This window comes from Jaculus jaculus, chromosome 4, assembly GCF_020740685.1.
Source record: "Jaculus jaculus isolate mJacJac1 chromosome 4, mJacJac1.mat.Y.cur, whole genome shotgun sequence".
NCBI classification, from domain to species: Eukaryota; Metazoa; Chordata; class Mammalia; order Rodentia; family Dipodidae; genus Jaculus; species Jaculus jaculus.
This window is the reverse complement of record NC_059105.1, coordinates 124,787,557-125,364,272: the sequence shown is the minus strand read 5'-3', so window position 1 is coordinate 125,364,272 and position 576,716 is coordinate 124,787,557. Positions and strand designations below refer to the sequence as shown.

At 39.6% G+C, this 576,716-nt stretch overlaps 8 protein-coding genes, 1 non-coding gene and 7 pseudogenes across 23 annotated transcripts; 10 read left to right on the top strand and 6 right to left on the bottom strand.

Annotated features, from left to right (window-relative positions):
- The first annotated feature begins 78,321 nt into the window (after positions 1 to 78,321).
- On the top strand, positions 78,322 to 79,125 carry LOC101610769 (annotated as a pseudogene).
- Positions 79,126 to 100,285: 21,160 nt separating this feature from the next.
- Positions 100,286 to 100,789, top strand: LOC101610486 (gametocyte-specific factor 1-like). Its single transcript, XM_045146822.1, has one exon. The coding sequence runs from the start codon at positions 100,286 to 100,288 to the stop codon at positions 100,787 to 100,789; it is 504 nt and encodes a 167-aa protein (XP_045002757.1).
- Positions 100,790 to 156,534: 55,745 nt separating this feature from the next.
- Positions 156,535 to 156,635, bottom strand: LOC123460458 (annotated as a pseudogene).
- Positions 156,636 to 175,069: 18,434 nt separating this feature from the next.
- LOC101610193 lies at positions 175,070 to 178,385 on the bottom strand (annotated as a pseudogene).
- Positions 178,386 to 185,984: 7,599 nt separating this feature from the next.
- Ccdc88a (coiled-coil domain containing 88A) lies at positions 185,985 to 392,814 on the top strand. 5 transcript variants are annotated; one of them, XM_045147468.1, is made up of 33 exons: positions 185,985 to 186,494; positions 186,589 to 186,689; positions 249,561 to 249,669; positions 270,705 to 270,774; positions 272,923 to 272,981; positions 291,892 to 291,975; positions 294,699 to 294,839; positions 302,680 to 302,852; positions 305,596 to 305,677; positions 309,221 to 309,379; positions 318,659 to 318,805; positions 319,473 to 319,617; positions 324,787 to 324,971; positions 327,307 to 327,444; positions 330,472 to 331,542; positions 333,435 to 333,562; positions 337,871 to 338,009; positions 354,548 to 354,712; positions 356,521 to 356,682; positions 358,775 to 359,052; positions 359,274 to 359,417; positions 363,705 to 363,891; positions 367,059 to 367,204; positions 371,396 to 371,488; positions 371,591 to 371,805; positions 375,361 to 375,444; positions 376,395 to 376,598; positions 377,207 to 377,281; positions 377,958 to 378,038; positions 380,398 to 380,663; positions 381,067 to 381,526; positions 388,387 to 388,486; positions 389,284 to 392,814. In XM_045147468.1, exons 1-32 carry the CDS (start codon positions 186,432 to 186,434, stop codon positions 388,449 to 388,451), a joined length of 5,619 nt encoding a protein of 1,872 aa, XP_045003403.1. In that variant the 5' UTR covers positions 185,985 to 186,431; the 3' UTR covers positions 388,452 to 388,486; positions 389,284 to 392,814. The 5 variants fall into 5 exon arrangements, with proteins under 5 accessions (XP_045003403.1, XP_045003402.1, XP_045003405.1 ...); XM_045147467.1 differs by having other exon boundaries at positions 337,868 to 338,009; XM_045147470.1 differs by lacking the exon at positions 375,361 to 375,444 and having other exon boundaries at positions 337,868 to 338,009.
- On the top strand, positions 207,857 to 208,047 carry LOC123460573. Its single transcript, XR_006637107.1, has one exon. It is a non-coding gene; the product is annotated as a U2 spliceosomal RNA (small nuclear RNA).
- Positions 245,341 to 245,906, bottom strand: LOC105944812 (annotated as a pseudogene).
- Positions 247,433 to 247,648, top strand: LOC101617659 (protein kish-A-like). The gene has a single exon (XM_045147473.1). The coding sequence runs from the start codon at positions 247,433 to 247,435 to the stop codon at positions 247,646 to 247,648; it is 216 nt and encodes a 71-aa protein (XP_045003408.1).
- A 3,644-nt stretch (positions 392,815 to 396,458) lies between the features above and the next one.
- On the bottom strand, positions 396,459 to 399,630 carry LOC101617366 (prolyl-tRNA synthetase associated domain-containing protein 1). Its single transcript, XM_004668956.2, has 2 exons — positions 399,518 to 399,630; positions 396,459 to 396,976 (listed from the first exon to the last, which is right to left on the bottom strand). The coding sequence occupies exons 1-2, from the start codon at positions 399,599 to 399,601 to the stop codon at positions 396,545 to 396,547; spliced, it is 516 nt and encodes a 171-aa protein (XP_004669013.1). The 5' UTR covers positions 399,602 to 399,630; the 3' UTR covers positions 396,459 to 396,544.
- Positions 399,631 to 401,919: 2,289 nt separating this feature from the next.
- LOC123460256 lies at positions 401,920 to 403,673 on the top strand (annotated as a pseudogene).
- A 518-nt stretch (positions 403,674 to 404,191) lies between these two features.
- On the top strand, positions 404,192 to 405,276 carry LOC101612741 (cAMP-regulated phosphoprotein 19). The gene has a single exon (XM_045147823.1). It carries the CDS (start codon positions 404,202 to 404,204, stop codon positions 404,538 to 404,540), a length of 339 nt encoding a protein of 112 aa, XP_045003758.1. The 5' UTR covers positions 404,192 to 404,201; the 3' UTR covers positions 404,541 to 405,276.
- A 4,428-nt stretch (positions 405,277 to 409,704) lies between these two features.
- Positions 409,705 to 410,510, top strand: LOC101609912 (annotated as a pseudogene).
- Positions 410,511 to 421,316: 10,806 nt separating this feature from the next.
- On the bottom strand, positions 421,317 to 422,265 carry LOC123460255 (annotated as a pseudogene).
- Positions 422,266 to 436,133: 13,868 nt separating this feature from the next.
- On the top strand, positions 436,134 to 491,360 carry Mtif2 (mitochondrial translational initiation factor 2). 4 transcript variants are annotated; one of them, XM_045147486.1, is made up of 15 exons: positions 436,196 to 436,252; positions 440,148 to 440,256; positions 442,609 to 442,831; positions 443,663 to 443,774; positions 447,734 to 447,905; positions 449,555 to 449,715; positions 450,587 to 450,763; positions 476,988 to 477,127; positions 480,907 to 481,031; positions 482,566 to 482,770; positions 483,443 to 483,695; positions 484,849 to 484,989; positions 487,890 to 488,054; positions 490,385 to 490,525; positions 490,951 to 491,360. In XM_045147486.1, exons 3-15 carry the CDS (start codon positions 442,613 to 442,615, stop codon positions 491,121 to 491,123), a joined length of 2,184 nt encoding a protein of 727 aa, XP_045003421.1. In that variant the 5' UTR covers positions 436,196 to 436,252; positions 440,148 to 440,256; positions 442,609 to 442,612; the 3' UTR covers positions 491,124 to 491,360. The 4 variants fall into 4 exon arrangements, with proteins under 4 accessions (XP_045003422.1, XP_045003421.1, XP_045003423.1 ...); XM_045147487.1 differs by lacking the exon at positions 440,148 to 440,256 and having other exon boundaries at positions 436,134 to 436,252; XM_045147488.1 differs by lacking the exons at positions 436,196 to 436,252; positions 440,148 to 440,256 and adding an exon at positions 441,363 to 441,381.
- A 503-nt stretch (positions 491,361 to 491,863) lies between these two features.
- On the bottom strand, positions 491,864 to 493,887 carry Rps27a (ribosomal protein S27a). Its single transcript, XM_004668955.2, has 6 exons — positions 493,860 to 493,887; positions 493,699 to 493,761; positions 493,332 to 493,386; positions 492,766 to 492,851; positions 492,507 to 492,638; positions 491,864 to 492,046 (listed from the first exon to the last, which is right to left on the bottom strand). The coding sequence occupies exons 2-6, from the start codon at positions 493,744 to 493,746 to the stop codon at positions 491,897 to 491,899; spliced, it is 471 nt and encodes a 156-aa protein (XP_004669012.1). The 5' UTR covers positions 493,747 to 493,761; positions 493,860 to 493,887; the 3' UTR covers positions 491,864 to 491,896.
- Positions 493,888 to 494,218: 331 nt separating this feature from the next.
- Positions 494,219 to 575,925, top strand: Clhc1 (clathrin heavy chain linker domain containing 1). 8 transcript variants are annotated; one of them, XM_045148451.1, is made up of 14 exons: positions 494,229 to 494,298; positions 494,430 to 494,514; positions 494,938 to 495,198; positions 497,038 to 497,225; positions 515,073 to 515,206; positions 522,906 to 523,107; positions 523,208 to 523,320; positions 524,248 to 524,332; positions 527,987 to 528,093; positions 550,201 to 550,375; positions 551,973 to 552,175; positions 569,393 to 569,572; positions 574,700 to 574,893; positions 575,577 to 575,704. In XM_045148451.1, exons 2-14 carry the CDS (start codon positions 494,485 to 494,487, stop codon positions 575,583 to 575,585), a joined length of 1,881 nt encoding a protein of 626 aa, XP_045004386.1. In that variant the 5' UTR covers positions 494,229 to 494,298; positions 494,430 to 494,484; the 3' UTR covers positions 575,586 to 575,704. The 8 variants fall into 8 exon arrangements, 7 of the variants coding, with proteins under 7 accessions (XP_045004383.1, XP_045004387.1, XP_004669011.2 ...); XM_045148450.1 differs by having other exon boundaries at positions 494,242 to 494,336; XM_045148448.1 differs by lacking the exon at positions 494,430 to 494,514 and having other exon boundaries at positions 494,219 to 494,298.
- The last annotated feature ends 791 nt before the right edge of the window (positions 575,926 to 576,716 follow it).

Below are 576,716 nucleotides of genomic sequence, written 5' to 3'. Positions count from 1 at the left end.
GTTAATTTCTAGCAATTGTGATCTGATATCATGCAGGGAATTATGTCAGTCTTCCTAACTATATAGAGACAGGCTTTGTGACCCAGGATATGATATATTTTAGAGAATGTTCCATGGGCTGCTGAGAAGAATGTGTAGTCTGTGGATTTGGGATGGAATATTCTGTAGATGTCTGTTAGGTCTAAATGCTTTATGGGTTTGTTGAGCTCTCTAACTTCCCTGTTGAGTTTCTGTTTGGATGGTCTATCTATTACTGATATTGAAGTCCCCAACTATGATGGTGTTGGTGGTTATTTCTGTTTTATTGTCAAGTCAGTTATGTTTTATGAACTGTGGTGCCCCTGTGTTTGGTGCATACAGATTTATGATTGTGATATCCTCTTGATGGATCATTCCTTTGATAAGTAGGAAGTGGCCTTCTTTGTCTTTTTTGATTATTTTTGGTTTGAAGTCTTTTTTATCTGACATTAGTATAGCTATGCCTGCTTGTTTCTTATTCCCACTTGCTTGGAATGTTGTTTTCCACTCTTTCACATTGAGGAGGTGTTTGTCTTTAGTGGTGAGGTGGGTTTCTTGAAGATAACAGATTGAGGGGTCTAATTTTCTGATCTACCTTGTTAGCTTATGTCTCTTTTTTTTTTTTGTTTATTATTTATTTATTTGAGAGTGACAGACAGAGAAAGAGGGAGAGAGAGAGAATGGGCGCGCCAGGGCTTCCAGCCACTGCAAACGAACTCCAGATGCATGCGCCCCCTTGTGCATCTGGCTAATGTGGGTCCTGGGGAATCGAGCCTTGAACCGGGATCCTTAGGCTTCACAGGCAAGTGCTTAACTGCTAAGCCATCTCTCCAGCCCAGCTTGTGTCTCTTGATGGGTGAATTAAGGCCATTAATATTTAGAGTAATGACTGTGAGGTTTGATTTGATCCCTGTCATATTGTGTTGGTGTATGTGGTTTGATGTTTGCATGGACTTTTAATTATTTTGTGCCTTTTTTGGGTTTGGTTATTGTGATATGCTTCTTGTAGGTATTTGAGGTTGATTATTTGCTTCTTCTGTGTGGGGAATTTCCTGAAATAATCTCTGTAGGTTTGGTTTTGTGTTCATATAAAGTTGATTTTTGTCATGGAAAGTTTTTCTTTCACCATCTATTATGATGGATACTTGGGCTGGGTAAAGTAGTTTGGGTTGGAAGCCATAGGTTCACAGACTTTTCAATATTTCATTCCAGGCCCTTCTGGATTTCAGGGTTTCCATTGAGAAATCTGAAGTAATTCTGATGGGGTTACTTTAAAAGTGATGTGCTGCTGTGATCTTATCTTGTAATGCTGAGTGGTGGCAGTGAGCTCAGCTTCCAGACACACAGTTGTAAACAACTGGCTGTCTGCAGTGCACTGAGCTGGTGATGTACTATGTTTGGTAGGTTAACTGGGTTAAATGCACTTTGACCTAAGATATTTTCACCTCACAGAGTTTATCAGGATGTGACCCCATGCAATTTGAGGAGCAGCTGTGCTCACCTCTGTTGTAGCTTAAAACCTGGTACTGACAACAGGTAAATAATTGGCTATAATTATGTTCTAGCAAAATTTTACTTAAAAACACCACCAGTAAGCAAGTGCCCCTTGAAGACACCCCTTATAATCTCTCTCTCCCTTTCTCCTCCTCTCTTCCCAATCCTTCCTTTTCCCCAATCCAGGAAAGCCGGGTCTTTGAGTTAGATCTCATGGCTTGGTGGGTCAAGGTTTCCAGACTCCCCATGTCTTGCTTTCAGCTTCTGCTAAAGAGAATCTTTTGTGTGATTGGCTAAGTCTCATCAACAACCTGTTCAATAAAAGTACTTTGTCACTTACTGACAAAAAAAAAAAAAAAAAAAAAAAAAAAAAGTGATGTGCTGTTTTTTCCTAGCTACTTTTAGGGCTTTCTCATTGGTGTCAATGTTCAGAGTCTTAATGAAAATATGTCTTGGAGAGTTCCTCCTTTGGTCCAATCTGTTTGGAGTTCTTTTAGCTTCTTGTATCTTGATGGGCCTTTCTTTTGAGTGAGTGGGAAACTTTTCTTTGATTATTTTGTTAAATAAGTTCTCCATGCCTTCTGTCTTAATTTTTTCCCCTTCTGGTATTCCCATGATCTGGATGTTAGGACATTTAAGGGTATCCCACAATTCCCTCATTTTCTGTTCACAGAAATTTTTGAACTTATTGAAACTTTTGAACTTTCAAAATGTTTCTTCTGTCTTGTCTTCCAGATCTGAGTTTCTATTCTCCACATGGTTCTCTATTCTTGAGAGCTTCTAAAGAGTTTTGGGCTTGTTCAATTAGGCTTGCATTTTCTACTACTTTTCTGTGGATGGTTTCCATCCCTCTGTCAAGTTCCCCTTTCACATCATTTTCTGATTTTCTTGATGCTTCTTGGAATTCATCCTTGCATTTCTTTATGTCTTCATTTAGCATCGCCAGCTGATTTTTAAGGTCCTCTTTTTTCTTTTCACTCTCCTTCATATCTCTTAACTGTCTTTGAACACCTTCCATTTTCTCATCTATTAGGTCTAGTCTAGTGATTATTGGTCCCTTGTTGCTTTTCTGGAAGTTCTACCAGTAGCTTGGTCAGGGTTACATTGCTCATAGCTTCATTTTGGTGTTCTGATCCTAATGTTTCTTCTATGTCATGATTAGAGACATCCAGGTAATCTTACTGGATTTACTTTCATTTGATTTTTCATATTATTTCTTTTGCACTGTGGTCTGCCCATCACAGTGTATGGGCAGGGAGACTAGGACTGTGGTCTCAATGGGTGGGGGAAGTGGTGCCTATTGGGGGAGCTGGCCTGAGCTTGCAAATGGGCAAGCAGATAGGCAGAGTGGTCCTTTCCTTCCCGAGGAGCTGCAGCAAGGTTAGGTGGACTCCCTCTTGACCAGAAGTCATACCACATCTGTATTATCCATTCATCAGTTGAGGGACATCTAGTCTGTTGAGGGACATCTAGGCTGGTTCCATTTCCTAGATACTGTGAATAGAGCAGCAATAAACATGGTTGTGCAAGTATCTCTAAGATAGAGAGAAGAGTCATTAGGATATATGCCTAGGAGTACTATAGCTGGGTCATATGGTTAATCTATTTTTAGCTATCTCAAGAACCTCCACACTAATTTCCACAATGGCTGTACATGGCTACATTCCCACCAATAGTGTAGGAAGGGTCCCATTTTTCTTCATCTTCACCAACATTTGTTTTCTTGATGATAGCCATTCTGGTAGAAGTGGGATGAAATCTCAAAGTAGTTTTAAGTTGCATTTCCCTGATGGCTAAGGATGTAGAACACTTTTTTAGATGTTTACATGCCAACTGTATTTCTTCTTTTGAGAATTCTATTTAGTTCCATAGCCCATTTTTAAGTTGGGTTGTTTGATTTCTTATTGTTTAGTTTATTGATCTCTTTGTATATTCTGATATTAATCTTCTGTCAGATGAATAGTTGGCAAAGTTTTTTTCCCATTCTATACCTTGTCTCTTTGCTCTATTATAGTGTCCTTTGCTGTACAAAAGCTTTGTAATTTCATGAGACCCCAGTGGTTGATTAGTAGTTTTATTTCCTGAGCAACTGGTGTTATATTCAGAAAGTCATTGCCTATGCCAATATGTTGAAGGTTTTCCCTACTTTTTTTCTCTAGTAGTTTCAGAGCTTCAGGTCTGATATTAAGGTCCCTGGTAGATTTGGATTTGATTCTTTTTTTGTTGTTGTTGTTTTCTCGGTAGGGTCTCACACTAGTCCAGGCTAACCTGGAATTTGCTATGTAGTCTCAGGGTGGCCTTGAACTCATGGAAATCCTCCTATCTCTGCCTCCTGAGTGCTGGGATTAAAGGCATGCACCTGGCTTGGATTTTATTCTCATACGTGGAAAGTCAAGGATCTACTTTCATCCTTCTACATATAGATATCCAGTTTTCCCAACACTACTTGTTGAAAAGGCTGTCTTTTCTCCAATAAATTTTTTGGCATTTTTTTTTTTTGTCAAAAATCAGATGGCTGTAGCTGCCTGGATTTATATCTGGGTCCTCAATTCTGTTCCATTGATCTATGTGTCTGTCTTTGTACCAGTGCCATGTATTTTTGTTACTATGGCTTTGTAATATAGCTTAAAATCAGGTATGGTGATGCCAGCAGCCTTATTTTGTTGCTCAACACTGTTTTGGCTATTTGAGGCTTTTAAGGGCTTCTAAGTGAATTTTGAGATTGTTTTCTTTCTATTTCTATGAAGAATGCCATTGTAATTTTTAAAAATAATTTTTTTTGTTAATCAGTTTTGTACAGTCAAGTTGGTACCATTGTTAGGTTCATCCATGTCCTAACCCCTCCCCCTGGCCCCTCCTTGTTGAGGGGTATATGGGTCATTCATTGTGGAGTTAGCCCACAGTTATAGGTAGGAGAAATGTCTCTGCACATCATGACCCAATGTGTGGCTCTGACATTCTTTCCACCCCCTCTTCTGCAAAATTTCCCTGAGCCATGTTGGGTTCATTTTTGGTCTGTCTCAGTGATGAGGTGTTGGGGGCCTCTGGGTCTCTGGACATCTGATTTGATAGGAGTTGATTGTTCTCTGCGTTGATCTTGTTCACCCTTGTGCTGGTACCTGGTTCACCAAGAAAACAGCACCCTTGCTTGTTTCACCAGTTGTTCTTAGTTGGAATTTAATGGGGATTGCATTAAATGTATATATTGCTTTTGGTAAGATTTTCACAATATTTATTCTTCAAATCCAAGAACATGGGATGTCTTTCCATTTCCTAGTGTCTTCTGCAATTTCTTGCTTGAGTGTTTCAAAGTTCTCATTGTAGAAATCCTTCACTTCTGTATTAGTCAGGGTTCTGTAGAGGAACAGAACTACTAGAATGAATTATATTAAAAACAGAACTTGGGCTGGAGAGATGGCTTAGCGGTTAAGCACTTGCCTGTGAAGCCTAAGGACCCTGGTTCGAGGCTCGGTTCCCCAGGTCCCACATTAGCCAGATGCACAAGGGGGTGTACACGTGGCTGGAAGCCCTGGCACGCCCATTCTCTCTCTCCCTCTATCTGGCTTTCTCTCTGTGTCTGTCACTCTCAAATAAATAAATAAATTAAATAAATAAATAAATAAATAAATAAATAAATAAATAAATTAAAAAAAAAAACTTATTGGATTAGCTTATAGTAGTCCAATAGCAGTTGCAGGCCCAAGAATCAAGGAACCTAGTAGCTGCTCAGTCCATATGGCCAGATGCCTCTGTAGTCCCAATCTGGCACTGAAAACTTGGGGGCTGCTTCAGGAACTGCTGGATTTCAATCCACATTGGTCTTCAGTTGACAATGGTGTTTAGTCCAAGCTGGTCTTCAATCCATGCTGGAAGTCAGAAAGCAGCTCCAGCAGCCAAGTGGAAGGACGTAAGAAAGGGGCTCTTTTCACCGAGAGCTTCCTTGTATAAAGTCCCCCTCTGAGAGGGGCCCACATGCTCTGGGGGAAGAACTTCTTCCTTCAGTTAGTCCTTACTGGAAGCAACCTCAGAGACCCACCCAAAAAGAGATTTCTGTGGATTACTAAACAGATCAAGTTGACAACACCTGAACTATCACAAGCCCACCCCTTGTCAACTTGAGACCAAACCATATCTCCTTATACTTAATTTCCAAATGAAAATAGTAACAAGCTCATAATTCTGCCTAATATAATATAACTATCCCATGTACAACCAGAAATGCAAAATCCTCTCCCAACACAAAACAAGGTTCCTTGAGGAAAGCTTAGTCTCAAATATAATAGGTCTAATATAAATTCAGCAGTTAGCTAGTGATTTAATCTTTTTTTAAATTTTTTTTGTTGTTTATTTTTATTTATTTATTTGAGAGTGACAGAGAGAAAGAGGCAGAGAGAGAGAGAATGGGCACACCAGGGCCACCAGCCACTGCAAACGAACTCCAGACGCATGTGCCACCTTGTGCATCTGGCTAACGTGGGTCCTGGGGAATCAGGCCTTGAACCAGGGTCCTTAGGCTTCACAGGCAAGCGCTTAACAGCTAAGCCACCTCTCCAGCCCCGTGATTTAATCTTAATATTGGTGTAGATATGTTCATACACTCTGTATCAGGGTCACATGGCCTTAGTAACACTAAGAGATGCTCTAAAAGATCTCCTGCACTGCAGACATACTCTTCCTTACCCCATTGTGGAGGAGCAGTCCAATTTCCCCTGGTAGTCTGGATCAATCACCCCTGATAACACTGAAATTCTTTTCTTAGCCTGTTGACTGGAGGGCATCAGGAGCCCAAAGTGGCCAGGGGGAAGTCTTAGCTTCCAGTTCAATGGAATGTTATTTGTGCCTCCTGGCAAAAGCACTCCCCTTTCTCTATGCCAGTAGAATGTAAGGTTGTGGGAACAGGAAGCAAAAATTTAGCTAATGGTCACTTGGGGTGAAGGTAAGTGGGACCCATTCCCATTTCCACCCCTTGATTCCTGGACCCATGGATCCAGTCTATAGGAAAAACAGTACCATGGAGGACACTCCCCCAGCCCTCCAAGCTATTGCAACTTATTTGGTGTGGTATCTGTTTCTTTAAAAGGCCATTCCTTTGTTCTATCAAGCCAACTGCTTCAGGGTGGTGGGGCACATGATAAGACCAGTGAATACCATGATCATGAACCCACTTCCATACTTCCTTGGCTATGAAGTGAGTTCCTTGTTCAGAAGCAATGCTGACTAGAATACTACGACAGTGAATAAGGTGTTCTGTAAGCTCACTGAGGTAGTTTTGGCAGAAGCATTACATGCAGGAAAGGCAAATGCATACCCAGAATAAGTGTCTATTGCAGTAAGGACAAAACACTACCCTTTCCATGATAGAAGTGGTTCAATGTTGTCAACCTGCCACCAAGTTGCTGGCTGGTCACCCCGAGGAATACTACCATATCAGGGACTCAGAGATGGTCTCTGCTGCTGACAAATTTGGCACTCAGCAGTAGCCATATCCAGGTCAGCCTTAGCTAGTGAAAGTCCATGTTGTTGGGCCCATGCATAGCCCGCATCCCTGCCACCATGGCCACATTGTTCATGGGCACACTGGGCAATGCCAGAGATGGCTGAAGAAAGAGGTTGACCACTATCCACAGAACAGGTCAGCTTATCTACGTGATTATTAAAGTCATCCTCTGATGACGTCATCTTCTGAAGAGCATTAGCATGGGACACAAGTATCTTTATATCCTTTGCCTATTCAGAGAGTTCTATCCACATACACCTTCCCAAATATCCTTCTCACCAATTTTCCAGTTGTGCTCCTTCCAAGTCCCAGACCTGTTGAAGAGCCTTCTCTGTGCCCCACTGAAAACTAGTAGCTTTCTGAATCAGTTGGTATGTGGCATGGAGTAAGACACCCAAGTGAATAATGTGCTGTCTCCAAAATCCAATCAATGCCTTCACTTTAACTTCTGATAGCTGGTGAGGTTGGGATTTGAGTTTTCATTGCATGTTAGGCAATCTTATAATGAGAGCTTGGGTTTGGTTTTCTGCAATTTGAGCCCTTTTCTGGATAGAGAGGAGACTTTTCTCCAAGGCACCCTTAGAAACCTGAAGATCATGTATGTGGGTCTTAAGCTTAGAATTTTCCTCTCTGAGCTTCTGTTTTTCCTTCACTAGTTTGTCCAGAGATGCTAGAAGCAACCAACCAGCCTCATTATTTGTCTTACTTTTCCACAAATATTCAAGTGTTTTAAATACAGAATCACCAAATTCCTTGCTCTTCACCAGACATGACTTAGGATCACCAAATGTATTTATCCCACAGAGTTCTTTAAATAGTTCACACCATGGATAATTCGTGCTCTCTTTATTTCCAATAAAAGCACTCTCCTTATTACCAGTAGGGCCTTTAGTAGCACTGAAGTTGGAAAGCCAACCTCAGATAACACCAAGCCCACTAGAGAAATCCATCCTTACAATTCTGTTTCTCTGGAACCACTTCTGGTGCCATTGTTTCCCCCTGCCATTCTGGAGCTTCCCCCTCAAGCCTTTTTTTCTCAGAAGCTACTCTTAGTTGGGTGATTTCTACCAGCAATGCAAACCTGACTGCAACAGTAAAGTAGTACCAAGAGTGGGGTTGCTGCTAGACACGTGACTGTGTGGCTTTGGTCTTTTGGAGCTGATTTTCAAGAGGAATGTGGAAGGATTTGAAATCTTGGCCTAGGAGATGCCTTGCAATGCTGCTATGCTGTAAGTACAGTTTGTTGGCCTATTCTGGTCAGAGTTGAAAGACCTGAATGCAATAAGAACTATAGACTGTGAGGTTTGGCTTATAAGGGTGAGAAAGAGATTTGCTTGTACTGGGCTAGTTTTTCACACAAACTGCTAGCCCAGGGATGTTGGATTTTGTAGAATACATTTTAAAAAAAAAATTTTTTTTTGTCTATTTTTTATTTATTTATTTGAGAGCGACAGACACAGAGAGAAAGACAGATAGAGGGAGAGAGAGAGAATGGGTGCGCCAGGGCTTCCAGCCTCTGCAAACGAACTCCAGATGCGTGCGCCCCCTTGTGCATCTGGCTAACGTGGGACCTGGGGAACCGAGCCTCGAACCGGGGTCCTTAGGCTTCACAGGCAAGCGCTTAACTGCTAAGCCATCTCTCCAGCCCTAGAATACATTTTTTTGCATCTATTCAGATGATCATGATTTTTCAGTCCATTTATATAGTGTATTACATTTATCAATTTGCATTTGTTGAACCATCCCTGCATCCCTAGGATAAAGCCTACTTGGTTGGGGTGAATAATCTTTCTGATATATTCTTGTATTCTGTTTGCCAGTATTTTATTGAGAACTTTTGCATATATGTTCATGAGAGTCCATAATTTTCTTTTTTTGTACTGTCTTTGCCTGGTTTTGGTATCAGGGTGGTGCTGGCTTTCTAGAAGGAGTTTGGTAGAATTCCTTCCTTTTCCATTTTATGGAAAAGTTTGAGAAGCATTGGTGTTAGGTCTTCTATGGAGGTCTGGTAAAATTCACCAGTGAATCCATCTGGGCATGGACTTTTCTTAGTTCAGAGACTATTTATAACTGCTCGGATTTCCATACTTGTTATAGGTTTATGTAATTGGTTTTTCTCATCTTGATTTTATTTGGTAGGTCATATGAATCGAGGAAACCATTCATTTCTTTCATATTTTCAAACTCAGAGGCATATTATTCTTAAAAGTATGTCCTTATGATTTTCTGAATTTCTTTGATATCTTTGTACTGGTGCCTTTTTCATGTCTAATGTTATTAATTTTTGTCTCTTCTCTCTTCTGGTCAGATTTGCTAAAGGTTTGTCAAGCTTGTTTGCCCTTTCAAAGAACCAACTCTTTGTTTCATTGATTCTTTGGACTGTTTTTTTTTTGGGGGGGGGGGTTCTATTTCCTTAATTTCTGTTTTAATCTTTATCTTTTCCCCATATACTGATTTTTGGTTTGCCTTGTTCATCTTTTTCCAAGGCCTTAAAGTGAAGCATTATGTTGTTTACTTGTGACCTTTCTAATTTCTTAATATAGACACTTTAAGCTATTGATGTTCCTCTTAGGACTGCCTTCATTGTGTCCCAAAAGTTTTGGTACATTGTGTTCTCATTATCACTTGAGTCTATGAATTTTTTGATTTCCTGTTTGATTTCTTTTTAAATTAAAATTTTTTGTTTATTATTTTTATTTATTTATTTGAGAGTGACAGACATAGAAAGAGGCAGAGAGGAAAGGAGAGAGAATGGGCGTGCCAGCGCCTCCAGCCATTGCAAATGAACTCCAGATACATGTGCCCCCTTGTGCATCTGGCTAACATGGGTCCTGGGGAATGAAGCCTTGAACTGGGGTCCTTAGGCTTCACAGGCAAGTGCTTAACTGCTAAGCCATCTCTCCAGCCCATGTTTGATTTCTTTAATGACACATTCACCAAACAGTAGTGTACTGTTTAATCTCTGTGATTTTTTATATGCTTTGTAGTTTTTCTTGTTTCTGATTTGTAGTTTAATCCCACTGTGATCATATAGAGTATAAGGAATGATTTCAAATTTCCTGTATTTGTTAAGATTTGCTTTGGGTCCTGATATATGTTCTATTTTAGAGAATGTTCAATGTGCTGCTGAGAAAAATGTGTATTCTGTAATATTTGGATGGAATGTTCTGTGGATATCTGGTAAGTCCATTTGTTCTATGACATCATTTATTCCAGATGTCTCTCTGTTTATTTTTTGCCAGGATGACCTGTCAATTGATGAGAGTGAGGTATTGCAGTCACCTATTACAATTGTGCTTGGTGTTGTCTGTGACCTTAAGTCTAATAGTGTTTGTTTGATGAAATTGGGACCACCCATGTTAGGTGCATATATGTTTAGAATTGTAATGTCTTTCTGTTGACTTTTCCCTTCAATCAATATAAAGTGAATTTTTTCATCTTTCCTCACTAGTGTTAGTTTGAAGTCTATCCTGTCAGATATTAAGATAGCAACATCTGCTTGTTTCCTAGGCTCTTAAAGTGCTCTCAGAGTAACCACAAAAGTGACCCTAGGTGTTGGGTTTACCTACTATGTGCATATTCCAGTAAGCTGGATGGAACAAAATATAGGCAAATTCTAAAATTTAACTGAACAATATACACATTCAATGAAAACTAGCACACAGCATTTATTCAAGAGAAGGTATTAAAACAAACAGATGCTCTAATATAGTCAAAGTCCCTAAGGTGTGTTGCCCCACACCCTTAATCCTGCCAACTGGGAGGCTGAGATTTCTGTTCTGTAGAGGGTTATAAGCTCAGATTGTGACCAAATGAGACCCTTCCCCAACGAACAACAGAAGAGGAGACAAAGACACTATAAATCAGGAAGCAACAAATGACAACCCAAAATATAGCTTATTTAAGAATGGCAAATCTAGATTAAAACTACATTGAGATTCCATCTCACTCCTGTCAGATTGGCCACCATCATGAAAACAAATGATCATAAATGTTGGCGGGGATGTGGAAAAAAAGGAACCCTTCTGCACTGCTGGTGGGAATGCAATCTGGTCCAGCCATTGTGGAAAACAGTGTGGAGGTTCCTAAAGCAGCTAGAGATTGATCTACCATATGACCCAGCTATAGCACTCCTAGGCATATATCCAAAGGACTCATCTCATTTCCTTAGAAGTACATGCTCAACCATGTTTATTGCTGCTCAATTTATAATAGCTGGGAAATGGAACCAGCCTAGATGTCCCTCAACAGATGAGTGGATAATGAAGATGTGGTACATTTATACAATGGAGTTCTACTCAGCAGTAAAGAAAAATGAAGTTATGAAATTTGCAGAAAAATGGATGGACCTGGAAAGTATTATACTAAGTCAGGTAACCCAGGCCCAGAAAGCCAAGCGCCACATGTTCTCCCTCATATGGGGATCCTAGCTACAGATGACTGGGCTTCTGTGTGAGAATGAAAATACTTAGTAGCAGAGGCCAGTAAGTTGAAAAGGAGACATAAAGGGTAGAGAAAGGAAGGGAGGAGGATACTTAATAGGTTGATATTGTATATATGTAATTACAATGATTGTAATGGGGAGGTAATATGATTGAGAATGGAATTTCAAACGGGAAAGTGTGGGGGTGGGGAGGGAGGGAATTACCATGGGATATATTTTATAATCATGGAAAATGTTAATAAAAATTTAAAAAAAAAAAAAAAGAATGGCAAATCTGAGGGGAAAGTGTGTGTGGGGGGGGAGGGAGGGAATTACCATGGGATTTTTTTTATAATCATGGAAAATGCTAATAAAAATTTTTTAAAAAAGAATGGCAAATCTGACCATCATCAGATTTAAAACATAACTTACCTTGACACATAAGGTGAAAATAGCACTTTTGATGCAAGCCTATATACCAGGCTTTTTTGGTGTGTACTGACCTGGTGTAAGCCCAGTTACCTTTGGGGATGGCTTTGATTTTGCCTATGCTGCGTGTCCACTTGGGTCTGTCTTTGCTGTGCTGTGGGCTTAAGTAGGCTGGCTGGGTCAGTGGGTTCCTGCTCTATCCCTGGTGCTGTGAGCTGTGTAGGGGAGTTCCCTTCCCCTGGTCTCGGTACTGTTGTTTTGGCTGGTAGTGGGGAGAGTGGAGGCTATGGATGTTGGCTGAAGTTGTACCATTGGTCCCTGCAATCCACTTCCTCATTAGCCTCTCCACTGGTCCCTGCTGTCCTCCCCTTCAGGTTTCTTGAGTTTATAAGGAGGCTGGTGTGAGTGGAATATCCCCTCACCTGGTTTTTCTTGTGGCTCAGGCAGAGCCAGGTAACCATGGCCACATGGACCTGGTGCCACTGCTACTGGAACTGCTTCTGCCGCTTCTGTGGCCTCTAGATGGATTTCTCCTACTTCTCTGCTGTTGATTATTTCTTATATGCCTTCACTTTTTAGTAGAAGAATGCATTTTGCTGGTTTATTTATTTATTTGCTTTTTCTCCCCTAACCTAGGCTGCTTTGGTGATTCCTACCCTGCCATCCTTTTTTTTTTTAAAGCTTCCTTTCTTCCTTCCTTCCTTCCTTCCTTCCTTCCTTCCTTCCTTCCTTCCTTCCTTTCTTTCTTTCTTTTGTTTATTTTTATTTATTTATTTGAGAGTGACATAAAGAGAAAGAGGCAGAGAGAGAGAGAGAGAGAGAGAGAGAGAGAGAGAGAGAGATAATGGGTGCATTTTTTGTTTTTTCGAGGTAGAGTCTCACTCTAGTCCAGGCTGACCTGAAACTTCTTATGTAGTCTCAGGGTGTCCTTGACTCATGGCAATCTACCTACATCTGCCTCCCAAGTTCTGAAATTAAAGGCATGCACCACCATGTCTGGCAGAAGTATATTTTTTGAGGGAGAAGGAATAGCTTTTAACTGTTCCCTATACAAAGTTAATGAGTGAGTGTGTGAGGGAGATAATGTATCTGGATAAGTAGGGAGAGAGGCTGGATAAAGTTGTACAGGTGGGTTTGCTGAAGGTGGAGAAGCTGGAAGTTGAGTGGGGCTTGTGTGTACTTGAGGCGGAGGACAGCAGGGACCAGTGGAGCAGCTAGTGAGAAAGAGAATCACGTGGTACAACTTCAGCCAACATCCACAGCCTCCCTTCTCCCTACCTCCAGCCCAAGCTCCAGCAACCACCAGAGACCAGGGGAATGGAACTCACCTACACAGCTTGCAGCACCAGGGAACAGAGAAGCAACCTACCAACCCAGCCAGCCTACCTGAGCCCACAGCACAGCAAAGAGGGACTCAAAGGAAGGGTCATCAATGATGCCTTCTGAGAGTCCTGTGATGAGGTCATGAAGGCTTAGATATAAGGAATCTGAGTCCTTTCACAAATTGTGACAAAATAGTTCTAATAGTAGGATATAGTTATAGCATGAAGCAGCCAGCTGGGATTTTGTTGTAAATAAAAATAGTTTTTTGTTTGTTTGTTTGTTTTGGTTGTTTTAGAGTCAGGATAAAACTTTTTTTTTCTTTGTTTTTCAAGGTATGGTCTTGCTCTAGCCCAGGCAGACCTGTAATTCACTCTGTAATTTCAAGGTGCCCTCAAACTCATTACAGCCCTCCTACCTCTGCCTCCCCAGTACTGGGATTAAAGGTGTGTGTCACCACACCCAGAAGGCTAAAACAATTTTTGAGAATCCATCTCAGAGGTAAGTCAGAGAGGACAGAGGGCACAAGGTCCATTGTATAGGCCCTACTGAATATGCAATGTTCACCCTGAAGACATCCTTTGGGCAACAGACCTCCCCTAAAGTGACATGTGAGATCCAATCTCACTACCCTGACTTCTAAGATGTGCCTTAGTTTGTTGGTTGCAGCAGCAGGAGGCTCTAGCACACACATATTTCCTCTCTCTTCCTCTTCCCATTATACCCTCTCTTAGATAAATGAATAGAAATTACCTTATTTTTTAAATATTTTATTTATTTGCAAGCAAAAGGAGGGATAGAAGGAGAGAGAGAGAGAATGGGTGTATCAGGGCTTCATGCCACTGCAAATGAACTCTAGATGCATGGGCCATTTTGTGCACCTGGCTTTACATGAGTATGAGGGAATTAAACCCAGGTCATCAGACTTGGTAAGCAAGTACCTTTACAGGCTAGGCCATCTCTCCAGCCCAGAAATTACTTTTTAAAGAGTTAAGCTCTATGGGTTGGGGAGGTTGCTCAGTGAACAAAGCACTCCCACACTAGACCTGGAGTATCTGAATTTAATCCCCAGGTCCTCACATGAAAAGCCAGAAGCCATGGTGGGCTTCTGTATTTCCAGTACATTGACACTGATGCTGAATGGTAGGTAGACAGGAGACTTTCCTGGAAGCTCATGGTGAGCATGGCAAAGAATAGCAGAGTGAGAGCCGGGCATGGTGGCGCACGCCTTTAATCCTAGCACTCGGGAGGCAGAGGTAGGAGGATCGCCGAGAGTTTGAGGCCACCCTGAGACTACATAGTGAATTCCAGGTCAGCCGGAGCCAGAGTGAGACCCTACCTCGAAAAACCAAAAAAAAAAAAAAAAAAAAAAGAATAGCAGAGTGAGAATTCTTTTTTTTTTTTTTTTTTTTGAGATAGGGTCTCACTCCAGGCTGACCTGGAATTCACTCTGCAGTCTCAGGGTGGCCTCAAACTCATGGCGATCCTTCTACCTGTCTCAAGTGCTGGGATTAAAGGCGTGCACCACCACACCCGGCTTAATGTTCTTTTTTGAAATACCCTTACTAAAAAGAATATTGTCTCTGTGTAAGCAGTTTTCACAGTGATTTGTTGTGAGTTGTGCTGAAATACTTTACCACAGGACCCTGGTTGCCATGTGTTTTGGCTGCCAGTGTGAGGGACTTGTAGAAATGTGAGAGAATGAGCTGGGCATGGTAGCACACGCCTTTAATTCCAGCACTCGGGAGGCAGAGGTAGGAGGATTGCCGAGAGTTCGAGGCCACCCTGAGACTACATAGTGAATTCCAGGTCAGCCTGCGCCAGAGTGAGACCCTACCTCGAAAAAACAAAACAAAACAAAAAAAAAAAAAAAAAAAGAAGAAAGAAAGAAAGGTGAGCGAATGTGGCTGGGATGGGAATCTGGCCTGGAAGGTTTTGTTTCCGTGGTTTCAGCAGTTAATCTTGTGGCTTTAATCCCTCCAGATCCTTCTGTCTTCAGCATGGCTCACCCATACTCTGGTGTTGACACAAAACACAGCTCTCACCTCAAAAGGAATAACAGATAATTTATTCAGAGACAATGATTAGAGTCTTGGCCCAGGAATTGGATTCAGGTTGCCCAAATTATATATTCCAATGGGGAAGCAGTAACCTGAAGTTTTTTTTTTTTAAATTTTATTTATTTATTTATTTGAGAGCGACAGACATAGAGAGAAAGACAGAGAGAGGGAGAGAGAGAGAATGGGCGCGCCAGGGCCTCCAGCCTCTGCAAACGAACTCCAGACGCGTGCGCCCCCTTGTGCATCTGGCTAACGTGGGACCTGGGGAACCGAGCCTCGAACCGGGGTCCTTAGCTTCACAGGCAAGCGCTTAACCGCTAAGCCATCTCTCCAGCCCTAACCTGAAGTTTTTATAGTCATAGAACAAATGAAAGTCACAAGTCAAGGTATTTATCAAATACATTGGTGGAGATAGCAGATATGAGACAGTAAGAATGTGGAGAGAAAAGCATCAAGATTAACATTTGGGGGCTATGGAGATTGCTCAGTGGTTCAATGCACTTGTTTGCAAAGACTGCTGGCCTAGGTTTGGTTCCCTAGTACCCACATCAATAAAGCTAGACTCACAAAGTGGCACACACATTTGGATCCTGATGCTTTCCCTCTATCTCTCATAATAAATATGTAAACACATTTTTATTTTTTTAAATATATATATTTTATTGACAACTTCTATACTTACAATCAACAAGCCATGATATTTACCTCCCCTCCCCCACTTTCCCCTTCATAACTCTGCTGTCCATAATATCCTCTCCCTCTCTCCAATAGTCTCTCTTTTAATTTGATGTAATCATCTTTTTCTTCTATTATGAGAAAGTAAGGTATTGTGAAGGTATTGCTAGGCACTGCAAGGTTATTTATATCAAGGCCACTTTCTGTTTGGACAGTTGTATGCATGGAGTGGTACCCGTCCTTTGGGTCGGTGGGCCACAAATGCCTTAGTGGGATTCTAGCCATTTTCCTCCTTTCTGGTTTCTCCTGCTTCTCCACTGTGTATAAGAATAACCTATACTCCTTCACTTTTCAGAAGAAGAATACATTTTGCTGAGGTTTTGCTTAAATCTGTCCTTAGGCTGCTTTGGCATGGCTCTTATGCTGCCATCTTACCCAGAAGTCCCATAAAAATATTTTTAAAAGGGCTGGAGTGATGGCTTAGCAGTTAAGGTACTTGCCTGCGAAGCCAAAGGACCCCAGTTCAAATCTCCAGGCCCCACATAAAGCAGATGCACAAGGTGGCACATGCATCTGGAGTATGTACATGCATTTGCAGCAGCTGGAAGCCCTAGTGTGTCTGTTCTCTTTCTCTCTCTCTCTCTTTCTGAAATAAATAAATAAGAATGTTTTAAGAAAAAAAATTAAAAAGATTAACATATGAAAGAAGCCAGTGGACAGATAAAGACTTGAAACCCATTGGTTAGTTAAGGCAAGATGGGGAAAGTTCTATGAGAGGTTTTAAATGCTACCTGCTTGCAATAGGTGCAGGTCTGAGTCTCAGAGGGCACCCACTGGCATTTCTCCTTATGTCGTGGAACAAAGGATTGCACCAGGGACACTTGGTAAGTAATAGATATAGAAACAGTTTATTAAGAAAGAGAAAGACACTTCAGGGAATGGAAGTGAGCTAGTAAACTAGGGAAAGTCATATGTTCAAAAAGTGCTAGACCATGACTCATTGTAGGCCATGTACTTACCACCTGCTTTCTCCAGTGTTTGTATGTCCTGAGACAGCCCCCTCCCCACACCATATGTACCCCCCCCCCATGCTTTCAGCCCCACTGAGCTGTTTATAGCCTGGGTGGGGATGTGTTTCTAATCTTTCTCTGCTTATTGGCTTCTTTCATATGATAATATTGATGCCTTTCTCCCCACATTCCTGCAACATGATGACATTTTTAGCTTTTGGGTTAGTGGAAGCTAGTTTCTGCTAAAAATGTATTCCAATTTCTGGTTAAGATGGTGGCATAGGAACCATGCCATAGCAGCCTGGGGGAGGAAAAGAAAAAACCAAACAGCAAAATACACTCTTCTACTAAAAAGTGAGGTTTATAAAAAATTATCAACTGCAGCAGAGAAGTAGGAGAGATTCAGAGCATTTAGAACCACAGAAGCAGGCTGAAGCAGCTCCAGCTGTGGTAGCACCGGGTCCATATGGTCACACCCATAAGGTTTGGTCTGAGCAGTAGGAAGAAACAGGTAAGAAGATTCTCCACTCACACGGGCCTCCTCCTCTCAAACTCAAGAAACGTGAAGGGAGGATGGCAGGGACCAATGGAGTAGATAGTTCAGAAGAGAATCACAAGGACCAGTTTGAGAACTTCAGGCACCATCCACAGCCTCCCACCCCCGCCCCCCATCACCAGTGCAAATGCCAGCAAACACCAGAGACCTGGGGAAGGGAGCTCACCTACACAGCGTATGGCACAGGTGATCAGAGCAGTGACCCAGTGACCCAGCCTGCCTACCTGAACCCACAGCACAGCAAAGAAGGAACCAAGCAGGAGCTCAGCATAATTGAGACCAAAACAATCCCAAAAGGTAAATGGGATTACACCAGGTAAGTAACCACCAAATAAGCCTGTCATATAGGCTTGCATCAGAAATGCTAATTGTACCTTCCATGTCAAAGTAAATTATATATTAAATCTGATGGATGGCCAAATTTGCCATTCTTAAATAAGCTATATTTTAGGCTTGTCATTTCCTGCTTTCTGATTTATAGTGCCTTTGTTTCCTCTTCTGTCCTTCATTAGGGAAGGGTCTCAGTTGGTCACAAGCTGACCTGAAAACCTCTACAGACCAGAAATCTTAGTCTCCCAGTTGATAGGATTAAGGGTGTAGGGCAACACACATCCTTAGGGCTGTGACTTTGTTAGAGGATCTGTTTGTTGAATAACTACTCTGCTGTTTTTCACTGAATGTGTACATTGTTTAGTTAAATTTTAAAATCTGCCTGTATTTTATTCAACTCAGCCTACTTGAATACTCTCATAGCAGGCAAACACAACACCTAGGGTCACTTTTGTACATACTCTGAGAGTCTTCAGAGCCACACCTAGCACTTTAAACTCATACCTGATGATATATAACATCAGATAGATTGATATATCTAATAATACTGCTGATAATTAGAAAATCCAAACATTAAATTCATCCAAGATACAAAAATCTCTACATTATAATATAAGAAACAAGAAAATATAAATCCACCAAAAAGTATTAATGCATCAGAAATGACCTCCAGTGAGAATGAGTTAGAAGAAATGCCTGAGAATGATTTCAAAAGAATGATTATAAATATGTTCAAAGAAATCAAAGAAAAAAAAAACAAAAAATAAAAAAAAAACAAAGGAATCAAAGAAGACACAGGAAACCAATTTAATGAATTGAGGATGTCAATAAAAGGCATAAATAAGGAAAGAGAAATAATAAAGAATAGCTGGGTGTGGTGGCATACATCTTTAATCCTAGTACTCAGGAGTCAGAGGTAGGAGAATTGCCATGAGTTCGAGGCCACCCCGAAACTCCATAGTGAATTGGGCTAGAGTGAGACCCTATCTTGAAAAACAAAACAAAAACAAACAAAACAGAAATAATAAAGAAGAACCCGCCAGAATCACCAGCAAGGAAGAACACAGTCAATGAAATAAAAAACTATAGAAAATCTCACCAGTAGAATGGATGAAGGAGAGGACAGAATATCTAAACTAGAAGACCAGGTGGCAAATCTAATATAGTCCAGCAAAGAGAAAGACAAATGAATAGGAAAGAATGAATGGGAATTTCAAGATATTCAGGACACTATGAAAACATCAAACATAAGAGTTCAGGGTATAGTAGAAGAAGACTTTCATTCTAAAGGCATAGTGGGTGTTTTAAACAAAATCATAGAAGAAAACTTCCCCCAAATTGGGAATGAGATGCCAGTGCAGATAAAGGAAGCCTTTAAAACACCAAACAGACAAAACCTGGAAAGAACCTCTCATCACCATGTTATAATTAAACTACCAAACATATAAACCAAAGAAAATATATTGAAAGCAGTTAGAGAGAAAAATAAAGTCAAATACAAAGGTAAGCCCATCAGGATCACAGCAGGTTACTCAACACAAACTTTAAAAGCCCAAAGAGCCTGGAATGATGTATTCCAAGTTCTAAAAGATAATAACTGTCAACCAAGGTTACTTTATCCTGCAAAGCTACCCATTAAATAGACATTCTACAACAAAAGCAGGCTATATGATTATTTGAAGACAAAACTAGCTCTACAGAAAATACATGACAGGATCCTCCATGCTGAAGAGAAAGAAAAGCACATATGTAAGGAACCTGGAAAAAACAAACCATACTCAAATAGTAGTTACCACAAGAGAGCAAAGGTAAAACAGGCAGAACTACCAAGCAGGAAAAATGGCAACAATATATACACATCTTTCAATAATAACTCTTGGGCTGGAGAGATGGCTTAGCGGTTAAGCGCTTGCCTGTGAAGCCTAAGGACCCCGGTTCGAGGCTCGGTTCCCCAGGTCCCACGTTAGCCAGATGCACAAGGGGGCGCATGCGTCTGGAGTTCGTTTGCAGAGGCTGGAAGCCCTGGCGCGCCCATTCTCTCTCTCTCCCTCTATCTGTCCTTCTCTCTGTGTCTGTCACTCTCAAATAAATAAATAAAAATTTAAAAAATAATAATAATAATAATAATAACTCTTAATATCAATGGCCTCAATGCCCCAATCAAAAGACATAGGTTTACAAATGGTTTAAAAAGCAGGATCCTTTAATTTGTTGCCTCCAAGAAACTAACCTTCCTACAAAGGATGGACACTATCTTAGGATGAAAGGTTGGAAAATGGTGCTTCAAGCAAATGGGTCTAGAACACAAGGAGGAGTTGCTGTTGCAATATCTGATAAGGAAGACTTCAGTCCAACATTAGTTAGGAAAGATAAGGAAGGTCACTTTATATTGATTAAAGGCACACTCCAACAGGAGGACATTACAATCCTAAACATATATGCACCTAACATGGGGGCTCCCAAATTCATCAAACAAACACTATTAGAACTAAGATCACAGATAACACCAAACACAGTGGTGGTGGGTGACTTCAACATGCCACTCTCATCAATTGACAGGTCATCCCAACAAAAAATAAGGAGAGATGCGTCTGGATTAAATGAAGTCATAGAAGAAATGGACCTAACAGATATATATAGGACATGTCATCCAAACGCTGCTGAATACACATTCTTTTCAGCAGCACATGGAACATTCTCTAAAATAGACCATGTATTAGGACACAAAGCAAATCTTAACAAATAGAGGAAAACTGTCATAATTCCTTGCACTCTATGTGATCACAATGGGGTCAAACTACAAATCAATAGCAAGAAAAGTTATACAGCATACACAAAATCATGGAAACTAAACAATACAGTATTAAATGATGAATGTGTCAATGAAGGAATCAATAAGGAAATCAAAAAGTTCATATAGTCAAATGATAATGAGAACACAACATACCGAAACTTTTGGGACACAATGATGGCAGTTCTAAGAGGGAAATTTATAGTTGTAGTGTAGATATTATGAAATTAGAGAGGTTGCAAGGAAACAACTTAATGCTTCATCTTAAAGCCTTGGAAAAAGAAGAACAAGGCAAACTGAAAATCAGTATATGGGAAGAAATAATAAAGATTAGGTCAGAAGTTAAAAAGATAGAAACAAACAAACAAACAAAAATCCAAAGAATCAATGAAACAAAGAATTGGTTCTTTGAAAGGATAAACATAATTGATAAACCTTTAGCAAATTGGACCAAAAGAAAGAGAGAAGAGACACAAATTAATAAAATTACAGATTAAAAAAAGACACCATCACAACAGATACCAGAGAAATTTTTAAAAAATCATAGACATACTGTAAAAACATATACTCCACAAAGTATAAAAATCTGAAATAAATGGATGATTTACTTGTTTTATGTGACCTACCTAAATTAAATCAAGATAAGATTAATCACTTATTTAAGTGGTTATAGGTCTATTTTGGACCTATAACAACTACGAGATCCAAGAAGTTATCAAAAATCTCACAGCTAAAAAAAGTCTAGGCCCAGATGGATTCACTGGTGAATTTTATCAGCCCTTTATGGGAGAACTAACACCATTGATTCTTAAGCTTTTCCATAAAATTGAAAAGAAGGAATCCTACCAAACTCCTTCCATACAACCAGCATCACCCTGATACCAAAACCAGACAAAGATAGAACAAAAAAAGAAAATTACAGGACAATCTCCCTCATGAACAGATATAAAAATTCTCAACAAAATATTAGCAAACAGAATACAAGAATATATCAGAAAGATCATTCACCCTGACCAAGTAGGCTTTATCTCAGAGATGCAGGGATGGTTCAACATATGCAAATCAATAAATATAATACATTATATAAATGGACTGAAGGGCAAAAATCACATGATCATCTCATTACATGCAGAAAAAGCATTTGACAAAATCCATCATCCCTTCATGATAAAAGTCCTACAGACTGGGAGTAGAAGGAACATATCTCAATATAATAAAGGCTATTTATGACAAGCCTACAGCCAATATATTACTAAATGGGGAAAAACTATAAGCTTTTCCACTAACATCAGAAACAAGACAAGGGTGTTCACTGTCCCCACTTTTATTTAATATAGTACTGGAAGTCTTAGCCATAGCAACAAGGTAAGAGACACACATAAAAGGGATATAAATTGGAAAGGAAGAGATCAAGTTATCATTATTTGCAGATGACATGATTCCATACATAGACCCTAAAGACTCTACAAAAAATGGTTAGAGCTGATAAACACCTATAGTCATGGAGCAGGATATGAAATAAACACACAGGAATCAATAGCCTTCCTGTATGCTATCAACAAGCACACAGAGGATGAAATCAGAGAATCACTCCTATTCACTATTGCATGAAAAATAAATAAATAAATAAATAAATAAATAAATAAATAAAGTACCCTGGAATAAACCTAGCCAAGGAAGTGAAGGCTCTCTACAGTGAAAGCTTTAAAACACTCAAATGAGAAATTGCAGAACACCTTAGGAATTGGAAAGACATCCCTTGTTCTTGGATCAGAAGAAATCTATATTCTGAAAATGGAAATCTTGCTGAAAGCATTCTTCACATTTAATTCAATCCCCATCAAAATTCCAATGGCATTCTTCATGGAAATAGAAAAAAAATATCCAAAAATTCATTTGGAAGCACAACAACCCTCGAATATCTAAAACAATTTTGAGCAACAAAAATAAGGCTGGTGGTATCACCATACCTGATTTTAACCTATACTACAGAGCCATAGTAACAAAAACAGCATGATACTGGCACAAAAACAGACATGTAGACCAATGGAACAGAATAGAGGACCCAGATGTAATTCTGGGTATAGCTACCTGATCTTCGACAAAAATACTCATTGGAGAAAAGACAGCATCTTCAGCAAATGGTGCTGGAAAAACTGGATATGTATCCGCAGAAGGATGAAAATAGATCCTTATCTCTACCATTCACAAGAACTAAGTCCAAATGGCTCATAGACCTTAATATCAGACCTGAAACTCTGAAACAGCTAGAGGAAAAAGTAGGGAAATCTTCAACATACTGGTCTTGGCAAAGACTTTCTGAATATAACCCCAATTGCTCAGGCAATAAAACCACAGATTAACCGCTGGGACCTCATGAAATTACAAAGGTTTTGTAGGGCAAAGGACACTGTGAATAAAGCAAAGAGGCAACCTACAGAATGGGAGAACATCTTTGCCATCTATACATCTGATAGAGGATTAATATCTAGGATATACAAAGAACTCAAAAGAATTTAAAAATTGAAAAATCAAACAACTCGTTTAAAAAATGGATTATGGAACTAAATGAGAGTTCTCAAAAGAAGAAACACAGATGGCATATAAGCATCTAAAAAAATGTTCTACATCCCTAGTCATCAGGGAAATGCAGATTAAAACTATGTTGAGATTCAATCTCACTCCTGTCAGATTGGCTACCATCATGAAGACAAATGATCATACATGCTGGCGAGGATGTGGAACAAAAAAGGAACCCTTTTATACTGTTGGTGGGAATGCAATCTGGTCCAGCCATTGTGGAAATCAGTATGGAGGTTCCTAAGACAGCTAAAAATAGATCTACCATATGACTGAGCTATAGCACTCCTGAAAATATATCCTAAGGACTCTTCTCACTATCTTAGAGATACTTGCTCAACCATGTTTATTACCTCTCTATTCACAATAGTTGGGAAATGGAACCAGCCTAGATGTCCCTCAACTGATGAGTAGATAATGAAGATATGGCACATTTATATAAAGGAGTTCTACTCAGCAGTAAAGAAAAATGAAGTTATGAAATTTGTAGGAAAATGGAGTTCACAGGCCTGGGAATTCCTACATAAATCCCTTCCTGAACCCAATAATCTTGCATCTATACCTCCATAGTGCCCAGCAAATTTAATATTAGTTTGGTCTACATAGTGGTTTGCTGACTTGCCAGTATTATATATGACACGTCATGTTTTGGGGGCATCAGGGAACTCCCTGGTCAAAAAGTCACTGGAAGGTATCCCATCCCTGGCACTGAAAATTTTTTAGTAACTACCTATGGTTTCAGGGTGGCACAAACCATTAATCACAGCACCCGGGAGGCAGAAGTATATGGATCACCCTGAGTTCAAAGCCACCTTGAACCTACAAAGTGAATTCCAGGTCATCCTGGAGTAAGACCCTACCTTGAAAAGATAAACAAATAAAAAGGAAAGAGTTTGTGCATCCAAGTTACTTGCCTCCAGTAAAATTGAAAAGCCCTTAGTAGAGACTAAAGATAAGAGTCTCATGCCAAGCCATACACGGTACAGTTGGAGAGCATGTTGTGGCCTATAGGCTCATTAGAAACCGCACCAGCAGCTCTTTATGAGAGGAGGAAACTGGCAGAACAAAGTGGGTTTTCTATTTAAAGTCAGTTTTGGAGACAAAAACAGACCAATAAATGACAGTAATCCACCTCAGATTTCACAGTATCTTAGTCTAAGAATAATAATGTCTTTTCCTTTTATATCTTCTTGGTAACTAAAAAATCACAACAGTTTATCACATTCATTTTGTGCAAATGGTATTTGGAGCAAAGGTGTCCACATGGAAAGTAACTATTGATTTCCATCTTAAAGTCTACGTGGAAAATCCAAAATATCTAAAAGCAAGAGATATAATAAATAAGCTGGGAGTGGTGGCACACACCTTTAATCCCATCACTTGGGAGGCAGAGGTAGGAGGATCACCATGAGTTTGAGGCCACCCTGAGACTACATAGTGAAATCCAGGTCAGCCTGAGCTAGAGTGAGACCTTACCTTGAAAAAACAAAACAAAGAGAGAGATAATAAATAAAATTCAAAGGCAATCTCACAAAAGGAAAGTAGTATATGTGTTAATTAGTTCAATGTAGTCATTTTGCACTACATACCTATTTTAAAGTATATTGCATATATTGTACATGATATGTATATGCAATTTAAAAAATATTTTTATTTTTGTTTATTATTTGAAAGAGAGAATGGGCACACCAGGGGACTTTTCTTAATGTTCATATTAATGCTACTCTCATTTTTGGTTAGAGAAGCTTCTCTTTTCAGATGGTGGTGACCTCTGGGATAACTCACAAGGCACCATCGTGCTGAGAAATAGTGACTGAGGCGTGCTTAGCACTAAACATCTCTATTATACCTTCCAAGGCTTAGGGTCCACTTCAGAAGAGGTGGCAGAAAAATGTTAAGAGCCAAAGGAAGGGTAGGGCTCCTTACAATACTCTCTTCCAGACACAAGATGGCCTGAATATCCATAGCCTTGCAGTGCCTGGCAGTGCCTACGTAAGACCATTATAATAGGAGGGAAAGATGATGACATCAAATTAAAAGAGAGACTGATGGAGAGGGTGAGGGGTACGATGGAAAGTGGAGTTGTGAAGGGGAAAGTGTGTGGGGGGGAGGGAATTATTGTGGTTTATTTCTATAATTATGAAAATTGTCAATAATAAAAAATAAAATAAAATAATTTTTTTAAAGGTGAGTGCCACTATGCTTGCCTTCCTTCCTTCCTTTCTTTTTTTTTTTTTTTTTTAAAGCTTCGTTCCTGAATGTGAGCAATGTGGATTCCTTCAGGTCTACAAATGTTCTCATTATTTAAAAATATTCTATTTCAAGGCTAGAGAGATGACACAGTGTTTAAGGAGCTTGCTTGCAAAACCAAATGACCCAGGTTTGAGTCTTCAGAATCCACATAAGTCAGATGCACAAGGTGGCGCATGGGTCTGCAGCTTGTTTGTTTGCAGTGGCTGGAGGCCTTGGCATGCCCTTTCTTTCTTTCTTTCTTTCTTTCTTTCTTTCTTTCTTTCTTTCTTTCTTTCTTTCTTTCTTTCTTCCTTTCTCTCTCTCTCTCTCTGTCTCTCTCTCTCTCCCCCTCACCTCTCTGCCTTTCTCTCTCTCTTATAAATAAATAAAATAAAATAAAAATTATTCTATTTCAGTTTTTTTCCTTAAATTTTTTTTTAATTTCAGTTTTCCTTAAAACAAACATGAGACTTTTCTTTTTCCTTGTTCCTTGAGGTTCTTATAACAAAGAAGCCTATACAGGTTTGAGATTAGTGTGTTTTATGTCTTCTTGTGAAGTAAAAGCAAACAGTACACATACTCTTACAGTGTGGATGGATAGATACAAGGGTAAAAGTAAGAAGATGGCGTGGTATGTGTTGAGATAGCAGTGTTTCCAGTGTTTCACTGTGATACCAAACAGTCATCTTTTTAAAAAAATTTTTTTAATTTATTTATTTGACAGAGAAAGAGGGAGGGGGAGAGAGAGAGAGAATGAGTGCACCAGGGCCTCCCGCTAATGTGGGTGCTTGCTTGCAAAGCCTGATAGCCCAGGTTAGATTCTCTAGTACCCATGTAAAGCCAGATACCCAAAGTGGCTCATGCATCTGGAGTTTATTTGTAGTGGCATAAGATTTGGTGCATTCTCTCTCTCTCTCTCTCTCTCTCTCTCTCTCTCTCTCCCTCTCTCTCTCTCTCCCCAATAAATAAAATATATTTTAAAAAGCAAGGGCTGGGATGGTTTAGCAATTAAGGTAGAGATCAGAGGACAACCTTTGGGTTTCTTCTCACCTGTCCACCTCATTTGATGCAGTTTCTCACTCTGGTTTTTGCTCTGATGTTCTTTGCTGCACTTCTATCTCCCCCTCCCATCTGGAAGTCAGATTCAGCATAATAAGGTTACAGAAGCCATTTTCCAGCTATTTATGTGTGTCTGGGAACCAAACTTGGGTACTCACTCTATCTTGAGCAACACTGGACCATCTCCCCAACCCTAGGTTTGGATTTTTTGTTAGGGTCTCAGGCTGGCCTCAAACTCTATGTAGCTAAGGTTATCTCTGAACTCCTGATCCTCCTACTTTTACCTTCCAAGGGCTTGGATTGCATATGTATGCCACCATGTGCTAGTGTTTTAAGAAAGCTCATTTTGGAGTTTTAAGATATGTGTAACTATAGTTTTTGGATTTTTGTGTTTATTTATTTATTTGAGAGGAGAAAAAGAGAGAATGGGTGTATTAGGGCCTCCAGCCACTGTGAATGAACTCGAGATGTATGCTCCACCTTTTGCATCTGGCTTATGTGGGTCCTGGGAAGTCGAACCTAGGTCTTTTGGCTTTGCAGGCAAGCACCTTTACCACTAAGCCATTTCTCCAGCCCAAGGTTTTGGATTTTTTAAACGAATATTACACATCCTAAAGTAATGCTAAGTAATTTTTATTTTGTTGGTTTGTTTATTTATTTATTGGGTTTTGTTTTGGAGACGCAAACTTACCATGTAGTCCTGGCTGATCTAGAACTTTTAAAAAATATATTTTATTTATTTATTTGAGAGACAGAAAGAGGGAGCGTGAGAGGGAGATGGAGAGAGAGACACACACACAGAGAGACAATGGGCTTGACAGGGCCCCCAGCCGCTGCAAATGAACTCCAGATGCATGCGCCCCCTTGTGCTCTGGTTTATGTGGGTTCTGGAGAATCAAACCTGTATCCTTTGGCTTGCAGGCAAATGCCTTCAATGCTAAGCCAGCTCTCCAGTCCCACTTTAAAAAAAAAAAATTATTTTTTGAGGCAGGTTCTCGCTCTAGGCCAGGATGACCTGGAATTCACTATTTAGTCTCAGGGTGGCCTCAAACTCATGGTGATGCTCCTACCTCTGCCTCCCAAATGCTGGGATTAAAAGTGTGTGCCACTATGCCTAGCTTGATCTAGAAATTTTTATGTAGACTAGTCTGTCCTTAAGCTTGCAGCGTCCTTCTGGGTCTGTCTCCCAAGAGCTAGAAGTAGGCATGCACCACCATGGTCAGTTTTTCTTATCTTTTCTACCATAAATTTGGCATCCTTGAATATAAAAATCCATATAAATGTACTAATATATCTCAGATGCTTTGGAGATTGCTAAATTAGTAGAAGACTAGAGAAATTGCTGTGAATTCTATAGAAGTCAAACTCTTTCATTTGACAAATGACTCTCCAAGCTCAGCACAATGCTTGACATGAAAAGACTTAGAATTTGTCCCATTATGAGCGGGGAAATATTTTGTTTAGCTCATAGTTTCATAGGTTTCAGTCCATAGTCCTTGGCTCTGTGGATCTGGAGTGCATGATCAGGCAGAACAACATGGCAGCAGGAGCATTTGACCGAGGCTACTTGTCTCAAGACAGTCAGAAAGCCGAGGAAATGGAATATAAGAAGATAAGGTAAAAAGGAGACATAAAGGGAAGAGAAAAGAAGGGAGGAGGGTACTTAATAGGTTGATATTGTATATATGTAAGTACAATGATTGAGATGGGGAGGTAATATGATGGAGAATGGAATTTCAAAGGGGAAAGCATCGGGGGGGGAGGAAATGACCATGGAATATTTTTTTTTATAATCATGGAAAATGCTAATAAAAATTTAAAAATTAAAAAAAAGAAATATAAGAAGAGTCTAGGGCCATCATCTGGCCCTTTATCCCCCATGGACATGCCTCCCCTCAACTATGACTTACTCTCTCTAACTAAGCATGTTTCCTATCTCTTGCCAACACTGCCATTCTATTATGGCCATTAAGGGGTTAATGTATTGATACATCAGCACCCCAGAATCAAATCTCCTTCCCAAATCCCATGAGTTACCTTCTTGTTGTTGGGACAAAACACCCAACCAGAAGTATCTTACAGAAGGAAAAAGTTTATTTCAGCTTACAGTTTCGTTTTAATGTTTTATTGACAACTTCCATAAATATGGAAAATAAACCATGATCATAATCCTTTTCCAACACTTATCTTTTCTCCTCCCAAGGAGAAAACTCTTCTCTCCCAAACTCTTCTTCTAAGTTTTTTTTTTTTTGAGAGAGGGAGGAGACAGGGGGAGAATCAGAGAGAGACAGAGTACATGCCAGGGCCTCCAGCCATTGCATACAAACTCCAAACGTATGTACTGCCTGTGCATCTGGCTTATGTGGCTACTAGGGAATCAAACTTGGGTCCTGGCTGGGCGTGGTGGCGTACACCTTTAATACCAACACTTTAGAGGCAGAGGTAGGAGAATCATGGTGAGTTCAAGGCCACCCTGAGACTACATGGTGAATTCCAAGTCAGCATGGGCTAAAGTGAAACCCTCCCTCAAAAAAAAAAACCCAAACCAAACAAACAAACAAAAACCTGGGTCTATAGGCTTTGCAAGCAAATGCCTTAACCACTAAGTCATCTCTCCAACCCTTTATCCCTTCTTATTTCCAAATAGTCTCTATTTTGCTTTGATGCTATCCTTTCCCCCCTCCTATTATATAGATCTTGTGTAGCTAGTGTCAGGAACTATGAGGTCATGAATATCAAGACCTTTTTTTTTTTTTTTTTCCGAGGTAGGGTCTCACTCAAGCCCAGGCTGACCTGGAATTAACTATGTAGTCTCAGGGTGGCCTTGAACTCACTGCGATCCTCCTACCTCTGCCTCCCGAGTGCTGGGATTAAAGGCGTGCACCACCACACCCGGCTAAGGCCATTTCTTATCTGGATGACAGTCTCTCCTTCCTTTGGCCCTAACATTCTTATGACCACCTCTTCCACAGTAGTCCCTGGGCCTTGGAAGGTGTGCTAGAGATGTCTCAGTGCTGAACACTCCACTGTCACTTCTTCTCAGCACTTTGGCCATTTTTTAAACACTCTAGTGGTCACCACCATCAAAAAAGAGAAGCTTCACTAACCCAAAGTGAGAGTAGCATTAATATGTAGATATAAACATGAGTACTTAGAGGGCAGTTTGGTGGACATAATATATCCATTTAGCCAGACAACAGTAGTAGTTTCCCCTCTAGGGATGACCTCCTCAGAAATATCTGCTTACATTTTAAATATTTTATTTATTTATTGGAGAGAGAGAGGGAGATTTGGTGCATCAGGGCTTCCAGCCACTGAAAACGAACTCCAGATACTTACACCACCTTGTGCATCTGGCTTATGTGGGTACAGGGTATAAAATGTGGGCCCTTAGGCTTCATAGGCAAGTGCCTTAATGACTTAACCATCTCTTCAGCTCTCAGCTTTCAATTTTGAGAGGAGCTGACAGAACAGACATCCAAGCATCACATATTGTCACATCACCTGGGTGGAAGCAGCAAAAGTGAGCTAGCCAGCACTGGCAACTGGGCTGGACTATAAAATCCCAATGCCAAACCAGATATGGTGGCACACACCTTTAATCCCAGCACTCGGGAGGCAGAGGTAGGAGGATCTTTGTGAGTTTGAGGCCACCCTGAGACTACATGGTGAATTCCCAGTCAACCTGGGCTAGAGTGAGACTCTACCTCATAAAAACAAACAAAAAAAACAAAACCCAAGGCCTATCCTCAGTGACACACCTCTACCAGCAAAACTCTACCTCTAGCTGGGGATCAAGAATAAGGCTTAATCAGGCTGGAGAGATGGCTTAGCGATTAAGCACTTGCCTGTGAAGCCTAAGGACCCTGGTTCGAGGCTTGCTTCCCCAGGACCCACGTTAGCCAGATGCACAAGGGGGTGCACGTGTCTGGAGTTCATTTGCAGTAGTTAGAAGCCCTGGTGCGCCCACTCTCCTCTTTCTCTCTCTGCCTCTTCCTCTCTCTGTCTGTCACTCTCAAATAAATAAAAATAAAAAAAGAATGAGGCTTAATCATAAACATAAGGTTATGGGGACATTCCATATTTAAACTACCCACTAAACCTGTTTTAAATATTTCATATTAAAATCATAAGAGACCTTCAGTGAATATTTGAAGAATAAATCTATGATGCCTTGATTATATAACACTTCATATTTACATAAAAATAATGTTTCTTTTTTCTGGCCCTGAAGAAATGGTAAAGATAAGAGTATTGTCAGAAGAGGGTGTGTTTTTAAAGCTAACTCCCCCCCAAAATAAACAAAAAAAAGTTTGCAATCTAGGCCAAATGGCTTAAATTATTATTAGCAATAGACAAAAATACCAATGAACCAGGTGTTATTTTCAGAGATAATTTATTGTCCACATAGAATATCACTTAATTGCTCCTTCAAGTAGTGTGAATTCAGCCTTCAAATAAAGACAGGGGGAAAGATCATGGCTTTAATACTATAAATGACCTTTATTCCAGCTTACAGAAAGACTTTTTAGAAATTTGAAATTATAGGTTCCTCGCAAAATAGTCTTATTTGGCTTATATAACCACAAAGAATTGGAGGAGGTTTCCATGGGTTGGCAAATAAATAACTACTTGCTAGATCTTCAAATTTCCCAATACGTGCTTAGATTTTTTTTTCCTTTCTAATATGTACATTTTTTAAATTTTTATTAACATTTTCCATGATTATAAAATATATCCCATGGTAATTCCCTCCCTCCCCACCCCCACACTTTCCCATTTGAAATTCCATTCTCCATCATATTACCTCCCCATTACAATCATTGTAATTACATATATACAATATCAACCTATTAAGTATCCTCCTCCCTTCTTTCTCTACCCTTTATGTCTCCTTTTTAACTTACTGGCCTCTGCTACTAAGTATTTTCATTCTCAAGCAGAAGTCCAGTCATCTGTAGCTAGGATCCACATAAGAGAGAGAACATGTGGCGCTTGGCTTTCTGGGTCTGGGTTACCACACTTAGTATAATACTTTCCAGGTCCATCCATTTTTCTGCAAATTTCATAACTTCATTTTTCTTTACCGCTGAGTAGAACTCCATTGTATAAATGTGCCACATCTTCATTATCCACTCATCTGTTGAGGGACATCTAGGCTGGTTCCATTTCCCAGCTATTATAAATTGAGCAGCAATAAACATGGTTGAGCATGTACTTCTAAGGAAATGAGATGAGTCCTTTGGATATATGCCTAGGAGCGCTATAGCTGGGTCATATGGTAGATCAATCTCTAGCTGCTTTAGGAACCTCCACACTGTTTTCCACAATGGCTGGACCAGATTGCATTCCCACCAGCAGTGCAGAAGGGTTCCTTTTTTTCCACATCCCCGCCAACATTTATGATCATTTGTTTTCATGATGGTGGCCAATCTGACAGGAGTGAGATGGAATCTCAACATAGTTTTAATCTGCGTTTCCCTGATGACTAGTGATGTAGAACATTTTTTTAGATGCTTATATGCCATTCGTATTTCTTCCTTTGAGAACTCTCTATTTAGCTCCATAGCCCATTTTTTGATTGGCTTGTTTGATTCCTTATTATTTAATTTTTGAGTTCTTTGTATATCCTAGATATTAATCCTCTATCAGATATATAGCTGGCGAAGATTTTTTCCCATTCTGTAGGTTGCCTCTTTGCTTTTTTCACTGTGTCCTTTGCGGTGCAAAATCTTTGTAATTTCATGAGGTCCCAGTGGTTAATCTGTGGTTTTATTGCCTGAGCAATTGGGGTTGTATTCAGAAAGTCTTTGCCAAGACCAATATGTTGAAGGGTTTCCCCTACTTTTTCCTCTAGCAGTTTCAGAGTTTCAGGTCTGATGTTAAGGTCTTGAATCCATTTGGACTTAATTCTTGTGCATAGCGAGAGAGAAGAATCTATTTTCATCCTTCTGCAGATATATATCCAGTTTTCAAGACACCATTTGCTGAAGAGGCTGTCTCTTCTCCAATGAGTATTTTTGGCATTTTTATCGAATATCAGGTGGCTATAGCTACTTGGGCTTACATCTGGGTCCTCTATTCTGTTCCACTGATCTACATGTCTGTTTTTGTGCCAGTACCATGCTGTTTTTGTTACTATGGCTCTGTAGTATAGGTTCAAATCAGGTATGGTGATACCACCAGCCTCTTTTTTGTTGCTCAGTATTATTTTAGATATTCAAGGTTTTTTGTGATTCTAAATGAATTTTTGGATTGTTTTTTCTATTTCCATGAAGAAAGCCTTTGGAATTTTGATAGGGATTGCATTAAATGTGTAGATTGCTTTAGGTAAGATTGCCATTTTCACAATATTGATTCTTCCAATCCAGGAGCAAGGGATGTTTCTCCACCTTCTAGTGTCTTCTGCAATTCCTCGCTTGAGTGTTTTAAAGTTCTCATTGTAGAGATTCTTTACTTCCTTGGTTAGGTTTATTCCAAGGTACTTTATTTTTTTTGATGCAATTGTGAATGGGAGTGATTCTCTGATTTCATCTTCTGTGTGTTTGTTGTTAGCATATATGAAGGCTACTGATTTCTGTGTATTTATTTTGTATCCTGCTACATTGCTGTAGGTTTTGATCAGCTCTAACAGCTTGCTAGTAGAGTCTTTAGGGTCCTTTATGTATAGAATCATGTCATCTGCAAATAACGATAACTTGATCTCTTCCTTTCCAAACTGTATCCCTTTTATGTGTGTCTCTTGCCTTTATGCTATGGCTAAGACTTCCAAAACTATATTAAATAAAAGTGGGGACAGTGGACACCCTTGTCTTGTTCCTGATTTTAGTGGAAAAGCTTCCAGTTTTTCCCATTTAGTAATATGTTGGCTGTAGGCTTGTCATAAGTAGCCTTTATTATATTGAGATATGTTCCTTCTATTCCCAGTCTCTGTAGGACTTTTATCATGAAGGGATGTTGGATTTTGTCAAGTGCTTTCTCTGCATCTAATGAGATGATCATATGATTTTTGTCCTTCAACCCGTTTATGTAATGTATTACATTTATAGATTTGCGTATGTTGACCCATCCCTGCATCTCTGGGATAAAGCCTACTTGGTCAGGGTGAATGATCTTTTTGATATACTCTTTTATTCTGTTTGCCAATATTTTGTTGAGAATTTTTGCATCTATGTTCATGAAGGAGATTGGTCTGTAATTTTCTTTTTTTGTTCTATCTTTGCCTGGTTTTGGTATCAGGGTGATGCTGGCCTCATAGAAGGAGTTTGGTAGAATTCCTTCTTTTTCTATTTCCTGGGAAAGCTTAAGAAGCAAGCTCTTCCTTAAAAGTCTGGTAAAATTCAGCAGTGAATCCATCTGGGCCTGGGCTTTTTTTAGTTGGGAGATTATTGATAACTGTTCGGATCTCCATGTTTGTTATAGGTCTATTTAAGTGATTAATCTCATTTTGATTTAATTTAGGTAGGTCATATAGATCAAGGAAATCATCCATTTCTTTCAGATTTTCATACTTTGTGGAGTATATGCTTTTATAGTATGTCCCTATGATTTTTTGAATTTCTCTGGAATCTGTTGTGATGTTACCTTGTTCATCTCTGATTTTATTAATTTGTGTCTCTTCTCTCTTTCTTTTTGTCAGATTTGCTAAGGGTTTATCAATCTTGTTTATCCTTTCAAAGAACCAACTCTTTGTTTCATTAATTCTTTGGATTGTTCTTTTTGTTTCTATTTCATTAATTTCTGCCCTAATCTTTATTATTTCTTCCCGTCTACTGATTTTTGGTTTGCCTTGTTCTTCTTTTTCCAAGGCTTTAAGGCGAAGCATTAGGTCATTTACTTGCGACCTTTCTAATTTCTTAATATAGGCACTTAAGGCTATAAATTTACCTCTTAGAACTGCCTTCATTGTGTCCCAGAGATTTTGGTATGTTGTGTTCTCATTATCATTTGACTCTATAAATTTTTTGATTTCCTTTTTGATTTCTTCATTGACCCACTCATCATTTAGTAGTGTATTGTTTAGTTTCCATGATTTTGTGTATGCTCTATAGCCTTTCTTGCTACTGATTTGTAGTTTAATTCCATTGTGGTCAGATAGAATGCAAGGAATTCTTTCAGTTTTCCTGAATTTGTTAAGATTTGCTTTGTGTCCTAATATATGGTCTATTTTAGAGAATGTTCCATGTGCTGCTGAAAAGAATGTATATTCTGCAGCCTTTGGATGAAATGTCCTGTATATATCTGTTAGGTCCATTCCTTCTATGACCTCATTTAGTCCAGATGCCTCTCTGTTTATTCTTTCCCTGGATGACCTGTCAATTGATGAGAGTGGGGTGTTAAAGTCACCCACCACCACTGTGTTTGGTGTTATCTGTGACCTTAGTTCCAATAGTGTTTGTTTGCGAATTTGGGACCCCCATGTTAGGTGCATATATGTTTAGAATTGTAATGTCCTCCTGTTGGAGTGTGCCCTTAATCAATATAAAGTGACCTTCCTTATCTTTCTTGACTAACGTCGGACTAAAGTCTACCCTGTCTGATATTAGGATAGCAACCCCTGCTTGTTTTCTAGGCCCATTTGCTTGAAACACCGTCTTCCAACCTTTCACCCTAAGGTAATGTCTATCCTTTGTAGAAAGGTGAGTTTCTTGGAGACAACAAATTGTAGGATCCTGCTTTTTAACCCAGTCTGCAAATCTATGTCTTTTCTTTGGGGCATTGAGGCCATTGATATTAAGAGATATTATTGAAATGTGTGCATTTATGTTTCCCTTTTTTTTTTTTTTTTTGTGGTTCTGGTTCTACCTGTGCTCTCTTGTGTTAACTAGTATTTGAGTATTGCTTGTTTTTTCTAGGTTCCTTATATGTGTGCTTTTCCTTTTCTTCAGCATGGAGGATTCTATCAAGTATTTTCTGTAGAGCTGGTTTTGTCTTCAAGTACTCCTTTAACCTGCTTTTGTCATGGGATGTCTTTATTTCTCCATCTATTTGAATGGATAACTTTGCAGGATAAAGTAACCTTGGTTGACAGTTGTTATCTTTCAGAACCTGGAATATATCACTCCAAGCCCTTCTGTCTTTAAAAGTTTGTGTTGAATAATCTGCTGTAATCCTGATGGGCTTACTTTTGTAGGTAACTTGATTTTTCTCTCTAACTGCTTTCAATATTTTTTCTTTGGTGTGTGTGTTTGGAAGTTTGATTATAATATGGTGAGGAGAGGTTCTTTCTGGGTTTTGTCTGGCTGGGGTTCTAAAGGCTTCCTGTATCTGCATTGGCACCTCTTTCCCAATTTGGGGGAAATTTTCTTCTGTGATTTTGTTCAAGACGCCTACTATGCCTCTGGAGTGGAGTTCTTCTCCTTCTACTATGCCCTGAATTCTTATATTTTATCTTTTCATAGTGTCCTGAATATCTTGAAATTCCCACTCATACTTTTCTATAAGTTTGTCTTTCTCTTTGTTGGACTGCATTAGGTCTGCCACCTGGTCTTCTAGCTTAGATATTCTGTCCTTTCCCTCATCCATCCTACTGGTGAGATTTTCTACAGAGTTTTTTATTTCATTAACTGTGTTCTTCATTGCTAGTAATTCTGACTGGTTTTTCTTTATTATTTCTATTTCCTTATTTATGTCTTGTATTGCCTTCTTTATTTCATTAAATTGGTGTCCTGCATCTTCTTTTATTCCTTTGATTTCCTCTTTGATTTCTTCTTTGATTGTTTTGATGTGTTCTTTGACCTCTTTGAAGATATTTATAATCATTCTTTTGAACTCTTTCTCAGGCATTTCCTCTAACTCTTTCTCACTGGAGGACATTTCTGATGCATTAATACTTTTAGGTGGATTTATATCGTCTTGCTTTTTAGTGTTTCTTGTGTTATAATGTATATATTATATTTTTGCATCTTGGATTAAGTTAATGCTTGGATTTTCTAGCTAGGTGGGTATTCTTAGCTGTATCAATTGATTTGATGTAATATATTTTCAGGGTAGGACCTTAAGGTGTTAGGTGTGGCTCTTAAGACTCTCAGAGTATCTACAAAGATGTTCTTAGGGGTTGAGTTTCCCTGCTATAGGAGTATTCAAGCAGGCTGAGTGGAATAAAATACAGGTAGATTCTAAAATTTAACTAAACACTGTACACATTCAATCAAAAACAGCCCCGAGTTTGTATGCAAGAGTAGTTATTATAACGACCAGATCCTCTATCAACAAAGAGGTTAAGATTTCTGGTCTGTTGAGGAATCCAAGTCAGCTTGCGACCAAGTGAGACCCTTCCCTGGTGCAATCCCATTTACCTTGGATGATTTTGATCTCAGTCAAGTTGCTGCCTGGGTCGTCGGGCTGCTGTTCTCATTTCTGGAGCTGGGCACTTGCTTTCCTGCGGGGCAAACCGAGCCTGGCAAGTGTGGCCCTGCAGATCAGCACCCCTGCTGCTGGAACTGCTGCTGCTCAAGCTGCCCCTGCTGGATCTGTAGCCACTGCTGCTGAAGGTGTTGCTGCTGGACCCACCACCTTTGCTGCCTCTGCTGCTGCTGTAGCTGCCTCTGCTGGAGCCACCACTGCTGCTGAAGCTGCTGCTGCTGTGTCCACTGCCGCTGCTTCCCCTGAAGCTGCTGCTGCCAAGTCTGCCGCTGCTGCCACTCCTGGGTCTGCTGCTGCTGGGGCCGCTGTTACCGGTGCTGGAGCCACTGATGTTGCTGCTGAACTCTGCTCCTGCTTGGGTCCTGCTGTCAGCCCAAGTTGGTGTGGCCGGGTCCCAGGCCGCTGCTCTGTTTGCCAGAGCTGGCCTCAGGCGGTGGGGGAGGGGAGGGAGCCGCAGCTGCTCTGGTTCTCTCACTGCTCCAAGCCTTCTTCTACCTCGCGGTCTGCTCCTCCGTTGCTTGCTGCCGCTCTCCCTTCACGTTTCCCGAGTTGCAGAGAGCACGGTGTGAGGGGAAGCTCCCGCACCTGGCTTTTCCTGTGGCTGGAGCCGAGCCTGGCGGCTTTCTGGTGCACCAAGGCCGTGGCGGTTGGCCGAGCTGCCGGAGCTGCTTTTCCCGCCTGTGCAGGCTCTGGATGCTCTGGAACTCTTCTACTTCTCCGCTGCCGCTTCAGTTTCCTATACACCTCACTTTTTAGTAAAAGTGTGTATTTTACTGAGTTTTTTTGGTCTTTTTCCCCCATAGGCTGCTTTGGCGTGGTACCTACACCGCCATCTTAACCGGAAGTCATCGTGCTTAGATTTTTATTGCATTTCAAATATAGTATCTCAAAATTTCCCTTTTAAATTTTCCTCTTTTTCAAGTTCATACATTTGTGTAATGTATTTTGATAATGTTTGCCCACGCCATTACCCTCTTGCCCCACTCCCATTCCTTCTAGACCTCTTTTCCTTCCCAACTAGCTGGTCTTCTACTTTCATGTCTTTTGTGTGTGTGTGTGTGTGTGTGTGTGTGTGTGTGTGTGTGACCTAATTAGCTTAACTAGGGTTTCTTAAATGAGCAAGGGTGATAGATTACTTACTCTAGCATGAACAACCTACCAGTGGCTGTAACACTGAAGAAAATATCTCCCTCTCCCCCAGATACCATTAACTGTTTATAGTTCCTAGGGGAAGGAGCTATTGAAGTCTCTAGAGCCCCTTCCCCTGGTTACCATTAACTACCTATCAATCCACAGGGAACGGTGGAGCCTTGTAAGTCCCTCCCCTTTATATGACTGAATTTGACCTGTTCAGACCTGTGTAGGACTTGTACAGGTAGCCACAGGTATATGAGCTCATGAGTGCAATGGCCATGTCATGCTCAGTACACAGTGTTCTACAACACTCCTCCCCTTCTTCCACCTTTTACATTGATGATATTGATGTCCTATTGGCCTGGGCACTTAACAGTCACTTATTCTGAGCCGAGCACCCTGACCAGTTGCAAGTCTACAGTAACTACCACCCACTGCAAAAAAGCTTCTCTGACCAAAGCCGGAAGCAGCACTAACCTGTGCGCGTAAACAAATATTTAGACAGTTTGATGGGCACAGCCTGTCCATTTAACAACACTAGTAGCTTTGCCACTAGGACCTATGACCTCCCCAGTCATGAGCTTTTGACCAGGTTCACAGTACCAGGCATGAATTATTTCCTGTGGGATGGGCCTCAAATCCAATCAGAAAGCAGTTGTTTACTTCCTTACCAGTCATGCTGCTATTGTACCAGAGCGTTGCCTGTAGGCTACTAGAGTGGGACAAGGGGCTCACAGCTGGGCAAAACTGTTGATGTCTTTTCTTCCCCAGCAGTCTGCATAGTACCTTCTGGCACTATGAAAGCTAGTCAGCAGGGAGGTGCTTCCAGCTTGGTTTCAGCTCGATTTCTCTCTGTCCTGTATTATTTTGAGGGTTTCAGATGCCTATCTGGCCACAACTCATAAGTATCCCTCTCTGGCCCTGGGATTTTTTTTTAATTTATTTTTTATTTATTTATTTTTTTACTTTCAATTGAAATTTATTCTTTTTTCTCAATTTTTATTAACCTTTTCCATTATTATAAAAAATATCCCATGGTAATACCCTCCCTTCCCCCACTTTCCCCTTTGAAATTCCATTCTCCATCATATCCCCTCCCCATCTCAATCAGTCTCTTTTATTTTTCTGCCATGCTCTTTTCGTCCTCTTATGATGGTCTTGTGTAGTTAGTGTCAGGCACTATGAGGTCATGGATATCCAGTCCATTTTATGTCTAGAGGGAGCACATTGTAAGGAGTCCTACCCTTCCTTTGGCTCTTACATTCTTTCTGCCACCTCTTCAGCATTAGACCCTGAGCCTTGGAAGGTGTGATCAAGATGTTACTCAGTGCTCCAGTCACTTCTTTCCAGCACTATGATACCTTCTGAGTCATCCCAAGGTCACTGCCATCTGAAAAGAGAAGATTCTCTACCCAAAGTGAGAGTATAACTAATATAAGGGTATGAATATTAAGAAAAGTGCTTACTGGGCAGTTTGATAAGCATAGTATATACATTTATCCAGACGTCAGCAGATGTTATACCCCGAGGGCTCATGACGACCCTGTTTTAAGTTTTCCGTATCAGGGATGTATTACCATGGAGCAGGCCTCCAGTCCAATTAGAGGGAAGTTGGTTTCTACCATGATAGACATGCCACCATTGCACCAGTTGGCTCATTTAGCCTGGCTGGCCAATTACAGGGCTTGCAGTGTCCACTGTTGAGTATCTTCACTGGTGATTTCTCTTTCTCCCATTAAACTGCATGTAGAATGGTTTCTTCCAGCTTTCTGTCAGCTGGGCTACATGGAAGAGGTTATCAGCTCAGTTCCAGCAGGATTTCTCAGTGTGGCCCTGGGATTTTCATTTAATAATCTATGACTTATTTGATTATTTGGCTTGTAAAACAATGAAGACCTGAAAGAGGTTTCCATGTGTTGTCAAATAAATAATTACTTGCCATATCTTCAGATTTCCCCATGAGTCATTAGGCTGATCTCTATTTAAAAATATAATAAAAACGTCATCTTCTTTCCAATTTCTGTTGTTTCTATTTCTCAAAAGCCTATAGAATATTCAGCTAATTTAAAATAGAGGAAAAGAAATAACCAAAGTATATCATATTCATTTGGTATCAAATGCTATAGCTAAAATTCTTTTTTACTTGTTGAGCATATACTATGCAAAATACTGTCTTAGACATTGTGAACATACAGCTCCAGACGTGGTTCTAAATTCCAACTGTGAGACAATTTGCTTATGTATTCACAATAGGATGTCATTTTTTGTTTTGTTTTTGTTTGGGGGATTTTGAATCAGAGTTGCATGTAGAGAAGGATGATCTTGACCACTAATTTTTTTGTCTCATCTCCCAAATGCTGGGATGTATGTGCCATTATGCCCAGTGTAGATGTGGCTCTCTTTCTTTAAATGTTCAGGGTCTTTTTGCTGATTTTTCTTTTTGTTTTACCTGTCTTTTTACTCACTGGGGTTTCCCTATAATTTTATTGTTTATTTGTTATATATGTTCTTCTTGCTTTCTTTCCTTTCCTCCTTCCTTTTACTACTTATTGAAATGGACTCTTAGTTGGTCTTCCTTTGTGTATATTCTTAGAAGTTTTTCCTGTATAATTACTGTATACTCATATGTATACAGTAGATGTTGGGGAGGATAACTAATTTATAGAATGTGTTTATGTGTAACTTACTTCTGATTTTTATACTCCTTTAAGAAGCTATAGCCTGACTCCACCCCGGCCCCAGCTGAAAAACAGAGGAATTGGGGGAATGAATGAGAGCGCTGCTTTCTTAGTGAATCTGATACAGGACAAAGGTGATGGAGAAAGATACTGAGGACACTCAACACCTACCAAAACAGAGATCCAGTGGCTCCTAAGTGCCCATCACTGAAATAGACTTAAAATACTCCCAGTATGGCTCAGGGAATTTTGCGGAAGAGGAGACAGAAAGATTATTAGAGCCACACGTTGGGACATTTTGCACAGAGCTTTGCCTCCTCCCCCATAATGCATAACACACAATCCTCATGGGGTTGACTTGCATCCCCAATGAGGAAGCCCTATTCAGAAAAGGGGCAGGGAAGAGGGAAAGGATGGTGGTACCAACGTGTTGTTTGCATACAAAATGTGTCCATATCTAATAAAAAATGTTGCTTAAGTAAAAAAATAAAAAGAAGCTATGGTCTGGATTCTAAGTATTTTTCTCCTATTACTTTTTGGCCCTCGATTTTTAAAAAATTTATTTTATTGGCAAACAGAGAGAGAGAGAGAGAGAGAGAGAGAGAGAGAGAGAGAGAGAGAGAGAGAATGAATGAGCATGCCAGGGCCTCTAGCCACTGTAAACAAACTCCAAATGCATGTGCCACTTTGTGCTTCTGGCTTTATGTGGGTACTGGGCAATCAAATTCAGGTTGTTAGGATTTGTAGGCAAGCACCTTAACCCTGATCCACCTCTCCAGCCCTGCTAGCATCAGGTTGGACTTAATTAAAACTTTCAGAGGCAGTAAAAAAGTAAATTTTAATTTATTCTTTATTTTAACTTTTCTTCATGAACAGCTGGATTTATTTCAGCAGTAAGTGTGAAACCTTTGCTTATAACAAAAGTATTACATTTATTATCACAGGAACAGACAAATCCCCCTGTCATCAAACATAAAAGTTATTTTGTACTTTCTTTAACACTATCAACAAATAGGCAGTATCTATCTGCTGTGATCTGTCTACGGAGTGAATCCAAGCTGCTTATTTAGATTCCAACACTTTTGTTGGAAAAGGAGGAGAGGACACCAGAAAAGTAATGTGTAATGAAAAAAAAAAAAAAAACCCAATCATTGTGACTATACAATGAAGAAGTAAAAAAAGAAACTTCTCATTTTTCCTACTATCTAGAGAAAGCCTCTAGCTTTTCTTCATACACATATCTCATTATTTTCCATAACCAAAATAAAGCCATTTCCATTTATACTAGTTGCTTACTTGTGAAGAATTTCTTTTTATGCCAGTACACAGATTATGTTTTTACTACTACTACTACTACTACTACTAGTAGTAGTACTATTATTGTTTGGTTTTTCATGGTATGTTCTTGCTCTAACCCAGGCTGACCTGGAAATGTTTGAGGGTGGCGTTGAATTCATGGTGATTCTCCTACCTCTGCTTCCTGAGTGCTGGGATTAAAGGCCTGCACCACCACACCCAGCTAGAGATTATATTTTTAAACAATTTATAATATTCTATTATATAATGTTTCTTAGCTTACTTAATGACAACTTTTGTACTAGTTACCTTTCTCAGTGCTGTGACAAGGTATTTGACAAAAACAACTTAAAGAAAATGAGTTTATTTCAGTTTATAGTTCAAGGATACTCTCCACCATGGGAGGGCAAGTATGGTGGCAAGAGTGTGAGGCAGCTGGTCATATCCATATTCAGGTGCCAGAGCTGAATACTGGTGTTCAGCTAATATTTTCCCCTTTATCCAGTCCAGGACCCCAGCCCATGGGATGGTGATACCCACCTTAATTAATCTAATCTAGAAAATCTCTCACAGACTTGCCCAGAGATTTATTTCCATGGTGATTCTAAATCCTTTCAAGTAGACAACCTAGATTAGCCATCAGTCTTATTCATATGCATTTCTAAACTTTAGATATTCTGCTCAATGCTACATAAACATCCATGTATTTTATTTTTACATTCTAATCTGAATAATTTAATAATGTATAATTCTGGGTATAAGAATACGAAATATTTTGAACAATAAAATTTTCCATCACTATTACTAAATTACCCTCAGAAAGATACCAAGTCTCACCAAAAGAAGAGTGCTTAGTTTTTCATATTCCTACAGCACTAAAAACTTAATTCTCATTTTAATCTGAAAGGTTAAAGATACTTACCTGTTTTCAATTATTAATGAGACTGAAGACTCTTTCATATAGTAATTTGACATTTATAGTTTATGGAAATTAAAATTGTGTTTCATTTCTAGTTTTAACTTTTTAATATGGGGCTTTGTAAATATAACTAAGAAATATCATGTTTCAGTAATTTCTTTTCCAATCCCAGACATCATGTGAATTTGGGCTGGAGAGATGGCTTAGCAGTTAAACGCTTGCCTGTGAAGCCTAAGGACCCCGGTTCGAGGCTCAGTTCCCCAGGTCCCACGTTAGCCAGATGCACAAGGGGGCACATGCGTCTGGAGTTTGCTTGCAGTGGTTGGAGGCCCTGCCCTGCCCATTCTCTCTGTGTCTCTCTCTCTCTGCCTCTTTCTCACTCTGTCTGTTGCTCTCAAATAAATAAATAAACAAACAAAAATTAAAAAAAAAAAGAAAACAGACATCATGTGAATTTGTATAGGAAAAAAGCTAATGAAAATATCATTTAATGAAAATTAAAAGCATACTCATTTCTCATTTATTGACTATCTGGAAAGAATTTAAATGAAAGAAGCCACAACAGCCAACTCTAGGCATCTTGAGATAGACTAAATGTTCCCACTTCTGGCCACCAGTTGTCAGACAACAGCAGCATGCTTCTGGGGTCTTTAGGGGGCTGCCATAGAGAGGAGAGGAAGGAGGACATTGCTTCAAGTTTAAACCATAGTAGTCTACTGAATTATCTGACAGTATTTTATTTGCAAATAAAATATCTCATGTTTTTTCTTACTTTTTTTTTTAAAAAAACATTGTATTTATTTATTTGAAGGGGGAAAGAATGGGCACACCAGTACCTTTAGCCACTGCAAACAAACTCCAGACACATATGCCCCCTTGTGCATCTGGCTTTATTTGGGTACTGGGGAACCAAACCTGGATCTTTTGGCCTTTCAGGCAAGCACTTTAACTGCTAAGTCATCTCTCCAGCCCCTCTTTCTCACTTTTTTGTTTTGTTTTGTTTTTTGAGATAGGGTCTCATTCTAGCCCAGGGTGACCTGAATTCACTATGGAGTCTCAGGGTGGCCTCCAGCTCCTACCTCTGCCTCCAAGTGCTGGATTAAAGTACATGCCACCACTCCCAGCTTCTCTTTCTTACTTTCTATGCTAAGCTTTATTATTCTTTAAATTTTTTTTAATTTAATTTACTTATGAGAGAGAGAGAGAGAGAGAAAGATTAAAGTACATGCCACCACTCCCAGCTTCTCTTTCTTACTTTCTATGCTAAGCTTTATTATTCTTTAAATTTTTTTAATTTAATTTACTTATGAGAGAGAGAGAGAGAGAGAGAGAGAGAGAGAGAGAGAGAGAGAGAGAGAGAAAGAAAGGCATATAGAAGGTGAGAAAGAGAGAATGGGCTTGCCATGGCCTCCAGCTACTACAAACGAATTCCAGACACATGTGTCACCTTGTGCATCTGGTTTATGTGGGTACTGGGGACTTGAACCTGGATCTTTAGGCTTCTAAGGCAAGTGCCTTGCCTGCTAAACCATCCCTCCATCCCTATTCTTTTGTTTTGAAGGTCAAACAGAACAAAAATTTACTCAAAGATAAAGAGAAGGGAGACAACACTCCTGTAAAGCAGGAGGTGTCTCCAGCAGGCCATCCCTTAACTTTATTATTCTTAAGGCCTCCAAAACAATATTTTGAGTAGCTTGTATCAATCTTACAAGATAATTTGGAAAAACTTAAGATCTTTATGATAACATTTTCCACTTGAAAAGCATGATGTTGGAGCTAGGATGTACCTCAGTTGATAGAGTACTTGTCTAATATGAACGAAGCCCTAGACCTGATTAATCCTCAGCACTGCACAAACCAGGTGTGGTGGTGCACATCTGTAATCCCAACAATTGACACATGGAGCAAAGAGGATTGGAGTTCAAGGATATCTTCATCTATATAATGTGTTTGATGCCAGTTTGGACTACATGACACCCTGTTCCCCCCAAGAAATAAAATTTAAAATATTTTATTTTTATTTATCTATGAAAGAGAGACAACAATAAAGAGAGAGAGAGAGAGAGAGAGAGAGAGAGAGAGAATGGTCACACCAGGGCCTCCAGTCACTGCAAACTCCAGACACATGTGCCACCTTGTTCATCTGGCTTATGTGAGTCCATTGAACCTGAGTCCATTGGCTTTACAGACAAGCACCTTATCTGCTAGGCCATATCTCCAGCCTTCAAAAAAGAAAAAAGATTTTACATTTATTTAAGTCTTAGTTTGTAGCTGTCAGTTCATAATATAATTTTCTTTAGGTAGGTGGACATCATTTATTAGGAATTTTAAGCCAGGAGTGGTGGTGCTTGCCTTTAATCCCAGCACTTGGGAGGCACAGGTAGGTGTATCATCATGAATTCAAGCCACCCTGAGACTACACAGTGAATTCCAGGTTAGCCTGGACTAAAGTGAGACTCTACCTTGAAAAACCAAACAAAGAAAAATTACATAAAATATATTTTTAAAAAAATATTTTGTTTATTTTTATTTATTTATTTGAGAGCAAATAGAGAGATAAAGAGGGGGAGAGAGAGAGAATGGGTGCGCCAGCACCTCCAGCCACTGCAAACGAACTCCAGATGCATGCACCACCTTGTGCATCTGGCTAACGTGGGTCCTGGGGAGTGTTGAGCCTTGAACCGGGGTCCTTAGGCTTCACAGGCAAGCGCTTACCTGCTAAGGCATCTCTCCAGCCCATAAAATATCTTTTTTTTTAAATTTAATTTATTAGTTTTCTTTTCAGTAAATACAGGCAGTTTGGTACCATTATTTAGGCTCATCTGTGATCTACCCCCTCCCATTAGACCCTCCTTGTTAATGAAAATGGGTCATGCATTGTGGAGTTAGCCCCCAGTTATTGGTATGATAAATGTCTCTGCAAATCATGACCCAACATGTGACTCTGACATTCTTTCCAACCCCTCTTCCGCAAAATTTCCCTGAGCCATGTTGGGTTCATTTTTGGTCTGCTTCAGTGCTGAGGTGTTGGGGGCCTCTGAGGCTCTGGCTCTCTGATTTGGTAGGAGTTGATTTTTCTCTGCGTTGATCTCCTTCCCCTTTGTGCTGGTATCCGGTTCACAGGAAAACATCACCCTTGCTTATTTTGCCAGTTGTCCTTAGTTTCAGTTGGGCCCCTTTTGAGGTATGTTGGGGCAGCTCTCTCTCTTCTTAGGATCTGGAAAAGAGAAGCAGATTCTCCAACGGAGAGTAAGTTAGCACCTGGAAAAATGAAATAACACTTACTTTTTTGATAGACAGTATGGTAGGTTTAGGCCCTCTTATACCCCATGATTGATGGTAGCTTGATATTGTAGAGTGGGCTTGTGTTTGGGTATGGTTCTGACTTGTTTCCCAGCTCCAGCTATGGGTCTAGTACCACTGAGTGGATCAGTTAGCCAAATCAAGAGCAATTGATTCCTCACCATGGCTGTGTACCACTATTGCACTTTTGTGGGCATCACATCCGGTTATTTGTTGCTAATTAGGTTAAACAATGTGTTGCTTGGACAGATCTTGGTCATTTCCCCCAGTCGCCTATGTAGCGCCTTCTGGCACTAGACACACTGACTGCCTGGGGACTGACTCTCTCCTGGCTTCCAGCCATGTCATTCCATTTTACGCGTCAGCTGCGTATGGAGTCTTCAGCAATAGGGTCTTACCACTGGCCTTTGGTGGGTCATCAAGTACTCTGACAGAAGTCTGTCATTGTTTTGGGAAACCTTGTAGGTTTCTGTGATCAAAAGCTCATTGTGGGGCTGGAGAGATGGCTTAGCGGTTAAGCGCTTGCCTGTGAAGCCTAAGGACCCCAGTTCGAGGCTCGGTTCTCCAGGTCCCACGTTAGCCAGATGCACAAGGGGGCGCACGCGTCTGGAGTTCGTTTGCAGAGGCTGGAAGCCCTGGCGCGCCCATTCTCTCTCTCCCTCTATCTGTCTTTCTCTCTGTGTCTGTCACTCTCAAATAAATAAATAAAATTTAAAAAAAAAAAAAGCTCATTGTGGATGGTAGGCCCAAACTGGAAGTGGGGGTTACAGGTCAGTGTCCACTAAGAAATTGAGGTAAAAGACAACTAATGTACAAGAGTTAGAGAGGAGAGAGATAGAGGGGAGAGGGGGAGAGGGAGGGAGGGAAGATGTAGGAGGTTTAGGTTAGTCTTGATCCTACCCTCTCCAGTGTCTTGTGGGTCAGGTGTTTCCTGTAAGGGTCTAGTGAAGGTTCAGCCATTTGATCTGTCTTAGGAAGTAGAATTTTATGGTACCATTGCCGTTTGGGTCCGGATTACTGTTTTCCACCCTTTGATTCCCTCCCCGCCCTCCCATCCATCTTATTGTCTAGTCCATGAGGTGCTTGCTGGGTATGTAAGGCATCTTGGGCAGATTCAGGTTAGGTGTTGCAGATGAGTGAGACTATGTGTCGATTTTTTTTCTGTGATTGGGTAAGTTCGCTGAGAATGATCTGTTCCAGGTTCAACCATTTTTCCTCAAATTTCTTTATGTCGTTTTTTCTTACTGCTGTATAGAATTCCATTGTGTAGATATACCACATCTTTGTTATCCATTCTTCTAATGATGGTCATCTGGGTTGATTCCAGCTTTTAGCTATTACGAATTGAGCTGCTACAAACATGGTTGAGCAAATCTCTCTGGCTTTTGGTTTGAAGGTTTTAGGGTAGATGCCCTTTTTATATATGTATTCTAAGTAAATTTTGATGCTTCTAAAGAAATGCATTGATTTTGGCTGAATGAACATTTATTCTCTATCTGAATTCTAGTTGAAATTTTAATTTTATTATTATTGTAATTAGCTCTTTAAAAAATTATTTTATTTATTTGAGAAAGGGCAAGACAGAGAGGGAGAAAGCAAGAGAATGGGCACACCAAGGCCTCTAGCCACTGCAAAAGAAATCCAGATGCATGTGTTACCTTGTGCATCTGGCTTTACATGGGTACTGGGGAACCAAATCCTGGTCCTGAGGCTTTGCAGGCAAATACCTTAACTGCTGAGCCATCTCTCCAGCCCAAGACTAAAATTTTTTTGGGGGGAGGGTTTTTTTTTAGCATTTTTTATTGACAACTTCCATACTTACAGACAATAAACCATGATAATTCCCTCCCCTCCCCAACTTTCCCCTTCACAAATACTCTCCACCACATCCCTGAAGAACCAGTCTGACTCCATCTTAGAGTTAAGAGCCATTTTACTGTTAAATCAAGATAACTTTCCTTTCTGCTCACTATGAAACCTAGGTTTCTGTTAGATCTAATTGTACCTTGACTACCTGCCTGGAACTTCCCACCTCTGAACCTTCCTGGAAACTGAGTTACTCCCCACTCTGACAATTGCCTTATACTCTCCCAAAATGTCATGTCAAGTAATTATAAACTGCTATTTCCTCCTGTATTTTGCTTGCCAAATTCCCTGTTGGAAATCTCTCAACCTTACAGTTCGTGAATTATAAAAAATTGCTCAGGGCTGCTCTCTTAAGCCCTACCTTTAGGTGAGACTGGCCAGCTTCTGGGTAAAAAAATACAGCTTTCTTCAATTTGACCAAATATTTGAGTCACTGGTCTCTGCTTTACCTTGTGGGTTAAACAATACCCCTCCGTTACTTCTTCACAGTGCTATGGTACCTTCTGGGTCACCTCAGTGGTCACCGCCATCTGAAAAGAGAAGCCTCTCTAACCAAAAACCCAAAGTGAGAGTAATGTTACTATATGGGTATGAACATTAGGTAAAGTGCTTAAATGGCAACTGGTGAGCATAGACTTTTTTTTTTTTTTAATTTTTAGTAGCATTTTCCATGATTATAAAAAAAAACCCATGGTAATTCCTCCCCCCCCCCACACTTTCCCCTTTGAAATTCCATTCTCCCTCATATTACTTCCCCATCTCAATCATTGTACTTACATATATACAATATCAACCTATTAAGTACCCTCCTCCCTTCCTTTCTCTACCCTTTATGTCTCCTTTTTAACTTACTGGCCTCTGCTACTAAGTATTTTCATTCTCACGCAGAAGCCCAATCATCTGTAGCTAGGGTCCACATATGAGAGAGAACATGTGGCGCTTGGCTTTCTGGACCTGGGTTACCTCACTTAGCATAATCCTTTCCAGGTCCATCCATTTTTCTGCAAATTTCATAACTTCATTTTTCTTTACCGCTGAGTAGAACTCCATTGTATAAATGTGCCACATCTTCATTATCCACTCATCAGTTGAGGGACATCTAGGCTGGTTTCATTTCCCAGCTATTATAAATTGAGCAGCAATAAACATGGTTGAGCACGTACTTCAAAGGAAATGAGATGATTCCTTCGGATATATGCCTAGGAGTGCTATAGCTGGGTCATATGGTAGATCAATCTTTAGCTGTTTTAGGAACCTCCACACTGATTTCCACAATGGCTGGACCAGACTGCATTCCCACCAGCAGTGTAGAAGGGTTCCTCTTTTCCACATCACTGCCAACATTTATGATCATTTGTTTTCATGATGGTGGCCAATCTGACAGGAGTGAGATGGAATCTCAATTTAGTTTTAATCTGCATTTCCCTGATGACTAGTGACATAGAACATTTTTTTAGATGCTTATATGCCATTCGTAGGGTAGGGTCTCACTCTAGCCCAGGCTGACGTGGAGTTCACTATGTAATCCCAGCCTGGTCTTGAACTCACACCGATCCTCCTACCTCTACCTCCCAAGCATTGTGATTAAAGGCATGCTCCACCACATCTGGCTTATGTAGTTAGCTTTTTTTTTTAAGTACTCTTTTGCATGTGTGTGTGTATGGGAGTGGGGCAAACCAGTACCTCTTGCCATTGCAAATGAACACTAGATATTAGCACCACTTTTTGCATCCAGTTTATAAGGGTGCCTAGAGAATTGAGCCTGGCCTAGCATTTTTTTTTTTTCAATCAAGTGCCTTTACCTGCTGAGCCACCTTCCCAACCCATAATGATTATTTTTATCCATGTCTTTCTCTATGTAGTTGGCTTTCCATTCTGAAGTAAATTTTCTTTGGCTTCAATATTTGAAGTGTTAATGTATTATTGAACTTTATTTGTCAGTGTTTTACTTGAGGGGGGCTAGTACTGTAAGATTGGTCTTGGAAAGTTTATCCTACTATTTTTTTTTCTTTTGAAGTACCACATATTTGATTATACCACCAGTGTTATGTTTAGCTCATAAAAGATCTAGAAAACTTTTAGTAATTTTCTGTGTTTTATTTTTTAGCATAAAATATTTTAGTGTATTTCTGTTATTAAATTCCTTGGGTACTTCCAAAACTTGCTATATTTGAATTTTTAAAAAATATTTTTACTTATCTGAGGTTGGGGTAGGGAGAGCATGGGCACACCAGGTCCTCTTGCCATTGCATAGATTCAGGTGCCCACCAATTTGTGCACCTGGCTTTATGTGGGTACTTGGGAATCAAACCCGGCCAGAAGGCTTTACAAGGAAGCACCTTTAACCACTAAGCTATCTCCTTAGGGCCTATATTTTAATTTTTAAGTGAATGAATGTTTATATTATAGTAAAGGTATTTTAACCTTCAGCACAATAAAGGACTATTAATAAGGGTTATTTTTCACTCCATTATGGTATAGTAATGTCTGCTGAACTCATGATAAGAGATGATTTCTTCCCAGGTATGCTATGGGTTATACTATTACATTAAGCTGAAAACGATTTTTTTCTCATCTGCTCTGCTCGATCAGGAAAGAATAAAATAATGCCTAGTGATCCCACACCTAAAATGTTTTAACAAGTCAAACAAAAGTTGCTGCATGTTTATTTTGCACAATAAGCTTAGGTGCTGGTAGATAATATTCCCAGTAAGCCATTACCCTTTTTACTATTTGGGAGAAATTAATACTTTTAAATTTTATTTATTTGCATGTGTGATGTATGTGCATGTGTATATCAGGGCCTCTTGCTGCAGCAAATGAATACTAGACACTTGTGCCGCTTTTTCTTTTCTTTCTTTCTTTTTTTTTTTTTTTGAGGTAGGATCTCACTCTAGCTCAGCTGACTTGGATTCACTCTGTAGTCTCAGGGTGGACTTGAACTCATGGTGATCCTCTTACCTCTGTCTCCCGAGTGCTGGGATTAAAGGTGTGTGCCACCATGCCCAGTTTATTGTGCCATTTTTTTTCTAACTGATTTATATGGGTGTCTTGGAAATTGAACCTAGGCCAGCAGACTTGGCAAGCTAGCACCTTAACCAAATGAGCCATCTCCCCAACCACAGGGATTCATATTTTGAGTAAGGCTTTCTTGAAGAAAAGTAATAATGAATTTGACCTCTGTTTTATCAAGTTCTACATCTTGCTTCTAGAAGTAAATAACTTGGATAATAATAAAAAACACACCTGTGCTAAAATTCACGATGAATGTTGATCTGGGAATGGTAGCACACAACTTTATTACCAGTACTTAGAGTCAAAAATAGGAGAATTACTGTGATTTTGAGGCTAGCCTGGAACTATAGAGTGAGTTCCAAGTAAACCTGGTCTAGAGTGAAATACTACCTTGAAGAAGAAAAAAAAAAAAAAAAAAGATGACTGTTGAGAAAGCTTAACCATGACCCTCCCACATGCTAAGAGTTCTGTCGAAGTAGCCTTGTCCAGCAGGAATTTCTGCCATGATGGGCATGCTCTGTTCCTGTGTGCAGCAGCTCTCTGAGGACTTGGAATGTGCCTAGAACAACTGAGAAACTAAGTTTCTTTTTATTTAATTTTAATTCATTGATATTTAGGTAGTCACATGCAGCTAGTCACTCTTAATAGACTAAGATCTTAAAGTATGAAGCTCCAAACTACTGGTACATGAAAATCATGCACTTTTCATCACTAAATGCTTCCTTATACATAAGTAAGCTTAACTTGTCAGTATTTTGACAATTGAGAGCCATCATCACTCTTTGCTCACCCAAATTATTCTTGCTTGGGTTTAAAAATGTTTTCATTATGCATTTGGGGAGAAGGAGAGAGGTGAGGGAGGTGGGGTATGGGCACACCAGGGCCTCTTTGCCACTACAAATGAACTCCAGATGTATGTGGCACTTTGTGCATCTGATTTTACGTGGGTAGTGGGGACTTGAACCTGGGCTGGCAGGCTTTACAAGCAAGTGCTGAGCCATCTCCTTAGCTCCATGCTTGGATTTTTAAGACTTCACTGAGGGCTAGCGGGATTGCTCAGTGGTTAAGGTGCTTACCTAAAACTTCACTTCATACCTCTTGTCTATGCCACTTTCTGTTGCCATTCTGAAAAGTTGGTGTTTCTCAATCACTGACACTTTATTACTCCTGTTCCCTTTGTTTAAAGCTTTCAATTCTTTCTGTATTTGCAAATTTGCATTCATCTCTACTGAATTTTTGCTATGATTCCTTTTTTTTTTTTTTTTTTTTTTTTTTTTAGGTAGAGTCTTACTCTGGCCCAGGCTGACCTGGGATTCACTATGTAGTCTCAGGGTGGCCTTGAACTCATGGCGATCCTCCTACCTCTGCCTCCCAAGTGCTGGGATTAAAGGCGTGTACCACCATGCCTGGCTGTATTTTTTTCTTGAGAAAAACACTAGGCTAATAAAATAATAGTCTGAACACAGAAAATATAAGACATGAGATAATATTCACTATTTTGAATGATTATCTTATCTGTGTACTAATGTACTACTAGATTCTTTAAATATCTACTCTTACCTATATTCTTTCAGATAAATTTCAAAATTACTTTATCAAGTTCTCCCAAATTATTATTATTGAGATTTCTGCCTCATTGCTTTAAGAATATTAATTAATTGATAGGAAAATGAAATTATGAAGATATTAGTATTCTAAATATTGTGTGTTTTACATATATCTTTGAGAGAAACTTTCAATCCTTCTTGTTAGTGGTGATGCATATATCATTATTTCACTCATCTACATATTTTAATTAAAAAATTAAGCATATTTATTTATTTGAGAGAGAGAGAGAGAAAGAGAATGGGCATGCCAGAGCCTCCAGCTGCTGCAAACAAACCCCAGAAGCATGCATTACCTTGAACATCTGGCATACTTGGGTCCTGGGTAATTGAACCAGGGTCTCAGGGTGGCCTTGAACTCTCAGCAATCCTCCTACTGCTGCCTCCTGAGTGCTGGGATTAAATATATGTGCCACCACTCTGGTCAGAAAATCACTTCTTAATGATTTGGATAAGTGGATAATTTTGCTGTTGAGGATGGCAGTAGCCTCAAACCAAACAGAATAAAGGATAAATGAGAAAAGGACCCATGCAGGACAGGGATAAGATGTGTAGGTAATTAGCTTGATGAAAGTACAGCATACATTTTTAAAAATATTTCACCTTTCCAATTAGAAAACATATTATCTTTAAAACTGGAAGTAGAGGAGGAGCACCACAAGTTAAAAAAAAAACAAACAAACATTGTTTAGCTAGGTGTGGTGGCACATGCCTTTAATCCCAGCACTTGACAGACAAAAATATTTTTTTTTAAAATTTGGCAAGACTAAAGCACAGGCAACAAAAACAAGCATAGACCAATGGGATTGCAGCAAATTGAAAGGCTTCTGCATATCAAAAGAACCCCATGGAGCCAGGCGTGGTAGCACACATCTTTAGTGCCAGCACTCTGGAGGCATAGGTATGTGGATTGCCATGTGTTTGAGGCCATCCTGAGAGTACAGAGTGAATTTTATGTCACCCTGGGCTAGAGTGAGACCCTACCTCGAAAAATTGAAAACTCAAAAGACCAAAAACAAACAAACAAACAAAGGAACCCTATGGGATGGGAGGCAAGATAAGAAAACTATATACCCAACAAGGAGCTAATATATAAGAAACTGCAACATAATAGCAAGAAAGAAACCCAGTTAAAGAATGAGAAATAAATCTTAATATATTTATTAAAAGAAAATATTTAAGTTGCTAAATATTAAAAAATGTTCAACATTGCCAGTGATGAGAAAAACACAGATCAAAGCTACAGCCAGGAGTGGTGGTCCATGCCTTTAATCCCAGCCTTGGGAGAGGAGGCAGAGGTGGGAGAATCCCTGTGAGTTTGAGGCCAGCCTGGAACTAGAGTGAGTTCCAGGTCAGCCTGGGCTAGAGTGAGACCCTACCTAGAAAAAAACAAACCAAACCAAAACAAAACAAAAACTATAGTGAGTTGTCCTCTCACTCCAGTAAGACAAAAGATAATTGCTGCCCTATGCCAACACTCTTGGTATATTCTCAAGTACTCTAAGTCAGCATGCCCCAGGGACTTATGCATCTATGCTTATTGCTGCACTGTTCATATCAGCCAGGAAATTCAAACAGCCCACACGTCTGTCCATAGATGAGTGGATAAAAAAATGTGGTACAGCCGGGCGTGGTGGCGCACGCCTTTAATTCCAGCACTCGGGAGGCAGAGGTAGGAGGATCACTGTAAGTTCGAGGCCATCCTGAGACTCCATAGTGAATTCCAGGTCAGCCTGGGCTACAGTAAGACCCTACCTCGATAAACAAAAAAAAAAAAAAAAAAGAAAAAGAAATGTGGTACATGTATACAATGGGATTTTATGCATCTATAGAGGAAAATGAAAACACGACATTTTCAGAAAAATGAATGGAACTGGAAACAATTATATTAAGAAAAATAAGCCAGAATAAAAGAGATAAATACCACATTTTTCTTCACATATAGAACCTACATTTAAAATTATCCATATGTGTGAATTTATATATGCATAGTTGCTGTTCATAAAACTAGAAATGGAATCACAAGAAAGGAAGAAATCTTAAGAGAGGTGAGAAATAGAGTGTGAAATGGAAAAACACAGGGGTTACTACCTAGAGGAAGAAAGAGATCCAGTTGAGAGAGGATGAAGAGAGAGGGAAATGAAACAGAACAAATAGAATGACACATGTGTATGAAGATGGCATGATGAAACCCATTTACTTTGCGTGCTAAGTTAAAAATGTAAGTGCTGGGCTGGAGAGATGGCACAGCTGTTAAGGCCCTTGCCTACAAAGCCTGATGACCCATGTTTGATTCCCCAGCACCCATGTAAAGCCAGATGCACAAAGTGGCACATGCATTTGGAATTTGTTTGCAGTGGCTGAAGGTCCTGGCATGCCCATTCTCTTTCTTTCTGTCTCTTTGTGCTTGTAAATAAATTTAAAAATGTTTTTTAAAATGTAAGTGCTGGTGAGGATATGGAGGTAAGGGAGCCTGCGTACACTGTTGGTAGGAGTGGATGTTGGTACAGCTATTATGGAAGTGTCTCAAATTAAAAGAACTGCCATTCTGCCTCACTCCCAGGAATATGCAAAGGAAATGAAAATAGTACATAAGAGGGAGACATCTACAATTCAATGTTTTTGAGCACTACTCACATTATTAAAGGAATGGATCCGCCTCAAATTGGCCTTTAATAGAGCTCCACTGTGTCTCCTTAGCCCATTAATGCTGATATTCCTAAAAATCTGTTTCATTTCTTTCCCTCTCTAGTTCTTCAATATCTTCTACTCTGTTTCCTACTTCACCGACAACTTCCTTATCTACCACTATAGTCACTGGCTCAACACAGTCAGCACCCATATTTTCTGCTTTCTCTCTGGTTACTATGAGTAAACTGTCCACAATCCTATAGAAAGTCACCCCATCAGTGCACATGTATATTGGGTTCCATCCTCCTTACTCAAGAACCTCACCCCAACAACTCTTCTCTCTTCTGCATGTTGTTATAGCGTCCCTCAAAGATTCATGTGCTCCCAATATAACTATATGGAGAGGTTCAGAACTTTTAAGAGTTGGAATCTATAGCAGTTAGGGAGTTTGCCTGCAAAGCTTAACCACCTGAGTTCAAATCTCCAGTACCCACATAAAAACAGATGCACAAAGTGGTACATGAGTCTGCAATTTGTTTGCAGTGGCTGGAGGCTCGGGCACACCCACATTCTCTCTCTCTCTGATGGGTGTAATGGTACACACTTTAATCTCGGCACTTGGGAGGCAGAGGTAGGAGGATTACTGTGAGTTCAAGGCTAGCCTGAGACTACATAGTGAATTCAGGTAAGCTTGGGCTACAGCGAGACCCTACCTCAAAAAAAAAAAAAAAAAGTGGATCCTTGAGTAAGGTGATTAGGGACTAGAGGCACCACGCTTGGAAGGGATTAATGCTTCTCTTGCAAGAGTGGGCTAGATCTTGCAGAAATAGATTGGTTACCCAAGAGTGTGCTGCTGTACAGAGAGTTTGCCTTTCTTAACTATCTCTGTTGCTTTCTCTCTCCCAAGTGTGCACTTCTACATGTGCTTTTGCCACACCATGTTGTGATGCCGGCAAAAGGCCCTCACTAGAAGCTTGCCAGATGAAGCTACCAAAACTGTGAGTGACATATTTTGTTTTAATAGCACAGGAGAGACAAAGATGGGGCTGGAAAAATGGCTTAGTGGTTAATGCTCTTGTCTGTGAAACCTAAGGACCCAGGTTCAGTTCCCTAGGACCCACATAAGCCAGGTGCACAAGGCAGTACATGCTTCTAGAGTTCATTTGCAGTGTCTGGAGGCCCTGGTACACCCATTCTCAATCTCTCTCTCCCTCTTTATCTCTCTCTCAAATAAATTTTAAAATGTAAAACTAAAAAGTAAGAGACAAAGAAACTCAACAGTGTTTTTTATTCTTTTAAAAATATTTTTATTTAATTTATGAGGAGGACAGAGAGAAAAAGAGGGGGGGGGCGGAGAATGGGTGCATCAGGGCCTCTTGCTTCTGCAAAGGAACTCCAGACATATGCTCCACTTTGTTCATCTGGCTTTACTTGGGGACTAGGGAATTGAACCCAGGCCAGTAGGCTTTGCAGGCAAGTGCCTTTAACCACTGAGCTATCTCTTCAGCCCACCAGCATTTTCTTTCTACTAACTTATTATCAATAATATCAAATATGTCATAGTTATTTTCTTCTTTCTTTCAATATAGGGTCTCACTCTAGCCCAGGCTGACTTCAAATTCAACATGCAGTCTCAGGGTGATCTCAGACTCAGGTCAATCCTCCTTCCTCTGCCTTCTGAGTGCTGGGATTAAAGGTGTGTGCCACCACACCTAGCAGTTATTTCCTATTTGAACAAACAAAAAGTCATACATTAGCTCCATACCCCATCTAGCCAGTGCTCCTCCAGTCAGTTCAGCTATAGATCAAATTACTCTACAAAGTCATCTATCTTTTTTTCTGTTGTTTTATTTTTCAAGGTAAGGTCTCATTCTAGCCCAGATTGACTTGGAATTTACTATGTAGTCTCAGGCTGGCCTTGAACTCACAGCAATCCTCTTACCTCTGCCTCTAAAGTGCTGGGATTAATGGCATGCACCACCATGCCTGGTGACAAAGTCATCTATCTATTTTTTTTTTTTTTTTACTTTTTGACCTATCTTTTATTTTTCCTTCTTCTGTTCTGAACCCATTCCAATCAATCTACCCACAAAAATCAGCTGTGGTCAAGATATTCAATATCTTCCATGTGACCATATCCAAAGATTAGTTCTCATCCTCACTTCATATGTAACTCATTTGCAACATTTGACAGTTGGTCATGGTCTTCCTAAAATGATTTATGTCAATATCAGCTCATGTCACTGTAGCAAAGAGGGATTTCCCGACCTTTCTGGGTTAAGAAGCCAACTGACTGGCCCTTTCCACTCTGCACTGTCTACCCACCTCTCATCTGCAACATTCTTTCATTTTTTTCATTTTTTGAGGTAGGGTCTCACTCTAGCCCAAGTTGACCTGTAATTCACTATGTAGTCTCAGGCTGGCCTCGAACTCACAGAGATCCTCCTATCTCTGCCTCCCAAGTACTGGGATTAAAGGCGTATGCCACCATATCTGGCTTCATCTGCAGTATTCTTACCAACTGACATTATTTTATTTTAATAATTGATTTCATTATCCCAATTTCTTTTTTTCTTTCTAATGTTTTATTTTTTCTTTCTTTCTTTCTTTCTTTCTTTCTTTCTTTCTTTCTTTCTTTCTTTTTTTTCCCCTGGTTCTTCAAGGTACGGTCTCACTCTATCCCAGGCTGACCTGGAATTATCTATGTAGTCCCAGGGTAGCCTCAAACTCACAGCAATCCTCCTACCTCTGCTTCCCAAGTGCTGGGATTAAAGGCGTGAGCCACCACGCCCGGCTCTGGGAGTCTCCTTTTAACTACAGGCAGTGTTGTCCCCTCAGGCCTGAAGTCCTGTGGGTAGTTACAGTGACAAATTCTTTTAAAAAATATTTTATTTTTATATATTTATTTGAGAGAGAGAGAGAATGAATGGATTTGCCAGGGCCTCCAGCCACTGCAAATGGACCCCAGATGCATGCTCCCCTTTGTACATCTGGCTAAGTGAGTCCTGGGAAATCAAACCTGGGTCCTTTGGCTTTCCAGGCAAGTACCTTAAAAACTAAGCCATCTTTCCAGCCCCATTATCACATTTTCATATATATATGTATATATTTATATACATATATTATATATATGCATATATTTATATTCATATGTATATATGTATATATATGTATATATACAAATATTCTTTAATCCTATTCACTCTCCTTCATCTCTTGTCCTTATCCCCTGATATATTTTATATTTATTTATTGACTTTCTTATTTCAATCTGGTTTATATTTAAATTTATTTATTTGAGAGAAAGAGAGAGAAGAGAGAAGAAAATGGGCATATCAGGGCCTCCTGCCACAAATGAATTCCAGATACATGTGCCACATTATGCATCTGGCCTTATGTGGGTGCTAGGGAATGTAACTCAGATTTTTAGACTTTACAAGAAAGTGTGTTTAACCACTGAGACATCTCCCCAGCTCTGTTTTAATCTTTTTTTTTTTTTTTTTTCGAGGTAGGGTCTCACTGTAGCTCAGGCTGACCTGGAATTCACTATGTAGTCTCAGGGTGGCCTTGAACTTACAGCCATCCTCCTACCTCTGCTTCCCATGGGAAATGGATGAGAGTAGGAGAAAATAATGGGTTTGGTTTTCACATATTGAGTTTGAGATATACACAGATACTCAAGTAAAGATGTTGACTGATTATTAAAAAAAAAAAAAAAAAAAAAGATGTTGACTGAGTGTTTGGATAGAACATCCCGGAGTTCAGGGAAGAGATAAACATCTGTGAGTCATCCAGATACACATGGTATTTAAAGCTGTGAGACTGGATGAGAACATTTAGAAGATGAAAGTCTTTTTTTTTTTTTTTAATGAAAGGAAGAAGAAAAGGTCTGAGGACTAAACCTACTAGAACACTCCAAAATGCAGAGACTGGATATGGGGAAAGTCATCAGAGATGAGGAAAAAGTGGCCACTGAGGTAACAGAATAAGTACAGCACTCCAAGAACCAAGGGAGAAAGTCCCTCCCCACTAATTGTTCAAAACATGCTTGTATAATTTAAATGTAAAGAAATGAATTTCACACAATAATTTATTCACCTATACCAGATATAGAGCTAAAGATCATTGATATAAAATTCCAGGACTTTTGTGGCAATACTTTGAACCTATTTTCTGTTTATTTGTTTTTGGTCTTTTGAGGTAGTCTCACTCTAGTCCAAGCTAACCTGGAATTCACTATATGGTCTCAGGGTGGTGTCAAACTCATGATAATCCTTTTACCTCTGCCTCCTGAGTGCTGGGATTAAAGGTTTGTGCCACCATGCCCAACTCGAATCTTTACTATAAAATACTCATTATCTTACTAATGATAGTTTTGAATAATAACAGCTTGAATAGCTAAGTGTCACTAATGATCTCAGGATTTCATTCTTTTTTAAGATTTATTTTTATTTGTTTATTAGAGACAGAGAGAGAGAGGGAAAAAGAGTGAGAATGGGTGCTCTAGCCACTGCAAATGAACTCCAGACACATGCTCCACCATGTGCATCTGGCTTAAGTGGGACCTGGAGAATCAAACCTGGGTCATTAGGCTGTGCAGACATGCACCTTAACTGCTAAACCATTTCTCCAGCCCAATTCTGTTCTTTTCTTTTTGTTGTTGCTGTTGTTTGTTTTTCAAGGTAGAGTCTCACTCTAGTCCAGGCTGACCTGAAATTCACTATGTAGTCTCAGGGTGGCCTTAAACTCATAGCAAGCCTCCTACCTCTGCCTCCTGAGTGCTGCAATTAAAGGTGTGCGCCGCAATGCCTGTTTTGTATTATTATAGTGGGTAGTATTAGTCTTCATTTTCTAGTTGCTATTGTCTTACAGTTGTGTCCTTTACTGAGACCATCCCTTGACTACTAAGGTCCATACTGTCTACCAGGAGGCAGCCTCTGTCTGTAACAAATGATTGGTTAAAGGCAGAAATATATAACCTCACCACTTGGTCTCAATTTACAACTCTAAAGGGTCATCTCCATTCCATAACCCCCAGAGGATGACTGAGGCCATAGATAAAACCTTACTGGGATCAGCTTCTCCAGGGAATATTCTACCTTTCTCCCTCCTCATTGAGGCATGGTTTCAGTCATTTTTTTTTTAAAGGTTAAGAGAGACTTTATTAGATTAAGAGAAGGCAAGAAAAAAAAGTACACAGAGAAAAAAAAAAAAAATACAGAGAGCCCCTGTCATGTGGAGGGCATGAAAGGGTACAGAGTCCATGTGGGAGTAAGAAGGGAAGGGTGTCTTTCATCTCAGCCTGAGATGAGGGAAGTTCACCAGAACCTGGAAATTCAGGAGCCAAGTGACCAATCAATTTTTTGAAAAATACAGTTTTCATTTACTTGAAAGAGAGAGCAAGCAAGAAAATGAGAATATATGGGTACACCAGGGTCTCCCACCATTGCACATGAGCTCCAGACACATGTGCCACTTTGTGCATCTCACTTTACATGGACACTGGGGAATTGAACCCAGGCCTACAGGCCTAGAAAGCAAGTGCCTTTAACCACTGAGCCATCCTTGCAGCTTCCAGTCAATTTTTGCATTCAAATCTCTACTTTGAGGACTGGAGAGATGGCTTAGTGGTTAAGGTACTTGCCTGCAAAGCCAAAGGATCCCTGTTCACTCTCCAGGACCCACGTAAGCCAGTTGCACATGGTGGCACATGTGTTTGGAATTCGTTTTCAATGGGTAGTGGCCCTGACGTGCCCCTTCTCACTCTCTCTTTCTCTCTCCCCCCACACCCATCTCACTGTAGCTAATAAATAAATAAAAATAAATCTTAAAAGAGAGAGAGAGAAAGAGACTGAGCCTGACAAGGGTAAAGCCACAACTTAAAAAAAGTTAAAAAAAAAAATCTCAGCCGGGTGTGGTGGGGCACACCTTTAATCCCAGCACTGGGGAGGCAGAGGTAGGAGGATCACCATGAGTTCAAGGCACATAGTGAATTCCAGGTCAGCCTGGACAAGAGTGAAACTCTACCTCAGGAAAAAAAAAAAAAAAAAAAATCTCTACTTTGGAATGTGTGTCTAATATTCTACCAGAGGGGGCACTTTCCTCCAGTTTAATTGTGAGATTTACAAAATTCTAGAGGGTATTATTCATTGAAAAGACCAGAGCAGGACAACTTTTGTACACTTTTCCATGTTATGGATTTGGCAGACCCATTCCTGTATGCATTCCTTATCTACTAAATTCTTTATTCTATTTTATTTTCATTTAGTTTAGTTTTATGACGTAGGGTCTCACTGTAGCTCAGGCTGACCTGAAATTCACTATGTAGCCTCAGGGTGACCTCTAACTCTCTGCGATCCTCCTACTTCTGCCTCCCCAGTGGTGGGATTAAAGGCGTGCACCATCACACCCAGTTTAAGATTTATTTTTATTTACTTATTTATTTATTTAAGACAGAGAGGTGGTGTGGGAAGGAGAGACAGAGCGAGAATGGGGGGCCAAGGCCTCTAGCCACTGCAAATGAACTCCAGACGCATTCACCACCATGTGTATCTGGTTTACGTGAGACCTGGAGAATCGAAGCTGGGTGTTGCTTAGGCTTTGCTGGCAAGCGCCTTAACCGCTAAGCCATCTCTCCAGCCCCTTATCTAATAATTTCTACCAGTTGATAGTACAGAGGCTCGATCAGGGGCATCTCCACCCTCATGAGCCTGGTGCTCTAAAAATCTTTTACTTCTGTCTTCAAACTTGTAAAATTTAAATATTGATTTCTGATGTTGAGGAAAATAAAAACCAAGATTCCCATGATCTCCATAAGAATTTCTTGTGAATGTATGGGCAATTCCCTCCCTCCCCCCCACAGTAGATATTTGCAACCAAAAAGCTTTCCACATGCACACTCAGAACTGGGAACAAAGGACTAGAGACTTACCTTTGCTTATGTCTTAAAAATACCTTCCTCTCAAAGCAGTTTGATTCTCTTATTCTCATCAAAGAAGGAAACCAGGGAGAGCAACACCATGTCTGGATCATTTGCACATAGAATTCCACTCTGTTACTAATTATAAAACCCATCCTGGCTTTCTTCTGTCAAACAGTTTGATTGTAGATTACATTCTTTCACCAGCTGGTGTGTTCTAAATCAATTAATCAACATGCATTTATCAAACACCTGCTGTGTGATCAACGTCATTCTTCGAGAATTTGTGCTGATTAAATTCTCTGTAAAACAATTAGGAAGCTCTATCTTGTCTTTGCTTCTCCCTCATCCCCACCCCCAACTTATACAAATGCGTTCCAAATATCAAATAAATGCTCTTTTTTGGTGTTAATGTGTTGTTTTGAATTAGCCACACTGTGCTCTACTCTGTCTAACACTCTGGGCAATTAGGATTTTTCTAAGGAGGTCAAAGCAGTTTTGCATACAATTCTGAACAATTGTGATCTCTTATTATTTACAGTTAAAGACACATACTTGTTAGAATTTTCATTCAATCATCTCTTTACTTATCTATTTATTCCATGTTGTTATAAACAGTAGAAACCACCTTAAACTGCTTCAAGGGGAAAACACGTATTGGAAATCTACTGGTGTCTCTTCTGGAATCCAAACACAACCATGAGAGGCAAAAGCCCAGGGGGCTCTGGAGACTCAGGAGACAGTGGCACGCATGCCTTCCCCATGGAACTGTGCCGCTGACACGGCCTAACCAGACTTCCAACTCGGAGTCATAGAGGAGAGGAAAATCAGGTTGCTGTGGCTGTGGGGAGAGGGCTGCTGCTGCTAGAAACGGCCTGTGCTCTTGAGGCAGATTCCCCATGCTCCACTGCACCTCCGTACTGCGCAGCACAGAAGCGTCCAGCCAGGGAGCTCTGGTGACTTACAAACAGATTTAAAAAAAATTTTAACAACACTTTTTTACTTAATAAAGGTGAACAAGCTCATTTCATACCAGTTCCACACTCCTACCTATATATAGGGTCCAAAGGCTAGGTTTGGAGTACTGTAAGCCCCCAAATTCTCGATGCCTCCCCCACGCGGAGAATTTTTAAAATTTTTATAAAGTATTTCATTTATTTATTAGAGTGTGAGAGAGAATGGACACGCCAGGGCCACTGCAAATGAACTCTAGATGCATGTGCTACCTTGTGCATCTGGCTTATGTTGGTGTTGGTGTATTGAACCTGGGTCTTTAGGCTTCACAGGCAAGAGCTTTAACTGCTAAGCCATCTTTCTAGCCCTGATTTTTTATTTTGGGGGCTGGAGAGATGGCTCAGTGATTATGCATTTGCCTGTGAAGCCTAAGGGCCCCAGTCTGTGACTTGATTGCCCAGGACCCACGGGAGCCAGATATGTACAAGGGGGAGCATGCATCTTGAGTTCGTTTGCAGTGGCTGGAGGTCTTGGCATGCCCATTCTCTCTCCCCCCCGCCTCCTTCTCTGTCTGTCCCTCTCAAATAAAGAAATAAAAATTTAAAAAGAATTTAATTTTATTTTTATTTGCAAGCAGAGAGAGATAGAGAGGATAGGGGTGTGCTAGGGCTTCCAGCCACTGCCAATGAATTTCAGATGCATGTGCCAATTTGTGCATCTGGCTTTATGTGAGTACTGGGAAAATAAATCTGGGTTGTGTGACTTTGCAAGAAAGTGCCTTAACCACTAAGCCATCCCTCCAGCTTTTATTTACTTTTTATTAATTTTAAATTTAAAACTAAGGGCTGGAGGGATGGCTTAGCTGTTAAGGCATTTGCCTGCAAAGCCAAAGGACCCCCTGTTCGATTCCCTAGGAACCACATAAGCCAGATGCACAAAGTGGCACATGCCTCTGGAGTTTGTTTGCAGTGGCTGGAGGCCCTGGCCTGTCATTCTCTCCCTCCCTCTCTCTCTCTCTCTCTCTCTCTCTCTTTTTAATTTTTTTATTTATTTGAGAGCGACAGACACAGAGAGAAAGACAGATAGAGGGAGAGAGAGAGAATGGGCGCGCCAGGGCTTCCAGCCTCTGCAAACGAACTCCAGAGGCATGCGCTCCCTTGTGCATCTGGCTAACGTGGGTCCTGGGGAACCGAGCCTCGAACAGGGTCCTTAGGCTTCATAGGCAAGCGCTTAACCGCTAAGCCATCTCTCCAGCCCTCTCTCTCTCTCTTAATCTCTCTCTCTCTAAAATAAATAAAAGCTTTTTAAACACTTAATAAAAATATTTAAGATAATCTAAAATATTTTCCATTTTATATCACATTATTTACATTTCAGAACTTTTTACCAGATTTTAAAAACTATTTGTGTTTGTGTGTGCACGTGTGTACGTGCAAACACGTGCCATTGTGGGACCATGTGTGCCATAGCACATGTGGAGGTCAGAAGACAATTTCAGGTATCAGTCCTCACCTTCTACCTTGAGGAATAATAGTCTCTTAGTTGCCGCTGCGTAGGCCGGGTTAGCTGGCCCACAAACTTCCAGGGATCCTCCTTCCTGTCTCTACTTCCCATCTCCTGTAGGGATGTATGCTGCCTATGTCTAGCTTTCTGTGGGTTCTGGGGATCTGAACTCAGGTTGTCATGCTTACACTACACTTTTGCCCATTGAACCATTTCCTCATCCTCTGACTGTTTTGTTTGTTTGTTTTGTTTTTCAGGATAGGGTTTCACTTTAGCTCAGGCTGACCTGGAATTCACTTTGTAGTCTCAGGGTGGCCTTGAATTCAAGGCGATCCTCCTACCTCTGCCTCCCAAGTGCTGGGATTAAAAGCGTGCACCACCATACCTGGCTCCTGACTGGATTTTTGAAGTCAAAATGACAAAAAGGAAAGTAAAATCTTTGTTACTAATTATTTTTATTTTATTGATATATTTTTGGCTTATTATGTATATTATATAGTATATATAATATCTATATTTTAAATTATTTATTTATTTGACAGTGAGAGAGGCAGATAGAATGAGCATGCCAGGGTCTCTAGCGACTGCAAACAAACTCCAGATACTTGTGCCACCATGTGCATCTGGCTTATATGGGTCCTGGGGAATAGAACCTGGGTCCTTTGGCTTTGCAGGCAAGCACCTTAACTGCTAAACCACCTCTCCAGCCCTCTCCAGTTTGGGTTTCTTATTATGCAAAGAAACTTTATCTTTGTCCATAACAATGAGTAGTAGGGGAATGGAAAGGAAAGTAGTCTTCAAGCAAGCACACTGATGAAGATTCTGAAATTACTGACTTTCAGGCCCAGCATAATGGGACACTTGGAAGTGACCCATGGTGCCCTTTCCTCTGAACAACTTCAGACATGGGATAGCACAACCCTGGATGCAGGAGGAAACCCGCTGAACTAGGAGGAAGAGGCAGGTTTGACCTAAGCTTGTTCTGAGAGCAGCAAAGCAAAGCACACAGGGAAGCCCATTCTGCCTCTAGCTAACAGTCCAGATCCACTGAGAGCCAAATACTAATTCTTCTTACTGAACTCCAAAAATCCAACTTTTGTGATCCAGCCTTTGAATTAATTTTATTCAAAGAAGGGACACAGGAAATACACTGAGAACATGGCAAGAACCTACAAATTAGGGAAACCTGTTGCCTTTGCTTTTTCTCTCAATTATGTTATTCCTTTCTAAACATAATAAAAATTAAAACCTGGGGAAAAACACTACCCACTGGGATACAATGAGGGCTAAATTATCTATAGTGAGAGCCTATAGGATGGCAAAGCTAAGATATGTCACTGAGATACAGAAATAGCAAGGGCAAGGGAAGAGCTCTACTCTTTGAAATCCCCAAGTGTAAAACTGGCATAAACTCAGCTGAAGCATTGCCAGAAAACCTGAACTTGGAAATTCTTGTGATTCTGGCTGAAGACACTACTCAGGCTCCCTCATCAGACCAAGAAAGAGTTGGTGACTAAAGTGGTATGCTTTTGGCAATTAATGGGCAGAGATTTGCTCTTCACATGTGCATAACCATGGCAGCAGAACAGATTCACCGAAGCAGGTATTTCACTGCTAGGAAAACAAATTTAGTTGACTTTTGAGTTGCTAGACTATGAAGAACATACCTGCCTCTGACCAAGAGGTTAGCATACAGCCTAGAATTTGCAGGTGTTAAGACAATGTAGTCACAAGGTAAGCCTGCACCTCACAGAGAGGACAACTGAATGTAGAGATGCTGCTTTATAGCCAGCAAAGCACATTTTTGGAAATGCATTGGTGGAAAAGCAAGGGATGTGGATGAGGACAGTGGACTGTGGAAGACCAGGTACTACAGCTCCCACCTGTAATCCCAACACTCGGCAAGCTAAGACTGGAGGATGATCATGAAGGCCAGACCAGCCTGAGGTACCCAGTGAACACTGTTTCCAAAAAAAAAAAAAAAGAAACAAAGCAAATAAACAAAAAAAAGAACTGTGGTAACATTCCATGTTGCCTAATATCTTTCTTAATTTGACTGACATGAGCATCTCCTTTGGAGCAGATGTCGACATATGTCACAAGCTCTTCTGATCTTACTTACTTTTCAAGAAACACTGATTCATCTAGGGGTAAAAAGCAGCCCAAGCAAGGCCTTAAGAAGCATTCTTGGAAGGACTACTGGGTAAGATGGCTGCATAGGAGGCACATCAATCCAGCCTAGGGAGGAATTTGAGCAAAACCACAGCAAAATACACTCTTTGTCCAAAAAGTAAAGGTGTTTTTACTGGCCACAGCAGAGAAGTAGGAGAGACTAAGATCTATCAGAAAGGAGGAAACAGGTCAGAATCCCAATGTGCTTGCAGACTAGACCCGATCCATGCAGATCTGCACACCTCCCTGGCACCCAGAATGCAGGAGCAGAGACCAAACAAAGGGATTTTCCAACCTCACCAGCCTCCTTGCAAAGCGAAGAAACCTGACAGCAGAGGAGCTGCTGAAGGGGACACAGGCAGGACCAGCTGAGCAGTTCCAGTACAACTCCAGGCTTCCTACACTCTCCTATTCCCCAACCCCCAAACTACAGCACCACAACTCTCCATAGATTGCATTCAGCTCCTGGCAGCAGGGCATCCAGCACCAGATTCACAATACAACATGGAGGGATCAGGTGGGCACTCAGTATTGGTGAGATTGGAAGCCACCCCAAAAGGTAACAAGGCTGACTGACAAAAAAATAGGTACATAGGCCTGTACTGGAAGTGCTAATCTCTCTTTCCATGTCAGGGCAGGTTATGGGTTACATATTCTTGGTTGACTTTACAATTCTCAATTATGCATTTGGGGATTGACTATTGTTGCCTTTGGTGCTTTCAGATTCATAGGGCCTTTGCCTTTTTCTTCTGTCATTATTGGGAGCAGGGTCTGATTCAGACCCAGGCTGACCTGGAACCCATTTCAGAACAGAAATCTCAACTTTCCAGCTGACAGGATTAAGGGTGCAGTGCAACACATAGGGATTTTGGTTTTATAAGGTTATCTGTTTGTTTCAATCCCCAGACTTGCATGCTCTGTGCTGGTTTTTATTGAATGTGGATATTGTTTAGCTGAATTTTAGAATTTGTCAGTAAATTGCTCCACCTAGCCCACTAGAATACTTGAATAGCAGGCAAACTCAACAATTAGGATTACTTTTGCAGTTGGATTGGAGTACAAGAGGAGCACTTGGCACCTTAAACTCCTATACTGGAAGTACACAAAGTTGGATTTCCAAACTTAAAAGCACCACAGACTATTAGAAAACTCAAATATCAAATCAACTCAAAAGATGCAAATATCATAACATTATAATATAAGAAACACAAAGAATCAAGACAATACAATCTCACCAAAAATTACAGATCCATCAGAAATTGCCCCAAATGAAACTGTTTTACATAAAATGCTTGACAAAGATTAAAAAAAATAATTTTATCAATACTCACAGAAATAAAAGGATCAAAGGAATCAAATAAGAAAACAAAGAAATTAAAGAGAAAATAAAACTTCTGAAGGAATTCCAAGAGAGCCGAGGAAACCAGCATAATGAAACAAGGAGGTCATTACAAGACATGAATAAGAAAATAGAAATACCGAAGAAATACCAAGCAGAAGTGCTAGCACTGAAAAACATAGTCAGTCAAATAAAAAAAAAAAAACACAGAACTACTCTGTGGAAAATCTCATGAGTAGAATGAATGAAGGAGAGAACAGAATATCTAAACTAGAAGACCAGGTGGTAGATCTAATACAGTACAACAAAGAGAAAGACGAGTTAATAGGAAGGTATGAGTGAGAATTTCAAGACATCCAGGAAACATGAAGATATCAAACAAGAATTCAGGGTATAGCAAAAGGAGAAGAATTTCAATCCAGAGGCTTAATAGACTTTTTCAACAATATCACAGAAGAAAGCTTCCCCTAAATTGGGAATGAGGTGCCAGTGTAGATACAGGAAGCCTTTAAAACACCAAACAGACAAAACCTGAAAAGAACCTCTCCTTGCCATGTTATAATTAAACAACTAAACACACAAACCAAAGAAAAAAATATTGAAAGCAGTTAGAGAGGAAAAGCAAGTCACCAATAAAGGTAAGCCCATCAAGATCACAGCAGATTACTCAACACAAACTTTAAAAGTCAGAAGGGCTTAGAATGATGTATTCCAAGTTCTGAAAGATAACAACTATCAGCCAAGAATGCTTTATCCTGCAAAGCTATCTATCCAAACTGAAGGAGAAATAAAGACATTCCACAACAAAAATAGGCTAAATGAATTTATGACAACTAAGCCAGCTTTACAGAAAATACTTGAAGGAATCCTTCACACTGAAGAGAAAGCAAAGCACACTCATGAGGAAACAGAAAAAAATGAACCACACTTAAATAATAGTTAATACAAGAGAGTAAAGGAAAAACTAGGAGAAATACAAAACAAGAAGAATGGCAGAATAAATAAACACCTTTCAATAATAACTCTTAATATCAATGGCTTCTATGTCCCAACCAAAAGACACAGGCTTGTAGACTGGATTAAAAGGCAGGATCCTTCTGTTTGTTGCCTCCAGAAACTCACCTCTCCATTAAAGTTAAACACTATCTTAGGGTGAAAGAATAGTAAATTGTACTTCAAGCAAACAGGCCTAGAAAAGAAGCAGGTATTGCTATGCAAATCTCTGCCATAATAGACTTTAAACCAACACTATTTAGGAAAGAAAATCACTTTATATTGATTAAAGGAACACTCCAACAGGAGGACATTACAATCCTAAACGTATATGCACCTAACATGGCGGCTCCCAATTTCATCAAACACAATTGACTTAAGTTCACAGATAACACAGAGCACAATTGTAATGGGTGACTTCAGTATACTACTCTCGTCAATTGACAGGTCATCCTGGCAAAAAATAAACATAGAGACATCTGGATTAAATGATGTCATGAAAGAAATGGACCTAATAGATATATACAGAACTTTTCATCCAAATGCTGGTGAATATAGATTTTTTTCTTAGCAGCATGTGGAACATTTTTCCAAAATAGACTATATATTAGAACACAAAGCAAATCTTAACAAATATAGGAAAATTGAAATAATTCCTTGTACTCTATTTGACTACAATGGGATTAAAGTACAAATCAGCAATAACAAAAACTGCAGAGCATACAAAAATTCATGGAGACTAAACAGTACACTGTTGAATGATGAATAGGTCATTGGATAAATCAAAAAGGGAACCAATAAATTCATAGAATCAAATGATGATGAGACTACATCATACCAAAACCTTTGGGACAGAATGAAGGTAGTCCTAGGAGGAATTTTTTTTAGCTCTAAGTGGCCATATTAAGAAATTAGAGAGTTCACAAGTAAACAATTTAATGCTTCACCTTAAGGCCTTGGAAAAAGAAGAATAAGGTAAACAAAAAATCAGTAAACAGGGAGAAATAATAAAAACTAGAGCAGAAATTAATGAAATAGAAACTAAAAAACAATCCAATGAATCAATGAAACCCAGAGTAGGTTCTTTGAAAGGATAAACAAGATTGATAAACCCTTAGCAAATCTGACCAGAAGAAAGACAGTATCCAGCATGCCTTTATGGTTAAAGTCCTACAGAAACTGGGAATAGAAGGAACATATCTCAACATAATGAAAGCTATTTATGACAAATCTACAGCCAACGTAATACAAATGGGGAAAAAATTGAAGCTTTTCCACTAAATTCAGGAACAAGACAAGGATGTCCACATAATATAGTTCTGGAAGTCCTAGCTATAGCAATAAGGCAAAAGATACTCATAAAAGGGATACAAATTGGAAAGGAAGTGATAAAATTATAATATTTGCAGATGATATAATTCTATACATAATGGACTCTAAAGACTCTACCAGCAAACTGTCAGAGCTGATAAACACCTATAGCCATGTAGCAGTGTACAAAATAAACAGAGAAATCAGTACCTTTCCTATATACTAAAAACAAACACACAAAGGATGAAATCAAGGAATCTCTCCCATTCACAATTGCCTCAAAAAAATTAAAGTACCTTGGAGTAAACCTAATAAAGGAAGTGAAGGATCTCTACAATGAGAACTTTAAAACACTCAAGTGAGAAATTGCAGAAGATACTAGGAAATGAAAGGACATCCCATGTTCTTGGGTTGGAAGAATCAATATTGTGAAAATATCAATCTTACCAATTGCAATCAACACATTTAATGCAATCCCCACTAAAATCCCAATGGCATTTGTCACAGAAATAGAAAAAAAAAAATCCTAAAGTTCATTGGAAGCACAAAAAACCTTGAATAACTAAAACAATTTTGAGCAACAAAAATAAGGCTCGCAGTATCACCATATCTGAATTTAAGCTATATTACTGAGCAATAATAACAAAAACAGCATGGTACTGGCACAAAGACAGAAACATCAATCAATGGAACAGAATAGAGGACTCAGATGTTAATCCAGGCAGCTATAGCCATCTGATTTTTGATAAAAATGTGAAAAATATTCATTGGAGAAAAGACAGCCTCTTCAACAAGTGGTGCTGGGAAAACTGGATATCTATATGTAGAAGGATGAAAATAGTTACTGTCATTTTTCCATGCACAAGAATCAAGTCTAAATGGATCAGGAACCTTAATATCGGACATGAAACTCTGAAACTGCTAGAGGAAAAGGTAGGGCAAACCCTTCAACAGTTGGCTTAGAAATGGCTTTCTGACCCCCAGTTGCTCAGGAAATAAAACCACTAATCAAATACTGAAATCTCATGAAATTACAAAGCTTTTGTACAGCAAAGGACACTGTGAATGGAGCAAAGAGGCATCCTACAGAATGGGAAAAATATTTTCCAGCTATACAGCTGACAGAGGATTAATATCCACAATATACAAAGAACTCAAAAAACAAAACATTTCAAAAAATGGCTGTGGAAATAGAGAGTTCTCAAAGGAAGAAATACAGATGGCATATGTTCTAAATCCTTAGCCATCAGGGAAATGCAAATTAAAACTACTTTGAGATTCCAACTCACTCCTGTCAAAATGGCTATCATCAAGAAAATAAATGAGATTTCCAGTTAAGATGGTGGTATAGGAAACATGCCAAACAGCCTAGGGAAGAAAAGGGCAAAAAAGGCACAGCAAAATACACTCTTCCACTAAAAAATGAGCTGTAAAAGAAGGAGAGATCCAGAGCATCCAGAGCCCATATAGTCATGCAGAAGTGGCTCTAGCAGTGGTGGCACCAGGTCCGTGGGGCCACAGCTGCAACGCTCGGCTTGAGCCACAGGAGAAGCCAGGTGAGGGGATTTTCCACTCACACTGGAGCTATTCGCAAACTCAAGAAATGTGAATGGGGACTTCCGGTTAAGATGGCGGTGTAGGTACCACGCCAAAGCAGCCTGGGGGAAGAAAGATCAAAAAACCTCAGCAAAATACACACTTTTACTAAAAAGTGAGGTGTATAGGAAACTGAAGCGGCAGCGGAGAAGTAGGAGAAATCCAGAGCATCCAGAGCCTGCTCAGGCTGGCAAAGTGGGCCCAGCAGCTGTGCCAACCACGGCGGCGGCGGCGGGGCACACCAGAAAGCTGCCAGGCTCGGTTCCAGGCACAGGACAAGCCAGGTGCGGGAGGTTCCCCTCACACCGGCGCTCTCCGTGACTCAGGAAACGTGAAGGGAGAGCGGCAGTGAGCATCGGAGGAGCAGAACGCGAGGCAGAAGAACACGTGGAGCAGCGAGAACCAGAGCAGCTGTGGCTCCCTCCCCTCCCCCACCACCTGAGCCCAGCAACAGCAAACAGAGCAGCGTCCTGGGACCCGGCCACGCCAACTTGAGCCAACAGCGGGACCCAAGCAAGAGCAGAGTTCGGCAGCAACATCAGCAGCTCTGGAACCGGTACCAGCGGCCCCAGCAGCAGCAGACCCAGGAGCGGCAGCAGTGGCAGACCCAGGAGTGCCAAAAACAGCAGACCCAGAAGCAGCAGCAGTTCCGGCAGCAGGGGTGCTGATCTGCAGGGCCACAGTTGCCAGGCTGGGTTTGCCCTGCAGGAAAAGCCAGTGCCCAGCTCCAGAAATCAGAACAGCAGCCCGACAACCCAGGCAGCAACTTGACTGAGACCAAAATCATCCAAGGTAACTGGGTTTGCACCAGGGAAGGGTCTCACTTGGTCACAAGCTGACTTGGATCCCTCAACAGACCACAAATCTTAACCTCTGTGTTGATAGAGGATCTGGTAATTATAATAACTACTCTGGCATACATACTTGGGGCTGTTTTTGACTGAATGGGTACAGTGTTTAGTTAACTTTTAGAATCTACTGGTGTTTTATTCCACTCAGCCTACTTGAATACTCCCATAGCAGGGAAACTCAACCCCTAGGAGCACCTTTGTAGATACCCTCAGAGTCTTAAGAGCCACATCTAAAACCTTAAGCTCCTACCCTGAAAATATATAACATCAAATCAATTGATACACCTAAGAATACCCAGCTGGCTAGAAAATCCAAGCATTAACTTAATCCAAGATGCAAAAATATATACGTTAAAACACAAGAAACACTAAAAAGCAAGACGATATAAATCCACCTAAAAGTATTAATGCATCAGAAATGACCTCCAGTGAGAACTAGTTAGAGAATATGCCTGAAAAAGATTTCAAAAGAATGATTGTAAATATGTTCAAAGAAGTCAGAGAACAAATCAAAGGAGTCAAAGAGGAACTTAAAGAGGAAATCAAAGGAATCAAAGAAGATGCAGGACACCAATTTCAAGACATAAAGAAGGCAATACAAGACATAAATAAGGAAATAGAAATAATAAAGAAAAACCAATCAGAATTACTAGCAATGAAGAACACAGTTAATGAAATAAAAAACTCTATAGAAAATCTCACCAGTAGAATGGATGAAGGAGAGGACAGAATATCTAAGCTAGAAGACCAGGTGGCAGATCTAATACAGTCTAACAAAGAGAAAGACAAACTATTAGAAAAGTATGAGTGGGAATTTCAAGATATTCAGAACACTATGAAAAGATAACATAGGAATCCAGGGCATAGTACAAGAAGAAGAATTTCACTCAAAAGGCATAGTCGGTGTCTTCAACAAAATCATAGAAGAAAATTTCCCCCAAAGAAAGAGGTGCCAATACAGATACAGGAAGCCTTTAGAACCCCAGCCAGACAAAACCTGGAAAGAACCTCTCCTCGCCATATTATAATCAAACTTCCAAACACACACACCAAAGAAAAAATATTGAAAGCAGTTAGAGAGAAAAATCAAGTTACCTACAAAAGTAAGCCCATCAGGATTACAGCAGATTATTCAACACAAACTTTTAAAGCCAGAAGGGCTTGGGGTGATATATTCCAGGTTCTGAAAGATAACAACTGTCAAGCAAGGTTACTTTATCCTGCAAAGTTATCCGTTCAAATAGACGGAGAAATAAGGACATTCCATGACAAAAGCAGGCTAAAGGAGTACTTGAAGACAAAAAGAGCACTACAGAAAATACTTGATAGAATCCTCCATGCTGAAGAAAAGGAAAAGCACACATATAAGGAACCTAGAAAAAACAAGCAATACTCAAATACTAGTTAACACAAGAGAGCACAGGTAGAACCAGAACCACAAAAAAAAAAAAAAAAAAAAAAAAAGGGAAACATAAATGCACACGTTTCAATAATATCTCTTAATATCAATGGCCTCAATGCCCCAACGAAAAGACATAGATTCGCAGACTGGTTTAAAAAGCAGGATCCTACATTTTGTTGTCTCCAAGAAACTCACATTTCTACAAAGGATAGACATTACCTTAGGGTGAAAGGTTGGAAGATGGTGTTTCAAGCAAATGGGCCTAGAAAACAAGCAGGGGTTGCTATCCTAATATTGGACAGGGTAGACTTTAGTCCAACGTTAGTCAAGAAAGATAAGGAAGGTCACTTTATATTGATTAAGGGCACACTCCAACAGGAGGACATTACAATCCTAAACATATATGCACCTAACATGGGGGCTCCCAAATTCGTCAAACAAACACTATGAGAACTAAGGTCACAGATAACACCAAACACAGTGGTGGTGGGTGACTTTGACACCCCACTCTCATCAATTGACAGGTCATCCCGGGAAAAAAAAAAAAGAGAGGCATCTGGACTAAATGATGTCATAGAAGGAATGGACTTAACAGATATATACAGGACATTTCATCCAAAGGCTGCAGAATATACATTCTTTTCAGCAGCACATGGAACATTCTCTAAAATAGACCATATATTAGGACACAAAGCAAATCTTAACAAATTCAGGAAAATTGAAATAATTCCTTGCATTCTATCTGACCACAATGGAATTAAATTACAAATCAGTAGCAAGAAAGGCTATAGAGCATACACAAAATCATGGAAACTAAACAATACACTACTAAATGATGAATGGGTCAATGAAGAAATCAAAAAGGAAATCAAAAAATTTATAGAGTCAAATGATAATGAGAATACAATATACCACAATCTCTGGGACCCAATGAAGGCAGTTCTAAGAGGTAAATTTATAGCCTTAAGTGCCTATATTAAGAAATTAGAAAGGTCGCAAGTAAACGACCTAATGCTTCGCCTTAAGGCCTTGGAAAAAGAAGAACAAGGCAAACCAAAAATCAGTAGACAGGAAGAAATAATAAAGATTAGGGCAGAAATTAATGAAATAGAAACAAAAAAAAATCCAAAGAATTAATGAAACAAAGAATTGGTTCTTTGAAAGGATAAACAAGATAGATAAACCCTTAACAAAGAGGCAACCTACAGAATGGGAAAAAATCTTCGCCAGCTATATATCTGATAGAGGATTAATATCTAGGATATACAAAGAACTCAAAAAATTAAATAATAAGGAATCAAACAAGCCAATCAAAAAATGGGCTATGGAGCTAAATAGAGAGTTCTCAAAGGAAGAAATACGAATGGCATATAAGCATCTAAAAAAATGTTCTACGTCACTAGTCATCAGGGAAATGCAGATTAAAACTACATTGAGATTCCATCTCACTCCTGTCAGATTGGCCACCATCATGAAAACAAATGATCATAAATGTTGGCGGGGATGTGGAAAAAAAGGAACCCTTCTGCACTGCTGGTGGGAATGCAATCTGGTCCAGCCATTGTGGAAAACAGTGTGGAGGTTCCTAAAACAGCTAGAGATTGATCTACCATATGACCCAGCTATAGCACTCCTAGGCATATATCCAAAAGACTCAACACATTTCCTTAGAAGTACATGCTCAACCATGTTTATTGCTGCTCAATTTATAATAGCTGGGAAATGGAGCCAGCCTAGATGTCCATCAACAGATGAGTGGATAATGAAGATGTGGCACATTTATACAATGGAGTTCTACTCAGCGGTAAAGAAAAATGAAGTTATGAAATTTGCAGAAAAATGGATGGAACCTGGAAAGTATTATGCTAAGTGAGGTAACCCAGACCCAGAAAGCCAAGCGCCACATGTTCTCTCTCATATGTGGATCCTAGCTACAGATGACTGGGCTTCTGCGTGAGAATGAAAATACTTAGTAGCAGACGCCAGTAAGTTAAAAATGATACATAAAGGGTAGAGAAAGGAAGGGGGGAGGATACTTAATAGGTTGATATTGTATATATGTAATTGCAATGATTGTAATGGGGAGGTAATATGATGGAGAATGGAATTTCAAATGGGAAAGTGTGGGGGTGCGGAGGGAGGGAATTACCATGGGATATATTTTATAATCATGGAAAATGTTAATAAAAATAAAAAAAAAATAGAAATGTGAATGGAGAACTACAATGAACAATGGAGGAGCAGATTATGAGATAGAGGATCACGTGGACCAGCAGGAGAACTAGAGCCACCATCCACAGTCCCCTTCCCCCACAACCAGTGCAAGCACCAGCAAGCACCAGAGACCAGGGAAAGGGAGCTCAACTACACAGCACTCAGCACCGGCGACCAGAGCAGTGATCCAATGACCCAGTCAGCCTATTTGAATTCACAATCCACCAAAGAGGGCCCCAAGCAGGAGTGCAGCATAACAGACCAAAATCATCCCAAAAGGTAACTGGGAATACACCAGGTCAGTACCCACCAAATAAGCCTGGTATATAGGCCTGAACCAGAAGTGCTAATTGTATCTTCCATATTAGGATAATTACAGTTTAAATTTGGATGGATGGTTGGATTTGTCATTCTTTTTTTTTGTTTTTTTGGTTTTTCAAAGTAGGGTCTCACACTAGTCCAGGCTGACCTGGAATTCACTCTGTCATCTCAGGGTGGCTTTGAACTCATAGTGACCCTCCTACCTCTGCCTCCCGAGTGCTGGGATTAAAGGCATGTGCCACCATGCCCGGCAAATTTGCCATTCTTAAATAAGCTATATTTTGGGCTTGTTATTTGTTGCTTCTTGATTTCTAGTGGCTTTGTTTCCTCTTCTGTTGTACATTAGGGAAGGGTCTCACTTGGTCACAAGCTGACTTGGAACCCTCAGCAGACCAGAAATCTTAACCTCCTTATTGACAGGATTAAAAGTGTGGGGCATCACACACCCTAAGGGACAGTGACCTTGTTAGAGGATCTGCTTGTCAAAATACCTACTCTTGCATAAATACTCTGTGCTGTTTTTCATTGAATGTGTACATTATTTAGTTGAAGTTTAGAATCTGCCTGTATTTTGTTCCACTCAGCCTTCTTGAATACTCTTATAGCAGACAAACCCAACACCTAAGGTCACTTTTGTAGATATTCTCAGAGATTTGAGAGCCACACCTAGTACCTTAAGCTCCTACCCTGAAGATATATGACATCAGATTGACTGATACATCTAATAATACTGCGGCTAACTCGAAAATACAAGCATTAAATTAATCCAAGATGCTAAAATATATACATTATAACATGAGAAATGTGTGAAAAACCAAGACAATATAAATCCACCAAAAAGTATTAATGCATCAGAAATGACCTCCAGTGAAAATGAGTTAGAGGAAATGCCTAAGATTTCAAAAGAATGATTATAAGTATGCTCAAAGAAGTCAAAGAGGAAATCAAAGGAAAGAAAGATGAAATCAAAGAAGACATAGGACACCAATTTAATGAAATAAAGAGGTCAATAAAAGACACAAATAAGGAAATAGAAATAATAAGGAAAAACCAGTCAGAATTCCTAGCAATGAAGAACATAGTTAATGAAATAAAAAACTCTGCAGAAAATCTCACCTATAGAATGGATGAAGGAGAGGACAGAATATCTAAGCTAGAAGACCAGGTGGCAGATCTAATACAGTCCAACAAAGAGAAAGACAAACTAATAGAAAAGTATGAATGGGAATTTCAAAGGTATTCCAGACACTATGAAAAGATCAAACATAAGAATTCAGGGTATAGGTCCTTCCACGCTCCTATGGTGTCTGGATCTTGCAGGCATCCTGGGGCTGTGCACTCCCTGCGAGGCTGGGCAGGGGTGTGTGGGATGGGGCCTGAAGCTGCGCCCAGGAAGAGTCAGACCTTCGGTGCATCTGCTGCCGCAGCCTGCGCCCTGCTAGGTAAGGCTATTACCAAAAGATGGTGGATCGTTTGGCAAATAGTGAAGCAAATACCAGGCGCATAAGTATAGTTGAAAATTGCTTTGGAGCAGCTGGTCAACCCCTAACTATACCAGGGCGGGTGCTAATTGGAGAAGGAGTATTGACTAATTTGTGCAGAAAGAAGCCTAAGGCAAGGCAGTTTTTCCTATTTAATGATATTCTTGTATATAGCAACATTGTCATTCAGAAGAAAAAGTACAACAAACAACATATAATCCCCTTAGAGAATGTCACCATTGATTCCATCAAAGATGAAGGAGAATTAAGGAATGGGTGGTTTGTCAACACACCAACTAAATCGTTCGCAGTGTATGCTGCCACCGCCACCTAGAAGTCAGAATGGATGAATCACATAAATAAATGTGTTACTGATTTACTCTCCAAAAGTGGGAAGACACCCAGTAATGAGCATGCTGCTGTCTGGGTTCCTGACTGAAGTCACTGTGTATATGTGCTGTCAGAAAGCAAAATTTACACCAGTTAATCATCGTCACCATTGCCGAAAATGTGGTTTTGTTGTTTGTGGGCCCTGCTCTGAAAAGAGATTTCTTCTTCCAATCCAGTCTTCTAAGCCCGTGCGGATTTGTGACTTCTGCTATGACCTGCTTTCCACCGGGTACATGGCCACGTGCCAGCCCACTAGATCAGACTCTTACAGTCACTGAAGTCTCCTTTAAATGAGGTATCTGATGATGATGATGATGATGATGATGATGACGACGACGACGACAGCAGCGACTATGAACACGTTTTGAAATATTTAATTGGGCTGACTATTTGAGAAATCAGCGTCGGGGGAAACGTCAAATTCTTTGCTCTCAGTTACTCTAACCGTGAATTTGCCTGAGAAACTTTGAACCTATGTGCCTCTATCTCTGATAGAAAGTAGGCCCCAGCCTTCTGTTCCTTCCTGGGATCCGACAGGGATACGCTTTTGGTGGGATAAACTTTTTGGTTTCTTGTTTATTTCTAAATTATTTTCTTGTAAATTGGGGAGAGATGTTTATTTAACAGATCTTATACATTTTTTTCCCTGTTACATGGAAAAAAATATAAGCACAGAATGGGAACAAGAGTATAATGTGACTAGTTAATAGTAGCATATTTCTGCCATTCTGTGTAATGGTTAAGACACCAGTGACTATGGTTTGGAAATACCAAGTGGTGCTTTATTGTATTGACATTGTTATATGAAACAAGTCCAGACCCTCTCAGTTTTTGGTTGATTTAAAGACATCGGTCCTCTTGGTGATAAAATGAATCTTTATTAATGAGTGTAATTCAAAGAACTAAATTTAGAGGTGTCTTCATTCTGTGTGAATAAAATATTTTCCTAAAATATTTCTGGTTATATTTTTATATCTTACAGGCACTAGATCATAATGGTCACATACATGTTTAAATTAATAGGTTGCCATTTTGAAGAGTTTGGTTTGACATTTATCACTAGTTTAGAAATGGCATATTGCATTAGCTTTGACTTTCAGTAAGACATTTTTTTTTTTTAGATGCAGATTCATCTGCTTTCATATTACTTTAGAATGAAAAGGCCTTCTTATAAAAATCTTTGGAAATAAGAGTCTTTATTAAAAAAAAATCCGGGCTGGAGAGATGGCATAGTGGTTAAGCGCTTGCCTGTGAAGCCTAAGGACCCTGGTTCGAGGCTCGGTTCCCCAGGTCCCACGTTAGCCAGATGCACAAGGGGGCGCACGCATCTGGAGTTCGTTTGCAGAGGCTGGAAGCCCTGGCACGCCCATTCTCTCTCTCCCTCTATCTGTCTTTCTCTCTGTGTCTGTTGCTCTCAAATAAAAAAAAAAAAAAAAAAAAAAATTAAAAAAAAATCCCACAGTGGAGCATATATCTCCCAAGGCTTGGAGATTTGGAAAAAGAAATTTGTGTAAGGCAGGCCACTCCTAAGTTTTACTAGATGGCATATCTGTGGAAGTATTGTCTATTGCATTGCAAAATGACCTTGAATTTACAAATGGTATTATATTTTATAAAGTTTTGTAAAGCCCCAAACTGTTTCTATTTTTTAAGCCAATTGTATGCTTAATCTGTTTCTGAAATCATTTAACAATGTATGGAAATAGAGTAGCCGTTGGTATTTCTAAATTGTGAAGTTTAAGTGGGCCTAGTCTAGATTGTTTTTGAGAAGTGGTTGTTTCTCCTCTGCTGTTGGGGGCAGGCATGAGGTTGACGGTATGTTTACTGCATACACCCGGATGTGTTTGCACTGTCTCACCACTTACTTGTATGCTGCAGTAACTAAGTCACCAGTCTACAAGTTTTAAGTTCTAAAGTTAAAAATACTCTTTAAGTCTGGATAACATTCTAAATGTCCTAAGAGGTTTATTCATAATGTGTGGACTGAGAATTTTTCTTATCAGATATTGGTTGAATTACTGTTCAATTGTGAAAGTGTCTGAAATATTTATGACTCCCTGAAGGGAATGTGAGTGAAAAGCACAACAAAACTAGGGCTTGGAGTTTTGTTTCATTCTGTTGTTTGTTTTGTTTGGTTTTATATCAGGTGGACTTTTTTTTTTTTTTTTTGGCTTATAGGCAATCTATACATATAGTCAACATAGCTGAAAGGACCCTTAAGTGAGAGAAATGCTAATGGAAACTCCCTGGTACACAGGCGCCTAGTAAATTCAGGATCCAAGGAAAATGTTCTCACAGAACACTGCTTTGTCAACCTCTCTTGACTGTTTTTACAATAAAAACTATGCTATAACTTTAAAAAAAAAAAAGAATTCAGGGTATAGTAAAAGGAGAAGAATTTCACTCCAAAAGCATAGAAGGCATTATCAACAAAATCATAGAAGAAAACTTCCCCCAAATTGGGAAAGAGGTGCCATTGCAGATGCAGGAATCCTTTAGAACACCAACCAGACAAAACCTGGAAAGAACCTCTCCTAGCCACATTATAATTAAACTACCAAACATACAAACCAAAGAGAATATATTGAAAGAAGTTAAGACAGAAAAATCAAGTTACCTACAAAGGCAAGCCTATCAGGATTACAGCATATTACTCAACACAAACTTTAAAAGCCAAAAGGGTGTAGAGGGATGTATTCCAAATTGTGAAAGATAACAACTGTTAACCAAGGTTACTTTATCCTGCAAAGCTATCTATTCAAATAGACAGAGAAATAAGGACATTCCATGACAAACACAAGCTAAAGGAATGTTTGAAGATAAAACCAGCTCTACAGAAAATATTTGATAGAATTCTCCATGCTGAAGAGAAAGAAAAGCACACATATAAGGAACTTGGAATAAATAGCCAATACTCAAATACTAGTTAACACAAGAGAGCAAAGGTAAAATGGAAGAACTACAAAAAAAAGGGCAAAAATAAATACACACCTTTCAATAATATGTCTTAATATCAACAGCCTCAATACCCAACCAAAAGACATAGGTTTGCAGACTGGGTTAAACAGCAGGATCCTTCAATTTGTTGCATCTAAGAATTCACCTTTCCACAATGGATGGGCACTATCTTAGGGTGAAAGGTTGGAAAATGGTGTTTCAGGCAAATGGGCCTAGAAAAAAGCAGGGGTTGCTATTCTAATATCTGACGATGTAGACTTCAGTCCAAAATTAGTTTGGAAAGATAAGGAAGGTCACTTTATATTGATTAAAGGAACACTCCAACAGGAGGACATTACAATCCTAAACATATATACACCTAACGTGGGGGCTCCCAACTTCATCAAGCAAATGCTATTAGAACTAAGGTCACAGATCACACCAAACACAGTTTTAGTGTGAGATAACACCTCACTCTCATCAATGGACAAGTCCTTTGGGCAAAAAATAAGTAGAGAGGCATTTGAATTACAAGAGGATATAGAAGAAATGTACCTAACAGATATATACAGGACATTTCATCAAAATGCTGCAGAATACACATTCTTTTCATTAGCACAATAAAATTCTCTAAAATAGACCATATATTAGGACACAAAGCAAATCTTAACAAATATAGGAAAATTGAAATAATTCTTTGCATTCTATCTGACCACAATGGAATCAAACTACAAATCAATAGTAAAAAAAGTTATAGAGCATATACAAAATCATGGAAACTAAACAATACAGTACTAAATGATGAATGGGTCAATGAAGAAATCAAGAAGGAAATTTTTTTTTTAATTTTATTTATTTATTTATTTGAGAGCGACAGACACAGAGAGAAAGACAGATAGAGGGAGAGAGAGAGAATGGGCGCGCCAGGGCTTCCAGCCTCTGCAAACGAACTCCAGATGCGTGCGCCTCCTTGTGCATCTGGCTAACGTGGGACCTGGGGAACCGAGCCTCGAACCGGGGTCCTTAGGCTTCACAGGCAAGTGCTTAACCGCTAAGCCATCTCTCCAGCCCAAGAAGGAAATTTTTAAAAAAATTTGTAGAGTCAAATGATACTGAGAACACAACATACCAAAACCTTAGGGACACAATGAAGGCAGTCCTAAGAGGGAAATTTATACCTGTAAGAACCTGTATTAAGAAGGGGCTGGAGAGATGGCTTAGGGGTTAAGCGCTTGCCTGAGAAGCCTAAGGACCCCGGTTGGAGGCTCAATTCCCCAGGACCCATGTTAGCCAGATGTACAAGGGGGCGCACACGTCTGGAGTTCGTTTATAGAGGCTGGAAGCTCAGGCATGCCCATTCTCTCTCTCTCTCTGCCTCCTTCTCTCTGTTGCTCTCAAATAAATAAACAAAAAAAATTTTTTTAAAAAAAGAAATTAGAAAGGTCTCAAGTAAATGACATAATGCTTCAACTTAAAGCCTTGGAAAAAAGAAGAACAAGGCAAACTGAAAATCAGTAGACAGGAGGAAATAATAAAGATTAGGGCAGAAATTAATGAAATAGAAACCAAAACAATCCAAAGAATCAATGAAACAAAGAATTGGTTCTTTGACAGGATGAACAAGATTGATAAACCCTTAGCAAATCTGTCCAAAAGAAAGAGAGAAGAGACACAAATTAATAAAATTAGAAATGAAAAAGTCACCATCAGAACAGATATCAGAGAAGTTAAAAAAATCATAGGGACATACTATAAAAACATATACTCCACAAAGTATGAAAATCTGAAAGAAATGGATGATTTCCTTGATTTATATGACCTACCTAAATTAAATCAAGACGAGATTAGTTACTTAAAAGTCCAGGCCCAGATGGATTCACTTCTGAATTTTACCAGTCCTTCAGAGAAGAACTAACAACATTGCTTCTTAAGCTTTTCCAGGAAATAGAAAAAGAAGGAATCCTACCAAACTCCTTCTATGAAGCCAGCATCACCCTGATCCCAAAACCAGACAAAGATAGAACAAAAAAAGAAAATTACAGACCAATCTCTCTCATGAACATAGGTGCAAAAATTCTCAACAAAATATTGGCAAACAGAATACAAGAATATATCAGAAAGATCATTCATGCCAACTAAATAGGCTTTATCCCAGAGATGCAGGAATGGTTCAACATATGCAAATCAATAAATGTAATATGTTATATAAATGGAATGAAGGACAAAAATCACATGATCGTCTTATTAGATGCAGAAAAGGCATTTGACAAAATCCATCATCCCTTCATGAAAAAAGTCCTACAGAGACTGGGAATAGAAGGATCATATCATATTATATATACATATACATATATATATATACATATATGTATATATATATACACACATATATGTATATGTATATATATGTATGTATATATAATGTATGTGTACAATAATGTATTAACAGGCTATTTATGACAAGCTTACAGCCAACATATTACTAAATGGGGAAAAACTTGAAGCTTTTCCTCTAAAATCAGGAAAAAGACAAGGATGTTCACTCTTCCCACTTTTATCTAATATAGTACTGGAAGTCTTAGCCATAGCAATAAGGCAAGAGATGCACATAAAAGGGATACAAATTGGAAAGGAAGAGATCAAGTTATCATTATTTGCAGATGACATGATTCTATACATAAAAGACCCTAAAGACTCTACCAGCAAACTGTTAGAGCTGATAAACACCTATAGCCATGTAGCAGGATACAAAATAAATTCACAGAAATCAGTAGCCTTCCTATATGCTAACAACAAACACACAGAGGATGAAATCAGAGAATCACTCCCATTCACAATAGCATCAAAATAAAGTACCTTGGAATAAACCTAACCAAGGAAGTGAAGGACCTGTACCATGAAAACTTCTTTAAAACACTGAAGTGAGAAATTGCAGAAGACACTAGGAAATGGAAAAGCATCCCTTATTCCTGGATCAGAGGAATCAGTATTGTGAAAATGGCAACTTACCAAAAGTAATCTACACATTTAATGCAATCCCTATCAAAATCCCAATGGCATTCTTCACAGAAATAGAAAAAACAATCCAAAAATTCATTTGGAATTTTTAAAAATCTCAAATATCTAAAACAATACTGAGCAACAAAAAGAAGGCTGGTGGTATCACCATACCTGATTTAAACCTATACTACAGAACCATAGTAACAAAAACAGCATGACATAAAAGGAGACATGTAGATCAATGGAACAGAATAGAGGACATAGATGTAAGTCCGGGTAGCTGATATTCAATAAAAAGGCCAAAAATACTCACTGGAGAAAAGACAGCCTTTTCAGCAAATGGTGCTGGGAAAAGTGGATATGTATCTGTAAAAGGATGAAAATAGGTTCTTCTCTCTCTCCATGCACAAGAATTAAGTACAAATGGATTCAAGACCTTAACATCAGACCTGAAATTCTGACACTGATAGAGGAAAAAGTAAGGGAAACCCTTCCACATATTGTCCTGGCAAAGACTTTCTGAATATAACCCCAGTTGCTCAGGCAATAAAACCACAGACTAATTGCTGGGACCTCAGGAAATTACAAAGATTTTGTACAGCAAAGGACACTGTGAACAAAGCAAAGTGGCAGCCTACAGAATGGGAAAAATCTTTGCCAGCTATACATCTTATAGAGGATTAATATCTAGGATATACAAGGAACTAACAAATTAGTAAGAAATCAAACAAGCCAATTAAAGATGGGCTATGGAACTAACTAGAGAGTTCTCAAAAGAAGAAATACAATTGGCATATAAGCATCTAAAAATGTTCTATATCCCTAGTCATCAGGGAAATGCAGATTAAAACTACATTGAGATCCCATCTCACTCCTGTCAGATTGGCTACCATCATGAAAACAAATGGCCATAAATGCTGATGAGGATGTGGAAAAAGAGAAACCCTTCTTCATTGTTGGTGGGAATGCAATCTGGTCCAGCCATTGTGGAAATCAGTGTGGAGGTTCCTAAGACAGCTAAAAGTTGATCTACCATATGACCCAGCTATAGCACTCCTAAGCATATATCCTAAGGACTCATCTCATTACCTTAGAGATACTTGCTCAAATATGTTTATTGCCACTCAATTCCCAATAGCTGGGAAATGGATCTAGTTTAGATGTCCCTCAACTGGTGAGTGGATAATGAAGATGTGGCACATTTATACAATGGATTTCTACTGAGCAGTAAAGAAAAATGAAGTTATGAAATTTGCAGGAAAATGGATGGATCTGGAAAGGATTATACTAAATGAGGTAATCCAGGCCCAGAAAGCCAAGCATCACATGTTCTCTCATATGTGGATCCTAGCTACAGATGATTGGGCTTGGGCTTCTGTGTGAGTAGGAAGAAAACTCAGAAGCAAAGGACAGTAAGCTAGAAAAAAGATATAAAGGGAAGAGAAAGGAAGGGAGGGAGTACTTAATAGGATGGTATTGTATATATGTAAGTAGAAGAATAGATAAATGGGGGTGAAAAGTCCAAAAGTGAGGTCAGGGGAAGAGATTGAATCAAGGAAATGTGGAAAAAGGGCTAATCAAAATCTAAAAGGATATAAATAAATCATATGGAAACCTACCTTTTTGGAGAGTGGAACACTCAAGAGCTATAGATTGTTGCTAGAAAATTTTCAGTGGCAGGGATAGGATACCTCCCAGTGAATTGCTGGCCAGGGAGGCCCCTGATGCCCCCAAAACATTACAGGCCATGGCCAGGTCCCTTGGTTTCCCACTAGGAATAGATGGTAAGACCCTATTGTTGAAGATTCCACCTACTTGGGCTGTAAGGCTGATGAGAAATCCTGCTGGAACTGAGCTGATAACTTCCTCCATGTAGACCAGCTGATAGAAAGCTGGAAGAAGCTATTGTGCATGCAGTTCAATGGGAGAAAGAGAAATCACCACTGAAGATACTCAACAGTGGACACTGCAAGCCTTATTTTTGGCCAGCCAGGCCACATGTGTGTCATGGTGGAAACCAACTGCCCTCTAATTGGACTGGAGGCCCACTCCATGGGAAGGAATACATCTCTAATACTGAAAACTTAAAACAGGGGTAGTCATGAGTCCTAGGGGTGTAACGTCTGCTGCTGTCTGGCTAAATGTATATACTATGCTTATCAAACTACCCTGTAAGTATTTCTCTTAATGTTCATACCCTTATTTTAATGCTACTCTCACTTTTGGTAGAGAATCTTTTCTTTTCAGATGGCAGTGACCTTGGGATGACTAAGTAGTCATCATGGTGCTGGAAAGAAGTGACAGGAGTGCTCAATACTGCAATATCTCAATCACACCTTCTAAGGCTCAGGGTCTATTGCAGAAGAGATGGTGGAAAGAATGTAAGAGCCAAAGGAAGGGTAGGACTTCTTACAATGTGCTCTCTCCAGACACAAAATGGCCTGGATATCCATGACCTCATAGTGCCTGACACGACCTACCTAAGACCATCATAGTATGAGGACAAGATTATGACATCAAAATAGAGAGAGTGATTGAGATGGGGAGAATGGAGTTTCAAGGGGAATGTGGGATGTGGAGGGAGGGCATTACCATGGGATTCTTTTATAATCATGGAAGTTGTTAATAAAAAAAAATTTGAAAAAAAAAGAAAATTAATGACAATAAATGTTGGTGAGGATGTGGAGAAAAAAGGGGAACCCTTCTACACTGGTCCAGCCATTGTGTAAATCAGTGTGGAGGTTCTTGAGACAGCTAAAAATAGATTTACCATATGATACAGCTATAGCACTCCTAGGCATATATCCTAAAGACTTTTCTCATTACCTTAGAGATACTTGCACAACAATGTTTATTGCTGCTCCCTTCACATTACATAGGAAATGGAACCAGCCTAGGTGTCCCTGAACAGGTGAATGGATAATAAAGGTATGATGCATTTACACAATGGAGTTCTATTCAGTGGTAAAGACAATGAAATTATGAAATTTGCAGGAAAATGGATGGATTTGAAAAGGATTATACTAAGTGAGGTAACCCAGACCCAGAAAGCCAAGCATCACATGATCTCTCTCATATGTGGATTGTAGCTGTAAATGTTTAGACTTATGTATGTGCTGGAACCAAAAATTGGTAACAGAGGTCAGTAAGCTAGAAAAAGGCTATAAGGGAGGGATGAGAGAGAAGGACTTTAGGGGATGGTATTGTATATATGTAAGTAGAAGAATATTCTACAGGGTGTTGAATGGCCTAAGTGAGGCCAGGGGAAGAGATTGAGTAAAAGAAGGGTGGGATGAGGGTCAATCAAAATTCAAGATATTCCAAATAATATATAAGAAAACCTACTTTTTTGGATAATGGCACATCCAGAAGCCATAGATTGCTGCTAGAAAACTTTTAGTGCCAGGGATTGAGTACCTTCCAGTGAGTTGTTGGCCCAGGGAGTTCCCTGTTGCCTCCAAAACATTACAGGTTATTGTCAAGGCCCTTGGTTTCCTATGAGTAACAAATGGTAAGACCCTATTGGTGAAGACTTCACATGCGTGGACCTAAAGGTCACTGAGAAATCAAGCTGGTCCTGAGCTGAAAGCCTTCTCCTTGTAGACCAGCCAACTCAAAGCTGGGGGATGTTGCACTGCATGCAGCCCTATCAGAGACAGAAGTCATCAGTGATGAAATCAGTGGACATTGGAAGCCTCAAGTTTGGCTAGATATGCCACATGACTGGATGGGTGCAATAGTGGCATGTCTGCTCTGGGAGAAACCAATTGCTCTCTAATTGGACTGGAGACTCACTCTATGGGAGGGAATTCATGCCTAGTATTGAAAACCTAATCAAAAGCCTATGGCTGCGGAGGTCATGAGCCTTAGGGGTATAAGGCCTGTTCTTGTCTGGCTAAATGCATATTATTATTATTATATAACACCAAACTGCCCTGAAAGCACTACACTTAATGTTCATATCCATATATTAATGCTACTCTCACTTTTGCTTAGAGAAGCTTCTCTTTTCAGATGGTGATGACCACTGGGATGACCCAAAAGGCAACATAGTGTTGAAAAGAAGTGATAGATGAATGTCTGGCAGTGAACCATCTCACCCTCCAAGGCTCAGGGTCCATTGCGGAAGAGGTGGTGAAAAGAATGTAAGAGGGCTGGAGAGATGGCTTAGCGGTTACATGCTTGCCTGTGAAGCCTAAGGAACCCGGTTCGAGGCTCGGTTCCCCAGGGCCCACGTTAGCCAGATGCACAAGGGGCGCACACGTCTGGAGTTCGTTTGCAGAGGCTGGAAGCCCTGGCGCACCCATTCTCTCTCTCTCCCTCTATCTGTCTTTCTCTCTGTGTCTGTCGCTCTCAAATAAATAAATAAATAAATAATTTTAAAAAAAAAAAAGAACGTAAGAGCCAAAGGAAGGATACGACTCCTTACAATGCAACTGTCCAGACAGAAATTGGTCTTGATATCCATGACCTTCCAGTGCCTGTAATACCTTCACAAGACCCTCATAATAGGAGAAAAAGATGATGACATTAAAATAAAAGACAGACTCATGGAGGGAGGGAGGGGATATGATGGAGAGTGGAGTTATGAAGGTGAAAGTGGGGGAGGGGAGGGAATTGTCATGGTTTAGTTTCTGTAAGTACAGAAGTTGTTAATAATTTTTTTTTAAAAGATGTATTCTTGGGAACTGATAAAGAGATACTTGGGGAAGAGAGGCCTCTTTCCATTGGGATTACCAAAGCAGATGATGTAAGCTTAGAGCTGTGAGCAACGTACTTCTCTGGCAGCCTGGAAGATGGAAGAAATGAGGTCACTACACAGAGGAGTCTGAACTGAGACACTGGAGGAGGGAAAAGCAAGCAACCAAGTATCTTCTGGGCCCGAGGCCAAATCCATCTAGGAAATTCATATTCTTTCTCTATCTTTTTTATTCATATCCATTCTCTCTTTAGGGCATAAATTTGAATTGCATTTTTGTTTATTTCAACTGAAATCAGTCTATATATTTGTGATTTTCTACATGTAAAAGCAATACATACTGACTGTAAAAGAAATTTGGGATATATAGAGAAATATGATGATAACAGAAATTCACCAATCTCTCATGCTTCAGGTAGGACCTGGTTAGCATTTTCAGAGTTTTTAACAATACTTAAAATGCTCATTTTTATAATTATTATCATAAAAGATTTATTTTACCTATCTATGACCATAACATTTTCTTACATGATTCTAATTATAATAAATAAGGTTTTCTTTAACATTAACATAATTTTATATTCTTAAATCCTTAAATCAATTATGAAGACAATTTTCTCTACTATTTGTATTATACATATACATATATATATATATATATATATATATATATATATATAATTTTTTTTTTTCAATGTAGTGTCTCACTCTAACTCAGGCTAACCTAAAATTCATTCAGGCTTGCCTCAAACTCATGATGATCCTCCTACCTCTGCTTCCCATGTGCTGTGATTAAAGGCATGTGCCACAATGCCCAGCTATTTATATAACTTTTTAAAAATTTTGTTTATTTATTTTTACTTATTTATTTGAGAGTGACAGACATGGAGAGAAAGAGAGAGAAAGAACGGGTGTGCCAGGGCCTTCAACCACTGCAAACGAACTTCAGAGGCATGCGTGCCACCTCGTGCATCTGGCTTATGTGGGTCCTGGGGAAATCAAGCCTCGAACCAGGGTCCTTAGGCTTCACAGGCAAGCACTTAACTGCTAAGCCATCTCTCCAGCCCCTATTTATATAACTTTTTTCCTCAATTTTTATTTACATTTATAAAAAGTATCCCATGGTAATACCCTCCCTCTCCTCCCCTGCCACTTTCCCCTTTGAAATTCCATTCTCCATCATATCCCCTCCCCATCTCAATCAGTCTCTCTTTTATTTTGATATTATATAACTTTTAAAATACTAAAAACTATTTGAGTTTTAGTCTTAGTAATGGGAAGACCATTACATATTTTCATAAATATAATTACTGAACCTAAATGTTAGAACATTTTAAAGATTTTTCAGTATGTTTTAGGCATGATTACTTATCCAAATGCAATATGCACACATGAAAAATTAGTCCTTCATGAACAATTGAAATTAAATTGATCAAATAAATAGGGTTAAGTAAGAGAAAAACAAATGGAATATCATCAGGCCTTCAGTGAAGCATTCATTTCAAGGGAAAAAGCTATCCAGAATTAAACCAACTCTATATGACTATATAGCTTTACTCATTTGCAGAAACTAAAAGAAATAAAAGAATAGTTATCTGATATACAGTCCTCCTTAGTTGACATTTTTCCACTATAAAAGTAATATTAAAAAGAATGCTAAGACTACCTAGGTGGGGGTGGGGGGATATATGGTCAATGGGGAAGGGAAAGCAGAGGGGTGTGGGAGGAGTGTTAGTCAAAATTTAGGATTTATGAATAATCCATATGGAAATTACTTATTTTATATGTATATACATATACTTTTTTGGAACTTATAGACACACACATATATATACACATACATACATATATATATGTATATATGTATAGATATATATGGATATATATGTATACATATATATATATATATGGAGAGAGAGAGAGAGAGAGAGGTGCCGGGCTCCTCCCTGGGCAGGTAGTGCTGTGGAAGGACCAGGCTTGCTCATTCCTCCCTAGGGGTTGAGGAGGAAGATGAGCATACAACGACTCAGAAACCTCTCCTGGCCACTGGAGAAAAACCACACTGACTCAGGAGTCTTTTCGAAGCAGGAACTCACAGAAAAAACTCACTTTATTGCTATAAGCAGTTGCCTATATTATGTTGGGGATGAAGGTGGAGATTTTAGGACGGGGGTGGGTGGGTGGGAGAAGAGGTAAGGGCCAATAGTAAACTGTAAGTATTGAAATGGTAATTTCAACTCCTGCGTGGAAGTGGCAGGCCAGAAGCCATTAGGCATCTTGCTGAGCCCTAGCTGGCCAGAGACAGGTTGCCAAACTTTAGCTAGGCTCAGGAAGTTCCACTAGGCCTCATGCCTAGGCCTTTCAGGGCCCAACAGAGAAAGAGAGAGAGAGAGAGAGAGAGAGAGAGAGAAAGTAAGTTGTGAAGGTAGATAATGTTGTTCCCAGAAGTCATAGATTAGTATTAGAAACACTTCAGTGTCAAGTTTGGGATACCTTCTAGTGAGTTGTTGGCCAGGGAAGCCTTTTTCACCCTCAAAGCATTACATGCTATTGCCAAGGCTCCTGGTCACCCATCAGAGCTAGATGGTAAGACCCTATTGCTGAGGACTCCACATATTTCAGCTGCAGTCACTGAGAAATCAAGCTGGGGCTGAGCTGGAGCCTCCTCTGTGTTGACTAGCTATAAGGATGCTGGGAAGAGCTATGCAGCCTTCTGGGGGAGAAAAGTTATCAATGATCTTAACCAGCAATGGACCATGTAAGCCAAGGTCAAATGTACCAATTGGAACAATGGTGGCATGACTGTTATAGGAGGAACCAACTGCTCTCTGACTGTACTTGAGCCACACTCCATGGAAGGGAATGCCTGACTAGTACTGACAACCTAATCAAAAGCCAATGGCTTAGGAAGTCATCAGTCCTCAGGACAAAACTACTACTGTTCTCTAGCTAAATGAAGAAATTAGACCTATTGAACTACCTTCCAAATACTTATGTTAATACTACTGTCACTTTTGGTTATGGAAGCTTCTTTTAAAAAATATTTTATTTACTTGTTTTGTTGGAGAGAGAGGCAGAAGGAGAGAGTAAGAATGGGCACACCAAGGTCTCTAACCATTACAAATGAACGCCAGATGCATGCACCACTTTGTGCATGTGGGTGCTAGGGAATCAAACCTGGGTCCTCAGGCTTCATAGGCAAGCGCCTTAACTACTAAGCCATCTCTCCAGCTCCTAGAGAAGTTTCTCTTTTCAGATGGTAGTGACCACTGGAGTAAGTCAAAACTCTTGAGAAGTAACAGTGGAGTGTTTATCACACAGTGAAGCATCTCTATTATACCTTGTAAGGCTCAGGGTCCATTGTAGAATAGGTGGTAGAAAGAATATAAGGGCCAAAGGAAGGTGAAGACTGCTTACAATGCTGGCTTCCAGACCCAGAGTGGCCTTGATATTTGTGACCTCTTAGTAGCTGACACTACATACACAAAACTTGCATTAATAGGAGAAAAAAATGATATCAAAATAGACAGACTAGTTGAAAAGAAGGGATTCAGTGGAGGAGGGATTTATGAGGGGAAGGAGAGTGGTAGAAGGGGATTAGGATCGCGGCATACTGTTTATATTTATGAAGTTGTCAACAAAAGTTAATAAAGAGAAAAGAATGCATGATGCCATTAACAATGGTTTTTTACTGTGAGAAATAAATTCTTGTTTAAGCCATCCAACCTCTAGTGTTTTCTTATGACAGCCCTAGTTTACTGGACAGAGGTTAAGGGAAACATAAAAAATAGGAATTAAGCTTGCCTGAGCTAAAATAATAACAATGGAAATCTGGAAGGGAAGACTGAATAAGAGAAGGAAATGGGTTTAGTGATGATTTCGATGCAGGAACTAAGGTTTCTGACTTGAACCTCTGGGAACAATTGCTAGGTGAGAATGAGGTCAGTGGTCCGCCCTCTTGTTTCTCTCTATAAGCCTTATATATCTGCACCCAGACTTCCAAAGCAAAATCTTTTGAGGCTGTAGATATAGTTCAGCAGCAAAGTATTTGTCCAGCATGCTGAATACTCTGGGTTCACTGCCCAGAACCAAAACCAAACAAGAAACAAAAAACCTACAGAGAGCTGGAGAGATGACTTAGCAGTGAAGGCACTCTCCTACAAAGCCAAAGGACCCAGGTTTGATTCCCCAGAACCCATGTAAGCCAGATGAACAAGGTGGCATATGCATCTGGAATTCGTTTGCAATGGCTAGAGGCCCTAGAGTACCAATTCTTCCTCTCTCTCTCAAGTAAAATATTTTTTTAAAAAACTAAAAAAAAAAAACAAAACCCTACAGATGTGTTAGAACTTTGTAGTTGGTAAAATTAAGGTAGATTGTGTGGGTAAATGAGAGGAAGAATGTGGGATTAAATATAGGAGGGCCTAAGGGGTCTACCTAAAAAGCCAACAGAGGATTGGAAATGGCTTAGCAGTTAAGGCACTTGCCTGTGAAGCCTAAGGATCCAGGTTCAATTCCCCAGTGCCCACATAAGTCAGATGCACAAAGTGGCACATGCATCTGGAGCTTGTTTGAAGTAGCTGGAGGCCTTCGCATGCCTATTCTCTCTCTATCTGCCTCTTTCTCTCTCTCTCAAAAAAAAAAAAAAAAAAAAAAGGAAAGAAAAAAGAGACAACAGAACAAGGTGAGGCAGTGCACCACTTACTCCCAGCTCTTGGGAGGCAGAGGTATGAAGATAGCAATAAATTTGAACTTTTGGCTACATAGTGAGTTCCAGGTCAAACTAGGGTAGAGTGAGACTCTACATTAAAAAAAAAAAAAAAAAAAAGCCGGGCGTGGTGACACACACCTTTAATCCCAGCACTCGGGAGGCAGAGGTAGGAGGATCACCATGAGTTTGAGGCCACCCCCTGAGACTACAGAGTGAATTCCAGGTCATCTAGAGCCAGAGTGAGACCCTACCTCAAAAAAAAAAAAAATGTGGGCCGGAGAGATGGTTTAGCGGTTAAGCGCTTGCCTGTGAAGCCTAAGGACCCTGGTTCGAGGCTCGGTTCCCCAGGTCCCACGTTAGCCAGATGCACAAGGGGGCGCACGCATCTGGAGTTCGTTTGCAGAGGCTGGAAGCCCTGGCGCGCCCATTCTCTCTCTCTCCCTCTATCTGTCTTTCTCTCTGTGTCTGTCACTCTCAAATAAATAATAAATAAATAAATAAATAAATAAATAAATAAATAAATAAATAAATTTTAAAAAATGTAAAAAGACAACAGAGAGATTAATACCTGACACCCAGAGAATCCAAGCTCCACCATTATATTAGAGACTCCTCAATGGTAGATGTCTGTGGCACCTTGATTTTATTATATAGTGGCTGATACACCCTACATGCTTAATGAAAAAATAACAAGTAATATGCCCATCATTTAGGTTAGCCTAAAGTGGGGAACAGGACTGAATCATACCTTCTTATTTTGAAGATAAGAATGAAGAAGCATAAGGCAATACCATTTTAAATAGATCACAGTTCATGTTCTTCAAATTGTTTCCAATCCAACCATTATATGCCATATGTAATTTCTTATTTTTCATTATTTTTTAAGTTTTACAAATAATAGATTTCATTTTAGCATTTTCATACTTGTTTGTCATTATCCTTTTTCTTATTCATTTCCCCTTCTTTCCCACTCCCACCTCCTAAGATAGTTCCCTTAGTTCCTCAAATAGTCTGCACTTCTGCTTTTGTGTCACATGTTGTCCATCATCCTCTCTCTTCCCCTCCTCCTTCCATAAGATCTCTTCCTCCTTCTCATAGCTCCCTTTCTACTTTCATGACCTATAAGAACACACATACACACACACACACTTAAATTTAGAGTCAATATATTAGAGAAAACATGCAGTATTTGTCTGGCTTATTTTGCTTAATGTAATGAGTCATTTTCTTTAAAAATGCCAGATTTCACTTTGTTTTCAGCTTAACAATATTCCACTCCATACACTTTCTCTACCTATTCATCTTTTCAAATTTATGTATTTATTTGCAAGCATGTGTATAGGTGTGCCTGTGTCTTTATGGGCATGTGTATGCCAAAGCATATGTATGGAGGTCAGGCAACAATGAGGTGCTTGTGCTCTTCTACCTTCTTTGATATTGGATCTCTTGCTGCTGCAAAGCAACATCATTCTAGTTGGCCCAAGAGCCTCCGCTTCTGATTCTCCTGGCTCCAACTTCCATGGTTGTAGGTGCATTGGGATCACAGATCCATGTGCTGGGGAATTAAATTTATGATGGCAGGCTTTGAAAGCAAGTGCTGACCCACCTTTCCAGCCCCTGCCCTTCATCTTTTTGTAGGCATGTGTGTGTGTGTTTAGAGTGTGTGTGATATGTGATGCCCATTTTTCTCCAAATATTTTATTTTATTTATTTATCTAGAGAGAGAAGAGAATGGGCATGCCAGAGCCTCTAAGCACTGCAAACATACTTCAGACACATGCGCCACCTTATGTATCTTACATGGGTACTGGGGAATTGTACTTGGGTCCCTAAACTTCACAGACAAACACCTTAACCATTGAGTCATCTCTTCAGCCCCTTTGATGTGTTTTTTTTTTTCTAATTTATTTTTTTCTGGTTAATTCTTCATGCAACATAGTGTGACTTTAAAAAAAAATTGTTGGGCTGGAGAGATGGATTAGTGGTTAAGGCATTTGCCTGCAAAGCCAAAGGATCTCTGTTCAATTCTCCAAGACCCACGTAAGCCAGATGCACAAGGAGGCATATGCATCTGGAATTCCTTTACAGTGGCTGGAGGTCCTGGTGTGCCCATTCTCTCTCTCTCTCCCCCTGCCTCTTTCTCTCAAATAAATAAAATATATTTTAAAAAATTTGTTATTGACAACTTCCATAATTATAGACAATAAGCCATGACAATTCCCTCCCCTTCCCCACTTTCCTTTTCACAAATCCACACTCCATCATATCCCCTCCCCCTCTCCATTCATCTCTTTTTTATTTTGATGTCATCATCTTTTCCTCATACTATGAGGGTCTTGTGAAGGTAGTACTATGCACTGTGAGGTCATGGATATTGAGGCCAAATTCTATCTGAACAATTGCATTGTAAGCAGTCCTACCCTTCCTTTGGCTCTTACATTCTTCCTGCCATCTCTTCCACAATGGAAGGTATGATAGAGATGTTTCAGTGCTGAGCACTCCTCTGTCACTTCTTCTCAGCACCATGGTACATTTTTTGGGTTATTGCAGTGGGGTCACCACCACCAGAAAAAAGAAGCCTCTTTAACCAAAAGTGAGAGTAGCATTAATATATGGGTATGAACAGTAAGAAAAGTGCTTAAAGGAGCAGTTTGGTGAATATAATATATGCATTTAGCTAGAAAACAGCAGGCATTACTCCTCTAGAGCTCATGGCCTACCACTCCATAGGCTTTTCACTAGGTTTCCAGTATCAGGCATGTATTCCTGCCAATGGGGCAGGCCTTTAACGCAATTTGAGGGTGGATGGATTCTCCCATAACAGACATGCGACTACTGGACCCTTTTGGTCATTTGGCCTGGTTGGCCAAACTTAAGGCTAGCAGTGTCCACTGTTTTCACTGCTGATGACTTCTGTCTCCCATAGGGCTATACGCAATGTAGCTTTTTCCAGCTTTCTGTCAGCTGGTCTACAGGGAGGAGGTTTTCAGCATAGCTGCAGCTTGATTTCTCAGTGACCTGCAGCCAAAGCATGTGGAGTCTTACCATCTATTTTTGGTGGGAAACCAAGAGCCTTGGCAATGCCTGGTAGTGTTTTGGGGGCATCGGGGACCTCTCTGGGCAACATCTCACTGACAGAGTTATCTCATCCCCAGCACTGAAAATTTTTTACTAGTGGTCTATGGATTCCATAAAAGTAGGTTTCCATATGGCTTATTCATAACATCTTGAATTCTGATTAACTCTTCCCCCACCCTTCTTTACTCAATCTCTTCCTGTGATCTCACTTATGTCATTGCATCCCCAGTATTCTGTTAATGTACTTACATAGATGGAATACCATCTCCTTAAGTCCTTGCCTCTCCTCCCTACCTTATAGCTCCTTTCTAGCTTATTGGCCTCTGCTACTGATTTTTACTCCAACTCACATACAAGTCTAAACATTTCTAGCTAGGATCCACATATGAGAAAAACATGTGACAGACATTTGGCTTTCTGGGCCTGGGTTACCTCACTTAGAATCCTTTACAAACCCATCCCTTTCCTTGCAAATTTCATAATTTAATTTTTCTTTACTGCTGAATAGAACTCCATTGTATAAAGATACCACATCTTTATTATCCATTCATTAGTTCAGGGACATCTAGGCTGGTTCTACTTTCTATCTATTGTGAATAGAGAGGTAATAAACATGGTTGAGCAAGTATCACTAAGGTAGTAAGTAGAGTCTTTAGGATATATGCCTAGGAGTGGATAGCTGGGTCATATGGTAAATCTATTTTTAGCTGTCTTAGGAACCTCCACACTGATTTCCATAATGGCTGGACCAGTTTACATTCCCATCAACAGTGTAGAAGCGTTCTTATTTTTCTGCATCCTCACCAGCATTTATTGTCGTTTGTTTTCTTGATGGTAGCCATTCTGACAGGAGTGAGATGGAATCTCAAAGTAGTTTTAATTTGCATTTCTCTGATGCCTAAAGATGCAGAACATTTTGTAGGTGTTTATATGCTATCTGTATTACTTCTTTTGAGAACTCTCTATTAAATACCATAGTTCCATTTTTATTTTTTATTTTTTAAATTTATCATTAGATATGGACATATTTAGTGTGTAAACAATACATGTTTGTACCATCCTTTCCCTCCTCCCTGTTCCTTTTCTGAAGAGGCTTCCTTATTGGGGATGCAGGTCCATAGTTCCATTTTTAGTTGGGTTGTTTGATTTCTTATTATTTAGTTTTTTAAGTTCTTTGTATATCCTGGGTATTAATCCTCTGTCAGATGTATAGCTGGCAAAGATTTTTCCCGTTCTTTAGGTTGCCACTTTGCTCTATTCACAGTATCCTTTGCTGTACAAAAGCTTTGTAATTTCATGAGGTCTCATCGGTTAATTGGGGGGTTTATTTTCTGAGCAACTGGGGTTATATTCAGAAACTTGTTACCTATGCCAATATGTTAAAGTGTTTCCCACTTTTTTTTTTTTTTTTTTTTTTTTCCTCTAGCAGTTTCAGAGTTTCAGGTCTGATATTAATGTCTCTGATCCATTTAAACTTGATGCTTTTGCATGGAGAGAAATAAGGATCTATTTCCATCCTTCTACATATATAGATATCTAGTTTTCCCAGCACCATTTGTTAAATAGGCTGCCTTTTCTCCAATGAGTATTTTTGGCATTTTTGTTGTTGTTGTTGACAATCAGATGGCCATAGCTGCCTGAATTTGCATCTGTGTCCTCTGTTCTGTTCCACGGATCTACATGTCTGTCTTTGTGCCAAGACCATGCCAGTTTGTTACTATGGCTCTGTAATATAGCTTAAAATCGGGTATGGTGATACTTCCAGTCTTAACTTTTGTTGCTCAAAATTGTTTTGGCTATTTGCAGTTTTATTGTGCTTACAAATGAATTTTGTGTCTTTTTTCTATTTTTCATGAAGAATGCATGGGAATTTTGATGGGGATTACATTAGATGTGTAGATTGTTTTTGGTAAGATTGACATTTTCACAATATTGATTCTTCCAATCCAAGAACATGGGATATCTTTCCATTTCCTAATGTCTTCTGCAGTTTCTGTCTTGAGCGTTTTAAAGTTTTCACTGTAGAGGTCCTTCACTTCCTTGGTTAGATTTAGTCTAGGGCACTTTATTATTTTTTTGTGTTTTTTTTGTTTGTTTGTTTTGTTTTTTGTTTTTTGTTTTTTGAGGTAGGGTCTCACTCAGGCTTACCTAGAATTCACTATGGAGTCTCAGGGAGGCCTCGAATTCATGGCAATCCTTCTACCTCTACTTCCCGAGTGCTGGGATTAAAGGCGTATGCCACCACGCCCAGTTCTTTATTATTTTTTTCATTAATTACACACATACTTAGTATGGATACATCAGGTGTTGGTACCATCATTTCCCTCTTCCCTGCCCCCATTCCACTGGGGCTGCTTTTCAGTCGGGTTGCAGGTTTTCCCAATGGGGTTGTGGGTTATGTATTGTGGGAGGGAGAGGTAGTTCCTCTGGGCATCATATCCCAACTTGTGCCTATAACAATCTTTCCACCCCCTCTTCGACAAAATTCCCTGAGCCATGGTGGGTGTATTTTAAGTCTACTTTAGTGATGGACTCTTAAGAGCTTCTGGATCTCTGCTTTGGTATGTGTTGAGTACCCTCAGCATCTGTCTCCTTCACCCTGGTGCTGATTGTCAGGCTCACCATGGAAGCTGAATTCTTGCTTATCTCCCCAATTTCTCTATGGTTTCAGCTGGGACTTGGCTGAAATGTGAGGAGTAATTTTTCTAGGGTCTCACTACCATCTAAAAAAATTCAGATTCTCCAATGGAGCGTGAGGTCAGCATAGGTTAAAAGGAACAAGCATTATTAATTTAGAGAGAATTTGATAGATATAGTCCCTCTTTTAGCCCAATATTAGCCAGAGCTTGACATTTGAGAGGATAATTTTTGTCTCCATAGGATTCTGACCTCCTTCCTAGTGCCAGATATGGGTTCCTTTCCACTGAGCAGATCTCTTAGCCAATCAGAAAGCTATTGGTTACCCACCAAGGCTATGTGCCACTATTGCACTGGTGTGTACATATCATTAGGGTGTTTCCTTCTTTTTAAAAAATTTTTTTGGGATGTTGCGGGCGCAGCGTGCGGTACGGAGCTATGAGGCGAGGTGGGCCGCGGCCAGAGCGCCTGGACTCAGCACTTGTCATCAGCATGGAAGACACTTATGTTGACTCCCTGGACCCTGAAAAGCTGTTACAATGCCCCTATGATAAAAATCACCAGATCAGGGCCTGCAGGTTTCCTTATCATCTTACCAAGTGCAGAAAGAATCATCCTGATATCGCAAATAAATTGGCTACTTGTCCCTTCAATGCTCGCCACCAGGTTCCAAGGGCTGAAATCAGTCATCATATCTCACGTTGTGATGACAAGAGTGGTATAGAGCAGGATGTGGTCAACCAAACCAGGAACCTTGGACAAGAGACTCTGGCTGAGAGCACATGGCAGTGCCCTCCTTGTGATGAAGTCTGGGATAAAAATTTGTGGGAACAGACTAGCACCCCATTTGTCTGGGGCAGAGCTAATTTCTCTGGCAACAACAGTTCTGCGAGCAACATAGTTACAGAACATAAGAGTAATCTGGCTTCAGGCATGCAAGTTCCCAAATCTCTGCCATATGTTCTGCCATGGAAAAATAGTGGAAATACACAGTAACTGAACATTGTTCTCAAATGCCAGACTCTAGAAGACTTGCTTATTACTACTACCCAAGAGGAGTTGTTCTTTTTTTCCTTAAATAATTGTAGAACAGTAAACTGTGTGACTTTAAAAAAATTATTTTGTATATATATATTTATTTATTTAAGAGGGACAGAGAGAGAGAGAAAGAGGCAGAGAGAGAGAGAGAGAGAGAGAGAGAGAGAGAGAGAGAGAGAGGAGAGAGAATGGGCACACCAGCCACTGCAAACAAACTCCAGATGTATGTGCCCCTTGTGCATCTGGCTAACATGGGTCCTGGGGAATCAAGCCTTGAACTGGGGTCCTTAGGCTTCACAGGCAAGTGCTTAACTGCTAAGCTACCTCTCCAGCCCAAGGGTGTTTGCTTCTTAGTAGCTTAGACTCCTGGTTGCTCAGACAATTGTTGGCCATTTTCCCCCAGTAGTTCTTGTAGTATTTTCCAGCACTAGATGGTTAAATGTTTGGGGACTGGCTCTCTTCCAGATTCCAGCCAGGTCTCTCCATGTTCTGTGCTGGCAGCATATGGTGTCTTCAGCAGTAGGGTCTTACCCTTTACCTTAGGTGGGTAAGGAGGTGCTTTGACAGAAGCCTGTCTTCTTTTGGGGACCTTGTAGGTCTCTCTGATCAATAGCTCATTGTGTGTGGTAGCTGCATTCTGGTACTGGGAATTAAAGGCCAGAGTGAATATTAAAAGAAGAAGAAGAAGGAGAAGGAGAAGGAGAGAAAAACAATTTAAGGTTAGGCTTAATTTCATCCTCTCCAGGGCTCTTCTCATCAGGTGCTCTCCCCATGCTCCTCTTGGGAGTTCAACCTTTTACTCTGCCTTCAAGGATAAAGGTTTCTATGGTACCAGTTTATTTTGGGTTCAGTTTTGTGTTCCCCTCCCATATTTCCCCTTCCCCTAAGCCCTTCCCTCCCTATCCAGGCATTGAGTTGCCCATCAGGTCTGTCAGCAACTCACACTGATGCAGGTTAAGAACCACAAATGAGTGAAACAATGTGGTGATTGTCTTTCTGTGACTGTGTGAGTTCTCTGAGTATGATCTCTTTTAAGACCATGCATTTTTTTCACAGATTTTATTGTGTCATTTTTTTTTTTTCTTACTGTGAGTAGAATTCCATTGTGTAAATGTACCACAACATCATTAACCGTTCTTCCAATGATGGACACCTGTGTTGATTCCAGTTCTTAGCTATTATAAATTGAACAGCTATAAACATGATTAAGCAAATGTCTCTATAATGAAGCATGGAGCATTTAGGGTAAATGCCCAATAATGTCTATTGGCAGCTCTATATTCATTCTTTTCAGGAATCTCCATGTTGATTACCATAGTGGTTGTACAAGCTTATAATACCACCAACAGTGAATGAGGGATGCTATTTCTTTACATCCTCACCAAATTTGTTGTTATTTGATTTTTTTAATGATTGGCATCCTTACTGGAGTAAGGTGAAATCTCAGTTGTTTTAATTTGCATTTTCCTGTTGGTTAGGTGTTGGACATAGGCAGAGCCCTAGGTTAAAGCAAACCTAACCTGTTTGATACAAAGGTCCCAGGCTATGGAGAGGTTGCAGCAGCCTGAACCACTGGTCATATCTCAGACCAGCAGGGGAGCTCCTCCCCCTATTCTTGGGGATTGCAGTGAGCCAGGATCCTCCCCCATTCTTGGGGGGATGGCAGTAAGCTTGGACCCCCAGACAAAATATCAGACTCTGAGATCAACAGGAAGTAAGGCCACTCCCTCTCCAAGCACAGGATACCAGGACATTCAGAGAAGACATAGGCTTCGCCTGGAACCATGTGACCTTTGGCCAATTGCCTAGGAAACTCCTTATATTGTAACAACCAGCACATTTGCAAAGCCTATCCCCTGTACCATATACCTTCCCTTTACTATTGCCTGTGTGCTGGAATGTATGTCCCCATTTGCTAATTAGGCATCAGAAAGCAACCTTGTATATCCAACCCCCTTAGGACCCTCAACTGCTTATAAACCCATTTTCCTACTGATTAAACTGAGCTGTTCACAGAGACTGTCTCCCGAAAGTTTTTTCTTTTGTTGCACTCACAACCTTGATCTCCACAGTTGCCTGGACTCCTTGGGGGACCACCACCAATCTGAGGACCCAGGAACCCACAGTTAGAGATGTTGAACATTTTCTTATATGTGTGTTTCTGTGTGTTCTTAGAGAGAACTCAAGGATTTGTCATATGGGTGAGCATCCCTTAGGTGATAAGTCTACAAACAGCATCTTCAATTTAAACTTTCAATGAGAGTTCTTAATATTTATGAAGTGGAGCATGGATGGTTATGAAAATCCACTGGAAAACCACAGGATGAAAACAATTAGACCTGGTCATGAAGAAGGCTTCAGAAATCCCTGCTGGCCCAGCAACAGATACCTATAGTGTCCAACATGGCAGTGAAAGTGACCTGCTTTAAAAAGACAGAGGGTTTCTGGGGAGAGTGAGAGGGACTAGTGGAAACAAAGCCTTCCTTCTCCTTCCGCATTGGGTGCCCTTCTCTATTGCTTTTCTGTGTATTTCCTTAAGACAGGGGTCTCTTTCACTCTCTCTCTCAACCTGGACCTGCAGTTTTTTTCTGTTAGTAAGCAAGTCTGTGGTCTTTACCTCCTGTGGACTGGAGCTATAAGTGAGTGCCCAGCTGATTACATGTTCTGGGGGAGTTGAATTTGAGCAGTCTCAGGCCCTCCAAAGCCCTCATGCTTAAGCAGAAAGTGCTCTTAACCATGGTGCCATTGTAAAAACAAAATGTTCTATTTCTATATAGTTCTTTATACCTAGCCTAGAGAAATATAAAAGCCAGGAGGCTCTGTTGATGGAAGACAAACAGGAGGTTTGCTAATATAAGGTAAACAAAAGGCTCTGCTGGGATGAACAGCATTTCCTGGGGTCTGCATTGTTGAGCAAACTCCTTAAGATAAGCAGTCACAGGCCTACCTTGTCCCACCCAGGTGGAGCTTCCTGTACCTAACCAACAGATCTATAGTTCTTTTTTTCTTTTTTTCACTCTTATGACTGTAACTATCACATGTAAATTGTGATTTATGGCTTAATTCCCATCCTGTTTCTTTTTTATAAAAACTGGCACTCTAAACAGTTCAGGCCTTTTCACTCAGAATCTGGAGTGGAGTCTTGGTATACCTTTTTTCCCCTTTTCTATCTTTTTTTTAACCCAATAAAACTTTGCTTCACATTCATGAGTTAATGGTCTCACTTGTTCGACACTGGAACCCATAACACCATCTCCCCAGCCCCCAAAATATTTTTCATTCATCTTTGGATGAACATCTAGGCTGATTTCATTTCCTGACTATTCTGTGTACTGCAGCAATAAACATGGAGATGCAAATATTTCTGTTTATTTATTTATTTATTATTAACATTTTCCATGATTATAAAAAAATATCCTATGGTAATACCCTCCCTCCCCCACCACACTTTTCCCTTTGGAATTCCATTCTCCATCATATTACCTCCCCATCTCAATTCTGTTTTTTTTCTTTTTTTAATTCTGTAAGTATTTTATTTTTATCACTGAAGAAGAAGAAGAAGAAAAAAAAACAGCAGCAAGTTCTGTGTTGGCTTCAATAAGCCTAAATAGTTAATTTTGAACATAGCCACTACACTCCAGAATTGAAGGCAGCACAGTTATTACTACTTGAAAGAATCTATTCTGAAGAGAAAGAAAATTAGGAAAAAGAATTTAAACAATTCCTTCTAACTATGTTTATAAATATTGTCATTTAAAATGCTGGAAAGATGATGGAGAATGGAATTTCAAAGGAGAAAGTGTGTGGGGGGGGGGAATTAACATGGGATTTTTTTTTATAATCATGGAAAATGCTAATAAAAATTAAAAAATAAAAAAAAATAAAATGCTGGAAAGGCATGAATTCTCCATTCATGGAAAAGCAATTTTCTATTGGCAACAGAAAAAAAAAAAACAACTCAGTAATAATTTTACCAAAGGCTTTATAATTTCGAAGCTGGACACTTGGATCTGTACTCATGCAATCTTGTCACCACAATAATGACTGCAAATTGCTTCATACTCTTCTGTGAGTTTTTTGAGTTGGTTTAACTGGGTCATATGGCAGTTCTATTTTCAGTTTTTTGAGGAACATTCACACTAATTCATATAGTAGTTGTACAAGTTTATATTCCCATTAGCAGGGCATACAGGTTCCTCTTTCCCCACTTCCTCACTAACATTTGTTGTGACTTTTTTCCTGATGAATAGCCATTCTGACTAGGGTGAGATGGAATCTCAAAGCAATTTTAACTTCCATCTACCTGCTTACTAAGGATGTTAAACACCTTTTTAAGTATGTATTGGCCATTTGTATTCTTTTGAGGACTGTGTATTCAGTTCATTAACCTGTTTTTTTTTTTTTGTTTGTTTGTTTGTTTGTTTCACTTTCTTTTTATTGAGAATGTTCAGACATAAACATACTATAATTTGACCATAATCCCTTCACATTATCTTCTTTTATCCCCTTCCTCCACTCACATTCCACTTACCTCCTTCTTTTTTCCAACTAGCTCCTCTTCTATTTTCATGTCCTCATTCATGTCAAAATGTTAATGGGCTCAATATTGTATAGGTCTTGAGAAGGTAATGACAGCTGGTGACTGCTATGAAGTCATGAATGGCAGTTGCTTCATGTCTAAAGGATAGTGTCCCAAAGCACTCATTCCCACCCTACCTCTCACTCTTATAGTCTGCCTTTCACTGCTTCTGCAATGTTCCTTGAGCCTTGGAGGGATACTAGAGATATCTTATTTAGCACTCAACATACAATAGCCACTTATTCTAAGCCCTTTGGCAAGTTTTGACTCTTCCCAGTATGACTGCCCTTTGCACAAAGAAGCTTCTCTGGCCAATGGTGAAGGTATAGTACTAATATATGGGCAGAAACATCAATTTTTAGCATGCAATTTGTAAGTACATAATCTCCACTTAGTCAAACAACAGCAATAGCTTCTCATAATATCTATGATCTTCTCAAAGACTTTTGACTCAGTTTTCAGTACTAAGTATGGATTTCCTCCCATAGAGCAGGGCTCAGACCCAATCAAAAAAGCAACTGGTTATCCCCTGTGGTGTTTTGAACGTTTCCCATATACTCATGTGTTTGAATAATTGATCCCCAGTTGGTAGCACTGTTGGGAAGTTTGTGGAGCCTTCTGGAGGTATAGCCTCTAGCCCAGGCTGATTTAGAATTCACAACTTAAGGTGATTCTCCTACCTCTGCCTCCCGAGTGCTGGGTCCTGCAGTTCTTTACATAGTGTGCATATTAATTCTTTTTCCGATGTACAGTTGTCAAAGATTTTCTCTTGTTCTCTGGGCCTCCTCTTCACTGTACTGATTATTTCCTTTGCCGTGCAGGAGCTTCTTAACTTCACATAGTACTGTTTGTCAATTCTTGGGATTGTTTCCTGAGCTATTAGAATACTTTTCAGAAAGTCTTTGCCTATGTCGATCTTTTTAGGAGATCTTATTTATTTATTTATTTGCAAGAAGAAAGAGAGAATGGGCATGCTAGGGCATCTAGGCACTGAAAACTAACTCCAGATGCAAGTACCACTTTGTGCTCCTGTCTTTACATGGGTACTGGGGAATCAAACTCTGGGTTTTAGTCTTTGCAGGCAAGTGTCTTAACTACTAAGTTATCTCTCCAGCTCTCTATCTATATATTTTGTTGTTGCTGTTGTTTGTTTGTTTTGAGGTAGGGTCTCACTCTAGCCCAGGTTGACCTGGAATTCACTATGGAGTCTCAGGGTGGCCTCGAACTCACGGCAATCCTCTTACCTCTGTCTCCCAAGTGCTGGGATTAAAGGAGTGCACCACCACGCCCAGCCTATATCTATATCTTGAAGTATTTTACTTATGTTTTCCTACAGCAGTGTCAAAATTTCAGTTATTCTATTAAAGCCTTCAGTCAATTTTGAATTACTAATCATACAGGTGAGAAACATGGTTTCATTTTTCTGTGAGTGTACTAAACACTTTCCCCCAGGAATCATTTGTTAAACAATCTGTCTTTTTAAAAAATATTTTAGGGGTATGGAAGGACTTCCGGTTAAGATGGTGGCGTAGGTACCACGCCAAAACAGCCTGGGGGGGGAAAGACCAAAAAAAACTCAGCAAAATACACACTTTTACTAAAAAGTGAGGTGTATAGGAAGTTGAGGCGGCAGCGGAGAAGTGGAAGAGTTATAGAGCATCCAGAGCCTGCACAGGCGGGAACAGCGGCTCCGGGGCGGCTCAGCTACCCGCCACAACCGCGGAGCGGCAGAAAACCGCCGGACTCTCGGCTCGAGCCGCAGGACAAGCCAGGTGCGGGATTTTCCCCTCACACCGCGCTCTCCGCAATTCGGGAAACGTGAGGGGAGAGTGGCAGCGAGCAACGGAGGGAGGAGCAGACCGCGAGGTAAAAGCACATGATACAACCAGAACAGCCGCGGCTCCCTCCCCTCCCCTGCCGCCTGAACCCAGCTCCAGCGAACACAGCAGCAGCCTGGGACCCGGCCACGCCAACTTGGGCTGATGGCGGGACCCAAGCAGGAGCAGAATTTGGCAGCAACTTCAGCGGCTCCAGCACCGGTACCAGTGGCCCCAGCAGCAGCGGACCCAGGAGAGCAGCGGCTTCGGGGTGAGCAGCAGCGGTGGACACGACAACGGCAGCTTCAGCAGTGGTGGGGGCTCCGGCGGTGGCACCTACAACAGCTGCAGAGGCGGCGGCAGCGGCTCAGTTTGCCCCGTAGGAAAAGCAAGTGCCCAGCTCCAGAAATCAGAACAGCAGCCCGACGACCCAGGCAGCAACTTGACTGAGACCAAAATCACCCAAGGTAACTGGGATTGCACCAGGGAAGGGTCTCACCTGTTCACAAGCTGACTTGGATACCTCAACAGACCAGAAATCTAAACCTCTTTGTTGATAGAGGATCTGGTCATTATAATAACTACTCTTGCATACATACTCGGGGCTGTTTTTGATGGAATGGGTACAGTGTTTAGCTAAATTTTATAATCTACCAGTATATTATTCCACTCAGCCTGCTTGAATACTCCTATAGCAGGGAAACTCAACCCCTAAGAACATCTTTGTAGATACTCTGAGAGTCTTAAGAGCCACACCTAATACCTTAAGGTCCTACCCTGAAAATATTTTACACCAAATCAATTGATACAGCTAAGAATACACAGCTAGCTAGAAAATCCAAGCATTAACTTAATCCAAGATGCAAAAATATATACATTATAACACAAGAAACACTAAAAAGCAAGACGATATAAATCCACCTAAAAGTATTAATGCATCAGAAATGTCCTCCAGTGAGAAAGAGATAGAGGAAATGCCTGAGAAAGAGTTCAAAAGAATAATTATAAATATGTTCAAAGAGGTCAAAGAACACATGAAAACAATCAAAGAAGAAATCAAAGAGGAAATCAAAGGAATCAAAGAAGAGGCAGGACACCAATTTAATGAAATAAAGAAGGCAATACAAGACATAAATAGAGAATTAGAAATAATAAAGAAAAACCAGTCAGAATTACTAGCAATGAAGAACACAGTTAATGAAATAAAAAACTCTGTAGAAAATCTCACCAGTAGGATGGATGAGGGAGAGGACAGAATATCTAAGCTAGAAGATCAGGTGGCAGACCTAATGCAGTCCAACAAAGAGAAAGACAAACTTATAGAAAAGTATGAGTGGGAATTTCAAGATATTCGGGACACTATGAAAAGATCCAATATAAGAATTCAGGGCATAGTAGAAGGAGAAGAATTCCACTCCAGAGGCATAGTAGGCATCTTCAACAAAATCATAGAGGAAAATTTTCCCCAAATTGGGAAAGAGGTGCCAATACAGATACAGGAAGCCTTTAGAACCCCAGCCAGACAAAACCCAGAAAGAACCTCTCCTCGCCACATTATACTCAAACTTCCAAACACACAAACCAAAGAAAAAATATTGAAAGCAGTTAGAGAGAAAAATCAAGTTACCTACAAAAGCAAGCCCATCAGGATTACAGCAGATTATTCAACACAAACTTTTAAAGCCAGAAGGGCCTGGAGTGATATATTCCAAGTTCTGAAAGATAACAACTGTCAACCAAGGTTACTTTATCCTGCAAAGTTATCCATCCAAATAGATGGAGAAATAAAGACATTCCATGACAAAAGCAGGTTAAAGGAATATCTGAAGACAAAACCAGCTCTACAGAAAATACTTGATAGAATCCTCCATGCTGAACAAAAGGAAAAGCACACATATAAGGAACCTAGAAAAAACCAGCCATACTCAAATACCAGTTAACAGAAGAGAGCACAGGTAGAACAAGTAACACACACACACAAATGGCAAACATAAATACACACCTTTCAATAATATCTCTTAATATCAACGGTCTCAATGCCCCAACGAAAAGACATAGATTTGCAGACTGGGTTAAAAAGCAGGATCCTACAATTTGTTGTCTTCAAGAAACTCACCTTTCTACAAAGGATAGACATTATCTTAGGGTGAAAGGTTGGAAGACGGTGTTTAAAGCAAATGGGCCTAGAAAACAAGCAGGGGTTGCTATCCTAATATCAGACAGGGTGGACTTTAGTCCGAAGTTAGTCAAAAAAGATAAGGAAGGTCACTTTATATTGATTAAGGGCACACTCCAACAGGAGGACATTACAATCCTAAACATATATGCACCTAACATGGGGGCTCCCAAATTCGTCAAACAAACACTATTAGAACTAAGGTCACAGATAACACCAAAAACGGTGGTGGTGGGTGACTTTAACACCCCACTCTCATCAATTGACAGGTCATCCAGGGAAAGAATAAACAGAGAGGCATCTGGACTAATTGAGGTCATAGAAGATATGGACCTAACAGATATATACAGGACATTTCATCCAAAGGCTGCAGAATATATATTCTTTTCAGCAGCACATGGAACATTCTCTAAAATAGACCATATATTAGGACACAAAGCAAATCTTAACAAATTCAGGAAAATTGAAATAATTCCTTGCATTCTATCTGACCACAATGGAATTAAACTACAAATCAGTAGCAAGAAAGGCTATAGAGCATACACAAAATCATGGAAGCTAAACAATACACTACTAAATGATGAGTGGGTCAATGAAGAAATCAAAAAGGAAATCAAAAAATTTATAGAGTCAAATGATAATGAGAACACAACATACCAAAATCTCTGGGACACAATGAAGGCAGTTCTAAGAGGTAAATTTATAGCCTTAAGTGCCTATATTAAGAAATTAGAAAGGTCGCAAGTAAACGACCTAATGCTTCGCCTTAAAGCCTTGGAAAAAGAAGAACAAGGCAAACCAAAAAGTAGTAGACGGGAAGAAATAATAAAGATTAGGGCAGAAATTAATGAAATAGAAACAAAAAGAACAATCCAAAGAATTAATGAAACAAAGAGTTGGTTCTTTGAAAGGATAAACAAGATTGATAAACCCTTAGCAAATCTGACCAAAAGAAAGAGAGAAGAGACACAAATTAATAAAATCAGAGATGAACAAGGTAACATCACAACAGACTCCAGAGAAATTCAAAAAATTTTAGGGACATACTATAAAAGCATATACTCCACAAAGTATGAAAATCTGAAAGAAATGGATGATTTCCTTGATCTATATGACCTACCTAAATTAAATCAAAATGAGATTAATCACTTAAATAGACCTATAACAAACATGGAGATCCGAGCAGTTATCAATAATCTCCCAACTAAAAAAAGCCCAGGCCCGGATGGATTCACTGCTGAATTTTACCAGACTTTTAAGGAAGAGCTAACACCATTGCTTCTTAAGCTTTTCCAGGAAATAGAAAAAGAAGGAATCCTACCAAACTCCTTCTATGAGGCCAGCATCACCCTGATACCAAAACCAGGCAAAGATAGAACAAAAAAAGAAAATTACAGACCAATCTCCCTCATGAACATAGATGCAAAAATTCTCAACAAAATATTGGCAAACAGAATACAAGAGTATATCAAAAAGATCATTCACCCTGACCAAGTAGGCTTTATCCCAGAGATGCAGGGATGGTTCAACATACGCAAATCTATAAATGTAATACATTACATAAATGGGTTGAAGGACAAAAATCACATGATCATCTCATTAGATGCAGAGAAAGCATTTGACAAAATCCAACATCCCTTCATGATAAAAGTCCTACAGAGACTGGGAATAGAAGGAACATATCTCAATATAATAAAGGCTATTTATGACAAGCCTACAGCCAACATATTACTAAATGGGGAAAAACTGGAAGCTTTTCCACTAAAATCAGGAACAAGACAAGGGTGTCCACTGTCTCCACTTCTATTTAATATAGTTTTGGAAGTCTTAGCCATAGCAATAAGGCAAGAGACACACATAAAAGGGATACAAATTGGAAAGGAAGAAATCAAGTTATCACTATTTGCAGATGACATGATTCTATACATAAAGGACCCTAAAGACTCTACTAGCAAGCTGTTAGAGCTAATCAAAACCTACAGCAATGTAGCAGGATACAAAATAAATACACAGAAATCAGTAGCCTTCATATATGCTAACAACAAACACACAGAGGATGAAATCAGAGAATCACTCCCATTCACAATTGCATCAAAAAAAATAAAATACCTTGGAATAAACCTAACTAAGGAAGTAAAGAATCTATACAATGAGAACTTTAAGACACTCAAGCGAGAAATTGCAGAAGACACTAGAAAGTGGAGAAACATCCCTTGTTCCTGGCTTGGAAGAATCAATATCGTGAAAATGGCAATCTTACCTAAAGCAATCTACACATTTAATGCAATCTCTATCAAAATTCCAAAGGCTTTCTTCATGGAAATAGAAAAAACAATCCAAAAATTCATTTGGAATCATAAAAAACCTCGAATATCTAAAATAATACTGAGCAACAAAAAAGAGGCTGGTGGTATCACCATACCTGATTTTAACCTATACTACAGAGCCATAGTAACAAAAACAGCATGGTACTGGCACAAAAACAGACATGTAGATCAGTGGAACAGAATAGAGGACCCAGATGTAAGCCCAAGTAGCTATAGCCACCTGATATTCGATAAAAATGCCAAAAATACTCATTGGAGAAGAGACAGCCTCTTCAGCAAATGGTGTTTTGAAAACTGGATAAATATCTGCAGAAGGATGAAAATAGATTCTTCTCTCTCGCCATGCACAAGAATTAAGTCCAAATGGATTAAAGACCTTAACATCAGACCGGAAACTTTGAAACTGCTAGAGGAAAAAGTAGGGGAAACCCTCCAACATATTGGTCTTGGCAAAGACTTTCTAAATACAACCCCAATTGCTCAGGCAATAAAACCACAGATTAACCACTGGGACCTCATGAAATTACAAAGATTTTGCACCGCAAAGGACACAGTGAAAAAAGCAAAGAGGCAACCTACAGAATGGGAAAAAATCTTCGCCAGCTATATATCTGATAAAGGATTAATATCTAGGATATACAAAGAACTCAAAAAGTTAACTAATAAGGAATCAAACAGGCCAATCAAAAAATGGGCTAAGGAGCTAAATAGAGAGTTCTCAAAGGAAGAAATACGAATGGCATATAAGCACCTAAAAAAATGTTCTACGTCACTAGTCATCAGGGAAATGCAGATTAAAACTACATTGAGATTCCATCTCACTCCTGTCAGATTGGCCACCATCATGAAAACAAATGATCATAAATGTTGGCGGGGATGTGGAAAAAAAGGAACCCTTCTGCACTGCTGGTGGGAATGCAATCTGGTCCAGCCATTGTGGAAAACAGTGTGGAGGTTCCTAAAGCAGCTAGAGATTGATCTACCATATGACCCAGCTATAGCACTCCTAGGCATATATCCAAAGGATTCATCTCATTTCCTTAGAAGTACATGCTCAACCATGTTTATAGCTGCTCAATTTATAATAGCTGGGAAATGGAACCAGCCTAGATGTCCCTCAACAGATGAGTGGATAATGAAGATGTGGTACATTTATACAATGGAGTTCTACTCAGCGGTAAAGAAAAATGAAGTTATGAAATTTGCAGAAAAATGGATGGACCTGGAAAGTATTATACGAAGTCAGGTAACCCAGGCCCAGAAAGCCAAGCGCCACATGTTCTCCCTCATATGGGGATCCTAGCTACAGATGACTGGGCTTCTGTGTGAGAATGAAAATACTTAGTAGCAGAGGCCAGTAAGTTGAAAAGGAGACATAAAGTGTGGAGAAAGGAAGGGAGGAGGATACTTAATAGGTTGATATTGTATATATGTAATTACAATGATTGTAATGGGGAGGTAATATGATTGAGAATGGAATTTCAAACGGGAAAGTGTGGGGGTGGGGAGGGAGGGAATTACTATGGGATATATTTTATAATCATGGAAAATGTTAATAAAAATTAAAAAAAAATATTTTATTTTTACTTGTTTGACAGAGAAAGAGGGAGAGAGAGAGAGATTGAGAGGGAAATTGGGTGTGCCAGGGCCTCCAGCCACTGCAAATAAACTCCAGATGCATGCGCCTACTTGTGCATCTGGCTAACACGGGTCCTGGGGAATCAAACCTGGGTCCTTTGGCTTTGCAGGCAAATGTCTTAACTGCTAAGCAGTTAATCCCTCCAGCCCAAGAATCTGTATTTTTAAAATCAGTATATCTTGACACTTTTGCCAACAATTTGGCCGTAATAGCTGGGTAAAGTTTTTAGGGATGCTCTATAATACTCAATTGTATATAATGCACATATCTATTTTTGTGCCATTATCATATGGTTTTTGTTACTATGGCTCAGCAGTATAATTTGAAACTGGGCATTGTGATACCTCTAGCTTTATTCTTTCTGTTTATCATTGCTTTGGCTATTTGGCATCTTTTGTGCTTCCATATGAATTTTAGGATTTTTTTCTAGTTCCTGAAAAGAATTTCATTGGAATTAAATCTCACTTTTGTTTATTTATTCATTTTTATTTTTATTTATTTATTTATTTATTTGAGAGAGAGAGAATGGCCATTCCACTGCAAATGAACTCCAGAAATGCATGTACCATTTTGTGCATCTGGCTTATGTGGATTCTGGGGAGTTGAACGTGGGTCCTTAGGCTTCACAGGCAAGCACCTTAACTTCTCAGCCATCTCTCCAGGCCAAACCTCACTTTTGATCATAGTTGTTTCAATAATTTTTCAATATACATGGCACAACTTTTCATTTTCTAGTTTTTTCTTAATCTCTTTCTTCAGTGTTTTCAAGTTTTCTGTTGTTGAACTCTTTCACCTCCTTGGTTAGGTAAGTACTACAGCCTTATATCTTATAATTTTACTGAACTTGTTTATTAGCTCTAAAAGTTGCTTCTGGTGGCTTTCATATATGTGTGTCTTGTCTTGTTCTTGGTGTAAGAGAAGAAATCTTTGTCTTTCACCAATGAGTGTGATGTTAGCTGTGGATTTTTCACATATACTGGGTAGCATGTTAAGAAACTTCTATTTGTGCATTATTTAGTATTTTATCATGAAAGGGTGTAAGATGATTTATTTACTTATTTTTGAAACAGGTCTCACTCTGCAGTCTACATTGTCCTGGAACTCATATGTAGCCTACTTCAAACCCATGTCAAGCTCTCAGTGGTCCTTTTGCCTCAGCCTCCTAAGTGCTAGGACCACCACCTCATGAATCACCACACCCAGCTTACATTGACAGGTTTATAAAAATATTTTTTATTTGAGATAGATAGAGAGAGGAAGAAGCAGAGAGAGAGAGAGGGAAAGAGAGAGAAAAAAAGAGAATGGGCACACCAAGGCCTCCAACCACTGCAAGCAAATTCCAGATGCATGTAGCACCTTGTGCATCTGGCTTATGTGGATATTGGGGAATTGAACCTGGGTATTCAGGTTTTGCAGGCAAGTGCCTTAACCACTAAGCAATCTTTTCAGCCCTCTTTTTATTTTTATAAGTTTGTAATAATGCCCTCCATTCTGAAAAGAATTAGTTACTATTTTTTACTATGTAAAATGTCAAATACATACAAAAGTAAATAAGAAAAAGTATACTAAACTCCCAACTACACATCATTGAGATAAACAATTATCAAAGGTTTGTCACACTTCTATCATAAATTTTCTCTCATTTTCTAATGCATCCTAATGGCAAAAGAGGCCAGTCCAGTTGTGCGTTAGAGGTAAAGAAGTAAGTAGTTTTTAAAAGGGTGCAGGATAGATGTGTGCATGTGAAATTAATTCTCTGCTGGCACTGAGCTACTCCTGTGCCTCCCAGCAGTTCTTCCTCTTATTCAAGCTCACTTGACCCAGTCAAGATGCCCCTGCTAGAGTATGATTCTCAGCCAACTGGAGGCACCTGGGAGCTTTAAAAATATATTGGTGTCTGGGTCCTACCTCAGAGATTTTCATTTTATTGGTTTGAAATATAGTCTGAGCATCAGGACTTTTTAAAGGTGATTATAATACATAGCCAAGATTGAAAACTGCTGCTCTAAAATATAGACCCCCTGATTCTCTCCATTTTTCCATATGTAATATATGTGTTTCTTAGACACAGGTGTGCCAGAGAACAAATGCTATGAGACCTAGCCATCTGCATTTAGCCAAGGTCTGAATTAAGTTCAGGAGTCAAGTCTAAAATCTATTGAATTATTGATCATTTTATCTGGGAAAGGACCTGAGTCAGGAAGTGGGGAGCATGTCCAGGTAGGAGTTCTATTGATTCCCTTGGAGCTTTTGTCCAAGCAATGATCTCAAAGATGGCTGGACATTAGATTACAGTGCCCTGAAGCAATGCATTTACTCAAGCTTCACCTCACATATTCTCACTTAATTCATCTAAGTCAAACATTCTTGAGGGTTAAGAAAAACCCAAACTACCTGGACAGTTGCTAAAATACAATAGCTGGACACCATCATCAGAAATTCTGAATTAGTAAATCTGAGGCGGGCTCAATATTTTGCATTTCTTGCAAGTTCTTGGGTAATGCTGATGCAGTTTGTCCAGAGACCACATTTGAGAATTACTGGCTTAGGGAAAATTCAAGCAGCAAACTGTTGTGGAAAAAAATGTTCAGGCAATTTCAATGTGCAGCTAGGGTGGAAAATTATTGCCCTAGCATTGCATGCTGTCTAATTAAAGGGAAATAGAAAGCCTGATAGTCTTGAGTCAGGACATTACAGATGAGTAAACAAATTTCAGAGTCCTCGACAGAGTCTGTGGAGGCCAAACTCTATGATAGGCTTGACCTCCATGTGGGGAAAGACTTTTGTTAGTAGAAGAGATGAAGCTGCAGAACATTTTTACCTTGCACTAAATATCACAGATCACTGGACCACTACTGCTGATGCAAACATGCACATGAGATGGTGTTATTCAGGTGATACATTGAGACAAGAGGAAGAAAGTGCATACAGCTGAAGGTGACTGACCAACAGTGGTCCCAGGATGGAGGACAGTAGATACTTCAGTTATAGCTAGAATCAAGCATGTTGCCTATGAACACTGGTGCAAAGTACTTATTTGCTTCATGCAGATGCAGCATCTAGAATATAGGCTATTCAAAGACAATGTTTTCAAGAAGGCATTGTTAGTTTACATATATTGTGTGTGGCTTGATCTAGAATTTTTATTTTTTTATTATTTATTTGTGTGTGTTCATGTATGAGTATAGGCATGTATGTGTAGGTCAGAGGACAACTTTTGGGCTGGTCCTCACCTATCTACTTCACTTGAGGCAGAGTCTCTCACTCTGGGTTCTTGTTGCTCATCTTTGCTATGCTCCATGAACTTCTGGGGAAATCTGTCTCTGCCTCCCATCTCCCTGTCAGCATCAGTGCGTTGAGACTACAGAAGGCCACCACTACTCCAGCCTTTTACATGAGGTCTGGGGATCAAACTCCAGATCACCAGTTTGAGCCATAAGAATTTTATCCACTGACCCATCTCTCTGGACCCTTAATCTAGACTTTTTTTTTTTTTTTTTTTTTTTTTGCTATCAGGTCCAGGAATCCTTTTATTTTGAATATATATTTGCTTTTTTGAGGTAGGGTCTTGCTAGCCCTCACTGACCTGGAATTCACTTTGTAGTCTCAGGGGGGCCTTGAACTCTCGCAATCCTCCTACCTCTGCCTCCCAAGTGCTGGGAATAAAGGCGTGTGCCACCACGCCTGGTTTATTTTGAATAGTTTATATGCCAGGAAAGGGAGGAGAGGAGAGGAGAGACAATGGGTATATTGCCTCAACTCCAGATGCATGCACCACTTTGTGCATATTGCTTTATGTGGGTACTGGGAAACTGAGCTCAGGCTGGCAGGGTTTGCAAGCACATGCTGAGTCCTTTCCTCAACCCCAGGAAGCTCTTCCTGATTAATAGGTGAGCGCTAGGGGGCACAGTGTAGCACATCAGCCAAGTCACAGGCTCTGGGACAATGGATTGGCCATAGCCCTGGCTTCCTGGCGTGCTCTGCAGGACCACTGTGCCTCTGCATGATAAGAGGAGCTGAAGCTGCACAGCATTGCTGGGTACCTGACCCCAGCTCAGCCACCAGGTGTCATCACTCACGGTTATTTAAGGGTTCAGATCCCAGCGTTGCCACTTCCCAAGAGTGTTTGTTTTGGGCTGGAGAGATGGTGCAGTGGCTAAGATGCCTGCCTTCAAAGCCTAACGACCCTGGGTCAATTCTCCAGGACTCACATTAAGTCAGATGCATGACTGTTTATTTGTATTTAGTTTTTTCGAGGTAGGGTCTTACTGTAGAACAGACTGGCCTGGAATTCACTATGCAATCTCAGGGTGCCTGGAATTCCCAGTGATCCTCCTACCTCTGCCTTCTGAGTGCTGGGATTAAAGGCGTGTGCCACCACCACACCTAGCTCAAGAGTGTTTTTGCATGTTTCTTAACATATCCATGCTCTGGTTCCTAATTTCTAGCAAATTTAAAAAATTATGCTATTATTAATTTTTTCTGTTTTCTGTTTTTTCACTCTAGCCCAGGCTGACCTAGAATTCACTCTGTATTCTCAGGGTGGCCTTGAACTCAGTGATCCTCCTACATCTGCTTCCCGAGTACTGGGATTAAAGGTGTGCGCCACCATGCCCGGCATATTTATTTAAGAAATTTGTTTATTTATTTGCAAGGAGAGAGATAGAAATATGGGGCATGCCAGAGCCTATTGTCACTGCAAATGAACTCCAGATGCACGAGCCACTTTAAACATCTGGTTTTACATGGGCACTGGGGAATTGAACCCAGGATTTGCAAGCAAGTACCTTTAACTGCTGAGCCATTTCTTCAGCCCCACTCTAGTTTGGGTGTATGTGTGAGTGTGGGTGTGCAAGTGCGCACTATGGCACACGTGGAAGTCAGAGGAAAACTTTTAAGTGAGTCTTCTGACTTTCCACCTCAGTTGGAACGTGCAGCTTCTCACTCTGCTTTGCTGAGCTTCAGAGAAATTTCTCCCATCTCTGCCTCCCATCTTGCCCTCAACCTGCTGAGATCACAGACTTCTGGCTTCTTACCTGTAATCTGCGTGAAGAGCATCTTATCCACTGAACCGGCTCCCTAAGCTGACAGTGCCTAGGGTTTGTATGTTTTCCGAGGTTGGATCTCAACCCTAGCCCAGGCTGGCCTTGAACTCATAGGGATTAAAGGTGCACTACCATGCCTGGACTAATGTTTCGTGTTTTAAAGGCTTATGCTTCAGTGCTTAGCAAAGTGTCTGATATGAAGCAAACACCAAAAAAATTAGTTATGATTAGACTTTTTTTAATGTGTGTGTATATGTGTTGTATGTATGTGTGCATGTGTGTGGAAGCTGAGGGCAACACTGGATACTGTTCTTCAGGACCCTGTCCATGTTTTTTTTAAGTATTTATTTTTATTTTTATTTATTTGAGAGTGACAGAGAGAGGGAGAGAGAGGGAGAGAATGGGCACACCAGGGCTTCCCGCCACTGCAAAGGAACTCCAGACACGTGCGCCCCTTGTGCATCTGGGTAACGTGGGTCCTGGGGAATCAATCCTTGAACCAGGGTCCTTAGGCTTCACAGGCGACCGCTTAACTTCTAAGCCATCTCTCCAGCCCCACTTTTTTTTTTTTTTTTTTTTTTGAGACAGGGTCACTCAATGGCTTGGAGCTCACCAACTAAACTAAAATAGCTGACCAGTGAGCCCCAGAGCTTCTCCTGTTTCCATTTCTCCAGCTTTGGGGTCACAATCAAAAGCCAGATTTTTTTTTCAATTTTTTTTATTAACAACTTATATGATTATAAAAAAAAAATCCCGTGGCAATACCCTCCCTCCCCCAACTTTTCCCTTTGAAACTCCATTCTCCCCATCTCAATCAGTCTCTCTTTTATTTTGATGTCATCATCTTTTCCTCCTATTATGATGGTCTTATGTAGGTAATGTCAGGCACAGTGAGGTAATGGGTATCCAGGCCATTTTGTGTCTGGGGGGAGCATGTTGTAAGGAGTCCTACCCTTCCTTTGGCTCTTACATTCTTTCTGCCACTTCTTCTGCAATAGACCCTGAGCCTTGGAAGGTGTGATAGAGATATTGCACTACTGAGCACTCCTGTCACTTCTTTCTAGCACCATGATGCCTTCTAAGTCATCCCAAGGTCACTGCCATCTGAAAAGAAAAGATTCTCTACCAAAAGTGAGAGTAGCATTAATATAAGGGTATGAACATTAACAGAAGTGCTTACTGGGCAGTTTGATAAGCACAGTATATACATTTAGCCAGACAGCAGCAGATGTTACACCCTTAGGGCTCATGACTACCCCTGTTTTAAGTTTTCAGTATTAAGGATGTATTCCCTCCCATGGAGTGGGCCTCCAGTCCAATTAGAGGGCAGTTGGTTTCCACCATGACAGATGTGCCACTATTGCACCCATTGGCTAATTTGGCCTGGCTAAATATAAGGCTTGCAGTGTCCACTGTTGAGTATCTTCACTGGTGTTTTCTCTTTCTCCCATTGAACTATATGCAGAATGACAAGCCAATTTTTTTTAATTGTATATTTATTCCTGATGTGAATTGACTTTATAACACAGGTTTACAATAAATATTAGCACAGTCTTCGGGCAATTTTGGCAGTAGAGGAGTACACAGTCCACAGCATTATGACAGCTCTGGTCTTTAAGTCATTTCTGTTGACATGACACTCCATAACCACCCACACTTCTTTACATGGGTACTGGAGAATTGAATAGAGGCAGTCTCAGGCCCTCTCAAAGCCTACCTGTTTAAGCAGCAAGTACTCTTTTATAAAAAAAAAATATTTTATTTACTTACTTGAGAGAAAGAGGCACATAGAGAGAGAAAAAAAAAAAAAAAAGAATGTGCACACAAGGTCCTCTAGCCACTCAGGCATGCTTCTTTGAAAGCAACCACTCCACTCCTTCCATGTCCAGCTTGGGTTTAAGTTATTTTCTAATGCTCCCAAGCCACAACACCTGGCATCCATCTGTCCTGAGACCCCATGCCTGATTCCCCTCATCCAGTCACTAGATACAAATGGGGAACTGGTCTTTGCATAAGTAAAACTCTTTGCTGTACTCCCTTAAGGGCAACTCAACTTAATCCTATACTAGGTCTTCATATAATTTTCTGTAGGCCAATACAAAAAAGCTAGAAACATAACCTGGTAGATAAAAAAATAAGCCTAAGTATCACTTTCCTGATGAGGGTTAAATTACTTTTCCACTCTTTTCAATCTCATAAAGCAAATGGCTAAAAATTAGTTGCAGTCTACTGTATCAATAAATTAGTCTGCCTCCAGTGAAAAAGAAATCTTTACTCCAAAAATACATACTTATGGCTGAAGCTTAAGAAATGACATGCAGGCTGGAGAGGAGCTGTAGCTGCTCTTTGACCGTGGGAACTGCAGCTGGTCTTAGATCTCCAGGAACAGAGACCTTATGGTATGGCCTTGGTGAAACAGACTTCAGACATGAAGGCATTGTTTTGAGAAAGTTTTATTTTCTGTATATAAGCTTGTGTTTGCCTGAATAAACTTGAGCCTTGAGCAGAACTTGTCTTTGCTCCATTCCTTGTGTTCTTGTCTCAGGTTCATTCTCATTCCCTCCTTTGGGGTCTGTTTCGACTCTCATGGCACAGGCCAGCACAGTGAGCTCTTAGGAGCCTCTGGATTTCTGTTTTGGTATGTGTTGAGTATTCTCAGCATCTGTCTCCTTCACCCTGGCATTAATTGTCAGGCTTACCATTAAAGCAGCACTCTTGATCATCTCCCCACTTCCAAATAGAGCTTTTAAAAGCCTTCCTAGGGCTGGAGAGATGGTGTCGTGGTTAAGGTACTTGCCTACAAAGCCAAAGGATCTTGGTTCAACTCTCCATAACCCACATAAGTCAGATGCACAAGGGGGCACATGCATCTGGAGTTTGTTTACAGTGGCTGGAGGCCCTCTCTCTTTCCTTCTTTCTCCCTTTCAAATAAATAAATTTTTAAAAATATTTTTTGAAAAAAGAAGCCTTCCTAGAAGCCCTCACTAATAGAGTCAACCATATGATCTGTAAGACAAGACAGAAGAAATTGATCAGGAGTCTAAAACCTTTGATAAGTTCAAAAATTTATGTGAGCCAGGTGTGGTGATGTACACCTTAATCCTAGCACTTGGGAAGCTGAGGCAAGAGGATTTCAAGTCCATCCTGATACTAATCCCAGGTCAGCCTGGCATACAGCAAGATCCTACCATAAAAAACAAACAAACAACCAAAAAGAAATCATGTGAATATAATATGAAGGAACTGTGAGATACCCTAAAATGACCCAACATCCAGATCATGAGTGTTCCATAAGAGAAGAAATACAGATCAGAATCATAGAGAAAATATTCAACAAAATTATTGAAGAAAGTTTTCCCAGTCTCACAACAGAAAGGCTCATCTAGGTACAAAAAGCTCACAGAACACCAAACAGACCAGATCAAAGAAGAAATTCTCCAAGGCACATTATAGTTAAAACTCTAAACAATGAAAACAAAGAGACAGTGGGAGAGGAAACAGCTTATAACATACAAAGGTGGTCTCATCAGAGTTCCCTTGATTTTTCAGTGGAAATCTTGAAAGCCAGAAGGGCTTGGAATAGAGTTCTTCAAAACCTAAAAATCTATGGCTTCCAAGCCAAACTCTGTACCCAGCAAAAGTATCCCTCATAATATATTGAGAAAGGAAAAGGAACTTTATGACAAAAGACAGCTCTATGATTATGTGAACCCAAAACCTAACCTATAGAGAATATGTCTGGAAATATTCCACATAGAAGAGTCAGACAACCAACCTCAAGAGTCTTCAAGAGGATGAGCATGATAACCAAAACTAGAGCAGGTGTGAAAAAGTTCAAAAGCACAAAACACCATAAACTCTCCAGCATGGCAGGGATTAAATCAAGCCTCACAATTATAACTTTAAATATTAATAAACTTAGCCAGGTATGGTGGTGCACACCTTTAATTCCTTAGGAGGCAGAAGTAGGAGGATCACTGTGAGGTCAAGGCCACCCTGAGAATATATAATGAATTCCAGGTCACCCTGAGCTAGAGTAAGACCCTGCCTCAAAAAACCAAAACACACACACACACACACATATATATATATATGGACTTAACTCACCCATAAAATATACAAGTTAACTGGGTGGATCAGAAAAAATGGACTCTTCAATACGCTGTCTTCAAGAAACCCACCTCACCATTAAAGATAGACTATAATGCTTTAAAGCTGGAAATTACCAAGAGAAACCACAGAAATTGCATGAGCTCCTGTAGACTACACAACATGCTATCAAACAATGAATGGATTGTAGAAGAAATCAAAAAGGAAATTGTAAAGTTTCTTGAGCTGAATGATAACAAAAATACAACCAACATACTAAAACTTGTGGGACACAATGAAGGCAGTCTTAAGGGGATTACAGCACTAAATGTCTCTTCATAACAAACACAGAGAGATCTCAAATAATAACCTAACCATACACCTAAAGAAAATGGAAAAACAGGAACAATCCAACTCTAAGAATTCCAGATGGAATGAAATAATTAAGAACAGAGCAAAAATTAATGAATTGGAAACTAAGAAAATTGATGAAATGAAGAGCTGGGTTATCAAAAAAAAAATAATTAACAAGATTGACAAACACCTGGCCAATTTGATCAAATGAAAAAAGAAAAGTCTCACATTAACAAAATTAGAAAAGGGGAGATCACAACAAACATCAGCGAAATTGAAAGAATCATCAGGACATACTTTCAAAACCTCTACTCCACAAAATTGGATAACCTAGATGAAATAGATGAATTCCTAGACCTATATACCATCTACCAAAATTAAGTCCATAGCAGATAAATCTCTTAAACAAGCCTATTACTCCATCAAGATTAAAAATGTAATCAAACACCTCCCCCAAAGAAAAGTTCAGGACCTTGTGAATTGTCAGCTAAATTCTACCAAACTTTCATCGAAGAGCAGAAACCACTTTTTCTCAAGCTATTTCACATAATCAGAGAACAGGAAATGTTCCCCAACGCCTTCTATGAAGCTAGCATTATCTTAATACCAAAATGAGACAGAGATACAAGAAAACTATAGACAACCTATATTCCTGATGAACTTGGATGCAAAAATCCTGAATAAAACCCTTGCAAACCGAATTCAACAACATATCAAAAGCATTATCCACCTCAATCAACTAGACTTATCCCAGGGATGCAGGGATGGTTCAACATATGAAAATGGAAATTGGTTAATGTAATATACGCCATAAATAAACTTAAGCACAGGAACCATAAAACTTCTAAAGGTGATAAATTCCTTTAGAAAAGTGGCAGGATACAAAATCAACACAGACAAATTAGTAGCCTTCCTATATGCAAAAAATAAATATATTGAGAAGGAAATCAGTGAGGCTATCCCATTTTCAATAGCCACAAGAAATTAAATACCTTGGAATAACACTAACCAAGGAGGTGAAAGACCTATATACTGAAAACATAAAAACACTTAAGAAAGAAATTGAAGAGGACATGAGAAGATGAAAAGACCTTTTTTTTTTTTTTGTCTTTTGTTTTGTTTTTTGTTTTTCGAGGTATTGTCTCACTCTAGCCCAGGCTGACCTGGAATTCACTATGAAGTCTCAGGGTGGCCTCAAACTCACAGTGATTCTCCTTCCTGCGCCTCCCAAGTGCTGGGATTAAAGGCATGTGCCACCACGCCTGGCTCCTTCCATGTTCTTGGATAGATAGCATTAATAGCAATCCTACCAAGAGCAATATACAGATTCAATGCAATACCAATAAAAATCCCAGCATCATTCTTCACAGAGACAGAAAAAGTAATCTCAAAATTTATATGGAATGGCAGAAAACCTCAGATATCCAAAAATATCCGCAACAAAAGAAACACCTCTGGAAGTATTGCCATACTTGATATAAAGTTATACTACAAAGACATAGTAAAAAAACCAGTATGGCATTAGCATAAAAACAGACACATAGACCAATGGAACAGAATTGAAGACCAAGCCCTTAGTTCAGGCAACTATAGCTGCTTGATCTTTGACAAAGGAGCCAACAACTTATGCTGGAGAAAAGGCAGCATCTTCGACAACAGATGATGGAGGTATTGGATAACCACATGTAGAAAAATGAAACTAGACCCACTCCTCTCATTATGCACAAAAATCAACTCCAAATGGATTAAAAACCTCAACATAATACTTGAAACTATTAAGTTTCTGGACAAAAGGGGGAACTCTTCCTGATATAGGAGTGAGGAAAGACTTCGTGAACAATACCTCAATAGTACAGGAAATTAAACAGTCACTCAACCAGTGGGATCTCATGAGGCTAACAAGCTTTTGTATAGACATAACATAAACAGAGTCAACAGACTACCGACAGGATGGGAGAAAAATCTTTGTCAGCTGTACCAATGACAGAGGCTTAATATCTAGAATCTACAAAGAAATAAAAAATCAAGCAATCCAGGCTGGAGGGAGGGCTTAGTAGTTAGAGTGCTTTCCTGCAAAACCAAAGGATCCAGGTTTGATTCCCCAGCACCCATCTAAGCCAGATGCACAAGGTGGCACATGCATCTGGCATTCATTTGCAGCAGCTGGAGGCCCTGGTGCATCCATTCTCTCTCTGTTTCTCTCTCTTTTTCAAATACATAACTAAAAATTAATTGTAAAATATTAAACAATCTACTCAAAAAATGTGGTAGAGAACTGAATAGAAAATTCTCAAAGGAATAAATACAAATGGTTAATACTTACCTAAGAAAATGTTCAACATCCTTAACCATAGGGAAATTCAAATTAAAACAGCTATGAGATTCTACCTTACTCCAGAAAAGATGGTAATAATTTAAAAATTCACACTAGGAACTGGAGAGATGGTTTAGCATCTTGAGAAGCCTAAGTATCCATGTTTGATTCCCCAGTACTGATGTAAGCCAGATGCACAAGGGGGTACATGTATCTGGAGTATGTTTGTAGTGGATAGAGGCTGTGGCATGCCCATTCTCTCTCAAAATAAACATATAAATAAAATTGTTTAAAAATCAAATGATATGGGCGTGGTGGCACACATCTTGCATCCTACCACTTGGGAGGCAGAGGTTGGTGGATCACCATGAGTTTAAGGTCACTCTGAAACTATATAGTGAATTCCAGGTCAGCCTGGACTAGAGTGAAACTCTACCTTGAAATACAAAGCAAAGCAAAACAAAAAAGAAAAATCAAATGACCCTAGCATCATGGCACATGCCTTTAATCCTAGCACTTGAGAGGCTGAGGTAGGAGAATAGTTGTGAGTTCAATGCCAGACTGACGCTAATTCCCGGTCAGTCTGGGCTACAGCAAGACTCTACCTTGAAAAACCAAAAAGAAAAGAAAAGAAAAGAAACAATAATAAATGTTGGTAGGGGAAAAGGAGACCTTATTCACTGCTGTTGGCAGTGCAAACTTGCACCATACTATGGCAGTTAATATGGAGACTCCTAAAAAAGATGAAAATAGAGGTACCAACTGATACAACCATTCCTCTACTGGGCATCTATGCTAAAGTCTCCACTCTTCACTGCAGGGATATTTGGTCAACCATGTTTATAGCTGCTCAATTCACAATAGCTAGACAGTGGAATCAACCCACATGCCATTGTTTGATGAATGGATAATGAAGATGTGGTACATATACACAATGGAATTTTATTCAGCAGTAAGGAAAAATGGTACAATGAGATTTGTAGGAAAATGGATGGACTTGGAATAGGTCATACTAAGCAAACTCACATAAGCACAGAAAGACAAGCACCACATGTTCTCCTAAAGCTGTGGTTCCTAAATTGGAACATCTTGAATTGCAAGCATACCTGACAGCTAACTTGAGGGACAGATAAGAGGGATGGAAGGTTTTGAAGGGAGGGGAAAAGGAGGGAAGGGAGAGATATAAACAAAATGATATACGAAATGAACTGGTACCATAAAAACCTTTCTTCTGGATAGCAGAGTAAAAGATATAACCCTCCATTGAGCATGGAGGGATTGTCTCGTAAGAGGGGCCCCTGGAGAGGGTGAGCTGAATCCTAATCCTAACATATTTGGCCCTGGCTTTTAACTCCTGATATTAAAACTTGGTTATAAGATCCAGTTAAGATGGTGGCATAGGTACCATGCCAAAGCAGTCTAGGGAGGAACAAAGACCAAAAAAACTCAGCAAAATACACACTTTTACTAAAAAGTGAGGTGTATAGGAAATTGAAGCCACAGCAGAGAAGTAGAAGAGATCCAGAGCATCCAGAGCCCACACAGGCCGGCAAAAGCGGCCCCAGCAGCTCCGCCAACTTCAGCGGCGGCAGCGGTGCACCAGAAAGCCACAAGACTCAGCTCCAGCCACAGGAAAAGCCAGGTGTGGGGAGCTTCCACTCACACCGGAGCTCTCCGCAACTCAAGAAACGTGAAGGGAGAGTGGCAGTGAGCAATGGAGGAGCAGACCAAGAGGTAGAAGAACACATGGAACAGCCAGAGAACTAGAGCAACTGTGGCTCCCTCCCCTCCCCCACCGCCTGTGCCCAGCTTAAGCAAACAGAGCAGCGGTCCTGGGACCCGGCCAAGCCAACTTGAGCTGACAGAAGGACCAAAGCAGGAGCAGAGTCTGGCAGCAACATCAGCAGCTTCGTCACTGGTAACAGCGGCCCCAGCAGCAGCAGCTTCAGAGGCAACAGCAGCAGATCCAGCAGCAGCAGCCTCAGTGGCAGCAGCAGTGGTGGGTCCAGCAGCAACACCTTCAGCAGCAGTGGCTACAGACACAGCAGAGGCAACTTTGGCAGCAGCAGTTCCAGGGCCACAGTTGCCAGGCTCAGGTTGGCCCACAGGAGAAGCCAGTGCCCAGCTCCAGAAAGGAGAACAGCAGACCAACGACCAGGCAGCAACTTGATTGAGACCAAAATCATCCAAGGTAACTGGGATTGCACCAGGGAAGGGTCTCACTAGGTCACAAGCTGACTTGGATTCCTCAACAGACCAGAAATCTTAACCTCTATGTTGATAGAGGATCTGGTTGTTATAATAACTACTCTGGCATACATACTTGGGGCTGTTTTTGATTGAATGGGCATAGTGTTTAGTTAAATTTTAGAATCTCCCTGTATTTTATTCCACTCAGCCTACTTGAATACTCCCATAACAGGGAAACTCAACCACTAGGAACACCTTTGTAGATACTCTGTGAGCCTTAAGAGCCACACCTAACACCTTAAGCTCCTACCCTAAAAATATATAACATCAAATCAATTGATACAGCTAAGAATACCCAGCTAGCTAGAAAATCCAAGCATTAACTTAATCCAAGATATAAAAATATATACATTATAACACAAGAAATACTAAAAAGCAAGACGATATAAATCCAACTAAAAGTATTAATGCATCAGAAATGACCTCCGGTGAGAACAAGTTAGAGGAAATGCCTGAGAAAGATTCCAAAAGAATGATTGTAAATATGTTCAAAGAAGTAAGAGAACAAATCAAAGGAGTTAAAGAGGAAATCAAAGGAATCAAAGAAGACACAGGACACCAATTTCATGAAATAAAGAAGGCAATACAAGACATAAATAAGGAAGTAGAAATAATAAAGAAAAACCAATCAGAATTACTAGCAATGAAGAACACAGTTAATGAAATAAAACACTCTGTGGAAATCTCACCAGTAAAATGGATGAAGGAGAGGACAGAATATCTAAGCTAGACAACCAGGTGGCAGATCTAATACAGTCCAACAAAGAGAAAGACAAACTTATAGAAAAGTATGAGTGGGAATTTCAAGATATTTGGGACACTATCAAAAGATCAAATATAAGAATTCAGGGCATAGTAGAAGGAGAAAAATTCCACTCCAAAGGCATAGTAGGCATCTTCAAAAAAATCATAGAAGAAAACTTCCCTCAAATTGGGAAAGAGATGCCAATGCAGATACAGGAAGCCTTTAGAACCCCAGCCAGACAAAACCTGGAAAGAACCTCTCCTAGCCATATTATAATCAAACTTCCAAACACAGAAGTCAAAGAAAAAATATTGAAAGCAGTCAGAGAGAAAAATCAAGTTACCTACAAAAGCAAGCCAATAAGGATTACAGCAGATTATTCAACACAAACTTTAAAAGTCAGAAGAGCTTGGAGTGATATGTTTCAAGTTCTGAAAGATACCAACTGTCAAGCAAGGTTACTTTATCCTGCAAAGCTATCCAGTCAAATAGATGGAGAAATAAGGACATTCCATGACAAAAGCAAGTTACAGGAGTATTTGAAGACAAAACCAGCTCTACAGAAAATACTTGATAGAATCCTCCATGCTGAAGAAAAGGAAAAGCACACATATAAGGAACCTAGATAAAACAAGCAATACTCAAATACTAGTTAACACAAGAGAGCACAGGTAGAACAGGAACCACACACACACACACACAAAAACGGCAAACATAAACACACCTTTCAATAATATCTCTTAATATCAATGGCCTCCATGCCCCAACCAAAAGACATAGGTTTGCAGACTGGGTTAAAAAGCAGGATTCTACAATTTGTTGTCTCCAAGAAACTCACCTTTCTACAAAGGATAGACATTATCTTAGGGTGAAAGGTTGGAAGACAGTGTTTCAAGCAAATGGGCCTAGAAAACAAGCAGGGGTTGCTATCCTAATATCTGACAAGGTAGACTTTAGTACAATGTTAGTCAAGAAAGATAAGGAAGGTCACTTTATATTGATTAAGGGCACACTCCAACAGGAGGACATTACAATCCTAAACATATATGCACCTAACATGGGGGCTCCCAAATTCGTCAAACAAACACTATTAGAACTAAGGTCACAGATAACTCCAAACACAGTGGTGGTGGGTGACTTTAACACCCCACTCTCATCAATTGACAGGTTATCCCGGGAAAGAATTAATAGAGAGGCATCTGGACTAAATGAGGTCATAGAAGGAATGGACTTATCAGATATATACAGGACATTTCATCCAAAGGCTGCAGAATATACATTCTTTTCAGCAGCACATGGAACATTCTCTAAAATAGACCATATACTAGGACACAAAGCAAATCTTAATAAATTCAGGAAAATTGAAAGAATTCCTTGCATTCTATCTGACCACAATGGAATTAAACTACAAACCAGTAGCAAGAAAGGCTATAGAGGATACACAAAATCATTGAAACTAAACAATACACTACTAAATGATGAATGGGTCAATGAAGAAATCAAGAAGGAAATCAAAAAATTTATAGAGTCAAACGATAATGAGAACACAACATATCAAAATCTCTGGGACACAATGAAGGCAGTTCTAAGAGGTAAATTTATAGCCTTAAGTGCCTATATTAAGAAATTAGAAAGGTCACAAGTAAACAACCTTATGCTTCACCTTAAAGCCTTGGAAAAAGAAGAACAAGGCAAACCAAAAATCAGTAGATGGGAAGAAATAGTAAAGATTAGGGCAGAAATTAATGTAATAGAAACAACAACAAAAAAAAAAATCCAAAGAATTAATGAAACAATGAGTTGGTTCTTTGAAAGGATAAACAAGATTGATAAACCCTTAGCAAATATAACCAAAGGAAGAGAGAAGAGACACTAATTAATCAAATCAGAGATGAACAAGGAACATCACAACAGATTCCAGAGAAATTCAAAAAATCATAGGGACATACTATAAAAGCATATACTCCACCAAGTATGAAAATCTGAAAGAAATGTATGATTTCCTTGATTTATATGGCCTACCTAAATTAAATAAAAATGAGATTAATCACTTAAATAGACCTATAACAAACATGGAGATCTGAACAGTTATCACTAATCTCCCTACTAAAAAAAGCCCAGGCCCAGATGGATTCACTGCTGAATTTTACCAGACTTTTAAGGAAGAGCTAACACCATTTCTTCTTAAGCTTTTCCAGGAAATAGATAAAGAAGGAATTCTATCAAACTCCTTCTATGAGGCTAGCATCACCCTGATACCAAAACAAGGCAAAATTAGAACAAAAAAAGAAAATTACAGACCAATCTCCCTCATGAACATAGATGCAAAAATTCTCAACAAAATATTGGCCAACAGAATACAAGAGTATATCAGAAAGATCATTCACCCTGACCAAGTATGCTTTATCCCAGAGATCCAGGGATGGTTCAATATATGCAAAACTATAAATGTAATACATTATATAAATGGATTGAAGGACAAAAATCACATGATCATTTAATAAGCTGAACTCAAGAGTAACAGATTATTTACATATTGAATTACCACCTACAAGTGAGAAATTCAGAGATTTTTTTCCAGGTAAATGATTCCCTTCATGAATAATGCCATATGTAGTATTTGGCTTTAATGGCAAATTATGGCCTAGTTGGAACATATCCTGTTTGTTGTGTCTACTGGAGAGTAGAATGAACAGATTGCTGGTAATAGCTCACTCCAGGTAGAATCTGTCAGACATAAATTGCAGGTCAAGTACTGACCGTATGCAATGTGGATACTATTTTTTCTACTTCTTTCAATTACTAGAAACTACAAAGAGAAAAATATCAAACTGGAAGAACACTTACAAGCAATTAATTGTGACATATCTTCTGATATTATGATGACTAATTTCACAGAGGTGTTGATTTAAAAATGGACAAATGAGCCGGGCATGGTGGTGCACGCCTTTAATCCCAGCACTTGGGAGGCAGAGGTAGAAGGATCATTGTGAGTTCGAGGCCACCTTGAGACTACAGAGTGAATTCCAGGTCAGCCTGGCTAAAGCAAGACCTACCTGGAATCCCCCCCACACACACAAAATAAGGACAAATGATTTTACTTTCAAGTTTATTTGTCATAACAGATATATTTTAATTCATTACTGATAGCTTTCTGACATGAAACTCTATAACTAGATGTAATCTGAAGAGAAATAAAATATTATTCTTATAAAAAGATAATGACCACATGGAATGTATAAGGCCAAAGTAAAAGTGGAATGATGGGTGGTAACATCCAGTTCTAAGAATGACTCACGTGGTTGTTGAGAATTTGACTTAGGGTACTTAGAATATATTGGGTGTGTACAAATGCCTCCGAACTTGCAGAGTCAGCATCACCTGGGAGCTTGTTTAATATGCAAATTATTTTCACAGCCCTGAGACCTGCTAAATCAGAAATTCTGGGAGTTGGGGCATAAATCTGTGTTTACAAGTCCTCCAAGTACTTCCAGTGCATGTGCAGGTTTGTGTCATTGTAACTAGGTATGAAGGATGTCTGATTATTCATGGAGCTGCCCAAGCTACAGACGGCTTTCTCCTGCGGCAGTGAACCGATTTGGTATGCCTCTACTGTCTCAATATGACTTTCAATGATGCTGAACTGCTGTCCGTGGTGGCACACGCCTTTAATCCCAGCACTCAGGAGGCAGAGGTGGGAGGATCGCCATGAGTTCAAGGCCACCCTAAGACTACATAGTGAGTTCCAGGTCAGCCTGGACTAGAGTGAGACCCTACCTTGAAAAACCAAAAAAATAAAAGTAAAAATAAAATGATGCTGAACCTGCACATTAACTGAATTAAAGAAATCTCATTTTTTCTTATCAGTTTTTTTTTTTTTAATTCATCAACAGGAAGCTCTCAGGTTACTTTTACTTCTGTTTTTCCATTGTTGCAGTCAGGTTCGCATTGCTGTCAGAAAATACTCAAGCAAGAGCAGCTTGTGGTGGAAAAGGCTTATTTTGGCTTACAGGCTCGAGGGGAAGCTCCATGATGGCAGTGGAAAACAATGGCATGAGCAGAGGGTGGACATCACCCCTTGGCCAACATAAGGTGGACAATAGCAACAGGAGAGTATGCCAAACAGTGGCAAGGGGAAGTTGGCTATAAAACCCATAAGCCCGCCCCCAACAATATAGGGCCTCCAGGTAGTGTCAATTCCCAAATTGCCATCAGCTGGGAACCTAGCATTCAGAACTCCTAAGTTTATGGGGGACACCTGAATCAAACCACCACATTCATACTCTGTTAGATGTAAGTAATGACATTTCACATGCACAATGCTATTCTAGAGTTAATCTGCTCTCCAACACCCAGTCTTTTAAAATTTACTGTTCTCCTTTAATCCCAGCACTCAGGAGGCAAAGGTGGAGGATTGCCATGAGTTCGAGGCCACCTGAGATTACATAGTGAATTCCAGGTCTGGGCTAGAGTGAAACCCTACCTTGGGGAAAAAAATTACTTTTTTATCCTTTTCTTCCCCACAAAACTTGAAGGCTAGAATTTACTGATGTATCTTAGTAGTAGGGAAAATGCTGTTCACATATGGTGGCCAAAGCTACATAACTCACTCTTTACATATTAATTATATATATGGGTTCATCAAGGTAGAATCTCTAGTCCAAGCTGACCTGGAAATCACTATGTAGTTTCAGGGTGGCGTCAAACTCAAAGCAATTCTCCTAACTCTGCCTCCTGAGTGCTGGGATTAAAGGTGTGCACCACCGGCTCTAATTTTATGTATTTATTTATTTATTTATTTATTTATTTATTTATTTATTTATTTATTTATTTTGGTTTTTCAAAGTAGGGTTTTGCTCTAACCCAGGCTGACCTGGAATTCACAATGCAGTCTCAGAGTGGCCTCGAACTCACAGGGATCTTCCTACCTCTGTCTCCCAAGTGCTGGGATTAAAGGCATGTGCCACCACACCTGGCTTTTTTTTTTTTTTTGAGAGCGACAGACACAGAGAGAAAGACAGAGGGAGAGAGAGAGAATGGGCGCGCCAGGGCTTCCAGCCTCTGCAAATGAACTCCAGACGTGTGCGGCCCCTTGTGCATCTGGCTAACTGGGGAACTGAGCCTCGAACCGGGGTCCTTAGGCTTCACAGGCAAGCGCTTAACCGCTAAGCCATCTCTCCAGCCCACCACACCTGGCTATTTTTAAAACGTTGAAAAAACTATTTTATTTATTTATTTGAGAGAGAGAGAAAGGGACAGAGAGAGAGAGATAGAGAGAAAAGTCATGCCAGGGCCTCCATCCACTGCAAATTAACTCCAGACCCATATTCCACCTTGTGCAGCTGGCTTACATGAGTACAGGGGAATCGAATCTGGGTCCTCAGGCTTTGCAAGCAAACATCTTAACCACTAATCAATCTCTCCAGCCCTATCTTTAACTTTTTTATTGGTGGGATGGAGAGATGGCTTAGTGGTTAAGCGCTTGCCTGTGAAGCCTAAGGACCCCTGTTCGAGGCTCGATTCTCCAGGACCCACATTATCCAGATATACAAGGGGGCGCACGCATCTGGAGTTTGTTTGCAGCAGCTGGAAGCCCTGGCGCACCCATTCTCTTTCTTTTTCTCTCTGCCTCTTTCTCTCTGTCTCTGTCTCTCTTTCTCTCTCTCTCTCTCTCTCTCTCTCTCTATTGCTCTCAAATAAATAAATAAAAATAAACAAAAATTTATTGGTAATTTTAAACATGTATACAATGTATTCTGATCATAATTCCCTCTCATTCTTTCTTTTGTCTCCCCACCCCATTCCTCCACCACTGAATCCTTCTTTCTGATAACTCCCTCTTCTATTTTTAAAATATCTTTTTTATTCTTTTGGTTATTCTTATTTATTTATTTGAAAGCAACAGACAGAGAGAGGAAGAGGCAGAGAGAGAGAGAGAACTGGTGCCCCAGGGCCTGCCACTGTAAACCAACTCCAGAAGCGTTTGCCCCCTCCTGCATCTGGCTAAGGTGGGTTTTGGGGAATCGAGTCTGGAACCGAGGTCCTTAGCCTGAGAGAGAGAGAGAGAATGGATGCGCCAGGGACTCCAGCTGCTGCAAAGGAACTCCAGATGCATGTGCCACCCTGTGCATCTGGCGAAGGTGGGTCCTGGGAAATTGAGCTAGGTTCTTTGGCTTTGCAGAAAAGCACCTTAACCACTAAGCCATCTCTCCAGCCCCCCTCTTCCATTTTGATGTCTTTATTATCTATCCTTTATCATCCATGTCAAAATGTTGATGGGTCCAATATTGTGCAGTCCTTGTGCAGATAGTGTAGCTGCTGAGGGGTCATAAATGCAATCACCACTTCATGTCCAGAAAATAGTATTCCAAAGCAGCCTCCCCATTCCCGGGCTCTTACATTTTTCCTGTCCTCTCTTCCACAATCTTCCTTGAGCCTTGGATAGGTTAGCAGAGATGTCTCATTTAGCACTGAGCACTCAACAGCCACTTATTCTCATAACTTTGATTAGTTTTGAGTCTCCCCAGTAGTTACCTCCATCCTCAAACAAAAGGTTCTCCATACTAAGATGACAATAAACATATTTAGGGGGAAATTTGATGGTCACAACATATCAATTTAGTAGACCATTAATAGTAGATTAGTCATAGGCTTTTGACTAGGTTTTCAGTACCAGGCATGAGTTTCTTCCTAAGGAGCAAGCCTCAAATCCAATCTGAGAGTTACCCTACAATAGTCATGCTACTAGTGTACCAGGGGCACATCTTACCTGCCTGGTTAGTTGTATAGCATGCACAATGGATCCACTGCTACTTAAGACTATTGACGGCTTTTCTTCCCCAGTAGCATGTATAGTGCTTCCTAGCACAATGATAGCTAGCCAGCAGGGAGGCTTCCAACTTAGTACTAGCTTGATTTCTCAGTGTTTTGCATTTGTAGCTTCAGCGGTACAGTCTTACCATCTAGTTCTTGTGGGCAAGAAAATTGGCAATTGGCAATAGAATGTATTGTTTTAAGGTTCCAGGGGCTTCCTTCACCAACAGCTCAATATAAGGTATCCCAATAATTTTCAATTGGATTTTCTTATAACAACCTATGGTTTCTGAGAGTGACATTATCCACCTGTGCACAGCATTTCTGTCCAGGCGTTCTCTCTCTTTTTAAATTATATTTTTAATTAGCTAACCAAGAAGTATGTTGTCCTATGGCATTTCCAGAACATCTTAATATTAGTTAACACTATCTGACTCCCTCCTCTCCTCTATCCTCCTCCCCTGACCACACATGAATCAATTTTAAATTAATTTATAGGAAGAGAGTTTTTAAACATTTTATTGACAAGCTACACACATAGAGACAATATGTCATGATCATAATCTCTTCCCACCACCCTCCTTTTCCCCTCCCAAGTCCTCTCTCCACTAAATCCTTTCTTTCCATCTAGTCTCTCTTTTATTTTGGTATCTTTTTTTTTTTTCCCTTCTACTCTGCAGGTCTTGTGTAAGTAACATCAGCTGCTGTGAAGTCATGAATGTAACAGCCACTTTGTGTCTGGAAGACAGTATTATGGAGTACTCCTCTCCTTCCTCTGGCTCTTACATTTTTTCTGCCAAAACTTCCACAGTGGTTTCTGAGCCTTGGAGGGCATGATAGAGGTGTTTCAGTTAGGGCTGAACATTCCACTGTCCCCTCTTAGCACTTTGATAAGTTTTGAGTCTCCCTAGTGGTCACCACCATCTGAAACAAGAAGCTTCTCTAACCAAAAGTGAGAATAGTATTAATATAATATATCCATTTAGCCAAACAACAATAGTAGTTCTCATGCGAGGGTTGATGATCTCCCCAACTACAGGCTTTTGGTTAGGTTTTCAGTACGAGGCATGAATTCCCTCCCATGGAACTGGCTTCAAGTCCAGTTGGTTTAGCAGACATGCCACCATTGTACCAGTTTGGTATACTTGGCCTGGCTATCCAGCCATAAAACTTGCAGGGCCCGCTGCTAGTTAAAACTATTGATGATTTTTCTCCTCCAGCAAGCTTCATAGATATTTCCAGCATAATGACAGCTAGTCAACAATGAGGAGGAGACTATAGGTTTTGAACTAGTGATTGACACCAGAAAATATTCATTAAATATAAATTATAATCAGTGCTGTGTTTTATGAGCAATAGAATATACACAAGTCATACATCCACATAATGACTTAAGAAATGATTTCCTGTTCTTTTTTTGACTTTTTAAATTTTTTTCTCAATTTTTATTAACATTTTCTGTGATTATAAAAAATATCCCATGGTAATGCCCTTCCTCCCCTACCCACTTTCCCCTTTGAAACTCCAGTCTCCATCATACCCCCTCCCCATCTCAATCAGTCTTTCTTTTATTTTGATGTCATGATCTTTTCCTCCTCTTATGATGGTATTGTGTAGGTAGTGTCAGGCACTATGAAGTCATGGATATCCAGGCCATTTTATGTCTGGAAGGAGCACGTTGTAAGGAGTCCTACCCTCTCTTTGGCTCTTTCTTTCTTTCCGCCACCTCTTCCGCATTAGACCCTGAGCCTTGGAAGATGTGATTGAGATGTTACTCAGTACTCCAGTCACTTCTTTCCAGCACTATGATACCTTCTGAGTCATCCCAAGGTCACTGCCACCTGCAAAGAGAAGATTCTCTACCCAAAGTGAGAGTAGCATTAATATAAGGGTATAAATATTAAGAGAGGTGCTTACTGGGCAGTTTGATAAGCATCGTATATACATTTTTCCAGACATCAGCAGATGTTACACCCCTAGGGCTCATGACTACCCTGTTTTAAGTTTTCAGTATCAGGGATGTGTTCCCCCTCCTGTTCTTTTTAAAAAGTATTTATTTGTGTATGTGAGAGAGAATGGGCATGCCAGGTCTTTCTGCCACTACAAACAAATTCTACATGCATGTGTCATTGGCTTTATGTGGGTACTGGAGAATCAGTCTTGGGTCATCAAGCTTTGCAAGCAAGCACCTTTATCTGCTAAGCCAGCCCTCCAGCCCTGTTCTTAGTTTTGTTTGTTCACTGGGTGTGTGTATACCATGTGTGGTGTGTGTATATGATACATGTGCCCCCATGTGTGAAGGCCACTGGAGGACATCACATATTCTCTTTCACTAGGAAATGATCTTCACATCTGGTTAAGGAGAAAATATAAGATTTAAAAATTGAATAACAATATCAAACAACACAAAAAGAAGTTAGAGGTGCTGGAAAGAAGGTGAAACTTGAATTAGACTTCTGGAAAAGGTAATTCAAATGACAGAAGCAGAAAAAGAAAAGGGTGGGTATGAAGTTTCCACAGCAAGTCTTATTTCTCTTTGCTTATCTCCAAGAAACTCTGGACTCATGGTTGACTATTAGTTAATTTCTGAGTATGTGGCTGCTGGAATGGTCTTTATGCTTTGTTGATTCTGTCATATATACTAGGAGCAATGGACCACATCTTCCCTGCTTGTCAGACTTGCTTTCCTTTGCCCAAAATCAAGATTGATGGATTGATGGTGTGCACCTGGTTTCATTGTTAGGGTCCTGCATTTCAGGTGCCATGGACAGTCATACCTCTCTGACCAGACCTCTATAAAGTCTTGGACATTGATACTAGAACTGGTGGAGACATTTTTCACATCTTCTATTAGAAAGTATGTCATGTGATTATGAATGGAGAAGAATTTGAAAGCCTGTATCTGATCCCTATGGATTAAATCAAAGCTTATCTTTTCTTGTCGATTTTTCTGTTCTGTGTCCTTTGTTGTAGTAAACTTTAGTCAGGACATACTCTAATATTGAGACTTATGAGTCTTTCCGGTAAATTGTCAAACTTGGAGGGTCATTGGACCCCTGAAACATGTGAAAAGATGCAAAACACACATGATTATTTTTTAATGACACAATGAATATTAAATTTGGTGAGAAAAGTATTTTTTGATTGTGATATCTAGGTAAAGGTATTCTCTTTAAAGTTTTCTGTGAAAAAAAAAGACATGAAATGGCACTCAGGAAATATTAGCAAATAAAGACCCATACATACATTACATGCATGGACACCTTGTGCTTGTTTACGTTTTCCATTATATTTTGTCCACAAACTCTTTGTTTAAAATTTATTTGAAAGAGAAAGAAAGAGGCATAGAAAGAGAGAGAGAATGGGTGCACCACGGCCTTTGGCTGCTGTAAAGGAACTCCAGACACATGCACCACCTTGTACATATGGCTTACGTGGGTCCTGGGGAATTGAACCAGGGTTCTTTGACTTTGCAGGCAAGTGCCTTAACTGCTAAACCATCTCTCTAGCCTTTGACCACAAACTCTTGACTCAGCTTGGTACATGAGTCTCTGAGCTGGAAGTAGACATGAAGTATGGTGAATGGAACCAGGAGAATAATTATCTGGTCAGTTTTTAATGAAATTGTTGGGTTAGTAGTACCAAGTCTGAGGTCAGATGCAAAAGCCAGGCAGGTCAGTAAGAGGAAGCTTTAATACAAAGCTGATAGATGTGACACAGAAGCTAATGCAAAGAGAGTTCAACAAGGATGAAGGCAAAGAAAACAAAAATTATTCCTAAGGGAAAGAAAGACATACAGTAGCAATTTCACATGTGTCTGAAAATGAGTGGGGAGTGGACACTTGTAAAGCTCAGAGTTCCCTCTCATCTTGAGATCAACTAAATATTCCCTCATATTTTCTTCCTTTTATTATTTGAGAGTACTTATTTAATCAGTCTCTCTGGTGAGAAAAATACATCTATGCATATGTGGGTGAGAGTGGTTTATAGTGTCTTAGCTTCATCAGACTATATTAGTTGAATATGCACAGTGGTCAAGACTTCTAAAGCCAGACAGCTTAGGTCAAAATCTTAGCTCTAGCATCTAATAAATAAACACATGCTTTAACTTATTGACATCTCACTTTTGTCATCTATAGAATGTAGCTAAAAATGTCACCAGCCTCCAGCTACTGGAGTAGCAATAATAGTAAACATACATGGTGTCCACGTCTTAATTTCTAAATATAATTTTCCAAAAGACAAAACATCAGGTCCTTGAAGAAATTGTTGATTGCAAAGCTAGAATAGTGAAAAAACAAGATGAGACAGAAACATCTTGCAACCTCCCAAAGACACACTCAAATCATAATGGGAACATGTTTTTTTTTTAAAAAAAAAAAAAAGAAACAAGAGGGCTGGAGAGATGGCTTAGCAGTAAAGGCATTTCCCTACAAAGCCAAACAATCCTGGTTTGACTCTCCATAACTCACGTAAACCAGAGGTACAAGGGGATGCATGCATCTGGATTTTGTTTGCAGTGGCTGGAGGCCCTGGCATGCCCATTCTCTCCCTCTCTCTTTCTCTACTTGCCTCTTTCCTCTCTCAAATAAATAAATAAATAAATAAAATATATTTTTAGAAAAAAATTTTAAAAACCAAGAATCAACTTGAAGGAGGCACCAAACCAGTGACAATTTATGCAACAAAATAAGTGATGATGATTTTATATATATATATATATATATATATATATATATATATATATATATATATACTTTATATATATATATACTTTATTTATATATAAGTATATATATATATATATATATATATATACTTATATATATATATATATATATATATATATATACTTATTTATTGGGTTGGAGAGAAGGCTTAGCAGTTAAAGGTGCTCACTTGCAAAGTCTGATGGCCCAGGTTTGATTCCTTGGTACCCACATAAATCCAGATGCACAAAGTGGCGCATGCATCTGGAGTTCTTTTATAGTGCCAAGAGGCCCTGACTTGTCTATTCTTTTCCTCTTTTTCTCCCCTTGCAAACAAATAAATAAACTATTTTTTAAATATTTACCGAGTTAGGAGGGAGGGAGGAAGACAGAGAATGGGCATGCCAAGGCTTCCTGCCACTACAAACTAACTCCCAACATATGTACTACTTTGTGTGTCTGGCTTTATGCATGTACTAGGGAAGCAAACCCGGTCAGTCAGGCTTTGCAAGCAAGTGTCTTTAACTACTGAGCAATCTCTGTAGCCTGATAATAACACATTTTAAACTATGGAATAAAACTAATATCCATAAATCCACAATGATAAATTAAATAAAATGAACACATGAGTAGAGGAAGCGATTCTTTACCATAGAATTTCAAGTAATAAATAATGGTGGGGTGGTAGAAACAAATCACCTTCTCCTGATACTACAGTGGAAATTATTTCAGGTAAGAATCATTGATGGATGCTAAAATTGGTAGACTAAAGTATGGAGTAAAAGGATTTTTAATTTTAGTGTAAAAGTATCTCCCTAGAAGCTATTAGTGGCAAAGAGAAAAATAATGTCAAAATATAGAATCCCGGATGATTCACCTTAACTAAGTGATTGTAGTTTCTAACACAGTCATGAGTATCAATAGCAAAATCAAGGTCATCTTGTTCTGATGCACTAAGGGCATACAGCATCATTACCATGACATTGTTGCCAAAATATATGACCAGGTTTTGCACATAAAGAAACATCAAGCAAAACAAAACAAAACAAAAATGAAAGATGTTCTATAGAATTAGTGGTATCTGCTATTCCCACATACCAAGGTCATGAAAGACAATGAACGATTAAGAAACTACCATAGGGCTGAGGATTACATGCCTACCATGTATAAAGCCCCGAGGTTGATCCCCAGCACCTCATAAAACTGAGAGTGGTAGCATACAATGCAACTCTAGCACTTGGGAAGTCGAGACAGGAGGATCAGGAGTTCAAGGTCACTCTCAGCTATTTAGGGAGTTTGAGGCCAGCCTGGAGCTATATAAGACGCTATTTCAAAATTCATTAAAAAAGTAAACCACCACAGATTAAGCAAATATACTCTGTGATCTTAAATAGCATCCTGGTCCAGAAATGACAATAGAGTGAGATTGTTGAGAAAATTAACAAATATCCTGTAGCTTAGTATTATCTGATGGTATTATTTATTTTATTTTATTTATTTGATTTTTTTTTTTTTTTGGTTTTTTGAGGTAAGGTCTAACTTTGGCCCAGGCTGACCTGGAATTCACTATGTAGTCTCAGGGTAGCCTTGAACTCATGGCGATCCTCCTACCTCTGTCTCCCAAGTGCTGGGATTAAAGTTATGTGCCACCACGCCTGGCTGATAGTATTATTTTTAAATAACAGTTTCTTTAAATTTTGCTGTGGCATGTAAGATTTAAAATTTGGAGAAGTTGAGTGACAAGTATAGGAAATTCTTTATATTATATTTTTGGTTTTTGGTTTTGGTTTTTTGAGGTAGGGTTTCACTCTAGTCCAGGCTGACCTGGAATTCACTATGTAGTCTCAGGGTGGCCTCAAACTCACAGTGATCCTCCTACCATTGCCTCCTGAGTGCTGGGACTAAAGGCATGCACCACCACGCACAGCTCTTTATACTATTTTTGCAAGTCTAAAATTATCTTATAATGAAAAGCTAAAAAAATAAAATATATATTGTTCATAAAGTCTTTCAATACATGTCACAAAAGTATCCTAATAGTTGTATTACCAATATCATGTTTTTATACAGATAGAGCCTTGTTTTTTCTTATTTTGCAAAAACGCAGTTGTATTCTTGGTGTCTCCACTCAGCAAGTGCACTTGGTTACTTTTTGTTGTTGGGTCATCTCACAATGAACTTCTGGTTTCCTCCTCCTTAGAGCTGGACCTCAGACAGTCATATTTCTACTATATCACCTCATGTCTTGGTCAAGTAAAATCAGACCACATGTGTGTAGCCATCTGACCAAACTGGATCTATCAGATTCTTCCAGCCAGAAATTTGAAACTAAAAGCACAATATGTTGATTCAGATTGACCTATTCTCCTGAGTGAAGGAAAAATAAGACCTTCAAAACAGGGGTACAGTTGTAACCTGATAGGTGAACTGAATGGCAAAGATAGTTCCTAGGTAAAAGATGAGAGTTAAATAGAGAGGCAGAAACAAGACCATAACAAGGCATACTCCAGGTTTTCATTTGCTAATTATTTTCTTAACTTGTTCCCATTCTGAGGTACTTTTTTGTTTGTTTGTTTGTTGTTTTTATTGACAATGTCTATACTTACAGACAATAAACCATGACAATTCCCACCCCTCCCCCACTTTCCCATTCACAACTCCACTCTCCATCATATCCCCTCCCTCTCTCCATTAGTCTTTCTTTTATTTTGATGACATCATGTTTTTCTCCTATTATGATGGTCTTGTAAAGGTATTGTTAGGCACTGCAAGGTTGTGGATATCGAGGCCAATTTCTGTCTGGACAGTTGCATTGTAAGGAGTTATACCCTTCCTTTGGCTTTTACATTCTTTCTGCCACCTGTTCTGCAATAGACGCTGAGCCTTGGAGGGTAATAGAGATGTTTCAGTACTGAGCGCTGCTCCATCACTTCTCAGCACTATGTTGTTTTGGGGTCATTCTAGTGGTTACAATCATCTGAAAAGAGAAGCTTCTCTAACCAGAAATGTGAGTAGCATTAATATATGAATGTGAATATTAAGTACAGTGCTAACAGGGCAGTATGGAGAGCATAATATATGCACTTAGCCAGACAAGAGTAGGCTTTATACCCCTAAGGCTCATGACCTCCAGTGCCATAGAGTTTTGATTAGGTTTTAGTACCAGGCATGTATTCCCTCCCATAGAGTGGGCTTTCAGTCCAATTAGAGAGCAGTTGGTTTCTCCCAGAGCAGGCATGCCACTGTTGCACCTGTCAGTCATTTGACCTATGTGGCCAAACTTGAAGCTTCCAGTGTCCACTGATTTCACTGTTGATGACTTTGTCTCCCATAGGGCAATATGCAGTGCAGCTTGGTCTACAGTGAGGAGGTTTACAGCTCAGCCCTGGCTTGATTTCTCAGTGACTTTGCCTCCCAGGCATGTGACGTCTTCACCAGTAGGATCTTACCATCTGTTTCTGATGGAAAATCAAGGGCCTTGGCAATAGCCTATAATGTTTTATGTTTTAGAGGCAACAGGGACCTCTCTAGCCAACAACTCACTGGAAGATATCCCATCCCTGGCACCAAAAATTTTCTAGTAACCATCAATGGCTTCTGGATGTGCCATTATTCAAGAAAGTAGATTTTCATATGTCTTATTCAGAATATCTTGAATTTCAATTGGCCCTCCCCCTACCCTTCTTTTACTCAATCTCTTTCCCTAGCCTCACTTAGGCCATTCTACTCCCTGTAATCTGTTCTTCTACTTACATACATACAATAGTCCTTCTCTCTCCTCCCTCCCTTGTAGCCTTTTTGTAGCTTACTGGCCTCTGCTACCAATTTTTGGTTTCAGCTCACATATAAGTCTAAACATTTGTAGCTAGAATCAACCTCTGAGAGAACATGTGACGTTTGGCCTTCTGGGCCTGGGTTACCTCACTTAGTATAATCCCTTCCAGATCTATCCATTTCCCTGCAAATTTCATAGTTTCATTTTTCTTTACTGCTGACTAGAACTCCATTGTGTAAATGCACCACATCTTTATTATCCATTCACCTGTTGAGGAACATCTAGGCTGGTTCCACTTCCTAGCTATTATGAATAGATCTGCAATAAACATATATCTCTAAGGTAGTGAGAAGAGTCCTTAGGATATATGCCTAGGAGTGCTATAGCTGGATCATATGGTAAATCTATTTTTAGCTGTCTGAAGAACCTCCACACTGATTTCCACAACGGCTATACCAGACTACATTTCCACCAACAGTATAGAAGGGTTTCCTTTTTTCCACATTCTCGCCAACATTTATTGTCATTTGTTTTCTTGATGATAGCCATTCTTGTATAGGGATCCCAAAAAGCCACTAGATGGCCCCCCTTTTTTCATGTTGGAAGAGAGGAATTGAACCATAGGGCCTTGTGTGTGCTCTGCAAGATGTCTGTGAGCTACACCCCTTGCCCATATAAGACACACTTTAATATTTATAATACATCCTTCTCTAAAGCTCAGAGTTCCCCAGAGGCAGAATTTGCATGTTTTTTAGAGATTAACCTGACATAAAGATTTTCCAAATAATGATGTGAAAAGGCAAAAAAAAAAAACACAAAAAAAAAAACCCAAGACTCCACAAAGGCAACAAATGTAAGAAACAGCTACCTTCCTTATCCTTAGAGCCAGGAGGGACAAAGGGATGTGTTTAGTACTAGCAACACTTAAAAGCTTGGAAGAAGACCTAATGTATATGACGAAAGCACTTTTACCCACTGCATCTCCCCAGTGCTCACCCAGGCATTCTTTTTTTTCCCCTGGAAGCCCCCAACTCTTACCCAGGTATTCCTTTTTTTTAAAAAAAAAAAAATCTTATCTTTATTTATTTGAGAGAGATAAAGACTCAGAGAGAGAGAGAGTATACCAGGGCTTCCAGCACTTCAAATGAATTCCAGAAGCTTGTGCCACCTTGTACATATGGCTTTATGTGGGTACTGGAAAATTGTACCTGGGTCCTTTGGCTTTGCAGGCAAGTGCCTTAACCACTAAGCCATTTTGCCAGCCCTTACCCAGGTATTCTTTTTTTTATATGAGAACATTTTCCTTTAATGTTAACTTAAGAAATTTTTTTATTATTATTATTGGATATGGACATATTTTGTATGTAAATATCACATGTTCATACCATTATTTTCCTCCTCCCTGCCCCTTTTCTGAAGAGGCCTTCCTCATTGGGGATGCAGGTCAAACCCATGGGGATTGTGAGTCATGCATTATGGCAGCAGCAGTCAGTTATGGGGGAGAGGCAATGTCTGTGCAAAATGTCCCAACTTGTGGCTCTAATAATCTTTGTGCCCCCTCTTCTGTAAAATTCTCTGAGCCATGCTGGGAGCATTTTAAGTCTACTTCAGTGATGGCCACTTACTAGCCTCTGGATCTCTGATTTGGTAGGTGTTGAGTGTCCTCAGTATTTTTCTCCATCACCTTTGTGCTGATATCAGATTCAGTAAGAGAGCAACACTCTTGCTCATTTCCCCAGTTCCTCTGTGGTTTCTGCTGGGGCCAGGATGGAGTGCATGGGTTCGTTTATCTCCTCAAGTGCAGTTCCCATCTGAAAAACAGAATCAGATTCCCTAACAGAGAGTAAAGTCAGTGCCAGTTAAATGGGCTAGCCACTATTAATTTAGAGAAAATTAAAAGGGTTTAAACACTTTTATAGTCTAAGATTAGAGGGAGCTTGGCAATGGAAAGCAAAAACATTATCTGGATATTATTCTGACTTGTTTCCCAGTTCCAGATATGGTTTCCTTTCCACTGAGAGGATCTGTTAGCCAGTCCAAGAGCAGTTGGTTACCCACCATGGCTGTGTGCCATTATTGCACTTGTGTGAGCATCATGTCAAGTTGTTTGCTTCTGAGTCACTTAGACTTTGAGTTGCTTGGACAGATGTTGGCCACTTTTCCCTGGTAGCTCTTGTAACGCCCTCCAGCACTAGATGGGGACTGGCTCTCCTCGAGATTCCAACCAGGTCTCTCCATGATCCATGCCAGCAGCATTTGGTGTCTTTAACAGTAGGGTCACTAAACTCTGGTATTACCCAGGTATTCTTCAAGGATGCTTTTGTACTCCTATCGTAGTTACCTTCTCGTTGCTGGTGGAAAAAATGATCAGAAGGAGATTATGAGAGAAGAAGGCTTATTTTAGCTTATGGTTTCAAAGGGAAGTTTTATCATGGCAGGAAAGCATCGCAGAATATATATCATGTCACACCAGCTGGAAGGGAGCAGCAAGAGTAAGTTGGTTGCAGCAAAGGGGAGCTGAGCTGTATACAAACTTCAAGACTCACCCTGCCCTTCCAGTGACATATCTCCTCTAGCAAGGCTCCATCTCCCAAAAATTCGCCAGATGCAGACTTAAGTATTAGGCTGACTCACGAACACAGGAGGCTATGGGGTACGTTTTACATTCAGACCACCACAATTCCTATGGCAGAGTTAAGTAGTTGCAACAGAGACCATAAGTTTATAGACTTCTATCCTAAAGCTGAAGAGAAAATAAACTGTTCATAAATGTACTCTGGCCACTAAATTTGCCCTTCACAAGGGAATAATTTAGCAATTTTGAAACTATTTTATGAATATTCTGGAAGTAAGAAAACACATAAATATAAAAGCCATATTTATGTAATAGTTATATTAAGTGATCCCAATTTAATCTACTCTTATGACAAAATGTTTAAGAGAACTTTTTCTTTTCCATTTAGTATGGGCATTTTGTGGATTCTGTTTTATTTTTTAAATTTTCAGGGGCTTTTAAATTTTTTTTGCTTATTTTTATTTATTTATTTGAGAGTGACAGACAGAGAGAGAAAGAGGCAGATAGAGACACAGAGAGAGAATGGGCTCACCAGGGCCTCTAACCACAGCAAACGAACTCCAGACACATATGCCCCCTTGTGCATCTGGCTAATGTGGGTCCTGGGGAAATCAAGCCTCGAACCAGGGTCCTTGGGCTTCACATGTAAGCACTTAACTGCTAAGCCATCTCTCCGGCCCTGTTTTATTTTATTTATCCACTCTCTCTTCTACAATGTTCCCTAAGCCTTGGAGATGTTTCATTTGGTGCTGAATTCTTAAATGCCTCTTATTTTTAGCAGTTTGATGAGTTTTTAGTCTCCTTAGTATACACAGCTGTCTGCACTGAGAAGCTTCACTGGCCAGCAGTGAGATTAGGACTTTTAGATTTGTCCTCACCCATTTCTTCTAAGGAAATGGTAGACCAAATATTTGCATACTTTCAAAATTGCTGTGCAGACCACATCATTAGACATAGGCCCCTAAGCCTAGTGAGCTCATTATTAGAGCCCTTCTCTGCTCAACCACATGCATTAAGCTACCCAGGATCCAGGGGACCAGACCTGCTCATAACAGGTCCTTGCTTTCAATTGGAGTAGACAACCAGGAGCAGTCCCAGACCAGGCCTGGTTAGGTTGTCGTCCAGAGACATGTCTGTTACTGGAACAGTTCTGACCTCAGCTAAAGGCAAAGGGATTATCTCTAGATGGGTAAATTTCAATATGAAACAACACAAGAAACTGGAAAAGTAAGAAGAAATGGGTGAATTTCTTGACATATATGATGTACCAAAGTTAAACCCAAGAGAAATAATTTAAATAGAGCTAGAACTAGTAACAAGATTAAAGCAGTAATCAAACATGTCCCAATCAAAAACAAACAAACAAAGTCCAGGCCCAGACATATTCACCACTGAATTCTGCCAAACCTTTATAGAATATCTGAAACCTCTGCTTCTCAAGTTATTTCATAAAACTGAAAAGGAAGGAATGCTTCTCTACTTCTTCTAGTAAACTAACACTACATTAATATCAAAACCAGGGAAAGAAAGAAAAATAAAAGAGGATTGTGAACCAATATCCCTCATGAAATTAGATGCAAAAAGTTTCAATAAACTTTTTGCATACCAAATTCAAGAGCACATTACAATATCATCAAGTAGATTTCATTCCAGAGATGCAGGAATTGCTCAATATAAGTAAATCAATACATATTATATAAATGGACTTAAAGGCAGAAATTACATGATCATCTCAATAGATGCAGAAAAAGCCTTCAACAAAATACAATATCTCTTATTGGTAAAAAACACTGCAGAGGGATTATATCCCAACATAATAAAGGATATATACACAAACACAAAGCCAATATCAGAGTAAACGGGGAAAAACTTAAAGTTTTCCCACTAAACTCAAAAAGTGTTACCAGCACATAGGTCCAGAAATAGAGCATCATTAGCTTCTCCCAAATTACTCTTGTAGCTTTCCTCCTACCCCACCAACAACCAAGTACTACCCAATTTATATGGATAAAGATTGGTTTGACTTATTTTTGTTCTAACTATCCTTAGCATCATAACTCATTTGTGTCTGGCTTGTTCCACTCAGTATTATACTGTAAGAATCATCTATACTGTTTTGAGGTCATCATTCTTTCTTGATTTTGCCTTGTTGCTATTTACCTATTTTACTTTCTTTTAAAACAACATTTTTTATTGACAACTTCTATAACTATACACAACAAACCTCGATAATTTCCTCCCTTCCTCCACTTTCTCCTTCACAAATGCACCCTGTATCATATCTCCTCCCCCGTCAATTAGTCTCTGTTTTGTTTTGATGTCATCATCTTTTCCTCCTATTATGAGGGTCTTGTATAGGTAGTAACAGGCACTGTGAGGTCATGGATGTCCAGGCCACTTGGTGTCTGTAAGATTGCATTTTAAGCAGACCTGCGCTTTGTTTGACTCTTACAGTCTTTCCACCACCTCTTCCACAATGGACCCTGAGCCTTGGAAGGTGTCATAGAGATATTGCAATGCTGAGCACTCCTCTGCCATTTCTTCTCAGCACTGTGGTATCTTTTGCGCCATCCCAGTGGTCACTGTCATATGAAAATAGAAGCTTTTCTAATCAAAAGTGACTGTAGCATTAATATATAGGTATGAACTTTAAGAAAAGTGCTTATAGGACAGTTTTATTAGCATAATATATGCATTTAGCCAGAAAACAACAGGTTCTGCAGTTTTCGATTTGACTTACTCTGTTTTGTATTTCTAGTATTTCTGATTGGAATTTACTCATTATTTCTATTTCCTTACTGATGTCTTGTATTGACTTTTTTATTTCATTATGTTCCTTTCCTGTGTTCTCCTGGGATTCCTTCAGGAATTTGTTTTCTTGTTTGATTCCTTTGAACATAGATATGTTTATTCTTTTGAATTCTTTGTCAGGTATTTCATCTAAATCAGTCCCCCCAGAGGTCATTCCTGATGGATTTATAATTTCTTGTAGAATTTTGTCTTTTTTTTTTTTGTATTTCTTGTATTACAATATAGAGATTTTTGCATCTTGAGTTAATTTGATGCTTCAGTTTTCAAGTTATTTGTAGTACTCTTAGACATGTACGTCTCACATTATATATCTTTAGGATAGGTGCTTAAGGTGCCAGATGTGGCTCTTATATTACTCTCAGAGTAACAGCAGAAGTGACCCTAGGTGTTGAGTTTTCCTGCTATGCAAGTATTCTAGTAGGCTTGGTGGAGCAAAATACAGGCATATTGTAAAATTCAACTGAGCAACATACAAACTTAACCAAAACCAGCACAGAGTATATATGAACTAGTGGGGATTAAAAGAAACAGGTAATCTAACAAAGTCTCTAAGGGTGTGTGTTGCCCCACACCCTTAATCTTGTCAAGTGGGAGGCTGAGATTTCTGGTCTGTAATGGATTCTAGGTTAGTCTGGGGCTGAATGAAACCCTGATCCCAAGAATGACAATAGAAAAGGACAAAGGCACTATAAATCAGGAAGCATTAAAAGCAAAAGTCAACCACAAATACAGCTTATTTAAGAATGGTAAAACTGACCAAAAATGTATCAATCAAATCTAACACATAACTTATTCTGACATGGAGGGTGCCACAGCATGCTTTGGGGATGGCTTCTGGTCTCACCTATGGTGAGTGCTCACCTGGATCTCTCATTGTTGCACTGTGGGCTCATTTAAGATGGTTGGGTCATTGGATCTGCTATTCAGGTCAACTGTGTTGGATGCTACGTGGCTGAATGGTGGACAAGATCCCTTGGAGTCCTGAGTTCTCCTGTATTTCTCAGCACTGGTGGTTGGGGCTGAGGAGGCTATGGAGTGTAGCTAGAATTGTTCTGGAGCTGTTCAGCTGGTCCAATTTGTCTTCTCCTTCAAGAGCTGCTCAAATAGTACCTGTTGTCTTCATCAGTTTTTTAAAAAAATTTTCTTATGTTCTTTTTTTCGGGGGGGGCTGGTTTTTGGTGGGGAGGTTTGAAAGGTTTTATCTATTTATTTGAAAGAGAGAGAGGGAAAGAGACACAGAGAGAGAATGGGCATGCCTGGGCCTCTAACCATTGCAAATGAATTCTAGACACCTGTGCTCCCTTGTGCATCTGGCTTTATGTGGTTACTGGGGAATTGAATCTGTGTTCTTTGGCTTTGCAGAAAAGCACCTTAACCAGTAAGTCATCTCTCCAGCCCCCCTTCAGGTTCTCTGATTTTGCATGGAGGCTGGTGTGAGTGGAGAGTTCCTTCACCATGGTTCTGCTCCTGCAGCTAAGGGAAGGCAAGGTGTGGAAATAACTCTTCTCAGCATGCCAGGACCACTTGAATGACAGCTGGAGCTGATTCTGGCTGATTGTGTGGTTGCTAGAAGCTCTGGGTTTCTCCTGCTTCTCTGCTGTGGTTGATAATTCCTTGTACACTTTCACTTTTTGGTAGAAGAGTGTATCATGGTATTTTTATGTTTATTCCCCAGGCTGCTTTGACATGGCTATTACAGTGCCATTTCAACCAGAAGTCCACCCCCACCCCCCATTTTACTTTCAATGGCATTTAATTAACTCCATGTCTGGGGCTATTATTTATAGTTCTGTATGGACCTTCTAACCCACATGTCTTGGGTATACACAGGGAGATATTTCGGTTGGGTATTTACCTAATGGTGGAATTAATAACCTATTGTAGGGTATGTACATTTAGTTTTAGTATCAACTCTCTCTCTCTCTCCCACTAACAATGTGACAGCTCTATTTATTTATTTATTTATTTTATTTTTTAAATTTTTATTAACATTTTCCATGATTATAAAAAAAATCCCATGGTAATTCCCTCCCCCCCGTCGACACTTTCCCCTTTGAAATTCCATTCTCCATCATATTAAGCTCTATTTATTAATATCCACATCATTTGTTTTTTTCATTTTAGGCTTTCACATGGGTGTATAGTGTGATTCCTGTATTTCCCTGATGATTAGTGAAATTGAGTGTCTGTTCATATGTTCAATGATCATTTTGATATCTCCTGTGGTGGTTTGAATGAAAAATGTCCTAAAGACACTGATGTGTTTGAATAAGTTATCTCCAGTTGGTAGAGCTGTTTGTGGAACGTTTAGGAGGTGGAACCTTGCTGGAAGAGATGTTGCTGAACTTGGCATACTATTATCTAGACCTGCTTGGTTCTTTTGAGCTTTTCTACTTCCTTCTTGGTGGTGTGATGCTGGCTATCTGTTCTTTCCATCCTTTACCCACATGATAGAAACTTCCCCTTGAAACACTGAGGTAAAATATATCCTTTCCAGCCAGGTACGGTGGTGCACATCTTTAATCCCAGCACTCAGAAGGCAGAGATAGAAGGATCACCATGAGTTCATGGCTAGTCTGAGATTACATGGTGAGTTCCAGGTCAGCTTGGGCTAGAGTAAAACCCTACCTCAAAAAACCTGTATATATCCTTACCTTTCATAAGTTGCTCTGGTTGGGTATTTTGTCCCAGTAATAAGAAAATAACTGCTATATTCCTTTTAGGAAGTATCTATTAAAGTGTTTCCCTTTAAAAGTTAGTTCATGGGGGCTGCAGAGATGGCTTAGTGGTTAAGCGCTTGCCTGTGAAACCTAAGGACCCTGGTTCAAGGCTTGATTCCCCAGGACCCACATTAGCCAGATGCACAAGGGGGCACACTCATCTGGAATTCGTCTGCAGTGGCTGAAAGCCCTGGCGTGTCCATTCTCTCTCCCTCCCTCTCTCTCTCTCTCTCTCTCTCTCCCTCTTTCTCTGTCACTCTCAAATAAATAAATAAAAATAAACCAAAAAACAAACAAACAAACAATAAGTTACTTTACCTGTTGTCATTCCAGTACTCATGGTCCAGTAGTATAGCATCTTTAATTTTTTCTCATCTTTGATGGACACAGCTACCTCCCCATTTAAGGGCATTTTGGAAGGTAACATTTTCATAGGTTCCAAGGATTGGAAGGTATGTTCTTTGAAGGACCACTATTCCTTCTACAATATATATGTAAGTATGCTGTTATTTCTTCCTTAAATGTTTGGAAGCATTTACTTGCCTTTATAATAATAAAGGTTTCTTTTTTCATTTTAGTTTTTCAAGGTAGGGTTTCATTTTAGCCCAGGCTGACCTGGAATTCACTATATAGCTTTAGGTTGGCTTCAAACTCATAGCAAGCCTCCTACCTTGGCCTCCTGAGTGCTGGAATTAAACACCTACACTGCTGTACCTGGCAGAGAGAGAAAATGGGTATGGGCCTCTAGCCACTGCAAATGAACTCTATAAGCATGAGCCACGTTGTGTATCTGCCTTTACATGGATACTGGGGAATAAAACTCTTGTCATTAGGCTTTGTAGGCAAGCGCCTTGACCACTGAGCCATCTCTCCAACCCAAGGATTTTATTTGTTGTGACCAGAATTCAGCGTGTATAGCCCAGGCTGTCCTCAAACTCACTGTCCTCCTGCTTCATACCCCTGCCAAGTACAAATATTGAGATTACACATGCTTAGTACCATACTGGGCTAATAAGGATTTTTGTTTGTTTCTTTGTTTTTGTTTTTGAGGTAGGGTCTCACTCTAGTCCAGACTGACCAGGACTTCACTATGGAGTCTCAGGGTGGCCTTGAACTCCTGGCAATCCTCCTACCTCTGCCTCCTGAGTGCTGGGATTAAAGGCATGTGCCACCATACCCAGCTGCTAATAAGTTTCTTAATACAAACCAGACTATTCAGATTTTCTATTTCTTCTGTTACTTTTAGTAAGTTGCATTGGAATTTGATCATTTTATCTAAAATAATAATTGATTCTTGGAAATATTTATAAGGTCAACTATGTTTTCCTTCTAAATCTCACTATAAATTTCAGTTTTGTGAATTGCCTCGGCCAGTGGGGAGTTAAACAAGGACCCGAGGGGAAGTTAACCTGAATGGGAGAAGGCAAACAGACACAAGAAGGAGACCAAGCCGAGTTTCTGGTCAAGGCCTCGAGAGTTTATTCTTACATGTAGGTTTATATAAGGTTGTAAGGGGAAGGGGCCATAATCAGGCCAAAGATCACAGAGTTACTGGTTAAGCTGCAATGCCTTTGTTTCTTCATCAGTTACTGGCAGCATGGGGGAATATTCACCTAAGCATATGATTCCTTTGTTTCTGGTAGTTGAATATTAGATGAGGAAGTAGAAACTTAACATGCTATATGGCAGTTTCTATTAACATGGCCGAGGTTTGGTTCATAGTTCCCAACAGTGAATTTTCTGTATTATACTCTTAGATCTCACTCATGTCTCTTCTTTATTACTTATTTACTTCTACATTCCTCAGGTTGAACTTAGGGTTTTTTATCTTGCTTCTTGAAATATAAACTAAAATCATTGCTGTTTTATAACTTTTCATCTTTTCTAATTATTCATTTAAAGGTGTAATTATCTATGTATTCATACAATTAACATCTATAAACTTTGCTATGCTGAGATATGGTAGAAAATATTGAAAATGTTTCCTCTTATTTGTTTCTTAAATATGTATTCCTTACTATGATGGAAACCAATACCTAAAATCTACTTTTGTTTTCTCTTTTGATAATTAGCAGTATTGCTGAGGGCATAGTAGGGCATGCTATTGTATATTCTTACTGTTGCAATCAGGTTTGCATTGCTGGCAGAAATCAATGAACCAAGAGTAGCTTGGTGGGGGGAAGGTTTATATTGGCTTACAGACTCAAGGGGAAGCTCTATGATGATAGGGGAAAACGATGGCAGAGAGTGGACGTCATTCCCTGGTCAATGTAAGGCGGACAACAGGAACAGGCGCCAAACACTGGCAAGGGAAAACTGGCTATAACACCAGTAAGCCCACCCCAACAATACCCCACCTCCAGGAGGCTTTAATTTCCAATTGCCATCAGCTGGGAAGACTAGCATTCAGAACACTTAAGCTTATGGGGGACATATGAATCAAACCACCACATTCCACCCCTGACCCCCAAAAACTGATGTAAAATGAAATAATGCATGATATAAAATGCAATGCATTCTGTAAGACTTTGAGTCCCCATAGTTTTTATCAATCCTAATGATGTTCAAACATACCCATAATCCAAGGTCTTTTAACTGAGCCATAATACCAAAATAATCCCCTCAAAGCCTATAATGGCACAGAATAAACACTCACACTGCAAAATATGGCACTGAGCATAGCAAAGAAATATTCAACCAATACAACCAGGGCAAACATTAAACTATATAGCGCCAAGTCCAACAACTCTACCCAGTGACAAGTCTCCAAGTTAAATAATTCTAACCAGCAACAAGTCTCTGAAGTTCCAATTCCGCCCCTCTAGGTAAACTACTCACAGTCCTGGAAAACATCATCTGGGGCTGGCAGTTTTCCTTGGCAGCCATCTCGTGGTCCCGGCATCTCCACTGGGTCTCCTCTGCAACCTACAGTTCATCCTCATGGCTCCATCAGTTCTCCATGCAGGCTTCTAGCAGCAAACCTGCTTCACACTGCCCATGGCTATTTCTAAAACATAAGACTGTGTTACAAATTCAATGACTCTCTCTCTCTCTTTGTGAAAAAAAAATTTTTTTTCAAGGTAGAGTTTCGCTTTAGTTCAGGCTGACTTGGAATTCACTCTGTAGTCTCAGGCTGGTTTCAAACTCAAAGTTGTCCTCCTACCTCTGCCTTCCAAGTGCTGGGATTAAAGGCATGTGCCACTATGCCTGGCACCCCCCTCTTTATGCTCCATAATACCAGGTAGGGTGCCAATTTGTTAATGGGGGGTTAATAAAGCAGACATTGATGAAAGGACACTCCTTGAGCACTCAGGCCCCTTCAAAAGAGTCTATATTCTTCCTATTGCCCCAGTGCAGGTCAGCTGGCCCAGTCTCAAAGGTTGTATGGTGGAGGCAAAGTCATTCTGGCTGTTTGACATGGTCCTGGCTAGAAGGAGGTTTCTGTATGGCTGGAACTTCATGATGGAGTTGAAACCATTCGGTTCCCTATGTTTGGCTTCCTTATTAGCGATAGCACTCCTGTCTTTTTTAGGCTTTCAAAAAAAGGAAATTCTCTTGCCAAGGCTGAAAACAGCATTGTGATGTCCTTCATAAACTCTGAATGCTTGATCCATGATGGCAATTTAGGAATTAGAACCTTGTTGGAAGTGTGTTATGGGGAGCAAGACTATGGGCACTATAGCCAGCTTCCCCTTGCCAGTGTTTGGCACAATCTCCTATTGCTGTTGTCCATCAAATGCTGGTCAGGAGATAATATCAAGTCTCTGCTCATGCCACATTTTCCCCTGACATCATGAAGTTTCTCCTGGAGTTTGTAAACCAAAATAAACTTTCTCTTCCCACAAGCTGCTTTTGGCTGGGTGCTTTCTGCCAGCAATGAGAAGATTACTGCAATAAGCACTAATAAACATAACTGTTTAGTAGGTTGTTTGACAACATAACCTTTTAGCAAACCACCAGGGTGGTTCCTCCAGGGCCTATAGTCTTCCCTGCCATGTTTTTTTTTAATTTTTTTGTTTATTTTTTATTTATTTGAGAGTGACAGAGAGAGGAGGAGGAGGAAGAGAGAAAGAGAGAGAGAGAGAGAGAGAATGGGCACACCAGGGCTTCCAGCCACTGCAAACGAACTCCAGACGTGTGTGCCCCTTGTGCATCTGGCTGACGTGGGTCCTGGGGAATCAAGCCTCAAACCGGGGTCCTTAGGCTTCACAGGCAAGTGCTTAACTGCTAAGCCATCTCTTCAGCCCAGCCATGGGTTTTTTACTTGGTTTATAGTACCAGGCATAAGTTCAATCTTGTAGAGTAGGCCTCAAATACAATCAGAAAGTGTTTTGCCCCATAACAGACATGCCAGTACTACGCCAGTGGGCATATCTTGCCTGGCAGGTCAGTGTTGTGGCATATGGAACCCACCACTGGGTAAGACCATTGATAACTTTTCTCCCCCAGCCTCCCATGTAGCACCTTCTATCACTTTGAAAGCTAGCCAGAGGAGAGGAAACTTTGAGCTCAGACCCAGCATTTCTCTACATTCTGCATCCAAGGGTGTGTTGTCTTTAGCACAAGTTTCACTACTCAATTCTGGTGAGCAACCAAGAGCAATGGCAATAGCCTGTTTTGTTTTGACGGAATTTGTGACCACCCTGACCAACAACTCATAGGGGAGGTATCCCACACCTGGCATTGTTATTTTAATAAATAATCCATGGCTTCAGGGAGTAGTATTATTCATCTATGCAGTGTACCTCCTCTTATTCTCTTATTCTTATTTTTTAAATAATATTCTAAATAGTTTATAAAGCAGTAGATTTCCATCTGGCTTTGTCATATTTCCTTAATTTGATTCCCCTCCCCAACTTACTCCTCTCTCCATACCCCCACTCTCATTCCTGCTTAACCCTTTCTATACCCAATATTCCACTTAACCCTGTTACTTTTAAACCACTTGTGTTCTACCATCACCCCAAAAATATGGAAAGCCTCATGAATTTGCATGTCATATTTGAACAGGGGATGTGCTAATCTCTGTAAAGTTCCAATTTTAATATATTGCTAATGAAGTAAGAACTATTTCTGTGCTTGCTTATTTGTTTATTTATTGAGATAGGGTTTCATTTAGCACAGATTGGTCTGAAACTCACAATGTAGCTAAGGTTGACTTGAACACCTTGATCCTTTTCTCTCTACCTTCCAAGTATGCACTATCACTACCCGCTCATTCCCAATAAAAGAAAAGAAAAAGCTTCCATTGTGCTCTATTCCCTATAGGATTGCAGTATGAACCTTTTCTGAGGAGACATGAACAAATAGCTACTCATCCCTGATAGGGGACGAACTACTGGAACAAAGGTAGGATTCCATGCAAAGTATAGCTTGGTGAACCAATACAGTTACTTCCAAAAGCATGACAACTTATAGGCCTGCATTACTAAAGAAAGTGTCCCTCTCCTAGCAATTGTTAACTGCCTCTATACCCTGAGGAAAGGGCAGGGACTCATGAGCCCTCCCTTCCTATAACTGAATATTAACGGACCCAATTTTGTGCAAGTCTAATGCTGGTGATCACAGTTGCTGAGTATTCAAGAAGGCAACAGCTATCTCATGTTCAGCGGTTTTTTGCTATGATTTTCTTCTTTATATGAGAGTTTAACTTTCATTTCTTACCAATATCCACCTTTGTTATCTACATTCTTAAGCCATATAAAGCTACTTGTGGCTATCCGCCCTGTGGTAGTTTGATTGTATGTCCCCCATAGACTCAGGTGTTTTGTTAGGCTTATGACTTGGGTCTCCAGCTGCCTGGCTGGAGGAGATGTCACTGAGGGCGGATCCTGGGGTCCAGCCCTAAGGTATGTTTGGGGGTAGATCTGAATTCTATTCCAAAGTTGTCCAGAGAAATTTGAGCTCTGGAGGTCTTGCTTACTGCCAGTTTGTGCTTGTTGCTTTTTGGTGTTGGTGGCTGGTGGTGTTTTCTCTCTGTTTGGATTTATGAATGGGAGCTTCTTCTAGCAGATTCTGTAAGCTTGAAATAAATTCCTTCCTCCCATAAAACTGTGTTCCGTTGGATGTTTGTTCCAGCATCACAGAAACTATCTACAACACCTCCAAATACACTGCATTTTCTATACTTTGTTCTATTTTTCTTCCACTTTAAATTCCCCATGTTAGCCCTCCCAATCATGCATTCATTATTTGTTCAACATCTATCTTAAAAGTCACTTTTCTGTAAAGTCTTTCTGGCTACCATTAAAAATGAACCTTTTTGGCTCTTCAAATACCACATAGCATTGCACATTTTAGGTTAATCTGATTGTATTCTCTGGTATGTTCTAAGGTCCCCAAGGGCTTATGTATCCAAAAGAAACATCTTACCCATTTTCATATCTTTAGGGCCTGTCATAGTCAGTTCCACAATGTGATGAACTTCCAAACAGTTTATGGGAGGAAGGAATTTATTTCAAGCTTACAGATCAAGGGGAAGTTCCATCAATGATGGAAGAAACTGGCTCCCTTTAACAGATCCAAACACAGAGAGAAAAATGTCAAAACAGCCAACAAACTGAAAATAGCAAGCAGGAAAACCTGCCAGATCTCACACTGCTGTCTTACACCTTTGAGCTGGAATCAGATCTGCTCCAAACACACATTTGGGCTGGATCCCAGAATCTGTTCACAGTGATACCTCCTCCAGTCAGGTGCCTTGAGAGCCAAATTTCAAGCTTAATAAAACAATGGAGTCTATGGTGGACATATATTCAAACTACCACAGGGCCTGACTCATGGTAAATACTCAAATTATGTGTTCAGTGAATGAACGAAAAGAAAGGAACTGATCATTAAGTTCTCATACTGAACAAAATTCCTATGTTAAAATTTTAGCCCAAGGGTTGGAGAGATGGCTCAGCAGTTAAGGCACTTGCCTGCAAAGCCTAACCACCCATGTTTGACTCTCCAGGTCCCACATAAGCTAAACACACAAGGTGATGCAAGCATGCAAGGTCGCACATGTGGGCAAGGTGGCACATGCATCTGGAGTTTGATTACAGTGGCTGGAGGCCTTGATGCCCCAATTCTCTCTCTCTCTCTCTCTCTCTCTCTCTCTCTCTCTCCTATACACATACGTGTGTATGCACACACACACACACAGGCCAGACTGTTGGGCTTGCCTCAAAAAAAATTTTTTTAGCTTGACATTTCATCCAATGCATTGGATGGTGCCTCTCATAAGTTCAGGAAGGATCAAATGCTACTCACAGATTATTTCTTAAATATGTGGAATTTCTTGGTAAGCTTCAATTTCCTTACCACCAACCAGAGGCCAGGATTTTTGTGCTTTGTTTAAAATGAAGGTTCCTTAGTGCAGAAATACAAGATACTGTGGTATGTAGAGCTTATAGGCATGCTGGTAGTACTTCATAACTTGACTTGTAGAGCAGGTAGAATTTTACTTTCCTGACGCTCTGGAGATGGGGATGGTCAGCAATGTGTGTATACTCAGTACCAACTTCAGTCTTGTTCATGCCAGTCTGCTGAAGTTAGCTCTGGAGAGTACAGTGAAGGGAGAGGGAAGCATTCTTGCATGATTCTAAGACTGGAGCACCACGGAATGTTTAAAAATGCATGATGTATGTAATGACAAGTAGACACAGATGATATTTTGCAGAGGTGATCATTACTATATCATCTGCCAGATTTTGCAGTTGGTTAAAAAAAGAAAGAAATTAGTTTGGCAGGATTGGCTCTTACAAAAATTGTGTTTTTTGCCAATTCTATGAAATTTGATATTCCCCTTGCAATTGAGCAAGAAAAAATTCTTTCACATTACATGCCAAGAAAAATATGTCCATTGTCTTTTAACCTTTACTTAAGGGGAAAAAAAGTGTGTGTCTGTGTATGTATGTGTATATGTATTATATTCAATTGTAAGTTAGGTAGGGCCAGCATAAAGGAGACTGACACAGCTGGTTAATTATTTCAGAATTACCAAACTCACAAACTGTAGCTTCCATTATATAATTAGTAAACTATGCCATATATTAAAATGAAAAGTGGATGCTGAGATTTAATATTAAGATTAGGATGAGATAAATCAGGTTCTAAAAGTCAAATGCCACATGTTCTCTCTAATATGTGAATCCTAGTTACAAATGTTTAGATGTGTATGCGAGTGTTGCAGTCAAGGTTCGCATTCCTGGTAGAAATCACCCATCCAAGACCAGCTTGCGGGAAAAAAAAAAAAAGGTTTATTTTGGCTTACAGGCTCAAGGGGCAAGCTCCATGATGGCAGGGAAAAGTGATGACATGAGCAGAGGATTGACATCACCCCCCTGGCCAACATCAGATGGACAATAGCAACAGGAGAGTGTGTCAAACACTGGCAAGGGGACACTGGCTATAATACCCATAAGCCCACCCCCAACAATACACTGCCTCCAGGAGGTGTTAATCCCTAAATCCTCATCAGTTGGGGACCTAGCATTCAGAACACCTAAGTTTATGGGGGAGACCTGAACCAAACCATCACCGTGAGTCACAGTAAAGTCAGTAGTAGAGGTCAGGCAGTTAGAAAGGGCTATGAGGAAGAAAAGAAAGTGGAGATCTTGAGGGGAAGGTATAATAGAGATGTAAGTAGAGGAGCAGAATACTGGGGGTGCAATGGACTAAGCAGGGTTAGGGGAGGGGATGAAGGGGAGGAGTGAATATAGGGTTAATAAAAATTTAACATGTGCCAGACGTGGTGGTGCACACCTTTAATCCCAGCACTCGGGAGGCAGAGGTAGGAGGATCGCTGTGAGTTCGAGGCCACCCTGAGACTCCATAGTGAATTCCAGTTCAGCTTGAGCTAGAGTTAAACCCTACCTCGAAAAACCAAAGAAAAAAAAACTTAACATGTTATGAATAAACCATATGGAAACCAGTTCTTAGCTAGCTAAGGATATATATGTTTAAAAGGAGAGTTTGGGGCTGGACAAATGGCTTTAGTGGTTACAGTGTTTGCCTAAGGACCCATGTTTGATTCCCCAGAACCCATGTAAGCCAGATGTACATGGTGGCATATGTATGTGGAATTCCTTTGCAGTGGCTAGAGACCCTGGTGCGCTTGCGCTTGCTCACTGTCTCTCTCTATCTCTCATCTTTCTCCCCTCTGTCAAATAAGTAAATAAATAAAATTTTGAAAAACAGAGTTTGAGCAACAGTATCCTGCAAAGACAGATAATATCCTGCCTAGAAACCATAGATTATTTTTTTTTTATTTAGTTTTTTTAAATTAGTTTTGTATTCAGCAAATACAGGCAGTTTGGTACCATTATTAGACTCATCCATGGCCAATCCCCTCCCCACTGGCCCCTCCTTGTTGAGGTATATGGGTCATGCATTGTGGGGTTAGCCCACAGTTATTGGTATGATAAATGTCTCTGCATATCATGACCCAACATGTGGCTCTGACATTCTTTCTTCCCCCTCTTCCGCAAAATTTCCCTGAGCCATGTTGGGTTCATTTTTGGTCTGCTTCAGTGATGAGGTGTTGGGAGCCTCTGGGGCTCTGGCTCTCTGATTTGGTAGGAGTTGATTTTTCTCTGTATTGGTCTCCTTCCCCCTTGTGCTGGTATCTGGTTCATCAGGAAAACAGCACCGTTGCTTGTTTTTCCAGTTTTCCTTAGTTTCAGCCGGGGTCCTTTTGAGGTATTATGGGGTGGCTGTCTTCTTAGGATCTGCATCTATCTGAAAAAGAGAAGCAGATTATCCAAGGGAGAGTAAGTTAGCACCAGGACAAATGAGATAACCCTTCCTTTTTTTATAGAGAGTTTAATAGGTGTAGGCCTTCTTGTAGCCCATGATTGATGGTAGTTTGATATTGGAGAGTGGGCTTATGTTTGGATATGGTTCTGACTTGTTTCCCAGCTCCAGTTATGGGTTCCATACCACTGAGAGGATCAGTTAGCCAAATCAAGAGCAGTTGGTTTCCCCCCATGGCTGTGTGCCACTATTGCACTTGTGTGGGCATCACAACAGGTTATTTGCTGCTAAGTAGGTTCGACCATGAGTTGCTTGGACAGATATTGATCATTTCCCACCGTTGCCCATGAAGCACCTTCTAGCACTAGACATGCTGACTGTCTGGGGACTGACTCTCTCCTGGCTTCCAGCCATGCCATTCCATGTTACGTGTCAGCTGCATATGGTGTCTTCAGCAATAGGGTCTTACCACTAACCTTTGGTGGGTCATCAAGTACTCTGACAGAAACCATAGATTATTTATTTAAAAAAATCAATGCCATGACTGAGATATCTTCCAGCAAGTTGTTGGCCATAGAGGCCTCTGATGCCCCCAAACATGACAGGCTATTGCCAAGGCTTTTACTTGCCCACAGGAACTAGGTGATAAGACCCTATTTCTAAAGACTACAATGCTTAGGCTGCAGGTCACTGAAAAACTGGAGCTGAGATGGAAGCCTCCTCCCTGTTGACTAGCTGTTAGAATACTGGAAAAAGATATGTAGTGTGCAGCCTTTTGGAGGAGAAAAGTCACCAATGGTCTTAACCAGTACTACATCCCACAAAGCTTTATGGATGGATGGCCTGATCAAATGTACCAACTGGTACAATGGTGGCATGTCTGTTATGGGAGAAAAACACTGCTCTCTGGACTTCAGGCCCTCTCACTCCATTGAAGGGAATTCATGCCTGGCATTAAAAAACTAGTCAAAAGCCTATGACTTGGAAGGTCATAAGCCCTAAAAGTTAAACTACTACTGCTGTCTGACTAAATGCTTATATTATGCCCACCAAACTGCCCTTTAACTACTTATGTCTATGCCCATACACAATATTCTCATTTTTGTTTAGAGAAGCTTCTCTTTTCAGATGGTGGTAACCAGTGGGCTGACTCAAAAGTCTCCATAGTGCTGAAAAGAAGTGAAGGTGGAATTTTGTCATGGGAAACTTTTCCCTTGGGGAGATAGACACATGTCTTCACCCCAAACAGGGCTCAAATAGCAGATCAAAATATAATTACACTAATAACAGTTCAGTGAACCAATGAATTTATTGGGGGACCACTTATGGAGCATATAGAAACATGGGACCCTAAAGCAGCCACTTGTATGGAGATTCCTGTGTCAAAATTACTCCTTGGATGCTCCTCTCTCAGCCTCAGGATGAGGGCTCATTTACAGAGCATAGGGACCCCAGAGCAGCTACATTCCATCCTGAATGACTACTTCCCTGTGGCTGCTCTTAGAATCTCCTTGTCCCTGTCTTGTCTTATCCATGGATGCTCCTCCCTCAGCCTGGGGTTGAGGGCTTACTTACAGAGCATGGAGACTCCACAGACACCACCTCAATGGAGTTTATTGTTCTAGATTTTTTCTTTTCTGTATACTCTATCTCCCCCCTGAGGTCATGAGATCTTGTGCATTATTGTATGCAACTGGTGCAGGGGGGGGTGCCTAAGTCTCAGGTGGTCAGATGACCCTCCCCACACTTCTCTAGTGAGTTGACCCAGCTGCCTTTGTTAAAGCTGCAATAATTGCTTATACCTTTCAATGTGAAGGAAATGTACCATACAACAAATGTTGAGCACTGAGACATCTCTATCACAGCTTCCAAGGCTCAGAGACCATTGTAGAAAAAGGCTGTAGAAAGAATATATGGGCCAAAGAAAGGGGAGGACTACTACAATGCTGCCTTCTAAACACCAAGTGGAAATGATGTTTAGAACCTCTCACTGGCTGACACTACCTACACAAGACTTGCATAATTGGAGGGGAAGAATGATGACATCAAAATAGTAGACTACTTGGAAAGAAAATGGGATTCAGTGGAGGGGGACTTGGTAGGAAAGGGGATTATGATCAATGTTGGTTGTCTTTATTTATATAAGTTGTTAATAAGTTAAGAAAAAAGTTAGGCTGCCTTCTAGTATTTAAATAGACTCAATTCAGAACTTAGAAGCTTATTTACTCTTAAATTTCCACAAAAGGTATATAATGTATGAACTTGTGAAAGGTAAAAATTGGAGGGCCCTGTAGAGGGGGGAGGACGGGGTGGAGGCTAACGATGGTACCAACCTGATTGTATACACTGAGTACAAAAATGATTTTAAAAAATGTACATTGGGGGCTGGAAAGACAGCTTAGCAGTTAAGCACTTGCCTGTGAAGCCTAAGGACGCTGATTTGAGGCTCGATTCCCCAGGACCCACGTTAGCCAGATGTACAAGGGGGTGCACACATCTGAAGTTCGTTTGCAGTGGCTATTGCACCCATTCTCTCTCCCTCCCTCTATCTGCCTCTTTCTCTTTCTGTCACTCTCAAACAAATAAATAAAAATAACAAAAAATTTTTAAATGTACATAATTCTTTCCTTCCTAATAAAGAAACAAAACATTCATATTATTTATTTTATTTATTTGCAAGAAGGAAGGGTGGGACAGAGAGAAAAAAATGAATTATTAATGAACGGGCCTCTGCCCACTGCAAACGAACTCCAGGACCATGCATGTGCCACTTTTTGTATCTGGCTTTACATGGGTAATGGGGAATCGAACCCAGGCCAACCCAGGCCGTAGGCTTTGCATGCAAGTGCCTTTAACCACAGAGCTATTTCCCCAACCCCAAACCATCATATTATTAATCTTCATATTATTAATATGTTGTTTAGTATGGGAAATCTAGCTGGTAGTTAGAAAAAAAAATAAATGTGTTGATGAATATTGTTCAATCAATATCATAATTATATACTATGCTGCTTTCATAATGATTTTAAAAAGACCTATTAACTTTTTTAAGATGTTTAATTATTTATTTATGAAAGGGAAAGAAAGATACAGAGAGATAGAGAGAATGGGCATGCCAGGACCTCTAGCCACTGCATATGAACTCCATGTCCTTGTACCCTGTTGTGCACCTGGCTTACTTGGGTCCTGGGGAATTGAACCGGGGTCCTTAGGCTTCACAGGCAAATACTGTAACCATTAAGCCATTTCCCCAGGCTCAAGACCTATTAATTTTATGAAATATAAGTGATAAGTTTAAAATCTGTCGAGATTGGGCACATTCAGGGTGCTTTGGCCTTAGACAGATGTTTAAAATCTAATTTTTTATCTGTTTTGAATTAAAAATGACAGTACAGGGGCTGGAGAGATGGCTTAGCAGTTAAGGTGCTTGTCTATGAAGCCTAAGAACCCAGGGTTGATTCCCCAGGACCCATGTAAGCCAGAAGCATATGGTGATGCATGCATCCGGTGTTCATTTAAAGTGGCTAGAGAGGCTGGAGAGTTGGCTTAGCAGTTAAGCACTTGGCTGTGAAGCCTAAGGACACCGGTTCAAGGCTTGATTTACCAGGACCCATGTTAGCCAGATGCACAAGGGGGCGCATGCATCTAGAGTTCGTTTACAGAGGCTGGAGGCCCTGGTGCGCCCATTCTCCCTCTCTCTATCTGCCTCTTTCTCTCGGTCTGTCACTTTCAAATAAAGAAGTAAAAATAAACAACAACAAAAAAAATAAATAAAGTGACTAGAGGTCCTAGCGTGCCATTCTCTCTCTCTCTCTCTCTCTCTCTCTCTCTCTGTCAAAAAAAAAAAAAAAAGATAGGGCACTGATTTCAAGTTGCTATGTATTCTAAATGAACATTTTATGAATGGGACTTAGAGGAAGTTAGTTTGTGTGCTGCACTTTCAGTTTTTGCTATGTGTGGGACATAGACAAAAGAATCACAAGTATCATGCTACTTTAACATTACTATTTTTATTTCGAGGTAGGTCTCACACTAGCTCAGGCTGACCTGGAATTCACTACGTAGTCTCAGGGTGGCCTCGGACTCATGGCAATCCTCCTACCTCTGCCTCCTGAGTGCTGGGATTAAAGGTGTGCACCACTACACCCAGCTCAACATTATTTTTTAATGTCTTTTTAATACAGAACATTTTGTGCTCCTTAAAAATCAGGTTATCTACCACTGGGACCTAATGAAATTACAAAGATTTTGTACCTCAAAGGACACAGTGAAAAAAGCAAAGAGGCAACCTACAGAATGGGAAAAAATCTTCGCCAGCTATATATCTGATAGAGGATTAATATCTAGGATATACAAAGAACTCAAAAAGTTAAATAATAAGGAATCAAACAAGCCAATCAAAAAATGGGCTATGGAGCTAAATAGAGAGTTCTCAAAGGAAGAAATACGAATGGCATATAAGCATCTAAAAAAATGTTCTACATCACTAGTCATCAGGGAAATGCAGATTAAAACTACATTGAGATTCCATCTCACTCCTGTCAGATTGGCCACCATCATGAAAACAAATGATCATAAATGTTGGCGGGGATGTGGGAAAAAAGGAACCCTTCTGCACTGCTGGTGGGAATGCAATCTGGTCCAGCCATTGTGGAAAACAGTGTGGAGGTTCCTAAAACAGCTAGAGATTGATCTACCATATGACCCAGCTATAGCACTCCTAGGCATATGTTCAAAGGACTCATCTCATTTCCTTAGAAGTACGTGCTCAACCATGTTTATTGCTGCTCAATTTATAATAGCTGGGAAATGGAACCAGCCTAGATGTCCCTCAACAGATGAATGGATAATGGAGATGTGGCACATTTATACAATGGAGTTCTACTCAGCGGTAAAGAAAAATGAAGTTATGAAATTTGCAGAAAAATGGATGGAACCTGGAAAGGATTATACTAAGTGAGGTAACCCAGGCCCAGAAAGCCAAGCGCCACATGTTCTCTCTCATATGTGGATCCTAGCTACAGATGACTGGGCTTCTGCGTGAGAATGAAAATACTTAGTAGCAGAGGCCAGTAAGTTAAAAAGGAGACATAAAGGGTAGAGAAAGGAAGGGAGGAGGATACTTAATAGGTTGATATTGTATATATGTAATTACAATGATTGTAATGGGGAGGTAATATGATGGAGAATGGAATTTCAAATGGGAAAGTGTGGGGGTGGGGAGGGAGGGAATTACCATGGGATATATTTTATAATCATGGGAAATGTTAATAAAAATTTTAAAAAATAAATTTAAAAAATCAGGTTATCTAAATAAAAACTGTGAAAAATTAATTAAATTAATATAGAATATATACTATGCGTAAGACTCTGCAGAATATTCACGCTAAATATTTGTCAGTAAAATTCATAGTTACTACTGTGCTTTAATGATTATAGCTATGAAAGTACACACCACAAACAGACTAAAAATGACTGCTCTTTTTTCAAGGTAGGGTCTCACCTAGCCCAGGCTGACCTGGAACTCACTCTGTAGCCTCAGGATGGCCTCAAACCCACAGTGATCTTCCTACTTCTGACTCCCAAATTCTGGGATTAAAGGTGTGCACCACCACATCCAGCAAGACCACCTTCTCAGTAAGTAGTGCTGGCAGAGCTGGACACTCAGCTACACAAGAATAAAAGTAGACTGATATCTCTTACCCTGCACACACACACATCAGTTCAAACACTGAATTTAAAAGAAAAATGGGACTACCTAAAGTTAGAAAGCTTCTGTAGGGGAAGAGAAGTACCAACAAAGTGAACAGCCCATAGAATGGGAAAAAATCTTGCCAGGTCTACTTCACACAAGTGTTTAACATCTAGGATATATAAAGAACTATGAGCCAGGCATGGTGGCACATGCCTTTAGCCCAGCCCTCAGGAGACAGAGGTAAGAGGATCGTCATGAGTTCGAGGCCACCCTGAGACTACATAGTGAATTCCAGGTCAGCCTGGGCCAGAGTGAGACCTTACCTCAAAAACGAAAGGAGTCCTTAGGCTTCACAGGCAAGCACTTAACCACTAAGCCATTTCTCCAGCTCTGTTTTTACTTTTTTGAGGTAGAGTCTCACTCTAGCCCAGACTGACCTGGAACTCACTCTGTAGTTCCAGACTAGCCTTGAACTCACAGTGGTCCTCCTACCTCTGTCTCCCAAGTGCTGAGATTAAAGGCATGAGCCACCATACCCAGCCTATCATTTTGTAAGCTAATTTAAAATAAGAAGGTACCAAAATAAGTTGTATGGCAAATTCCTCCACATTGAAAGCAGTAAACAACTATTTCCAGCTTCATCAAAAGCAGTTGGGACAACTGGAGAGGTGTGGGGAGAATCATCAGCCCCCTACCTGATGTGCCTTAACCTCAGGGGAGATGGAGCATACAGAGAGTAACAGATCAAGAGACATGAGCCCCACTGAAGCACTGCTTTGGAGTCTCCAAGCTCTCTAAGAAAGCCCTCACTCCAGACTGAGGAAAGAGCATCGCCTGGGGTAATCCTGACATGGTGAGCTCCATTGAAACAACCATGAGGAGTTCATCATCCAGGATGGGATGCGGGCTGGATAGATGGCCCAACAGTTAAGATGCTTGCCTGCAAAGCCAAATAAACCAGGTTCAATTTCCCAGTGCCCATGTAAAGCCAGATGTGCAAAGTGACACATGCATCTGGAGTTTGTTTGCAATAGCTAGAGGCCCTGGAGAGCCCTTTTTTTTCTGTCTCTCTCTGCTTGCAAATAAGCAAATTAAAAAAAAAAATGATAGGATGGGATGAGACTTCTCAGTGGTGGGGCTCCATATTCCAGTAAATAACCCCTTACTCTGCTCTATAAGTAACCCCAATGAACTCATTGGTTCATCAAAGGTATTGATGCATTTCTACTTGGTCTACCATCTGAGTCCTCTGAGCCCTGTATGGGGTGAAGACATGTGTCTAGGGGAAAAGTTTCTCATGACAAAATACTAACATGGGCTAGAGAGATAGCTTAGCGGTTAAGCGCTTGCCTATGAAGCCTAAGGACCCCAGTTGGAGGCTCCATTCCCCAGGACCCACATTAGCCAGATGCACAAGGGGGCGCACGTGTCTGGAGTTCATTTGTGCCCATTCTCTCTCTCTGCCTCTTTCTCTGTCTCTGTTGCTCTCAAATAAATAAATAAAAATAAACAAAAAAATTAAAAAATACTAATATTACCAGGTGACTCATGTGGGCCAGGTAGGCCCCTGCTCCCCAGCTCTCCAGTTCCCTGGCAACACTATGGGACAGATGGTGATGAATACTGGGGAGAACTAGGATACATCAATACATCAAGAATAGAACTCCGGGGCTAGAGTGATGGTGGGTAAGTCATTTCCCTGCAAAGCCTAACCATGAGATTACTCAAACCTCATTAAAACAGAGATCCAGAGCTACAGAGATGGCAACACTAAGTCAGATCTCTATCTTGCCTTCCCAAGGCTCAAGGAACATTGCTGAAGAGGAGGCAGGCAGATTGAAAGAACCTCAGGGTGGGTGGGAATAGCCTGAGTACCCTGGCCCCAGGCACTGACTGAGGCCTCTTGATCCCCACAATGAATACTAATAACCCCACTGAAGAAGAACCACAGCAGAATTGGGGCTGGGGGGAAGGGGGCCTATGAGTACAACTTTCAAATTTAAAAATCAATAAATATTAAAAAATTTTAAAGTACTAAATGCCAAAAAATTAACCAATCCAGTTAATAAATGGGTGGTTGCATACAGATTCACATTGCTGGTAGAAATCACCCAACTAAGAGCAGCTTGTGGGAAAAAAAAAAAAGAGGTTTACTTTGGCTTATAGGCTTGAGCAGGAAGCTCCATGATGGCAGGGAAAATGATGGAATGAGCAGACAGTGGACATCACCTCCTGGCCAATGTAAGATGACCAATAGTAACAGGAGAGTGTGCCAAATACTGGCAAGGTGAAACTGGTTATAACACCCATAAGCTTGCCCCCAACAGTACACTCCCTCCAGAAGGGATTAGTGCCCAAATCTTCATCAGCTGGGAAGTTAGCATTCAGGACACCTAAGTTTATGAGGGACACCTGAATCAAACCACCACATGGGCTAGTTAAATGAATGGACAGTTCTCAAAAGATGAAGTATAAATAGCCAATAAACTTGAAAAATGTTTAACATCTTTGTCGTAAAGTGTACAGGAAATATTGGGGGGAGAAGGAACAGCAGGAAAAAGGAGAGGGCAGGTGATGGGAGTTTGGGGCATAATCAACCAGAACAATAAATGTATGAAAATACCATAAAGAAACCTGTTACTTTGTAAGCTGATTAAAAATATAGCAATAATACAGAGCCAGGCATGGTGGTATATGCCTTTAATCTCAGCCCTTGGGAGACAGAGATAGGAGGATAACTGATTTCAAAGCCACCCTGACACTATCTAGTATATTCCAGGTCAGCCTGGGCTAGAGTGAGACTCTACCTTGAAAAATCCAAAAATAGTAAGAATAATAATACAAATAAATAACTTTTTTTCTCAATTTCTATTAACATTTTCCATGATTATAAAAAATATCCCCCCCAAAAAAATAAATAAACTTTTTTTTTCTAGGTCTCACTCTAGCTCAGGCTGCCCTGGAATTCACTATGCAGTCTCAGGGTGGCCTCAAACTCATGGTGATCCTCCTATCTCTGCCTCCCGAGTGCTGAGATTAAAGGCCTGCACCACCATAACTGGCTCTGCATTACTGTTACTTTTTAATTAGATTACAGAGTAACAGGTTTCTTTACGGTATTTTCATACATGTATTGTTTTGCTTGATTATGCCCTAGCTCCCATCCCCTGCCCTCTCCTTTTCCTGCTGCTCCCTGTCACTCATTAAAGGTGTGCGCCACCACACCCACGTAAATAAACATTTTTAATAATTTTTTTTGAGACAAGCCCCCAAAACTGGCCTTTCTTTACACAGAGAGTGAGTGAGAGAGAGAGAGAATTGGCCTGCCAGGGCCTCAGCTACTGAAGTCAAACTTCAGATGCTTGCATGCCCTTGAGTGCATATGCAACCTTGCACACTTGTGTCATTTTGTGCATCTGGCTTACGTGGGACTTGGAGAGTCATCCTTAGCTTTCACTGGCAAGCACCTTAACCACTAAGCAGTCTCTAGCCTAAATACATTTTATTTAATTATTTATTTGACAGAGAAAGGGGGAGAGAGAGTGAGTGAATGGACATGCCAGGGCCTCCAGCCACTGCAAACGAACTCCAGACACTTGTTCCCCCTTGTGCATCTGGGTAATGTAAGTCCTGAAGAATCCTACTTAGATCCTTTGATTTTGTGGGCAAATGCCTTAACCACTAAGCCATCCCTCCAACCATACTTTTTTTTAAAATTTATTTACTTGACAGAGAAAGAGGGAGAGAGAGAATTAAATAAAGATTTTTAACTTTAAAAAATTGTCATCAGTGCCCTTTGCTTCTTTTTGACAACCTACCAGTTTGAAAAGAATTGCCACCTTATACGGCTGTCAGAAGAGCTATAGAATTGGTTTGCAGTGCTACCCACACTTCTCACAGGTAGCTGTATGCTATGTAGTCTTCTTTTTGAGCTTTTAAATGCTATCGCCTATCTGTGTTCTAGAAGGTAACCTCTAAAGACTGCATTATCTGCAGGTTTTCCTCTGCTTCCCCTGGGGTTTGGCCAGTAGGGAGTTACGGTCAGAAGTACAAGTCACAGAATAACTGGAATATTTACTCCTTGTCTTCTGTGCCAGGCTTATGGTAGTGGGTCCATGCAAAATGAGCACAGCTCCTGTCTTAGGAGTTTCATTTTTAAGATATCAAGTATTTCAGGTTGTTTTAACAGTTTTTATTTCCGTAGCCTTCTCAGGCTTAAAGTGAGAGCAGTTATCTTCTATTGCTCATTTTTGGGTGCTTTATGACTCCTTGCTGGGCCCATTAGACTTCTTACATTTCTCTACATCTACATCCCTTCAATAAATTTAAACACCTCAAATGTTCCCTCCATTTCAGCTAGAGCTCAAGAATTTTTTAAAAATCATTTCCAATACCTTTATTGTTGATGTGACAGGATTTGGATTCATCCTCAGAGGCTTCACTAAAGACAGGTGACTCACCTTGAATGTGGGTGCACCATTCCCAGGAACCAGGTCCCAGGTAAATAAAAAGAAAAATGAAGAAAGCATATTGCACTAGCTTCATCTCTCTCTCTGCTTTCTTTTTTATTTTCATTTTTTAAGTTTTTCTGCTTTAATCTTCTTTAAACTTTTTTTATTGACAACCTTCATATATTTGGACATAAACATAATCCCCTCCCACCACCATCTCTTTTCCCTCTCTGGCAGCCCCCCTCCATTGAATCTCTTTTCTAGCTAGTCACTCTTCTATATATATATTTTTTTTAACTTCAAGCCATGTGTGGTTGCACACACCTTTTTTAAAATTTTATTTATTTATTTTTTATTTATTTGAGAGTGACAGATACAGAGAGAAAGACAGATAGAGGGAGAGAGAGAGAATGGGCACGCCAAGGCTTCCAGCCTCTGCAAACGCACTCCAGACACGTGCGCCCCTTGTGCATCTGGCTAACGTGGGACTTGGGGAACCAGGGTCCTTAGGCTTCACAGGCAAGCGCTTAACCGCTAAGCCATCTCTCCAGCCCATGTTTTTTGTTTTTGTTGTTTTTTGAGGTAGGATCTTGCTCTAGCCCAGGATGGCCTGGAATTAGTTTCAGGCTTAAAAATCACAGCAATCCTTCTACCTGTTTCCTGAGTGCTGGGATTAAAGACATGCACTACCATGCTAACCCAGCAGACAGAGATATAGAGAAGAGATAGAGAGAGAATGAGTGTATCAGGGCTTCCAGCCACTGCAAACAAACTCCAGATGCATGCATCACTGTGTATCTGGCTTTATGTGGGTACTGAGGAACAGAACTTAGGTGGTTCTTTCTCGGGTGGTTAAGCTTTATGGGTGAGTGCCTTCACTGCTGAGCCATCTCTCCAGCCTTCTCTCTTGATGTCATAATTTTCACTGTCCTATTATGCAGGTCATGAATACCACAGTGACTTTGTGTCTGGAAAACAGTATTACAAAGCACTCCTCCCCTTCCTTTAGTTCTTACATTTTTCCACCACTTCTTATGCAATGGTCCTTGATCCTTGGAGGGTATGATAAAGATATCTCACTTAGTGCTGAACACACCACTGTCATTTCTTCTCAGTATTTTGGTGTGTTTTGAGCTGCTCCAGTGGTCATTGTCATCTGAAAGGAGAAGCTTCTCTAACCAAAAGTGAGAGTAGGGCTGGAGAGATGGCTTAGCGGTTAAGCGCTTGTCTGTGAAGCCTAAGGACCCAGGTTTGAGGCTCGATTCCCCAGGACCCACGTTAGCCAGATGCACAAGGGGGCGCACACCTCTGGAGTTCATTTGCAGTGGCCAGAGGCCCTGTCGTGCCCATTCTCTCTCTCTCTCTATCTATCTGCCTCTTTCTCTCTCTCTCTCTCTCTCTCTGTCACTTTCAAATAAATAAAAATAAACAAAAAAACATTTAAGTGAGAGTAGAATTAATATATGGTCATAAACATAAGTATTTAGAGGGCACTTTGATGGGCATAATACAAGCATTTAGCCAGACAACAGTAGTTAGTTTCCACTCTAGGGCTTATGACCTCCCCAGCCATAGGCTTTTGATTAGGTTTTTCAGTACCAGCCAGAAACTCCCTCTGGTGGAGCAGACCTCAAGTCCAATCAGAAAGCAGTTGGTTTCCCTATAATACACATGGTATCTTTGCATCAGTTGGTATATTTGGAAAGGATGGCTAGCTGTAGAACACCCAGGGTTCACACTGGTTAAGACTGTTGATAACTTTTCTCCCCTTAGAGCATCCTGATAGCTAGTTAACAAGGAGGAGGCTTCCAGCTCAGCTCCAGCTTGATTTCTCAGGGGCATTTAGCATAAGCATGTGGTATCTTCAGCAATGGCATCTTACCATCTATTTCTGGTGGGTAACAAAGAACCTTGACAATAGCCTGTAATGTTTTAGGGGCATTAGGAACCTCCCTGGCCAACAACATGCTGGCACTGAAAATTTCCCATTCCTGGCACTGAAATTTTCTTGTAATAATCTACAGCTTCTAGGCAAAGCATTATCCACTCCTACATTGTACTTATGCCAAACTCTCTCTTTTTTAACTTAAACTATTTAGCAAATAGGTTTCCATATGGCTTATTCATGACATCTTAAATTTTGATTAGAGGGACAGGTCAGCCAAGTGGAAAGAACAGGAGATGAATATGATTTAAAAATGTGGATAGGGAGGGAATTACCATGGGATTTTTTTTATAATCATAGAAAATGTTAATAAAAATTTTTAAAAATTATATAAAAAAATTAAAATGTGGATAATCAACATGGTGCCCTCACTTGGTATTCAGATGTGAGCCATGCCAGATATACTACAGGCAGAAAAGGTGTGGTCATCACTTCACCATTTGGTCCCACATTCTAGCAGGCTATAAATTAGCCAATTCTATCAACCTCAGCCTTTTTTTTTTTAAATTTTTTTTATTTATTTGAGAGCGACAGACACAGAGAGAAAGACAGATAGAGGGAGAGAGAGAGAGAATGGCGCGCCAGGGCTTCCAGCCTCTGCAAACGAACTCCAGACGCGTGCGCCCCCTTGTGCATCTGGCTAACGTGGGACCTGGGGAACCGAGCCTCGAACCGGGGTCCTTAGGCTTCACAGGCAAGCGCTTAACCGCTAAGCCATCTCTCCAGCCCAACCTCAGCCTTTTTGTTGTTGTTGTTATTTTTTTGAGGGAGGGTCTCACTTTAGCTCAGGCTGACCTGGAATTCACTCTGTAGTCTCAGGGTGGTCTCGAATTCACTGTGATCCTCCTATCTCTGCCTCCCCAGTGCTCGGATTAAAGGTGTGCACCACCATGCCTGGCTCAACCTCATCCTTTGACGACTCATACTCAACTAGCTTCTAATCAATATTCCTCCCCCAGCCCTGCCTGCTGTGCTGGAGAAGCTACCTACTCCACTGGTCCTTCCAGGTTCTATATAAACCTTCTTCCCTTAGAGTCAGTTCACAGATAAGCTTGGTAGTAATATCAGTTGATGTTGATGTTTCCATGCCTGACCCTTCCAAATCCCACACATATGACCAACACAAGAAGCATCTGCCATTTATAAATACAGCAACGGGGGGCTGGAGGAATGGCTTAGCAGTTAAGGCATTTTCCTGCAAAACCATAGGACCCAGGTTCAATTCCCCAGGACCCACGTTAGCCAGATGCACAAGGGGGCTCATGCATCTGGAGTTTGTTGGCAGCGGCTGGAGGCCCTGGCACATACATTCTCTCTCTCTTTCTCTGTCAAATAAATAAATAAAAACTAAAATATAAATATAGCAATACCAAATGACAGAGATGAAGTCCATAGTGGCCAACATTATATTTCTGCATAAAAATGCACAGTTGGTATGCTGGCTTCTGGCTTCATACCCCATGCCAAACAAAGCAAGCAAATTTTCTTTGGTCATTTTGGCAGTCTCACAATGTCTCCCAGGCTGGCGTGGAGTTTACAATCTCCCTGCCTCCTCAGCTCAAGTGCTGAGACTACAGTATTACAGTTACCCTCCCTCTTTTAAACAATGAAAATGAAAATGAACAGAAGTGGCTGAGATGTGGCCAAAATGCCCCCCTCTGGAATGCACATCTACATGATCTTCTTGAGCTTTGATTAGCAGTTGGAGGCCTGGTCTGGAGGGAGTGGAACGGACAAAGTGCCCAATTTATGATCCTCTTCCCTGCTGTCTTCCAGAGACACCTTCCTTTTAGAAATCTTCAGTCTCATAGCTTTTGTGATCTCGAGCATCCTTTTCTCACTGAGTTTCAGGTCCCTCTGTAACACTCTCAGGTCAGTCTGGAAGTTGTTTATAGGCAAGGCAAATATTATCACATATGTAGTAATCTGCACTTCCATAGAATTTGAAATTAGGTTCCATAAACTACCATTGTTGTAGGCCAAGCAGGTAAAGTGCTTCAGCAGTTTGGTGTTGATGATGTGGGGGATTCTGAGTCCCAGGGCACTTTTCCACTTTATTACTTTCTGAGCTTGGAATTTGATGAGGGTGTCTAGAAACCATATGCATCTTGTCTGGTGGTCTTGGCTCTCTTCCTTTGATGGCAAAGACTTCAGCACTTCTATGACAGGAACAGTGGCTGTTCTCTTCAATCATCTTCAGTGTTTCTTCAGATGTGACTTTCCTGAAAGCTTCAGATGGGCTCTCAAGGGCCTAGTACTCCTCCAAGACAGAATATCTTCAAATCTATACACATCTTCAGGCTTGGCTGCATAAGCATGGCAGGGAGGAAGGTAGAGAGGGTCCGTGAGTCATGTGGCAAGTGGTCCTGCATGGCGTTACTGAACAGAGGTTCACGCCCTTTATATCAATGACACTCTGCATCTTTAGCTGCTGCAAGATTCAGAGATTCGCTGCAAACTTTGCTCCTTCTCCTGGAGTTTAGAGATTGCTTTTGTTTGATGGTTCCAAAGGCTTTAATGCAAGAATCCATCTTTTTCTGAAAGTTTTGCTCCGATTCTCCACAGCATGTTCACATTCAGTTGATTCATCAGCTAATACAGGCTGCATGTTAAACAATTCAGGATCATATACTCCCATTTGGACTGTAGTCTTGTTCAAAATTCCCCCAAAGTGCCAGGCTCCACTGGGTCCTCTTTCTGGGGTTCACCAAGTTGCTGCTGCCAGCACAGCTCTCTGCTTGTCCTCTGGTTGCCCACAGTTAGCCAACTTGCACTTGGCAACACCTCTGCCACCATGTCACAGGCCAGGCCACCAGACTTGGGAGAAGCTAGCTCAGCTATGGGCACCCTTAACACCAACATCTGAAGTATTTGATTAAATGATATATTTTCAATTTTCAATTGTCCTCATCTAGAGATAATCTCTAAATCACTTATGGTCAATATACTTATCCTACACACATATACTTATTAAGAAGTGATAATAGTGCAGATCAGAATCACTGACAAATATAGAGCTCCAAATTTCAATGTTACTCAAAACTCAGAGAATATATTTTGTTTTGATCTTTTACTAAAAATCTTGTTCTTTTATTCATAAGATTCAGTACTCAAATTTCTCATGATTATGGGAGTTGGGGCCTGATGTTTTAAAAGTTGTTTGCCAGGCAGTTCTACACATTCATAGAGCTGTATTTGAATTTTATTTATTGATTAATTAAATTGAGAAGCATGCTCAAACTTTAGTCATTGGCATGTTTTCTATTGATCTTTTTAGAGCAGTACAACTCTTAAATATTATGAAAAATTGCAGCACTATCTTAACCTATGAGTAACAGTATACATTGTTATAAGTTTCTTCATGTTACTGATTTTTCCTGTTTTAAGAATAAAACATAACAACATAAAATAATTTTTAAAATATCAATCATAGCTCAATACTGAGTGTTTTTAAATATTTTATTTTTATTAGTTATCAGAGAGAGAGAGAGAATGGGCATACCAGGGTCTCCAGCCACTGCAAATGAATTCCAGCCACATGTGCCACCTTGTACATCTGGCTAATGTGGGTCCTTTGGCTTTGCAGGCAAACACCTTAACTGCTAAGCCATCACTCCAGCCCCTGAATATTTTTTATTGTTTTTTTTTCTGGGTTTTTTTGGGGGGGGTGGTTCTGAGGTAGGGTCTCATGCTAGCTCAGGCTGATCTAGAATTCACTATGTAATCTCAGGGTGGCCTCAAACTCTCGGTGATCCTCCTACCTCTGCCTCCCAAGTGCTAGGATTAAAGATGTGTGCCACCATGTCTGGCTTTTTCTATTATTTTGAGGTAGGGTCTGGCTCTATCCCAGGCTGACCTGGAATTAGTCTCAGGCTGGCCTAGAACTTACAGTGATCCTCCTACTTCAGCCCCCCAAGTGCTGGGATTAATGGCATGTGCCAGCACACCTGACAGAGAAAGAGAGAGAGAGAGAGAGAGAGAGAGGGAGGGAGAGAACAGGTACATCACGGCCTCTAGCCACTCCAAACAAACTCCAGATGCATGTGCCACTGTGTATCTGGCATGTAGGTACTGGGGAATCGGACTCCCAGTTGTCAGGCTTCACAGGCCTATAGTGGTATCTTTAACTTTAGAAACCAACAACACATCTTTAGTTTACAAAAGTTAGGGAGTTGGCCAGATATGGTGGTGCACACTTTTAATCCAAATACTCGGGAGGCAGAGGTAAGAGGATCACTGTGAGTTCAAGGCCAGACTGAGACGACATAGTAAATTCCAGGTCAGCCTGGGTGAGAACCTTGAAAAACAAAACAAACAAAAAAAAAGATTGTAGTTTTTAAAAAATAAAGTCATGGCTACTGCCATTCAACAGAAGGAAACAAAATGTCTTCAGACATCCTCACTTTTAACGCTCATTATCATTTGTAATTCACATTTTTAATATGGAAGTAGAGCTACATTTTTCTATGATTCTAATGTTTAATTGCTTTAATCTATGCTTATTCTTAGTAGCTTGGAAGTACTAATGATTTGTCATATGGCAATCTTGCTGATTTACTTCCCTTTCTTCCCTCCTCTCTCCCTCCTTCTCTATTTCTGTTTCTTGGTATATATATATATACATGGCTTGTTTGTTTTATTTTTTGAGGTGGGGTCTTACTCTAGCCCAGGCTCACTTGGAATTCACTATGTAGTCTCAGGGTGGCCTTGAACTCACGGAGATCCTCCTACCTCCGCCTCCCGAGTGCTGGGATTAAAGGCGTAAACCACCACACCTGGCTTTTGGTAATTATTTTTGAGATGAGGTCTTCCTATGCAATCTAGCCTAATCTTAAATTTACACTTCTGCCTCAGCCTTTCCAGGGCCACCACCTGGCTCTGAGTTTATTTTAAAAGATTGTATTGTTATACCCAAGAATACTCAGTTTGTGTTTCCTAGATGATCTCAAGCTTCTTGTTATGCTATGTACTTATACTTACTAGTCATATTTACTTATACTTATTAATTATATTTCTGTGATCTTCACCATGAAACTAATGGGTAACACTGGGAATGTTTTTAAGTATTTAATTTATGACCTATTATCTTTTTTGTTTGTTTGTTTTTCAAGGTAGGGTCTCACTCTAGCCCAGGTTGACCTGGAATTAACTATTTAGTCTCAGGGTGGCCTTGAACTCATGGTGATCCTTCTACTTCTGCCTCCCTAGTGCTGGGATTAAAGGCCTGTGCCACCATGCCCAGCTATCATCTGTTTTGATTTAGGTTAGATTCTGTCTCAATTAGGTATTGCTACTGTCTGTCTCTAGGATGTAAATATGTTATGCAAACAGTAGAGGTTGGAAGCTATTTTCTCACCTTATAAAAAGCCTATTTTACAGTGTTCTTTCTTGGGCTGGAGAGATGGCTTAGTGATTAAGGCACTTGCTTGTAAGCCTAATGGCTCAAGTTCAAATCCCCAGTACCCATGTAAAGCCAGATGCACAAAGTGGCATATGCATCTGGAGTTTTTTTTGCAGTGGCAGGAGGCCCTGATGTACTTATTCTCTTTCTCTCTCCCACTACTTACAAATAATAATAAATAAATTTTTTAAAAGTCCTTTCTTAAAAATATTTACATTTTCTCCCCCTATTTATAAAGTTTCCAATAGTTTAGTATCTTTCTATCATTCGTAACTCAGTATGAATGAGTCACTTCTTTTGAGGAAGTACAGAATAATGCACTCACAAAGACCGATTACACAGTAGGGCAGTCACACCTTGGAAAATCTGTATCCATAGTGATGGTTAATCTACAAGACTATCTTGTGTCATACTGTAGCAAACTAGTTTAAAAAATCACACTTTAATAAAGATCAGGAAATTAAAAACCAACAAGCAAGCAAAAAATACACCAAGAGCTAATATAGGCTTGAATGTATTCATAGTGTTTACCCAATCAGGTCTTCACTTTAAGTTACTAGTTCTTTTAAACTATTTTCACTGTGTGTGCATTCCTAGTATACAGAAAATTAGAAGTAACAAGTTTAAATGGCCGCTCTAGAGATATTGTCAGTTACAAACGAAAGTAAGAAAACTACTTAAAGTCAACTGAAACTTAAAAAAATATTTTTGTGCTTTGCCTTAGAGGCATAGGGAGACCTTCAAGTTGGATACAGACAGAAAGTTTAGTCGTGATATAGGCAGATGTTCTTATGTTGGAATCGGGGCTAGCACTTGTTCTGTGTGCCTGTGGCTTAATGCTGCTTGTTGTCTCTGTTTTGAGTCTGGGAAGAATTAATCATACCTGCTAAGCAGTGCCAATTTAGTTAATGATGTTTTCTGTGCAGATATTTAATTTTAGAAGAATGATGGAAATGATCCCTGAAATTATAGTCTTTAAATATTAAATTTTACTTTGAGCCTTTACCTAAAAAAAAAAAAAAAAAAAAAAAAAAAAAAAGATGAAGGGCTCGATTCCCCCTGGGGTATTACAGAGATGTGTCCTGTGAATCTTCAGGGGTGAGTGGGAGTTGGCCTACTAGCAAACAGTTCTGGTAGCATGTGTGCAGGCACAGGTGCATGGAATGTTATGGGGAATTTGAGATGTGTCAGTTTGGATCATAGAAATAAGGCATTTGAAAAAAGCAACTGATAATTCCTTCTTTCTTCTCTGTCATGTCTTATCAGAGCAAAAAGTCCATGGGCCTAAGAAGATGTGCCATAGAGAATGAACAAGTATGCCCATTTTCTGATAGAAGAAACTGATTCTTAAAGATAAACAACTTGCCTATTTTTTTTTTTTTTTTTGAGGTAGGGTCTCACTCTAGCTCAGGTTGACCTGGAATTCACTCTGTAGTCTCAGGGTGGCCTTGAACTTATGGCGATCCTCCTACCTCTACATCCTGAGTGCTGGGATTAAAGGCATGCGCCACCACGCCTGGCTTCAACTTGTCTAATTTTACTCTCTTTTTCTCTCTCCTTACTGTATTGGATAATTAAAAACCTATGCATTCTATGTTATTAGGTGAGTTTTAAAACTTATTCTACATCAAAAGGGCCCTTTTGAACCATATATATAATTTATGATAGAGAATGAATGGGCATGCCAGGGCCTCATGCCACCGTAAACAAACTCTAGGCACATGTGCCGCCTTCTGCATCTGACTTTATGTGGGTTCTCAGGACCTGAACCCAGGTTGTCAGGTTTTGAGATCAAGTGCTTTTAATCACTGAGCCATCCCTCTAGTCCCAAGAGGGTTCTTTTGAAAAGTTTGTGAGAGAATAGATTTCTTCTTTTCTTTTTTCCTTTCCTTCTTTCCTTTCTCCTCCTTTTCTTACTTTTTATTCTTTCTTTCTTCTTTTCCTTTTCTTTCATTCTGAGACAGATCTTATTATGTTGCCCATGTTGGCCTTGTATTCACTCCTACGCTCAAATAACCCTGCTGTCTTAAATCCTAAGTAGTTGAGACTACAGGCATATACCATCATGCCTAGAGCAGATGGTTGATGGCCTGAAAACCCTTCATGAGATGATGATGCCAATTCAATTTTTAAAACTTTATTTAGCTATTATTTATATCACACACAATTCTGCCATTAAGGGACAGAATTCAGTGGTTCTCTCTCTCTCTGTGTCTCTGTCTCTGTCTCTCTCTCTCTCTGTGTATTATGATGTAGTGTATGCATGCATGTGGAGGCCCAAGGAGAATGTCAGGTGTCCTTCTATTATCACTCATCCATGTATTTCCTTGAGACAGGGTCTCCCCCTCAACTCAGAGCTGTTGTTCATCAGCAAGCCCCAGTGATTCTTTGGTCCCATTCCACCTCTGTAGATTAGGGAGGGTTACAAATGTATATGGCCATGCCTAGAGGGTTTTTTTTTTTTTATGCCTAGAGTTTTATGCTAGTTCTACTGAGCTGAAATTGGCTGTGTACAGCCTGAGAGGCCCTTGTACTTAAGTGGCAAGTACTCTTAACCACTGAGCCATCTCTCTAGGCCTTCATTTTCTCAAAGAGTTTTGTGCCTTTAGGCTATCATCACTATTTTCCCCTAAAATCTCATTTCAGCCACTAATCTACTTTCTCTCTCTACAGACCCATCTCTTCTGAACATTTGCACAAGTGGAATCATATAATATTGTTTTTATGATGATTTTCAGTTAATATAATACTTTACAGGTTCATCAAGAGTGTATTACCTCCAAGTATTTTGTCCTGTTTTAATGCCAAATAATATTGCTGTGTGGTTTGATTCAGGTGTCCCCCATAAACTTAGGTGTTCTGAATGCTAGATTCCCCAACTGATGGATATTTGGAAATTAATGCCTCCTGGAGGGAATGTATTGTTGGGGGTGGGCTTATGGGTGTTATAACCAGTTTCCCCACACCAGTGTTTGGCACACCCTCCTGTTGCTATTGTCCACCTTATGTTGGCCGGGGGGTGATGTCCACCCTCTGCTCATGTCATCGTTTTCCCCTGCCATTGTGGAGCTTCCCCTCAAGCCTGTAAGCCAAAATAAACCTCTTTTTCCCAGAAGCTGCTCTTGGTTGGGTGATTTCTACCAGCAATGTGAACTGGACTGCAACAATTGCATTGTATTTACACCCTACATTTCACTCATTCTTTCACTGTTAAATAGACACTTCAGATGTTTTTCCTTTTTGGCTCCTATGTCAATAGTGGTGACAACATACTGATGTATTTGGGTTACTTATGTTACCTTATGGATGTGATTATTTCTGCAAATCTGTACTTAACAGTATTTGTTGGGCTGGAGAGATGGCTTAGGGGTTAAGATGCTTGCCTGCAAAGCCAAAGGACGTTGGTTCAATTCCCCAGGACCCACGTAAGCTGGATACATAAGGTGGTGCATGCATCTGGAGTTCATTTGCCATGGCTGGAGGCCCTGGCATGCCCATTCTTACTCTTTCTCTTTCTCTGCCTTGTTCTCGCTCTCAAATGAATAAAGAATTTTTTTTTTTTTTTTTTTTTTTGATTTTTGAGGTAGGGTCTCACTCTACCCAGGCTGACCTACAATTCACCATGTAGTCTCAGGCTGTCAAAAAACTTTTTCTTTTCTTTTCTTTTTTTTTTTTTTTTGGTTTTGGTTTTTTGAGGTAGGGTCTCACTCTAGCTCAGGCTGACCTGGAATTTACTTTGTAGTCTCAGGGTGCCCTCAAACTCACAGTGATACTCATACTTCGGCTTCCAGAGTGTTGTGATTAAAAACGTGCAGCACAATGCCCGGATCAAAAATAAATTATTTTTTAAAATGCCTTAGTTAACAGTATTTGTCAAGCTAGGGAGACTGTCTAGCAGGTTAGTGTGCTCGCTCCAAGCATGAGGAACTATGACCATCTGAGTTTGATGCCCTAGGACCCACACAGACATCTGGGTGTGGCCAAAGAACACCTGGAACCCCAGTCCTGCGGAGAATAGAGAGCAGGTAATTACTGGGTGCTCATGTAACTGCAGCTCCACAGTCAAACAGACTCCATTTCATGGAAATACTGGGGTGACTGACAGAGGAAGAACACCCAATGTTCTCCTCTGACCCCTGCTTGTTTGTGAGTTCATCTGTATATACATATGCATGCATTCCCCTCTCCCTTCCCCCCACCACCAACACACAGACTTCAAATGCAAAAGAAAGAAAAAGTATTTGTCCTCAAGGAACCTAGTTCAGAATAGATCTACCATTTTCTTTACTATACATTAAGGTAGATATTTACAGTGGTAGATATGAAGACTTCTGGTATATGGGTAGTTTTATATATGTGTAATCTGTGGTGAGGACAAAACATATGGAAGAGACTCTTTCTGTAATGGACCACAGAACACTCCAACTACTTAGTTTTTTATTTGAAAAGGGCCAGTCAAGTAATTTAGACCCTAAGGAGACAATAGCTTTTCCAAAGTCCTTTCCTGTTGGCGTTAAAATTCTGAAAAAGGACGGATGGAAAGATGACTAAAAAAGTACAAATCAAAAGTATTTTGAACTCTTGAGAAATCTCTTCGTAAGTGAAAGGATAGGAAGCTTTTAGATTCAATCTTACAGGATGTTGCAAATCAATGACCATTAAATAGTGCATAATGCACAATCTTTTGCCAGATGGAAGTTTCCTGAATGCTCTCTTGAGATATTATAAAACATATCTAAGGCTTCTGTGAAACTAGAAAATTGTGGATTGGTAGGTTTTCAAATAAGTTCCTCCAGACTCGAGTCTGGTCTAAAGTTTCCTGTTTTAACAATCAAGTCCTCATGTTTCTTTGTTGAAAGTGTGTGTAACCTAAAGATGGACCAAGAAGCATCTGGGGCCATCTGGTTCCAGAGGGGAATCCAAATTTCTGTGAGGGATGGGTTAAGGACTAAATGGAAATTGAATAAACAATGCTAACTTAATGTACTAACCCTTCAGTAACACTGTCCAAAATGTCCTTAACCTGCTGGTATTAACTTGGTATTAATTCTTCACGGGTTTTCATTTACTATGTGAAGTAGGTTGGTCTGTCCAGATACATCCCAGTTATGGACATGAATACTCTGATGCTGTCAAGCATCTGAGGGATTGCCAAGAAAAGTGGATGTGTGGGGCATAAGGTTGCCCCTGAAATCAGTGTTTCTATATTGGTGCTGGATTTTTTTTTTCTGCATTTCATTCACCAAGTCAAGAATTATGATTAAGAAAGAGTCAGCAAGAACAGAAGGAAGACTGCTGACCACCAGGATGACTCAAGTTTTGCATATAGGCCAGAGTAATGCCAGGCTGAACTCTGTCCTGCCAGTGTCACCTGAATGCATCCCCACTTAAATTAAGATGAGTTTGAAGAGCTGTTTCCTTATGTGCCCTAATAAGATCGCTACTGTAATTAAACTGAGCAGGAGAGGTTTTAAACATTTTAAACACTTGGGGGTAATAATAATAAAAACAACCCTGATCACAGCAACAGAACAATTACTACAAGTTGCCATTTCATTGAGTTCTGTTTGCCTCAGCTTACACAGTTGAGAAGTATTGCCATTGGGAGATTAGAGTCAGGTTCGCAACTACCAAGTTAAGAAATTCAGTGTATGAGAAGTCATTTACTTTTTACTGTTAATTTAAAATACAAAAGTACTTAGGGCTGGAGTGATGGCTTAGTAATTAAGGTGCTTGCCTATGAAGCCAAAGGACCCAGGTTCCATTCCCTAGTACCCACATAAGCCAGATATACATGGCACATGTGTCTGGAAATTGTTTGCAGTGGCTAGAGGCTCTGGGTCCCCATTCTCTCCCTCCCTCTCCCTCTCTCGTAAAAGAATGAAAATAAAATATTAAAAAAATACAAAAGCACTCAAATATAAGAATGTAAACTTAAGCACAGCACACATAGTAAACTTATAATGGCATATTTTCTGGAAACAAAAGTGTTTTATAGGTTCATTTACCCCAAGAAAGAGATCTTTATTTTCTTTGGAAATGAGGAGGAATAATCTTTGATTTTGCTAGGGAACTGTTTAAATTATTTTGGTAGTTCCAGTTGTGCATAGCACAGAAATTTTTGACAAATATATAATGTTTTGTCACTCCACTTGGATGACTTCCAAATATTTTCTCTTTGTAGCTCTAAATTTTGTTTGGGTATTTTTCAGTGACCAAACAGTCAAAAAAAAAAAAAAAAGTATGAATCATGGTTGCTTCGGTCACCTTGAAAGGCAACTTTGGTTATTTAAAAATCCTACTGTATTTCACTTACAACATTGGAGAATATTGATGCAGACATTTTTTTAAAGAGTGAAAGCAGAACACCCTCCCCCCACCACCCCGGCCCCATGTGCCTTAAGTCTTTGCCATTTGTTGCAGTCGGGTTTTGCTATTCCATTTTGCTGGCTAGAAAGCATGCTTAAAAGATCAAATCAAAGTGTCCGAAAAAGGATGTCTGCACCCCGCATGTTTAAAAAGAGACGGTTTCGTTCGCTTTCCTTCACACATCAAAGGCACTTGGGCAGGAAATAAACCATAATTAGGCATGAGCAAGGGAGCCAGCCGGCAGACCCCTTCTTCTGCCAGGCCCATCCCCGCCCCCTTGGCCAGGCAAGCCGCCTGGGCGAGACGGTGACGCGGGCCGCAGCCGCAGCCGCAGCCGCAGCCGCAGCCGCAGCCGCCGCCGCCGGCGCGCGCTCGCGTCAGAATCTGGGCGGCGGCGGCGGGTCGCCGGGGGCGCGCTCGGGAGCGCGCTCATGCAGCGGTTTTTCTTCTCCCACAATCCAGAGGCAGCGGCGCGGGAGGGTCGGGTCGGCGGAAGGATACGGGCGCGGAGGGAGCCGCGCGCTCCCTTTTGACGGCGGGCGGGCGCGCTGGTTGGACGGCGGGGTGTGCTGCGGCACTGCGGCTCTCAGGCCGTTACTGCTGCTCCTCCGGAGGGCGGGCGGGGAGGCGGGGGCCGCGGAGAGGCTTCGGACGCGCCTAGACCCCCGGCCCGCGGGCGGAGGGATGGGGTCGGCCGGGAGGGAAGGGGCGAGCGCTGCCGGGCGGCGCTGAGGGCGCGCGGGGCGGGCGGGCGCGGCGGCTCGGGTGGCCCCGTGCTCGCTGGTGGGTGGACGTGCGAGCCGACCGCCAGGCCGAGCCCCGTGCGGCTTTCGCTAAGCCACGTTGGGCTTGCCTGGTCCGCGGCGGTCCTGTGGGTCGGCTTCCTCGCGGGGCCGGGCTACCCGCACGGGCTTTTTGTCTCGCTGCTCCGGCCCCTCGCCCGCCGCCGCCTCCAGATGCCGGTTTTCTGCCCCTCCTCGCCCGCCACAGACCTTGCCAGCGCCGGCGAGCGCGCGGGGCCCCTCGGAGCGCAGCCCGGGGAGGCGGCTGGCCACCCCCGGGGCCCTCTCGGCCGGGAGGGCTCGCCCCCGCCCCTCCTTGCGATTGTCCTCCCCTGCCGACATGGGCTTTCGCTGACTGCTTCTCGCTTCTACATTTAGTGACTTAGTTTATACTCTAGGATATATATATATATACACACCCTATATATTTTTGTGGTAGTTCCTCTTTATTCCCTCCCCTTCCAAATACACAGTCTGTAAAATGGAGAACGAGATTTTCACTCCCCTTCTGGAGCAGTTTATGACTAGCCCCTTGGTCACTTGGGTAAGTAGCATGCCCTTTATTGTAGATGTTACTGTTACTTGTGGTTGCAGAGATGGAGGTGGGCGTTCACTTCGTGGCGTGCCTTGTGTTCTAGGTTAAAACGTTTGGTCCTCTGGCTGCAGGAAATGGGACCAACCTGGATGAATATGTGGCTTTGGTGGATGGGGTATTCTTGAACCAGGTCATGCACCAAATGTAAGTGTTTGCTTATTTTCTAGGTAACTTATGTTCTTTGAAAAATAGCGTACTCCGCACTTAGATTTCATGTCTTTAAGCCTTTAATTTGGGTCTTTGATCACCAAAAAGGATCAGGTGGTGTAAGAATTGGATCATGAAAAACTGATAATCTTGCATGCTCACCCCATTTAATCTCAACCTAGTAATTATACCTGTTACAGTTGTTAAAAACTTTAATTTTTTTGTTCTGCCAACCCTGTATTGTTACTTATTGCCTCAAGTGCTGAAATTCAAACCACATTGTGTCTCTTTGATAATTTGGTAAAATGACAGAGATTTCCCTCAGAGGATGAGGAAGACTACTATAAAGTTATGTGCAGAAATGTTTCTTATTAACCTTCATGTCCAAGAATAAGTGGCTCAAATTTTGAAACTTGTGAACTAGTAACATTTCAGGAGAGAGATGCAAACATTTTTTTTTTTTTTTTTGAGATAGGGTCTCACTCACTCCAGTCCAGGCTGACTTGGAATTCACTATGTAGTTCAGAGTGACCTCGAACTCCTGGCAATCCTCCTACCTCTGCCTCCTGAATGCTGGGATTAAAAGCTTGTGCTATCACACCCGGCTCTTTGTTTTTTTTTTTTTTTTTTTTTTTTTTTTGCAATTCTGATTGTTGTGGAAAACTTGCTTTAGCAAACAATGTAAATAACTGGTTAGATGACATTGTATTATTGATGAATTATTATATTGCTTAATATTTGGGTAATCATTTAAAGGTATTTTTGGAAGCTTATGCAAATAATTGAAGTTTTGATAACTCGATTAATTAGGCAAGTCCTTATGATATGGGGTTTATATTAAGAATGTTTTGAGATGAGGATTGAATTTTGAAATAATATCTTTAGCTGCACCGGTGAAATAAAAATGAGTCCATTTTTATCATGATAAGTATTGTAGCAAACATGCATTCTGAATACTTCAATGGAGGTAACCAGTGACTGAATATTTACAGTTGTGTCCAAAAATGTGCATTTAGCTTTATTCTCTCTTGAGTAGAGTCTGTGTGCAAGAGTAATCTTGTAACTTTTGATTTGAAGCCATTCCTATTTTTTTTAATAATATGTGGGAAATTGGTGCATTTGTAAATAGGTAATAAACATGCTATTCTGCTCTGATAATTGTATATGTGTCCATTGTATTTTCCTGGGACTTATTTTTCTGTTTAGGATTTTCTGTTTTAAGATGTTAGAAGTTTAAACCCTTAAAGAATTGTTCCGGTGTCAATGTCTCTGTGTGCACAAAGGTTTGTAGTCCGTATGTTCAGAGATCTGTGTGCTGTTTTTCATGTCCATGTTGATCCTACATTATGCCTTTTCCAAAAAATGTTTTTATGTAGGCACCTAGTGAAATGTGTGTTACTAATACTTAAATATATGCTTTTTCTTTAGAAAGGAAAAAAGAATGTAGACAGATTTCCAAGAACAGTAGGTATATTTTTAGCAGCTATTCATGGAATAACTTTTTTGTGTGAAATATCCCACTACTTCCTAAGCAAAATGGCAGAATAACTAAGCTGTTTTAGGAAGAGTAGCAAATGATAAATATTCAAGTGTTTTCCTTATGTCTCTTTACATGCTTATTTTTAGGTAGGAAGTTGGGAATTTGTGTTTTGAATTCTAATACATAGATGTGTTTGCAAAAATAGCAAAGAATATTAACTTTCCATTTTAATGTTTTTATTTAATTTTCCAAAGAATATTTACTTTTTTTTTTATCCTAGCAGTTGGCCGCAAAGCCAAAAACAAATACATCATTAGCTTATTTTTACTTGGAGTTCATTATATTTATGTATATAACATATATATTAGTTTTAGTATTTTTTTTTTTTGAGGCAGGGCCTCATTTTAGACCAGGATAACCTAGAATTCACTCTGTAGCCCAAGCTGGCCTTGAACTCCCAGATGTCTTCCTACCTTAGTCTTCTGAGTTCTGGGATTAAATAGTACTGTTACAAAGTAATGGTTGCCAGGATTTTTTTTTTTAAACAGTGGAGGGTAGATTTGTCCTTGGTGCTCTCTAAACCTGAAATCTACTTCCTTGTTTTCAGTTCTACCTCTCAGTTACTTTGAAAGATTTTAGTGGGCTAATTCTGTTCTGAATGACCTATATAAGTAAAGGGGAAAAAATTAAGGAATATGCTTTGCTTTCTTAAGAAAATAATTTGTGGGTTGGGGAGATGGCTCATTGGTTAAAGGAGCTGGTTTAAAAAGCCTCGTGATTCAGGTTCGGTTCCCTGGTACCCATGTAAACTCATACCCCACCAAGTGGCACATGTATTCTAAGTTCCTTTGCCTCAGCAAGAGGCATGTTCATTCTCTCACAAATAAATAAAAATATTTAAAAGAATAATTTTCTAAAATGTAGTCCATGCACACTTATTTTAACAAACTTCTTAGGTGGTAGAGCAGCAAAATACTTTATTTTTAAAATCTCTTATTTTGCTAATTTTGAAACCACTGGAGTTCCTGTTCCATAGTATGATCAGATGACTCTTGACTATGTGGTTTAAATGCATTCTGTTTTAGAGTACCAGTTGAAACTCTACCATAAAAAGCTAGTTAACCTAGAGATGAGCTTTAGTTTAAGTAATTTCTAGATTACATTTAGTTGTAGAATTTGTGAGCAAGATCTTTGGTAAAGGAAATTGTTTGTATATTTTTCTTAATGTTCTTTGTGTTTGCTGTTTATTAACTTTCTTGGGTTTATGGGTTTGTATTTAGTCAAATTTGGAAAAAGTTCAGCCATTATTTCTTATTTATACATACATCTTCCTAATTCCTCTTTCCTCTTTTTGAAAGTTCAGTTACATGTATATTAGGCTCATTGCTGCTGTTTTAGTGTTTATTGGTGTTCAGCTTTTGTTTTATTTTGGATGTCTATTGTGATGTCTCCAAGTTAATTTTTTCTTCTCTTATGTTTAATCCCACTCAGAATATATTTTATTTCAGACACTGTATTTGACTCTTGAAAGCTGGCCTTCTGTCTCTCCCATATTTATATTTGTCATGTGTTCTCAACTTGAATATATGGAATACAGTTATCATTGGCTTACTGCCCATGTTTAATGATTCTCTTTGTGTCATTTCATTGTGTTGGATTTGATTGATTTCTGTCTTCATTATGGATAGTGCTTTCTTAATTTTGTATGTCTGGAAATTTTTTTATTTGGTGCCATGCATTTCCAATCCTGCCTTTTCAGATATTCAATATTTTCTTATTTTATAACACACAAAAATCTTAAGCTTTATTCTAGAATGCACTTAAGTTACTCATAAGCAGTTTGATCTTTTTAGGATTTGCATTAAAATTTTTTTTTTAATTTTTATTTACTAGAGAGAGAATGAGACAGTGGGTGTGCCAGGGCTTTCAGCCGCTGCAAATGAATGAACTCCAGATGCATGTGCTACGTTGTGCATCTGGCCTATGTGGGTCCTGGGGGATTGAACCTGAGTCCTTTGGCTTTGTAGGCAAGCGCCCTAACTGCTAAACCATCCCTCCAGTCCTGCATTTAAATTTTTTCTTAGTTTTTGATTTGTTTTTTGAGGTAGGGTCTCACTTCTAGAACTGGAACTGGAATTCACTATGAAGTTCTAGGCTGGCCTTGAACTCAGCCAACCTCTGCCTACGAAGTGCTGGGATTAAAGGCTTGAGTCACCATGCCCTGCCTTTTTAAGTTTAGCTAGGCAATACCACTTTTTAAAAAAAAATTTTATTTATTTATTTATTTGAGAGCGACAGACACAGAGAGAAAGACAGATAGAGGGAGAGAGAGAATGGGCGCGCCAGGGCTTCCAGCCTCTGCAAACGAACTCCATACACGTGCGCCCCCTTGTGCATCTGGCTAATGTGGGACCTGGGGAAGCGAGCCTCGAACTGGGGTCCTTAGGCTTCACAGGCAAGCGCTTAACTGCTAAGCCATCTCTCCAGCCTGGCAATATCACTTTTTTGCACATTGAAGCAAAACTCTTCCAAGTACTGTGGTTGGTAAGAACAGTACTTTTTAGTGTTGTTACTTAAATACTTTCTGGTGGTTCTTTCCATAAGGCACTCACACTACATGACAAGTACTCAGCTGAAGACCTAAGGATACCCTAAACACATCTTTTTCTCTGTTCACCTTTCTCCTCTCAGATACTCTGTTTTGTATAGTCTAATTACATTGTCTCCAGTCTTAAGTTCTACCTACTCAACTCAGGGAGACCACTTCTAGGTTCTGTCTTCCTCTGTTCGTGGACTGGAAATGTTCAAAGACGTAAGCTCAGGCAGTTCTTAGGCTCAGGTTTTAATATTTTTATTTGCAAGCAGAGAGAGAAAGAGAGAAAATGAATGAATGAATGAATGGGTATGCCAGGACCTCCAGACACTGAAAATGAACTCCAGATGCATATGCTACTTTGTACATCTGTCTTTACATGGGACTGGGGAATTGAACCCGTTATTGGGCTTTCCAGGCAAGTACCTTAACCACTGAGCCATCTCTCCAGCCCTTGTTTTGTTTTGTCTTTTTTTTTATTTTGCAAGCAGAGGGTGAGGGATGGTCATGCCAGGACCTTCTGCTACTGAAAAAAAAAAAAAAATCTTCATTTATTTATTTATTTATTTTTGGTTTTTCGAGGTAGGGTCTCACCCTTGCCCAGGCTGACCTGGAATTTACTATGGAGTCTCAGGATGGCCTTGAACTCACAGCATTCCTCCTCCCTCTGCCTCCCAGTGCTGGGATTAAAGGTGTGTGCTACCATGTCCAGTGGGGGGGGGGGGAGGGGAGGGGAAACTTTAGATGTATCTGACACTTTGTGCATCTCCCTTTTGGTGGGCAATGGAGAATCTAACCCTAGGCTATCAAGCTTTGCAAGCAAGCACCTTTAACTGCTGCTGAGCTCTTTCTCTAGCCCCTGGGCTCAGGTTTGGTTCACATCTGTCAGTAATCATGTTTTTTATTGTTTGATGTCTAGTCTCCTGAAAAGTGCTTAATGTATTTTGTCTCTTTTGGCACATGTTACTCCATCTTGACAAGAAGTCGGAATCATTTTACATATTTTGTTTTGGTTTGTTTTTCTGAGGTAGGGCCTCACTCTAGTCTAGGCTGATCTGGAACTCACTATGTAATCCCATGCCCAGCCATTTCTTTTATTTATTTGAGAGAGAATGAGAATTAGGGGGAGAGAGAGAAAATGGGCACACCAGAGCCTCCAGCCACTGCAGACAAACTCCAGATGCGTGTGCCACCTTGTGTATCTGGCTTACATGGGTCCTGGGAATCGAACCGGGGTCCTTTGGCTTTGCAGGTAAGCACCTTAACCACTGAGCTATCTCTCCAGCCACATTTTATATAGTTTTAATTACATTTTTGCCCTGCTAGTCTTATCTTACTGCTTTCAAACTTGACAGGTGTGTGGTAGCACATGCCTTGAATCTTAGCACTCTGGAGGCAGAGGTAGGAGGATTGCTGTGTGTTCAAGGCCAGCCTGGAACTACAGAGTGAGTTCAGGTCAATCAGGGCTAAAGTGAGACCTCACCCCTAAAACAACAACAAAAAACACCAAAAAAACCCCACAACAGCAAAAAAGAAAAACAAGTGGCAAAGATTTTTATTATATGAAACTTAGTATGGAAATTTTGTATCTGAAGTGGTTGTTAAGGATAAGAATACTGATTGATTTAGTGACTCTGGCATTGCCATTTTGGACCAGACTGAAAATGAGAAGCTTATTTCTTCATGACATTTTGTATGAACCCTGTTTTACAATTTTTGGAATTTTTTTTTCCCCTGGATGTGGTTATTACTATATCCAGAGATGGATCTTGGAATTTTTTTTTTTTTTTTTCGGTTTTTCGTGGTAGGGTCTCGCTCTAGCCCAGGCTGACCTGGAATTCCCTGTGTAGTGTCAGGGTGGCCTTGAACTCATGGTGTTCCTTCTATCTTTGCTTCCCGAGTGGTGGGATTAAAGGCATGTGCCACCAGCCACCACACCCACCCTGCTGGGTCTTGGATTTTGTTGAGTAGTTCCTTGGATCAAAGGATGTAAGTGGCATCAGTCATCTTGAATACATGAGAAATGGGGAAGCCATTTAAAGTTCTGGAATTATAGGCCAGCTCTTCTGTATGCTGCAGGGCATCTTTTCTTCCTACCACTACTTATCAGACACAGGGGTTGATGTCAGTGAAGCAGAAGTAATTCTTTTCCTATTGGAGGAAACCATTGTTGACTATTACTTGATATAATTATTTAATAGTTTTAAATTAAAAAATATGCTATTCATATTACCTTAGCAATGAAAATAGGCTACTAAGGGTATATACATAGTGAGAAAATTGTTAATAATGTAGAACACTTGGTTGTGTGATTTTTGTCTTCTTTTAGACTCTTGACTTTCAAAATATTCAGAAGTCATCTCCATCACAGTTTCTTTTAATTTATTTTTAAAGACAGTTTTGTTTATTTATTTAAGAGAGAGAGGAAGATAGAGAGATAGGCACACCAGGGCCTCTAGTCACTGCAAACAGACTCCAGTAGCATGTGCCACCTTGTACCTCTGGCTTTATGTGGGTACTGGGGAATCGAACTTGGTTTCCTTGGGCTTTGCAGGCACATACCTTTACCATTGAGCCATCTCTTCAGCCCCTTCTAATTTTTTTTTTTTTTTTTTTTGAGGTAGGGTCTTGCTCTAGCCCAGGCTGACTTGGAATTCACTGTGTAGTCTCAGGGTGGTCTCGAACTCACAGCAATCCTTGTACCTCTGCTTCCCAAATGCTGGGATTAAAGGCATGCGCCACCACGCCCAGCTTGACTCTTCTAATTTTCTTTTTAAAATTTTTTTGCTTATTTTATTTTATTATTTGAGAGCAACAGACAGAGAGAGAAAGAGGCAGAGAGAGAGAATGGGCGTGCCAGGGCTTCCAGCCACTGCAAACAAACTCCAGACACTTGCGCCCCCTTGTGCATCTGGCTAATGTGGGTCCTGGGGAATTGAGCCTCGAACTGGGGTCCTTAGGCTTCACAGGCAAGCGCTTAACCGCTAAGCCATCTCTCCAGCCCGACCCTTCTAATTTTTTAAAACATATTTTGTTTGTTTATTTGAGAGAGAGAGAGAGAAGCAGAGAATGTTGTTTTTTCTTTTTGAAGGGAGTTTTAAAAGTAATTACATGATGACAAAAAGTTATCCTCATTATGACACTCCCCCTTTATTTATTTATTTTTGTTTTCCAGGTAGGTCTCACTCTAGTCCAGGCTGACCTGGAACTCACTATGTAGTCTCAGGGTGACCTTGAACTCATGGCGATCTTCCTCCCTCTGCCTCCAGAGGAGTGCTGGGATTAAAGGCTAAAGGCTGGGCCACTACACCCTGGCTTTCCTTTTTATTTTAATTTTTATTGTTTACATGTGCATAATAGGTGTGGTGTGGTATGTGTGTAGTATGTACACATGTATATGCTGATGCCCTATGCCTGTGGTGCCCCATGGGTTTTTCAGATCTCCTTCCAGTGAAGTTTCTTAGTGATTCTGGGGTTTGCTTTTGGTTACCCACTCTTTCCTTTTTCTTCCTCCCACAGGAGTAGGATTATGGACATGCATGGCCACACTTAGGTGTTTATGTGACCTCTCCTGAGAATTGAGTTTGGCTCCCCCTCAGGCCCTCCTGCTTGCACAGGAAGCACACTTCATTACTGAGCCACCTCTCTAGCCTTGTTTTTATTTATTTATTTACTTGTTTATTGTGTTGGGGATTGAACCAAGTGCCTTACACATGCTGAGCAAGCACTCTACCACTGAGCTGTATCTCCAAGATAAAAATAATACGTTTTTAATTAAAACCTTCCACTTGATCATGAAACTTCTGCTTAAGTATTTCCTGAGAGTCAGCTTCAAAAACCATACCCAAAGGAGCCATTTACTGTGGCAATTACATTCTTGTTGCTGGGACAAATCACTGGACCAAAAGCAGTTTATGGGAGAAGCAGCTTATTTCAAGTATACAGTTTTTTTGTTTTATTGTTGTAGGCTCTCACTCTAGCCCAGACTGACCTGGGATTCACTATGTAGTCTTGCAAGGGTTCAAAAAGCACTGAAGAAAGACCCCAGACTCAAATAGTATATAAAAGCAAAGAGTGTTTATTCTACAGAATCAGCCAGCATGCAGGGGTCAACTATTCATACAAAATGGCAACCCTGAGAGGCACATGCAAGCCCCTTTTAAGCACAACTAGGGGAATTTCAGGTGGGGTTATCTTTTAAAATGATTAGCTAGGCAAGTAGCAGTTACAGTTGTACATCTTTGGTTGGGGCAAAAGGCACAAAAAAGCTGTGAAAAGCGTGAAAGGGACATGACTGGGTAAGTTTGGGCATGTCTCCAGGAACTAATTGACTTAGCCTCTGGTTGGCTTTCTTCTGTGGCCACATGTCAGGGTCACTGTTGATTAATAGCCCACCCTTTCCCAGAAGTCTTGCCTGCCTCTCTGGGAAACTGTAACTTAGGCCTATTTAAGGTGGCACCTTACTGAATCCTGTCATAGTGTCATGTCAGTTTGGTCCCTTCAGTCTCAGGCTAGTCTTGAACTCACAGTGATACTCCTACCTCAAACTCCTGAGTGCTGGGATCAAAGGTGTGCACCACCATGTCTGGTTGCTCTTCAGATTTCTACCCACCTTTTAGCACTGTCTTGGTGGAGTTAATTGCTTTTTCTCCTAGGATTCCATAGTGCCTCTACCAAAGATGTTGTCCATTTCAACTGTTAGCATTTAGAGGTTAGAGAATTTTTTCCCTATATGTTACCAACTCCTACCTAGCATTTTATAAGTTTTCAGTAAACACTGAAGCAATTAATTAAAGTAGTCTATAATTTTAAGAATTTAAAATTATTTTAGCTTTAAAAATATTATCTTTTTTTTCTCATTTTTTATTAACATTTTCCATGATTATAAAATATATCCCATGGTAATTCCCTCCCTCAATTAAAAATTTTTTGAGAACACTTAGTTTTGGTATCATAGAATTTAGTTTTAATTTTTAGTTTGCCATTTTTTCTTCCTTTTCTATCCCCTTATGTGTTTTAATTGCCTGTTTGTTTGTTTGAGACCAGATCTTAGTCTGTAGCCTAGGCTAGCCTAGAACTCACTGTGTAGATTCAATGTGGCCTTGAACTCTTGGCAGTCCTCTTTTCATCAGCACCCAAATGCTAGGATTATAGATAAGAGTCACCTGGTCTGGCTTGTTTTCATTACCTTTACTGAATATTTCCTTCCTTTGTTATTTGTCCCTCAGAATGACAGGTCATTGTATATGATTTTGTATGGATTATCATTCATTTTGGTTTCTAGCAAATTTGATGATGATGTCTATCATGTTGAGATTTTTGTTCATTGCCTCAATCTGGACTGATATTTTCAGGATCAGTGCATACTGATTCTCAGTACATTTCATGTCTAAAGCCTTAGAAATTATGAGAACCTAGAGAAGAGCAAGACAACTTGTTGCTACATATTTAATTTTTTAACTGAGAATTCTCTTCTAACATGTTAAGTATCAGAAGCTAATTATCACAGGATAAATAGAAAGTAAGACAAATTCTTAACTGGTCTGTTTTAGAAAGAGACGAGGTTGACTGTCTTTCTGATCCATGAAACGGTTTGATAGCTGCTGAGGAGTTAAGTTTCAAATTGTAAAATAGTATTTGAGATTTTTCTTAACATTGAAGTATTTGTCTAATCATTAGTAAATAGTTATTTTCAGAATCAGTGTAGTATGAAGTACAAAAATAGACTTGATATATAAACTCTGGGCTAGTCATTTAAAATAATATTTAACTATTAAAATCAGAAAATAAACTTAACTATTTTGTTTCTGATTATACTTACATACTTTCTTTTTTTAAAAACTTTGTTTATTTAAAAAAATTTTTACTTTTTATTGACAACTTTCATAATTGTAAACAATATCCCATGGTAATTCCCTCCCTCCCCCCACTTTCCCTTTTGAAACTCCACTCTCCATTATATTTCCTCCCTCTTTCAATCAATCTCTTATTTTGATGTCATGATCTTTTCCTCCTACTATGATGGTCTTGTGAAGGTAGTGTCAGGCACTGTGAGGTCATGGATATCCAGGCCATTTTTTATCTGGAGGAACATGTTATAAGGATTCCTACCCTTCCTTTGGCTCTTACATTCTTTCCACCACCTGCAATGGACCCTGAGCCTTGGAAGGTGTGAAAGAGATATTTCAGTGCTAAGCTCTCCTCTGTCACTTCTTCTCAGCACCATGGTGGCTTCTGAGTCATCCCATGGTCTCTGCCATCTGAAAAGAGAAACTTCTCAAACAACAAGTGACAGTAGCATTAATATATGTGTATGAACATTAAGAGAAGTGCCTACTGGGCAGTTTTGGTGAGCATACATTTAGCCAGACAGCAGCAGACATTACGCCCCTAGGGTTCATAACTACCCTGTGCTAGATTTCAGTATCAGGGATGTATTCCCTCCCATGAAGTGGGCCTCTAGTCAAATTAGAGGGCGGTTGGTTTCCCCCAATAACAGACATGCCACTATTGCACCTGTTGGCTCATTTGGCCTGGTTGGCCAAATATAAGGCTTGCAGTGTCCAATGTTAGGTATCTTCACTGGTGATTTCTCTCTCTTCCATTGGACTGCATGCAATGTAGCTTTTTCCAGCATTATGTCAGCTGGTCTACATGGAGGAGGTTTTCAGCTCAGCTCCAGCAGGATTTCTCAATTACCTTGCAGCCCAAGTATGTGGAGTCTTCAGCAGTAAGGTCTTACCATCTATTCCTGGTGGGAAACTAAGAGCCTCCACAATGGCTTGCAGTGTTTTGGAGGCATCAGGGACCTCCCTGGCCAACAACTCACTGGAAGGAATCCCATCCCTGGCACTGAAAATTTTCTCTTTGTTGGACTGCATTAGGTCTGCCACCTGATCTTCTAGCTTAGATATTCTGTCCTCTCCCTCATCCATCCTACTGGTGAGATTTTCTACAGAGTTTTTTATTTCATTAACTGTGTTCTTCATTGCTAGTAATTCTGACTGGTTTTTCTTTATTATTTCTATTTCTCTATTTATGTCTTGTATTGCCTTCTTTATTTCATTAAATTGGTGTCCTGCCTCTTCTTTGATTCCTTTGATTTCCTCTTTGATTTCCTCTTTGATTTCTTCTTTGATTGTTTTCATGTGTTCTTTGACCTCTTTGAACATATTTATAATTATTCTTTTGAACTCTTTCTCAGGCATTTCCTCTAACTCTTTCTCACTGGAGGACATTTCTGATGCATTAATACTTTTAGGTAGATTTATATCGTCTTGCTTTTTAGTGTTTCTTGTGTTATAATGTATATATTTTTGCATCTTGGATTAAGTTAATGCTTGGATTTTCTAGCTAGCTGTGTATTCTTAGCTGTATCAATTGATTTGGTGTAAAATATTTTCAGGGTAGGACCTTAAGGTATTAGGTGTGGCTCTTAAGACTCTCAGAGTATCTACAAAGATGTTCTTAGGGGTTGAGTTTCCCTGCTATAGGAGTATTCAAGCAGGCTGAGTGGAATAATATACTGGTAGATTCTAAAATTTAGCTAAACACTGTACCCATTCCATCAAAAACAGCCCCGAGTATGTATGCAAGAGTAGTTATTATAATGACCAGATCCTCTATCAACAAAGAGGTTTAGATTTCTGGTCTGTTGAGGTATCCAAGTCAGCTTGTGACCAGGTGAGACCCTTCCCTGGTGCAATCCCAGTTACCTTGGGTGATTGTGGTCTCAGTCAAGTTGCTGCCTGGGTCGTCGGGTTGCTGTTCTGATTTCTGGAGCTGGGCACTTGCTTTTCCTACGGGGCAAACTGAGTCGCTGCCGCCGCCTCTGCAGCTGTTGTAGATGTCACCGCCGGAGCCCCCACCACTGCTGAAGCTGCCGTTGTCGTGTCCACCGCTGCTGCTCACCCCGAAGCCGCTGCTCTCCTGGGTCCGCTGCTGCTGGGGCCACTGGTACCGGTGCTGGAGCCGCTGAAGTTGCTGCCAAATTCTGCTCCTGCTTGGGTCCCGCCGTCAGCCCAAGTTGGCGTGGCCGGGTCCCGGGCCGCTGCTGTGTTCGCTGGAGCTGGGTTCAGGCGGCAGGGGAGGGGAGGGAGCCGCGGCTGTTCTGGTTGTATCGTGTGCTTTTACCTCGCGGTCTGCTCCTCCCTCCGTTGCTCACTGCCACTCTCCCCTCACGTTTCCCGAGTTGCGGAGAGCGCGGTGTGAGGGGAAATTCCCGCACCTGGCTTGTCCTGCGGCTCGAGCCGAGAGTCCGGCGGTTTTCTGCCGCTCCGCGGTTGCGGCGGGTAGCTGAGCCGCCCCGGGCCGCTGTTCCCGCCTGTGCAGGCTCCGGATGCTCTATAACTCTTCCACTTCTCCGCTGCCGCCTCAACTTCCTATACACCTCACTTTTTAGTAAAAGTGTGTATTTTGCTGAGTTTTTTTTGGTCTTCCCCCCCCAGGCTATTTTGGCGTGGTACCTACGCCGCCATCTTAACCGGAAGTCTCCTGAAAATTTTCTATCTAGCAACAATCTATGGCTTCCGAGTATTCCATTGTTCAAAAATGTAGGTTTCCATGTGACTTATTTATATTCTCTTAGATTTTGATTAGGCCCTCCATCCACCTTTCCTTTACTCATTCTCTTCCCTTGACCTCATTTAGGACTTTCCACCCCATTAATCTGTTCTTCTACTTATGTATATACAATACCACCCTATTAAGTCTCCCCTTCTCTCCCTTTCTATTCCCTTTATGTCTCCTTTCTAGCTTACTGGTCTCTGCTACTGAGTTTTCTTCCTAATCATATAGAAGTCCAATCATTTGTAGCTAGGATCCACATATGAGAGAGAACATGTGACTTGGCTTTCTGGGCCTGGGTTACTTCACTAAGTATAATACTTTCCAGATCCATCCATTTTCCTGCAAACTTCATTATATACTTTCTTAGTCCTATATTGTTGGTTTAATAATCCACAAAACTAGGGGCTGGAGAGATGGCTTAGCGGTTAAGCGCTTGCCTGTGAAGCCTAAGGACCCCGGTTCGAGGCTCGGTTCCCCAGGTCCCACGTTAGCCAGATGCACAAGGGGGCGCATGCGTCTGGAGTTCGTTTGCAGTGGCTGGAAGCCCTGGCTCGCCCATTCTCTCTCTTTCCCTCTATGTGTCTTTTTCTCTATGTCTGTCGCTCTCAAATAAATTAAAAAAAAAAAAATGAACCAAATAATTCACAAAACTAGGTTCATAAAACTCATAAATTTTAGGGGAAAATGCGGGGGGGGGGAGGGTATTACCATGGAATTTGTTTTTTAAATTTTTATTAACATTTTCCATGATTATAAAATATATCCCATGGTAATTCCCTCCCTCCCCACCCCCACACTTTCCCATTTGAAATTCCATTCTCCATCATATTACCTCCCCATTACAATCATTGTAATTACATATATACAATATCAACCTATTAAGTATCCTCCTCCCTTCTTTCTCTACCCTTTATGTCTCCTTTTTAACTTACTGGCCTCTGCTACTAAGTATTTTCATTCTCACGCAGAAGCCCAGTCATCTGTAGCTAGGATCCACATATAAGAGAGAACATGTGGTGCTTGGCTTTCTGGGCCTGGGTTACCTCACTTAGTATAATACTTTCCAGGTCCATCCATTTTTCTGCAAATTTTATAACTTCATTTTTCTTTACCGCTGAGTAGAACTCCATTGTATAAATGTGCCACATCTTCATTATCCACTCATCTGTTGAGGGACATCTAGGCTGGTTCCATTTCCCAGCTATTATAAATTGAGCAGCGCTAAACATGGTTGAGCACGTACTTCTAAGGAAATGAGATGAGTCCTTTGGATATATGCCTAGGAGTGCTATAGCTGGGTCATATGGTAGATCAATCTCTAGCTGTTTTAGGAACCTCCACACTGTTTTCCACAATGGCTGGACCAGATTGCATTCCCACCAGCAGTGCAGAAGGGTTCCTTTTTTTCCACATCCCCGCCAACATTTATGATCATTTGTTTTCATGATGGTGGCCAATCTGACAGGAGTGAGATGGAATCTCAATGTAGTTTTAATCTGCATTTCCCTGATGACTAGTGATGTAGAACATTTTTTTAGATGCTTATATGCCATTCGTATTTCTTCCTTTGAGAACTCTCTATTTAGCTCCACAGCCCATTTTTTGATTGGCTTGTTTGATTCCTTATTATTTAACTTTTTGAGTTCTTTGTATATCCTAGATATTAATCTTCTATCGGATATATAGCTGGTGAAGATTTTTTCCCATTCTGTAGGTTGCCTCTTTGCTTTTTTCACTGTGTCCTTTGCGGTGCAAAATCTTTGTAATTTCATGAGGTCCCAGTGGTTAATCTGTGGTTTTATTGCCTGAGCAATTGGGGTTGTATTCAGAAAGTCTTTGCCAAGACCAATATGTTGAAGGGTTTCCCCTACTTTTTCCTGTAGCAGTTTCAGAGTTTCAGGTCTGATGTTAAGGTCTTGAATCCATTTGGACTTAATTCTTGTGCATTTATAATCATGGAAAATGTTAATAAAAATTGTGAAAAGAAAAAAAAATTTTTAAAATTTAAAAATATTTTTAAAAAAACTCAAAAATTTTACTAAGTCCAAGGTGTGACCCATGTGTGACCCAGGGCAAGCATCCATTTATAAAAGCTATAAACCAAGTTAAGGAAATTGATTCTATCTTGACACATATATCTTCATAGTGTCTTACAAAGAAGTATTCAAATCTAAATGTGTGGAATTTAGAATCCATAGTAGACCATGGTGGAGTCCAGCATGCCCTGGCATACTAACACCTTGCATGCAACTTTCTTTTCCAAACTGCTGTCCTTTGGCCCGAGGATGGTGGTACACAGCCTTTTGTGCACATGAACTCCTTGCTTAGTGAAGTATGTGGCCCAAGGAGGGCAAGAGCAGAAGTCAGAACAGAGCTGTCTTTTGCCATCATCTAAATATAGTACCCAGGGGAAGGGATGAAGGATTACTTCGTTAATAGATCATCCTACTTATTGTATAGGTCATTCAGTGGATAGGATACTTTTGGAATACTTATTATAACAAACTGCCAGGTACTGGGCATGATACTGTGTCTACCAGTCAGAATTGCGCATGATAGAATTAAGATCAGGATTTGGTTAAACAGTAATCCTTGGCTGCTCAGAAATTAACACAAATCTGTAGAATTTATTTATTTTTCAAAATGTTGATTATATTTTTTGAAAATATATTTTACTTATTTGAGAGTGAGTGAGAAAGAGGTTGAGAGAGAGAATGGGCGCAGCAGGGCTTCCATTTGCTGCAAAGAAACTCCAGATGCTTGTACCACCTTGTTCATCTGGCTTATGTGGGTCCTGGGGAATTGAACCAGGGTCCTTTAGCTTTGCAGAAAAATGCCTTAACCGCTAAGCCATCTTCTCCAGCCCTGTAGAATTTTATTTTATTTTATTTTTCGAGGTAGGGTCTCACTCTGGTTCAGGCTGACCTGGAATTCACTATATAGTCTCAGGGTGACTTCAGACTCACTGCAATCCTCCTACCTCTGCCTCCTGAGTGTTGGGATTAAAGGTGTGCACCACTACACCTGGCTTGTAGAATTTATTCTGAAGTAGAATTTTGTGGTTCACTTGGGATGGTAAGGAAGCAAACAAAGTAAATATTCTTAAGTATTTTAACTCTTTTTTGCACACACACACACACACACATGCACATATATACATATATATATGCATATATATGTAAAACATATTTTAGGTAACATACAAAATAATTGATTTAGGACTGGGGAGATGGCTTAGTGTTTAATGGCACTTACAAAGCTTGTAGCCCAGGTTCAGTTCCCTAATACCTACCATGTCAAGCCAGATGCACAAAGTAGTATGTGCATCTGGTGTTCTTTTGCAGCTGCAAGAGGCCTGACATGTCCCATACTCTATTTTCTTCTCCCTCTTTCTCACTCACAATTTGAGGATTCAGTCCTCAAATTTATAGATAGAAGGCAGGGCAGCAGGGTCTTCAGGCAGCTGGTCACGTTCAGTCCGCAGTCAGGAAGCAAAGAGAGATGAATGCTTGGGGGCAGTGCTGAGTTTGTTTTCTATTTTTTTATTTAGTCTGGTACCTCAGCACATGAAATGATGCTATCTATAGTTAGGGTTGGTCTTCTCATGTCAGGTTAGTCTAGACAATCCTTTACAAACATTTCCAGAGATTTGTTTCCATGATAATTCAAAATTCTGTCAAGTTGACAATCTGGAATAAACATCACACCGTTTCTAGATAGTTATCCAAATGAGGAGTAAACTTATGTCCACACAAAAAGTCTGCCCATAGGCCTGGGGAAATGGCTTGGTGGGTATGAGGTCTTGTCATATAATCATGAGGGCCTGATTTGCCCTGAGTTCAATTTCCCAGCACTTGGTTGTGGCCCAGCATGTCTTTAACTCTATCTCTGTGGCAAACAGAGATCAGAGAACTGCTGAGACTCTCTGGTTAGCCAGTCTTAATTGAAACTGGCAACAGTGGGATCAGCGAGAGACTCCATTTCAAGGAAACACATGGATGAGAGATAGAAGAGGACACTCAACATTCTCCTCTCTGTTTTTTACATGTATGCACACTAAGTGCGTCTAATACACACACATGGATAGGCCACATATGCCATATATAGCCTACCATATTTACTACACAACCACACCTGCAAAAAAGAAAAAAAAACAAAAGCCTGTACACATATTTTTATCAGCTTTATTTATAATTGTCCCAAACTGGAAATAATCAAAATGTCCTTCAAACAATAAATAGATAAGCAAATTTTGGCATATCCACACAAGATACTATTGTCAGGTTTTTTTGCTATCCCCACATTCAGATATTTGACCCCACTTTAAGAAGTTAAGCTGGGAACTAGAAATTGCCATAAGAATGAAGGAAGACTTAAGTTTAGAAGAAAAAAAAAAATGAAACAAGGTAGGAAGAATAGAAGTCAGAGGGGACTTGGAGAATTTGGGATTTCAAATTTGGAATTGCCAAGTGGAAACTGTTATTAATGGACTGGAATACTGGACTAAAGATATTAAAGTTGAGAAGAACTTCTGTGGTGGTTTGAATACTTACTTAATCTCTAGCTGGTGGTACTGTTAGGGAGAGTTGTGGAAACTAGGAGGTTGAGATGTTATAGTCCAGCCCTGCTTGCTATGCTCTCTCTACTTCTTTTCTGGTAATGTGACAATGTGACTCTTGTCTGCTCCTGCCATCCTGGATACTTCTCCTGAAAGCTGTAAGTTTCCCCCACCAAAAAAATAACTCATTTCCTTCCTTAAGATGCCTCAGCAATGAGGATGCAATTGCTGCAGAAAATTGTGCCAGGAGTGGGGTTATTGATGCAGTAAACCTGACCACATGGTTTTGAATATTTGGGAAATAGTTTGAGGGAGGAATTTAGAAGGATTTGGAACTTTGGAATAGAGAATTCTTACAATGCTGTAAGCAGAGTGTAATGGGCCATTCTTCTAGGAGTTTAGAAGACCAAAAGGCTGAGATATAGAGACTGTGAAGGCATGGTTCATGATGAAGCTTCAAAGGGTAAAAAGGACTCTATTGGGAACTGGACAAGTGGCATTTCATGTGATATTCCAGCAAAGAATCTGGCATCATTCTGCTGGTATTCTGATAACTTGAGCAAAGTTGAATTAAAAAATGATGGAATAAAGGACTAATTGTTGGAGGGCTTCAAGACAGCAAAGCATTCAGTGTGTGGTTTGGTTTCTCTTTCTTGCTTTAATTCAGATCTACAATGAAAGAAAAATACAGAGCTAAAGGATGCAAAAAAAAAAAAAAATGGGTTAGAAGGATGAATGACTTAGTGGTTAAGTGGCCCACAAAGCCAAAGGACCCAAGTTTGAGTCCCCAGGACACATGTAAGCCAGATGCACAAGGTGGCACATGTTTTTGCAGTTTATGTGCAGTGGCTGGAGGCCCTGGTACGCCCATTCTGTTTCTCTGACTCACTCACTCTCACTCTGATGTAAGTTAAAAGGAAAAAAGATACAAAAAACAATAATAATAAAGTATGCCACAGAAGGAAATGTAAGCAAATTTGAAGTCCCAGACGCAGAGACTGTAGCTTCTTTAGCTCAAATTGTTAAAGAGATTTCCACCATTAAAAATAAGCCAATTTTTCTGCACTGGGACAAAAGAAGTATGCCCCAAAGATAACCAACTCATCAAAGTCTCAAGCCTTTTGAAAGGCTTTCCTTTTGTAAGGAAAATGCCTTAAGGAAGAGTGTCTCTTGCTTCTCAAGGTCAGAATACAAAGACTTCTACAACTCATACAAGGCCAGGTTTCATTCATCCTGACCACACAGTAAAATGTGGCAGCATTGTTCACATGACACTGGTTTTGGAAGAATGAAAGATGGAAGAGGGAGGTCATGGATTGTACCATGGTTCTAGGTGGCCACTGAGGCTAAGCGATATGAGGCCAGTACCAGAGTTTCTATCAGGAAACTCTTGGAGGCCACTGTGTGAAGCTGCAAAGGTAAAACATAAGTTGCAATGGAGACTCCAGGATTTTGGGGATGCCAGAACCATGGCACACGTACCCGTAAAAGCTGTGGGCTCATGGAGGATTCCGCTCAAGAGAGGCTACAGGCAGCACAGCTGGAGGGGAAGAGCTGCCCAAGCCTTTTAGAGCTCAAAGGATTTTATTTTGAGTGCCATATGGTAGGCATGTATCTACTGGATTTAATACTTGCCCTGCTGGGTTTTGGCATTGCTTTATTCAATATTTCTTTGTTATGTCCCCATTCCTTCTTTTTGCAATGGAAATGTTTATCTTGTGCCATTATATGTTGGAGATTTGGACTTTGGACTTTTAAATAGTTTTGGGACTGGCAAAGACTTGAAAGTTGGATTGGTTGCATTTTTGTATCATGGGATGGTCATGAGTCTAAGGAGGCCAGGGTGGAATGTAGTTTGAATGTAAAATGTCCCCCATAGGTTGATCTGTTTGAGCAGTTGATGTCCAGTTGGTGGGACTGTTAGGGAACCCTTGGGAGGTGAAGTTTTATTGGAGGAAGCATATCACTTTGGGTAGATCTTGATGTTTTAGAACCCAGCCCCACTTGCCATGCTGTGTGTTTTTCCTGTTGATGTGATGATGTGACTTCAGTTGTCTTCTTCTGCTATGCTTTCTTTGCCCCAATGGAAACTTCCCTGGAAACTGTAAGCACAAAATAAACCTTTTCCTTTCTTAGCCTAAGGTATTTTGTTTCTACAATGAGAAAGTAACCAATACTAACTTCCTTCATTATACTTTGTAGAGCTATATCTTTAAAAAAATATATTTAATTAATTAATTTATTTATTTGAGAGAGAGAGAGAGATGGGCATGTCACCTTGCACAAAGGACCTGAGTCCTTTGGTTTCAGGCAAGCACTTAACTGCTAAGCTATCTCTCCAGCCCCTATAATGCTATCTCTTGATTTCTACTCTCTCTTCCACCTCTCTCCTCTTCTCTCTTTCTTCCTCTTCATATCTCCTTCCTTCCCACTCTCCCTCCCATTCTGTTTTCAGGTATGTAGATGTAATGAAGCCTAGCTGTCCTTACATTTGGAGTGCTAGGATTAAAAGCATCTGCCACCTCCCCAGCATGGTTTTTTAATTTATTTTTTATTTTTGGTTTTTCGAGGTAGGGTCTCACTCTAGCTCAGGCTGACCTGGAATTCACTATGTAGTCTCAGGGTGGCTTCAAACTCCTGGTGGTCCTCCTACCTCTGTCTCCCAAGTGCTGGGATTAAAGGCATGTGCCACCATGCCCGGCAGTGTTGTTTTTTTTTTTAAATTGTAAATTTACTATATGAATATATTGCACATTGATTATTTTTTTTTATCTTTAAGCAATGCTGTATAACTATCAGGTGCATATCCTAAGATGAATAGATCTATAATGAATCCTAGATTTGAAAACATTATGAATTTGATGTGTAGTTATTTTTACTAATGAGCTTTATATTTTAAGAAAATAAATGTTTAATGAGTAAAAAAAAAAAAAAAGAAAAAGAAAACAAATCTCTCTTTATAAGCATTGTTTTTTGTCTCCTTTTTTTCTTTAATTTGTGGGGGTTTTACATATTTCCTATGTGTGTGTGAGAGAGAGGGAGAGGAAGAAAGATTGTAAAAGTATGGATATTTATGGAAAACTGTCTATGGAGGAATTTAGTTTGGATTCAATCTTTGAAGAATGATTGTATCTGGCTTTTCATGGGTATTAGGGAATCAAACCTGGGTGCTTTGACTTTGTACTCAAGCACCTTAACCACTAAGGCATCTGATCTCCAGCCCTTACTATTAAGACTTTTTGAAAGCCAAATATGATGACACATGCCTACTTTCTCAGCACTTAGGAGGGTGAGGCAGGAAGATCTGTAGCCATCCCCCTCCCGGCTCAAAGATCTTTAGTTGGAAGCTAGCCTCTGCTTATGCCATTGTTTTCCCCTGCTATCATGGAGCTTCAAGTCTGTAAGCCAAAATAAACCCTTTCCTCCCACAAGCTGCTTTTGATTGGGTATTTTCTGCCAACAATGCTAAATTGACTGCAACAGAGAGTGTGTGCCTGCATGCAACAGAGAATGCATTGCCACAGTGCACATATGGAGGTCACTGAACAACTTTTAGATTAGTCCTCTGCCTGTCCATGTCATTTGAGGTGAATTTCTAGTTCTGCTGTTATTCTTTGTTATGTTCACCATAAGCTTCTGGTAAATTCTCCTGTGTTCATCTCCCATTTGAAGTTAGTGTGAGTGTGCTGAGATTATAAAAGCTCACCATAGTTTCTGGCTTTTAACCTTTTTACATGGGGTCTGAGGTTCAAATTTGGGTACTCCAGCTTGAGCAATGAACACTTGATCCACTGAGCCTGCCACATTTTTGTCTTTTACTTATCTCATTTTTATTGTGTCTTTGATTTTTGTCTGTCTTTAGCCATACTTGTGCAATAGATTATTATCTAAAGTTGGTGGTTTTATATTGTAGTTAGCATGGATCCTTTTGGAGTACTTTACTGGTGCATTAAAAAATATTGTGGATTGCTTCTCGGCCTTTTGGCTAAGATCAAGTGTAATATCTGTTTTTATCAGTTTAATATCTGATACATCCTCTATCCGAGGACAATATATTAAATGGATTTTTGGAGCTTGGAGTTGGAATAGGAGCTTGCTCCGTCCACTCCATGCATCGACCTGGTATTGCAGTACCTCCAGGAATGGTGCACCAAAAAAAAAATATATATATTGTGGTAATGTCACTATACTTTTACTTAATAGGACTTTATAATGTTAGAGTAGTCCCAAATAATTTATTACTATTAGATAATTGATGATGAAAAAGGATTTTCTTGAGCTGGGGAGATAGCTCAGTGAGTCAAGTGTTTGCCATTATCTACAAGTGTTTCTATCTCTCTGCAAGTGTTTGCCATACAAGCATGAAGACCTAAATTGGCTCCTCAGTAATCACATAAAAATGCTGGATGTGATTATGAGTGCCTATAATCCCGGTGCTAGGAAAGTGGGATCCCTGGAACTCATTGGCCAGCCAGTCTGTATATGAGCTCCAGGCCAGTGAGGGACCTTGACTCAAGGGAAGTAGAAGATGAGGATGACACCCAAGGCTGTTTTCTGATAAGCACCATGCATACACACATGCACATACACCATACATAAACAAAAAAAAAAAAAATTAAAACTTAGCCCAGTGTGGTGGCACATGCCTTTCTTTAATTCAGGTACTCAGGAGGCAGAGGTAGGTGAGGTGAGTTTGAGGCCAGCCTGGGACAAAGTGAGACCATACCTCAAAAAATAATTAAAATAAAAAAGGTTTTCTTAATTAAAATTAAAAACCTGTTTTGGGTTAAGTGTCTATGACTACATTTTAGTTCATTAATTAGAAGTTGTTACTCTGGGGCTAGAAAGATGGCTAAGCAGTTAAGGTGCTTGCCTACAAAGCCTAACTACCTAAGCTCAATTTCCTAGTACCCATGTAAAGCTAGATACCCAAAGTGGCACATATATCTGGAGTTTGTTTGCTGTGGCTAAAGGCCCAGGCCTGCCCATTCTCTCTGTCTATCTCTCTCTATTACTTGTAAAACATTTTTAAGGCATTTCTTAATTTTAGAAGGCTTTGTTAATTTTCACAAACAGTGAGTAGTACTCCTGAGGCTTAGGGAAGATCATGAGTTCTAGTCTAGTCTGGGTTACATAGCAAGATCCTGTCTCAAAATAATATGTACGTAAATGGTACTGCTTTTTTGTAGCAAGTGTAAGGTCTTGGATCTCCAGCACCACCAAAAAAAAAAAAAAAAAAAAAAAAGTGACACACTGTTTTCAGTAATCAAGAAAACAATTTAAATTGCTTTAGGAGGAGAATTCAGGTTAAAGATCTTTAGTTTATCACAATAGGAATGTGGGAGTCAAAGTCATGGTAGTAAGGGAATTTTCTGTCTACACATCAGCCCACTTTGGGATTTCTTGTCTCTAGATCTGAAGTAAATATGCCTTAGAACACTGATTAAGGCATATAAGAACAAACCTGATATTGTCTTAAGGTAAAGGACAACAGGTAAAGAAAGGTTCCATCAGAGGTCAATGACCATTGGTCCTGTAAACAGTCTTCTTCCATTTCATTCACTGATCATGTGATTGGCCACTATGTAAATAAGTGTTTCATTACCTTATTAAGCATAATGCTGTTAGTTCTCAATACCTACAGCAGTGATTGATACAGTGGTTCTTAAAGTGAGAACATTAAACCCTTGCTACTCCAAAGGGACTGAAAGTTGTCTTGTGAGATCAGAATTGTTTCTGAAATACCATTAGCATTCCATTTCCCTTTATCTTGTGCTACAGAAGCACTGATGGTGTGAGACTAAAGGTGGGGCCAGGTTTGGTTGCACATGCCTGTAATCCCAGCACTTGGGACATGGATGCAAGAGGATTGTGAGTTGAAGGCCAACCTGGATTACAGAATGAGACCTTATCTCAAATAAAAGGGTGGGGTAGGAAGGAAGAGAAAGAAGGAAAAAGAGAGAGAGAGAGAGACAGAAAGAGAAGTGAATAAAACTGCTGCTACCTTGGCACAATGAAGGAATTTTACCAATTTGAGCTGGTAGATAATATATTCTTCATGTTATTTGCTTGTAGTTAATACTTTTTTTTTTTTTAAAGTCCTTGATGAAGCAGTAAAGTTACTGCCTTGGATACAGGCCTGTGTTCTGTCTCCTTCCTGCTTCTTTCTTCCTTCTTTTTAATTGAGGTAGGGTCTCACTCTGTCTATTCCGGTTCAATATGTAGTCTTAGGGTGGCCTCGAACTCACAGCGATCCTCCTATCCTACCTCTACCTTCCCACTGCTGGGATGAAAGACATGCAGCACCACACCTATTTTATTTATTTATTTTTTTTTGGAGAAAGGGTCTTGCTTTGTAGCCCTGGCTGGCCTGGAAGTCAGTTATCCTAGGCTGGCCTCAAAATTATGGCAGTTCTGTCATCCTCCAGATTGCTGGAAATATAGGTCTGAGTCATCACACCCAGCCAAACTTGTCTGTGTGCCTATGGGACAAAAAGGGAAGTATTCACAAAACAATTGTTTTGCATGATAAAGTTTGACTATCTCTAGGAAATACTTGTAGGAGTTTTTCAACTACAAGTTGAACAAGTTGCTACTTTGAGAGACACTATTTTTACTTGAAAGAAATGATTCATAAACTGTGGTTATTTATGACAGATCTTTACTCAAAAATGATTAAATTAAGCCTGTCACTTCAAGGAAAAAAGTTAATTATGTCTGTTGTCACTGATGAAATCTGAATTATAGAAAATATGAGTTTGGCAGCTTACCAATATTTAAAGACTTTTAGTGAGATCAGATGTGATATTAGTGTTTTTTTTTTTTATCTTCAATAACAAGATGAACTAACATTTGGGAAATCTGTATAATTCAAAGAATTGACTTTTTCCCTTTTCTGTTCTTTCTCTTTCTCTTTCTTGTTTTTGAGCTTGTTTATATAGCTATAACTTTACTCCAATTTGCTATGCAAGCCCAAGTTGGTCTCAGATTCATGATCCTCCTACCTCAGCTTCCTAGTGCTGAAATTACGGACTTCATACCCTGCTAAAAATTGGTATATTTAAAGTTACAGTATATTATATTAATAAATTCACATTCATGTTAGACCAGTGGATTTTTTTCCTATCCTTTTCCTCTCTCTTCCTCCCTTCTTTCCCTCTAAGTGTTATTGATTGAGCCAGTAGGGTTTTTTTGTTTTGTTTTGTTTTGTTTTTTGATTTTTTGAGGTAGGTTCTCACTCTAGTCCAGGCTGAACTGCAACTCATTATGTAATCTCAGGGTGGCCTCGAACTCATGGCGATCCACCAACCACTGCCTCCCAAGTGCCTGCGCCACCACGCCCTGGCCTGAGCCAGTAGGTTTTAATGTCAGGTAAAGTAAGAAAAGTTTATTGATATGGCTTCATAAACCACATTGCACTAGCTGTGCTTCTTTCTTAAATTTTGGTAGTATCAAAGAATAACCAATAATGTTTTGCTGCAAAATATTTTGTAGCATTGTGTGTCCTTTAAGCTAAAGATACCTGCCAGATATATGTGGTGTGATAAGTTTTCTTGTGGAGGGGAAGTAAATGCCATAGCATAAGATGGTAAGACTAGTCCATTTGTGGGAAGATTTCAGATCAAAGAAAGAAAATGGTAACTTTAGGATTTCTTATAGCTGTTCATACTATATACATAACTTTCTAGATGAGAAAAAGAAGTAGAATGTAAATGTATTTTTTATTCTGTATGCATCTGTATATAATTGAAATAAATTCTATTTTTATAGTTGAAAAAAAAAGAATAACCAATAATGATCTGAAAGCAAAACAATGTACATATAGAATATAAAAGCAGGTGTAAGAATTCAGCTGTCTTCCATTAAGCCAAACACTGAAGAGATTCACAAAGATGTAACACACTGTCACTTCCCACTGAAATCTTTTTTCTGCTTTGGAAAAGATATTTATACAAAAATAAATAAACTGTTTTAGCTGGGTGTGGTGGTACATGCCTTTAATCCAGCACTTGGGAGGCAGAGGTAGGTGGATCGCTGTGAGTTAAAGGCCACCCTGAGACTACGTAGTGAGTTCCTGGGCAGCCTGGATTACAGTGAGACCCTACCTTGAAAAAAACAACAACAACAAATAAAAACAATAACAACAACAAAACTTTTAGCATGAAGTTTGTTATTTTTAGGTGAATTAATTTTTAAAAATTTTAATCTCTAGCATAATATGTGAAGATATAATCAACATATACAAATGCTTTGTAGGGGGTCCCAGTTTTTTTTTTGTGTGTGAGTATAAGCTTTTATTTATAGGATATAAATGAGTGCCAACAGTGGGGTTCACCTTTTAAAAATACTTCATATCCACCCCTCCTTCTCTTCTCCTTTGTTCCTGACTTTTCTTGTTCTTCTCTGTGATTTCTTTTAGTATTGATTTGTTATCAGTTTTCTTTTAAACCTGCATTCTCTTTGAGCTTTGTTTACTTATTTATTTGCAAACAGAGAGAGATAGGAGACAGACAGAATGGGCACTCCAGCCACTGCAAATGGATTCCAGATGCATGTGCCACTTTGTGCATCTGACTTTATGTGGGTACTAGGGGCTCAAACTCTGGTCATTAGACTCTGCAGGCAAATGCCTTAACCATTGAGCAATCTCCCCAGCCCTTGTTACCAGTTTTTTTTTTTATTTGTATTAGATATGGACATATTTAATATGTAGACAACACATGTTGGTACCATTCTTTCCCTCACTCTTGCCCCTTTTCTGAAGAGGCCTTCTTTGTTAGGGATGCAGGTCAACCCCATAGGGATTATGGGTCATGCATTATGGGGGCAGAAATCAATTATGGGGGAGAGGCAATATCTCTGTGCAAAATGTCCCAACTTGTGGCTCTAACAATCTTTCCACCCCCTCTTCTGCCAAATTCCCTGAACCATGCTGGGAGTAGTTTAGGTCTACTTCAGTGGGCTGTTAGGAGCTTCTGAATTTCTCGTTTTGTAGGTGTTGAGTGTCCTCAGTGTCTATCTTATTCACTCTTGCTCTGGTATCAGATTCACTAAGAAAGCAGCCCTCTTACTCATTTCCCCAGTTCCTCTGGTTTCAGTGGGGTGGATTGTGCTGGGGGTCCCAATTTTTAAGAGTAGAAAGGGATTATGAGACCATACAGTTTAAAAACTGCTGTCTTGGGCTAGAGAGATGGTTCAGCTGTTAAGGTGCTTGCCTGTAAAGCCTAATGACATTGGTTGGATTCCCCAGTACCCATGTAAAGCCAGATGCACAAGGTGATTCATGTGTCTTGAGTTCATTTGCAGTGGCTAGAGACCTGACGAACCTGTTCTTCCTGTTCATCTCTCTTTTATCTCTCTAAAAAAAAAAAAAAAAAAAAAAAAAAAAACAAGGGCTGGAGAGTTGGCTTAGCGGTTAAGTGCTTAACTGTGAAGCCTAAGGACCCTGAGGCTTGATTCCCCAGGACCCACATTAGCCAGATGCACAAGGGAGCACATGCATCTGGAGTTCATTTGCAGTGGTTGGAAGCCCTGGCGCGCCTATTCTCCCTTTCTCTCTCTCTCTGTCTGTCACTCTCAAATAAATAAATTTGAAAAAAGAACCATTTAAACAAAAACATTTTTTAAAATAAACTGCTGTCTTAATACTTAAAGGCCTCATACTGATTCATTCTATAAGAAATATAGGGTAGCTCAGTGGTTGAGTGCTTACCTAGCCATGTATAAAGGACCTGAGTTCAATCACCAGCATAGCCAGGAAAAGCACAGTGTGTGTGTGTGTGTGTGTGTGTGTGTGTGTCTTCAGCTATTTTATCCAATTGAGATAGAAACTAAAGTGTATGTATAGCATTTGACTTTTATAATTTTTGTGTCCGTTTGCAATTTTTAAACCAATGCATTGCTTTTGTTAAATCAGTGAACATCATGTTTCATCTCTGGCTAACTAGAAAAACTCTAGAGACTTGAAGTAACTCAATATTTTTTGTTTGTTTTTCTTTTTTTTTAAGTATTTATTTTTATATATTTATTTGAGAGCAACAGACACAGAGAAAGAGGAAGAGAGAGAGAGAGAGAGAGAGAGAGAGAGAGAGAGAGAGAGAGAGAGAATGGGCGTGCCAGGGCCTCCAGCCACTACAAACGAACTCCAGACGCATGCGCCCCCTTGTGCATCTGGCTAATGTGGGTCCTGGGGAATCGAGCCTTGAACCAGGGTCCTTAGGCTTCATAGGCAAGCACTTAACTGCTAAGCCATCTCTCCAGCCCATTTGTTTGTTTTTCAAGGTAGGGTCTCACTCTAGCCTAGGGTAACCTGTAATTGACTATGTAGTCTCATACTGGCCTCAAACTCAATGATCCTCCTACCTTTGCCTTCCTAGTGTCTAGAAACTTTTGAAGGAACTCAGCATGTCCAAAATTATAGAACTAAATACAGGAGAGGAGTTATAATTATAACCTTTATGTGGTAATTATATGGTACATACTTTTTCTAGGAATTACTTGTTATTGTGAAGATCATTAAGAAAATACTGTATAGATATATAAAACATATTACTATTTGGTTACATTGATAACTATCATGCACAGTAATTGAGTTTATGAGGAGGTAAGAAGAGGAGGAAATTAATTGAAGAGATGCTTTTTAAAACAGCCACGTATTTCCCTGATTATAATCTGGAATGAGATATTTGGTGTTTGGATAGCCCTTAGTGATGATAATCTTTACATAGTTAATTATTTTCATGAAGCAAGAGCTCTGGTTTATGCATATTTTAAGTTAGATATGTAAATCATTTAATATTGTGAATGTTTCATAGGGACATGCAAATGGTTATATAGTTATAAAATGTGAAATCTCAGAAATTAAGGATAAAAGCTTATCCAGCTAGTTTTAAATTACAGGGGCATGATCAAAAGCATGAGCACATACAGTAAAAGCACTGGTGGCTCATAAGCATCATCACTTAAGCACTGTGGTGGTTTGATTCAGGTGTCCCCCATAAACTTAGGTGTTCTGAATGCTAGGTTCCCAGCTGATGGAGATTTAGGAATTAATGCCTCCTGGAGGGAGTGTATTGTTGGGGGTGGGCTTATGGGCTTTATAGCCAGTTTCCCCATGCCAGTGTTTGGCACACCCTCCTGTTGCTGTGGTCCATCTTCTGTTGGCCAGGGGGTGATGTCCACCCTCTGCTCATGCCATCGTTTTCCCCTACCATCGTGGAGCTTCCCCTCGAGCCTGTAAGCCAAATAAACCTCTTTTTCCCAGAAGCTGCTCTTGGTTGGGTGATTTCTACCAGCAATGCGAACCGGACTGCAACAGTAAAGTGGTACCGAGGAGTGGGGTTGCTGCTAGACACGTGACTGTGTGGCTTCGGCCTTTTGGAGCTGATTTTCAAGAGGAATGTCGGAGGATTTAAAACCTTGGCCTAAGAGATGCTTTGCAGTGCTGTAAGTACAGCTTGATGGTCTATCCTGGTCAGAGCTGAAAGACCTGAAGGCAGTAAGAACTATGGACTGTGAGGTTTGGCTTATGAGGGTGAGAAAGAGCTTTGCTTGGACTGGGCTAGCAGTTTGTGTGAGAAGCTTGCTCTTGTGCCCATGTCCTGAGAAGTTGTGCAGGGTTGCTTAGCGTAGAAATGAACTGGTGTGTGCAGAGGGATATGGCACAGAAAGGAAAATCTTTGGGTGAACTGCTGCCCGTTCAGCTGCAACTGAGAGATTACAACCTTTGAGACTGGGCTAGCTGACCTGCGCTAGGGCAACAAGAAGAATGTCAACTCTTTTGAAGGGGTCTGAGTGCTCAAGGAGTGTCCTGTTCTTCAAAGTCTGCTTTAATCCCCCCTGGATTAACAAATTGGCACCCTACCTGGTATTGTGGAGTATAAGAAATGCTGGAAAGAGGGTCATTGAGTTTGCAACACGGTTTTGTGTTTTGGAAATGGCCATGGGCAGTGTGAAGCAGGTTTGCTGGTTGCCTGCATAGAGACCCCATGGGGCCTTGAGGATGAACCGTGGCTTGCAGTGGAGACCCAGTGGAGATGCCGGGACCATGAGATGGCTGCTGGCCCCGATGAAGTTTCCCAGGATTGTGAGTAGCCTAGCTGGAGGGGCAGAATTGGAATGCCAGAGACTTGTTGCTGGTTAGAATTATCGGACTTGAAGATTTGTCACTGGCTAGATTTGCTGGACTTGAAGCTACAGAGTTTGATGTTTGCCCTGGTTGTTTTAAATCTTGCATTGGTTGAATGTTTCTTTACTATGCCCAATGCCATCTTTTGCAGTGTGAATATTTATTCTGTGTCATTATGGGTTTTTTGAGGTTATATTTTGGTATTATGGCTCAGTTAAAAGATCTTGAACTATGGGGATGTATGAACATCATTGGGATTGATAAAAAACTATGGGGACTTTTAAAGTCAGACTGAATGCATTGTATTTTACATCATGCACAGATATTCAGTTTATGGGGGCCAGGGGTGGAATGTGGTGGTTTGATTCAGGTGTCCCCCATAAACTTAGGTGTTCTGATTGCTAGGTTCCCAGCTGATGGAGATTTGGGAATTAATGCCTCCTGGAGGGAGTGTATTGTTGGGGGTGGGCTTATGGGCTTTATAGCCAGTTTCCCCATGCCAGTGTTTGGCACACCCTCCTGTTGCTGTGGTCCATCTTCTGTTGGCCAGGGGGTGATGTCCACCCTCTGCTCATGCCATCGTTTTCCCCTGCCATCGTGGAGCTTCCCCTCGAGCCTGTAAGCCAAATAAACCTCTTTTTCCCAGAAGCTGCTCTTGGTTGGGTGATTTCTACCAGCAATGCGAACCGGACTGCAACAAGCACTGACACAGGCAGATGCTCAAGAGGCCACACAACAGATTTGGAGTGTAGATAGAAGAGCATAATGCCATTAAAACTATCAGATTTCTGTTTTCATAGACATTAGGCAATGAGTAAAAACTTACTCCTTTGTACAGGAATAAATATTTAAAGTATTATTGCAAAATTGCTAGTTTTTCCTTTACTTTTTTTCCTAATTAAACATTTATGTATAGTAGTAGATAACACTTTTATCTCTTTATCTTTTAATTGGAATTAATGCATCCTGTAATAAGTAGGTCATTTATAAATGTGGAAATGCTCAAGGCTCTCTTTTACTGCCAGGTTGCATTTAATTTATTACTGGACACATTTGAGCTGTAGTATTAGGTTATTTGTTACTAAAGCATATTTCATTTTTATTTTATAAATCAACTAGTTGTTTTGAGATTGTATTACCTTGAAAATAACTGATTAGAAAGATGGTGGTTCAATTAGCACATTATATGTGTGTCATTAAGTAACTCATCTTTTTCCCCAGGTAGGGTTTTACTCTAGCCCAGGCTGATCTGGAATTCACTATAGTAGACTCAGGGTAGCCTTCACAGCAGTCCTCCTACCTGGGCCTCCCGAATGCTTGGGATTAAAGACATGTGCCACTATACCCAACTGTAACTCATGTTTTTAAAGAAGACTTTCTAAAAGATAGATTCTTATAAAAACTAGTGTTTTGGCCTGGCATGTAATCAGTGTCTTATGTTATTACTATGTATATTACTAATGTTACTAATTGCCTTGATTTACTTGATTCTGTGCAAACTCATCCTTAAATACTCAAATATTTCTCATAGGGATGAAACTTGGAACTTTTTAGGGAGGTTTATGTAAGGACAACTTTTCTTAGATAAGTAGAGCAGCATCCGTAGGGGAAAAGAGCATGTTTCCTCTGGCCCTAACACATGTCATTATGACTCTTGCTCAAATTAGGAGTGCCTCAGATGGGAAACTTGAGCCTTGTAATGGAAAGTTTATTGCTGCCTGTCAGTGGCTAGCTTATCTTACAAGTTCAGAAAATTTACGAATATGATGTAATATATAATGATTCTAAGGAATTAGAAACTTCTCAGTTCTATTTTAATACTAAAATAGCATTCAAGTAGATTCAGGATAAATTGCAAATTATTACCAATTGAAACTGGCAAGCCTGTTGTGTGCCTGGGTATTAATTAACCTTTCGAAACAGCTTTACTATTCTGTTGGACTTCTTAACGGGGTCTTCCAGAACACTGAAATATCCTCAGATCTCATGTATGCATCTCAAAGATTTGCAGGTAGAAAGCAGCCGTTTTATAAAAAAGATGTAATTTTTTTATCTCATCTCTTTAAGATTCCTGTTAAAGGTTAATTTTAGCTGTTTATATTCCTGTCGTTAAAAAATATACTTTCTCTAGCTTAAGTTACAGTTTCATTTTGCCTCATTTCTAAAGTAATCTGAACTCATACTACTAGTATATAAAATTTCCAGGCATGGCAGTACATTTCTGTAATCCCTGCTCTCAGGTAGATGAGGAAAGAGGATCACAAATCCAAAGCCAGCCTAGGTGACATAGTGAAATCCTGTCTCAAAAAACAGAAAACCCTGGGCTGGAGGGATGGGTTAGCAGTTAAGGCATTTGCCTGTAAAGCCAAAGGACCCAGGTTCGATTTCCCAGAACCCACATTAGCCAGATGCACAAAGGGGTGCAGGCATCTGAAGTTCATTTTCAGTGGCTGGAGACCCTGGCATGCCCATTCTCTCTCTCCCTCTTTCTCTGTCAAATAAATAAACAAATAAATAATAAAATATTTTAAAAAGATAAAACCCCATGAAAACTCCTTTTTGTATACACAGACCTATCTTGATTGTTCAAAGCAGTTTTTATTAAAAGCTAAAGCTGGGCTGGAGAGATGGCTTAGCGGTTAAGCGCTTGCCTGTGAAGCCTAAGGACCCTGGTTCAAGGCTCGGTTCCCCAGGTCCCACGTTAGCCAGATGCACAAGGGGGCGCACGCATCTCTGGAGTTCATTTGCAGTGGCTGGAGGCCCTGGCGCGCCCATTCTCTCCCTCTCTCTCTCTCTCTCTCTCTCTGTATCTGCCTCTTTCTCTCTCTGTCTGCCGCTCTCAAATAAATAAATAAAAATGAACAAAAAAAAAATTAAAAAAAAAAAGCTAAAGCTATAAAAATTTTGTAAAACTTAAAATTTTTTAGCAAAAAGTCTTGAAAGATTTTAATATAACCAAAAATTACATTCTGAAGCCATGCTAATTCTTAGAATAGCCTTATACAAGGATAGCTTTCAGATTTCGTAATTGAATAAATTTCAAGGTTTATTTAAGAGTACTAGACATAAATTTAACAGGAAAATTTAATATTCTGAAGGTAAGGATATAAATGGTAGAATACTTAGCTAGCATGTGCAAGGCTCCAGATTTGACTCTAGCACCATAAAAGCAAACAAAACTAACTTTAAAAAAAGGTATAATCAGGGCTGGAGAAATTGCTTAGAGGTTAAAGCGCTTGCCTACAAAGCCAAAGGACCACAGTTTGATTGCCCAGGACCCACGTAAACCGGCTGCACAAGGAGGCACATGGCATCTGGAGTTTGTTTGCAGTGGCTGGAGGCCCTGGTGCGCCCATTCTCTCTCTCTCTGCCTCTTTCTCTCTCTGTTGTTCTCAAATAAATAAATAAAAATATATATTTCTTTTTATTATTTTTTACTATTTGAGAGAAAGCAAAAGATGCAGATAGATAGATAGATAGATAGATAGATAGATAGATAGATAGATAGATAGATAGGGAGAATGAGAAAGGGCATACCAGGGCCTTCAGCTGCTGCAAATGAACTCCAGAAGTGTGTAGCACCTTATGTATCAGGCTTACGTTGATCCTGGGGAATTAAACCTGGGTTCTTTGGCTCTGCAGTCTAGCACCTTTATTGCTAAGCCATCCCTCCGGCCCCTCTTTTTAATTTTGAAACCATTGTCTCACTGAGTTGCTCAAGATGATTTTGAATTCATTCTGTAGTCCAAACATGTCTTATATTTGTAATTCTCCTGCCACAATATCACAAGTAGTTGGGATTACAAGCATACACCATCAAGAACTGCTTTAGAAATTCATTTTAAAGAAAAGTAGGGCTGGGGAGATGGCTTAGTGGTTAAGCGCTTGCCTGTGAAGCCTAAGGACCCCGGTTCAAGGCTCGATTCCCCAGGACCCACGTTAGCCAGATGTACAAGGGGGCACACATGTCTGGAGTTCGTTTGCAGTGGCTGGAGGCCCTGACATGCCCATTCTCCCTCTCTCTATCTGCCTCTTTCCCTCTGTTTGTTACTCTCAAATAAATAAATAAATAATAATAAAAAAAGAAAAGTAAAGTTGCTAACTTTGTGTCACAAAGATTGTATTAAGAATAGTGAATAGGCCGGGCGTGGTGGCGCACGCCTTTAATCCCAGCACTTGGGAGGCAGAGGTAGGAGGATCGCCATGAGTTCAAGGCCACCCTGAGACTACATAGTGAATTCCAGGTCAGCCTGGGCTAGAGTGAGACCCTACCTCAAAAAAAAAAAAAAAAAGAATAGTGAATAGAAGGCTGGAAAGATGGCTCTTCCTGAGAATGTTCAAATCTCCAGATCCATGTAGAATAGCTGAGCATGACGATTTGTACCTTTACAACCCCAGTCTTGCAGTAGAGCATAGACACAAGAATTGATGGAAGCTCCATGAGCTCTTTCCAGCTTTTTGGCCTCTATTGCTGACTCTTACTGCAACTCACATACAAACCTAAAAATTTTAAGCTGGTATCTGCATATGAGAGAGAACCCTAAACAATTTTGTAAGAGAAAAATCTAAAAGTGAATAAAGGAAAAGAATTTTATGGTCATAAGTAGACTAAAAGTTGGATTTCAACTTTCTGATTTATAATATTTCTATATATTGCTGCAATATTTTGTAGGTCTACTGTAAATGTTATCTGTGTGTGAATAGGAGCAGTCATAAATGAGCAGTATATGAGGGACTTCAATTATATAAAGAAAAAGATAAAGATAGAAGAAGGCTAGAAAGCTAATGTATTTAATGAATGCCTGTGATTGAAGTAAAATGTTTACATATATCTGTACAAATACTTAATATACATTTTTAAAATCTGTATTCTGTGTTTTTCTAGTTGTACTCCACAATGGTAGCTTGGATAAACGATGCTTTTATACATTAAGCAGTATAGCCAGTATAGTAGGTTGTCAATGGATAATTTTTATTTATTTATTATTTATTTATTTTTCAAGATGGAGTCTCAGTCTGTAGCTTAGGCTGACTTGGAACTTACACTGTAGTTCCAGGCTGGCCTCAAACTTACAGCAATGAGTTAGAGGCATGTACTACCATGCCTGGATCAATGTATAATTTTTTAGTTAACTGGTCAAAAATGTACTAGAGTTTATTGCCTTAAGTAAGATTTTCCCTTTAGTGTTCTGAGTCTTACCATGACTTGCCCTAGCTGCTGTTTGTTTGTCTTTGTTTACCATGATACATGGTCTCACTTTTGCGAAATCATCTCATTGTTTGTACAAATAACTAGTTTTGGTTGGCGGCCTTACTTCAGAGACCTGCTTTTCCATTTAAGTTCTCATTTGCTTTGGGCTGTTCTGATCTGATTCTTTGTTTCCCTTGCAGTAAGCATGAATCATTTATATAGGTCAGGTTTAGCCTATCATACCGTATTCTTCCTCATTCCACAAATCCCATACTGTGCTTTAGGAATCTTGTTACTTAACTGAATAACTGTTTGGTTTGAGACAGAAGTGTTAATGGGAAGTGTCTGAGATTGCCAAGGATGTCATCTCCTAATTGTCACTTGAAGGCAAATTTTAAAAATCCTCTTCTTAATCTTTAATCACTTTGTTTGTTTGTTTTCAGGTAGGGTCTCACTCTAGCTCAGGCTGACCTGGAATTCACTATGTAGTCTCAGGGTGGCTTTGAACTCATGGCGATCATCCTACCTCTGCCCCCCCCCCAGTTGCTGGGATTAAAGGTGTGTGCCACCATGCCCAGATAATCACTTATTTTTTAAATATTTTTTTGGTATTTTATTTTTGTTTATATATTTGAGACAGAAGAGAGGCAGAGAGAAGGAGGGAAGGAGGGAGGGAGGGAGGGAGGGAGGGAGGGAGGGAGGGAGGGAGGGAGGGAGGGAGGGAGGAAGGATATGGGTGTGCCCAGGCTTCCAGCTGCAAACGCACTCCAGATGCATTCTCTACTTTGTGCATCTAGCTTACATAGATTCTGGGGAATTGAGTTTGGGTCCTTTGGCTTTGCAGGCAAATGCCTTAACTGCTGAGCCATCTCCCTAGCCCTATTTTTTTTTTTTTTAAGGTCACATAGGCTTTATTTATTTATTTATTTATTTATTTATTTATTTATTTGAGAGTGACAGAAGGAGGTAGAGAGAGACAGAATGGGTGCGCCAGGGCTTCCAGCCACTGCATACGAACTCCAGATGCGTGCGCCCCCTTGTGGGTCCTGGGAATCGAGCCTCGAACCGGGGTCCTTAGGCTTCACAGGCAAGCACTTAACTGCTAAGCCATCTCTCCAGCTACCCCCCCCCCCCGCCAGCCCTATTTTAATGAGAGAGAAAGAAAGAAAGAGGAAAAGAGAGAATTGGCATGCTAGGGTCTCTAGCCACCATAATTGAACTCCAGGTGTTTGTGCCACCTCATGAGCATGTGTGACCTTTCTCATGCATCACCTTGTGTATCTAGCTTTTGTGGGTTCTTTGGAGTTGAACATGGGTCCTTAAGCTTTGCAGCTAAGTGTTCTTAACCCCTGAGCTATCTCTACAACCCTCTTTTTTTTTTTTTTTTTTAAAGGTAGGGTCTCACTTTATCCCAAATCATCTGGAACTCACTCTGTAGTCCCAGGCTGGTCTTGATTTCATGATGATCCTCCTACTTCTGCCTCCTGAGTGCTGGGATTAAAGGTGTACACACCACACCTGGCAAATATTTTATTTTTATTTATTTATTTTAGAGGCACACAGAGAAAGAATGGACATGGCAGGACCTCCAGCCATTGCAGATGAACTCCAGACACATGCACCACCTTGTGCATCTGTCTTTACATGGGTACCGGCAGGGTAATTGAACCTGGGTCCTTAGGCTTCACTGGCAAGTGCCTCAACTGGTAAGCCATTTCTCCAGCCCTCTAATCACTTATTTTTATTTATTCAGATAATTCTTGAAACTGGGCATGATGGCTCATGCCTTTAATCCCAGAATTTAGGACTCTGAGGAGTTAGGAGTTCAAGGCAAGCCTACTTCCAGGTCAGCTTGGGCTAGTGTGAGACCATGCCTCAGAAAAACAAACAAAAAGTTGCTAGTGAGATGGCTCAGTGGTTGAGTGCATGTTGTGCAGGCATGATGGCCTGAGACTGCCTGAGTTTGATTCCCTAGCACCCACATAAACCACTGAGCATGGCCACACATGCCTATAACCCCAGCCCTGTGGGGGCGGGGAAATATAGAGACTGGAGAATCCCTAGGGCTCACTGATCAGTCAGTCTGACCTAAAATGCAGCTCCATATTTCAGTGAGAGACTGTGTCACACGTGTGTGCAGGGTATATACATCTGTACACACATGTATATATTTTACATCATATACATACCACAAATAGGCGCGCACGTGCGCGCGCACACACACACACGCATACACATGCACCAAAAAATAATGCTCGTGTTAGGAAATGTGCTCTTAAAAATAAAAGCATTAGGGCCTGGGGAACTGGCTTAGTGGTTAAGGCTTTTGCCTGCAAAGCCTAAGGACCCCAGTTCCCCAGGACCCACTCTTTCTCTCTCCCTCTTCCTCCTCCTTTCTTTCTCAAATAAATAAAGAAATAAAATGTTAAAAAATAAAAAATACATTAATAAGATATGGTCTGTCAAGGAGCTTTCAGGTCTGATGAGCAAGTGAGAGTCCAAATGGCATTGGTTAGAATTTAATATAAAATAAGGGAATAGTTTTACCATGTCTTAGTCCTGAGAAAGAAAAGCATTTAAAATATTTATGATGATTATCAGAAAATGTAACAGTCTAATCCATATATTAAAGGAGAAGGATCAGATGAAAGTTAACTGTAGGACAAACTGGATAAAATTCAGTACCCATTCAGATGTAGAATAAGAATAAAAGGCAATTTTATCTGCTAGTAGATGTACGAGTTAGCTTTCTATTACTGTGACAAAATCAAAATTTAAAAAGAGGAGAGGGGGCTGGGAAAATGCACAAGGGGGCATATGCATCTGGAGTTTATTTGCAGTGGCTTAGAGGCCCTGGTGTACCCATTCTCTTTATCTGCCTCTTTCTCTCTCTCAAATAAATAAATAAAATATATTAAAAAGAGAAGAGGCATATTTTGACAAGTGGCTTCCTAGGTTTGTCTGTGATCTGTAGGACTTAGGGTGTATGGTGAGGCAGAATGTCACAGCAAGGTGTATGTGGTAAAATAAGCTGCTCACTTCATGCTGAGGAAGAATATAGGTGAAAGTTCTATTGTCTCCTTCAAGGGCACAACTCCAGTGTTCTAAAACAAAACTAGGCACTAATAAGGACAAACTTGGGACTAAGTCTTTGACATATGGGCCTTTGTAAGACATTTAAGATCCAAACCATGACAGAGTATATTAATCAGAAAATTAAAGCAAACATCATGGGTTTCTGATAAAATAGTAAAAGTAGTGTCATTAAATTTGGGAACAAGATAAGAATATGTTACCATGATTACTGCTTGCCAATGCAATAAAGAAATATAGATGACCCATATACTTCAACAAAGAGGGGCCAAGGGGAGGGGCTAGGTAATAGATGAGCCTAATAATGGTACCAAATTGACTGTATTCACTGAGTACAAAACTAATTTAGAAAAGAAAAACTTAATTTTGGAAGGTGGTTGATTAGAAATTCTCTCTTCAAAAGGCCACAGTTTTTCTATTCTTATAGTAGCAGTGTTCAAATAGACAAACAAATACAGAAATGGAAAAATATTTTCATGAAAGTATCAAAAGTTCAAGTAAGAAATATTATGTAAGACTTTTATGAGGAAATTCTTATAATTTTACTAATGGAACACACTGAACTAAAGGTATAAAATAGAGGACCTAGAAATAAATGAAGCAGCTCCAGTCACATGATTTATTTATTTTTTGACAGAGATTCAAAAAAAAAAAAAGCCTCTTTAATAAATGGTGCTGGGAAAATCTTTCTCACACACACACACCCACACACACAGGAGGGGGAGAGAGACAACATGCGCGTGAACAGTGAAACTAGATGCAGTCTTCTCACTTGTGCAATTATCAGTTCAAAATGGATGCATCAAGGCTATAATAGAATACCTGAAACTTTGAAATTTTCGAGGAAACGATAAACACAGTATTTTAAGATGTATATGTAGATAAGGACTTTCAAAAAAAAGCAAGGAAGGCTTAAATTGGTAAAATTTAAATGCTAATTAAGCTATATAATAATATATTTTTGTGAAGAAAGCCCAACAGGCTGCCATTTTTTTTAAAAAAATTATTTATCTATTCATTTGACAGAGAAAGAGGGGGAGAGAGAGAGAATGGGCACACCAGGGCCTTCAGCCACTGCAAACGAACTCCAGACGTGTGCACCCCCTTGTGCATCTGGCTAACGTGGGTCCTGGGGAATCAAACCTGGATCCTTTGGCTTTGCAGGCAAACACCTTAACTGCTAAGCTGTCCCTCCAGTCCATGCCTTTTTTTTAAAAAAATGAGAGTGAGAGAATTGGCATGCTAGGGCCTCCAATCACCATAATCAAACTCCAGATGTGGGCATCCCCTTGTATGCATGTGCTACCTTGCATACTTGCATCACCATGTGTCTGGCTTACATGAGACCTGGAGAGTCAAAAGTGAGTCCTTAGGCTTCACAGGCAAGTGTCTTAACTGCTAAGTCTTCTCTTCAGCCCTTTTGTTTTGAGTACGATTTCGCTATGGCCTGGGCTGACTGGAACTTACTCTGTAGTCCCAAGCTAGTCTTGAATTCACAGTAATTCTTTTACCTCTGCCTCCTGATTGCTGGGATTAAAGATATGTGCCACTAAGCCTGATGAAAAAGCATTTTGTGTATGTCTGTATACATGTGCATATGGTTTTGCTAGGATCCCTTGCTGCGGAAAGTGAACATAAGACACTTGGGCCATTTTTTGCATCCAGCATATGTGGATGGCTTGGGAATTGAACCTGAGTGGGTGGGCTTTGAAACAAGTGTTTTAGACCATGGAACCATTTTCCCAGACACTTCCTATTTTTTTGCAAAATGATTTAGGGCACAGGAATAGATAAATGGGTTAGTGGAACAGAGTGCAGAAGTAGGTCCACACGTCTATGGAACTCTGATGTATCCTAGAGAGTAGTGGGAAGTGATACTCTTCAATAAATGGTTTTGGACTAATCGGTTATCAATATCAAAAGACTACAAAATTTCAAATTTTATTCAAGACTTTTATTATTATTATTTTTGTTATTTTTCAAGGTAAGGTCTCGCTTTAGCCCAGGCTGACCTGGAATTCACTGTGTAGTGTCAGGGTGGCCTTGTACTCCTGGTAATCCTCCTATCTCTGCCTCCCAAGTGCTGGGATGCCACCTACAAAAAATTGCACAAGGCAGCGGCTCCGGCTTCGGTATTGGCAGCGCTGGCTACTTCATTAGCAGTGCTGGTTCAAGCAGCAGCAGCAGCACCTCTGGCAGATCCAGCAGTGGCGGTGCCAGGTCTGCGGGGCCACAGCTGCTAGGCTCTGCTTGCCGCACAGTAAAAGCTGGTGCCCAGCTCCAGAAAACAGAACAGCGGTCCACCAATCCAGCTAGCCTACTTGAACTGACAGGACACCAAAGAGGGATGCAAGCAGAACACAGCATAACTGAGACCAAAATCATCCAAAAAGGTAACTGGGATTGCACCAGGGAAGGGTCTCACTTGGGCACAAGCTGACGTTTGGAACCTCAACAGACCAGAAATCTTAACCTCTTTGTTGATAGAGGATCTGGTTGTTATAATACCTACTGTTTTATAAATACTTGGTACTGTTTTTCATTGAATGTGTACGTTGTTTAGTTAAATTTTAGAATGTATCTGTATTTTGTTCCACTTAGCCTACTTGAATACTCAAAAAGCAGCAAACCCAACGCCTAGGAACACCTTTGTAGATACCCTGACAGTCTTAAGAGCCATACCTAACACCTTAAGCTCCTACCCTGAAGATATATAACATTAAATTGATTGATACAGCTAAGAATACCCAGCTAACTAGAAAATCCAAGCATTAATTTAATCCAAGATGCAAAAATATATACATTATAACACAAGAAACACTAAAAATCAAGACAATATAAATCCACCAAAAAGTATTAATGCATCAGAAATGACCTCCAGTGAGAACGAGTTAGAGGAAATGCCTCAGAAAGATTTCAAAAGAATGATTGTAAATATGTTCAAAGAAGTCAAAGAAGAAATCAAAGGAATGAGAGAGGAAATCAAAGGAATCATAGCAAACACCGGATAGCAATTTAATGAAACAAAGAGATCAATACAAGACATAAACAAGGAACTAGACATAATAAAGAAAAACCAGTCAGAATTACTAGCAATGAAGAACACAGTTAATGAAATAAAAAACTCTGTAAATCTCACCAGTAGAATGGATGAAGGAGAGGATAGAATATCTAAGTTAGAAGACCAGGTGGCAGATCTAATACAGTCCAACAAAGAGAAAGACAAACTAATAGAAAAGTATGAATGGGAAGTTCAAGATATTTGGGACAATGAAAAGATCAAACATGAGAATTCAGGACACAGTAGAAGGAGAAGAATTTCAATTCAAAGGCATAGTAGGCGTCTTCAACAAAATCATAGAAGAAAACTTCCCCAAATTGGGAAAGAGGTGCCAATGCAGATACAGGAAGCCTTTAAAACCCCAACCAGACAAAACCTGGAAACTACTTCTCCTTGTCATATTATAATCAAACCCACAATGCAAAGGAAAAATATTGAAAGAAGTTAGAAAACTCAAGTTTCCTACAAAGGCAAGCCCATCAGGATTACAGCAGATTACTCAACACAAACTTTAAAAGCCAGAAGGGCTTGGAGTGATGTATTCCAAGTTCTGAAAGATAACAACTGTCAACCAAGATGACTTTATCCTGCAAAGTTACCCATTCAAATAGATGGAGAAATAAGAACTATTTGAACACAAAACAGCTGTACAGAAAATACTTGAAAGAATCCTCCATGCCGAAGAGAAGGAAAGACATATAAGGAACCTGGAAAAAACAAACAATCCTCAAATACTAGCTAACACATGAAAGCAAAGGTAGAACCGGAACTACAAAAAAAAAAAAAAAAAAGGCAAACATAAATACATACCTTTCAATAATATCTCTTAATATCAACGGTCTCAATGCCTCAACCAAAAGACATAGGTTTGCAGACTGGGTTAAAAAGCAGGATCCTACAATTTGTTGTCTCCAAGAAGCTCACCTTTCTACAAAGGATGGACATTATCGTAGTGTGAATGGTTGGAAAATGCTGTTTTAAGCAAATGGGCCTAAAAAACAAGCAGGGGTTGCTATCCTAATATCTGACAAGATAGACTTCATTCACTCCAACATTAGTCAAGAAAGATAAGGAAGATAACTTTATATTGATTAAAAGCACACTACAGGGCTGGAGAGATGGCTTAACGGTTAAGTGCTTGCCTGTGAAGCCTAAGGACCCCGGTTCAAGGCTTGGTTCCCCAGATCCCACGTTTAGCCAGATGCACAAGGGGGCGCACGCGTCTGGAGTTCGTTTGCAGGGGCTGGAAGCCCTGGCACGCCCATTCTCTCCCTCTCCCTCTGTTTTTCTCTCTGTGTCTGTCCCTCTCAAATAAATAAATAAAAAATGAACAAAAAAAATATTAAAAAAAAAAAAGCACACTACAACAGGAGGACATTACAATCCTAAACATATATGCACCTAACATGGGGGCTCCCAAATTCATCAAACAAATGCTTTTAGAACTAAGGTCACAAATAACAGCAAACACAGTGGTAGTGGGTGACTTTTAACACCCCACTGTCATCAATTGACAGGTCATCCCGGGGCGGGGGGAACAGCAGAGAGGCATCTGGGTTAAATGAGGTCATAGAACAAATGGACCTGACAGATATATACAGGACATTTCATCCAAATACTGCAGAATATAAATTCTTTTCAGCAGCACATGGGACATTCTTTAAAATAGACCATGTATTAGGACACAAAGCAAATCTTAACAAATTCAGGAAAATTGAAAGAATTCCTTGCATTCTATCTGACCACAATGGAATTAAACTACAAATCACTAGCAAGAAAGGCTATAGAGCATACACAAAATCATGGAAACTAAACTACTAAATGATGAATGGGTCAATGAAGAAATCAAGAAAGAAATCAAAGAATTCATAGAGTCAAATGATAATGAGAACACAACATACCAAAATCTCTGGGACACGATGAAGGCAGTCCTAAGAGGTAAATTTATAGCCTTACGTACCTATATTAAGAAACTAGAAAGTTCGCAAGTAAACGACCTTATGCTTCACCTTAAAGCCTTGGAAAAAGAAGAACAAGGCAAACCAAAAATCAATAGATGGGAAGAAATAATAAAAATTAGGGCAGAAATTAATGAAATAAAAAAAAAAATCCAGATCTTAATGAAACAGAGTTGGTTCTTTGAAAGGATAAGCAAGATTGATAAACCCTTAGCAATTCTAACCAAAAGAAAGGGAGAAGAGACACAAATTATTCAGAGATGAAAAATGTAACATCACAACAGATGCCAGAGAAATTTAAAAAATCATAGGGAAATATTATGAAAGCATATATTCTACAAAGTATGAAAATCAAAGAAATGGATGATTTCCTTGATTTATATGACCTACCTAAATTAAGTCAAGATGAGATTAATAATTTAAGTAGACCTATAACAAGTATGGAGATCTGAACAGTTATCAAAAATCTCCCAAGTAAAAAAAGCCAAGGCCCAGATGGATTCACTGGTGAATTTTACCAGACCTTCAGGGAAGAGCTAACACCATTGCTTCTTAAGCTTTTCCATAAAGTGGAAAAAGAAGGAATTCTACCCAACTCCTTCTATGAAGCCAGCATTACCAAAACCAGGCAAAAATAGAATAAAAAAAGAAAATTACAGACCAATCTCTCTCATGAACATACATGTAAAAATTCTCAACAAAATATTGGCAAACAGCATGCAAGAATATATCAGAAAGATCCCTCACTTTGACCAAGTAGGCTTTATCCCAGTGGTGCAGGGATGGTTCAACATATGTAAATCTATAAATGTAATACCTTATATAAATGGATTGAAGGACACAAATCACATGATCATCTCATTAGACATAGGGAAAGTGTTTGGCAAAATCCAACATCCCATCATGATAAAAGTCTGACAGAGATGGAATAGAAGGAACATATCTCAATATAATAAAGGCTATTTATGACAAGCCTACAGCCAGCATTTTTTAAAAAAATTTATTTATTTGAGAGCGACAGACACAGAGAGAAGGACAGATAGAGGGAGGGAGAGAGAATGGGCGTGCCAGGGCTTCCAGCCTCTGCAAACGAACTCCAGACGCGTGCGCCCCCTTGTGCATCTGGCTAACGTGGGACGTGGGGAACTGAGCCTCGAACCGGGATCCTTAGGCTTCACAGGCAAGCGCTTAACTGCTAAGCCATCTCTCCAGCCCTACAGCCAGCATATTACTAAACGAGGAAAAACTGTAAGCTTTCCCACTAAAATCAGGAAGAAGACAAGGGTGTCCACTGTCCACACTTTTATTTAATATAGTGCTGGAAGTTTTAGCCATAGCAGTAAGGCAAGAGACACACATAAAAGGAATACAAATTGGAAAGGAAGAGATCAAGTTATCATTATTTGCAGATGACATGACTCTATACGTAGGACCCTAAAGAGACTACTAGCAAACTGTTAGAGCTGATAAAAACCTACAGCCATGTAGCAAGATACAAAATAATTACACAGAAATCAGTAGCCTTTATATATGCTAACAACAAACACACAGAGGATGGAATCTGAGAATCAGTCCCATTCCAATTGCATCAAAAAAAATAAAGTACCTTGGAATAAACCTAACCAAGGGAGTAAAGGATTTCTACAGTGAAAACTTTAATATAATCAAGCAAGAAATTGCAGAAGACAGTAGGAAGTGGAGAAACATCCCTTGTTCCTGGATTGTACGAATCAGTATTGTGAAAATGGCAATCTTACCAAAAGCAATCTACACATTTAATGCAATTCCCTTAAAATTCCAAAGGCATTCTTCAAGGAAACAGAAAAAACAATCCAAAAGTTCATTTGGAATCACAAAAAACCTCGAATATCTAAAATAATACTGAGCAACAAAAATGAGGCTGGTGGCATCACTATATCTGATTTTAACCTGTACTACAAAGCCATAGTAATAAAAACCGCATGGTACTGGCACAAAAACAGACATGTAGGTCAGTGGAACAGAATAGAGGACCCAGATGCAAGTCCAGGTAGCTGTAGCCACCTGATATTCGATAAAAATGCCAAAAATACTCATTGGAGAAAAAACAGCCTGTTCAGCAAATGGTGCTGGGAAAACTGGATATTTATTTGCAGAAAGATGAAAATAGACTCTCTCTCTCTCCATGCACAAGAATTAAGTCCAAATGGATTAAAGACCTTAATGAGAGGCCTGAAACTTTGAAAGTGCTAGAAGAAAATAATAGGGGAAACAATTCAACATATTGGTCTTGGCAAAGATGTTCTTAATACAACCCCAATTGCTCAGAAAGTAAAACCACAGATTAATCACTGGGATCTCACAAAAGATTTTGTATGGCTAATTGAGCAAAGAGGCATCCTACAGAATGGGAAAAATGTTTGCCAGCTATACATCTGATAGAGGATTAATATCTAGAATATACAAAGAACTCCAAAAATTAAATAATAAAACAATCCAATTAAAAAATGGGCTATGGCCGGCCGTGGTGGCGCACACCTTTAATCCCAGCACTCGGGAGGCAGAGGTAGGAGGATCTCCGAGAATTCGAGGCCACCCTGAGACTACAGAGTGAATTCCAGTCAGCCTGAGCCAGAGTGAGACCCTACCTCGAATAACCAAAAAAAAAAAAAAAAAAAAGAAAGAAAGAAAGAGGGAAAAAAAAGAGGGCTATGGAACTAAATAGAGAGTTCTCAAAAGAAGAAATGCAAATGACGAGAATGTGAATCCAAAAAACGATGTTCTACATCCCAGTCATCAGGGAAATGCAGATTAAAACTACATTGAGATTCCATCTCACCCTTAATCAGATTGGCTACCATCATGAAAACAAATGACCATAAATGTGGGTGGGAATGTGGAACAAGAGGAACCCTTCTACACTGCTGGTGGGAATGCAATCTGGTCCAGCCATTGTGGAAATCAGTGTGGAGGTTCCTAAAACAGCTAAAGATTGAATCATCTCATTTCCTTACAAGTATGTGCTCAACCATGTTTATTGCTGCTCAATTTATAATAGCTGGAAAATGGATCCAGCCTAGATGTCCCTCAACTGGTGAGTGGATAATGAAGATATGGCACATTTACACAATGGAGTTCTACTCAGCGGTAAAGAAAAATGAAGTCATGATATTTGTAGGAAAATGGATGGATCTGGAAAGGAGTATACTAAGTGAGGTATCTCAGGCCCAGAAAGCCAAGCGTCTCATGTTCTCTCTCATATGTGGATTCTAGGTACAGATTCCTTCTGTGTGAGAAGGAATAAACTCAGTGGCAGAGGCCAGTAAGCTAGAAATCCTTTCCAGGTCCATCCATTTTTCTGCAAATTTCATGACTTCATTTTTCTTTACCGCTGAGTAGAACATTGTATAAATGTGCCACATTTTCATTATCCACTCATCAGTTGAGGGGCATCTATGTTGGTTCCATTTCCCAGCTATTATAAATTGAGTAGCAATAAACATGGTTGAGCACGTACTTCTAAGGAAATGAGATGAGTCCTTTGGATATATGCCTAGGAGTGCTATAGCTGGGTCATATGGTAGATCAATCTTTAGCTGTTTTAGGAACCTCCACAGTGAATCCATCTGGGCCTGGGCTTTTTTTAATTGGGAGATTATTGATAACTGTTCGGATCTCCATGTTTGTTATAGGTCTATTTAAGTGATTAATCTCATTTTGATTTAATTTAGGTAGGTCATATAACTCAAGGAAATCATCCATTTCTTTCAGATTTTCATACTTTGTGGAGTATATGCTTTTATAGTATGTCCCTATGATTTTTTTGAATTTCTCTGGAATCTGTTGTGATGTTACCTTGTCCATCTCTGATTTTATTAATTTGTGTCTCTTCTCTCTTTCTTTCGGTCAGATTTGCTAAGGGTTTATCTATCTGTTTATCCTTTCAAAGAACCAACTCTTTGTTTCATTAATTCTTTGGATTGTTCTTTTTGTTTCTATTTCATTAATTTCTGCCCTAATCTTTATTATTTCTTCCCGTCTACTGATTTTTGGTTTGTGTTTTTCTTCTTTTTCCAAGGCTTTAAGGTGAAGCATTAGGTCGTTTACTTGCGACCTTTCTAATTTCTTTTCTTAATATAGGCACTAAAGCCTATCAATTTACCTCTGAGAACTGCCTTCATTGTGTCCCTGATATCTTGATATATTGTGTTCTCATTATTGTTTGAGACTATGAATTTATTTCCTTCCTTCTTGATTTCTTCATTGACCCATTCATCATTTAGTAGTGTATTGTTTAGTTTCCATGATTTTGTGTGTGCTCTATAGCCTTTCTTGCTACTGATTGTAGTTTAATTCCATTGTGGTCAGATAGAATGCAAGGAATTCTTTCAGTTTTCCTGAATTTGTTAAGATTTGCTTTGTGTCCTAATATATGGTCTATTTTAGAGAATGTTCCATGTGCTGCTGAAAAGAATGTATATTCTGCAGCCTTTGGATGAAATGTCCTGTATATATCTGTTAAGTCCATTCCTTCTGTGACCTCATTTAGTCCAGATGGCTCTGTTTATTTTTTCCTGGGATGACCTGTCAATTGATGAGAGTGGGGTGTTAAAGTCACCCACCACTGTGTTTGGTGTTATCTGTGACCTTAGTTCTAATACTGTTTGTTTGATGAATTTGGGAACCCCCATGCTAGGTGCATATATGTTTAGGATTGTAATGTCCTCCTGTTGGAGTGTGCCCTTAATCAATATAAAGTGACCTTCCTTATCTTTCTTGACTAATGTTGGACTAAAGTCTACCTTGTCAGATATTAGGATAGCAACCCCTGCTTGTTTTCTAGGCCCATTTGCTTGAAACACTGTTTTCCAATCTTTTACCCTAAGATAATGTCTATCCTTTGTAGAAAGGTGAGTTACATGGAGACAACAAATTATAGAATCCTGCTTTTTAACCCAGTCTGCAAACCTATGTCTTTTGGTTGGGGCATTGAGGCCATTGATATTAAGAGATATCATTGAAAGGTGTGTTTATGTTTGCCTTTTTTTTTTTTTTTTAATTTTTATTAACATTTTCCATGATTATAAAATATATCCCATGATAATTCCCTCCCTCCCCACCCCCACACTTTCCCGTTTGAAATTCCATTCTCAATCATATTACCTCCCCATTACAATCATTGTAATTACATATATACAATATCAACCTATTAAGTATCCTCCTCCCTTCCTTTCTCCACCCTTTATGTCTCCTTTTCAACTTACTGGCCTCTGCTACTAAGTATTTTCATTCTCACACAGAAGCCCAGTCATCTGTAGCTAGGATCCCCATATGAGGGAGAACATGTGGCGCTTGGCTTTCTGGGCCTGGGTTACCTGACTTAGTATAATACTTTCCAGGTCCATCCATTTTTCTGCAAATTTCATAACTTCATTTTTCTTTACCGCTGAGTAGAACTCCATTGTATAAATGTACCACATCTTCATTATCCACTCATCTGTTGAGGGACATCTAGGCTGGTTCCATTTCCCAGCTATTATAAATTGAGCAGCAATAAACATGGTTGAGCATGTACTTCTAAGGAAATGAGATGAGTCCTTTGGATATATGCCTAGGAGTGCTATAGCTGGGTCATATGGTAGATCAATCTCTAGCTGCTTTAGGAACCTCCACACTGTTTTCCACAATGGCTGGACCAGATTGCATTCCCACCAGCAGTGCAGAAGGGTTCCTTTTTTTCCACATCCCCGCCAACATTTATGATCATTTGTTTTCATGATGGTGGCCAATCTGACAGGAGTGAGATGGAATCTTAATGTAGTTTTAATCTGCATTTCCCTGATGACTAGTGACGTAGAACATTTTTTTAGGTGCTTATATGCCATTCGTATTTCTTCCTTTGAGAACTCTCTATTTAGCTCCTTAGCCCATTTTTTGATTGGCCTGTTTGATTCCTTATTAGTTAACTTTTTGAGTTCTTTGTATATCCTAGATATTAATCCTCTATCAGATATATAGCTGGCGAAGATTTTTTCCCATTCTGTAGGTTGCCTCTTTGCTTTTTTCACTGTGTCCTTTGCGGTGCAAAATCTTTGTAATTTCATTAGGTCCCAGTGGTTAATCTGTGGTTTTATTGCCTGAGCAATTGGGGTTGTATTTAGAAAGTCTTTGCCAAGACCCATATGTTGGAGGGTTTCCCCTACTTTTTCCTCTAGCAGTTTCAAAGTTTCCGGTCTGATGTTAAGGTCTTTAATCCATTTGGACTTAATTCTTGTGCATGGCGAGAGAGAAGAATCTATTTTCATCCTTCTGCAGATATTTATCCAGTTTTCAAAACACCATTTGCTGAAGAGGCTGTCTCTTCTCCAATGAGTATTTTTGGCATTTTTATCGAATATCAGGTGGCTATAGCTACTTGGGCTTACATCTGGGTCCTCTATTCTGTTCCACTGATCTACATGTCTGTTTTTGTGCCAGTACCATGCTGTTTTTGTTACTATGGCTCTGTAGTATAGGTTAAAATCAGGTATGGTGATACCACCAGCCTCTTTTTTGTTGCTCAGTATTATTTTAGATATTCGAGGTTTTTTATGATTCCAAATGAATTTTTGGATTGTTTTTTCTATTTCCATGAAGAAAGCCTTTGGAATTTTGATAGGGATTGCATTAAATGTGTAGATTGCTTTAGGTAAGATTGCCATTTTCACGATATTGATTCTTCCAAGCCAGGAACAAGGGATGTTTCTCCACTTTCTAGTGTCTTCTGCAATTTCTCGCTTGAGTGTCTTAAAGTTCTCATTGTATAGATTCTTTACTTCCTTAGTTAGGTTTATTCCAAGGTATTTTATTTTTTTTGATGCAATTGTGAATGGGAGTGATTCTCTGATTTCATCCTCTGTGTGTTTGTTGTTAGCATATATGAAGGCTACTGATTTCTGTGTATTTATTTTGTATCCTGCTACATTGCTGTAGGTTTTGATTAGCTCTAACAGCTTGCTAGTAGAGTCTTTAGGGTCCTTTATGTATAGAATCATATCATCTGCAAATAGTGATAACTTGATTTCTTCCTTTCCAATTTGTATCCCTTTTATGTGTGTCTCTTGCCTTATTGCTATGGCTAAGACTTCCAAAACTATATTAAATAGAAGTGGAGACAGTGGACACCCTTGTCTTGTTCCTGATTTTAGTGGAAAAGCTTCCAGTTTTTCCCCATTTAGTAATATGTTGGCTGTAGGCTTGTCATAAATAGCCTTTATTATATTGAGATATGTTCCTTCTATTCCCAGTCTCTGTAGGACTTTTATCATGAAGGGATGTTGGATTTTGTCAAATGCTTTCTCTGCATCTAATGAGATGATCATGTGATTTTTGTCCTTCAACCCATTTATGTAATGTATTACATTTATAGATTTGCGTATGTTGAACCATCCCTGCATCTCTGGGATAAAGCCTACTTGGTCAGGGTGAATGATCTTTTTGATATACTCTTGTATTCTGTTTGCCCATATTTTGTTGAGAATTTTTGCATCTATGTTCATGAGGGAGATTGGTCTGTAATTTTCTTTTTTTGTTCTATCTTTGCCTGGTTTTGGTATCAGGGTGATGCTGGCCTCATAGAAGGAGTTTGGTAGGATTCCTTCTTTTTCTATTTCCTGGAAAAGCTTAAGAAGCAATGGTGTTAGCTCTTCCTTAAAAGTCTGGTAAAATTCAGCAGTGAATCCATCCGGGCCTGGGCTTTTTATAGTTGGGAGATTATTGATAACTGCTCGGATCTCCATGTTTGTTATAGGTCTATTTAAGTGATTAATCTCATTTTGATTTAATTTAGGTAGGTCATATAGATCAAGGAAATCATCCATTTCTTTCAGATTTTCATACTTTGTGGAGTATATGCTTTTATAGTATGTCCCTATAATTTTTTGAATTTCTCTGGAATCTGTTGTGATGTTACCTTGTTCATCTCTGATTTTATTAATTTGTGTCTCTTCTCTCTTTCTTTTGGTCAGATTTGCTAAGGGTTTATCAATCTTGTTTATCCTTTCAAAGAACCAACTCTTTGTTTCATTAATTCTTTGGATTGTTCTTTTTGTTTCTATTTCATTAATTTCTGCCCTAATCTTTATTATTTCTTCCCGTCTACTACTTTTTGGTTTGCCTTGTTCTTCTTTTTCCAAGGCTTTAAGGCGAAGCATTAGGTCGTTTACTTGCGACCTTTCTAATTTCTTAATATAGGCACTTAAGGCTATAAATTTACCTCTTAGAACTGCCTTCATTGTGTCCCAGAGATTTTGGTATGTTGTGTTCTCATTATCATTTGACTCTATAAATTTTTTGATTTCCTTTTTGATTTCTTCATTGACCCACTCATCATTTAGTAGTGTATTGTTTAGCTTCCATGATTTTGTGTATGCTCTATAGTCTTTCTTGCTACTGATTTGTAGTTTAATTCCATTGTGGTCAGATAGAATGCAAGGAATTATTTCAATTTTCCTGAATTTGTTAAGATTTGCTTTGTGTCCTAATATATGGTCTATTTTAGAGAATGTTCCATGTGCTGCTGAAAAGAATGTATATTCTGCAGCCTTTGGATGAAATGTCCTGTATATATCTGTTTGGTCCATATCTTCTATGACCTCATTTAGTCCAGATGCCTCTCTGTTTATTCTTTCCCTGGATGACCTGTCAATTGATGAGAGTGGGGTGTTAAAGTCACCCACCACCACCGTGTTTGGTGTTATCTGTGACCTTAGTTCTAATAGTGTTTGTTTGACGAATTTGGGAGCCCCCATGTTAGGTGCATATATGTTTAGGATTGTAATGTCCTCCTGTTGGAGTGTGCCCTTAATCAATATAAAGTGACCTTCCTTATCTTTTTTGACTAACTTCGGACTAAAGTCCACCCTGTCTGATATTAGGATAGCAACCCCTGCTTGTTTTCTAGGCCCATTTGCTTGAAACACCGTCTTCCAACCTTTCACCCTAAGATAATGTCTATTCTTTGTAGAAAGGTGAGTTTCTTGAAGACAACAAATTGTAGGATCCTGCTTTTTAACCCAGTCTGCAAATCTATGTCTTTTCGTTGGGGCATTGAGACCGTTGATATTAAGAGATATTATTGAAAGGTGTGTATTTATGTTTGCCATTTGTGTGTGTGTGTGTGTGTGTGTGTGTTACTTGTTCTACCTGTGCTCTCTTCTGTTAACTGGTATTTGAGTATGGCTGGTTTTTTCTAGGTTCCTTATATGTGTGCTTTTCCTTTTGTTCAGCATGGAGGATTCTATCAAGTATTTTCTGTAGAGCTGGTTTTGGCTTCAGATATTCCTTTAACCTGCTTTTGTCATGGAATGTCTTTATTTCTCCATCTATTTGGATGGATAACTTTGCAGGATAAAGTAACCTTGGTTGACAGTTGTTATCTTTCAGAACTTGGAATATATCACTCCAGGCCCTTCTGGCTTTAAAAGTTTGTGTTGAATAATCTGCTGTAATCCTGATGGGCTTGCTTTTGTAGGTAACTTGATTTTTCTCTCTAACTGCTTTCAATATTTTTTCTTTGGTTTGTGTGTTTGGAAGTTTGAGTATAATGTGGCGAGGAGAGTTTCTTTCTGGGTTTTGTCTGGCTGGGGTTCTAAAGGCTTCCTGTATCTGTATTGGCACCTCTTTCCCAATTTGGGGAAAATTTTCCTCTATGATTTTGTTGAAGATGCCTACTATGCCTCTGGAGTGGAATTTTTCTCCTTCTACTATGCCCTGAATTCTTATATTGGAACTTTTCATAGTGTCCCGAATATCTTGAAATTCCCACTCATACTTTTCTATAAGTTTGTCTTTCTCTTTGTTGGACTGCATTAGGTCTGCCACCTGATCTTCTAGCTTAGATATTCTGTCCTCTCCCTCATCCATCCTACTGGTGAGATTTTCTACAGAGTTTTTTATTTCATTAACTGTGTTCTTCATTGCTAGTAATTCTGACTGGTTTTTCTTTATTATTTCTATTTCTCTATTTATGTCTTGTATTGCCTTCTTTATTTCATTAAATTGGTGTCCTGCCTCTTCTTTGATTCCTTTGATTTCCTCTTTGATTTCCTCTTTGATTTCTTCTTTGATTGTTTTCATGTGTTCTTTGACCTCTTTGAACATATTTATAATTATTCTTTTGAACTCTTTCTCAGGCATTTCCTCTAACTCTTTCTCACTGGAGGACATTTCTGATGCATTAATACTTTTAGGTGGATTTATATCGTCTTGCTTTTTAGTGTTTCTTGTGTTATAATGTATATATTTTTGCATCTTGGATTAAGTTAATGCTTGGATTTTCTAGCTAGCTGTGTATTCTTAGCTGTATCAATTGATTTGGTGTAATATATTTTCAGGGTAGGACCTTAAGGTATTAGGTATGGCTCTTAAGACTCTCAGAGTATCTACAAAGATGTTCTTAGGGGTTGAGTTTCCCTGCTATAGGAGTATTCAAGCAGGCTGAGTGGAATAATATACTGGTAGATTCTAAAATTTAGCTAAACACTGTACCCATTCCATCAAAAACAGCCCCGAGTATGTATGCAAGAGTGGTTATTATAATGACCAGATCCTCTATCAACAAAGAGGTTTAGATTTCTGGTCTGTTGAGGTATCCAAGTCAGCTTGTGACCAGGTGAGACCCTTCCCTGGTGCAATCCCAGTTACCTTGGTTGATTGTGGTCTCAGTCAAGTTGCTGCCTGGGTCGTCGGGCTGCTGTTCTGATTTCTGGAGCTGGGCACTTGCTTTTCCTACGGGGCAAACTGAGCCGCTGTCGCCGCCTCTGCAGCTGTTGTAGGTGCCACCCCCGGATCCCCCACCGCTGCTGAAGCTGCCGTTGCCGTGTCCACCGCTGCTGCTCACCCCGAAGCCGCTGCTGCGGGATCTGTCACCGCTGCCGCTTCTGGGTCCACTGCTGCTGGGGCCACTGGTACCGGTGCTGGAGCCGCTGAAGTTGCTGCCAAATTCTGCTCCTGCTTGGGTCCCGCCGTCAGCCCAAGTTGGCGTGGCCGGGTCCCGGGCCGCTGCTGTGTTCGCTGGAGCTGGGTTCAGGCGGCAGGGGAGGGGAGGGAGCCGCGGCTGTTCTGGTTGTATCGTTTCTCCACGTGTGCTTTTACCTCGCGGTCTGCTCCTCCCTCCGTTGCTCGCTGCCGCTCTCCCCTCACGTTTCCCGAGTTGCGGAGAGCGTGGTGTGATGGGAAAATCCCGCACCTGGCTTGTCCTGCGGCTCGAGCCGAGAGTCCGGCGGTTTTCTGCCGCTCCGCGGTTGCGGCGGGTAGCTGAGCCGCCCCGGAGCCGCTGTTCCCGCCTGTGCAGGCTCTGGATGCTCTATAACTCTTCCACTTCTCCGCTGCTGCCTCAACTTCCTATACACCTCACTTTTTAGTAAAAGTGTGTATTTTGCTGAGTTTTTTTTGGTCTTTCCCCCCCCCAGGCTGTTTTGGCGTGGTACCTACGCCGCCATCTTAACCGGAAGTCTCGCCTTTTTTTTTTATGGTTCTGGTTCTACCTGTGCTCTCTTGTGTTAACTAGTATGTGAGTATTGCTTGTTTATTCTAGGTTCCTTATATGTGTGCTTTTCCTTTTCTTCAGCATGGAGGATTCTATCAAGTATTTTTTGTAGAACTGGTTTTGTCTTCAAATACTCCTTTACCTGCTTATGTCATGGAATGTCCTTATTTCTCCGTCTATTTGATTGGATAGCTTTGCAGGATAAATAACCTTGGTTGACAGTTGTTATCTTTCAGCACTTGGAATACATCACTCCAAGCCCTTCTGGCTTTAAAAGTTTGTGTTGAATAATCTGCTGTAATCCTTATGGGCTTGCCCTTGTTGGTAACTTGATTTTTCTCTCTGACTGCTTTCAATATTTTTTCCTTGCTTTGTGTGTTTGGTAGTTTGAGTATAATATGACGAGGAGAGGTTCTTTCCAGGTTTTGTCTGGCTGGTGTTCTAAAGGCTTCCTGTGTCTGCATTGGCACCTCTTTCCCAATTTGGGGGAAATTTTCTTCTATGATTTTGTTGAAGACACCTGCTATGCCTTTGGAGTGGAATTCTTCTCCTTCTATTATGCCCTGTATTCTTTATTCTTTTTTTTTTTAATTTTTTTTATTTTTTAATTTTTTAATTTTTTATTTATTTATTTGAGAGTGACAGACACAGAGAGAAAGACAGATAGAGGGAAAGAGAGAGAGAATGGGCACGCCAGGGCTTCCAGCCTCTGCAAACGAACTCCAGACGCGTGCGCCCCCTTGTGCATCTGGGTAACGTGGGACCTGGGGAACCGAGCCTCGAACTGGGGTCCTTAGGCTTCACAGGCAAGCGCTTAACCGCTAAGCCATCTCTCCAGCCCCACTGTATTCTTATATTTGATTTTTTCACAGTGTCCCGCATATCTTGAAATTCCCACTCATACTTTTCTATAAGTTTGTCTTTCTCTTTGTTGGACTGTATTAGATCTGCCACCTGGTCTTCTAGCTTAGATATTCTGTCCTCACCTTCGTCCATTCTACTGGTGAGATTTTCTAAAGAGGTTTTTATTTCATTAACTGTGTTCTTCATTGCTAGTAATTCTTACTGGTTTTTCTTTATTATTTCTATTTCCTAATTTATGCCTTGTATTCTTGTATTGACTTCTTTATTTCTTGAAATTGGTGTCCTGCATCTTCTTTGATTCCTTTGATTTCCTCTTTGACTCCTTTCATTTTTTTCTCTGGCTTCTTTGAACATATTTACAATCATTCTTTTGAAATCTTTTTCAGGCATTTTCTCTAACTCCTTCTCACTGGAGGTCATTTCTGATGCATTAATACTGTTAGATGGATTTATATTGTCTTGCTTTTTAGTGTTTCTTGTGTTATAATGTATATATTTTTGCATCTTGGATTACGTTAATGCTTGGATTTTTAGCTAGCTATGTATTAGCTGTATCAATTGATGTGATGTTATGTTATATGTCTTCAGGATAGGAGCTTAAGGTGTTAGGTGTGGCTCTTAAGGCTCTCAGAGTGTCTACAAAGGTGTTCCTAGGGGTTGAGTTTCCCTGCTATGGGAGTATTCAAGTAGGCTGAGTGGAACAAAATACAGGCAGATTCTAAAATTGATCTAAACACTGTACACATTCAATCAAAACCAGCACTAAATATTTATGCAAGAGTAGTTATAACAACCAGATCCTCTATCAACAAAGAGGTTAAGATTTCTCATCTGTTGAGGGATCCAAGTCAGCTTGTGACTAAGTCAGGCCCTTCCCTGGTGCAGTCAATCCCAGTTACCTATTTGGATGATTTTGGTCTCAGTGAAGTTGCTGGTTGGGTTGTTGGGCTGCTGTTCTGATTTCTGGAGCTGGGCATTAGCTTTTCCTGTGGGGCAAACTGAGCCTGGCAACTGTGGTCCTGCAGATCAGCACCCCCACTGCTGGAACCGTCACTGCTGCTAAAGCGGCTGCTGCTGGGTCTGTCACCTCTGCTGGGTCCACCTCTGCTGTTGCCGCTGCTGCTGCTGCTGGATCTGCGACTTCTGCCTCTGAAGCTGATGCTGCTGGATCTGCTGCTGCTGGGGCCGCTGCTGCTGGATGTTGCTGCGGGACCCTGCTCCTGCTTGGGTCCTGCTGTTCGCTCAAGTTTTCGTGGCCGGGTCTCGGGACTGCTGTTCTGTTTACTGTAGCTGGGCATAGGCGTTGGGGGAGGGGAGGGAGCCGATGCTGCTCTAGTTCTCTCACTATTCCACGTGTTCTTCTACCTTGTGATTTGCTCCTCCATTGTTCACTGCTGCTCTCCCTTCTCGTTTCTTGAGTTGCGGAGAGCTCTGGTGCGAGTGGAAGCTCCCCTCACCTGGCTTTTCCTACAGCTGGAGCCGAACCTGGTGGCTTTCTGGTGCGCTGCCGCTGCAGTCAGCAGAGCTGCGGGGGCCACTTTTGCTGGCCTATGTGGGCTCTGGATCTCTTCTACTTCTCCACTGCCGTTTTGATTTCCTAAACACCTCACTTTTTAGTAAAAGTGTGTATTTTGCTGAGTTTTTTCGGTCTTTTTCCCCCCAGGCTGCTTTGGTGTGATACCTAAGCCGCCATCTTAACTGGAAGGTCCTATATTATTTTTTTTTAAATGGAGTCTTTACAGATAGTACTAAGATAATTTTTTTAATATTTGTTAGTCATGTACTTTTTGATGACTATTCCTAAATATTTTGTTCTTTTTTGTTATCATTGCTGTGTGTTGTCTGGCATATGCATATGTGTGTGCCCATGTGACATCTCACGTGCTCACCTGCTGCAGGGTGTACTTGCCTGCGGTAGAATGTCATATAGCTTACTCCATTATCCTCCTATTTTTATATGAGCTGGAGTCTTATTGATCCTGGAGTTTGCCACTTTTTTCCTGAACTCTGACAATTTTGGGATTGCACTTGAGCCCTCTCTGAGGCCCCCCAAACCCTTTTTCATTGTATATTTCTGTGTGATGTTTTACTTTTTTATTCTCCCTTAAGCTAAGAAGTACTCTTTCCTTCCTTTTTTCTCCTGAATGGTTTGTCCTAAAGGCTTAGAGTAGTGCAAAACAAATTAGGCATTTGTACTTAGGGAAGTTGAGGCATAGCAGAATAGATTTAGGTGCTGGAGGATGCCCACATAGAACTGTATATACCACAGGGTATTGAAATACAAGCAAGAAGAATAGAATCACATGGAATAGAGGAATGTGTTATATGTAGTGTATGGCATCAGCCTGCTGGATGAGAAGAACGTCCATTGTGCTAGTGTTGAAGTCTGATTGAATGAAAGGCACCTATAAGTGGGGACAGCATAGTGGGTGGTGTGGAAATCAAAACTGGAGGATTGGATTACAACATTCTTGTTTCTACTTAGGCTGATGGAGTTTTAATATTTAGCTAAAATCTTAAAGACAGATATTTGAAACTCTTCATTAGTGTAGCTGTTTCCTGTCTGGTATTTCCTGAAGGTTTTAGTCATTTCTACCTCCTTGAACTCTAAATCTTGTCTCCTAAGGATCAAAGTTGGGCTATTCTTAGTACATATCTTACTCTGTAAAGTGGCTTACTGCCTCACTTAGAAGCTAGGTAGGTATTATAAGTTTGCATTACTTTCTGTTCAAAGTCTTATCCTGGTATTACAATGTAAAGTATTTGCCCTCTTCTTACTTGTTCATACTTTGTCTTAGTTTGGTTGTAATTATTTTCTTATCCAGTGTTATGAACAAGCTCAGAGTATATGATGGAGCTAATCCATTGTTGGGGATTTATTGTCAAATAACAAAAAGAACAAGTTGTTGGGAGTGCTGAGAAGATAATTAAAGGAGTGTTTTTAATTTTATTTTTATCTATTTATTTGTATGGGGGGGAGAGAGAGTGAGCACCTCTAGCCACATGCACCACTTTGTGCATCTGGCTTTGTGGGTTCTGGGGAATTAAGCTTGGGTGCTCTGGCTTTGCATGCAAGCACCTTAACTGCTAAGCCATCTCTCCAGCCCAAAGTAGTGTTTTCCAATGTATAATCCATGAATCCTTTTAGGAATCTATATGGTCTTTCCCACTTCTCACTATCTAGCTGTGTAAGGTTGAACTTTTATCATACTTGAACTAAAATAACACAAACAATAGGTTAAATGCAGAAACAAAGGTAAGAACCAAACTTTCTTAAAATAAACTTTAGGGAGATTTAGAAAACTAGCAAAACTGTATCACACAACATACTGAATTCTTCTTGATGGTATTTGTTATGTAGAAGATTTTTAGTATTTTTAAATACATTAAACAATTTTCAGTTTTCTTATATAATAAATATTGGTAATATAGCCCACAAGAACCAATGTTGCTTAACGCCATTACTAAATTTTTTTAATAAAAACATATCGAGTTTAATATTAATTTATGGTGAAGTTGTGAAGGTTCCTGTGCCAGATACAATTTCAGGAGAGCACAGAATTAGATGTGCACTGTCCTAGGTACAGGCTTTCCCAGAAGGAAATTGTCACAGCGTCCTGCTCTGTCAGTGTCCCTGGGGCAGGGAGTCCTAAGAGCTGTTCAGTAAGGTGTTCCGAATATCTTCCATCACCTGATGGAAGAGCTCATCCTGGGACTTCATGCCATCTAAATGCACCACTTCAACACCATCCTCTTCCATTTCTTGTTTATATTTCTGGTACATGGGCCACACATGGCCATCAAAGAGGCCGGGGGGGGGGGTTCGGGGACCATGTAGCTGCAGTTACTCCTCCTCCATTTGCATTCCTCACAGGGAACTGTCAGAAAGTACCTGCAACTGTACAAATCCACCAGGGGCCTGTAGCTATACAACAGGAACCCTTCTAGGAGAAGGATGTGGGTATCCGTGGTGTCTTGTTGGACGCTGACCCCGTGTGTGTGGGCAAACTTCTGGGGGTGTCTTATCCAGGCTTGTACAGTGCTGACCATGGCTTCCATGTCCAGGGATTCCAGCACATCCCACTGTTTGAAGCCGTCCTCTCCAACAGCGATCTGGTTCTGAGGCTTGAAGAAGTCATCCTGGTGAATGATGCAGCAGTTGGGAAGGGCTTTCTGGAGGCTGTTGGTCAGGGTGGTCTTGCCACCATTGGTCATGCTGTGGAGACAAGGGTGTGTGAGGCAGTCAGCTTGTTCAGGGAGCTGAGGAAGAGTCCAGGGTCTGGTGTGTGGTGGGCAAAGACTTCGCATTGGCTCACAGCCTCAGACCCTAAGTAGCCCAAATGAGTCAGACTTGGAGCATATCTGTGATCCCAGCACTGAGGAGCTAGAGACAGGAGGTTAGCCATTAGTTCAAGGCCAGCCTAGGCGAGTTAGTGGGACTGTCTCAAAATAAAAATGCTAAAGGGGGCTGGGGAGATGGCTGAGTGGTTAAAGGTGCTTGTTCCCAAAGCCTGCCAGCCCAAGTTCGATTCCTCAACACTCACGTAAAGCCAGAAACATAAAGTGATGCATGTGTGTGGAGTTTGTTTGCAGTGGCAAGAAGCTCTGGTGTGCCTATTCTCATTCTCTCTCATATGGGCTGGGGATATGGCTCAGTTGTTAGAGGCACTTGCTTGCAAAGTCTGCCAGCTCACCATGGTTCAATTTCTCTGATACCCATGTGGAGCTAGCTGGGCATTCATTTGCAGCAGACAGAGGCTGTGGTTGGCACGTGTGCACGCGCGCGCGCACACACACACACACACACACACACACAAATAAAAATTTTTTCAAAAAAGATAAGAGGTAAGTGGTAAGTGGTAGAGTAATAGCCTCTAATGTGGTGACAGAAGGCCTAGCCTAAAAGTACAAAGAAAATTGTCCCAGTAGGTTGAAAGGCTTGTGTCCCAGGGCTCTTCACACACGTCCCTAGGAAGGTCCTAGGGACACCAGGGCAGTAGGGCACTTCATGGCAAAATGATTGTGACATCTTGGCTCCGAGGGTGACTAATGGTCAAAGTCAGGTCACCCTCACAGCCATTCCGGAAGCTGTGACCTCTGCTCCAGTTGTCATCGTCCTAGGAAACCTGGACATAAACTGGGTATGGACCAAAGAGTGTAGAGCAGTCCACAGGAGGACCCCGTATACTACATGAGATTCTGACATTACTCCAGAGTATTACAAAAAGGCTTATCTTTCGGGTGGGTGGTACACGCCTTTAATCCCAGCATTTGGGAGGCAGGGGTAGGAGGATCACCTTGAGTTCAAGGCCATCCTGAGACTACACAGTGAATTCCAGGTCAGCCTGGGCTAGAGTGAGACCCCCACCTTGAAAAAAAAAAAGGCCTATGTTAGGGGCTGGGGAGATAGCTTAGTGGTTAAAGTACTTACTTGCCTGTAAAGCCTAAGGACCCAAGTTTGATTCCCTAGTACCCACATAAGCCAGGTGTACATGGCACACAGGTCTGGAGTTCCTTGAAGTGGCTAGAAGCCCTGGTGCACCCATTCTGTCTCGCTCAAATAAATAAATTTCAAAAAGGCTTATCTTTGCCACACATGGTAGCACAGGCTTGATACCCCAATACTTGAGAGGCTGAAGCAGTATAGAGTGAGACTTTGTCTCAGAATTTAAAAAAGTGGCGCACAGCCTTCCACCGCGGGCCCAGAAGGGTGATGTGGCTGGGGCTCGGCGGATGTCACTATGTCTGCCATTTTCAATTTCCAGAGTCTGCTGACTGTCGTCTTGCTGCTCATTTGTACCTGTGCTTACATCTGGTCCTTGACACCCAGCATCTTGGGCAGAAATAAGACTGGATTGTTGGGGATATTTTGGAAATGTGCCAGAATTGGTGAACAAAAGAGTCCATATGTCGCAGTGTGCTGTGTAGTGATGGCCTTCAGCATCCTTTTCGTGTAGTAGCCTAGAAAAAGTAACACTTGAATTTCCATCATATTTCACTATAAACAAGGACTTGCCTTCAGAAATACTGGGAAGAATGGTTAACCCTGGTTATCTTTGCACATGGGATGAGATAACTTTCCAGATACTGTTCTCTATTTTCATGTTATTGGACCAATGATCTGTATAAATAGTTAAGATACAACCATTTAATACAGAGTTTGAGAGCCTACAAAAAAAAATTTTAAAAAGTAAAAAGAGGGCTGGAAGTATAGTTCAGTGCTGAGTGCTTGATAGGCACACATGAAGATGTGGGCTCCACAAGGAAAAAAAGGGCCATGGTGGTATATACCTTTAATTCCAGTACTCTGGAGGCTGATGTAGGAGGAGGATCACTGTGAGTTTGAGGCCAGCCTGAAACTAATTTTAGGTCAGCCTGGGCTACAGCAAGACCCTACCTTGAAAAAAAAAGGGGGGGGGATGTTGCAGTGATGTAGGCTTTTAATACCAGCACTTGGGAGGTAGAGTTAAGAGAATTACCATGAGTTCAAGGTCACTCTGAGACTACACAGTGAATTCCAGGTTGGCCTTGGCTAGAGCAAGACCCTACCTCAAAAAAACAAAAAGCAAGACAGGCGTAATGGTCCATGCCTTTAATCCCGGCACTCAGGAGACAGAGGTAGGAGGATTGCCGTGAGTTAAAGGCCAGCCTGAGACTACATAGTTAGTTCCAGGTCAGCCTGAGCTAGAATGGGACCCTACCTCGAAAAAAATCAAACCAAACAAAAACAGCAACAAAAAGCCGGGCGTGGTGGTGCACGTCTTTAATCCCATCACTTGGGAGGCAGAGGTAGGAGGATCACCATGAGTTCCAGGCCCCCCTGAGACTACATAGTTAATTCCAGGTCAGCCTGGACCAGACTGAGACCCTACTTCAAAAAAACAAAACAAGAAAAAAAAAAAAAAAAGGCTGCTTATTTTATCTTGCATTACTAAGATTTTAAACTTTGCTCAAGACTTAAAAGTCTGAGAATTGCAGAAATGAAACATCATCTTAATCTGTATAGGAAAGAAACTTAAAGCTATTCTGTGTATATTAGGAGAAGTTAAGTGAAAGAACAGGGTAGGTTGAAGGAGATGTTTCTTTTCAGCTTGTATTTCTTACTGGATAGGTGCTAATTTCTTGACTTCTGTATACTTATGTGAAAGATTGAATTCTATAGTTGAAGCATAATACTTTGTCCCAGACACTCTTAGCATCCTTAGCATATTTATTATACTCTGGTTTCCAGGGGATCTTAATTTATTATCTTCCATTTCATTTGGTAATGTCTTCCTCCAGGTTGGCCTGTTTTCTTAGTGAACTAGTTCATACCTGTCCTGACCTCAACCTTATGTTGTTTTCCCACTATTTTTACTTGAATTTCCCATTCCTAACCATGATTTGTCTGTTTTTAATCTGAGTTTCTCTCCTTCAAAATTGTTCAGTTCCTTGTTTTCATTCCGTCTACAAAGTTCACCCAAGTTAAGAGTAGTGATACATTGTCATCTACTTCATTCTTAAATGTCTCTGGAGCATTTCCTGGTTGAATCTATATTACTGAAGATAAATAACCAGTTTTGGATTATAATGCATTTTGACCTCTTCATTTAAGTTGATTTATTTTGGGAGTGGTATTCAAAGGAAATAAATTATCCTTTCAAGAATGTGGAGAGAGAGAGAATGAAGCATATCTGGCTTACACTTTGAGTGTATTTTGTCATCAATTAAAGAATACCACATGCATTCATATTAATTAGAAACACAATATATGTCAACATAATCATCTGTTTTCTATCATGTTAATATATAATTTTAAAGAAAGTATTATATTGTATTATATAGTCATGCTTCAATGCAATTTTAAAGCATTTTTCAAATTTCTTTCAGTAATCCTAAGTCGGAGAGTCAGAGAGTAAATAAAAAAGTCAACAACGATGCTTCACTTAGAATTCACAATCTGTCCATTTTGGTGAAACAGATAAAATTTTATTACCAGGTAAGTGGTCCTTTTATAACATCTGGTATTTTAATAACACTTATGTTTATTATATGCCCGGGCATGGTCTGTTTTTTGAAAAACTTTATGAATATTAAAGACACAAGCAAGTACCCTATCATTACCTAATAATACAAATGATTGCTAGTTGGTTGTGGTGGTGCATGCCTTTAATCTCAGCACTTGGGAGGTAGAGGTAAGAAGATTGCTATGAGTTTGAGGTCAGTCTTGGCTAGAGTGAAATCCTTCCTTGAAAAAAATAAAATGCCAGGTGTGGTGGCACACTCCTTTAATCCCAGCACTTGGGAGGCAGAAGTAGGAGGATTGCGGTGAGTTTGAGGCCACCCTGAGACTACATAGTGAATTCCAGGTCAGTCTGGACCAGAATGAGAACCTACCTCAAAACCAAAAAATAATAATAATAATAATAAAATAAATAAATAAAACAAAAAAAATGATTGTTGCAGGGATTGGGACTATGGCTCTGGGGTTAGAGGCACTTTCTTGCAAGTCTGCTGGTTCAAGTTCAATTCTCTAGCAGCCATGTAAAGTTGGGATACAAAGTGGCATACAAGTCTGTAATCCAAATGCCCCTAGGGCCTTGGGAGGCAGAGCAAGGAGAAAGATCCTGTCTCAAAAGAATGAAAGGGGGAGGGAATTGCCATGGGATTTTTTTTTTTTAATTTATTTATTTGAGAGCGACAGACACAGAGAGAAAGACAGGTAGAGGGAGAGAGAGAAAATGGGCGCGCCAGGGCTTCCAGCCTCTGCAAATGAACTCCAGATGTGTGTGCCCCCTTGTGCATCTGGCTAACGTGGGACCTGGGGAACCAAGCCTCGAACCGGGGTCCTTAGGCTTCACAGGCAAGCGCTTAACCGCTAAGCCATCTCTCCAGCCCGCCATGGGATATTTTTTTATAATCATGGAAAATGTTAATAAAAATTAAAACAAAAAAGAATGAAAGGGGAGGAGAAACATCTGAGGCTGCCCTCTGATCTCCATATGCACTCCATGGCATGTGATGCCCATATTCATACACATCACACACCAGCACACAATACAATTATATAGGAAAAAAGTCTTTAAGATGATTGTTACCTTTTACATAGTTTATTACTATTATTAGTTTTTCAAGGTAGTGTCTCTAGCTCAGGCTGACCTGGAATTCAGTATGTAGTCTCAGGGTGGCCTCGAATTCACAGCAATCCTTCTATGTCTGCTTCTACATTGCTGGGATTAAAGGCATATGCCACCATGCCTGGCTCTTTTTTATTTTTTTAAATTTATTTTATTTTTTTGAGAGAGAGAGGAAGAATGGGCATGCCAGGGCCTTCAGCTGCTGCAAACGAAATCCAGATGCATGTGCCCCCTTGCGCATCTGGCTAACATGGGTCCTGGGTAATCAAGCCTCGGACTAGGATCCTTAGGCGTCACAGGCAAGTGCTTAACCGCTAAGCCATCTCTCTAGCCTGTCTTATATATTATTTTCATTACTTTTTCTGCAATGGTCCATAATCCTTGGAGAGTGTGATAGAGATGTCTCACTTTGTGCTGAATACTCCAGTGTCGCTTCTCAGTACTTTGCTGAGTTTTAAGTTTTCGTAATAGTCACCACCATCTGCAAAGAAACTTCTCTAACCAAAAGTGAGCATAGCATTAATATATTATATGGGTATAAGCAAGTATTTAGAGGGCAGTTTCATGGGCATAATATATGTATTTAGCCAGACAACAGTAGTAGTTTGTCCCCTAGGACTTACGACCTCCCTAGCCATAGACTTTTGATAAGGTTTTCAGGACCATGAAGGAATTCCCTCTTGTGGAACAGGTCTCAATTGGTCCAATCAGTGGACACTTGGTTTCCCCCATAGTAGACATGCCAACATTGTACCAGTTAGCACATTTGGCCTGGCTGTATAGCTTGCAGAGTCCTCTGCTGGATAAGACCGTTGATGCCCTTTCTCCCACAACACCCTGCATAGTTCTTTCTAGGATATTGACATCTAGTCAATAGGGAAGAGGTTTCCAGTTTAGGTACAGCTTTGACTTCTCATTGACCTGCAGCCCAAGCAAGTGGTATTTTCAGCATTAGGGTCTTACAGTCTAGTTCTGGTGGGCAATCAAGAGGTTTGACCATAACCTATAATGTTTTGGGGCCATTAGAGGCTTCCCTGATCAACAACATACTGTATGTTACCCCACCTTGGCACTGAAATTTTCTTATAATAATCTGTGGCAGTTACAACATCCACCCCCAAAGAATACCTCTCCCTGTCCAAACTCTTTTAAATCTTTATTTGAGAGAGAGACAAAAAGAAAGATGCAGACAGAGTACACCATGGCTTCCTGCCATTGCAGAGGAACTACAGATGCATGCACTAATTTTTGTATGTGACTTTACATTGGTACTGGTGAATTGAGCCTTGGCCATCAGGCTTTTGTCTTTAAGTGCTGAGCCATCTTTCCATCCTCCTTTCTAACACACATACACACAATTTAGCTAGCAAAAGTAGATTTCCATATGGATGGCTTACTCATAATAACTGAATTTATATTTATTTATTTATTTATTGTCCAAGGCAAGGTCTCACTCTAGCTCAGAATGACCTGGAACTTACTCTGTAGTCTTAGGCTGTCCTTGAGCTCAAGGTGATCCTTCTACCTCTACCTCTACCTCCTGAGTACTAGGATTAAAGGTGTGCCCCATCACTCCAGGGTTTTGTTTTGTTTTGTTTTCAACTTTAATTTTGATTAACCCTTCTCTCAACCCTCTCCTCTAATTTATCCCCTCCCCTGATCCCACTTTGACCATTTTACCCCCAGTATTCTGTATCTCTACATATCTTACTATACCCTTTTCTTAAGCCTTACTCTTTTCTCTCTCCCTTTTGGTTATAGCATCCATCTCCACAGGGTACCTCTGCACGTCTGCCCAAACTCTTTTTTTTTTTTTTTTGGTATCTTTATTTATAAGAACCTCCTGGCCTCTAGTACTAACTTTCTAAAATTTCAAAGTTTGTTTTATTCAGAACTCCCTGTTTTGCTTTTCTATTTCACAATGTATATGTCTTTAATTTCTAGAAATTGTTTAGGTTTTTTTAAATATCTGCCTTTATATTTTGTCAGCAATTAAATTTTTTTTCAGAAATTTAAATTGTTTTCTGAGGCATTAGGTCTAATTTTTATTTTATTTTCTGCTTGCTCTTTCTTATGGAAGTAGTATCAGTAGGGCACTGAAGTGACCATGAGTTTTTAATTATGAGTTGATATCTGTACAGCCAGTCCTAAGTAGCTATTCTTTGAACACATTTTAAGCAACTCTAGATTATTTCAGAAATGCTTCCAGCATATTTTAAAAAGTAGAAAAAAAGGCAAATACAAACTTTTTTTTCCAATGCCAGGATATTATGACTGTTATTACCTGAGGAATACATACATTAATCTTTTTCCTCTGCTTTTATATTTATTTTTTTTTCTTTTTAAAATTTTTTATTTATTTGAGTGAGAGAGGCAGATAGAGAGAAAGAATGGGTGTGCGGGGACTCTAGCCACTGCAAACTGCTTTATATGGATACTGGGGAGTCAAACCTGGGTCCTTTAGCTTTGTAGGTAAGTGCCTTAACTGCTAAGCCATCTTTTTAGCACCTTATTTACACATTTTTTTTTTTAGTTATTTTTTTATTTAAGAGAGAGAAAGAGACAGAGAGAATGGGCACGCCAGGGCCTCCAGCCATTGCGAACCAACTCCAGACACATGTGCTCCATTATACATCTGGTTTAAGTGGGTCCTGGGGAATTGAACCTGGGTCCTTTGGCTTTGCAGGCAAGTGCCTTAACTGCTAAGCCACCTCTCCAGCCCCCCGGCAAGTAATTCTTTTTTTTTTTTTTCTTTTCCTTTTTTAAAAATTTTTATTAGCATTTTCCATGATTATAAAAAAAATCCCATGTTACTTCCCTCCCTACACTTTCTCCTTTGAAATTCCGTTCTCCATCATATTACCTCCCCATCTGCTTTTATATTTATAAATTATTTTTATGTAGTTAACATTTTAAAAAATTATTTTTAGGTAGTTAACATTTATGTAGTTAACATTTAAAAAAAATATAATCCTAGCACTTGGGAGGCAGAGACAGGAAGATTTTGAGGTTGCAGCAGACTGGGCTACATGGTCAGACCTTTCCCAAAACATAAAAAACAAAGGAATAAACACAAAACTGAGGTCATTTTGTTCTAGATCTCTAGGGAAGCAGTTTTCATCTATCTTGGCCAAAGACCCAAAAGGGCTGGGAATGTAGCTCAGTTGGCAGAGGGCTTGTGTGTATGAAGCCCTGTGTTTGATCCTTAGCCCTCATAATCATGGCATAGGGCCCCTGTCTATAATTTTAGCACTTAGGAGGTAGAAGCAGGAAAATCAGAAGTTCAAGTTAATTCTTGACTACATAGTGAGTTTGAGGACAACCTGGGATACATGATACCCTGACTTTAAAAAAAGAAAGAGGGTTCCTGCATTTCAGTCATTTGGTGTTCATTCATGACTTTACCTGATATTTGCTGTTTTTCTATATGTTGACTTAGCTTTTTTTTAAAGCTTAAATAAAACTACTTAAGGCAGAAAAATAAAGAAAGAAAAGAAAGAGGGCTGGAGAGATGGCTTAGTGGTTAAGATATTTGCCTGTGAAGCCAAAGGACCCAGGTTCAATTGCCCTGGACCCACATAAGCCAGATGCACAAGAGGTGCATGTGTCTGGCGTTCCATTTACAGTGGCTAGAGGCCCTGGTGTGCCCATTGTCTCTGTTTCTCTTCTCTCTCTCTCTGCTTGCAAACAAATAAATAAAATTTATATTAAAAAAAATGATTTTTAAAAAAAAGAAAGAAAAGAGGGCTGGAGAGATGGCTTGGCGGTTAAGCGCTTGCCTATGAAGCCTAAGGACCCCGGTTCGAGGCTCGGTTCCCCAGGTCCCACGTTAGCCAGATGCACAAAGGGTCGCACGCGTCTGGAGTTCATTTACACAGGCTGGAAGCCCTGGCGCGCCCATTCTCTCTCTCTCCCTCTATCTGTCTTTCTTTCTGTGTCTGTTGCTCTCAAATAAATAAATAAAAATTAAAAAAAGAGAAAGAAAGAAAGAAAAGAAAGTCCAAGAAATTCCTTTTTCTTTGCAGGTTTTGAGGCATGTGTGTGTAGTGTGTGTTGTATGGTGTATTCACATGTGTGTACAGATTCACATGCCCACTTGCACACATATAGAGGCCAGAGGAGAAGTTTAGATGTTCTCCTCTGTCACTCATCTATGTGTTTCCTTCAGACAGAGTCTTTCACTGAACTTGGACCATTTTTGGTCGTGCTGGCTGTCCAATGACCCAACAATTCTCAGGGTTTGGCTCTGCATAAAACTGGGATTACAGTGTACACGATCATGCCCAACTGTTTACATGGGTATTGGGGAATCAAACTCAGGGCAAATTAGGCCCTTATACTTGTGTGGCAAGTGCTCTTACCTACTGAGCCATCTTTTCTGCCTTGTTTTGATTTTTAGAACATTAAAAAAATTACCTTATTTTTTTTTTAATATTTTTATTTATTTATTTGAGAGTGACAGACACAGAGAGAAAGACAGATAGAGGGAGAGAGAGAGAATGGGCGCGCCAGGGCTTCCAGCCTCTGCAAACGAACTCCAGACGCGTGCGCCCCCTTGTGCATCTGGCTAACGTGGGACCTGGGGAACCGAGCCTCGAACCGGGGTCCTTAGGCTTCACAGGCAAGCGCTTAACCACTAAGCCATCTCTCCAGCCCATACCTTATTTTTAATTATTTTATATTATCTGGCATTTTTAGATTCTTCTATACTTTATTTATGCTTTCTTGCTACCAAATACCGAAAAGTCTGTGTTAGTTTTTTAAGAAGCATTTTCATGTCAATATTCAGGCTCTATTTCCTTCAAATGATTTGAGTGATTATATCTTTTTCAGTCCTGGGTATTGAATCTAGAGCCTCACATTAGGCATCCACTCTCACTGAGCTAAATCCTTTTGTTTTTTTGTTAGACAGAGTCTTACTAAGTTATCCAGTGTGGCTTTGAACTTGAATTCCTCCTGCCTCAGCATTGCAAGTAACTAGGATTATAGATTGGTACCTAAGACCTGGCTTGGATTTTTAAGTGTCTATATTTTATCTTTTGCAATTGTTTCACTTAAGTATGTTTGAGGGTTTTTTTTTTTTTTTGGTTTTTCGAGGTAGGGTCTCACTCTGGTCCAGGCTGACCTGGAATTAATTCTGTAGTCTCAGGGTGGCCTTGAACTCACGGTGATCCTCTTACCTCTGCCTCCCGAGTGCTGGGATTAAAGGCGTGCGCCACCACGCCCAGCTGTTTGAGGTTTTTAAAAAGACTCAATTACATAATGAACTGACTCAGTTTGGTGGCTTATTTTCTTTTTTGTCCTAGTAAAATGATGCTAAATTTTTGGTTTCACACGTAGGGAGGTTAAGTATCCCTTGGAAAAGTAAACGTAAAAGGCACAGGTATTTCTGCATTAGAGTCATAAGCTGCAGTGTACACTAGTTTTGTATTGTATAGTCCTGTTTTCTTTTGAGATTTTTTTTATTCTGGTTTCATTGAGATTATCTATATGTCATTTATCCATTTAAAATGTTAATTAAGTGCGTCTTAGTATATTTGCATAGTTAGATACCATGAACCCAATAAATTTTAGAACATTTTTATCACCTCAAAGAAAAACTCTACTTTTCATTAGCTGTCATCCCTATTTCTACTAGTCTGGGACTGCCCTTCCAAACCTCCATACATAGGCAACTGCTAATATATGTTCAGTCTGTGAATTTATCATTTCTGAACATTTTGTATCAATGGAATGATAGGGCATGTGGTCTGTTTTGACTTGTTTCATTAGCATAATGATTTTGGGTTTGTCCATCCTATAATGTGTGTTAGCATTTTATTTCTGTTTATATTTCTCTTATTTTTTGCCTTTCTCCTTGCCCTGATTGTTGTTAACATTTTCTGTGTATTAAACATGTTAATCTAATGGTGTAATAGTCACAAAGAAACTTGGGGAGAAGGGAATTGTGAAATCATTTTAACAGGTTATCTAAGTAGTTCTCAATGCAGAGTGATTTTTTTTTTAAACTTCAAACATTGTTTGATTGTCACATCTGAAAGTATCACTAGCATGTAGTGAGAAGAACACTGGGATGCGGCTACTTCCTCACAACCCAAAATTTACCCAAATGATAATTTAATATGTCAGCAATGATCTAGGCATGATGGTGAATATCTGCAGTCCTAGGCTTAGCACTTGGGACACTGAGGCAGGAGGACATTGAGTTGAAAGCCAGCTTAGACTATGCACCCTACCTGGGGGAAAAAAAACAAAAACCAAAAAACAACTAACACTATAAAATAGTGTCAACATTGGAACCAAGAGTGAGAAGTTCAAGTGTTAATAGTGCCAAAATGATATTAGACTTGATGACCTAACTTATCTTGTTTGTTATATTTTAGATTCATGTCTAATATTTAGCACTTGTTAGATAACTGATTTTTTTCTTTTGAATTTAGGTAGTTTTTTAAAAACATTTTTGTGGTACTGTGATTGAACCTAGGGCCTCTTTGCATGCTGCACAAGTGATCTACCACTGAACTGTATCCTCACTCCTTCATCTAAATTGGAATGCCATTGATTAACTAAGAGCTAGAACTGATGAGCTATCTTAATATTTTCCAAGTATTATTGCAGATACTTAGTTGAGAGTTGAAATTTCCCAAGCACCATTCCCCTGGGTCCTTTTAGAACCAGCTTTGCCACATCCTCTCTGCCCTCCTCCATGCTTCATATTCTAAGGTAAAATATATCTACGTGTGTGGTGGTTTGATTCAGGTGTCCCCCATAAACTTAAGTGTTCTGAATACTAGGTTCCCAGCTGATGGATATTTGGGAATTAACGCCTCCTGGAGGGAGTGTATTGTTGGGGGCGGGCTTATGGGCTTTATAGCCAGTTTCCCCATGCCAGTGTTTGGCACACCCTCCTGTTGCTGTGGTCCACCTTATGTTGGCCAGGGGTGATGTCCACCCTCTGCTCATGCCATCGTTTTCCCCTGCCATCGTGGAGCTTCCCCTCGAGCCTGTAAGCCAAATAAACCTCTTTTTCCCAGAAGCTGCTCTTGGTTGGGTGATTTCTACCAGCAATGCGACCCAGACTGCAACAACGTGCTTTTAAATTATCTTTAGAAATGTATCTGATACCTTAAGATCAAAATAATTTTTTTTTGAGGTTGTGTCACTGTAGTCCAGGCTGACCTGGAACTCACTTTGTTGTCCCGGACTGTTTTTGAACTCACACGATCCTCCTACTTCTGCCTCCCAAGTGCTGGAATTAAAGACCTGTGCCACCATGCACGGCTAATTTTTCATTTTTACATATATTACCAAGAGCGGTGTGACCTGGTTTAAGAAATAGATTTTTTCTTGGTGATCAACATGATTATTACTTTTTTCAAAATTTTTTCCTCTCCCCCAGTCCTACTTTACCTGAGGGCTCTCCTCAGTGGGAGTATTGGTGTTTGCTATTAGGTAATTAAGGTCTTGGTTGGGGGTATGCTGTGCCTCAAGCTATTTCTACCCACCCGGAGGCTCTTACAATCTTCCTACTCCCTCTTCCACAATGGCCCTTGAGCCTTTATGGGTCTTTTATCAGTCTGGTTTAAAGTTGACTTCTCTATAGCCTCTAGGTAAGAAAAATAAGGTTTTTAAAAATTGTTTTGTCTTTGTTGTTGGTACTGGGGATCAAACCCAGCTACATATTAGGTAATACTCCACCACTTCTCACTTAAATACACACTGATTTGGGGACTGAGGAAATGACTCAGAGGTTAAAGGTTCTTATATGCAAAACCTGCTGGTACAGATTCAATTCCCATATAGCACCCATATCAAACCAGGCCAAAAAAGTGGCACCTACATAGAGCCAGACCAAAAAAGTGGCACATGCATCTGGTATTCATTTGCTGCAGCAGCAAGAGACCCTGACCTATGCAGGTACACATATGCTCATGATATATTTCAAGTAAATGTCCACATCAGTGCAGCTCTTATCACCTATTGGGCTACTTATATCTCAGAAAAAGTCAGCTTTTTCTCTGAAAGTCTCTTCATAATTAGTGAAAATTTTTTTTGTAGTTCATACATGCCTCAGAAAAAAAATATGAGATGAAATATCTTAGTACATTTTTAAGCGTTGTTTTATTTAATGACATTTTTAATACATGTACATAATGTACTGTGATTATAACCTCCTCTTTAAAAGAATTATTGGCAAGCCAGGCATGGTGGCTCATGCCTTTAATCCCAGCACTTGGGAGGCAGAGGTAGGAGAACTGCAGTGAGTTCACCTGAGACTACATAGTGAATTCCACGTCAGCCTGGGCTAGAGTGAGACTCTACCTCAAAAAAAAAAAAAACAAAAAAAGGGCTGGAGAGATGACTGAGCGGTTAAGGCACTTGCCTGAGAAGCCTGAAGACCCAGGTTTGATTTTCCAGGTCCCATGTTAGCCAGATGCACTTGTGGCACATGCATCTGGAGTTTGTTTGCAGTGGCTAGAGGCCCTGGCTTGCCCATTCTCTCACCCTCTTTCCCCCTCTGTATTTAATAAATAAATAAAACAAAAAATAAATAAAACCCAAAAAGTTATTGGCAACTTTTATATATGTGTATATGTATTTTTAAAATTTATTTCATTTATTTATTAGAGAGAGAGAGAGAGAACAGGTGTACCAGGGTCTTCAGGTGCTGCAAACAAACTCCATATACATGCACCACCTTGTGCATCTGGCTTACTGGGTCCTGGGGAATTAAACCTTGGTCCTCTGGCTTTGCAGGCAAGCAACTTAACTGCTGAGACATCTCTCCAGTTGATGTCTATGTGTTTTTTTAAATTATTTATTTGAGGGAGAGAGAAAGAGAGGCAGAGAGCAAGAAAGGGAGAATGGACACACCAGGACCTTTAGCCACTGCAAACAAACTCCAGATGTATGCTCCCCTTGTGCATCTGGCTTACGTGGGTCCTGGGGAATCGAACTGGAGTCTTTAGGCTTCACAGGCAAATACCTTAACTGCTAAGCCATTTCACCAGCCCCCCTGTGTATGTATTTTTAACATAATCTTTTCCCATTATGTTCTCTTATAACCCCTCCCTGTCCCTGTCTTCCCAACTAGCTCCTTCTCTACTTTGATGTCTTTTTATGTTATGTGTGCATGTCTAAGTATGGATAAGGATTATATGCCAGAGTATGTGCAATTTGCCAGTGGCAGCACTACTGAGGAAAATATTTCCCACTCTTCCAGCAACCAGTTAACTGCCAGCAACTCTTTAGAGAGTTGTAGGGGTCAGAATAGTAATGGGCTCTAATATTGTGCAGGTAATTAAAAGTCATGTGAGGTCATGACTACAATGGCCACATCATGTCCAGAAGACAGTGTTCCACAGCATTCCTTCCTATCCTCTGGTTATTACATTCTTTCCATCCCCCTCTCCTGCAGTGTTCCCTGAGCCTTGAAAGAGGTGCTATAGATAGGTGCTATAGGAGGTTTTGTTTAATGCTGAGCATTCAGCAGTCACTTATTCTCAGTTCTCTGACAAATTTTAAGTCTCCATAAATGCAAAAAGGCTTCTCTGACCAAAGCTAAGAGTGAATTTGGATAACTTCTTCGTTTCCTATTTATATCCCTTTTGTTTTTTTCTCTTGTCTTACTACTCTAGCTAAGATTTCCAGTCCTATTATTGAATAAAAGATACCCTTGTCTTGTTCCTGATCTTAGTGGAATTGCTTTTGAGTTTTTCCTCCACTTAATATACTATTGGCTATAGATCTGCCACATATGGCCATGAATATGTTGAGATATGTTCCTTTTCTTCTCTGTTTGTTCAGGGCTTTTTATCATGAAGGGATACTGGATTTTGTAAAATGTTCTTTTCACATCTGTTGAGATAATCATGTGATTTTTGTCTTTTCATATTATGTGCTGCATTACATTATTGTCTTTCATATGTTGAATGATCCCTGCATCTCTGAAATAAAACCAACTTGATGGTAACATTCTATTCAATTTCAGGTATTGAGAATTTTCACTTTTCACTTCTATCTATATGAGGGAGATTGTTCCGTAATTCTCCTTTTTGGTGGTGGTTGTGTCTTTTATCTTTTTTTTTTTTCTTTTCTTTTTGAGGCATAGTCTCACTCGAGCCTATGCTGATCCAGAACTCACTCTGTAGCTCAGGCAGTGTTTAAACTCTTGACAGTTCTCATTAGCTTAGTCTCCCAAGTGCTGAGTTTAAGGGTGTGTGCCACCATGAGCACTTTTATCTGGCTTTGGTATAAGGGTAATACTGATTGTATCAAAGGAGTTCCTTTCATTTCTATTTTAGGAATAGTTTGAGAAGCATTGGTGTTGGTTCTTCTTTGAAGGCCTGGTAAAAAAATTCTGTAGTAAATCCATCTGGGTCTGGCTTTTAAAAGTTTTTTTTTTTTTAAATAAATTTTATTGATTTATTTGAGAGAGAGAAAGAGGGAGAGAGAGAGAGAGAATGAAGATGGATGCACCAGGGTCTCCAGCCACTGCAAAAGAACTCCAGATGCATGTGCCACCTTGTGCATCTGGCTTACGTGGGTCCTAGAGAGTCAAATCTGGATCCTTTGGCTTTGCAGGCAAACGCCTTAACTGCTAAGCCAACTCTCCAGCCCCTTAAAAGCTTTTTTTAAATTAAGGACTTTAATTGATGAATGTAGTATAATTTATTTTATTCTGTCCCATTGTCCTCTTTCTTTTTCTTTCTCCCTTATCCCTAGTCCACTGGGGACCCTCTTCTTTCTAGGTAGCCCTTCCTCTGTTTTGTTGTATCATTCCTTTTGTTTTCCTCCATCCTCCATGTCAAAATGTTGATGGGCTCAGAACTGTGCAGGTCTTGTGAGGGTCCTGCTAACCACTGTGTGATCTTGAATGTACCAGTTGATTCATATTGTCAGGACAGTACCCCCAAGTACTCCTTCCCACCCTCTGGCTCTTATGTCCTTTCTGCTCCCTCTTCCACAATGTTTCCTGAGTGTTTGAGGGTAGATAGATATTTCCTTTAGTGTTGTACACTTAACAGCCTCTTATCTTCTGCTTTCATGAGTTTGAGTCTCCTCAGTGTTTACCACCATCTCCATAGGGAAGCTTCTTTGTCTAGCAGCAAAGGCAGCATTCATTCATTCCACCACTTCCTCTGCAATGTTCTGGTGGTGTGTGATGGAGATGATTCATGTTGTGCTAAGCACTAGGCTTTCTTTTCTTGTCATCTTGAAGAGTCATGAGTCTCCCCAGTATGCTCCATCATCTATTTAAAAAAAAAAAAAAAAGCTTTTCTGGGCCTCACTTGTTTTGGTTTGGAGATTTTTTTTTTCTCTATAACTTATGTTAGTTTCATTGCTTGTTATAGATCTGCTTAAAGATTTCATCTCATCTTAGTTTAATTTTGGTAGGTCAACTATATACAGAAATTTATCTGTTTCTTTTACAATTTATAATTTAATGGAGTGTATATATTTTTTGCTATAGATATAGAAATATCTATTAACAGAAAAGGCCTACAGACTCATGAAATAGGGAATGGGCACACCAGGGCCTCCACCCACTGCAAGTGAACTCCAGATGTGTGTGCCCCCTTGTACTTCTGGTTAATGTGGGTCCTGGGGAATCAAACCTGGGTCCTTTGACTTTGTAGGCAAGCACTTTAACTGCTAAGCCATTCCTCCAGCCCAAAGAGTGCATATTTTTAAGAGGGAAATTTTTAGAATTTCTGTTGTAATGGCTCCCTTTTCTTCTCAAATTTTATTAATTTGGTAGTTTCACTAAGGTTTACTGATCTTGTTTATGCTACCAAAAAACTCTCATTGATTCTTTGAATTGTTTTTATGTTTATTTCTATTAATTTACACCGTGATTTTAATTATTTCTTTTTTTCCATCTACTAACTTTTGGTTCGGTTTGTTGTTTTTTTTCAAGGCCAGAAGGTGTATTATTAAGTTATCTATTTGTAATCTCTCTGGTTTCTTTATTTTTATTTTTTCAAGGTAGGGTCTCACTGTAGCTCAGGCTAACCTGGAATTCACTGTGTAGTCTCAAGGTAGCCTTGAATTCACAGTGATCCTCCTACCTCTGACTCCCAAATACTGGGATTAAAGGCATGCGCCACCACCCCAGCTGTCTCTGTTTTTTTTTTTTTTTGTTGTTTGTTTTTTATGTAGGCACTTAGAGCTATAAATTTCCTGTAAGGACTTCCTTCATGATACATCATTTTTATATGTTGTATTTTTACTGTCATTCAATTCTAGGAATTTTTTAAAATGTTGTTTATTTATTTATGAGAGACAGAGAGAGAGGGAGAGAATGGGCACACCAGGGCCTCTAGCCATTGAAAATGGACTCCATAGAGAGAATAAAAAAAAAATAAAATAAAATAAAAAAAAAAAAAAAAGAAAAAAGAAAATGGACTCCAGACACAAGTGTCACCCTGTGCATCTGGCTTACATGGGACCTGGAGAATTGAACCTGTGTCCTTAGGCTTTACAAGCAAATGCCTTAACTGCTAAGCCATCTCTCCAGCCCACAATTCTGTGAACTTTTAAATTTCTTTCTTGCTTTCTTCAATGACCCATGCCCAATTCAATAGTGTATTATTTAATTTTCATGAGTTTTTGTATGTTCTGTAGTCTGTCTTACTGTTGATTAGTAATTTTATTCCACTGTGATCAGGTAAAATACAAAGAATTGCTTCATTTTTCTTATATTAAGATTTTTTTTGTCATATGATCTATTTTAGATGAAGTTACAGGCTCTGCTGAGAAGAATGTGTACTCTATAGTATCTGGATGGAATATTTTTAGATGTTTATTTGGTCCATTTAATGTATGATGTCATTACAGATGCTTCTGTGACTTGTTTTGTTTTGTGTTTTTTTTTTTGGCTGAGTGAGCTTGGCATGTGTGATATATTTATTTTTCTAGATATTTCAACTTTTAAGACCTTGTACTATACCTTTAGGTTATGTTAACAGCTGTACAATCAAATATTCTGTAGATGTTTGTGAAGCCCATTTGACCTGTAGTATAGTTAAAATTCTGAAGTTTCTTTGCTCATTTTTTGTTTGAGTCACCTTTCTAAATATCTGTTGATGATATTGTGCTATTGTAGTTATTGTATGGTGCTCTGTCTTTCTCTTTATGTATAGTTGTATTTGTTCCATGCCACTGTGTATGCTAATTCTGCATGTATTTATATTTATAACAGTAAATTCTTGGTTGTTCCTGTTACTTGTGTTTAGTGGTGTTCTTTATCACATATGACTGATTTCAGCTTGATGTCTACTTTGTCAAGCATGTACTGCTACTTCTGCTTTTCTTGGCTTTCATTTTTTTCTTTTAGTATATCAACTTATATCTTTTCAGTTTCAGTCTTTGGGTATCTTTGCCACAGAGGTATATTTAGAGAGGGATCAACAGAAAGTTTCTTAATCCAATAAACTTGTATGTATTTTGTTATACTAGATTCAACTTGAGGCCTTGGGCATGATGGGATTTACTACTGTGCTATATCCCTATTCCTAGTATGTCTTCTCATTGCAGTTACAGCCCTTTTTATTTTGCATTTATGGTTGTTGTTGGGAAGGCTTTGCTGATTCCTGTTAATTTTTTTGGTGGTTTTCCTGCTTTGTGTGAATATTGTTTGTTCTTTTCTTTCTGTCCTGATTATCTTGGGGGTTTGGTGGTTTACAGAGTTAAATGTTTGATTCTTTCCTGGTTATCATTTCTGGTTCTCATTTGTTTATTTGTTCCTCCCCTGAAATTTATTCATTCCTAATGTCTTATGTTTGTGACTGGGTTTTTTCCTCTTCTGTGTGTAGAGTTCCTTTAAGTATCTTCTATGGTTTTGATTTGACAGCCATGAGTTACTTTAGTTTCTGCTAGTCTTAGGACTTCTCTATTGATTTGAAAGGATAACATGGCTGGATATAGTCATCTTGGTTTGTAGCTGTTTTCCTTCACTGTTTGATATGTTTAATTCCAGTTTCTTGCTTTATATTTTTTACTGAGAGGCCTGATGTTCCTCTGATGAGTTTGCCTTTGTAAGTGAGTTGCATTGGTTTTTTGAAACTTTTAAATTTGTTTATTCATTCTGGTTTCTTCATGTTTTAGAGAATTTCTTTTTTCAGCAATGTCTGTCTGTGGTTCTAAATGATATCTCCACTATGTGGATATTTGCATCTTTTCCTAGATTTAAGAAATTTTCTGGTGTAATTTCTTTAAGTTCTCTTTGTGCCTCATATTTCAATTCCTTCTTGTAGCCCAGTGGATACTTTGGTTCCATTTTTTGATCATGTCCTAGACTTCTTGAAAGTTTTGGTGATGTTGATCTTTTTTGCTGTCCTTGTCTTCAGTCTTGATATTCTTCCTTTAGCTACATTAGTCTATAGGTGTTTTCTAATTTGATTTATTTTCATACTCAGTTTTTCCTATCTAGCTTTTCTGAATTTTTAAAAATTTATTTTATCTTTAAAATGTATTTGTATTTATTTGAGAGAGAGAGAGAGAAAGAACAAACATGAGTGAGTGAGTCATGCCAGGGCCTCCTTTCACTGCAAAAGAATTCCAGATGCATGCGTCACTTTGTGCATCTGGCTTTACATAGGTACTGGGAGTTCAAACCTGGACCAGCAGGGTTTACAAGCAAGTGCTTTTAACCACTGAGTCACTTCCCTGGCCCTCAATTATAGATTCTTATATTAGCTATATAAATATGGGTTACCATTGGATGCTTGCTTTCTTTTTTATTTTTTTTTAACAACTTCCATGATGATAAAAAATATCCCATGGTATCCCTCCCTCCCCCACTTTCCCCTTTGAAACTCCATTCTCCCCATCTCAATCAGTCTCTCTTATTTTGATGTCATGATCTTTTCTTCCTGTTATGATGGTCTTGGTTAGGTAGTGTCAGGCACTGTGAGGTCATGGATATCCAGGCCATTTTGTGTCTGGGAGGAGCACTTTGGAAAGAGTCCTACTCTTCCTTTGGCTCTTACCTTCTTTCTGCCATCTCTTTCACAATAGACCCTGAGCCTTGGAAGGTGTGATAGGGATATTGTATTACTGAGCACCCTGGTCACTTCTTTCCAGCACCATGATGCCTTCTGAGTCATCCCAAGGTCACTGCCATCTGAAAAGAAAAGATTCTCTACCAAAAGTGAGAGTAGCATTAATATGTAGGTATGAACATTAAGAGAAGTGCTTACTGGGCAGTTTGATAAGCATAGTATATACATTTAGCCAGACAGCAGCAGACGTTACAACCTAGGGCTCATGACTACCCATTTTAAGTTTTCAGTATCAGGGATGTTTTCCCTCCCATGGAGCAGGCCTTCAGGCCAATTAGAGGGCAGTTGGTTTCCACCATGACAGATGTGCCACTTGAATGTTTTCTTAAATTTCAGATATCATATAAGGAAAGATAATTCGATATAAATAAAAATAATAATGAATTCTTAGATGTAAGAAGAGTGAAATATGCCTGAAAGTTTCTGTTCAACTTTTTAAAGTCCTAACAAACAAAATGATCCAACTTGTCTCAAGGGTATTTGGCTAAGGATAAATCACTGTTAAATACTGTTACTGTTGTTAATGATAGACATTTAAAAAATCTAAGTGTGTATGTATGTGCCAGCAGAAAGATAGGTGAAGGAAGAAAGAAAGTGGGCACACTAGGGCCTCCTGCCACTGCAAACAAACTCCAAATACATGTGCATCTGGTTTTATGTGGTTACGTGTGAATTGAACCCAGGCTATTAGGCATTCTAAGAAAGCATCTTTAGTGGCTGAGTCATCTCTCCAGTCCTAGGGTTTTTTAATTCTTCTTCTTTATTATCCATTTCCTTGCTGAATTTTTCATCCATGTTTCTGGTTTTCTTGTCCAGGTTCTAAATTTACTTTCTTTACCTATCTCTTTGTTTGAATTGTCTTTGAGTCCATTGGTCATTTCTAAAACTAGACTCTGTTGAATGCTTTGTCTAGCATTTCCGCTATTTTACTTTGATTTAATAAACTCTTAGAGAGGTCTTCTTGCTTTTTCATATTCTTGTGCTTCTAATTTGTGTGATTTATGCATTTGTTGGGGATATATCTTTTCTAGTTTTATTTGGAAATCTTCTTAGGTAACAACCCTCTTGAGGCTTGGAGTCACAGTCCCATCCAGAGAGGAAAAAACATTGTTATAATTTAAAAACACCAAAACAAACCACATATACAAATATAAAATCAATTAAAGACAAATGCTACATCACTAATCACTATAGGCCAGAAAATGGTAAGGCTCATGTCAACCATGAAGTTTAAAACTAAGGAGAGGCCTACAGAGATAGTTTAGCAGTTGAGGCACTTGCCTGCAACGCTTAAGGACTCAGGTTTGATTCTCCAGTACCCACATAAGCCATATGCATAAGGTAGTGCATACATCTAGAGTTGGTTTGCAACAGCTAGAGGTCTTGACATGCCCACGCTCGCCTGCCTCCTCTCTCTCATATGAATAAATAAATATATAGAATATTAAAAATAAACTAAAGAAGCCGGGCATGGTGGCACACAGCTTTATTCCCAGCACTTGGGAGGCAGAGGTAGGGGGATTGCTGTGAGTTCAAGGCCACCCTGAGACTACATAGTAAGTTCCAGGTCAGCCTGGGCTACAGTGAGACCCTACCCCCCAAAAATAAAAAATAAAAATAAAATGAAGAGTAGCTTCTTTCTAAGTCTTCTAATACTAGGATTTTGGTGTTCATGGTGTGGTGGCTTAGAGCTGGAGTTTCAATATTCATGCCATCTTAGACATAAGCTGAGGGCTAAGCAGATAAAACATCATTTGTCCATTTTAATGCTGTATTTACTTTAAAGTTCTATATTTTATTTATTGATTTGAGAGAAAGAGAGAGAGATACAGAAATAGGCAGGTAGAGAGAGAGAGAGAATGGGTGCACCAGGGCCTCTAGCCACTGCAAACAAACTCCAGATGCATGTGCCCTCTTGTGCATCTGGCTTACATAGGTCCTGGGGAATCAAACCTGGGTCCTTTGGCATTGTAGGCAAGTGTCTTATGTGCTAAGCCATCTCTCCAGCCCTGCATTTACTTTATTATATATATTAGTTTTTATTTGCAAGCAGAGAGGGAGGGGAAGGGGGAGAGAGAGAAGTAACAAAGGACAGATTTTATTTCAAAATTATAAAGAGTGAGCACTGGAATCATGGAAGTGGTGAACGGACAGCTAACAAAGCACAGAGAAACATAAAGGCTATAGGGGAAAAGAAGGAAATAGGCTGCAGTTCTTGCCCTGGATCTCTGGAACAGGAAGAGAACAAGAGATGGCTTAGTGATTAAGGCACTTGCCTGAGAAGCTCAAAGACCCAGGTTTGATTGCCCACTATCCGTATAAGCCAGATACACAAGATGGTGCATGCACCTGGAAATGGTTTGCTGTGGTTTGAGGCCCTGGTCTGTGCATTGTCTATATCTACCTTTTCTCTCTCAAATAGATAAAAAATATTTTTTAAAAATACATGAACTTTAATAGGCATAAATTTGTGTATCACTAAAAATGGTTTTAGATGGTCAACTGAAAGCTATGGTTAACATGCTATTTTTATAGTAAAGGAATAAAGTTACTTTAAATACCCTTCAAGGTACATGTACTACTATTTTTCTCAATGTACTATCTTGCCAGGTCTATTCTTTTTTATACCTTCAAAAAATGTTGGGAGTTTTCCAAATCTTTCTCGACTACCTTCATGTCCAGAGAGAATATCTGCCTTTTCAGTGATACTTTACTTAATCTCATAAAAAATGTTCAAATTTTCTTTCTTATTTTTTCTTCCCTCCCTCTCACCCTCACTTCCTTTCTTCCTTTTGTCCTTTCTTTCTGAGGGAGAGAAACAAGTAGATAGAGAGAATGGGTATGCCAGGGCTTCTGGCCACTGTAAATGAATTCCATATGCGTATGCTACCTTGTATATCTGGTTTTACATGGGTACTGTGTTATTGAACCTGGGTTCTTTGGCTTTGCAGGTAAGCACCTTAACTGCTAAGCCATCTCTCTGACCCAAAAAATGTTCAGATTTTTTATTGAATACTTGGTGTGCTTTAAAAAAATTTCAACCTTCTAATCTTCAACTTTACCAGCACTCCTCATTCACACTTTATTTTTATCTTAAGCATTTACCACCAGAAACCCTTGTTTTCTTTAATTGTAGGATCCTTAAGAGCAAGGAGGTAGAGTCTGGTTGCTATGTTGCTTAGCCTGGCCATGAGCTCTTGATTCTGCTTTAGCCTCCCAAGAAGCTGGATTTGTAGGCACGTGCCATGTACTCAGCTTTTAATATACTTGTGTTTTGCTAGTATGCATTCATTTTGAGTACCCACTCTTTTAAAACTCCTTGGGTGTTTTTATGAGTGAATTTTTAGAAGAGCTAATATAATAGTAAAGAAAAACTTTCAAGAACTATAGATAAAAACTACTGTTTTTATGTGAGTACTGGTAAATTGAACCCAGGCAAAAAACCACCTATTTTAGGTACAGGAGACTAATGATGTCCTACACAAATACACTTTTGTGAAATTATGTCAGGAATTTTAGTAAAGCAAATTGCATTCTTAGTTTTAAAATTAGTTGACATTTTACTTTAGAAATAGCAAAAGGGGGTTGGAGAAATGATTTAGTGGTTAAGGTGCTTGCCTGAAAAATCTAAGAACCTAGGTTGTATTTTCCAGAATCCATGTAAGCCAGATGACATGGTGGCGCATGTACCTGAAGTGCATTTGCAGTGGCTGGAGGCCCTGGCAAGCCCATTCTCTTGCCCCCTTCTCTCTCTAATAATACATAAATAAAAATAAAAATGTTTTTTGGGGCTGGAGAAATGGCTTAGCAGTTAAGGCATTTGCCCGCAAAACCAAAGGACCCAGGTTCAATTCTGAAGGACCCACTAAAGCCAAATGCACAAGGGGCACATGCATCTGGAGTTGGTTTGCAGTGGCTGGAGGCCCTGGCATGCTCATTCTGTCTCTTTTCCCTCTCTCTCTCCTTGCAAATAAATAAAAATTTTAAAAAATTTTAAAAAGAAATAAAAGAACAGCTAAGAGTAAGCATGAAGAATCTTTTCTTTAAGAAATATGTTTCATTTTCTATCACCTAAAACTTCAGATTTCCAAATAATGAATATCAGCTTAGATACTTTTATTGTGTGAACATTAAGACTGTCTGGTATTGTAATTTTAGTTATTTAATTCATTAAAGTTACAAAAGACTTGCCATCTAGTATATCTTTTCCACATTTATTTTTCAAGTTACAGTCTAACATATCTACAGAAGAGTATACAAATCATAACTTAAAAGTTAGGGTTGGGGGCTGGAGAGATGGCTTAGCGGTTAAGCGCTTGCCTATGAAGCCTAAGGACACGAGTTCGAGGCTCCATTCCCCACAACCCACGTTAGCCAGATGCACAAGGGGCCGCACACGCCTGGAGTTCGTTTGCAGTGGCTGGAGGCCATGGCACGCCTATTCTGTCTCTCTCTCTCTGCCTCTTTCTCTCTCTGTCACTCTCAAATAAATAAAAATAAACAAAAATATTTTTAAAAAAAGTTAGGGTTGGAGCAAGAGAGATGGCTTAGGGGTTAAGGTACATGCCTGTACAGCCTAAGGACCCAGGTTCAATTCCCCAGTACCTCCATAGGCAAGATGTACAAGGTGGCACATGTGCCTGGAATTTGTTTGCAGTGGCTCCCATGCTCACTATTTGCACCCCCCTCCACTCTCTCTGTCTCCTCTTCTTCCTCCTCCTCCATCCTTCCCTCCCTCCCTCTCAAATAAATAAATAAAGTGTTTAAAAAAACTTGGGGTCATTACTTAGTCAGTATTAGCCATAGAATAACTGTTGGATATCATTTTACAGGAAACATTGCAGCAGTTGATTATGATGTCATTGCCAAATGTCTTAATCATTGGCAAAAATCCCTTTTCTGGTAAGTATTACAGTGGTAGTACAATATGATGATTATGTTTGATCTTTTTTTGGATGCAATGTTTACCAAAAGCCTTACGAGTTACATTAACTCTCTAGGTGTTTCACAACTCCATAGGAGAAGTTGGAGATATTTCAGTTTTATAGGGTGGTAACAAACTTAGAACATTTTTTTTTCAGTCTTTTATTTATTTATTTATTTTTAATTTTTATTAGCATTTTCCATGATTATAAAAAAAAATCCCATGTTAATTCCCCCCCACACACACTTTCCCCTTTGAAATTCCATTCTCTATCATATTACCTCTCCATCACAATTAGAACATTTTTAAGTCGTTGGAATGTTGATTTGCAGTGCTAGAGATTGAACCTAGGGAGTATTGCATACCAGTCAAGTGGTTTACTGCTGAGTTGTACTCCCAGCCCTGAAATTAAAGGTTTTACTGGTAAAACATTTTAATTTATATTAAGCTACTTCTAAATGGAAAGATGAAAAGCACTTACTTAGATCACTTAAGTTACTTTCTTTAAATCATTCTAACCAGTTTTATTTATTTATTTCTTACTTTCATTTTGCTGGTCCTGGTGATTGAACCCAGGGCTTTACACACACTAATCATAAGTTATATTATTGAGCTATACTCCTAGACCTGTTTTCATATTTAAACTATTGAGAAAATACGTAGCTAACAAACCATTTCAACAAAGGACTTAATCCCTGCGGGCTACATGTTGTCCAAAGTGAGTATACATTCTCTAATTTCAACCTCTAACGTAGTCAAAAAAACCAAAGCAAATAAATAAATAAAACTATCTCAGGGGTTGTTTAGAGAAAACTATCAATTAGATGTAATAGGAATTAACTCAATTTAGGATCTCAAGTGAATTAAGAGTTTAGGTAATTTTTAGATATTCTAGGATGTGTGATTATACAAGTAAAAAGGAAGAACATTAACATTTAGAATGAAGTTATTTTTAGTTCTATATGCATTGAGTAAGTGGTAAATTGTAGGGAGGAATGGTTCATATTCTGAGGATGTTATGCCTTAGTGAGAGAGTTTAAGATTGCTAGGAGATCATGTGATAATTATGGTGGTTACATGATATTCATGTTATACTATATGACAGATATGTGTAAAATGTTAAGCCATGCTAAAATGTGGCAACATTAATTAATTATTTTTTAAATTGTCACATTAGAGAGGGTTGAATGCCACTGGTGGTTGGGTCTGGGGGCACTACAAAGAGAGGTTAGGTCTGTGCCTAGGATGATGACTAGTAAGTTCACCAAATGGATGAGGAGAAAAGGAGTATGTGTACTGAGTGTAGTGTTGATTACCATGGCTGTGTATCCAGAAGTTTAGAAAGAAAGTTGTTTTATGTAAAATACAAGGAAATGTCTGTTATGAAGATTTGAAGTTATTTAAGACAAGTAAACCTGATTGTAGAAATTTGACTGAATTTGATGTGTTTTAAGAATACTATATGACCATCTTAATTGAATCCTATTGAGCAGGGGATATTCTGTAGTTTTGTTATGGGCTAGTAACTTTTCTCTAGCTTGTTATATACATTTTATTTTAAATTTATTTTTGTGAAGCAGGGTTTCACTGTATAGCCTTATCTGGATTCATACTCATAGTTCTCATGCTTCAACCTACCCAGTGGTGGGATTATAGGCATTAGCCACCACACCAGGCTTTAGAAGACACACTGTGACACACATTTAAGATTTTGAACCTTATGAGCTTAAACAGTGAGAAATCCATTTCAATTTTATAGGTAGAGGAATCATATTTTTATATTTTAGTAAAATATTAAGGAGGAGACATACATTAATAGCCATTTTGGCCAGCTTTGTGACATATCCCTACAGCAGCATAATAAGCTGGTATTATATGATTTATGAAAAATTATTAGATTCAGTTAGCATATTTACTACATAAATCCTCAATGCATATTTATCTGTGCTATAACCCATTAAAATTGAAATTTGCCAATTTATTTTGCTGTTGTCACATTACACATAGGCCACCTCTTTGAATTCAACTTTTGGTCAAGTTCTGGTGACCAGTACGTTGATTTGTCTCTTTTATAAAAGAATTAAAATAGAGTGAAATGTTGTACTTAGTAATTGTTTTTATTTCAGAACAAGGCACGGAAGAAATTAAAAAGTTGCTGTTACTTTTACTGGGTTGTGCAGTACAGGTAAGTTAAAATATTTCTTATTTTCATTTTAATAAATTATTTCTTGAAGTCTGGTTTTTAAAATCTGTATTAGCAAAATCTGAGTATGTATAACAACCTCTTGGAAATTATGTTGAAGGAAAACATTTTCATTCTTTGATTTCAGAATTTACTTAAATCATCAGTTGTACATTTGAGATCTTTTTGTGTGCCTTAAGTTTATTTATTCTTTTAGAAAAACCATGGAAGTAACATAATAGGTACATTAAAAAAAAATTGTGAACTTTGGGGCTGGAGAGAGGGCTTAGCAGTTAAGGCACTTGCCTGCAAAGACGAAGGATCCAGGTTCAATTCCCCGGGACCCACATAAGCCAGATCCACAAGGTGGCCCATGTGTCTGGAGTTCATTTGCAATGGCTGGAGGCCCTGCCATGCCCATTTTCTCCCTCCCTCCCTGTCTCTCTCTCAAATAAATAAAAATATTTTAAAAATGTTAAATGAGCCGGGCGTGGTGGCGCACACCTTTAATCGCAGCACTTGGGAGGCAGAGGTAGGAGGATTGCCGTGAGTTCAAGGCCACCCTGAGACTACAGAGTTAATTCCAGGTCAGCCTGGACCAGAGTGAGACCCTACCTCGAAAAACCAAAAAAAAAAAAAAAAAAAAAAGAAAAAGAAAAAAAAAAGTTAAATGATCATGTGATTCCTGTTCTGTTTATGTGATATATTGTGTTTATCAATATCCATATGTTGAACCATCCCTATATCCCTGGTAAGAAATTTACTTGATAGAGGTAGATGATACTTAAGATGTGTTCTTCAACTTGATTTCCAAGAATTGCATCTAAGTTCATCAGGAACACTAGCCTATGTACTTTGCTTATCTTGTGTCTGTCTGGTTTTGGTATTAGTGTAATGCTTGTTTCATAAAAGGAATCAGGGAACAGTCTCTCCTTTCCAGTTGTGTGAAATAACTTAAAACAAGTGGTTTTAGTTCTTCAGTAAAGGTTCGGTAGAATTGCACAGTGAATCCATCTGTCTGGGCCTAGACTTTTTTTTTTTAATTTTTTTGGTTTAGAAACTTTTAATTAATTACTCTTTTAGTCTTGTTAGATGTGATAGCTCAACTAGTTAATTGATCTCTTCTGAGTTTAGTTTTGGTGAGGTGATATGAGTCAAGAGATTGATGAATTTCTTCCTGATTTTCAGGTTTTTGAAATATCTACTGACTAGTGTCCCAATTTTATTGATATCTATTGTAACATCTCCTTTTCTTCTTGTTGATTAGTCTTCTATTTTTCTTTTGGCCACGGATTTATCAGTCTTGTTTATTTTTTTAAAAGAACTAGCTCTTGGGCTGGAGAGATGGCTTAGTGGTTAAGCACTTGCCTGTGAAGCCTAAGGACCCCGGTTCGAGGCTCGCTTCCCCAGGTCCCACATTAGCCAGATGCACAAGGGGGCGCACGCATCTGGAGTTCGTTTGCAGAGGCTGGAAGCCCTGGCGCGCCCATTCTGTCTCTCTCCCTCTATCTGTCTTCTCTCTATGTCTGTTGCTCTCAAATAAATAATAATAATATAAAAAAAAGAACTAGCTCTTTATTTCATCAATTTTTTTTGTTTGGTTTTTTTGAGGTCTCACTCTAGCCCAGGCTGTATTTAATCAGTTTTTTAAAAAAATATTTTAATTAATTTTTTAACTTACTTACTTTGTTTATTAATTTTTGATAGACAGATTGTGAGTATAGGCTTGCCAGGCCCTCCTGCTATTGCAAACAAACTCCAAACGCATGTGCTGCTTTGTGTATTTGGCTTTACATGGGGATTAGGGAATTGAACCTGCGTCACTAGGCTTTGTAGACAAGCACCTCTAACCACTGAGCAATCCATCCAGTCTTTCATCAATTTTAAAATTGTTTTCTTCATTTCCAGTTCATTGATTTTTCACTCTGATCTTGATTGTTATTTCTGTCTGGTATTTTTAGATTTGTATTGTTGTTTTTCCAGTCTTCATTTCATTCTTCAAGTTATTTGAGATCATTCTATTTTAATAATGTAAGCATTTGTAAATGCTTACATTTCAGATTGCCTTTATTGTGTCTTACATATATTTTGGTACGTTGTATTTTCATTGTTATTCAGTTCTAGGAAGTTCTTGATTTCAACAACCCATTCATTTTTTGGTAGTTGATTGTTCAATCTCCTGGAGTTGAAGTGTTTTTTCTTGTTTCTCATGTTAATTTCTAGCTCTATTGCATTATGATCAGATATAATATAGGGAATTATGTTAATTTTCCTGAATTAGTGGAAACTTGCTTTATGTCCTAGCAAATAATATATTTTAGAGAAGGTTCTATGAGCTGCTGAGAAGAATGTGTATTTTGTATAGTTTCCATTGAAAAATCAGAAATAGGTGCTGGAGGGATGGCTTAGTAGTTTAGGCATTTGCCTGCAAAGCCAAAGGACCCAGGTTCGATTCCCCAGGACCCATGTATCTGGAGTTTATCTGCAGTGCCTGGAAGCCCTGGTGCACCCATTCTTTCTTTCTCTCTTGAATAAACAAATAAAACTAAAAGAAAAAGAAAAAGAAAAATCATAAATAATTGTGATTGACTTACCTTTGCAAGTGATGAGCTGTTTTTCTCTTACAGCTTTTAGTACACTCAGTATTTATGTTTAGGTTTTTGACTATATCATGATAATGGGAAATTTCTTCTCTAGTCCTGGTATTTGGTGTTGTTTGTGCCATCCTTTAACTAGATGGGTCTCTCTTTTGTAAGGTCAGGTAATTTTTTTCTACAGGTTACATTAAAGATATTCTTTATGGGCTGGAGAGATGGCCTACCGGTTAAGCACTTGCCTGTGAAGCCTAAGGACTGGTTCGAGGCTCGGTTCCCCAGGTCCCACGTTAGCCAGATGCACAAGGGGGCGCATGTGTCTGAAGTTCGTTTGCAGTGGCTGGAAGCCCTGGCATGCCCATTCTTTCTCCCCCCCTCTCTCTGTCTTTCTCCCTGTGTCTGTCGCTCTCAAATAAATAAAAAAATTTAAAAAAATAAATAAAAAGATATTCTTTATGTCCTTGGGAATTCTTCCCCTTCTTGTATGTCTGTGATCAAATGTTTGGCCTTTTTTTATTTTTATTTTATTTATGAGTGACAGACACAGAGAGAGACAGAGAGAGGGAGAGAGAGAGAATGGGCGTGCCAGGGCTTCCACCCTCTGCAAACGAACTCCAGACACGTGCGCCCCCTTGTGTATCTGGCTAACGTGGGACCTGGGGAACCGAGCCTCGAACCAGTCCTTAGGCTTCACAGGCAAGTGCTTAACCGGTAAGCCATCTCTCCAGCCCTGTTTGGCCTTTTTTGAAGGTGTTTTCGAGGTAGGGTGTTACTCTAGCCCAGGCTGACCTGGAATTCTCAGGCTTGCCTCAAATTCACAGTGATCCTCCCAAGTTCTAGGAATAAAGGCATGTGCCACCACCCCTAGCAACATACTTTTCTGTAGAAGATCTTTTATTTATTTATTTACTTTTTACTTGTTTCTGGTTTTTCAAGGTAGAGATATTTAGTACTTTTTTTGTTTGTTTTCTATCCCAGGTTGACCTGGAATTCATGTTGTAGTCTCAGGCTGGCATAAAACTCATAGCATTCCTCCTACCACTCCCTTCCCAGGGCTAGGGTTAGGTCTTTTTAAAATTTTCCATATTTTACTCATGTTCTATTCACATATCTTATTGAACATGCCATTGGTTTTTTACTTCCAGTCTATTTCCTCTGTCTTGACCTCAACCTCTTATAGCCTGTCCTCCATATGATCTATTCTGCTGGTAAGGCTTTTTTGTAAGCCTCTTAAACAAATTATTTCAGTTTTTGTTTTCCATTCAGTTTTTCTTCAACATCTTTATCTCTTTTGAATTTCTTTTTTTAAAACATTTATTTATTTATTAGAGAGGCATATGGAGAGACTGGGCACCCAGGGCCTCTAGCCACTGCAAACGAACTCCAGATGCATGCACCACCTTGTGCATCTGACTTTTACATGGGTACTGGGGAATCGAACCTAGGTCCTTAGGCTTTACAAGCAAGTGCCTTAACTGCTAAGCCACCTCCCCATCCCTCATTTTCATTTCTTGATTTGACTTTCTTGTTGTTTGAATTCATTCCTGCATTTGATCATGTCCCCATGGAGTTTATTCAGTCATGTCCTCATTGAGTTTATTCCACTGACAATTGAGATTTTGTTGTTGTTGCTGCTGATTTTTATCTATTTCCATCTTTTGAGTTCTTATTGATTCTCTTCCATTTTATTTAGCAATCCTTTGAGTTCTTTTTGTTGTTGTTTCTTTTCCATTTCACCTACCAATTAGTTCATGACCTCATTACATTTGTTTAGTATGCTTATTTTAATTTCATTTTTGAAGTCTATGTCTGGAGTTTCCTCTTAAATTTTCATTGGAGACTTCTATTATGGGATTAAGCATTCATAATGGGGATATGTTTCTTGAGTTATTTGTTTTGTGTTGGAGTTTCTCAATCTTGAGATAGTCCTCTTGTCTTGCTAAGAATGCAGCAATAGCTGTTCTTTTGGAGCATTTGTTGAATGTCCTTGTCAGCCTTGAACCAGGTGAATGTGGGATGGTAGTCTATCTGCAAGTTTAAGGTGGGTACTCTTGAATCTGAGCAGGTCTGGGCTGGACCCTGTGTGGCCTGATCTACTCAGTGTCCAGGCTGTGGAGTTTGATAAGCTAGGGAGTCCCTACCCAGGAAGGTGCACGCAGGTCAGGCCAGAAAGTGAATGGTTATATAAGTGGGGGATGGGGCAACCTGAACCCTGTTGGCCTACCCTGCTTGGGTACCTGGGACTTCTGAGTGTGACCAGTGTGATGCTGGCAAAGGCTCACGTGGGCAAGGATAGAAGGGAATTCAGAACCTAGTGTGGCTGCTCGCCATTTACAGCAAGTGGGGGCCTAGGTTGTACCCAAATGGGCACGGATTTCGCCTGGGCTCTGGTTACACTACTCGGGGCTTTACAGTATGATCAGTCCCAGAGTCCCAAGTCTGGCAGCAGGTTATACCTGTGTGGGGTGGAGTTGGGGGGTCGGACTTACCTAGAGCCTCTTCACTCTACCCTACTCATTGTCTAGGGCTTGAAATGCGATAGCTCTGCAGTTCCTAGTCTCATGGCTACAGTGGAGGCTCAGGGGAACAAGGTAGGAAGGGAATTAAGAGCCTTAAAATCTTTATTATTTTTCCCATTTTGAAGATTCTAATGCTCCTAATTTTTTTTTGTCTCTTCAGAAGTTTCTTTTAAAACCTCTTTGATCTGCTTGTATATGTTTATATTTTAAAACAGAGGAGCAGGGTTAACAATTGAAATGAAACAGAATTTGTGAAAAATGTTTTAGAAGTCCAGTCACCATTACATTGCCCTTTGAAAAAGTATAATACTAATAAAGGTAGCTAAAATCTATTGAATGTCTACTTTGTATTATCTTTTATCCCTTATATAGGTTTCTTATATCTTTTTTTTAGATAAGGACTTTAGTATTTAGGTTGATTTATATTTAAGTTATTGTCCAAATTAAGATACTATGAATCAAGATATTATACTGTCACTGCATGTGTCTGAAATAAACTGAAATATTCACTCTAGATTTAGGTAGTGTTGCTAGTAGGCCTATGATGGAGGTAGAACTCTGGTCTGACTCCCTCATCTATTACACTATGTTGATTTTTTACATTTAATTAATTATTAGTATTAATTATTACTGATGAATGGTTGTATCATTGATCTACCTAAATTCTTTTTATTTTTATTTTTAAATTTTTATCAATATTTTCCATGATTATAAAAAAAAAATCGCATGGTAATGCCCTCACCCCCCCCACACTTTCCCCTTTGAAATTCCATTCTACATCATATTACCTCCCCAAGTCAATCATTGTACTTACATATATACAATATCAACCTATTAAGTACTTTCCTCCCTTCCTTTCTTTGCCCTTTATATCTCCTTTTAAACTTACTGGCCTCTGCTACTAAGTATCTTCTGTCTCACACTAAAGCCCAATCTTGTGTAGCTAGTATCCACATATGAGAGAGAACATGTGGCACTTGGCTTTCTGGGCTTGGGTTACCTCACTTAGCATAATCCTTTCCAGGTCCATCCATTTTTCTGCAAGTTTCATAACTTCATTTTTCTTTACCGCTGAGTAGAACTCCATTGTATAAATGTGCCACATCTTCATTATCCACTCATCAGTTAAGGGACATCTAGGCTGGTTCCATTTCCCAGCTATTATAAATTGAGCAGCAATAAAAATGGTTGAGCACGTACTTCTAAGGAAATGAGATGAGTCCTTTGGATATATGCCTAGGAGTGCTATAGCTGGGTCATATGATAGATCAATCACTAGCTGCTTTAGGAACCTCCACACTGATTTCCACAATTGCTGGACCAGATTGCATTCCCACCAGCAGTGTAGAAGGGTTCCTCTTTTTCTACATCCCCGCCAAAATTTATGATCATTTGTTTTCATGCTGGTGGCCAATGTGACAGGAGTGAGATGGAATCTCAATGTAGTTTTAATCTGCATTTCCCTGATGACTAGTGACGTGGAACATTTTTTTAGATGCTTATATGCCATTCGTATTTCTTCCTTTGAGAATGCTCTATTTAGCTCCAAGCCCATTTTTTGATTGGCTTGCTTGATTCCTTATTATTTAACTTTTTGAGTTCTTTGTATATCCTAGATATTAATACTCTATCAGATATATAGCTGGCAAAGATTTTTTTCCCATTCTGTAGGTTGCCTCTTTGCTTTTTTCACTGTGTCCTTTGCAGTGCAAAATCTTTGTAATTTCATGAGGCCCCAGTGATTAATCTGTGGTTTTATTGCCTGAGCAATTGGGGTTGTATTCAGAAAGTCTTTGCCAAGACCAATATGTTGAAGGGTTTCCCCTGCTTTTTCCTCTAGCAGTTTCAGAGTTTCAGGTCTGATGTTAAGGTCTTGAATCCATTTGGACTTAATTCTTGTGCATGGCGAGAGAGAAGAATCTATTTTCATCCTTCTGCAGATATTTATCCAGTTTTCCCAATACCATTTGCTGAAGAGGCTATCTTTTCTCCAATGAGTATTTTGGGCATGTTTATCGAATATCAGGTGGCTATAGCTACCTGGACTTACATCTGGGTCCTCTATTCTGTTCCACTGATCTACATGTCTGTTTTTGTGCCAGTACCACGCAGTTTTTGTTACTATGGCTCTGTAGTATAGGTTAAAATCAGGTATGGTGATACCACCAGCCTTATTTTTTTTGCTCAGTATTACTTTTGATATTCAAGGTGTTTTGTGATTCCAAATGAATTTTTGGATTGTTTTTCTATTTCCATGAAGAAAGCCTTTGGAATTTTGATAGGGATTGCATTAAATGTGTAGATTGCTTTAGTTAAGATTACCATTTTCACAATATTGATTCTTCCAATCCAGGAACAAGCGATGTTTCTCCACTTTCTAGTGTCTTCTGCAATTTCTCGCTTGAGTGTTTTGGAGTTCTCATTGTATAGATTCTTTACTTCCTTGGTTAGGTTTATTCCAAGGTACTTTATTTTTTTTGATGCAATTGTGAATGGGAGTGATTCTCTGATTTCATCCTCTGTGTGTTTGTTGTTAGCATATATGAAGGCTACTGATTTCTGTGTATTTATTTTGTATCCTGCTACATTGCTGTAGGTTTTGATCAGCTCTAACAGTTTGCTAGTAGAGTCTTTAGGGTTCTTTCTGTATCGAATCATGTCATCTGCAAATAATGATAACTTGATCTCTTCCTTTCCAATTTGTATTCCTTTTATGTGTGTCTCTTGCCTTATTGCTATGGCTAAGACTTCCAAAAGTATATTAAATAAAAGTGGGGACAGTGGACACCCTTGTCTTGCTCCTGATTTTAGTGGAAAAGCTTCCAGTTTTTCCCCATTTAGTAATATGTTGGCTGTAGGGTTGTCATAAATATCCTTTATTATATTGAGATATGTTCCTTCTATTCCCAGTCTCTGTAGGACTTTTATCATGAAGGGATGTTGGATTTTGTCAAATGCTTTCTCTGCATCCAATGAGATGATCATATGATTTTTGTCCTTCAATCCATTTATATAATGTATTACATTTATAGATTTGCATATATTGAAGCATCCCTGCATCTCTTGGATAAAGCCTACTTGGTCAGGGTGAATGATTTTTTTGATACACTCTTGTATTCCGTTTGCCAATTTTTTGTTGAGAATTTTTGCATCTATGTTCATGAGGGAGGTTGGTCTGTAATTTTCTTTTTTGTTCTAACTTTGCCTGGTTTTGGTATCAGGGTGATGCTGGCCTCATAGAAAGAGTTTGGTAGAATTCCTTCTTTTTCTATATCCTAGAAAAGCTTAAGAAGCAATGGTGTTAGCTCTTCCTTAAAGGTCTTGTAATATTCATCAGTGAATCCATCTGGGCCTGGGCATTTTTTAGTTGGGAGATTATTGATAACTATTCGGATCTCCATGTTTGTTATAGGTCTATTTAAATGATTAATCTCATTTTGATTTAATTTAGGTAGGTCATATGAATCAAGGAAATCATCCATTTCTTTCAGATTTTCATACTTTGTGGAGTATATGCTTTTATAGTATGTCCCTATGATTTTTTGAATTTCTCTGGAATCTGTGGTGATGTTACCCTTTTCATCTCTGATTTTATTAATTTGTGTCTCTTCTCTCTTTCTTTTGGTCAGATTTGCTAAGGGTTTATCAATCTTGTTTATCCTTTCAAAGAACCAACTCTTTGTTTCATTAATTCTTTGGATTGTTCTTTTTGTTTCTATTTCATTAATTTCTGCCCTAATCTTTACTATTTCTTCCCGTCTACTGATTTTTGGTTTGCCTTGTTCTTCTTTTTCCAAGGCTTTAAGGCAAAGCATTAGGTCGTTTACTTGCGACCTTTCTAATTTAATATAGGCACTTAAGGCTATAAATTTACCTCTTAGAACTGCCTTCATTGTGTCCCAGAGATTTTGGTATGTTGTGTTCTCATTATCATATGACTCTATAAATTTTTTGATTTCCTTTTTGATTTCTTCATTGACCCACTCATCATTTAGTAGTGTATTGTTTAGTTTCCATGATTTTGTGTGTGCTCTATAGCCTTTCTTGCTACTGATTTGTGGTTTGATGCCATTGTGGTCAGATAGAATGCAAGGAATTCTTTCAATTTTCCTGAATTTGTTAAGATTTGCTTTGTGTCCTAATATATGGTCTATTTTAGAGAATGTTCCATGTGCTGCTGAAAAGAATGTATATTGTGCAGCCTTTGGATGAAATGTCCTGTATATATCTGTTAAGTCCATTCCTTCTATGACCTCATTTAGTCCAGATAGCTCTCTGTTTATTTTTTCCTGGGATGACCTGTCAATTGATGAGAGTGGGGTGTTAAAGTCACCCACCACCACTGTGTTTTGATCCACCTAAATTCTTTATAGAATGAGGGGTTTCATTTGTTTGTTTTAGACACAGGGTCTCATGTAGCCCAGTTTGGCCTCAAACTCACTATGTAGCCAAGGATAACCTGAAACTTCTTTTTTTTTTTTAAAATTATTTATTTATTTATTTGAGAGCAACAGACACAGAGAGAAAGACAGATAGAGGGAGAGACAATGGGCGCGCCAGGGCTTCCAGCCTCTGCAAACAAACTCCAGACGCGTGCGCCCCCTTGTGCATCTGGCTAACGTGGGACCTGGGGAACCGAGCCTCGAACCGTGGTCCTTAGGCTTCTCAGGCAAGTGCTTAACTGCTAAGCCATCTCTCCAGCCCAACCTTAAACTTCTAATGACTCCTACTGCTTTCGCATCCCTAGTGTTGAAATTGTAGACATGTACCATCATGCTTGATTTATGTGATACTAGAGATCTAACCCAGGACTTTGTGCATGTGAGGTAAGTACTTCGTCAAAACTATATCACCTGCCCATGGAATAGTTTATTTTTCTTTTTTTTTTTTTTAATGTGAGTGAGAGTGAGACAGAATTGGTGTGCCAGAGCCTTCAGCCACTGCACTTGGATTCCAGATGTATGTGCCCCCTTGTGCGCACGTACTATCTTGCATCACTTTGTGTGTGTCTGGCTTACGTGGGACCTGGAGAGTTAACCATGAGTCCTTAGGCTTCGCAGGCAAGTGTCTTAACTACTGAGCCATCTCTCCGGCCCTGGAATAGGTTTTATGTGGGAAAGTAAATGATCCCACTAATCATGTCATATTTATATTCATAAAATTACATATCTAAGAATTTGTTAGCTTTTAGCACTGACAGCTTAGGCACTATAGTCTTTTTAAATTTGCATACAGTAATTACCCATGTGTGTGATACACTATGACATTTTAATACAAGTATATAATATGTGATGATCAGATTAGGATAATTGCTATTTCTGTTACTTTAAGGCTTTTATCATATTTTTGTTGAGGGCATGCAAAACTCTTTGTAGTAACTATTTTGTTTTTTGGTTTTTCAAGGTAGGGTCTCACTGTAGCTCAGGCTGACCTGGAATTCACTATGTAGTCTCAGGGTGGCCTCTCCTTCCTCTGCCTCCCGAATGCTGGGAGTAAAAACCATGCCTTGGTGTAGTAGCTATTTTAAAATGCTCATTCATTGTTGTCCACCACAGTGATTCTGTTATACTATATAGAACATTAGAAATTATTCCTCTTATCCAGCTGTACATTTGTACCAATTAGGACACTGCTTCAGAGAAGAAAACAAAATTCTGTGTTATATAGTGCTTGTTTCACAGCTGATTAAGAATTAAGTTCAAAAAAAAAAAAAAAAAGAATTAAGTTCAGGGCAGGCGTGGTGGCTCACGCCTTTAATTCCAGCATTTGGGAGGCAGAGGTAGGATCACTGTGAGTTCAAGGCCACCCTGAGACTACATAGTAAATTTCAGGTCAGCCTGGGCTGGAGCGAGATCCTAAGTTGAATATAGTTTTTGTTACTGCTGTTCTCATTTTGTCATCAAATCCTGAGTTAGGAATACAGTCTTTACTTACAACTACTATATACTGCACTTGCTTTTTAAAATACCCTATGTTAAGCCAGGCATGATGGCACCTGCCTTTAATCCCAGCACTTGGGAGGCAGAGGTAGAGGATTCCTGAGTTTGAGGCCACCCTGAGACTGCATACTGAATTCCAGGTCAGCCTGGGCTAGAGTGAGACCCTACCTTGAAAAGCCAAAAAGAAAAAGGAAAAAGAAACAAAGAAAGAAACCCTCTGTCAGTGTTTCATGAATTTAAGTCACATAATGAAAGCATACATTTATTTGATTGCTGTTTGGTTATTGCTAGCTAGTAGAATTGACTGTAGGAATGGACAAAAACATTTTTAGGGAAAAGCCTTAAGATATTAAAGATAATCACTATTATCAGCTTTAAGAATAATGAAAAATATATAAAATTGAAGCCACGTCTCACTTACTTTTGTGTGTGTGTGTGTGTGTGTTTCGAGGTAGGTTCTCACTCTAATCCATGCTGACTTGGAACTCACTATGTAGTCTCAGGGTGGCCTTGAACTCATAGCAATCAATTTACCTCTGCCTCCCAAGTGCTAGGATTATAACATGGGAAAAAATTGTGCTCCTTTTTTTAATAATCTAAAACTTTGATAAGTTAACCATATGTCAGGCCCTTGTATTTCTTCCAGTGGGAGTTTCATAAAGTTGATCAATGCTGTAAATTCAGTGGCCCACTCTTCTTTCACAGTGCATTGAAACATTTATAATTGCTTTGCTATTAATGAAGTATCTTGTTGGTTAAGAAAAATATGTTTACCAGGAATGCCTATTTATATTCATGTCTTAAATAATTTTACTTTGTTAATAGAGCCAGATATTTGACATATTTTTCTTAAAACTACTTAATGAAGCATTGCTCATAACGCCACTACTATAGCATTAGATATGTAAATTCCTTCAAATTAAATGCTGCATAAAGCAAAATAGTATATAAATAGACCTGTCCTGGCCATGTTTAGAATCTAACTTACAAAATTGCTTACATTAATATTGCCAAATAATTAAAGTAATGTTTGTTTTATAGAGATGTTAAGTGTTATTAATTTTGATTATGTGTACCTATCTTATTTATTTACACAAACCATACTCATCTGAAAATGGGTTAACATATTCTTGCTATTATTTGTAAATATTATCTCAAATAGTCATTAGAGGAACGTTGGGCATGATAGTGCATGTACCTTTAATCCCAGCACTCAGGAGGCAGAGGTAGGATTGCCATGAGCTTGAGGCCACCCTGATACTACATAGTGAATTTCAGGTCAGCTTGGACTGGAACGGGACCCTACCTCAACATCCCCCCCACCCACCCAAAGAGAAGTTGAGAAAGGAAAAGGAAGGAATAATATTGGACTGGTTCAAGAAGGTTGAGAATAGGAAAACTGCATAAAAGGATAATTATATTTACATGGGTTTGACATTGTAAACTGAGCATGAAAATGATTTTGACATATTTAGAAAGAATGAGTGGTTTAAAGGTTGAGGAGAGGAATTCATGAATTTATTAACTTTTTGTTTTATTTTATTTCTTTTTCTTCAAGGTGAGAACCCTAGCCAAGGCTAACCCTGGAATTCACTATGTAGTCTCAGGGTGGCCTTGAACTCACAGCAATCTTCTTACCTCTGCCTCTTGGTTTTGTTTTTTGGTTTTTTTTTTTTTTATCTGACTGAAGAAGAATAGTTCAAATAGCATGCAACTTGTAAGAGATTCATTGTAGGGAAGTGTGGAGAGTCAGTGGAGATAATAATCTATAGTGTAATCTTTGGAGTATGTCTAGTACCCAAGGTAGTAAGTTTATAAGAAAGAATACATACTAGCCAATTCATCCACTGTGGAAAACAAAAGAGAGATTCAGGAGACCATTTCCTCTCTATACTTAATTATATATTATCTAAAAATATTAATAGTCTCTAAACTCTGTGGAATATAATGGTTTCCAAACTTCTCTCACAAATATTTTTTCCACCTTGATTTTTTTTCTCAATTTTTTTTTTTTTTTTCCAGAATTAGGGTCTCTTGTATCCCAGGCTGGCCTTGAACTTGCTGTGCAGTAGAGGATGACCTTGAACATCTATTACACCTTCTGAGTACTAGGAATATAGATAATATGCCACCATACCCAGTTTTAAATAGACTTTTTTTTAACATGTGTGTGCAATGGGTAAACCCTGTGCATACGTATGCAGAGTCCAGAGGAGTGAGTATGTCGGGTGTCTTCTGCTGTTCTGCCTCATTTCCTTGAAATGGGATCTTTACTGAAATGGAGCTTGAGGCATTTTTTAGCCATCTTCTTATCTGTCCCCTGTCAGCACTAGAGTTTTAAAACTGCATGGTCAAGTCCAGCTTTTTACATTGGTGCTGGGGATCAAACTCAGGTCCTCATGTTTATACAGCAAGCACCACAATTACTGAGCCATTTCCCCAGTCCCCCTCCGATGATCTAATACTCTTTTCTTACCGAATCTGTATTCTCTCCTTTCCTAATCATAGCAGTGACCCTGATATATACTATGTTATACTTGTTTGAATCCTGCAATACCTACTGAAGTTAAAGAGATTACTGTTTATTTGTTGGTTTGTTGGTGTGGAGTGGAGTATGATACATGCACATGGGTGTCAGTGTGTGCACACAGGTGTACATTTGCAGAATGAATACTGCTGACTAGGCTTGGTGGTACATGTCTTTCATCCCAGCATTTGGTAGGCAGAGGTAGGAGGAATGTTGTGAATTCAAGGCCACCCTGAAACTACATAGTAAATTTCAGGTAAGCCTGGGCTAGAGCGAGACCCTACCTCAGACCCCCCCCCCAAAAAAAAAAAAGAAAAAGAAAAAAGAATACTGCCGTAGCTATCACCTTACTTGATTTCAAATTATACTACAGAGCTACAGTAACAATAATAGCATGATGTGGGCACAGAAACAGACATGTAGATCAATGGAATAGTATAGCAGATCAGTATAAGTAAGTCTATATGACGACAGCCACTTGATTTTTGACAGAGAGAGAAACACACATTGGTGTACAGACAGCATTTTCAACAAATGTTCCTGAGAAAATTGGATATGTATATGTAGAAGAATAAATTTAGACCTTTATCTATCACCATGCACAAAAATTAACTTCAAGTGGACCCAAAACCCTAAAAAATAACTAGAGTTAAAAATAGGGAGAGATAGAGGCATAGAAAAGTCCTTATGAATAGGACCCCAGTGGCCCAGGAAGCAAGATAAAAACAATATATAGGACCTTAACTAAAAAGCTGTTGTACAACTACAAAAACCATCAACTGAATGAAGAGACAATCTACAGTACCCACTAAGCCATCACTCTAGCCCAGGCACATGCCTTTATTCCCAACATTTGGGAGGTGGAGGTAGGAGGATTGCTATGAATTTGAGGCCAGCCTGGAACTACAAAGTAAGTTACAGATTAGTTTGGGCTAGAGTGACACCCATCAAAACTTGGGCAATAGAACTGGGTATAGAGTTCTCAGAAGAATAACTACAAATGGCTAATAAATATTTTCTTAAACCCTTATCATTTTTAGCCATCACTGAAATACAAATTACAACTACTTTGAGATTCTGTATCACATAGGTCATAATCACTGTCATCAAAAAAATGCTAACAAGGGCTGGAGAGATGGCTTAGCGGTTAAGCACTTGCCTGTGAAGCCTAAGGACCCCAGTTCGAGGCTCGGTTCCCCAGGTCCCACGTTAGCCAGATGCACAAGGGGGCGCACGCGTCTGGAGTTCGTTTGCAGAGGCTGGAAGCCCTGGCGCGCCCATTCTCTCTCTCTCCCTCTATCTGTCTTTCTCTCTCTGTCTGTCGCTCTCAAATAAATAAATTTAAAAATTTTTTTTAAAAATAAATAAATAAAATGCTAACAAATATTGGCAATTGTGTGGGAAGGAGGAACCAACATTCACTGTTGCAGTTGTTATGGAAATCAGTGTGGATGTTTTTCAAAAACAAAATAAATAAATAAATCAGATCTCCTTATGACCCAATTATATCATGCCTGGTTATTATATACCCTAACAATGGAGACTCTATAATTTTCTGTAGAGTTACTTGTTCATCCAGGTTTATTACTGCTCTATTCACAATAGCTAGGAAATGAAATTGTCTAGATGTCCATTGAGGTTGTTTGTTTCAGGTGTTCCCCAGCTGTTGGCAATTTGACAATTGAAGCCTCCTGGAGGTGGTGTATTGTTGGGGGCTAGCTTATGGGTGTTATAGCCAGCTTACCCTTGCCAGTGTTGAGCATACTTTCCTGTTGCTGTTGTCCATCTGATGTTGGCCAGGAGGTGATATCCACCCTCTACTCATGCCATCATTTTCCCTTGCTATCATGGAGCTTCCCCTGGAGTCTGTAAACCAAAACAAACAAACAAAAAACAACCCTTTCTCCCACAAGCTGCTTTTGGTTGTGTATTTTCTGCCAGCAATGTGAACCTGTCTGCAACACTTATCAACTGATGAAGGAATTATGAAGATGTGGAACATATACACAGTAGAGTTTTACTCAACTATAAAAAAAAATGAAATTACAAAATTCTCAGAAAAACTGACAGATATGAAAAATATTAAAGCCATGTGGAAATTTATTTGTTAGCTAGTTTTAAAAAATTACAAAAAGAAATTTTTTTTAAATTTAATTTATTAGTTTTCTTTTCAGTAAATACAGGCAGTTTGGTACCATTATTTAGGCTCATCTGTGATCTACCCCCTCCCATTAGACCCTCCTTGTTAATGAAAATGGGTCATGCATTGTGGAGTTAGCCCCCAGTTATTAGTATGATAAATGTCTCTGCAAATCATGGCCCAACATGTAACTCTGACATTCTTTCCGCCCCCTCTTCCGCAAGATTTCCCTGAGCCATGTTGGGTTCATTTTTGGTGTGCTTCAGTGCTGAGGTGTTGGGGGCCTCTGAGGCTTTGGCTCTCTGATTTGGTAGGAGTTGATTTTTCTCTGCGTTTTCCAGATAGGTGCAGATCCTAAGAAGAGAGCTGCCCCAACATACCTCAAAAGGGGCCCAACTGAAACTAAGGACAACTGGCGAAATAAGCAAGGGTGATGTTTTCCTGTGAACCGGATACCAGCAAAAAGAGAAATTTTATATAGACCCTGCTTGAATGCTGAGCCCAGAACACCATAGGCTACTATAGGAAAATCCTAGTTTCAGGGGTGAGATAGATACCTTCCTAGGAGTTGTTCAGGAAAGCCCTTGAGGACCTTAAAACATTATGGGCTGTTGCTAATGCTCTGGCTTGCCACAAGAACTAGATGGTAACTCTGTTTCTAAAAAACACCATATGCTTTGGCTGCAGAACACTTGGGAAATCAAGAAGGAACTGAGATGGATGCCTCACACCTGCTGACAATGTGCCATAGTGCTGGAAAGTGCTATACAGGCTTCTGGGGGAGTAAAGTCATCACTAACAAGCAGTGGATCCTAGGAGCCAGTTACTCAGGAATGATGTTCCCAACATGCAGTAGTGGCATGACTGTTTGGGGGTTGCCAACTATTCTGTGATTGGAATTGACATCTGCTCCACAGGAAGGAATTCATGCCTGATACTGAAAACCTAGTGAAAAGCTTATGGCTAGGCTGCAGAGATGGCTCAGTGGTTAAAGGCAATTGGTTGCAAAGCCTACTAGCCTTGGTTCAATTCCCCATACCCATGTAAAGCTCAAAGTGGTGTATGTGACTGTAGTTCACTTACAGTGGCAAAAGGCCACACACTTTCTCAAGTAAATAAGTAGATTTTTGTTAAAAGCCTAAAGCTGGGAACATTATAGGAAGCTAGTACTGTTTTGTGGCAAAATGAATTTGTTATGGCCATCAACTTGCCCTCTACATATTTTTGTTTATGCCCATAGATTAATGCTATTCTCACGTGTTGACAGAGAATCGTCTTTTAACAGATGGCACTGACTGCAAGAAAGACTTAGTCAACTTGTTTGTTTAAACTATAACATAGTTTAATTGGAACACTGGTGGATCTTAGTTACGATCTTAGTTATAATAACTTTGCTATTTTATTTTGTAATTGCTTCCTTAGTAAATACAGAAAGGTTAACTGAAAATGTTTGGGTTACTATTCATGAAAAGTTAGTTTTTCATATGCTATAGATGTACACTTACAAAGTAGTCCTCAGTTATTCTGAGAAGACCTTTCAAATATTTACTAGACAATAGCCAGGTGTGGTGGCGCACATCTTTAATCCCCGCACTCGGGAGGCAGAGGTAGGAGGATCGCTGTGTGTTCGAGGCCACCTTGAGACGACGACGACTACTACTACGTAGTGAATTCCAGGTCAGCCTAAGCTAGAATGAAACCCTAACTCAAAACAACAACAACAACAACAAAATTTACTAGACAAGAATTAGTATTGTCAGCTTACTGATTCCCCTTTCATTCACTTCCAAAGTCTGACTTCCTAATCATAAATATGAATTGCACATTCCTGGTCATTTAGTGTTACGTATTATTATCCAATAGTTTAGTTTTTATGAGATTTAGAACTCTATGCTCTTGATAAGAATATGTTCAGGGCTGGAGATATGGCTTAGCAGTTAAGCCTTTGCCTATGAAGCCTAAGGACCCTGGTTCAAGGCTCGATTCCCCAGAACCCACGTTAGCCAGATGCACAAGGGGGCGCACATGCATCTGGAGTTCATTTGCAGTGGCTAGAGGCCCTGGTGCACCCATTCTCTCTCTTTATCTTCCTCTTTCCCTCCCTCTCTCTCTCTCTCTCTCTCTCTCTCTGTTGCTCTCAGATAAAGAAAAGTAACAAAATTTTTTTTTTAAAAAAGAATACCTTCAAATTGTGTGTAACAAAAATAGAGTATTTAAAATTTGACATGAATGAATCAGAGCCTTCTAAGTTTTTAAATCATCAAAGAGCTAGTTATTCTTGAGGGTTTATTATTTCTCTAATAGTTCTAGAATTGGATTGAGAAATGCACCATAGTTAGACATAGCAATGCTGTTTTGTATGCACTTCTCATTTGGCATTTGCAAGATGACAGTTGTACTAGCAGTTGAGTTATAATATAAGGGTTGGACACAGAGCCAGATGTTAATATGTGTTACTCAATCCTTCCTTAAAGGAAAAAAATAGGTTCACATTTTAATGTTTTTAACTAAATTCAGCTCTAAAACATTGACAATAAAGAATTGCTGCCTTTATGTCATTCAGTTACATATGTATATAAGCACATTTGTGAATTTTGCCCTGATGACTTTGTTAGGAACAAAGTAAATAATTATTGTATTGCCTTATAAATGTTGAATGGGGCCAGTGAAGTGAGTTTCCTTTATTAAGATTGATACGATGAATATGTGAGAATGAATTGTAATCATGAAGTAAAAATTGCCTTTTTTTTTTTCTCATGAAGAAAGGCTGTCTTGTTTGGTGATAGCCAGGGAGTAACTGAGCATTTTGGCAGTATTTTGAATTCTGCCACTGACTCACTGTGTTTTTTGGCAAGTAACTTATCCTCCCTGAAACAAGTTCTTGATTCTTTACTTCTCTGTTTGTAAAGTTAGCATAATAATATTGTACTGACCTCACAGTGGTTGTGTAATGCTTTCCTACCGTAGAATTTTCCAGCATAAAAGTAGTATGGATTTTCAGTGCCTTGCTTTTCAAAATAAATATTCTAAAGCTTTATTTCTTTATTAGGTAAGTGTATTAGAGAGGCAGTTTAAATGTAGAACAAAACCTTTACTGTGCTATTCAAAACATGGCCAAGCTTGATGAGCTTTTATTTACATAGAGCATTTGAAGGTTCTCCTATGTAATGTTTGGTTGATATTTTTCATTTCAGTGTCAGAAAAAGGAAGAATTTATTGAAAGAATTCAAGGCTTAGATTTTGATACAAAAGCATCAGTTGCTGCACATATTCAAGAGGTAATGGTCATCATTTATCATCCATCTATCTATCTATCATCTGTTTACATTTGACAAGGTTTGAAGCATGTTTTAGTTATATATCTCCCAAAATACTTACTGATAGGATAAGCAAGAATAAATAATGATCAAATGTAAATGAACATTTCTTTTATAGAAATTGTCTTGTCTTTAGACATAGTTCCTTAAGTGACTCATCTCACATGTAGCATAGTGTTAACTGTATATTTACTGTCACTTTTGTCCATGAGGCTATAAGGAAGAAAGCATTGAGTAATGGAGTATATGTGTTTGACAGCACAGAAGGAATTATATAGTAAATAGAAACTGTAGAAATTAGAAAACTAATTATAATTCAAAATTCCTTATGGGACAGAAATGATCCCTTATAGTATTGTGTCACTTCTGAGATTTTTAAATGAATGGACATAAAATAATTTTTATTGAAGCTAGTATGTGAATTAAAAATACATTGATTTTATAAAAAAAAAGTTTTTGTGGTTTTTTGAGGTAGGGTCTTGCTCAAGTCCAAGTTGACCTGGAATTCACTATGTAGTTTCAGGGTGGCCTCAAATTCATAGTAGTCTTCCTACCTGACTTATACATTGTTTTTTTGTTTTGTTTTGCTTTGTTTTAGTTTTTTGTTTTTGTTTTTGTTTTTTCAAGGTAGGGTCTCACTCTAGCTCAGGCTGACCTGGAATTCACTATGTAGTCTCAGGGTTGCCTTGAACTCACACTGAGCCTCCTACCTCTGCCTCCCGAATACTGAGATTAAAGGCGTGCGCCACCACGCCCGGCTGATTTTTAACATCCATATGAAAACTTCAACCTAGGGCTGGAGAGGTAGCTTAACAGTTAAGGCACTTGCCTGCAAAGCCTAAGGACCCAGGTTCAGTACTCCAGGTCCCATATAAGTTAGATACACAAGGTGGTGCATACAACTGCAGTTTGTTTGCAGTGGCTGGAGACCCTGGTGTGCCTGTTCCCTCTTTCCCTTTCTCTGTCTCAAATAAAAATAAAATTAAAAAAAACCCTTCAACCTAGACATAAAGTACAGTGTTAAACAACTGAAGATAATGCAATTTATTTGTTCATATGTATTTCAAAAGGTGCCGCTTCTACATTGATCTGCTCTTGAGCTTATTAAGTCTTCTAAAGATTTTAAAGAATTAGAAAGTATGTTTAATTTTTAATGCTCATTAGAACAGGGGAGAATTTTAAAGTAGTGAAAAACATTTTCTACTTAGATGACTTTATATATTCCATGGAGCCAGTTTTCAGACACATTCTTTTCAGCAATAGGCAAATAAGTGCCTTATTAAATATTACTTATTGGTAATCTTCCTTTATATGTATATTTGTTTATGTTAGTTTTGTGATCTTTCTTTTTTTCCTTTTAGTCTTTTGATAAATAAATGCTAAATACTTAAAGACTTGCTACAATTCTTCAGAGTGCTATTTTTGGTCTTTGTTGTGAAAGTTAAAGTGCAAACCCAGAACCATGACATGATTATGGAAACTAGAAATAAGCCTTTAGTTGTGTGATTTATTTTTCATTCTTTTGCAAATCTTAATATTGAGGTTCTTCTTCCCCATATTCTATCACCATCTTCAGAATCTACAAAGCCTTAGCTCTTCAGTTACAAAATACAGTAAACATGTATCCTACAAAAGTAGAAGATTTGCTTTTGAATTCAAGTACAATGAATTTCAAGAAAAGTTCATTTGATATAGTTTAAAAAAAAATTGTGGGCTGGAGAAATGGCTTCGTGGTTAAGGTGCTTGCCTGCAAAGCCTAAGGACCCATGTTCAATCTGCAGATCCCACATAAGCCAAACACACAAAGAAGACGCAAGCACAAGGTTACACATGCTCACAAGGTGACATAAGCATCAGGAATTCTATTGCAGTGGCTGAGCCCTAGTGTGCCAATTTTCTCTCTCTCTCAGACTCTCTTTTTAAAAAAATATGTCATATAGACCAATATTACTTTTTCATTAGGATGCTTTGGATTAAATATTTTATTTTTATTGATTAGAAAATGAGTATTTACTTAAATATTATACTTAAATAATTTTTTGTCAATTTTTATTAACATTTTCCATGATTATAAAAAATATCCCATGGTAATACCCTCCCCGCCCCCACTTTCCCCTTTGAAATTCCATTCTCCATCATATCCTCACCCCATCTCAATCATTCTACTTACATATATATACAATACCAACCTATTAAGTACCCTCCTCCCTTCCTTTCTCTTCCCTTTATATCTCCTTTTTAACTTACTGGCCTCTGCTACTGAGATTTTTCCTTCTTATGCAGAAGCCCAATCATCTGGAGCTAGGATCCACATATGAGGGAGAACATGTGGCGCTTGGCTTTCTGGGCCTGGGTTACCTCACTTAGTATAATCCTTTCCAGATCCACCCATTTTTCTGCAAATTTCATAACTTCATATTTCTTTACCGCTGAGTAGAACTCCATTGTATAAATGTGCCATATCTTCATTATCCACTTATCAGTTGAGGGACATCTAGGCTGGTTCCATTTCCTAGCAAATAATTTTAATTGTGTTTTCATCATTATCTCCAGATGTGCTCCTGTAGAAATCATACTGACTTTCTATTATATGAGGTTTATAATAGTTGAGTTAAATTTGTACTAAAATAAGATCAGTATTTAAGTATTAGGTATTTTTGCTTAATTTGTTTGTCTCTCTAAAGATAACCCATAATCAGGAAAATGTGTTTGATCTGCAATGGATGGAGGTGACAGAGATGTCTCAGGAAGATATAGAGCCACTCTTGAAAAATATGGCATTGCATCTAAAAAGACTTATAGATGAGAGAGATGAACATTCAGAGGTTAGTATATTTCTTCCATAATATTATTAAGGTTTACTTTCTATAAAAGGAAATCAGTAGCTTCCCAAATTTTCTAGACTTGATACCCTGTTCCTTAAAGATGGGTAATAAACTAAAGTCATTCTTTGGTATGTGTAGTAGATATTGATTTTGGGTTTCCTAAAGCCACCAAAATCTATGAATACTCTAATCTCTTACATAAAAATGTTAGAGTATAACCTAACCACAGTTCGTTAAATTTGCAGGTGTATAATCCAAATAGAGAGCCAATTATAATGTCTCTCTTTCTCTTTGTTCTCTCTCTCTCTTTCTCGTTTTTTGTTTTTTGTTTTTTTTTTTTTTAATTTTTTGAGGTAGGGTTTCACCCTAGCTCAAGCTGACCTGGAATTCACTATGTAGTGTCAGGGTGGCATTGCACTCATGGTGATCCTCCTACCTCTCCCTCCTGAGTGCTGGGATTAAAGGTGTACACCAGCATGCCTGGTTCTCTCTCTCTCTCTCTTGCTCTCTCTCTCTCTCTCTAACACTATAGAAACCAGAAAAGAAATAAAAGATTCTCAGATGCTAGTTAGACAAATGAAAAATAGCTTTTCTCCTTTTCTTTTAAATGAGCATTTTTCTGATTTTGCTTTGTGTGTTTTTCAAGTCATCCTCATGGCTCTGGCATTAGTACAGAACTGTGAAACTGTGAAACATACAGTTGATATAAATGGAAAAATTATTGCCTTAAAGCATAAGAATCTGCTTAAGGTTAATTTCTTAGTTTTATTGCTACATTTTGAAGTTGGAAATATAAGTATGAATAAAAGGAGAATAACAGATGTTATGAATTAAATGTGCCAGAAATATCTGAGTTTTGTGTGCTGCATAATGATGGCATGCATACCTGCCAGGGTCTCTTGCCACTGCAGACAGACATCCCTCTGGTTTTACATGGGTGGGTGGGGAATTGAACCCAGTCCAGAAAGACTTTGCAAACAAGCACCTATAACCACTAAACCATTTCCTGAGCTCCAAGGTATGACTTAAAAAGACAATTATTGAGGGGAGGGAATTACCATGGTTTATTATCTATAATTATGGAAGTTGTGAACATAAAAAAGACTATTATTAAAAACTCCTTTAAAAGTCAGGCATGGTGGCGCACCCCTTTAATCCCAGCGCTTGGGAAGCAGAGGTAGGAGGATTGCGGTGACTTTGAGGCCACCCTGAGACTCCATAGTGAATTCCAGGTCAGCCTGGGCTAGAGTGAGACCGTACCATGAAAAACCAAAAATATACTTCTTTAAAACAACTTTTTTTATTATTTTTTTTTTCTGAGAGAGAGAGAATTGGTGTGCCAGGCCCTCCAGCCACTACATGTGTTTAACCAGACACATGTGCCACATTGTGCGCATGTGCGACCTTGAGCATTTGTGTCACCTTGTGTGTCTGACTTACATGGGATCTGGAGAGTCAAACATGGGTCCTTAAGCTTCTCAGGCAAGCAGTTTAACTGCTAAGCCATCTCTCCAGCCCAGCTTTACTTTTTTAAAGGGTAATATTGCCCTGTGTGTTTGGTTAAGTTTTGATTGTGTATGCTCTCTGAAGTGAGTTTGTTAATTTTATAGCAATCTGAATTTTAGTATATAACAGACCAAAGTACTCTGCGATTTAGGAGGATATATAACTTTGATTACTCATCTCATGTACAGAGAAGAGACAAATTGAAGCTTATTTATGGAGAATTTGTATGATTATTCTTGGAAGCAATGAACGACTACATAGAGGATTTTTTTGTTTGTTTTTTTCTGAACAGCACTCATGTCTCAGAATATTTTCAGTTCTGATAAGAATTTTCAATTTTTCTCCAGAACTTTAAAGAGAAGAAGATATATGAATAAACAAAGAAAACTTTTAAAGCAGCACTTACTTTCTTTTTTTTTAAATAAGGCTGATGAGACCAAAGGAAGGCAAAGATCAATCAAAAAGCATCCCTGCTATGTATTTCATTTCTATTCTGGTTTTAGTTTCCTTACTATTTGTTCCATTGTTCTAGAGCCTGTCTAATTGTATTACACGTGTTTATAGGTATTGTATAATGTGTACCAGTTTCTGAGGAGTTAGAAGTATAATCTGTACTTTGCTTTCAGATGAATAGTGGGCATATATAAAATTACTTTGTGTCATTTATACATAATGCTTGATAGAAGGTTAGACGCAAATACTTCATTTTGTGACTATGTAGCAAATTTAAGAAGAATATGAAAGAATACATAAATTTAAAAAGCCTTTTAGAATATATCCTGCTCAACTGAACATTTTTATTGAATTATATTTTTCTCACTAGGAAAATAAAAAGCAGTCGTATACTTAGGTATTTGGGAAACAATTTGTAAGCTGGTTTAAATCTCTGGACCCTTTTAAAATTTTGAGACATGGATTAGAAAAAGTCATTAAAAATAATTGTGTGAAAAATACTAGAGAAATTTAAAGTTGGCTTATAAATAAGTAATTTTTATCAATTAGATTAAAATTAATTACTAAGATTTTCCTTTCAGAATTTGTTTTTAGATTAATATTTGTTATAATTGATGGAGTTTAGCCCAAGAAGCATATGTAGAGCCTCCTTGTTTTTAAGTTCTTTAGCTTTTTATTCATAATATTATAGAGTAAACATGTATAACAAATAGGACAATGTAATGAATTTAAAATTTATTAAAATTAAAGTTTTAAATTCATGAATCTATTGTCACTCTTTTTGTTAGTGTATGTGTATGTGGTATGCATGTATGTATATGTACATGGGCATTTGTGTGGGTGAGTTCACACATGTGTGTGAAGTTGACATCAGTTGTATTCCTTGGTCACTCTATTCTTTTATTTATTTTTAAAGGTAGGGTCTCACTCTAGCCTGTGTGGACCTGGACCTCACTCTAGTTCCAGACTGGCCTTGAACTCACTGTCTCCGAAGTGCTGGTATTAAAGGCATGCATCACCACTCCTGGTGATCACTCTGCTCTTTGCTTTTTGTTTATCTTCTTTTTTGTAACTTTTTTTTATTGACAACATCCATAATTATAGACAACAAACCATGATAATCCCCTCCCCTCTTCCACTTTCCCCTTCACAAATTCACTCTCCATCATATCTCTTCCTCCTCTCAGTTAGTCTCTCTCTTATTTTAATGTCATCATCTTTTCCTACTTTTATGAGGGTCTTGTGTAGGAAGTAATAGGCACTGAGAGGTCATGGATATTGAGGCCAAATTATGTCTAGAAGATTGCATTGTAAGCACTCCTACCCTTCCATTGACTCTTACATTCTTTCTACCACCTCTTCCACAATGGGCCCTGGGCCTTGGAAGGTGTGATAGTGATGTTTCAGTGTTGTACACTCCTCTGTCACTTCTTCTCAGCACTACAGTGCCATTTGAGTCATTCCAGAGGTCACTGCCATCTGAAAAGAGAAACTTCTCTAAACAAAACTAAGAGTAGCATTAATGTATAGGTATGTATGTATGTGAAGAAAAGTGCTTACAGGGCACTTTGGTGAGCATAACTTAATCATTTAGGCAGACACCAGTAGGCATTAGGCCCCTTGGGCTTGTAACCTCCCCATCCATAGGCTTTTGACTAGGTTTTCAGTACCAGTCACGTATTCCCTCCCATGGAGCCGGCCTCTAATTAGAGAGCAGTTGGTTTTCCCATAACAGTTGCACCCATTGGATCACTTGGCCTGGCTGGCCAAACTTAAGCAATGCAGTGTTCACTGTTTTCACTACTGATGACTTCTCTCTCCCATAGGTCTGTATGCAGAGTAGCTTTTTCAAGCTTTCTGTCAGCTTCTTTTCAGGGAGGAGGTTTTCAGCTCAGCTCCAGATTTGATTTCTCAGTGATCTGCAGTACAATCTGATATTTATTTTAATGGAGCAGTCTTTCACTGGAGTTTAGGGCTCCCAGTTTAGTTTAGTGAGCTTCCCTAGGGATCCGCTTCTGTGTGCTATAATCATACACCTTCTGTGTGCTGGAATTACATGCAGTCACCACACCCACCTAGCATTTGTTAGTGGTTATGTTAAACTAGACTTTATGGTGCAAGTTTATACATATAATACATACTGTATTATTGAATCTTTATAGTAAATACATCTTCTAGATAAAAATAATTAGTTAAAAAAGTAGAGTAATTGCATTGGAAATGATAGCAGTTTGTAGTTGAAAACTGAAATAGAGGGAAAAAAGAATATACTTAACATCATTTGATTAAAAAGTAAAAAATTCAATTAAAGAATTAATGAGTAGTATAGAGAACTTTTGTTGTTGGTTTGTTTTGTTTTTCGAGGTAGGTTCTCACTCTAGCTCAGGCTGACTGGGAATTCATTATGTACTCTCAGAGTGACCTCAAACTCACAGCAATCCTTCTGCCTCTGCCAGGATTAAAAGCATGTGCCACCATGCCCAGCTAGTATAGAGAACTTTAATTGGAAACAGATGGCAAGATCTTTGGTAAGGCTGTGTGATGTTTTCTTTTTCTCTTAAGAGTTCTGTCACCTTGAGGAGGAATAGAGATACTAGGCATGACGATACACACTTGTAATCATAGAACTTTGGAGGTGGAGGTAGGAGAATCAGGAGCTCAAAACTAGCCTGTCTTGAATAAAAAATTAATAAAACAGAGCAAACTTTTTAAAGAAAAAAAGAATGGGGGCTAGGAAGATGGCCCAGTGAGTGAAGTATTTGCTAAACAAGCATTAGGACCTGAGTTCAGATCTCCAAGGACCCATGTAAACTACTGGGCATGTTGACCCATACCTTTTAATCACAGTGTTAGCTAGGCAGAGACAGGGCTCACTGGCTATCTACTTTATCTGAGTTGGTGAGCTCTAGGTTCAATGAGAGACCATTTCTCAAAAATTATATAGAATTGGGCAAGAGAGATGACTCATCGGTTAAGGCACTTGCCTGCAAAGCCTAGTGACCCAGGTTTGACACCCCAGTACCCACATAAAGCCAGATACACAAGGTGGTGCTTGTATCTGGAATTCATTTGCAGTGGCTAGAGATCCTAGTGTGCCTATTCTCCCTTTATCTGCTTCTTTCTCTCATTCTCTCTCATAAATAACTAAATTGAAATATATTTAAGTATATTTATAAAATGGACAGCAACTGAGGATATTTGATGTCATCCTCTGACACCCATGTGTGCACGCCCACAAGTGTACAAGCACCTCTGACCACACATGTGCACAACACACACACAAAAAGCAAAGATACAGTTGGAGTCAAACTTGGATTTTTTATGCATATAAAGCAAATTTATACCAAAACACAAACTTGAATTTTTAATTTCTACTGTACCTATCATTGGTTGTATGATTTTGGTTACATTTGTCTATATAAGCCTCATTTTATCATGGATAAATGGATAAATTATTGTGTTAAATGAGATGAATTTGAGGGCTGGAGAGATGATTTAGTGGCTAAAGGCACTTATTAGCAAAGTCTTCTGGTCCAGATTCAACTCCCCAGTACCCATGTAAAGCCAAGTGCACAAAATGGCATATGTATCTGGAGTTAGCTTACAGTGGCAAGAGGCCCTGGCACACCCATACTTTCTCATTTTCTCTCTTTCCTGCCTTCCTGCCCCTCACTGTCAAATAAATCAAAAAATATTAAAAGCTTTAAAAATAATTTGAAAAATCTCCTAGCTAGGAATTTTATTTCTTAAAAAAGAGGCCTGGGGAGTTTGCCTAGTGGTTAAGGCACTGGCCTCCAAGGCCAAAGGACCCAGGTTCAGTTCCCCAGGATCTACATAAGCTTGATGCACAGGTGGTACATGCATCTTGAGTTTGTTTGTAGCAGCTGGAGGCCCTGGCATGTCCTTTCTCTTTCAATAAATAAATATTGGGAGGAAAAAAGAAAGAAAAGAAAAGAGGGCTGAAGAAATTGTCTAATGGTTAAGGCACTTGCCTATAAACAATGACCTGGGTTCATTTCCCCAGTACACACTTAAAATAAACTGGTGCATGCATCCAGAGTTTGTTTGCAGTGGTTAGAGGCCCTGGTGCACCCATATTCTCTCCTTCCTTCCCTCCCCACTCCCTCTTCTTGCAAAGAAAGAAATAAAACCATTTTCAAATAATAGAATGGTACTATTAAAATGAAAAGTGAGAGGGTTGCTGGAGAGTTGGCTTAGCAGGTAGAGTTTATGCTATACAAGCATGAGGATTTGATCTCCAGCTCTCATATAAAAAGCTAAGCCAGGTGTGGTGGTACAATACCTTTAATTCCAGCACTTGGGAGGCAGAGGTAGGATTGCCTTGAATTCGAGGTCACCCTGAGCTACAGCAAGACCCTACCTATAAGAAGAAAAAAAGAAAAAGAAAAAGCTAACCATAGCTATGCATACCTGTAATCCCAGCATGAAGTGGGGTGGGGGTGGTAGACAGGAGGATTGCTGAGGCTCCCTGGTCAGCAAGTCTTAACTGAAAAGCAGGAAGCTCCAGGTTCAGTGAAAGACTAGCACAGAGAAATAAGGCAGAAGAGCAATAGAAAGGACATTCAATGTCTTGCTCTGGCTTCTGCACATGTACACACAGGGGATGGTTATCTGCACACATGTGCATATTATCCCCCCCCCCCCACACACACACACATGCACACAGTCACACCAAAGAAAAAGAGAGGGACATTTGAAGAGCCTAATTGTAATTCCAGCCTGAGTAGAAACTCAGATGAAATCATTGTAGACTGGACAAAATGGGAGGAGCTGAACAACAAAAGGTTCAAGCATAGGTATTATAATATAGGAGTTATTATGATAAAGGGATTATGCCACAAAAAAGTCAATTCATTTATTAGAGAAGCCTGCATTTATTAAACAGGGAGTAGGCATGGAGTTAGTTATAGAGGGAAAATGAACTGGAAAGCCACCCTCTAAAGTTTATTGAAAGGAAGAGGATAAAACAGTCCTGGATAAAGGTGCTGAAATACTTCCCAAGGATAAAGAAAGGAATTCTGGTGAGTGATTAAAACAATAAACAATGATTCCATAAGGCTGGGTAAGACTTGGTGGTGAGAAATAAGGATACTGATTTCATGGTCCCAAGGTAGTAACCCTACCCATTCTGCTTGGAGTAGGACAGTTGAAATTGCTTTCCAAGATAATTTCTGTTTGCCTTATAAGTTTTAAAGTAAAACTGAGAATGTATTTGGAGTAAAAGAACTTAGCAATAGAAAGAACAGGAAAATGAGAATGAAGGAATATGATTATATAAAGTAATATGTGAGTAAAGCAGTACATCATTATGGAAGAGAGAAAATAAGATGAGTCTAGGGAGTTGGAAGAGCAGCCTGGATTCTTAACATTACCAGTAGCTTGTTAGGGAATCTTAACAGTTCAATTTCTGTATCTCAGTGACCTTACCTCCAGAGAAAAGATACTAAACAACCTCTGAGGTCTGTTAGTTCCCTCTAGAGATTGGTCCTTCTATAATTACAAAATTCTAGAGCAGTATTATCCAGTTATACTGTGATAGCATGATTTATATTCCTGTACTCTCCATATAGTAATAACTAGCTACATGTAGTTGTGGTGTACCTGAATTGTGGCTGCTAGTGTGACTAAACTGAATTTTTAATTGCTTAAGTTAATATTATATAGCTAGTTACCTCTACTGTCCATCATGTTGGTCAGCACAGTTCTAGACAAAGTACTCTTGGGGTTGGTTTCTTTCTGTTAACAAATCTATTCCTTTTTAACAGTTGCTATCTAATTTGGCTATTATGGCTGATTTCTTTGTTTCAATAAAATACTAGGAAGGGGAAACTGACTTATTGCTTATTCCTATTACTCTTAGACTATCATTGAACTCTCTGAAGAGCGAGATGGTCTTCATTTTCTACCCCATGCTTCTTCATCTGCACAATCTCCCTGTGGTTCTCCAGGCATGAAGCGAACAGAAAGTCGACAGCATCTTTCAGTAGAACTGGCAGATGCTAAGGCCAAGATAAGAAGGCTTAGGCAGGAACTGTAAGTTACTGAGTTTCTTAATAATTTAATTTTTGTGGTCATAAAGATTACCTAAGCAATATTTTTTTTGAGGCAAGCCCAACAGAATGGCCTCTTTTTTTCTTTTTTTCTTCTTAATGTGAGAGAGAAAAGGAATTGGCATGCCAGGGCCTTCAGCCACTGTAATCAAACTTCAGACATGTGCACTAACCTTGTGCATTTGCATCATCTTATGCATCTGGCTTAGGTGGAACTTGGATAATCGAACATGGGTCCTTAGGCTTGCAGGTAAGCACCTTAACTGCTAAGCCATCTGCCCAGCCCTACATAAGCAATATTTTAAGCTTATGAATACACACATACATACACACACAACTAAATTAGGTGTCTTCTGTTGCTAACTTGAAAAGAGTTTTCACTCATATTTGTTAAAATAAGAAAACCAAGGATATTGGCATAAGGTTTTCAAAATATTTAATCTTACCAACTAACATCATTGGGTTGGACAGATGGCTCAGCAGTTAAAGTCACTGGCTTGCAAAGCCTGCTGGCCCAGGTTCAGTTCCCCAGTACCTACATAAAGCCAGATGCACAAAGTGGTACATGCATCTGGAGTTTGGTTGCAGTGGCAGGAGGCCCTGGCATGCACGCTCTCTCTCTCTCCCTCTCTCCCTCTCTCTTTCTCTTTCTCCCTCTCTCTTTCTCTCCTCACAAATAAATAAAATATTTGTTTTAAAAAAAATTATTCTTGGTCTGCAGAGATTGCTTAGTGGTTAAGGTACTTGCCTGAAAGCCAAAGGACCCAGGTTTGATTTCACCAGGACCCACGTAAGCAAGATGCACAAGGTAGCATATGCATCTGAAGTTTGTTTGCATTGGTAAAGGCCCTGGCATGCCATAATCTTTCTCTCGTGCTCTCTTTCTTTTCCAAATAAATAAATAAATAAAAGATAGTGACTATATTTTTCAAAAAAAAATACATCCTTTATTCTGGATTTATTTCCTTCTTACCTTTAGTAATAAAGTATAATTTCATTATAAAATTATATTCTTCACAATTTTGGGGGTGAGCTCTTTAATTGATATAGATAAGTTCACCTCTTTAAAAATGTTTTCAAAAATTAAGTTATTGGCATATGTTATAAAAATATTTTTCTATGTGTCTTCTACGTTAAATAATTCAAATGCCTACTATCTACATACTAAAATACTCAAATTTCATTAGTAGTAATGAAATTTATTTATTCAACTTTCTAGGATCATTATAGGAAAGTCAATATAAATGGTACATACTCATTCTTTGGCGAGCCATAAGTAAAAACATGACCAATCACTTCTGTAGATTTTGTGTCTTATATTTTAGATGCTGTTTTAGGAAATTTTCCTCCTCTTTTGGTTTGCTGTACCTGGAATTTGAGTTTCAGCTATAGGTTTTAAATTTGAAGCCATGTATAATTTTATATATTTACTAATTATTTAAAATAAGTGAAAAAATCAATTGCATTATACAAGGTAGAGAAAGTATATGTAATGTAGAAAAAAATTGAAAAAAATACAGCTTTCATTTGTGAATGCCTGCATCATTAAGTCTGTTGAAGTGAATACGCCCAAGATATTCTATAAACAGCTGCACCAGGAAAATTAGGAATGAGATTGCTGTTATTAGTCTGACTGGCAGCTAATGGATAGCCTAAACAGTGAGCACTAGTTCTTGCCATATAATTTAGAACAATCTCCTCCTGTTTTTAGATAAAGCATGCAATTAGAACTGTATTGGTGACTGGATTCACTAAACATTTTGCATTATATTAAAATTCAGTTTTCAAATAAAATTTACTTAGCTATGGAGTATATTAAAATTTCAAGCAACTTTAGCAGATTGATAAAATTTGGTTTCATACATACTGATTTAAATGTTAAATGGATGTTTTTCAATAGGTAAAGATGCCAGATATAGCACATATTCTCAATAACTAGTACTTCATCAAATGCCATCTATAGCAGACAGCTTCAGGTTCACTGAGATGAACTCCCAGACCAGGCACAGTTATGGAGGAAGGGATATTTATTGAAACTTACAGATCCAGGGGAAGTTCCATAAAAGGCAGAAGAAGCTGGCCTGCCTTCATAGGACCAAGCAGAGAGAGAAGCACAAGCCTAAACGCCAAAAAGCCAAAAGCCACCACCACACATTAAGATCCACCCAGTGACATTGCCTCCAGCAGGTGGCTGCAGATGCAAACTACAAACAAAAACCTGAATATATTGGGGGCCATCTATTCAAACCACCACACCATCTAATGTCTTTGAAAATATGTTGTCATATATGTGTGTGTGTGTATACATATATATGGAGAGAGAGAAAGAGATAATTGGTTTGCCAGGGCCTCCAGCCACTGGAATTGAACTCCAAACACATGTGCCACCTTGTATGCATGTGTGACCTTGCATGCTTGAGTCACCTAGCTTATGTGGGACCTAGGAAGTTGAACATGGTCCTTAGTCTTCAGGCAAGCACCCTAACCACTAAGCCATCTCTTCAGCCCAATATTTCAATTTTCATAGTTGAATAATATTCTGTTGTGTGGATATACCATGGTTTAATTATTCGGATTATTTTTTGGTCTGGTGTCTGTTTATAATATAATATATTAATATACATTAATTATAGTATATATAATAATATAATAATGATAATATATAATATTATATAATATATAATATATATTAATAAAAATATAATAAATATGCTTTTACATTTAAGGGAGGAAAAGACTGAACAATTATTGGACTGCAAACAAGAACTTGAGCAAATGGAAATAGAACTGAAGAGGCTGCAGCAAGAGGTCTGTACCTGAGACTGTTATATTGGAATACCAAGTAATTGGAAATTTATTTTCCCCTTATAATCTATAACCTTGACCACAGTACTCTCATATTTTAATATAAAGAAACTAGGTAGTGTTTCTTCAAAACATAGCAGGCCAGGCATGTTGGCTCACACCTATAATTGTAGCACTCCAGAAGCTAAAGTAGAAGAATTGCTGTAAGTTCAAGGCCAGCCTGGGTTCCAGGTCAGCCTGGCTAAAGTGATACCTTTCCTCAAAAAAAGAAAAAGAAAAAAGAAAAGTCAAAACTTGACATCAGTATCATTATACTTTCTGCTGTTCAAATTTTGATAAGATTCAAAAGAACCCCTTTGGGAAGGTCACTTCTAAGTCTGACATTTTTATATGTGTATTTCTGTGGCTGGGGAAGGAAGCTAGAGCACCTCTACCTATACACCATGAATTGAGCCATTTAGGTTTATTTCCCTGGGTCTACTCTCCCACTGGATATTGTATTAGCTTGTATGTTCTGGAAGAATGCTTTTTAGTTTAGTTTTTTTTTTCTTTTTTCTTTTTAATTCTCCCATTAAACAAAACCAAAAGTTTTTACTGTTAAAAAAAAAAAGAAGTTTTTGTTTTGTTTTGTTTTGTTTTTCTTTGCTGGGCATGATGGTACATGCCTTTAATTCCAGCTTTTTCTTGGTTTTTCTGAGGTAGGGTCTGACCTACCTCAGGCTGACCTGACATTTACTCTGTAGTCCCAGGATGGCGTCGAAGACACAGTGTCCTCCTAACTCTGCCTCCCAAGTGCTGGGATTAAGGCGTGTGCCATGACGCCCGGCCAAAAGTTGTATTTTTTAATAGTTTTAGAATACTTAATCATTTGCAAGTAGAGATATACAGACAAAGAGAGAGAAAGGGAGAGAATGGGTACACCAGGGCCTCTAGCCACTGCAAATGAACTCCAGGTACATGTGCCCCTTGTGCATCTGGCTTATATGGGTCCTTGGAAATCAAACCAGGGTCCTTTGGCTTTCAGGCAAATGTCTTAACCACTAAGCCACCTCTCCAGCCCAATATATACCATTTTTTAAAGTATTTTTTTCTCAATTTTTATTAACATTTTCCATGATTATAAAAAGTATCCCATGGTAATACCCTCCCCCCCCCACTATCCCCTTTGAAATTTCATTCTCCATCATATCCCCTCCCCATCTCAATCAGTCTCTCTTTTATTTTGATGTCGTGGTCTTTTCCTCCTCTTATGATGGTAATTTTTTTAAGTATTTTATTTATTTGAGAGGGGCAGATAGAGGGAGAAAATGGGCACATGAGGGCCTGTAGCCACTGCAAATGCCACCTTGTGCATCTGGCTTTATATGTGCACTAGGGAACTGAACCTGGATCTTTGGCTTTGCCAGCAAACACCTTAACCCTAAGCTGCCTCTTCAGCCCTATAATTAAAGTAAAAAATTACAAAGGTTGAAAAAGAGAAAAATAACTCACTTCTTTCAATCACTTTGTTTTGTTTTCATTTGGTGATTAAGTATGGGTTGGTTTTTTTTTAAGCCCATACATTCTCAGGATTGGAGTGAGACAGGACAATATCTTCCCCTTCATCTTTCCTAACCTGGCACATTAAGTGTTGAGGAAACTCCAATGCAGGAACATAAACTGGGACTTTCCTAGATGAAAGTCACAATCTTCATTGCTATATATTCTTGGCAGCTATCCCACTTCTTGGTAATGGGGAGGGGATGGGGAGAGAGAGGGAGAGGGAGAGAAGGGGGAGTGAGAGAAAGGAAGGAAGGAAGGAAGGAAGGAAGGAGGGAGGGAGGGAGGGAGGGGGGGAGGGGAGGGGAGGGGAGGGGAGGGGAGGATGTGGAGGTGGATGTGGAGGTGGAGGTGGAGGTGGAGGTGGAGGTGGAGGATGTGGAGGATGTGGAGGATGTGGAGGATGTGGAGGATGTGGATGTGGAGGATGCGGATGCGGATGCGGATGCGGTTCTTTCCAGAGGAGTGTTCTTCAAAACAAAAAGAATGAGAAGGAAGAGTATTATAAATCTCCTAAATGCCTAGCATAATCAAAGGCTATTGGAGTTAGATCTTCCTCTATATTTAATTTAAAATGTCTACATAACATGTGTATAGAAAATACTGGAATACCCATGTTAAGAGAATGAGATTGGCCGGGTGTGGTGGTGCACATCTTTAATCCCAGAACTCAGGAGGCAGAGGTAGGAGGATCACTGAGATTTCGAGGCCACCCTGAGACTACATAGTGAATTCCAGGTCAGCCTGGACTAGAGTGAGACCCTACCTCAAAAAAACCAAAATAATTTAAAAAAAAAAAGAGATTGGAAAAGACAAATTATGTCTTAGTGTTTATTATGAAAGTAGATTTGTTCTTATGAACTTGTTGATATTTCCGGCATCCACAGAAATCACTGGGTAACACATTGAGGAGTGCTTTTCTAAAGGATTATAATAAAGTTTCTCATAAGATTGGATTTAAATTCTTGTCTCAAATGACAGTAAGATATACACTAATCATTTTATTTGGAAGCATGTCACAACATATCTGAATAAAAACATTTCTCAACGTAATTAGTAATTCTTTAAGTAAGATAGCTTATTTCATCTGTATTTTTACCAGCCCATATTTTAAAGTTAATTTTTTCATCTTAAATTAATTGAAGATGATTTTGTTAAGTAGAGATTAATGTTTTTTAAATGGCATGAATATTTTTACATTGCTGATAGAAAACTGTATATAAAAGTTGGTGTAGGGCTGGAGAGATGGCTTAGCAGTTGAGGTGCTTGCTTGTGAAGCTTAAGGACCCACGTTCAATTCCCCAGTACCCATGTAAGATAGATGCATAAGGTGACACATGCGTCTGGAGTTTGTTTGCAATGGCTAGAGGACCTGTCACACTCAAAAAGTTAAATATAAAGAAAGAAAGAAAGGACGAAAGAAAGAAGTAAGAGAACAAAGAGAAGAAGCCACATGTGGTGGTGCACACCTTTAATCCCAGCACTCAGGAGGCAGAGGTAGGAGGATTGCCATGAGTTCAAGGCCACCCTGAGACTACATAGTGAGTTCCAGGTCAGCCTGGGCTAGAGTGAGAACCTACCTCAAAAATAAAAAATAAAAATATATATCTCCCTTGGGCTGGAGAGATGGCTTAGTGGTTAAGCACCTGTCTGTGAAGCCTAAGGACCCCGGTTCAAGGCTCGATTCCCCAGGACCCACGTTAGCCAGATGCACAAGGGGGCGTTGATTTGCAGTGGCTGGAGGCCCTGATGCACCCATATTCTCTCTCTCTCTCTCTCTCCCTCCCTCCTTCCCTCCCTTCCTCCGTCTCCCTCCCTTCCTTCCTCTCTGCCTCTCTGTCTGTCACTCTCAGGTAAATAAATAAGAATAAACAATTAAAAAAAAAAAATATATATATATATATATATCTCCCCATGGTTTTTTGTTAACTGATGAAATGCTATAACTAACGAATAAAGAGTTGAAAAAGAAAGCTAATATTGAAAGTATTATTTATTTATTTTTAGAACATGAATTTGCTTTCGGACGCTCGTTCTGCCAGAATGTACCGAGATGAATTGGATGCACTTCGCGAGAAAGCAGTCAGAGTTGACAAGCTTGAAAGTGAAGTCAGCAGATATAAAGATAGGCTACATGATATTGAATTTTATAAGGCAAGAGTTGAGGTATGTTGCATAATTAAGCATTTATGCCTTTTTCTTGAAGTGTTGCAATTTTCAAAATGTATTTAAAATGCAAAAAAAAAAATTCTTGAAGTTAAAGGAAAGGTTAAATTCTGTCAGTTTACTATAAGTTAGCACTATTAGTTATTCACTTGGAAAGGGGTTCTCATACATTATTAAATGTATTGAACCCCTTCAGGCTTTTTAATTCCTTTAACATTATAGGTACAGCAGACATTTGAAGAGCTACTCTCTTAGTTGTAAATATCTACTTCTATAAAACCTGTTCTCACAAAGTGAAAAACATCTTTTTGATGGCTATTAAGATTACTAAATTGTGATTAATGAAGGCTAAACATGCATGTAATTAAGGAAAAAGACCTGTACCTCCTTAATAGTTAAAGTTCAGTATTACACGAAGTTGAGCTTGACAATACAAAATTTAAAAAAATTTTTTTGTTCATTTATTTATTTATTTATTTAAGAGCAACAAACACAGAGAAAAAGAAATAGAGTGACAGAGAGAAAATGGGCACACCAGGGCCTCCCAGCACTGCAAACAAACTCCAGATGCATTTGCCCCTTTGTGCATCTGGCTAACGTGGGTCCTGGGGAATTGAGCCTCGAACTGGGATCCTCAGACTTCACAGGCAAGCGCTTAACTCCTAAACCATCCCTCAAGCCCAACAATACAAATTTTTTTCATTTTCTTTCTTTTCTTTTCTTTTTATTAGCTTTCTATTCTGCAAGTACAGGCAGTTTGGTAACATTATTAGGCTCATCCGTGACCTGCCCCCTCCCCATTGGCCCCTCCCTGTTGAGGTATATGGGTTGTGCATTGTGGAGTTAGCCCACAGTTATTGGTATGATAAATGTCTCTGCATATCATAACCCAACATGTGGCTCTGACATTCTTTCTGGCCCCTCTTCCGCAAAATTTCCCTGAGCCATGTTGGGTTCATTTTTGGTCTGCTTCAGTGATGAGGTGTTGGTGGCCTCTGGGGCTCTGGCTCTCTGATTTGGTAGGAGTTGAGTTCTCTGTGTTGGTCTCCTTCCCCTTGTGCTGGTATCCGGTTCATCAGGAAAACAGCACCCTTGCTTGTTTTGCCAATTTTCCTTGGGTTCAGCCAGGGCCCTTTTGAGGTATGATAGGGTGGCTCTCTCCTTAAGATCTGCATCTCTCTGAAAAAGAAAAGCAGATTCTCCAAGGGAGAGTAAGTTAGCACCATGACAAATGAGATAGCCCTTACTTTTTTTATAGAGAGTTTAATAGATGTAGGCCCTCTTGTAGCCCATGATTGATGGTAGCTTGATATTGGAGAGTGGGCTTATGTTTGGATATGGTTCTGACTTGTTTCCCAGCTCCAGCTATGGGTCTCGTACCACTGAGGGGATCAGTTAGCCGAATCAAGAGCAGATGGTTCCCCACCATGGCTGTGTGCCACTATTGCACTTGTGTGGGCATCACACCAGGTTATTTGCTGCTAAGTAGGTTCAACCATGCTTGGACAGATATTGGTCATTTCCCCCAGTTGCCCATGTGGCACCTTCTGGCACTAGACACGCTGACTGTCTGGGCACTGACTCTCTCCTGGCTACAGCCATGTAGGTGTCAGCTACATATGGCGTCTTCAGCAATAGGGTCTTACCACTAACCTTTGGTGGTTCATCAAGTACTCTGACAGAAATCTGTCATTCTTTTAGAAAACCTTGTAGGTTTCTCTGATCAAAATCGCATTGTGGACTTCCGATTAAGATGGCGGCGTAGGTACCACGCCAAAGCAGCCTAGGGGGGAAAAAGACCAAAAAAACTCAGCAAAATAACACACTTTTACTAAAAAGTGAGGTGTATAGGAAATTAAAGCGGCAGCGGAGAACTAGAAGAGTTATAGAGCATCCAGAGCCTGCACAGGCGGGAAAAGCGGCTCCGGCAGCTTGGCCAACCGCCGCGGCCGCGGCGCAGCAGAAAACCGCCAGACTTGGCTCGAGCCGCAGGAAAAGCCAGGTGCGGGATTTTCCCCTCACACTGCGCTCTCCGCAACTTGGGAAACGTGAGGGGAGAGCGGCAGCGAGCAACGGAGGAGCAGACCGCGAGGTAGAAGAACACGTGGAACAGTGAGACAACCAGAGCAGCCGCGGCTCCCTCCCCTCCCCCACCGCCTGAACCCAGCTCCAGCAAACAGAGCAGCGGCCTGGGACCTGGCCACGCAAACTTGGGCTGAAAACGGGACCAAGCAGGAGCAGAGTTCGGCAGCAACATCAGCGGCTCCAGCACTGGTACCAGCGGCCCCAGCAGCAGCAGACCCAGGAGCGGCAGCAGCGGCAAATCCCGCAGCAGCAGCTTCAGGGAGAACAGCGGCAGTGGACACAGCAGCAGCAGCTTCAGCAGCAGTGGTGGCTCCAGCAGTGGCAGCTACAGCAGCAGCAGAGGCAGCAGCAGCGGCTCAGTTTGCCCCGTAGGAAAAGCAAGTGCCCAGCTCCAGAAATCAGAACAGCAGCCCGACAACACAGGCAGCAACTTGACTGAGACCAAAATCACCCAAGGTAACTGGGATTGCACCAGGGAAGGGTCTCACTTGGTCACAAGCTGACTTGGATCCCTCAACAGACTAGAAATCTAAACCTCTTTGTTGATAGAGGATCTGGTCATTATAATAACTACTCTTGCATACATACTCAGGGCTGTTTTTGATTGAATGTGTATAGTGTTTAGTTAAATTTTAGAATCTACCTGTATTTTATTCCACTCAGCCTGCTTGAATACTCCTATAGCAGGGAAACTCAACCCCTAAGAACATCTTTGTAGATACTCTGAGAGTCTTAAGAGCCACACCTAACACCTTAAGGTCCTACCCTGAAAATATATTACATCAAATCAATTGATACAGCTAAGAATACCCACCTAGCTAGAAAATCCAAGCATTAACTTAATCCAAGATGCAAAAATATATACATTATAACACAAGAAACACTAAAAAGCAAGACGATATAAATCCACCTAAAAGTATTAATGCATCAGAAATGTCCTCCAGTGAGAAAGAGATAGAGGAAATGCCTGAGAAAGAGTTCAAAAGAATAATTATAAATATGTTCAAAGAGGTCAAAGAACACATGAAAACAATCAAAGAAGAAATCAAAGAGGAAATCAAAGGAATCAAAGAAGAGGCAGGACACCAATTTAATGAAATAAAGAAGGCAATACAAGACATAAATAGGGAAATAGAAATAATAAAGAAAAACCAGTCAGAATTACTAGCAATGAAGAACACAGTTAATGAAATAAAAAACTCTGTAGAAAATCTCACCAGTAGGATGGATGAGGGAGAGGACAGAATATCTAAGCTAGAAGACCAGGTGGCAGACCTAATGCAGTCCAACAAAGAGAAAGACAAACTTATAGAAAAGTATGAGAGGGAATTTCAAGATATTCGGGACACTATGAAAAGAGCCAATATAAGAATTCAGGGCATAGTAGAAGGAGAAGAACTCCACTCCAGAGGCATAGTAGGCATCTTCAACAAAATCATAGAGGAAAATTTCCCCAAATTGGGAAAGAGGTGCCAATACAGATACAGGAAGCCTTTAGAACCCCAGCCAGACAAAACCCAGAAAGAACCTCTCCTCGCCATATTATAATCAAACTTCCAAACACACACAGCAAAGAAAAAATATTGAAAGCAGTTAGAGAGAAAAATCAAGTTACCTACAAAAGCAAGCCCATCAGGATTACAGCAGATTATTCAACACAAACTTTAAAGCCAGAAGGGCTTGGAGTGATATATTCCAAGTTCTGAAAGATAACAACTGTCAACCAAGGTTACCTTATCCTGCAAAGTTATCCATTCAAATAGATGGAGAAATAAAGACATTCCATGACAAAAGCAGGTTAAAGGAGTATTTGAAGACAAAACCAGCTCTACAGAAAATACTTGATAGAATCCTCCATGCTGAACAAAAGGAAAAGCACACATATAAGGAACCTAGAAAAAACAAGCTATACTCAAATACCAGATAACAGAAGAGAGCACAGGTAGAACCAGAAACACACACACACAAAAAAATGGCAAACATAAACACACACCTTTCAATAATATCTCTTAATATCAACGGTCTCAATGCCCCAACGAAAAGACATAGATTTGCAGACTGGGTTAAAAAGCAGGATCCTACAATTTGTTGTCTCCAAGAAACTCACCTTTCTACAAAGGATAGACATTATCTTAGGGTGAAAGGTTGGAAGACGGTGTTTCAAGCAAATGGGCCTAGAAAACAAGCAGGGGTTGCTATCCTAATATCAGACAGGGTGGACTTTAGTCTGACGTTAGTCAAGAAAGATAAGGAAGGTCACTTTATACTGATTAAGGGCACACTCCAACAGGAGGACATTACAGTCCTAAACATATATGCACCTAACATGGGGGCTCCCAAATTGGTCAAACAAACACTATTAGAACTAAGGTCACAGATAACACCAAACACAGTGGTGGTGGGTGACTTTAACACCCCACTCTCATCAATTGACAGGTCATCCAGGGAAAGAATAAACAGAGAGGCATCTGGACTAAATGAGGTCATAGAAGGAATGGACCTAACACATATATACAGGACATTTCATCCAAAGGCTGCAGAATATACATTCTTTTCAGCAGCACATGGAACATTCTCTAAAATAGACCATATATTAGGACACAAAGCAAATCTTAACAAATTCAGGAAAATTGAAATAATTCCTTGCATTCTATCTGACCACAATGGAATTAAACTACAAATCAGTAGCAAGAAAGGCTATAGAGCATACACAAAATCATGGAAACTAAACAATACACTACTAAATGATGAGTGGGTCAATGAAGAAATCAAAAAGGAAATCAAAAAATTTATAGAGTCAAATGATAATGAGAACACAACATACCAAAATCTCTGGGACACAATGAAGGCAGTTCTAAGAGGTAAATTTATAGCCTTAAGTGCCTATATTAAATTAGAAAGGTCGCAAGTAAACGACCTAATGCTTTGCCTTAAAGCCTTGGAAAAAGAAGAACAAGGCAAACCAAAAATCAGTAGACGGGAAGAAATAGTAAAGATTAGGGCAGAAATTAATGAAATAGAAACAAAAAGAACAATCCAAAGAATTAATGAAACAAAGAGTTGGTTCTTTGAAAGGATAAACAAGATTGATAAACCCTTAGCAAATCTGACCAAAAGAAAGAGAGAAGAGACACAAATTAATAAAATCAGAGATGAAAAGGGTAACATCACCACAGATTCCAGAGAAATTCAAAAAATCATAGGGACATACTATAAAAGCATATACTCCACAAAGTATGAAAATCTGAAAGAAATGGATGATTTCCTTGATCTATATGACCTACCTAAATTAAATCAAAATGAGATTAATCACTTAAATAGACCTATAACAAACATGGAGATCCGAACAGTTATCAATAATCTCCCAACTAAAAAAAGCCCAGGCCCGGATGGATTCACTGCTGAATTTTACCAGACTTTTAAGGAAGAGCTAACACCATTTCTTCTTAAGCTTTTCCAGGAAATAGAAAAAGAAGGAATCCTACCAAACTCCTTCTATGAGGCCAGCATCACCCTGATACCAAAACCAGGCAAAGATAGAACAAAAAAAGAAAATTACAGACCAATCTCCCTCATGAACATAGATGCAAAAATTCTCAACAAAATATTGGCAAACAGAATACAAGAGAATATCAAAAAGATCATTCACCCTGACCAAGTAGGCTTTATCCCAGAGATGCAGGGATGGTTCAGCATATGCAAATCTATAAATGTAATACATTACATAAACGGGTTGAAGGACAAAAATCACATGATCATCTCATTAGACGCAGAGAAAGCATTTGACAAAATCCAACATCCCTTCATGATAAAAGTCCTACAGAGACTGGGAATAGAAGGAACATATCTCAATATAATAAAGGCTATTTATGACAAGCCTACAGCCAACATTTTACTAAATGGGGAAAAACTGGAAGCTTTTCCACTAAAATCAGGAACAAGACAAGGGTGTCCACTGTCCCCACTTCTATTTAATATAGTTTTGGAAGTCTTAGCCATAGCAATAAGGCAAGAGACACACATAAAAGGAATACAAGTTGGAAAGGAAGAGATCAAGTTATCATTATTTGCAGATGACATGATTCTATACATAAAGGACCCTAAAGACTCTACTAGCAAGCTGTTAGAGCTGATCAAAACCTACAGCAATGTAGCAGGATACAAAATAAATACACAGAAATCAGTAGCCTTCATATATGCTAACAACAAACACACAGAGGATGAATTCAGAGAATCACTCCCATTCACAATTGCATCAAAAAAAATAAAATACCTTGGAATAAACCTAACCAAGGAAGTAAAGAATCTATACAATGAGAACTTTAAAACACTCAAGCGAGAAATTGCAGAAGACACTAGAAAGTGGAGAAACATCCCTTGTTCCTGGATTGGAAGAATCAATATCATGAAAATGGCAATCTTACCTAAAGCAATCTACACATTTAATGCAATCACTATCAAAATTCCAAAGGCTTTCTTCATGGAAATAGAAAAAACAATCCAAAAATTCATTTGGAATCACAAAAAACCTCGAATATCTAAAATAATACTTAGCAACAAAAAAGAGGCTGGTGGTATCACCATACCTGATTTGAACCTATACTACAGAGCCATAGTAACAAAAACAGCATGGTACTGGCACAAAAACAGACATGTAGATCAGTGGAACAGAATAGAGGACCCAGATGTAAGCCCAAGTAGCTATAGCCACCTGATATTCGATAAAAATGCCAAAAATACTCATTGGAGAAGAGACAGCCTCTTCAGCAAATGGTGTTTTGAAAACTGGATAAATATCTGCAGAAGGATGAAAATAGATTCTTCTCTCTCGCCATGCACAAGAATTAAGTCCAAATGGATTAAAGACCTTAACATCAGACCGGAAACTTTGAAACTGCTACAGGAAAAAGTAGGGGAAACCCTTCAACATATTGGTCTTGGCAAAGACTTTCTGAATACAACCCCAATTGCTCAGGCAATAAAACCACAGATTAACCACTGGGACCTAATGAAATTACAAAGATTTTGCACCGCAAAGGACACAGTGAAAAAAGCAAAGAGGCAACCTACAGAATGGGAAAAAATCTTCGCCAGGTATATATCTGATAGAGTATTAATATCTAGGATATACAAAGAACTCAAAAAAGTTAAATAATAAGGAATCAATCAAGCCAATCAAAAAATGGGCTATGGAGCTAAATAGAGAGTTCTCAAAGGAAGAAATACGAATGGCATATAAGCATCTAAAAAAATGTTCTACGTCAGTAGTCATCAGGGAAATGCAGATTAAAACTACATTGAGATTCCATCTCACTCCTGTCAGATTGGCCACCGTCATGAAAACAAATGATCATAAATGTTGGCGGGGATGTGGAAAAAAAGGAACCCTTCTGCACTGCTGGTGGGAATGCAATCTTGTCCAGCCATTGTGGAAAACAGTGTGGAGGTTCCTAAAACATTTAGAGATTGATCTACCATATGACCCAGCTATAGCACTCCTAGGCATATACCCAAAGGACTCATCTCATTTCCTTAGAAGTACATGCTCAACCATGTTTATTGCTGCTCACTTTATAATAGCTGGGAAATGGAACCAGCCTAGATGTCCCTCAACAGATGAGTGGATAATGAAGATGTGGTACATTTATACAATGGAGTTCTACTCAGCGGTAAAGAAAAATGAAGTTATGAAATTTGCAGAAAAATGGATGGACCTGGAAAGTATTATACTAAGTCAGGTAACCCAGGCCCAGAAAGCCAAGCGCCACATGTTCTCTCTCATATGTGGATTCTAGCTACAGATGACTGGGCTTCTGTGTGAGAATGAAAATACTTAGTAGCAGAGGCCAGTAAGTTGAAAAGGAGACATAAAGGGTGGAGAAAGGAAGGGAGGAGGATACTTAATAGGTTGATATTGTACATATGTAATTACAATGATTGTAATGGGGAGGTAATATGATGGAGAATGGAATTTCAAATGGGAAAGTGTGGGGGTGGGGAGGGAGGGATTTACCATGGGATATACTTTATAATCATGGAAAATGTTAATAAAAATTAAAATAAAAATAAAAATTAAAAAAAAATCGCATTGTGGGTGATAGGCCCATGCTGGTACTGGGAGTTACAGATCAGTGTCCGAAAGAAAATGAGGAAAAAAGGTAACTAATATATAGGAGTTAGAGAGGAGAGAAAGAGAGGGGGAGAGGGAGGGAGGGAAGATGTAGAGGATTTAGGTTAGACTTGATCCTACCCTCTCCACTGTCTTGTGGTTCAGGAGTTTCCTGTAAGGGCCAGGTGAAGGTTCAGCCATTTGCTGACAATACAAATATATACTTTCTTTCCACTAATCATCTTTTTTCTATATATAGGAAAGATTTTTGGCATGTTTCAGTATAAGGATTAGAAGAAAGGAGTACATGAAATGAAGGAATAGAAACATAAGAGAAAGTAGAGCATTTTAACATGTAGGTTACCAATAAATGACAGTGATCATGTATATTATTGTTGTTTTTATTTTTATACCACTACTCTAATATACTTTTTATCTAAAGCCAGAATGGTAGTACATACCTGTAATCCCAGGATTCGAGAGTCTCAGGCAGAAAAATGACCAGTTTGATTCCAGTCTATGAACTATGTTATGAAAACATATCTCAAAACAAAATAGTATATAGCTATATAATTTAGAAAAATACAATTGTTAGTACACATTTCCAAATCATATGTAGGGATTTTTAAAGGATTTCAAGAGCTTAGCATATTACTTATAGTTTAGGTCTTTTTTTTTACTTTAAAAACTTAAAAATATAAGTTTTTAAGCTCTATGGAGAAAAATTTTGTCTTTAATCAACAAAGCACATGTTGACTCTATGCAAATTTGTATCTTAAATATTTGAAAGGCTATTTATACATTATTCCATATCCTTGTAACTAAGTATTTAAATAAACTACTGCAATTCCCTGTGAAATTACAGTGACATTGTTCCTTCTAATATAAGAACTGAGTATTTTTACTGCACAGAAGCTGAAATGCTGGTAGGTAAGTGAAGCCAAAACATATCCGCTTATGTTTGTAGTACTCTGTAGCTTTACTCTTGCTTTATTTTACAATAAAAAAATATTTCCTAGAACTTAAAAACATCAGACATCATCACATTTGTAATTTTTTTAATAGTCTATTTGAAATGTTTATAGGAATTAAAAGAAGACAACCAAGTCTTATTAGAAACAAAAACCATGTTGGAAGACCAATTAGAAGGAACTCGAGCTCGTTCTGACAAATTACATGAATTAGAAAAGGAGAATTTGCAACTAAAAGCTAAATTGCATGATATGGAAATGGTAAGTTTTATGGGTTGGATCAATTTTCAAGGCTTCTAAAGGGAGAATTCTGATTCGGCTGAATTCACTATGGTGACAAGGATGGCTAGAGTCTTTGGGGATTTAAAATAGAGGTGGTGGTTATGTAAGTAAAGATGTTTCTTTCTTTACATAAATAAATACATAGTAAGAATTTCATCTTCTTATAATTATTTTTAATTTTATCATGTGCCTTTCAAAAACAAATAACTTATGTGCTAGCATGTCTTTAAAAATATAGAGATAAAGCTTTCTGAGGTAAAATTTAGCATTGCTACATGATAAAAATAATGTATTGACTATGAAGGAACATTTTCATTTTGTCACTAAAAATCTTTAAAAAGAATGCCAGCTAGGTGTAGTGGTACATGCCTTTAATCCGAGCACTTGGGAGGCAGAGGTAGGAGGATTGCCATGAGTTTGAGGCTACCCTGTGACTACGTAGTGAATTACAAGTCAGCCTGAGCTAGAGTGAGACTCTACCTCGGGGGGGGGGGGGGGGGGGGGGGGGAAGGATGTCAGATAATGACCAATAAAATGACTGATTGTTGCCGTCCAACTTAAATAACTAAGAAATAGTAACTAATGTTTGTAAGTTACACTGTTGCTTAGCTTTCTTTTCTTTTCCTGCTGCCTGCCAATTATAAAGGAACGAGATTTGGATAGAAAAAAGATTGAAGAATTAATGGAAGAAAATATGACTTTGGAAATGGCACAGAAACAAAGTATGGATGAGTCATTGCATCTTGGCTGGGAGCTGGAACAGATATCCAGAACCAGTGAGCTGACTGAAGGTAATTCTAGTTTTGTTTTCATTTAAATAGATGTGAATAAATGAGATTGTGATTATGCTTACATTTTGGATATATTACTGCAGTTCCTTATTTTCCCTAAAGATACCTAAAGACAATTAGTTGTCTCTACAAATATAATCTCACATAATAATATGTTATCTCTATTTTTTAATGGAAGGAAAGGGTTTTTGGCTTACAGTTTTTTGTTTTTGTTTTTTACCCTTCTTTTAAATTACGTTGTCTGGATACACCATTTCTTAGTATCATGATTTGCCTCTTCCCTGTCCCCATTCTGCTGAGGGTCCTCCTCATTGGATTGCTGATTGGTTTGCAGGTTATGAGATGTGAGAGCATTAGTCAGTCATTGTAAGGTGGGGTTGTGGGTGGAATTTTTGTTTTGCTCTTGCAGTAACAAAACCAAGAATTTGATCTTATCATTACATGGTATTGGAAACTTTAAATAAATGTTTGATTTTTGTCATCTTTGGTTTTCTAATTATATTTTTCTTAGTTGACAGTTTTCACACTTGAACATACTGTAATTTGGTAATCATTCCCTCCCAATACAATTGAGTGCTCAGTGGTAGATGAGAGATCATGCCCTCAAAGGCTAGGGTATATTGTAAAAGAAGGGACTGAAAGACTGTAAGAGCCAATGCATGGGGAGGAATATTTTGGGACACTGTCTTCTGGCTTCATATTCATTTCCTCGTGTCTTGGCATCAGCTGTCGTTACCTGCATTAAAGGTGGTTTTTAGCCTGCTGAGGCAAAAGCATCTTGCTTGTAGAACACAGTGATTCTGCTGACACTGTTTAGAGAAGGGCCAGAATGTCTCCTGCTTCTGAGATAGGGAATTTGCTGTCTACTTTGTTTTGCTTAAACCATTATCTGTATAAACTTTGCATGGATCTTGTATCCAGAGCATTCTAATAAAAGTTTTGCTAGCTGTTGCCTCAGAGCCCTTAGCAGGAACAGCTTTGAGTTCCCTGGTTTTGCTAACTCGTCCTAGGCTCAGCTTCAATTCCTCAGAACTAAAGTTCTTCAGTTCCTGGTCTTTAGGACCAGGAAACAAATTGGTGTCAGCAGGTGGTGCCAACACTGCACAGTATTGAATTCACCAACATTTTCATGAATGATGGAGCCAGGCAAAAAACAAACAAACACAAGTCACATTACTATTTTCTTAGATCTGGTCCTTAGCTTTGTCTTAAAACTCCATTTGTGAATTCATTAACAAGTATAGTTAGTTGTTTCAGTGCTATTTCAAGTTAACTGTCAAAATAGTTTTAATACCCATTTATTAATTTGTTTTGAGAACTATAGTCATCTAGTAAGTGAAACAAAAAAGTCATTTCACCTGGTCATCATGTTCTCTGACTAAAGAGAAACCTAAATAGGAAGTACAAACATAGGTTAAAAAAATATATATATATTGTTGGATGAATATGTAGCACAGTATAGGAAATTAAGGCCCTTCATGGCTGTTTTCACAATATATAATCCTGAGTATCTTATCATGCATGCCAAATAAAGATAATAAAGGATCACAAGATAAATTTATTAACTTTCTCATCTTTTTTTTCCTAGGCTCTTTCTTAAAACTGGGACTAATTACATATAGTACAGTTGTTTGAGTCATAACTTTGGATGTACTAATGCACTTTTTAAAAATTATAGTCAGGTCAACTGCTGTACTTTTTAAAAATTAAAGTTTTTTTTTTTTTTATTTGAGAGAAGGGGAGAGAATGGGCACACCAGGGCCTCCAGCCACTACAAACAAATTCCAGACTCATGTGCCACCTTGTGCATCTGCCTTACGATGTTCCTGAGGAATTAAACCTGGGTCCTTTGGCTTTGCAGGGAAGCACCTTAATGGCTAAGTCATCTCTCCAGCCTTACTTAATTTCTTGATCAAATATTTATTAAACACCAAGTATAAAACATTGTACCGGGCCATGAGGACATAATTTTGAGATAGATGTAAGCTCGAAGAGAATTCAAAATCTGGCACTTAAAAATAATTACTTGTTGGGCTGGAGGTATGGCTTAGCATCCTTAGTTCATTTGCAGTGGCTAGAAGCCCTGGCATAGCTATTCTCTCTCTCTCTCTCTCTCTCTCTCTCTCTCTCTCTCTCTCTCTCTCTGTCTCTCTCTTTCTCTCTCTCTCTCTCTCGATCACTCGCTCTGCCTCTTTCCTTCAAATATATAAATAAGAATAAAAAATAATACTTGTGCCAGGTATGGTGGTGCACACCTTTAATCCCAGCACTCAGGAGGCAGAGGTAGGAAGATTGCCAAGAATTTGAGGCTACCCTGAAACTACAGAGTGAATTCTAGGTCAGCCTGAGCTGGAGCAAGACCCTGCCTCAAAACAACAACAACAACAACAATAATTACTTGTACATATGTTTCATTATTACTAGTATTGTTCCTGATTTTAAATTTGACAGCTTAATAAATTATAGTGCCCATGTACTGACTATATAATAATTAGTGAATTTATAGAAACATTTTACTTAAAATATTTGTGTAAATTTTTAAAAGGTTTTTTAATTCATTTATTTTTTAGTATTTTATTTTTCTTTCTTATTTGAGAGAGAGAAGTGGGCAGGAACAGAGAGAGAGAGAATGGGCATCCCAAGGCCTCCAGCTGCTTTAAATGAACTCCAGATGTGTGTGCCCCCTTATGCATCTGGCTTATGTGCGTCCTAGGGAATCGAACCTGGGTCCTCTGGCTTTGCAGGCAAGCAAGCACCTTAACCACTAAGCCATTTCTCCAGCCCTTGTGTAACTTTTTGTTGTGAATAGAGTGACAAAGAAAACAATTCAGACTAAGCTGGGGTTTTTTGCTATTAAAATAGTTAAAATTATACTACTAACATAGTTAAGAGTTTGCTCATTTAAGTGTGGTTAAAATAAGTACTTCCCAAGGATGTTGTAAGAATTAAATTTACTGATAGTTGTGAAGTCTCCAAAACAGTGCTTACTCAACAGTAAGCATTCAAGTGTTGAGTAGTTATTATCATTACATGAAAATTGTTTTTTTGATAACCCTTAACTGGGATTGTTGACCAGAATATTTGTCTCAATGTGGTATAATTGCTGTTTTTAAAATTATTTTAGGATTATCTCTATAAAATTGCAGAATATGGGAAAATATGAAGAAGGAAATAAAAAGCCAATAATTTCTTATGTCACTTTTTAAAAAAGACTTTCATTATGATCAAATGGGATTTTACCCTGAAGTGTAAAAAATAGTTTAGTATGTGAATCAATAAATGTGATGCACCACACTAACAGAATAAAGGGTAAAACTATATGATCACTGCAGTAGATCTACAAAAGGTATTTGACAGAATTCAACCTCCTTTCATAAAAACACTCAACAAATTAGGTATAGAAGGAATGTACCTCAGCATTATAAAAACTGGAAGTGACAAGCCCATCCCTGTTAACATATCAACAATGAAAAACCCACAACTTTTTTTTCTTCCTGTTAGTGAAAAAAAAAAAAAAACAAGGATTATTACTTCTCCCCATCCCTCCCTTCTGTTTCCTTCCTTTCCACCCCATTCCTGTTATGCAATCTGGCCTTGAACTGCATGTTTTGTCTCAGTTGTCCTAATAGTTTTATTTATAATTTTTAAAAATTATTTATTTAAACAAGAGAAAGAGGCAGATGAGAAAATGAGCACACTAGGGCCTATAACCACTACAAACAAACTTCAGATGCATGCGCCATATTGTTCATCTGGCTTTGTGTGGGTACTACTAGGGAATCGAACTCTGGATCGTTAGGCTCTGGAGGCAAGCGCCTTAACCCACTGAGCTATCTCTCCAGCTCTTATTTGTAATTTTTTTAAATTTTGTTTTGGTTTATTTTTATTTATTTATTTGAGAGTGACAGACAGAGAATGAGGCAGAGAGAGAGAGAGAGAGAAGGAGAGAGAGAATGGGTGCGCCAGGGCTTCCAGCCACTGCAGACGAAGTTTAGATGTGTGCGCCCCCTTGTGCATCTGGCTAACGTGGGTCCTGGGGAATCGAGCCTTGAACCTGGGTCCTTAGGCTTCACAGGCAAGCACTTAACTGCTAAGCCATCTCTCCAGCCCATTATTTGTAATTTTTAAAAAATAAAAAATAATTTTTTGAAGCGGAGTCTCACTGTAGCCCAGGCTGGCCTAAAATTCTCTCTCTGTAAACTAAGTTACAAATTCATGGCAATCCTCCTTCCTCAGTCTCCCTAGTGAGTGTGAGTGCTGGGATTATAGGCATAAACCACCATGCAATTTATCCTAGCTTTTTTACATTGTCAAATATTTAATGAGGTTATTAGAAAATTGTTAAAATAATTAATTTTGAGCCAGGCATGGTGGCACATGCCTTTAATCCCAGCACTAAAGAGGCAGAGGTAGAAGGATCGCTGTGAGTTCGAGGACACTCTGAGACTACATAGTAAAATCCAGGTCAGCCTGAGCCAGAGTGAGACCCTACCTCGAAAAACCAAAATAATAATAATAATAATTTTGGCTTATTAGAGGTCACCTTCAGAAATAGATACCTGGTCTTTTGTGGCATTATAGACTAAACATTCTTTACTTAGAAGAGTATGAACAGTGTATACTATCTTGACTCTATCCAAATCATTTATTAGGGTTCTTCTTCAGCTAGCTTGTTTTAGTTTTGGCAGTGCCATATCAGATATTCTCTATGTTTGTTACTTGAATCACATAATCATCTTGTGAGAATTGAGACAGAATGTATAATTTATTTATTTTGTTTATTCGAGGTAGGCTGACCTGGAATTTGCTATGTAGTCTCAGGGAGGCCTCGAACTCACAGCGATCCTCCTACCTCTGCCTCCTAAGTATTAGGATTAAAGGTGTATGCCACCATGCCCTACTGAACATATAATTTATAAAAATAACCTATAATTCATGGTGGGTAAAGTGGCATGGCCATGGTCAAGTCATTAATACCTCATGAACCTAGAACTCTATAGTATCTTCAGGCGAAATTTTTATGTATTAACAGTTCATGATTGAACTCTTTCATTTGATTATATTAAAATTATATATATTACATAGTTTAGTTTTCTGTAAAGTTAAAGATCAAGTGTCACTTTGTATTACTAGTTAATATTTTACAGTGGCATCTTTTTAACATTGTAGCACCACAGAAATCCTTGGGCCATGAGGTGAATGAGTTGACATCAAGTAGGTTATTGAAATTGGAGATGGAAAACCAAAGTTTGACAAAAACTGTAAAAGACCTTCAAAGTACTATGGATTCTGTAGAAGGCAACACTTCCAAAATCTTGAAAATTGAAAAAGAAAATCAAAGACTGAATAAAAAGGTAAATTTAAATCTGTTACTCATTTTAATGTTAAATATATGTCTAAGTATAAAGAACACATTTATTCCCCCCCCCCCTTTTTTGTCTTATTTGGTTTTACAAGGTAAACTCAGGGTGGCCTCAAAATCCTACCTCTGCCTCCCAGGTGCTGATATTAAATTTAGGGGTGAGCTACCATGCTTGGCTTATTTTCCTTTTTTCCTTTTTTTGTTTTCTGAGGTAGGGTCTCACTCTCGCTCAGGCTTACCTGGAATTCACTATGTAGTCTCAGGGTGGCTTCAAACTCTAGGCAATCCTCCTACCTCTGCCTCCCGAGTGCTGAGATTAAAGGCATGTGCCACCACACCCAGCCTTTTTCCCATTTTTGATATATACTTAATGTTGTTTAAACTTCAATAAATTTCCTAAATGTAGTGAATGAGTCCTTTCCCTCATACTTATTCATCTTTAACAATTATAAACTTATTTGGAGATGGGGATATGGGACAGTAGTAGAGGATACAGAAGGCTCTAGGTATAATACAAATAGACAAACAATTGAATTATGAATTTATATTCTTTCTTTTTTTTTTTTAAATTTATTTATTTATTTATTTGAGAGCGACAGACACAGAGAGAAAGACAGATAGAGGGAGAGAGAGAATGGGCGCGCCAGGGCTTCCAGCCTCTGCAAACGAACTCCAGACGCGTGCGCCCCCTTGTGCATCTGGCTAACGTGGGACCTGGGGAACCGAGCCTCGAACCGGGGTCCTTAGGCTTCACAGGCAAGCGCTTAACCGCTAAGCCATCTCTCCAGCCCAATATTCTTTCTTTATTTCTACCCCTTACTTACCCTCCTCACAATCTAGCATGATATTCAGGAATATCCTAGACAGCGTATCACCAACAAAACATTAGATCACAAATCTCCAAAAAGTAAGAAATTTTTTTTAAAAAATTACAGTGACATTATCACACTAAATAATTAAATATTGGTAGTCTCGATCTCCTGGACTCTAGGTACTCATTGCACATCAGAATCTCCAGTAGATAGGACTATACACATAAGCCACCATGACCAACTACATTAATGATTGTTAAGAACATCTGAATTTTAGCCAACATTTCAGTTCCCTATTTCTTTTGTGGTCTTTATTTTTATAGAACATGGTATAAACAATACATACACATAAGTATTTAATCCTAAAATGTAAGTCCTTTTTAGTTTATTTTTTATTTTGACACAGGGCTTCATTATGTGAGTCTTGCCTGGAACTCATGCAGTACTCCTTCCTCAACCTCTTGAATGCGGGGATTACCAGCATACACCACTGCACTGGACCCAAATTATACGTTTTGGCAGTTGTTTTCACTAATGCTATTCTCTTTTCTTCCGTCTTGGCTTTTCATTGACCTTCTACTACCAGATTTCTCACTTGTTTTTTCCTACTTTTTTTTTTTTTTCTTAGTTTTTCAAGGTAAGGTCTCACTCTAACCCAGACTGACTTGGAATTCAGTATGTAGTCTCAGGGTGGCCTCGAACTCACTACGATCCTCCTACCTCTGCCTCTGTAGCACTGGGATTAAAGGCATGTGCCACCATGGCTGACTCCTGCTATTTTTAAAATAATCTTTTCCTCCTTCCTTAATTCTTTGACTATAATTAAAATGTTGTAGTACAAATCCACTTCAACTAAGAAAGTCTTTCAATAAGATTTGTTCAGTTTTCACTGGCACATCATTATATTGAATTCTGTACACTTTGCCTGGTATTTCAATATAGAAGTTTCCCTTAAAACAGGATTAGGAAGTCATGTCTGTAAATTTTATACAGCTAACAAAATAAGCATGGAATGTTACTTACACTTCTATACTAAACTATTAATTTTGACCATTTGAGTATTGAAACTATTTTATTCTTTATCTACCATGTTTTTTTTTTTTTGCTTGTTTATTTTTATTTATCGATTTGAGAGCAACAGACAGAAAGAGAAAGAGAGAGAGAGAATGGGCATGTCAGGGCTTCCAGCCCACTGCAGACGAACTCCAGATGCACGCGCCCCCTTGTGCATCTGGCTAACGTGGGTTCTGGAGAATCAAGCCTCAAACCAGGGTCCTTAGGCTTCACAGGCAAGCGTTTAACAGCTAAGCCATCTCTCCAGCCCTCAAACTATTTTATTCTTAATGGTATGTTTTGCTATGATACTTTCCCTGTTATAAAGTATTCAATATGTTGAGATTAAAGGCATCTCTCCAGCCCTGAAATTATTTTATTCTTAATGGTATGTTTTGTTATGATATGTTCCCTATGTTATAAAGTATTTAATATGTTGTTTTGTGATTTAATATTCTCTAGGTTGAAGTTCTTGAAAATGAGATTGTTCAAGAAAAGCAAACTCTTCAGAATTGCCAGAATTTAAGCAAAGATCTAATGAAAGAGAAAGCACAGCTTGAAAAAACAATTGAAACACTTAGAGAAAATTCAGAAAGACAGGTTCGTATGTTTCTTACTTATGCAGGCAATATATTTTAAACTGTTAAATATTTTAAAGTATATTCAAATTAAATATTCATATACCACTAAAAATATTTAGAAGCTTGTAGATTTTTTTTGACTAACTACAGTAGACTCCCTTATACATAGTTTTGCTTTTTGCAGTATTAGTTACCTGTAGTCATCCATAGTCCAAAAATTTTTTTTAAATTTTTTTTTGTTGTTTTCTTTGTTGTTGTTGTTGTTGTTTTCAAAGTAGGGTCTCACTCTAGCCCAGGGTGACGTGGAATTCACTATGGAGTCTCAGGGTGGCCTTGAACTCGCGGCAATCCTCCTATCTCTGCCTCCTGAGTGCTGGGATTAAAGGCATGTGCCACCATGCCCAGCTTTTTTAAATTTTTTGATACAAGGTCTTAATGTAGGTCAGGCTGGCTTTGAACTCCTATTAAAGCCTCCTCCGTGCTGTAATTATAGTCGGGACCCAACCTGCCAAGCTAGTCCAAAACATTTTTATGGAAAATTCCAATTCATTTATGATATTTTCTCCCACTCCATGCTTTGAGAGACATAAGTTAGCCTTTTGTCCAACATGTGTACACTACCTGCCTACTAGTTATTTAAGTAGTCTTATAGTCTAATTCAAGTAACCCTTATTTTAGTTAATGGCCTCAAGTTCCAAGAATAGTGTTATTAGTAATTCACATATGTCAGAGAAACTGTTAAATGCTTCCTTAAAAGGAAAAGGTGAAAATTCTCTACTTAATAAGGATAGAAAAAAGTGTGCTGAGGCTGCTATGAACTATGATAAATTGTTAATCTCTTACTGTCCCTAATTTATAAATTAAATTTTATGGGCTGGAGAAATTGCTCAGTGTGAAGGTACTTGCCTGCAAAGCCTAAGGACCTGAATTCGATTACTCAGTACCCACATGACACCAAATGTGTAAGGTGGCACATATGTCTGAAGTTCATTTGCAGTGGCTAAAGGCCCTGGCATGCCTATTCTCTATCTGCTTCTTCTCTCCCTCTCAAAATAAATAAATTAATTAAATTAAATATTTTAAAAAATACAATAAATTAAACTTTATCATCAGTGTGTATGGATATAGAAAATATAGGTTCAGCCCTATTTTCCATTTTGGGTATACACTAGGCATCTTGGAATGTATTCCTTCATGATAATAAAGAAGGACTGCTACGTAATTTTACGTTTTCTAGTGTATGGATTTTAGGAAAGTTGAAGAAAAAGAAAAAGTTTTAAATTGCCAATGTGCTTTTCAATAAATGCTTTCCAAGTATTTCTAGAATACTACTGCTAATTTTAAAGTGAAGTTGGAGACAAGTGTACCTATACTCTGACTTCTCTAATGAGAAAGGAGTTGACAGCAAACATGTTAGGTACTATTAAATCCACTTTCAGGACATTCATTTAAAAAAAAAAAAAATTTTATTTGACAGAGAAAGAGGGAGAGAGAGATGGGGCACACCAGGACCTCCAGCCACTGCAAACAAACTCCAGATGCTAGTGCCCCCTTGTGCATCTGACTAACGTGGGTCCTGGGGTCTTGAACCTGGGACCTTTGGCTTTGCAGGCAAATACCTTAACCACTAAGCTATCCCTCGAGCCTGCTTGAATTCAGGTCATTCTCATTACTTGAGGAAACGGAATAGATTGAGTGACCTGCGTTTTGAAAATTCTTTGTTTGTTTGTTTTATATTGATCAGGCATAGTCTTTAGAACACCAATAAAAATGCAGGCTTCTCTAGAATACAGATCAAAAACCTAAAGCTAAATATGCATCTATATTTTATAGACTTACTGGGACTTGTTAACACACAAAAAATTGTGAATAAATTTGTTATCAAATGTGCTAGATCATTTTTTAGTTCAAATGTTACATAACTAGAATTATTTTAAGGAATGAATTCACATACCCACACAAATAATGTGTACATAGTTACAATGGGCTTACTTTGTATGGGCATTGTCAAAATTATTTAGTGAAAGTAAACCTTATGTCTCTAAGGAGATATGTGCATATGTTTTGTGTATTTACCTATATTTGTACTTGAAACAAGTTAACTATAACCCATCTAAAGAGCATTTTACTAGTAAATATATATATTTTTAGTCATTCCTTTAAATTATGAAGTCCCTCAAAACATAAGCTGTATTTTTTCAACATTGTCAAACATATCTGTAACAAGCAAGAGGAAGAAGCAACTGTCATCAGAGGATCACCATTATAATTTTTCTTTATATATAACTCTTTAACCTATGTCATTTATTTATTTATTTGAGAGAGACAGAGAAAGAGAAAGGGTGTGCCAGAGCCTCCAACCACTGCAAACAAACTCCAGATGCATGCACTACCTTGTGTATCCATTTTATGTGGGTCCTGGAGAATTGAACCTGGGTCCCTAAACTTCACAGGCATGCACCTTAATCATTAAGTCGTCTCTCCAGCTCCCTCATGTAGTTTTAACTAAAGACTTAGCCTCTATCTTCCTCTTTATAAAATTGATTGAAGCTTTATATTTGGCTGCAATAAAAGAATTTAAGCCGAGGTGTGGTAGTGCATGCCTTTAATTCCAGCACTTGGCAGGCCGAGGTAGGAGCATCGCTGTAAGTTTGAGGCCAGTCTGAGACTACATAGTGAATTCCAGGCCAGTCTGGACTACCTTGAAAAGCAAAACAACAACAAAAAAATTTAAGATAAATATAAAATGTTAAAAAGTGATCCCTTTCAAATGAAACAGATTGGAGTGTTGCCTTGAGAATATACCTATGTTTTATTTTCTTGTGTAAAACTTGTTTAAACTTTGTAAACCATGACCTTTAATGAACTATCAGTGTGTATACAGAGTTCTTTCAATAAATATTTAGCAGAAGTATAAGTAAGACATACATCCCAGCATGCCCTTATGTTCTTTGCCTGTTGGCTTTTGGAAAGTAAAAACTGTATAATCTAAGATATTTGCTTTTTACTTATTGTAGTTTTAAATTGTCTTTACTTTTTTAATTAGATTAAAATATTGGAACAAGAGAATGAGCATTTGAATCAAACAGTATCTTCTTTACGTCAACGGTCCCAGATAAGTGCTGAAGCAAGGGTGAAAGACATTGAAAAAGAAAATAAAATTCTCCATGAATCTATCAAAGAAACAAGTGGAAAGCTAAGCAAGATGGAATTTGAGAAAAGACAGATCAGAAAAGAATTGGAACATTATAAAGAAAAAGGTGAACAAGCAGAAGAACTTGAAAATGACTTGCATCGTCTTAGAAAAGAAAATGAATTGTTACAGAAAAAGATAACTAATTTAAAAATTACTTGTGAAAAAATTGAGGCCTTAGAACAAGAAAATTCAGAGCTAGAACGAGAAAATAGAAAATTTAAAAAAACATTGGATAGCTTTAAAAATATTAATTTTCAGTTAGAATCCCTAGAAAAAGAGAATTCCCAACTTGATGAGGAAAACTTAGAGCTGCGAAGGAATGTGGAATCTTTGAAGTGTGCAAGCATGAAAATGGCTCAACTACAACTAGAAAACAAAGAACTGGAAAGTGAAAAAGAGCAACTTAAGAAGGGTTTAGAGCTCATGAAAGCATCTTTCAAGAAGACAGAACGACTGGAAGTCAGCTACCAGGGATTAGACACAGAAAACCAAAGGCTACAAAAAGCTCTAGAAAATAGCAATAAAAAAATTCAACAATTAGAGAGTGAACTACAAGATTTAGAGATGGAAAATCAGACATTGCAGAAAAACCTAGAGGAGCTGAAAATATCTAGCAAAAGACTAGAACAGCTGGAAAAAGAAAACAAATCATTAGAGCAGGAGACCTCTCAATTAGAAAAGGACAAGAAACAACTGGAGAAGGAAAATAAGAGACTCCGACAACAAGCAGAAATAAAAGATACCACCTTAGAAGAAAACAATGTGAAGATAGGAAACTTAGAAAAAGAAAACAAAACCCTGTTCAAAGAAATTGGTATATACAAAGAATCTTGTGTTCGATTGAAAGAATTAGAAAAAGAAAATAAGGAGCTTGTAAAGAGAGCAACTATTGACATTAAAACCTTAGTTACATTGCGTGAGGTAAATATATTACCTAATTTCAGACAAGTTTTTTAATTTGACTATTTTATGTGAGTGCGAGTGTGTGTCATGCATGTGGAAACCAGAGGTTGACATCCGATAGCTTCCTTGATTGTTCTCTACCTTACTTTTTGAGACAGCTTCTCTCACTAAACCTGGAGTTCACCAGTTCAGCTAGTCTAACTGACCAGCAAGCCTCAATAATCTTCCTGCCTCTGCATGTGCCACCACTCCCTACATTTACTTTGCATGCTGGAGAGCCAGGCTCAGGTCCACATGGTTCTTGTAAAGTCAACATTTTACTGACTGAGCTATGTCCCTAGCACAAAGGCATTTTTTTAGTATCTTTTTTAAATTTGAGAAACAGTATGGGTATGCCAAGGCCTCCAGCCATTGCAAACTCCAGATACATGTGCCACCTCATGCATCTGGCTCACATGGGTCCTGGGGAATCAAACCTGGGTCCAGTGGTTTTGCAGGCAATCACTAAGCACCTCTCCAGCCCCCAAATTAATATGTATTTGTACTCCAGTGTTTAATAGAACTTATTAGTAATATTAAAATATTTATTCTTTTCAGTAGAAATTTGAGAATGGGAACTAAAATCGGCTTCTAAGCTTCCTATTTTTTAACTAAAAGTATATATGAATAGTATTCTTTTAAGATATTTTAGTAATACGATTTTAGTAAAGGGATTTTGCCTTGTACTAAGTACTTGACTAAGTAGTCACACATAAGTTGTACTTACATGTATATAATTTTTGCAACCAATCCTTTTAGATGTGTCTCTGTCTTTCATAGCAGAAAACAGACTCAAAAACATGAAGTCACCTACTTAGGATCACACAGTTAATAAATGGAAGAGCTAAATTTCTGGATTCAAACTCTTGATTGTCCAATCTCCAAAGTGCTATGAATTTGGAGAAGCCAAAGAATGCAAATAAGATTCAATTCAAAGGCCAACAATGATTGGACTGCCAGTATGTCCTGTGAAACATGGCAGGTGCAACTCAGAAAAGAGCGTGTTTGAATTTATTTCTCCATTCCTATGCATGCATATGTAATAACCCTTTAAGTTCACCTAGAAATTATCTTGGGTTTGGGAATATAGCCCAATAGAATGTACCTGAGGTAAAGATGGAAAGCCTAAGCATCGGATAATCTGCATTTCTGCTTAAAAAAAAAAAAAATTTTTTTTTTTTTGAGAAGGATTTTGCCTGTGTAGAGTTGAATGGTCTTACACACACGAACAGTGCTCCTTATGCCTAAATAATAAGAATATCCATGGTTCTTCAGAGCAGTATCTTAGGCTTCTCCTACTAGGGGGTTATGGTAGTAGAGAAACATCCAATATATCTTCATTTCTTCTTTCATTTCTTCTTCAGGAAGAAATTATGGATATGTTTTGCACTTCAGTAAAGTCTAAATGGATATGTAGGGTTTATTTTTCCTTAGAGTTTCAAACACAGATTGTGTCTTCACTAGTAAAACATGTCTTTAATTTTTTAACATTACAAAAGAAATATTAGTACAGGAAAAAACTAATGTTTCAAATGGGTTGTAATATACAGTTTAACTGTTTTTTAAAAATAAGTTTCTGGGGCTGGAGTAATGGCTCAGTTGTTAAACGTCCTTGCTTGTAAAACCTAATGGCCTGAGTTCAATTCTCCATTGCCCACATAAAGCCAGATGCCCAAAGTGGTGCATGTGTCTGGAGATTTTTTTTTTTGAAGTTTTTATTTGCATGTGTGTTTATGTGGATGGCTTAGGAATTGAGCCCAGGGCCGGCAGGCTTTGCAAGCAGATTTCTTTAACTATTGAACCATCTCTCCAGCACCTTAACTGTCTTTCTTAGATGTTCTTGACATTTATGTGCATTTTTTTAAAATAAGGATTTGGTGAGTGAAAAATTGAAGACTCAACAAATGAACAATGATCTGGAAAAATTAACTCATGAGCTTGAGAAGATAGGGTTAAATAAAGAGCGACTCTTACATGATGAGCAAAGTACTGATGACAGGTGAGTACGAAGTGTATTTGGAAATAGAATGACTACTTTTAGCGGAATTTTTTTTTGCTCAATAATAATTTTTTCGTGTGTTTATTATAGAAAACATTTAAGTACTTCACCCTGTTTCAGATTCCTTTTTTCTCTTAGAAAAACTTCTGCAACAGAATCAAAAAGATAACTTAGTAACTATATTAGAAAACTAAGTTACATAAATACAAAGTACAAAAGCAAGATGACACCAAGTGATAAATATTAGAAGGCTGTAACTGCCTGTGAAATTAAAGTGAAAAGCAACAAACTTTCCTTGCAGAAAATACACTCTCATTGAAGCTTTTTTTGTTTGTTTTGTTTTTGTTTTTATTTTTTGTTGTTATTTTTTTTCAAGGTAGGGTCTCCATACTAACCTTGAATTCACTACTCTCAGGATGGCCTCAACTCACAGCAGTCCTCCTATCTCTGCTTCCTGAGTGCTGGAATTAAAGGCATATGTCATCAAGCCCAGCTTCTCATTTAAGCATCTCATTTTTCATTTGATTCTTAGACTTAAATGACTCAGTTTCTTTCATTTCTTTTGATTGCCAAAACATAGATTTAAAAAGAAAGGTAAGAAAAGTTTGAAACAGGAAAATACACTGAGATGTAACTAAAATGTGAAAAGGATGTGGAAAATGAATGAACATTTGACAGATAGCTTAAAATTACCACATATACCCTTTAACTTAAAAATGATCAGTATAGATTTAAATAAATTGTCTGTTCTTATATACTAATCACAGTCTGCCAACTAGTGTCCAGAGGGTCAACATTTTCCATCTAGACTAGAGACTTCATATTGTTTTGTGTAGATTTCATTTTCTTGAAATACTTGCAATGCTTCAACTTACATTTTTATTATTTACCCTAAGTTTTGTAGTACATATGTTCTATACTAATCTGTATAAAATAATATACATAAACTAGGAAAAATTTATGCTTATTATTTGACACTTGTTAATGTCATTTCAAGGAAAGTAAAACACAGGACTGAGGAGATGGCTCAGTGGTTGAAACTACTTTTTGCAAAGCCTTAACAGCCCAGGCTCAACTTCCTGGTACCCTGGTATAGCCAAATGAACTAAGTGGTACATGCATCTAGAGTTTGTTTATAGAGCCAAGAGGCCCTACAGTGCCCTTCTCTATAAAATGAATAATAAAAATATTTTTAAAAATAAATTGAAAGGCTGGAGAGATGGCTTAGCAGTTAAGGTACTTGCCTGCAAAACCAAAAGACCCAGGTTCGATTCCCCAGGACTCACATAAGCCAGATGGACAAGGTGGCACATGCATCTGGAGTTCATTTGCAGTGGCTGAAGGTCCTGTCATGCCCATTCTCCTTCTTTCTCTCTCTCTCTCTCTTTCAAATAAAATAAAATAAATTTTTAAGAAGACTTTTAAAAAAATAAGTTGAAGCCTGGCATGGCGATAGACTTTTAATCTCAATACTCAGGAGGCAGAGGTAGGAGGATCGCTGTGAGCTTGAGGCCAGCCTGAGACTAAATAGTGAATTCCAGATCAGTCTGGTCTGGTCTAGAGTGAGACTCTATCTTGAAAAAATAAATAAATAAATTGATTAGCACCAGGTGTGGTGCCACAAATCCCAGCACTTGTGAGGCTGATGTAGGGGGATGGTTGTGAGTTCAAGGCCAGCCTGAAACTACATAGTGAATTCCAGGTCAGCCTGGGCTAGCTAGAGAGCAGGAACCTAACCTCAAAAAATAATAATAATAAAATGATTGGGATAATTAAAAAAAAAAAAAGATGAAGCCTGGCATGGTGGTGCATGCCTTTCATCCCAGCACTTGGAAGGCAGAAGTAGGCAGATCACCATGAGGCCACCCTGAGACTACATAGTGAATTCCAGGTCAGCCTGGACTAGAGTGAGACCCTACCTCGAAAAACAAACAAACAACAAAAAAAGATGAGACTGATCATTTAAAATGTCAATTTGGGGGCTGAAGAGCTGTCTCAGCACTTAAAGCAGTTGCTTGCAAACCCTGATGGCCTGGGTTTGATTCCCCAATATCCATGTAAAGACAGATGGGCAAAGTGGCACATGCATCTGGAGTTTGTTTGCAGCAGAAAGAGACCCTGGCATGCCCATTCTTATCCATCCCGCTCTCTTGCCTTGCAAATAAATAAAAACATTTTTAAAAATAAAAAAGGTTTTGAAAGTCTATTTCTATAATAACAGTGTTAAGCATTTTAACAATCAATTCTAGTTGGCAGTCATTATTATTTTTTGTCTTTTTGTTTTATTTTTTAACCTCTAATTGATAATCTCCATACTTACAGATAGTATATGATGATCATAATGTCCTCCTACAATTATTTCTTTATTCCCTCCCCTATACTTCCTCCACCATGTACCTTTTTTGCAATTAGTCTCCCTTGTATTTTGAAGTCATTTTCCCCCTCCTGTTATGCAGGTCTTGTGTAGGTAGTCAGCCACTGTGAGGTAATGAGTGCCACAGACACTTTGTGTCAGGATGACCCTATTGTAAAGAATTCCTAAGTAAAGTGTGGTGTCACATGCCTTTAATCCCAACAGAGGTAGGAGAATCCCTGTGAGTTTGAGGGCACCCTGAGACTACATGGTGAATTCCAGGTCAGCCTGGACTAGAGGACCCTACCTCAAAAAACCAATGAAAAAAAAAGAAAAATAAAAGTTAATTGCCAATTAATTTGATTTTTTAAGTTGATACTAAATATGCATCACTTCTTTTTCTTTTTTGTTTTTTCTTTTTTGTTTTTGTTTTTGAGGTAGGATCTCACCCATGCTGACCTGAAACTAACTCTAATCCCAGGCTGGCCCTTAGCTCATAGCAGTCCTCTACCTCTCCCTCCCAAGTGCTGGGATTAAATATGTGTCAAATTACCAGCTTTGGGGACTGGAGAGATAGCCTAGCAATTAAGGTACTTGCCTACAAAGCCTAAAGACCCAGATTAGATTCCCCAATACCCACATGAAGCCAGGTGCACAAGGTGGCTCATACATCTAGAGTTTGTTTGCAGTGGCTAGAGGTCCTGGTGTGCCCTTTCTTTCTCATTGTATCTTCCTCTTTCTCACTTTTTCTCAAATAAATAAATAATTTTTTAAAAATACAGATTGGCTATTTTCTATAAGATACTCTGCTATATGTTCTTGGCAAAGAAAAACAGACTAAACTGCATTTACCTCAATTGACATTGGTACTTATTTGTGAACTCAATTTAGTTTGACCCTTCCTACTGTTTGACGCCTCTTCCCAAATTTCTTTCTTTTTTGTTTTGGTTTTTTGAGGTAGGGTCTCACTCTAGCTCAGTCTGACCTGGAATTCATGTAGTCTCAGGGTGGCCTTGAACTCACAGCGATTCTCCTACCTCTACCTCCTGGATGCTGGGATTAAAGGCATGTGCCACCACGCCCAGCTTCTCCAGATTTCTTAATGCATGGAAGTAGTCAGTGTTAACTGAGCTATCATCATCTATGCCTGTTTTTTTTTCTTCTTAAGCTCTTTAGGTATAAGCAGATTAATCAAAATCCTCAACTTATTATATGCTTGCAGATTGTTTGATATAATAGCCTTTCAGTTAAAAAGATAAACTTTGAGGTCCTCTTTCCACTACTGCACCATGCTGCCATCACAGTGCGCATGAATGTCCTGGCAGATGCTCTTGAGCATCAACAATGCTGAAAAAAAAAGAGGCGAATGCCAGGTCTTTATTAGGCCATACTCCAAAGTCATCAATCGGTTTCTAACAGTGATGGTGAAGCATCGTTTCATTGGTGAGTTTGAAATCATTGATGATCACAGAGCTGGAAAAATTGTTGTGAACCTCATAGGCAGGTTAAACTAGTGTGGGGTGATCACCCAGATTCGATGTAAAGCTCAAAGACGTAGAAAAATGGCAGAATAATTTGCTCCCAACCCATCAGTTCAGTTTTATTGTACTGCCACCTCAGCTGCCATCATGGACCATGAGGAAGCAAGACAAAAACACACAGGAGGGAAAATTCTGGGACTTTTTTGCCCAGCAATATAAAGAAAGTGTACATATGAATAAAATGCCTTGGTGGGGGGAAAAATCTACTTTGAGCCGGATGTGGTGGCACACGCCTTTAATCCCAGCACCCAGGAGGCAGAAGTAGGAGGATCGCCATAAGTTCAAGGCCACCCTGAGAATACAGAGTGAATTCCAGGTCTGCCTGGGCTAGAGTGAGACCCTTCATCATAAAACAAAAAAAAGAAAGATAAAGACTTATATGATTCACTTATTACTTTTGTTCTTGGATAGTAGGTATAAACTTTTAGAATCAAAATTAGAATCAACTCTTAAGAAGTCTCTTGAAATCAAAGAAGAAAAAATTGCTGCTTTAGAAGCTCGGTTAGAAGAATCTACAAATTACAACCAGCAGTTGCGCCAAGAACTTAAAACAGTAAGTGATTTTCTTCAAAATAATTCTAATTATCATATAACTATTTGGACAGAAAAGTCTAAAATAAAAAAATAAAACCTCAGGCATAGTCTTATTGATATTAATCTGTTTATATTTTATATATTTGAGAGTTTTTATAAACAGATCTTTTTCATATGCTTGTGTTATAATTTATAATGTGTTCTTTTGAGTATGTAATATAACTTATGCAATGGGAAACATACTGGAATTTTAGAAGTGGAATGAAGGAGAGACAGACTTACTTTTTATTTTATTTTTATTTATTTATTTGACAGAGAAAGAGGGAGATTGAGAGAGAATGGTCATGCCAGGGCCTCCAGCCACTGCAAACGAACTCCAGACACATGTGCCCCCTTGTGCGTGTGGCTAACATGGGTCCTGGGGAATTGAACCTTGGTCCTTTGGCTTTGCAGACAAGCGCCTTAACCTCTAAAGCCATCCCTCCAGCCCCAGGCCTACTTTTTTGGAGAAAACTGTCAATATGATATTGACACCGTTACTCTGACACCTCTTTTCTATTGAATATTCAGGTAACATTTTGATTAGCAAAGAATATGCCACATACAGGAAAATATGTGTGGTATAAAAAAATCAACTTATCTAGTTGTGAATATGAGATCTTCTCTATGTCCATTTTCTTATAATGTTTGGAGTTATTCTGTGAACTGTTGTCCCTAAATGAGTAAATTTTCCTAAATAAATAAACCATAGGTTTAATAGAGGGTAGAGTCTAGTTTTAGTTTATTTTTCCTTTTGTCATCTCTCCATTGTCCCAATGATGATCTCGTTCTTTCCCCCCTTCTCTCTCCCTTCTTCCTTCCTTCCCATCTTCCCATTCAGACAAGCTTCTTTGTAGCCCAGGTTTACTTCAAACTTGGTATGTAGCCAAGGCTGGCCTTGATCTCCTGATCCTCCTGCTTCTTGCCCTGTAAGTGCTGCCACTACAGGTATAACCCACCATCCCTGGGTCCCTGTTGTGGTCTTAAGAGAAAAAAGATATAGGCAGGGAACTCATTTTGGGGAAATTATAAGGAAAAGCCAGATAACTTCTTATAGGCTTAAGGAAATATCTCACCTCTGGCCACTTTTAATTGACTTTTGGGTCTCTGTTAACTTTAACCTGACTCATAGGTTTGTGATTTGTTCCTTACCATAAAGGGCAGGCCCACTAACGACTGTGCATCTCATCATCTAAGTCTTAGGAGCATGGTTTCCTCAGCACACACACATGTTTCTATGACTGCCTCCCAGAACTCTGTCCCACTAAATGAGCTTTGGTAGATATCCACAGGCTCCCTGACTATAATAGTTCCTGGTTTACCCACCTTAATGTAGCTCATTCTCAAAGAATAGACTCCCTTGCACCATATGGCACACACACACACACACATACACACACACACACACACACACACACACACACACACACACCAGTGAAATTCACTGTCAGAGCAAATCTCCGAGATAGAAGGATTACAAGAATTTTCAAGGGCTGGAGAGATGGCTTAGCAGTTAAGCACTTGCCTGTGAAGCCTAAGGACCCCGGTTCGAGGCTCGGTTCCCCAGGTCCCACGTTAGCCAGATGCATAAGGGGGCGCATGCATCTGGAGTTCGTTTGCAGAGGCTGGAAGCCCTGGCGCGCCCATTCCCTCTTTCTCCCTCTATCTGTCTTTCTGTCTGTGTCTGTCGCTCTCAAATAAATAAATAAAGAAAGAATTTAAAACTTCACAAAATTATAAAGATTTTAAAAAAAAAAAAAAGAATTTTCAAGCTTGTCCTGTGGATAGGCCAGTACACACACAGGTAGACATCAGAGAAGGACAACAGGTATCTCCTCTATCGCTCTTCTGCTTTATGTCCTGTTTTTCAGTTAGACTGGCTGACCAGCAAACCCCAGCGATCCTCTTGTCTCTACTCACACCTCAGCATTGGGGTTATAAGCATGCTTGACCACACCCGGCTTTTTAACTGGGTATAGAAGTTGAATTTGGGTCCTCATACTTATACAGAAAATACTATAACCTGCTAAGTCATCTCCCTAGGCAGTTTTTTAGTTTGAATTACGTGAAATTTGCTTAACTTCAACTTTTAAATTAAATCTTCATTACTTTGTTACAATGATTATTTTATTCTCAGTCTATTCATTTCCTGTATAAATATAAAGATTTCGATTAATGATATGTAAGATAAAGAAATATTTAAAGCCAGGCATGGTGGAGCATGCCTTTAATTCCAGCACTCAGGAGGCAGAGGTAGGAGGATTGCTGTGAGTTCAAGGCCACCCTGAGATTACATAGTGAATTCCAGGTGAGCCTCGGCTAGAGTGAGACCCTACCTCAAAGAGAAAAAAGAAAAAGAAATATTTAAGCCCTTGAACAGAATAAAAATGAGAACCCATAAGTTCTATTTCAGTTTTCTTCTAAGCCTAGAGAAACAGTGTATAATAAATCAATGTAAAATCTGAGATGGTATCCCAAAACACTGATTATATCACTTGCCAAGCTTTACATTATATTCCATCTTAGCATCTTTTTTCTTTCAGTCTCATCATTTTCTAATTCACTGGTAGCAATATTAGTTTATTGTTGAGTTATAGACTTCCTTAAGTTTTGTACAAGGCAAAACATTTTAATCATTAATCTTTTTGTGTGTGGTGGGGGTGCGCATGCGCCAGGGTCTCACTCTAACCTAGGCTAACCTAAACTCAAACTTTCTACCTCAGCTTCCCAAGTGTGAGCTACTGTGCCTAGCTCTTTTAATCATTTCTATCCTTTTCTTGTTTATGTAGGAGGTAATTTAAGTTCATTATAGTAAGTAGAAACTTTGTATGGACACATTGTATGTTGGTATCATCATTTCCCGTCTCCCTGCCTCCACTCCACTGAGGGCTCTCCTTAGTGCGATTTCTGGTATTCGCCATGGGGTTGTGGGTTATGAGTTGTGAGAGCAATAGTCATTGTTGTGGGGGCAATATCTCTAGATATTCCCTCCTACCCTGTGGCTCTTAACATTCTTACGCTTCCTCTTCCACAAAATTTTCTGAGCCTTAGTGGGTGTGCTTTTAAGTCTGCTTTAGTGTTGAGCTCCCAGCAGCTTCTGGATTTCTGCTTTGGTGTATTTGAGTATCCTCAATGTCTGTTTCACCCCTTTTTTTCTTTAATATTTTATCTATTTATTTATTTGAGAAAGAAAAAAAATGTGCTCACCAAGGCTTCTAGCCACTGCAAACGAACTCCATACGCAAGTGCCACCTTATGCATCTGACTTTACATGGGTACTGGGGAATCAAACCTGGGTCCTTTGCTTTGCAGATAAACACCTTGACTTCTAAGCCTTTTCTCCAGACCCTCCCCTTTTTTCTTTTAATTTTTTTCTGATTTTTTAAATAATATTTTATTTATTTATTTATTTATTTGAGAGTGACATAGAGAGAAAGAGGCAGAGAGAGAGAGAGAGAATGGGCGTGCCAGGGCCTCCACTGCAAACAAACTCCAGATGCATGTGTCCCCTTGTCTATCTGGCTTATGTGGGTCCTGGGAAATCAGCCCTTGAACTGGGGTCCTTAGGCTTCTTCACAGGCAAGCACTTAACTGCTAAGCCATCTCTCCAGCCTCTGATTTATTTTTATTTATTTATTTATTAGAGACAGAAATAAGGAGGGAGGGAGGGAGGGAGGGAGAGAGAGAGAGTGCGAATGGATGCACCAGGGCCTCTAGCCTGCAAACGAACTTCAGATGCATGTGCTACCTTGTGCATCAGGCTTACATGGGACCTGGAGAATAGAACCTAGGTCCTTAGGCTTCACAGGCAAGCACTTAACTGCTAAGCCATCTCTCCAGCCTCTGATTTATTTTTATTTATTTATGTATTAGAGACAGAGATAGGGAGGGAGGGAGGGAGAGAGGGAGAGAGAGAGAGAGAGAGAGAGAGAGAGAGAGAGAGAGAGAGAGGGAGCGCGCGAATGGGTGCACCGGGGCCTCTAGCCTGCAAACGAACTTCAGATGCATGTGCTACCTTGTGCATCAGGCTTACATGGGTCCTGGAGAATAGAACCTAGGTCCTTAGACTTCACAGGCAAGCATCTTAACCACTAAGCCATCTCTCCAGTCCCTCCCCTTTTCTTAATATAAAGTTTAGTGTTAACAACATGTAAATAACTAAGATAAACTAGTGACTAAGGATGAATATTACAGTAAATTTAAATTTAGGGGAGTTGTTAATTTTAATTTAAAGAGAGATGGTGATTTTGATCATGGAAGATGAACAAGTTTTTCATACTTTAGTAGCAAGTCAAGAATATATTTTATCCAGTCCATTCTGATGTCACTACAACCTACTTTATGTCAACTTGTAACCCAGTATAGTGGCTCACTGGGAGGTGGAGGCAGAAGGTTCAGACAGGAGTACAAAGTCACCCTTGGCTAATGAGTTTGGGACTTGTCTAGGGCTTTGTGAGACCTTGTTTCAGGGCAGATAAACAAACAAAAAGGAATCAATTGAAAACTAAAATTCTGTGTAAAATAAAACCTTGGATTGCTCATTATAAGCTAGGTTATCAAAATGACGTATGGCTTAAGATCAACTTAAATAAGTCCCTTTTAATATAATTCATTCTCTGTAATCCTTCATAGACAATCAAATATATACCAATACTACCTTTAACTTTTTAAATTATTATATTAGGAAAGGCATCCACATGGCTAGAGATCCCACATGGAGGGCCTGGAAAAACTGGAAAGAAATGAGAGAAAAGAAAGTTGGAGCTCTTGCCATATGGGGAGCTGGCAGAGATAAAGAGCTCATGTGCAGAGTTAGGGGGCCCTCCTCTGAGCCATCTCAGGCCCAGCTGGAAAAACTCACCCACATCTGGAAGTTCACAAGTAGTCAGGGTGCCTGTTCTCCCCTTGCAAAGGTATTTATAACCTTATAGTGGTGAGCTGTCTTCTAGCTCAGGTGGACCAGAGGGCCAGGGGCTGTCTCAGGAAGAGGCTATCCTGATACCAAGTTCCAGGAACTAAACTTGACCAACCACAGTGTTTAAATTCTATGAAAAGACCTCCCACTCAGAAGGGGCCCTGGTTGTTTGTAGAAAAACAGGTTTAGAGAACCAGGCAAGAGATAGGAAATCAGATCATCTTTGATTTCTAGCAAGTGCAGACATTCCTACATTTTTCACTTTCAGGGGTCCAATCACCCAAACTACTCCCTCTCATTCCCCCCACTCGTGAGAAGACATGTGTTGCAGTCAGGTTTGCATTGCTGGTAGTAATCACCCAACCAAGAGCAGCTTGTGGGAAAAGAGGTTTATTTTGGCTTATAGGCTTGAGGGGAAGCTCCACAATGGCAGGGGGAAATGATGGCATGAGCAGAGCGTTGACATCACCCACTAGCCCATATAAGGTGGACAACAGGAACCATAGAGTGTGCCAAACACTGGCAAGGGGAAACTGGCTGTAATACCGATAAGCTCACCCCCAACAATGCACTCCCTCCAGGAAGCATTAATTCCCAAATCTCCACCAGCTGGGAACCTAGCATTTAGAACACCTAAGTTTTGGGGGGACACCTGAATCAAACCACCAAAACATGTTAAGGAAAGAAAAGGAGGCAATGTCATCAGATGTTGAACTGCTTCCAGCTGAGTGGAGGTGTAGAAACATGGCAGTTAGAGTCCCAGAGAGGACAACTATGATAAAGAATCCCAAAAGTGTATTGATGGAGTGCAGGAAGATAGTCTTGGACAAAAATATTGGGTAAATAATTAAAAGTAAGTTAATGAAGTGGGCACACAGCAAACTGGTTACCTTTAGGGTTTTCCTTCTTGTGGACTTCTAGACCTTGGGGAGCATTCAAGTGAACCCAGTTAGATGGAGTAGGATTGTCTCAGGACCATGTGAGCATGAGTTGGCTGAGATTTTTTCCCCTACAACTGTTCATTGAATGGCACAGTAGTGTCTGACATGGTCTGATCTGTTCCTGTATGGCATGTAAAATAGATGAGATGTTAGCAGAGTTATCAGGAATATATACACATTTAATCTTGATAATGGTGACTATATTCTGTTTTGTATAATAGCCTTCCAGAGTGTACTTTTTTAAATTTGTCATGGAGGTGGCCAGGACCAGAGGTTGGTACCATAGAGCCATTGGGTGCCAGTAGGCACTATGCAATGGAAGGGACTCACCATTATTTCCAGTATAAGGAAGTCTTTTGAACTAAGCACCCCTTGGTCAGAATCATCCATATATATCTTAGATTTGAGAATAACCATTTTGACATCTATGGTTTTTCCTTATTGTAGAATTAGAACTATTAGAGAAGGGGACAACATGTTTTAAGGCCTTGCTTGTTTCCCCTCTTGGAAAACTCTTGTATTACTTAATATGCCATTCATATATTTGAGGTATCCCTTTAGCTTTGGTTATACATTTCTCTCTTGTGTTTAAGACCAAGCAGGTAGCGAAATTTTAATCAAGGATTAATTTTGGAGGTTGCTAGTGGCTCTCCAAAGGGACCTGGGAATAGCCCTGTAGCTTTCCAATACTGGTGTTGTATGTTAGGATGAGTCAGAGCCATGTGGCCAGGCAGGTTTCCCTTATTTAAGAAGTCAGGAGGACTGATTTCTTCTCAGAACACTTAGAAGGAAGTTACACCCAACTGGATGTATGTACATATATAGCACAGTTGATTATTGAAATAGATCAAGAATAGCAGAAGTTGGGCTGGAGTTAAGCGCTTGCCTGTGAAGCCTAAGGACCCCGGTTTGAGGCTCGATTCCCCAGGACCCACATTAGCCAGATGCACAAGGGGGTGCACACATCTGGAGTTCATTCGCAGTGGCTGGAGGCCCTGGCGCGCCCATTCTCTCTCTCTTCCTATCTGCCTCTTTCTCTCTCTGTCACTCTTAAATAAATAAATGAAAAATAAACAACAAAAAATTATATAAAAGAATAACACAAGAGCTTAAAGTTACTTTGTCCAACCTTTTTATGTTTAGTTGTCCTGTGGTAGCATAGGTAATATCTGAAGCATAGAAAATAGGTACATCCTATCTTTTAAATATCTAATCGCTACAAATATGGGCAGAACCTGTTACCAGTCTTAAAAATAATACAAATCTAAACCAATTAATTTAACCTAGAAATTGTCAGCAAAAGGACAAGTAAGACAGCATAAAGACTTGGCACCTGTGTTTGAAAACACCTCTGGTTAGTTACCCATGTGGATACCAGTTACCCAGAGAACATTGGAAACAGAACCACAGAGCTTGAAATTATTTCTCTCACATGAGGATCATTGTTTGAGCATGATGCTGTATCCTGAAGCAGGGAAATGTGTCTTGAGCTAATTTACTTATGAGCAGTAAACATGAGATACAAGAAATTAGAACATACTTTACCTATAGTAGAGCAGAATCTGGTCATTGTTGAGCTACAACAGCTGAGCTCCAGTACAACCCTTGACAAATCTGTCTTAGGAGAGAAAACACTGTAGGACAATGTTGTTAGCTTTATCTGGGATGGCAATAAATATGATGTACATTAGAAATTTTCACTAACATAAAGCAACTTTAGGTTTTACCCATGACATAAAGTTAATAAAACTTAGGCAAACTATTCTAACATAATTTTTGTTTATTTTTATTTATTTGAGCAACATACAGAGAGAGAGGGGGGGCATACCAGGGCCTCCAGCTACTGTAAACGAACCCCAGATGCATGTGCCACCTTGTGCATCTGGCTTACATGGGAATTGAGCCTTGAACTAGGTTCTTAGGCTTCACAGGCAAGCGTTTAACTGCTAAGCCACCTCTCCAGCCCTATTCTAGCACATTTTACCTAACAGGAGAATAAAAGTTGTGAAGTGATTTTAATTGATCAAACCTACTGGGGGCATTTGATAGAATTAGTATAAATAAAACAGGAACTATCTTTAAAGTCATAATGTTTTTAGGTATGAATAGGTTCACTTATACATGAACCTTCATCTTAACACTCAGTTTTTCCAATAATTAAAACCTTAACAGAAACCTAATTTATTTTATTTAGAGCCTTAAAGACAATTTTTATAACCCTTAAGCCATAACAACTTAGCATCAGCAAGCTGTTAATGAGTGAAACCTCAACCACAATACTCAATTTCTCTACTGATTAAAACCTTGTCATCAAATAAGCACAGTTTATTTGACTTACTTATTTAAGAGTCAGAGAGATAGAACACCAGGGCTTCTAGCTCTGCAGATGGATTCCAGACACATGTTCCACCTTGTGCATCTAGCTTACACGGGTCCTGGAGAATCGAATCTGGGTCCTTTGGCTTTGCAGGCAAGCACCTTAACTGCTAAGCCATATTTTAGATTTTATCCAATTAAATGTTTCAGTGGAGGAATCCTTTCCAGAATAACTGTCATTACCATTAAGATCTGGTAATGTCTATCCTTTTTTTTTGTTTCTTGGCTTCCCAGTTATAAGAAACAGAGGTTTTGCTGGGCGTGGTGGTGCATGCCTTTAATCCCAGCACTTGGGAGGCAGAGGTAGGAGGATTGCTGTGAGTTCGAGGCCACCCTGAAACTCCATAGTGAATTCCAGGTCAGCCTGGGCTACAGTGAGACCCTACCTCGAAAATCAAAAAAGAAAAAAAAAAGAAAGAAACAGTGGTTGCCACCTGGATCAACTATTTTAAGCTCTTATCTGGTTCAGCTACTAATTTTTGTAATTTCTTATGAATATCAGGTGTTGACAAAGTTAAAAATTTATCTTTATGAAGAATTTCCTCCTTCATGGTGTCTGGAGTTTCACTAGTATGTTTTCTAATTGTCTCCTTAAGTCTTTGGAGAAAAGTAATAGACAATTCCTGTTCTCCCTATATTATCTAAATGAGCCCAATTCTCTAGGAACCAGGTTAACAGGGTTCTGGGGTATCTTGGAAGCCAGTTGTCCCATATGAAATGAAGGAAAGTGAAAGAAGAATCTAGAATCAGGTTATGTCCCACCCTGTCTTGCATATTCTTGTTGGAGGGAGCACCCCTCCAGCTGGATTTGGGAGAAGAAATTAGGGGTTTTTTGTTTGTTTGCTTGCTTGCTTTTTGAGGTAGGGTTTCATTGTAGTCCAGGCTGACCTGGAACTCACTATGTAGTCTCAGGGTAGCCTCGAACTTACGATGATGCTCCTACCTCTGCCTCCCAAGTGCTGGGATTAAAGGTGTGTGCTATTACACCTGTCTTTTTTTTCCCCCTTTCTTTTAATCTCTTTCTTACAGGAGTCATAACCCAAATTTCCCTGTTTTCTCCCCAATCAAAAGGGAACACGTACTATAGTCTGTGTGCCTCCTGGAGCAACAAAGGTCCAAGATAGAATATCCGTAGCTCATCTTATAAGGCCAGCTCCCAAGTTCAAGTTCGTTCAGACTTTTCCTCTAGCCCCTTGCATGTACCTTACATTAGAGCCTATAAGGACAGCCACTGGCATTTTTAAGCCCAAGTGTGAAGATTTCTGCCCTTACTCCTGTCTGGATAGTTTAAATGCCCTACTGAGGGGCAGTTCCTGGGACCCCTTTCCTTCTCCCCTGTGTGGAAACCTGGGTTATGTGTCCTCCACTGGTCTGTGAATGTTTCAGAATGGTCTAGGGACTAGAGGGTATTATTTTAAAGGTAATCTTTGGTTTTATTACCTTAAATACAGGGATCCTACCCTTTGTTGGATATTTGAGAGAGAGATGAGAAAGATTATTTTCTGGATGCCTTTCTGTCATGTTTTTACCTTAATATAAATTTTAAGTAAGCCTGATATTTATCTTATGTAAAGAATTTGTAACCTGATCAAATACCTTGACTCAGTTTATCCATTTGACCTTTTTGTCTAGCGAGAACTTTTATCTGATAGAGGTGACTTCAGGTGTTTAAAAGAGAAGAACTATAAAGAGAATCAGAGTTATATGGTGTTTGTCATTCCCCTTTACTTGTCAGAGACAGTTGGCCATTTTGTCTATGGACAGGTCTGGGCGACACATGGCTTAAACTTGCATGAGATAAAGGGGGCACCATCCCTTTCTCCAGAGTCTAGCTTGCCATGACTTTAAATGGCACATAACAGTAAGCAACAGCAAAAGGATATGACAGAGCAGAGAGCTAAGAATCCTTCCATTTTTTTTTTTTGTCCTATTTTGAAATTGTTTGTTTGTTTTTACCTAGGAAATTTATTTTACCCATTTGTAATATACAAGGTGATAGGGTTTTATCTATGTCTAACCTGGTTATACCTCCAAAGAGTGTGAATTACATCTCTGTTTATAACTTTGTGATCCACCCAGGACAGGACATCACCTGTGTCTAATATAAGCCAAATTTAGATTAGGTCTTTGTCCCTATATAAAAATTTTAGAGGGCTGGAGATATGGCTTAGCTGTTAAGGCACTTGCCTGCAAAGCCAAAGGACCCAGGCTCAATTCTTCAGGACCCACGTAAGCCAGATGCACAAGGTAGCAGATGTTTCTGGAGTTTGTTTGCAGTGGCTGGAGGCCCTGGTATGCCTATTCTTTCTCTCCTCTCCTTCTGTCTCAAATAAATAAAGTAAAATATTAAAAGAAAATGTTAGGGCTGGAGAGATGGCTTAGTGGTTAAGGCACATGCCTGTGAAGCCTATGAAGGACTCAGGTTCAATTCTCCAGGTCCCACATAAGCCAGATGCACATAGTGGTACATATGTCTGGAGTTTGTTTGCAGTGGCTAGAAGCTCTGGCACGCCCATTCCCACTCTCCCTCTTTCTTCCTCTCTCTCTGACTATAATAAATAAAAATAAAATCTTTTTGGTTATTCGAGGTAGGGTCTCACTCTGGTCCAGGCTGACCTGGAATTAACTCTGTCATCTCAGGGTGGCCTTGAACTCATGGCAATCCTCCTACCTCTGCCTCCTGAGTGCTGGGATTAAAGGCGTGCGCCACCACGCCCGACTCAAAAAATAAAATCATTTTAAAAAATAAAAATAAACTTTAGAGCATCCTTAAGAGTCTGTAAACTGTTGAAAAATTCTTAGTTTTAGGTATAGTATTTATCTGTGTTTAGCCTGAAAATTAGCTTTTTGCTTCTTATAAAAAGAAATTAATTTGGGGCCAGAGAGATGGCGTAGTAGTTAAGGCATTTGCATGTGAAGCCAAAGGACCCAGGTTCAATTCCCCAGGACCAACATAAGCCAGATGCACAAGGGGCACCTGAGTCTGCAGTTGATTTGCAGTAGCTGGAGGCCCTAGTGTGCCTATTCTTTCCCTCTCTCTCTCTCCCTCCCTCTCTCTCTCTCTCTCTTCCTTGCAAATAAATAAAATTAAATAGTAAAAATATTTTTTCCATTGTGTCTCGGTATTTTCTGAGGGACAGTGTGGTTACCTCCCCCTCCCAGTTGACAGGCCTCAACTCCTTGGGGAGGAGGAGGCACATGGGTTGGACCCAGGCCTGCTTAAGAAACCTTCCATGCCAGGCATGGTGGTGCATGCTTTTAATCCCAGCACTCAGAAGGCAGAGGTAGGAAGATCGCTGTGAGTTCAAGGCCACCCTGAGACTTGTATAGTGAATTCTAAGTCAGCCTGGACTAGAGTGAGACAGTACCTCAAAACAACAACAACAAAAACCAAAAAAAAGGGCTGGAGAAATAACTTAGCCGTTAAGGTGCTTGCCTGCTAAGCCTAATGACCCAAGTTCAATTCTCCAGGTCTCATGTAAGCCAAATGCACATGGTGGTGCATATTGCAGTGGCTAGAGGCCCTGGCGTGCCCATTCTCTTCCTCCCTCTCTCTCTCCCTCTCTTGCTCGCTCGCTCTCTTTCTCTCCACCCCCCCCCCCCGTCTCAAATAAATTAAAAAAAGAAAAAAAGCTTCAAGTGTCCAATTGAATCTAAGGGGCAGAGCCCAGAGCAGGAGTTGGAGCTTCCCACCCCCCATGAGCAACCATGTGTCTTGAGGTACAGTGGCTTGTAATGTAAAAAGGAAAACAGGGGGAAAAAAACTTAGACGATATTCTCACCATCCATCTTTGGTTCCCCAACCTTCATGTGGCCACAAGGGTCCTCCCCTCAGCTCAGCAGAATAAGCTCCCAAGCTCCAGAGTTTAGCCTTATTACTTGAGGCTGGAGGTCAGAGCTCAACCAAGTGTATCTCTACCCAGCAGGGTGGAGCAGGGCTAGGCCATGTGACCAGACACACAGAAGCTTAGCCAGAGATCGTGATTCCCAAGTGAAGAGAAGCAATAGAAAAACCCTGAATCATGCTCCTAGGTGGATAATATGTTTCCCATTTCTGCCCCCCATAATATAATAATCATAATTTTTCTTCTCAAGAGTGTTCCCCATATGAGCCATCAGTATATAACAGGGGGAGCTTGGGGTCCAGGAAAGTCTTTAAAGACCAAACCCTAGATTCATTTCTAATTTTTTTTAATTTATTTTATTATTTGAGAGAGAGAGAAAGGGAAAGAGACAGATAGTGAGAATGGGCACTTTAGCCACTGCAAACAGACTTCATACACATGTGCCACTTGTGCATGTGGTTTATATGGATCCTGGGGAATTGAACTTGGGTCCTTTGGCTTCACAGGCAAGCACCTTAACTGCTAAGCCATCCCTCTAGCCCTCATTTCTAATTTTACTCTAAGAATTGAATAAGAAAAGACAGAGAAGGATAATTATTAAATTATTTGTTGAGGGAAGTGCAGAGCCAGGGAAAGGTGCCCACATGGCTAGAGATCCCACATGGAGGGCCTGGGAAAATCTTGGAAAAAGAGAGAAAAGGACATTCAAGAAACTCCTGCCATGTGGAGAGCTGGAGGGGATGAAGAACCCATGTGGAGAGTCAGGGCTAGGGGGCCTTCCAGGCCCAAGCCCAAAAGAGGGAAAAACTCACCCACAACTGGAAGTTCCCTAGCGGTCAGCTAATTTAGGTATCTTTTTAAGCCACTTGTTGACATGTGTTATAACTTTATTTGTTCTTAAGCTAGGCATGGTGGTATACACTCCTTTACTCCTAGCACTTCCTGAGGGAATCAGGAGTAGGAGGATCACAATGAAGTGAATTCAAGACCAGCAGCCTGAGACTACATAGTGAATTCTAGGCCAGCCTACGCTAGAGACCCTACCTTAAAATAAAAACAAAACTTAATTTGTTCTTTACATAGAAATTTCTAAATTGCTTATACATAGAACTAAAAAATCATTGTTTAGTAGTTAGCAATACTTCCTTATCTTTTTTTACTTTACTATATTTTTAAATTTTTTCTCATTTTTAAAAAATTTATTTTTGTATTGACAACTTCCATAATTATACACATTAAACCATGGTGATTCCTTCCTTGTTGCAGTCTGGGTCACATTGCTGTTAGAAAATCACCCAACCAAGAGCAGCTTCTGGGAAAAAGAGATTTATTTTGGCTTACAGGCTCGAGGGGAAGCTCCACGATGGCAGGGAAAATGATGGCATGAGCAGAGGGTGGACATCACCCCCTGGCCCACATAAGGTAGACAACAGCAACAGGAGGGTGTGCCAAACACTGGCATGGGGAAACTGGCTATAAAGCCCATAAGCCCGCCCCCAACAATACACTCCCTCCAGGAGGCATTAATTCCCAAATATCCATCAGCTGGGAACCTAGCATTCAGAACACCTAAGTTTATGGGGGACACCTGAATCAAACCACCACATTCCGCCCCGGCCCCCATAAACTGATATCCATACATGATGTAAAATACAATGCTTTCAGTCTGACTTTAAAAGTCCCCATAGTTTGTATCAATCCCAAAGATGTTCATACATCCCCATAGTCCAAGATCTTTTAACTGAGCCATAATACCAAAAAAAATAACCTTAAAAAACCCATAATGGCACAGAATAAATATTCACACTGCAAAAGATGGCATTGGGCATAACAAAGAAACATTCAACCAATACAAGATTTAAAACAACCAGGGCAAACATCAAACTCTGTAGCTTCAAGTCCAGCAACTCTAGCCAGTGACAAATCTTCAAGTCCGATAATTCTAACGAGGAACAAGTCTCTGGCATTCCAATTCCGCCCCTCCAGCTAGGCTACTCACAGTCCTGGGAAACTTCATCGGGGCCAGCAGCACCTCGGCAGCCATCTTATGGTCCCAGCAATCTCTACTGGGTCTCCACTGCAAGCCACGGTTCATCCTCATGGCCCCATGGGGTCTCTATGCAGCAAACCCGCTTCACACTGCCCATGGCCATTTCCAAAACACAAGACCGTGTTGCAAACTCAATGACCCTCTTTCCAGCATTTATTTCATATACTCCACGATACCAGGTAGGGTGCCAATTTGTTAATCCAGGGGGGAATAAAGCAGACTTTGAAGAACAGGACACTCCTTGAGCACTCAGGCCCCTTCAAAAGAGTCGACATTCTTTCTGTTGCCCCAGCGCAGGTCAGCTAGCCCAGTCTCAAAGGTTGTAATCTCTCAGTTGCAGCTGAATGGGCAGCAGCTCACCCAAAGATTTTTCTTTCTGTGCCATATCCCTCTGCACACACCAGTTCATTTCTACGCAAAGCAACCCTGCACAACTTCTCAGGACATGGACATAAGAGCAAGCTTCTCACACAAACTGCTAGCCCAGTCCACGCAAAGCTCTTTCTCGCCCTCATAAGCCAAACCTCACAGACCATAGTTCTTACTGCCTTCAGGTCTTTCAGCTCTGACCAGGATAGACCATCAAGCTGTACTTGCAGCACTGCAAAGCATCTCTTAGGCCAAGGTTTCAACTCTTTCCACATTCCTCTTGAAAACCAGCTCCAAAAGGCCAAAGCCACAGTCAGGTGTCTAGCACCAACCCCACTTCTCGGTACCACTTTACTGTTGCAGTCTGGGTCACATTGCTGTTAGAAAATCACCCAACCAAGAGCAGCTTCTGGGAAAAAGATTTATTTTGGCTTACAGGCTCTAGGGGAAGCTCCACGATGGCAGGGAAAAATGATGGCATGAGCAGAGGGTGGACATCACCCCCTGGCCAACATAAGGTGGACTACAGCAACAGGAGGGTGTGCCAAACACTGGCAAGGGGAAACTGGCTATAAAGCCCATAAGCCCGCCCCCAACAATACACTCCCTCCAGGAGGCATTAATTCCCAAATATCCATCAGCTGGGAACCTAGCATTCAGAACACCTAAGTTTATGGGGGACACCTGAATTAAACCACCACACTCCTCTTCCCCCATTCCCCTTTCACAACTCTACTCTCTGTCATATCCCCTTCATTAATCTCTCCATTAATCTCTCTTGTATTTTTCATGTCCTCATCTTTTTCTCCTAGAATGATGGTCTTGTGTAGGTGGTGTCAGGCACTGTGAGGCTCATTCTTATTAATAGGCATTAATTGTACATATGAATGGGATTTGGTATGATGTTTCTATACAGGCATGCAACATACTCTGACTAAGACAAAATTTCTATTCCTTTTTTTTTTTTTTTTTTTTTTTTTTGAGGGTCTTCCTCTAGCCCAGGCTAACCTGGAATTTACCATGTAGTCTCAGGCTGGCCTCAAACTCACAGCAATCCTCCTGTCTCTGCCTCCCAAGTTCTAGGATTAAAAGCCTCAAAAAATGCTAATTTTTTTGTCTGTTTGTTTTTGTTTTTTGAGGTAGGGTCTCACTTTAGCCCAGGCTGACCTGGAATTCACTATGTAGTCTCAGGGTGGCCTCGAACTCACGGCAATCCTCCTACCTCTGCCTTCCAAGTGCTGGGATTAATGGCATGTACCACCACGCCCGGCTCAAAAATGCTATTCTTTGGAAAGCATCCTGAAAGCCATTTTCAGCACATAAAGCAGCAGCAAAGTATTTCTTATATACTTTTTTATTTATTTTTTTATGAGACAGAGAGAGAGAATTGGCACACCAGGGCTTCCAGCAGCTGCAATCTAACTCCAAAGGCATGTGCCACCTTGTACTCATGCACCACCTTGCACATGTGCCACCTTGCACTTCTGACTTATGTGGGATCTGGGAGTTGAATATGGATCCTTGGGCTTCACAGGCAAGCTCCTTAACCACTTAGCCATCTCTCCAGCCCTTAATTCTCTTATTTATAAAGAATTGTATTGTTGCTGGGTATGGTGGCACAAACCTGTAATCTCAGCACTCAGGATGCTGAGGTAGGAGGATAACTATGAGTTTGCAGCCAGCTTGAGACTACATAGTATATTCCAAGTCAGCCTGGGCAAGATCAAGACTCTACCTTGGAAAATTAAAAAAAAAAAAAAAGTATTTTTAAAAGCTCAAATTCTGAGAGGCCATGAGTTCAAAGTCATCCTGAGACTACAGGGTGGGTTCAAGGCTGGGCTTGACCCTGCCTGGTGGGGGGAGCTCATTCTGATCCCAGTAGTAGTAAATATAATCACATAATATCACCTTCTAAAATAAAGTGTCTATCAGATTCACCACACTGATGAAGACTCAAAATAATCATGAGATATATTATCTTGGTAATTTCTTTCTCATTAAAATATTTTAAATAAATTTTAGGTGAAAAAAAATTATGAAGCTCTCAAACAGAGACAAGATGAAGAAAGGATGGTGCAAAGCTCCCTTCCAGTATCTGGTGAAGATAAAAAATGGGAACGCGAAAGTCAAGAAACAACTAGAGAGCTTCTAAAAGTTAAAGACAGATTAATTGAAGTAGAACGAAATGTAAGTAATTTTTAAGTTAATATTTTTATTTCAGAAGAGTATGAGTGCACCAGGGCATCCAGTCACTGCAGATGAACTCCAGGTGCATGTGCCACTTTGTGCATCTGGCTTTACGTAAGTTCTGGGGAATTGAGCCTAGAATAGCAGATTTCACAAATAAGCACCTTTAACTGCTGAGCTATCTTCCCAGCCACAGCACCATTACTTTTAATTTTAGCTTTGCTTAAGTTCTCTGGACACAAGAAGAGCACAGCCCAAACTCATACAAACTTGCTCTAGCCCAGTCCAGATGGTGACAGGGGAAAGCATGGTGCGATTAGGCTGGCTATCACCTCTGCCACAGAAGATGGAAAACAGTAGCCGGAGAGTGAACTGCAGGGAGAACTAGCTGTAACATTCCTAAGCCTCCACCTCCCAAATTGCCATTAGCTGGAACCAAGCATTCAAAACATATGAGTATGGGAGGTGGGAAAACATCTGATTTAAACCACCACATTAATTATGGTTTGTTGTATATGAAGGTTTTATTGTTCTTATCTGATAGATTCTTTGTGTTTTTTGGTACAAACTTAATTTTTATGAAATTTAATTTATATGTATTCTGAAACAGAGTAATCATGACTACTATTATAATATCTGTCATTGAGTATGATTAGTGATTTATGTAATAATCAGTTTAACTATAAAATGAGAATATGGCCATGTTTACTGGAAAAAAATGAGCCTGCATGGTGGTGCACACCTTTAATCCCAGCACTTGGGAGGCAGAGGTAGGAGGATTACTGTGAGTTCGAGGCCACCCTGAGACTACATATTGAATTCCAAGTCAGCCTGGACTAGAGTAAGACCGTACCTTGAAAAACAAAACAAACAAAAAAACAAATGAAGATGGTGTGTTTTGTTTGGATATGCTCCAGAAGTCCATACAGCTAAAAAAGTTTTTGTGAATATGTCTTACTGTGGAAAAAAGTAGAGAAAATATGTAACATATGTTAGGTCTGCTGGGGACTAAATTTTAAAACAAATGGCTATCATTTTTCCTGGTTTCTTATAAACCCAATTTACTTTCAAATACCAATATTTTTAAAATTAATGGGTTTTTTTCTTCTCTGGGCCTCCCTCTCATCTGTTTATACATTGAAAAGGTACATTTTCTTAGTTGCCTTCAATCTCAACTTGGTACTTTTGAGCAGTATTAATACTAAAGCCTCCTTCTAGTTCCTGTGTTAATATATTTTGAATAAATTATATAGATTTATGTATTTTTTCCGCATTTGGAATTAAGCCCAGGGCTTTGCAAATGCTAGGCAAGTGTTCTTCCACTGGCCTTCACACTCAGCCCTAGAAACATTGTCTTTAGGACATAATAAAGCATATAGAACACAGGCAAAATAGTATATTAAAGTTACTGTCTTACTACTTTTTCATAGATCAAATAACAGGTTTTTAAAATATTTTATTTAGTTATTTACTAAAGAGAATAGACACAACAGGGGCTCCAGCTACTGCAGACAAACTCTAGATGCATGCACCACCTTGTGCATCTGGCTTTACATGGGCACTAGGGTATCAAACGTGGGTCCTTAGGCTCTACAGGCAAGTGCCTTTAACAGCTGAGCAATCACTCCAGCCCTAACTTAATTTTTGATTGAAGGAAAATGTTATTTTTTTTTTTATTTTTTAGTATTGTTGGAGCTTTTAATATAGAAATAAATGTTCTTTTTATAAATTCCATTATGTTAAAGAAAAATGTTTGATGTTGATTTTTAATATGTATGGTATCTTCTCCTTGCTTTTGTTTTTTTAAGAATGCTACCCTGCAAGCAGAGAAGCAAGCATTGAAAACTCAATTGAAGCAACTTGAAACGCAGAACAATAATTTGCAGGCACAGATTCTGGCACTTCAGAGACAGACGGTGTCATTACAGGAACAGAACACCACTCTTCAGACACAGAATGCTAAGCTTCAGGTTGTAATATACTATTTTGGGGACATAAAACCAAACACTTAAATTATACTATTAAAATGTTGGAGGCTAGACACAGAAACCTTGTTCCTTAGTAAATATATTAATTGAAGATCAAATATTGTTATTTGGTTCCATGCCAAACTCTTAACATGAGCATTTTTAAAAATATATTTTATTTATTTACTTGAGAGAGAGAGAGAATGGGTGTGCCAGGTCCTCCAGCCATTTCAAAGTAACTCCAGAAGCATTCACCTCCTTGGGCATCTGATTTACATGGGTCTTGGGGAAGCCATCTTCTCCAGCCCAATGACTGGTTGTTGGGACCTCTAGAAATTAATAAATTCATCCAAAATTTTAATAAATTTTACATTTAATATATAGTATCTTTCCATCATTTCAACAAGTTGATTTTAGCTAGTAAAGAATAAATCCCTTGCTTTAGAATATGATTGCAACATATTTTTTTTTTTTTTTTTTTACTTTCTTACACTTTTTAGTTATTAGAAAGCATACAACATGGGTATTTTGTCATAACACTTAGTTCAAATTATGTCATTAGATATAATTCAAAGGATCTATCTTTTACTTAATATTGTCACTGTCTTCCCACAAAGAATAACCCACTGGGGAAAGTAGGAGATAACAAGTTCCCCCTCTGAATCTAAAAGTGCTTTATTATTCTTTTCCAAATGGCAATGTAATTTATACTAATTTAGGTCCTTAAATGAGTTTCCCCAAATAATTTTTCAGTTCTATTAATTCCCAACTTCTAGTAATGATAAACTAGCATTTCAAATTTGTTACTTTTTATTTTAAGAAATTTACTTATTTGTAAGCAAATAGAGAATGTGTATGGGTGTGCCAGGGACTCTTGCCCCTGCAAACAAACTAGATATGTGCACTATTTTTTGTACATCTGGCTTTATGTTGTTGCTATGGAATCAAGCCTGGGGTGACAGACTTTTGCAAGTGATTACATTAAACTTCTGAGCCACTCCTCCAGCCCCAAATTCTTTACTGTTTAAAAAGTAAAATACAGATACTTGATAATCATCTTCATTTAAAACAAGTTTACCCAATGTGTATATATATAATACATCTATGTGAATGTGTAACTTATGTATGTATATGTGTACATATATATCATAACAGCTCTAGAAATAATTAATAGTAACTTTATTCTTTGGAAAGCTACAAATTTTCCATTATAATGTGAATATATTTGCTATGACTTAATGAGAGGTAGAATTTTGTTTGTTGTTTTCTTATTTTTATTGTTAGTAGTCTCTTTTTTTCTTTGTTTGTTTTTGCTTTGCACTTGCCATAAGCTTCTCTAGTTTCCCCTCTTATGTCAGTGTGCTGAGATTTCAGACACCCACCATGGTATCTTCTTTTTATGTGTGGTGTCAGGCCCAAATCAAGGTCCTCATGCTTGAGTGGTAAGTATTCTATCCACTGAGCCATTTCCCCAGCCATAATTAGAGGTTCTTTAGCTTGGCATTATAATTTTTTTAACTTTATTTCATATGATATTTTTATCCTCTTGCCCCTGCTCCCATTTCCCTGGGGGTTCTTCTCAGTGGGTTATGATATTCACTATGTAGTCATCAAGGCCTTAGTCCCTGTGAAGTAGCAAGGGGTTGGGGACTATGCCTCGGGGTAGTCCTAGCCACTCTGTGGCTCTTACGGTCTTTCTGCCCCCTTTTCCAAATGTTCCCTAAATCATGGCAGGTCTGTTGGCAGTCTGATTTAGTGTTGAGTTCTTGTAGCCTCTGGATTTCTGCGTTGATGGGTTTGATTAATCACTGTGTCTGTCACCATCACTCTGGAGCTGTTTGTCTGACTAGCAGTAAGAGTAATATTCATGCTTCCTCTACAAGGCATTGTAATCTGTTGTTAAAAAGGTCTGATCTGAGGGTATAAAAAGAACATGTATTTAATGTGCAAAAGGCTCTGACTCCTCTTATCTGCACAGCAAATAAAATTTGCAGATGTGGCTAGTGAAGCCTAACTAACCCAGCCTTTTGTTCATTTAGAGAGAAAGAACATGAACTCTTAAGTCTAGTAATCACACATTCTTGCACTTTTACAGGTTGAAAATTCCACCCTTAATTCCCAAAGTACTTCGCTTATGAACCAGAATGCACAACTCTTAATCCAGCAGTCTTCCTTAGAAAATGAAAATGAATCCATAATAAAAGAAAAAGAAGACTTGAAATTGCTCTATGATTCTCTGATCAAAGATCATGAAAAGCTAGAACTTCTTCATGAAAGGCAGGCTTCAGAGTATGAATCGCTCATCTCTAAGCATGGAACTCTAAAGTTTGCCCACAAAAATCTTGAGGTGGAACATAAAGACCTTGAAGACCGGTAACTTGTTTTATTTTGTTGTGTTAATTTAAGACAAATTTTCTTTGGATATCATAATAAATTTTATATGTTAACCCTATCTAAGAGTACTTTATGTAGAGAATTTGTATAAATTTATATGTTTTGTGTGCTACATGATAAACTACACATTTCCTTCTTTTCTAGAATATTTTCTTTTTTAGGAAATATTATAAATCAAATACTTAACTTCTTTTCCCCAGTTACAACCAGTTATTAAAACAGAAAGGACAATTGGAAGATTTGGAAAAAGTGCTTAAGATGGAACAGGAAAAAATGCTGCTTGAAAGCAAAAACCATGAGATGGTAGCTTCAGAGTACAAGAGACTTTGTGGGGAAAATGATAGGTAACAAACACTTTTTATCTATTTTACTTTTTATTTCTTGTGCCTGAGGTGTGCATTGCCTGTTGCAGTCCGGTTCGCATTGCTGTTAGAAATCACCCAACCAAGAGCAGCTTCTGGGAAAAAGAGATTTATTTTGGCTTACAGGCTCGAGGGGAAGCTCCACGATGGCAGGGGAAAACGATGGCATGAGCAGAGGGTGGACATCACCCCCTGGCCAACATAAGGTGGACTACAGCAACAGGAGGGTGTGCCAAACACTGGCATGGGGAAACTGGCTATAAAGCCCATAAGCCCGCCCCCAACAATACACTCCCTCCAGGAGGCATTAATTCCCAAATATCCATCAGCTGGGAACCTAGCATTCAGAACACCTAAGTTTATGGGGGACACCTGACTCAAACCACCACATTCCGCCCCTGGCCCCCATAAACTGATATCCATACATGATGTAAAATACAATGCATTCAGTCTGACATTAAAAGTCCCCATAGTTTTTATCAATCTCAATGATGTTCATACATCCCCATAGTTCAAGATCTTTTAACTGAGCCATAATACCAAAATATAACCTCAAAAAACCCAGAATGGCACAGAATAAATATTCACACTGCAATAGATGGCATTGGGCATAGCAAAGAAACATTCAACCAATACAAGATTTAAAACAACCAGGGCAAACATCAAACTCTGTAGCTTCAAGTCCAGCAACTCAAACCAGTGACAAATCTTCAAGTCCGATAATTCTAACCAGCAACAAGTCTCTGGCATTCCAATTCTGCCCCTCCAGCTAGGCTACTCACAGTCCTGGGAAACTTCATCGGGGCCGGCAGCTCCTCGGCAGCCATCTCATGGTCCCGGCATCTCCACTGGGTCTCCACTGCAAGCCACGGTTCATCCTCATGGCCCCATGGGGTCTCTATGCAGGCAACCAGCAAACCCACTTCACACTGCCCATGGCCATTTCCAAAACACAAGACCGTGTTGCAAACTCAATGACCCTCTTATACTCCACAATACCAGGTAGGGTGCCAATTTGTTAATCCAGGGGGGAATAAAGCAGACTTTGAAGAACAGGACACTCCTTGAGCACTCAGACCCCTTCAAAAGAGTTGACATTCTTCTTGTTGCCCCAGCGCAGGTCAGCTAGCCCAGTCTCAAAGGTTGTAATCTCTCAGTTGCAGCTGAACGGGCAGCAGTTCACCCAAAGATGTTCCTTTCTGTGCCATATCCCTCTGCTCACACCAGTTCATTTCTATGCATAAGCAACCCTGCACAACTTCTCAGGACATGGGCACAAGAGCAAGCTTCTCACACAAACTGCTAGCCCAGTCCAAGCAAAGCTCTTTCTCACCCTCATAAGCCAAACCTCACAGTCCATAGTTCTTACTGCCTTCAGGTCTTGCAGCTCAGACCAGAATAGACCATCAAATTGTACTTACAGCACTGCAAGGCATCTCTTAGGTCATGGTTTTAACTCCTTCTACATTCCTCTTGAAAATCAGCTACAAAAGGCTGAAGCCACATAGTCAGGTGTCTAGCAGCAATCCCACTCCTCGGTACCACTTTACTGTTGCAGTCCGGTTCGCATTGCTGTTAGAAATCACCCAACCAAGAGCAGCTTCTGGGAAAAAGAGATTTATTTTGGCTTACAGGCTCGAGGGGAAGCTCCACGATGGCAGGGGAAAACGATGGCATGAGCAGAGGGTGGACATCACCCCCTGGCCAACATAAGGTGGACTACAGCAACAGGAGGGTGTGCCAAACACTGGCATGGGGAAACTGGCTATAAAGCCCATAAGCCCGCCCCCAACAATACACTCCCTCCAGGAGGCATTAATTCCCAAATATCCATCAGCTGGGAACCTAGCATTCAGAACACCTAAGTTTATGGGGGACACCTGACTCAAACCACCACATTGCCTCTTTGTAATAGCAACCACAACTTGAACTTGCAATGTTTAGAAATAAAATAGACCTTTAATACTTTATTGAGGTAGAATGTATAAACCTGGTTATGTCCGCTTTTTCACTAGTCTGGTATCTCAGTTTTCATTTGAAATGGCTACAAATGAATGGCTAATGATTTAACTACCTTATGCATTTAGTGGTCTTACGTTGCCATAAAGCCTGCATTTTTTTTCCCCATAAAATGTAACTGAGTACCTGCAGCCAGACCTCTTCACAGTTTTGAAAGTGTTTCAGGAATTTTTACAAAGTGTAAGACGTTAAGCTTATACTGCCACAGCTAGAGGGCTGGAAGGCAGCATACACAGTTGTCATGGAAGTAGGTTTTGATCTATTGACAATTTCATGTCTGTATGTCATGTATTTTGAACATATTTTCCCCCACTTCACTCTCTTACCCTCCTCCTACCCTACCCCTACTGTGCCCCTTCTTCCCAACTTGCCTCCTCCTACTTTCCTGTCTTTGTGTGTATGTGACCCAATGAGTTTCACTACAGTTGATTGCATGAGCCTGAGTTGGAGTTATGTACTGGAGTATGGGCACATTTATTTGACTATTAGTTCCACTACAAATTTAACATATGCCATCTTTACATTTAAATTTGTCTCAATTTTTACAGCTAGAAATTCTATCCTAGGGAATTTGAACTTCAGTAACCTCAGTGTGATGCTAGATTTAAGACTATATTTCATAAAGAAGATGTTACATATGCATATCATTATAGTAAAAAGCCAAATAATTATGACAAGTTATATAATACAAAGGCAGGTTCTTTTTAGTTTTTTGGTTTTTCAAGGTAGGGTTTTGCTCTAGCCCAGGCTGCCCTGGAATTTACTCTATAGTCTCAAGGTGGCCTCAAACTTATCATGATCCTCCTACCTCTGCCTCCCAAGTGCTGAGATTAAAGGTGTGTGCCACATGCCCAGCTTTACTTTTTGGTTTTGGGTGTTTGTTTTTTTTTAAGATTTATTTTTATTTATTTATTAGAGACAGAGAAAAGGAGAGAGACAGAGACAGAGTAAGAATGGGTACACCAGGGCCTCTAGCTCATTTTAGTATTTATTATAGAAATACTAAAGTCCTCATGAATTATCTCACAACATTGCATATCCCTGAAGAAGCATTCATAGGACATTTTTTGATTGCGATAGATGTTGTATACTATGTAGCTATCTGAAAGGCTTAAACAGCTATTATATGAATGGTAATACTTTTGCTCATGGATTCCACCTATTTATAGTGCATTTTCTGTATGTTTTCTGGTGTTGCCATTGTTTTTTATATCCCAAACCTTGATTTTTAAAAATGTTAACAAGTTTTATAAGCTGACTCAAATTATTTGCAAAACGAATGAAATGAACTATTAGATATTCTGGGCAAAGAGCACCCTGAGCAAGAATTTTGGTTAGCTTAACTGCCTTTTTTGTGGGCTCCTGAACTTAATGTGGTAGATGGAGTTGGCAAACTACAACCAGTATAACAAGCCAAATTCAGTCTCCTGCCTGTATCAGGATGGCCTTAAAATGGAGAAAATATTTTTCTTTTGAAGGGTTGATTGGGTGTGAAGGGAAGAGCATACAGAGACTGCATATGGCCTACAAAGCCCTTAGTAATTATTCTCAGATTCTTTAAAGTCTGTTAATCCCTATCCTTAGATCAGTGAACTTTGTTGTGAAAGTCAATTATGGGGGCAGGGAGAAAAGGTTGTAGTTTGCTTGTTTATTTTTATAAAATAATAATTAGGAATTATGTAACTATTAATAATTTGTCATAATTGCAGAAATATTGATAACTGAAGCTTGTTTCATACTTGCCTATGTCAATTGCCAGTCAGTGCACTGGTGCAGTACTTCATATTGGACTGACCTTGATGTGTTTTTCATTTATGCTGAGTTCTACATCAGTTATCACTGAGCTGATCATTTTCTATCTTTTAACCTAAATGGTTTTATTTCTTCAACATATTTAATGACTAAAAGATGATTTGCTAGAGAAAGCTACTCAGAATACCAGAATTTTTACAGAAAATCTGTCTTGATCAGTATAGTAACTAGCAACAATTTTTTTTTTTTCAAGGTAGGGTCTCACTCTAGCCCAGGCTGACCTGGAATTCACTCTGTAGTCTAACTGTGGCTTCATACTCACAGCAATCCTCCTACCTTTTCCTCCTGAGTGCTGGGATTAATGGCATGTGCCCCCACACCCAGCTCAGAATTTTTTTAGATTCTAAGTATGTCTGAATGTTATTAACAGCATTTTCTCATTATGTAAGTTACAATGGAAGGTACTAAAATCTAATTTTTTATCATTTCTCATTATAGGTTAAATCATACATATAGTCAGCTTTTAAAAGAAACTGAAATTTTACAAACTGACCATAAAAATTTGAAAAGTCTTTTAAATAATTCTAAACTGGAACAAACAAGGTTAGAAGCGGAATTTTCAAAGCTAAAAGAACAGTACCAACAACTGGATATCACATCCACCAAGCTAAATAACCAGTGTGAGGTAAGCTTTAACAAGTTTACACATTATATCCTTCCTGTGGTATTAAGACAAGCCTAAAAAGTAACTAATCAGGGTCCAGAGAAATGACTCCGCCCCGGTAAAGTGTTTGCCACACAAGCATGAGGACTTCAGTTTGAACCTTCAGTAACCACATCAACTGTTGGTTATGGTGGTGTGCACCTGTAACCCCAGCACTGGGGAAGTGAAGATAGAAGAATTCCTAGGGCTTGCTGGCTAACTATAGACTAACCAGATCAATAATATAGGGGTCAGTGAGACCCTGTCTCAAATACAATGGAGAGCAACTGAGGAAGACAATCAACATTGACCTCTCTCTTCCACACACACGTGCATTCACATAAATACGTAGATGCACAACAAAGGTAATTACAGTATGATGACGTAATAGTATATACTTATGGAGGTGTTACTAAAAGAATTGGTCATATGTAATTGAAATTCCTAACAAAAACTCCCTATATCATTTATTTCATCCTTTTTATTGATTGTTTAAACTTTTATGTCAGGTGACATAAAATTGTTAAATTATGTGCTTGTTTAATGAAAAATGTGTTTGTGTACTTAGCATGAAATTATAAACCAATAGAAAGGAAAATTAATTTGAAAATTAAGCATACTTAATACCCTGCAAAGCTTAGGAACTTCAGAGCATTCATTCTACTTGTGATTTGTAAGAGTCTAAATAAACTTCAATTAAGATGGTATGCTTCCAGAATGATTGAGTGAGAAACACAGTAAATCAATTTCTTAAGAAACAGTAAGAAGTTGAACAAAACTTTGTCAAACTGCTGAGTGTGGTGGTGCATGCCTTTAATCCCAGCACGCAGGAGGCAGAAGTAGGAGGATCATTGTGAGTTTGAGGTCACCCTGAGACTACATAGTGAATTCCAGGTCAGCCTGAGCTAGAGTGAGACCCTACCTCAAAAAGCAGAAAGGAAAATAAAATTGTCGAACAACCATTTTAGAACTCCAGAACTCAAGGAGCATCATATAGTAAAATGAGAGACTATTTAGCAAGTTTAGTAAAGACAAACTGCATAGGGCTAGAGAGGTGGCTCATTGGGTAATAGTACCTGCTGTGCAAGCTTGAGGACCTGAACTTGATTTCCAACACCCATGAGGGGAAAAAAGGGGGCCAAGCCTAGCCGGACACGGTGGTGCACACCTTTAATCCCAGCACTTGGGAGGCTGAGGTAGGAGGACTGCCATGAGTTCAAGGCCACCCTGAGAATACAGAGAAAATTCCAGGTCAGCCTGGGCTAGAGTACCTCCAAAAACCAAAACCAAAACAAAACAAAACCAGCCAAGCCTGACCACACATACCTGTAACCCCCAGTTCTGAGGGGCAGTGACAGAATCAATGGAGATCAGTGGTCAGCCAGTCTGACCAATGAAACAGTAGCTCTGGTTCATTGAGAGATTCCTTAAGGAAATAAAGCCAAACAATGATGGAGCAAAATAGCATTCCCTACCTCCACACATGTATACATGGGGCATGCACATCTACATTCATTCAGACATGCATATACCACATATACACTAAGAGAAAAAGAATGAAAAAGGAAAAGTACTCAACCTTGAAGAACAACTATGGTTGTATGGGACATTTTCATCATGTTGCTGCTCCACTTTCTCCCTTCCCTGGTTTAGACTAACTTGACTTAGAGTAGAAAGTCATTGCAAAAGGGTATAGATAGGGAAAAGAATAAGTATATGCAGTTTTCTGTGAATCTACCACATACTTCACAATTCAACAATATATAACTAAACCAAACATGGTGTAATGTTTGTTGGTCACTGTTGCATCTAGATGGCAGTTTGTGTATGTTTCTATTCAGTATTCATTCTGCAAGTTTGGAGAAATTGCAGACTGTTTTCTTCTTCTTGGAGGAGTGAAGTAGTGTTATGAAGGATTGTTGGTTGGTTGATATTATAAATCACAAGACAAGCTCTAAAACCAGTAGCTTTAGGCTGGGGAGATAGCTCAGTTGGTAAAGTGCCTCTCAAACATAAAGACTTGAGTTTAATTCCCAGTATTCATGTAAAATACCAGGTGTGATGGCACATGCCTATAATCGCAGAGCTAGGGAGGTAGAGATAGGTTTGTTCCCATGGCTTGAAAACATCACTTAAGAGAATGATGGGATTTATTAAGTATCTACTATGTCACTATGTATATAACCACGTACTATACATAAATCACTTATTCCTATAACAACATAGGAAATTTAGGAATTTTCCTCATTTTATAGATTGGAGAATTAACTAAGTTCTACAACATTTCTTAGCCATTTAAATAGAGAACAGAATATTTGAACCTAGTTTTTAGCCTATAAGTTGAACCTATTTCAAAACATAAAGCACTAACTTTAGAACTAGATGATATAGAATAAACCTGATGTTCTTAGAAATTGGGATATATGTGTATAACATGTAACCCAGAGTACTGTAGTTGTCATTATCACTGAAATAATCATTCAGTGGTCTGATCAAAATGCATTTATCAGCTGAGCATGGTGGTGCACATCTTTAATTCCAGCACTGGGGATGCTAATGTAGAAGTTCAAGGTCACCCTGAGACTACATAGTGAATTTCAGGTCAGCCTGGGCTAGCATGAAACCCTACCTCAGGAAAATAAAAACAAACACAAAAATGCATTTATCTACTTGTTCAAACAAAGGAAGACTAAAGTCTTTATGAAATACTTTACAGTTTTGTTGCTCAGATGATTTTTGTTAAATGGAAATGTGTCTTAAAAATAAATTTTTTTGCTGGATGTGATGGCACACACCTTTAATTAATTTCAGCATTCAGGAGGAACACCATGAGTTGAGGTCACCCTGAGACTACATAGTAAATCCAGGTCAGCCTGGGCTAGAGTGAAGTGGGATCCTACTTCGAAAAACCAACAATAAATTTTTAAAAAATTTTTTTAAAAGATTCTTTGAGAGAGAGACGCAGGTAGAGTCAGAGAGTGGCACAGCAGGGCCACTAGCCGCTGCAACTGAACTTTAGACACACGCGCCACCTGGTGCTTTATATGGGTTCCGGGGGAATCAACCTGAGTCCTTTGGCTTTGCTGGCAAGTGCCTTCACTGCTAAGCCATCTCTCCAGCCCTCAAATTAAATTTTTGTGTTTAAACAGTTACTCAGCCAACTTAAAGGAAATTTGGAAGAAGAAAATCGACATTTACTAGATCAAATTCAAACACTAATGCTACAAAACAGAACACTGCTGGAGCAGAATATGGAAAGCAAGGACCTTTTTCATGTTGAACAAAGACAGTACATGTAAGTATCAAATCAGTTTGCATTCTTTTTATGCTTTTTTTTTTTTTTTTCTTGAGATAGGATCTCACTCTAGCCTAGGCTGAGCTGGAACTCACTCTGTAGTCCCAAGTTGGCTTTGAACTCAGAGATCCTCCTACCTCTGCCTCCTGAATGCTGGGATTAAAGACATGTACCACATGTCCAGCTTCATTTTGCATTCTTAAATGTAACTCAGAATGTTATTCCCATACCTGTGGCACATAAAATTCATACTCAGTTATCTTGATTTTCTATATCACTATTTAAGTATATATTGTGAGTATTTATATTTCAGATACTATACTAAGAATTGGAGGGGCTGGAGGGATGGTTTAGTGGTTAAGGCACTTGCCTACAAAGCCTAAAGACCTGAGTTTGTTTCCCCAGTACCCACATAACACCAGATGTACAAGATGGTGCATGCATCTGGAGTTCTTTTGCAGTTGCTAGAGGCCCTAGCACACCCATTGTCTTTCTGCCTCTTTCTTTCTCTCTCTCAAATAAACAATTAAGTAAAAATAAATAAATAAACAAAACATTTTTAATATTGTATTTGATTTATTTGACATAGAGAGGGGGAGAAAGAGAGAGAAGATGGGCATGCCAGGGCCTCCAGCCACTGCAAACGAACGCCAGATGTGTGGGCCCCCTTGTGCATCGGGCTCACTTGGGTCCTAGGGGAATCAAACCAGGGTCCTTTGGCCTCTGAGGGAGTGAAACATTGGAAGGGTGGTAGAGAGGAGAGAAAGAGAAAGGGAGGGCATGGCATAAAAGCCCTGGAGGGCTCTGATCTGAGTCATGGCACCTAATTTAAGGAAAGTGTAAGTACAAAGCAAGAGAGAATACCATACTTGATCTCTACAGATCCTGTGAGAAGGCTGTCGCCCCTCACTGTTTCTCTCAATAAACAATCTGTCTGTAGAGATCAAGTCCAGTGTTTGCTCTTGCTTTGTCCTTTCCGGGGTATGGATTCTTTTACTCTGCCTTGAGATGTGTTTTAGGTTAAGAAGCACTGGGCATAAGTGAAACTCTTAGTATTAGTTTCCTGTGCCATAAGCAGAAACATTATATAAAGCTTACTTTACTTATTCTTACCATTTGTGACCAATTCATTCCTGAGTTTCAAATATAACCTCTTCTGACTATGGAAATTAAGGTACAAACAACCATCTTAAGCATCAAGACATTTCTAGCTAAAAATCTTTATCATTTGGTTCTGGCAGTATTGACTGACAGTAAGGAGGAAGTACTGAGAAGTTAGAGGTTTATGGTATTTCAGCAGATAAAAGGGAAATAGAATTGGGGGCTATAGCCTTCTGTATTTTAGCCATAAATTTTTCAGTTGTCAACTTCCACAGGCTTAAGGTGCGTACACATGGGTGTTGTAACTGGTGACAGAATCTGTTCATGAGCATCTTCTAAAGATGTTTTGCTTCCCAACATGCTAACTCATCTTCCAACTTCATTATGCTACCCTGTTATCCTCATAAATGTTCTCTTTACCTCTAACCTTTATAATATAATCCATTCAGTGAAAAGTTCCTATCATTTTATAATGAACTTCTGGTTTCCTATTGAGCAAACTCTAAACCCAACACTCCTTCACTGCTTTCCTTCTGCCTACATTTAGTCTTTGGTTTGTTTTTTGTTGTTTGGTTGGGTTTTTTGTTTATTTGTTTGGTTTTTGAGGTAGAGTCTCTCTAGCCCAGACTGACCTGAATTCACTATGTACTCCCAGGATGGCCGCTAACTCACAGTGATCTTCCTACCTCTGCCTCCTGAGTGCTGTTATTAAAGGCATGCGTCACCACACCCAGCTTCTTTTTGGGGTTTTGAGGCACAAATCAGGCTGACGTGGAGCTCTCTTGTAGCTCAAGCTGCCTTCAAACTCACAGCCATCTTCCTCAGTTTCCTGAGGGTGGGATTATAGCCACCATGCCCAGCTTTATAGTCAGTCGTAATTTAGCATTATCATCTTTACTTTTCAGGCTGTTACTTAGCCTGGGATTGTTTATTTGTTTGTTTTTGAAAGTCTCATTTTGTAGCCCTGGCTGACCTGGAACTCACTACGAAAACTAGGTTGGCTTTGAATGTCTAGGAATTTTCCAGCCTCTTTGTTGGAATTACAAGTATGTACTATATATATATAGCCCTTTTATTCATGAGGAGTTTTTGGAGATCTAAGATTGAAATATTTTCACTTCTCATAGGTGACTGTTGTATTTCCATGGTATTTGTTTTGTATTCAGTTTTGTTGTTTGTTTCTGTGTGTGTGTGTGTGTGTGTGTGTGTGTGTGTGTATGAAGGGATTGACACATTATCAGAGACCAACCTTGTAGTATTGGCCTGTGCCTTCCATCTTGCTTGTGGTAGGGTCTTTCTTTATATTTTGCCACTGAAAATGCCAGCTGAGCTGGCCCACAGGTATTTGGTGTTACAAATTCATGTGCTACTTGTGTCCAGCTTTACATGGTTTATGGAGATTCAGACTCTGGTTGCCAGGTTTGTACAGCAAGTGCTTTTAACCACTGAATCATCTCCCCATTCCTCTACAAAACTTTTGAGTACTGCTATTACCTTAGATTATAATGGTCACTTATGTGGATATCTTCTCTCACTGTATTATAAGCAGAGCTACTTATTATTCAGCTTTATATAAACCTCATGCCAGCAAGGCATAGTGGCACACATCTTTGATCCCAGTACTAAAGAGGCAGAGGTAGGAGGATCACTGTGAGTTCAAGGCCAGCCTAGAACTACAGAGTAATTTCAGGTCAGCCTGGGCTATAGTGAAAGCCTACCTTGCATATCAAAAAAGAAAAAAATAAATAAAATAGAATAAACCTCATGTTATACATCACTAAAGACTTGTTGAGTAAAAGTATTCTTTAGTATTGCAGGTTTTGGGGGGGGGAGTTGTTTGTTTCTTTCTTGAGGTAGGGTCTCTCTAGGCCAGGCTGACCTGGAATTAACTATGTAGTCTTAGGGTGGCCTCGAACTCACAGTGATCCTCCTACCTGTGTCTCCTGAGTGCTGGGATTAAAGCATGTGCCACCTTGCCTGGCGGTACTACATGTTTTTAACTAGAGAGAGTGTTCTACTTTGGTCTGTGATCTTTGATGTTTCTAGATATAATAAATACTACCAGAAACATGAAAATGAGAATAGGATGTAATGAAATAAGTATATTCATCCATTGTGGAATCAGGAAATCATTCCTTACAAATAAATTAAACCTGAATAATCCCTCAAAAGGAAAAATACTTTTCAGTAAAAATATGCTTTCAAAATTATTTATTTTGTCCATAATAAATGTTGCAGTCCGGTTCGCCTTGCTGGTAGAAATCACCCAACAAAGAGCAGCTTCTGGGAAAAAGAGATTTATTTTGGCTTATAGGCTCAAGGGGAAGCTCCACGATGACAGGGGAAAATGGTGGCATGAGCAGAGGGTGGACATCAACCCCTGGCCAACATAAGGTGGACCACAACAACAGGAGGGTGTGCCAAACACTGGCACGGGGAAACTGGCTATAAAGCCCATAAGCCCGCCCCCAACAATACACTCCCTCCAGGAGGCATTAATTCCCAAATATCCATCAGCTGGGAACCTAGCATTCAGAACACCTAAGTTTATGGGGGACACCGGAATCAAACCACCACAATAAATAAATATCAAACAATTTTTGTTTATATGTTAAATAAAGCATGTTTCCACATTACAAAATGATTTGAGATACTAATGATCTAAGAGTGGAAATAATGCTGATGTAGTGTCTACTTAATAACTATGAAAAGATGTTGAGCTGGGAATGGTGGCACACACCTTTAATCCCAGCACTCAGGAGGCAGAGATAGGAGGATCACCATGAGTTCAAGGCCATCCTGAGACTACATAGTGAGTTCCAGGTGAGCCTGGGCCTAATGTAAAACCCTACCTCTAGAAACCAAAAAAAAAAAAAAAAAAAAAAATCTTTAAATAAATCCTGTTTGAACATTGAAACTTATAAAACTTATATCCCTTTATTTAAGTAAAGTGTTTTAAATTTAAAGAAAAGAAGAAAGGTGGAAAAAATATTGTTACATGCTAATTTGCTCTCAGTTGCCAGTAATAGTATCTGTATTTGTCTATGTTCTGAAAACAGTTATAAATTATAAAATATGCTTATCTTTTAGTGATAAGTTAAATGAATTGAGACGACAAAAAGAGAAATTAGAAGAGAAAATCATGGATCAGTACAAATTTTATGACCCATCTCCTCCTAGAAGGTACCACTAATCAAATTTTATAAAGTTTTATTTTACAAAAATTGTATTGTGAATATTTCTGTGTTGAATTCTGGACCACTTTTGTTTTAATTATGCTATCAGGAGAGGCAACTGGATTACTCTAAAAATGAGAAAATTGATAAAGTCCAAGAAAGATATTAATCGGGAACGACAGAAATCTCTAACCTTAACACCAACTCGCTCAGACTCCAGTGAAGGATTTCTTCAACTGCCCCATCAAGACAGTCAAGATAGTTCTTCAGTGGGGTCAAACTCTTTAGAAGATGGCCAAACACTGGGAACCAAGAAAAGCAGCAGTAAGTACTCAAACTCTTTAAACATAATACTGACTTAGAATCCTTTCTAAATATTTCTCTTTTAAAAATAAATAGTCCTTTAGGGTGAATAGTTTGATGAATAGTGTATCGTTTTTATTTTATATCATAAAATTATTTGTATACTACAGTAGTGCACAACAGCGTGATCTTCTGACACATCTTATACACAGAAATACCACCATTCAGTCAGTGATGTAAATAGAAGAATCTTGAAATGAGAGCCAGACTACCTCTGCCCATTCTGTTAAGATGGACGGGTCTTTATTTTTCTTTATATTTCACAAAATGATTGTGAAGAAACAGGAATAAGATACCATTTTAATATCAGCAACTTACTCAAAATAAGGCACTTTATAATAAGGTCTTTTTTCATATGCTTTGATAGTATCAATCAAATTAGAACAGTTATTTCATTAGGTGAAGTAAAGAAAATACTTATGGGCATGCTGGTGTATGCTTTTAATTCCAGCACTTGGGAGGCAGAGGTAGGAGGATCGCTGTGAGTTCGAGGCCACCCTGAGACTACAGAGCAAATTCCAAGTCAACCTGGGCAAGAGTGAGACCCTATATTGAAAAAAAAAGGGGGGAAATTATTGAGATATGCTTGTCAATGTTTTGACTAAGATGCTATCAAGATGGGGAGGTGTACATTTGTATATAAACTTGTAGTTTTATTACATACTTTAGTGTATCACATGCCCTATACAATTTATAGCCTTTTTTATTTCATTACTAGTGTGCTTAGCTAACTAGCAAGGGCAAAATAAAAGCTATTAAAAAGTATATTTTAAGAGAAAGAATTCAATACTAGCCCTGTGAAGGTATGTACGAAGTTGACTATTGGCAGTCTTATAAAATATGTGCAAATACTTTGAATTATCACATTATCACCAGTGTCATTAAATTTACATATATATGAATGTGTGTGTGTGTTTGTACCAGAGAGCTAGGTGTGGGTACTGCATGCTTATAATACCAGCACTCAGGAGGTAAAGGCAAGAGGATTAGAAGTTCAAGGTCATCTTTTGCTAGACAGGGAATTTGAAGCCAGCCTGGGCTACATGAGACTATATCTCAAAGAAACAAATAAATAAGCATACCACTCCTTTGAGACAAATAGTGAACAAAAGCAGTTTCCCTCATAGGTAGACTGTTGGTGTGAATGTCTCTTCAAAAAGTAATAAAAATCGTGCAGTGTTTTGGACTCAGGTAAATTGACTCTGAAAATAACAATGTTTTAGGATGTAGGAAATGAGACATTATAGCATGTACTTTTATATACAGCTATAACAGCCTATAGAATCTACAAGCAAGTAACAATAACCGAAGTAATATATATGTACACTTATGTATCTATACTAGTATCCAGAAAACAATGTAATTCTATATCTGTACACAAAATTACCACTATCCAGGGTCTTTTGCCATCTAGCCTTCTCCACCCAAGTTAGTAATTGCTATTGTGGAGAGAGCATTGTTTTCTTTTAAAGGTGGCTAATGAATCATTTTTATCTGCTACTTTAGATACAAAAGCTGACATCCTATCCTATTAACTACTAAATTCTTTAAGTTATAGAAAAGTAATGTAGGAAGAGAATATATACAAAAAAGCACAAGTCTATTTGAGGTTACCTTGTTGGTTTGAAGTGTAAGTCAGTCATTCTTTCACACTCTGCTTTGAAACATTCAGAATAAGAATCAGAAGAAAGTAATCCACTCCTCTCCTACAGTTACTCAATTTTAGAATGTTTTAAATAAATAAAAAACCCAGCAACACTAATGTTCCCTCAATTTAAGTATGCTTTGGGAAAAGAACATGTTATATCTGCAAACTAATTGTCATGAAAAGAATCACATCCCTGGCAAATTTAAACCTCTTTTTATCCTGTCCATTTTGGAAGAATGTCTGTCTGTCATGTCAGTAAAGCAGTCTTTGAAAAACAGCTGGAAGCAGAAAAATGAAAAAGACTTATCTAATACAAAATGTCCATGCTGCAACCACTCAGCTTTGTTTTAGCTAAGTGTCCATTTTTACATTGCTTTCAGTTCATTTCTTTTTAATCATGAAAACAGCTGTGTTTACCAAACTTGAAAAGATGCAGGTCAAATTAAAAAGCTTAAGTGGCCGGGCGTGATGGCCCACGCCTTTAATCCTAGCACTCAGGAGGCAGAGGTAAAAGGATTGCCATGAGTTTGAGGCCACCCTGAGATTACCTAGTAAATTCTAGGTCAGCCTGGGCTAGAGTGAGACCCTACCTTGAAAAACAAAAACAAAACAAACAAACAAAAAAAAAAGCTTAAGTGAATCTTGACTTCAAGCCTTAAAGTAGTCACAAGCTAAAAAGTTTTATGTCCATTGTGCTTATGTTAATGAATACTTATCTACTTATTCAAGAGCTTTGAGTACACAGAAGGTGATAGAAAATCTTCTGAGAAACAGCATAATTATTAAGGCTGTGCTTTTAAGGTTTCTATCAAGTTTTTAACACCCAAATTACATTTCCAAAAGGTGTAATAGTGCTATTATTCTTATATTAAATTTAAGATACAGGTTAAAAATAGTGGCTTTTTATTCTAATGACTGTCCTATACTTGAGTATAATCTTTGCATTCATAAGCATATAATGCTTCTTGATATTTTTATATAAACCCACCCAGTAAGCCTTTCAAAATATTTTTAATGTGAATCTGTAATAAGTATGTCTGTAATTAGTAAAAAAAAATTTCAATGTCATATATAATTTTTCTTGCTTTAAGAGTACAGTACCGTATCTATTAGCTCTTTCAGAGCTTAGTGCTATCATTTATTACTACCAACAAAGTATCCCTTTCTTCCTTTTTCAACCAAATTCTTATAAAATTAACTTAATATAACTACTATTTCTCTTTAGAAAGACTTTGATTAAAAGAAGATATTTCCATGCTGTTGCTAAATAATGCAGAATTCATTATAACAAAGTATTACCTTTATTAAAGTTAAAATAATGAAATATTTTAGTGATTTGTTAAGGTTCTTTAGATTGCTTTAGATATGTGGACACTCTAATTTTGGTTGGTATATAACTAAAATATTCTGGTAGAATTTGCATTTCCCCCAATTTTAACTAAAAAATTTAAAGAAAATAGAGGCTTGTAAACTATGCATATTGTCATCATTTACAATTTATAACAGTAGCACAGTTTTAAAAGTTAAAAGTTTACTTTTATAACTTTCTAGGAAAATGAAGTGTTCCCTATTAAATAAACATAATCAATTCCTATTTTTATTAGACTGTAGCCAGTCCAAGCTTTCACAGTATATGTTCCTCATCGTTGTCTTCAGTGCTTTTTTAGTAGCTAAAGCATCAATGTACTTGATTCCTATTTCATTATCATTCAGCAGCACCAGAATAAGAGCTTTAATATAGCATACATAGCTGAAACTCAAACATTCATTTCTGTCCTTAATTTCAACATTTAACTCCCATCTGTTCTTCTCCCTTTTTTTTCTTTCATTTCCCTGTTTCTGTTTTTCCTCATGCTCTGACATTAAAGTGGTTGCACTGAAAAGACTGCCCTTTTTGAGGAACAGACCGAAGGATAAAGACAAAATGAAGGCCTGCTACCGTCGTTCCATGTGTAAGACTTTATGACAGTTCAGCTTCTTTCAAATGACTACACTGGCTTCCATGACTAATTTTTCACTAACCTTTCTCTGGACTGCACTAAATCATTTTGCAAAGTGCAGTCTTCTTTTAATACAAGGAGCTGGAAGAATATTTTTTCAGAGATAGCACTGAATTTGCCTTATATATTTGTCTACTTATACATATACATATATATTTAGTAATACATGTGATATATTTGGAAACCTCTAGTGCTTTCTAAAAGCTTGCAGGAAAAAATAATTTTGTATGCCATCAAGCATTTTTTCCCAAAGAAATTTACTTAAGCAAAATATAACAAACCCTTTAGCAGTAGGAATTTACTTCCTTAATGAACCTAATTAGATGAAGAAACAAAATGGTCTATATAACCCTTGAAAATGTTTTTCATTCTTTGTATAATAATCTTGGTTTTCTTTAAGTGGAGTAGGTAATTACATAATCCCATTAAATGTCTGTCATTTTGGATATCTCTTTCAGGTTTTTATTCAGAGGTATATTCATATGACTTCTAAAATGAATAATATATTTAGCAACCTGCTCTGACCAAGGACTCTTGTTCATTTTCAATAACGATGCTATATCAGAATTGCTCTCCATCATAATTCATTCCATTTCTGTCACCACATTATGAAGACTTCTAATGATAGAGCACATCATGGCACAAAAGCATGACTATTGTACATAGTAAAATTCCTATCTTATAAAGGGGATGGAAATGGGATAAAAGTACTGAAGTATATTGGTCTTTGGCCTCTCCATTTCATCCAGCTGAATGCATGTCATGACTCAAATGACCTTGTAGTTAGTTTTAATTCCATTTGCATTAATTCATAGACAAAAAAAATTCATTTATAATACAAAATAGAATTAAGAGCAAATACATTAACCATGCTGATTCATTTGCTTTCATTTGCATCCCAGCCATGAATGACCTGGTGCAATCCATGGTCCTAGCAGGAGGACAGTGGACAGGTAGTACTGAGAATTTGGAGGTTCCTGATGATATTTCTACGGGTAAAAGGAGAAAAGAATTGGGAGCTATGGCCTTCTCTACTACAGCCATCAACTTTTCAACTGTCAACTCTTCTGCAGGCTTCAGACCCAAGCAGTTGGTTAATAATAAAGGTATAGGCCGTCTGCTCTTTGCACTGTGGTGTAATTGTTGGCAACAGGAATTATAATTTTTTCCCTGTGTACTTTTTTTGTATAACCTGCAATTACTAGGGAGATGGCTCAGTGGTTAAAGGCACTTGCTTACAACTGAAATAATTATCAAATCATGATCTAGATAGGATTTGAGGACATTTTCAAATTTTAAGATCTTACATAAATAATTTAAAATCCTTCCTAAGCATCTTTTCATAATAAACAGCTAGTGAGCTAACAAGAAATGAAGTTAACCTGGTAAAAAAATGCAAAAAGGAAAAGTGGTATTTTTTTTAACCTGAAAGTGTTATAACTTCAACTTTGGGGTCCATGTAGAACAACCCAGGTTTTTGCTTTGTTTTTCAGGGCCACAGGGGAAATTGATCATTAATTCTAGTGTTTTCTCTAAGCAAGTCAATTCTCATCAGAATTATTCTTTTCTTATTTTTAGTTCCAGTTTCTGGCTGAGTCTATGAAAACATTAAAGTTATGTGTGACTGAAAAAAAATTTCTGTGCTCAGCCTAAATACTGATAATGAAACTGTTTTGTTACAAAATGTTGACATCCATTTTACTATTTTATGTAGATACTACATCCTTTGAAGACGTAAGTGCACAAGGTGTTAGTGATGATTCTGGTAGTATGGGATCAAGAGTTCATGGTAAGATATGACCCTAATTGAGAGTACATATTTAATACTTAATGGGAATGGTGAGATTCTTGCATTTCACAGGATAGAATGTGGAGTTGCCAGCGAGCATGTGTTCTGTGTCCTCCACTCTTCCGTTTCTTCACATCTAATAGTCCCTGTTGAGATTATTGCTTCATTTGAATATTCTATATTTTAATCAACATCATTTATAATGTAAAGATTCTAAGAAGTGTCACAGGGCTGCCATTGTTTAGCTTGTATGAATAAGACATTAACTGCCAACACTCATACTACTCTTCCTGGCGTCTCTGCAAGGACTAGGTTCCCTGTCTGATCACTTGTGACCTAAGGAACATTTTGAGTTTACTAGGTGAACACGAATTTTTTTGCAACTCTTAACAGTTGTGGTATCATTTTATAGAAATCATTTTTCAAATATATTCTTTCTTTTTTCCCCCACCCCCTGAATCTCAGCTGTTGCTTCAGAAATATTCTGTTCTACAGTGCTGTGCTGAACTATCTGAAAATGTCTTTGCTTTCTAATCTTTAACATTTACTATTTGATGGGCATGCTTAGCCTGTGAAAGTATGCATGGTTGTTTCCTCAAAGCATTCTGTGATCAGAATGTAAAATTCAGTGTTATCAGTTGGTTTTTATCACAGTCTTCTAATTTTTTTCATTTAGCTTCAAGACCAGCTAGCCTTGATAGTGGCAGAACATCGACTAGCAATAGCAATAATAATGCTTCACTCCATGAAGTCAAAGGTATGCTGTAGGTAGATGATTAATGTACTCCACCCATTTTCAGAAGCATTTACAAGTAGAAGAGGGATAGGGGGTATAGCTGCATGGTAAAGCACATGCACAGGCCCTGAGTTCAACTCCCAACACCAGGCGGGGAAAAGTGGGAAAAGGAATGAAATTTCTGGAAGTGGTATAAGATCCAAATAACAGGCTTGAAACATGTTTGAAACACCTGTACTTTTTACATTGTATGATAAAAATGTATTTCAGTGTATATAAATGTAAAAACAGGAACTGTTACTTTGGTTTCAGTTCTTCTTTTTCACAGATAAGTTAATGGTGCTAGAATCTTTATATTCCAGAGTTATCTGTATGTCCTTATTTTACTGACATTTTATGTTAGACATCTAAATGGTTACCCTTAATATTTTTCATGGTGCACATATATTGAAAACTTGTATTACTCATATTTGAAAAAAACTTTTAGCTTAATTTGTCTAAAACATAAGAGATGCCCTTTTTAAGAAGCAATTGTGCATGTGTATGTTGTAAAAATTAATATGGATGCAAATGTAGCTCATATATAGAATTACTTCAACTTTTTCATTAATGTTTTAATGTGTATTCCAAGGTGAATACATAAATACCTAGAAACTTTGACTAATGCCTTTTTTCTCAAAATGTGCTGCCTTTTCAGAATCTGGACTTGTTTATTTAATCTATTATAGTTTTCTTCACAGTCTAGAAGTATCAAATTAGTGTTCATGATTTTTCAGATTATAAATTTAATTCTTTCAATCATAATTTTATCATTAATGTTATGGCTTTACTATAGTGATCTGAAATACATGCTTTTGAGAGGGATTAATTTGTTTTTTTAAATCATATTCAATAGAAAAATTTACCATGAAAAGCCGGGCGTGGTGGCGCACGCCTTTCATCCCAGCACTCGGGAGGCAGAGGTAGGAGGATCACCGAGAGTTCAAGGCCACCCTGAGACTCCATGGCGAATTCCAGGTCAGCCTGAGCCAGAGTGAGACCCTACCTCGAAAAAGAAAAAAAAAAAGAAAAAGAAAATTTTACCATGAAAATATGAAGAATTTCTTCTGGTTTGAAAATTTAAGAAAATCTAATTTCAGTAAAGTATATAACTGTAGACAGGTCCTTTCATGGCCCCTTTTGTTCCTTATGATTAGGAAGCAGTTTTCTGTCCAGATATGTACTGTATAGTCACAATAATGCTTATAATAACATAGATTTTAGTAGATGTTGTTCTAGAACTTATTTCCAAACTCAACTGAGTATTTCAAGGTTATACAAGAACAGTAGTAACAGTGGACAGTAGAAATAGTCAGATATGCAGACCTTAAGGAAAGAATAAGCCAAGCATGGTGTTATCTACCACTGCCCCAGCATTTGGGAGGCCAGAGCAGAAGGATTGCCAATTCCACATCAGCCTAGACAACATACCAACATCCAGGCTATCCTAGGCTGTACATTGAAACTCTGTGATATAAACATACACACATACATGTATATTTGGTTTCATATTTTTATTGCAGTTTTTTAATTGCCTCCTGTCTCAGTTTGATTTTCTTTTCATACGTACTTTTTCATCTTTTTTAAATGTTATGCTTTTCATGAACCTGAATTTTAAAATATTATATATCAATTCATATAGTCCAGTATATTAAGTAACTGCTTTATTTGATAATCTCTTTAGGCTTTGAATATGGTGGTAAAAGTGTAAAGCTTGAGCTGGAGAGATGGCTTAGCAGTTAAGGCACTTCCCTACAAAGCCAAATGACCCAAGTTCATTTCCCCAGTCCCCACATAAAGCCAGATACACAAAATGGCACATGCATCTGGAGTTTGTTTGCAGCAGCTGGAGGCCCTGGAGTGCCCATTCTCTCTGTCCCTCCCTCCCTCCCTCTCTCTCTATTTGCTTGCAAATAAATAAATAATTTTTTAAAAATTATTAAATGTGTAAGACTTACAATATTTGTCTGTTTAACAAAATAAGGAAGAAAGCTCTATCATCCACTGGCTAGACTGATTTAAAACAAAAAGTAACATGGTTTACCTAAGCATTTCTGAATGAAGTTTGAAATAAATGTGGCAGTTAATACAAAAAAGCCCATTCAAGCCACACATGGTGGCACACACCTTTAATCCCAGCACTCGAGGCAAAGGTAGGAGGAGCACTGAGTTTGAGGCTAGCCTGGGACTAGAGAGTAAGTACCAGGTCAGCCTGTGCTGGACTCTACCTTGGTGGGGTGAGGGGGGAGGGAGAAACTCAGCCAACAAATGTTAGTATTTACATAGCATTAATCTCATTCTTATTATTGGAGTCTTAACACAGCATTTACTTTAAAACCAGGTGCAATTAATAACCAAAGCAGGCCACAAAGCCACAGCAGTGGAGAATTTAGCCTGCTTCATGACCATGAGGCTTGGTCCAGCAGAGGTAGCAGTCCAATCCAGTATTTGAAAAGACAGACCAGATCAAGTCCAGTACTCCAGCACAAAATGTCTGAAACACTAGAAAGTCGAGCACATCACAAGATTAAAACTGGTTCCCCTGGAAGTGAAGTTGTTACTCTACAACAATTTTTGGAAGAAAGCAACAAACTTACCTCAATACAGGTTAGTTTTATGACCTTAATTTAGATGAAGAACATATTTGTATATTTTGATTTATTTGCAAGCAAGAGATAGGGGAATAGAGAAAAGTATGTGTGGACACATCAGTGCCTCTTGCCACTACAAACAAACTCCAGATGCATGTGCCTCTTTGTTTATCTGACTGCATGTGGGTGCCTGGGGAATTGCATCCACTCTGGCAGGTTTTGCAAGCAAGCACACTGCTGAGTCATCTTTCTGGCCCAAATAGCACTTTTAAATGTTTTATGAGTGATTTTTAGGATTTTTTTAATTGGGAGTATTAAGAAATACTAGCAGCTCTATATTGTGTAGCTCAGTATTTCAGGAAACTACATGGCTATCTTCACTGATCTGCATTGTTGTTGTTGATTGTTGTTTTAAACAGCTAAAGTCCTCAAGTCATGAGAATCTTTTAGATGAAGTAATGAAAAGTTTGTCTGTCTCTTCTGACTTTTTGGGAAAAGACAAGCCAGTTAGCTGTGGTCTGGCCAGGTCAGTAAGTGGAAAAACTCCAGGAGACTTCTTTGATAGACGGACAACTAAGCCTGAATTGGTAAGACCTGGTCCTCGAAAGACTGAAGATGCCTGCTTCATTAGTTCTGCAGGGAAACCTACACCAGGCACTCAAAAAAAGATAAAACTAGTAAAAGAAACCTCTCTGTCACGACAATCAAAGGATAGCAATCCTTATGCCACTTTACCTCGTGCAAGTAGCGTGATCTCTACTGCTGAAGGAACAACACGAAGGACAAGCATCCATGATTTTTTGACCAAGGACAGTAGACTACCTGTGTCAGTTGATTCACCACCATCTTCTGCTGATAGCAACATCACAGCAGCATCTAGTGAGTACCATTTACAACAGTGGTCCTCTCATGCACTTCATGGTTCAACACATGCTCTAGGTTCTCATGATCAAAATGATTTACCTGCAGATATACCTGATTCTCTTTATACACAGACTAGAAACTCAAGGACACAAAGGTCACACTTTCCAAACCAAACTTTTATCAATATTAAAATGTCTAATGATGGATTTAGAGTATCATCTAAAAATAGCAGAGAGTCATTTACCATGGTTCATTCATCTCAGCCATTTCTGTTCCTAAACACAGAATTAGTTAGTAATGTAAGTGGGTTACCTCCCAGGTCACTCACCAGAGTAAATAACCAAACTTCTGCATCATTGGGTAAAGCTACTCAGAAAGATAACAAACAGCTCTCTAATTGTTAGAACCTTTGCAACAGTAACTCACAATATTCTGTAGACAGCAGGAATCTTACCACTCCTGCATACCTCTATACAACTGCATTATTAGATTCAGAGGATAGTCAAACTGGTATGAATATGGCTGAGTATGACAAAACTGCATAATAAGCCAGGCATGGTGGCATACACCTTTAATCCCAGCACTCAGGAGGCAGAGGTAAAAGGATCACCATGAGTTTGAGGCCACCCTGAGAATATAGAATGAATTCCAGGTCAGCCTGGGCAAGAGTGAGACCTTACCTCAAAAAAAAAAAAAAAAAAAAAAAACTGCATAGTATTTTGGTGTTTGATATGTACTCTGCTTCTCTAATTTGATTTGAAGAGCTTCAGTTGAAAACTACCATTTAGTTAGGTTTATGTTTTTATTTTAATAATGTTGTATAGGTGCCACCTGTATTAAGATTCCTGTGTATAAACAGGAATGTGACCACACCCAAACCTACATCAAATATTGTTGTAAATTTTCTGCATGTCTTTAAAAACCTCAATAATACAGACTCCTCTTTAACATCTTTTGTCATTTGATAAAACTGTTACTTTACTATCAAGAAGCATATTAAAGTGGTCACATGTTCTGTTACCAAGAAGGCATATCCAAGTCATTTGTTGCCACCAACAACAAATGCTTGTTTGCTGTCTTCCTGCCATCCCTTTCTCTTTATTTTCCAGAATGTGCACTTTATATTGTATGGTATTAGTAAAGTCATTTTCAGGGCTGGAGAGGTGGTTTATCAGTTAAGGTGCTTGCAAGGCCTAAGGACTCATGTTCTACTCTCCAGGTCCTATGTAAGCCAGACATACAGGTGATGCAAACATACAAGGTCACACTTGCACACAAGATGGTACATGTATCTGGAGTTTGACTGTAGTGGCTAGAGGCTCTGGCATGCCAATTCTCTCTTGCTCTCTCTCTCCCCCCTTCTCTCTGATTAAAAAATATATATATAAGTCATTTTCTTTTCTCATTTACTATGCCTTCTGTCCTGTTCTATTTTCAAAAGAATAGTTACAGTTATAAAATTCAATTTAATTTTTACTAATACCCTTGTGTATTCAGATTTAAAACATTATTTATTCATATGTAGTATCTATCCCAGAAAATTTAAATGTGATTTACACAATGACTAGGAGCATCTAAAGATGTATAGCAACAAAGATGTATCATCTTTCTCTATGCTGATCTTAACTTGATGAATAAGCAGCTCAAGTACTTTCCTTCAAGATGACTTACTGGAATCAATTCTTACAAAACCTTTCTGGGTCTTCCTTTGAGTCAAAGAGAAATAAACCAAATCACATTCAATCTGTTGGGAATTTGTATTTTTGCTTCTATTTGAGAAGAATAGCAATTTGATAAAATGAGAATGTTAACTTCTATCACACTTATTACTTAATTACACATGTACATCTTTAAGATAATCTTAAAAATCAATGTGTTGTGCTAAAATACAAAGTTAAGATGTAACTATTTAAACATATGTATTTATACCTAGTTCTAAATTTTTGTTTTACTAAAAACAGACTTTAGCCACACACACACACACACACACCCCAAAAAGCCCACATAAATAGAGATAGTGTCTACAAACTCTGAGTCCACTGTCAGACTTTAAATTATCCCTACATCATCTTGCCAGTCCTTTTTGTTTTGTTTTGTTGAGGCAGGGTCTCACTCTAGCTCAAGCTGACCTCGAACTCAATCTTGTAGCCCCAGGCTGGTCTCAGACTGATAATGATCTTCTTAACCTCCTACCTCCTGAGGGCTCGGATTAAAAGTGAGTCACAGCCAGGCTAGAAGGATCATCACAAGCTGAAGGCCACCTGGACTACCAAGTGAATTCCAGGTCAGCTGGGCTAGAAAGAGAGAGACCCTACCTCAAAAAATAAACTAAAAAAAGAGTGAGTCACTTCACTCTGCTTTTACTTTTGCTGTTTTGATTCAACCAAAATATTATTGAGAACTAATAGGAAAAATGTGACTTTCTAAGTGCCAAGGAAATATTATGGTATACATATTTTGTTATTTATTAATAGTAGACCATAGGGGGAATAATCCTACAGAGAATCTTTGCTAAGTAAAATCTGTACCCTTTGCAAAATATACTATCTTGTACTTACACAAGATCAGGGGTTAGTTCCCTTCCGTCTGTATTGTTGATTATGCTTGTTTTTATAGCTGTTATTAAAAATATTTCAAGCCAGGTGTGGTGGTGCAAACCTTTAATCCTAGCACTTGGGAGGCAGAGGTAGAAGGACTGTTATGAGTTCAAGGCCTGCCAGAGACTACATAATGAATTCCAGGTCAGCCTGGGCCAGAGCAAAACTCTACCTTTAAAAACAAAAATAAACATGGTTCTGACACAAGTAATCAAATAAACAGAAGAAATTTTTCATCTTTTAGTGCCCTCTACTTTCTGCATAAATATACCATTCTATTGTACTGTCTGTTTTTGCCTAAAAGGTCTTAATGTTTCAAATACTTTTGGTCATAATATTTTTCACTATTTTTTATATAACCTATTTAAGAAAATTGAATAGTAAACATAGCTGAGATCAGCTAGGGGCCATATATGACACAAATGTTATAATTACTGGGTTTTATTTTCTACATTGAGTCAAAGATTATTTCACACCTATTTAAATTTTTGGACATCAAAAATCTTAGCCGGGTGTGGTGGTGCACACCTTTAATCCCAGCACTTAGGAGGCAGAGGTAGGAGGTTCACCAAGAGTTCGAGGCTACCCTAAGAGTACATAGTAAATTCCAGGTCAGCCTAAGTTAAAGTGAGAAGCTACCTCAGGAAAAAAAAAATTGGTAATTATATTTTTCACATTTAAAATGTTCAGGAAACAGAGGTAGGAGTATTGCCATGAGTTTGAGGCCATCCTGAGACTACATAGTGAATTCTAGGTTAGACTAGGCTAAAGTGAAATTCTACCTCAGAAAAAGAAAAATTAACTTTTTAAATTCAAAGTATATTGCACTCATATATTAAAAACCATAAGGTCAGGTATGGTGGCACACATCTTTAGTCCCAGCACTTGGGAGCCTGTGATAGGAGGATTGCCATGAGTTCAAGGCCAGCCTTGGGCTAGAGAGTGAGTTCTAGGTCAGCTTTGGCTAGAATAAGACCTTGCCTTAAATTCTCCCTAAAAAAAAAAAAAGGTTTATTTTGTGAAATTAAACTTATAGAAGATTTCCTGCCCAATAGCTATAATACATAGCATGTTTTCAAAAAGTACATGTAAGGAAAGGATTAAGATCAAAATATACTACAAATATTGTTAATTTTGTTTGTTTGTTTGTTTGTTGTTTTCTGAGGTAGGGTCTCACTCTAGCCCTGGCTGACCTGGAATTCACTATGTAGTCTCAGGGTGGCCTCGAACTCATGCAATCCTCCTACCTCTGCCTCCCGAGTGCTGGGATTAAAGGCGTGCGCCACCACGTCCGGCTGTTAATTTTTTTAAAAAGGAGAGGGTTAGGGAGATGGCTTATCATTTAAAGGAATTTACTTGCAGTCTTGCCAGCCCAAGTTCAATTCACAAACACCCAAGTAAAACCAGCTGCAAAATGGCGTTTGTCTGTAATCCCAGTGCACCTATAGAAATGGGAAATAGAGCTAGTAATGCAAAAGCTTTCTGGCCAGCTAAAGAGATGGTGTCTCAAAGAAGAAAAAGAAAAATACCCCAAGTTTGTCCTCAGACCTCTGCATACATACTATAACAAGCATGCACACACACACACACACACACACACACACACACACAAATTTCAAGTGCATACACAGCAAATATATCACAGAGGAACCGAACAGGAAGAGGGACCTCCCAACTCCAGCAAGGATGCTGTCCACTGACTGTTGGCTGGATGGTGGAAGTCTTTCGTGGGCTTAGCTAAGTCTGGATGGTAGGTCAGGTTGACAGGTTTGGCCCGGATCAGCCACAGTTCAAGGCACTCGTGTGACCCTCCCCTTGCCCACACACACATCAAATGCTACAGTATGAAAATAAGCCTTTTCCTAACCCAAGGAAGCCTGAGGCAGCTACCTTGACAAGCTGAATCCATGTTTGGATTATGAGGAATGATTTGAGGTAGGGTGCGGGTAGGTATAAGGATGAAAGCCTTTCTTTTTTTAAATTAAATTTTATTTTATTTTATTATTTGGGAGGGACAGAGAAAGAAAGAGAGAGAGAGTGGGCCCGCCAGGGCCTCCAGCCACTGCAAATGAATTCCAGATTGTACGCCCCCTTGTGCATCTCAAACCTGGGTCCTTAGGCTTCACAGGCAAGCGCTTAACTGCTAAACCATCTCTCCAGCCCTCTTTTTTTATTTACTAACTTTTTTAAGTGGTTTTTCAAGGTAGGGTCTCTTTATAGCCTAGGCTGACCTGGAATTCACTGTGTAGTCTCAGGCTGGCCTCGAACTCAGTGATCCTACTACCTTAGACTCCTGAGTGCTGGGATTAAAGGCATGCACCACCATGCTCTTTTTTTTTTTTTTTCTTTTTTTGCTATGTTTGTTTATTTATTTGTGAGCAACAGACAGGGAGAGAGAGAGGCAGATAGATAGATAGAGAATGGGCTCACCAAGGCCTCCAGCCACTGCAAACAAACTCCAGATGCAAGTGCCTCGTTGTGCATCTGGCTTAACATGGGTCCTGGAGAATGGAACCGAGGTCCTTTAGCTTTGCAGGCAAATGCCTTATCCATTAAGCCATCTTTCCAGCCCACTTTAAAAAAATAATAATAATAAGGTTGGCACTCCCATTGTCTGTGTGGTTGCTAAAAGTACCTATAGGGACACTGCTTAATAAATCTGGGATCAAAAAATTTACCTTTACCTGTAGAGTAGGAAAGACAGGGGAAATATCTGATTGCTTCTCAGAAACCATTCAATCAAGAACAAAGTGCTATGAAATAAATATTTTAAATGTTGAGAGAAAGATTCCCTGAAAAATTCTCTTCAAAAGTGACAACAAAATAAAGACTCTTTCGGGTTAAAAGAAAGAAAGAAAAGATTTACTTACGGAGAGGCCCTCCTTTTTGCTTCTCCTCCAACAGCATTCTCTGGTGATCACAGATCTCTGAGGCTATGCCAGAAAGAAGGCTTGCTGGTATGCTGATGTTGAGAAAGTGTCCTCCACTATCAACAACACTTCACAGCACACATTGTAAAAATTTAAACCTCTCAGACAACATTGTGCGTCCCTGTCTTCCAAAAGCATACACAGTCTGTTTATAAGAAATATACATACCATGTCCATTTGTCCCCAGAATTACCCAAAGGTGATAGACTAGATTTCCTCCAGAAACTATTACCACATGAAATGAAGTCAAATTTTCACCAAGGAGGCAAAGTAGGAGAATCATTATGAGTTCGAGGTCAGCCTCAGACAACATAGTGAATTCCATGTCAGCTGGGATAGAACAAGACCCTACTTCAATTAAAAAAAAATAAAACAATACTGATGTCTTAACAAATGTTTCTTCATAGCACTTAGAATCAATTTTTAGCAATGGGAGGAAAAAACACCTTAGAAGTCAAAAGAAACCTGTGTGTCCTGATAGGATTTTTTTAAATCACCATACTTTCTGCAAATGAAAATTTACACAAATGGAAAATAAATAAATATATATATATATATATATGGAAGAAGGTTGTAAAGGTGAAGTAATTCTGACTAAAATAGCTGAGCTTGTTTCCTCTGGAACAACTGACCTATAATTTTACAAAGGGTGATATAAAGATTCAGAATACTGATTTTATATATGATTAAATTTACAGCTTTTATTGTTCTGGCCTACCCTCCTAAAAATTATACTTGTATGATACATGTGACACTTGAACAATATTTGTTACAACCAGTGTAAGTAGGTCTAATATTTGTAAAATAAGTTTCAACCCTAGTATTAGTTCATAGTAAATAGTACAACAATATGGGTGTCTGCTGTATTGCAAGATTATATTGTAATTCAACACCATATTGTGACCATTTAGTAAAAACATTCTAGCTAGGTATGGTGGTACATGCCTTTAATCCCAGCACTTGGGAGGCAAAGGTAAGAGGATCATCATGAGTTCAAGGCCACCCTGAGATTACCTAATGAATTCCAGGTCAGCCTGGGTTGGAGCAAGACCCTACCTCGAACAAACAAAATAAAAATAAAAAATTCTAAGTATTTGAGTCTTAATGACACTAAAAGGGAGGAAAATATGTTATAGAATTTCAAAAATTGTTACAGCTTTCATAATGTCATATATTGCTTTAAAATATAAAAATTAGTCTCTAAATAATGAGATGTCTTATCAGTTTAGAACTTCCCAGTTTATAGATTCCTTCTTCCCCTACTCAACAAGAGCTCTTTAGTTTTTCTTCATGTATTTTGTCCTGATTAACCTTTGACTGAATAACATGAAATGCTTTTCTCCTGCAGATGTGGACAAAGTACAAGAAAGCAGAAATTCAAAAAGCAGGTCTAGGGAGCAACAAAGCTCCTAAATGTGTTACCCACTGCATGACATGTGGGCCAAGTGGTGAGTGTACTACTTAAATTGTAAATGAGATTACTCTCATTTGTGCAAACTAACCAAATAAGTATGAGAACAAGTGCACATTGCATTAACATATTGAATATTGCTTGCTTAATTCATTGGCTTTTGTCATACTTACCAGCAAAGCAAAATAAGTTGGTTGATTTTTTTTTTGTTTTGTGTATGTGTGTGTGGTATGCATGTGTGTATATGCATATGTATTAGGTGCACATGTGTATGTGGAAACCAGAGGTTGATGTTGGATGCCTTCCTTGAACACTCTCAGTGTTATTTACTGAGGCAGACCCTTCAGTTGATGCCAGAGGTCCCCAGTTTGGCTAGTCTAATGATAGCTAGCCAACTAGCCCCTGGAATCCCACTTCCACCTCCTTAGAGCTAGGATTACAGATGAGCCAACATGCCCACCTGGCATTTACATGTGTGCCAAGAGTCCAAACTCTGGTCCTCAGGCTTGCGTGGCCAGCACTTTAGCCTACCATAGGGTTTTGCCTTTCATATTAGGAAATAAACATTTAAAGATATTTTTAATTTTACTAGTGAGTAATTTTAAGTCTTTTGCAGTAGGTATTCATTTTCCCACATCTCGATGATCAGTAAAAATAAACTAGCTACCTATTTCATGAAGAGCAACTCAAAAATTATCTCTGATTTTCTTTCTCTCATTCCCATATAAAATATCTGGTACATGCTGTTCTTATAGTGGCTGCCCTATAGTTTATATCCCTCTTCAAGCTTTTCTTGTATTTTCTTTCTTCTTTCCACCTTTCAACTAAATACAGAGAGAAAAGTGTCCTTCCATTTCTCAGTATGAAGACTTTGTTTCTGAAGTAACAAGACACCTGGCAACTATAGAAACCATTTTTTTAAAAAATCCTTAAGGAGACTTTTAACAAATCTTCGGGAATAGAGCAGGCAAGAAATACAGACTTCATTCGTTCATTCCTTCCTTGAATCAAGGAGCACTACTGGATTCAACTGCCAGAAGTTTTAGAAGGTTTTAAGACATGTAACTATACATTGTATTAAACGCTACTGAATAAAGGACATTCTCTCACTGTGTTTTAAAAGTCAAGTATTCTAAGAACAGTCTGCTTTCAACATTTGCTTATGAATTTATCCATTTTTGCTTAATGCTTCTGCTAAGTATTATCTAAAAACTAGCTACTTATACTTAGTTGTATAAATCTAAATTAAATGCTGTAGTATTTTGTGGAATGTATTATATATATCAAGATAGAGAAAAGTGTTTTGGCATGTCACAGCCTTTTTCAGTTACCAAATTGCATGTGTTGGTATGTTGTTTTTATAGCCAATTATTTGGATGCACTGCAAAAGAAATTCAGCTTATAAGGAACAACAGAACAATTAATAATGGAGATAAAGGAATTATAAAAAATGTAGTGATATTAATCTTCCCATATTCCCTACTAAGCTGCATTACATATTCATACATGGATCCAAGATAAAAATGTTTTTCTAAAACCTTTTTTACTATGATGGTTTTCCAGCAAATAGCATTTCCAAGATAAAGCTGTGGAGTTTTAACTCATTTCACTTCTTTGCTATTGGGTTATGTGTGTGTGGTTTTTTTAACATGAGAGCTGATTATTGCTTCAGAAGTTTTCTTACAGCAAAAATAATGTAAATAATTTCTATGACCAACATTTTGCCAGGAACTCATTTGCTATTAAGGTTATCATTTATTAATAAGAATTTTTGTTTTTTCCTTTATAATACTACATTAAAGTTGGTAGCTATTATAGGTACTTTTGAAATATTTGTATGTTTATTACCTTAAACATTTAAAAGAAGCACAAAAATGTAGATTTAGTTAACCCAGGGAAGCATCAATTTTTTAGTAGTTCCAGTTTTATATCACAGTTTTATTTTCTTATGAAGTCCAAATAATGCATTGCTTCTCAGTAAGACAAGTTCATTTTTTAACATAAATACTCAAGCAATCTTTTGAAGTGAGATACTATTTTTTACTTTAACAAATACTTCTTAGGCTCTCATTAATAGCTGTAAAGAATTTTTTGAAATAATTCTATAATGTATGTTTTACAAACTGTATATCATCACTAACCCAATATCCGTGAGAAAAGTCCCCCTCATAAGCCAGTAGCAGTGTTGTGACCTTTGGAAAGACCATCAATAAAAATAAAAAATAAAGAAGACAAAACATTTGACCAGAAATTGAAATGAATGTTAAGAGAACTTGGATTTATTTAACTTAATGCTGCCATAATGTAGGCTTTGCCACAAATAATGCTATAAAATCAGGTCATTTAAAAACTCCTGAATGAAAGGTGCTATGTAAATGTAAATATAAAGGATTCTTATGAAAATACAAATATTGCACAGCAGAAATAAAAAAATTCATTATCTAGGCTTTGAAATACCTTTCTCCATCATGACTCCCTTGAGTTCAAGTCTCAAATTGATAAGTAGGTACCATGGCAGTCTAGAGACATCCACATGTAAAAAAATACAAATTCATTTTTTGTTAGTTGAAAGGCAATGTAGAATTATGTTTTATCTAAGTACAGTAAGTAGGTAACTTAGATTTATATTAACTAGCATCTAATTTGCACAACTAGGACATATCCCAGGACAATTACAGAAAGTTGAAAATTTTAATGACTGTGAGGTGGCCCAGTGTGGATGAATAATAAGTTTGACCTCTCCACAATACTAATATCTTAAAACAGAGAACCTGCTCAGTTAACCAGCACATTACCACTTCCACAGAAAATGCTAAATGAAAGCCTGTAATGAATTTATGTACACTGAGACTAAATGCAAAACTATTCTCAATTATATTCATTATCTTGTTCATACCATTTCAAAGAAAGGATTAGATAATAACCACATGAAAATGTTGTTTCTCCAGAAAACCTTCAGAACCAGACTTTGTAGGAAGCTGTTCTTTTCCCTTAAATACTTCTGCTAAACAAAAGATTAGAGCCAGCTGGAAACCAGGGCCATTTCCCTAACCAAGCCTGACATGCTTTTAATTATCTAGCTCTATTTTAAACCAACACCTAAATCCCCAAGGAAACTGAAAAATTCAATATGCAGAGTAATCACTTTAGCCCAGAGCTCTAATAATGTGCTTCACATCTGGCCATGTGGAAATGATTTGGTCCAAGTTTTTGAACTGGAGGTTACCAAAGATTTCTTGAGACAGGTTCACATGTAGCACCTTCCATGCAAGGCATATTAAAAGCCTCTATTTAGAAGTCACTGTGCATATTACAGAATCGTAGCCACCTCACAAGTGAAGTACTACAGCCTGCACTGTCTTAACAGTTTTTGTCAGGAAGTGAAATGACACTTTACCAAATCTGGAAATACAATGGGGAGTAATAATGTATCTAAATTACTTTGTATTTTAAGTTACTTTTTATGAGAAAAGTGGTGAATTGTCTTCTTTTATACAGTTTTTCTTCGTCCTGAGATGTATTTTTTATTTAAGTCTTGAATGAATAATACAAAAAGAACCCATTTTATAATATAAAGCTTGATGTACACATTAAGATATTTGGACAATGAAAATGCCTTAAAAGGAATGCTTAGTGGGTAACGTTGCACTTACAAACACCTTTTAACAAACCTAATTCTAAATTTTCTTTTCTACTATAAGGGTTCACTTTTTCAGTGTTTGCCATTGTACTTATAAGTGTTATTAAATACTAGACCAAATAATATAAAAGCTGTAACATTTCCTTTAAAACTAATACTAATGAGGGGTGTAGAGTTGAATGGCAAAACATTTTTACTTGGAAATGATTGATATCAGCCACAGGAGTCCAGTGCATGACAAGAGATACCTCTGTTTGGTTGATAAGTCTTCATTTTCATTTTTATTTGATTCTCTCTTAAAATTTTCATTGAATTAGCCTTTACTTTGCAAACTGATATAAAAAGAAATAAAACAAAGAGATAATTTTTATAACAAGTGGTTAGTAATCATTTTTAAATTATAGCTTATGAGACAAGTTTTATTCTTTGTCATGGAGAACTATTTTCAGACACAGCCTATAACTTTATCCTAATCATTTCTGGGTAAGTTTTAAGAGGTTTTGGGGAGAAAGAGAAGTCAGTTCTGTCAATCCTATTCTAGGTTTAATGCAACCTATATTAGTCCCCCTTATTTGATGGAGGGGTATGTCCCAAGACCCTCAGGGGATGCCTGAAACCATTATGTTTTCCTACACATGCATACCTATAAGAAAGTTTAATCTGTAAATTAGGTGTAGTAAGAGCTTTACGATAGTAACTAATAATAAAGTAGAACTATAACAATACTGTAATGTTACTGTCTTTTCTCAGAATGTTGTATTGTGCTACACTCAATCATCTTGTGATGTAAGATGATAAAATACCTAAGTGATGAGATGAAGTGAGGTGAGTGGCATGCATGATAGGAAACACATAGTCTTAGGGTACTTGAATGCCAGCACTGAGACCACCACAGCTGAACAACTGCCACTGCCAACCTGGTAACCAAGAGGGCTACAAGTGACTGATGTGTAGATTGTATGGATTGTATATACAGCACAAGTAATGCTGGACAAAGGAATGATTCAATGACAAAACCTGTGCTAGTCACAACTTCCCCTTCCTGATTTTTGGACCATTTGGCCTTGGATAACTGCAAGTTCAGGAAGCAAAACTGCATAGAAGTGACTGCATAGATTCTATCTATTTTCACCTACAGACTTTTGAGTCCTCCAGCAAGTCAGTCTTACTAGGTCTATTTTCATTATCAAAACAGATATTCAAGGTCCACAAATTTCAGGTTTGATTCCTTCATTTTTTAAAAAATAATTAGAATGGTTGTGCCAAGACCTCTAGCTATGGCAAATGAACTCCAAATGCATGTGCTTACCTTGTGCATCTGGCTTTACATGGGTAACTGAGCCATTAGGCTTTGCAGGCAACCTCTTTAACAGCTGAAGCATGTCTCCAGCCCCTGATTCATTCATTTTTTTTTTTTTTTCTTTAAGAGGTAGGGTCTCACTTTAGGCTGACTTGGAATTTACTATATAGTCTCAGGCTGACCTCAAACTCACAGTGATCCACCTACCTCTGCCTCCCAAGTGCTGGGATTAAAGGTGTGCACCATCATGCCTGGCTTCCTTCATTTTCTTACGTAACCTAAAACTGCCTCTTTACCTCAGAGACAGTACAGAGTAGGTAAAAACAAACATGGAGCCTTTTATTTTTGCCTTTCAGTAACACAAGCTGGTACATATTCAATGTACTATCTCTACCAGATAGAAATTACTTTTCAGAGATCAAACAGCACCCAGCCTGGTGGCAGGCCTTTAATCCTAGCACTTGGGAGGCAGAGGTAGGACTGCCGTGAGTTTGAGGCCAGCCTGAGACTATGTAGTGAATTCCAGTTGAGCCTGGGCTAGAACAAGACCCTACCTCAAAAAGCATATATATGATTCATTTGGTTGTATTAGTGGGAAAAAAACACTTAGGAAGAGCAATTTTTGTAGTTTAACAACTATGTCAGATCTTCAACTAATGAAAGCTTGTATTTGAGTCTTAAGTGAGGTGGAAGAATGTCAGATTTCCTCACTCTTTACATATATAATTCTTATTTATTTGAGAGAGAAAGATGCAGATACAGAAAGAAAAAAAAAAATGGGTGAGCCAGGGCCCCTAGCCACTACAAACTCCAGACACATGTGGTACCTTGTGCATCTGGCTTACATGGGTGCTGGGGAATAGAGCCTAGGTCCCCAAGCTTTGCAGGCAAGTGCCTTAACCATTAAGCCATCTGTCCAGCCCTAAACTATTCTTGAGACAAGGTCTCTTGTATTTCTGGTTGTCCTGGAAAGGACTATGTAGGCAAGGATGACCTTGAACTTATGATTATCTTGCCTCTACTTTCTGAGTGCTAGAATTATACATGTGTAATACCAATATTCAGTTTGTTTTTTAAAAAATATTTATTTAGTTATTTGAGAAAGGCAGGTAGAGAGGGAATGGGTGCACCAGGGCCTCTAGCCATTGCAAAGGAACTCCAAATGTATGTTCCATCTTGTGCATCTGGCTTTACATGGGTACTGGTGAATCGAACCTGGGTCCTTTGACATTGTAGGCAAGTGCCTTAATCACTAACCCATGCCTCCAGCATTTTCTGTATCACAATTGGCTCTACATAATTTTGGGGTTTTAATAACCTTTCCAATGTCATAACTGAAAGAGGATGGTAAAATAGTCTAAAAAATGGATAAATAGGGCTAATGGACAAAAGAAATCACATTACTAACCTCTAAACAAACCCACTCTAATGGCATGACTTAGTTTCTTACTGCATTTTAAAATGTTAACATGATGATTGCAATATAACCTTTTATACTTATTGGTTTTCTCAATTAAATTTAGTATGCTGGGCTTGGTGGCCACAATTCAGCACTTGGGAGGTAGAGGCAAGAGGCTCAGGTCACATACAGCCAGTTGAGGCCAACTCGGGCTACATGAAACACTGTCTCAAAAAATTACCAATGCCAGGTGTGCATTGATTACAAGGATTACTGTGAGTTCAAGGCCACCCTGAGACTACATAGTGAATTCCATGTCAGCCTGGGCTAGAGTGAAACCCTAAAAAATAAAAAAATGAAAAGAAGTTTAGGCTGGGCATAGTGGTGCAAACCTTTAATCCCAGCACGCAGGAGACCAAGGGAGGAAATTTCGCTGTGAGTTCCAGGCCACGCTGAGACTACATAGTGAATTCCAGGTTAGCCTCAAAAAAAATCCCACCAAGTGTAATAGAGAGTTATTGTTCACTATAATAAATGATATTGTATCTGCCTTAAAAATGAATATCCAACATTGAGAAGTATTTCTCATTGCCCCATGTTTGTTTTAATCACCTCACTGGGGAATCATTCCTTTAATATCCATTTCCCAAAATAACCACTATAAAGAATACATTCCTGGGCCTGGAGAAATGGCTTAGCCGTTAAGCACTTGCCTGTGAAGCTGAAGGACCCTGGTTCAAGGCTCAATTCCCCAGGACCCACGTTAGCCAGATGCACAAGAGGGCACATGCATCTGGAGTTCTCTGCAGTGACTGGAGGCCCTGGCGTGCCCATTAGCTCTCTCTATCTGCCTCTTTCTCTCTCTATCGCTCTCAAATAAATAATAAAAATGAACAAAAAAAATTTTAAAAAAAAGAATACATTCCTACATGCCAACTACAACAGTCTACAAATGTAATCTTAAAAGTATTCCTAGGAAGCTGGGCATAGTGGCGCACGCCTTTAATCCCAGCACTCAGGAGGCAGAGGTAGGATCGCTGTGAGTTCAAGGCCACCTTGAGACTACATAGTGAATTCCAGGTCAGCCTGGACTAGTGTGAGACCCTACCTCAAAAAAAAGAAAAAGTATTCCTAGGGTCTGCAGAGATGACTCAGTGGTTAAGTCTTTGCTTTCACAGTCTACTGATCCAGGTTCAGTTCCTCAGATGCTCAAAGTGGAACAATGTATCTGGAGTTCGTTGCAGTGGCAGGAGGCCCTGGCATGACAATCCTCATTCTCTTGTATCTTGCAAATAAATAAAAAGTATTTGGGGGGAAAAAAGTAAGTATTCCTAGTTGTTGAAGGCTTTCCTGTAATGAGTAAAACTATCATGGGAGCCAATTTCTAAACTGACAAAAATTACCTTAACTCAAAAAAAAAGCCTATTTAAGGTGAAAAGTACTTCTAAAATAGTAGTAACTATATTAAGAGTACTATTTTTATCATTTTCAGTTTAGTTCTTTTAAAAACTAGCTGGGCATGGCACACACACATGCCTTTAATCCCAGCTCTCAGCCTACCTTAAAAAAAAATTACTTATGAGAAATAAATTGTTTTGTTTTGTTCCAAGGCAGGATATCACTGTAGCCCAGGCTAACCTGAAACTCACTCTGTAGCCCCAGGCTGGCCTCAAACTTACGGGGATCCTACCTCAACAGTACTACAAATATGCACCACTAACACCGGGTAAGAAATAAGTTAGGAATTTTAGCCCAGTTAGTTTTTATCAAAATTTAATATTATGGGATCATGTCCTGTGTGCTTCACAAATTTGAGAAGGTCTTCAGGGCTCAATCCCATGGTTGCAGCATTAGTCATTGGGTGAAAGTACACCTTTTCATGTCCACCTTCCATAAAAGCAGAATCTAGAACAAATTTCACATCTCCGTCATCGCAGAAAAGTGCCAGTGGTGTCACACAGCCTTGACTGACTTGAAGTTTCTCCGCCATGGCTATCTCATCAGCAAACCGAAGATTGCCACTCCCAACACCTAACTGCTTGGCAAGATCACTCAAATTAACTTGTCTGTCATGAAGAACTGTCACCAGCCAATAGTGTTTTTTCTTTTTGTCTTTAAGGAATAGGTTCTTGCTATGTGCTCCTTTCAAATGCTGAACATGAGGCATCATTTCTTCAACAGTAAACACCTGTAAAATACCACATGAGAAGCTTAGGGAAAAAATATCATACATATACACATTTGTACTTATTTTGCTTGGTAGATGAAAGCAGTTTAAGGAATACTCACTATTCTCAATTTACCTAACAAAGACTCATACCTAACCCATAACAAAAGTTTGTCTTTGTTTTTAGTGCTGGGATAGAACCCAGGGCCTTATCCATGGCAAGTGCTGTTCTCTGAGCTAAATTCTCAGTCTAATTCCCCCAAAATAAATGCTTTCAAAAAGCTTGCACACCTATTGTCCTGACATTCACTGGGCTGAGGCAATGAGGTACACAAGTTTGGGACCAGCATGGGTTACATAGCAAAATCCTGTCTGAAAAGAATCCCAGGCCAAAGCAAGCCAGATGCACAGAATGGCACATGAGTATTTTAGAGAGAAAAACAAAAAACAAAAACAGGGCTGTGGGGATGGCTTAGTAGTTAAGGCGCTTGCCTTGGAAGCCTAAGGACACAGGTGCTATTCCCCAGGACCCAAGTAAGCCAGGTGTCCAAGATGGTGCATGCATCTGGAGTTCGTTTGCAGTGGCTAGAGGCCCTAGCCCACCCCTTGTCATTCTTTTTCTCTCAAATAAAATGTTTAAGGGGGGAAAAAAACTTGCCATCTAGGTTGCCTACCTCAAGACCTCAAGCTGGTTTTCCTAGGCCAGTTTTCTATTTCCATGTGCCCTCAAGTTCTGAAGGAACCCCAGGAGGGGGACCCCATGCTCTGTCCGGATATGGCGACACCCCAAATCACTCACGAGAAGCGGTCTTGATGCAAACTGCAAGAGGATTTTATTCCAAGCGTGCTGGGGCCCACAGTCGTACACCGCACAGGGGTAGAGGACTGCAGAGCCCCGAATGCAGGAACGGGACAGTTTTTATAGGGTTTCTAACAAAGCCTGTGCATTAGACCAATCATTTTTTTAATATCAGGAGCCCGCGGGGTGCGAGCCAGTCAGTTTGTGCCACCCCATAGTTTCTGAGCCAATTAGTTTAATTTGTTCAAGCCCCTCGTGGACCAATCATTCTCTTATGACCTTGGTGGTCAGCATTTGCGCAGGTCCTTGGGTGGGAGTAGCAGAGTGTGATACCAGTCTCCTATGACCTTGGTGGTCAGCATTTGCGCAGGTCCTTGGGTGGGAGTAGCAGAGTGTGGTTTCAGTCTCCTATAACCTTGGAGGTCAGCATTTGCGCAGTTCCTTAGGTGGGGGTAGCAGAGTATGGTATCAGCCTCCTATGACCTTGGTGGTCTGAGGCAGGCTGCTACAGCTTATGGTGTGAGCTACTAAGGCTTACAGTGTGGGCTATTAAGGCTTATGGTGCAGGCTATTTACAGAAACCAAATAAGTGGTTCACTTCATTACTCATTTCCCATCCTTGAGGGCTATCTCATGCCCTTTTTACCTAGTTTTATATTAGGAGCGGGCTCTGATATAATGAGAAGAGGGATTCTTTACTTGCTTCCAACAGAGAGTAAAGCCTGGAGTTTGAGGTATGCAGGGGCCCGCCTAAGCTCCCTTTGGAGCGTGATAGTATTTCTGGGCTTCTGAATTCTTGGGCCTTTCAGTTCCAGACAAAACAGGTAGTATTTATGAAGGTCAGCAGAAAGTGTTACAGCAGCCCTGGGCTTAGTAGTCCCTTAACACAGACATGTGACAACCCCCCCTTTACAGTGAGTGAAAGGGCAGTTACTAAAATGAGTAGTTCAGGGGCCAGGGATATGGTTAGAGCATGTGCTTGCTATGCAAGCAGGAGTACCAAGGTTTAAAAAAAAAAAAGTTGGGGAGCTGTAACCCCCCTGCTAAAGGGCACTGAGATAATCACTGGGGCTTGCTGGTTAGCCAGTCTAACTGAATAATAGCTCCAGATTCAGTGAGATGAGATCTGGCTCTAGGAAATAAGGCAGGCAACCAATAGAAGAGAACACTGGTTCTTTGGCATCTGCACACCACAGGCTACACATACACCAAAATAAAACTAGCAATGTGCACGATAAAGGATGAAGGTCAAAGAAGAGACATTGATGTGAAACTTGTAAAGGTGAATACGAACGTTTCTCAAGATCAAATATTACCATTTGTGTCACGCGTCTCTTAACCCCACACCCTTCGTTAGTGCTTCCATGAGACATTTGTAAACCTTCACTATGTACTAAGCCATGTTAAAAACTACGTAGGTTATACTGATGTAATTTTTCCAATCACGTGGGAGGTGATTTCTGCCATGTTGAAATAGTACAAATTGTAAAAGGCCCTAAGTAGCAAAACACCAGTTTCAACTTGTCTTCGTGTACCTACGGCGCCTCTTGGCACGTAGCCACCTAAGAAGCCGTGGGGCCTTGGAAGTGGACACACCGCTACCCCAGACCGATTCAAGAGGCACGGTTCTCTGATCTGCATTAATTTTCCAACGTATGATCAAGTCGGGCGAGAGGACAAGACCAAAGCCACGCTGCTGCCGCGCATCGCCCTGGGGCCCGGGCCCTCGCCACGACGGACGGCCCTCAGCCGAAGCTCCTCACCTCGGGGTGCTCCACCACCTCCGTGCGGATGCCGAGGGCGCCGAGCACTCGCTCCAGCGCTAACCGCAACTCTCCACCAGCCATTCCGCCACGCCGCCAGCCAAACCGGATGTGCCCGTGGCCCTGGCCGAGGCCGGAAGCCCGGTGCCCGCAATTCTGCAGGCGGGGAGCCGCGCCGCTGGGAGGCGCGCTCAGCAACCCGGCCCATGCAAACCGAAAGAAGCAGCTTTCCAGCTTTAATTTTTCTTTTTCTTTTTTTTTTCTTTTTTTTTTTTTTTTGGTCTCACCCGAGCCCAGGCTGACCTGCAGTTCACTATGTAGTCTCAGGGTGGACTCGAACTCACAGAGATCCTACTACCTCTGCCTCCGAAGTGCTGGGATTAAAGGCGTGTGCCACCACTAAGGCTTTCCAGTGTTAATTTCTAATGGGTAACTTTGTAGTGTACATTTTCTCACTGGGGCTTACCTCTAAGTAGTTCAGTGACTCTCCTTTTGCCTACTTGCAAGGAGGGAGAGAGAGAGCGGGACTGTGTGTGGGTGTGTATACGCATGGCAGGGCCTCTTGCCACTGCAAACTATGTTTAGAGACATTTCACAAATTCAGTCCTAATATCAATTCAATTAAATTGAAGCCTGACTGACTTGAACTTTTTAACTTTATTTTTATATTATGTGTTTATTTGAGGGTGTATTGGGTGCACCAGGGCCACTAGACACTGCAAACAAACTCCAGAAGCATGCACCACCTTGTGCATCTAGTTTTACATGGATTCTGGAGATTACAACAGAGACCAGCAGGCACCTTTAACCACTGAGCCATCACCCAGCCCTGGACAATATCTGGATGAGGTATTTTCAGCAGTCTTTGGACCCCACTCTTCACTTTGAGGTGTAAAGTTGCACATTAGAATTTCACTTACAAATTTAGATTAAGGTTCATATCCCACATGAAAGTTCTATTCAGGGGTGTTTAAACTTTTCTTTTTAATTGGCTTCATCTCACTTCTGTCAGATTGGTTACCATAATGAAAACAAATTACCATAAATGCTGGTGAGGATGTGGAAAAAGAAGAGCCCTTCTACTGTTGGTAGGAATGCAATCTGGTCCAGCCATTGTGGAAATCAGTGTGGAGGTTCCTGAGACAGCTAAAAATTGATCTACCATATGACCCAGCTATCCACTCCTAGGCACATATCCTAAGGACTCATCTCATTACCTTAGAGATACTTGCTCAACCATGTTTACTGCCACTCTATTCACAATAGCTAGGAAATGGAGCAAGACTAGATGTCCCTCAACTGATGAGTGGAGAATGAAAATGTGGCACATTTATACAATGGAGTTCTATTCAGTGGTAAAGAAAAATGAAATTATGGAATTTGCAGGGAAATGGATGCACCTCACAAGGATTATACTAAGTGAGGTAACCCAGGCCCAGAAAGCCAAATCCTAGCTACAAATGATTGGACTTCTATGTGAGTAGGAATAAAACTCAGTGGCAGAAGCCAGTAAGCTAGAAAGGGGATATAAAGGGAATACAAAGAGAAGGAAGGGGGACCTAATAGCATGGTATTGCATATATGTAAGAAGGAGAGCAGATTAATAGGGGTGAAAAGGCCTAAGTGAGGTCAAAGGAAGAGATTGAGTAAAGGAAAGGTGGAGGGAGGGATGATCAAAATCTAAGAGGATATAAATAAGTTATATGGAAACCTACTTTTTTGGACAATAGAACACTTAGAAGCCACAGATTGCTACTAGAAAGATTTCAGTGCCAGGGATGGGATACTTTCCAGTGAATTGTTGGCCAGGGAGTTCCCTGATACCCCCAAAACATTGCAGGCCATTGCCAAGGCTCTTGGTTTCCCACCAGGAATAGATGGTGTAAACCCTATTGCTGAAGACTCCACATACTTATGCTGCAAGGTCACTGAGAAATCCTGCTGGAACTGAGCTGAAAACCTCCTCCCTACAGACCAGCTGACAGAAAGCTGGAAAAAGCTATGCTGCATTCCAGTTCAATGGGAGAGAAAGAAATCACCAGTGGAGATACTCAACTGTGGACACTGCAAGCCTTAAATTTAGCTATCCAGGCCAAATGAGCCAACTGGTGCAATAGTGGCATTTCTGTTATGGGGAATACCAACTGCTGTCTAAGTACTCTGGAGGCCTGCTCTATGGGAGGAAGTACATGCCTAATACTGAAAACATATGACAGGGGAAGTCATGAGCCCTAGGGGTGTAAATATGGAGGTGTCTGCCTAATTGTTTATATTGTGCTCACCAACCTGCCCAGTAAGCACTTCTCATAATGTTCTTACCCATATATTAGTGCTACTCTCACTTTTGGCCTGAGAAGCTTCTCTTTTCAGATGGCAGTGACCTTGGGATGACTCAGAACACCATGGTACTGCGAAGTGACAGAGGAGTGCTTAGCACTGAAATATCTCAATCACACCTTCCAAGACTCAGGGTCCTTGTGGGCAACATGCCCCTCCAGACACAAAATGGCCTGGATATCCATGACCTCAAAGTGCCTGATACTACCTACACAAGACCATTGTAATAAGAAAAGATCATGACATCAAAATAAGAGAGAGACTAAGGGGGAGAAGAGAGATGATGAAGAGTGGAGTTTCAAAGGGGAAAGTAGGGGGAGGGAGGGGATTACCATGGGTTATTGTCTACAGTTATGGAAGTTGTCAATTAAAAAAATAATTAAAAATTTTAAAAATTGCTCTTTGGCCCAATGTGGTGGCTCACTCCATTAATCCCTGCACTTTCGAGGCAGAGGTAGGAGGACCTCTGTGAGTTTGATTCCAGCCTGGAACTACAGCCTGGGCTAGAGTGAGACCCTCTCGAAAACAAACAAATATGTTCGTTAAGTTATTGACTTGAGGGCTGGGGAGTTGGCTTACTGGTTAAAGGCACTTCCTTGCTGCTTACAAGACCTTCTGGCCCAGGTTTAATTCTGCAGTGCCCACCTAAAGCCAGATGTACAAAATGACACAATGCATCTGGAGTTCATCTGCAGCAGGAAAAGACCCTGGCACACCCATTCTCTCCCTCCCTTTCCTTCCTTTTCTCTCTCTCTCTCTCTCAAATAAATGGCCAGTAGCCTGGCATTTTAATCCCAGACTTGGGAGGCAGAGGTAGAAGGATCACTGAATTTGAGGCCACCTTGAGACTACTAGTGAATTCCAGGTCAGTCTGAGCTAGAATGAGACCCTACCTCAAAAAAAAAAAAAAAAAAGGCCGGGTGTGGTGGCGCACGCCTTTAATCCCAGCACTCGGGAGGCAGAGGTAGGAGGATTGCCTTGAGTTCGAGGCCACCCTGAGACTACATAGTGAATTCCAGGTCAGCCTGAGCCAGAGTGAGACCCTACCTCGAAAAACCAAAAAAAACCAAAAAAAAAAAAAAAAAGAAAGAAAGAAAAAGAAAAAGGAAAGGAAAAACTAAAATAATTAAATGTAAAAATAAAGTTACGACGGGTGCCACCGAGGGGGACTCTCAGCCGGCCGCCTCCACCCGCGCGGCAGCCAAAGCCAGGGCCCGAGGGGGTGGGCGTGGCGGCCGCCGAGACTCAACCCCCTGTGTTCGCTCAGGGGCGGTGCCGCTTCGCTCCCCTCCACCAGCTGCCATGAGGGAGCGCCTCCGCCCCAGGAAAAGAAGGAATGGCAAGGAAGAGGACACCTACCTTCCCCCCCTAAGCAAGAGGAGTAGTCTAACCCCAGTCTTTCAGGAGTCCTGAGACACCGAGTCTTCCAGCAGTGATGGTGGTGGGAGCAGCAGCAGCAGCAGCAGCCCGGACAGAGCCAGCAGGCCAGAGAGCAGCTTGAGCCAGGTCATCCCCGGATCCAGCCCCAGCACTCCTCAGCCGGTGCCCCAACAGTCTGCGCTGTGCCAAGGCCCGTACTTCTGCATCAATCAGACCCTGAAGGAGGCCCACTTTCGCAACCTCCAGCACCGAGCTTCTTGCCTTCTGTGAAGGGACAGCAGTGTGCAGATCCTAAATCTATACTTACGATTGGTTTTTAAACATTGCACACAAAAATGCCTGTTGGGGGCTGGAGAGATGGCTTAGCGGTTAAGCGCTTGCCTGTGAAGCCTAAGGACCCCGGTTCGAGGCTCGGTTCCCCAGGTCCCACGTTAGCCAGATGCACAAGGGGGCGCACGCGTCTGGAGTTCGTTTGCAGGGGCTGGAAGCTCTGGCGCGCCCATTCTCTCCCTCTTCCTCTGTCTGTCGCTCTCAAATAAATAAATTAAAAATGACCAAGAAAATATTAAAAAAAAAAAAGAAAGAAAGAAATGCCTGTTGGCTTCCAGTCTATATTTCAAAGAACAGGCTGACAGGCAGTTGTTTACTTGTGGTTTTGCTGCACTATTGCAGTTTCAAAGGGGCTTTGGAGCAATTTTTTATAGATGCTTAGGAGGGAGGGCATCAGATCCATGTCAAGGTAGTGTATGTTTGTGGAGGTCTGGTCTATGTGTTGCATCCATAGTGTGTCTGGTGCAGACTGATTTCCCAATCTGTTAATTAGAAATTCTTTTCTACTTTCTGTAAAAGGGCCTTTTAAAAATGCGGGATCGAGCGTCGTGGGGCGCCAGGGAGCTGGGCGGGCGCGCGCGGCCGCGACCACCCGCTAACCGCGTCTTTCCGGCGTCTCGTCAGCAGAGGGAGCAGCATGTCCGCGGAGGTCCCCGAGGCGGCGTCGGCCGAGGAGCAGAAGGAAATGGAAGATAAAGTGACTAGTCCAGAGAAAGCTGAAGAAGCAAAATTAAAAGCCCGGTACCCTCACCTGGGGCAGAAACCTGGCGGCTCTGATTTTTTAAGAAAAAGATTACAGAAAGGGCAAAAGTATTTTGATTCTGGGGATTACAACATGGCTAAAGCCAAGATGAAGAACAAGCAACTTCCTGCAGCGGCCCCCGATAAGACAGAGGTCACCGGCGACCACATCCCCACCCCACAGGACCTTCCTCAGCGGAAGCCTTCCCTTGTGGCTAGCAAGCTGGCGGGCTGATTAAAAGAGCTGAACTGCATGAGCCTTCAAATTCCCATTATTTCTCCTTACTATACTTAACCCACTTTCTGTTTTCTTTCATTCACCAAGTCATGTGAGACTGACAGCTTTGCAGGTAGCGGTAGTGTGTGCTGCTATTACAAGGGAATATACATGTGTAGAGGTTTTGGTTAATTTAACAGTGCACTGATGAAAAGGACATGTTAGAGCAACATACGTAATCTACTTGAACATAATTGTATATATTAACCTAACTCAGTGTAGGACTGGTTCCAGCAAGTAACAAGTTTTATGGTTTTACTGTTTTGGCTTTCCTTACTTCATCGTAATTATAGCTTTGTATGTCATTCTTATTTAATATAACCTCTGTTGTATTGATTTCTTCTATATTTTCCTCTTGGATTTTGTAAAACAGAAGTTTAAGACCACAAGTTGGAAGAAAATCACATAATTCAAACACAAGTAGATGGGCTCCAAAAGATTTGAACAACTGCTTGAACTTGAATGGCCTTAAACCTGTTTCAGCTTTAACAATAGAATTTTACTTGGGCAATATTTGCCCAATCTGGTGTAATTTGTGTGACTTCAGTGCTTAACAGCTGTGTTGATGCCAGTTCTCTTCAGTTCTGTAGTGTTAAGATGCCTTCCTTGTCAAAGATGTGAATGACGTGTGCATGTGCACTGACTGTTGCATTCACTTTTGTGCCATTTTTGTAAATACAATAGTTTTGCACAACCTTTTACAAATGTCTGTATTAATTTCACATATTAGAAAGATAATGTGCCAACCAGAAGCACAAGACTTCCTACACAAACAACTGTATGCCATTACTGGTTTTGTATAATAATAGTTTACAATCTTGATCTTATAGAATACCAAACTGAAATCTACTCAGTCTGTTTTAGAGAATTAAGCTTTTCATTTGCTACTAACATTCATGACTTTCAGTGGCCTTTTACAAATACGATATGTTGCTTAGGCATATCTTTTGTTCTATGCAGAATGTTTCATTTTGACTTATGACAATTGTAATTCATACAGTTTATGTAAACTTTCAGTGTAGAAACTACTTCCACACAACACTGGGAACAGTAGAGTTTTTTACAAAAGGCTTACATTCTATGCCTTCTGTTTTCTTCTCAGCCCTTTTTCTTTGTTTCTTGTGGTACTACTACAGCTGTTCCATTTACATGAGAGCATAAGTGTCTTACTTTTGCTCTCTAAACATTTAAATAAGATTTTCGTGGGAATTTTTGCAATGCTGAGGATCAAACCTGCTGTCTCACACATGCTAAGTAAGCACTCTATGACTAGGCCACACCCCCACTCCTAAGGGAACTTTATGATGAAATGTAGTTGAGAAGACCAGCCCTGGAAACTGTCAGGATAAGCTGAGTTTAGGTGAATAATTGTTAACTAATTACGGCGAACTAAGTAGCCTTGTGAGAGTGAAACGTAGGTAACTGACACTACGATACTTGGGCATTTCCTTCTATGGGTGCATTTTAATCTCAATTTAGAGTCACTTCTGTGTCTAGTTGGTGGCAGCTCTGTGACACTTTAGTTCGGACAGATTCACAAGTCCCCTTAGCATTCTTCCCCACGTGGTCCTGCACAAGGAGGGTCAGCAGCCAGAGCTCAGACTTTGATTCTCTGCCTTTGGCTCGGACAGGCCTCCCCTCTTGAATGTAGGCATCATTTATGTCTTAGCTTCTTTTATCTTCCTGCTGTTCTGTGGTCCCTCATCAAATAATAGGTGCCTGGAACCCAGCACCTGCTCTGGAAGGCTGATCACCATGCTTCATCCACCCTTAGCAACAGAAAAGCAGCACTCCAACCGTGCTCATCTGTCATCTCACAGTCCTGTTATATGTAAATGTACTTGTGAGAGCACGGAGGTTGTTGTGTAAGATGTCCCAGAGTAGAACTTGTGTTACAGCTAGTCTTTGTTTTTCATTGTAAGCCATCACCAGTAAATTCAAACATCAGACAAGGTTAATTTGAACGATTAGAGAGGCCATGTCATTGCTGACCCCTTAGGACCCCTGTAGTTTGTGGCAAGTGGCTAACACCTACTTAAGCTTTAATTTGTCAAACACGATGCTTATTTAACCTACCTCAAAACTTGTTGAGGATCTTTGAAATACTAAGTGCCCAGCATCAAATATTACTGTTTATATCAAAAGTAAATTTCCTCACTAAACCAGCCTGCCTTCTGTAAAGTCACATTGCTTTTAAAAAACCTCAGGATTTCCATAGGAAAGTCCTGCCATGAAGCTTTAGGGGTGTTTGCATAGCCTCCATCATTGGTGCTTGAGAGAGAGAAAGAGAGGCTTTGCACTTTTCTACCTTTGTTCTGCCTCAAAGCCCAGCTTACTGGAGGTGTTTTTACAGACTTTGTAATCATCACTGAAGATTTGATGAGATGAGCTTAATTGTTTCTATTTCAAAGTTGTTAAGAAATGGCTAATCATCTACAAATTAGTATTAAATTGAAGATAACTTATGAAAACTGATGAAGGCCTAGAATTACATGTCTCCTGTCCAGTAGTTCCTATTTTTTATAGTAAGCATTTTCTTGAAGGCTGCGTCCAGCTAGAACTACAGATCTTGGCGAGTAGGAATAGGGTTGCTTTGATGACTTGGAAGGAGCATGCTTGTACTCCACAAGTTGCTCAATAGCCATGGTGATACTGGTTTAAATAAGTCTTAGCTCTTCAAGGCCAGCATGGCAAGGCCTCTCCTTGTTATCACAGTTTTTACTTGATAGAACAAAAGTATACCTCTAAATTATTTATTGATACCTTAAAATCACACATATCCTCAGTCCAGATGTAATGCCGTCTTCTTAGAGCTGTGTTCTGAAGTTGGTGCTTGGTGATCAGAAGCAGGTGGTACCAAAGCAGTGTCCCTGATGGCCTCATCATGTTCCCAACGTTTAAGAGTATTCTTTTTGTTTTCCTTCTTTGACTTCCTCTTCCACCATTCCCACCCAGTGCATCCCTGAAGCCCACTGTTGGCTCTTCCTAAATGGTGTTACGGGCTGGTGAGCTGGCCATGCTGCCCACTATACCACAGCTTTGGGCTTTAGCTGTTCTGAAGCATCTGGATCTGAACAAAGAGCCTCTGTCCTCACTGAACTCAGCACGCACTGCCAGTCTTCCAAGGTCCCCTTCCCTGACTCCCCATGACACCTTGTAAAACGGATCCAAGGAACCTCTTTGGCCCATCCACAGATAAAATATTTTGATTCTGTTTTACTGTCTTCAGCCTTCTAAGTAGGTAGACTTAGGGGCTTCATTGTAGAAATCACTGGTGGTTGTGACAGCCACTCATGTATGTGTGTGTTATGTTATTTGTCAATTACATGGCAGTTGGAAACCCTCTTATTCCTTTTAACACCATCATCAAATGTGACTGCATCTCTACCATTTGTCATGCAATAGGACACTCGGCCTGTATTAAGAGGGCCAAGAGTAAATGCCTTTTTTGTTAAAGATGTCTGTAGAGTTGGCAGTTAATGCTGAGATTTGTCAAATAGCCCTTTCAAAATACTTGTGAAATATCAAAAAAAAAAAAATTGATCTACCTAATTTTTATTGATTTTAAAAAAAAAATGCGGGATCTTCAATCTTTTTCAACTCAATAAACTAGTAAAAAGTAACTAGTTTCCATGAAAAGAAAAAGTTTTCTTCCCAAACTATAGGAAGCCTGATTCTGTCCTGCACTGAAATGAACTGCCTGCCATCCTGCCTCTGAGTGTGTAGCTGTCTTATGGAAAATGCTCTCTGCTGTAGCCGAGCAATCACCCAGCTTCCACCAGGGACATGAAGCACCCTCCCTGGTCTTTTTGTTAGAGATCTCTGTGCCTGGGGAGAATGTCCTTCACTGCTAGACATCCAGAACACTGCTGTATCCATATTCCACCAGCCTGCCTTCTCAGTCACTAGGAGACAACAGTGCATTTCCCAACGTCGAGACATACTCGGTCACTCTGTGCTACAAGCTCATCGTGGCCTCACTGCTAAGGACACAGGAAGCTGCCTGACTGCCAAGTGAAGTAAGGTCAGGGAACCCCCCTGGACAAAGATTGTGAGTAGGATGGCACATTCCACCACTGAGGCCAGCTTGTGGCACAGAGACAAGGAGCCGAGTCACTTTTAAGGAGGACAGTGCAGCAGTATTTATTTAGAGAATGGGCATGTTTCCATGTTACTTAGTCATATTCAAGAGCCAGCCAAGTTTGAATAATGAAGGTGCCAATGACTCATCTTCCTCACTGATGAGGTGTCTGAACAAGGAGCCAGGATGTGTCAGGTCACCCTCTCTGGAGAATGCTGGGGGGGCCAACCTGCCATTGGATGTAGAGGAAGTTTTGCATTAAGAATCCACCCCAGCCTCCTGCCCGCTCCTCTCACCGCATGCTGGGAGGCCACACAGCTCAGCAAAGGCCAGAAGCACAGATGGCTCTAGGGAGAGGTTCTGTCAGTCAGAGTTTGAAAGGAAGTAGGCCAGCTTGGGATTCTGTAGTGATAGAACTCAAGTCTGAGGATGAGGCAAAGCCTAAGAATAAACGTGCATCTCCCTGCTCTTCCTTGGTAAGGTGGAAGTTAAAAGGCTGCTCGGGTGACATGGAGACTAGTGTTTAAGGGCCATGAAGGCCTTGGCAATAATTTTACTAGTACCACCCGATATTAAGGCAGATGTAATAATAATAAAGCAAACAACACTGTAAGAAGAGAAGCTGTTGGAACTCTCACATACACATATACACAATACAACTCAAAATACCCAGGAGGACTCCTGCAGGCTTAATGGATGGCATACCACTGAAACAAAACGGGTATTAAGAAAACATGAGGAAGCAAATTTTTTCTTCCCATCCAACTGAAAACCATGGAAGTTGAAAGCCATCCCCAGAATAGGAAGGTGTTCTCCACATCTGTCTGATGACAGTGCCAAGTTGGCAGTTAGTCTGTCACCCTCCTGACTCTATCCTGCCCTGCACATCTTCACAGCCTTTCTGCTTGAGGCTACCTGGCAGTGTCCAAGGGCGTCTTCACATTTCCCTTGGCTTTAGCTAGTGAACCTTGTACTCCGAGTGCCGCATTAAAGCCACTCTAGCGCACAGAAAAATAAATAAAGTTACAGGGTGTCTCCAATATGGTGGCTTCCCAAGATGTCCATGTCCAAATCTGCAACCAAGAGACTTGTCAAATTCGACCTGGAGGTGAAAGCGCTGATCCAGGATATTCACGATTGCTTGGTACCCTTAAGTGCACTCTCTTGAGTTGAACAGTAAAATGAAGGAGAAGCTTCAGCAGCTACCTCACAGGATACAGGAGCAGTCAGCCAGGGAGCAGGACAAATAGTCAGAGAAACAGCTCCTGCTCCAGGAAGTGGAGAACCACAAAAAGCAGATGCTCAGCAATCAGACATCCTGGAGGAAAGCCAATCTCACCTGTAAAATGGCCATCGACAACCTAGAGAAAGCAGAGCTTCCTCAAGGAGGAGATCCCTTAAGGCAAAGGAAAACCACAAAAGAGAGCCTGGCTCAGACATCCAGCACTATCACCAAGAACCTCATGGGGATCAGCAGGATGATGTCACAGCAGGTCCAACAGAGTGAGGAGGCCATGCACACAGTAGTCAACTCCTCGTGGATCATCCTCGATGTAAATGAAGAATTTAAATCCATGTCAGGTACCATCCAGCTGGGCCAGAAGCTCATCACAAAATATAACCGCCAAAAACTGACAAACAAACTTCTCATCTTCCTGGCCCTGGCCCTTTTCCTTGCTACAGTCCTTTATATTGTAAAAAAAAGCACCTCTTCCCCTTTTTGTAAGGTTTGCGTGTTTATGTTCCTCATTTGGGATCTGTCCAGGTTCCTCTCTAGAGCTCGCGCATCCCACCAGTTGCTGGCCTTGCTCAGTGGCTTGGGTGGAATGAGAGGAAGCGGCCCATGACCACCTCAGAAAGGGCAAACAGAACGGAAAGGGGTGCCTGCAGGACGGAGGGGGGGACACCATGCTCTCAGCTGTCCAGCACACTGGGTGGCTGCCAGGTGAATCATTTGAAGTCCAGCCACCAGGATTTGCGGATCATCCCTTCTGCTTCTCCTCCTGAGGCCTGAGGCCCGAGGTCAGGGCTGGTGGAGGAAACCGACGAGGTGGATGGGAAGGAGGATGATGAAAACTTGTGATCATTCCTTCAATAAACTTGATTGTACTTAAAAAAATAAAGTTACAAAATTCAAGCAAAAGTCAGGCTTGGATTTAACTGAATGGGTATTAGGACTGAATTTCCAACAATCTCTGAAATGCCTATAAACATAGTTCTTCTGTTTTGTCCCATGTAACTTATGCAAAGCAGAGTTCTCACTAAAAACATTAAACTGTCAGTCTACCAATATCAAATATTCAGCCAAGACTTAATTAATTATGTAAAAACAAACACATTCATCTTATTAGTATTCAAATTTGCTTTAGTCTTTAATAAATGACAAAATTATACACATATATATATGTATATGTATATGTATATGTGTGTGTGTATATACCAAAAATTGTTTTGAAGTAAATTTATTAACAGTAAATGTGGATTTATACACCTTTTATGTATACCTATATACTCAAGTGGTGTTAAAATTTCAGATGAAAGGGATCATGAGTAAAGAAAAGTTTAAGAATCCCTGTCCTAAGTAATTGAATATTCTAATTTGAAAATCTCTTTGGAAATGAACTACCATCCCTTAGCTTTATAAACCCTTACTCTTTCTCCCATTAAAGCTAATCTACTACATTTCAGTTTCTGAAATACTTCTATTATCACCTCTACCACACTACCCAAATTACTGCATTTATCTGGTGGTATACACCACTAATGTTTTCTTTAGTTTTTGGTCAAGTAGATTTGTTTGTTTGTTTGTTTTTGTCTTTGTCTTTGTTTTTCAAGGTAGAGTCTTGTTCTAAGCCCAGGCTGACCTGGAATTCACTATGTAGTCTCAGGTGGCCTCGAACTCACAGCAATCCTCCTACATCTGCCTTCTGAGTGCTTAGATTAAAGGCGTGAGCCACCATGCCTCACTTACAAGTACGTATTTTATATTCAGTGTATCCACATCTCCCACTCTCATGCCCTCCCCCTCCTGATAGTCCCTTATTCCCCTAGACAGTCTGTGACTGGCAGAGGTAGAAGGATCACCTTGAATTCAAGGTCAAGGTCAGCCTGGGCTAGAGTAAAACCCTACCTCAAAAAACCAAAAAATTTAAAAAAAAAACATGTGAACAAAATACAAGGGCACTGTATACCCTAAAATGAACAAATATCCACATCATGGGTATGCCAGAAGGAGAGGAAATCCAGGCCAAAGGAATAGAGAACATATTCAACAAAATGATTGAAGAAAATTTTCCAGATACAAGAAGCTTAAAAGAAGCAAAGTTTTTGGCCTCCTGATCAATTTCTTCTGTCTTGTCTTCCAGGTCAGAGGTTCGGTCTTCCATAAGAGTAACTCTGGGACTTCTGGTTAAGATGTCAGCATAGGTACTATGCCAAAGGAGCCTAGGAGGGAAAAAAACTCAGAAAAATACACACTTTTACTAAAATGTGAGGTGTACAGGAAACTGAAACGGCAGCGGAGAAGTAGAGAGAAGTAGAAGAGATCCAGAGCATCCAGCGTGCACACAGGCCAGCAAAAGCAGCTCTGGCAGGACTGCTGATTGCAGCGGTGGTGGCGGCTCACCAGAAAGCCGCCAGGCTTGGCTTGAGCTGCAGGAAAAGCCAGGTGAAGGGATTTTCCACTCACACCGGAGCTCTCCGCAAACTCAAGAAACATGAAGGGACAGCGACAGTGAACAACAGAGGAGCAGATAACAAGGTAGAAGAACACGTGAAACAGTGAAAGAACTAGAGCAGCATCGGCAGCCTCCCCTCCCCCACCACCAGGGCCCAGCTTCAATGAACAGAGCAGCAGTCCAGAGACCCAGCCACACCAACTTGAACCGACAGCGGGACCCAAGCAGGAGCAGAGGTAACTGGGATTACACCAGGGAAGGGTCTCACCTGGTCACAAGCTGACTTGGAACTCTCAACAGATCAGAAATCTTAACCTCTTTGTTGTCAAGATTAAGGGTGTGGGTGGGGCACCACACACCCTAGGGGACAATTAGAGGATCTGGTTGTCATAATACCTACTCTTGGATAAATACTCTGAGCTGTTTTTCCTTGAAAGTTTACATTATTTAGTTAAATTTTAGAATTTGCCTTTATTTTGTTCCACTCAGCCTACTTGAATGCTCTCATAGCAGGCAAACCCAACACCTAGGGCCACTTTTGTAGATATTCTGAAAATCTTGAGAGCCACACCTAATGCCTTAAACTCCTACCCTTAATTTATATAACATCAGATTGTCTGATACATCTAATAATACCCAGTTAACTAGAAAATCCAATCACTAAATAATCTATGATGCAAAAATATATACATTATAACACAACAAACACCAAAAATCAAGACAATATAAATCCACCAAGAAGTATTAATGCATCAGAGATGACCTCCATTGAGAATGAGTTAGAGGAAATGCCTGAGAAAGATTTCAAAAGAATGATTATAAATATGTTCAAAGAAGAAATCAAAGGAATCAAAGAGGAAATCAAAGGAATCAAAGAAGACACAGGACACCAATTTAATGAAATAAAGAGGTCTATAATAGACATAAGTAAGGAAGTAGAAATAATAAAGAAAAACCAGTGAGAATTCCTAGCAATGAAGAACACAGTTAATGAAATAAAAAACTCTGTAGAAAATCTCACCAGTAGAATGGATGAAGGAGAGGACAGAATATCTAAGGTAGAAGACCAGGTGGCAGATCTAATACAGTCCAACAAAGAGAAAGACAAACTTATAGAAAAGTATGAGTGGGAATTTCAAGATATTCGGGACACTATGAAAAGATCAAACATAAGAATTCAGGGCATAGTAGAAGGAGAAGAATTTTACTCCAAAGGCATAGTAGGCGTCCTCAACAAAATCATAGAAGAAAACTTCCCCCAAATTGGGAAAGAGGTGCCTATGCAGATACAGGAATCCTTTAGAACACCAGCCAGACAAAACCTGGAAAGAACCTCTCCTCACCTTATAATCAAACTACCAAATACACAAACCAAAGAAAAAATATTGAAAGCAGCCAGAGAGAAAAATCAAGTTACCTACAAAGGCAAGCCTATCAGGATTACAGCAGATTACTCAAAACAAACTTTAAAAGCCAGGAGGATGTGGAGTGATGTATTCCAAGTCCTGAAAGATAACAACTGTCAACCAAGGTTACTTTATCCTGCAAAACTATGCATTCAGATAGATGGAGAAATAAGGACATTTCATGACAAAAGCAAGCTAAAGGAGTATTTGAAGACAAAACCAGCTCTACAGAAAATACTTGAAAGAATCCTCCATACTGAAGAAAAAGAAAAGCACACATATAAGGAACTGGGGAAAAAACAAACAATACTCAAATACTAGTTAACACGAAAGGAAAGGTAAAACCAGAAGAACTACAAAAAATGGCAAAAATGAATACACACCTATCAACGTCTAGAGCGTTGGGGTCCCTGGGTAAGGGTCACGATGAAATCAGGACACAGGGGATGTAGAGAAGCTGAATCAACTGCAACTGCATACTTTATTTCTAGCACTGTTCATATTTGTACAGAAAGTAACCATGTAAGAAAGTCACTTCATACACACCAGATGTTGTTTTTAAACAGTTTTCTAGTGCACACAATAATTGAGGTATGGTATAACTTCTTCCTTAATAATATTGAACAAAGCAGTGATGGTTTATGTTCCCAATTAAACTTCAAAGTAACTCAGGCATGCAAAACACCTTTATCTAAGCAGAACCCACATTCTCAAGAGGCCTGAGCATAGGCAAAACATTCAGTCTTGTGGCCAAGAAGTATGCTTCTTGTTGACTTCAGCTTACTGAAGTCCCATGACCTCAGTTCCCCTTGCTCCAAGGAAACTATGAGAATTGATTCTCATGCTTAGCCCATCTGAACTTCCTCACACACCTTTCAATATTATCTCTTAATATCAGTGGCCTCAATTCCCCAACCAAAAGGCATAGGTTCACAGACTGGGTTAAAAAGCAGGATCCTTCAATTTGTTTCCTCCAAGAAACCCACCTCTCTACAAAGGATGGTCACTATCTTAGGGTGAAAGGTTGGGAAATGGTGTTCCAAGCAAATGGACCTAGCAAACAAGCAGGGGTTACTATCCTAATATCTGACAAGGTAAACTTCTACTCAGTAGTAAAGAAAAATGAAGTTATAAAATTTGCAGGAAAATGGATGGATCTGGAAAGGAGTATAGTAAGTGAGGTAACCCAAGCCCAGAAAGCCAAGCACCGCAGGTTCTCCTTCATATGTGGATACTAGCTACAGATGACTGGGCTTCTGAGTGAGAAGCAAAAACTCAGTAGCAGAGACCAGTAAGTTAAATAGGAGATATAAAGGGAAGAGAAAGGAAGGGAGGAGGGTACTTAATAGGTTGGTATTGTATATATATATGTAGAAGAATAGATTAACAGGGGTGCAAAGGCCCAAAGTGAGGTCAGGGGAAGAGATTGAGTAAAGGAAAGGTAGAGGGAGGGCTAATCAAAATCTACCAGGATGCAAATAAATCATATGGAATCCTCTAGTTTCAGGCAATGGAACACTCAGGAGCCATAGATTGTTGTTAGAAAATTTTCAGTGCCAGGGATGGGATACCTCCAGTGAGTTGTTGGCCAGGGAGGTCCCTGATGCCCCTAAAACATTATAGGCCATTGCCAAGGCCCTGTTTTCCCACCAGGTAAGACCCTATTGCTGAAGACTCCACATACTTGGGCTGCAAGGCCACTGAAAAATCCTGCTGTAACTGAGCTGATAACCTCCTCCATGTAGACCAGCTGAAAGAAAGCTGGAAGAAGCCATTCTACATGTAGTTCAATGGGAGAAAGAGATACCACCAGTGAAGATACTCAGCAGTGGACACTGCAAGCCTTATAATTGGCCAGCCAGGTCAAATGAGCCAATGGGTGCAATAGTGGCACGTCTGTCATGGTGGAAACCAACTGCCCTCCAATTGGACTCAAGGCCTGCTCCATGTGGGGAGGGGGGTACATCCCTGACACTGAAAACTTGAAACGGGTAGTCATGAGCCCTAGGGGTGTAACATCTCCTGATGTCTGGATAAGGATATATACTATGCTTATCAAACTGCCCAGTAAGCATTTCTCTTAATATTTATACCCTTATATCAATGCTACTCTCCCTTTGGGTAGAGAATCTTCTCTTTTCAGTTGGCAGTGTCCTTGGGATGACTCAGAAGGTATCATAGTGCTGGAAAGAAGTGACTGGAGTACTGAGTAACATCTCAATCACACCTTCCAAAGCTCAGGGTCTAATGCGGAAGAGGTGGCAGAAAGAATGTATGAGCCAAAGGAAGGGTAGGACTCCTTACAACATGTTCCTCCAGACACAAAATGGCCTGCATATCCATGACCTCACAGTGCCTAACACTACCTACACAAGACCATCATAAGAGGAGGAAAAGATCATGACTTCAAAATAAAAGAGAGACTGATAGAGATGGGGAGGAGATATGATGGAGAATGGAATTTCAAAGGGGACGGGCAGTGGGAGGGAGGGTATTACCATGGGATATTTTTTATAATCATGGAAAATGTTAATAAAAATTGAGAAAAAAAAGAGTAACTCTGTTAATGAGGGGTTCTACAGAGCTCTATTTGATATTTGTTTTTTGTTGTGCTATTTTGCATTGTGTCCATCTCTTTTCTGAGGTATAATTTCAGCTCACCACACAGACAGGGCAAAAGAAGAAACTCTCCAAGACATATCATAGTTAAAACTCTTGACAATGAAAACAAAGAGAGAGCAGCAAGAGAGGAAAAACCCACTAAACAAAAGCAATATACAAAAGCAATCCGATCAGAATTATGTCAGATTTCTCAAAGGAAACCGTGAAAGCCAGAAAGGCCTTGAATGGAACAGTTCAAAGTCTAAAAACCTATGGCTTCCCACCCAAGCTACTCTACCCAGCATAATAGATGGTGAAAGGAAAACTTTCCATAAAAGAAGTCAATTTAAGCCGGGCGTGGTGGCGCACGCCTTTAATCCCAGCACTTGGGAGACAGAGGTAGGAGGATCACTGTGAATTTGAGGCCACCCTGAGACTCCATAGTAAATTCCAGGTCAGTCTGGGCTAGAGTGAGACCCTACCTCAAAAAAAAAAAAAAAAAAAAGTCAACTCTATGGTTAAATGAACACAAAGCCAAGGCTACAGATATTTAGGGGATATTCCACAAGAAGAGTCAAACAACCAATCTCAAGAGCCCATAAGAATACCACAATAAGCAATACTAAAGTAGACTAAAAAAAAAAGTACAAAACACAAGAAAGCATGAAACCACATAAGGCACCCCAGCATAGCAGGGATTAAATCAAACTCCACAGTTATAACTTTAAATATTAATAGTCTTAACTCACCCATCACTTATCACTTATCAGGGTGGATCAAAAAACTGGACCCTGCTGGGTGTGGTGGTGCATGCCTTTAATCCCAGTACTTGGGAGGCAGAGATAGGAGGATCACATGAATTCAAGGTCACCCTGAGACTACATAATGGGTTCCAGGTCAGCCTGGGCCAGAGTAAAACCCTACCTCAAAAAAAAAAAAAAAAATTGTACCCTTCTATCTCTTGTCTTCAAGAAACCCACCTCCCCACTAAAGACAGACACCTCCTGAGGGTAAAAAGATGGGAAATTATATTCCTATCAAAATGAAATAAGAAACAAGCAGGTGTTGCTATATTAATATCTGATAAAATAGACTTCAAACCAAAAGTGATCAAAAAGGACAAAGAAGGCCACTTCTTTCTCACCAAGGAAACCATCCAATGAGAACATCACAATCATAAATCTATATGTGCCAAACACAGGTGCACCACAGTTTATAAAACAAAACTTACTTGACAGCAAAACAGAAATAAACACCAACAACATCATAGTTGGAGACTTCAGTACTCTACTACCATCAATGGACAGGTCATCCAAGCAGAAAATTAACAGGGAAATAATAGAGCTCAACAACACCATAGATCAACTAGACCTAACTCCAACTCTATAGAATATACATTCTTCTCAGCCATGCATGGAACCTTCTCCAAAATAGGCCATATATTAGGCCATAAAGTGTGCTTCCATAAATTCAGGAAAATTGAGGTAACTTCCTCCATCTTTTCAGACCACAATGCTTTAAAGCTAGAAATGAACAACAGGAGACACATCAGGAACTCCACCAGCTCCTGGAGACTGAACAACAATGAATGGGTTGTGGAAGAAATCCAAAAAGAAATTGTAAACTTTATAGAATTGAATGATAATAAAAACATGACTTACCAAAACTTATGGGATACAATGAAGGCAGTCCTAAGGGGAAAATTCATAGCATTAAATGTCTTCATGACAAAGGCAGAGCAATCCCAAATTAATAATATAACTGTCTACCTGAAGGCATTGGAAAAACAAGAAGACTCCAACCCAAAGAGCTTCTGATGGAAAGAACTAATCAAGATCAGAGAAGAAATTAATGAATTGGAAACTAAGAAAATAATTTTTAAAAATCAATGAAACAAAGAGCTGATTCTTTGAAAGCAGACAAGACTGATAAACTCCTGGTCAATTTGATCATGCAAAAAATGGAGAAGTCAAGCCAGGTGTGGTTGTGCAGGCCTCTAATCCCAGCACTCAGGAGGCAAAGGTAGGAGGATTGTAATGAGTTCAAGGTCACCCTGAGACTACATAGTGAATTCAAGGTCAGCTTGAGCTAGAGTGAGACCCTAACTCAAATAACAAAAATAATAATAAATCAATAACAAAATCAGAATTGAAAAAGGAGAGGTTAAGAAAAAGAAAAAAGAAAAAAGAGAGGTTATAACAGACATCAATGAAATTGGAAGAAACATCAGGGCATACTTCCAAAACTTATATTCCACAAAATTGGATAATCTAGAAGAAATGGATGAATTCATGGCCACATACCACCTACCAAAACTAAACTCACAGCAGTTTAATCTCCTAAACAAACCTCTCACAACCATGAAGATTGAAAAGGTAATAAAAAACCTTCCCCCCATGGGCTGGAGAGATGGCTTAGTGGTTAAGCGCTTGCCTGTGAAGCCTAAGGACCCCGGTTCGAGGCTCGATTCTCCAGGACCCACGTTAGCCAGATGCACAAGGGGGCGCATGCATCTGGAGTTATTTGCAGTGGCTGGAGGCCCTGGCGCACCCATTCTCTCTCTCTCTCTCTCTCTCTCTCTCTCTCTCTCTCTCTCTCTCTTGCTCTCAAATAAATAAACAAAAATAAATAAATAAATAAATAAAACCTTCCCCCAAAGAAAGGTCCAGGGCCAGATGGCTTCTCAGCCAAATTCTATCAAACCTTCATTGATGAACTGAAACCAATTTATCTCAAACTGTTTTGCATAACTGGAAACCAGGGAATCCTCCCTAACTCCTTTTATGAAGCTAGCATCAGCCTAATACCAAAAGCAGACAGAGATACAATAAGAAAATAAAACTATAGGCTTATATCCCCAATAAACTTAGATGCAAGTGTCCTGAACAAAATCCTTACAAACTGAATTCAACAACACATTAAAAGCATTGTCCACCCTGATTAAGTAGGCTTCATTCCAGGGATGAAGGGATGGTTCAATGTACAGAAACTGGTCAACATAATACACCACATAAACTTAACCATAAGAACCACATGATTATCTCAACTGATGCAGAGAAGTCCTTTGACAAAATACAACACCACTTCATGATCAAAATACTGGAAAAAATAGACATGGAGAATTTATATCACAGCACAATAAAGACCAAATATAAAGCTCATAAAGCCCAAATAATACTTTTAAAAAAATTTTCTAATAAGACTAAATTTATTCAATACCCTAGTAAAAGTTTTGATTATAAGTATCCAACAGTATAAAAAGTACAAAAACAGATCTGTAGGTCTCTAATATATTAATACAAAGGGCATGACTACGTAGACCACATCCTACAGGCAGGGAGGTGGAGGGGAGAAGGCTGGTTGAGAACTAGTAATAAATAAATAAATACAGAAGTAGAGATGATCCATCATAGCATATTCTACCACCAATGCTGCAGCCAAAATGTACAAAAGAATCCCATTTCAAAATAACACAGGAGGATGACGACTGAACTCTTATGCTCCATCCTCCAGGGCTATGGACAAGCCGACTGACACGTGCACATGGTGGCTTCAATTAGGTAGGCTGTTTCTGAGAAGAAATATAAATGTTTAGACTAAGAACTAGAAAACAATAGGATGCCCATAGAAAGTGGCTCACTCCTTACACAATTTCAACTTTACAAATCCAGTTTTCAAAGTGAGCATGAGTGGTGGTGTCTTAAGGCAGGCACATGTTCCTCCCTCATCGTGAGAAGTCTGAAGAGGTGCTATTGTACTTCCTGAACTTTTAAGAAAAGAAGTGATCAGAGAACTTTGGGTTGGGTTTGACTGAGCAGTGTCAGGTGAGGATTTAGACATGCAAGGCGTCCACATTCAGCATCTCAGTGCTCAGAAAGCCCAACTCAAAGAAGCCAAACATAACGCAAGTGACCACCTCTTTCTTCTAATCCACCTTAAATAGATGAGGAAAAAAAAAAAAAACCCAAAACCAGAATAGGTCAAACAGCTTAATAAGTCAACTAACTACTCTATAGATAAGACCTCCACAAAGGTCAACTGAGGTAATCCAGAGCTAAAACTGAATTGTGCAGCTTTCAATGATGTCCCCAGATAGTTCTGTAAGACCATCATCAACTATTTACACACTGCAAGCCTTCTAAGAAGCTGTCCCGAGAACCACGCACCTGTGTTCCTCTGCCAACCCGAATTAAGCAGTCAGTCCATTTTGCTAGTTTAGCATTTCTAACTGAGCATGTTCTCTACGTGTGGTGATGCTTTGGTACTATCTGCCTATGTTGTTCATCGTACAGGCTCACCTCCTCAGAAGAAGAAGCTCTGGTTCACACAAGGTCTTTTATCAATGTGAAGATGAAGCGGGTGACTCAGGATACATGCAGTTAAGCTACCTGTGTCTTTGGAAATTACATTCCCCTTCAAGTTCTTTGTACCAGAAAAGCTCATTCTGTCCCACTTAATAATCAGTAGTACAGGATTGAATAATCAGAACCTTGGCAAGACCTTAGTATTATTTAAAAACTATTAACTACCTCTAGGGGCAGGTCATGCTACTGTTAGGACAAATGATCCATTTGAGGAAAAAATGTAGCCAGCCATCCCCAACCATTGCCTCTCCAAACAGAAGGACCAAACTACATGTGGTTATCATACACAACAAATCCCACACCTTAGTCCCCTGAAGTCCCCTAAGTCCAGTCACTAGAAGGGGACTGTTGAAAAGACTTAAAGAGCACTTTACAGCAGCATTCGGCTTTCCTATGAAATAGTCAGCATCTTAAATATCATGTACACTTCTTTTTCATTGCAGTAAGTTAGACACTGGCTTCAGAGTTTGTGGGACTGGGGAAGGGGCACAACCCATTCAAATTTATTCTAGAAAATGTCTTTTGGCAGAATAGCAGATATCCAAGTGAAAAATAGAAGGGTCAGTTTGTTGCTTTGTGGTCTTTATTCAAAATTTAAGTTGCTTTCAGTTCCTGCAGGACCTCAGTCTCCACTCCTGAGTGGAGAGGGGCAGAGGCGCCGCCCTGCTCCTCCGGCTTCTCAGCCACTGCTTTCTTATTGCTGCAGCAGGGCTTGAACAGGTGAGTGTTGATGAGGACTTCCCCAAATCGGCCCTTGTAGATGATCCCACAACATATTTTCTGCCTCTTCCAGTATGTAAGGTCTAAAAAGGAAAAAACAAAACAAAACTGGTGTTCTGTTAGAGCTGGAAGCCATCTCTGTGTCTGAGCCATCCTCTGACTGGTTACTGTAACATGGAGACTGGGCTGGCGAGGCACTGGAGGTGGTACTGTGGGCATCAGAATTGTGACGTTTAAATTCCTTCCGCAGTCTACTGATCGGGTTACTTTTGATCCTGTTTCCAGATAAACTTTTCACTTTCTTTGGTTTCAGTGTTGTCTTTAGGCTGGGTCCTGCCCTTGCATCTACCACATGATTCCAGGGTTTTTTTTGACCCTACTGGCAACTTCTTCCATCTTTTTTTTTTAAATTTTTTTTTATATTTATTTGAGAGGAACAGACACAGAGAGAAAGACAGATAGAGGGAGAGAGAGGGAATGGGCATGCCAGGGCTTCCAGCCTCTGCAAACGAACTCCAGAGGTGTGCGCCCCCTTGTGCATCTGGCTAACGTGGGACCTGGGGAACCGAGCCTCAAACCAGGGTCCTTAGGCTTCACAGGCAAGCGCTTCACCGCTAAGCCATCTCTCCAGCCCTTCTTCCATCTTTTCACAAGCAGCACACAGGCATTGCACATATCTCCTGAGCGAGTCTCATGCAACCCAAAACAGCTCTGGAAGTCCTTTTCATAACGCTTGCTGTCAGTGAAACGAGAACTGGAGGACTTGGCTCTGCAAATACAACAGCCCTCTATACTTTGGTACATCTTTCGCTTGTGAAAACCAAACATCTTTTCGTCTGGGCAATAGTCTTCCAAGAGCACACTGGTCCACGTGCAGTGCTGTCGCCACTCTGTGGGCTCCGCCAGGCAGACCCCCGCGAGCACTCCGTCTGCCTCAGCCTGGTCCAGGAAGATTGTCTCCTGCACTTCTGCAGTTGCTACCGCAGCCCGGGAAGGTGTAGATTTCGCTTTCCTTCCCCAAATAATACTTAATGGGAAAAAACCTCAAGGAGTTCCCACTGAGATCTGGAACAACACAAGGGTGCCCACTCTTACCACTACTCTTCATCATAGTACTACAAGTACTAGCCCAAGTAATAAGATAGGAGAAAGAAATAAAAAGCATACAAATTGGAAAGGAAGAAGTCAGGTTAACCCTATTTGCTGATGACATGATCCTATATATAAGTGACCCGAAAGTCTCCATCTCAAAACTTCTGAAGGTGATTAATTTCTTCAGTAAAGTGACAGGATACAAAATCAACAGACAAAAATAAGTAGCCTTTCTATATGCAAAGGACAAATATACAGAGAAAGAAATCAGCAAGGCTGTCCCATTTCCAATAGCAACAAAAAATTAAGTACTTTGGAATAACACTATCCAGGGATGTGAAAGACCTATATATAAGGAAAACATAACTTAAGAAAGAAATCTGGGAAGACTTGAGAAGATGGAGAGACCTTCCATGTTCCTGGATAGGTAGAAGTAATATGTGAAAATGGCAATTCTGCCAAAAGCAATATGTAGATTTAATGCCATATGAATAAAAATTCCAGCATCATTCTTCATATAGATAGAAAAAAATGATCTCAAAATTTATATTGAATGCAACAGGCCTTGGATATCCAAACATATCCTTAGCAAAGAAAAACACCTCTAGAAGTATCACTATACCCAGTCTAAAGCTATATTACAAAGCCATAGCGACAAAAATGGCATGGTACTATCATAAAAACAAGACAGACAAATGGAACAGAATTGAAGACCCAGACCTTAGGTCAAGTAACTACAACTACATGATCTTTGACAAAAGTGTCAATAACATAGACTGGAGAAAAAACAGTATCTTCAATAAATGGTGTTGGATAAATTGGATAACCATGTGTAGAGAAAGGAAACTAGACACACTCATCTCACCACACACAAAAATCAAGTCCAAATGGATTAAATACCTAAAACTTTTCTATTGGAAGAAAAAAATAAGAAGAAGAAGAAGAAGAAGGAAGATGGCAGCATAGGAACCATGCCAAAGCAGTCTAGGGGAGAAAAATAAAAACAAAACAAAACAAAAAACAGCAAAATGCATTCTTCTACTAAGAAGTGAGGTGTGTAAGAAATTATTAACTGCAGCAAAGAAGTAGGAGAAATTCAGAGCATCTAGAGCCCACAGAAGTAGGCAAAAGCAGCTCCAGCAGTTGTAGCACCAGGTCAGCATGGCCACAGCCACAAAGCTCGACCTGAGCCACAGAAAAAGCCATGTAAGGGGATTTTCTGGCCTCCTCCTAAACTCAAGAAATGTGAGAGGAGTGGCTTGTGAAAAAGAGGATTACAAGGACCAGCAGGAGAACTTCAGCCACCATCCATGGTCTCCCCTCTGCCACCACCAGCACAAGCACCAGCAAGCACCAGAGACCTGGGATGGGATCTCACCTACACAACACCCAGCACAAATGATCAGAATAGTGACCAACTGATCCAGCCAGCCTACCTGAGCCTACAGCGCAGCAAAGAGGGAATCAAGCAGGTATGCAGCATAAATTCGCCAAAGCCATCCCAAAAGGTAACTGAGATTACATCAGGTCAGTACCTGCCAAATAAGCCTGGTATATAGGCTTGAATTGGAAATGCAAATTGCAACTTCCATGTCAGGGTAAATTATAAGTTAAATCTGATGGATGGTCAGACTTGACATTCTTAAATAAGCTATATTTTGGGCTTGTCATTTGTTGCTTCCTGGCTTATAGTGCCTTTGTTTCCTCTTCTGTCATTCATGGGAAAAGTGTGTCACTCAGTCACAAACTGACTTGGAACCCTATACAGACCAGAAATCTTAGCCTCCTAGTTGACAGGATTAAGGGTGTGGGGCAACAGATGTCCTTAGAGACTTTGGCTTTTTTAGAGGATCTGGTTGTCCAATACCTATTATTGCACAAATACTCTGGGCTGTTTTTCATGGAATGTGTATATTGTTTAGTTAAATTTTAGAATTTACCTATACTTTGTTCCACTTAGCCTACTTGAATACTCTCATAGCAGGCAAACCCAACACCTAGTGTCACTTTTGTAGTTACTCTGACAGTCTTAAGAGCCACACCTAGCACCTCAAGCTCCAACCTTGAAAATACATAACATCAGATTGATTGATGCATCTAATAATACTGCAATAATTATAAACCCAAGTATTAAATTAATCCAAGATGCAAAAATCTCTACATTATATTACAAGAAGCAAAAAGAATCAAGACAATATGAATCCACCAAAAAGCATTAATGCATGAGAAATGATCTCCAGTGAAACATATTTAGAGGAAATGCCTGAGAAAGATTTCAAAAGAATGACAATAAATATGTTCACAGAAATCAAAGAGGAAATCATAGGAATCAAAGAAGACACAGTAAACCAATTTAATGAAATAAGGAGGTCAATATAAGACATAAATAAATAGAAATAATAAAGAAACACCAGTCAGAAATATTACTAATGAAGAACATTGAAATAAAACAAAACTCAGCTGCAAGTGGTGGCACATGCATTTAATCCCAGCACTTGGAAGGCAAAGGTAGCAGGATTGCTGAGAGTTCAAGGCCACCCTGAGACTACATAGTAAATTCTAGGTCAGCCTGAGCTAGAGTGAGACCCTGCCTTGTAAAACAAAAAGTAAATAAATAAATAAACCCTGTAGAAAATCTCACCACTAGAATGGATGAAGAGAGAGAAGAATATCTAAACTAGAAGACCAGGTGGCAGATCTAATGCAATCCAAGAAATAGAAAGACAAACTAATAAGAAAGTATGAATGGGAATTTCAAGATATTTGGGACACAATGAAAATATCAAACATAATAATTCAGGATATAGTAGAAGGAGAAGAATTTCACGCCAAGGGCATAGTAGACATTTTCAATAAAATCATAGAAGACAATTTCCCCCAAAGTGGGAAAACGATGCCAATACAGATATAGGAAACCTTTAGAACACCTGCAGCAGATAGATTCAAGTTCGCTGAGATGAACTACCAGACCAGGCACAGTTACGGAGGAAGGGATATTTATTGAAGCCTACAGATCCAGGGGTAGTTCCATAAATGGAAGAAGAAGGGCTGGAGAGTTGGCTTAGTGGTTAAGGTACTTGCCTGAGAAGCCAAAGGATCCAGGTTCAATTCCCCAGTACCCACATAAGCCAGATGCACAAGGGGGTGCATGCATCTGGAGTTCGTTTGCAGTGGCTAGAGGTCCTGACACACCCATTCTCCCTCTGTCTATCTTCTCTCTCTTTATCTCCCTCCCTCCCTCTGTCTATCTTCTCTCTCTTTATCTCCCTCCCTCCCTCCCTCTCTCTCTCTCTCTCTCTGCTTGCAAGTAAATAAAATAAATTTTAAAAAATGGCAGAAGAGGCTGGCCTGTCTTCACAGGCCCAAGCAGAGAGAGAGAGAGAAGTAAAACCCTAAAGGTCAAAAGCCACTGCACACTTCAGGAACTCCTGCTAGGCACACTATGCATATCTTTAGATTGAAATCTGAAACCCAACACCACACCTTAAGATCCACCCAGTGATACTGCCTCTATCCAGGTGGCTGCAGATACAAACTACAAACAAACAACTGAATATATTGGGGGCCATCTATTCTATTCAAACCACCACATTCTGCTCCTGGCCCCCAATAGATTTATAACCATCACACATTATAAATTGTACTCAGTTCAATTTCAAAGGTCCCCACAGTCTTGACCAATTTAAGATATATGACCTTTAAAATCAAACAAGTTAAACAATTCTAACATATAAAGGCACAAAGTAAACATTTTCAACTGGTATAAGGCATAGTAAGGAGAGACTAAAACAATGCAAACTCAACCACCATCAAACTAACATCAAACTTCTGCAGTTCAAGTCCAATACAACCAGAGATTGATTTTCCAATTCTGCCCCTCCAGCTGGGCAGAGTAGCCAGGGAACACTTCCATCTCAGGCCAACAGTGCGCTCTATGGTAGTGATTGCATAGTCCTGGTATGTCCAAAACATCTTGATGTCTTCATGCAAACCACAGTCCATCTTCTAAAGGCTCTTTCAGCCTATCAGGGCATCATGCCCTGCCTCATGCTGCATCTCAGCAGCAGCTCCTGGGACTGTGTGCAATTAACAACCACTCCTCGCATTTTTCATGCTTCTGAAACTAATACCAGGTGTGCAGGACACAGCCATATTCTTAATTCACAGTCAAAATAAATCATAATCTTGAAAAGCAGGTTCCTTCTCCAGTCAACTCTTTCCAAATGTGTTTGCATTTCTATGATAGTCTTTCCTCAGGCATACTTTCCATGGTAAAGCAATTGGACCATGTTCCTTTAAGATTGCTAATATGTTTGACAATAGCAGATACAGTAACCTAAAACCAGTCTCAGTGCCTGTAATTTTAACTTGCTTGAGGTTTTCCAGCTTAAAATGTTAACTCTCTCAGTCCAATATCTCTAGCCAAGTATATCAGTCCATTACAAATTTAACCTTGATCAAACTCTCTGGGTCTGGGCAGCAGGACACAGCCAGCCCTTATGCCAGTACCCCAGTACCAACAAAGTCCTCTGCAGTCTTTCCTTCCCCTTAGAAAGCTCATAAACCAAGCCTTGAAGTTCAATGCTGTCTGCACTTAGCATTCTCAGACTCTCATCAGAATAGTCCATAAAACTTGGCTTACCACTCCAGAAGACATCTTCAGTTGCAAGCACCAAGTCCATACTTTTCCTCCAAAACAAAGGTTCCAAAAGATCAACATCCACATGGTCAGGTTCAACTCACCCCACTCCTGGTACCAAGGTCTGTAGCAGACAGATTCAGGTTCACTGAGATGAACTTCAAGACCAGGCACAGTTATGGAGGAAGGGATATTTATTGAAGCCTATAGATCCAGGGGAAGCTCCATGAACGGCAAAAGAAGCTGGCCTGCCTTCACAGGCCCAAGCAGAGAGAGAGAAGCAAAAGCCTAAAGGTCAAAAGCCACCACACACTTCAGGAACTCCTTCTAGGCACACTTTGTATATCTTTGGATTGAAATCTGAAACCTACCACCACACCTTAAGATCCACCCAGTGATACTGCCTCCATCCAGGTGGTTGCAGATACAAACTACAAACAAACAACTGAATATATTGGGGGCCATCTATTCTATTTAAACCACAACAACACCTAACAGAAAAACCTGGAAAGAACCTCTCCTTGGAATATTATAATTAAACTACAAAACATACAAACAAAAGAAAATATATTGAAAGCAGTCAGAGAGAAAAATCAAGCCACATACAAAGGCAAGCCCATCAAGATCACAGCAGATTACTCAACACAAACTTTAAAGGCCAGAAGGGCTTGGAATGATGCATTCCAATTTCTGAAAGATAACAACTGTCAACCAAGGTTAGTTTATCCTGCAAAGCTATCCACTCAGGTAGATGGAGCAATGACATTCCACAACAAAAGTAGGCTAAAGGAATATTTGAAGACAAATTGAGCTCTATAGAAAGTTCTTGACAGGATCCTCCAGGCTGAAGAGAAAGAAAAACACATGTATAAGGAACTTGGAAAAAAAAGAACCATACTCACATCCTAGTTAATACAAAAGAGCAAAGGTAAAATCAGAAGAACTACAAAACAAGAAAAATAGTAAAAGTAAATATACATCGTTCCATAATAACTCTTAATATAAATGGCTTCAATGCCAAACCAAAAGACATAGGTTTGCAGACTGAGTCATGACAGGATCCTGCCATTTGTTGCCTCTAAGAAACTCACCTTTTTACAAAGGATGGACAGTATCTTAGGGTGAAAGGTTGGAAAACGGTGTTTCAAGCAAATGGGCCTAGAAAGCAAGCAGGGGTTGCTATCCTAATATCTGACAAGGTAGACTTCAGACCAACATTAGTTAGGGAAGGTAATGAAAGTCACTTTACATCGATTAATGGCACACTCCAACAGGAGGACATTATAATCCTAAACATATATACACATATCACAGGGGCAAGCAACTTCACAAAACACACACTATGAGAACTAAGGACACAGTAATGCCAAACACAGTTATAGTGGGTGACTTCAATACCCTGCTATCATCAATTGACTGGAACCCCAAAAAACAATCCAAAGGATCAATGAAACAAAGGATAAACAAGATTGATAAACCCTTAGAAAATCTGACCAAAAGAAAGAGAGAAGAGACATAAATTAATAAAATTAGAGATGAAAAAGGCAACATCACAACAGATACCAGAGAAATTCAAAATATCTTAGGGACATACTATAAAAGCATATACTCTACTAAGTATGAAAATCTGAAAAAAATAAAATGATTTCCTTGATTTATATGACATACCTAAATTAAATCAAGATGAGATTAATCACTTAAATAGACCTATAAGAAGCATGGAGATCCAAGCAGTTATCAAAAATCTCCCAACTAAAAAAAGTACATGCCCAGATAGATTCACTGCTGAATTTTACCAGACCTTCAGGGAAGAACAAATGCCATTGCTTCTTAAGCTTTTCCATAAAATAGAAAAAGAAGGAATCCTACCAAACTCCTTATATGAAGCCAGCATCACCCTGATACCAAAACCAGGCAAAGATAGAACACAAAAAGAAAATTACAGACCAATCTTCTTCATGAACATAGATGCAAATATTCTCAAAAATATTGGCAAACAGAATAGAAGAATATATCAGAAAGATCATTCACCCTGACCAAGTAGGCTTTATACCAGAGATGCAGGGATGGTTCAACATACGCAAATCTATAAATGTAATACATTATATAAATGGACTGTAGGACAAAAATCATATGATCATATCATTAGATGCCGAAAAAGCATTTGACAAAGTCCAACATCCCTTCATGATAAAAGTCCTACAGAGACTAGGAATAGAAGGAACATATCTCAATATAATAAGGGCTATTTATGACAAGCCTACAGCCAACATATTATTAAATGGGGAAAAACTGGAAGCTTTTCCCCTAAAATCAGGAGCAAGACAAGGGTGTCCACTGTCCCCACTTTTATTTAACATAGTACTGGAAGTCTTACCAATGGCAATAAGACAAGAGATGCACATAAAAGGGATACAAATTAGAAAGGAAGAGATCAAGTTATCATTATTTGCAGATGACAAGATTCTATACATAAAGGACCCTAAGGACTCTACCAGCAAATTGTTATTGCTGATAAACACCTACAGCCATGTAGCAGGATATAAAATAAACACACAGAAACCAGTAGCATTCCTATATGCTAACAAAAACACACGGAGAATGAATGAGAGAATCACTCCCATTCACAATTGCATCAAAGAAAATAAAGTACCTTGGAATAAACCTAACCAAGGAAGTAAAGGATCTCTACAATGAAAACTGTAAAACATTCAAGCGAGAAATTGCAGAGGACACTAGGAAATGGAAAAACATCCCTTGTTCCTGGATCAGAAGAATCAATATTGTGAAAATGGCAATCTTACCAAAAGCAATCTACACATTTAATGTAATCCCCAACAAAATTCCAAAAGCATTCTTCACAGAAATATAAAAAACAATCCAAAAATTAATTTGGAATCACAAAAAAACCTTGGATATCTAAAATAATACTGAGCAACAAAAATGAGGCTGGTGGTATCACCATACCTGATTTTAACCTATACTACAGAGCCATAGTAACAAAAAACAGCATGGTACTGCACAAAAGCAGACATGTAGATCAATGGAACAGAATAGAGGATGCACATGCAAGTCCAGGTAGCTATAGCCACCTTATATTCAATAAAAATGCCAAAAATACTCACTGGAGAAAAGACTGCCTCTTCAGCAAATGGTGCTGGGAAAACTGGATATGTATCTGTAGAAGGATGAAAATAGATCCTTATCTCTCCCCATGCACAAGAAGTAAGTCCAAATGGAACAAAGACCTTAATATCAGACCTGAAACTCTGAAACTGCTACAGAAAAAAGTAGGGGAATTCTTTCAACATATTGTTATTGACAAAGACTTTCTGAATATTACCCCATTTGCTTAGGAAATAAAAACATTGATCAACCGCTGGCACCTCATGAAATTACAAAGCTTTTATATGGCAAAGGACACTGGGAATAGAGCAAAGAAGCAACCTACGTAATGAGAGAAAATCTTTGCCAGCTATACTTCTGATAGAGGATTAATATCTAGGATATACAAAGAACTCAAATATTAAATAATAAGAAATACAACAACACAATTAAAAAATGGTCTATGGAACTAAATAGAGAGTTCTCAAAAGAAGAAATACAGATGGCATATAAAATCTAAAACAATGTTCTACATTCCTGTTCTTCAGGTAAATGCAGGTTAAAACTACATTGAGATTCCATCTCACTCCTGTCAAATTGGCTATCATCCTGAAGACAAATGACCATAAATGCTGGTGGGGATGTGGAAAAAGAGGAACCCTTCTACACTGTTGTTGGGAATGCAATCTGGTCCAGCCATTGTGGAAATCAGTGGGGAGGTTCCTAAGACAGCTAAAAATTGATCTACTATATGACCTAGCTATACCATTCCTAGGCATATATCCTAAGGACTTGTCTCACTACCTTAGAGATACTTGCTCAACCATGTTTATTGCTGCTCTATTCACAATAGCTAGGAAATGGAACCTACATGTTCCTTAACTAATGAGTGGATAAAGAAGATGCGGTACATTTCCACAGTGGAGTTCTACTTAGCAGTAAAGAAATATGAAGTTATGAAATTTTCAGGAAGATAGATTGATCTGGAAAGGATTATACTTAGTGAGGTAACCCAGGCCCAGAGAGCCAAATGTCACGTATTCTCTCTCATATGTGCATCCTAGCTACAAATGATTGCACTTCTATGTGAGTCTTCAGTAGCAGAGACCAGTAATGTGGAAAGAATATATAAATGAAATAGAAATGGAGGGAGGGGGCACCTAGTAGCATGGTATTGTATATATGTAAGTAGAAGAGATTTAATGGGGCTGAGAAGGCCTAAGTGAGGTCAAGGGAAGAGCTTGAGTAAAGGAAAGGTAGAGGGAGGGCTAATCAAAATCTAAGAGGATATACATAAGTCATATGGAAACCTACTTTTTTGGACAATGGAACACTCAGAAGCCATAGATTGTTACTAGGAAATTTTCAGTGCCAGGGATGGGATGGATACTTTCCAGTGACTTGTTGGCTAGGGAGGTCCCTGATGCCCCCAAAACATTACAGGCCATTGCCAAGGCTCTTGGTTTTCCACCAAGAATAGATGGTAAGATCCTATTGCTGAAGACTCCACATTCTTGGACTGCAAGTTGACTGAGAAATCCTGCTGGAGAGGAGCTTGAAACCTCCTCCATATAGACCAGCTGACAGAAAGCTGGAAAGAGTCATGTTGCATGCAGTTCAATGGGAGAGAGAGAAATTACCAGTGAAGATATGAAACAGTAGACACTGCAAGCCTTATATTTGGCCAGCTAGTCCAAATGAGCCAGTGGGTGCAATAGTGGCATGTCTATTATTGGGGAAACTGACCACCCTCTAATTTGACTGGAGGCCCACTCCATGGTTGAGAATACATCCCTGATAAAGAAAACCTGCAACAGGTATAGTCATGAGCCCTAGGGATATAACATATGCTGGCATCTGGCTAAATGTATATACTATCCTTGACAAACTGCCCAGTAAGCACTTCTCTTAATGTTCATACCCATATATTAATGCTACTTTCACTTTGGCTAGAGAAGCTTCTCTTTTCAGATAGCAATGACCTTGGGATGACTCAGAAGGCACCATAGTGTTGAGAAGAAGTGACAGAGTTGTTCTCAGCACTGTAATATCTCTATCACACCTTCCAAGGCTCAGGGTCCATTGTGGAAGTGGTGGTGGAAAGAATGTAAGAGTCAAAGCAAGTGTAAGACTCCTTATAATGTGCTCCTCCAGACACAAAATGGCCTGGATATCCATGACCTTACAGTACTTGACACTACCTACTGAAGACCATCATAATAGGAGGAAAATATCATGACATCAAAATGAAAGTGAGACTGCTTGAGAGGGGGAGGGGATATGATAGAGAGGAGAGTTCCAAATGGGAAAGTGGGGGGAGGGAGGGAATTACCATAGGATATTGTTTACAATTACGGAAGTTGTCAATAATTAATAATAAAGAACGTAATGTTCAACATCCCTAACCATTAGGGAAATGCAAATTAAAACAACCATGAGATTCCACCTTACTCAACTAAGGATGACAATCATCACAAAATATAACAACAAATGTTGGCAAGGATGTGATAAGAAAGGAACCCTCATGCACTGTTGGTTGTAATGTTAATTTGTGCAACCACTATGGAAATCAATATGGAAATTCCTGAAAAGAATGAATGTAGAGCTACCAAAAGACCCAGTTATTCCCTTACTGGGCATTTATTCTTAATGCTCCTTGCATCACTCCAGAGATATTTGCTCAACCATGCTTATAGCTGCTCAATTCAGTATAGGTAAGAACTGGAATCAACCCAGATGCCCATCATTGGATGAATGGTACACTTACACAATGGAATTCTACTCAGAAGTTAAGAAAAAATGATACAATGAAATTTGTAGAAGAATGGACAGACTTGAAACAGATCATACTCAGCAAACTCAAACAATCACAGAAAGAGAAACACTGCATGGTGTCACTTATTGGTGGTTCCTAACCTGGACTTGGTCAAGTTACTGACATACCTAATAGGCAACTCAAGGCCCAGACACTAGGGATGGAAGGGCTTGGGGAGTGGAGAAGTGGGGGAAACAAACAAAACTAAAACTAAAACCAAAATGAGATGGTACCATAGAACCTTTATCCTTGGAGATTGCCTAAAAGATATAACCCTCTAAAGGAGTAAGCAGAGAGCACCTAAAAAGTAAGGCCCTGGAGAGGATTGGATGAAGCCTAAGCTTAAAGGAAATTTTTTTTTTTCCTTCTGTATTTGGCCTGTAACTCCCAGTACCAGAAATTGGTTGCTACCCACATTGAGCTGTTGATCATACAGACCTATGAGGTCCCCAAATCAAAACAGCTTTATACTAAAACACTTGATTACCTGCCTTCTTTTAATGGCCTTTAAGCCATTAAGTCTGCCTACTCACCCTCAAGAGTTAAGACAATCTAGCTTCTTCAGGCTGAAGTGGGTTGTGGAGGAGTTCTTGGACTGCATCTTCTATAATCATCACCTTAATCTTGTAGGTCAGGATAGCATCTATGTTCTTTTGAGCCTGTGCCTCTAACTTAAAAAGAAAACTGTCTTGCTCCTGATCTCTACCAAAGGGATCTTAAGTCATGAAGAAACTAGGATTAAGTACAGGTATATGTATGGGGAATAAATTTATTTTAGTGAGGTGCATTTATACAAATTTTTTGGTGTTCATTGCTCCTCTACATAGTGTGAATTAGTCTTTCTTTCAAGTATAAGGTTTGGGGATACCTTTACAGATAGCATTTCATTTGATTTCAGGAAGATATGGGAGTTTTTAGCAGTCAAGATAATTTTATGCCAAAGTGGCACATATTGGGGTGGCATATTCAAGACTCTTTTTTAATTATTTATTTTTGAGAGAGAGAATGGGTGCACCAGGACCTTTCAGCCACTGTGAATGAACTCCAGAGGCATGCACCCTCTTATTCACATGTGTAACATTGAGCACTTACATCACTGTGTGTCTGGTTACATGGGACCTGGAGATTTGAATATGCACTCTTAGGCTTTGCAGGCAAACACCTTAACCACTAAGCCATCTCTCCAGCCCTCAAGATACTTGTAGCTCCTTTGACTTGCTATATAGTTTTAGAATACAAAATTATACAACTCTGTAAGGGTAGTTCTTAATATGTAGAAAACTGATGGTAATATTGTCCATATTGTCCTGTAACAAAGATAACTGCAACCAGGTGTGGTGGTGAAGGACTCAGAAACCAGATGGATGCCATGACAGGCTTTGGAGTCCTCAGTAGGCCTAAGTTTCTGTTTCCCAGCAAGATCTAAGTTTTTTTTTTTTTCTTTTTCTGGTAAGGGCGTGTTTAATGTTACTGGAAGCTGATTACACCATACATTCCTGTAGTCATAGATAAGTGCAAGTCCCCTAGCTCCAGCCCGTCAACTTTTACCCTGCCAACTTTGCCCGCCAATGTCCTAAGCCAATCAGAAGAGTACAAGTGCAGTTACTGTTTAAATCAATCAATCATGTACCCATCCCCTTATTCTTTGTTCAAATCCCTATAAAATCCCTCCCCTCCAGCTACTCTGGGCTCTTGTATGGATCCATTGCGCTGGTGAAGTCAAGAGACCTAGCTTAAGCCCAAAATAAAGCTCCTTGTCCTTGCATACGAGTTTGGTTCTCCTTGGTGGTCACTGGGGTGCCGAGCACTGGGCATAACAGTGGCTCCCACCAGATCAAGCCTAGCTATAGTACATGGTACCCTGCGTCAAAGGAAAAAAAAATGAAAATCTAATTTTCTAATCTAATGAAATTAGAAAATTATCAGTTATTTTCTCTTTAATACTAAGGGGGATATAACCACTACTTTCATAGTCAAACCCATTTCTGCTAATTTCTCAAATATTTGGCAAGACAAGTGAAAAAGGAAAGAACTACTTGCAGAAAATTAACGTCATTAGATGCTTGAGAAAGGTAGGTAAAACGTCAGGAATTGTAATGAACTTCAATAATTTCCAGGGGCTGAGATGATGGCTCCCTGGCTGAAGGTTCTTGGAAAGCATGTCTGCCCATGTTCAATTCCCAAGCCACCCATATTTGCCAGACTCAAAAATTGGCATAAGGATCTGGGGTTTGCAGTGGCAAGATGCCCTGGTGGGTGTGCATATGCAGATGAAGAATGTTTCAAGTTATATGCGTTCTTTAAACAAAAAACAGGAGAGGCGTTTGTTTACAATTATTCAGTAACACTGATTACACGCCTTTGTGACAGGAATGAGAAAGGCAAGGGCAGGAACCAGTAACAAAGGAACATAAGAAAAAGTAAGCGGAGGCCCAAGTTAGGTTAGACAATGGAAGGGCAAAAGATGATCTTGAGAAAGTATTCTTTACCATACTACCTATCGCAGTGTTAGACCTAGACGATCAAGAGATGGTGATGACTCTGGTCCGGCGAATGTGCCAAAGCCCATAAAATCCAATGGAGGAGAGGAAAAGCACAAGGATGCAGACTTACATCAGAAAACACTTATATGGACCAGGCACTGTTATCAACACTATATCTTCACTAAAACCTGCCTGCTGTGTTTTAAAAACATATCCATGTATGTAAGCTCTCTGACACTATTATTCCAGGAGGTGCTCTGAAAGGACTTCTCAGTAGTCTTCCCGCACTCTCCCTTCTTCCTCCTCTTTTTTCCGCTTGTTTGTTTTTCGACGTAGGGTCTCACTCTGGCCCAGGCTGACGCGGAATTTACTCTGTAGTCTTAGGATGGCCTCAAATCACCGTGACCTCCTACGTCAGCCTCCCGAGGGCTGGAGTAAAGGCGTGCGCCACCACGCCGGGACTTGCCGCTCCTCGGTAGGTGCCCACGTCACGGTCTAGGCTCACAGCCCGAGGTGCAGTCTTTTACTTAGGGGAGAGGTGGGGCCTGCAGACAGGACACGCCTCTCTCAGCCCTCTGACAAGCAGACAATTCTTCCTGCGGGAAAACCGCTTCCGGCGGGACCGGAAGCTCCGCGGGGACCGAGTGGGGGACGGACCGGCGGACCTACAGCGCTCGGGCCGGGAAGGTGAGGTCGCGCGGGCTGGGCCTTGTGTAGGAAGGAGCTAAGTGAGTGGGGTCCTTAGCCATGGTCATCCGGGTGGCGTGTCTTACTTGGTCGCAGGCGTCAGTGTCGCATATCACGAGAATTCATAACCATGCTCTTCCAGAAGCCTTTCCAAGACGCCCTGGGAGCCCGTACCAGGCGTCCCTCTCCCCCGGGGTCCCCGCGCAGGCCAAAGCCTCCCCACAGCAGTAGTGCCTTATTTGGTTATGTCCTTCCACCAGGTTCCCATACTGCCGATTTTTGCATTCATCCATTTCAGTAACGCAACTACGTATTTCCAACATTCTTCCCCCCCACCTCAGGTTCCCTGGCAAGAATATCTTTGCGGCAAAACACCGAATTTGGAATTAGCCTGGGTTCTATTCCCAATTGCCCCTCTGTATTAGCGGTATGACATTGGATAAATCTTTTTACCCCTCTGGATTGCAGTTTCCTTTTCTGTAAAGTGAAACTTTGGAATGCATAATATCCAAGGTTTATTCCAGTTTTCACGTTGGGGATATTGTCTTTGCTGTGTCTAACTCCTCAGTTTGTGCTTTGGTTAGTAGGTAGTGTCTCACCTCCCACTCCATTAATCTGTGCCCTTGGCAGTCTGGTTTCAGACTCATTTGAAAATATTTTCTTGCCACGTGTGGTGGTGCACGCCTTTGATCCCAGCGCTTGGGAGGCAGAGGTAATGTAAGACCCCCAAAACGAGGACCCCACGCTCTGCCCGGATATGGCAACACCCCAAATCACTCACGAGAAGCGATCTTGATGCAAACTGCAAGAGGATTTTATTCCAAGCGTGCTGGGGCCCACAGTCATACACCGCACAGGGGTAGAGGACTGCAGAGCCCCGAATGTAGGAATGGGACAGTTTTTATAGGGTTTCTAACAAAGCCTGTGTATTAGACCCATCATTTTTTTAATATCAGGAGCCGGCGGGATGCGAGCCAGTCAGTTTGTGCCACCCCATAGTTTCTAAGCCAGTTAGTTTAATTTGTTCAAGCCTCTCGTGGACCAATTATTCTCTTATGACCTTGGTGGTCAGCATTTGCTCAGGTCCTTGGGTGGGAGTAGCAGAGTGTGGTATCAGTCTCCTATGACCTTGGAGGTCAGCATTTGCGCAGGTCCTTAGGTGGGGGTAGCACAGTGTGGTATCAGCCTCCTATGACCTTGGTGGTCTGAGGCAGGCTGCTACAGCTTATGGTGCGAGCTACTAAGGCTTACAGTGTGGGCTATTAAGGCTTATGGTGTAGGCTATTTACAGAAACCAAATAAGTGGTTTACTTTATTACTTATTTCCCATCCTTGAGGGCTATCTCATGCCCTTTTTACCTAGTTTTATATTAGGAGCGGGCTCTGATATAATGAGAAGAGGGGTTCTTTACTTGCTTTCAACAGAGAGTAAAGCCTGGAGTTTGAGGTATGCAGAGGCCCGCTTAAGCTCCCTTTGGAGCGTGATAGTATTTCTGGACTTCTGAATTCTTGGGCCTTTCAGTAATAGGGTCATCATGAGTTGGAGACCAGCCTGAGACCTGAGACTACAGAGTGAATTCCAGCTAGGCTAGAGCGACATTCTATCTCGAAAAACAAAACAAAAAAACCAAACAAAACTTAAAGAATCCCAAATATATTTTACTTCTTAGCTGAGGGACACGAGCTTAAATAAGATTTTTTTTTGTTTTCGAAGTAGGATCGCACTCTAGCTCAGGCTGACCTGGAATTCACGTAGTCTCAGGGTGTCCTCAAACTCATGGTGTTCCTCCTACCTCTCCCTCCCAAGTGCTGGGATTAAAGGCGTGTGCCACCATGCCCAGCAGATTTTTTTTTTGAAAGAGGGATGACTGTGCCCTCTTAGGTTGCAAATGAACTCCTGCTGCATAGGCCACTTTGTGGATCTGGCTTTATGTGACTTCTGGTGAATTGAACCCAGGCATGCAGGCTTTGCCAGCAAGTGTCTTTTAATGCTGAGACATCTATCCAGCCTGCAAATAGGATTTTTAGAAGGTGTATGTTAATGCTCATTTACTATTGAATTAATTTTTGAACTTTTTTCCCCCATCACCAGAGATTGAACCTAGTGTCTCATGTCAAGCAAGAACTCTACACCCTGCCTTTTCTTTGATTGATTGATTTATGTTTTTGTCTTTTTCGAGGTAGGGTTTCACTCTAGTCCAGGCTGACCTGGAATTCACTATGTAGTCTCAGGATGGCCTCGAACTCACAGTGACCCTCCTATCTCTGCTTCCCAAGTGCTGGGAGTAAAGGTGTGCGTTACCATGCCCGGCTTTGATTTATTTTGAGATAGAATTTGGCTAAGTTGCTGGAGCTGGACTTGAACTGGTTGACTTTAAATTTGACTAGAGTAACTGGGAATGTAGACAGGTGTGTGTAGGTTTGTCTCTCTCTCTCTCTCTCTCTCTCTGTGTGTGTCAGTGTATGTGATGTGCATGTGGAGTCCAGCAGTGTTATAGGAACAAGATCGACATTTAAAAAATATATTTTATATTTATTTATTTATTTGAGAGAGAGAGAGAGAGAGAGAGAGAGAGAATATGAATGAATGGGCATGCCAGGGCCTCCAGATGCATGCACCACCTTGTGCAACTGGGTCCTTTGGCTTTTCAGGCAAGCACCCTAACCATTAAGTCATCTTTCCAGTCCAAGATCCACTTTTTCTTGAGATAGGGTAGAGCTCACCATTTAGGCTAGGCTGCAAGCTTGGTAGTAGCACGCTCCAGGGATCCTCCTGTCTTTGCCTCCTTAGGTACTTATTGCTGTGCAGGGTATTATGCTCAGATCCTCATGCTTGCAAGGCAAGCACTTTTCCCCGATCCATCTCCTACAGCCCAACTTTCTAAAACTTTGCTTGTTTTTTTTTTTTTTTTTTGAGGCAGGGTCTTGCTGTAGCCCAGACTGACCTGGAATTCACTGTGTAGTCTCAGAGTGGCTTCGAACTCATGGTGATCCTCCTACCTATGTCTCCTGAGTGCTGGGATTAAAGGTGTGTGCCACCATACCTGGCTCCAACTTCCTAAATTTTTTTTTTTTTTTTTTTTTTGAGTTAGGATTTCTCACTGTAGCCCAGGCTGACTTGGAATTCACTCTAGTCTTAGGGTGGCCTCGAGCTCACGGCGATCCTCCTACCTCTGCCTCTCAAGTGCTGGGATTAAAGGTGTGTGCCACCATGCCTGGCTTCAACTTCCTAAATATTAATGTGTTTATTTCTTTGGAGTGATGTCCAAATTTCTGTTTACTCCAATTACTTTTGATCTTCACTTAAATGTCTTTTAAGATAAAAATATGAACTATATTTAAGCACAAATGCTCTGATAATGAACAATGCAGCCAGGCGTGGTGGTGCACGCCTTTAATCCCAGCACTTGAGAAGTAGAGGTGGGAGGATTGCTGTGAGTTTGAGGCCACCCTGAGACTCCATAGTGAATTCCAAGTCAGCCTGGAATAGAGTGAGACCCTACCTCAAAAAACTTCAAAAAACCAAAAAAATAAATAATAATAATAATAATGCAGTCAGTGACTTGTGGATACTTTAATATAAAAGCAATGAATCCTCAAGGCATTCAGGACATCACTGAAAAACACAAGTACGTACATCATCTTATTTTCTCTTTGTAGTCTTGTAATAAAAGGGACAGACAAAGCTGGGTATGGTGGTGCACACCTTTAATCCTAGCACTTGGGAGGCAGAGGTAGGAGAATTGCCATGAGTTTGATGCCACCCTGACACTACAGAGTGAATTCCAGGTCAGCCTGGGCTAGAGTGAGACCCTACCTTGAAACTGCATCCTCCCCCCACCCCCCGCCCACCAAAGGGGACAGACATTGAAACACTTTTATTTTCTTTCCACAGACAGCTGGGAAAATGAGTCTCACAGGACAGACTTGACTTGTTCAAGCATAGTACTCACCAGTATATGTCTGAGCAAGTGTCCACCCAAGGCTCTTTGTGGCCTTGTCAGGTACTTTCATCACTGTACTGTGCCTTTTACACCTGTCACTTATCCTTGCTTTCCTTTTCTTCTTCCCTCCCCCCTCTCCTTATTTTTGTGACAGAGTTTCATGTAGCAAGGTTGACTCCAAACTTGCCATGTAGCCAAAGCTAGCCTTGCACTCCTTATCCTTCTGCTGTCACCTCTCAAGTGCCGGGATTACAGGTGTGTACCATTGTGCCGGACTATTGTTTCTTTTCTTCTTTTTTTAAAAAAATATTCTTATTTATTCATCTGGGGGGAGTAGATAGAGAATGGGTGCTCCAGGGCCTCCAGCCACTGCAAATGAATTCCAGACACATGTGCCACCTAGTGCATCTGATTTATGTGGGTCCTGGGGAATCAAACCTGGGTTCTTAGGCTTCCCAGCCTTAGCCTTAACTGCTAAGCCATCTTCTAGCCCTATTCTTTTGTTTTGAGGTTCAAACAGAACTTATTTTTTTATATACAAAGAAAGATTTATTTTATTTATTTGTTTGAGAGCAACAGAGAAAGAGGCAGAGAGAGAATGGGCATGCCAGGGCCACCAGCCACTGCAAACGAACTCCAGATGCATGTGCCACCTTGTGCATCTGGCTTCCATGGGTACTGGGGAATCAAGCCTTGAACCAGTGTCCTTAGGCTTCACAGGCAAGCACTTAACCACTAAGCCATCTCTCCAGCCCCAGAACATTTTTTTAAAAAATATGTTTTTATTTATATTTGAGAGGGAGAGAGAAAGAGGCAGATGGAGAATGGACATGCCAGGGCCTCCAGCCACTGCAAACTGCCAGATACATGGTCCCTCTTGTGCATCTAACTTACGTGGGTCCTGGGGAGTTGAGCCTGGGTCCTTTGGCTTTGCAGGCAAATGCCTTAACTGCTGAGCCATCCCTCCAGCCCCAGAACAAAAATGTATTCACAGCTAAAGAAAAGGAAGGAAGACAAAGCCCCTGTAAAGCAGGAGGTATCTCCAGCAGGTTATCCCTAAACTTGGATCTTAATTCCTCCTACAATAAATCCCATAGTTCATAATAAAAATCAAAAATAATTAACTCAGATTATTTCTTTGTGTGTGTATTACTAGGGATCTAAGCCAGGTCCTGTGCATGCTAGGTAAGTACTCTATGATGGAACTATACTCCTGGTCCTGAAAAATCAGTGTAGTTGTGATTTAGTTAAGGTTTCAAGAGGTTTTTATTTCTTTTTAATTTAATTTTATTTTTGTTGTTTGAGGTAAGGTCTCATTCTAGCCCAGGCTGACCTAGAATTCACTCTGTTTTCTCAGGCTGACCTCAAACCCATGGCAATTCTCCTACCTCTGCCTGCCAAGTGCTGGCATCAAAGGCATGCACCACCATGCCCAGCTACAAGAGGTTTTTAAAAAGCCATTTATCACACTTAAGAGATGGCTCAGAGGTTGGACGTGTTTGCTTGCAAAGCCCACCAACCCAGGGTCTATTCCCCAATACCCAAGTAAAACCAGATTCACAAAGTGGCACATGCATCTGGAGTTTGTTTGCAGTCCTTGTGCCTGTCTTGTCTCTTTCTCTCTCATGAATGTGCACACAAATAATTTCATTTTATTTATTTATTTTTAATATTTTTATTTATGTTTATTTATTTATTTGACAGAGAAAGAGGGAGAAAGAGAAAGAATGAATGGGCACACCAGGGCCTCTAGCCACTGCAAATGAACTCCAGATGCATGCACACCCTGGTGCATCTGGCTAACGTGGGTCCTGGGGAGTCAAACCTGGGTCCTTTGGTTTTGCAGGGAAGTGCCTAAACAGCTAAGCCATCCCTCCAGCCCAATAATTTTATTTTTAAAAATAATTAAAAAAACCCATTTATTAAGTTATCTCATATAACATATCAAATCTTATATTAACTTGAACAATAGTATAGCTATTATCTAGAGAAAACTTGATACAGAAGCTTATCTCACTATGAGTTCTTTCTTTTTTTTTTAAATTTTTTTGTTTATTTTTGTTTATTTATTTGAGAGTGACAGACAGAGAAAGAGGCAGATATAAATATATAGAATGGGTGCACTAGGGCCTCCAGCCACTGCAAAAGAACTCTAGTGTCCCCTTGTCCATCTGGCTAACGTGGGTTCTGGGGAATTGAGACATGAACTGAGGTCCTCAGGCTTCACAGGCAAGCGCTTAACTGCTAAGCCATCTCTCCAGCCCACTATAAGCTCTTTCAAAGCACAAACCTGAATTTTGTTTTTTGGTATATCCTAGGACCTCCTATAGTGCTTTACATGTAAATATTCAGCAAATATTTGTTAACTTGCCTTAAATATTAACCAAAACATTATAAAATCCTCTTTTCTAGAAACATGAACCAGAAGCTCCTGCTGTTGGAAAACTTGCTCAGATTCCGCACTGTGTGTAGGCAGCTGCACAGCCTGCGTCAAAGAAGAATGCTTGCACAGTGCAGACATGGCTTTCCACTTGCTTACCCAATGTGGGCAGCTCTGCTATATTCCCGACCCTGGCAGACAGACATGCTCATTGATGCTGCTTTATATCAATGTAGACTTCTAGTAACCAAGAAGGTAGTTACAGATTTCTGTCACCTACTGTATTACTTGGTTTGAGGTAAAAGTGCAAAGAGCTGTGACTTGAAGTCCATCCTGAGTATTTTGTTATGTATAGATAGTACTTAAGACAGATCTTTATGGATGAAATTCTGGATAGTTGTTTGGTTATACTGATAAAATTGAATCCTTGGAAATTAGTGTAAAATAGTAAACTAAAGTGGTAGGATTTAAGTTTTATTTTATTTTTGTTGTATGTGGGTGGGGATATGTATGCATGTATGGCACATGAATGCCATGACACACTATGTGGAAGTCAGAGGACAACCTTAGACTGTTGGTCTTTGCCTTCTACCTTGTTTGAGACAGGGTGTCTTCCTTTTTCTTTCTTTTTTTTTTCAAGGTAGGGTTTCACTGTAGTCCAGGCTGACCTGGAATTTACTCTGTATTCTCAGGGTGGCCTTGAACTCATGGTAGTCCTCTTACCTGTGCCTCCTGAGTTCTGGGATTAAAGGCGTGCACACCATGCCTGGCTTGAGACAGGGTGTCTCTTGACTGCTGCTGTGAAGACCGGACTAGCCGGCCCATGAGCTTTGAAATTCTCCTGGCTCCACCTACCATTACAGTACATGCTGGGGATCCAGTCCAGTTATTAGCATTGAGCAGCATTCACTTTTAATGTCTGAGCCATCTCTCAACCCAGGATTTTTCATTTTTCTTCAATTTTAAGTACTTACAAGAATGTTTACCTATAGAACCAGACATGATTGAGTATATATTCTAGAATAAATCTAAATTGTCACTTATTTTTCTTCTCCCTTCTTGTTTATATTTTCTGTCTTTTTAAAGGAAAAAAGACCGTCTACATCTCATTTGTCTCCAACAAAGTCTAAAAGGGAAGTAGAAGTATGGATTGGAATGACAGTTAAAGAACTAGCCAGAGCAATGGCAAAAGACATAGGTGAGTCGGATAAGTTTACAAGGGAAAATATAGGGGCATAAAAGACCTAGGCTTTTACTTACAATGAGATTAAAGTATTTGGGAATTAAAAACTAGTCTAGGGGCTGGAGATATGAATTAGTGACTGGTTAAGGCATTTGCTTGCAAAGGCAAAGGATCCAGGTTCAATTCCCTAGGACCCACATAAGCCAGATGCACAAGGTGGCACATGTGTCTGGAATTCATTTGCAGTGTCTGCAGGCCCTGGTGCACCCATTCTCTCTATCTGCCTCTCTGTCTCTGTGTCTGTCAAATAAATAAATAGAAATAAAAATATTAAAAAAAAAACTAGACTAGGGCCATGCACAATGATGCCCACCTTTAATTCCAGCACTTGGGAGGCAGAGGTAGGATTGCCCTGAGTTTGAGGTCAGCCTGGGCTACAATGAGACCCTACCTCAAAAAAAAAAAACTAAGACTGAAGAGATGGCTTAGCAGTTAAGTTACTTGCTGGCAAAGCTGAAGGACCCAGGTTTGACTTCCCCAGTTCCCACATAAGCCAGATGCACAAGGTGGCACATGTGTCTGGAGTTCATTTGCAGTGGCTAGAGGCCCTCACATGCCCATATTCTCTCTCTCTCTCTAATAAATAAAATATTAAGCCAAAAAAAAAAAAAAGTAGGGCTAGAGAAATTGCTTAGTGGTTAAGGCACTTACCTGTGAGGCCTAAGGACCTAGGTCCAATTCCCCAGTGCCCACATAAGTACAAGGTGGCACATGCGTCTGGTGTTCGTTTGCAGAGGTTGGAGGTCCTAGTGCACCCATTTGTTTTCTATCTACCTCTTTCTCACTCTCTCTGCCTCTTCTCTCATAAATAAATAAATATTAAAAAAACACACTAGACTAGGGTACTGGGGTGATGGCTAAGTGGATAAAATACTACTGCACAAGTGTGAATGCCTAAGTTTGAATCCTTAGAACCCACATAAAAGAATAAAAGGAGCCAGGCATGGTGGTGCACACCTTTAATTCATAACAGCACTCGGAGACAGAAGTAGAAGGATTGCCAAGAGTTTGAGGCTACCCTGAGACTGCGTAGTGAATTAACTCCTGGTCAGCCTGAGCTAGAGTGAGACCCTACCTCAAAAAACAAAAAAAACAAATAATCATGAAAGTGTTGTTGGGAATCTTGTGGGCCTGGTGAATGGATCTGAGAGACTGCCCAAGCAAAGTGGAAGGTGAGGATTAACACCCAGAGTTGTTCTCTGACCTCCATACACAGACTGGCATGCATGCTCATGTATACTCCCCACCTCACCACAAAATACAGATTTTATTTATTCTCTCTTTCTGTGTAATAAATAAATATTTTTTATTATTGTTTTATTTATTTTAGTTTTTCGAGATAGGGTTTCACTCTAGCCCACACCTTTAATCCCAGCACTCAGGAGGCAGAGGTAGGAGGATCACCATGAGTTCGAGGCCACCCTGAGACTACATAGTGAATTCCAGGTCAGCCTGAGCTAGAGTGAGACCCTACCTAGGAAACAATCCTCCCTTCCCCCCCAAATGAGAAGAGAATATACTTTTCCTACCTTTCAGTTCTTTCTGGATTTTTAAAATATTTTTTATTATTTTCAAGCAGAGAGAGAATGGCTGTGCCAAGGCCTCCTGCTGCTGCAAATGGAATCCAGATTCATGAGCTACTGCATCTGGCTTTATGTGGGTACTCGGGAATCACCAGTCATTAGGCTTTGCAGGCAAATGTTTTAACTACTAAGCCATCTTTCCAGCCCTCTTTCTGGATATTTTAAATCAACACATAACCAAATACCTTATGGATGCATGTGTTAAGAGGAGTATGTATGAACAGGCAATCTTCACTTTTCATGGATTCTGTATTTGCAGATTTGCTTCTGGCTAGAATGGATTTGTACATCCAAATTTAATACTTAGAGTACTTTTGCAGTTATTCTTGCATATGCGGAGAGCAGTTGAAGTTTTGAATTGTTTCATGTGTGATTTCACTACTTAAATACATAAATAGTCCCTTAGCTGGGCGTGGTGGTGCATGCCTTTAATCCCAGCCTAAGGGAGGCAGAGGTAGGAGGATCACTGTGAGTTTGAGGCCACCCTGAGACTCCATAGTGAATTCCAGGTCAGCCTGGGCTGGAGTGAGACCCTACCTCGAAAAACCAAAAATAAATAAATAAATAAATAAATAGTCCCTTAGTATTGAAGTGAAGATAGCAGAAGAAGACTCTTGATATTCCTTATATAAAAATTATTGTCTTGGGCTGGAGAGATGTCTTAGCAGTTAAGTGCTTGCCTGTGAAGCCTAAGGACCCTGGTTCGAGGCTCGGTTCCCCAGGTCCCACGTTAGCCAGATGCACAAGGGGGCGCACGCGTCTGGAGTTTGTTTGCAGAGGCTGGAAGTCCTGGCACGCCCATTCTCTCTCTCTGCCTCTATCTGTCTTTCTCTCTGTGTCTGTTGCTCTCAAATAAATAAATAAAAAAAATAAAAATAAAAAAAAATTATTGTCTTAGCCAGGCGTGGTGGTACACGTCTTTAATTCCAACACTCGGGAGTCAGAGGTAGGAGAACTGCTGCAAGTTCAAGGCCACTCTGAGACTCCATAGTGAATTCCAGGTCAGTCTGAGCTAGAGTGAGACCCTACCTCGAAAAACCAAAAAAAAAAAAAAAAAAAAATTATTGTCTTAAATAAATTGGTACATCTGTCAGTTTTTGTTCTGTTGGTTGTGGGACAATGTTAATAAATCAATAGTATTTTTAATGTTTTTAAAATTTTTTTTTTAATTTTTATTTTTTAAATTTTTAATTTATTTATTTGAGAGCGACAGACACACGGAGAAAGACAGATAGAAGGAGAGAGAGAGAATGGGCGCGCCAGGGCTTCCAGCCTCTGCAAACGAACTCCAGACGCGTGCACCCCCTTGTGCATCTGGCTAACGTGGGACCTGGGGAACCGAGCCTTGAACCGGGGTCCTTAGGCTTCACAGGCAAGCGCTTAACCGCTAAGCCATCTCTCCAGCCCTAAATTTTTTTTGTTATTTTTATTTATTTACTTGAGAGTGACACAGAAAGGGGCAGTTAGAGAGAGAAAGAGAGGGAGAGAATGGGTGCACCAAGGCCTCCAGCCACTGCAAACAAATGTGCGCCTCCTTGTGCATCTGGCTTACGTGGATCCTGGGGAATTGAGCCTCAAACCCGGGTCCTTAGGCTTCACAGGGAAGCGCTTAACCGCTAAGCCATCTCCCCAGCCCTAATGTTTTGTTTTATTAATTTTTTGAGAGAGAGAGAGGAAGAAAGAGGCCAGTAGAGAGAATGAGCACACCAGGGCTTCTAGCACATGAACTCCAAATGCATGTTCCACCTTGTGCATCTGGCTTTATGTGGGTACTGGGGAATTGAACCTGTATCCTTTGGCTTTACAGTCAAGTATTTTAACCGCTAAGCTATTTCTCCGGCAACAGTATTTTTAAGTGACTTTAAATAAGAACACATAACACAGGAATATGTAATGATTAGTTGATAACTAGCTGATTAAGGAGCCTAATTCTGTTACCTGTAAAAGTCTTTCTTAGTCACTAATTCAGAATTCATGGAAAGCCTATAGAACATAATAAGAATCAGCTGTATATATGACATATGAGACTATAAGCTTTCAAAGACCATACTGACTATATACAACATAAAATTTAATTATTGATGATTTAGAGGGTGCATATTTAAATATAAACATGCAAAATGTCAATAATTATCATGCCATATTTTAAAGATTTAAAAAATTTTAGCTTCTTTATGATTTGTTAACTCGGAGAAACAGTTTATATTTGTATATCCCATTAATTGTGCTATCTTTTTAAAATCTGTGCAGACCTTTTTTTTTTTTTTAAATAGAAGTCATTTTTAAACATTTAATTCATAATCCTATAAGGTTTTATTTTTCTCTAAGCAGATTATATATATGAAGCCTTATTGAACACTACTATTGACTTAGATTCACTAGAAGCAAACTCATATTTAGATGAAGTCTGGATCAAAGAAGTGATAAAGAAGGCAGGAATGAAGTTGAAATGGACCAAGCTGAAACAGGACAAAATAAGAGAAAATAAAGACGCTGTAAGAAGGTAAAACTTGCTGGGCATGGTGGCGCACACCTTTAATCCCAGCACTTGGGAGGCAGAGGTAGGATCACTGTGAGTTCAAGGCCAGCCTGAGACTACATAGTGAATTCCAGGTCAGCCTGAGCTAGAGTGAGACCCCTACCTTGGAAAACCAAAAAAAAAAAAAAAGGTAAAACTCAAACTTAACTTTGTGAGAGACCATAGCTTACTTACACCTTAATGGGAAAATTTACCTTAATATTTACTTTCTAATTAAATGATAAGGGAATATAGAATAAACTTTTCTTTTTCTTTTTTTGTTTATTTATTTTTATTTATTTATTTGAAAGTGACAGACAGAGAGTGAAAGAGGCAGATAGATAGAGAGAGAGAGAATGGGCATGCCAAGGCCTTCAGCCACTGCAAGTGAACTCCAGATGCATGCACCCCCTTGTGCATCTGGCTAATGTGGGTCCTGGGGAGTCAAGCCTTGAACCAGGGTCCTTAGGCTTCACAGGCAAGCACTTAACCGCTAAGCCATCTCTCCAGCCCTTCTTTTTCTTTTTTTAAGCTTACTCACATCTTTTTTTTTTTTTTTAATTTTTATTTATTTATTTGAGAGTGACAGACACAGAGAGAAGGACAGATAGAGGGAGAGAGAGAGAATGGGCGCGCCAGGGCTTCCAGCCTCTGCAAACGAACTCCAGACGTGTGTGCCCCCTTGTGCATCTGGCTAACGTGGGACCTGGGGAACCGAGCCTCGAACCAGGGTCCTTAGGCTTCACAGGCAAGCATTTAACCGCTAAGCCATCTCTCCAGCCCCTTACTCACATCTTAATGGAAAAATTTACCTTAATATTTACTTTCTAATTACAATGATATGTGAACATAGGATAAACTTTTCTTTTTTGTAGCTTACTCACATCTTAATGGGAAAATTTACCTTAATATTTACTTTCTAATTAAAATGATATGTGAATATAGGATAAATTTTTCTTTCTTTCTTTGGTTTTTTTTTTTTTTAAGGTAGAGTCTCACTCTCACGCAAGATGACCTGGAATTCACTATGTAGTCTCAGGATGGCCTTGAACTCAAGTGATCCTCCTACCTCTGTCTCCCAAATGCTGGGTTTAAAGGCATATGCCACCATGCCCAGCTTAGGATAAACTTTTATTCAAAATGCTTAAATCATCAGTATATTCAGCCTGTAATAAAAGTGTAATGGTTATTTTTCATTACATATTAAGTATAGAATTTAGTTTGAATTTTAAAATTTTGATTCAGTTCCATCCATTTTATGAAGATCCCATCTTCCTAACAGAGCAAGTCACTGAATATAATGTCATAAATTGCTATATGTAAGAAAGAGGGAAATAGTCAAACTTGAATATTGGGTTTTATTATTAATAGTAGCTTGTAGTAATAATTGTGAAAAAATTCACACATATTTCTGATATTTAAGAAATGAAATGCCTAGCTGGGTGTAGTGGTGCACACCTTTAATCCCAGTACTCTGGGAGGCATTGGTAGGAGGATCACCAGGAGTTCGAAGCCACTCTGAGAATACATAGTGAATTCTATGTCAACCTGGACTAGAGTGAGACCCTACCCGAAAAAACCAAAAAATAAAAATGAAAGGAAATGAAATGAAATACCTTTGCTATTAATTGTAGGCCCCAGGCAGATCCAGCTTTGTTAACACCAAGGTCACCTGTTGTTACTATAATGGGTCATGTTGATCATGGGAAAACAACGTTACTTGACAAACTACGAAAAACTCAAGTGGCAGCAATGGAAGCTGGAGGCATCACTCAGCACATTGGTGCCTTTCTTGGTATGAATACAAGTTACCTTAAATGTGCTTTGTGACTCATACTTGCTATTTCTTGTAATCAAATGTCATATTATGAAATATACAGATTCAAAGTCAAAGGGAAGGACAAAAGTTATTTTGTACTTTTTGTAAGATGAAAGCTATTTTACTGTTTTTATTTTTTCTCACTCTTAGTTTGGTTTAATGAGCCTAATACCTTTATTTATCCTTATGTAACCTCAGTTGCAGGGTGAATAATTTTGCTAGTAGTGAGTAACAGCTATCATTTGCTGAACATTTAAGGTATTCCCAGCAGTGTGCAAGCCATCTTATGTGCTTCATCTTTTGTATCCTTACAACATCGTGGGGTAGGTGTTAGTATTCCACTTACAGATAAGAGGCTGACTGAGACTTGTTAGCTTAAGTAGCTTGCCCAAAGTATAAAGCTGGTAAATAGCAAAGCCATGGTTTAAACCCAAGATGGGTAGACTCAAATTCAAAGCTATTAAGTTTTAAATGGGTCTTTGTGGCTCAACACTGTTGTATAGCTGTAGTTTGCTAGTGTAGAGGCAATTACCCATGCAATTATTGGTCTGTTCTCTCTCCAGAATGATAATCAATTGGCAAGTTTACTAAAGTAGCTAGATTCTAGAATTATAAAGAATTATAGCTTGAAAGTTTTATGTGAGAATAAAAAACCTGAAAATCTCACTGTTTTGTTTTAATATTTTCTCACTGCCATTTTATGTTGCATTTGTGAAATGTCAATCTATGTACCTTGGATTAAAATTAGTACAAGGAAATTATTTCAAAGAAGTATTGATTATGTTGGATGATATCATACATTTGTTCATGTTGAGTCATTAGCATTCTTGGATTTGTGTTTTTACAGTCTCTCTGCCTTCTGGAGAAAAGATAACATTCCTTGATACTCCAGGACATGCTGCCTTCTCAGCAATGCGAGCCAGAGGAGCTCAGGTCACTGACATTGTCGTGCTGGTGGTAGCTGCAGATGACGGGGTGATGAAGCAAACTGTAGAATCTATCCAGCATGCTAAAGATGCTAAAGGTATGTCATTAACTCATATGCACCAGGAAGCAGCCTTTTGTTTTTCCTTTGTAAGGACCTACTTCATAAAATTGTAATTCTGGAGTTGTTTGCATATGGTTGTTTAAATATTCACAGTAGTCCCAGGATGGTTGTGCCCTTTTACATATAAGCATCAAAGATAGTTGTGTTATCTTCCCACAGACATGACTGAAAGAAAGATTGTAGTAGAATTCAACATGGGACTTGTGGTAACCAGCAAAAAATATTTCTTCTTAGTTTTTAAAATATTTTATTTGTTTATGTATTCATTTGAGAGAGCATGAAAGAGGCAGGGAGAGAGAGAAAATGGGCACACTGGGGCATCTAGCCACTGCAAACAAACTCTAGACACATGCACCACCTTGTGAACCTGGCTTTACATGGTTACTGGGGAATTGAACCTGGGTTATTTAGTCTTGTAGGCAAATGCCTTAGCCACTAAGCTATCTCTCCAGCCTTCTTGCTTTTTAAATTAAATTAAATTAAATTTTTTTTTTGTTTTTTTAAGGTAGGGTGTCTGTAAGGAAAGTATAAGAGAAAAGCAAGAGAGAACACCAGATTTGATCTCTACAGACTGTTTATTGAGAGGTAGAGTGAGGGGCAGGAGCCCTCCCGTAAGATGAAGGCTGAGTCAGGCTAGGGTTCAAACTTTTAAGAAGTATCCTAAGACAAAGAGATGGAACCAGCTGCAGGTCCAAGGGAAATAGATAAGGAACTGAAGTTATTTTTCTGAGCTAAGGGAAAATCATCAATCATAGGACTTATCAGGCCAGTCAAGACTGCTTCTTTATGGCCTGCTAATCTTAAGGTTAGTTATTTACTCTTTAGTTCCCTCTAGATTTCAGGGTGGGCTATTAATCCTTCAGTCTGGACTCTGGACGGATAAAAAAGATTGAGGAGAACTGGGGATAAGGGGGCATTTAGGAGAGGACCACATGGGCCAGAATGGGGGTGAAGAGTTCTCCCAGATTACTTCCTGCTGGGGGATCAGCAGATCTTTTGCAGTGTTCCACACAGTCCTGTGGAGGTTGGATGTCCAATGACTGATATTCAATGGCCATGAAGAATTCAGTGACTCACTGTGAAATGAAGGCATGTATTCTGTCTTGGAGGAATTCAGTGAGGCATCTGAGTATGCAAAGACCAAAAGAGAGGGTGAATATTGTCATAATCAGGGGAATAAAGTACATATCAGAGACAGGATAGATTTAACTTGAAGGGAGTAGAGCTGTGAGGTTAACTTAAAACAAATATTCTAGCTGGTCACAGAGAGATGTCAGGTTACATGCAGAGAAATATTGGCCACTACAAAGGCTAAGATAGCCCAAAATATTATTGGCTCTGAATTGGTACCATTTATTTCTCCACATTTGCTACAGTCCATTGTTGAAGTTCTAGTCACAAGGTGTGGCTTCTGAGAGCCTCAGCTTTCAGTTCTCTATTAGATTTTGTACCTTGTATATATAGCAGGCTGTGGTTCCACATGGCTTTTATGACAGCAAGGTGGCAGCTTTTCAGGAGTGTGGTAATTATCAGGAAATTATTAGGAAAGAAACACCTAGATTATATCAAATCTGTTAGCCGTTATGATCTGGTTATTATCCATATATGAGTTTTCTTGTATGTGGCATCACATTTACAGGTGACATGAATATATTTAAGTTTGAAAATAATAATATAGGTGATAGGTAAGGAAGAAGGAATTGCTAACTTAGATGGAAAGTTAATTGGAATTTGTGGAAATACAAAGATTTGGTGTAGGTAAGGTAGGAAGTATGAGATTAGTATTGAAGAAATATTTGAAATATATGATAAAAGTTAAGAGTTTAACTAATTTTGAAGTTTAGGTTTAAAGGGTTTTTTTTTTTTTTTTTTTTTTTTTGTGTGTGTGTGTGTGTGTGTGTAAGTCTTTATTTTTTTCCAGATAGGGTCTCTCTGTAGCCCAGGCTGACCTGGAATTCACTAGGTAGTCTCAGGCTGGCCTCGAACTCATAGTAATCCTCCTACCACTGCCTCCCAAGTGCTAGGATTAAAGGTGTGCGCCACCACGTCCAGCAGTGTAAGTCTTTATAGATGGTTCACAGTCTTTACTTACTTGATCCAAAGATCAAAAGGTCTTACCTCTGGGAAAACTAATGAAAGTGTTAGGCTGAAAGGCTAAAAATTTGATTAGTCTTGATAATTTATTATTACCAGTTGTTTACTTTATTTTATTTTTTATTCTTTTTGGTTTTTTGAGGTAGGGTCTCACTGTAGCTCAGGCTGACCTGGAATTCACTATGGAGTCTCAGGGTGGCCTTGAACTCACGGCAATCCTCCTACCTCTGCCTCCCAAGTGCTGGGATTAAAGGCATGTACCACTATGTCCGGCTTCCAGATGTTTATTTTAAAATCAGGTATGGTGATACCACCAGCCTTATTTTTGTTGCTCAGTATTATTTTAGCTATTCGAGGTTTTTTGTGATTCCAAATGAATTTTTGGATTGTTTTTTCTATTTCCATGAAGAAAGCCTTTGGAATTTTGATAGGGATTGCATTAAATGTGTAGATTGCTTTAGGTAAGATTGCCATTTTCACAATATTGATTCTTCCAATCCAGGAACAAGGATGTTTCTCCACTTTCTAGTGTCTTCTGTAATTTCTCGCATGAGTGTTTTAAAGTTCTCATTGTAGAGATTCTTTACTTCCTTGATTAGGTTTATTCCAAGGCACTTTATTTTTTTTTGATGCAATTGTGAATGGGAGTGATTCTCTGATTTCATCCTCTGCAGATGTTTATTTTATATAATGAAATTATGTTTTATATAATTATATTGGTTATATAATACAATGAAATATTTTATGAAATTAGGCCCAGTTGTGTCTATTAGAATAAATTTATAGCAAACAAATAAAAGTTTACCCAGCTGGGCATGGTGGTGCATGCCTTTAATCCTAGCACTTAGGAGGTAGGAGGATTGCCATGAGTTCGAGGCTACCCTGAGACCACATAGTGAATTCCAGGTCAGCCTGGGCTAAAGTGAGACCGTACATCAAAACAAAACAAACAAACAAAAAATCTTACCTAATAGGAAAACATATGAGCAGAATACTTAGGAAAACTATTATTGTAAACAGGTGTTTATGCAAAAAATACAGGCTTTATCATATGGAAAATATACAAGCTCAGCATTTAGATATAATTTAGTTATCTTTTTTGGTTTGTTTATTTTTTTGAGATAGGGTTTCACTCTAGTCCAGGCTGACCTGGAATTCACTATGTAGTCTCAGGGTGGTCTCAAACTCATGGCAATCATCCTACCTCTGCCTCCAAAATGCTGAGATTAAAGGCATATGCCACCATGTCCAGCTATAATTTACTTATCTTAATTAGAGATAATTTTATAACCCTTTTAATCTATCAGCACATATTATATTTTGTTTGTTTGGGAGCAGAACTATGGTCAGGAGGATTTATTTATTTATTTATTTATTTATTTATTTATTTATTTATTTGAGAGCGACAGACACAGAGAGAAAGACAGAGGGAGAGAGAGAGAATGGGCACGCCAGGGCTTCCAGCCTCTGCAAACGAACTCCAGACGCGTGCGCCCCCTTGTGCATCTGGCTAACGTGGGACCTGGGGAACTGAGCCTTGAACCGGGGTCCTTAGGCTTCACAGGCAAGCGCTTAACCACTAAGCCATCTCTCCAGCCCAGGATTTGTTTTTTTTTAATGTTACCAGAGACAAAGGAAATTGGGCCTGTATTCGAATGACCTCCAAGTTTAATGCCAGTGGAGAGAGACCCCAAGTTTTTGGAAAATGGATGGGTTCAAGTCTGACTTTTTCAAGCTGAAGAGGAATGGTGAAAGGGAGAGTCTCTGCTCCTCTTGATGTTTAGGCCTTGGAGAACCATCAAAAGGGGCCCTCTAAGTTGAACTGGTAGAACTGTAAATGTCCAGAAGGTCATTTATATTAATCTTATAAGAAGAAATATAATGTGAATAACTTTTATGTCAACCATTTTAACTGAAGGCACACTTTTAGGCAGAACACACTTCAGAGAGAGGGAGAGAGCCTCCACTGAAGCTTCACGCATGGAGTTCCCAAACACTGTGCCGGAGTTCCACACCCTTGACAAGCCTCTGTGTGACTTTTCTCACAGTTGTAGAAGAAAGAGATTCATGGTCTGTGAGGGTTAAGATATCCCTTTCTGTCAAATAAGACAGGTTGCTATCTTCTGAGGTAAGGTAGTTCTGTCTAAAAAGGGCCAGGCCTAGAGTCAGTTCCTATTTGTTTAGTTGTAAATTGTTATAGGATTTTTATTATATATTAGTTATCATAAAGGAATCTTCCTTGCAGCAGTTTCAGAAGAGCAAAGTACAATATCTATTGCTTACTGAAAGTCTTAGGTGCATCCACAAATTTTCATAGATACATTGATTATGCTCCATCCCGACTGATATAGGTTAGGAACATTAGAAATATGACATTTTCAATAATATCATTCAATAAAAAGCATGTATACCATATCTTAACATTGATAAATATAGGCAAAACCTATCAATATGTTTGTGTTTTGTCAGTAAATTCAAATTAATCATTTCTCTAAAGATTTAAGTCTTGGGCTGGAGAGATGGCTTAGTGGTTAAGCGCTTGCCTGTGAAGCCTAAGGACCCCAGTTCGAGGCTCGGTTTCCCAGGTCCCACGTTAGCCAGATGCACAAGGGGGCGCACGCATCTGGAGTTCGTCTGTAGAGGCTGGAAGCCCTGGCGCGCCCATTCCCCCTCTCTCCCTCTATCTGTCTTTCTCTCTGTGTCTGATGCTCTCAAATAAATAAATAAATAAAAATTTAAAAAAAAAAGAAGAAGAAAAAAAGATTTAAGTCTTAAACATTCAGAAGGCCTTGTTAGAGGCAGAATCACACCCTGGAATATACACATGTAGTAAGCATGAACAAGCATAAAGTCAGAAATATATCATAAACCTGGTTTTAGTAATTTAACATTATTTTAAAATATACCTATAAACATCAGAACACTTAGTGACCATGAATTTAGTCACACATAAAAGACAGGCTACATGAAACATAGAACATGTGACATGACATGGATGGCCAGCATTAGACATGACAAAGAATATGAAACATGAAGAGAAGCTTTTTGGTGAAGATTTTAGTTATACTTTGTGTTTGGGAAGACTAACATGTGGGAGAGGCCTGCATGCCCTCTGGGAAGGCATGGGGTTGATGAGAAAGTCCTATTGATTCTACCTGAACCCATAAAGAATAAACTATATGGCCACTGTTTATTACAGGTAAAGGAAGTTCCACACAGGAGATAACAGATTCTCTTATCTCACCACGTGGCTGTTGATCATAGGCAGATTTCTCTCATGTTAGAACTTCAAGGTAAAACAAGAGGCACAAGAAAACCAGTAGAATCTGGGGAATGGGCTAGAGGCATTTCTCAAAGGCCAATTTTAAATTTTTTTTGTTTTATTTTTATTTATTTTTTTGAGAGTGACAGACAGAGAAAGAGGCAGAGAGAGAGAAAGAATGGGCGCGCCAGGGCCTCCAGCCACTGCAGACGAATTCCAGACGCGTGTGCTCCCTTGTGCATCTGGCTAACGTGGGTTCTGGGGAATTGAGCCTTGAAGTCCTTAGGCTTCACAGGCAAGCGCTTAACCATTAAACCATCTCTCCAGCCCTCAAAGGCCAGTTTTATAGTTGTACTTTGAACAGACACAGGTTAAGAAAACTTAAGTGCAGTTTAGGATTACACTGAGAAAGAGAGTGTGAGAAAGAGAGAAAGAGAGAGAAGAGAGAAAGAGAGGGAGAGATTGAGATTGTCTTTTGTAGTATCACAGTAAAGGAGGGCTTGTGGTTATCTTCATGGACTAAGGAAGGGTGGGTCACATACTGTTTAATAGGGGTGGAAGGAAGGTTGTTTCCCCAGGAGGGCTGAGTCAGAGCAGAACTGACAGAGAAGAGATCAGGGGTAGAAGAATAGAGCCAGTTGCTGATGCAGTTTATAAACTTATCAAGACATTTAAGATTTTGGAAGCCAAATATGTCATTTTCATTTTTAGCCAAAGGGAATCATTGTCCAATTTCTTTTGTGGCCAAACCATATTGCAGTAAAAGATGAGACACTTAGCCTTATGTCTCCTGTTAGGCCAAGAGGTTTTTTTTTTTTGTTGTTGTTGTTGTTGAGGTAAGGTCTCGGTCTGTAGCCCAGGAATTCACTATGTAGTCTCAGGATGGCCTCAGACTCATGGCAATCCTCTAACCTCTGCCTCCCAAGTGCTGGTAGGCCAAGAGTTTCTTTTTTTTTTTTCTTTTCAAATTTTTTTTTATTAACAACTTCCATGATTATAAAAAAATACCCCATGGTAATGCCCTCCCTCCCCCGCTTTCCCCTTTGAAACACCATTCTCCATCATATCCCCTCCCCCTCTCAATCAGTCTCTTTTATTTTGATGTCATGATCTTTTCCTCCTATTATGATGGTCTTGTATAGGTAATGTCAGGCACTGTGAGGTCATGGATATCCAGGCCATTTTGTGTCTGGGGGGAGCACATTGTAAGAAGTCCTACCCTTCCTTTGGCTCTTGCATTCTTTCCGCCACCTCTTCCACTATAGACCCCAAGCCTTGGAAGGTAGAGATATTGCAGTACTGAGCACTCCTGTCACTTATTTCCAGCACCATGATGCCTTCTGAGTCATCCCAAGGTCACTGTCCTCTGAACAGAGAAAATTCTCTACCAAAAGTGAGAGTAGTATTTTTTTTTAAAATTTATTTATTTGAGAGCGACAGACACAGAGAGAAAGACAGATAGAGGGAGAGAGAGAGAAGGCACGCCAGGGCTTCTAGCCTCTGCAAACGAGCTCCAGATGCGTGCGCCCCCTTGTGCATCTGGCTAACGTGGGACCTGGGGAACTGAACCTCGAACCGGGGACCTTAGGCTTCACAGGCAAGCGCTTAGCCGCTAAGCCATCTCTCTAGCCCGAGAGTAGTATTAATATAAGGGTATGAACAATACTGGGCAGTTTGATAAACATAGTATATACATTTACCCAGACAGCAGCAGACGTTGTACCCTAGGGCTCATGATTACCCCTGTTTTAAGTTTTCAGTATCAGGGATGTATTCCCTCCCATGGAGTGGGCCTTCAGTCCAATTAGAGGGCAGTTGGTTTCCACCATGACAGATGTGCCACTATTTTACCTGTTGGCTCATTTGGCCTGGCTGGCCAGTTATAAGGCTTGCAGTGTCCACTGTTGAGTATCATCATTGGTGATTTCTCTTTCTCCCATTGAACGGCATGCAGAATGGCTTCTTTCAGCTTTCTGTCAGCTAGTCTACATGGAGGAAGTTATCAGCTCAGTTCCAGCAGGATTTCTCAGTGGCCTTGCAGCCCAAGTATGTGGAGTCTTCAGCAATAGGGCCTTACCATCTATTCCTGGTGGGAAAACAAGGTAGGCCAAGAGTTTTAAGATTGGTAAGGAGACAACCCAGAAGGAGGGCTGATGGAGTTTAGATATTTGGCAACCTATAGAGGGGTGAGAAGTGCCAGGGCATCTGTCTGAGTACCAGGAGTCCCTGATCTGAAGATAGAGGTTGGAGACCTCCTCAAGAAGGACAGAGAGTTCAGAACGCAAGCAGGCATTGTGACTGGAGGTTCCCAGGGCAGTCCTCCAAGGATAAGACAAGGAAGCTGGGTCTGTCTTCCTAGGTACCTTAGGAAGACAGATGAATGGAGGGTTATTTACCCCCTCATAGTGCTAAAGATGAAGTGGATATGGCAAATGGCCTCTCTATGGTTATGGTTGGCAGCAGGGCAAGTGAATTATTCTATCTGGCTGTTGGACATTTGTTTCAACCATCTGGGAGTTTTGAGAGCGCTGGGGAGTTGGAATTTTTTTTTTTTTTTTTAATTTATGAGAAACAGATTGAGGCAGATCGAATGGGAGCACCAGGGCCTCCTGCTACTGCAAACAAACTCCAGATACATAAGTCACCTTTATATCTGGTTTTATTTGGGTCCTGGGGATTCAAACCCTGGTCCTTGGGCTTTGCAGGCAAGTGCCTTAACCACTGAGCCATATCTCCAGCCCTGAACAGAAAAATCTCACCTTCAGTTTCAGCTGCACGTGAGAAGCTGAACAAAGGACATGTTTCTTCAAGCTCAGCATGAGTGAGATGGTGACCTTTGTGGACTCTGATGGCTTTGTACAATCCAACTGATGCCTTTTCAGTACACTTGGCAGGAGGTCTGGGGAGCCTTGGACTTGAGAATAAAATTCTGATTTGACAGGGGACTGTGGTTTCAATTTTCCTTCATGGGAGCAGGCAATATAGCCACTCTTTCTTATAGAAAACAGCATTCCACAGCTAGAGGAACAAGAGTAAGGTCTTTTATTGTGTGAATTCCAATTGTTTTCAGGGTTGGGAACTCACAGTTCCTCACAATACTTCCTTGGAGGCAGGCAAGGGAGATGAAATTCTTATTCATTGTGAGAAAGCCAAGCAAAGGAGTTACTGCTAAATGAAAGGGCCCAGGTAGGTCCTGCAGACATGCAGGTTGGTAGCAGGGGCACTGGACAGTCACAACCCTCACAGGTACATGGCTGTGGGCAGTGACTTAAATAACTTCTCTCCAGAACCTTCTCTCCATGGTCATCACGTCTCAGGGTTTGCTCTGCAGATCTGCAGACCTCCTTCCCTCAAGATAAGCGAGGAAGTGCACAGAGCTCTTCAGTCGCCCCTTGCTCAGGCTGACCCTCTGTGAATGTGGCATTGATGGACTAATAGCAGAGAGACTGGTTGCAAAGAAGGATTCAGTGGAGGGAAGGTTTGGAGGGGAAAAAGGAAGGGTGGCAGGAGGGGATTAAGATTATTGTGTTTTGTGTATATTTATGGAAGTTGTCAAGAAAAATGGTTTGTTTGTTTTTAGAGTGAATAATTGGGCTGGAGAGATGGCTTAGCAGTTAAGGTACTGGCTTGTGAAGTCTAAGGACCCAGGTTCAACTCCCCAGAACCCACTTAAAGCCAAATGCACAAGGTGGCTCATGCATCTGGACTTTGTAGTGGCTACAGGCCCTGGTGTGCCTATTCTCTCTCGTTATCTATCTGCCTCTCTCTACCTGTCTCTCAAATAAATAAATAAAATACTTTTAAAGGAGTGAAAATTAGGAGTTGGAATTTTTAAGCAATTTATCATGGTGGAAGGAGAGAGAAATCAGGTGGATACCAGAAACTGTATGGGATTTTGGTTTGGGCCTGAGACAGGCAGCCACCATAACTAGGCAATAGCTACCCTTAGTTTGAATTTAAAAATTTTTTTTTTCAATTAGCCATTAGCCACAGGCAAGGAGCTTGCTAGATGGCAGTCTTTGTTTATTTTATCTAGCTGTGAGGCAGTTGCTGATTTACTGTGATTGCCCTGCCTCCCCTGCACGTTTTTCTGTAGCAGGAAAGGAGAAAAGCAAGGAGAGAAATTAGCTATCCATATGCAGAAGTTAAAGAGGCCCAGTAAAGAGTTCCTTTGAGAGGGCAGGGTTTGTATTTGATTTAGTGAGATGACTTGAATTTGGTGTGAGAGGGAGAGACCCTGGCAAGTCCTGGCAGCTGACATAATTGCTTGTGAGAGATAGAGTTTTAGGAGGGGCAGGAGCAGGGCAGGAAAGGGAACCTCACATGCCATTTGCCATGTCAAAAGTTATCAACACTAGGGCCAGGCATGGTGGTACATGGCTTTAATCCCAGCACTCAGGAGGCAGAGGTATGAGGATTGCCATGAGTTCGAGGCTACCCTGAGACTACATAGTGAATTCTAGTCAGCTGAGGCTGCAGCGAGACCCTACCTCAAAAAACCAAACCAAACCAAACCAAAAAAAAAGAAAACAAAAAAAAAAGAAAAAAAGAAAAAAGGTATCAACACCAATGAGAATGTTGAAATCCAAATTCAGTTCAGCATTGGCTACTGTCTAGAGAATATTGTGGCCAAATTTGAATAGAGAGTTGGAGTAATTTGGTAGATAGGAGCCCAGAGTCCAAGTTCTTTTAAATTAGCTTTGAAACATGCCAATGGAATATCTAGTATCTTTTGGAACAGATAGTTTAGAGCCCATTTGGAGAACAATTTGGTTTGAGTGACCAGTCCCACCATTAGAGAAGTCTCCCAGGCTTAGCGAGGGCAAAAAAAAAAAAAAAAAAAAAAAAGCCCAAAGATTAGGAGGGAGCATCCCCACACTCATAATGCTTGGGTAATTTTTGGAGTGATATGTGGGAGGGGGGCTCCCAGAGCCTCCGACCATCCATGGAACGAAAAGTGAGAAAATCCCAGAGTTTCTAAGGTCTGAGATGGGGCACCTTTATCAACGACTGAGAGTGAATACCTTGTCCTGAAGCTGTAACTTGATGAGGGCATGGTTGCAGATGGTCATACGGCAATGGCCTCTTGCTTGGAGTTCAAAACTCTGGTAGGAGAGGGTGAAAAGAGGAAGAAAAGCCCCCAGGTGTCAAGCTGGAAAGACTGGAGATTTTAGGTTATAAGTAGCTGTTTAGTTCAGAGTAGTGAGCATAGCAAGTTTTTGTGCTTCTGAGGGAGTGAAACATTGGAAGAGAGGTAGAGAGGAGAGAAAGAGAAAGGGAGGGCATGGCATGAAAGCCCTGGAGGGCTCTGATCTGAGACATGGCACCTAATTTAAGGAAAGTGTAAGTACAAAGCAAGAGAGAACACCGGACTTGATCTCTACAGACAGATTGTTTATTGAGAGAAACAGTGAGGGGCGACAGCCTTCTCATGGGATGAAGGCTGAAGCACTGAGTCAGGCTGATGCTTAAACTTATAAGAAGGATCCTAAGATAGCTAGTTAATAAGCAAGAGGCTTCCAGCTCAGCTCCAAACAGATTTCTCAAAGTCCTGTTGTCCAAGCATGTGCTGTCTCCATAATAGGGTCTTTCCATCTAGTTCTGGTTGGAAACCCAAAGCCTTGGCAATAGCCTATAATGTTTTGGGGGCATGAAGGGCCTCACTAATCAATAACTCACTGGAAGGCAACTCACTACTGGCACTGAAATTTTCTTGTAATAATCTATGAGTTCTGGACACAGCATTATGAGTTTTTGTATGTATGTATGTATGTATGTATGTATGTATGTGTGTATGTATGTATTTTAAGGCAAACAAAACAGGCTGCCTTTTTTTTAATGCAAGAGTAAAAGAGGGAGAGGGAGAGTGAGAAAGAGAGAGAATAGGTGCACCAGGGCCTATAGTCACTGCAGTTGAACTCCAGATGTCTGTGCCCCTTGTGTACAGGTGTGACCTTGTGCACTTCGTCACTGTATGTTTGGCTTACGTGGGACCTGGAGGATCAAACATGAGTCCTTAGTCTTTGCAGGTGAGTGCATTAACTGCTAAGCCATCTCTCCAGCCCCCATTATGAAATTCTTTAAAGAGAAACTTTCCCCTTATTTGCTTTAAATAATTTCTTCAGGTATAAACTTTAAAGTTTTAGAAAAATCATTTGGCCATCTTTCTTCTCTTATTTCTTCATTAAGAAATGCAAAAAAAAAAAAAAAAAAAAAGAAAAAGAAAAAGAAAAAGTAAAAAGAAAGTGTCATGGGGTCTGGGGAGATAGTTCAGTGGGCAAAGTGCTTGCCTTATAAGAATAAGGACCTGAATTTTATCACAGTACCTATGTAAAATGTCAGGCATAGCAATGCATACCTGTAAGCCCAGTGATGAGGAGGTAGAGAATCCCTGGAGCTCACTGGCTGGCTAGTCTAGCCTAATTGGTGAACTCCAGGCCAGTCAGAGACCCTCTCTTAAAAGAGGTGGCTAGTATTCCTTAAAGAGGTTGTCCTCTGACCTCCACACATACATGGACACACATGTACACCACATAACATGCCAAGAGAGAGAGAAATGCTATCCACATATTCTATACATTCACTCCTATTCTGATATGTTATTCTTATCTCAACTGAGAAAATGTACTTCATGAAGTATGATATTCCCCCCCCCACCAGGTTATTGGCAAGAAAAAAATGAGGTTGAGAATTACTGATGTAGTATATTTTTTGCATGTGTATGTGTGTGGTGTGCATGTGTGTGTACCTGTTTGCATGTGTGTAGGCATATGTGTGGGGGTGGCTGGAGGACAGAAGTTGATGCTGCATGTCTTCCTTGATTATTCTTCATCTTATTACTGAGGCAAGGTCTTTCTCTTGAACCAGGGCTCACTGACTATTGGCTAGTATAGCTAGCCCGTTTGCTCCAGCCATCTATCTCTGCCTCTTGAGAGCTGATATAGGAAGGTGACCATGCCTACCTGGCATTTATGTGGGTGCTGAGAATCTGAACTCAGGTTTTGGTGACAAGTGCTTTATCCATAGAGCCAGTTCCCAGCCCATGTCATAACACAGAAGAAACAGATCTACACAGCATTCTGAATGCTCCCCAGTTGTTTCACTGCACCATTGTCAACTAGTTGACATTTAAAATCTGGATCTTATAGATTCCATTCTTTGTCTTTCTCCTTTCTAATTCCTCAGAATTGCCTTTGTGTGTCTTACTGTTCTCTTAATGGTTCTAATCATTAAATGGAGAAAGAAGGAAGGGTTGAAGTGGCCAGGTATTGTTAGTATTATGTTGGCTGCAGGCTTGTCATAAATAGCCTTTATTATGTTGAGATATGTTCCTTCTGTTCCCAGTCTCTGTAGAACTTTTATCATGAAGGGATGTTGGATTTTGTCAAATGCTTTCTTTGCGTCTAAGGAGATGATCATGTGATTTTTTTCCTTCAATCCATTTATATAATGTATTACATTTATCAGTTTGCTTATGTTGACAAATTGCTGCATCTCTGGGATAAAGGCTGCTTGGTCGGGGTGAATGGTCTTCTTGATATAGTCTTGTATTCTGTTTGCCAAAATCTTGTGAAATTTTGCATCCATGTTCATGAGGGAGATTTCCCTGTAATTTTCTTTTTTTGTTCTGTCTTTGGTTTTGGTTATCAGGGTAATGCTGGCTTTGTTGAAGGAGTGTGGTAGAATCCTTTCCTATTTTATGGAAAAGTTTGGGAAGCATTGGTGGTGTTTCTTCTGTAAAGATCTGGTAAAATTTACCAGTGAATCCTTCTGGGCCTGGACCAGTTAGGAGATTTTATAACTGCTTGGATCAAGGAAGTTATCTCTTTCAGATTTTCAAATTTAGTGGAGTATATGCTCTTAAAGTATGTCCTTATGATTTTCTGAATTTCTTTGTTATGTGTTGCAATGTGCCTTTTTCATATCTAATTTTATAAATTTGTGTCCCTTCTCTCTCTGTTTCTTTCCTTTTTTTTTTTTTGGTCAGATTTGTTAAGGGTTTATCAATCTTGTTTATTCTTTTGAAAGACTATCTATTTGTTTCATTTAATCTTTTCGGGGTGGTGGTTTGGTTTCTGTTTCATTCATTTCTGCCCTAATCTTATCACCACTCACAATTTGTTGGTAGAGTTTTTTTTCCTCAATTTTTATTAACATTTTCCATGATTATCAAAACTACCCCATGGTAATACACTCCCTCCACCCCCCACTTTCCCCTTTGAAATTCCATTCTCCATCATATTACCTCCCCATCTCAATCATTGTACTTACATATATACAATAACAACCTATTAAGTACCCTCCTCCCTTCCTTTCTCTTCCCTTTATATCTCCTTTTTAACTTACTGGCCTCTGCTACTGAGTTTTTTCCTTCTCAAGCAGAAGTCCAATCATCTGTAGCTAGGATCCACATATGAGGGAGAACATGTGGCACTTGGCTTTCTGGGCCTGGGTTACCTCACTTAGTATAATCCTTTCCAGGTTCATCCATTTTCCTGCAAATTTCATAACTTCATTTTTCTTTACCGCTGAGTAGAACTCCATTGTATAAATGTGCCATATCTTCATTATCCACTTATCACTTGAGGGACATCTAGGCTGGTTCCATTTCCCAGCTTTCATAAATTGAGCAGCAATAAACATGGTTGAGCATGTACTTCTAAGGAAATGAAATGAGTCCTTAGGATATATGCCCAAGAGTGCTATAGCTGGGTCATATGGTAGATCAATCTTTAGCTGTTTTAGGAATCTCCACACTGTTTTCCACAATGGCTGGACAAGATTGCATTCCCAAGTTGGTAGAGTCTTTAGGATCCTTTATGTATAGAATCATGTCATCTGCAAATAATGATAACTTAATCTCTTCCTTTCCAATTTGTATCCCTTTTATGTTTGTCTTACTTGCTATGACTAAGACTTTCAATACTATAGTAAATAAAAGTGTGGAGGGTGGACACCCTTGTCTTGTTCCTGATTTTAGTGGAAACACTTCAGGTTTTGCTAGTATTGTTAGTATTATGTTGGCTGTAGGCTTGTCATAAATAGCCTTTATTATACTGAGATATGTTCCTTCTATTCCCAGTTTCTGTAGGATACTTTTCATGAAGGCTGTCGATGGTGGCTCTAGTTCTCTCGCTGGTCCACGTGATCCTGTACCTCATGATCTGCTCCTCCGCGATTCACTGCAGTTCTCCACGTTTCTTTTTCTTTTTCTTTTTCTTTCTTTTTTTTTTAATTTTTATTAACATTTTCCATGATTATAAAATATATCCCATGGTAATTCCCTCCCTCCCCACCCCCACACTTTTCCATTTGAAATTCCATTCTCCATCATATTACCTCCCCATTACAATCATTGTAATTACATAAATACAATATCAACCTATTAAGTATCCTCCTCCCTTCCTTTCTCCACCCTTTGTGTCTCCTTTTCAACTTACTGGCCTCTGCTACTAAGTATTTTCATTCTCACGCAGAAGCCCAGTCATCTGTAGCTAGGATCCACATATGAGAGAGAACATGTGGCGCTTGGCTTTCTGGGCCTGGGTTACCTCACTTAGTATAATACTTTCCAGGTCCATCCATTTTTCTTCAAATTTCATAACTTCATTTTTCTTTACCGCTGAGTAGGACTCCATTGTATAAATGTGCCACATCTTCATTATCCACTTATCTGTTGAGGGACATCTAGGCTGGTTCCATTTCCCAGCTATTATAAATTGAGCAGCAATAAATATGGTTGAGCACGTACTTCTAAGGAAATGAGATGAGTCCTTTGGATATATGCCTAGGAGTGCTATAGCTGGGTCATATGGTAGATCAATCTCTAGCTGTTTTAGGAACCTCCACACTGTTTTCCACAATGGCTGGACCAGATTGCATTCCCACCAGCAGTGCAGAAGGGTTCCTTTTTTCCACATCCCCGCCAACATTTATGATCATTTGTTTTCATGATGGTGGCCAATCTGACAGGAGTGAGATGGAATCTCAATGTAGTTTTAATCTGCATTTCCCTGATGACTAGTGACGTAGAACATTTTTTTAGATGCTTATATGCCATTCGTATTTCTTCATTTGAGAACTCTCTATTTAGCTCCATAGCCCATTTTTTGATTGGCTTGTTTGATTCCTTATTATTTAACTTTTTGAGTTCTTTGTATATCCTAGATATTAATCCTCTATCAGATATATAGCTGGCGAAGATTTTTTCCCATTCTGTAGGTTGCCTCTGCTTTTTTCACTGTGTCCTTTGCGGTGCAAAATCTTTGTAATTTCATGAGGTCCCAGTGGTTAATCTGTGGTTTTATTGCCTGAGCAATTGGGGTTGTATTCAGAAAGTCTTTGCCAAGACCAATATGTTGAAGGGTTTCCCCTACTTTTTCCTCTAGCAGTTTCAAAGTTTCCGGTCTGATGTTAAGGTCTTGAATCCATTTGGACTTAATTCTTGTGCATGGCGAGAGAGAAGAATCTATTTTCATCCTTTTGCAGATATATATCCAGTTTTCCTAACACTATTTGCTGAAGAGGCTGTCTCTTCTCCAATGAGTGTTTTTGGCATTTTTATCGAATATCAGGTGGCTATAGCTACTTGGGCTTACATCTGGGTCCTCTATTCTGTTCCACTGATCTACATGTCTGTTTTTGTGCCAGTACCATGCTGTTTTTGTTACTATGGCTCTGTAGTATAGGTTCAAATAAGGTATGGTGATACCACCAGCCTCTTTTTTGTTGCTCAGTATTATTTTAGATATTCGAGGTTTTTTGTGATTCCAAATGAATTTTTGGATTGTTTTTTCTATTTCCATGAAGAAAGCCTTTGGAATTTTGATAGGGATTGCATTAAATGTGTAGATTGCTTTAGGTAAGATTGCCATTTTCACAATATTGATTCTTCCAATCCAGGAACAAGGGATGTTTCTCCACTTTCTAGTGTCTTCTGCAATTTCTCGCTTGAGTGTTTTAAAGTTCTCATTGTATAGATTCTTTACTTCCTTGGTTAGGTTTATTCCAAGGTATTTTATTTTTTTTGATGCAATTGTGAATGGGAGTGATTCTCTGATTTCATCCTCTGTGTGTTTGTTGGTAGCATGTATGAAGGCTACTGATTTCTGTGTATTTATTTTGTATCCTGCTACATTGCTGTAGGTTTTGATCAGCTCTAACAGTTTGCTAGTAGAGTCTTTAGGGTCCTTTATGTATAGAATCATGTCATCTGTAAATAATGATAACTTGATTTCTTCCTTTCCAATTTGTATCCCTTTTATGTGTGTCTCTTGCCTTATTGCTATGGCTAAGACTTCCAAAAGTATATTAAATAAAAGTGGGGACAGTGGACACCCTTGTCTTGTTCCTGATTTTGGTGGAAAAGCTTCCAGTTTTTCCACATTTAGTAATATGTTGCCTGTAGGCTTGTCATAAATATCCTTTATTATATTGAGATATGTTCCTTCTATTCCCAGTCTCTGTAGGACTTTTATCATGAAGGGATGTTGGATTTTGTCAAATGCTTTCTCTGCATCTAATGAGATGATCATGTGATTTTTGTCCTTCAACCCGTTTATGTAATGTATTACATTTATTGATTTGCGTATGCTGAACCATCCCTGCATCTGTGGGATAAAGCTTACTTGGTCAAGGTGAATGATCTTTTTGATATACTCTTGTATTCTGTTTGCCAATATTTTGTTGAGAATTTTTGCATCTATGTTCATGAGGGAGATTGGTCTGTAATTTTCTTTTTTTGTTCTATCTTTGCCTGGTTTTGGTATCAGGGTGATGCTTGCCTCATAGAAGGAGTTTGGTAGAATTCCTTCTTTTTCTATTTCCTGGAAAAGCTTAAGAAGCAATGGTGTTAGCTCTTCCTTAAAAGTCTGGTAAAATTCAGCAGTGAATCCATCCGGGCCTGGGCTTTTTTTAGTTGGGAGATTATTGATAACTATTCGGATCTCCATGTTTGTTATAGGTCTATTTAAGAGATTAATCTCATTTTGATTTAATTTAGGTAGGTCATATAGATCAAGGAAATCATCCATTTCTTTCAGATTTTCATACTTTGTGGAGTATATGCTTTTATAGTATGTCCCTATAATTTTTTGAATTTCTCTGGAATCTGTTGTGATGTTACCCTTTTCATCTCTGATTTTATTAATTTGTGTCTCTTCTGTCTTTCTTTTGGGCAGATTTGCTAAGGCTTTATCAATCTTTTTTATCCTTTCAAAGAACCAACTCTTTGTTTCATTAATTCTTTGGATTGTTTTCTTTTTCTTTTTGTTTCTATTTCATTAATTTCTGCCCTAATCTTTACTATATCTTCCCGTCTACTGATTTCTGGTTTGCCTTGTTCTTCTTTTTCCAAGGCTTTAAAGCAAAGCATTAGGTCGTTTACTTGCGACCTTTCTAATTTCTTAATATAGGCACTTAAGGCTATAAATTTACCTCTTAGAATTGCCTTCATTGTGTCCCAGAGATTTTGGTATGTTGTGTTCTCATTATCATTTGACTCTATAAATTTTTTGATTTCCTTTTTGATTTCTTCATTGACCCACTCATCATTTAGTAGTGTATTGTTTAGTTTCCATGATTTTGTGTATGCTCTATAGCCTTTCTTGCTACTGATTTGTAGTTTAATTCCATTGTGGTCAGATAGAATGCAAGGAATTATTTCAATTTTCCTGAATTTGTTAAGATTTGCTTTGTGTCCTAATATATGGTCTATTTTAGAGAATGTTCCATGTGCTGCTGAAAAGAATGTATATTCTGCAGCCTTTGGATGAAATGTCCTGTATATATGTGTTAGGTCCATTCCTTCTATGACCTCATTTAGTCCAGATGCCTCTCTGTTTATTCTTTCCCGGGATGACCTGTCAATTGATGAGAGCGGGGTGTTAAAGTCACCCACCACCACTGTGTTTGGTGTTATCTGTGACCTTAGTTCTAATAGTGTTTGTTTGACGAATTTGGGAGCCCCCATGTTAGGTGCATATATGTTTAGGATTGTAATGTCCTCCTTTTGGAGTGTGCCCTTAATCAATATAAAGTGACCTTCCTTATCTTTCTTGACTAACGTCGGACTAAAGTCTACCCTGTCTGATATTAGGATAGCAACCCCTGCTTGTTTTCTAGGCCCATTTGTTTGAAACACCATCTTCCAACCTTTCACCCTAAGATAATGTCTATCCTTTGTAGAAAGGTGAGTTTCTTGGAGACAACAAATTGTAGGATCCTGCTTTTTAACCCAGTCTGCAAATCTATGTCTTTTCGTTGGGGCATTGAGACCGTTGATATTAAGAGATATTATTGAAAGGTGTGTATTTATGTTTGCCATTTTTGTGTGTGTGTGTGTGTTTCTGGTTCTACCTGTGCTCTCTTCTGTTAACTGGTATTTGAGTATAGCTTGTTTTTTCTAGGTTCCTTATATGTGTGCTTTTCCTTTTGTTCAGCATGGAGGATTCTATCAAGTATTTTCTGTAGAGCTGGTTTTGTCTTCAAATACTCCTTTAACCTGCTTTTGTCATTGAATATCTTTATTTCTCCATCTATTTGAATGGATAACTTTGCAGGATAAAGTAACCTTGGTTGACAGTTGTTATCTTTCAGAACTTGGAATATATCACTCCAAGCCCTTCTGTCTTTAAAAGTTTGTGTTGAATAATCTGCTGTAATCCTGATGGGCTTGCTTTTGTAGGTAACTTGATTTTTCTCTCTAACTGCTTTCAATATTTTTTCTTTGCTGTGTGTGTTTGGAAGTTTGATTATAATATGGCGAGGAGAGGTTCTTTCTGGGTTTTGTCTGGCTGGGGTTCTAAAGGCTTCCTGTATCTGTATTGGCACCTCTTTCCCAATTTGGGGAAATTTTCCTCTATGATTTTGTTGAAGATGCCTACTATGCCTCTGGAGTGGAGTTCTTCTCCTTCTACTATGCCCTGAATTCTTATATTGGCTCTTTTCATAGTGTCCTGAATATCTTGAAATTCCCTCTCATACTTTTCTATAAGTTTGTCTTTCTCTTTGTTGGACTGCATTAGGGCTGCCACCTGGTCTTCTAGCTTAGATATTCTGTCCTCTCCCTCATCCATCCTACTGGTGAGATTTTCTACAGAGTTTTTTATTTCATTAACTGTGTTCTTCATTGCTAGTAATTCTGACTGGTTTTATTATTTCTATTTCCCTATTTATGTCTTGTATTGCCTTCTTTATTTCATTAAATTGGTGTCCTGCCTCTTCTTTGATTCCTTTGATTTCCTCTTTGATTGTTTTCATGTGTTCTTTGACCTCTTTGAACATATTTATAATTATTCTTTTGAACTCTTTCTCAGGCATTTCCTCTAACTCTTTCTCAGTGGATGACATTTCTGATGCATTAATACTTTTAGGTGGATTTATATTGTCTTGCTTTTTAGTGTTTCTTGTGTTATAATGTATATATTTTTGCATCTTGGATTAAGTTAATGCTTGGATTTTCTAGCTAGGTGGGTATTCTTAGCTGTATCAATTGATTTGATGTAATATATTTTCAGGGTAGGACCTTAAGGTGTTAGGTGTGGCTCTTAAGACTCTCAGAGTATCTACAAAGATGTTCTTAGGGGTAGAGTTTCCCTGCTATAGGAGTATTCAAGCAGGCTGAGTGGAATAAAATACAGGTAGATTCTAAAATTTAACTAAACACTGTGCATATTCAATCAAAAACAGCCCCGCGTATGTATGCAAGAGTAGTTATTATAATGACCAGATCCTCTATCAACAAAGAGGTTTAGATTTCTGGTCTGTTGAGGGATCCAAGTCAGCTTGTGACCAATTGAGACCCTTCCCTGGTGCAATCCCAGTTACCTTGGGTGATTTTGGTCTCAGTCAAGTTGCTGCCTGTGTCGTTGGGCTGCTGTTCTGATTTCTGGAGCTGGGCACTTGCTTTTCCTAAGGGGCAAACTGAGCTGCTGCTGCTGCCTCTGCTGCTGCTGTAGCTGCCAGTGCTGGAGCCACCACTGCTGCTGAAGCTGCTGCTGCCGAGTTTGCCGCTGCTGCCACTCCTGGGTCTGCTGCTGCTGGGGGTGCTGGAGCCGCTGATGTTGCTGCCGAACTCTGTTCCTGCTTGGGTCCCATTGTCAGCCCAAGTTGGCGTGGCCGGGTCCCGGGCCTCTGCTCTGTTCGCCGGAGCTGGGCTCAGGCGGTGGGGGAGGGGAGGGAGCCACGGCTGCTCTGGTTGTCTCGCTGTTCCACGTGTTCTTCTACCTGGCGGTCTGCTCCTCCGTTGCTCACTGCCGCTCTCCCCTCACGTTTCCCGAGTTGCAGAGGGCGCGGTGTGAGGGGAAAATCCCGCACCTGGCTTTTCCTGTGGCTCGAGCCGAGTCTGGCGGCTTTCTGCTGCGCCGCGACCACGGCGGTTGGCCGAGCTGCCGGAGCCGCTTTTCCCACCTGTGCGGGCTCTGGATGTTCTATAACTCTTCTACTTCTCTGCTGCCGCTTCAATTTCCTATACACCTCACTTTTTAGTAAAAGTGTGTATTTTGCTGAGTTTTTTTGGTCTTTTTCCCCCCTAGGCTGCTTTGGCGTGGTACCTACGCCGCCATCTTAACCGGAAGTCCTCCACGTTTCTTGAGTTTGCGAATAGCTCCACTGTGAGTGGAAAATCTCCTCACCTGGCTTTTCCTGCAGCTCAAGCTGAGCCTGGCTGCTGTGGCCCTGCAGACCTGGTGCCGCTCCTGTAGCTGCATCTGCCTGCCTTTGTGGGCTCTGGATCTCTCCTACTTCTCTGCTGCCATTTTAATTTCTTATACACCTCACTTTTTAGTAAAAGTGTGTATTTTGCAGTTTTTTTTGTTTTTTTTTTTTTTGCTGTTTCTCCCCTAGGCTGCTTTGGCTTGGTTCTTTGCCACCATCTTAACTGGAACTCAATTTTTTAATATAAGCACTTAGAGCTAAAATTTCCCACTTAGGACTGCCATCATTGTGTTCCAAAGGTTTTGGTATGTTGTGTTGTCATTATCATTTGATTATATGAATTTTTTGATTTTCTTCTTGATTTCTTTATTGATCCATTCATCATTTAGTAGTATATTGTTTAGTTTATGTTATTTGTGTATGCTGTATGGCTTTTCTTTTGCTGTTGGTTTTTAGTTTAATCCCATTGTCATCAGATAGAGTGCGCAGATTTATTTCATTTTTCCTGTATTTGTTAATGTTTGCTTTGTGTCCTAATATATGGTATGTTTTAGAGAATGTTCCATATGCTACTGAAAAGAATGTGTCTTCTACAGCATTTGGGTGAAATGTTCTACAGATAATCTGTTAGATCAGTTTGTTCTATGACGTTATTTAATCCAGATGCTTTTCTTTATTTATTCTTTTTTTTTTTTTTAATGTTTATCGAGGTAGGGTCTCACTTTAGCCCCAGCTGACCTGGAATTCACTATGTAGTTTCAGGGTGCCCTGAATTCACAGCGATCCTCCTACCTCTTCCTCCAGAGTGCCGGGATTAAAGGTGTGTGCCACCACACCCGGATTCTTTATTTTTTTCCAGGAAGACCTATCAGATGATGAGAGAGTGGGGTATTGAAGCCACTCACTACAAATGTATTTGGTGTTATCTGTGACCTTAATTCTAATAGTGTTTGAGTAATTTGGGATCCCCCATGTTAGATGCATGTATGTTTAGGATTGTAATGTCATCCTGTTGGAGTGTTACTTTAATCAGTATAAAGTAGCCTTCTTTAATTTTCCTATCTAATGTTGGTTTGAAGTCTACCCTGTTAGATATTAGGATAGTGACACCTGGTTGTTTTCTAGGCTCATTTGCTTGAAACACCATTTTCCAACCTTTGACCCCAAGATAGTGTCCATCTTTTATGGAAAGGTGGGTTTCTTGGAGGCAACAAATAGAAGAATTCTGCTTTGTAACCCACTCTGCAAACTTGTTTCTTTTGGTTGGGGCATTGATATTAAGTTATCATTGAAACGTATGTATTTATTCTTTCCATTCTTTGTGTTTTGTAGTTCTTCTGGCTAATCCTTTACTCTTTTGTAGTAACTATTATTTGAGTATGTTTATTTTTTCTTCCTTCTGTATGTGTGTGCTTTTCTTTCTCTTCAGGTTGAAGGATCCATTCAAGTATTTTCTCTAGAGCTGTTTTAGTGTTCATATATTCCTTTAGCCACTTTTTGTTGTAAAATATACTTATTTCTCTTTCCCTACTTGAGGGAACTTGTCTTCTGTTATTTTGTTCAAAACACCTGTTATGCCTTTGTAGTGAAATTCTTCTACTAAGCCCTGAATTCTTATATTTTATCTCTTTACAGTGTCCCAAATATCTTGAAATTCCCATTCATACCTTCCTGTTAGGTTGTATCTTTGTTGGACTGTATTAGATCTGCTGCCTGGTTTTCTAGTTTAGATATGCTGTCCTCTCCTTCATCCATTCTACTGGTGAGACTTTTTACAGAGTTTTCTATTAGACTTATTCTCTTCTTTTATTTCATTTCTAATATTTTTATTGGTATTATTTCATTATTTCTACTTCTTTACTCATGTCTTATATTGACCTCCTTATTTCATTAAGTTGATTTTCTGTCTTCTCCTTTAGGAGTTAGTTTTCTTCTTTGATTCCTTTGATGTCTTTCAAAACTCTCTCTCTCTCTCTCTCTCTCTCTCTCTCTCTCTGTATATATATATATATATATATATATATATATATATATATACATATATATATATATGTATATATACACACATATATATATGATCATTTAAAAAATCTTTGTATAGTATTTCATCTAAGACAGTCTCACTGACGTCATTTCTGATGGGTTTATAGTTTTTAGTAATATTGTATTGCCTTGATTTTTTGTGTTTCTTGTATTATAATGTAGAGAATTTTGCATCTTGAGTTAATTTGATTCTTGGGTTTTCCAATTATCTGCTGTATTCTTCGCCATGTGAATTCAACTTTATATATCCTCATGGTAGGGGTTTAAGGTGCCAACTGTAGCTATTATATTCTAAGAATACAGTGGAAGTGACCCTAGGTGTTGAGTTTGCCTGTTATTGAAGTATTCTAGTAGACTGGCTGGAGCAATTTGCTTGCAATTTTAAAAATTCAACTCAGCCAGGCGTGGTGGCACACGCCTTTAATCCCAGCACTTGGGAGTCAATGGTAGCATGATCGCCATGAGTTCAAGGCCACCCTGAGACTACATAGTGAATTCCAGGTCTGCCTGGACCAGAGTCCTACCTTGAAACACCAAAAAAAAAAAAAAAAAAAAAAAAAAAAAAAAAAAATCAACTGATCAGTATACAATTTCTATCCAAATTGGCACAGAGTATATTTGCAGCAGTGGGGATTAAAACAGATAATCTAATAAAGCCAAAGTTCACCTGACCAAGAGCAGCTTTTGTGAAAAAAGGGTTTATTTTGGCTTACAAACTTGAGGGGAAGCTCTATGATGGCTGCGAAAAGGATGGCATGAGTAGACGGTAGACATCACTTCCTGGCCAACATCAGGTGGACAACAGGAAAGGAGAGTGTGCCAAACTTTGGCAAGGGGAAACTGGCTATACTACCCATAAGCCCACCCCCATCAATACACTACCTCCAAGAGGTGTTAATTCCCAAATCTCCATCAGCTGGTGTCCCAGTCAGGTTTGTATTGCTGGTAGAAGTCACCCAACCAAGAGCAGCTTGTTTGGGAAAGAAAGGTTTATTTTGGCTTACAGGCTCGAGGGGAAGCTCCACGATGGCAGAGAAAATGATGACATGACCAGAGAATGGACATCACCCCCTGGCCAACATAAGGTGGATCATGGCAACAGGGGAGTGTGTCAGACCCTGGCAAGGGGTAGCTGGCTATAAGACCCATAAGCAAGATCCCAACAATACACTGCCTCCAGGAGGCATTCATTCCCAAATCTCCATCAGCTGGGAACCTAGCATTCAGAATACCCAAGTTTATTGGTGGGGGGACGGACACCTGAGTCAAACCACCCCACCTGCTCTGACATGAAAAGAGAGATTAGCCCTTCCAGTGCAAGCCTATGTACCTGTCTTTGTATAAGTAGGCCGTGTTAATCTTTTAAGGTAGCTTCCAATCTCACCAATGGTGAATGCCCACCTTGATCCCTCTCTGTTGTGCTATGGATCTGGTGTTCTGATCGGCTGTGCTGGATGCTGCTAGGAGTGAATGATTTCCTCTGATGGTGGGGGATGGGAGGCTGTACAAGGTGCCCAGAATTGTACTGGAGCTGCTGATCTGGTCCCATTTGTGTTCTCTGTCAGCAACTGCTCAGTTGTCCTGCTGTCTTCTCCTTCAGGTGTCTTAACTTTGCAAGAAGGCTGATGTGAGTAGAAAATCCCTTTACTTGGTTTCTGCTCCTGTCACTGTATCAGCCAGGAGGCTGGGCATGCGAGCTGGAGGTGCTGGTGCCTTGGTGACATTCTGGCTGATTTCCTCCTTTCTGGAAGATCTTAGTCACTCTTGTTTCTCTGCTGTGGTTGATAATAACTTATACACCTTTACTTTTCTGTAGAACGGTATATTTTGCTGTGTATTTCTGCTTATTTCCCTCCCTATGCTGTTTTGACAGAATGCTATGCTGCTGTCTTACCTGGATTTCTTTTTTAAAGACAGGTTTACATATTGTAGCCAAAGCTAGCTTGAACTCACTATATAGCTGAGGCTGGCCTTGAACTTGCTGTAATATTCCTGCTTTAACCTCTAGAAGGCTGAGATTATAGGCATGAGCCACCATTCTTGTGGAAAAATTTTTGTGTGTCTGTCTAAATTTCTTGTTCTTTGTAGAGATAGTGAAGCTCAACTAGAATTACCTCTTAAAATGTTTTAAAAGTCTTAAAATGTTTATCTCTGAGAGAATATGTTTAGTAATGACAAGTAGATTATAAATGTCTTTTTGTCTTCCTTTCCTCCTTCCCTTCCTGCTGTTCTTCCTTCTTTCCTTCCACTTGTTTTCTGAGACAGGGTCTGACTTTGTAGTCCAGGCTGACCTCACATAGTAATTCTCCTGCTGGAGACTCTTGAGTGCTACAATTATAGCTGTGCACTACAACACCCAGCAAATACATGCTTATTGAGATCCTACTATGTTTTGATTACCGAGCTATGTATATGAATAAAACATTGCTATTAATCCTAAAAGAAAATTTGTAGTAATGATACTTAGTTTTAATGTAGAATAAGATGTTGGATTTTAATAATGAGTTCATAAGAACCATAAAGAAGTAAATGATCTGGTTTTATGGTAGAGTCTTGCTCTAGCCCCGGGTGATCTTGAATTCAGTCTCTGGCTGGCCTCAAACTCAGCAATATCCTACCTCTGCCTCAGGAGTGCTGGGATTAAAGACATGTACCACCACACCCAGTTTATGACTTTTCTTTTTGGCTTGGAGATAATCACCAATATAGTTACTTACTTGTTTTCAGGTTTAAGTATAGACCTTTCTCTACTCAAAATATTGGTGTGTGTTTGTTTGTGTGTGTGTATGTCTTCATCATCTTAGGTATCTGTTCTTAGTGTCTTATTTATTCATTTATTTTTTTTAAATCAAGCTTAGCTTTTATTCCTAGTTTTATTCATTTATTTTTTTTAAATCAAGCTCAGCTTTTATTCCTAGTTTCTAATCTGCTTATCATTACTATTTTAATATGTAATACTTGAATTCCTTCTTTATGTGTAGAGCGCTGAGTGAAGTGGTATGAATCTAAAGTGGGCTCTTGGGCCCTTGGTTAAATAGGTACATCTACTGAACAGAGAGAAACCAGAACAGGCTAAATGTGTCTATCTCACGGTGAGTACCTGGATGTGAAGGTGTTTTCATTTGCACTTTCCCTTTTTCTCTTCAGTTCCTATTGTCCTTGCAATAAACAAATGTGACAAAGCTGATGCTGATCCAGAAAGGGTGAAAAAAGAGCTTTTGGCTTATGACGTGGTGTGTGAAGACTATGGAGGTGAAGTTCAAGCAGTGCATGTCTCTGCACTTACGGTCAGTGTGCCACTCCCTGAGGTGCTTGAGTGTGGGCACTATATGGCATATACACAACACATGATATCCAAAGAACTTTTTCTTTTTTTTCATTTTTTTTTTTTGAGGTAGGGTTTCACTGTATCCCAGGCTGACCTGGAACTCAGTTTGTATTATCAGGGTGGCCTCAAACTCACAATGATCCTCCTACCTATGCCTCACAAAGAATATTAAAAAAACTTTTTTTGTTCATTTTTATTTATTTATGTGAAAGTGACAGACAGAGAAAGAGGCAGATAGAGAGAGAGAGAGAATGGGCACCCCAGAGCCTCTAGCTACTGCAAACGAACTCGACATGTGCACCCCCTTGTGCATCTGGCTAACGTGGGTTCTAGGGAATCGAGCCTCGAACTGGGGTCCTTAGGCTTCACAGGCAAGCACTTAACACTAAGCCATCTTTGTAGCCCACAAAGAACATTTTATAAGACAGAGTCTCATGTAGCCCAAGATGTTAAACTCACTGTGTATCCAAAGATGGCCTTGATCTTCTGATCCTCTTCTACCTGCTAAATGTTGGAATTACAGATGTGTGCCACCGTGTCTAGCTTAAGCACTTCTGGGGATCAAACTGAGGGCCTCATGAATGCTAGGTAGGTGCTGTATTAACTGAATTCATCCCTAAGGAACATTTTGACATACCTAATAGATCAGTTACCAGTTCATGGCATTGGAGCTAATTGGTGGAAAGTTTGTTCTAAACCTAATGCTTTTAAAATTATGACAGAGTTAAGAAAATAAATGGTAAATGATGTGAGGATAGAGTTTTAATTTTATTTTTTATTTAAAAAATATATTTTATTTATTTGAAAGAGAGAGATTAGGTACATCAGGGCCTCTGCAAATGAACTCCAGACACATGCACCAGCTTCTGCATCTGCCTTACTGGAGAACTGACCCTGTGTCCTTAGGCTTTGCAGGCAAGCACCTTAACCACTAAACCATCTCTTCAGCCCCTCAATTTTTTTTCTTTTTTTCTTTTTTTTTTTACCAGTAAAACTCCATTAAAAAAAAATTTTTTTTTATTAGTTTTCTATTCAGCAAATACAGGCAGTTTGGTACCATTATTAGGCTCATTCGTAATCTACCCCCTCCCCAATGGCCCCTCCTTGTTGATGTATATATGGGTCGTGCATTGTGGAGTTAGCCCACAGTTATTGGTACAATACATGTCTCTGCATATCATGACCCAACATGTGGCTCTGACATTCTTTCCACCCTCTCTTCCGCAAAATTTCTGTGGGCTATGTTGGGTTCATTTTTGGTCTGCTTCAGTGATGAGATGTTGGGGACCTCTGAGGCTCTGGCTTTCTGATATGGTAGGAGTTGATTTTTCTCTGTGTTGATCTCCTTCCCCCTTGTGCTGGTATCTGGTTCATCAGGAAAACAGCACCCTTGCTTGTTTTGCCAATTTTCCTTAGTCAGCAGCCCCTCAATTTTTATTTATTTATTTGATTTTTTGAGGTAGAGTCTTTTTCTAGCTCAGGCTGACCTGGAATTCACTACGTAGTCTCAGGGGCCTCAAACTCACAACGATCCTCCTACCTCTGCCTCCCAGAGTGCTGGGATTAAAGGTGTATACCACCACACCTGGCTCCAATTTTTATTTATTTATTTGCGAACAGCGGCATAGAGAGAGAGAGAGAGATTGATTGATTGATTGAGAATGGGTGTGTAAGGACCTCTAGCCACTGCAGAAGAACTCCAGATGTATGTGGCCACTTTGCATCTGGGTTTACATGAGTACTAGGAAATTGAACCAGGGTTACTTGGGTTTGCAGACAAGGGCCTTAACCACTGAGCAATCTCTCCCATGTTTTTTTTTTTTTTTTTAATATAAACCTTTACTTATTTGTAAGCAGAGAGATAGAAGAAAGACAGAGAGAATGTGCATACCAGGGGCCTCCCTCACTGCAACTGGATTCCAGATGCATGCACCACTTTGTGTATCCAGCTTTATGTGGGTACTAGGGAATCAAACTCAGGTCAGTAGGCTTTGCAGGCAAGCACCTTAACCACTGAGTCATCTCTCCACCCCATGCTTTTCTTTTTGGAGTTTTTTTTTGGACAGGGTTAGACTGACTCCAAGCTCATTATGTCGCCTAATCTGGGTTTAAACTAGACTTTCTGCCTTAGCTTTCAAGTATGAGATTATAGGTCTGAACCACCATACCTAGTTTAAGACTATTTTAAACAGAAATGAAATTCAGTTGGTAATAAAAATGATTATAATTCATGTCTTGCATAAGCCTTAGGGCATTTAGGTGAGATTTAAATAAATAAAAATTTCACTAACAGGCTGGGTGTGGTGGTGTACTTAGTCCCAGCACACAGGAGGCAGAGGTAGGAGGATCGCTGTGAGTTCTAGGCCACCCTGCGACTACATAGTGAATTCCAGGTCAGCCTGAGCTAGAGTGAGACCCTACCTCGAAACTTCCCCCCCCAATTTTTTTTTTTTTCACTAACAGAATGATTACTTCAGTTGAGTTTGTTACTGATTGACTGGATATTTCTTTTTCCTTTTTTGGTTTTTCGAGCTAGGGTCTTGCTCTAGTCCAGGCTGACCTAGAATTCAGTATGTAGTCTTAGGGTAGCCTTAAACTCAGGGCACTCCTCCTACCTCTGCCTCCCGAGTGTTGTGCCACCATGCCTGGCTTCCTTATGCTGCTGCTGCTTCTTTTTTTATTTTTCGAGGTAGGGTCTCACTCTAGCCCAGGCTGACCTGGAATTCATTATGGAATCTCAGGGTGGCCTTGAACTCATAGCAATCCTACTACCTCTGCCTCCCGAGTGCTGGGAGTAAAGGCATGCGTCACCACACCCGGCTCTTACGCTTCTTTTAATAGTAAAATATCTCTTTTTCTCCAAAATTCATTAACTATGACCATATTTTTTCTTTCCACAATACTTCAACTTGTTACTGTGTTCTGAAAGTGAGGTGACAGGTTAGCAGGAGGAAGAGAGAACAGTTGTTTCCAGGCAAGGTGGTTCATACCTGGGAATCATATCATTTGGGAGGCTCACCCAAGGGGATTGCCCTGTGTTTGAATCCAGCCAGCTTAGGCTATATAGTTTTAGGCCAGCTTTAGCTGCAGTATGAGCCCATTTAAAAAAAAATACAGAAAGAGGGCTAGAGACATGGCTCAGCAGTTAAGATGCATGCCTACAAAGCCTAACAACCCTCGTTCAATTCCCCAGTACCCACATAAAGGCTAGAGTGAGACCTTACCTCGAAACCCCTCCCCCCAAAAAAAATACACACACACACACACATATATATATAGGAAAAGGAGGGAGAATGGGAGAGGGAGAAAGAATAAGGCATGTGTTTATGTAAAAGTATTAATAAGCATCACCAGTGGCCACATATTAAAAATTACCCACTTTTTCTTGCTAGGTTTGTACCTGGATCAGGTTTCTTGCTGATCCCTACCTCCCTTCTTCTCTCTTTCCCTTCTTCCTTTTTAAAAAATTGGTTATTTCATGCCCTTTTTTTTTTTTTTTAAGGGTAGATTTTTCAGGCTGACCTGGAATTTACTATGTAGTCTCAGGATGACCTCAAACTCTCAGTGATCCTCCTACCTCTTCCTCCAAGTGCTGGGATTTAAAGGCATGTGCCACCATGCCCAGCTAATTCATGCTTTTAATGCTAAAAAAAAGGAAAGTACAATTGTCAAAGATTAGTTGGCTTTCTGACCCTGATTTATTTAATTTACAAATAGAATTTATTTTTGTTGTCCAAGGGTGATAATCTGATGGCTTTGGCAGAAGCAACAATTGCTCTTGCAGAAATGTTGGAACTGAAAGCAGATGCCACCGGTCCAGTGGAAGGAACAGTGATAGAGTCTTTCACAGATAAAGGAAGAGGGTAGGACTGTGCTCAAATGATTCTTTTTAGTAATTTTGTTCCATGACTTTTGTGACTTGATTATATAACAGTATATTATTTCGTTGTATGTTGTTAATTTCTGAACAATATTTTCAAAAGAATTTGCTTTACTTTATTTCAGTAATACACAAAACACAAAAATGTAGTTATTGCCAGGCATGGTGGCACACACCTTTAATCCCAGCACTTGCGAAGTAGAGGTAGGAGGATCGCCATGAGTTCGAGGCCACCCTGAGACTACATAGTGAATTCCAGGTCAGCCTGAGACCCTACCTCGAAAAACCAAAAAAAAAAAAAAAAGTAGTTATCGTCAGACCATGACAACTATTTGTTTATCTTGTCATACTGAGATTTCTTCAAGTAGTTCAGTTTGTTTTTTATTCCACTGATTGATAGACTAAATTGGAGTGAAACATCAATTGTTGCATTTTAAGGTTTCTAAATTATTTGTGACTTTATCCACCATATAAATATCTATATAATATATAAACATAATATAGCAAGATCTTTGTAATGGTCCTTGTGAATGCACCTATATTCAGTAGAGGCTTTGACTTTCCCACTACTTTGTGCACTAGCATGTTGGTAACCCCTTAGCATACATGGAGAAGGTTTAGAATATGGAAAAGGATTATCAAAACATTCTGTCCCTGTGCTGTTCTGCATTAGAAATAGTTTTGCTTTGTTTTGTTCAGTTGAGTAGGAAACGTGTAACGTTAAATTTACTTGTTAACCTTTTTGTTTCTTTGTTTGATTTTTGAGGTAAGGTCTCACTCTGGCCCAGGCTGACCTTGAATTCACTATGTAGTCTCAGTGTGGCCTTGAACTCAACAGTGATCCATCTACCTCTGCCTCCCAAATGCTAGGATTAAAGGCATGCGCCACCATGCCTGGCTTTTTTCTGGTTCTGTTTTATGCCATGCTGAGGATCAAACCTTCAATGCCAGGCTATGTTACATGGGAAGATAACATCTATAAAAAACCACCAATCAAACAAAATCCTGGAGCTTTGGGCTGGGGAAATGGCTCAGTCATCAAAAGTACTTGTTTGCAAAGCCTGCCAGCTCCAGTTCAGTTCCCTAGCACCCATGAAAAGCCAGAAGCAAAGTGGAGCATAAGTCCAGTGTTTGCAGCTGCAAGAGACCTTGGCATGCCCATTCATACACACATATGTGCAAATAAAAATTAAAATCAAATTTTAAAAACTCCTGGAGCTTTGCTTATGTTAACAAATTTTCTACTACTTAGCCATCTACTACATCCCCAGCCTAACAAATTATATCAGAAACTACTTGAGAAGTTGCAAAGGGAATTAATCCTGTGTACTCACAGTTGTCTATGTGGATAAATCTTATGTGTATATACATATATTCACACCTACGACCACACACAATTAATTGCATTAAATATATGTTATATGTTTAACTCTCATAAAAATATCTTTGCTCTACTTAGGAGAATACAATTATATTGATTATAGCATTAAGAACATTTACTTTTATATTCATTTTAGTCCTGTTACAACAGCTATAATTCAAAGAGGAACACTGAGAAAAGGCTCAATTCTGGTTGCTGGAAAGAGTTGGGCAAAAGTACGCTTAATGTTTGATGAAAATGGAAAAACAATTAATGAGGCCTGTCCCAGCATGCCAGTGGGAATTATAGGCTGGAGAGACCTTCCTTCTGCAGGAGATGAAATTCTTGAAGTAGAATCTGAGGTATATCAAGCTTAATTCCTGCATATTAGATCTGCTGTAATGATTTTAAATACCAATCTTTAATGTTTACTGTTAAATAACTATATTAATGTTAGCAAATAATTATAGTTTATAAGAAACTGTGAGGTGTACAGGGTTGCTCTTTTATAATTTGACTATAGTAGTATTTTTGAGATAAAAATTTTAAATTGTTTCTATTGTATGCACAGTTTTTTTTAATTAAAATTTTACAAGTCTGCTGAAGCTTTTAAAATTCATGGTTTCATTTATGAGTTAAGCTAATTTCAGTGGCTAAAAAGCCTTAAGCCTACCAAAAATGTATGTGTTTCATTAAATAATGCCAGCTTTCCGGAAAGAATGTAAGAGCCAAAGGAAGGGTAGGACTCCTTACAATGTGCTCCCTCCAGACATAAAATGGCCTGGATATCCATGACCTCACAGTGCCTGACACTGCCTACAGAAGACCATCATAAAAGGAAGAAAAGTTCATGACATCAAAATAAAAGAGAGACTGATTGAGATGGGGAGGGGATACGATGGAGAATGGAATTTCAAAGGGGAAAGTGGGGGGAGGGAGAGTTTTACCATGGGATATTTTTTATAATCATGGAAAATGTTAATAAAAATTGAGAAAATAATAAAGAAAAAATAATGCAGTTTTCTTCTTGTAAGTCAAGGGCGCGTGATGTCACTGACTGGAGGAAATTTGAGCAAGAACAGGAGAAAAATAAAGATAATCTGAAAATAATAGAAGAAAAGCGAAAGGAGCATCAAGAAGAACATAGGAGAGCTCGTGAGAAGTATGGCACTTTACACTGGAAGGAGAGATCGTACATGAAGTACCTAGAAAGAAAAGAGCAAAAACCCTTAAAGCCAAAAGAAAAAGTAGAAAGAGATTCTAATGTGCTTCCTATAATTATTAAAGGTACCCTTTTGAATATATGTATTGATTTATTTTTATTCTCACAATTAATTTTAACATTTTTGTTTTTTTGTTTTCAAGATAGGCTCTTACTCTGGCTGACCTGGAATTCAGTCTGTAGTCCCAGACTGGCCTCAAACTCACAGTGATCTTCCTACCTCTGCCTCTCAAATTCTGGAATTAAGGTGTGCATAACCTGGCCTGCTTGCTTGCCTTTCCTTCCCTTCCCCTTCTCTTTTCTTCCTTCCTTTTTTGTTTTGGGAAGCCATCTCACTATATAATCCATACTAGCCTAGGACTTGCTATGGAATCCAGGCTATACTTGAACTCAGGGTCATTCTGCATCAGCCTCTGGAGGGCTGTGACTACAAATGTACATCTCACACCCAGCCAATCTTTATATCTATGTAAAACTTATTTCAGTAGTTTGAGGACTATTTTTCTGAGTAAGCATATTTCTTGCTGATTTTAAGTGTACATTTAGTTTATTATATTCTATTAATAGATATTTATAGTACTAAACTTAAGTAAAGGGGGTTTCAGTGGTAAATTCTATTCCTATCATGCCTTTAAAACAGATTGTCAGAGCCGGGCGTGGTGGTGCACGCCTTTAATCCCAGCACTTGGGAGGCAGAGGTAGGAGGATCGCCATGAATTCAAGTCCACCCTTAGACTACAGAGTTAATTCCAGGTCAGCTTGGACCAGAGTGAGACCCTACCTCAAAAAAAAAAAAAAAAAAAAAAAAAAAAGTAAAACAGATTGTCGGGCTGGAGAGATGGGTTAGCAGTTAAGGCACTAACTGCAAAGCCTAAGGACCCATGTTCGACTCCCCAGATCCCACTTAAGCCAGATGCACAAGGTGGCGCACATGTCTGGTATTCAGTTACAGTGGCTGGAGGCTCTGTCATGTCAATTCTCTCTTGCTTGCTCTTACTCTCTCATTAAAACAAAACAAAACATTGTTTTTTTTTTTTCATCATGAATCTTTTTTTATTATTATTTTTAAATTTTTTATTAGCATTTTCCATGATTATAAAAAAATATCCCATGTTAATCCCCCCCCCACACTTTCTCCTTTGAAATTCCATTAAAACACTGTGTTTTTGTCAATGTTTCTTGCCACTAAGAAATTGTAAGCTTTTGCTGTATTTGTAGGTGATGTCGATGGTTCCATTGAAGCCATTTTGAACATTATGGATACTTATGATGCTTCACATGAATGTGAATTAGAATTAGTACATTTTGGAGTGGGTGACATTAGTGAAAATGACATCAACTTTGCTAAAACATTTGATGGTAAGGATTCTGTTTCCTGTGTGTTTAACTGAACCACTGACTTACATCTTTTTCTTTTCTTTTTTTTGAAGTAAAGGGTCTTGCTTTTAGCCCAGGCTGACCTGGAATTCACTATGTAGTCTTAGGGTGGCCTTGAACTAGAATTAAAGGCCTGAGTCACTACACTCAGTTTGACTTATGTCTTTTGTTCCTGGTTTATCATGCCTGTCAGCATCATCCTGCTGTAGCCAGCCCAGCTAGAGATTGAGGCTGAACAGAATGTGCAGCATTGCAGCTGCAGCTCCACTTGTCATCTAACTGTAACCATGGGGAACTACTTCAAGATCTAGTAGTGTTCCTTCATTTTTCTTGAAAGCATTATCACTGTTTCCTCCCCAGCTCCACACCCCACTCAAGGTATCTTTCCATAATTAACTTTTTTTTGAAGTAGGGTCTCACTTTGACCCCGGCTTACCTGGAATTCACTATATTGTCTCAGGGAGGCCTTGAACTCATGGCAATCCTACCTCTTTCTCCCAGGTGCCTGGATTAAAGGCATACACCACTATGCCTGGCTTAATTTAATTTTTAAAAAATTCTTTTATTTATTTACTCATTTGAGAGAGAGAATGGGTGTGCCAGGGCCGCTAGCAACTGCAACTGAACTCCAGATGCATGCACCACCTTGTGCATTTGGCTTTACGTGGGTACTGGGGAGTTGAACCTGGGTCCTTAAGCCTTGCAAGCAAATGCTTAACCACTGAGCTATCTCTCCAGCCCTTAATTTAATCTAAAAAAATATTTATTTGTGCTGGAGAAATGGCTTAGTTGTTAAGGTACTTGCCTGTGAAGTTTGATTCCTCAGTAACTACATAAGCCAGATGCACAAGGTGGCACATAAACATTTGGAGTTTGTTTGCAGTCGCTAGACGCCCTGGCATGCCCATTCTCTCCCTCTCTTTCAAATAAATAAATAAATATTTAAAATTATTTATTTGAGAGAGAATGACAGAGACAGACAGAAAGCAGATAGTGGCCTCCTGCTACTGCATCTGATGCATGTGCCACTTTGTGCATCTGGCTTTACGTGGGTAGTGGGGAATTAAACCAGGGCTGTCAGCCTTTGCAAGTAAGCTCCTTTAATCAGTGAGCCGTCTCTCTAGCCTTAATTTAAATTTTGAGTGCTCTTATCTCTATTACTAACCTGCTCAGTACTTTTCTCTCACCTTTACTTTTAGCTACTTATTTTTGTTAATTAGTAGCTTTATAAGCCATGTCTTCTTAGACTCAAAACATTTAGTTTAAAATGCCCAGAAGGTAAGGGGACTGACATAATTAGTTGAACTTGGGTGGAAGAGATGACTCAGCAGTTGAAGGCAGTTGCTTGAAAAAGCCTGCTAGCCTGGGTTCAATTCCCCAGTACTCACATAAAGTCAGACATACAGTGGCACATGAATCTGGAGTTCATTTGCAGCAGTAAGTAGCCCTAGCACACCCATACCTTCTATCCCTAACATACAAGTAAATATGTACTTATGAGACACCAAAAAGACTCATGACTATCACTTTAAGCTGACCATCTAGAAAAGCACCAATACTGTTGTGATTAATGAATCATTTCAGAAGGTAATTTATAAACTGACTTGATTAGAGTGGTCATATCTACTCAATAAAAAGTATTTTATTTTTTGAGGTAGGGTCTCATTCTAACCTAGGATGACCTGGATCTCACACTATAGTCCTATGCTGGTCTCTAACTCAGAGATCCTACTACCTCTGCCTCCCCTCCTCCTGAGTGCTGGGATTAAAGGAATACACCACCACACAGAGCTTAAAAGGTATTTTTAGTAATGCTGATTCTAAGTATTTGTTTGGCACTGTACTATTTAAAGCAGACATATTGAAGGATTTCCTTCTTTTTAAAATTAACTTATTTAATTGAGAGAAAGAAAGAACATGCCAGGGCCCCCTGACACTGTAAATACAAACTCCAGATATATGCACCACTCTGCATCTGGCTTTACATGGTTACTGGGGAATTGAACCCCAGTCCATCAGGCTTTGTAAGCTGAGCCATCTCTCTAACCCTTGATTTTTTTTTTCTTCCTTCATTTTAAAGCAAGAATGTTTTATTTTTGTTTGTTCTGTTCAGTGCTTACAGACCAGTACATTATTTATTCTTTGGCAAAATAGTCAATTCCATGAATCTTCTTTTGCTTCTTAAAGTAATTCTTGAACTTTGGCAGTTTGGCCACAATCTGTGAACATCTTTTAGACAGCTAGATACCTAAGTGTAAACCACATAAATTGCAAACAGCAAGGTTATAATTTGATAATAGAATTGTTACTAAAATTTGTGGTATTTCAGTCCAGGTCACTTTTTGTATATAAAATTTTATTTAGTATACTGACTTATACATTATGCCCACTTAACACTTAAGTGAATACATTTAAAATCACTGTCCTAGCTGGGCATGGTGGCACACACTTTTAATCCCAGCACTCTGGAGGCAGAGGTATGAGCTAGAGTGATACCCTATCTTCAAAAGCCAAGTAAAATAAAATAAAATAAAATCATTGTCCTTATTTTAAAATTGACTGGTTTTCATTAAGAAAAGTCAGACTTTCTCATCTCATCTACTGGCTATTACAATTTATGTAGAGGAAATAAAAGTTTAGTTTCAGCTTAAAAAATAAATATAAACTGGGTATGGCAGCTCACACCTTTAATCCCAGCGCTTGGGAGGCAGAGGAAGGACAATGGTCATGAGTTTGAGGCCATCCTGATACTACAGAATGAGTTCCAGGTCAGCCTGGGCTAGAGCGAGATCCTACCTTGGAAACACACATATGTAAGAAAATTATATATATATGCATATATATAATTATAATGTGGCATTTTATTGATGTTATTTCTCCAGGTATAATATATGGTTTTAATGTGGATGCAAGCAATGTTATCCAACAATCAGCTGCAAAAAAAGGAGTTAAAATTAAACTTCACAAAATCATTTACCATCTTGTAGAAGATTTGCAAGAGGAACTGAGCAGCAGATTGCCTCACCTTGTGGAAGAATACCCAATAGGTGACTACTGATTGAATATGACTTTTAGCATTTACATTAAGTGCTGTATGTATCACCTACAACCCGAGTTTAGAGCAATATATTGACTGTTCTAATACAAAGTTTATGTGATTGAAGGGGGGGGGGCAGGCGTGGTGGCGCAAGGCTTTAATACCAGCACTCAGCAGGCAGAGGTACGACTGCCATGAGTTCAAGGCCACCCTGAGACTACATAGTGAATTCCAGGTCAGCCTGGGCTAAAGTGAGACCCTACCTCAAAAAAAAAAAAAAAAAAAAAAAAAAAAAAAGGTGCTATAAGGGGAGAATTCATGATGAGCACCCTTTATGCCTCAAAGATATAAAGAGAAGTAAAGCCACTGCCTCCAGCTTAGTCATGAAAACCTAATAGTAATGGAAATAAAATGTCATGGATGAGCCATGACTAGCCAAATCTTTACAACTTCTTTATACTTAATATTAAGTACTTTAAAATATTCTAGCTGTTTAGTATATCCTTTGGCCAGATTAACACTTGAATTTATTAAAAATTATGAAGTATAATGACCATTTTCTAAATATGCAGATATTTTCATTTAAACTATTTAACAGTGATCAAATTAAGGAAGTAACAACTACATGGTTATAAAATACTAATGCCTCAACCACAACCCACATTCCATTTTATTTTTTAACTGACAACTTCCGTAATTTTAAACAATCTCTCATGGTAATTCCCTCTCTCCTCCCACTTTTTCCTTTGAAACTCCACTCTCCATTTTTTTTTTTCTGAGGTAGGGTCTCACTCAAGCTCAGGCTGATCTGGAATTCACTGTCATTTTAGGGTGGGATTTTACTTAATTTACTTAAGAGAGCAAGAGAATGGGTGCGCCAGGGACTTCAGCCACTGCAAATGAACTCCAAACACATGTACCAGCTTGTGCTTACATGTGTCCAGGGGATTCAAACTTGAGTCCTTTGGCTTTGCAGGCAAGCACCTTAACCGCTAAGCCATCTCTCCAGCTTTTTTTTTTTTTTTTTTTTGGTGGTGTTTTTGAGATAAGGTGTCATGTAATCTAGGATAGCCTCAAATTTATGTAATCAAGATGACCTTGAACTGCTTCCACCTCCTAAGAGCTGGGATTAGAGACATGTGCCACCAAGCTTGGCCCCCAAAATGTACTTTGTAAGTATCTATTTTTCCTCTAGTCCAGGATCATTAGTTCGACTTAGGTATCATCTGTCTTTAAACTCATTTAATCTAGAATAATTATTCAATCTATCCTGTAACACTCTGGGAGGGGGGGGAACATGTTTTGAGGTAGGGTCTCACTTTAGTCAAGGCTGACCTGGAATGTCCCAGGCTGGCCTGAAATTTAGGGTAACACTACCTCTGCCTCTCAAGTGCTGGGATTGGAGTGTGCCAACACACCTGGCTTTATGTAGGTGAGCAATTTCATATACCTTGAGTTTGTCTGATACTTTCTCATGAGATTTGGTTTTGCATTTTGTTCTAGATAGATTTTGTCTTAATGGCCTGCTCAACCAACATGATCCCAGTATATATAATATACAAGAGTATATTCTTGCATGCTTAGAGCCATTTGGGAAACAAAGTGCTTCTGCACGTGAACAGGCACACCAAATATCATAGGAAACACCTTTGTTGTCAGAGTTGAGCCACCAAATTAGTGCCTTAATAGCTGTAAAATTTTAAGTGACTTAAACTGGGCAATAGTATATGGTCTACTCTAGAGAATATTTTGTAGGAAAGCTGACACTAGTAGGTTTTTATGAGGCAGATAGGAAAACTCAAACTCAAGATTTCTTATTCCCCCCCCCCTTTTGGAGAATTTTATTATTTTTCGAGGTAGGGTTTCACTGTAGCCCAGGCTGACCGGTAATTCACTTTGTAGTCTCAGGGTGGCCTTGAATTCACAACATCTTCCCACCTCTGCCTCCTAAATGCTGGGATTAAAGATGTCACCACACATAGCCAGAGAATTTTATTTTATCTATTTGAGGGAGAAAGGCAGAGATTATGGGTGTGCCACTGCAAATAAACTCCAGATGCATGCACCACCATATGCTTATGCGTGGTGGTGCATGCTTTTAACCTCCTAATTGGGAGGCAGAGGTGGGAGATTGCTGTTGAATTCAAGGTCACCCTGAGCTAGAGACCCTACCTTGAAAGAAAAAAAAAAGCCTATTCTTTCTATATAGCATGAGTTCATGATTTTTTGTTGCTTTAAGCCCAAATTGACCTAGAAGTCTCAGGATGGCCAAGACTTGATTTCCTTGATCTACCTCAGGCATTTTCATGTTTTCTGTATGTTACTGTTTTCTTCCTTAAGGTGAAGCTTCTATACTAGCTACCTTCTCTGTAACAGAAGGGAAAAAAAAAGTTCCTGTGGCTGGTTGCAGAGTCCAAAAGGGACAGTTAGAAAAACAAAAGAAGTTTAAACTAATCCGCAATGGGCATGTTATTTGGAAGGGTAAGCACCATCAACATTGATTTCTGTGTCATCCCATCACCAGTCATCTGAAACCCTGACATAATCCTAGCAGGTCAATTCTCATGTAGGCTCCCTTCAAGACTCCTCCAGAATTTAGTCTGATTTTCTCTAAACTCCTTTCTTGTTCTGTCCCCTACACTTTCTACTCCTTTACTCCATCTTTTCCAATGATTTTTACTTACTGTCTCTACTGGGGATTGAACTCAGGTCCCTCACACAATGCTAAGAAATTCCCTAAGCTCTATCTCCAGACTGGCCTGTTATCTTTTGATTTTCTCATTGAAGTCAACAACTCCCAATCTGCAGTCTATCTTTAAAATGAGAAAACCTCTTTGGTATTAACAATTTCTGTATAATTACCACTAGTACTAACCTTGTTTCCCTTTAAATTTTTTTTTTTAAAGGCTCATTAATCTCACTTAAGCACCATAAAGATGATGTTTCAGTTATCAAAACCGGAATGGATTGTGGTCTCAGTTTAGACGAAGAAAATGTAGAATTTAAAGTGGGAGATGAAGTTATTTGTTATGAAGAAAAGGAAGTTCCAGCTAAGACTTCTTGGGATCCAGGATTTTAAGCTATATTAAAACCAAAAATAAATGTTTTTTTTTTTTTTTGGTGGTGCAGAGTTGCCTTGCTACTTCCCAGGTTGGTCTCACATAAAAATACCTAGGCCTAGTGTGTACCACACCTGGCTCCAAATGCTCCCTAGATTGCTTCTATAACAATCATTGCTTCATTCAAGACATTCACCTCTAAGTAACTACTCCTTCACAAAAATTTACCCCAAATAAAATTGTGTGGTATGCAGGTACCTTCCTCTATTTATTGCTTTCCACCTTGTTCTTTAAGGCAGGGTTTTTCATGCTGTAAGCCCAGGCTGAACTGGAGTTCACAAGGCTTCCAACTCATGGTAATCCTACCTCTGCCTCACAAATTCTGGGATTAAAGGCATGTGACACCACAATAGGCTTGTCATAGCTCTTTTAAAGCAAGACCAAGGATGTAGAGGGAGGCCTCTCCTCCATGAAGTCAAAAAAGTAGAAATACTTTTTATCACGCCAAGGTACATAATTTTGACCTACAATATCTATAGTGCAGGTCAAGAAAGTGAAATACATTAAAACAATATAAATCCTGCCATTTAAGCTTTTCCCGTGCAGTTGCCACGACAGGGTATCCATTAGGTCACATGATTGACAAAAGGAAATTAATTCAATAGTAATAGCACATCACAGACCTACCTAAAGAAACGACAGTACCACCAATCTGCTTCAAGGCCATTTGAATGTGGAATAAACCCCAACAACTAAAATGTTAAGTCTGAGACTTTTATTAACTCATACACAATTATTTGTCTTCTGGTTTGTTGAAGCAGTAAGTCAGACAACACTTGCCACAGTAATGCCTGTCAAAATGGCTGGCCATAAAAACCCCAGCCCCACACTCATCAGAAGGACACTCTCGACGAAGGCGACTAATTTTACCATTTTCATCCACCTGTAAAGCACAAATTTTACTGTGAGATAATTTCACAAAGCAAGTTCTGACATCTAAGTGACTCTCATATTTTAGCCCCACAATGCCAGTAGTTATATATTCAAAAAGCACTCCACTACATATAACATAGCAGACAAGTCTTAGCGTCTTTGCATATCAAAACCCCAGTTTGAAAGTGGGCTTTTAAAATCGTAATTCAGATCACAAATTCAGAAGCTTACCTAGGAACAGAAGCAAAATATAGATCCTACACATAAATCCATATGCATATACACGTACATACATATACCCCAAGGGGGGGGGGACTACACCCAGGAACTTTGAAATTCTGTTTTCTAAAACACTTGGATAATTAGCTGTTTAAGTCAAATTATCACTAAGTTGCTGACAAGTTACTTGTTTCCAAATACTCCAACGACTTTACTAATATCCTACATACACACACATGAAAGTGGCTCACCTTATAATATTTCAGGACAGCCAACTTAACCTTCTTTCTCTTGTGCTTATTTTTCTTGGGAGTGGTGTAAGACTTCTTCTTCCTTTTTTTAGCACCACCACGAAGTCTCAGTACAAGATGAAGGGTGGACTCCTGTTTATGAACAACCAACATCATGCATTTTCAAATAATACCAGTGCTTCTCAAATGTTACATGGTGATCTAGTATTATCCCTCCTACAACAAAATTTATAAGTAGCTGGTTTCCCCTCAAACTAACCTTTTGAATATTGTAGTCAGACAAAGTACGCCCATCTTCCAGTTGCTTTCCAGCAAAGATCAATCTCTGCTGATCAGGAGGAATTCCTAAAGGGGGGAAAACAGATTAGCAAAGAATGAGTATGTCCTGGCATTACAAATTGCCAATAGTGGTATTACATGTTAAGCAGCCGAGTGTTTATACATGTCAGCAAAATTTTAAAGGCACATTAAGAGCATGGGTGTGCCACAGCATCCACTGTAATCCAACCCCAGATGCATCTGGCTTATGTGGGTACTAAGTAATAGAACCTGGTCCCTTGGCTTCCCTGGCAAGCACCTTAAACATAGCCATCTCTCCAGCCCCCGTGTTAGCAAATTTAATGTTAATACTCTTCACTTTTAAAATTAAACGACTAGAGAATTTGTCAAAATTCATACATGGAAAATGTACTGCAAGAATTCCAACCTAGGTAGCCTAGCTTCATTATCATTAGAAACTCGTTCCAAAAGCACTTCGGTTTGTCAATCTGACCTCTTCCTGGATCTACCACGAGCGCCCACATGGAAGGTGGTTATTTTACTTGCCTTCCTTATCCTGGATCTTGGCCTTTACATTTTCTATAGTGTCCGAGGGTTCAACCTGTGAGTTTTAAAACAACTACATTCACTATCCGATAGTAATCTAAAAAGGGGGTCCAGTAGGCAACCTCCAAGTAATGCTCCCGATGAGCAAAATTCTTCCCAAGCTACGCGTCTCCCACCACTGCGGGCGCCAACTTTCCACTTGCCCAGTACCACTAGGCCCAGACCCGCCCCACCATCTAGGGGCTCACTCGCCACCCATCAGCTCCGGGCCAGGATTCAGAACTTGAACTTAGAACGTTTTCTAGGGCTCGGAAGGCGGCAGCGCTCCCGAAACCCATGCCAGGGCCTCTGGGCCCTCGGCCAGTACCTCGAGCGTGATGGTCTTCCCCGTAAGGGTTTTCACGAAAATCTGCATCTCGGCGGCGGCCACCTGAAGTCGGGAAAAGAAAGAGATGGGTTAGACCTGGGACACCAGAGAGAAGGGTGATCCAAGTTCCAGCCGGAGACCCGGGCGGAGCACGCACGCACCGCAGATGGCGGATCGGAAAGGAAGGCGACCGACGGCGCGCGGGATTTCCCGGTCCAAGGGCCCGCCCCCAGGCGGCCGCAGCACGCGCCTGTCTGCGCCACGGCGGCTGTCCGGCCCCGTGCCGGGCTGCGTGGGGAGCCGCCCATCTCTAAGCGTTATTCCTCTCTTTAACTCGCTCGCTCAAAATGCTATCAATAACGTAAAAGCGCTTTTAAAGTGTTAAAAAAAAAAAAAAGAGGTTTCCCATGCTTATGAGGGTCTTTAAAAGTGGGCGGTTGAGGGTGCGAAAAAGAAGGAATACAGTGTATTATGGGAGTTGTAGTTTTCCACTGCTTTCTTCTTGCCAGGACTACTTGTCCCAAGATGCAGTTCTGCCGCTCTGGACGACCTAGTTACTGTCTCTATGCTCTGGAGTCGGTGTTAGGGGAAGAGATTCAGGTGAGGAGCCTAAGGACAGAACAATCGCTTCCCAGAAGGTGGGACCGTGGCGAAAATGCGATGGAAGGCTGGAGAAGGGTGTAAGGCACGAAAATGTCCTTTACCTGCATTTTTCTTATTGGTTTTTGTAGTCTAGGCTGACCTGGAATTCACTGTGTAGTCTCCCGAGGACTGAAGACGTGCGCCATGGCCGGCTGCGTTTACCTGCTTTTGGAGGTGAAAGTTAAACATGAAAATTTACCAATAAGCTGGGCGTGGTGGTGCTTATCTTTAATCGTTAATCCCAGCTCTGGGGAGGCAGAGGTAGGAGGATCACGATGAGTTCAAGCCAGCCTGAGACTACATAGTGAATTCCAGGTCAGCCTGACTAGAGTGAGACCCTGCGTCAGGGAAAAAAAAAAAAAAATCCACCAAGCAACGGTACATATGAGAAGAGTCGGCTTGGTTATTAAGTGAAGAGCTGATTAGTATTTGATATTTCTATCCCAAAAGTATAGCATAGACCTTTTAATTCATTGATTGAAATATGTATTTTTGATAGCCATTGGTTTTTTTTCCTGAAACATACTTTAAAAAAAAAAATTCACGTTTAGCATATAAGCCTTTAGATTAACTGATGGCCTTTTTTTTTTCTTTCAGGCTCATCAAAGTTTTTGGCTTTGTTTCAAGAGGACGTCAATATTTAGCTTTTTTTCTGGTGAACAAGCTTGTACATTAGGACTTATGTCAGCCCAAGAAATATACAAATATGCAGTTCTCCCTCCTATCATTAGCAGGAGTGATAAAGAATTTTTGGAAAGTATGCAAAGATACATAATTACAGAAACCAAAAGAGTTGGCTGTAATGAGAAAGGGCCTGTTGATGAGTATTACATCATATACCGAAACGTTTTCGATAAGGTACTGTAATGCTCTTAAGAGAATGAAGTTTTCATGAAGTTATAAATGTGCTGTCCTAACTAGTGTGTTACAGCCTTAGTAATAGCATAATTGATCACAGTCTTTTTGCCAGTTTTGAAAAGTTCACTCATCCAATTTGTAAGAAAAGAACAAATGGGGACAGTGCAATGCTGAATTTATACTACTTGTTAATAATAGTTTCATTAGTTTAGTAGGCTCTTTTTTTTTTCCAGGTAGGGTTTCACTCTAATTTTCACTCTAATTTCATGCTGACCTGAAATTGACTATGTAGTCTCAAGGTGGCCTTGAACTCATGGCAATCCTTCTACTACTTCTGCCTCCTAAGTGCTGACATTAAAGGTGTGCTCCACCATGACTGGTTTTGTTTTTTAACTTATTTAAATTTTAATGGTTTGCTTTTGTATAAATAATGCATATGCAAGTTTAAGAGAAAAGGAACAGTAGTAAAGGAGAGTATAGGGAGAACGTCAGGCTCTTCTATTTCAGACCTTTCTTTGTGGGGCCCTACTTTTTTTTCCCCTATATATTCTTTTCTTATCCTTCCTGATACATTCTTTGCTTAAACACCACTGGAAATTATAAATATATAGAGATGAGGATTTTTCACAGTTGCATTTGATGTGTTGAGACTAGAAATGTGATTAGGAACTCATAGTTTTGGTTAACCACTAGGAACTGAAAGGTTGCGAAAACAGGTAAGCATGAGTTTAGAGCAATAAGGTCTAAATGAAGTTTAGAGACTACATTTGGAGGGAATAAGAGAATATCTATAGTTAGAAGTTATACAGTTGAGAAAAATAGACATGTTACTAGTTTTTAAATGTTTTTTTTTAAAAAATTTATCAGAGAAAGAGGGGGAGAGAGGGAGAGAATGGGCATCCCAGGGCCTCCAGCCACTGCAAACAAACTCCAGATATGCGCCCCCTTGTGCCTTTGGCTAATGTGGGTCCTGGGGAATCAAACCTGGGTCTTTTGGCTTTACAGGCAAATGCCTTAACTGTTAAGCCATCCCTCCATCCCACTAGTTTTAATCTACATTATATGGTGTGAATTCACAGGAAGTATAATGAAAATGGCCTTTTTCTTTCTTATATTTGATTGCAGTACTAATGAATCACAAACGCAACTATCTTTTTTTTTTTTTTTTTTTTTTTTTTTTTTGTTTTGTTTTTCGAGGTAGGGTCTCACTCTGGTCCAGGCTGACCTGGAATTAACTCTGTAGTCTCAGGGTGGCCTTGAACTCATGGCGATCCTCCTACCTCTGCCTCCCAAGTGCTGGGATTAAAGGTGTGCGCCACCACGCCCGGCTCAGCCACTATCTTTTAATGCCTAATAATGTTGAGTGTACTGATTAAAAATTTTTAGATTTCTAATTATTAATCATGTTTTTTTTTGATTGTTTTAAAATATTTTATTTATTTAGTTGCAAGCAGAGTGAGCTTGAGAGAAAAGAACGAGAGAGAGAGAATGGGCACCCCAGGGATGTCCAGCCACTGCAAACAAACTCCAGATGCACGCACCTCTTTGTGCGTTTAGCTGTATGTGGGTACTGGGGAATCAAAACCGGGTCAATAGGCTATAACCACTGAGCAATGTCTCCAACCCTTCTCCTCCTCCTCCTCTTCTTTTTTTTTTTAAATTTTCAATTTTTATTAACATTTTCCATGATTATTAAAAAATATCCCATGGTAATTCCCTCCCTCCCCACCCCCACATAATCATGTTTTATTTGAAAAACAACCTATTTGAAAGACTCTTGACTCATAGTCTTCTAGAAAAAAGTTCAGTACTATAGATGAAAAAAAAATCATATTTCAGATAATAGAGTATGCCACTGCATACAAATCCATTCTTACTTCAATCAAGAGAGAATATGATGCCTTTATTGAGACAATAAAAGAAGGCCGAAGAACTGCATTTTATCTGCATGGAAAACTCAAAGTTTTGGCAGCAGAGCCCACAGCTTTGGTATATTACCAGAAAAGAGCAACCCAACTTGAAACAAAGTGAGTATAAGTGTAATGAACGAGCCCAGAAATCATAACTGTTTCTTAGTTATAATGCCAGTTATGGTAAGTAACTGGAGGTTCTCAGTTTTTTTAATTTCACTTTTATATTTTATTTGCTCTGGTTTGTTTTATCAAGGCAGGGTTTCACTGTAGTCTAGGCTGACCTGGAACTCACTCTGTAGTCCCAGGATGGCCTTGAACTCATAGCAGCTCTTCTGTCTCTGCCTCCCAAGTGCTAGGATAAAAAACGTATGCATCACCATAGTCAGCTCAATATTTAGATTAAACTGGCCTTGAACTCATTATGATACACAGGCTGGCCTTGAACTCAAGATCCTGCTTGGCCGGGTGTGGTGGTGCACGCCTTTGATCCCAGGACTCTGGAGGCAGAGGTAGGAGGATCACCATGAGTTTGAGGCCACTCTGAGACTACATAGCGAGTTCCAGGTCAGTCTGGCCTAGAGTGAAACCCTACCTCTTTAGCCGGGTGTGGTGGCACATGCCTTTAATCCCAGCACTCGGGAGGCAGAGGTAGGAGGATTGTCATGAGTTCGAGGCCACCCTGAGACTACATAGTGAATTCCAGGTCAGCCTGGGCTAGAGTGAGACCCTACCTCAAAAAACCAAAAAAAAAAAAAAAAAAAAAAAAAAGATCCTCCTTCTACATGTAGGATTAAAGTATTATACCAGGCTCACTTTTAATTTTGTTTTTATTTTAAAGCTATATTTTTATGTCGCCCACATCTACCAATTGTATTTTTTATATATTTCAAGGTAAAACAATAGTTGGTTTTGTTTGTTTGTTTTGTCTTTGTTTCTGTTTTTTGAGGTCGAGTGCTACCCCTGCCTTCTAAATGCTGGGGTTAAAGGTATGCACCAACACCCCCTGCTGTTTTTTTTCCAAGGTGCAGTCCCACTCTAGCCCATAGCTCATGTTGACCTGGAACTCACTCTGTATTCCTAGGCTGGCCTCAAACTCAAGGCAATTCTCCTACCTTTGCCTCCCAAGTGTTGGGATTAAAGGTTGTGTTACCACATCCCTCTTCAAAATAATCAATTAAAAAAATTTATTTACTTATTTATGAGAGAGAACGGGTGCTCTAGGGCCTTGAGCCACTGTAAACGAACTCCAAACACACACGCCACCTTGTGTATTAGGCTTTATATGGGTACTGGTTAATTGAACATTGGTCTTTAGGATTCGTAGGCAACTGCCTTAGCCACTCCAGCCCAAAAGCAATTAGTATCATGAGGGCACATTGTAGTTACATAAAAGAGAGGTGCAAGTAGTTACTCCAGGTAACTTCTTGCTTGGATGATGAGTTTTTTAATTTTATATTTTGTTTTTTTGAGGTAGGGTTTCACTCTAGCCTAGGCTGACCTGGAATTCACTCTGTAGTCTCACGGTGGCCTCAAACTCATGGTGGTCCTCCTAAGTGCTGGGATTAAAGGTGTGCAGCACCATGCCTGGTGCTTAGAAGATTCCTGGTGCTTGGAAAATTTGATAGTACAGTTTCATGGTTTGTTTCTGAAGTACAGCACTTGTGATGCATAAGGGTAAGTAACCTATAAAAAGAATAAAGTGCTTCCCCCACTACTGTTTTTTTTTTTTTTTTTTACAGCTAGGGTCTTACTCTGTATACCATGCTGACCTGGAACTCACTATATAGCTCAGGCTGGCCTCAAACTCAGCAGTACTCCTGTCTCAACCTCCTAAGTGCTAGGATTATAGGTATGAGCCTCTGTGCCTAGCAAAAATACTTGTAGTTTTATATTTTCAGTTTTTAAAAAATATTTATTTGAGAGAAAGGGAGAGAGAAAGGAAGAGGCAGAATGGGCACATTAGGGCCTCCAGCCACTGCAAACAAATTATAGACACATGCACCACATTGTGCATCTGGCTGACAGGGGGAATCAAACCAGGGTTGTTAGCCTTCACAGGCAAGCACCTTAACTGATAAGCCATCTCTCCAGCCCCTAGTTCCATTGTATGTATGCACTACATTTTGCTTGTCAGCATTCATGTATTGATACACTCTTGGGTTGTGTTCATCTCTGGATATTGTGAATAGTACTGCTTAATATCTATGTACAAGCAACCAGTTTTAGTCCCTGCTTTCAATTATTTTGAAAATGTGTTTACTTTTTTTAAAATTTACTCTTTTATTGACAACTTCCATAATTAAAGACAATAACCCATGGTAATCCCCTCCTCCCCCCCCCACTTTCCCCTTTAAAACTCCACACCTTTCAAAATATATATTTCATTTATTTATTTGAGAGAGAGAAAGAAGGAGAGAGAGAGAGAGAGAATGGGCATACCAGGTCCTCCAGCCACTGAAAATGAACTCCAGATGCATGCATCCCCTTGTGCATCTGGCATATGTGGGTCCTGGAGAATCGAACCAGGAGGCTTTGGCTTTGTAAGCAAATGCCTTAACCACTAAGCCATCTCTTCAGCCCTGACACTCCACTCTTAATCATACCCCTTCCCCTCTCAATCAGTCTTTCTTTTATTTTTATGTCATCATCTTTTTCTCCTACATTATGATGGTCTTGTACGTAGTGTAAGGCAATGTGAGGTCATGGATATCCATGCCATTTTGTTTTTGGAGGAGTGTGTTGTAAGGAGTCCTATAATCCTTTTGGCTCTTATATTCTTTCTGCCAGCTCTTCCACAATGGGTCCTGAGCCCTGGAAGGTGTGGTATAGTCCAGTGCTGAGCACTCTTCTGTCACTACTCAACACAAAAGTGCCTTCTGAGTCATCCCAAAGTCACCACCATCTGAGAAGAGAAGCTTCTCTAATCAAAAGTGAGAGTGGCATTAATGTGAGTGTGAACATTAAGAGAAGTGCTTACCAATGGTGGGCATACTATATACATTTACCCAGACACCATCAGACATTATACCCCGAGGGCTTGTGACTACCCCATCATAGGTTCTTAGTATCAGGCTTCCAATCTAATTAGAGTGATTGGTTTCCCCCATAACAGATATGCCACTATTGCACGCCTTGGCTCATTTGACCTGGCAGGCCAAATTTCTCTCTCCCCTTGATCTGCATGCACTGTAGCTTTTTCCACATGTCTTGTCACTACACGGAGGAGATTTTCAGTTCAGCTCCAACAGGATTTCTCAGTGACTTGGAGACGAAGTATGTGGATTCTTAAGCAATATGGTCTTACCATCTTTTCTGAGGGAAATCAAGAGCCTTGGCAATGGCCTGTAATGTTTTGGGGGTAGCAGGGACCTCCCTGGCATACAACTCACTGGAAGGTATCCCATCCCTGGCACTGAAAATTATTATTATTGTTATTATTATTATTATTATTATTTTGAGGTAGGGTTTCACCCTAGTTCAGGCTGACCTGGAATTCATTATGTAGTCTCAGGGTGGCCTCAAACTCATGGCAATCCTCCGACCTCTGCCTCCCGAGTGCTGGGATTAAAGGCGTGAGCCACCAAGCCCGGCCTGAAAATTTTCTAGTAACAATCTATGGCTTCTGGGTGTTGCATTGTCCAAAGAAGTAGGTTTCCATGTGACTTATTTATACCCTCTTAGATTTTAATTACCCCTCCCTTCACCTTTCTTTATTCAATCTTTTTCCCTGACCTCACTTAGGCTTTTTCATTCCCATTAATCTGTTTTTCTACTTACATATATAGAATACCATCCTATTAAGTTCCCGCTTCCTCTCTTTCTATTCCCTTTATTTTTTTAAATTCTTATTTATTTGAGAGTGACAGACAGAAAAAGAAAGAGTGAGACAGAGAGAGAGAATGGGTGCACCAGGGCCTCCAACCACTGCAAACAAACTACAGACATGTGCACCCCTTTGTGCATCTGGCTAACGTGGGTCCTGGGGAATGGAGCCTCAAACCAAGGTCCTCAGGTTTCACAGGCAAGCTTGGCACACTGCATATCTTTAGATTGAAGTCTGACACCCACCACCACACCTTAAGATCTGCCAAGTGACACTGCCTACAGCCAGGTGGTGGCAGATGCAAACTACAGACTAATAAAACACTGAATATGTTGGGGGCCATGTATTCAAACTACCACATTCTGCCCCCAGCTTCCAATAGATTCATAACCATCACACATTATAAATAGTATTCAGTCCAATTTAAGATAGTGAGCTCTGTAAAATCAAACTAGTTAAATACTTCCAACATATAAGGTCACAGATAACACCATCTCTTCAGCCCCTCAATTTTTTTTCTTTTTTTTTTTTTTTTTTACCAGTAAAACTCCATTAAAAAATTTTTTTTTTTTTTTAAATTTTTATTAACATTTTCCATGATTATAAAATATATCCCATGGTAATTCCCTCCCTCCCCACCTCCACACTTTCCCGTTTGAAATTCCATTCTCAATCATATTACCTCCCCATTACAATCATTGTAATTACATATATACAATATCAACCTATTAAGTATCCTCCTCCCTTCCTTTCTCCACCCTTTATGTCTCCTTTTCAACTTACTGGCCTCTGCTACTAAGTATTTTCATTCTCACACAGAAGCCCAGTCATCTGTAGCTAGGATCCCCATATGAGGGAGAACATGTGGCGCTTGGCTTTCTGGGCCTGGGTTACCTGACTTAGTATAATACTTTCCAGGTCCATCCATTTTTCTGCAAATTTCATAACTTCATTTTTCTTTACCGCTGAGTAGAACTCCATTGTATAAATGTACCACATCTTCATTATCCACTCATCTGTTGAGGGACATCTAGGCTGGTTCCATTTCCCAGCTATTATAAATTGAGCAGCAATAAACATGGTTGAGCATGTACTTCTAAGGAAATGAGATGAATCCTTTGGATATATGCCTAGGAGTGCTATAGCTGGGTCATATGGTAGATCAATCTCTAGCTGCTTTAGGAACCTCCACACTGTTTTCCACAATGGCTGGACCAGATTGCATTCCCACCAGCAGTGCAGAAGGGTTCCTTTTTTTCCACATCCCCGCCAACATTTATGATCATTTGTTTTCATGATGGTGGCCAATCTGACAGGAGTGAGATGGAATCTCAATGTAGTTTTAATCTGCATTTCCCTGATGACTAGTGACGTAGAACATTTTTTTAGGTGCTTATATGCCATTCGTATTTCTTCCTTTGAGAACTCTCTATTTAGCTCCTTAGCCCATTTTTTGATTGGCCTGTTTGATTCCTTATTAGTTAACTTTTTGAGTTCTTTGTATATCCTAGATATTAATCCTTTATCAGATATATAGCTGGTGAAGATTTTTTCCCATTCTGTAGGTTGCCTCTTTGCTTTTTTCACTGTGTCCTTTGCGGTGCAAAATCTTTGTAATTTCATTAGGTCCCAGTGGTTAATCTGTGGTTTTATTGCCTGAGCAATTGGGGTTGTATTTAGAAAGTCTTTGCCAAGACCAATATGTTGGAGGGTTTCCCCTACTTTTTCCTCTAGCAGTTTCAAAGTTTCCGGTCTGATGTTAAGGTCTTTAATCCATTTGGACTTAATTCTTGTGCATGGCGAGAGAGAAGAATCTATTTTCATCCTTCTGCAGATATTTATCCAGTTTTCAAAACACCATTTGCTGAAGAGGCTGTCTCTTCTCCAATGAGTATTTTTGGCATTTTTATCGAATATCAGGTGGCTATAGCTACTTGGGCTTACATCTGGGTCCTCTATTCTGTTCCATTGATCTACATGTCTGTTTTTGTGCCAGTACCATGCTGTTTTTGTTACTATGGCTCTGTAGTATAGGTTAAAATCAGGTATGGTGATACCACCAGCCTCTTTTTTGTTGCTCAGTATTATTTTAGATATTCGAGGTTTTTTATGATTCCAAATGAATTTTTGGATTGTTTTTTCTATTTCCATGAAGAAAGCCTTTGGAATTTTGATAGGGATTGCATTAAATGTGTAGATTGCTTTAGGTAAGATTGCCATTTTCACGATATTGATTCTTCCAAGCCAGGAACAAGGGATGTTTCTCCACTTTCTAGTGTCTTCTGCAATTTCTCGCTTGAGTGTCTTAAAGTTCTCATTGTATAGATTCTTTACTTCCTTAGTTAGGTTTATTCCAAGGTATTTTATTTTTTTTGATGCAATTGTGAATGGGAGTGATTCTCTGATTTCATCCTCTGTGTGTTTGTTGTTAGCATATATGAAGGCTACTGATTTCTGTGTATTTATTTTGTATCCTGCTACATTGCTGTAGGTTTTGATTAGCTCTAACAGCTTGCTAGTAGAGTCTTTAGGGTCCTTTATGTATAGAATCATGTCATCTGCAAATAATGATAGCTTGATTTCTTCCTTTCCAATTTGTATCCCTTTTATGTGTGTCTCTTGCCTTATTGCTATGGCTAAGACTTCCAAAACTATATTAAATAAAAGTGGGGACAATGGACACCCTTGTCTTGTTCCTGATTTTAGTGGAAAAGCTTCCAGTTTTTCCCCATTTAGTAATATGTTGGCTGTAGGCTTGTCATAAATAGCCTTTATTATATTGAGATATGTTCCTTCTATTCCCAGTCTCTGTAGGACTTTTATCATGAAGGGATGTTGGATTTTGTCAAATGCTTTCTCTGCATCTAATGAGATGATCATGTGATTTTTGTCCTTCAACCCATTTATGTAATGTATTACATTTATAGATTTGCGTATGTTGAACCATCCCTGCATCTCTGGGATAAAGCCTACTTGGTCATGGTGAATGATCTTTTTGATATACTCTTGTATTCTGTTTGCCAATATTTTGTTGAGAATTTTTGCATCTATGTTCATGAGGGAGATTGGTCTGTAATTTTCTTTTTTTGTTCTATCTTTGCCTGGTTTTGGTATCAGGGTGATGCTGGCCTCATAGAAGGAGTTTGGTAGGATTCCTTCTTTTTCTATTTCCTGGAAAAGCTTACGGGGCAATGGTGTTAGCTCTTCCTTAAAAGTCTGGTAAAATTCAGCAGTGAATCCATCCGGGCCTGGGCTTTTTTTAGTTGGGAGATTATTGATAACTGCTCGGATCTCCATGTTTGTTATAGGTCTATTTAAGTGATTAATCTCATTTTGATTTAATTTAGGTAGGTCATATAGATCAAGGAAATCATCCATTTCTTTCAGATTTTCATACTTTGTGGAGTATATGCTTTTATAGTATGTCCCTATAATTTTTTGAATTTCTCTGGAATCTGTTGTGATGTTACCTTGTTCATCTCTGATTTTATTAATTTGTGTCTCTTCTCTCTTTCTTTTGGTCAGATTTGCTAAGGGTTTATCAATCTTGTTTATCCTTTCAAAGAACCAACTCTTTGTTTCATTAATTCTTTGGATTGTTCTTTTTGTTTCTATTTCATTAATTTCTGCCCTAATCTTTATTATTTCTTCCCGTCTACTACTTTTTGGTTTGCCTTGTTCTTCTTTTTCCAAGGCTTTAAGGCGAAGCATTAGGTCGTTTACTTGCGACCTTTCTAATTTCTTAATATAGGCACTTAAGGCTATAAATTTACCTCTTAGAACTGCCTTCATTGTGTCCCAGAGATTTTGGTATGTTGTGTTCTCATTATCATTTGACTCTATAAATTTTTTGATTTCCATTTTGATTTCTTCATTGACCCACTCATCATTTAGTAGTGTATTGTTTAGCTTCCATGATTTTGTGTATGCTCTATAGCCTTTCTTGCTACTGATTTGTAGTTTAATTCCATTGTGGTCAGATAGAATGCAAGGAATTATTTCAATTTTCCTGAATTTGTTAAGATATGCTTTGTGTCCTAATATATGGTCTATTTTAGAGAATGTTCCATGTGCTGCTGAAAAGAATGTATATTCTGCAGCCTTTGGATGAAATGTCCTGTATATATCTGTTATGTCCATATCTTCTATGACCTCATTTAGTCCAGATGCCTCTCTGTTTATTCTTTCCCTGGATGACCTGTCAATTGATGAGAGTGGGGTGTTAAAGTCACCCACCACCACCGTGTTTGGTGTTTCAACTGGTATTGAAGGGACCAAACTGATACCATGACAGGCTTCTGTAAGGTGTCACTCTAATTAGGCCTAAGTTTCCTGGAGAGGCAGGCAGGACTTCTAGAAAGGGCCTGCCCTGACAGGTGACTGGGAAGATAGCTATCCAGAGGCTGAGTCAGTCCCTGGGCATGCCTCTTTCGTGCCTTCTGCCCCAACCAATCAGAGATGCACAACTGTAACTGCTTCTTGCCTAGCCAATCATTTTAAAGATTACCTAACACACCGGGAATTCCCCTAGACCTATCCCACCAAAACCTTAGGACCAATCAAAAGAATGCAGGTATAGTTGCTGTTCTAATTAGCCAATCATGTTAGAAAAAACTAAGCCAGCCAAAATTCCTATAGCTGTGCTTAAAAGGAGACTGCGAGCTCCTCTCAGGGTCACCATTTTGTATGAATGGTTGACCCCTCCCCCACCCCATGCTGGCTGATTCTGCAGAATAAATGCTTGTTGCTTTTACATACTATTTGTGGGGTCTTTCCTCAGCGATTCTCTGACCGTTACAATATAATGCATAGCAAAGGAAAAACAAACAATACAGACTCAACCACCACTGAACAAACATCAAAATTCTGCAATTCAAGTTCAATATAACCAGAGATTGACAGTTTCCAGATTTTCCAATTCCATCTCTCCAGCTGGGCAGAGTAGCCAGGGAACACTTCCATCCTAGGCCAACAGTGCACTCTATAGTAGCCCTTGAATAGTCCTGGTATGCTTCTGAAACCAATATCAGGTGTACAGGACACAGCCATATTCTTAATTCAGGGATGAAATAAATCATAACCTTGAAAAGCAGGTTCCTTCTCCAGTCAACTACAAAAGAGTTTGCATTTCTATATGATAGTCTTTCCTCAGGCATCCGTTTTGTTGTTTTAATGTAAAGCAGTTGGGCCATCTTCCTTAAGATTGCTAATGTGTTTGAAAATGGCAGGTTCAGTAACTCAAGACCAGTCTCAGTGCCTGTATTTTAACTTGCTTAAAAATTTCTAGCTTAAAAATCTTAAATCTCTCAGTCCAATTATCTTTAGCCAAGCACATCAGTCCATTACAAACTTAACTTTGATTAAACTCTCTGGGCCTGGGCAGCAGAATGCAGCCAACCCTTATGCCAATAGCCCAGTTCCAACAAAGTTCTCTGCAGTCTTTCCTTCCCCCTTAGAACATTCATAAGCCACGCCTCGAAGTTCAGTACTGTCTGCACTTAGCATTTTCAAACTCTCATCAGAATAGTTCATAAAACTTGGCTTACCACTCCAGAAAGCATCTACAGTTGTAAGCACCAAGTACATGCCCATTCCTCAAAAACAAAAGTTCCAAAACACCAACATCTCCATGGTCAGGTTCATCTTAGCCTGTCCTCAGTACCAACTTTTGTAGCAGACAGTTTCAGGTTCACTGAGATGAACTTCTAGACCAGGCACAGTTATGGAGGAAGGGATATTTATTGAAGCTTACATATCCAGGAGAAGCTCCATAATGGCAGAAGAAAGTGGCCTGCTTTCACAGGACCAAACCCACAGAGAGAAGTGCAAGCCTAAAAGCCACACTGCACAGCAAACTTCAGGAACTTCAGCTAGGCACACTTTGCATATGTTTAGATTGAAAGTTAAACCCATCACCACACCTTAAGATCTGTCCAGTGACACTGCCTCCAGCCAGGTGGCTGCAGATGCAAATTAAAAACTAATAAAACTCTGAATATATTGGAGACCATCTATTCAAACTACCACATATGCCTAGGAGTGGTATAGCTGGTTCATATGGTAAATTTATTTTTAGCTGTCTCAGGAACCTCCACACTGATTTCCACAGTGGCATTACCAGATGCATTCCCACCAACACTGTAGAAGGGTTACTCTTGTCCTCCACCCTTGCCAGCATTTATTGTCAGTTGTTTTCATGACAGTAGCAATTCTGACAGGAGTGAGATGGAAACTCAAAGTATTTTTAATTTGCATTTCCATGATGGCTAGGGATGTAGAACTTTTTTTAAATTATTTTATTTATTTATTTATTTTTTTTGATGTAGGATTTCACTCTAGCCCAGGCTGACCTAGTGTAGTCTCAAGGTGGCCTTGAACTCATTGCAATCCTTGTACCTCTGCCTCCTGAGTGCTGGGATCAAAGGCATGTGCCACTACACTAGGCTACAACATTTTTTAAGATGTTCATATGGGATCTATAATTTTTTTTTTTTTAAGTTTTTCAAGGTAGGGTCTCACTCTAGCCCAGGCTGATCTGGAATTTACTCTGGAGTTTCAGAGTGGCCTCGAACTCACAGCAATCCTCCTACCTCTGCCTTCTGAGTGCTGGGATTAAAGGTGTGCACCACCATGTCCGCTTGTATTTCTTTCTTTTTTTTTTTTTCGAGGTAGGGTCTCACTCTAGCCCAGGCTGACCTGGATGTATTTCTTTTCTTTTTTTTTTTTTTTTTGAGAACTCTTTATTTAGTTCTAAAGCCCATTTTGGAATTGGGTTATTTGATTTCTTATTTAACTATTTGAGTTTTTGTATATCCTGCTTATTAATCCTCTGTCAGATGTATAGCTGGCGAAGAATTTCTCCCATTCTGTAGGTTGCCTCTTTACAAATCTTAGCAATTTCATAAGGTCTCAGTGGTTAATCTGTGGTTTTATTTCCTGAGTGATTGGAGTTATATTCAGAAAGTCTGCCAATACCGAAGGGTTTCCCCTAATTTTCCTCTAGCAGTTTCAGAGTTTCAGGTCTGATATTAAGGTCTTGGATCCATCTCTAGGATAAAGCCTACTTGGTCAGGGTTAATGGTCTTTTTTACATAGTCTTGTATTCTGCTTGTCCATAACTTTTACATCTGTGTTTATGAGAGAGATTGGTCTGTAATTTTCTTTTTTTGTTCTGTCTTTGTCTGATTTTGGTATCAGGGTGATGCTGGCTTTGTAGAAGGAGTTTGGTAGGATTCCTTTTCTATTTTATGGAAAAAAGTGAGAAGCATTGGTGTTAGTTCTTCCATGAAGGTCTGGTAATAGTCACCAGTGAATCCATCTGGGCCTGGACTTTTTTTAGCTGGGAGATTTTTGATAACTGCTTGGATCTCCATACTTATTATTTAAGTCTATGTGATTAATCTCATCTTGATTTAATTTAGGTAGGTCATATAAATCAAGGAAATCATTCCTTTCATATTTTCAAGCTTAGTAGAGTATATGTTCTCATAGTGAGTCTCTAGGATATTTTTTTAAATTTCACTGGTATCTATTGTGATGGTACCTTTTCCATCTGTAATGTTATTAATTTGTATCTCTTCTCTCTTTCTTTCAGTTAGATTTGCTAAGGGCTTATCAATCTCATTTATCCTTTCAAGGAACCAACTCTTTGTTTCATTAATTCTTTGGATTGCTTTTTGGTTTCTTTTTCATTAATTTCTACCCTAATCTTTATTATTTCTTTCTGTCTACTGATTTTTGGTTTGCCTTTTTCTTCTTTTTCCAGGGCCTTAAGGTGAAGCATTAAGTTGTTTAGTGGAAAGCTTTCTAATTTCTTAATATAGGCACTTAAAGGTGTAAATTTCCCCCTTAGGACTGCCTTCATTGTGTCCCAAAGGCTTTGGTATGTTGTGTTCTCATTATCATTTGACTGTATGAATTTTTTTAATTTGTTTCTCAGTATGGTCTCACTCTAGTTCAGGCTGACCTGGAATTCACTATGTAGGCTCAGGGTGGCCTTAGACCCACAGGATCCTCCTACCTCTGCCTCCCAAAGGCTGGGATTAAAGGTGTGCACCACCATGCCCGGCTTGACTATGAATTTTTTGATTTCCTTCTTGATATCATCAGTGACCCATTCATCATTTAGTAATGTGTTGTTTAGTTTCCATGATTTTGTGTATGGTCCATAGTTTTTCTTGCTATTGATTTTTAGTTTAACCTCATTGTTATCAGAGAGAGTGCAAGAAATTATTTCAGTTTTCCTGTATTTGTTAAGATTTGCTCTATGTCCTAATATATGGCCTCTCTTAGAGAATGTTCCATGTGATGCTGAAAAGAATGCATTCTGAAAAAAAAAAAAAGAATGTGCATTCTGCAGCATTTGGGTGAAAAGTTCTGTAGATATTGTTAGGTCCATTTGTTCTATAACCTCATTTAATCCAGGTGTCTCTCTGTGTATTTTTTCTAGGGTGACCTGTCAATTGATGAGTGTGATGTTGAAGTCACCCACTACAACTGTGTTTGATGTTATCTGTGACCTTAATTCTAATAGTGTTTGATGAAATTGGGAGCCGCCATGTTAGGTGCATGTATGTTTAGGATTGTAATATCCTCCAGTTGGAGTGTTCCTTTAATCAATATAAAGTGACCTTTCTTTTTTTTAGATTTTCGAGGTAGGGTCTGGCCCAGACTGACCTGGAATTCACTATGGAGTGTCAGGGTGGCCTTGAACTCTTGGTCATCCTCTTACCTCTGCCTCCCAAGTGCTGGGATTAAAGGCATGCACCACCATGCCCAGCTTAAAGTGCCCTTTGTTATCTTTTCTAACTAGTATTGATCTGAAGTCTACCCTGTCTGATATTAGGATAGTGACTCCTGCTTGTTTGCTAGGCCCATTTGCTTGAAACATCATTTTCCAACCTTTTACATCAAGATAGTGTACATCTTTCATAGAAAGGTGAATTTCTTGGAAGCAACAAATTGAAGGGTCCTGCTTTTTATCATCCACTACTTATTTATTTATTTTGGTTTTTGTGGTAGGGTCTCACCCTCGCCCAGGCTGATATGGAATTCACTATGGAGTCTCAGGGTGACATCAAACTCACTGTAATCCTACCTCTGCCTTCCGAGTGCTGGGATTAAAGGCATGTGCCACCATGCCTGGCTCACTATTTATTTTTTTAAAAAATATTTTATTTTTACTTATTTATTTGAGAGAGAGAGAGAAAGAGGTAAAGATGAAATGAGAGACAGAGAAAGAATGAGCACACCAGGGCCTATAGCTGTGCAGACTTTCTCAGACATATATACCACTTTGTGCATCTGGCTTACCTGGGTCCTGGGGATATTGATCCTGGGTCATTAGGCTTTGCAGGCAAGCATCTTAATAGCTAAGCCTTCTCTTCAGCTCTCCACTATTTCTTCCCATGGTATCTGACCACCCTGTCCTGCCTTCAGCAAGACTCTGGCTGGGTTAATTTACCCACAATCTGTCCTTATTCTTGGCATTTTCTCTTAGTAATTTTTCATCAACTGAAGTAATTCTAGTTTGTTAGTTTGTTTGTTTTCAAAGTAGGGTCTTGCTCTACCCCAGAATGACCTGGAATTCATTGTGTAGTCTCAGGTGGCCTTGAACTCACAGTGATCCTCCTGCCTCTGCTTCCTGAGTATGGTTTTTTTTCCCCCCCAATGTAGGGTCTTGCTCTAGCCCAATGTAGTAGTTTGAATCAGATGTCCCCCATGAACTTAAGTGTTCTGAATGCTAGGTTCCCAGTTGATGAAGACTTGGGAAGTAATGCCTGCTGGAGATAGTGTATTGTTGGGGGTGGGCTTATGGGTATTATAGCCAGTGTCTCCTTGCTAGTATTTTGCATACTCTTTTGTTGCTATTATCTATTGGCCAGGGGGTGATGTCCACCCTATGCTCATGCCATTGTTTTCCCTGCCATCATGGAGTTTCCCCCTTGAGCCTGTAAGCCAAAATGAACCTCTTTTTTTTCCCACAAGCTGCTCTTGGTTGGGTGATTTCTACCCACAGTGTGAACCTGACTGCAACAGTAAAGTGGTACTGAGGAGTGGGACTGCTGCTAGACACTTGACTGTGTGGCTTTGGCCTTTTGGAGCTTCTTTTCAAGAGGAATGTGGAAGGATTTGAAACCTTGGCCTAAGAGACACCTTGCAGTGCTGTAAGTACAGCTTGATGAACTATTCTGGTCAAGAGTTGAAAGACCTGAATGCATTAAGAACTATGGACTGTGAGGTTTGGCTTATGTGGGTGAGAATGAGCTTTTCTTGGACTGGGCTAGCAGTTTGTGTGAAAAGCTTGCTGTTATGCCTGTGCCCTGAGAAGTTGTGCAGGGTTGCTTTGCGTAAAAATCAACTGGTGTGACCAGAGGGATATGGCACAGAAAGAAAAATCTTTGGGTGACCTGCTGTCCATTCAAATGCCATCAAGAGACTTTAATCTTTAAAATTGGGCTAGTTGATCTGCAGTGGTATAAAGGAGAAATGTAGACTCTTGTGAAGGGGTCTGAGTGCTCAAGGAGTGTCCTGTTCTTCAAAGTGTGATTTATTCCCCCCTGGATTAACAAATTGGCACCTTATCTAGTATTGTGGAGCATAAGAAATGTAGGAAGCCGGGTGTGGTGGCGCACGCCTTTAATCCCAGCACTCGGGAGGCAGAGGTAGGAGGATTGCCATGAGTTCAAGGCCACCCTGAGATGACAGAGTTAATTCCAGGTCAGCCTGGACCAGAGTGAGACCCTACCTTGAAAAACAAAAAAAAGAAATGTAGGAAAGAGAGGGTCATTGAGTTTGCAACATGGTCTTGTGTTTTGCAAATGGCCATGGGCAGTGTGAAGCAGGATTGCCTGCATGGAGATCCTATGGAGACATGAGGATGAACTGTGGATTGCAGTGGAGATGCCAGGAGCACGAGATGGCTGCTAAGGAAAGCTGCCAGCCCTGGTGAAGTTTCCCAGAATTGTGAGTTGCCTAGCTGGAGGGGTAGAATTGGAATGCCAGAGACTTGTTGCTGGTTAGAATTGTTGGACTTGGAGACTTGTCACTGGCTAGAGTTGTTAGACTTGAAGCTACAGAGTTTGATGTTTGCCCTGGTTGTTTTAAATCTTATACTGGTTGAATATTTCTTTGCTATGCCCAATGCCATCTTTTGCAGTGTGAATGTTTTTTCTGTGCTATTAAGGTTTTGTTTGGCAGGTGGGGATTTTTGGTATTATGGCTCAGTTAAAAGACCTTGGACTATGGGGATGTATAAACATCATTGTAATTGATAAAAACTATGGAGACTTTGAAAGTTGGACCAAGTTTATGGGGCCAGGGGCAGAATGTGGTGGTTTGATTCAGGTGTCCCCATAAACTTAGGTGTTCTGAATGCTAGGTTCCCAGCTGATGGAGATTTGGGAATTAATGCCTGCGAGAGGCAGTGTATTGTTGGGGGTGGGATTATGGGTATTATAGCCAATGTCCCCTTACCAGTGTTTGGCACACTCTTCTGTTGCTTTTATCCACCTGATGTAGGCCAGGCAGTGATGTCCACCATCTGCTTATGCCATCGTTTTGCCTGCCATCATAGAGCTTCTCCCTTGATCCTGTAAGCTAAAATAAACATCTGTTTTCCCCACAAGCCGCTCTTGGTCGGGTGACTTCTGCCAGCAATGCAAACCTGACTGCAACACCCAGGCTGACATGAAATTCACTAGGTAGACTTAGGGTGGCCTCAAACTCACAGTGACCCTCCTACCTTTGCCTCTCAAGTGCTGGGATTAAAGGCATGTGCCACCATGCCTGGCTGAAAAGTAATTTCTTTAAAAAAAATAATATTGGGCTGGAAAGATGGCTCAGCAGTTAAGGCACTTGCCTGCAAAGCCTAATCACCTGGGTTCAGTTCCCCAGTGCCCACATAAAGCCAGATGCACAAAGTGGCTCATGTGTCTAGCGTTTGTTTGCAGTGGCAGAAAGTGTTGGCAAGTCCATACTCACTCTCCATCTCTTTTCTGTTTCTCTCAAATAAATTAATTAAAAAACAAAACCTGAATGCTAAGAACAAAAAAACAAAGCTGGGTATGGTGGCACACACCCTTAATTCCAGGTGTAGGGAGACAGTGATAGGAGATAACTGTGAGTTTGAGGCAGCCTGGGACTACAGAGTGAGTTCCAGGTCAGCCTGGGTTACAATGTTACCCTACCTCGAAAAAAATAAATGCTTTCTAAGCAAAAGTCCCATGTTCTCTCTCATATGTGGATCCTAGCTATAGATGATTGGGCCTCTGTGTGAATAGGAAGAAAACTCAGTAGCAAAGGCCAGTAAGTTAGAAAAGAGATAAAGGGAATAGAAAGGAAGGGAGGGAGGTACTTAATAGGATGGTATTGTATGTATGTAAGTAGAAGAATAGATTAATGGGGTGGAAAGGCCTAAGTGAGGTCAGGGGAAGAGATTGAGTCAAGAAAGGTGGAGGGAGGACTAATTAAAATCTAAGAGGATATAAATAAATCATATGGAAACTTACATTTTTTTTTTTTTTTGGACAGTAGAATCAGGAACTGTAGATTGTTGCTAGAAAATTTTCAGTACCAGGAATGGGATAACTTCCAGTGAGTTTTTTTGCCAGGCAGGTCCCTGGTGCCCCTAAAACATTATAGGCCATTGCCAAGGTCCTGTTTTCCCACCAGCAATAGGTGGTAAGACCCTATTGCTGAAGACTCCACATACTTGGGCTGAAAGGCCACTGAGAAATCCTGCTTTGCAACTGAGCTGATAGCCTCCTCCATGTGGACAAGCTGACAGAAAGCTAGAAGAAGCCATTCTGCATGTAGTTCAATGGGAGAGAGAGATCACCAGTGAAGATACAACAGTGGACACTGCAAGCCTTAGATTTTGCCAGCCAGGCCAAATGAGCCAACGGGTGCAATAGTGGCATGTCTGTCATGGTGGAAACCAAATGCCCTCTAATTGGACTGGAGGCCTGCTCCATGGGAGGGAATACATCCCTGATATTGAAAACCTACAGCAGGGGTAGTCATGAGCCCTAGGGTTGTAACATCTGCTGCTCTCTGGCTAAATGTATATACTATGTTCATCAAACATGCCCAGTAAGCACTTCTCACTTCTCTTAATGTTTATACCCATATATCAATGCTACTCTCACTTTTGTTTAGAGATGCTTCTCTTTTCAAATGGTGGTGACCACTGGTATAACCCAAAAGTCACCACAGTGCTAAGAAGAAGTGACAGAGGAGAGCTCAGCATCTCTAACAAGTCTTCTAAGGCTCAGGGTCCATTGCGGAAGAGGTGGCGGAAAGAATGTAAGAGCCAAAGGAAAGGCAGGACTCCTTACAATGTGCTCCTCCAGACACAAAATGGCCTGGATATCCATGACCTCACATTGCTGCCTGATATTACCTACACAAGACCATCCTAATAGGAGGAAAAGATGATGACATCAAAATAAAAGAGAGACTGATTGAGAGGGGGAGGGGATATGATGGAGAATGGAATTTCAAAGGGGAAAGTGGGAGGAGGGAGGGCATTTATCATGGGATATTGTTTACAATCATGGAAGTTGTTAATAAAAATAAATTTAAAAAAGAATGCTTTCTAGAGATTCTTTCATAAATTGATATAGCTTGGAAAAAGCTTTTTTTTTTTAACTTAATTTTATTTGTGGGAGAGAAAAATGGCTTAGTCATCAGATTGTATCTAATACTTATGCATTTCTGTTTTTTTATTTGAGAGAGAGAGAAAGAAAGAATGGGCACACCAGGGCCTCTAGCCACCGCAAATGAACTCCAGATACATGTGCCACCTTGTGCATGTGGCTTATGTGGGTTCTGGGAATTGAACCTGGGTCCTTAGGCTTTGCAGGCAAGTGCCTTAGCTGGCATTTTTCCAGTGCTGGGGTGTGCCACCATGTCTAGATTTTATTGCTACTCTGAAAGGAACTTGTTTCTTATCTGTGAGGTTACTTAACTTTTTCATGACATTATTTTCTAATCTTCTTCCTGATTCATAATTGTTCAAAATTATAATGTCAAAGTAAAGTAATAGTTTAGCTTATCTTTTAATATTATGACTCAAGGTTAAATTGGTTGTAGCAAACATTAGGAAGTCTTTCTGTGTTTTTTTTTTTTTTTTTCAGAATGAAGACTATTGAAAATAATTCCACAATGATTCAATCACAAATAGAACAAATGAAACAGCTCAGGTCAGAGTATGATAAGAAAGAAGTAAAGTATGATACCTTCTCCAAAGACCCTTCAAAACCTATTCCAGGTACAACATTTTGTTTAAAGTATTTGAGAGAATAGTTTATTACCCATTACATAAATTAGTGTAAATGTGCTAATATAAGTAGTTTCCAAATGTAAGGCATACTAACAGCTTTACGCAAGATCCTAGGTAAATACTTGGGATAGTAGAGAGCCTCAGGTTACTGGGATGAACTTCCAAAGCACGCACAGTTCATGGGAGGAATGGCATTTATTTGAAACTTACAGATCCCATGGAAGTTCCATAATGGCAGAGTTGGCTCCACTTTTTTCACATACCCAAGCAGAGAGAGAGAAAGAGAGAAGCAAAAGGCCTCTACCATCACATCAGCAAGCACACCTCAGGAACTCCCAGTAGAACACAAGTATTTTGTATCTCTTTGGACTGGAATTACAAATCCACCCCACACCTTAGGGCTGGACCCAAGGTCCACCCACAGTGACACATCCTCCAGCCAGTCAGCTAAAGATCCAAATTACAAACTTTTAATAAATTCCTGAGTCAATTGGAGGATATCCATTCAAACCACCACACTTGGGAAAGACAAAACTTAAAACAACCCCAAAAGATTATAAGACTTCCAGTGTGGATGGGATGCATAAAGAACAGTGCAATGGTTTTCAAAGTACAGTTCTCATGTCAACCTTACCCTCACCTGAGAATGGTTGGAAATATAAATTTTTGGGCCTCCTCTCAGACTTACTGTGTCAGAAACTTGGTCATTGAATCCAGCAGACAGTGTTTTATCAAGTTCTGGTTATTCTGATGCATGCTAAAATTTGAGAGCCCGTGGTATAACACATGAACAAATTGTAGGTAAATTTTGTTTTCATGAATATCGTTCATGTGATGTGAGCATTCACTGGTTTCATGTCTCTAATGTGATGCTGTTGTCACATTTTTAGAAATGAAGTATGTCCTGGCGTTCATCTAAGATTTGGAGATATTTGTCTGACAGTGAACAGAGGAGTTTCAAGTAGAGAAAACAAAGACTTTGGGAATAGTGACTAAGTTCAGTAACTTCAAACTTAAAGGTTTTTGCTTATTATTTATCCAGAGGCAGAATCAATAGGTGGAAATTTTAGGAAGTCACATTTAGTCTAAATGGAAGAAGCTGTGCGCTACTCCAAACTGCAGGATTTCCACATTGGTATGAATACTTTGCATTTAGCGAGAAAAAGGATTAAATTTACTTTCAAGGGTTGGAGAGATGGCTTAGCGGTTAAGCGCTTGCCTGTGAAGCCTAAGGACCCTGGTTCGAGGCTCAATTCCCCAGGACCCACATTAGCCAGATGTACAAGAGGTTGCACATGTCTGGAGTTTGTTTGCAGTGGCTAGAAGCCTTGGCGCGCCCATTCTCTCCATTCTCTGTCTCTCTCTATGTGCCTGTTTCTCTCTCTGTGTCACTCTCAAATAAATAAATAAATAGTTTTTAAAAATTTACTTTCAAATATAAAAGTGTGACTAGGAAACTCAGGATAAATATGAATAAGTACAAGGTAAATAACATACTGTCTAAATGCCAAAGGTTTCAGGATATGATAATGATTAAAATCCATCAGGGTTGGGCTGGAGGGATGGTTTAGCAGTTAAGGTGCTTGCCAGCAAGGCCAAAGGACCCAGGTTAAATTCCCTAGTACCCATGGAAAGCCAGATGCACAAGGTTCCACATGCATCTGGAGTTCATTTGCAGTGGCTAGAGGCCCTAGCCTACCCATTTCTCTCTCAAATAAGTAAGTAAATAAATAAAAATATTTTTTAAAAATCCATCAGGGCTGGGTGTGGTGGCACATGCCTTTAATTCCAGCACTCGAGAGGGAGGGGTAGGTAGTTGTATTAGTCAGGGTTCTCTAGAGGAACAGAATTACTAGAATGAATTATTTTATAAAGGGAATTTATTGGATTAGCTTATAGTAGTCCAATAGCAGTTGCAGGCCTGAGAATCACCGAACCTGGTAGCTGCTCAGTCCACGTGGCCAGATGCCTCAGCAGTCCCGACCTGGCACTGCAGATGGTGCCGGAAAGCCTGGAGGCTTCCTGAGGAGCCGCTGGGTTTCGATCCACGTGGGTCTTCGGTTGATGTTGGTCTTTAGTCCGTACTGGTCTTCAATCCACGCTAGAAGGTAGGGAGCAGCTCCGGCAGCCAAGTGGAAGGAAGGAAGGAAAAAGGGAATTCTTCTACCCAGAGCTTCCTTATATCAAGTCCCTCTCTGAGCGGGGCTGCCCACTCTGGGGGAAGGGCTCACCCTGGGAGAAAGACCTCCTCCTTTAGTTGATCCTTCCTAGAAGCAGCCTGTGGATTACTAAACAGATCAAGTTGACAACACCTTAACTATCACAGTAGTTCACCACAAGTTTGAGACCACCCTGAGACTACATAGTGAATTCCAGGTCAGCCTGAGCTAGAGAGAAACCCTACCTCGAAAAAAGAAATCCATCAGGGTTAATCCAGGGGAAAGGGGCTCTGGAGAAGGGGAATTTGGATGTAGTGCTTTTTTTTTTTAATGAATTTTTTTTTTTTTTTGAGGAAAGCCCAACAACCATTTTTTTAAATAGTGTTAGAATTTATTTTTATTAACATTTTCCATGATTATAAAAAGTTTCCTGTGGTAATACCCTCCCTCCCCACCCCCACTTTCCCCTTTGAAATTCCATTCTCCATCATATCCCCTCTCTATCTCAGTCTCTCTTTTATTTTGATGTCATGGTCTTTTCCTCCTCTTATGATGGTCTTGTGTAGGTAGCATCAAGCACTGAGGTCATGGATATCCAGGCCATTTTATGTTTGGAGGGAGCATGTTGTACGGAGTCTTACCCTTCCTTTGGTTCTTACATTCTTTCCGCCACCTCTTTCGCATTAGACTCTGAGCTTTGGAAGGTGTGGTCAAGATGTTACTCAGTATTCCAATCACTTCTTTCCAGCACTATGATACCTTCTGAGTCATCCCAAAGTCACTGCCATCTGAAAAGAGAAGATTTTCTACCCAAAGTGAGAGTAGCATTATTAATATAAGGGTATAAATATTAAGAGAAGTGCTTACTGGGCAGTTTGATAAGCATAGTATATATACTTATCCAGACATCAGCAGATGTTACACCCCTAGGGCTCAAGACTACCCCTGTTTGAAGTTTTCAGTATCAGGGAAGTATTTCCCCCCATGGAGCGGGCCTCCAATCCAATTGGAGGGCAGTTGGTTTCCACCATGACATACGTGCCACTCTTGCACCTGTTGGCTCATTTGGCCTGGCTGGCCAATTATAAGGCTTGCAGTGTCCACTGTTGAGTGTCTTCACTGATGGTATCTCTTTCTCCCATTGAACTACATGTAGAATGGTTTCTTCCAGCTTTCTTTCAGCTGGTCTACATGTAGGAGGTTATCGGCTCAGTTCCAGCAGGATTTCTCAGTGGCCTTGCAGCCCAAGTATGTAGAGTCTTCAGCAATAGGGTCTTACCATCTATTGCTGGTGGGAAACCAAGGGCCTTGGAAATGGCCTATAATGTTTTAGGGGCATCAGGGACCTCCCTGGCCAACAACTCACTGGAGGTATCCCATCTCTGGCACTGAAAATTTTCTAACAACAATCTATGGCTCCTGAGTGTTCCATTGCCAGAGACCAGAGGATTCCACATGCTTTATTTGCATCCTCTTAGATTTCTTTTTATACTGAGACATGCAGTGTTTATTATAGAATTATGTTTCCTTTTGTAACATGATCCAAGATTTTCATAACAGCATATTGAAAGTAAAAACAAAATTACCCACAAAGACGTAATAATAAAGCAAGGAATGAAACAACTTGCACCATGTGTGGGGAAAAAATGTGAGCATATGTCTGTGCTCCTATGTACCTAGAAGACTCTGAAAAGATATCCAAGAAGCTAGTGAAAGTGACTTTGAAGAGTGAAACTAAGGACTGGTGACAAGGACAGAAGAAAGATTAATGAAATCTTCCCTCCTCCTCCACATCATCACTACCACCACCACCATCTTGCTGTGTGGGTACTGGGGGGTCAAATCTGGGTCATTAGGCTTTATAAGCAAGTACCTTAACCATGGAGGAATCACTCCAGCCCTACATTCTCACTTTTTAAAATTTATTTTTATTAGTTATGGACATACTTACTATGTAAACAAATGTTGGTACCATCTTTTCCCTCTTCCCTGCCCCTTTTCCAAAGGGGCCCTCCTCATTGGGGATGCAGGTCATCCCTGTGGGGATTGTGGATCATACATTGTGGGGGCAGCAGTCCATTATGGGGGAGAGGCAATGTCTCTGTGCATAATGTCCCAATTTGTGGCTCTAATAATCTTTCTGCCCCCTCTTCTGCAAAATTCCCTGAGCCATGTTGGGTGTGCTTTAAGTCTGCTTCAGTGATGGGCTCTTAGGAGCATCTTGATCTCTGGTTTGGTAGGTGTTGAGTGTCCTCAGTATCTTTTTCCATCACCCTTGTGCTGGCATCAGGTTCACTGAGAAAGCAGCACTCTTGCTCATTTCCCCAGTTCCTCTATGGTTTTGGCTGGGGCTATGCTGAAGTGTGATGGGTCATTTATCTCCTCAGGTCCTGCTCCCATCTGAAAAAGAGAAGCAGATTCTCCAGCATCCTCTTAGATTTTGATTAGCCCTCCCTCCACCTTTCCTTTACTCAGTCTCTTCCCCTGACCTCACTTTGGGCCTTTGCACCCTTGTTAATCTATTCTTCTACTTACATATATACAATACCAACCTATTAAGTACCCTCCTCCCTTCCTTTCTCTTCCTTTTATATCTCCTTTTTAACTTACTGGCCTCTGCTACTGAATTTTTTCCTTCTCACACAGAAGCCCAATCATCTGTAGCTAGGATCCACATATGAGGGAAAACATGTGGCTCTTGGCTTTCTGGGCCTGGGTTAGCTCACTTAGTATAATCCTTTCCAGGTCCATCCATTTTTCTGCAAATTTCATAACTTCATTTTTCTTTACCACTGAGTAGAACGCCATTGTATAAATGTGCCACATCTTCATTATCCACTCATCAGTTGAGGGACATCTAGGCTGGTTCCATTTCCCAGCTATTATGAATTGAGCAGCAATAAACATGGTTGAGCATGTACTTCTAAGGAAATGGGATGAGTCCTTAGGATATATGCCTAGGAGTGCTATAGCTGGGCCATATGGTAAAGCCCAACAACCATTTTTTTTTTGAATTATTTAGTTTTGATCCATTTATTTAATTAAAAAAAAAAGAAAGGGAAAAGTGATCATGACCAAAAAAAGTTAACCCCCACCCCACCCCCAAAGCTCTAGCCAGTCACATGAGCATCACCATGTCCCACTCAGTGCCTGATATTCAGGTGTTGGCACACTGTGACCCATGAGACCACCCTGAGGGCACAGGAGCAACAAGTGCCAGTTTCAGCGCTCAGCAGGATAGTCAAACCAGACAAACTGGTTGGCTAAAGTCCAGAAATTCTTTCCAGGTTTCTGCCCATTGGCTGAGAACATACAAACACATCAGCTTGTAAGATCATAGGGGGTAAGAGGGGCTTGAAGAGCAGGAGGATGGCAGGAGAAGAGAAACTAAAAATCATTCAAGCTTTTTCCTGGGCTAGAGGCTCTGGATATAGACTTAAAGAAAGGCTGGAGTAGATGGACTCCAGGTTTCTTAGAAGAGAAAATCAGCCTGGGAGGATGAAGAGCTGAGATGTGCCATGCAAGCAAGTTCTTCCTGCAGAGGCATGAGACAACCATTTTTTTAAATTTATTTTTAATTTTTATTTACTTATTTTTTCACAATTTTTATTAAAATTTTCCATGATTATAAAAAATATCCCATGGTAATACCCTCCCTCCCACCCCTGCACTTTCCCCTTTGAAATTCCATTCTCCATCGTATTACCTCCCCATCTCAATCATAGTACTTACATATATACAATACTAACCTATTAAGTACCCTCCTCCCTTCCTTTCTCTTCCCTTTATATCTCCTTTTTAACTTACTGGCCTCTGCTACTAAGTATTTTCCTTCTCACACAGAAGCCCAATCATCTGTAGCTAGGATCCTCATATGAGGGAGAACATGTGGCGCTTGGCTTTCTGGGTCTGGGTTACCTCACTTAGTATAATCCTTTACAGATCCATCCATTTTCCTGCAAATTTCATAACTTCATTTTCCTTTACCGCTGAGTAGAACTCCATTGTATAAATGTGCCACATCTTCATTATCCACTCATCAGTTGAGGGCATCTAGGCTGGTTCCATTTCCCAGCTATTATGAATTGAGCAGCAATAAACATGGTTGAGCATGTACTTCTAAGGAAATGGGATGAGTCCTTTGGATATATGCCCAGGAGTGCTATAGCTGGGTCATATGGTAAAGCCCAACAACCTTTTTTTTTTCTTTTTTTTTTTATTAACATTTTCCATGATTATAAAATATATCCCATGGTAATTCCCTCCCTCCCCACCCCCACACTTTCCCATTTGAAATTCCATTCTCCATCATAATACCTCCCCATTACAATCATTATAATTACATATATACAATATCAACCTATTAAGTATCCTCCTCCCTTCCTTTCTCTACCCTTTATGTCTCCTTTTTAACTTACTGGCCTCTGCTACTAAGTATTTTCATTCTCACGCAGAAGCCCAGTCATCTGTAGCTAGGATCCACATATGAGAGAGAACATGTGGCGCTTGGCTTTCTGGGTCTGGGTTACCTCACTTAGTATAATACTTTCCAGGTCCATCCATTTTTCTGCAAATTTCATAACTTCATTTTTCTTTACCGCTGAGTAGAACTCCATTGTATAAATGTGCCACATCTTCTTTATCCACTCATCAGTTGAGGGCATCTAGGCTGGTTCCATTTCCCAGCTATTATGAATTGAGCAGCAGTAAACATGGTTGAGCATGTACTTCTAAGGAAATGGGATGAGTCCTTTGGATATATGCCTAGGAGTGCTATAGCTGGGTTGGGTCATATGGTAAAGCCCAACAACTTTTTTTTTTTTTTTTTCGAGGTAGGGTCTTACTCCAGCCCAAGCTGACCTGGAATTCACTGTGGAGTCTCAGGGTGGCCTTGAACTCATGGCAATCCTCCTACCTCTGCCTCCTGAGTGCTGGGATTAAAGGCGTGCGCCACCACACCCGGCTTTTTTTTTTTTTAAATGAGAGAGAGAAGAGAGAAAATTGGCATACCAGGGCCTACAGCCATTGCAGTCAAACTCCAGATGCATGCGCCTCCTTGTGTGCATGTACAACCTTACATGCTTGCATCACTGTGCATCTGGCTTATGTGAAACCTGGAGAGTAGAACATGAGTCCTTAAGCTTTGCAGGCAAGTGCCTTAACTGCTAAGCCATCTCTCTGTCCCAACAGCTCTCTTTTGAGATGATGAAGTCTGTGTGTTCTCTCTCAGTCACTCTGCAAGGAGTTGTCACTTATGTTATATAAAATTGTTAGCTGGGATTAGAGGTTGGTTCAACATTAAAGGATTTACCTAGCATGCCCTAGGTTTGATCCCAGTGCCCAAATGAATAAATAGATATAGAAAAAATCCATTAGCCATTGATAATTTACTTGTGTTCAGTAAGCTACAGTAAATGTTACCTTTTCTGAATTATTTTATAGTATAGTGAATCTATATTGCTAAGATAATATTTATTTGAGGACCAGTCCCACATCTGGCTTGGTCTGTTTGTCTCTTTTTCCTGTAGGCATGACTCTCCAAGAATCTGTCAATCTAGATGCTCTGAGTAAACACCTGAAACATCTTGAAGTGAAGTATATAGAACTTAAACAAGATATGTCAATAAAATATGTACCAGCTCAAAGAAAGGCTGATTTGGATGAGGAAATGGTTGTGTTATTACAACGGCAAGACATAGCTGAAAATATAAACAAAGGGTTACAGTTTCGGTATGAAATGATCTTAAAAATTGCAACCTTTTAATGTTTATTCTCATATTCCACCAGTTCGCTTCAGGCTCAGTATGTGTTGGTGTTTTTATACTTATAGTCATCAAAGACTGCAGATTGTTTCGAATGCACTTACTTCATGGGTGAAATCTGATATGATCAGCTCACTTCAAGACGTCGTGGAGCAAATTCAGAAAACCAAAGCTGTACATGGTAGTTTATATCTTTTAATTAGTACAAGCAGTGAAAATAATCTTCCCTACAGCTAAAGAATGAGTTTTTCCTACGCTGAGCTTTATAAAAGCAAGCACACACTTCTGCTAGCTGACAGATTGACTTGGTAGCCAGAGAGAGAAAACCTGGAATGTTCCTGAAAATAAGGAGGAAATGGGGCTGGAGAGATGGCTTAGCAGTTAAGGCGCATGCCTGCGAAGCCTAAGGACCCAGGTTCGATTTCTCCAGGTCCCACATAAACCAGATGCACGTGGTGGCGCATGCATCTGGAGTTCGTTTGCAGTGGCTGGAGGCCCTGACACACCCATTGTCTCTCTCTGTCTCAAATAAATCAAAATAAAATATAAAAAACATAAGGAGGAAAGGGGCAGGAAGGCTACTAGTTTAGGAAGAGATTGGTGCTATTTGAAACCAAAGCAATAGGTTGTTACAAAATGTTTATTATTTTCTGCTTTTTCTTTTTTTTTTTTTCTTTTTTTTTTTGTTTTTTTGAGGTAGGGTCTCACTGTAGCCCAGGCTGACCTGGAATTCACTAAAGAGTCTTAGGGTGGCCTCAAACTCATGGTGATCCTCCTACCTCTGCCTCCCAAGTGCTGGGATTAAAGGCATGCACCACCACGCCCGGCAATTATTTTCTTTTTAAAAAATATTGTGTTTATTTATTTAAGTGTAAGAGGCAAATAGAGAGAGAGAATGGGCACACCAAGACCTCTAGTCACTGCACTGCAAATAAACTCTAGATGCATGCGCCACCTTGTACATTTGGCTTATGTAGGTTACTAAGGAATTGAACCTGGGTCCTTTGGCTTTGCAGGTAAGTACCTTAACCACGAAGCCATCTTTCCAGGCTCTGTTTATTATTTTCTATTGATAAACAACTTTTAATGGTTCTTTCAATATTTATAGGTGACAAAGGCACTGTTGATGAGCTATTTGAAGATGATCCAAGCAAGGCAAAAGAAGCTATAATTATGCTTTACTACATTGAAAGGTAAATATTTGAAAATATTTATTTGCAAGCAAAAAGAGAGAGAAGGGGAGTGAGGGGGAGAGAGAAAGGGCATAGGCACACCACAGCATCTTGACACTGCAGAGGAACTCTAGACCCATGTGTCACTCTGTGCATTTGGCTTATGTGTACACTGGGGAATTGAACTGGGACCATTAGGCTTTGCAATCAAGCACCTCTAAATGCTGAGCCATCTGTCCAACTCAAAGGCAGATATTTTATTTATTTATGTATTTTGAGAGACAGACACAGAGAAAGAGAGATTGGGTGCACGGGTGCCTCTAGCCACTGCAGACAAACTCCAGACATATTTGCCATCTTGTGTATCAGGTTTTACATAGGTACCAGGGAATCAAACTTCAGTCGTTAGGTTTTGTAGGCAAGTCCCTTAACCACTGAGCCATCTCTCAAGCCCCACAAATATTTTGAAAAGCTTTGATTTTTAACACATTTGCTACTTAATATGTTGGTGGGTCACAGTCTCTAGCTATTGATTTTGGGGATATTTTTGTTTAATGTTTATTTGTTTGATTTGAAACAACAGCTCCTAGAGTTGATCTTCCTGTCTCTACCTCCCAACTGCTAGGATTTCAGGTGTGTCCCAGCATACTCAGAATGGCTTTAATTTTTTTTTTTAATTCTAATCTTTGAACAGGTGTGGTGGCATATATCTTTAATACCAGCACTTGGGAGGCAGAGGAAGGAGGATCACTGTGAGTTCAGGGCCAGCCTGGGACTACAGAGTGAGTTCCAGGTCAGCCTGAGCTACAGTGAGACCCACCTTCAAAAAAACATCAGGGCCAGCCTGGGACTACAGAGTGAGTTCCAGGTCAGCCTGAGCTACAGTGAGACCCACCTTCAAAAAAACAAACAAAAAATTCTATTCTAGGAGACAGATTACAAAATAAACTAGCATTTTATTCATTTCTTTTTTGTATGTATGTATGTTATGTGTATCTGTATGAATGTTTTTACATATGTGGACATACATTCTTACAGATATGTATGCATTGTACACACACAATATCAGGTGCCTTCATCAAGTATTTTCTACCTTTTTTTTGTTGTTGTTTGTTTGTTTTTTGTTTTTCGAGATAGGGTCTCACTCTGGTCCAGGATGACCTGGAATTAACTATGTAGTCTCAGGGTGGCCTCGAACTCTCGGCAGTCCTACCTCTGCCTCCCGAGTGCTGGGATTAAAGGCGTGCACCACCACACCTGGCTTTCCACCTCATTTTTGTTTTACTTATTTATTTAATAGAAACACACACACACACACACACACACACATAGAGAGAGAGAAAGATATGGGCATGCCAGGGCCTCTAGTCACTACAAATGAACTCTAGATGCATGTGCCATCTTGTGTATCTGGCCAATGTGGGACCTGGAGAATTGAACCTGGATCCCTAGGCTTTGCAGGCAAGCGCCTTAACTGCTAAGCCATCTCTTCACCTTTTTTTGAGGCATAATGTGTCACTGAACCCAAAGCAGATTGATTCTGCTATTCTAACTAGCCAGTAAGCCCCAGGGTTCCTCTGGTCTGCCTCTCCAGGCACATGCTGCTATACTCAGATCTTACATGGCTGCTGGGTATCTAAACACATGTCCTTATGCTTGTGTGGTCAGCACTTTTCCTACTGAGCCATCTCACCAGCCCCCCAATTTTTTTTTTTTTTCACACACTCTCTGCAGAAAAACAAAACAGAGACTAGGAGACTTTTTTCAGTGTAAAAAAAGGGGATTATAGTATTGGTATGTTTTATTTATATTTTTCGTACATTCCTTAGTCATTAACTTGATGTTAGTAAATTAGTAAATGTTTTTTTTTTTTGTTTTGTTTTTCGAGGTAGGGTCTCATGCTAGCCTAGGCTAACCTGGAATTCACTATGTAGTCTCAGGGTGGCCTTGAACTCACAGCGATCCTCCTACCTCTGCCTCCCGAGTGCTGGGATTAAAGGCATGCGCCACCACGCCCAGCTTGTTTTTTTTTTTTTTAATTAAAATTTTTTATTAACATTTTCCATGATTATAAAATATATCCCATGATAATTCTCTCCCTACCCACCTCCACATAGTAAATGTTTTTAAGACTGTCTTTTTGGTTCCGATTATCCTAGCCAGTTCAATTCCTTTTTAAATACTTTATTTATTTATTTATGAGAGGAAGAGATAAAGAGAATGAGCGGGACAGGTCCTCTAGCCACTAGAAATGAATTTCAGATGCATGCACCACCTTGTGCATCTGGCTTATGTGAGTGGAACCTTTGCAGGCAAGCGCCTTAACTGCTAAGATCTAAGACATTCTCCTTAGAAGTGTGTTTTCATAGGATATCAGGCCAACATGTAGTCAGAATATGTAATATCTTATTCTTAAATGTTAAACAGTCTTCACCTGTTTATTTACTTGCTATTAAGGCAAAAAGAAGTGGGTAAAGATAATTTTTGGGGTGGGATACCAAAGCTTGTGTTATTTTCTTATGCCATATATTGCTCTAAGCCTATTTTTTAAACTTTTTTTTTTTTTTATTTGAGAGCGACAGACAGAGAGAGAAAGAAACTGAGAGACGGGGGAGAGAGAGAGAGAGATAGAAAATGGGCATGCCAGGGTCTCCAGGCACTTGCAAATTAACTCCAGATGCATGTGCCACCTTGTACATCTGGCTTACATGGGTCCTGGGGAATCAAGCCTCAAACTGAGGTCCTTAGGCTTCACAGACAAGCACTTAACTGCTAAGCCATCTCTCCAGCCCAGTTTATTTAAAAAAAAAATATTTTATTTATTTATTTGAGAGAGAGAGGAAGATGCAGAGAGAAAGACAGAATGGGCGTTCCAGGGCCTCCAGCCACTGCAAATGAACTCCAGAAGCATGCGCCCCTTGTGCATCTGGCTTACGTGGGTCCTGGGGAATTGAACCAGGGTCATTAGGCTTCACAGGCAAATGCCTTATCCACTAAGCCATTTCCCCCAGCCCATAAGCCTGTCAGTTTTGATGGGAGAGAAGAATCCTTGTTGAGAGTCTAAGTTTTATAAATTTTGCTTAATAATAATTTAGTATTTTTCTAGTTCAATTCAATATTAATTTACATTATAGAAATTTTTCCCCAGTTTATTAACTGTGAGATAAGGGTAAATTTGAAGACCTTTTGCTATAGGAAGAATAGGGCTTACATGTACTATTATCTCCTTGTGTTAGCAGCTGTCTAATGGGAATCTTATGCCTGGAAGAGCCACATAGGGTTCTGTATATCAAGACTACTTCTTGATCTCTAATTCTGCTGTTTCCACATTCAATTAATATTTCCCCTAGGCTGGCCTTCTAAGCAGATTTTCTTTCCCAATACTTTGAGGGAAAAAAGTCCAAGCTATTTGAAAATTCAGTTCAAGTTATTACTTCCCACATTCTATGTAAATACTGTAGAAATAAGGTACACAATTAGGTCTAAAAATAACCTTTAAAATATTAGAGAAAGAATGTATTATCTTAGACTTACAATGTATCTAGTTATAGCTTATTAGGGTTCCTTTTTATTTTTCCATATTATGCCTTTGCTTAATTTGTATTAGATATTTCTAATCCATTTTCTTTCTTTCTGAGTATCATTGTAATGCACTTTAAAATGCAATGGCTACAGATTCAATGAATTAATCTCCCTTGGAAAATATGGAGAGGCAGCATCTTTTACAGCAAGCAGTCCTAGAAGAATTCTTCAAAACATTGGGACAATGAATAAATTTAAGGGTAAGCATTTCTTTTTGAAATACAAATGTTAATAATGCTTTGTATTTTAAATTTACTTTTTTTTTTTTTTTTTGCTTTTTCGAGGTAGCATCTCACTCTAGTTCAGGTTGACCTGGAATTCAGGTAGTCTCTGCCTGGCCTCAAACTCAGCAATCCTCTACCTCTGCCTCCTGAATGCTGGGATTAAAGGTGTGCACTACTACACCTGGCACTTTAAAAAAAATATTTTATTCATTTATTTTTTATTTTGAGAGAGATCGGGAGAAAGAGAGAGGCACACGAGGGCCTGTAGCCACTGAAAATGAACTCTAGATGCATGGACCACCTTGTGCATCTGTCTTACCTGGGTCCTTAGGTTTCTCAGGCAAGTGCCATAAGCCCTAAGCCATCTCTCCAGCTCTACTTTTTTTTTTTTTTTAATTTTTTTTAACACAAAGACATTATTTAAGACCTTTATTAAGAGGTGCTTGCAGTTTGTGGACTTTTTTTTTTTTGAAAAAAATCAAGTTGTAAACTTATTACAAATTAAAAATGAAGTTCTTAAAAATCTCAAATTGAGCAGATATGAAATAATTTAAAAACCTTTAAAGGTATATTGAGAAAAACCAGGCTTTTTAAAAAAACACGTTTGTCATTACCTAACAGAGACATCTTTAGGTAAAAATAATAAAAACCCCAGCTGCATACTCAATGCAGATAGTTCTAGTTTATCTGGTCAATGGGCAAAAAGCAAGCACTTAAGGTCTTCAGCTCCAATCTTTTGTTCATTTCTTATTACTGGAATGTCGTATTCATTTCTTCTGGTTGGATGACTAAACCGGATGATGGTAAAGATGGTAAGCCGGCATTTACTCAGCCCCGCCCTGCTCAGCCTTGGGAGCGGACGAATTTTCAGCTGGTGGATAGGCTGCTTTTGTCTCTTTGCCATCTTGTGGTTTAGGGTTCTCTGGGCGTCTGCGTCGGTAATTGAAGTTGCGGCGGTACCCAGGTTGAGGTGGCTGTTGACCTTGGGTGTCATGTCCTTGATTGTCCTTGTCCTTTTCATTGCCATCCTCTCTGGGCTGTCTTTGGCGAGGACCCCTGCAGAATCCTATCCTGTCTCAGTGGTCTACCTTGCTCTCCTGCATCACTTCTCCCTTTACAGGAGGTTGGAATACTGTGGTCCACACCCATAGGGTCTCCTCATGTAGTAAGGTGGGAACCTTCGCTTGCTCTAGGGTCAGTGTTGTTGGGCCTGTCCTTCAGCAGCGCTCTCCATCCTTCATTCTTTCCCCCACTCTCACTGTTCTGGTAATGCTGCTGGTAAGTGCGTGGAGGACCCCTAGACGTGGATAGTCTATAATGGTTACGGTCTGCTGCATATTTACTGCCTTGAACTGGACCTCCACCAGGGCCTGCAGCATTGCCGCCTCCGCACCTTTTCTCCTTCCACAACATCAGACTGCAGTCTCTCCATCCCCTACACTGCGAAGGTGCTTCCTGGGGTTATTCTTTATGGCAGTCTGGTGTACAAACACATCTTCCTTGGTGTCATTCCTGTGGATGAAACCATATTCATTCCTTACATTGAACCATTTTACTGTTCCCAAAACCTTCGTTGAGATGACCTTCTTGTCCCCGCCCGCAGGCGCCGCGATGTGAGGCCACCCGGGCTTCCGCTCCCTGCGCCGCTGCCGGTGGTGCCGGGCTTGGTGTCGGCGGCTCTGAGGGCGGGCGGCCGGCTGCTGGGTCTCGGCCTCGCTGCTCAGGTCGCGGTGATGGTGACTGGGGCCGGCTGCGGCAGCTGCGGCTCCTCCTGGGTGTGATGGTAACTAGGCCGGAGCAGCGGTGGGCTGCTCAGGGCTCTCGGGGGCCCGCTCTCCGCTCCGGCTACCGATCGAACTCTGTTTGTTTTTTAAAATAAAATAGAATATTACTGACAGCTTAGTTCCTAGCCTTATTTCTACCATTTGCTACTTCCGTAGTCATAACATTAGGGTTTGATTAGATGTCTAAACTACATTATAAAATATTTAGTATACAGAAATACATGGAGAAGCCGGGTGTGGTGGTGCATGCCTTTATCCCAGCACTTGGAAGGCTGAGGTAGGAGGATCACTGTGAGTTTGAGGCCACCCTGAGAACACAGAGTGAATTCCAGGTCAGCCTAAGCTAGAGCGGGGCTCTACCTCAAAAAACAAAAAAGAAAAAAAAAAAAGGGAAGAAATACACGGGGAAATATATTAACACTTATGTGTTGTCAACATTTGAAAAATGTTAAGATTTGTTCTTTAACAAAGAACAACTTGAATACAAAGCCTGTGGACCTGGGTTCAGTTCCCTAATACTCGCGTAAACCCAGATGCACAAAGTGGCACATGAATCTCTGTACCCACATTGCAAATAAAAAAATAAAAGTATTGAAACAACAAGCAACCACCACCACCACCACCACCAACAAAAAACTTTCCTGTGGCAAATTGACATATATAAAACAAATTTGACATTTTTTTGTTTACTCCTGGGAGTAAAACCCAGGGCATCGTGCATTTTAAGAAAGTACACTTACCACTGAGCTACATTCCCAAGCCCAAATTCTGCTTATTTAAAGTACATAATTTGATAAGTTTGCCATGTATATACGCATATGACATCATCACCACAAAGCTCCCTCATACCCATCTGCAGTCCTCTTCTCACTGCTTCCCTCCATTTTCACTCCTGTTCCCCGCAGCCTCTTGCCTAGTCTCCATGTAAACACTGGTTTGTTTAAAATCATCATAGATAAGTTTTCACTTTCTATAGTTTTTTTTTTTTTTTTTTTTTTGGTTTTCCGAGGTAGGGTCTCACTCTAGCCCAGGCTGACCTGGAATTCACCATGGAGTCTCAGGGTGGCCTTGTACTCACGGCAATCCTCCTACCTCTGCCTCCCGAGTGCTGGGATTAAAGATGTGCACCACCACGCCCAGTTTATAGTGTTTTTAATAAGTGAAGTCATGCAGTGGGCATTTCTATTTGACTGATTTGTTGTCCTAGTAGTTATTTAACACTCATGTTGAATCCATCAAGAATTTGTTCCCTTGGATTGGTGAATACTCCATTGAATGAATATAAATCCTTTATCAGATTTGCAGATACCTTTTCCATTTTCATTCTCTTGACAGTATCTCCATAAGAGTAGAAGTTCTTGATTATAGCAAAGTCCAATTTGTGAAACTTTTTCTTTTTTTTTTCAAATATTTTATTTATTTATTCTTTTTTTGTTGTTTATTTTTGTTTTTTTAAGGTAGGGTCTCACTCAGGTCCAGGCTGACCTGTAATTCACTATGTAGTCTCAGGGTGTCCTCAAATGCATGGTGATCCTCCTACCTCTGCCTCCCAAGTGCTGAGATTAAATATTTATTTATTCTTTAATCATTTGAGAGAAGGAGAGAAAGAGAGAGGGATAGAGGGAGAACATGTGTGTCAGGGTCTCTAGCCATTGCAATTGAACTCCAGATGCATGCACTACCTTATGCATCTGGCTTTACATGGGTACTGAGGAATTGAACCTGGATCCTTTGGTCTTGCAGGCACAAGCCTTAACCACCCAGCCATCTCTCCAGCCCAAACATTTTCCTTTATGAATCATAGTTATAGTGACATGGTTAGTTTTTTGTTTTTTTTTTTTTTTTTTACCAAATCTACAAAGGATTTTTCATGTAAAGATTTTTATAGTTTAAATTTTATATTTACATCTATAGTCATTTTGAGTTAATTTAAAAAATTTTTTTTACTTTTTTTTTTAATTTGAGAGAGAAGGAGAAAGAGAGAGAGAGAAATTCCAAACGTGTGCTACCTTGTGCATCTGGCTTTATGGGGGCCCTGGGTCCTTAGGCTTCACAGGCAAGTGCTTTAACTGCTAAGCCATCTCTCCAGTCCCTTTGAGTTTATATACATACACACATATGTAGTTTAATACATGGAACAAAGGGGTATTTTTTGCTTTTTATTTTTTTATGCCTATGGCTATTTAAGACAATTTATTTAAAAAGTTATTAAAAAAATTTTCTCCACTGAGTTGCCTTTATACTTCTGTTGAAAATCAATTATCCATATGTGTTTGGGACTATTCTGTTTCATGTCCCTTTCTCTCTTCTTCTTCCCCTTCCTTTCTTCCTTGTGCTTGGGATTAAACCTCAACCATACTAGGCATATATCTAACACTGTTCTACAACCCTGGCCCTAATTGGTTTATATCTTAATATCAATGCTATGTTATCTTGACTGGTATAGTTCTATAGGAAGTCTTAAAATAGTGTTAGTTTCCTTTCAAACTTTGTTCTTTATTAAATTGGGCTTGGCTATTCTAAGTCTTATCTATCTGTCCACACATAGTGAAAATGATTACTTCAATCAAGTAAATTATTATATCCATCATCTTCCATAGTTACTTGGTTTAGTTTTTTTTTTTTTTCTTTTCCTTTTGTATGTGACAAGGGACCTAATTTACATGCTATTAAAAAACTTTCTGGCCTGGGCTAGAGCACGACTCTACCTCAAAAAACAAAATAAAGGGCTGGAGAGATGGCTTAGCAGTAAAACACTTGTCTGTGAAGCCTAAGGACCCCAGTTCGAGGCTTGATTCCCCAAGACCCATGTTAGCCAGATGCACAAGGTGGCGCATGCGTCTGGAGTTCATTTGCAGTGGCTGGAGGCTCTGGCATGCCTGTTCTCTCTCTCTCCCTCTTTCTCTGTCTGTCACTTTCAAATAAATAAATAAATAAACAAAAAAAATTTTTAAAAACAAAATAAATATAATAAAATACTTTCCATGTACAATACAGTATTAGCTAAAGTTTTTCTGCAATACATTAGATCTCTAAACTTACTCATTCTGTATAATAGCAAATTTGTAACCTTTGGCTTATTTCTCATTTTCTCTCACTCCAACTTCAACTAATCACCATTATACTCTGTAGATCTATGAGGTGGTTTGATTCAGGAGTCCCCCCAAAACTTAAGGGTTCTGAATGCTAGTTTCCCAGATGACAGAAATTTGGGAATTAAGGCATTTTGGAGGCAGTGTATTGGTGGGGGCAGGCTTATGGATACTATAGCCAGTTTCCTCTTGCCAGTGTTTGGTACACTCTCCTGTTGCTATTGTCCACTTTATGTTGGTCAGGGGTGATGTCCACCCTTTGTTCATGCCATTGTTTTCCTCTGCCATCATGGAGCTTTCCCTCGAGTATGTAAGCCAAAATAAAACATTTTTCCCCCAAAACCTGCTCCTGGTCAGGTGATTTCTGCCACCAGTGGGAACCTAACTGCAACAATCTATGTATTTCTTTTAGATTCTACTTATAAGAAGGATCATGCAGCATTTCTCTTTTTATGTTAGACTTATTTCACTTAGAGTAATAGCTTGTGAAAATGGTACAGTGTGCTACTGTTATTTTTAAAATTTATTCATTTTTATTTTTTAAAAGTTTATTTATTTGATATCAAGGGAGAGAGAGAGAATGAGAATGGGTGCACCAGGCCCTCCAGCCACTGAAAACAAACATCTGGCTTATGTGGGTCCTGGGGATTGAGCCTTGAACTGGGGTCCTTAGTTTCACAGGCAAGTGCTTAACCACTAAGCCATCTCTCCAGCCCTTAATTTATTTATTTTTATTGACAACTTCCATAATTATAGACCATAACCCATGGTAATTCCCTCCCTCCACCCACTTTCCCCTTTGAAACTCCACTCGCCTTCATACCCTTTCCCCCTCTCAATCAGTCTCTCTTTTATTTTGCTGTCATCATCTTTTGCTCCTATTATGATTGTCTTGTGTAGGTAGTGTCAGGCATTGTGAGGTCATGGATATCTAGGCCATTTTATGTCTGGAGGAGCACTTTGTAAGGAGTCCTACCCTTCCTTTGGCTCTTACATTCTTTCTGCCACCTCTTCTGTAATGGACCCTGAGCCTTGGAAGTTGTGATAGAGATATTTCAGTGCTGAGCTCTCCTCTGTTACTTCTTTGCAGCACCATGGTGCCTTCTGAGTCATCCCAAGGTCAGTGCCATCTGAAAAGTGAAGCTTCTCTAACCAAAAGTGAGAGTGGCAGTACTATATGGGTGTGAACATTAAGAGAAGTGCTTACTGGGCAGTTTGGTGAGCATAGTGTATACATTTAGCCAGACTCCAGCAGACATTGCACCCCTAGGGCTCATGACTACCTGTTGTAGGTTTTCAGTATCAGGGATGTATTCCCTCCCATGGAGCGAGCCTCCAGTCCAATTAGAGAGCAGTTGGTTTCCGCCATAATAGACATGCCATGATTGCACCTGTTGGCTATTTGGCCTAGGTGGCCAAATTAAAGGCTTGCACTGTCCACTGTTAAGTATCTTCACTGGTAATTTCTCTTTCTCCCATTGAACTGTATGCAGTGTGGCTTTTACCAGCTTTCTATCAGCTGATCTACACAGGGGAAGTTTTCAGCTCAACTCCAGCAAGATTTCTCAGTGACCCTGCAGCTCAAGTATGTGGACTCTTCAACAATAAGGTCTTACCATCTATTCCTGGTGGGAAACCAAGCAATGTTTTGGGGTCATCAGGGACCTCCCTGGATATCAACTCACTGGCAGGTATCCCATCCCTGGCACTGAAAACTTTCTAGTAACAATCTATGGCTTCTGAGTGTTCCATTGTCCAAAAAGTAGGTTTCCATGTGACTTGTTTATATCCTGTTAAATTTTGATTAGCCCTCCCCCCACCTTTCCTTTACTCAATCTCTTTCCCTAACCTTAGGCCTTTTCACCCTCATCAATGTATTCTTTTACTTACACATATACAATTCCATCCTGTTAGGTTTCACCTCCCTCCCTTTCTATTCTCCTTACATTTCTTTTTTAGCTTATTGCCCTCTGCTACTGAATTTCTTCCTACTCATGTAGAAGTCCAATCCTTTGTAGCTAGGCTCCACATATGAGAGAGAACATGTGATGTTTGGCTTTTGGGTCCTGGGTTACCTCACTAAGTATAATATTTTCCCGATCCATCCTTTTTTTCTGCAAATTTCATAACTTCATTTTTCTTTACTGCTGAATAGAACTCCATTGTGTAAATGTGCCATAGCTTCATTATCCACTCATCAATTGAGGGACATCTAGGCTGGTTCAATTTCCTACCTGTTGTGAATAGAGGAGCAATAAACATGATTGAGCAAGTATCTGTAAGGTAGTGAGATTAGTCCTTTGGATATATGCCTAGGAGTGCTATAGCTGGGTCATATGGTAGATCAATCTTTAGCTGTTTGAGGAACCTCCACACTGATTTCCACAATGGCTGGACCAGATTGCATTCCCACCAACAGTGTAGAAGGGTTCCTCTTTTTCTGTATCCTCGCCAGCATTTATGGTCATTTGTTTTCATGATGGTAGCCAATCTGACAGGAGTGAGATGGAATCTCAATGTAGTTTTAATCTGCATTTCCCTGATGACGTAGGGATGTCAAACATTTTTAGATGCTTATAGGCCATCCATATTTCTTCTTTTGAGAACTCTCTATTTAATTCCATAGCCCATCTTTTAATTGGATTGGTTTCTTATTATTTAACTTTTTAAGTTCTTTTTGTAGCCTAGATAATAATCCTCTATCAGATGTATAGCTAGCAAAGGATTTTTTCCCATTTTGTAGTTTGCCTCTCTGCTCTATTCCCAGTGTTCTTTGCCATTTAAAAGCTTTGTAATTTCATGAGGTTCCAGCCATTGATCAGTGTCTTTATTTCCTAAGCAACTGGGGTTATAGTCAGAAAGTCTTTGCCAATAACACTATGTTGAAGGGTTTCCCCTACTTTTTCTTCTAGCAGTCTCAGAGATTCAGGTCTAATATAAAGGTCTTTGATTCATTTGGACTTGATTCTTATACATGGAGAGAGATAAGGATCTGTTTTCATCCTTCTATAGATACATATCCAGTTTTCCCAGCAATATTTGCGGAAGAGGCTGTGTCTTCCCCAGTGAGTAATTTTGGCATTTTTGTTGAGGATCAGGTGGCTATAGCTACCCAGACTTAACATCTGGGACCTCAATCCTGTCCTGTAGATCTACATGTCTGTTTTTGTGCCAGTACCATGCTGTTTTTGTTACTATGGCTCTGTAGTATAGGTTAAAATCAGGTATGGCGATACCACCAGCTTTGTTTTTTGTTTTTTTGAGGTAGGGTCTTACTCTGGCCCAGGCTGACCTGGAATTCACTGTGTAGTCTCAGGGTGGCCTTGAACTCACAGTGATCCTCCTATCTCTGCCTCCCGAGTGCTGGGATTAAAGGCGTGAGTCACCACACCCGGCTTTTTCCACTAGCCTTATTTTTGTTACTCAAAATTGTTTTAGATATTGTAGGTTTTTTGTGCATCTTATTGAATTTTATTTTTGTGAAGAATTTTAATGGGAATTGGCTAAATGTCTACATTGCTTTTGGTGGACATTTTTACAATATTGATTCTTGCAATCTAAGAACAAGGGATGTCGTGGCATTTCCTAGTGTTTTCTGCAATTTATGTCTTGAGTGTTTAAAATTTTTATTGTAAGGTCCTTCACTTCCTTGATTTATTCGAAGGTCCTTTTTTTTTCTTCAAATTTTTATTAACAATGATTATAAAAAATATGATTATAAAAAATATCCCATGGTAATACCCTCCCTCCCTTCACTTTCCTCTTTGAAACTCCATTCTCCATCATATCCCCTCCCCATCTCAATCAGTCTCTCTTTTATTTTGATGTTATGATCTTTTCCTCCTCTTATGATGATCTTCTGTAGGTAGTGTCAGGCACTGTCAGGTCATGGATATCCAGGCCATTTTGTGTCTGGGGGAGGATGTTGTAAGGGGTCCTACCCTCCCTTTGGCTCTTACATTGTTTTCTACCACCTCTTCCGCATTAGACCCTGAGCTTTGGAAGGTGTGATAGAGATATTACAGTACTGAGCACTCGGTCATTTCTTTCCAGCGCCATGATACCTTCTGAGTAGCCCCAAAGTCACTGCCATCTGAAAAGAGAAGACTCTCTACCCATAGTGAGAGTAGCATTAATATAAGGGTATGAACATAAAGAGAAGTGGTTACTGGGCTATGATAAGCATAGTATATACATTTGCCCAGACAACAGCAGATGTTACAGCACTAGGACTCTTGACTGTTTTAAGTTTTCAGTATCGGGGATGTATTCCCTCCCATGGAGCGGGCCTCCAATCCAATTACCAAGGTACTTTTTGTTGTTGTTATTGATGCGATTGTGAATGGGAGTGATTCTCTGATTTCATCCTCTGCAGATTTCTGTTAGCATAAAGGAAGGCTACTAATCTCTGTGTGCTTATTTTATATCTTGCTATAAGTGGTTATCAGCACTCACAATTTGTTGGTAGAGTCTTTAGGGTCCTTTATGTATAGAATCATGTCATCTGCAAATAATGATAATTGATCTCTTCCTTTCCAATCTGTATCCCTTTTATATTTGTCTTACTTGCTATGACTAAGACTTTCAATACTATAGTAAATAAAAGTGTGGAGAGTGGACACCCTTGTCTTGTTCCTGATTTTAGTGAAAACGCTTCAGGTTTTGCTAGTATTGTTAGTATTATGTTGGCTGTAGGCTTGTCATAAATAACCTTTATTTTTTTTTAATTTTCTTTTTTAATTTTTTATTTATTTGAGAGCGACAGACAGAGAGAGAAAGACAGAGGGAGAGAGAATGGGCGCGCCAGGGCTTCCAGCCTCTGCAAATGAACTCCAGACGCGTGCGCCCCCTTGTGCATCTGGCTAAAGTGGGACCTGGGGAACTAAGCCTCGAACCAGGGTCCTTAGGCTTCACAGGCAAGTGCTTAACCGCTAAGCCATCTCTCCAGCCCATAAATAGCCTTTATTATACTGAGATATGTTCCTTCTATTCCCAGTTTCTATAGGATATTTTTCATGAAGGCTGTCGATGGTGGCTCTAGTTCTCTCACTGGTCCACGTGATCCTGTACCTCATGATCTGCTCCTCCGCTATTCACTGCAGTTCTCCACGTTTCTTGAGTTTGCGAATAGCTCCAGTGTGAGTGGAAAACCCCTCACCTGGCTTTTCCTGCAGCTCAAGCTGAGCCTGGCTGCTGTGGCCCTGCAGACCTGGTGCCGCTCCTGTAGCCGCAACTGCCTGCCTTTGTGGGCTCTGGATCTCTCCTACTTCTCTGCTGCCATTTTAATTTCTTATACACCTCACTTTTTAGTAAAAGTGTGTATTTTGCTGCTTTTTTTTTTTTTTTGGCTATTTCTCCCCTAGGCTGCTTTTGCGTGGTTCTTTGCTGCCATCTTAAGTGGAACCCAATTTCTTTAAAAAAAATTTTTTTTTAAATTTTTATTAACATTTTCCATGATTATAAAAAAAAATCCCATGGTAATTCCCTCCCTCCCCACCCCCACACTTTCCCCATTGAAATTACATTCTCCATCATATTACCTCCCCATTATAATCATTCTACTTACATATATATAATATCAACCTATTAAGTATCCTCCTCCCTTCCTTTCTCTTCCCTTTATGTCTCCTTTTTAACTTACTGGCCTCTGCTACCAAGTATTTCCCTTCTCACGCAGATGCCCAATCATCTGTAGCTAGGATCCATATATGAGAGAGAACATGTGGCACTTGGCTTTCTGGGCCTGGGTTACCTCACTTAGTATAATCCTTTCCAGATCCATCCATTTTTCTGCAATTTTCATAACTTCATTTTTCTTTACTGCTGAGTAGAACTCCATTGTATAAATGTGCCACATCTTCATTATGCACTCATCAGTTGAGGGACATCTAGGCTGGTTCCATTTCCCAGCTATTATAAATTGAGCAGCAATAAACATGGTTGAGCACGTACTTCTAAGGAAATGAGATGAGTCCTTAGCATATATGCCTAAGAGTGCTATTACTGGGTCATATGGTAGATCAATCTTTAGCTATTTGAGGAACCTCCACACTGTTTTCCACAATGGCTGGACCAGATTGCATTCCCACCAGCAGTGTAGAAGGGTTCCTCTTTTTCCACATCCCCGCCAACATTTATGATCATTTGTTTTCATGATGGTGGCCAATCTGACAGGAGTGAGATCGAATCTCAATGTAGTTTTAATCTTCATTTCCCTGATGACAAGTGACGTAGAACATTTTTTTAGATGCTTATATGCCATTTGTATTTCTTTCTTTGAGAATGCTCTATTTAGCTCCATAGCCCATTTTTTGATTGGCTTGTTTGATTCCTCATTATTTAACTTTTTGAGTTCTTTGTATATCCTAGATATTAATCCTCTATCAGATATGTAGCTGGCGAAGATTTTTTTCCCATTCTGTAGGTTGCTTCTTTGCTTTTTTCACTGTGTCCTTTGCAGTGTAAAATCTTTGTAATTTCATGAGGTCTCAGTGATTAATCTGTGGTTTTATTGCCTGAGCAATTGGGGTTTATTCAGAAAGTCTTTGCCAAGACCAATATGTTGAAGGGTTTCCCCTACTTTTTCCTCTAGCAGTTTCAGAGTTTTAGGTCTGATGTTAAGGTCTTTTTTTTTTTTTTTTTTTTTTGGTTTTTCGAGGTAGAGTCTCACTCTGGTCCAAGCTGACCTGGAATTAACTCTGTCATCTCAGGCTGGCCTTGAACTCATGGCAATCCTTCTACCTCTGCCTCCTGAGTGCTGGGATTAAAGGCGTGCGCCACCACACCTGGCTGATGTTGAGGTCTTTAATCCATTTGAACTTAATTCTTGTGCATGGCGAGAGAGAAGAATCTATTTTCATCCTTCTGCAGATATATATCCAGTTTTCAAAACACCATTTGCTGAAGAGGCTGTCTCTTCTCCACTGAGTATTTTGGCATTTTTATCAAATATCAGGTGGCTATAGCTACTTGGGCTTACATCTGGGTCCTCTATTCTGTTCCACTGATCTACATGTCTGTTTTTGTGCCAGTACCATGCTGTTTTTGTTACTATGGCTCTGTACTATAGGTTAACATCAGGTATGGTTATACCACCAGCCTTATTTTTGTTGCTCAGTATTATTTTAGATATTCGTTGTTTTTTGTGATTCCAAATGAATTTTTGGATTTTTTTTTCTATTTCCATGAAGAAAGCCTTTGGTATTTTGATAGGGATTGTATTAAATGTGTAGATTGCTTTAGGTAACATTGCCATTTTCAAAATATTGATTCTTCCAATCCAGGAACAAGGGATGTTTCTCTGCATTCTAGTGTCTTCTGCAGTTTCTCGCATGAGTGTTTTAAAGTTCTCATTGTAGAGATTCTTTACTTCCTCGGTTAGGTTTATTCCAAGGTACTTTATTTATTTATTTATTTTTTGATGCAATTGTGAATGGGAGTGATTCTCTGATTTCATCCTCTGTGTGTTTGTTGTTAGCATATATGAAGGGTACTGATTTCTGTGTATTTATTTTGTATCCTGCTACATGGCTGTAGGTTTTGATCAGCTCTAGCAGTTTGCTAGTAGAGTCTTTAGGGTCCTTTATGTATAGAATCAGGTCATCTGTAAATAATGATAACTTGATTTCTTCCTTTCCAATTTGTATCCCTTTTATGTGTGTCTCTTGCCTTATTGCTATGGCTAAGACTTCCAAAACTATATTAAATAAAAGTGGGGACAATGGACACCCTTGTCTTGTTCCTGATTTTAGTGGAAAAGCTTCCAGTTTTTCCCCATTTAGTAATATGTTGGCTGTAGGCTTGTCATAAATAGCCTTTATTATATTGAGATATGTTCCTTCTATTCCCAGTCTCTGTAGGATTTTTATCATGAAGGGATGTTGGATTTTGTCAAATGCTTTCTCTGCATCTAATGAGATGATCATGTGATTTTTGTCCTTCAACCCGTTTATGTAATGTATTACATTTAGAGATTTGCATATGTTGAACCATCCCTGCATCTCTGAAATAAAGCCTACTTGGTCAGGGTGAATGATCTTTTTGATATATCTTGTATTCTGTTTGCCAATATTTTGTTGTGAATTTTTGCATCTATGTTCATGAGGGAGATTGGTCTATAATTTTCTTTTTTTGTTCTATCTTTGCCTGGTTTTCGTATCAGAGTGATGCTGGCCTCATAGAAGGAGTTTGGTAGAATTCCTTCTTTTTCTATTTCCTGGAAAAGCTTAAGAAGCAAGGGTGTTAGCTCTTCCTTAAAAGTCTGGTAAAATTCAGCAGTGAATCCATCTGGGCCTGGCCTTTTTTAAGTTGGGAGATTATTGATAACTGTTCGGATCTCCATGTTTGTTATAGGTCTATTTAAGTGATTAATCTCATTTTGATTTAATTTAAGTAGGTCATATAAATCAAGGAAATCATTTCTTTCAGATTTTCATCCTTTGTGGATGCTTTTATAACATGTCCCTATGATTTTTTGAATTTCTCTGGAATCTCTTTTGATGGTATTTTGTTCATCTCTGATTTTATTAATTTGTGTCTCTTCTCTCTTTCTTTTGGTCAGATTTGCTAAGGGTTTATCAATCTTGTTTATCCTTTCAAAGAACCAACTCTTTGTTTCATTAATTCTTTGGATTTTTTTTTTCTTTTGTTTCTAGTTCATTAATTTCTGCCCTAATCTTTATTATTTCTTCCCGTCTACTGATTTTTCATTTGCCTTGTTCTTGTTTTTCCAAGGCTTTAAGGTGAAGCATTAGGTCGTTTACTTGTGACCTTTCTAATTTCTTAATATAGGCACTTAAGGCTATAAATTTACCTCTTAGAACTGCCTTCATTGTGTCCCAGAGATTTTCGTATGTTGTGTTCTCATTATCATTTGACTGAAAAAATTTTTTGATTTCCTTCTTGATTTCTTCATTGACCCATTCATCATTTAGTAGTGTATTGTTTAGTTTCCATGATTTTGTGTATGCTCTATAGCCTTTCTTGCTACTGATATGTAGTTAAATTCCACTGTGGTCATATGGAATGCAAGGAATTTTTTCAATTTTCCTGAATTTGTTAAGATTTGCTTTGTGTCCTAATATATGGTCTATTTTAGAGAATGTTCCATGTGCTGCTGAAAAGAATGTATATTCTGCAGCCTTTGGATGAAATGTCCTGTATATATCTGTTAGGTCCATTCCTTCTATGACCTCATTTAGTCCAGATGCCTCTCTGTTTTTATTTTTCCCGGGATGACCTGTCAAATGATGAGAGTGGGGTGTTAAAGTCACCCACCACCACTGTGTTTGGTGTTATTTGTGACCTTAGTTCTAATAGTGTTTGTTTGATGAATTTGGGAGCCCCCATGTTAGGTGCATATATGTTTAGGATTGTAATGTCCTCCATAATCAATATAAAGTGACCTTCCTTATCTTTCTTTGGTAACATTGGACTGAAGTCTACCTTGTCCGATATTAGGATAGCAACCCCTGCTTGTTTTCTAGGCCCATTTGCTTGAAACACTGTCTTCCAACCTTTCAGCCTAAGATAATGTCTAACCTTTGTAGAAAGGTGAGTTTCTTGGAGACAACAAATTGTAGGATCCTGCTTTTTAACCCAGTCTGCAAACCTATGTCTTTTCGTTGGGGCATTGAGGCCCTTGATATTAAGAGATATTATTGAAAGGTGTGTATTTATGTTTGCCTTTTTTTTTTTGTGGTTCCGGTTCTACCTGTGCTCTCTTCTGTTAACTAGTATTTGAGTATAGCTTGTTTTTTCTAGGTTCCTTATATGTGTGCTTTTCCTTTTGTTCAGCATGGAGGATTTTATCAAGTATTTTCTGTAGAGCTGGTTTTGTCTTCAAATACTCCTTTAACCTGCTTTTGTCATGGAATGTCCTTATTTCTCCGTCTATTTGGATGGATAACTTTGCAGGATAAAGTAACCTTGGTTCACAGTTGTTATCTTTCAGAACTTGGAGTATATCACTCCAAGCCCTTCTGGCTTTAAAAGTTTGTGTTGAATAATCTGCTGTAATCCTGATGGGCTTGCTTTTGTAGGTAACTTGATTTTTCTCTCTAACTGCTTGCAGTATTTTTTCTTTGGTGTGTGTGTTTGGAAGTTTGATTATAATATGGCGAGGAGAGGTTCTTTTCAGGTTTTGTCTGGCTGCGGTTCTAAAGGCTTCCTGTATCTGCATTGGCACCTCTTTCCCAATTTGGGGGAAATTTTCTTCTATGATTTTGTTGAAGACACCTACTATGCCTTCGGAGTGGAATTCTTCTTCTACTATGCCCTGCATTCTTTTTTTTTTTTTTAATTTTTTTAATTTAATTTTTTTTTAAATTTAAAAATTTTTTTTTTTGAGAGCTTTGCTCAAAGATGCACTTTTATTTATTTTTTTTTAAAATTTAATTTATTAGTTTTCTTTTCAGTAAATACAGGCAGTTTGGTACCATTATTTAGGCTCATCTGTGATCTACCCCCTCCCATTAGACCCTCCTTATTATTGAAAATGGGTCGTGCATTGTGGAGTTAGCCCCCAGTTATTAGTATGATAAATGTCTCTGAAAATCATGACCCAACATGTAACTCTGACATTCTTTCCGCCCCCTCTTCCGCAAGATTTCCCTGAGCCATGTTGGGTTCATTTTTGGTCTGCTTCAGTGCTGAGGTGTTGGGGGCCTCTGAGGCTCTGGCTCTCTGATTTGGTAGGAGTTGATTTTTCTCTGAATTGATCTCCTTCCCCTTTGTGCTGGTATCCAGTTCACAGGAAAACATCACCCTTGCTTATTTCGCCAGTTGAAAAAAAATAAATAAATAAAATAAAATAAAATTTTTATTAGCGTTTTCCATGATTATAAAAAAAATCCCATGGTAATTCCCTCCCTCCCCACCCCCCACACTTTCCCCTTTGTAATTCCATTCTCCATCATATTACGTCCTCATCACAATCATTGTACTTACATATATACAATATCAACCTATTAAGTACCCTCCTCCCTTCCTTTCTCTTCTCTTTATGTCTCCTTTTTAACTTACTGTCCTCTGCTACTAAGTATTTTCATTCTCATGCAGAAGTCCAGTCATCTGTAGCTAGTATCCACATATGAGAGAGAACATGTGGCGCTTGGCTTTCTGATGCCCTGCATTCTTATATTGGATCTTTTCATAGTGTCCTGAATATCTTGAAATTTCCACTCCTACTTTTCTGTAAGTTTGTCTTTCTCTTTGTTGGACTGTATTAGATCTGCTACTTGGTCTTGTAGTTTAGATAGTCTGTCCTCTCCCTCATCCATCCTACTGGTGAGATTTTCAACAGAGATTTTTATTTCATTAACTGTGTTCTTCATTGCTAGTAATTCTGACTGGTTTTTCTTTATTATTTCTATTTCCTTATTTATGTCTTGTATTGCCTTCTTTATTTCATTAAATTGGTGTACTGTGTCTTCTTTGATTCCTTTGATTTCCTCTTTTATTTCTTCTTTGATTCTTTTGATTTGTTCTTTGACCTCTTTGAACATATTTATAATCATTCTTTTGAACTCTTTCTCAGGCATTTCCTGTAACTTGTTCTCACTGGAGGACATTTCTGATGCATTAATACTTTTAGGTGGATTTATATTGTCTTGCTTTTTAGTGTTTCTTGTGTTATAATGTATATATTTTTGCATCTTGGATTAAGTTAATGCTTGGGTTTTCTAGCTAGCTGTGTATTCTTAGCTGTATCAATTGATTTGATGTTATATGTTTTCAGGGTAGGAGCTTAAGGTGTTAGGTGTGGCTCTTTAGACTCTCACAGTATCTACAAAGGTGTTCCTAGGGGTTGAGTTTCCTTGCATGGGAGTATTCAAGCAGGCTGAGTGGAATAAAATACAGGTATATTCTAAAATTTAACTAAACACTGTACACTTTCAATCAAAAACAGCCCCAAGTATGTATGCCAGAGTAGTTATTCTAACAACCAGATCCTCTATGAACAAAGAGGTTAAGATTTCTGGTCTGTTGAGGGATCCAAGTCAGCTTGCAACCAAGTGAGACCCTTCCCTGGTGCAATCTCAGTTACCTTGGATGATTTTGTTCTCAGTCAAGTTGCTGCCTGGGTCGTCGGGCTGCTGTTCTGATTTCTGGAGCTGGGCACTGGCTTTTCCTGTGGGGCAAGTGTGGCCCTGCAGATCAGCACCCATGCTGCTGGAACTGCTGCTGCTGAAGCTGCCGCTGCTGGGTCTGTAGTCGCTGCTGCTGAAGCTGCTGCTGCTGGGCCCACCGCTGCTGCTGCCTCTGCTGCTGCTGTAGTTGCGACTGCTGGAGCCACCAGTGCTGCTGAAGCTGCTGCTGCTGTGTCCACTGCCGCTGCTGCCACTGAAGCTGCTGCTGCTGGGTCTGCCGCTGCTGCCGCTCCTAGGTCTGCTGCTGCTGCCGCGACTAGAGCTGCTGCTGCTGGGGCTGCTGTTACCGATGCCAAAGCCACTGATGTTGCTGCCGAACTCTGCTCCTGCTTGGGTCCCGCTGTTGGCTCTAGTTGGCGTGGCCGGGTCCCAAGACCGCTGCTCTGTTCTCGCTGGAGCTGGGCTCGGTGGTGGGGGAGGGGAGGGAGCCGCAGCTGCTCTGGTTCTCTTGCTGCCCCACGTGTTCTTCTCCCTTGTGGTCTGCTCCTCCATTACTCACTGCCGCTCTCTCTTCACGTTTCCTGAGTTGCAGAGAGCGCTGGTGTGAGTCGAAGTTCCCACACCTGGCTTTTCCTGTGGCTGGAGCTGAGTCTGGCCCCTTTCTGGTGCACTGCTGCCGCCGTGGTTGGGGCAAAAAAAAAAAAGTTTTTTTTAAAGTATTCTATTTATTATTTATTTGCAAGCAAAGAGAAAGAGAGAAGAGAGACAGGGAAGAGAGGATGGGCACACGAGGGCCTCCAGACACTGCAAACAAAGTGCAGATGCATGCACCATTTTGTCCATCTGGCTTTATGTGGGTACTGGGGAATTCAACTCAAGTTGTTAGGCTTTTTAGGCAAGTGCCTTAAATGCTGAGCCATCTCTCCAGCCCTTGTTTTTTTCTTAAAATATTTATTTAAAAGAGAGAGAGAGAGAGGTGGGTAGAGAGAGAGAATGAGTGTGCCAGGGCCTCCAGCCATTGCAAACAAACTCTAGACACATACACTACCATGTGCATCTGGCTTACATGGGTACTGGGGAATTGAACCTGAGTCCTTTGGCTCTGTAGGCAAGTGTCTTAACTGCTATGCCATCTCTCCTGCCCCATGTTTTGTTTATAAACAAGATCTTTTATTTGGTTTGTCTGTTTGAGGCAGGGTCTTACTCTAACCCAGGCTAACCTTAAACTCACAGTGATCCTCCTGCTTCAGCCTCCCAAGTGCTGGGATTAAAGCATGTGCCACCATACTTAGCCTTGTTTGCTTCTTTTCCTTGTAGACCCCTATCTCCTGAGCACTGGCAGCTTTGGAGTGGGCCTATGTAAGGGCAGTAAAGTGTTAGGTTGGGACAGGCTCCCAAGATGGAGTCACCGCTGGAAGCTACATCCCTGAAAAAAACCACCCAGCATTATCCCTTCCTTGCCTAACAATGCTCCCAGGTTATGCCCCCTTATCTTGTAAGTGACCTGGTCACTGTTCTTGTGTAAGATAGCACCCTGGCTATCTTAGATCTCCCTTTTCATTTAACTTTTCCTTTTCTCACCTTCCCCCAACTGAAGAAGCCCTATAAAGCCCATTATCTATCTGAAAACTCATGTGAGCTGTGCTCTGCTCTTGTGAGCCAGCCCTGGAAGCTTGTGCTTTTCCTGAATAAAAGCTTTCATCTTTGTCTCAGAGTGGTTTGCATGGTCTTGGTCACTCCCAAACCTTACAAAAAAGACCTACTCAGCTGATGCAGTAAGAATAGCAGATGTTCACTGTTGGCTGGTTTAGTATTTGCTTTTTGGAGCTTTTCTTTACTGAAGACAGCCTACTTTAGCTTTCATTAAGTTAGGTGATCTTCCTTCACTGGGCTTCTTAATGATCCCCTTCTGCTTCTGGGGCCATCTAGTCCTTCATGCAGACTACTTCTATAGTTCCACAGCTGCCTTTCCATGACAATCCCAGCCCACCTACTTTCCACGGGGCTTCCTTCCCCATGAAGACATGGAGTCTGTGGTATTGAACTTATCCTACATTGACTTTGTTTCTTTGCTGTGGTTTTCACCTTCAAAATTTCCAGGTAAACATTAGGCACTGGCCCCCTTGTTTTTCCTCCTAAATTTTTGTTCAACCGTAGTACCCTTAATTTTTATCTCACATGCCTTTGAAGAAGGGGTTTAATTAAATTAATTAATTAAGTTAAGAGAGAGAGAGAAAGGAAGGAAGAAGCAGATACACATACACACACACACACACAGAGAGAGAGAGAGAGAGAGAGAGAGAGAGAGAGAGAGAGAGAGGGAATGAATGAGCATGCCAGGGCCTCTAGCCACTGCAAATGAATTCTATATGCACGCACCATCCTGTGCAACTGACTTACATGAATACTGGAGAATCGAACCTGGGTCATTATGCTTTGCATGCAAGTGCCTTAACCACTAAGCCATCTCTCCAGCCTTCCCCCCCCCCCCCCTTTGGTTTTTCAAGATAGGGTTTTGCTCTGGCTTAGGCTGATGTGGAATTTACTATGTAGTCTCAGGGTGACCTTGAACTCATGGCAATCCTCCTACCTCTGCCTCCAGAATGTTGGGAGTAAAGATGTGCGCCACCATGCCCAGCTGAAGAAGGGATTTAAATAGAATTTTGAAAAATAAGTAATTTTCTGCTCAAGAAAGGAAAATAACCTTAGCTTTTTTATTTTTAAATTTTAATTTACCTGTGTACATGTGTGTGAGGGCAAACACCAGGGTCTCTTGCCACTGCAAATGAGTGAGAGATATACTTTTTCACCACGCTTTACATGGGTGGTAGGAACTGATTACAAGCAAGTGCCTTTAATTGCTGTGCTGTCTTTCCAGACCCCAAAATAACCTTTTTAAGAACTCAAATTGGGACTGGGGAGATGGCTCAGGGGTTAAAAGCACTTGCTTGTGAAACCTGATGGCTCAGGTTCTATTCTACAGTACTCAGGTAAAGCCATATGCATAAAGCAATGCATGCATCTGGAGTTCATTTGCAATGGCAAGAGGCCCTGGCATGCCCATTCTCTCTCTGTTCAAATTGTCTTCTTTTCCTCGCTGTTCAAACATTGGATGTATAAACAGTTTACATTTTAAAATATGAATTCTTGAATTCTTTGATTAAAATTAGAAATGAACCTAGTGTTTGGGGTCCAAGAACTATCCTGGACCTCAAACACCCCATTACAGGCTGGTCCCTCAGATGTCCTTAGCCACTCTTCTTGTCCCTAAAGGAGCACTAAGACACAGTGAGAAAACTACTATAAGCACATTCTGGATCCTAACACAAGGAGTGAGCCTTCCTAGGGATGTGGGACATGTTAACTAGAACATTTTGCCTGTGCATGCACAAAATTTTATGCTTGGCCAAGAGGTGAACTGTGAACTAAAGTTTCCAGAAAACAGCTCTATCTGCTGTATCAACTTCCAGCAGGCTGAATGGACTGATTAAGCTCCGGTTGATCACAGAGAGATGGAATGTTGCAAGTCAGAGCCAAATTACCTTGGGCTACCTTTAGCCCCATAGTAGCCATTTATTGCCCACCTTTATGTCTAAACTAATATCCTCAGGACTGTCAATTGATCAGGTATGATCCTTTATGGAATATAAGAACAGACCCCAGCTTCTACCAACCCAAGGACTAAGAATGCCATCAGATAGCATCTGAGGCCTATGGTGGAGATTTCTCCTCTTTGCTATAACCTGCCTACCTGGTGGTCAGCCAATGTTTTTGAAAAGTACCTTGATTTATGACTTTCCTTTGTTCTATAACTATAAAAATTTCATGAAACTGTTAACACATTGGAACACAGAATTTGGGGCAACCTAAATCTGTGTTCCTAGGCCATGGCCACTCATATTTGGCTCCAGAATAAACTATCTCTTATCCCCTTTAAAAATGAATTATAGTAATGTGATTCTTTTTAAATCATGCTACTTTGAAATTTAGATGTGCTGTTTAGTCATTAGCTGAGCCTAAATTTAAATTTCAAAATCCTAATTTGACATTATCCTTGAATTGAATTTCAAAGTTAGGGCATGCCTGACAAAATATGTAGTTGTGAATGTTTTATAGGCATTTGATTAATCACAAAGCAAGATAATTGAATAAATAATTTTATTCTTGGTATATGTGTAAATGTAAACTTGGGAGATGCCACATTATTCATTTTCTCTATTCATATCATTGTTTTTCTTTAGTCATGCCAGAGTCACGATTAATGGGAGAATCCTGTGGCTTAAAGTCTAATAAGAAATTTACTTTTAGCCGGGCGTGGTGGCGCACGCCTTTAATCCCAGCACTCGGGAGGCAGAGGTAGGAGGATTGCCATGAGTTCAAGGCCACCCTGAGACTACAGAGTTAATTCCAGGTCAGCCTGGACCAGAGTGAGACCCTACCTCAAAAAAAAAAAAAGAAATTTACTTTTGCTGGGCATGGTAGTGCATGCCTTTAATCTCAGCACTTGTGAGGCAGAGGTAGGAGGATGACTATGAGTTTGAAGCCACCCTGAGACTACATAGTGAATTCTAGGTCAGCTGGGGCTAGAGTGAAACCCTACCTCAAAAAAAGAAAGAAAAGCTGGGCGTGGTGGCGCACGCCTTTAATCCCAGCACTTGGGGGGCAGAGGTAGGAGGATCGCTGTGAGTTCGAGGCCACCCTGAGATTCCATACTGAATTCCAGGTCAGCCTAGGCTAGAGTGAGACCCTACCTCACCCCCCCAAAAAAAAAATCAGAAAGAAAGAAACAAACAAACAAACAAAAGAAATTTACTTTCTCATGTTTCTGGAGATCAGAAGTCTGAAATCATGATGTCATAAGGGTTCCTTCTGGAAACTAAGGCATATGCCCTGGCTTCTGGTGGCCATCAGCAGTATTTGGCATATAGACAAATCACTGTAATCTCTGCTTCCCTCTTTATATGACCCATATGGTATTTCCTAGGGCTTTTGTTATCCCAAAATATAAACTTTATATTTATTATTAAAGTTTTAGAATATGTAATACAAATAATATAGGATATAAGAAATTAGCAACAAATTCTTAATGTACTGACTCAATTTTTTTTCTTTTTGTAGCTATTGGAAAAATTAGAGGAAAGCCTCTTCCATTACTCTTGTTTTTTGAGGCTATATTTAGCACAAGTCATTCGTTCAAATGTCCTATCAATGCAGATCTAACCCTGGAAGGAATCAAATGTGGCTTATCTGAAAAACGGCTTGATTTGGTTATCAAGTGGGTCACCCAGGAAAAGTAAGCAAAATGAAACTGCTAATGTAATTTTAACATTTGCTTAAAACAATTGTTTGTTACCAAACATAGTAATTTTTGTTGTTGTTTATGGGGAAGAGTCTCACTAATTATCCCAAGCTGACCTCAAACTCACTATCCTCCTACCTCTGCCTCATAAATGCTAGGATTTTAGGTTTGTGACACCATGCCCTGTGTTAATAGTTTGTTATAAAAATATTATTTGATGATATACTTCAGATACATAATTTCCTAATTTTCTATTGTAATAGCAGCATTAATGTCACAGCAGGAATATCTTTCGCTTAAAATGAAGCTCTGAAAGCTGGGCATAGTGGTGCATGCCTTTAATACCAACACTCATGAGGGAGAGGTAGGAGGATGGCCATGAGTCCAAGACCACCCTGAGACTACATAGTGAATTCTAGATCACCCTGGCTAGATGAAGACCCTACATTAAACAACAACAACAAACCATTATTACAGAAGGAGCACAAACCTTAACTCAGAATTGTTTCCCTTTCATTGAAGGACTGGTTTTTCCTAACCCTTGCCAATCATCCATCAGCTGTGGTTATTTGAAATTGTGGCAGTGATGGCCGTACAGTACTTCTGAGAAGAGGGCAGCTATGGACTGTTAGTGGTTGGCTGGAGGAGGGGCATTGACCCAATACAGAAAGGGACCTGGGTAAAGGACTGAAACAGTTTCAGACAGCTTTCAAAGATCAATTTGAGACTAAGCACTAGGTTGTTATGCTGGGTGTGTGTGGACAGGTTTGGCCTGAGGATGGAAGACAAGTAGCAAAAGTCCTTCCTGTCATGTGTCTGCTCTCCATGGCCTGCTGGTTGCAGCTTACTTGGGTAGGAAAGCATAGGAACATAGGAGATATACTGAAAGATGGTTACCATTCTCATCTTGAAGAATGTCATTGTGATAAAGGAGTTAGATATAAGCATTCCCTAAGGCTCAAATCTATGACTGAGAAATGCCCTAAACATGACAGACTTCCATACTGCCACCCATTTCAAGTCCTTTTTTTTTTTTTTTCCTGCACAATTCTAGGTAGTCTTAAAGCTATCCTGGTGTTAGCTCTCTAAGTTGCAGGTATTCTGCCAGTATTTTCAGGAAAGTTTTAATCTTGTTTATAGATGTTTAAAAATTCAATTTCAGTTTTACTGAAAATTTTCCCAAAGGAATATATGCTGACTTTTAAAAACTGATGTTAACTTTCAGGCCAGTTTAATTTCTCCTACATCATCAAGTTTGAATGACAATTTTCATAGTATAGAAAATCCATTTTGACTGTTCTAACTTTTCAAATATTTCCATCTTGTATACTCATAGGAATTCTCTGATATATGGGCAGGAGAGATGGCTTAGCAGTTACTAGGTGCTTGCCTGCAAATTCCCCAGGACCCACTTAAAGCCACCTGCACAAGGTGGTGCATGCATCTGGAGTTTTTTGCAGAAGCTAGAGGTCCTGATGTACCCATTCTCTCTCCCTCTGTCTTTCTCTGCCTCTTTCTTTCAAATAAATAAAGAAAGAAAGAAAAAAAAGAATCTTCTGATATATACCTTAATGATCTGCTTTTTCTTTAGGCTAACATTTTCTGAGAAAGCTGGGGATGTGATTTGTGCTTATGGGGAACAGGATACTTACAACAGGGCCAAATGCTTGGCTTTAGCTCAGATCATCTACACTGAGTGTGCTTTACACAAGAAAGCTCTTCATTGCCTATGCAAACAAGGCCAGATCCATGGGGCCATGGAATACTTACAGCAATTCAAGGACTTTACCTCTGGTAAGTAAACAGTCTACTCGCTTGTATACCTCCAATTATGGGCTTTAATTCTAGCATTACCCCTAAGAGTAGGCATTATTTTTATTTTTATTTATTTATTTGAGAGAGAGAGAAGAAATAAAGATGTAGATATATAGAGAGAATGGGTGCACTAAGGCCTCTAGGCACTGCAAACGAACTCCAGATGCATCCATCACCATGTGCATCTTGGCTTACGTGGGTACTGGGAAATTGAACCTGGGTCCTTAAGCTTATCAGGCAAGTGCCTTAACTACTAAGCCATCTCTCCAGATGGGTTTATTATTATTATTTTTTAAATTTTCATTTATTTGCAAGCAGAAAGAGAGGAAGAGAGAGAGAATGAGAATGCAAATGAATGGGCATGCCAGAGCCTACAGCTGATACAAATGAACTCACACTTTGTTTATATGGCTTTACATTTGCACTGGAGAATAAAACTCAGGTATTTAAGTTTTGCAAGCAAGCACCTTATCCTCTTGAGCAATCACTCCATCCTCAGGCATAATTTTTATTTATTTTTATTTTGTTTTGTTTTATTTTCTTTTTTGAGTTAGGGTCTCCCTCTAGCCCAGGCTGATCTGGCACTCACTCTGTAGTCCCAGGCTGGCCTCAAACTCAGGGCAATCCTCCTACCTCTGCCTCCAAAGTGTTTGGATTAAGGGTGTACACCACCATGTCTGGCTCCCAGGCATTATTTTGTTTTATTTAAGATTAAAGTTGTTCTATCTATTTAGATGTTGTCCTTGACCCAAAAAGACCAAAAGCTGAAAATAAAATAATAGTAGCATAACTTATATTTATACACTAGAAATTTACATGATTTGGAAATATACAAGTCTATCCAAAAGCTGGTTGCTTCCAAACTTGACTTAACATTTTGTGTGTTTTCTCTGTTACAGTCAGGTTTGCATTGCTGGTAAAAATAATCTAACCCAGAGCAGCTTGTGGGAAAACAAAAAGGTTTATTTTGGCTTACAGACTCGAGTATGAAGCTCCATGATGGTAAGGGGAAAAGATGGCATGAGCGGAGGGTGGACATCACCCCCTGGCCAACATAAGGTGAACCATAGCAACAGGGGAGTGTGCTAAACACTGGCAGGGGGAAACTGGATATAATACCCATAAGCCCGCCCCCAACAATACACTGCCTACAGGAGGTGTTAATTCCCAAACCTCTATCAGCTGGGAACCTAGCATTCAAAACACCTAAGTTTATGGGGGACACCTGAATCGAACCACCACATTCTGCCCCTGGCCCCCATAAAGTGATAACTATACATGATGTAAAATGCAGTGCATTCATCCAACTTTAAAAGTCCCCATAGTTTTATCAATTCCAATGATATTCATACATCCCCATGGTCCAAGATCTTCTAACTGAGCCATAATACCAAAAGATAACCTCCAAAAAACCCATAATGGCACAGAATAAACATTCACACTGCAAAAGATGGCATTGGGCATAGTAAAGAAATACTCAAGCAATACATGATTTAAACAGGGCAAACACCAAACTTTGTAGCTCCAAGACCAATAACTCTAGCCAGTGACAACTAACAAGTCTCTGAACTTCCAATTCCGCCCCTACAGCTAGGCTTCTCACAGTCCTGGAAAACTTCATTGGGGCCGGCAGCTTTCCTTATCAGCCATCCTGTGGTCCTGGCATCTCCACTGCAATCCACAGTTCATCCTCAATGGCTCTGTTGGGTCTCCATGCAGGCAATCCTGCTTCACACTGCCCATGGTCGTTTCCAAAACACAAGACCATGTTGCAGATTCAATGACTCTTTCTTTCCTGCATTTCTTATAGTCCACAATACTAGGTTAGGTGCCAATTTGTTAATCCAGGGGGGAATAAAGCAGACTGAAGAACTCTTTAAGCACTCAGGCCCCTCCAAGAGAGTCTACATTCTTCCTGTAGTCCGAGTGCAGGTCAGCCGGCCCAATCTCAAAGACTGTAATTTCTCAATTGCAGCTGAATGGGCAACAGTTTACCCAAAGATTTTTCTTTCTGTGCCATATCCCTCTGCTCACACCAGTTCATTTCTACACAAAGCAACCCTGTACAACTTCTCAGGACACAGGCATAACAGCAAGCCTCACACAAATTACTAGCCCAGTCTAAGCAAAGCTCTTTCTTACCTTCATAAGCCAAACCTTACAGTCCATAGTTCGTACTACATTCAGGTCTCTCAACTCTGACTAGAATAGTCCATCAAGTTGTACTTATAGAACCGCAAGGCATCTCTTAGGCCATGGTTTGAAACCTTTCCACATTCCTATTGAAAGTCAGCTTCAAAAGGCCAAAGCCAGGTGTCTAGCAGCAATCCTACTCCTTGGTACCACTTTACTGTTGTAGTCAGGTTCACATTGCTGGTAGAAATCACCCAACCAAGAACAGCTTAGGGGAAAAGAGGTTTATTTTGGCTTACAGGCTGGAAAGGAAGCTCCATGATGGCAGGGGAAAACGATGGCATAAGCATGAGGGGGTGGACATCACCCCCTGGAAACAGGGGAGTGTGCCAAACACTGGCAAGGGGACACTGACTATAACACCCATAAGCCTGTCTCCAACAATAGCACTGCCTGTAGGAGGGTTAATTCCCAAATCTCCATCAGCTGGGAACCTAGAATTCAGAACACCTAAAATTATGAGGGCACCTAAGGCAAACCAACACATTCTGCCCCCATAAACTGATAACTCTCCATGATGTAAAATGAAATTCATTCAGTTCAACTTTAAAAGTCCCCATAGTTTTTATCAATCCCAATGATGTTCAAACATCCCTATACTCAAAGATCTTTTTTTAAAAATTTTTTGTTCATTTTTATTTATTTATTTGAGAGTGACAGAGAGAGAAAGATGTAGAGAGAGAGAGAGAGAGAGAGAGAGAGAGAGAGAGAATGGGTGCCCCAGGCCTCCAGCCACTGCAAACGAACTCCAGATGCAAGTGCCCCCTTGTGCATCTGGCTAACGTGGGTCCTGGAGACTCGAGCCTCAAACCAGGGTCCTTCGGCTTCACAGGCAAGCACTTAACCACTAAGCCATCTCTCCAGCCTCCAAGATCTTTTAACTGAGCCACAATACCAAAAAAAAATCCCCCCAAAACCCATAATGCTACAGAATAAACATTCACACTGCAAAAGTTCACACCAAACTCTGTAGCTCCAAGTCCAACAATTCTAGCCAGTGACAAGTCTCTGGAGTTTCAATTCCGCCCCTCCAGCTAGGCTACTCACAGTCCTAGAAAACTTCATGCAGGGCTTGTTGCTGTCCTTGGCAGCCATCTCATGGTCCCTGCATCTCTACTGGGTCTCCACTGCAATCCATGGTTCATCCTCATGGCTCCATCTGGTCTCCATGCAGTCATCCAGCAAACCTGCTTCACACTGCCCCTGGATGTTTCCAAATCACAAGACCATGTTGCAAACTCAATGACCCTCTCTTTCCTGTATTTCTTATACTCCACAATACCAGGTAGGGTGCCAACTTGTTAATCTATGGTGAGGGTGGGAATAAAGCTGACATTGAAGAATAGGATGCTTCTTGAACATTCAGGCTCCTTCAAAAGAGTACATTCTTCCTGTTACCCCAGTGCAGATAAGCTGGCCCATTTCAAAGGTGGTAATCTTTCAATTGCAGCTGAACAGGCAGCAATTCACCCAAAGATTTCATTTTCTCTGGGCCATATCCCTCTGCTTACACTAGTTCTTTCTATGCAAAGCAACCCTGTGTAACTTCTCAGGACACAGGCATAACAGCAAGCCTCACACAAACTGCTCAGTAAGGGCAAAGCTGTTTCTCGTCCTCATAAGCCAAACCTCACAGTCCATAGTTCTTACTGCATTCAGGTCTTTCAACTCTGACCAGAATAGTCCATCAAGCTGTACTTAGAGCACTGCAAGGTATCTCTTAGGCCAAGGTTTCAAATCCTTCCACATTCCTCTTGAAAATCAGCTCCAAAGGGCCAAAACCACAGAGTTAGGTGTCTAGCAGCAATCCCACTCATAAGTACCACTTTATTGTTGCAGTCAGGTTTGGAGTGCTGGTAGAAATCACCACCCAAGAGCACCTTGTGGGAAACAAGGGTTTATTTTGGCTTACAGGCTGGAGGGGAAGCTCCATGATGGCAGGGAAATTGACGGCATGAGCATAGGGTGGACACCACCTCCTGGCCAACATAAGGTGGACCATAGCAACAGGATAGTGTGCCAAACACTGACAAGGAGAAACTGGCTATAACACCAATAAACCCACCCCTCAACAATACACTCCCTCCAGAAGGCGTTCATTCCCAAATCTTCGTCAGCTGGGAACCTAGCATTCAGAACACCTAAGTTTATGGGGGACACCTGAATCAAACCACCACAGACCCTATCTCAAAATGAAATAAAATAAAAAAGGACTTGGCAGTGGCAGAGTTCTTTCTTGTCATGAAGGCCCTAGATTCAATCCCTATTACTGCAAAAATGAAAAGAGAAAACCAGACACACAGACCAGTGAAATAGTATAGAGCCAAGAGATAAGCCCAAGCACTTACAGTCAACTAATTTTTAGTAAGACCACCAAGCAAATGCAATAGGGGTGGACAGGTGCAATAAGTAGTGTTGGGGATACCAAATGTCCACGTACAGAAGAATAAAACTGTTCCCATATACAAATATCAACTCACAGTAGATTACTACAGACTTAATTGAAATGGGAACTCCCAAAGAAAGCATAAGGAAAGCTCTTTAACTTTGACATTGGCCATATCACACTAAAGAACAGTGAACAGAAGCAAAAATATGCTGGAATTCATTTGCAGTGGCAAGAGGCTATGGGCCCATTCTCTCTCAATTACTTAATTAAAAAATATAAATCGAACCTTGGGTGTGATGATGTATACCTTTAATCTCTGTACTCAGGAGGCAGAGGTAGGATTGCCATGAGTTCGAGGCTAGGACTACAGAGTGAGTTTCAGGTCAGCTTGAGCTAGAGTGAGAACCTCCCTTAAAAAAACAAAAGTTTGTAGAGTCATTATGGAAAACAGTATGGAGGCTATTAAAAATAGCTATCATATTACCAAGAGTGGGTATATACCCAAAGGAAAATTAAATCATAACCTCAGATATTTGTACTCCCTTGTTTACTGAAACATTATTCACAAGACCCAAGATATTGAAGCAATCTAAATTTATGACAATGGTTGATTAATGAATAAGTAAATTATGGTACAGACATATTCAATTCAAACTTACAATTTTGTTTTGCTTCTACAATGGCACAAAAGTGGTATACATTCAGAAGGAGCCATACTTCAAATTTTGACTTTGGAATTTTTTCTTTTGACTGGTGTGGTGGTTTGAGTCAGGGGTCTCCCATCAATTCATGTGCTCTAAATGCTGGTTCCCCAGCTGGTGGTAATTTGGGAATTGGAACCTCCTGGAGGAGGTGTATTGTTGGGGGTGGGTTTATGGGTGTTATAGCCAGCTTCCCCTTGCCATTGTTTGGCACACTCCTGCTGCTGTTGTCCACCTGATGTTAGCCAGGAGGTGATGTCTGCCCTCTACACATTGTTTTCCCTTGCCATCATGGAGCTTTCCTTTGAGTCTGTAAGCCAAAATAAACTCTTTCTTCCCACAAGCTGCTTTGAGTTGGGTGTTTGTCCAGCAACACAAAGCTGACTGCAACAGTTGGCAATCTGTGACCCAATACTTTCATGATGCTGACAGTGGCAGGAAACCACAGCTACATCATCTGTGTGGGGGCATGTCCACATGTGTGTGCATGCTCCTGGAGGCCAGAGGACAACCTCAAGTGTTGTTACTTAGGAATTCCATTCACCTTTTTTAAAATTAAAAATATTTGTTTATTTATTAGAGAGAGGCAAATGGAAAGAAAGAGAGAATGGGTGTGCCAGGGTCTTTATACAGTGCAAATGAACTCCAGACACATGTGCCCCTTTGTGAATCTGGCATACATGGATCCTGGAATCAAGCCTGGGTTCTTAGGCTTTGCAGGCAAACATCTTAACTGCTATGCCATTTTACCAGTCCCACCTTTGATTTTTTTTTGGGGGGGGGGGGTGAGGGGTCTTGTTTCTTGTTGGCCTTGAAGTTGCCAAGTAGGTTAGATTGGCTGGCCCATGGGCTTCAGTGCTCCAGTGAGCCACCTATCTCTGCCTTTCCCATGCTGGGGTTATAAGTGTGTATGACTGTATCTGGTATTGATACATTGGTTTTGGGAACTAAACTTAAGTCTTCATGCTTACAAGGCAAAAACCTTATTGAGCTATCTCCCCAGCCCTACTATTGTTATTTTTGATTAGCATGTCACTGATAACTAACAACATTGAGCATCTTCTTATGTGTCTGTTGGCCATTTGTATCATTTCTTTGGAAGAATATCTATCCTTTGTATAATTTTATATGACACTGTTGTTTTTTTATTATTGAGTTGCAAGTGTTCTTTATATCTTTTAGATAAATAATTTTCCCTTCTTTTTTAGATAAATAATTTTTATTGGATAGTTGATTTGAAAATATTTTCTTCCCATCTGTGTGTTGACTTTTCACATTTTTTGTGATGTACTTTGAGATCAAAAGTTTTATTTGTTTATTTTATTAATTTGCAAGCAGAAAGAGAGAGTGAGAGAGAAGTGAGGCAGAGAAAGAATAGGTGTCCTAGAGCTTCCAGCCACTGCAACTGAACTCCAGATGCATGCACCCTCTTGTGCATCTGGATTATGTGGATACTGGGGAAGCAAACCTGGGTCCTTTGGCTTCACAGGCAAGTGCATTAACCACTAAGCAATCTCTCCAGCTTGAAATAAAAAGTTTTAAATTTTGATTAAATCCAACTTGCCATTTGCTATGGACTGGAAATGGTTTAAGTGTGTTTCTCAAAGGTTCAAAGCTCTGTCCCCAGTGTACCATATTAAGATGTGGTAGGATGCTTATGATGTGAAGCCTAATGGGAGGTCCCTGGGTCCCTTTCCTCAGAAGGATGAGTTCTGACCTTGCAAAATGATTTAGTTCTTTCTGTCATTAATGAATCAGCCTAGCTCTTCCCTGTTTCTGGCTTCCTGTGTTTCCACATGATCTCTTCCTTTCACATATACTCCTGCCATTGTGATCTCTGTTATCTCCCATGAAGTCCTCACCATGGCCTTGAAACAGTAAAACTGTGAGCTAAATGAACCTCTTTCCTTTATAAAATATCCAGCCTCAAGTATCTCATTATCACAATGGAAAACAGAGTAGTATACCCATCTTTTCTTCTATGGCTGTTTTTGGGTTATAGCTACAAAATTTCTGCCTAACTTAGATCATAAAGATGTAGTGCTATGTTTCCTTCTAGGAGTTTTATACCTTTAGGCATAGGATTTACTTTGTAAGATACAGCTTCTTTCTTTTACATGGAAAATCTGGTTATTCTGACACAGTTATTGAAAAAAACTATGCTCTCCTTATTGAATGGGCATGGCACTTTTATCAAAAATCAATTTGCCCATGGGATATATTTTATAATCATGGAAAATGTTAATAAAAAAAAATTAAAAAAAAACAACAAAAAAAAAAAAGAAAAAAAAATCAATTTGCCATAATTCTGAACTTTCCATTCTACTGTATTGGTTTATGTTTCTACCATTAGGCCAGTATCAAACTTTTTGGTCACTATAAATTTACACTAAATTTGGAAATCAGAAAACATGATTCCTTGGACTTTGTTTCTTTCTGTTAATGAGATTATATTGGCTAGTTGGAAATCCCTTGAAGGTTCATATGAACTTGAGAATTCACTTTTCCACTTCTACCAAAAAAAAAAAAACTGTTAGAATTTGATGGGGATTGTATTGAGATTGCTTGGAGTCATGTTACTGTCTTAAACATATTAATTACTCTTTTTTATTAAATATTCTTTAATTTCACAGACGATACTATGAAACAAGCACAACGGTTTTGCAGTACAGTTTCAAAGTGTATACAAATTAGAATACAGAGTTTAACACTTGTGAAACTGACATTTTGAACTTTAGATTTCCATATAAAACTTACAATTTCAAATATTAGCCAAACCTGATAACTTTCTCATAACATAAAAAGGATGAGATGCAGATTTTCAGTAAACAAACTACATAACATATTTAAAATAATCATTAAAATGCAACATTAGCATTTATAAAGATTAGCTATAAAAATATATTGGCAAGTCACTCTTCTTGTAAAGGTACCATTCGCTACATTACAAAATAGTCTCTAACGTAAAACTCCCTCAACTAACTGTTCTGTCTCAGAACCTGACAGCCCTTACATGAAGTTGATTGTAAAATTCTCTTGGAAAGCTTTGGTATGCATTTTCAGAAGGTTTTGCAAAAAGTATTTTCAGAGCTTTTGTAAACACTTCATTTTATTAAAGCACAAATGTAATGGGTATTCAACAGGATTTAGGATGTAGAATCAAAAAACCAAATCAGTATGTACTTGTAAAAATCACCTTTACCAGAGTAAGCAAAAACAAACAAACAAACAAACAAACAAAAAACCCTATTTAAAAGTATCAAACTTGCTGGGCGTGGTGGCGCATGCCTTTAATCCCAGCACTCGGGAGGCAGAGGTAGGAGGATCGCCATGAGTTCAAGGCCACCCTGAGACTACATAGTTAATTCCAGGTCAGCCTGGAACAGAGTGAGACCCTACCTCGAAAAAAAAAAAAAGTATCAAACTTTAAAACAGTTCTTTTCCCATTTTTCTGATAAAAAGCAAATGCTACAAAATCATCCCACTTCATTCATGTACCTAGCAAGCCTTTTAGGAAAAGACCTTAGAAACAGTTAACCCATTCTTAAAAATTCTCTCCAGTTCAACAAACTTACTTTTAAAAAACTTCATAATATGACAGGTATAGACAATCAGACCACACAATTTACATATTTAGTAATGTATCAAGTTTTCTTTTACATTTGTAATTTAGAATTTATTGATAGAAATAAAATACACATACAACCACATACAACTGAAAAAGGCCAATCCCAAGAAACAGTAAGAAATGTGAACTTTCAGGGTAAATTGGTTTACAAATTCAATATACTAAGTTTCACCTTATATACCATTTTTGGATTGACTTAGAAAATTTGAATTGCTGACGTTCACTTCTTGCTTCTTTAGGATGTTTCTTGTTTACAAAGCCCCCAGTTGTGCCAGAATTGTTGTCAACAACCTGTCCTTTTATTTCTTCCAAAGCTTGATTGAGTTCAGTCATTTCAAAACTGGGTCCATCAGTACTCTCTGATAACCTGTCTCCCTTTATTTGCTCAAGGTCTCCAGAGGATCTGCAATAGTTGCCATCTGATTCCTCTGAGTTTTGTTCACTTTCCACTTCTACCCTACAAATCTTTGCTTTTTCTGACACCTCTTCATCAAAAAGTAAGAAAACTAATACCCTTTTTATCCAATGGTTTGATCATCTGGACCTCCTGCATATAGCAGCTCATCATCTGCCTGCATTTCCTTTGTGTATCTGCTTGGGGAAACCTCAACATCAAGAGAATCCTCCCTCCTGATATCACTAATAACTAAAGGTTGGGTAGGGCTCACTTTCATATCCAAAATGTTTCATGAAAAATTTCTAATGCATTTAACATCTCTGTCAAAATACCATCCAGCATTCAGATGGTAAATTGAAACCCTTTGTGGAAAATCAGTCATGGTGATGTGATCATTTTTATCCAATATGAGATTGAACTCAACTCATTGAAATCTCCATGAATCAGCCCGTGGTTTGCAAATCTGACAGGTAGTTCCATAGCTTCATCATATACTGATACAGGATCTTCAACATGAATGTCCATTTATTATTTCCATAACCACTGCATGGTGATTGTAATCAACTGGCTTTGGAACTGGAAATTTTCTCTCCTATAATTATATGCTTTTGGCACATTACCAAGCTATAAGTTTATGTTTCACTAGCTTTACTAGCACTTTATTATAGCCACTATGTTTCAAGCTGGCTATAGAAGCAATCAAATTGCATGGAACAATTTCATGGTTCTTCATACCCATTTAAACCTACATTGCCAAGAATCTCAGGCCCTGCTAAACCAAAACCAGGTCTCTGGCTGCAGCTACAGCTCAGGCTCCCAAAATTTCAAACACCTGACAGTAAAGCAAAGTTCTCTGTCTACCCATGTAAAGACAGATGGACTGGCATGTTCCCCTAGGCTGTTTGCAGATGGCTGGTGTCCTCTGCCATTTCAAGACCCTGAAGTCATCCCTACTCATGGAGAGCAGCTTGACCACATCCACCTTCCCCATGGTGGTGAACTCCCAGCCCCACACTCTCCCACAGCCACAAGAGTGCCCCAGGCATTACTTAAAACTTATAAAATGTTATACATATTAAACTTTTTATATATATTGATAAGTTGGATTTTTTGGTAAATTTTCATTAAAATAAGATGAAATTAATGGGCTTTCATGGTAGACATTCAAAATCATTATGCATGTTCTCAAAGGAAATGTTGAGTGACTGGATATTGCTGGCTACAGATAAATTTGATATACTGAACCATGCTCCATAAAGGATTTCTTTAAAATAGTTGAACTTCAAAGGGGAAACTGTGGGAGGGGAGAGAGGGAATTACCATGGGATTTTTTTTATAATCATGGAAAATGCTAATAAAAATTTTAAAAAAAGTTGAACTTGCCATATATAATGTATGTATAATAATTGTTATCTATCTATCTATATATGTATACATATACATATATATGTATATATACACACATGTATACATATATATGCATATATTATACACACACACATATATATGAATTATATGTGGCTGGGGAGATAACTTAGTTGGAAAAATGATTGCCTTGCAAGCATGAATACCTGACATCAATTCCCAGAACACATGTAAAAAAGCCAGGCATGGTGGTACATGCTTATATTCCCTGTGCTGGAGAGGTAGAGACAAGATGTTTCCTCGGTCTTTCTGACTAGCTGGTCTAGCTGAATCAGTGAGCTCCAGGTTCAGTGAGAGATCCTATCCCTGTCCCCCAAAATAAAGAGAGTGATTGAGAAAGACACCTAATGTCAACTGTGGCCTCCACATGCATCCACACATCTATGAATGTGAATAGACACATACACATCCAAAATAAATACATAACCAAATATATGAAAGAGAAAATACTATTTTCATTTACTCCCTTTACCATGTTCAGAATAAAGCCTGAAATGAAAACAACATGGTGGTGCACACCTGTAATCCTCACATTAGTATGCTTGATGCAGGAGAATGACATGTTTGAGGCTAGTCCAGTATACATAGCAAGTTCCAGGCCAGCCTGGGATATAGAGAGAGATACTTTCTCATTAATTAAAAAAGAGAAACAAAAACCTAAAAATGCCTGAAAGTATTTGTTTGCTCACCTTTTCTATTGTCATTTCACAAGGGATATCCTAAACATCTATCTGGAAACTGGCATATTCTAGATCAGAGTCTCTCAGGTTTTCTGGTCTTAGGTCTCTCCTAAACTATTTACAAAGCTATTTATATACTATTAGAAATGTAAGCAAGGGTTGGAGAGATGGCTTAGCAGTTAAGGTGGTTGCTTACAAAGCCAAAGGACCCAGTATCATTTTCTGAGGATACATGTAAGCCAGGTGTACAAGGTGGCATATGTGTCTAGAGTTTGTTTATAGCTGCTGGAGGCCCTGGCATACCCATTCTCTCTCTCTCCCAAGTAAATAAAAATATTTTTTTTTTTTGAGGTAGGATTTCACTCTAGTCTAGGCTGGCCTGGAATCCACTCTGAATTCTCAGGGTAGCCTCAAACTTGATCCTCCTACCTCTGCCTCCCGAGTGCTGGGATTAAAGGCATGCACCACCAAGCCTGGCTCAAAATAAAATATTTTTAAAAGAAGAAATATAAACAAAATGGAGCTGGACAGATAGTTTAGTGGTTAAGGTGCTTGCCTGCAAATCCTAAGGACCCAGACCCAATTCCTCAGTACCCACATAAAAGCCAGATGCACAAGGTGGTGTATACATCTGGAGTTCACTTGCAGTGGCTACACGCCCATTTTCTCTCTCAAATAAATAACTAAAATATTTAAAATATAAACAAAATGTAGAAATATGTAGCAATTGACTACAGTACCAATAACAAACCTATGGCAGCTAATCATAAATATTTTATGAATATACCTATATTTTCTAAAATTGAACAATTAATCAAAGTAATGTCATGGAGCTGGGGAAATGGCTGTGTCTGCAGCATGAGGGTCTAAGAGAGCCTGAAAGCCCCTGGGTTCAATTCCCCTAGGATCTACATAACCAGCAAGATGTGGCCATGCAGTCTGTGACTCTACTCCTGTGGGGAGCAGAGACCCAAGAATTACTGCAGAGACTCAAAATTCACTAGGGCTTATTGTGAGGGGAATAAAATAAAGCAAAAAACTTTCTCTGCCTTCAGAGAGAGATTTGGTCTCAAGGAAATATCCAGATGAGTGATAGAGGTAGGACACCTAGTATTCTCCTTTGCCTCTGTGTTTCTGAGAGTTCAAATGCATCTGCACACACACATACATATGCCACACATACTACACACACACCTCCACACACTTATGTATATCACAAATATACACCATATATAGTATATGTGCATCTGCATGCACATGCATACTTCACACAAAATTCCATACCACATAACTACATCTGCACACAAACATGCATACTTCACACATGCAAACACACATCACATACTACATACACATCTGGTGCATACAAACATACTATACAGGCAAGTGCACATACACTTGCATACCACACACATACAAACACACTCCAAAAATATTACACACAGTGAACAAAAAGAGGCATTGTTTCAGATTTTTACAAATCTCTGTAATATCTGGGTTAACTCAAAATAGATGGCTTTGGACTGGAGACTCAGTGACTTAGGTGCTTGCCTCCAAAGCCAAGTGACCCAGGTTCAGTTCTCCAGTACCCACATAAAGCCAAATGCATAAGGTGGTGCATGCGTCTGGAATTTGTTTGCAGTGGCTGAAGACCCTGGCGCACCCATTCTCTCTCCCTCTCTCTCTGTCTCTCTCTCTCTCTGTGTCTCTCTCTCTCCCTGTCTCTCAAGTAAATTAATACATAAAATGTTTTAAAAATATATATTAAGAAAAAGAAAGAGAAAGGAAGGGAGGAGGGTACTTAATAGGTTGATATTGTATATATGTAAGTACAATGATTGTGATGGGGAGGTAATATGATGGAGAATGGAATTTCAAAGGGGAAAGTGTGGGGGGGGGGAGGGAGGGAATTACCATGGGATATTTTTTTATAATCATGGAAAATGCTAATAAAAATAAAAAAAAGAAAAAGAAGATAGATGGCTTCTCCTATCTGAATGAATACAAACTCAGTTTGTTGTAACTCCATACATCATGTAGCCTCTGGAGAACACTAATGTACATTTGTGAGTGAATGAGAAGGAAAAGGTAAGTAACAACCAAGTATCTTCTAGAATAAAGCCTGAAATGGAGCTTGTACATAATACTGGTTAATTAACTTATGGAAGGGAGATTAAAATTGTTAAAGGCGGGCTGCAGAGAAGGCTTAGCAGTCAAGGCACTTGCCCGCAAAGTCAAAGGATCCAGGTTCCATTCCCTAGGACCCATAAAAGCCAGATGTGCAAGGTGACGCATGTGTCTGGAGTTCATTTGCAGCTGCCGGAGGCTCTTGCATGCCCATTCTCCCTCCCAAATAAATAAATTAAAAAAACTTTTTAAAGGCTAAAGGGTACTATATGAAAATTTATACTTTAGTGAAGATCAGTTTGAGTGTTTCAAACCATAAACTTAAGTTTCTTTTCTAGGGAAATATTTTGTTTGATTGTTTGACTTTGTTAATGTAGAATAATATTATTCTGTTCCTTTTCTTCCTTCTTTACTCTCCTGCTTCCTTCCTCCTTCCCTCCTTTCTCCCCTTTCCTCCCCCTCCCTCTCTTCTTCCTTTCTTCCTTCCTGTTTTGGGCAGGAATATAAGGAGCTCAAGGACACTCTCAACAGCTGAAACACAATCTAGGCTATAAGAGACTGTTTCAAAACTAATTTTAAAAAATAGGGTGGGAGAGATGGTTTTGTGGTTAAGGCACCTGCCTGAGAAGCCAAAGGACCACCAGGTTCGATTCCCAAGGACCCACAGTAAGCCAGATGCACAAAGTGGCGCATGCTTGTGGAGTTCATTTGCAGTGGCTGGAGGCCCTAGCCTGCCTGTTCTCTCTCTTTCCCTCTCTTCCTCCCCTCTTTCTCTCTGAAATCAATAAATAAACATCAAAATATATAAACAAATAAATTTGTTGGCTCCTGTATACTAAGGAGGCCATGAATATGAATGAGTTAGCACTTACATGTGATCAGTTCTTTCTTTTTCTCCCTGTTACTTTCTTTTTTTTAGGGGGGTGGTCTCACACTGTACTCAATAGCCCACACTAGCCTCAACTCATTCTGTAGCCCAGGCTGGCTTCCAGCTCATGGCCTCAGCCTCACCTGTGCTGGGTGGGATAACTGAAATGAACTACTATGCCTGACTTATTTCCTGGTGGTTTTTTTTTTTTTTGTTGTTGTTGTTGCCGAGTTCATTTTTTAAATTTTTGTTTATTTATTTATTTATTTTTTTCGAGGTAGGGTCTCACTCTAGCCCAGGCTGACCTGGAATTCACTCTGTATTCTCAGGGTGGCCTTGAACTCACGGCAATCCTCCTAACTCTGCTTCCCGAGTGCTGGGACTAAAGGCATGTGCCACCATGCCTGGCCTACTGAATTTATTTTATTATTTATTTTTATTTTTATTTTTATTTTTCAAGGTAGGGTCTTGCTCTAGCTCAGGCTGACCTAGAATTCACTATGTAGTCCTAGGGTGGCCTTGAACTCACAGTGACCCTCCTACCTCTGCCTTCTGAGTGCTAGGATTAAAGGTGTGTGCCATCACACTCAGCTTTACCGAGTATTCTGATTTCATTTTTTTTTTCTATAGTAGGCTATGCCTGTCATAAGAAAAATGTCTACCAATGCCAGTCTTTCCACATCACAGTCTAGCAGCTGCACCAGGAAAAGGAATCTTCTTTCCCCCAGAACTGTAGATCATTCCCAGGGAAGGACTCTAACTGGACCTTCTAGATGCATCTGTCCATCCCCTCCCAGATAAATTGCCAGGCTTGTCTATCTTTTTCTTAACCTTATTCTCTTTGTGTATATGTGTATACATACAGTACATACAAACATACATATAAATAACATACACATACAAACATGTATGTATAATTGTGGAGGGACGGCACTGTCCATTGAGGCAAGAGTGAACTTCAGGACTCAGATAGAGACATATGTACAAGTCAGACAGAATGAACATTTCTGTGTCTGTTTTCTCACTTGTAATATGAGAATGATAACATCTCACTAGTTCTGATAAGTAAATTCAGTTAATAAGATTAGTTCCCAGGACAGAATACATTTGTTTAATAAGTAATGCATGACCTTGTGTTGCCTTCCACATGCAAATTACATTTATGGTAGATCTTTTTAAATAGAAGATCTTGAAAGGCTCTTAATAATTATTCTGAAAATTATTTTTACCATGGCCTAAAAAAGAAAAAAAATTACCTTAAGAAATTTGGGAAGTTAATGTGAAATTTATAATAAAAAATATTATGATTATAGTTTTTTTGGTGGTGGGGGCAGAGTGCTTGCACAAGTCCTGGGAAGTGGGCTAGAGGCAGGAGGACCAGCTTGAGTCCAGCTTGTGCTATGTGAGACCCTTTCTCAAAAAACTTGTAGTTTTAGGATGTTTCAATGGTTAACTGAAACATGTTCTGTTAAACAACATGAACTTGCTCTTTGGGGGTTAAAACAGTCCAATATTAGCAACTTTTAGAGACATCTGTCTACCTCCTCCCAGATAAATTGCCAGGCCTTAAACTACTTAAGATAGCTATATTTCTCTCTTCCCCTTCCTTCTTCTATCTTCCTTCCTTCCTTCCTTCCTCCCTCCCTCCCTCCCTCCCTCCCTCCCTCCCTCCCTTCCTTCCTTCCCTCCCTCCCTTCCTTCCTTCCCTCCCTCCCTTCCTTCCTTCCTTCCTCTCTCTCTCTTTCTCTCTCTCTCTCTTTGTTTCTTTCTTCTTTCTTGACAGACTCATTATATAGCTCAGGCTTGCCTTACATTTACAGTCTTCATGTTTCAGCCTCTCAAGGGCTAGTATTAGAGGCATGTGTCACCATGCTCAGCTCTGATAATTGCTTCTTAAAATATTCAGGTTTTTTTAAAAATAAATGTCATTTTTTGTTTTTCGAGGTAGGGTCTCAGTCTAGCTCAGGCTGACCTGGAATTCAGTCTGTATTCTCAGAGTGGCCTTGAACTCACAGTGATTCTCCTACCTCTGCCTCCTGAGTGCTGGGATTAAAGGTGTGTGACACCATGCACAGCAAAATTTTCAGTTTTTAAAAAATATTTTTATTTATTTGCAAGGAGAGAGAGAGACTGAATGGCATTGCAAGGGCCTCTTGCCACTGTAAACAAACTACAGATGCATGTGCCACTTTGTGCATCTGGCTTTATGTGGGTACTGAGGAATCAAACCTTGGCTGTCAGGTTCTGCAAGCAAGAGCCTTTATCTACTGAGCCATCTCCCCAGCCCTGAGGTTTCAATTTTAAACTTATAAATATGTAATCTTTTCAGGGGCAGTGGCTGAGTTCTATTTGTATGTAGCACACAGAAAGATATGCTCACTAGTCTATATGTGAGCAGCAAATTATAAATAATCACAATATAGTATTGAAACCTAGAAATTTTTCCAATTGTAGCACTTTCCAGATATGAAAACAGAGTTCCAAAGGGTAAGTGACTGATAGGGCTCTGACTAGAATTCAGGTTTCCTGATGGTCAATTTATGTCTTTTTCATCATCATGTTTTCTGATAATTATTATTCTTATTTTAATGTTTCTGATACTCTTGGTTTTGTGTTTTATTTCTTTTTAAAAATTGATGGTGTTGAGTTTGGATTGACATCACTGAGGAATGTAGAAGGGCTGGAATAAGAAGTGTGGATTAGAGGTATAGACATCATTAGCTGACTCACTTCTACTTCCTTTGTTATGTCTGAGTGTTGAGATTTGGCTTTTCATGTTTACTTTCAGATGACCTGCTACAGCTAATAGCATTATGTCCCCAAACTGAGTTAATTCACTGCCTCACTCAAGAAAGGGATGGAAAACCCCCATTTTTATCTTTTGGGCTTGTTATTCTTCACATGTTCTCCATGGATATGAGAAAAGTTGGCATAAAGCTACTTCAGGAAATAAGTAGAGGTGGGAAAGGTAAGTAGAGTCAAGCGTTGTGAAAGAAATAACAGTGGGTTATTTAGAGAAAATTTCATGGTAGTTATGTCTGAGTGACCTCAAATTTTCCATAGAGCCAGTATCAGTCATTTATGAATGCAAACAATACCATGGCAATACTACATACTTGGAGAAATTAGAATGAATAGAGAATCTTCATGTATTTTTTCCTTTAATATTTTTTGTTATTTTTTATTTAATGTATTTTTTATTGACAACTTCCATAATTGTAGACAATAACCCATGGTAATTCTCTCTCTCCCCCCACTTTCTCCTTTGAAATTCCACTCCCCATCATATTCCCTCCCCCTCTCAATCAGTTTCTATTTTATTTTGATGTCATAATATTTTCCTCATATTATGATGGCCTTGTGTAGGGAGTGTCAGGCACTATGAGGTCATGAGTATCCAGGCCATTTTGTTTCTGGAGGAGCACATTGTAAGGTGTCCTACCTTTACTTTGGCTCTTACATTCTTTCCGCCACCTCTTCTGCAATGGACCCTGAGCCTTGGAAGATGTGATAGAGATATTTCAGTGCTGAGCACTCCCCTGTCACCTCTTCTCAGTGCCATGGTGCTTTCTGAGCTATCCCAAGGTCACTGCCATCTGAAAAGAGAAGATTCTCTAACCAAAAGTGAGGCTAGCATATTAATGCTATTATTAATTTATTAATTCTATTAAAATATTAATATGGGTATGAACATTAAGAGAAGTGCTCACTGGGCAGTGTAGTGAGCATAGTATATATATTTAGCCAGACACCAGCAGACATTACACCTCTAAGGACTCAAGACTACCCTGTTGTAGGTTTTCAGTATCAGGAATGTATTCCCTCCCATGGAGATGGCCTCTAATCCAATTAGAGAGCAGCTGGTTTCTCCCATAACAGACATACCACTATTGAACCCATTGATTCATTTGGCCTGGCTGGCCAAATACAAGACTTGCAGTGTTTACTATTGGGTATCTCCACTGGTGATTTCTCTCTACCACTGAATTTCATGTATAGTTGCTTTTTTCCAGCTTTTTGTCAGCTAATCTTCATGGAGGATGTTTTCAGCTCAGCTCCAGCAGGATTTCTCGGTGACCTTGCAGCCTATGTATGTGGAGTCTTCAGCAATAGGGTCTGACCATCTATTCTATGATTTTGGGATATCAGTGACCCCCTTGGCCAACAACTCACTGTAAGGTATCCCATCCCTGGCACTGAAAATTTTCTAGTAACAATCTATGGCTTTTGAGTGATCCATTGTCCAAAAAAGTAGGTTTCCATATGATTTATTTATATCCTCTTAGATTTTGATTAGCCCTCCCTCCACCTTTCCTTTACTCAATCTCTTTCCCTGACCTCACTTAGGCCTTTTCACCCCATTAATCTGTTCTTCTATTTACATATATACAATACCATCCTATTAAGTCCCCCTCCCTCCCTTTCTATTCTCTTTGCATCCCCTTTCTAGCTTACTGGCCTCTGCTACTGAATTTTATTCCTACTCACATAGAAGTCCAGTCATTTGTAGCTATGATCCACATAAGAGACAGAATATGTGACATTTGGCTTTCTGGGCCTGGGTTACCTCACCAAGTATAATCTTTTCCTGATCCATGCATTTTCCAGAAAATTTCATTTTTATTTACCTCTGAGTAGAATTCTATTGTGTAAATGTGCTATATCTTTATTATCCACTCATCACTTGAGGGACATCTAGGCTGGTTCCATTTCCCAGCTATTGTGAACAGAGCAGCAATAAACATGGTTAATCAACTATCTGTAAGGTAGTGAGATGAGTCCTTAGGATATATGCTTAGGAGTGGTATAGCTGGGTCATATAGGAAATCTATTTTTAGCTGTCTCAGGAACCACCACACTGATTTCCACAATGGCTGGACCAGATTGCATTCCCACCAACAGTGTATGAGGGTTCCTCTTTTTCCACATTCTTGCCAGCATTTATGGTCATTTGTTTTCACGACGATGGTAGCCAATCTGACAGGAGTGACATGGAATCTCAACATAGTTTTAATCTGCATTTCTCTGATGGCTAGGGATATAGAACATTTTTTGAGATATTTATATGCCACCTGTATTTCTTCTTTTGATAACTTTCTATTTAGTTCCATAGCCCTCCCCCAATTGTTTTTCATTTTTCAAAGTAGAGTCTCACTCTAGCCCAGGCTGACCTGGAATTCACTTGGTAGTCTCAGGGTGGCCTCAAACTCATGGCGATCCTCCTACCTCTGCCTCCCAAGTATTGTGATTAAAAATGTGCACCACCATGCCTGGCACATAGCCCAGTTTTTAAATTGGGATTGTTTGATTTCTTATTATTTAGTTTTTTGTGTTCTTCATGTATCCTAAATATTAATCCTCTGTCAGATGTATAGCTGGCAAAGATTTTCTCCCATTCTGTAGGTTGCCTATTTGTTCCATTCACAGTATCCTTTGCTGTACAAAAGCTTTGTAATTTCATGAGTCCCCAGTAGTTGATCTGTGCTTTTATTTCCTGAGTGATTGGGGTTATATTCAGAAAGTCTTTGCCAAGACCATTATGTTGAAGGGTTTCCCCTACTTTTTCCTCTAGCAGTTTCAGAGTTTCAGGTCTGATATTAAGGTCCCTGGTCCATTTGCACCACTTCCTTGGTTAGGTTTATTTGAAGGTATTTTATTTTTTATTTTTTTGATGCAATTGTGAATGGGAGTAGTTTTCTCATTTCATCCTCTGTGTGTTTGTTGTTAGTATATAGGAAGGCTAATGATTTCTGTGTATTTATTTTGTATCTTGCTACATGGCTATAGGTGTTTATCATCTCTAACATAAGTCTTTAGAGTCCTTTATATATAGAATCATATCATCTGCAAATAATGCTAACTTTATCTCTTCCTTTCTAACTTGTATCCTTTTTGTGTGTGTCTTTTGCCTTATTGCTATGGCTAAGAATTCCAGTACTATATTAAATAAAAATGGGCACAGGGGACACTCTTGTCTTGTTCCTGATTTTAGTGGAAAAGCTTCAAGTTTTTCTCCATTTACTATTATGTTGGCTGTAGGTTTGTCATAAATAGCCTTTATTATGTTGAGATATGTTCCTTCTATTCCCAGTATCTGTAGGACATTTTTTTTTTCTTTGAGAGAGAGAGAATCAGAGAGAGGGAGAGAGAGAATGGGCATGCCAGGGCCTCCAGCCACTGCAGAGGAACTCCAGATGCATGTGCCTCTTTTTGCATCTGGCTTATGTGGATCTTGGAGAATTGAACTAGGGTCCTTTGGCTTTACAGGCAAATGTCTTAACTGCTAAGCCATCTCTCCAGTCCCTCTGTAGGACTTTTATCATAAATGGATGTTGAATTTTGTCAAATGCTTTTTCTGCATGTAATGAGATGATCATGTGATTTTTGTCTTTCAGTTTATTTATATAGTATATCACATTTATTGATTTGCATATGTTAAAACATCCCTGCATCTCTGGGATAAAGCCTACTTGGTAATAGTGAGTGATCTTTTTCACACATTCTTGTATCCTGTTTGCCAATATTTCGTTGAGAATTTTTATATCTATATTCATGAGGGAGATTGGTCTGTAATTTTCTTTTTTTGTTCTGCCTTTGTCTTGTTTTGGAGTCAGGGTGATGCTAGCTTTGTAGAAGGAGTTTGGTAGGATTCCTTCGTTTTCTATTTTATGGAAAAGTTTGGGAAGCATTGGTGTTAGTTCTTCTATGAAGGTCTGATAAAATTCACCAGTGATTCCATCTGGGCCTAGACTTTTTTTAGTTGGGAAATTTTCTTTTTATAACTGTTTGGATCTCCATATTTGTTATAGGTCTATTTAAGTGGTTAGTTTCATCTTGATTTAATTTGGTAAGTCATATAAATCAAGGAAATCATCCATTTCTTTCAGATTTTCAAACTTAGTGGAATATATGTTCTTATAGTATGTTCCTATGATTTTTTGAATTTTTCTGGTATCTGTTGAGAATCTTTATTAAGCCCAAAGAGAATGTCATACTAAGTTGAAAAGTTGACATTGTACTAACATCATTATCTATACTAGCATATTTATCATATTTATCAATATTTCTATATGTATTTTAAATGTTAGTTATAAACTTTACAAAGTTTGATTTACAAATCTAGTATATGCATATTTACTTATGTTACTTCCTCTGAATCTACTTTGCTTTGAGGTCAACAGTAATGAACGTAATTTCCTTTCCCTCTACCTTTCATTAATTTAACAGAGGAGCAGACAGTTTTAAAAAATATTGTCTGGGGGCTGGAGAGATGGCTTAGCGGTTAAGCGCTTGCCTGTGAAGCCTAAGGACTCCGGTTCGAGGCTCGGTTCCCCAAGTCCCACGTTAGCCAGATGCACAAGGGGCGCACGCATCTGGAGTTCGTTTGCAGAGGCTGGAAGCCCTGGCGCGCCCATTCTCTCTCTCTCCCTCTATCTGTCTTTCTCTCTGTGTCTGTCACTCTCAAATAAATAAATAAAATATTTAAAAAAAAATATTGTCTGGGGTCAAGGAAAGAAGGGAAACTTACCTGAAGTTATCATTGTGGATATTAACTAAAGTATTTTAAAGAAAAAGTAACAACTATGGTCAAAATAAAATAGTAGTGATGATAGTACTCTAAAGACATTTCCTCCATAATGAAGTTTCATAGGTAATACAAGTAATAAGTAAGAAATTAGTTCTGTGCATTGTATAAAGTACTTATTGTGGAAGCATGAGTATGAGTTTAACTCCCAGGATCCACTTCAAGGGGAATACTGTAGTGAGTATCTTTGTTTTTTGTTTTTGTTGTTTGTTTTTCTCTTGAGATAGGGTCTCACTCTAGCCCAGACTGACTGGGAACTCACTCTGTAATCTCGGTTTTTTTTTTGTTTGTTTGTTTGTTTTTTTGCAAGGCATTAAGCCCAGGGTTTTGTGCATGCTAGGTAAGCATTGGTTAGCTCTGTTCCTTGTTTTTTTTTTTTTTTTTTCAGTTTTACTTTATAATCTCGGTTTTTATTATGACAACATTTTAGTTATTGAAGCATTTAAGTGGGTGTTTCATTTTTAACCAGTTCAGGCTGGCCTAGAACTCATAGCAATCCTCCTATCTCAGCCTCCCTCAGTGCTGGGATTAAAGGTGTGCACCATGCCCAGCTCGCATGTTTAATCCAGCATGTCTACAGTGAAAAGGAAGGCAGAAACAGGAATCCTCCAGAAGCTCACCAACCAGCTAGCCTGGCAAACATGGCTGAGAATAATGGAAAACTATGCTTCAAACAAGATGGAAGAAAAGGACCCACATCTGAGGTTGTCCTCATTTCTACCTGTCTACCAGTGACATGCATACACTCACACCCACAGATGTCCACATCATACAGACACACACAAAATAAATTAGTTCTATAAACTGATAAATGCCAAAGATCATTACTATCATTTTCTTTTTTGAATTTTTTAAAGGACAGAATTATCTCATTTTCTTTAAGGAAATTTTGGTGGGCTGGAGAGTTGGCTTGGTGGTTAAGGCGTTTGCCTGCAAAGCCAAAGGATCTTGGTTCAATTTGCCAGGACCCATGTAAGTCAGATGCATCAGATAGTACATGCATCTAAAGTTCATTTGCAGTGGCTGGAGGCCCTGGCACACCCATTCTCTCCCTCTCTCTGCCTATTGCTCTCTCTCTCAAATAAATAAATAAAATATATTTAAAAACAAAAAAGAAAACATTGGTTATAGAAATTACATCATTAAGAGAAAGGATTATAGCTTATCAAAATGTTTATTAAATCCTTGGGACAGCACAGTGTTTAAAGAATCATGAAAACTCAAGCAATGGGTTCTCAGTTTACTTGATAGTTACTAGTAGTGCCTTATAGATTCTGTGGATAAGGAGGGGCCCCACACCTGGCAATATCTGTATTTTTAAGAATTGTTTGGTGTGGATTATCAAATAAAAATAAATTTCATAGTGTAATACTGTATTTTCTTCCAGATGCAGTAGAACATCTTGTGATAAGTGACTCATTTTGCTCCCTGGAAAATTGGCAAGAAATAGCAAGTATATGTTCACAGAATGGCTTTGAAAAATTATCCAGTGCTATCATATCCATTCTTCGATCTCAGGCTGGAGTTACAGACATTTCTGAAGATGATACAGTCAACTTAATGGAACACGTTTTTTGGTAGTTCTACATTTTAACCAGTTGAGGAAACTTGTACAACATTTTACATGTATTGGTTGGGCTAACTTGTTTTGGCATAATTAACATAAATAAACATAACCAGAAATAAAATAAAATAAACATAAATCTAGAGTACAAAGCTCTTGGAAATAAATCACACTTCTTTTGTTTTCCTCAAGTTTTATTAACATCTTCCATGATTATAAAAAATATTCCATGGAAATAACCTCCTTCCCCCCATTTTCCCCTTTGAAATTCCATTCTCTAACGTATCCCCTACCCATCTCAATCAGTCTCTCTTTTATTTTGATGTCATAATCTTTTCCTACTCTTATGATGGTCTTGTTTAGGTAGTGTCAGGCACTATGAGGTCATGGATATCCAGGCCATTTTATGTCTGGAGGGAGCACTTTGTAAAGAGTCCTACCCTTCTTTTGGCTCTTACATTTTTTCCACCACCTCTTCTGCATTAGACCCTGAGCCTTGGAAGGTGTAATAGAGATATTACTCAGTACTCCAGTCACTTCTTTCCAAAATCATGATACCTTTTTAATTGTCCCAAGATCACTGCCATCTGAAAAGAGAAGATTGGCTACCAAAAGTGAGAGTAGCATTAATATAAGGGTATGAATATTAAGAGAAGTACTTACTGGCCAGTTTGATAAGCATGGTATATACATTTTTCCAGACATCAGCAGATGTTCACCCCTAGGGCTCATGCCTACCCCTGTTTTAAGTTTTCAGTATCAGGGATGTATTCCCCCCCCATGGAGCAGGCCTCCAGTCCAATTAGAGGGCAGTTTGTTTTCACCATGATAGACATGCCACTATTGCACCTGTTCGCTCATTTGGCCTGGCTGGCCAAATATAAGGCTTGCAATGTCCACTGTTGAGTATCTTCACTGGTGATATCTCTTTCTCCCATTGAATTGCATGTAGAATGGCTTCTT

Bases quoted from the DNA above. Each gene is read 5' to 3' on its own strand.
- Rps27a (XM_004668955.2), bottom strand. From the start codon at position 493,746: ATGCAGATTTTCGTGAAAACCCTTACGGGGAAGACCATCACGCTCGAG. The intron at 492,852-493,331 runs GCAAGTAAAATA...TCCCCCCTTTAG, and splicing joins CAAGATCCAGGATAAGGAAG to GAATTCCTCCTGATCAGCAG. The intron at 492,639-492,765 runs GTTAGTTTGAGG...GTTCATAAACAG, and splicing joins CTGACTACAATATTCAAAAG to GAGTCCACCCTTCATCTTGT.
- LOC101617659 (XM_045147473.1), top strand. From the start codon at position 247,433: ATGTCTGCCATTTTCAATTTCCAGAGTCTGCTGACTGTCGTCTTGCTG.
- Ccdc88a (XM_045147467.1), top strand. From the start codon at position 186,432: ATGGAGAACGAGATTTTCACTCCCCTTCTGGAGCAGTTTATGACTAGC. The intron at 333,563-337,867 runs GTGAGTACGAAG...GTTCTTGGATAG, and splicing joins GAGCAAAGTACTGATGACAG to TAGGTATAAACTTTTAGAAT. The intron at 356,683-358,774 runs GTTGTAATATAC...GCACTTTTACAG, and splicing joins CACAGAATGCTAAGCTTCAG to GTTGAAAATTCCACCCTTAA.
- LOC101610486 (XM_045146822.1), top strand. From the start codon at position 100,286: ATGGAAGACACTTATGTTGACTCCCTGGACCCTGAAAAGCTGTTACAA.
- Clhc1 (XM_045148448.1), top strand. From the start codon at position 494,224: ATGCAGTTCTGCCGCTCTGGACGACCTAGTTACTGTCTCTATGCTCTG. The intron at 515,207-522,905 runs GTACAACATTTT...TTTTTCCTGTAG, and splicing joins CCCTTCAAAACCTATTCCAG to GCATGACTCTCCAAGAATCT. The intron at 524,333-527,986 runs GTAAATATTTGA...CAATGGCTACAG, and splicing joins ATGCTTTACTACATTGAAAG to ATTCAATGAATTAATCTCCC.
- LOC101612741 (XM_045147823.1), top strand. From the start codon at position 404,202: ATGTCCGCGGAGGTCCCCGAGGCGGCGTCGGCCGAGGAGCAGAAGGAA.
- LOC101617366 (XM_004668956.2), bottom strand. From the start codon at position 399,601: ATGGCTGGTGGAGAGTTGCGGTTAGCGCTGGAGCGAGTGCTCGGCGCC. The intron at 396,977-399,517 runs GTGAGGAGCTTC...GGTATTTTACAG, and splicing joins AGGTGGTGGAGCACCCCGAG to GTGTTTACTGTTGAAGAAAT.
- Mtif2 (XM_045147487.1), top strand. From the start codon at position 442,613: ATGAACCAGAAGCTCCTGCTGTTGGAAAACTTGCTCAGATTCCGCACT. The intron at 483,696-484,848 runs GTACCCTTTTGA...CTGTATTTGTAG, and splicing joins GCTTCCTATAATTATTAAAG to GTGATGTCGATGGTTCCATT. The intron at 490,526-490,950 runs GTAAGCACCATC...TTTTTTTTAAAG, and splicing joins TGGGCATGTTATTTGGAAGG to GCTCATTAATCTCACTTAAG.